General features: G+C 43.1%; 3 protein-coding genes and 4 long non-coding RNA genes across 18 annotated transcripts; 2 read left to right on the top strand and 5 right to left on the bottom strand.

The window, feature by feature from the left end:
* Positions 1-38,794: 38,794 nt before the first annotated feature.
* On the top strand, positions 38,795-117,219 carry CAPN13 (calpain 13). The gene is made up of 24 exons (XM_035700510.2): positions 38,795-38,955; positions 52,878-52,992; positions 55,922-56,138; positions 66,012-66,090; positions 66,710-66,825; positions 72,095-72,231; positions 77,395-77,569; positions 78,469-78,543; positions 82,939-83,024; positions 86,712-86,786; positions 87,837-87,982; positions 89,632-89,771; positions 93,481-93,492; positions 95,674-95,876; positions 96,951-96,987; positions 97,328-97,384; positions 100,449-100,506; positions 100,617-100,675; positions 102,387-102,455; positions 104,246-104,321; positions 106,372-106,500; positions 107,476-107,531; positions 108,086-108,143; positions 116,770-117,219. The coding sequence occupies exons 3-23, from the start codon at positions 55,941-55,943 to the stop codon at positions 108,110-108,112; spliced, it is 2,010 nt and encodes a 669-aa protein (XP_035556403.2). The 5' UTR covers positions 38,795-38,955; positions 52,878-52,992; positions 55,922-55,940; the 3' UTR covers positions 108,113-108,143; positions 116,770-117,219.
* A 63,788-nt stretch (positions 117,220-181,007) lies between these two features.
* Positions 181,008-373,705, bottom strand: LCLAT1 (lysocardiolipin acyltransferase 1). Of its 5 annotated transcripts, none has more exons than XM_049095956.1 (7): positions 373,504-373,705; positions 303,626-303,794; positions 293,606-293,804; positions 262,180-262,326; positions 252,535-252,651; positions 185,243-185,332; positions 181,008-185,063 (listed from the first exon to the last, which is right to left on the bottom strand). In XM_049095956.1, exons 2-7 carry the CDS (start codon positions 303,788-303,790, stop codon positions 184,561-184,563), a joined length of 1,221 nt encoding a protein of 406 aa, XP_048951913.1. In that variant the 5' UTR covers positions 303,791-303,794; positions 373,504-373,705; the 3' UTR covers positions 181,008-184,560. The 5 variants fall into 5 exon arrangements, with proteins under 5 accessions (XP_048951913.1, XP_048951912.1, XP_048951914.1 ...); XM_049095955.1 differs by having other exon boundaries at positions 373,525-373,705; XM_049095957.1 differs by lacking the exon at positions 373,504-373,705 and adding an exon at positions 372,824-372,982.
* Positions 373,706-387,220: 13,515 nt separating this feature from the next.
* On the top strand, positions 387,221-432,478 carry LOC125752808 (uncharacterized). 5 transcript variants are annotated; one of them, XR_007403164.1, is made up of 5 exons: positions 387,221-387,352; positions 398,851-398,950; positions 405,052-405,115; positions 410,582-410,635; positions 431,996-432,478. It is a non-coding gene; the product is annotated as an uncharacterized LOC125752808 (long non-coding RNA). The 5 variants fall into 5 exon arrangements; XR_007403168.1 differs by lacking the exon at positions 431,996-432,478 and adding an exon at positions 426,472-427,009; XR_007403166.1 differs by lacking the exon at positions 431,996-432,478 and adding an exon at positions 424,557-424,981.
* Positions 432,479-520,343: 87,865 nt separating this feature from the next.
* Positions 520,344-526,716, bottom strand: LOC118351223 (uncharacterized). Its single transcript, XR_004806318.2, has 2 exons — positions 526,518-526,716; positions 520,344-521,126 (listed from the first exon to the last, which is right to left on the bottom strand). It is a non-coding gene; the product is annotated as an uncharacterized LOC118351223 (long non-coding RNA).
* A 4,864-nt stretch (positions 526,717-531,580) lies between these two features.
* On the bottom strand, positions 531,581-556,863 carry LBH (LBH regulator of WNT signaling pathway). The gene is made up of 3 exons (XM_025454259.3): positions 556,654-556,863; positions 553,906-554,008; positions 531,581-534,123 (listed from the first exon to the last, which is right to left on the bottom strand). Exons 1-3 carry the CDS (start codon positions 556,677-556,679, stop codon positions 533,935-533,937), a joined length of 318 nt encoding a protein of 105 aa, XP_025310044.1. The 5' UTR covers positions 556,680-556,863; the 3' UTR covers positions 531,581-533,934.
* Positions 556,864-560,493: 3,630 nt separating this feature from the next.
* LOC118351250 (uncharacterized) lies at positions 560,494-562,190 on the bottom strand. Its single transcript, XR_004806397.2, has 3 exons — positions 562,008-562,190; positions 561,733-561,887; positions 560,494-561,301 (listed from the first exon to the last, which is right to left on the bottom strand). It is a non-coding gene; the product is annotated as an uncharacterized LOC118351250 (long non-coding RNA).
* A 6,529-nt stretch (positions 562,191-568,719) lies between these two features.
* On the bottom strand, positions 568,720-574,867 carry LOC112664578 (uncharacterized). 4 transcript variants are annotated; one of them, XR_007403163.1, is made up of 5 exons: positions 574,714-574,867; positions 570,905-572,627; positions 570,413-570,564; positions 568,965-569,021; positions 568,720-568,734 (listed from the first exon to the last, which is right to left on the bottom strand). It is a non-coding gene; the product is annotated as an uncharacterized LOC112664578 (long non-coding RNA). The 4 variants fall into 4 exon arrangements; XR_003139826.3 differs by lacking the exons at positions 568,720-568,734; positions 568,965-569,021; positions 570,413-570,564 and having other exon boundaries at positions 570,674-571,235; positions 571,758-572,627; XR_003139827.3 differs by lacking the exons at positions 568,720-568,734; positions 568,965-569,021; positions 570,413-570,564 and having other exon boundaries at positions 570,674-571,127; positions 571,758-572,627.
* Positions 574,868-576,716: the final 1,849 nt, after the last annotated feature.

The raw sequence follows: 576,716 nt of genomic DNA, 5'->3' as shown, positions 1-576,716 counted from the left end.
TAAAGGGAAAAGCAGGAGGTCAGGAGGATATTGCAATAGTTCAGGCTAGGACAGAGTCATAGTCCCATTTAAAAATCAGGAAATTGAAACTCAGCGAGTTCCTGTCTGGCCCGTAATCACACAGCTAATAAGCAACTGCACTGGAATTTGAATCCAGAACCATCTGATTCCAAACCCAGTGTTCTTTTGCCCAGAAGAGAAAAATGGGCTCAGTGATATAGTGAGAGTTTCTCATACTACTAGTGTCCTCATACATGGGGAATTCTTACCTCTGCCCCATTTTGTGCCCCTCTCCCACCCCCTACTCTCTTCTTCCAACTCTCCTGCCTCCATGAAGCCTCTCTGTGAAAATGTGGCTCATGTGGGCATTCACCAGTGCTACAAATGCCATCTGACATCCTAATGTTGGTTTAAATGTTTCCCCAACACTTAAACGCCCAGGGTGGCAAGTGACAACATTATAGTTTAGGCTAGAGAAACTGAGGCATTGCTAAATTGAGAAAGCACCCCAAAGTCATGCAGCAGGTTGGAGGTAGAGCCTCTGCTATTCCTCCTTCTTGTCTTTTTAGCATCTCCTGCCTCCTGGTCTAGACACTGGGTGCTGAATGTAGGCAGTACTCTGTCCCCGGTGGCTCAGTTCCCAAAAGGATGCCGGTGCGCCTTGGCAAGGGTGAGCACCACAGCAATCCAACAAAGCTATGGTGAATAATTGCTATTTCCTTGCACAACATCCATCAGGAGACAAGCCCTGGCATTTATCTAGCAGCAAGTGATCGTTATCTGGTGGCAATGTTCTTCCCACTGACAATATCTTCTAAATAAGGGTCAGCCATCCAGCGGTCTGTCTGTGGCTGATTTCTTCCTGTGAAATAAACCACATTCAAACCAAGGCAGTGGGGGCCCTGAGGCTGGGGAGCAGGGGAGAGAAGGCGGTCAGGGAAGGTGGTTCTTCAACAGTTGAGACAAAGAAACTGGCCTAAGCTTTTGATTCCGACAAATATATGTTGAATGAATGTTTGGAAGACAGAAGACAATACCAGGGAGAATCTTCATTTCCACTTTAGCCAACCATCATATATAAATGTAACAGAGCATCCAGTAAGTTGCCCAGATGGTGAAGCTCTGGGTGTAAGGAAGGTGAAAAAAAAAAAAAAAAAAGGCCCTTGTGGCTTTTGATCTCTGTTGCTTTTCTTCCTGTCATCAAACCAGGATCTGGTTTGAGTCACAGAGCTCAGAACGACCTGTCATTGAACTGTGGACTTGGCGTCAGAAGACTTAAGTCCAGACCCCACCAATTCCTGGATCTTGGATCTAAACTTCCCTGAGCCTTGATTTGCTCATCTACCTGATGAGAATGGGAATGACCCCTTTCTCACAGGGCTGTTGTAAGGATTACAGGAGATAATAATACATAAGAAATGCTATGTTGACTATAAGATGCTCTACATGTAAGCTACTACTGCCTGGTTCAGGTCTAGCAGTTTTGTTGAGGTTGTTGACATGGTTTGCCCTGAACTGCCTCCGAGCCTTGCTGCCTTGAAGGCTAGCCTTCTTTCTGTTGTTCTATCTCTTATGCTCTTAGATTGATATACAGTCCAAATAATGAGCCCATCAACTAATAGAGAGCCCTATCTAATCAGAGGCTACAGGGATTCAGGAGAAATATGTGATTTAGTCTGTGTACCTTCATGGGATTTATAAGGTTCACATTTGGACAAATTGAGCCCAGTAGAAGCCAAGGTACAATTAAGAATATCTCTGTAGTGGATCATATTTATGAAGAGCCCAACATGTGCTAAACAGTGCCAGGTGCTTCCACATCATCATATTATTTAATATTACATTCTGAGTACAGAGTGCCCTCATTTTACAGATGAAAAAACCGAAATTTGGAGAGCCAAGTGATCCACCCAAGACCAACCCAATGACAAGATAGTGATGAGGGCCATATCTCTTTATTCCCAAGTCCAGAATTCTCTCCCTAGCCTCAACTAGAGTATAATCTGGTGCTTTTAAAAAAAATTATTTATTTATTCATGAGATACACAGAGAGAGGGAAAGAGAGGCAGAGACACAGACAGAGGGAGAAGCAGGCTCCATGCAGGGAGCCTGATGTGGAACTTGATCCCTGGACTCCAGGATCACGCCCTGAGCCAAAGGCAGGCGCTAAAATGCTGAGCCACCAGGGATCCCCTAATCTGATGCTTTGATGCATCTCTAAGGAGAAACAAATTCCAGGCAGTTGAGGCTCTGGGAGGCTCCTGCACATGGATACTGTCCCATCTCTGGAGACCTTGCCTCCATAGTGTAGTAGGACGAGTAATCTCCTCTTGAGGGATTTGGATATTTAAAACGCCAGGGATAAATGCAAATCAAAACCACACGGAGATACCATTTCACATTCATTATCATGGTTATTGTTTTGTTTTCGTTTTTTTTTTTTTTTTTTTTTTTTTAAGCGTAAAATAACAAGCACAGGTGAGAATGTGAAAGAATTAGAACTCTCATTCATTGCTGGTGGGAATGTAAAATGGTGCAGCCGCTGTGGAAAACAGTATGGCAGTTTCTCAAAAAGTTAAACATAGAATTATGACATGATCCAATGATTCCACTTCTGGATACAACCCAAAGCATTAAAAGAGAACTGAAACATGTATTTGTATACCCATGTTTACAGTAGTATTATTCATAATAGACAAAATGCAGAAACAACCCAAGTATCCATCAATGGATGAATGGATAAACAAATATGGCTTAGCCATACAATGCAATATTATTCAGCCTTAAAAATGAAGGAGATTTGGACACATGTTACAACATGGATGCACCTTGAGGACATTGTGCTAAGTGAAATAAGCCAGATGCAAAGGACAAATACTGTATGATTCCACTTATTTGAAGTACCTAGGTTCATCAAATTCACAGAGACAGAAAGTAGAATGGAGGTTCCCCCAGATTGAGGGGAGGGGGCAATGGAAGTTATTGTTTAACGGGGAGAGAGCTCTATTTAGTATGATGAGAAAGTTCTGGAAATGGATAGTTGTAATGGTTGCACAACATCGTGAATATACTTAATGTCATTGACTTGTACACTTAAAGTGGTTAAAATGGTAAATATTATGTTATGTATATTTTACTACAATAACAAAAAGCCCTCAGGGACAAATTCTTCAGTTGAAGGAGAGGAATGTTATGCTACCAAGTTCTGTTCGCTAGTGAGTCCAGGACAATCATAATGTTTGTTTGGAAATCATTAACTGCTTATCAAAGAAGGGGCAGCCAAAAACACTCAAGAGGTGACAAGAGAAGAGAAATAGCTCTACAATGTCAGCATAAGTCAAGAGGAAATAAGGATTTGATTTACAAAAACTGTTTTTCTGAGACTTTCTTCAGAGCCCACCTATTGTCCAACACAAATACCCTGCATCAGCATTCAGAGGAGCTAGAAGAAAATCCAGTGGAATCTGACCACAGGTCCCTTTAAGTCATTCAAAGATGAACATTTATGCCACATGTTTCTTGGGCTTTTAAAAGGCAATGTTCTGTGCTGATGGTCCCCCCGGCTGTATAGATAATTGTAAAACAAACTCCATATTCCACTGACACCCTTTCTAATTACATCTCACCTTCATTAGGCTATTAAAGTGATAGATGGTGGCAATTACATTGAATCCCACTGAAAACTCTCTATCTGTGACGCGCAGTGACGAGAACATGAGTTATTTACCCAGAAGCCAGGAAGAACTTGGCTGCCTTGGCCACACTGGGGAAAGAGAAACCCCATGCGGCCATTAGCAGCATATGGATTCCAGGAGCAATGTCAGGAGGCTGGGTGGCGAGTACACAGTTGGCGTTCACTTTTCTACAGACCTCACCATATGCTTAGATGGAAAATAGAAACTATTATCAGGTGTTATAGAGTTACTTACAAACAATTTGAATATACTCAGAAGAGAGCCTGCAAAATACTTAATTACTCCTAGCCAATCTATGTAGGGAATAGTTACTGAAGCAACTGAAGCAACCAAAGAAGTTGAACCTAGAGAGAAGACGCAAGAGTGAGGTTGGGGGGTGGCTATCTCTAGACATTCTAACATTAATTAGTTTTGTTACATCTACATGACCCAAGAAGGACAAGTCCACTAGTGCAAATAACAGAACACCCTACTCTAATTTTAAATAACTAGAACATTTACTAGTTGACATAGCTTGGAGGACCAGAGGTAGATGGGCTTCAGGTCTGGTTGATTCAGGGGCTCAATGATACAGTCTAGGTCTCAGATTCTTTTCATTCCTCCACTCTGCTACCCACAGTGCCAGCCTTATCCTACACTGGTTGCTGTAGAATGCTTGTGATGGCCACCAGTAGCAATAAGGGCTACATGCTCTCTTGATCACCTCCAGTAAGAAAGCAAGATCTGACCTCCCATAATTCTCAGAAAAATTAGGTAAACCAATAGCTCTCAGCAAACATTCCTGGTCACATCTCACTGGCTGAAATGGGGTCACACCCTCATTTCTTTTCTTTTTAATAATAAATTTATTTTTTATTGGTGTTCAATTTGCCAACATACAGAATAACACCCAGTGCTCATCCCGTCAAGTGCCCCCCTCAGTGCCCGCCACCCAGTCACCCCCACCCCCGCCCTCCTCCCCTTCCACCACCCCTAGTTCGTTTCCCAGAGTTAGGAGTCTTTATGTTCTGTCTCCCTTTCTGATATTTCCCACTCATTTCTTCTCCCTTCCCTTCTATTCCCTTTCACTATTATTTATATTTCCCAAATGAATGAGACCATATAATGTTTGTCCTTCTCCGATTGACTCATTTCCCTCAGCATAATACCCTCCAGTTCCATCCACGTTGAAGCAAATGGTGGGTATTTGTCATTTCTCATGGCTGAGTAATATTCCATTGTATACATAAACCACATCTTCTTTATCCATTCATCTTTCAATGGGCACCGAGGCTCCTTCCACAGTTTGGCTATTGTGGACATTGCTGCTAGAAACATCGGGGTGCAGGTGTCCTGGCGTTTCATTGCATCTGTATCTTTGGGGTAAATCCCCAACAGTGCAATTGCTGGGTCGTAGGGCAGGTCTATATTTAACTCTTTGAGGAACCTCCACACAGTTTTCCAGAGTGGCTGCACCAGTTCACATTCCCACCAACAGTGTAAGAGGGTTCCCTTTTCTCCGCATCCTCTCCAACATTTGTGGTTTCCTGCCTTGTTAATTTTCCTCATTCTCACTGCACACCCTCATTTCTAAAGTAATCATTGTAGTATGGGAGATGGGATGACTTTGGTCAGATGATCGTGTCCTAACCTGGAGCTGTTGCAGGGAAAAACAAGGACCAATAGTTAGAAGCAGTTGACTCATTAGAAAGAAGAGCTTCTAGCGTGGGGGTGAGGCTGGGGGTGCAAATATGCTGCATCCATTCCACAGCTGCCCCTTCAATACCAATGAAAAACAGTTTATTTATCTACCATCTACCACTGAGCCTGGACAGCCTCTACATCCACCTTTACTTGGTCCTCCAAGCAGTCACTAACAATAAGTTAGGGACAGCTCTCAAAAGTTGTTCTATTAGCTAGGCCAGCCTAAAGATGGAATGGGCTAACATAGGAGGGAGTGAGATCTTGGTCACTGGTGGTGTCTAAGCATGGACTATGTGACCTGTGTGCAGAGGTGTTGCTATGGGGATTTGATCGTAGGTGAAAGTTGGAGCCCGACTGTCCCTAGGAGTCCATGGTTACAGATGGCTGGGGAAGGAAGCTGGAGCATTGGGGTAGGTTTCAGATTAGTAATAGAGGAAAGATTTGAGTGCCTCATCCTTGCTTTTTGGCTTCTTCTCCATGGTCCTCAAGCTTCAGATTCCTTACATAGAATAGTACCCAAGCCATTGGCAGTTTTTCTCCAGAGGTCCCTTCCTAGTCACAAAATGCCAATATCTGCCTGGGGCTTAATTTGTGTGCAACTAATGCACTCACCTGAGAGGTTGATTGCCTCACCCAAGATCATGCAGCTGAGTGAATGGTAGGGCTGAGATGGGACCTTGGGTCTCCTCTCCTCTTGCCCAGAACACTCTTCTGGAAGCACCAGCTGTGGAGCTGAGGGGTCCTCATTTGGTCTACACATGAGAGAAGCAGAAAGGACCAGATGGGCCTTACCACTTGAAGGGTGGTCCCCATGGTCCATGCTGGCTCCTGCAGGAGGCTACATACCGGTAACGTAAGTGTGACAGGTCTCCTAACACTATCTGGGCTTCACTGCCTCCAACCACCTCCTCACCTATGTCCTGTAAATAGGAAATGCTAGTATGACTAAGACGGCACCATGTGATGTGAAGGCAATCCCTCCAGCTTCTCCCTCCAGAGTAGATTTTCCGGGTTCATCTGAGCAGGGTGGGAGTCCCTGTGGCTATGTCTTTCCATTGGTTCCTGCAGTCTGTAACCTCACTGGGCGAGCAGTGGGAGGGGTGGGTAGAGAGTTTAAAGTCCCGCCTTGCCCAGACACAGAGCTTCTGTATCCCTGCTCTGTCTCTCCTTTAAGCCATTTTCATCTTGCAAAAATTGTAAAAGACCAGAAAAATGTGAGAGGAAAACCAGAAAGGAGTTCTCTGGAAGGAGCTCTTTGTCCCCATTGGCTAGTTGCGTGTTGAGCCCCTCTGGGTAGTAAACTCCATGGAAGGCACTGAATGCACAGTATCTGAGAATTTCTTGCTGGCAGTGCTGTGACACCCTAGTATATTTCAATCAGGTCTGAGGGATGCTGCTAGAAATTCAGTGGAACCTGTTTTCATGTTCATAGTCTGTAGCACAGTACCTAACCTTAGTAGGCATTAAAAAATAATTAGCTAACAGACTGAATGAATGATGAAGACCATTTTATAGATGAGAAAACCAAGGCATGTGATCCCTAGTTGATAGGCCAAGGCAGCAAAGGAGTTTTGGCAGAGCTGGGACTACAGCCAGGTCTTCTGCCTCCTGGTCTGGTTGAGGGCAAGACTAGACCATCTCTCATATCCCTCTGTGCCCTCTAATATATGGGGACTCAGCAAATTCCTCTCTAGACCAGTGCGATGAAGTAGAACTCTTCCTGCAGCGATAGACATACTCTAGAGCTGTGCTGGTACAGTAGCCACTGGCCACATGTGGCTTTGGAACACGTAGAATGTGGCTGGTGTGACTGAGGAGCTGAATTTTTACCTCCTGTGGCTAGTGGCTAGCATGTGGGAAGGCACAGCTCTAGCATTCTCCCTCCCCCAAGGCCCAGCACCACAGCCTCTGCCAGACATTGATGCAGTGGAAGTTTGCAGTTGGCAATGGCACTTAGAGAAACTTCCCCTATCCCTTGGCAAAACCCACCAACCCCTCCCCTCCAGATGCACCCGTCATTCTTCAGTAGCTGTGCTTCTATCTACAGAAGGGAGATGAAAACAAAATTGGGAGAGTTGAAGCAGAAAGACTATTGATTTTTAATCCTTTTTATCATCCAAGAATTTCAAGGTGTATTCTTCATGTCATTCCATTCCTCACCTGGGAGCTGGGAGAAACTGACCCGGAAGACGTGGATGGCGCCAAGTCATGTGAATTAAACACACTTTAAAGGAAACCTCTCTGGTCAACATCACTTTTTCTTAGCAAAACATGTGGCTCTTTACTACTATCTCCTGTTGGGCTCTTGCCAGGAGGGGATTTTTTTTTTCTAGATAGATTAAACCATGAATCCATTAACCACTGATTTAATTTCTGGGCCCTCGTTCTTCTAAATTGTTATCATGTCACATAATAGATCCATGGCACATCTGAACTGGAAGACAATTCAGGCAATCTCCAGTCTGTAAAATTAATGAGGATAGGACAGTCACTGCTTATCCAAGCTTGTGCAATCACTAGACTGTGTTCTCTACACCATCATTGTAGTCATCACCATGATCCTCTGGGCTATGTAAAAATTTCCCCCATTTCACAGGTAGGTGAGTAGCCGAGCTAGAATTTACCTGGTAGTCTGGCTAGCTCCGAGGCTGGGACTCTTCCTCTGTACCCTAAGCTTTCCAATCATTCAGTAGATAAGGACCCAGAGACCCAGAGAACTGTAATCACCCAGCAGTCAGGGCCTGACCCCCTGACTTTGTGATCCATTCAGTTGTAACCTTCAACCTCAGGTATACAGCCCCACACCCAGCTTGCACGTACTGCCCTTCATTTCTCTTTAGCAACACCCTTTTACCAAGAAAAAAAGGTCAAAGTACCTAGAGGTATTATTCAAGGCCCTCCACTATTTGGTCCCACTCACCCCTGCAACGGCGCCCATTGCCACTCAGGGGAAGTGTCTGAGCAAGCCCAATGTGTACACTCCATCAACACTTTCAGAACCAAGCTTTTTCTCTTGCCACATTAAAAAAATTAAAAACAAATTACATACCTATATACTGACAAAGATGTTTTGGCATTAAAAATGTTTATTATGGCAATGTGCATTACAGTGAAAAGTGCAAAGTGAAAACAGCATACATGGTCAACCACAACAGAAATGTTAAGAACAGAGTCATTCAATTCTGTAGATTAATACAAAGCCACCAAAATGGAAGTAGGAGCCCACGACGAGGGAGCATTCGGCTGCCCACACTGGAAAGACCCGAAGGAGAATAGATGGGATCTCTCTGAGGCCTTGTGGACATATATGGCATTGTGCAAAACCAGAACTAGCTGAACTGGACCCCATAGTAATAATAATAAAAATAGTGATAATGTGGGTTAATCAACTTCGCATTAATTTCTAAGTTCAAGTTTCCAATGCTTGTCAGCTCTTCCTTGAAGCAATCCCTTGGGTGTTGGGAGACAAAAGCTGGGAGACAAAAGTTACAATGGACTTGGAGTCCAAAACCATTAGTCCAAGGCTCAGTAGGGTCACTGAGACCTCAGTGTGTCCATCTGTAAAATGGATTGGATTCTATCCACTATAGGCAGCTGCGTTGAGCACCCCTGGCAGACAGTGGCGCTCCCATTAGTGTGGCCCCGCTAGGAAGCAACACCATTCTGTGCTTCTTCGAAGCCCCAGGGAGAGTGAGGGCCGCTCCACCAAGGCACCCCAGGGGAAGATGGGGCCAACCACTGCTCCTTTTGGACTTGATGGCTTCCCAGGCTCTTCCTTGACTTGAATCAAATTGATTTGCAGCTGTCTGTCCACAGGGTGGCAGGAGTGGAGAGGCAGGAACCCATCATGGCTCCCCCTCTGGAGTCCTGCTGTGTTTGTGGCTTCTGCTAAACTGGAATATTAGAAGGTGGCCTAACGGCAAGGACGGCACCCCCCACACAAACCCCGGGGCTTCTCGTGCTTTAGCAACCAATCAGAGGGCTGCTTCCAGACCCCAGTCAATGCACAAGGCAATTACCTGTCTCCATGGAAGATGGCTGTCACCAAATGCTCTTGCGAATTGTTGGGTTCCACAGGATGTGTTAGTGGAATGATTTCATCTCTATGCTTTTGTGCTTAAACAGCCTGGAACCTGCCCTCCTGGGCCACACAGGTGGAGGACAGGATCCCTATCTGATCTGATTTTTCAGCCCCTAATTCAGAATTGTATGAGATGGCTAAGAACAGTGGCTTTTCAGTTTGTTGAACAGCAGAATGTTTTTTTCCCTCAAATGAAATCTCATCTGAAATTTATATATTTATTTTGTAATTTCTAATTAATAATATTTACTTTTTTTTACAGTCAATCAGTGACAATAATGAGGTTGTTTTGATTAACAAATAAGATTAGATCAGGAACCAGGGATGACAGTTGCTTTTTTTTAATACAGCTTCAGCTTCTGATTTATATCTGTATTTTATTTTGCTGGTATCATATTAATTATGCATAATCACTAATACTTCAGCGCTGCTCTGAGTGCTTCAAACATTTTAACCACTTAAGCCTTAGAATTCTAATAGATAATATTCTCATACTCATATGAGGAAGTAGAGGCCCAGAGACCCGGAGAGGTGGCCCAAAATCACACAGCTAGGGAGTGGCCAGAGCTGGGGTTCAAATGAGGCAGGCCAGCTCCATTGCCTATGATTGGAATAACTATTTCCTTCTGGTTCTCAATGAAAAGCCTAATGGAGTTGATCCTTGAACAATGTGGGGGGGTGGAGTTAGGGCGCCGACCCCCTGACACACTAAAAAAAATCCACATATACCCTTTGACTCCCTGAAAAGTTACTACCAATAGTCTACTATTGACCAGAAGTCTTACTGATAATGTAAACAGTCGACTAACCCAAGTTTGTATGTTATATGTATTATATTCTAGATTCTTACAATAGACTAAGCTAGAGAAAAGAAAATGTTAAGAAAGTCTAAAGGAAGAGAAAATACTTTAATGGTTCTGTATTGAAAAAAAAAATCCGGTTATAAGTGGACTCCGTGCAGTTCAAGCCCATGTTGTTCAAGGGTCAACTGTATATATATAAATATGTAGTTATAAATGATAACTTTTTAGTTACCTGCCCTGCAGACGTGGGCTATTCTTGAATTGAATTTGGAGGGCAGAAGTTTTATTCCATGTCCTAACACAAAATAAATAAATAACCTAACCCTTGAAACACCCCCATTTGGATTCAGGGAACAGTTTGAAAATTCCTGACCTAGAGCACCAGGGACATATTGGAGGGACAATCAGTCTGTCAAAACACACGTGCAGAGAAGCCTCAGGGTGTAGTAGAGACAAAAGGCATTGGCTGGCATTTCACCAAATGGAACTCTCTCTTGTCTCTGGCACGACCAATAGTCCCCATTACAAATCTTCCAGCTGGTAAACAGAATGATGCCACTGACATTTAATTGAAATGTCAGCACATTTAGAAAGAGCCCTGATGAAACTGCCAAGTTAAAGTTATCGCTGATGACTTAAGCTAAATGGAAACAGAAAATCACCACTAACATCCCTCTCCCCGCCCCCACACACAGTATCGCATCAGACAGAGAGAAAGCAGAGAGCTTTAGCTGTCCAAGAAAAAATTTATAGATGGTTTTTAAATGGAGTTTTATTTTCACTATGAAAAACCATGGGGCAATTGGAAAAACTTGTGAAAGTAATCAGGTCCAAGACAGGCCAATGTCCATGTAAATCAATTCAACAAGCATACACTGATTAAATTGCCTTTGGATGGTAATATCACCTTACATTTATTTGCATAGCTTACAGTTTATAGAGGCCATGGTAGATGGCAGAAATGGTCCTAATTCTGCACCCTTCCCTGCATCCTCACTTCATGCTACTGTAACTCAGCAGTGCTCTCCCACTCTGATGCTGGGCTTAACCATGGGATTTACTTTAGCTAATAGGCTGTTTGGAGGACATGACAGATGCAGAGTGTTGAAAAGCACCTGTGTGTTGGGTGGCTCAGCAGGTGAGTGTCTGCCTTTGGCTTGGGTCGTGGTCCTGGGATCCTGGGATTGAATCCCACAACAGGCTCCCTGCAGGGAACCTTCTTCTCCCTCTGCCTACATCTCTGCCTCTCTCTCTCTCTGTCTCTCATGAATAAATAAAATCTTTAAGAAAAGAAAAGCACCTGTGTGTTTCTACTCCTCCTTCCCTGTGCCATCTCCACTAGAAGAATGTGCCCATGGAACAGAGCCCAAATTGTCCCAAAGCCGTCCTAGATCAGCAATAGCTAGCCAAACCTCAGTGATACAAGAGAGCTTAGTCCCCATCCACAGAGCCAATCAAGTGACTTGCAGCTGACCACGGGTGCTTGAAGAAGCACATAGCTGGGAGCAGCTAAGCCCAGATCACCTGGACCCTACAGATACGTGAGCTAATTCAGTGTTTATTACTGTATGCCACTGTGGTTTTGAGAGTTTTGTTAAGGGTCACTATTGTAGCAGCACACATCTGATGAAGAGACTTGCCTTGTATGACCTCCTGTGTCTCCTCCCTACGACGGAATGGTTACCTCACCCACTTTATAAATGAGAACACTGTGATTCATACAGGTTAAGTGGATTGGCTTTATTTCCACAGCTTCTTCTGATGCCTCGTCTCCATTCAGGCTCAAGTCAGGCAGCCTCTCTGAAATACTTAACCAACAGCATTAACCTAGAGGCTGAATCCATTTTTTTTCTTTTAGATCAAGGAGGCAGTTTTTATAGGTTGAAAGCGTAGAGGGAGCGAGCAGATGTTTCAGAAGTCCTTGGGCCCAAAAGGCAGAAGCTGCAGAAGCGTTTGGCTCTGTAGGCCCCCTTCCACTCTCTCACCCTGGGACACCTCTCTCCTTCCCTGGGTTCTACTCTGCTTTGAAGACATACCCGACACAGTCCATGGTAGCTGTATGTTTCTCTTACCATCTCTCTGTGGCCAATTCCATTCACAGGCATTCTGAAAATGCTTCACAGAAATCCCTTCCAGGTAGGGAGGGAAACCACTGGGGAGTTATGGAGAAATGATCAAAAATAATTTTTTTGACCCTACAACATCTTAAAAATCTATTCTTGCTTCCAATGTCCCCCAGCTAACTTCCAAACTCACGTAAGATCCTTTATGGTCTGGACCAACCTATAATTTGAACATCACTACTGCTTCCCACTTCCGTCCCCAAATTTCTTTCTGTTTCAGAATCAGAAATGTCCAGCCTTTTTTGGATAAGTGGCCAAGACCATACATCTAGGGAGTGGCAGCACTGGTCTTCGAACCCAGGCAGGCTAGCTCCACAGTCCATGATCTATGACTCAGGCAGCATTTTGAACTTTTGCCTCTACTTATACTCCCCAATCTGTTCTGCATTATCTTCTCTTCCTTTTTCTTTACCTGCTGAGCCTCTTTTTTTCCTATAAGATGACATTCACTTCTTTAAATACTTTAAGGACCCACTCACATTATGTATTTGCTCATGCATTTTTCTTTTTATCTGCCTGAGGCTGTGAATTGTCCTGCTGCTGAAGCCACATGGCGGCCAGGGTCATGCAGAGAGCCCTCAGAAATCACAAGGAAATAAATAGTAGACTTTGTTATACTTCTGGTTAAGGGTGAAATATGAAGGGCCCCAAGACTGTAGGCTTTACATGTGGAGAGGGAGGGACATGACTACTCCTCCTTAGAAACAGGAAATTCTGAGGGGGGCACTTGGGAGGAGCACTGGGTGTTATGCTATATGTTGGCAAATTGCACTCCAATAAAAAAAAATAAAAAAAAAAAAAAGAAAGAAACAGGAAATTTGAAACAGACCCATTACGTTATGTGGGTCTTAAACACCTGCTCACCAGGAGCCTTCATATGCGCTCACAGGTAAGATAAATCCCCAATTCCTCTAGCCTGTAAAGGTACCAATCACATTGATTACAAGTGCCTCTTTTCACTGATCTACTCGCCCACTTGCTGTGCGCTCATCAAAAGTAGATTCCCTCTTTTGTTTACGTTTGTATTTCCATATCTGCCCTTCAACTTCCTCACCCCAGCTCCAAGCACTAGCATAATGCCTGGCATGTATTACAAACACTCAGTGCTTGCTTGCAGAAAAGTGAAAACTAAAACGGGCTATTGGGCAGTAGACCCCTAGGGGTTCCTCTAAGAAGTAAAGGCACCTCCTCAGAGCCTTTGATGAATTCTCCTAAAAAGCTGGGCATGCAGAAGAAACAGCATGTGCTCCGGAGTCAGAAGGTCCTAGGAAGATCAGTTAATTTCATTGATCTTTAGTTTCCTAATCTGCAAAATGGAGATTAGTATATGGTATTATTTTAATGCTATCACTGGGGGGAAAAAGAAAAGGAAAGAAAAGCTCATTTTTCCAGAATCCATGATGCACTGGGGAGGAGAGCAGGGTGGAGAGTGGCAGGCATATGTATTTTGAAAATCTCTCCCCAAAGGATTCTGATATAGTAACCCACCCCCCACGTCTGAAGAAAGGAAAGTTGGACTGGGATGAAGGCGCACATAGAGTTCTGGGAGAATTCAGAAGTTCAGATGGTGATAAATGGAGAGGAGTTGACTCCCAGAAGAGGGATGATGACAAAAAACACGTAGAGGTAAAGAAAGACCACAGCTGGATGTCTTTACTATCCATATAGAGCAGGAATAGATATAGGAAAAGTCCATTAAGATATCATTTGGATGTCTCATTGACCTGGCCTGTCTTTTGGGATTCCATGGTCCAAACTCATGGAGAATGTCAGAAGGATAGGAAGGCATACTCAGGACAATGATGGGGAAACTGAAGATGCTTTCGTTTGGCCCTGGTCTTGTGGGAAAGAGAGAATCCAAGAAAGAGGAACAGATGTTGGCAGTGAAGCAGAAAACCAGCAGGCCGGTCACCCAGTCTGTGGGAGAAAAGCCAAGCAGCAACACATCCAAAAGAAAGCCCAGAGAGGATGTCCCGGCAGAACTTTTGAGAGATGCTCAATCCCCTAGGCTCTCACATTGATTTAGCCAAGGTCTTAACCATGTCTTTCCTGGACCAAAGCAGGAACCTCTCAACTGGTCTTTGTACCACCCACTTTTGCTTCCTGTTATCTGCCCAACCACTACCACCAGAATGATCTTTTTCCCCTGCTCTGTTTTTACAGGGATATTAAAAGTATAATCATATATAGATTTATGTATTCAATATATGCATATATACTATACTGCTCTTTGTAATTATTTTATTAAAAGGGGATTGATTATATTATACATACCCTTCTGTATCTTTTCTCATCCAATAAAACCCATGGAATTCCCTCTAAGTCTGCTGTCAGTTTTTTGTGGTTATGTAATATTCCACAGTATAATGTACCACAACTTCTTCAGTTTAGGGTCACCATAGACATCAATGGACAATTCAGCAAATTATGAATTCATAATAAAAAGATATTGATATTGAAAAAGATATATTCAACTGATGAGAAAAGATATATGTCATTCATATGAATTATGAATTGGCCATATATACAAGTATATATATATGTATATATATCTCTGTGTTTGTGCCCTTAGAAAATATTATTTTCATTTACATCGGATAGATTCACAGAAGTAAGACTGGTAGGTCAATATATGTACTTTGAATCTTAATAATTGTTGCTTGCCAGCTTCTAAAATAGCTATAACTATATCACTATCCTGACCAGCAATGTATGAGAACCCTCTGTTCCCCAGATCCCTGCAAGCAATAGATATGAGAGTGCTTTTTAATTTTTGCCAGTCTGATGGGTACAAAAAGATATCTCATTGTTATTTTAATTTAGACTTCTGTGACTATCAGTGAATAGAGTATATTTGGTGCCGTTTGCATATGCCCTTCTATGAATTGTATTTTGATATAATTTTTTCTATTTATTATGATTTAGTCTTTTTGTCAATTTGTGATTTCTCTCTGCAGAGCAGAGGAATTAACCCTGTATCTACCATCTGAATTACAAACATTTTTATGAATCTACTGCATGTCTTATTACTTTGTTTTTGTCAAAATGCATAACCTAAATTTTTTGTTGAGATATAATTTGCATGCCATAAAATATACATTTTTAAGTGTACAAGTCATTAGTTTTTAGTGGATTCACAAAGTGTGTGCCCATCACCACTATCTAATTCTAGAACATATTCATCACCCTGGAGAAACCTGTACCCATTAGCAGTCACTCCCCATTTCCCTCCTCCCCTCCCCCAGACCCCGACAATCACAAATCTGCCAGCTGTCTCGGTGGATTTGCCTATTCTTCACATTTTATGTAAATGGAATTCTACAATATGTGACCTTTTGTGTATGCTTCATTTACTTAGCATGATGTTTTCAGGGTCCATTCATGTAGCATGTGTCAAAACTTTCTTATGGCTCTGTATTCCATTGTATGGATCTACTATATTTTACTTATTTATCAACTGATGGACATTTAGGTTACTTCCAGTTACTTCCACCTGTGGGCTACTGGGACTATGTGCTATGGGAATATAAACTGCTATGAACATCATATACAAGTTTTTGCACAAATGTGTGTTTTCGTTTCTCCTAGGTCTATATTTAGGAGTGTGACTGCTGGGTCATATGCTAATTCTATATTTAACTTCTGAGAAACTGCCAAGCTAGTTGTTTTCCAAAGAAGCTGCATCATTTTACATTCCCCCAGTAATGTATGAGGGTTCCAATTTCCTCCCTAGTCTAAGTCTTGGAAACTGTTTGTAAAGGGTTTTAGTGCTAAGTCTTCTGTATAACTTTGGTGGAATTCACCAATGAAGCCACTTGATCCGGACTTGTCTTTATAGGATGTTTCTTATATTACTAATTCAATCTGTTTACTTGTTATAGGTCTACTCAGATTTTTTATTTCTTCTTGAGTGAGTGTAAATTCTTCTAGAAATATGTCCATTTTATTTGGATCATTTAGTTTGTTAGCCTATAATTGTTCATAGTATTCCTTTATAATCCTGTTTATTATAAGGTCAATAGTAATGTTCCCTTCTGCATTCTTAATTTTAGTTATTTGAGTCTTCTCTCTTTTTTTTTTCATCAATTTGGTTAAAGATTAATCAATTTTGTTGATTTTTTACTTACTTATTTTTGTTTTTTCTATTTTCTATTTCATTTATTTGCATTCTGATCTTTATTCTTTCCCTCCTCTGCTCATTTTGCATTTTGTTTACTCTGATTTTTCTAGTTTCTTAATTAAGGTAAGTTAGGTTTTTGTTTTGAAATCTTTCTTCTTGGGGCAGCCCTGGTGGCACAGTGGCTTAGTGCCGCCTGCAGCCCAGGGCGTGATCCTGGAGACCCTGGATCGAGTCCCACGTCAGGCTCTCTGTATGATGCCTGCTTCTCCCTCTGCCTCTCTCTGTCTCTATGAATAAATTAAAAAAAATCTTAAAAAAAAAAAAAAGAAATCTTTCTTCTTAGAACACCTGAGTAGCTCAGTCAATTAAGCATCTGCCTTTGGCTCATGTCATGCTCCCAGGATCCTGGGATCAAGCCCCACATCAGCAGACAGATGCCTGCTTCTGCCTATCCCTCTGCCTGCCACTCCGCCTGCTTTAATGGATTAAATATTAAATGTAAATTATTAAACTCTAATCAAAAGGCAGAGATTGGCAGAAGAGATTTTAAAAACCCCACTATATACTACCTACAAGAGACACACTTTGGTTTTTTTAAGTTTTGGGTTTGTTTTTTTTTAAAGTAATCTCTATACCCCACATGAGGCTTGAACTTATGACCCTGAAATCATGAGTCAGGCGCTTTTCAACTGAGCTAACCAGGCACCCCAAGGGATATTTGCATTAATTACTAATAAAGCATTTACACCTGCCACTATGCTATTTTTCGTACATACATGATTAAGCATATTTTATAGTGTGAATTTGTAGTAAGGGTGGTTAAATATGAAAGAATCTTCTAGTATACCTTAATTTCTTTGTCACTTCTTTTGCTATATATTTTGTAGTTATTTCCAAATAGTGACCTGGTGGCTGTCAGGCTGCTGGTTTCCACTGTGACAGTGAGATGTTGGTTTTCATAAATACTGCATGGGGAGAGGGAGATGAGAATAGGACAAGTTAACATGTTTGCTGTTCTTACTAAATGTTAGCCGTTTTTCTTATATAAATGCCCATTGAGGGATGTCTGGGTGGCTCAGGGGTTTAGCACCTGCCTTCAGCTCAGAGTATGATCCTGGAGTCCCGGGATCGAGTCCCACATTGGGCTCCCTGCATGGAGCCTGCTTCTCCTTCTGCCTGTGTCTCTGCCTTTTTCTCTCTTTCTGTGTCTCTCATAAATAAATTTTAAAAATCTCTTTTTAAATTAAATAAATAAATAAATGCCCATTGAATTTCTACTAGCCTTCAGTTAATTTTCAGAGCTCTGAAAAAGTTGATTCTGAACATTTGCTAGTGTTATTACTACCTTTATAGGTAGGAGAGAATAGAAAGAGAGAATTTTAGAGGTCTTTACCAATTTCACTGATATCTCTGCTATATCTTTCTTTTCATGTAAAGTTAATCTTAATTTTTATTTTAATATAAAGGCTTACTTCAATTTGTATATAACCAAATATGTCTATGCCATATTTTGTTAATCCTCAGTGTCCACTTTCATTAGTAGAGTCTCTTCAACCTTAGATTGTAGTCTCTTAGGTTAATGTTCATAGATATAGATAAATACCAGGTATATTAATACCAGATATATTATATATGTGTATATATATAAGTATATTTGTATCTATGATACACATAAACAATATACATCATATTTGTGTGCATACATTCATGTACATATTAAATTTATTGATATAATAATATATAATGATATAAGGGTTGTAATTGATAGATTCTTTCATATTAAATCACCCTTACTTGTAAAATCTGCTTAATCATAATATATTATTCTTTAAGTCATTGCCAAATTCTATTTGCTAATAGTTCGCTTAGAATCTGTACCCAATTAAGGCATTAAGAACTCTGTACCTAATTAAGGTATTAAGAATTACATGATATTGGGGTATGGTTTTCCTTCTTTGTTGTCTTTGTCAAGCTTCTTTCTAGCATCTAGAATAGTTAAATAAGAATTATCTATTTTTTTATGATTTTATTTATTTATTCATGAGAGACACAGAGAAAAAGAGGCAGAGACACAGGCAGAGGGAGAAGCAGCCTCCGTGCAAGGAACTTGATGTGGGACTCAATCCTGGATCCGAGGATCACACCCTGAGCCGAAGGGAGACACTCAACCGCTGAGCCACCCACGTGTCCCGGAATTATTTATTCTTGAATATAAAATCCCCGTTTCTAAGCCAGGTGATCTTTCCAATGCAAACTCACTTATCAGTTTATTTCTTCTCTACTAATTGGTCAGGTCAAGATTTCCATTCCCTTTTAAATCAATTTTAATATGATATGTTTTACCTGGAATTAATACATTTACTCTAAATTTTCAGTTTTGTTAGTATGCAATTCAAGCATGTAATGGTGGCACATGTCTCCTTTTTCACTTTTATCTATTTTTATATTCTCTTCTTTTCTTCCTTAATAAGCTTGCAAGAGGTATATCTGTTTTATTGGTTTTCTTGAAAAATCAGGTTTTGGATTTATTTATTCTTTCTATTTTTAAAATTTCCAGTTCATTGATTTCATAGAGGAAATTAAAAAAGAAATGACTTACTACCGACGTGCCAATGAAAAATGTAACACTCCATACAAAAACAACAGAAGCCACTATACAAGCAGCACTTAATTATTAAAGGACACTGAAAAATAAAATGAAACCAAGCACTCATCTTATACTAGAACCATGAAATAGACCAATCCGAAAAAAAAAAAGAATCAATAAAGAGAAAAGCTTAAATCAAAGAGATCTCTCAAAACCCCAAGTCCTCCTTACTTATATCTTTTATCTCCATCTACAAAGTGAAGACCAACTTCTTAGCCTAAAGCTATTTATGATTTGCTCCCTATTTGCCTTTTAGCCCCATGCACTGGCACTCCCCCACACACTTCATGCTTGTAGTTCCCAAAATACATGACCTTCTCTTTCTTCCCTTCATTTTATTGCACGTGCTATTCTCAGTCTCTGGAATGAATGTCCCACCTTCATTCACTTGGCAAAATCCTTTCAATCTTTCAAAATCCAACTTTATGGCACCTCTGCAGGAAGTTTCCTTGACTACTCCACCAGAGGGGATAAATTTTTCCTCTTTCCAGCTACATCTTCCTTCTCTACCTCATCTATCTATCTATCTATCTATCTATCTATCTATCTATCTAGATATGTGTATACGCATGTTTGTGTATTTCTTTCTTTGATTCGAGGACATCATTTTCCCTGAGTATTCATCCCAAATTTCTTCACTCACCTTCTGCATGAGTTTCATCAGTGTGGCGTCTTCTTCCTTCTTTTCGGAGTGGACTCATGTATTATAATGACTTCAATTTATACCCCTGGATTGACAATTCTCCGATCACTAGCCCCAGCTATGAGACTAAAGCTGACACTGCTGACTGTGAACTTACTAGTTGTCCCATAGGCACCTCGAATCCAACTGTGTGATTTTCCTTCTGTATTCTCTGTCTTCGAGAATGGTATAAATAGTTCCCAAGTCACTCAGTCTGTAAATGGTACCATCTTTGCCTCTTTCTCATTCACTGCTCATGTCACCAGATCTTATTTGTGCCTCTGAAATGCCTTTCAGATCTGTCTCCTTGTCTTCATTACCACAGCTATGGCCCTACGTCCGTTCTCATCATCTTTTTCTTAGACTACAGTAATAACATTCTAATTGCTTTCTCAGCAGCCAGCCTCTTTCATGCTAATGTATTCTTTGCTTGGTTTTAGTTCTAAAACATAAATCTGGTAATGTTTCTACACACACACACACACACATACACACGCACACACAAAACCCCACAAAACTTTGTTAGTTTCCTACTATCTACAGGACAAAGTACAAGCTCCTAAGTGCTGCACATATGACCCTCCACAATCTTTAAAGTTTGTATTTTATCAAGTTCATGTCCAGTTTTTCCGCAGTAGGCACCCCACACTTCGGCAACATAGGATTGTCCATTTCTTAAGACCGCCTTACTCAATGATATATTTGACTGTTTAATACCTGTCCCTACCCACTTGTCTGTAAGCTCCATGACATCAGAGGCCTTCTTATTTACTATTGCATCCTCAGTGCCCCAAACCATTTCTGGCATATTGGAAGTGAATGCACGCACTTCCATACTTCTTCACCTCTGCTGTTCCCTTTATCTGCCCTCCTCCCATTTTCTTAGTGGTGAATGTCTCTTCACTTATCTCCAAGACCTTGCTCAAATACCTTTGTCTCCATCAAGCCTGACCTGGACACAGCATTCCCCACACAAAACAAGTGACTTTCCTTCTATATGCTCCATAACACTTTCTCCAAAGTGCCAGTTTAGCATTTACCTCTTATATTATAATTATTATTTAAGTCTGAACTCTCAGTGGGGGAGGAGAATGGGTCTCATTCAGGTGCAGTTTCAAACATTGAATTTCCCATGGAATAGACAGGTGTTCAATAAATGTTTGACCTGAAAGAAGGTAGATTCAGACTTCTGCCTTTGCACAATGGAAAGTCTTATTCCCAATTTGGACAGGGATACTCCTCTGTAGAGCACCTCTTGTGACTATCTCTCTTGTTCACCTACTATTCTTGTTCACTGAAGCATCAAACTAAAGTGTGAGAACTGGAAGGGGAAACTGAGGCCCTACCATTGAAATGACATGTCCAAGGCCACACAGTAAAGGTAAAAGCCAAGGCTAGTATCTGTCCCACTTTGCATCACTTCCAACCAATTGTCTCCCTAATAGGAGATAAGGTGAAATGTCAAGGAATGACAGGAAATCCGCAGGCAAAGGGTAAGTAATGTCATGAAGTGTGTATGTGTGTGTACGTGGTTAAGATGACAAGAATCATCTTTCTAATCCACCCACAGCCCTCTGTGTAGTTGCTCTGGGCTCCAAGAAGTAAGCAGAGAAGACCTTGATCTTGACAGGAGCTGTGAGGAAAGAAGTTATCACTCATGACTCTTCCCAAATCACTCACCTTCTAGAAGATGCCCAAAACTCACCCAACATCAACTGTGACATGCTGTACCACACCAAGGTCAGAGGTAAGCTCTGAACAAGAAACCAAACAGCCTTATAATGTCACTGTCACCAGGAACCCAGATCCCCAAATAGCATGGACAAGCCTGTGGTACATGTCACTCCATCACCCTTGCAAACAGCGAAATGGCAACCTTTGACCTCTGCTCTGCTCTGGACCCCTATGACTCAGACAGCAAAGAATAGCTCAAAGGGGTGTCAAGTAGCAGCATCCACCAATATTAAATTAAAAAAAAAAACTACATTACCCTCAATAGACATGGTTTTATTGTAATTGCTTGGAATTTGAATAGCATGCCATAACCATCCCCATAAATTGGACTTCTTTAGATTTATTAAGCTATTTATTGAATGGTGGGTAATAAACATTCAGGATTAACAGCTCTGCAACTGCTCTGAGCCAGTTACATACAGAGTTGCTAAACTCCCATAAAATAATTATGAATCAGTTACCATGTTGACAAACCATAATTGTCAAAAGTTCAATGCAGACTCGGGGCCTTATTTAAAAGTTTGTTCTTGTTTTCAGTTTTGAATCTCATTTTCCTGTCTCCTGACATTATCTTTCATTTCTCTTTCTCTCCATTCCTCCCATTCCCTTTCCCACCATCCTTCCTTCTTTCTTTCATTTAGAATACATGATGGGAGTGTGACATGAAGGAAAGAGCAGAGATGTGGGGTCAGAGACATCTGAACTCAAGATAGGGGTCTGCTCTGGGATTCTGGGCAAGTCGCTTCCCTTGGCCTTTACCTCTTTAGACATAAATATGCAGGCATATATAGAGCATCCAGGATATAAGAGGCTTTTGATAACTTTGGCTTCCTTCACTTCTCCTAATCCAGCTCAGTTCATCCAGGGCATGACTGCCAGCCTGGCTCTCCTGTAGTGCCACCTTCCCCTCTCTTCCCCACAGTTCCTCCTACCTAACAGCTCAGCACAGCTTTCAAGACCTTGCATAACTTGGCCCACTGCTTTCCAACTTAATCACCAACCTCATCACTTTAACTGGGACCTTAGTATTATCTGGATTTTAATTCAAATCTGGTAAGAGTAATTTTTTAAATTGTGGTAAAACATATGACATAAACTCGGCCATTTAAATCATTTTTTAAGTATACAATTCAGTGGCATTAAGTACACTCATATGGTTGTGCAACTTTCACCACCATCCTTTCCAGAACTTGCAAAACTAAAACTCTATACCCCTAAACATTGATTGATCCCTCCTCCCAGCCCCTGGTAACATTCATGCTTCTTTCTGTCTCTGCAAATTTGACTATTCCAGGTACCTCCTATCAGTGGAATCATACAGTATTTGCCCTTTTGTGACTGGCGTATTTCATTTAGCATACTGTTTAAAGCTCATTCATGTAATATATGTCAGAATTTCCTTCCTTTGAAAGGCTGAAGAGCATTTCATTGTATATATATAACTAACATTGTATTTATTCAGTCATGCATTGATAGATAATTGGGTTGCTTCCATTTTTGGACTATTGTGAATAATGCTGCTATAAACATGGGTTACATATATCTGAGCCCCTGCTTTTAATTATGTCAGGTATGTGCCCAGAATCAATTATTATATCATATGGTAATTTTATATTTATTTTTTTGAGGAAATGCCATACTGTCTTCCATTGTGGCCAAAAATATTTTTGAATAGCTTTTCCTTAATTGCAAGGATAATATACATATTTTATTAACAATTAAGAAAATACAGAAATGACTAGAGAAGAAAATAGAAGTTACTCCTAATATCACTATTCAGAGATAAGCAGTATTTACATTTTGAAATAATTCTATCTAATCTTTGTTCTCTATAACTTTACCCTCATGGGCTTAGTCTGATTTGATTTGTGTTTCTCAAAAAGAATTATTTAGACAGCACTATCTATGCAATTATACTTTATCTTCTCCATATTATACTGTGAGCATTTCCCAGTGTTGTTAAATGTTATGAGTGTGTGTGTGTGTGTGTGTGTGTGAATGGCTATACAATATTCCACTGTATAAATGTTCCATTATTTATAGGGCATAGCTAAATTAGATCAATAAAATCATCTATTAAAATCTATTCTTGTATAAAAGTTTTTAGCTTTATTAAGTTATAATTGACATAGAAGATTGTAAAAGTTTAAGATTTACAAAGTGTTGATATGATACATTTATATATTGCGAACAATTACCACTGTAGCATTAGTTAGCGCTTTCATCAACTCACATAATTATATCATTTCATTTTTGTGGCAAGAACATTTAAGATCTAGTCTCCTAGCAACTTTCAAGTGTATGTTACAGTATTGTTAACTATAATCACCATACTCTATATTAGATCCCCCAAATTTATCTGATCCCCCAACTTTATATTAGATCCCCCAACTTTCAAGTGTGTATTACAGTATTGTTAACTATAATCACCATACTCTATATTAGATCCCCTAATTATAACTTTATAATTGACAATTTGTACCTTTGACAAACATTTCCCCATTTCTTCCAGCCTGCAGCCCTTAATAGCTACCATTATACTCTCTGTTTCTGTAAGTTCACCTTTTTTAGATTCCACACATAAGTAAATATTTGTCTTTCTTTAACTTCTTTAACTTATTTCATTTTCCTTAATGGCCTCAGAATCCATCCATTTTGTCACAAATGGCAAGATTTCCTTCTGTGTCATGATGGGATATATATATATATATATATATATATATATATATATATATATATACATATATATATCACTTTTATCCATTTATAGGGATTTGGGATGTTTCAATATCTTGGCTATTGTGAATAAAGCTGCAATGAACATGGGAATGCAGATAACTCTTCAAGATCCTGATTTCTTTCTTTCTTTCTTTCTTTCTTTCTTTCTTTCTTTCTTTCTTTCTTTCTTTCTTTTTCTTTCTTTCTTCTTTCTTTCTTTCTTTTTTTTTTCTATACCCAGAAGTTAGACCTCTGGATCATATGGTAGTTCTCTTTATAACTTTTCTGAAAAACCTCCATACTGTTTTCCACAATGGCTAAACCAATTTACATTCTCACCAATGGTGCACATTTTTCCACATCCTTACCAAGACTTATCTCTTGTGTTTTTGATGATAGTAATTCTAACAGGTATAAGAGGATATCCCATGTGGTTTGGATTTTCTTTCCCTGATAATGAGTGATGTAGGACATCTTTTTGTACCTATTAGATGTTTTCTTTGGAAAAATGTTTATTCAGTATTTCTGCCCCCTTTTAAATTGGATTGTTTTGTTTCTTGCTATTGAATTGTATAAATTTTTTATATATTTTGGATATTAACCCTTATCAAATATATGATTTGCAAATATTTTTTCCTATTCAATAGGTTTCCTTTTCATTTTGTTGTTTCTTTTGCTACATAGAAGCTTTTAGTTTGATATGGTTCCATTTATTAATTTTTGCTTTTGTCTCATTTGCATTTTTGGTGTCATAGTCACCTCCAAAAAATCATTCCTAAGTCCAATGTCAAGGATCTTTCCTCCTATGTTTTATGCTAGGAATTTTATGGTATCAGATCTCATGTTTAAGTCTTTAATTCCATTTCAAGTTAGTTCTTATGAATGGCATTACCAATTTCATTCTGCATGTGGTTATTCAATTTTCCTACCACCATTTGTTGAAGAGACTATCCTTTTCCCATTAAACATTCTTGGCTCCCTTGTCAAATATCGTTGGTGATATTTGTATGGGTTTATTTCTGGGCTCTGAGTTCCATTGGTCTATGTGTCTAATTTTATACCAGGACCATATTATTTTTATTTCTATCGCTTTGTAGTATGGTTTGAAATCAGGAAGTGTAATGTCTCCAGCTTTGTTCTTCTTTCTCAGGATTTCTTTGAGTATTAGGTGTCTTTGTGGTTCCCTACAAATTTTGGGATTATTTTTTCTATTTCTGTGAAAAATGGCTTTGGCATTTTGGTAGGGACTGCATCAAATCTATAGATGGTTTTAGATAGTATGAACATTTTAACGTTAACTCTTCCAAGCCATAAACATAGGATGCTTTTCCATTTATTTGTTTCTTCCCTGATTTCTTTCTGCAAAGTCTTAACAATTTTCAGTACACATATCTCACCTGCTTGATTAAATTTATTATTAAGTATTTTCTTATTTTTTGATACTATTGTGTGGGAACGGCATTGGAGTTTTTTATTTCTTTTTAAAGATATTTTGTTGTTAGTGTATAGAAATTCAACTGATTTTTATTTCTATATGCTGATTTTGTATCCTGCAACTTCACTGATTTATTCTAACAGTTTTTGGGAACAGTCTTTAAGATTTTCTACATGAGATCCTATCCTCTGCAAAGATAATTTTATATCCTTCCTAGCTGGATATATTATATTTCTTTTTCTTGCCTGATTGCTCTGCCTAGGATTTCAGTGCTATTTTGAATAGGAATTGTGAGAGTGGAAATCCTTGTCTTGTTCCTCACCTTAGATGAAAAGGTTTCAACATTTCACCATTGAATGTGATATTAGCTGTGGGGTTATCATATATGGTCTTTATTATTTTGAGATGTGTTCCTTCTATACTCAATTTGTGGGGAGTTTTTAACATGAAAGGATGTTATAGTTGTCAAATGCTTTCTCTGAATCTATGGAGAGTATTATATGATTTGTATCATTTATTCTATTAATGTAGTGTATCACACTTATTGATTTACATATGTTGAACCATACTGGTATCCCAGGGGTAAATTCCACTTTATCATTATATATGATCCTCTTAATGTGCTGTGAAACTCAGTTTGCTAATATTTTGTTGAGAATTTTTGCATTTATATTCATGGGGGATATTTGTAGTTTTCCTTCCTTCTTTCTTTCTTTCTTTCTTTCTTTCTTTCTTTCTTTCTTTTGTAGTGTCATTATCTGGCTTTGGTATCAGGGTGATGCTGGCCTTATAAATTAGTTTGAAGTGTTCCTTCCTTTTCAGTTTTTTGGAAGAGTTGGAGAAGGACTGGCATTAATTCTTCTGTGTTTGGTAGAATTTACCAGTAAAATAATCTACTCCTGGGCTTATCTATGTTAAGAGATTTTTTTTTTTATTACTGCTTAAATACCCTTAGTCATTATTGGTTTGTACAGATTTTCTATCTCTGGTTCACTCTTGGTAGGTTGTATGCTTCTAGGAATGTATTCATTTCTTCTAGGTTATCCAATTTATGGGTATATAATTATTCATAATAATCTCTTATGATCCTTTGGATTTTTCTGGTATCAGTTATAATGTCTCCTCTTTTATTTTTTATTTTATTTATGTGAGCTGCCTCTCTTTTTTTCATAGTCTAGCTAACCTGTGTTAATTTTGCTAATCTATTTAAAAACTAACTTAGTTTGGTTATCTTTTCTATTATTTTCTGTTTTCTATTTTTTTTTCCTGCTCTGATCTTTATTTTCTTTTTTTTTAATCTTTTTTTTTTAATTTTTATTTATTTATGATAGTCACAGAGGGGGGGGGCGCGCAGAGACACAGGCAGAGGGAGAAGCAGGCTCCATGCACTGGGAGCCCGATGTGGGATTCGATCCTGGGTCTCCAGGATCGCGCCCTGGGCCAAAGGCAGGTGCCAAACTGCTGCGCCACCCAGGGATCCCTGATCTTTATTTTCTTCCTTTTGCTAACTTTGGGCTTTGTTTGTTTTTGGTCTAGTTTTTTGAGGTGTAAAATTAGGTTATTTTATATTATATCATCTTGATGAATTGACCCTTTCATCATTATATAATGACTTTTTTTATCTCCTGTTACCATTTTTGGCTTAATATCTATTTTGTTTGATAAAAGTATAGCTAGTTACCCCTACTCTCTTTTGATTTCCATTTGAATGGAATATATTTTTCCATTCCCTCACTTTGAGCCTATGTATGTCCTTAAAGCTAAAGTGAGTCTCTTATAGACAACATATAATTTAATCTTTTTGTTTTTTAATCCATTCAGCCACTCTACTTTTCAGTGGAGAATTTAATCCATTTACATTTAGAGTAATTATTGATTGGTAAGGATTTATCAACACTATTTTATTGTTTTCTCAGCTTTTTGTAGTTTTCTTATTCCTTTCTTCCTCTGTCACTGCCTTCCTTAATTAGTTGATGATTTTTCATAATGGTATGCTTTGATTCCCTTCTCTTTACCTTTGATAAATACTATGTTTTCCTTTTGTAGTTACCAGGAGCTTACATAAAACATCTTATAGATGCAACAGTCTATTTTGTACTAATGACTTAACCTCAATCCCATTAAAAACAGTACATTTTTTATGTCACAATTTACCTCTTTTTATGCTGTGTATCCATTAACAAATTATTGTAGCTATAGATACTTTTAGTACTCTTGTCCTTTAACCTTTATACTATGCTAGAGTTAAGTGGTAAATATAGCACTGTATTAGAATATTAGGGTATTCTGAATTTGACCATATACCACCTTTATCAGTGTGTTGTATATTTTCCTAAGTTTTCATGTTACTGATTAGTGTTCTTTCATTTCAGCTTGAAGAACTCTTTTCAGCATTTCTTGTGGTTTAGTAGTGATGAATTCCATCCTTTTGTTGTTGTCATCATCATCATCGTCATCATCATCATCATCTTGCTGTCTTGGCAAGTCTTTACCTCTCCTTCATTCCTAAGGATAATTTTGCTGGATAGTATTTTTTGGTTGGCAGGTTTCTTCCTCTCAGCACTTTGAATACATTAACCTACTCTTTCCTAATCTGTATGATTCCTATTGAGAAATCCACTTATGATAGCTTTATGGGGCTTCCCTTGAAAGTTGAAAGCATTTTTTTCTCCTCTTGCTACTTTAAGATTCTCTCTTCGTCTTTGATTTTTGCCAGTTTTATTATAAAGTGGCTTGGAAAGAAGGATCTCTTTATGTTGATTTCATTTGGTGGTGACCTATGAGTTTTGTAAACCTGGATATCCAAATCTCACCCCAGATTTAGGAAGTTCTCACCCAGCATTTCTTTATTTTATTATTTTTTTTATTGGAGTTCAATTTGCTAACATATAGCATAACACCCAGTGCTCATCCCATCAAGTGCCCCACTCAGTGCCCATCATTTCTTTAAATAAGCTTTCTGCTCCTTCCTCCCTCTCTTCTTTTTTTGGAACTCCAACAGCTTGCAAATTGGTTCATTTGAAGGTGTCCTACAGACCATGTAGGCTTACTTTACTCTTTTTCATTTGTTTTCCTTTGTTCCCCTTGGACTGGATAATTTCAAAGTCCCTGTCTTCTATCTCACAGATTCTTTTTTATGCTTGATCCATTCTTCTGTTGATGCTTTCTATTGCACTTTTATATCATTCATTGTATTCTTTTTTTTTTTTTTTTTTTCATTCATTGTATTCTTTTGCTCCAGAATTTCTGTTTGATCCTCTTCTGTGATTTCCATTTTTTAATTAAACTTTTCATTTTGTTTGTTTGTTGTTTTCCTGATATTGTTGAATTGGCTTTCTGTGTTTGATTGTAGATCATTGAGTTTCCTTAAAATAGCTCTTTTGAGTCCTTTATCAGGTAAATCATAAATCTCTGTCTTTGGGCTAGGTTACGGGAATATTATTTTGATCCTTCGGTGGTATCATGTAACCTTGAGTTTTCATGTTCCTGGAAATTTTGCATTGCTGCCTTTATATTTGAAGTAGCCTTCATTTCCTCCAGTCTTCACTAACTTCTCCAAGACATCCAAACCCTTCCTTCCTTCCTTTCTTCCTTCCTTTTCTTCTTTCTTTCTTTCTTTCTTTCTTTCTTTCTTTCTTTCTTTCTTTCTTTCTTTCCTTTTTTCCTTCTTTCTTTTCTTCATTAGTGTCCTAGAACTTCTCCTCTGGAAACCTGGACTTCCACAAAGACCATCTTGTCAGTGGGTGATTGTCTAAGACAGTTGTTTTCCAGATTTCCAGGGCTTCCCAGATGGCAGCTGAGAGGGACTAAAGCCAGTTCATGAGCCACTGCGGGTATCACAGCTAGGACCAAGATCTGTAAGCATGTTACATAATGCAAGGTGGCAAGACTCTTCTCAATGTTCTTGGTGTATGGTGCTGGATCCCATAGCTCCCACAAGGCCATCTTTGTCCCTGGATAGATACTGAATTATTTTTGTTTGGAGGGGGGACAAAAATGAGGGACATCTTATTCCACCATGGTGCCTTATAGCCTTCAATTAGTGTTCTCTAAAACAAAGTTCTCTTTCACAGACTCTCCATTTAATGGGTTATACACATATGGACAACCCTAAACACCTAGGATCATCACAAAGAAGATAATCTAACAGTCAGAAAAGGATTACCTGCATGTTAATCAGTGCTATATCTTAATACCTGCATATTTGTCTCCCAAGGACCCAACGAAATTTAAAAAAAAAACACATTTTTTGTTAAGTTGTAGAAAGTGAACATTGCACATTAAGAGATCTGCAAGCTTCTTGCATGCAAATTCAGTCTAGCAAAATCTTACCTAATCTTATAAAAAAATAAAATTAAATTAAGGACACCTGGGTGGCTCAGTGGTTGAACATCTGCCTTTGGCTCAGGGTGTGATCCTGGGTCCAGGGATCGAGTCCCACATCAGACTCCCTATGGAGAGCCTGCTTCTCCCTCTGCCTATGTCTCTGCCTCTCTCTGTGTCTCTCATGAATAAATAAATACAATCTTTAAAAATAAAATGAGATAAAACCAAATATAATAAAATAAAAAAGAAATGATTAAGAATTGAAAAGTAGTTTCTCTCAAAAAAGTTTAAATCAATAGATCACAGCTTTTTGAGTTGTGCTTACACTCACTTCCTCACTCTTTTTTTTAACAAAAAAAAATTATTGATATGAAACCTTTGAGAAGTTTCATTCCACATGAAATTTTGAAACTAAGAGAAACTCCTTTCATCCTATAGTCCATAGCCAACTTTACCCCAGTATCAACCAGGAAAAAGCATACCTTTAAATTATATAGGTTCCTGAGGGGTCAAGATCAACCTGTTTGTAGGCCCTAGTGTAGTCAATATGGTTAATTGAGGTGGGATTTTTTTTTACCTAAACAATGAACCAGCCTTAAAAAGAAATACATCTTTATTGTTTACATAAGTATTTCTCAGAAATGAGGTGTGGCTTTCATGATCTTATTTGCATAGTGAGATTGATCTTGTGACAGATTTTCACTTTTGATAGTGAATTTCTTGAGAAAGAGCATTTTATTTCTTTATAATTCTTTGTATAACATGTAGCTTGGAAAATGAAACACTGTATTTATTAACTAGAGAAGAGGAAGTGGAGAACAGGGTAGAGAAGGGAAGGTCCAGGTTATAGTATTTGATGACATATCCCAGAGGTAAAATGACCTTGGAGGGGAAAGATTGGCAGAGGTCATGAACTCCTGTGAGGTATGAACTGGAAAGAGCTTCTGGATTCTGGAGTCTAAGGTTTCTTAGATATATTCCTTCAGATCCCTCTGAGGTGCTTTAGGGGCCTCACATCTAAGGTGGGGCACAAGGGGTAAAACTTATTGAAGCCCAAATACATAAAAATAAATTCAGTAATTCCATGAGAACAGCGCACGCGCATGTGTGTATGTGTATGTGTGTGTGTGATAAAATTCACTACAAGTAAAATCATATTGTATTTGTTGCTTTGTAACTGGCTTATTTCATTTAGTGTAATGTCTCAAAAGCTCATCCATGTTGTAGCATGTATCAGAATTTCCTTCCTTTTAAAGACCAAATAATATTATGTTATGTGTATATACCACATTTTTAAGATCCATTCATTCATCATAGGACATTTGGATTACTTCCATATGTTCTTTTTTTATATACGATAGCCACTGGAATGAGTGTGAAATGGCATCCCATTATGGTTTTGATTTGAGTTTCCCTGATGACTAATGATGTTGAGTATTTTTCTTGTGCTTCTTAGCCATTAATATATCTTCTTTGGAGAATAGCTATTCAAGTCTCTTGCCCACTTTTTAAACAGAGCAACTCATTTTTAAAAAAATATATTAATTTTTATTTATTTGAGCTTCCAATTAAAATTTGAAGAAATAGTTCCACTGATTCTTTTAAGAAAAAGTATATTCAGAAAGACTAATCTATCCCATCTTCCCTTGTAAAGACAAGGGCTCTTCAGTTGAGTTCAGATGTCAACTTTCAGAGCTGTGCTTTGCCTTACACGTAGATTAGTGCCTTATACACTTCCATAAAGACCATCTCTCCAAATAAGGTCACATTCTGAGGTACTGGGGGCTAGGATTCTAACATACATTATTCTGGAGCAGATAATTCAAGTCACAACACATTCCAACAGCCTACAGTTGCAGAATGTTGCCCTTGATTCAGATGGAAGTCACTCCAGGCTCATCATTAACCAGCCTCTCTGGGGTTCAACCTCTCCCTGTAATGGGTAGGACAAGGTGACCTTAAGACCATCTTTCAGCTCTAAAATCTCTCTTCCCCCTTCATCGACACCTACCCGCTTGATATCCATTTCCCATGTGCCTGGAACTCTGCTAAGGATTCTCTCAATTATCAGTTAAACATTTGAAAAACACTTGAAACCAGTGACATGACACCTGTCTCCAACAGTCCCAAGGCTTACAGTTGCCACATGAACTGGGGAGACTTTGGGCCCTGAGGCTCCAACCCCAGACTTTGGGCCTTGAGGCCTGTCTCAAAGATGGCATCAAAGGCTCTTGGTCTCATTATGAGAAAGAATTCAAAAACAGACAAGCACAGTGGGTGAGCAGTACAAGCCAGAAAGTTTATTAATGCAAAAGTACACTCTTGTGATGTGAGAGTGGGTGAGTCTTCAGGGGGTGGGGAAAGAGAGAGAATGAAAGAAGGTGAGAGAGAGAGAGAGGCCCATGTGCACTGAGATTCGGGTTTCTATATGGTTTCTATAAAAGTATTGACAGTTATTAACAACAAGGTGGAGAATTCATTGCTTGTGGTGGAGATTTCTTGGAATCAGGGTTTCATGCTTTTCCTTCTTTATTTGGTCAGGGGTCAGGTGTCATGGTACCTACCATCTTGGGCCTGTCTGGTTTCTTATGGCTTTGTTTTCGAGTGAGCAGGACAGGCCTCTGACTTCCTCAATAACTGGCCATGTTTTCCTCTTTGCTGGTCTCCAGGTATCCTTGCAGTGGGCCATCAGAGAGGGAGTATACTTTGAGGACAGATGGGACTTAGCAGAACCCATCTAAGCTCAGTTTCCACCATCTTGGGACTCTATATTTCTCATCTCCTCACACATCTGGAATACCAGCCTTCTCACCTCAGCCCTGGAGCCATGACAGTCCCAGTCTCACCAGGGGAGCTGTTCATGTGGAACTATAAATGTTGTCCTTGGTGACAAAATTATCCAGTGAGGGTGGGGAAATGCACCCACACAGCCGGCAACCTGCAACTGACAACAAGTCTCCCACAAAACACCCAGCAGCCAAGCTCCCAAGTGCTTATTAGCATCAATATCTGCTTTGCTAACATCTCCTCACACAGACCTCTTGAGCCCTAGAAAAATGAGATGGACATTTAGGTTTGCAACCTCCTTATAGACACAGAGTCATCCATAGGAGAAACTGGTAGGAAACATTGGCACGTGCCTTCCCCCTGGTGGGAGCACATGATCCATTTTCTTTTTCCTTTTCTTTCTCCACCCACTGCTCCTCATGGAAAAAAAATTTAAACTACGGAAACATGTGAAAAAAAAAAAAAGGGCATGAATATAATGAACCACAGTCTTACCATACAGAGGCAGTTATTGTGACATCTTGACATTTTTGCTTCCAGAATTTTCCTCAACCATTGTAAAACATAGTTGAAATCATATTGAATGTATTATTTTCAGTCCCATTTCTCATTCATTTGATAGTCTCACAGCATTTTGATAAGTTGATTATAGTCAGCTTCATAACGATTGTCATTTGGGAGACTGGCAACCCACTGACGAAGCAGAAATTCAGCGTGAGTCAGTTCTTTAGCCCCATTGGTGGTTGCCTTTCACGTTGACTTTGAGATTTCTTCAGACCCAGGGGGGCATCTTGTTTACCATTACAATACTCCCCTCAGATTTCAATGCCTCCTGCCAGGCCATAGATTAAAGAAAAACTGGGCAAGGCTCTAGGTGGTACTCCAGTGAGAAAAGAAGGGATCTGAGCATTGAGCAAGTCTGAGTCCAAGCATGTGGTAACCATCCCCCTGGAAACAGCACCAGTGTTTTCTCAGTATCTTAGCTACCAGGACAAGCAGCATGAACTGGGGACAAGTCTTGTCTTAAGTGTCCTATGGAGTCAGAGATGGCAAGAGACAGCTCAGGTGGGCAAGGCCCAGCTCACACAAACTCCACTGCCCCAGATACTGCCCACCCATTGCATTTAGTACTTAGTGAATCTACAAGGTATTCAGACCCATTGCAAAGACAAATTAATGGAGGCCTGAAGATCTTAATGACTTGCCTAAATTAAGTAAGGGGCCAAGCTGGGATTCTAATTCAAATCCAGAGGTTTTTACATGATAACCAAGTTGCCTCTTGAGGTCCCTGAGAAGCTTCCTTTCTCAAGCAAAGCAATAAGATATTCATTTCTACTGAAAAATCTTCTCTCAAAAAATAAAGCCCCCAAGTATAGTCAGTAGAGTGGGCAACGTGGTATTACAGGTAGGTCCTGGTTCAGGACTGGGACATGCAATGTCCCGACTTGATCTGCTGGCATATTGACAGCTGGTGGTCCTGCCAAGTAGGGAGACTCCAGGCATTGCCTTGAATTGTCCTTGACTGAAGAGTCACCCCATCCGAGGGCATGCTGCCTCCCCAAAGACAGCCTGTACTCAGTTACTTGTCCATGTTGGAGATTTTAAAGGCTTGCCCTCATGCCTCAGAGTGGAACAATTCTGAAGATTCTAGAAGAGTCTAGACCAGCCATGGGGGGCTGCTGAGACCTTTGTTGCAACAGCCTCTACCCGGGTCCTTCTGCCTACTACCTCCCTCTTCGTTGTCTCACAGGCACCCATCCCACCAACACTCCCCAGTACATCTGCACATAATTTCCTTCTCAGAGTCTGTTTCTCAGGGATCTTGCCCTAAGACCTTAGACCATTAGTCACTTGCATGCAATGAATGAAGGGGGTATAGAAATACACATTTTCCTTCCATGACTCCTGAAAATTAGCATACTCCCCCTGTGCCACACTGAGGGGAGAGGGTCTTCTCTGCAAGAGAGGGCGGGGGTGGGGGAGCACTCTGAGAAACAGTAGGCTGGGTGGGGTGGCAGAGCTGGGGCCTTTCAGCAGCCAGAGGGATGGTATGTGCACTGAACAATTGGAAATGCCCCTACCTGTGAGGGAGACAGGAGGGAGGGACCCAGGAGGCAAGAAAGAGATTAAACCCATGGTTTTCAATCCAGGCTGCACATTAGAATGGCTCAATGATCTTTTTAAATATATTACTACCAGGAGCACCCTCATTCAACCCCGAGTGTCTGACTTGACTGATCTGGGGGAGGGTATTTTTTTTTTTAATCTTCCTAGGTTATTCTAATGTACAGCTAGGATTGAGAATCATTTGGTGAACAGAGGTGGGCAGGCATGGAAGGCTAATAAGTGCCCCTAAAATCTACTCTACAAGTTTACTCTGACCACTGGTAGAAGGGCCCTGACTTTCCACTACAGATCCCCTCCAGGGCCCCCTGGCAGGCTCACAGAAGGCAACCCTACCTCTTAACCCTGTGAGGGCCCTCCAACCCTCTGGCAGCACCAGGGTCTTGGCAGGGCCCATGTGTGCATGTGGGGAGGGGGTTACCTTTTCTGAGCAGGAGGCCTGCAGCAACCAGAGCTACTACAGGGATTTGTCCCCAAAGCACTCTCCTGGGATGCCTGCTTACCCATGGATTCTCGTGCCCTACCCCAAATTTCCTAAATGGAAATCTCAACATTTTGTAACAACCCTCTCCCCCAGTGAATCTTACGTATATAACTTTGAGAACCACAGCAGAGGGCTCACTGCCAAAGAGCTTTCTCTCATACACCAGTTCACTGGTGTGACAGTTTTGTTTTCTATGCAGGAAAGGAGGTCTCCCCAACTCCTTCCTAGCACACACTTGGGTAGAAGTCAGTTCAGGTTCCCCAGTGAGCAGATGAGCTTGCTGGTGAGTATCTGAGTATCTGAGCAGAGCATGAGAATGTGAGAGCAGGTTCTTTCGAGTTAGTTTTTTCCTTTTAGCAGATTATTTTGAGTTAGTTTTTTGAGATAGTAAACATCGCTACATGGCTCGTGAATTGTCCCAAATATTTTTTTCCCGTTGTGCAATTGAATTGACAGTTTTGCATAATAAAAGGTTAACATGATGAACAAAGAAGAAATGAATAAAGCTTGATTGTTCAGACACAGAATTTGCAACGGAGCACACTGTACTTATCGTCATGCTCCATCCATTGTCGGATGATCGTCCTCTCCAGATGTAAGTATGGCCCTAGCATGGATAAAAATAGATATTAATAGGCTTGTACACAACCTCCCAGTAGCATTGCCTTATCAAGGAGGCACAACTATTTCTTTGACCTCCTCTTGGCTTTCTGTAATCATTAACTGGCATATCTCTGTATTGCTCATCCACAGTTAATACTTGGCAGTTTTCACTTCCTCGTTTCATTACTTTGTGATGGCACCAGAATTCAGATTAATGACATTATTTTGATTGTCTTTCATAGTGTGTCGGTGGGCAGTTGGCAGCCCTGTAAACGACCCCACGGGGACCCTCGGCTGCTTCAGGCCCCACGGTCTCCACTTTCTCCTTTCTCTTAAGGCCCCTGCCTAATTTGCTCTTTCCTTCTGGGGATTCACTTATCTGTGCTGTTGTAGTATTTTTGTCACACCCAAGATTGGCTTAGATGGAGACAGCCTCTTCAGGATGTCCCTTTCTTTCGGACCCCTCAAAATGAGCTTAGGCATACTTTTTAATTAGTTTTATTGTTCATCATGCTGGGGGACAGATGGAGAAACCCAGAAATCCACAGGAAAAAGCTGCACTGGATCTTGACCCTGCCAAGATCATTTTCTTCCTTCCTTTTTTTTTTTTTTAGAATTTTATTTATTCATTCATGAGAGACACACAGAGAGAAGCAGAGACATAGGCAGAGGGAGAAGCAGGCTCCCTACTGAGCAGGGAGCCTGATGCAGGACTCAATCCCAGGACCCGGGGAGCACGACCTGAGCCAAAAGCAGATGCTCAACTACTGAGCCACCCAGGTGCCCCTCCAAGATCATTTCGTAGAGGGTCTCAGGGAGTCTCTCCCATCATGAGGCACTGAGGATCTCTTTTCAAGGCAATTGATTCAAAACTCAGGGGTCTCACCAGAACCCAATGTGAATTTGGGGATATAGATCTAGTGGTTTCTCAGACCCTGCAAGAACCTGCTTGTCGATCCTTTGTTCTGGGCATCTCCTCTCTTCCTCTTCAAGGTCTGCTGACCCACAGAGAGCAGCCACTGGCAGGGTCTATGTGACATGATGGTGGAGGCCTGGGTGGGCCTCGGGACACTGCGGCCGTCATGGGTCCTGAAGGCAGGCCTGACTCAGTGGAAGAGGAGGTGGGTCCCAGGTGGGGACCAGGGGGCTGCATCTCAGAGCAGATGTGAACTGCCCCAGGTGGGAAGAATGTGAGGGGCATGGCACACTTCCTTCTGACCTAGAGTATGATAGGCTGGAGAATTATGAGTAGAGAGCACCCAGTTTATAGCCCTGGGCTGGATTTCTCTGGAAAACACAAATCCCTGGGAGTTGGCGTCCAAAGAATACATATGGATGAAGAGAGAGAACATCAAAGAACCAGCAAAGCCCCAAAAGGAAATGCCCTTTGGATCTGAAACAAGCCTTCTTCCCAGAGTCCCCCACGTTCATCCACAGAGACTTGTCTCCTAGTCCCAAGAATGCTCCTTTGGGAGATGGTTCCCTTTTCAACCCAATACCCCCAAGTCTTGCTCTGAGGCAATAGTAGTTGCTTCCAAGGGGAAAACAAAAATATTTGATGATATGAGAGAAGACAAAATCATCATCAGTAAGCAGGGAAACCCTCAGTGTTTTTAGGCACTGTCTCATGATACACTTAGGTGGGCAGAGCCTTCTGAAGCATTTGCACAGTGTATTTTTCTGGAACTATGGCTTTCAAACATTTTTGATTGCATACCCTATTAGTAAAGTCATTTTGAGCCCGCACCACAAATAGATGTCTATTTATTCATTAATTATATTCATGCGATAGTGTGTTTATTGCTGACTGTATTTACAGTGAAAGTTTCAGCAGAATATGTCCCCTGGGGTGCAGGCGTTCTGTTAAATAAATATGAGGGAGATGGGGCAAGCCTCATAACTCTCATATCACAGTCCACCATGACTCAGAGGAGAAGGGCCTGGCCCAAGGCAGAGAGCTAGGAATTGTGGAAGTGGGATTAAAGCCCACTTCCAATCATTGAGGGACCCCTCCCCATCCACCTGGCTGCCGCCCAGGGGTGCAGTCCCAGCCACACTTGGCAAGCGCTCCAATTCTTCCTTCTGTGGTCCAAACCCATCTTTTCCTCACCATCACAGGATGAGGATGGATCCAGTCACATCAGTGTCTGGTGCTTTCTACATTTTTTTCTTGCTTTCCCTATTTTATCATTCTCACCTGTAACACAGGTGAGCTGTGCTATCGGGGTTCTCATCTCTTTATTCCCCAATCTATTAAGCAGCAGGGATGTGGACCTTGCCCCAGGCTCACCAAGCCCAGGGGTTAATGAGGTCTGCAACCTATTTGTAGAAAGAAAGTGCCCTTTCCAGCAGAAGACCCATGTGAGGTGACTTACTCTGAGTGGCCCCTCTTGATGTGCAACACATGGCAGCCGCACGTTGCACTCACTGGGTGAGCCTGTTTCAAGAGGGCTTCTGTAGAGACTCGGATAACCCATTCCTGTTTCCCCACATAAAACAAAGGCACTGACATACCTGGAAACAATGGGGAAAAAAACCACACCCAAGGCAGCCAAGAAATCGGCTGCTCAGTGGGGGGCTCCAAGAGGTTAGCTGGAATTAGGAGGGGACAGAGAAAACCTTGCAGGTGAACACAACATCCTCTCTCCAGGAGGCCCTGAGACCTGGTCCAGGAGTCACTGTTTAACTAAGGTGGGGCACTCCCAGGTGAGCCCATATAAGGAGGAGCCTGAGGGAAGGAAGAGGCACAGACTCTGCCAACGCTGCTAGCCTGCTGCGTTTCCTCCAGAGACTGCTACCTTCCTCTGCCCCCGCCGTTCTCCATCCTGCAGAGTGCTGCTGCTGAGCGTGTAGGACCTGGCCAGCCCTAACCTGGACCGCTGACATCAGATACACCCATCTAGGAAACAGGTAGGATGGGAGCGGTGACCTCCCGGGGCTTTGGACCAAAGTAGTGGTCCAAACTTCAGTGAGCATATGCATTTCTCCCAGAAGGTGTCTTAATTATGTCCATTCTGAGTCTTCCCCACCAGAGATGTGTGTTCGGTAGCTCCAAAAACCTGATACTTCTGGTGCAAATGGTCCAAGGTTAGGCTCTAAGGAAAACTAGGGCAAAGGATGAACCGACTCCCTAAGAGATCATCATCTAAGCTTGGCATATGTCCTCTAACATTAAGTCACCTTTGATTTTGTGTGCGAAGGGCTACATGGACTGTAAGGGACACTCTGTTGGAATGAATCCTGTCTCCTTGTTCACCCATGTTCAATTTCTGACACGGTGTACAGGTTTAATATTTGCAGAAGGAAGGAATGGGGCCCAGGCCTTGCCTTTTGTTTTCAGATGATCTAGCTTGATAATAACAAGAACAAAGTTGGAAAATCTGGATTGACCACAAGACTGATTCCCCCTTCAGAGATTGAGATGGTTTCCGTTACCCTTACGCTACCTCACTGTCGGTGCCTATGCCTCTGTGGCTGTTCAGGTCAGGTCGTCTTTGAGATGGGATTCTGTTCCTAGGGAGCTAGAGTGCTAGCTGTTTTGCTTGAACCCAAGCTAACCAGAGTAGAATAAGTGCAGACCTTTTCCCTCTGTGGGTACAGTTGGGTTATGACCTGCTAACTGCCCTGCTTGTCCCTGGACAGAAACAGAACTTTGCTGACTCCCATGTGTCATCAATGGGGTAGTGACTCAGTCTCTCTTGAATTGTCCCAGCTGGACCTAAACCTGTGTTGTTGTTTTTTTTGGGGTTTTTTTTGTTTGTTTTGTTTTTTCCTGTGGGTGATAGCTTCAAGAGGATCCAATACTTAGCACATTGGGTAATGAGAACATAATTCGCCAAAGGTATTTGTGCCACCGGTATTTGTGCTTCCCACTCTCTACCTCCTGCCTAGGCCCTCTCCACCCCAGAGTCCTTATATGCACATTTGCATATAAAGGCTCTGATGTTACAAGCACCCTAACTCCACCTGCAGGACCATCTTCTCCCCTCAAATGTAGCTCAGGACTGTTAACAGAAATCAGCTCTTCTTTGCTAGGATGTCCTAGCCCAGTGGACACCTCTTAGAAAATGTGCCGGCAAGAACACTCAAGGAACATGGTTCTGCTTTTGTTCTGACATTCCTAGAGATGTTCAATCTAGCCTCAATAACAAGAATAGAGAAGAGGAGGCAACCTCCTTTAAAGGGCATAAGCCTGAAGGTCATCATTGCTTCTACTTATTATCACTTGTATTTACTGTGTTCCAGTGCAGCCCAGTACCTAACTATAACAGCTGATTGAAATAAACCAGGGTTATCCCCTTTATTCAAGTTGACCCATGAAAAAACTCAAGTGGCCCTGTGAGAGGTATTACAGGAATAAAACTCTGTGACCCCTCAGAACAGCTCTTCTTGGTCTTCTCTTGGATCAGGCAGCAAAGGGAAGATTGCCAGAAAAGGCTTCCAAAGTAGAAATCCAAATGTCAACCACCACACACTGGCCATCTCCTCTTCCATACATGCCTAGATTTGAAAGATTGCATTAAAACGTACTCTAAGATTTAGGGGAAGAGGTGTAAGCCCCAGGCTCTCCTCAGTGGAGGTCAGCAGTGTCGGAGTGAAGGAGAAAGCAGGCATCTTCACCAATATTGCCTCCCCCACCCAAACACAGTTCCCTTCTTGCATTTTCATGCAAGTTAGGTTGGCAGTGATGGTGATGAGAGGGTGATGTCAAGTATCTATGGACAAGATAGAAATTTATGGAACCAACCAGATTTAAGGGCCTAACGTTCTCCAGATCCTATTCAGGGGAGGTTCCTAACAAGACAGGAATAGTATTGCCAAGGTCCCTGGAAACAATGCAACCCTGCAAACCTGATTCTGTCAAGTGACCTCCATTTGAGACTCCTGATCTCTAAGATTGAAAGGTAAAATAAACTAATTTAAGTTGGAAGAAAAAAAATAAATAAATAAAGGCTCTGAGAAGGGCCCAACCAAAGAAACTGGTCCAGCAGAATCGGCCAGCACTTCCCATACCCAAAGCTGGGCTGGAAGCACTGCTTTGGGCCCTCGCCCTCCTGGGTTCCGTCTGGCTTGTCTTGATCCCTAAATTATCAGGGAACTCCTCTACCATGTACTGCTTTTTGCTTTGCACTAACCGTTTTGAATTTAAAAAGACTGTGATATGGTGGAGGCTGTGCATGCTCACCAGTCTGCAAAGCTGGGTCCCGCAATAAACAACCAGGAAAGCTTGACCGAACCTTATTTCCTCATTTTAATAATTAAGATAGTTGAACAAGGTGATCCTGGAGGGGCCTTCCAGGCCCTGTGAACTGTGCAGCTGAGCGTCATCTCCTGCTCAGAGACCCTCTATTTAGCTAATACACAAATGCAGGTAGGTCTTCAGGAGCTGGTGTAGGGGTGTGGCAATGAAGGCTGGGCCCACTGCTGCCCCTTCTGCTGGAGTCATAGGGAAGATGCCAACAGTGTCCTGTACTGAGGTAGTGACCCAGGATGGGCTGCCTCTGAGTCCTTGGGCTCTGAGATTGACCTTCTCATTCTGCCAAAAGAGCCACAAGGGACCTTTGGTTCGTTTCTCTCTGAAGTGATGGTCCCTCTGGCAGTTCTCTGCCTTCTGCTCCCTGGTCAGCCCTGCTGTGCCCACCTCCCGTACCTGTGTATCAGGTCAGGCCTGACCAGGAGGACCTCCTGGAGCTCAGGGGACTGAGCCAGGCCCCATCACCGCCTGGGGACCACAGGCCCTGAGGGGTGTATCTCCATCAGAAGTGACCACACACCTGCCTTCAGGAGACGCAGCCAGTGACCCACACCTGGATCAGTACTGGGCACAGGAGAGGTCACAGGAATCTTTCCTCGATTCTCCTTGCCAAACATCAGGTCTTGTCCCCAGTCAAATCCTTACCGGTGTGGCTGCCAACCAGCTAAGCTACATCATTCGGCTCCATCTCCAAACTCCCCAGCATCCCTTCAGGAAATAAAGGTAAGAAACTTTTAGATGGCATTGGCTGGGGGAGAAACTCGGGGCAGAGGCATTCAGGATGTGCTGGCTCCCAGGACTCTGGACTGCCGGCCACCGTGGGCACATTCCTTCAACTCTGGGGCCATCCTGATCCAACACTGCTGTCTCCCCATGATGCTGCCTGCAACTCTGTCTTCTTGTGACCACGTCACTCTCTCCAGATGGGCACAAGCCTCCCCGTGGCTCCCGCAGGGCCTTGCCTGTTCTGGCACAGAGCCGAGGCAGCAGGAAGGAGGGAGGCTTCCTGGGGTGGCATCTCCTCCTGGCTTCAGCTAAGGCTCCGTGGGTGCAGTCACTCCCTCTCCTGCCTGCTCTTCCCACAGGGCCTCTTCACACCCCTCACAGGCACGCTCCTAGATCCTCCGCTCCTCTTTTTCCCACCTCCTCTGCCTAACCCCAGCCCCTCCAGTGTTCTGGCCTTCTTGGATTTTTTAAGGGGGGAGGTGAGAAAACGTGAAAGAAGGATTGTGGGAACTCTCAGAAGCCTAAGCCCCCCTCAGCCTGCTTTTCTCTGCTTCACTCACCTTCTCACACACACATACACACACCTCTTCTAACTTCATCACACACAGACATTCTAAGTTCATTTTCTTTCACAGTGCTCTTTGACCTATTTAATTCAGAAACTCGTTTCAAAAGACTTCCTCTCCCACCAACCCATGCCCCGTCCACATCCACCTGGGTGGAACCTTGGTTTCAGAAAATGCTCAGAGCAAGCAGGTTGACCTGGGCTTTCTTGGGACACACCATTGCCGTAAGTTCTGGAGCTGGTTGGCAAAGGGAGTCTCTCCCTTAGAGTGGTTGACTGCTGGTGCCACTGACCCTCTGTCTCCACCCCTGCCACCCCCACACCACATGGGGAGCGGCCGTTGGTAGAGCCAGGACCGGGCTCCCAGTCCCACACTCTCCCGCACTGCCCCTGTGGCCTCCACAGGCCTGAGATGCCCAGAAATGCCAGATGCACACTGGGAGGCCCGAGCTCCAACTGCTGTGGCCGGAGCAGTGGCCTGGATCTTACCCTATGGACCCGCGTCGCAGGAGGGGACTGTAGAGCAGGCCCAGGGGGTCTCTGCCATTGGATGCCTGAGGGCTCACGTCTGCGGGGTGAGAAAGCCAGCGGTGTGTGGGCTCCGATTCAGCACCACAGGATGCTGGGCTTGCATGAGAACTTTCCGTAGTGGGTTTTGTCCTTCCTGGCAGCTTGGCCTCATTGCTTTCCCACTTGTCCTCAGGATCCCCAACAACCCACCGGCTGTCTCGGTCCCCTGCCCTTCTCCCTATGTCTCTGTCTCATCTGTTTTCTTTACTTCATCTGCCTCTGCTGAAAGTCTAAGACCAAGAAAAAATTATTTAAGAATAAATTGATTATCTAAATGTGGTATCAACTTTCAAAGAACTTTAGGAAAGCGAAAAGGCCCTACACCCAGGGAACACAGGGCCAGCCTACACACCCTCTCTGATTCATGCCTCTAGGCCATGAGCACTCGAGCCTGGGCTCCCTGGGGAGGGTGGGTCAGAAATAGCAGCTCTGAAGACCTAGATTACACATGACAGGCCCCAATGTCCTAACCCCCGCCTCCCCCCCCCCCCTTCTTAAGAAGGAGCTGGAATGTGCTAAGTAGAAAGTGTATCTTCTCTTTATGAATAGGAAAAACAAAAACAAAAACAACCCATGCCCTGAAATCCCAAGATCATACCAAATATTACACAGTGTTTCTGGGGCACAGATAGAACCTAGAATGAACACTCAGCCTTGTCCTCTGAATATATTGCCAATATATTCAGGAACTTTCTAGGCTTCCTCTGTGATTAAATGACACATATCAGAGATCTTTGGGAATGGGAAAGAGGGTCTTTTCATGCAAAGGCAAGTTTCACTTTTTAAAAAAGATTTTATTTGAGAGAGATGGAAAGCATGAGCAAGGGCAGAGGGAGAAGCAGGCTTCCCACTGAGCAGGGAGCCCAACATGGGGCTTGATCCCAGGACCCTGGGACTATGACCTGAGCTGAAGGCAGACTCCTAACCGACTGAGCCACCCAGGCACCCCACAAGTTTCATTTATTTATGTCTGCACATGGTGAACCCAATTTAACTGAAAGAAATAATATATCAGTAGGTTCCTATTTCATTGTCTGCCCAGCGGTATTGGTTAGGGTGCATTAGAACCCACATTATCTGCTCCAGAAATATAGAACATTGCAGTGAAAAGCACCAACCTTCTGAGAGTTCTAAAGGGGGAACAGGCAAGAGGAAGGGTACAGCGTGCCTCAGACTCCCCTCTGCCCGGCATGCAGATCATTTTGCTACCCTGCAGGGTCTCCTATGAGGGACCCATTGGCTGAGGTCTTGAGCAACCTGAGACCCCAGGTCCTGGAAGCAGCTGGAAGAGGCTGGGTCCACACAGTGAGGGCACCAGGGAGCAAGGAGGATGGGGCTTCACTATCTGGGGGCCACAGAGAGTGGTTTTGGCTTTCTGCCTCCCACCCCGGCCGGGCCACCCATCTCCTAGGCCATCAGCCCTGATGCTGAACCCGAGTCCCTGGGGGGCAGGCAGTGGGTGGTTCTGTTTGGAACATTTACTCCTCTGCTGCCTGTTCCAGGGCTGGGAGCTTTGAAAATCTGAAGCCATGCTAGAGCCTTCTTTCTTTTCTTTTTCTTTTCTTTCTTTTTTTTTTTTTTTAAGATTTTATTTATTTATTCGAGAAACAGAGAGGCAGAGACACAGGCAGAGGTAGAAGCAGGCTCCATGCAGGAAGCCTGACATGGGACTCGATTCCTGGTCTCCAGGATCACACCCTGGGCTGAAGGCAGCGCTAAACCGCTGAGCCACTCGGGCTGCCCTAGAGCCTTCTTTCATTTCTCTGGCTCCCATGGCCCTCGGTGGGTTAGAGATGACCTCAGACCTCTCAGTCCTAATGAAACAGAAGAGAAGATGCCCCTTGGCAGGGGACAGTGACATGACCTTCTTGCAGGCCAGATCGCCAGCCTCAAAGCGGAGGGCTGGACGGGAGTCTCTGCCAAGGGCTGGCCAGACTTGACTTCTTTGACTGTGAGCCTCAGTTTCTCCTACTGGATAGTGAGCCCACAGACTCCTCCTCTGAGACCTACCTTTCTAGGGGCCGCACATCCCTCTCATGGCTTTCAGGCCACAAAGGCCAGAAACTCACTGAGATGATTCTGAAGTGGGGGAAGCACAGGTCTAGGTGTTAACTTCCTTTCTAAAATCTAAAGTTTGTGCTCCTTTTCACCTTGACACCACCTCATACTACGTCTCTTGAGAGATAGTCTTGTGCCTTCCCAGCTCATAGGTGATTTGTATATGTACAAAATTCCCCTTCTTTCTCTTTTTCTCTCTACCTCTCCCCCTCTAACTCCTTCTCTTCCCCTTGCTCTATCTCCCCACTGCCTTCATCTCTCCCTCTCCTCCTCTCCTCCTTCCTCCTCCTTCCTCCCCCTCTTCCTCTCCATACTCACCTGCCTCTCCCTCCATTCCCCCTTCTCTCTCTCTCCAAAGCCCTGAGGTGTGCCTAGGTGTCGTATAGCTGCAAGTGGTTTGCACGGGGCTTTTTTCCGCCAGAGAGCAGTTAAGTGCCTTATTTTCTCCACTCGGGTGGCTAAATTATTCTCAATGTGTTAAACAGTGTAATTAAACACATACACACGCGAGTGCGCCGGGCCCCTTCCCCCACCCTCCTTCCTTGCTCCTTGTCAGCAGATAGAGTGTCAGCCCCAGCCTTCAAGCTCTGTTAGTTTTAATTTGAGTTGTGGAATTAGTAATGGGTTTTGCTGGAACACTGTTGTGGGAAATAGATCGCTCCTCGTGCAGGGTTTGGGCACCATTTCAAATGAGTATTTGTTAAAGGGAAAACCATCCCTTGTCATGTTCTGCTACATTACATCAGATTTATTTCCATTGTTCTGAAAAACGCCAGCCAGGAGAGAGCTGTGTGCATCACTCCTGGGCAGGGAACAATTGAACTCGGGCTTCCTGTTTCTTAGCTCATTGAAAACAAAATGCGAACAGAATCACCCTTTGTTGCTGGGACTTGCTAAGCTCCTCCTGGAGGCGCAGACCCCAGGGTAGGCAAGCGGGGCACCTGTCTCTGTGAAGCCTGTGGAGCTGCGGGCTGGTCCTGTCAGTACCACCGGCACAAAGTGGATGGTTTGGTGGCAAAGCCTGGATGTGGAGGAAGAACAGTTGAGAGAACCCCAGCAAGTGAAAATTGAAAGGATCTGCCCAGTGCAAGGATTCTTCTGCGCAACCCCTTCCCCCACCTGCCCTTTAAAGGTTATTCAACCTCGGCTTGACCATCACCACTGAAGAGCACACATGGTCATTTGTGACATTAGCAGATCTTCGGCGCTATCCGATAAGGCATCCACTGACATGGGTAGATATTTACATTTAAATGTAAATTAATTAAAATAAAATTTAAAATTCAGTTCCATAGTTGCACTTGGCTGTATTTCCAGCGCTCAATAGCCACATGTGCTAGGCTTCTGGGTACCACTCTGGGGATCTGGCGAGATCTACTGTTGGAAGTCCAAGATGCAGCTGGCCAATGCCTGGCATGCCCATCACCTGTTACAGTGCCCTCGCCCCTGGGTTCAGGTTCATGGCTAGGGCAGTGGGCACCTGGGGAGATGCTGACACGCTGATCATCAGGAGACCTACCACATAGCTTTTATTACATCCCATGCCAAGCCCTTGATAAAAAATCATGTTGCTTAATACCCATGTAGTGCTCTGAGGCTGATTACCACCACCTCCAGCCCATTTTTTTTGTAAGGAAAGGAGGCTCAGATAGTAAGAGCATTGCTCAAGATAAGTCAGTCTCTAAGCAACATCTAAAGTCAAACTTAAGTTTAAAGTTTCAAACTGATTCCACATGCTCTTGACCACCATCCTATGATGTTGACGTCATCTTCTTTCTTTGTTCTTCTTTCTTCTTTTTCTTTCTTCTTTCTTTCTTCTCTCTTCTCTCTTCTTTCTTTCTTCTTCCTTCTTCCTCTTCCTCCTTCTTCCTCCTTCTTTTAATAAAGGGCCCAGACAGAGTCCAGTTTTCTGAACAGGAACATAACCCTGGGAGGTCAGAGAAGCAGCAAGAGGGAGCCAGACTGTGGGACCAGGATGGCTAAATCCCTGTTCTCTCAGATCAGGATTATTCTGGAGCACTGGGAACAGGACTTCTGGGCTGGGTCTGACAGTCACTGTAAGTCCCTTGGTCTGTCTTTCTCCCAGGAAATGTTTCTAGATTTCCAACTTCTCAGGAGGTGGTCTCTAGATTCCATATGTGTTTAGTTGCTGGCATTTTTGTATCATTAGAAAACCCCACCTTTTCCAGGTGGATGTAACTGCTTACCAGAAAACCTTGCTTGCAAGCAAAGGGCTCCGTCCTGGCTGGGTGCCCTGTGCTACCCTAACACCCTGCTTTGGCTACCACTGAGGGTGCTGATGTGCTGCTTGAAATGTGGCCCCCAGAACTGAACACAGTGGATTGGACGTCTGCCAGTGGTCAAGAGCAGCTTCGTAGGAGGCCAAGATCTACCCAGTGTCTCTAGCAGCACCTCCCTGCCGTGGCAACTGCTCAGAGTGGGCACATCTTTCACCATGTTGTCTCATTTACGATAGGAAGCCAAATAAGCCCTACAAAGTCTTTTCAAAATGAAAGTGAGCCAAGGCAAATCTCACTCACTGTTTACTTGCACAGTTAACTTTTAAATGAGAAGACAGATTTGCAGTTTCCTTGGGTAACTTCCATCCTCTCGGTTTTGAGGTCCTTTAGAATTTTAATTGTGCCATCTGCTTGGATAATTGTTCTTCCTTTATATCATTAAAAATGATGAAAAAGTTGAAAAGTATCTTCATTTTCATTTCAACATCTTCATCCAGGATCAAGATAAAAAAAAATGTTAAGCAGGACAGGACAAGGGAGAGTTCTGCGACTATTATGGCACGGTGATTTTGAGATAATCCAAAATTATTCATCCATAATCTCTAGCTCAAACTGTGAATTCTGTGTCCTCTCCTGTACTACACCACACAGTATTTCTGTGCTATACAATACTATAGCGTACAACCTACCCAGTCTTGCAGTCTAGTCTGATTTTGCCATCCTATATATAGGAAATAAGGGGAAATTTTATCAAATACTGTTCTTAAAAAATCGAGGTATGTTCTATATGTATCTTAACACACATGACCACATCTATGTGGCATTCTTCTCCTCTAAAGTAGGAACTTTTTTTGAAAAGTAAAAAAGAAAAAGAGAAAGAAAGCTTAGTAATTGATTTTGATAAGGCTGTATTTGCTTCTAGAAACCCGAGTATCATTTCCTAAGTGTTCAAAGTGTTTCTTTGTAAGTCCACTTCAGAATGCTGCTGTGAATATCCTACTTCTTAAAAATATTATTATAGAGTTATAAACAGTTTTTAAATCAGTGCTTTGGGGAGGAATGATTGTTAATTACAAATAAATTTCCTGTTTTATTTATTTATTTATTTTTAAGATTTTATTTATTCATGAGAGACACACATAGAGAGGCAGAGACACAGGCAGAGGGAGAAGCAGGCTCCATGCAGGGAGCCTGATGTGGGACTCGATCCCAGGACCCTAGGATCACACCCTGGCCCAAAGGCAGGTGCTAAACCGCTGAGCCACCCAGGCTGTCCAAACTTCCTTGTTTTAAAAAGAGAATCCCTCCCAAAGTTTCTTATATTATGTTCCCAAATGCATTAACATTTGGCTCAATTTATAAAAATTAAACTTCCAAACAAATAATCATAACACATTTCTATTTGCGTGAGAATATCTATGTTCATCAAAAGATACTGTAAATGAAATAAAAAGATAAGCCACCAAGTAGGAAAGGATATTTGCAATACATATGACTAACAAAAGATGACTATCCAGAGTAAATAAAGATTTCCTACAAATCAATAAGAAAAAGACAACGTGATAGACAAATGGGCATAAGATATGGATATTCATTTCACACAAGAGGGAATATGAATGAAGAATAAACATACTGAAAGATGCTCAGTCTTACCAGTAATCAGGGAAACATAAATTAAGACTGCAAGGAGTTGGCATTTCACTCCCACCAGATGGGTTCAAATGAGAAGCTCGCCAGTAACAAGTGCTAGTGAGGAGAAAGAGTGATGGGAACTCTTATACATTGCTGGTGAGATTATAAATTGGTACAACCTTGGGAAATAATTTGGTATATTTAGTGAAGTTGAATATATGCATAGACTAAACAAATTCCACTCAGTGGTCCTACCACTTCACGTACATACCAAAAGTATATGAAAGCTTCAGTTGCCATCTCCCTACCAACACTTAATATGGTCAGCATTTAAAATTTTAGCCTCTCTAATGGGTGGGTGGTGATTACTTCGTGTAGTAATAATTTGCATTTCACTAATGACTTAAAATGTAAAGCATTTTTTCACGTTGGTAATTGCCTGTTTTTTGGGTAAAGTGTTCATATCTTTTGACCATTTTTAATGGGTTCTTTTTCTCTTATTGATTTAAAAGAGTTCTTTATGTATTCGAAATACAAGTCCTTTCCCTGTTTTTTGTGTAATTTGCATTTTTGTTTTCTTCATGGTGTCTTTCATGTTTTGGATGAAGTCTAATTGATCCATTTTTTTTTTTCCTTGTAAGGCTCATATTTTTGCATTCTGTCAAAGACACATTTTCCTACCCTTAAGTTTGCAAACATTTTTCCTATGTCTTCCTCTATGCAAGTATTTTCTTCTGTTTTCTTCTAAAAGTGTTATAATTTTAAGCTTTATTTTTAGGTTTGTGGTTGTTTTGACTTGATTTCTGTATATGGTATGAAGTAAGGGTCCACATTTTTTTGTTGTTGTTGTTTTGTACTTTTTTCCATATAAAATTGATCCAGAATCCTTTTTTGAAAGACGTTTTTATCTCCATTGAATCATCTTGGAAACTTTGTCAAAAATTAATTGACCATTTATGTTGTGGTTGGTTTCTGGATTCTCCATTCTGCACCATTGTTATGATTGTCTATCTTTTTGTCAGTTGAAGTCAGCTGGCTAAGTGTCCTTCAATGTGGTTTTTTTTTTTTTTTTTTAAGATTTTATTTATTCATGAGAGATGCATAGAGAGAAAGAGAGAGAGAAAGAGAGAGAGAGAGGCAGAGGGAGAAGCAGGATCCCCGCAGGAGCCCAATGTGGGACTTGATCCTGGACCCCGGAATCATGCTCTGAGCCAAAGGCAGATGCTCAACCACTGAGCCACCCAGGTGTTCCTTTTTTTTTTTTTTTTTTTTTAAAGTAGGGTCCACACACAGCATGGAGCCCAATGCATGGCCTGAGCCCACGTCCATAAGATCAAGACCTGAGCCAAGATCAGGAATAGAATGCTTAAATGACTGAGCCATCCATCTTTTAAAGAAGACCCCAATGTCTTCTTTAAAAAAAATTATTTGGTTATTCTAGTTCCCTTGTGTTCAAGTATAAATTTTGGAATAAGCTTGTCAATTTCTTTAAAAATGAAAAGACATTCTAAAATTTTAGTTGGGATTGTATTGAATCTGTAGATACATTTGGAGATACTGAGTTTTCCAATTAATTTAGGTCATCTTTAATTTTTCTCAGCAATGATTTGTAGTTTTTGATGTTAATTTTTTCAGCAATGATTTGTAGTTTTTGATGTAGAGAGCTTGGATGTCTTTAGTTAGATGTTTTCCCCAAGTATTTGTAATGGAATGCTATTGTTTTCCTATTGTTTGCTGCTAGTTTATGATAATATAACTGATTTTTTAAAATATTAACCTTGTATTGCTAATTTGATCATTAATTCTAGACTTATTTTCTTATAAACTGTCTAGGAGCTCCAGTACAATGTTAAATAAAAGTGGCGATAATGAACACTAAAAAAAGGTGACAATGGGCATTCTTGTCTTAACTATGATCATAAGAGGGAAAATATTCTATTACTAAGGATTATTTTAGCTGTAGATTTTTTTTATACATACCCTTCATTAGTTTGAGAATGTTATGTACTTTTCTAGGTAACTCTTCTTTGTGAATTTTTACCATAAATATATGTTGAATTTTGTCAGATAATTTTAATGTAATTACTGGCTTTGTTTTTAGCTTTTTAATATGGCTAATTACACTGATTTTTTTTTTTTCAGTGTTAAACTAAACTTGCATTCCTGAAATAAATCCCACTTAACTTGATGTACTATTCTTTCTCTTCTTTTTTACATTGTTAAATTGGATTTGCTGAAATTTTGTGAAGGATCTTTGCTGTCTCTGTGAGGAATAGTGATGCATAAATTTTTTTCTGGGATGTGAATTTGTTCATGAGATTTTATTGTTAGTATATGTTGACCTAATAAAAGTAAGTTCAGTAGTGTTTCCCTTCTCCTCCTTGCATAAATTTCTGAAAAAAATTTATGCAAGATTGGTGCTATTTTGACCTAGAAAGAGTAAGAGAATTCACCAATGAAACCCCCTGGGTTTGGGGGTTTCTTTTGGGGAAAGATTTTACTAACAAATTCAATTTCTTGATTAGATACAGTGTTATTCAGATTTTCTGTTTCTTCTTTTGTCTACTTTGATACATTGTAGGAAATGTATCCATTTCATGTGACAGCAATTTTTTTTTACCTTAGTTTCTTCATAGTAGCCTTTTTTTTTTTTTTAAGATTTTATTTATTTATTCATGAGAGACATGGAGAGAAAGAGGGAGAAGCAGGCTTCTTACAGGAAGCCCGATGTAGGACTTTATCCTGGGACTCCGGGATCATGTCCTGAGCTGAAGGCAGACGCTCAACTGCTGAGCCACCCAGATGTCTCATAATTTTTGCTTTAAACCCACTTATGTATTCTAAAGAATTTAAGAAACAGTCTTACATATTTACTCCTATATTTACTGTATACCATTCCTGCATAATCAGTTTTCCCTATTATTGTCCTTCAAACTGAAGAACTTTATCATTTCTTCTGAAGCATGTCTTTGGATGATGAATATCTTAGTTTTTGTTCATCTGAAACATCTTTATTTCACTATTATTCCTGAAATATATTTTTCACTGGATACACAATTCTGGGTTGACGACATGGTATTTTGCTGGGGGCTGAACAGACCAAGACAGTCACCCAATTCAGCAGAGAACACAAGGAAGGACGGAACCAAACTCACTTTACAAACATTGCAGGGAGCAGAACAGATTTTATAACCATCAACTTCATCTTTTGCCTGCTTCTCCTCCTAGTTCTGAGGCTTGATGCATTAGCTCTCACAGCCTCTCACATTAGGAACTTTATGTAAACTTCTTTTGTTTTTGCCATTTTTCTAACTCCTCTTGTGCCATTCTTCTTGCTAGCCTCAAGAGGTAACCCCAGTAGTAAGACAGCTTTATATCCTGAAGATCAGGAAGAACTTTCATCTCTCGCTCTTTTCTTTCTTTTTTTTTTTTTTTTTTTTTTTTTTTAATCTAGGCAGTTGAGTCTTCTGTGGCCTTTGTTTACTTTTCACAGTGAAGCAAGATAGAAAAAAAAATAAAAGAAATAAGCCAAAAAGTCCTCCCTAAAATGACAGTTAGGAGAGTTGGTTGGCCTTTTCTGCTGCACACAGTAGTGAAATGTCAAATTCTGTAGACACTTTCTACTTGAGAAAGTGAGTCTGCAGGCTGTTTCCTGGCAAAGCCATAAGCAATCCAGGAGGCCACAGAGTGAACCTGGTAGGTGTGAGGTCTACATAAGGAGCGGGGAAGCTCCCTCCCCTTCCTGCCTGCCTTCACTTTTTTCCATCAAGATTCTCTTCTCTCCCAGAGCAGCGGACCACCTCCTCCACCAGCAGACACCTAGACCTGCCAACCTGTCCCCCAGAGTCTTCCCTTCCTGGGCTCTCAGTGCATTCAGAGCAGCAGCAGAGCTAAGGACACAGGTATGATATCTTAGCCCTAGTCCTCATCCCTGCAGACCCCTCTAAGACTGTTGTTCATAAGAATAAGTCTTCATCTTAGAAAGTGTAGAGCTTTCTGCACAGTCCTTTCATAATCAAAATGATAATAATTCTATTAATAACCATTATTTATTGACCACTTTTTGTGTACCAGTCAGTGCTAAGTACTTGACAAGCATGGATTCATCTGAGTCTTAAAACAATTCCACAACATGTACATTATTGTCATCATTTCACAAATAAGGAAAGTGAGTCTTACACAGGGATTCTTAACTATCCACTACCCAATGGTGAGCAGTGAGGTCTCTACAGATATCCTGGGAACTGACTCCAAGATGTAAGTAAGGCCTTTGCAAGATTCTGATGGAGAAATCAAGCCAAATTCTTTGGACTCACTTCTACATGCAGACTCACTTGTACATCCCATAATTGTGCTATTAAGAGTAACTACTATTTGGTTTCCTAAACTAAAATTAGCTCACTGCTGGAGTTTATCACATACCCTAATTTAATATTTTACTGAAAGGTAGGTGGCTTGGCAATGCTGTATTGGTTCCACTGTCCCTGAGCATGTGCAGAGTTGGGAGACCCATAATTTTCACAACTCTCCATTATCAGGTGTCATTGCCTTTGTCTTGAATTGGCAATCAATTTCTATTACTGTTTTCTTGCTCTTGAATGATACCTTACTGTATTTCAGCTTTCTATATAATTTGCTGTGGGCTCTCCTCTTAACCCTATAGTAAGTGGTGAGGCATATTGACATGTTTTCACCATTATTTTCCAAGAACTAGGTTGAAGAAATGCATATAACATATTGAGCTAAATCAAATGAAATGATCTACATTCTAACATCTTTTCCTTAGGTGAAGCCATATGAAATAGACTATATTCAACAATTTTTGACCCAAAAAATGATAGTCTCATATGGTCCAACCTAATAGTTCAAATAGAAATTATTTTTACCTCATTTGCTAGACATTTGTATGTGTAATTCCCTCCAAATATGTGAGTACAGTGACACTTTATAGATGATACTCTGCCTATGAATTTGTGTTCTCTAAATAACATGCAACATACTATTATTATATGTGTATATATTATTAACTGTAAGAACATCACTAAGTTATTTTAAGCTTGTATGGTTTTTTTGTATGATCCAAGATTTGATTGTAGGCTCTATTCTTTCTTGAGTTGTTCATTTATGTTCCTCTTTAGTTCTTTATTGTCATTTGATTCCTTTTTCACTGTGAAGTAGGAATGGATAGGACCTAACCTTGGGGTCTTCTGTGCCCTGGTCAAAGAGCTTAAAATGCACTACTTTAAGGGCTAAGGAGGCTTTTCAAGTCCCACAATCAGTAAGTGCAGATTTAGGATTCAGACTCAAGTTAGCTTCCATCACAGATTGGAGAATGTGATACACATTTTGGTAAATGGCATCAGTTATACACTTATGGCTTCCTGAACAAGAAATCCCAGACTTTCTTGACATCTCTTAAGGGAAATTAGGATGCCAACTTTTATTGAATGCCCACTGTATGCCAGTCACCCTTCTCATTATGGTAGGTTGAACCTCATTTACTACCACAACAAACCCCATGAGGTTGGTATCATTAACTTGTACAGATGGAAAAGTATGTTCACAGGCTTGAATACTAACTCTGTATTGTGGAACTGGTAGGTGGGTGGTGAGAGCAGAAAGCAAACTTTTAAATTCATTGATTGTTCACCATAGTACCTTTTATTCCCTGCCCCACATATCTTTCTCCTGTCCTCATATTCAAATTATCATGTAATCCTATTGGTTCTACCTATAAAATGACACTAGGATCTGTTTCTCTATCATTTTCACTAGTCATGGTCTAAACTATCTCTCCCATGAACACATGAAGCAGTATCCTAACCTCTCTATCTCACTTCCTATCTGTCCCCTCCATGTGGCCTCCAACTCCCTTCACAATCCTTTAGATAGATCTGATCATGACCTACCTCTTCAGTGGCCCTGCAGTGCTTGCAGGACATAAAAACATGTCACAGTCCAGCTTTCCAACCTACTTTCCTGGCCATCTCTGCCAAAATTCCCTATCTCCAGCCCTAACCCCACTGACTCCTCCACCCCGCCCCCCCCCCCCCCCCCACACACACACACACAATTCCCTCTAACACCCATGACCTTTCCAATCCAACCCCTGGGCTTCCATGCATTTGCTACTCAAGGAACCTAGACAGATTTATATATAGAGAGAATAATTTATACATACACACCCACCAGTTCTCTATCTGGCATAGTCTCTTTCCTTCAAGGCTCCATTCAAATAAATGTCACTGCCTGGGGGAGAGTCATCCCAGACTTTCCCTGGCACTTCATAGCTCCTCCTCTTTGTATCCACAGGATTTTGTACACATTTTTAATTAGAGAGTTTCTGTTGAATGATAGCTAGTTGTTGAAAAGTCTTATCTATCTTTCCCACTTGATAATGAGCCCCTAAGGGATAAAGATCATGTCGTATTTATCTTTGGATTGCCAGCATTCAGAAAAGTGCCTGGCATAAGGTCAGCACTCAATAAATGTTCATTAATGTACAAATACCCCCTGTAGTATCTCATGCACATAACAGCATACTGAGTAGCTCTTTGGTATAGCAGATTTAAAATTGAACTGTGAGGAAGAATGCTTGAATTCTAGTCTGGGTTCACCCATCAACTGGCTCTGTCACTGGGGACAGAACTGTTTTGTGTCTCAGTACTATCAACTTGTAAAAGGGGGTAGGAGACCTCTGAGTACCTTTCCAAAGCTCACATCTGTTGATGCAAAGAACTTGACAGCTTATCCCTAAAAATGTCTCTCTTTCTTACCAGAAGGAAAAGGCCTTAGACATCTTTTTTTTTTTTTTTTTTTTTTTCTCCTTAGATATCTTCTAAGGAGAGTCATGGCATACAACCAGGAGCCTCTAGCTGAGACCCCTGTCATCAAATTCAATGGCCAGGACTATAACTCCTTGCTGGATCGTTGCCTAAGCACAGGCCTACCATTTGAAGATGAGACATTCCCTGCAGAGATTTCTTCCATAGGTCTGCAGCTGGTCCAGGGTAAAAACCTCTCCAGCCTGAGGTGGATGCGGCCAAAGGTGAGTGAGCCCCACAGGAACACACCCAGTTCCTGGACCCTCTGAGCTGCCTGCCATGGTACCTCCCACAGAAAAAAGGATGGGCCTGTGACCTGGTTTTTAAGGATGGCCCAAACCAGATGGGAAGGAAAATGAAATGTATCTGGTCCCTCAGCTACAGTGTTGTATCCTCAGTGGGTTGGAAGGACCCTGTACCAGGAACCAGGACCCATGTATTCTAACCCATTTATATAGCACTGAGTGCATCACTAGATTACATGCTCATGTTCTTATCCAAAACGTGGGAAACCATGGGTATTAAGATTGTAGTAGTTGGTCTTATCTCCATAACCAAGCCCGTTTGTCAGTCTCCATCACTCTTTATTCTTTTCCTTATCACTGTCCTTATTTTTTTTTTCTTTTTCCCCTGTTGGAATTTACTCAAAGGGAAGATAGCATGTCAGTCACTTATTCAATAGGATAAATTTAAATAATTGACTCACCTCTCTCATTTATATTTCTATTTTCAATCTTGCAAAGGCTTGATCACTAATAAAAGAATTTCAGACATTAGCTGTAAAATTAGGGAGATATTTTAGGGCAACATTCAAAACCCCCTCCTCCCCTACCTCGGCAGATTGCCACTAATTCAGCCTTGTGGTAAGATGAGCCCTGTTGGTTTTTCTAAACTATATTCATTTCAGGGCATGAAGCCCCAAGAAAAATTTCTCAGCCCACTTAACATTCTCAGAATCTGATCAGAGCTAGTACTGATGCAAAAGACACAGGTGAGGACCATTCTCAGGGTCCTAATGCCCAACCACGTGTTCTTTCTTCCAAAAGCAGCCAGCAGAACCTAGAAAAAGAGAAAATAATATAATGTCTAGTGAGCTCATTATAATACCGACAAGTGTTATGGAGCACTGATTAAATACCAAGCACTATACTTTCAATAAAGTTATACAGAATGACATATGACAAAACACTGAATTCTGGAGGTGACAACTCTTGCCCTAACTTGGGACAGATTTGTAGTTTTGGGGAGGAGAGGAGGGTGATTAGGGATCAGGTGGGGCTCAGGATCAGATGGTACATCAGGCTTCTAGGATCCATCTCATCAGTCAGAGGCATTAAATCCCCAGCAATGATTCTCTTCTTCTGGCCTTCTCTCCCGTGGAGAGCTGAATAGCAAACTATATAAGTATGGAAGGGTTATATTTTTCCCTTTGTTATTTTTAGATGCTGAGATTCTTTTAGAAAGTTTTTTTCCAAGGTGCTGACTAATAGATGTGAGACCATATTTCTAGTGTTAAAGAATTTATAACATTTCTATTTAGGAAGGGTTGAGAGTTTCTTACTTTCTGATTCCAGCAACATCTCAAATTTTGTGTTTTGGGGGGCAAGGAGAAACTGAGCCAAATAGGAGTGAGAAGACCTTCACAGAATCCTGCCAGGAACCTGAAAAGGGCAGCCAGAGGCAAATACATCTTACTCTCATTCTTCTTCTCAGCCAAAAGCTGAGACAAATGTCTTCATGTCCTTCATCACAGCACTTATATTTGTATAGTATTTTCCTGAGTTTTCCATGTATTGTCTCTTACTGTGTCTCTTTGTTCTTTCCCAGTTATATTAAGAAGAAAACAGATTTAGACAGGTGATGGGACTTGCACAAGGTGACAGAGAAGAATCTGGGATTTAAACTAAGATTCCAGACTCCACATGCTATACTTTTCTTCACATGGGATTTTGTGCCCAATAGGACTCTTATTTGTATTTGAATGAATAAGTGAACAGATAGGAATGACTATCTACAGGTCCCTGACATGGGTTTCAAGCTCCATATGTACAACTGAGAATCCATAGGTTGACTCATTTAACAAGGAGGGATAGTAGATGAGAAGGCCACTGAACTCGCTCTTCAACATGGTGACATCCTCAACTGCCAAAGCTTATAGTTGTTCCTGAAAAGGGGCTTGGAAGAGGAGCCATGGCCAGTGTGGCTCAATCCTAGTTGTGAAAGCTAACACTTATGTACTACTGACCATATGGCAAGCCTGGCTTTAGAGGCTTTGAATCATTAAATCCTCACAGTAATGCTATAAAAAGGTACTATTATTAACCCCATTTTATAGATGAGAAATAGAAATGGAGACTTACGTAACATGCCCAAAACGGTACAGCTGGGATTTGAGCCCTGGAGTCTGTCTCTAAGACTTGTCCTCCTATCATCACCCTATACTACCTCCTGTCAGGCCTCATCATAAGCTCATGTTGTATTCTTGGCTCCCATTTGCCACAAATATTTTGTTCACCAATAGACTCCTATCAATGTCTATGTTGTATCCTCCTTTCCATTTTTTAGGTGAAAAAGAATGAGGGTAAAAATGAAATGTTGTATGTGTACCTCATATTATTCTAAGGAATAAATGAAGACAATACTTAGAAGAATGTCTAGCACATTGAAAACACTAGCTATTGCTACTACAATTAATTTGGGGGGAGGGGTGGTATAGGATAGCAGCCTCAGAGACTGTCCTTTTGGATCCCCTGGGATGTCACAGTCCAGGCAGCTTGAGTCTTCAGCTAATATCAACAAACACTTTTAGGGGAAAAATGTAGGTCAGATGAAACCATTTGAGGACCTAGGGGAGCCTAGCAGGGAGTATGAAGTGACTTTCTTCTCACATTCTGCTGCCTGTCACTTCTTTCAGAAGGTTGCCTCTCAATCTAGAGTTTGCCCAGTCACTGTCCAGAGGTCTGGCTGGCACTCCTTTAAAGTTCAACTGCATAATGGCTGAGGTGGCACCAAGGCTTCTGAGGCCATCTTCACATTCTAGGCTTTTCCAAACAATGGGGATCCTAGGGAATTGCTAAATCATCATGGATATTGTTCTACTCTAAGTACTCACTCAGGCTTGGTAGATTCACTAATAGCACAAGAGTCAGAGACCTAAAACTAGACTCCGTTTTCTATGCCTGGTGCAGAAAAGCTGTTTAATGCCCCATAATGTTCTCTCTCTGACTCTGTTTCTCCTTTTCTCCCTCTCTCTAACAATCAACCTAATCCATGTTGCTGCTGGAACTTTGAAATAGAAGCTCTTTCATATCCTGCTTCATTCAGCTTTCAGCTTCTCTTTAAGAAATTTCTAACCTACTCCTGACACTCTCCCCGTTGGCAAGCAATCAGGTTCTGGAACAGCCTATGACCCTGCCATGAGTAAATGGCGCTGATGGGACCCAACTCCTCATTAGCCTCAGCACTGCCTGCAACCCCCCATGTCAGCAAGAGACAATGCTGAGAATTAGACTTGTACATGGAGTATCTATGATATTTCCCTGAATGAAAGTTGGTGTTAGAGTGACTTCCTTTTAAAATTTTAATTTCATAAATAATAAATCCCATTTATCAAGTATGTACATGCATTAAGTATGACTCTAAGCACTTTACATACATTTCATTTAATGACCATAATAGTCCTTTGAGGCAGATGATATTACCCTTGTTCAATAGATGAGCACTGTACATAGAGTTTCCATGATAGCTAAAAGATTCTTTTGGTACTGTCCAGTAGAGTAGCCACGGGTCATATGTGGCTATTGGGTGCTTAGAATATGGCTAGTACAACTGAAGGATTAGAGTTTTATTTAAAGCAGCCACGTACGACTTGTGGCTACCATATTGAACAGCATAGAATTATAGACCCAGATCTTCATCGCAGAGTCACCAACATATATCAGATTGAGAGACAGCAGTTTCATTTTTGCTCCCATTCTTCCATGAAAAACCTTTCATTTCTCAACTGAATAATGGGCTGTGGACCCAAAACCTGTTGTCTGATGGGTACCCGAAGCTCAGAATGCAGCCCCTTTTGAGTTCTGGCCTCTGGCCATCCCAGAATAAATTATTGCCTTTTAAGGTAACAACTTTTCATCTTTTAAGTAGCCAGGGTGGAGTTTCTGAAAGGATCATTTACCAGAAATGGTTCACCTTGGAACCAAAATGAGTTCTTCAGAAAATGAAGGGGTTAACAAAAGAGACCTATGAATGTAGTTTACAAAGCCAACAGGTAACAAAGTGACAAAGTGATCATGCCAGGACCAAATGCCATTGAGCCAAAGAACTTTGAAGCCAATAAAACAAAGCTCTCTAGCAAAAATAGAAAGAGAATGACACTGCCACCTGGCCCAGCCTGAACTCTGGCCACCCTCTGAAAGATATATTTAGCCTGTGTCTGAATGCCAAGATACTAAACCTGGTGTTCCCTCATCTAAGAGCAGCACACCATCTGGGATAGTGCATTAGCAGTCTTTGATGAATGCAAGAATCACTCCAAAATATACTAAGTGATGTTGCATTGGAAGAGCCCTCTCCAGAAGCAATGGCAGGAGAGTGCCTGGTTGGGTTCCACTTAAGAGAGAGTATTTTCTAAGATTCCAGGGGATCTTGCATTTCATGTGCTTTTAATAGAGCTAATATAATACAGATTGCCCCCAAAGTTTGCCTTGAGACAGGACCTCACAATGCAGAAGTTGCTAAGATTACTTAGTGTGACTATTGCTAATGGCTTCTGTATTAGGGTTCTCCACAGAAACAGAAACCATAGGGTGTATATATATATATACACGTGTGGGCGTGTGTGTATGTGTGTGTCTACATCTATCTTTTCTATATCTATATATCCCGTAGGATATAACCAGTAAGAAATACATAGATTTAGCCTCTTCGTGTATTTATTGTGAGGAATTGACTCACGTGATTTTGGAGGCTGAGAAGTCCCACACTGCTGCCACCTTGTCTCCTGCAAGCTGGAGACCCAGTAAAGCCAGTGATATAGTTTAGTAAGACTGGGTGCTGATGGTGTCCTTCCCAGTCCAAGGATAGGAGAAGACTAATGTCCCAGCTTGCAGTCAGGCAGAGAAGGGACAGATTCTCCTTTCCTCTACCTTTTGTTTTATTCAGGTCCTCAATGGATTGGGTGTTGCCCATGCACACTGGGGATGGCAATCTGCTTTACTAATTCCGATTCAAATAAATGCTAATTTCATCTCGAAACACAGACACATTTAGAAATAATGTTTAGCTGAGTATCTGGGGACCCCATGATCCAGTCAAGTCATAAAATTAACCATCACAACTGCTGTCTATATGCATGATGAGAGCCCTCGAAGGGCCCATCTCACAGAATCAGGAAACCCAGACACTGAGAGGCCCCTGTCCGCCGGTGTGGTCCTCGGGGAAGAGCTAGGCACTATGGGGCCATGTTGCCTGCTTCACAGCCCATCCCTGTGGAGTCGGGAACCAATTGCTCAGCTTCCCTGAACCTGCCCCCCGCTGCCCTGGCAGGGTCTTAGAATCATCAGTGTTGCCCTGTAAATCCTGAATGCTAACTCCAGCTAACCTACTCCGTGCAGGCTGCGGGAGGCAGCCCCACAGTCTGCTTGTCTGCAAAGGTCCCATGTGATTCTGAGTCACACTCAGGGTGGAGACTGTTCCTTGCCACTCTTACATACTTCACTGCTTTGGTGTGCTCGTCTCACCTGGTGACACCTGCAGAGCATTGCTAGCTCTTTATTTTTTAAAAGGTTGATTTTAAATTCCTAGCTAGTTAACACAGTGTAATATTAATTTCAGGTGTATAATTAGTGACTCAACACTTCTTCCAGACAACACCCTGTGGTGCTCCTCACAGCACGTGGACTGCTTCATCCCCATCACCTGTTTAACCCAACCCCACCCACCCCTCCTCTGGTGACCATCGGTTTGTTCTCTATGGTTAAGCGTCTGTTTCTTGGTTTGCCTCTCTCTCTTTTTTTCCACTATGATTATTTTTCTTAAATTCCACATATGAGCAAAATCATGGTATTTTCTTTTTCTGACTTATTTTGCTTGGCATAATACTAACTCCAGCCATATTGTTGCAGATGGTAAGATTTCATTCTTTTTGATGGCTGAGTAATATTCATATATATATATATGAATTTATATAAATGTATATATTCATATACATATATATACATATGTGTGTGTGTATATATACCTGTGTGTGTGTGTGTGTGTGTATATATATATATATATATATATATATATATATATATCACATCTTTACCCATTCATCTTTACCTATCCTCTCAACAAGTCAGCCCAGCAGACTAAAATGCTTGTGGGTATAATTTCCATCTCTTCCTACTTCTGCTCTTTACAAAAAAAAAAAAAAAGAGATTTATTCATTTGAGAGAGGGAGAGAGCACATGCACTCGTGCGTCAGCAGGGGGAGGGGCAGAGGGAGAAGCAGACGCCCTGCGGAGCAGGGAGCCCTGTACAGGGCCTGATCCCAGGATCCTAAGATTACGACCTGAGCCAGTCAGACACTCAGCGGACTTCCACCCGGGCGCCCCTACCCCTGCTCTTTTTAGATAGTTTGGCATCCCCCTGAAGCCCAGGCTGGGGAAAGAACAGCAGCTCAGAGGACATGAGACACAGATGCAGGTCTTGTGCCCAGCATTGATGCAGAGGATTCCAGTGTTTTTCCATAAACTTGATAATGAATATTGACTTGCAATAATTGCCATTTAATTTTTATAGCATTAAAATATCTTTCTGCTCCTAATTAGCTACATTTTTAATTTTGATTTTTATCATTTTGGTAAATCAGAGAAAGTTGTACATTTATTAGGTGCCTTCATGGCATTTATTAGAAGGATATAAATCATTTCTCCTTTGGCTCGTGTAAATACTATCTTATAATATTACATATCCTGATATGCAACCACCCTGGCATCCTTCATTTCTAGGGCAAACCTTGCTTGATTATAGTGGGTTAGACATAACAATTTCTTGTTTCATTTGCTGGATTTTTATTTTGGTGTATTTCCATAAGTGAAATCCATCTTGTGAGTGTGTGTATATGTATGCATATTGTGCTTTCACTGTCCCAGGCTATGCTAGCTTCTTAAAATAAATGGTAGCAAGGCCTCCCTTCCTCCCTTCGTCTGAAGCTGTAAATGACACAGGAATTGTCCATTCTCTGCAAAATTTGAGAGAACTCCACGGGAAATCATGTGTCCTTAGAAGCCTTTACAAAGCTGTTAGGGAGATATTCTTTGATCATTTGAAAATACAAAATGGCAAGGTTATTGATTTTTTTTTCTTTTTTACAGTTTGTTTACTAATGACTCATTTTGGGTCATGTTAATTTTAGTCAGAAAATCATCACTATTTTTAATTGATTACTATAGAATTTTACATCATGTTTTTATATTGCTAAAACCACATTTTTTGTTTTTCCATATTTTTAAAATTTAAATTCAATTAACATATAATCTATTATTAGTTTCAGAGGTAAAGTTCAGTGATTCGTCAGTCTTATATAATACCAGTGCTCATTCCATCACATGCCCTCCTTAATGCCCATCACCCAGTAACTCCAACCTCCCCTCCCTTCCAACAACTCAGTTTTTTCCCCATGAGTCTCTTATGTTGTCTCTCTAATTTCATCTTGTTTTATTTTTCCCTCTCTTCCCCTATGATCTTCTATAAAACCTCGTTTATATTTCTAATTTTAGTTGGGCTTCTTTCCCATATTTGCCAAAGGTTGGGTCTATGTAAACATTCTCCCCCAAATGGAATGAGTTATTTGCTTTATTGATCTTGCTGTTTTTCTATTTTAGAATTCACTAATTGTCCTCTTTTATCATTTTTTTCCTGTCTATATTTGCAGCTCTTTTTGTCTTTCTAACATCTATGAGTTGACTGTTTAATTCATGTTTTTATTCTATCATGTTTAATAATGAATGCATTTGAAGCTCTGGGTTTGTCTGAGTGTGGCCTTTTTAATTTTGCAAATATTACAGAAGAAGGGAATCAATATTTATTGACCATGTACCTCGTCTGATGCTCTGCTAAGTATTCACATCCTTCCTCATTTGTAAAATGGAAAGACTCCTGCTTTGCAAGGCTAGTGGGAGACCATGGGCAAATAAAGCCCCTGGACCCCAGCAAGGCAACCAGCACCTAGAACGCTTTATCACTGGCATCTCCATTTTGCACATGAGGAAACTGAAGCCCAGGAAAGTCATGTGGGGAGAATGCACAGCAGGATGCCACACCAGGTCTGTGTGGATGCCTCTCAGCACACCCACTCCCCCCCTGCCAGTCACTTCAGGGAAACCAGGAACAAACAGCAGAGGAGAGCTGGGGACCCGCAGGTGGGTCAGGGAAGCTGAGCAGAGCTGTCTTTGTTCCCAGTCCCAAGGCCACTGGTCTTTACTCTGTATTTCCCTCCAGTGGAGAATTTAAGCATCAGCTCACTGATAACAAACCCAGTGAGACCTTCACTTCCTTTTTGTAGTAGAAAGGGCTAGGGACAGCTAGTGAAGTGTCCCCAGATTATTTTGAGTGGGGAGAGTGGTCCTGCAGAGTTCTGTCCTGCTCACTTGTGTTTGGGGAGGTCCCTGTGTCTGCCCATACATGGGTATTGGGTGGACTGGGCTTGGATCCCAGATATGGGTACCTGGTGGGCCACCTTGGCGCCTCCCCCCTACCTCCCCCCCACCCTGGGGAGGATCTGGGCCTATGTGCACCTCTCCTGGCACATATGAGAGGCCAGCTATTTGTAGAGAAGGCAGTGGGAGCAGGCTTAGTGAGGCGACTACCCCTCCAGAGCAAGCTGGGCTGAGGTGTTTGCAGACATGCACACCTTTGTTTGCCTCTTGGCGTCTCCACCAGGAAAGTGGCAGTTTATGAAGGTCCCTCAAGGCACAGGACTCTGTATATTCACAGGCTGTTGAGCAAATAAATCTATTTCCACTTTGTGGCCCTGTTCTCTGGGGACTTATTTGTCATTGGGAAAAGAAAGGATACAGGAACAATTACCAAAGTATGCAAATGCAAATTTATGCAGTGGAAATGCAGGAAGAGCCAGGCAGAGAGGGTGCTGAGGACAATCCTATGGACTTGCAGTAGGGGAAAGCTGGGGAGTACCTGGGGACCCTTGACCCAGGAGGTGAGCCCCCTCAGGAGCTCTCACAATCCTTGTATCTGCTGAGAGTTCCCCACACTCTCCCCAGACATTGTAGCCCTGCAGAATTCTAGTGAACCCCTTTCTATGACGGACAGGAACTCTATGTGTTGGAGTTTGAGGCAGGACTGAGGTAGCACCCAAGACAAGGGGTCTTCCAGAATCAGTCTGTGAGTTAGCCAGGGAGTGGGTGAAGGTCTGAGTAACACATCTTGCATCCTGTACAGCCTGTGGCTGGATTTGAAACTGGAGCCCAGAATGCCTATACTGACTTTTTTTTTAGATTTTTTTTTTTAAATTTATTCATGAGAGACAGAGAGAGAGAGAGGCAGAGACACAGGCGGAGGGAGGAGCAGGCTCCACAGAGGGAGCCCGATGTGGGACTCAATCTCGGGTCTCCAGGATCACACGTGGGCCGAAGGCAGGCACTAAACCGCTGAGCCACCCAGGGATCTCCTTATACTGACTTTTGAGAGAGAGCATTTCACAAGGAAAGCTTTATTATGCTTATCAAAGTGTCCTCTAATAAATGACTCTCTTCTTTTGGTTGTCTATAGCCTGTTACTGAAACACTACTTGTTGGGACTGGGATGGCTATTAGATGTGAGGATCCCAAGTCCTTATTTATGTTTATCTCTTTATGCATTTGCTTATGTATTTATTGCCTGTCTTGTCAGTTACATATACACCCCTTTGGCACCTGCCTTCCTGATAGCAATCAAACCTGAAAAACGAGGGCAACTTTGCTAACTCAGATTTTAAGTACCTATTTAAGAATTAACCTCTACCCCTCAAAGACAAAGTGAGTGATGTCTTGGGTACCACATGGGGACATAGGAATGAAAGATGCTCATGGCTTTTCTCCCTCTTGCCTAAGGATATATTAGAGGGTAAATCAGAGCCTCACTTCATCCTGGAAGGTGCAAGCAGATTTGACATCCAACAAGGAAAGGCCGGTAAGGACTCAACATCTTTCCTCCTGGCCCTGGAATAGGCAGGCTGCCTGAAGTCAGCCTTCAGGTAGGGAGGGTCAGACAGTGGTGCCCACCCAGACCCCAGAGTTCTACCCCAGCTTCTGAGGAGGCAAGGTCGGCATCCCTGGTGCTGCTGTGGACAGACTATTCACACTGGCAACAAAATTTCCTGTAACTTCAGCTCTGGGCACCTCTGGCAACATGAGAATCAGAGGCAGTTTGGCCTACCAGCCCTGCCGAAGCCTGGCTGGGGCTCTCTTGACATCCTTCACCATTGCCATTGCCATCTCCTGAGCCTCCTTCACCTTCATCACAGCCAACCCAACCCCCAAAGCCCCTATCACCACCAACCTTATCACTACTGCCCCTGACACCCCCCACACCACTAACCCTATCACAACCAGCTCCTCAGTATTGCTTGGAACTGGCCCTAGTGAATCCTTCCCCAGTTCTCACCTCTCAGCCAGAAAAAAACAAAACAACAACAACAAAAAACCGTGTTATTCAGAAGAAGGCATATGGATTCTGGTGACAACATGTGGGTGGAGTGGGGCTTCCAGAAGTGACCAGTAGACCTCTCATGGCTTACATCCCCTCACAGGAGATTGCTGGTTCCTGGCAGCACTGGGCTCCTTGACACAGAACCTACAGCAACTACAGAAGATCCTGATGGACCAAAGCTTTTCACACCAGTATGCGGGGATTTTCCGTTTCCGGGTATGTGCACTGTAGGATGCTCCTCATGTGGATGGATCCTATGAGAGAGCCGGGGGGCCAGTGTCTTCAATAGCCTCATGGTCTGCTAGCCTAAGATGGAAGAGTCACCTATGTGTTAGTTACTTTGCATATCTCTATAAAAGGATTTGAGCTCAATATTGGACACTGCATAGGAAACATGAGAGTTAAAATGTTTTCATGTAAATAAAAAGAAATGGCAGAAACAATTTGCAAAAAAAGAAGTCATTAATCAAGAACCCTATACATCATTGAGCTTTTGTCTGTGTTGATTCCTGTGCCATATCTTGCTATTTTAATTACAGTAACTGTAGAGTCAGTTGCAACATCTGGTAGAGTAAGTTTTCCTTCATTATTCATTATTTCCTCAAAAATATCTTGGTAATCCTTGCATTTATTTTTCCATGAGAATATTAAAATCATTTTGTCTAATTAAAAGGAAAAGCCACTGTGATACAGAGTGAAGCAGAATTAAATTTATGTATTAATTTGGAAACATCACACTTTTATTATTTTAATTATTCCTTTCCAGAAACATGGTATATCTTTCTATTCAGAACTTAAATAAAATGTTTTTATGCCCTTCAATAAAATGTTATAGTTATGTTTCCATATTGGTGTGACACCCTTCTCGTTAAATGTATTCTCAAATATTTTACAATTTTGTAGCTAATATGAATGAGATTTTCCTCATTTCTTTATTTTTTTTAAGATTTTATTTATTCATGAGAGACAGAGAGAGAGGCAGATATACACGCAGAGGGAGAAGCAGGTTCCCTGCAAGGAGGTCAATGTGATACTTGATTCCAGATCCCAGGATCATGCCCTGAGCCAAGGCAGACACTCAACCGCTGAGCCACCCAGGTGTCCCTCCCCCTCATTTCCAACTAGATGTTGCTGACAAGACGAAAGCCACCTTTATTATATATTAAATTATATCTAGACACCTTACCAAATTCCTTGATTAGCTCTATTTTTTTTCTTGAGTAGAGTCTGCGTTTTTAGTTAACAAATATTCTCTGCAAATAAAGATAATTAATTTTGTCTCTACTTTTAATATTTCTAGTACTTACTATGCTCTTTGTTGCATTAGTTAGAAGGTCACAATCTTGAATAAGAGTGACAAGAGCAAAGTCCTGCCTTTTCCTGATTTTAGTGATGTATTCTCCTGTGCCATTTTTTTTTTTGATGCACTGTGAGATTCAATTTGATAAAAATTTTATTAGGATTTTTGCATTGATATTATATATAGAATTGAATTCTAGTTATTTCTGCCATGTTGGAATTATGCTGGCTTTTTAAAATGAACCTGTTGAGTTTTACATATCTCCATCTGAAATAATTTGAACAATGGTTGTTAATCATTGCTTATCTGTTCCTTGAAAGTAAACTAAACAATAGTTAAGTCATCTGGAACTACTTCCTTTTTCAACCTGATTTCTTTAACTCTTCTAGTAAGTCCAATAATTATCGAAATGCTTGTGTCTCTTATTTCTTCTGGAGTTAATTCTTGAAATTTATGTTTTGCCAGGAAAACCAACTCTCTCTTCTATGGTTTCAAATTTATTGCCCAAAGAGTTGTTTATTTGATTCTCTGAAAATTCATTTAATTTCTTTTAATCAATAGTTAAATCCACTTTATCAATCCTTGTGCTATGTTCTTGTTTTTCCTTTTCATCTTTAACCAGGTTTTCTTAGCCAAACCAATCTATTTATTAGCTTTTGAACAAATCAACTTTTGATTTTCATTCTTCTATTTTTCTTTGAGGTTTTATTTTCTATATAACTTAAATTTATTTTTATTAATTCCTGTTTCTCTGTTAATTTTATTTTTTGTTTTCTGAAACTGTTCACTTTGCTGTCTTTTTTGTTTAATAGTAAAAGCCTTTAAGACTATAAATATTCCTCTGAAATCTTATCTATACCTATAGGTTTTGATAAAATGTCTTGCATTAGTTTTAAGATAATATATTTTAAGTTTTGATTGTAGAGAATATATTAATAAAAGCTCTACATTTTCAGGAATCATTAAAGTTTTATTTATGACCAAGTCTACAATAGTTTTTGCAAATGCTTCATGGACATATGAGAATATCCAATGGGCAAAAGTTTTACATAAGAAATCCAGCTTTCTGATTTATAGATTGTTGTATCTGCAATTAACTTTTTAATCTTGGCTTATTTTTTATCTGCTTGATTTATCAAATTCTAAAAGAGGTGAATTGAAGTTCTTCCCCAAAGTTATACCTTGGAGGGTTCCCCTTATGTTTTCAGATGTTCCAGCTTTAAACTTTTCCTTTTATATTCTGTGGGTACCCAAAGGTTTATGTTCTTGCTATCTGTTTGTTGGAATTAAGTTCACACAGCATCCCTCTTTGTTTTATTTAATGTGTTGGGCTTTATCTGACTGTTTGTATTGCTACTTCAGCTTCCTGCCATTTACATTTTCCTGTTACATCTTTATTCATGCTTTCCTTATCAATTTCATTTTCACTGTGTTTCTTGTACAAAGCATATTTGAAACTCACTAAAACAAACAAACAAACAAAAACCTCACTGCCCACCATTGTTTCTTTTACCCTTCATTTCCCCTTAAGATTTTTGTTCTAATTCCATCCTCATTAGGTATGTAGTTCCTTGAATAATCCCTCCCCACCCCCCGCCCCCCGCCCCATCACATGAGTGTTTTTCATTTGTTCTTACTTAAGAACAATGTATCAGTTGGGTTTGGGATTCTTGGATCACATTCCCTTTCCTCAAGTAAATAATAAACATTATTCCTTTGTCTCATAGCTTCCAATATTGCAGAAGAAAAATCCAGTGCTAATCTATGCTCTTGACTTTGTTTGCAACATGTTCTTTCAAACTGCAAGTTTATGAGAGGTACTCTCTCTCCTTGGTGTTCAGAAATTTCTCTGAAATACGTCCAGATGTGTGCCTTTTTGAAATTAATCTTGTCTGGAATTCAGTGAGCCCTTTCATTCTGAGGACCTGTCTCCCTTTTCTGCTCAGCTAAATTTCCCTTCATTATTTCTGAGTGTCCTTTATTTTTTTTTTCTTTCTTCCTGAAGTCTAACTATTTGCATACTATATCTTCTAACAAGTTTCCAGGGGTTGTTAATGCTGGTGGTCCAAGGCTCTGACCAAGGAGTGAGCTAGAAGATGCAAGGTTTACTGTATGAGCTCAACTCAGACTGTAACATGTGGTTAGGAGAAATTGAGGCCCAGGCAGGACACTGTCTGCCCTTCTGGATGGCGAGAAAGTTCCACAGTTCTCCAGAAAGAGCTGAGGTGTTGACTTCTGTACATCTGTTTTTATCACTCTAAGCTTGGGCACTGTTCTCTGGAAAGAACCTAGTGCCCAGGCAATGTGGCTGCTTTACCAAAATGCTTCTGGCTTCCCTCAGACACTTGAGTGCTGACAAAATGGTACCAGCATTCTTTTTGGAGGGTCTACTCATTATTTGATGCCAGCCCTCCTCACTGAGTGGGATAAATCAGGAAATGCAGATTGGTGGCCTCATTCTTGATCTTATTCTGGAAACAATGATCTTATCTGGTGTTCCCTTTGTATAAGGATAGCGAGTTTGGTCAGCATTACTCATGTGGAAATATTGGGGTGAAGGTAACTTCTAAGTGGAAACCAACCACAAGAGCTCATTCAAGTCAGGACTCTCATTCCTGATAGTCTCCTCCACCAGGCATTATCCTAGGTTCTGAACAAAGAAGCTATTGAAAAATAGTTTCTACTTTCAAAATGGATCTCACTTTCACAATCTCATTTGACCCTAATCACAGCCCTCTGAGGAATTTTTTATCACCATTTGACAGATGAGGAACCTAAGACACAGAGAATTCAATGTCTTACCCAATATCTGTTGTTCAGATAACCAAAGGCAAAACCAGGACTCAAGCACAGTACCAGTGACTGGCCACTATCTACCACACTTTGCTATCTAGCTAAATCCCAAATCCAGATCGGGCTATTTTTCCAGTACCCCACTTTTAGTTCTCCTTGGGGCATCAAACCTTCCCAAAGAAAACTAGACCTCCCTTCTAGTATACCCCTGTTGGCTCTTAACCTCAACTGTCTACACATTTTATTGCAATAAGGACTCAAATCCACAGCTGTGCCAGAACCAGCTGAAGTACACAGAGCTCATTAATGACCATGAAAATATCTTCTTTGCTTTGTCTCCACTGACATCTCTGTCTTGGTCTCCATCTCTACTTAGAAAGTGTGTTCTCAGCTGGATGAAACAACCCAACATCTGGGATATCCAGCTGTGGAAGAGGCCATGTGGATGGCTTCCCATCACTGCCAAATAGATGATAGATCACATCCACCCAGCTTTACTCCAAGCCCACCTGTCAGAAGCTTTCCTTCATTAAGGTTTAGGCCTGAAGCTGGAAGCCCTGCTGCTTATCCCTTATCCAGCATAGGGGAGACCAGCAAAGAAACTCCAAAAGGCTGGCTTTGTTATGAATTTTCCTCATTTGGTGATGTCCCCGGGTGAACCATTAAGAGTTGAACACCGAAGATTAAAGCAGTCTGTTTTGGAGAGGAACATCTGGTTCATTTGTGCTCTTAGCGGTAGTGGTGCCAACCAGCTTCATTTCTGCTGCTCTGATGGCAGAGCCAGCTTCACATGAGCTGATGAGGCCTGAGTGAGGCTGTCACTGCTCAATCTTCCCGAGCAATCCTCATCATTTGGACCCTAGGCCTTTGCCCACTCTCCCTGCCATCTGGGATGGCTTTCCTACCTCCATGCCACCCGCTTAAATCCTGCCTCCTCCCTCAAACATTTGGCTCCCAATAGTCTCTCCTGTCCCCCCATTATAGCACACTCTGTATCTACCCTTCTCCTTATCATTCAGCATCTGTTTCTTCTATTGCCATTTTGTGCACAAGACATACCCGGAAGGCCTTATGTGTGTCTGAATCTCTTAGAGGACTTGCCAAAGTGAGGTCAGAGTTAGTAGCAAATTTGAACGAAAACCCAAGTCTCTTTCATGCCAGCCTGTATTTTCTTTGACTCACTTGATCTATGACTCATCTGTCCAGTGCAGTTGACATGGAAGGCCCCTGTCAACTGACCCCTGACCTGGGCTGGGATTTTGTTCTGAATAGTTTGTTGTTTCATTGGGAAGGTCATGTCACGCCAGTGGGTATCATTTGGCATGGGTTGGGGATCCAGAAGCTCGCCTTCTGCCCTACCTCTACTAAGGCGTATATTCACCTCTCTTCTAGTTCTGGCAGTGCGGCCAGTGGGTGGAAGTGGTGGTTGATGATCGCCTACCTGTCCTGAATAAGGAGTGTCTCTTTGTGCACCCTCGCAAGAACAACCAAGAGTTTTGGCCCTGCCTGCTGGAGAAAGCTTATGCCAAGTAAGAGTGGCCTACCCCTCTGCCCGGGGCCTCAATGCTGGCCTTGCCTGCCCAGCTGCTTGCCCTGATGGATGCTCTACAGCAGTCAGTCCCAGGATTTTTGGCAGCTCTGCATGTAAGCGATGCCCTGGCAGCATCGGCTGGGCATCCTCCATAAACAATCACTGTATGCAAAGCTATGTTGGGGCCACAGGAGGAACCCAGAAGCATATGACAAGCTGTGGGCAGGGCAGGACTGAATAGAGGTATATACTAATAATACTACTATTGCAAGGGCTAGGAGAAGAGCCCAAATAAAACATAATATTATGACCAGTGGACAAAGTCTGATGAGAGGACATAGAGACAAAACATTCTTGATTTTCTGACTCACAGAGAGTCAGGGTGAGGCTATATAGAGGACATAGCATTCGGTGAGGCCTTGAAGGATGGCTAGAATTTCAGCAAGAAGAAAGGTGATATGTTGGATAGTTATTCCCAACCATGGGAATGATTCAAGCAAAGATCTAGGGGCAGGACAACTCAAAGTGAGGTCGAGCAGTAGGGGCTTCTGTATGGCTATTATAAGATGGCATCTGTGTTGGGGGGCAGGGCAAGAGTTCTGGTTATTATATGGTCTAAGCACCATGCTTCAAGGACTACCTTCTAGTGTTAACAAGCTCAAGAACTTAATAAACACTCTAATTCATATGTTTTACTTAAACACTTTGAGTTCCATCTATTCAGAAGATGTGTATCAAGCATTTAAACATAAGCCCACCATTGTGCTTGGCACTGGGATAAAGACTCTGAGATTGGCTTAAGTGGGTGTTAGCAAGAGTATGTGTTATGTGGAAGAGGTCACTCTCATAGAGACCTACATAGGTGAGGGACACATCAGAGATAGAAATCAATGCTAAGAGACAAAAGGACCATCCCTTTCAGGGGAAAATAAATTAGTGGAATGTCACCAAATTAGATTCTCCGAAGATCACTAACAGCATTTTACATATTGGGAAACCAAGGCTCTAAATAGTCATGTGACAGTAGTGACTAGCTTGAATCTACTGGGGTTTTCAGTGATTTGACCCAGGGACATCATTTAGTAAGACTGAAGTCCAGTTCTGGGCCTTGAGGTTGCTAACAACCACACAGACCACCCCAGTCCCTGTTCTTGCAGAGGTCACATTCTAAACAGCCATGTTTTCTCAAGAGCTCTTTTTTTATTTCTTTTTTCTTTTTTGCACTCTTTCTTTTGAGATTATTTGTAGAAAACTAAAGCTGTTGCTCATTTCCAGTGTCAAAAAGAGCTGTTCATTAGCATTTGAGAAGGAACCCCAGATAACAGCCAAGGTTGTTGAACTGATCCATATGTTCGGGGAGGTTAATTTGCTTCTAAGCTACTTACCCAAACACTGCCATTTCTTTCCAGTATGGATTCAGCTCTCACAACTTCAGGGCTTCGTTTTTTTTTTTTTTTTTTCCTTCTGTGAAAGGGGGAGGATGCCAGTTCACTTGGAGAATTAGAAACCTTGTGGAATGAAATGATGACTTTGACCCCATTTTGTTAAGAGTCGACCTAAAGCAATCATTCAGCTTTAAAAGGAAATGGGAGACTGGGCCCAGAATCCACATCCCACTGCCTACAGAAATCTAGTGGAGGCTAAAATGTTTCAAACAAGTAAGCTGTTTAAAAGCTTTCCCCTCCATCCAAAGAAGGAATCACAGAAGGTGGAGTGAATGCAATAGAATTAGAGCTATGAGGGCTGGAAGGGACCTCTGTCAGCCTCGTGCTCTATGTCTTCCTTTGAAAGATGAAGAAGCTAATATGCCGAGAGCTGAAATGAGTAGTCCAAGGTCACGTGGTGGTCAAGGCCAAGCAGGGATGAGAACCGTTCCCCTTGTCTTGGGCTTTTCCATCATCCCTTGGTACTTGTCAGTTCTGTAGGAAAAAGATTTGTCTTTTTGCCTCTTTGGAACTCAGTGTCTGGCACATAATGACCACAGCAAAAACATGAAGAATTCATCCATCCAGAGGAGATGATCCTCCTTCCCCAGCAAGAATGTAGGCCAGTGAGCCTCTGCCCTCCAAACTTTCAACTGTCTTTGCAACTGGGGAGTGTGGAAATGAATTGGTTGAGTCAGTCAGATCTATACTGGCAGGGTTTTTTTCCCCAGAGTTCATAAAATAGGAGATCTCAGGACAAAATCTGCTAGGTTGCCTATCATCCTGTATGGAATCTGGATAGTTAAGAATCCCAGCATTTTAGCATTCTTTTTGATTTTGATATAGATGTCTGAATTCTTTCCTCTTTTCTAGCATTGCTGGGCAGATAGACATTTCCCACAAATGAGGCTAAAGCACAGAAATGAGAATAAGGCACGCTCTGAATTCCTGGGCCCAGGTGACAAGGTGTAGTGACAGGTGTGGTGAACATCACTCTCGCTATCTCTCCTTCCTTTTCTGTTTCCTGTCAGCAAAGGGGGCTAAGAATAGTTGCCATGTTCCTAGAGCATCAGCAGGATTTGTGAGCTCGTGTTTGAGAAGCAGAGAGATAGCTCCTTGTCAAAATACCCAGCTGCTGCTGAGACAGGCTTTGTGGGCATTGGGGCGGGGGGGCTGCCGGCCTTCCCCATGCACTGGGTGTCTCTGTGGCAAATGCAGGGGGGCGTGAGTGCAAGACATCAGACGAGGCCCCTAGACACTGAGGCAGTGGGTCTGAAGTGCCAGGACAGGACAGTGCTTTTCTGGAAGGGTTCTGGTGCAGCCCTGTCTACAGCCAGGGAGGGCCCCTGAGTGCATCACCAAGAAGGGACTGTGGCAGTGTGAGAGGTCATACTGGTGAGCTCTAGGATGAGTTCCAGAACCCCAGTCTTGTGAACATCCAGGACCCTCAGCAAAGCCCTACCTAATCTAGGACTGGAGCCAGAATACATATGGGAAATCAAAAGTCAGGCATTCAAAACCAAATGAGCATGACCATTATCCAAGGCAAGCTTTGCTTTAGACTAAGTAAATAGCCCAGAGATAAGAGTCTAGTACCAGCCATAACCCCAGGTCAGGGAGAGGGAGAGACAGAAAAGTAAGATTTAGAATGAGTTTTATAACAAACAGATCAATCTATCACATGGCAGTTTCTGTAGAATGGCCCGCGTTTGCTTAGCCTTCTTTTATAAAGGACTTTTAAGCCACCCTTGGCATTTGTGCCTGGGACGTTATCTTGCTTTGAGGGGCTGTTTGACATGTATTTGCTGAAGTGAATTTATGTGACTTCTGGGTGGGGGCCAGGAGGAGAGAGTGACAGAGGTAGGAATATGGTAAGAAAAGGGGTATCTGGAGGACCCCACAAGACTACCCAGTCTACCTCGCTGTTCCCAGGTGAAAGACCCAGAAGGGAGGGTTGCAGGCCCCCTAGAGGAGCAGTAGGGAGGAGCTTAGGCCCAGACCCCCACCCTAATTTGCATTACCAGAAAGCAAGCCATGGTCAGAGCTTCCCAACTGCCAATGGCCTGTGAGGGGTGTGGCCTCGGCTTCCCAGGAGGGACAGGTGAGAAGTCCTGTCGTCCCCCCCACCCCCGGTGGAGTGTCCTGGGGCAGTGGTGAGGAAGACTCCCACTGGACAGCTTTAACACCAGGAGGCAAAGTCTTCTCCCCACCGGGCCACTGGGCCTCAGAGGCTCTATGTGTTTTATGGCTTAGCCCTGTCTGTATTTGAGGGTTCCCTGGGAGCCTTTCCAGTTCACCCCATTGATAGGAATTCAAGTTCTCAAAACAAATCTGCCGCTGTCTGGCCCTGCTTCAGTGGTCAACGTGGCCTGTCTCCCAGGAGCACCAACAGAGGCTCCATTCCACCGTGCTCTTCCGACCCTGAGGGTTCTTCCTCCCTGGAAGGCCTGTCCCACTGTCCTTACCAGGATAAACTCAGCTCAGAGGTGTGCCCCTCCCAGGGCCCTCCCTGGACCCTCAGGCACTTCTTCCCTGTTCCAAGATGATCCACACCCTCTCACAGCAAATATCTCGACCCCCAAGGGCTACTAAGAAACTAGATGAGTCATTCTAAGGAGAGTGTCCCCGTGGCAGAGTGCTATTGGGAAGGAGTGACAAGTGCGGGGGGGGGGGGGGGTGTAGAAGTGGGGCAGCATGGCCTTGCTGTGTCTGATAGTGACAGTAGCGAGCACACCCTCTGCAAGCCAACGCTTTCTACGTGCCACACATGCCAGAACTGGCACAAGTGTCACAAGGGCCCTTTGAGGCCAGGGCTGTCCCATGCCCCTTCTCCAGCTGACCAAAGGGAGCCTTAGAAAATCTCAGCCTCCTGCCCAGAATGAGAACTCATGAGAGGGGAAACCAGGAGTTGAACTGGAGTGGTTTGGCTCTTGAATCTGGAATCTTCCGACCTCCCTAGTGAATGACTGGGCTGCTCAGATTTGGGGAGGATGGGGAAAAGGTGAAATGGGACAATAAACCCAAGCAGGGGCAGAAAACCCACACAAGAGTGGGGAGAGGAGCTTTAGGTTCCATGTGGTTTTGCTTTGAGAACGTGTTGGATAAGACTTGTCCTCACTTGTGTTACCTTCAGTAAAGTCAGCTAGCCTCCCCGATGATCCTGGGATGAGTGAGTTGGTCCTGGGAGTGGGAATTCTGGAGCATGCTTTGCACTGCATGAGAACAAAGGCTGCTTGTGGCCACAGCAGGCACCAGGGCTGTTGGCTGAGTGAGCTCTTGGAGGGCAGGGGCAGGGTCTTGTCCATCTTTGAACACTCCATACCCCTCAGACAACACGTATCACTATTGTTAAACTGAATAGGAAAAGTGGATATTCATCATCATAATGCCCAATGTTTATTAAGAGTTTGCCACGTGCCAGGTTAAGTAACTTGTCCAAGGTCAAGCAGCTAAATATGCGGAGAGGTTGGGATTCGATCCCTGGCCTGGGGCTCCAGCACTCCTAACCTCTGCACGACACTGCTGCTCGTGGGGCTGCCCAGCCCCAGGAGACCAGGGGAAGGACAGTGGCACTTCACTGGAACCTTTACCCAGGCCAATAGAAGGCGGGTGGCCATAGTTCAGGGGTATATTAGAGAGCCCTTCCCTGGGCCATACGCAGATGTCAGCTGTACAAACTCCCTTCCTGGAGCATCTCACAGAAGCGCCTCGGGTTGATATGTCTTTCCCCCTGCCAGGTTTCATGGGTCCTATGTCAACCTGCACTACGGTTTCCTTCCTGATGCCCTGGTGGACCTCACCGGAGGGGTGGTCACCAGCATCAACCCGAACTCCATTCCTTCTGACCTGGTGATGATGGTGAAGACAGCGGTCAAGACAGGCTCCCTGATGGCCTGTGGCACCCTGGCTGATGTGAGTGAGTGTAGACTCTTCATGCTGGGTCAAGTCTTTCCTCACCCAAGAATATCTAAGCCAAAGGCCCGTTTGGCTAGTAAGGGGCCACAGAGCGCTGGTGCCGTGCCTCATGTCATCCTCACAGCAGCCCTCCTTCTGATATAGGGGTTGCAGAATTCACTTCCAGAATAGGAAATGGGCTCAGAGAGGCTAAGGGAAATGCTCCCCATCTCACAGCCAGTAAGTGGCTGAGCTGGGTTCACATGCCTTTTCCTATCACTGCCGTGTGGCTTGGTGCAGTGGAGTCCAGAGGGACTGGGCAGCCGTTTGAGTCTCACTGGCTCTAAAGGCAACATCCACAGTCAATGTGTCCCATCTTGAGAAGCTTGGATGACTCTCCAAATTATTTTGGAGTCTATTCTGAGATAGCCAGCTCCCTATCCATGAGGATCTTTCTTGTTCTCTGTAAACACGTGGGTTTTGAGTCACACACCGCTAATCTGAAACACCACCTGAAAATTAATATGCATTTTAAACCCCAATTGCTCACAGCATGGGGGGGGGGTGAGCGTTCCCGACTCTTACAGGGTGTCCAGCAGACACTTTTTGTGCCATGGGTCATTGATGACAAGGGGTCAGAAGAGCAAGCAGTCTGGGTCGGCTTCAGGACTCAGTGGGGTTGTGTCAGTAATGGAGTAAGTCTCCTGAGGGATGAAGTGCCCGGGGCCTCAACCACCTGACAGCCTTCCAACTCTGCCCTCTAGAACAGAATTCCAAGAACATATGCCATTCTGGCGTGAGTCAGTGGGACGCCTTGCATGCAGCCACAGCTTAGCTGCTGTGATTGAATTGTGCTTTTCTCTTTCTCTGGAGAACCTGGAAATGTGTAATGCTTGGTCTGCTTTCCTCCTCTGAAGCCGACAGGTGAGGCTAGGAGAATGGAGAACGGCCTGGTGACTCAGCACGCCTACACAGTGACTGGGGCTGAGCGGGTAAGGTGCCCATGGGTTGTCCCCTGGTTTCCTTGCTTCTCTAAACAGAAGTCAGAATCAAATGCCTTCTGCAAACCCAACACAGCCTCATTCCCTCTATTCATCCAGAAATTCTGGTGCCCAGCATCTTTATCCCCCAGGGACCCACCAGAGATCGTGCTATCCTTCAATGGATCCCAGACAAGCTGAGTGTCTAGCCAGACTGTGGGATTGGCCCAAAAAGAAAGAAGAATGAACTACCTCATTGACTGGGGCAAGCCCTGAAAGTTTTTTTGTTTTTTTTAATGATTTTTTTATTTATTCATGAGAGACACACAGAGAGAGGCAGAGACATAGGCAGAGAGAGAAGCAGGCTCCCTGCTGGGAGCCCAATGTGGGACTTGATTCCAGGACCCTGGGATCACGCCCTGAGCCGAAGGCAGATGCTCAACCACTGAGCCACCCATGCATCCCAAGGGCTTTATTTGTTATGTACCAACTAAACCGCTACCACAAAGGCCCTCCAAAATACAGGGGCTCAACTAAGATAAAGTTCATTTCTCTCTCAGGTAAGCAGGTAAATCCAGAGTCGATAGGTGACTCTGCCATCTGCAACATGGGGCTTCTACCTGGGAGCCCAGGGCAGCTGCTTCAAGTCCCTCATCTCTCAGCCAGGGGAAGAAAAGGAAGCCAGGGGACACTTCATACATTCATATAGGAGGCACCCACCAGAAAACACACACACCATTTCCTCTCAGATCTCATTAGTCCAAACTTAATCATGTGCCACACCCAGGCCCAAGGGAGTCTGGGAAGCATCCTGTTTAGCTGGGCCACCATTTGCACAGCTAGACTTTATTCCATGGAAGAAGGGGGGGCAGCTATTGGAGGACGATGGTTCCCCTGGATGCAGCAATGGACTTGGGGTAGACGAAAGTGTGTATGATTACTGTGTGCAGTATCATTTGGTCTGGAAAAGACTACTGAAGTCCAGCCTCCTCTGTTCAGCGAGAAGCAGAGGCCTGAGAGGGGAAGGCCAGGGTTAACACAGCTACTTGGGATGGCTGGGCCGGGACACCATGTCCCCTCAGTCCCCCTCTGTGCTTACCACATAGCTGTGCGGTAACAGTGCTTCCTGGCCTCGTGATGATTTCCCACACACATGCCCCCATCTCTTTACATTTCCTACAACTCCTCAGGTCTAATAATGTCCTCTGGGCCCTGAGACACAGGGTTCCAAGCTCCAGGGCACATTTTCCACAGGTACTTAGGAGCCACAGAAAGCAGAGTGTCGGGTGCTGTTTCCGGCACGCTTTCTCGCGGCTCCTGTCCGGTGACCTCAGGCCCCTTGCCCCACTATTTTGCGTTTGGCAAACTTTCCACAAACTACAGTCAATATCTTCTGCTTCCTGCTCTTCTTCAGGAAGTCTGAACAAAATGCTTCCTCTGCACAGTACCTAGGAGAGTAGGCATCTCAAATGCTCGTGGGATTCATGGAGGAGTGCGCTTGCCTGAGTGACCGAATGCATCCATCTTTGGCCTGTGACGACATGACATCACCGAACCGCTGCCTCCCTCAATGAGTGGATGTGACGAGCTCAACATACATTTCCCAGAAGCCAGGAGGAGGTCACCCTGATTAACCCTGGCCAGGAGAGCTCCTGGTCACAGCAGCCCCAGGCTCTCTTCCCCTGAATTCCCTCAAGCCCATCCCAGAACTCTCAATGGGGGCAGCCAGTACCACCATCACACAGGCCACGTACAGACACTCTGCTTCCCACCACTCCCCGTCCCAGACATGGAAAGTCTAGGCTAAGGATAACAAATAGGTTTTCTTGTGTGCCAACCTCGATCTTTGGCAGTGCTGCTGGGATGACTGTGTTGACAAGACACTGGCACTGCTTCCAGATTTGGGGAAAGAGCTATGATCGATGAATCCTCTCTGGGCTGGGCATAGGATGAAGGAACCATGGTACCTGCGTGGTGTCTCTGCCACTCCTGGAAAAGGCCCTTTATACATCGGGACAGCCTTTGGTTTCGGTCTGCCAAGAGCCATGAAGCCACCTCTCCTGGGACTAATTATTAACAGCCTGCAGGACCAGCATTTAAGAGAATACATTTGAGGAAGTAGCATCCTAGACTAGATAACCTGGATCACCTCTTGCCCTGGGGGCACCTTTCTAGAGAGCTGACCAGGGCCAGGGTGTCCAGTGAGTAGCCAGGAGAGTGAGGCAAGTGGACATTTTCAGAGGTAGTCGGGACCTTGGCCTTGAGCGTGACCCCTGAGCCTCTCTGCCAAGGCCCAGGAACTTGACTTGGCTACAGATTTCTCCTCTAGAAAGAGGAGGTCACGACTGACCACAAGGGCTAAGATTAAACCAGCTCGTACATGCGGTGTGTTTTTTAATCCGCTCATCCTCCTCTGGGTGGGACACAGACAGGAAGATAAATGAAATTGGCATTTTTTATTATACACCTCGCTCAATCGGTGACTCCCCTGGGCAAGGGGGTGAGTGTTTATCTGCATGCCTCATTTAGTCCCTGCTTTTAGCTCCTTCACTCGCTGGCCGTCCCTCCCCCCTGTGCTCATCTGAGCCGCGGCTGTGTTAGGCACGGACGGTGGCTCATTAAGCTTTTGGGGCCACCGGGCAACCATTTCTCACATCCCTGCTCCGTGGGTTCCATCAGGCACTGACGGTTAATAAATATGCTGTATGCTAGACCTGGAGTGCCTGAGGGTGGGGCGGAGAGGGCTGGGGAACCCTGGTCTGTGCCAGGAGCCCCCCCACTCCTATGTAGCATTAAAAGCCAAAACACTAGGGCACCCGGGTGGCTCAGGGATTGAGCATCTGCCTTTGGCTTAGGTGGTGAACCCGGGGTCCTGGGATCGATTCCTGTATTAGGCTCCCCGTGGGGAGCCTGCCTCTCCCTCTGCCTATGTCTCTGCCTCTCTCTGTGTCTCTCATGAATAAATAAATAAAATCTTTTTTAAAAAAGCTAAAGCACCTTCCCCTACGGTGCCAGCCATCTAGAAGTGAATGGAAAAGAACGTTATCCAAGCCAAGTTCTTTGGCTGTTGTCTGACTGCGTTGCTCCTTCACGGTAATGTCCTCCTGGTGATGACAGGGGCCTTGGCCAGGTGCCCCCAAGGGTGGGATTTGAGGTCAAGCTTGTGGCCACACCTGAGAGGGGGCTGGGCCCTGGAGCAGATGCGTCCTTTTTCCACTCCCACCCCCAACTCAAGAGCCTGGGCTTCAGAGACTGGCAGTGACTGGAATGACAATTATTCATCTGTCATTTACTTTGTGGCCTTGGGAAGGTTGCTGAACCTCTCTGGTGTTCAGTTTCCTCCTGTGCAAGACAAAGGTTGTGTAAACATTGGCTGGCAGGGGTGAGGGTGGCGGTTTGAAGGATGGAATGTGCTGGGCTCCGAGCCCCACCTCCACACACCGGGTTCTTTTCCAGATGGTGATACCACACTCAGGGCTTTCTCCACGGCCTCTGGCCTGGAATCATGGAGCAAGCGGGCCCCTTCCCTCACCCCTGCAAGGCCGCAGCCTCCACAGATGGCCTTAGCACACATCAGTGTCGCAGCTACAACTCAACCATGCTTTAATTCCTCTCACCAGGCTGAGGGCTCCTGGATCTGGGAATGTAGGTTCAAAGGGTTGAGTTTGTTTTGCTGTTACTTATCAATGGTCCTGGCTTCCAGCCTCCATGGTCTGAAGGAGCCAGCCTCCGTATCTGGGAACTAGTGATGATGAGGTGCCTGGAGAAGGAAGAAAAGTTCAGGCCATCGAGGTACCTGCTTGCCAGCAGAGGCAGGGTAATGGGGGCCCGGGGCAGCTCCGGGGTGCAGGTGGAGGAGGGCTAACCTGGGCTGTCTGGATGCCCAGGCTGTCCCACTCTTGCTCAGATCAGCGTCCTCCATAACCTTGCTCAAGATCATGCTGTGAAGACCCCAGCACAGCTCCCAGGGAGCTGCGGGCAGGAAAGCAGCTATGTCTGTGGAATAGAGATGCTGGTGGGGAGACAGGGCTTGCAGGAGGCCAGGGACCCGTCAAGATCTCCCCTCTGCAGCCCACAGCAACACTGCGTGCCATTCATCTGCAATTCCTCCTCAGCTCACACGCATGCCAGGAGGTGCTGGACCAGAATGATGAAGCTGTGCCCACCTTTCGAGGTGCTAAGCAGAAAGAGGGGCCGTTTGCTCCTCCCTCTTTCCAACTCCATGCAAGCAGCAGAGAGACATTGATTTTTTTTTTCTTTTTTCTTTTTTTTTTTTTTCTGGCTGCAGCCAAATGAGGTCAGAAGTTAAATTAGTCCTTGGAGGTAAAAAGCAGCTGCATTCATATCCTCTCTTTCTGCTGACTTTTGCTGGAGAGCACTGACAGGTTCTTTTTCTGTTCTTTGCAGATTCAGTACGGGAGGGGCTGGGAAGATCTTATCCGCCTGTGGAACCCTTGGGGCCACACCGAATGGATAGGACGCTGGAGTGATAGGTACGGCTTCTGAAAACCTTTCTCCGGCCTTTGTGAAGGCCTGGTGTGCAGAGAGCGCCACCCACCCATCCCCACTCCCACCCCAGCCCCGGGAGGGCAATCTCCGTCTCACCTGTTATGGATCCCACTGCTGGTCTGTCTAGTTCACACCTATGTGTGGCTGTCGATCCATCTCCCATTCTCATGATGCCATTCACCAGGCATCTATTAGACACCTATTGCATGCTCTCTGCCGTAAGTTTACTGTGTTAGGTGGCACTGTGGGATACGGACAGATGACAAGACCCAATGTCTATCCCCCAGAAGGTTACAGTCTAGCACTGTGAATCCACGTACCCAGAATTAGCTATTTTTTTTTTTTTTAAGAGTTGAGGAAAGAGCAGGACAGGTGCCAAGTTCTACTTGGCAGGGAGAGATGGGGAGGAGGTGCCTCATCCCATAAGGGATCCCATGGGATTCTGATCGTGATGATACCATCAGGAAAAGACTTCATTTTGGGGGGAGTTGGGGAGCTGAGGCAAAGATCTGGCCACCTGGGTTGTCCAACCTCCCTATTGATCTGGACTCTGATGTATAACCGGTGTCTGGACTCACACTTTGCTCAGAGGAGGAGTGAATGGAGCTAGGTGAGTGTCAGACGCCCGTTAGCCGGGTCCCACACAGCTGGCCAGTGGGGATGCAGCTCTGTGGTCAGTGGTTCCCTGGAGCTGGGACAGCATTGCCCAGCTGCCAAAAAGACTGATCCCTAGACCCCACCCTTGCTGACTGAGAATGAGATGGCTGTCCCTAGATGGCCAGCTGGTAACAGGTTACCTGCTCCTCTGGCAGCCAGTAGGGGAGGTGGAGGCAATGGGAAGGAGAGTAAGACTGGAAAGGAAATGCAAAGCATTCAGACAAACAGGTGAACAGCATCCAACAGCAGTGAAAATCAATGCAGCGAGAAGTGAGTCCTGGAAGGCAGATGCAGAGTTGGCCAGTGTCCCTGCCTTACTTCCGGGCTGCTCAGAACCCCGCCTGACGCCACAGGCCAGGCTGCGGCAGGGGTCACTCTGATCCTCTTTGAACCCCAACAGCTGGCGTGTGCCTGCTCGAGTGGACACTCGGCAAACATAAGGTGACTGCCCGTCAGAGTGGGAGGTAGAGAAGGGGAAGCAGGCGGAAGGGAGGGAGCAAGCTGAATGAATTCCTAGAAAGCACCTGGTGGGACCGGCTGCCCCCTGGGGAACAGGACAGCTGAATCCCCTCCACAGAAGGGGAATGAAATTGCACACCAGGAACCACTGGACACTTGTGTTTTTACTCACCGTTCCCCTTTCTCCTTCTGTCTTGCCTCTTCCTTCGTCCCTGGGGTAGCCTTTGCGTCTTCCAATGTAAATCTTAACAACCTCTGGCCTTTGCCAGTTCTCCTCCTCAGTCATTACCCTGAGCTGCCAGTATGGCCCAGGGGGCGATGTGGTGAACAGAATCCCTGACTCGGGGTTGGCTGTTGGGGTTGGAGTGAAGGAAGGGCAAATGTCAATGACACATTTGCCTTGGGTAGGAGAAGAGGGGACAGGTTCAGCTTTGTCTCCTGTGCTATCACCTGACTCCCAAAGGCCACAGGGGGCGCCAGAGATGAGGGAACAGAAGCTTCCCGTGGGCTGGCAGTCAGGGCAAGCTTCACAGGTAGAGTCGGACTTGAGTTCAAGCAGGAAAAAAAAGTACGACTCACCCAGAAAGAGATCACCAGGTAGGCGGGGAGGTGGAGAGCACTGTGCTGAGCCAGGGAACGCGTATAGTGTGTCCAGGGCCAACAGAGGAACCTGGCAGAGAAGTGCTGGGAGCTGGGGCCAGAGCGCCCAATGCCAGCTTGGAAATTTGGGCGTACACCCTACGGGCACGGGATTTATAAGGCCCTTCAACAGGGGGGAGATGTGCAGAGCAGAGAACAGAGAGGTGGACCTAGCAGCACTAAGTCTGAAGGGCCACACACCTGGCTGTGCCTAAGTTCAGCACTTCCCCCTCTACGCCCCCTCCCTCGAAACAGGGCTGCGAGAAAGTGACAGGGCCACATAACCACCACCTCCACGCAGGTGGTCGATTTCCTCCCTACTTCTAAGGAGTGGAGATGGATGGAGAGAGCCGGATGGTCTCCTCTTGGCCGTAATTGAAATTTCAGACGCACACACTTAAAGGCAAACTTGCATGAATCGATAGCATATTGATTTACACCACATTTATTTTCCCTTACACACTGCAGAAAATGTAATTATCACTTAATTATAAAATTGCCATTTTACAATAACACATCTGACTGGCTCAGCCTACAGCCCGAAGCCTGAGTAGTGGTCTCCGCCTTGCTCTCCCAGCACAGAGCTGACCCCGGCCCCCGGATGCAAGCTGCTCCTAGAGGGAGATCCATTCCATGTCTGTGTCTCTGGGGCCTGATGCTTATGAGAGCATGTCTCTACTGTGAGGCGTGGGCTGCAGATGGGACAGCTGCTCCTCCTCCACCATGGACCCTAGGTCTAGCTTCTGGAATATATTATCCCAGTGAACTCAACAACTGTATTAAAGAAGCAGAAGATAACTATTGCATGCCCTGTGCCAAGGCACTGCGTGACCCCCTGTGATGATGTCGTGGTGGGAGAGGCTCGCTGAACTCGTGGAACTCAGTGTCTGGTGAAGTAAACAAGCACTGGAAACACGGGGTGTTAGGTGTTGAGACCAGGAATGCTACAGGGTGCCATGTGGGTTCTGAGGAGGGTACTGACTACGGGGGTGGAGTGCAGGCACCACTAGTGGAGATGGAGTTGGGACGGGGAGGATGGGGAGAACAATAGGCTTTGGGGAGGAAAGATGAGTGATGTCCTTGGAGTATAGGACTTGAAAGGAGGAAGAATATTCCAGGCAGAGGGGACCCTCATGGTCCAGGGTAGGGATGGGACAGGTATGTCCAAGGGGACAAAGACTTTCATGTTCGGAGTGTTGAATTCAACACTGTGGGGTGTGTGGGGGAAGCAGGTCGCTGCTTAGGTAGAGCTGGAGAGGTGTAGGCAGAGGCCAGGGTTCTGTTTCAGGAGCTGGAACTTCTTCCTGCGAGGTAAAGGGAATCTCTGATGTGCTTTAAGCCGCAAAATGTCAGAATCTGATTTCTGTTATAGAAAGATCGTTTTGATGGCAGCGTGGAGAGTGGATAGGAAGTGGGCAGGACTGCATTTTGGGACACCAGTGGGAAGTCCAAGAAGGGGATGAGGGTCCATGAACTAGAAGAGCAGCAGGAGAGGTGGAAGTAAGCAGATGGCTTTGAGAGGGGTTTCAGGGGTGGAATCATAAGTCATCACTATTTGGCAGCTGCTTGGATATGGGGGGGTGTAAGGGAGTGGCCCCTCACTTTCCCACTCGGGCACTGGGAGAAGGCAGGGGAGCAGGGTGGGAGAGGTTGGTTTCCAGGTCCCTACGGGCTCCAGTAGAGACGCGGCATGGCCCGTGGCATGTATCCCTCTAATGCTCAGGAACGAGGATCTGGCTGGAGACTATTTGGCAGCCACCAGCGTGCAGAGAATGACAGAGTTCTATCATTAGGCAGAATGACAGCCTCCGTGTGCACCCCCAGAACTAATGGAGGACAGGGCTCCTCTGGGGCACATTTGCTGAGATGCGGTGCTTGGTGAGATCTCACATTGTGGTCTATCTCCCCATGCTTAGGTCTCCGGAATGGCAGAAGATCCGCAGCCAACATAAAAGACTGCTATACAAGGATAAGGAGGATGGCGAGTTTTGGTATTTTTTCTTTTAAAATTACATTTTAAAGCTTTCCTTATTACCCACACCCTCAATCCCTACCCCTTTCCCTAAACTTTTATGAGATCAGAGATTAGCTTTGCAGAGACCTATGTAGAAGGAGACTATTTTTTTCCACCAAGACACAGCAGCTCTAGATGGAAAATTATTTGTGTGCTTTCTCTTTGTGTCAAAGATACTTCAGTTCTGAAATATTGGAACTTCCAGGAAGTGTTAATGGTAAAAGGGAATATTGGCCCCAAAGCTTTGAAATCAACAGTTTCCCAGAAACCAGGACCTCATTATCACGCCTGGATCTCTCATGCCATCTTGTTAGGACCCACAGCGTCCCCCTGGAGCTAGCTCCACAGTCTTCCAAAGGAGCAGTTCGTTATTAACATCTCAGCCCCGACTCTAGAGGTCTGGGTAGGACATCAGTGTCCTTGCCTGGCAGCTATGTTGGACTAAATGTTTTAAAAACGCATTTTTGGCCATGTGCTCACATCCTAAAGGGTAATATGGACATTTTTTTGAGAGGCAGTATGGTTTACTTAGTAATGTATTTAAATGAATTTAGCATGTATGAAAAGGAGCTGGGTCTCAGGAATTAGGAAGCAGAGTGACAAGTGTAAATTAGAAAGGAAAAATATTTCCGATAGCGCTGCTTTAATCACAGTACAAGGTGGGATTTTAGACGTTGCAACCATTTTACTCTGATAAGGAGTGCAACAACGAATTTGGCAAAGGGTTCGAAGGAATGGCAGTTTTCCTAGCAGCATGTAGGACCCAGAGCAGAGAGAGACGACAGCCAGCCTTCGTGGCCGTGAGAGGGACATGCAGAACCCAGAATTTAATTCTGTTCTGTCCTCCCGACCCCTGAAGAGAGAAGTGTGCTTGACAGTAAATGAGCCAGGATGAGGCTCTGGTCTTTGGGTAGGACAGTGGCAAGTCCCTGGGTACTGGAACTGACAAACAAAGGTACCGTGGAGTGATGGGAACCCCCACCCTAGGGACGAAACCAGTAAAATGGTGTGTATCTGTTTATAACAGGATGTCATGTCAAGATTTCCAAGACAACTTCTTCTGCCTGTATATATGTAACCAATGTCCGATCAGCCTAAACCACAGAAACATGCCTCATGAAAGATGGTCCCAAATGATGTTTAAGAACCGTGCAACTCCAGGAAACACCGCAGGTAGTTATGACGCTGGTACTTCTTCTGCCAGATGGAAGCTGCCAGCCCTAGCCCTGTCTTGACTCCAAGTCTCAGTGACTTTGGGTTCTAGACCATCAGCCTGAACTTGAAAGGAGAGGAATCTGTCAGTCTAAAGGGACAGATGTTCTTCTCCAAGGGAAACAGCTGCCGGCACACTGCGTAGGAGAATCTCAAGTGTGCCTCCCCTGCCCTGTCATGCTCTCCTACTGTCCTACCAATCTCCACCCGCCTCCCAGGAGGAAGAAAGGCTCACTATTCTTCAGTAGTTACCCAGGATGGTGGAGAGCTATGGAAAGAATAGTGGACAAAAGTCAGGGTTTGGGTTAAACCACCACTTTGCCCCCTAAAGCACCATCCAAACATAAGAGAGAATATACCTACCCCATGCTGGTTGGTGTATCTCGCAGCAGCATATTGAGATCCCAGAGGTGGGCACCTCAGGACCTGTCTTTGGGCTTCCCTGAGCTGAATTTTGTTGAGTGTGATCTTGGGAGGGTCACATATTCTCATTGAACCTCCTGCTCCCCATTTGCGACACAGATGAGTAAAATAGCTCCCCATGAACATGAACTTGAGTACGCTTACACATCCTCTAGAGAAGCTATGCAAACAAGTTTGTGTGTGTGTGTGAGTGTGTGTGTGAGTGTGTGTGGTATGTTCACACCTAGACATGTGCATTCCCTCTCCTTGGTACCCGCTTGTTGAGAATAGTACCCCTCTTTTCAAACCTCCAGGATCTTCACTCTGCTGGTCAGAAAACCTAGGCAGCAGGAGGCCATGGGTAGAATCTAAGGAACTGCCAAGTCATACTTGGGCAGTAAATTTATTGATTCACCTTCCAGAACCTCATCTGTTTGTGGGGTCAAAGTCATATTCCCTGGATACAGTGCATATCAATGAATGAAGCAAAATGATACACTGGGGCTATTTTTAGCAATTCCTAACAAGGGAAAGAGGGAAGGGAGCTAGGGAGCAAGTACTTGCTGGCCCTGCTAGGTACACCTGAATGCATCATCTTGTTCAACCCTCACAAGGAGGAGCCTCTGTATCTCCCCACCCCCCTCTCAGAGCCTCCCAACCTGTGACCTGAACCTGTTGATGTGTCTTGACTCCTCTCCATCTTGACTTCTCTTCATCCTTCCATGTATTTGCATCTACCTTACTTAATCCCTTACTTCTGTCTTGCTCTGGCTCTGCTGAGCACACCTGGAGGGTAGAGTACTGTGGATTGCCATCCCTCTGCCTATTTTCCCTGTCTCCATTGGTGCTTGGGGATTGACACCATTTCAAGGCTCTGATGGTTATCACCAATGCACAAGCTCATACATACAGGATTCTGACATTCCACTTATTATGATAAAAATAACCTTCAACTTTATAGTTAAGGAAACATTTTCACCAAGTGGGGAATACACTTCCCCTCATTGTTTTTAGAAGGAAGAGACAGAGGCTCACAAAATGAGGAAGCTCATGCCACATCTTGTAACTGTAGGGACTGGGACATGGGCCTTAGGTCTCCAAATCCAGAGTTTCCAACACAATCCACCAGAACTTTCTGAACCAGCATGGCCTGATCTAGGAGTTGTAGAAGCCATGCTGATCTCCAGTGACAGCTCTTTCTCATGCAGAAGGACCTCTGAGAGACATGCAGTACATCTTCTCTGTGCCAGAGAGCATGGAACACGACAATGTCATCACGTCCTTCAATGTCATGCCACAAAACTTAAAGGCAAAAGGTGAATTTCCACTGACCTTCGAGGTATTCAAGGTAAGGCAGCCCAATTGAGGGCTTATCCCTTTCAGACATTTGTGTATTCCTCGGGCAGAGAGAGCAGCTGAGGTCAGCTGGGAGATTTCACTGAACTATCTCAGAGATCAAACCCAAAGGGCTCTAGAGTTCACCTGGTTCAGCTCTAAATTTGCAGGAGAACCTGAGCCTGAGAGGAGATTAGGCTTGACCAGGCTTACAGAGGAACATACCTCCTTCCTGGTGTGCTGCAGGCTCAAACGCGTGTTATTCAAAAAATAGTCTGGTCCAAGACCAGCTGTTGTAACAATGCAGATTCCTGGGACTGTCCCAAACCTTCTGAATCTGAACTTCCAATGACAGAGTCTGAAAATCCGTATTGTAACAAGCTCCCTGGGTACTGCTTATGTGTAAGAACGTTTGAGAATCATTGGTTAAACATTGGCAGGAGCTTAAGGAGAAGACTGATCCTGGCTATAAAACCAGGCGGTATGTTTTTCTCTTGTATTTAGACCAAAATCCAGTCAGAGCCTGGTGGTTGGCTTACAAGCATCTGCTTGGCCACTTATCCAAGACGAGGTGTTCCTCTCCACCTGGCCTTCCCTCTTCCCATGGCACTCCCAAGCAGCTTTGCAGCTCCTGAGGGCCATCCTTCCACCCACAAGCCTGTACACACCCCACTGTGAGGAGGTAATCGGGAAATATGTATTTTTAAGTAATACTTAAAAGTATTACAAAAGAAAATCTGATACTTCTGCTTCCACCTCCTTTACCATAATTTAATGCATCCCAGAGATCAAGTGAATGGTTCTTAAATCATAGACACCATGCCCTCTCTGCATGGACTTGGATAACTGAGATCCCACAACCATCCAATGCTGGGATTCTCTGTCCCTATGGTGGAGTTGAAGGAACAGAGGCTCAGCAAGGTAAACTGATAAGGTCAGAATTCATGGCAGAGCTGGGGATTGGGCATCAGATGTTCCCCAAGTCTTCAGCCAAACATAACCATCACCTCTGTGGCTGGAGCTCTGATTATAGCATCTCTAGGAACAAGCTTCATTCCTGTTCACTAAGCCTAAGGCAACAGTCAGAACCACAACTCATCTGTGACCGGCAGGGCTCCTGGGTACTCTGCTCATGCTGGTGCAGTCCTGTGTCCTGGCTGTAGTTCACTCTAATGAGAAGGCTTCCCCATGATACCGTCCTTCAGAGTTCAAAGCGTGTTCACATTCATTGCCTCAAAAACCATTTTTATAGATGTGGAAGCCAAAGCCGAGAGCAAAGGTGCCCCCCGCCCGCCGCCCAAGGTACAGCTAGGAGGGAATGGGAAAGAGCTTGATACCAGAGCTCCTGGTCCCAGGTCTGGGTCTCTCAGGGTTGCTGAGGCACTTCCTTTTCTCATGATGCTCATAGCTTGAAGGAAAACAATGATTCTGGCTCTAGAAGAAGGAGAGCCCTTTGAGTTCTGTTCTGAGTACATTTCTACTTCCCGGTTGCATGAAATCAATGGAAAAGAAATGGTTGGAGTTTGCTATGGTACTTCTGAGGTGCCTGAAACCATCAAAGGACATCTAAAGATGCAGCAGCAGACAGTTGTCATTTTCCTCACCACCAGGCACCTGATCTCTCTTCCACTTGGTGGAAGGCAGGGTCTAGTTTCTCAGCACAGCAACCAAAGAGACCAAGTATTTCCTCCCCAGCCCCTGGATGCAAAGGGGTAGATGTGTGAGCCAGGCTTAACCAATTAGATGCTCCTCTCATGCCTACCTCCCCTGCCCCCATACTCTAGGTCACTCTGGGTTTGAACTCTTGAGAAAGTCACTAAAAGAAGGAGGACCAGACAAGGAATTATTCACAGCAAAACTTGGGGCCTGGCAGCAGCAGTGCAGGCAGATCCTGGGCTGCCATCCAGCTGTGTAGCTGTCCCCACTGCTTCCCACCCACTTTCCCAGCTGCATTCTCTAGAATTCTCATAAATGGCTTTTTGCTCATCCCACCCTGGTTGGTTTCCCTTGCTTCTGGCCAAGAATCTCTGGTGATTCAGGTGCCTTCCAAGAGGACTCTCATCCTCAGAGTCTCCTAACTCACCTCCAAGAACAAAGGAAAAGGGCTGGGGAGGAATTGAGGCATCTGGCCTACCCAGCCAGGATTGACTAGTTCTCTTATCAGGAAAGAGTAGCAGGAGAGGGCAGCCCTGCTATTCTCTCCTAATGAGGACTACTGACCTCTCCTGATGAGAAACAGAAGCCCAGAGAGGGAAAGAGGGCTGCCTCTGCACAACTGGGGATGCCGTTCACATTGCCATCTATGAGTCTGGTGCCCCAGAGCTGGGCATCACAATAGCCTTGTGTTAACCAATTTGCCCAAAATCATTAGAGTTCAGGAGCCCTGGCAAGATTGTAATCCTGTTTTTAAACGCTGCTGAGCCCACTTGTCTACTTTTCAGCCAGAGATGTATTTCTCAACTGTATACTTTGCTAAAAATGCAGTGAGACCAGAGGTCTCCTCAGGCTTCCTGGAGGTCCCAGTGGATCTTTCAGGATCCTGATTAAGTTAAACACCAAAGAACTGTCCAGACTTTGGCAACTCAAGAGACATTTGGGTTCCTTTCCCAGTTTAGCTGAGAAATATGCTATGTGCATGCCAGCAACAAGACTCTTAGAAGTCTACAGGGCTGTGATGCTGTTTGTGGGTACATTCTGCCTGCATGACTGCTACATATGGTGCTATGGCCCCGGTGTGGTCCTGTGACTCCCAACTCCTATGGGAGCACTGCTTTGCCTTACATCACAATAAACATGGGTGAAAGGCAGGGTAAAAGACAGGACAGAGAAAAAAGACAAGGGTGGATAAGCCATTTCATCTTTACTCCAAGGCTTCCCTCCTGAGGCTAGGACTTCCCACCTCCCTTCCAGCTCACTCTTTGTTCCCAGAAAAGGATGCCTGGGCAAATCAACTGGTCTGTATGCATGGTTGCAGGGGGCCAGGATGATAGGATAAGCAGGAGAAAAGAACTGAAACCCACCAACAGTGGAAGACAGGGTTGGGTGGTGGGTCTTCATCACCAAGGAAGCAAAGCAGCTTGCTTTATTCCTCCTCTGCTCCTTAGACTGCTGGGATTGTTTCCACACCCATAAAACAGGGTCCCAGGGTCTGCTTTCAGGGTTACAGGGAAGCACCTTGCAGACAGCAGAGTGGCTTAAAAATGGGGCTGCATCCTCAGTGCTTCTTTCTGCCACATGGAAAGACTAAAGATAGTATTTTCCCATTCAGACGCACACATACATTCCCTATAAACCCAGGGATTCCTCCCATATTTCACAGTGGCGTGATGGAATAAAAAAGTTTCCTCACATTGGAGCTCCTGATGCTGGGAAGCTGACATTTGGTCTAGGTTCTATCTTACCTCTGGCTCTATTGACATCTTGCTCTTCCTTGATTTTATCTTCATTGCTATGAAGAATAACCACACCTGGCTGAGCTGACAAAGGGAGAGTCTCCTCCCGAGTCCTTCCGTCTTGAACTCCCTACAACTTACAACAGGTTAGGTTTTCTTTTCACATCTCTGCAGAGAGAATGAGGGATGGTCCCATCCTCTGGGGTGTGCAGAGAACAGGCTGACCACAGGAAGAAGGACCACAGGGCCCTGAGCGGGCTGTTGGCATCTGCTTGCCTGTGTGTTTTGGTTTAGATTCCTGAACCTGCCTTTCTTTTTTCTTCCCCACAGGTCGACCCTCAGGTATGGCCCACTGCCTTCTCATGCCTTTGTTGCTGTGCATTGGTAAACTGTTACACCTCTTTCAACACCCGCAACTTTGGCATGTCTCTTACCATTCCGTGGCTGCAAATTTAGTCTTGCTCTGTCCGGTACCAGGTACAAACTTAGAATGTCCAAGCAGATCAACAGCACAGGACATATTTTTGTTATCCTGGTCTAAAGATTGAAGACCCTGAGCTTTTCTTTGGTTTGACATCTAAGAGGGGCTGCAACCATGAAACCATCCTCAGGAATTTGACCTTCAATAGATAAGATTAATTATAGCCGGTTCTTTCCTATTTAAGATAACAAGCAGAGCTAATGGCATCTTAGGGGGACTTTAGCCTCATATTCTTTGTCAGCCTCCAAATCCACCACAAACAGGGGGCACGCTCTACAAATGCACCTGCAGAGCATATCTAGCTCCTCAAACCAAATTGCCACCTCTCCCGAGTAGCTATTCTGGCTTGGCATTGGTACAGGGTGATTTAAGAGTAAGGATGGAAAAGGTCAGATGGAGTTACAGGCACTCAGACCCCTTAAGTGGATGTGGGCTCTGCTGGGCTGTGGCTGCCAGTGGAGGTGCGAGTGCCTGAGAACCAAGGATGGCAGGGAGGGAGCAGGATGTAGCCACACCAAAATGTAGCACCTGTAGCATTTTTCTGGGTCCTGGGCAGCTCCTCCAGGACTTCCAGAGTTGCCCCAATAGGTAGACAGAGGCCAGGATAGGGGGTCTCTAAGCAGGATATACTCAGAAGCCCAGACAGAAAGCAGATGACAACGAACAACAGTGGCCCAGCCACAGAGTTGGGTTTAGGATCTGATCTTTTTTTCTGGCACCCTGGTCATGGGAGTAGAACTTCTGGAAGGGTTTTGAGGGAGATTCAAGTGCAAGGAAAAAAATCAGTGTTCTAATTCCCAGAGCTGGAGAAAGGAGTAAGGACTTGACCCTGGAAAGGGCACAAACCCCACCCTGAGAACCACAGGGTCAGGTCTGTGTGCAACTAGACTCCTATTAATTTGATGCTGGGTCTCTGTGCTAGACCAAGAGCCTCCATCATGCCACATACACTCCTGGCTGCCACTAAGCAAGTCTGCTCTAAAGGATAGTGAGTCTGGACAAGGCTTCAAGAGGCCAATGGAGAGAGGAGAGCAGGGAAGCAGGGAAATTCTGGATTGCAGGAGGCACACACACTTCTGTACATAACGCCTCCCTGTGTGCACATGCATGTGCTTACACACATACGTACCCAGAGCCACAGGACAGTGCTGACTTTCTGGAGAATTGTTCTCTTCATAGATTTTGCCAGAAGGGCTTACACAAGCCAGCTGGGCCCACTGTTAGCATCAGTAAAATCATTTTGGAGGCTCTTTCCAGCCCTTGCTGCCTACCTGGGATGGTGACCTATCTCCCATCTCATCTTGTAGCCCAGCCCAGTTTCTGCTCTCTGAAAAGAAACTCTCTCTTTCTCCCTGTTTTCCCCCAAGGCAGAGCTCACAAATAATCATTTCACAAAGCAAAACCATTCTAAATGGAATCCCCATGCTTGACTGTATTGGAAAAAATTATTTAGTAAGGGGTTTTTATTATGTAATATGTATGTGACATCTGGTAATGGGAACTACATTATATTTATTGTTTTATCTCTAAGAAAGTATTGAAATAAAAGGAAAATGATCGGAGCCTATTATTCTCCAATGAGAAGGAATTCCAGGGCTCTACTGGGATGATGAGATGGAGAGAATGGGGTCCATCCAACTCTGCTGTGCTATAGAGTCCAAAGAGTGCTATAAAAGGTTCAGAAGAGAAGGAGCTTCAGGAGTTCCAAAAGTAATTCAGAGTTGGAACAATTTCCTCGTTTCCATGGAAGTCTTTATATAAGCAGAGAGATAAACCCCCAAGACCCAGGATACTGTGGGATTTAATGAGATAAAACCATGTGCCATATTTTTTCGCATTCATTGTGGTGTCAGCATCTATATTAAATAACATTCTGAACTCTGTGGCATTTTGAAAATCCAGGTAAGCACTTATCTCTCTTTCTAGGGTCAGTAAGGTTGTTTTGGTGAATGGAGAAGGGTCTGGAAGGGGGGTGGGTCTCTCTAGGGGGGCTTGGCCCATGCATGTAAGGGGCTTTCTGACCATCCTCATGTTTCTTTCAGTTCCAGCCCTTCTGGAAGAGGTTGCCATCCACCTTCTTTTCTCAGTTCAGAAATGCTATCGAGGGCGTAGTTTTTAAAACCAAGCGCAACCTCACAAAGTACTTCAGTCTGAACCCTGGGACCTACGTGGTGGTCATCTCTGCATACAGAGAAGAAGTTGAGTTTTTGCTCCGAATCTTACTGAAAATGCCAGATGGTGACAGGTACAGAAACCCTGAGCTTCTAAATGTTTTATTCCACTTGATTTTATAAAGACACATCATGTCACCTTATACAGCAGGTACTGTGTCAGTAGAGGACATGGCATGGGCCTCGCTTGCAAGAAGCTCAACACGAAGGGTGATGAGAGAGTCTGAACCAATAAGGAAACCATGAACAGGTTGGGGGCACTGCTGGGTGCAAGTGCAGAGTCACATGGGAGGATGGAGGAAAGGGACCCAACTCTGGCAAGACGGACTTAGGAAGGCATCTTGGAGACAATTGTCTGGAAACAATTTGAACTAGTCCTTGATGGAAAACATAGTCTAATGTGTAAAGGAAAATGTTAGTGCAGGTAGAAGAAAGAAAGCATGGACAGAAGCAGGGAAGTAGGTGAGCACAGGGCCTGTTGAGGTATAAGCAATGTCATATGCACAGGAAGGTGGTACATGGCCTGTGTGGCAGTTGTCTGGAATGTGACCAGGATGGAAGTATGGTCAGTACATCAGGGAGACAATGAAATATGGGTCTGAAAGACAAAGTCCAGTTGTGGAGAGTCTTCAGTGCTAAGTCAGTGGTCAAGACTGGAATCACCAAGCACACATCCTGTTGGGGACCTTCTCCCCTATTGTCCCTAAAGCTATCATCGTGGCCATCGTTACAGTTGAGCATGGGTGATGCCTCAGTCCAGCATGTCACATAGTCACTGTACCACCAGAACTGGAACATAAGACAAAACTTATCTGCCATCTTGGCAATGGGGGTCGCTGTACCTATGTGTGTGGTTGTGAAAGGAACCATTTGCTATTTAGCTTGATGATGTCTAGTCAAAAGCCTGGACATGTGGTTATGATGCTTACCTGTCTGCCGACTCTCATGGCCGCCCACTTCACATCGTGCTGTGCTGAGGGCCCTTAACTCAGATCCTTAGTGTAAATGTCTAATGCCACCTAGAGTGTCCTCCATATGCCAGCTTCCTTTAAATACCCATTCATCAATAAATAAATAAATAAATAAATAAATAAATAAATAAATAAATACCCATTCATCCATGTCACACTGTTTCCCTGGTTTTCTAGGAATCTGGACAGCAATCTCAATCTTACACCACTGAAGGTAGGTATCTGAAGGTTTGGTTGGCGAGCTTCATTGGCCGCATCCTATCCCCAAGAATTTCTATCTCCTTCTTACCTCAGCACGGAACAATGAAAACAGAGACACCATAATGGCCTGATGATGGCTCAAAGGGTCAGGGCAGAGGGCAAAAGACCAAGCCTGAGCCCATCACCTTCCTTCCACAGGCTTTCGTGTTCCCATTCCCCTACAAGTTTTATCCGATTGCTGGATGAAGCTTCTGTCTCAGATCCGGGTGTGGGGAGCAGTTCTTGTGCCTTCACTGTACCAGATAGCCTCTTTCCCCAGAAATTTGATATTAACTATTTTCCTTTTGATCCAGGCAAGTCTTCCAGAAAGTGACTCTCAAGAAAGCATCTTCCACAAATATTCTCAACAGGTACAGTATTTACTTAGCACTTAGGGACCAGTGACAGAGGGACTGGAGGCAAGGAAACCTCTCCCAGACCCTTATCAGGGTACAGAGAGGAAAGTGACTTGGTGGGTCATTTTATCAGACTCTCACCTTGGATGTCTCCAGAAATGATCTGGCTACCAAACCCTGGAGAGCAGTAGCACCCTAGCTGGGTGACATCTGGGATGGAGTGTAGAGCTTGGTAAGGGTGGGGCTGATTATAGGGGGGTGGTGGTATTTTAAATCTTTAAACAAGTAATTAGCAATACCCCCGAAAGCTTTCCTTCTGCTCTGCAACCTCCCTTGGCATCATTCCTCCCGGGAGCTAGCCAGCTTCAGAAAGCACCAATGGTGTTTTTCCTGCCAAGCCACCTATGTGCACAGAGGATTTTCTTAATGGTTTAATAAACCGTTATAAAGAACTCCTTGACTTGCCAAGATAAAAACAGCTGCCAAGGGCTTTGCACAATGGGCCTTTTTCCATTGATAGTCACGTTGGTTTGGGAAATGCAAAGTGATAGATAGATATGACCATGTGTACTATGCTGGTCTTGGGCCAGGCAAAGGCCAAGGACAGGAAGGATGCCAGGCATTCAGAGGGCTAATGGGGGTAACTAGGAGGCAGTTTAAAGGGAAATTATTCAGGCAGCCTTGGCCCAGAGGGAAAAGCAAGGAAAAATGAAGAATGTGCCTGTCGTGAAGGGAATGTGTTTCAAGGAGCTGCTCAATATGGAATCAATAGTGGCCCAGGATTCAGGTCCATACATGGGCTGATTCAGAAGGCACTTCACTTGATGCAAGACAAGGTCTGTCCAGATGATTATCCCCAGCCTGTGAGCTCCCAAAGGCTCCCAAATGCGTCCCAAGGACGCATTCCTTGTCCCCAATATCTATCACTGTCCTTGGCACAGAGAAGGTGCTCAGTCAATCTGCATTGAATTAAGACAGATTAGCTTCTCCAGAGCAGATGTCCAAACTAAGTTTACTGCCCTGAAGCAATCAGCAGGACCTAATTAGGATACCTGAGACCAGGCTTCCTTCAGGGGCAGATGGCAAAATCCTCGACATGGTTCATGCACCTGCACATCTGAAATAAAAAATATAATTTGTCATTTGACAAATGGTACAGATTTCCTCTAATCAGGGTTTTTTCCAAACAACCACCAAATGTCTCTTCATAGAGGGTAACTGGTAGCCCAGATGGGGCCTTTGTAGGAATTAAAAGACACAGACAGCTTTGTGCCAACATGCACAGCTCGGAAGTGGAATAGGCTGAGCTACACCCCCTTCTCGCCCCTTGGCTGCACACCCTTGAACAGGACTGATGTAGCATCATTCTGCACAATCTGTAAACTATCCTCAGAGGTTCTATCCTCAAAGGAAAGATGAAAGCAAAATGGGCTCACTGAGTCTTCTCTCCTGACCTCTTGTATCTGTTTAGCCTTAAGTGAACGCGATGACATGGCTCCCACTCCCATGGGTTACCTTCCTCAGCCATGATGGTGGTGATGGTATTATAACTCAGGGTCTGCCTGGGAGAAAGGAAGGACATGCTCAGCCTCTGAGTCAAGTCATGTCCATCTGTCTACCATTTACTCCATTGGCAAACATGTACCAAATACCTAGGACGTGCCAAGTACCACACTAAGCATTGGGAATGCAAAGCCTCCATCCTCAGGGATCTTATGTTGAGGTGGTGGAGACAGATATGCAATTCTTTGGGTATTTGTTTAAGGCAACCCTCATCTCCATTCCTATCCTCATCTTCTCAAGCATTTTGGTGGTTCCTAGATGCAGGGACCAGGTAGGAGCTGTCCTAGGATAGAAGGAAAGAGACACGGTCCATGTCCCACAGCTACTTATATTCTAGTTGGTGACCCATGTAAGTTAGAGTTCCTTGCCAACTGCTCCACAAGTTAGGTGACATGATTCTTTTGAGGAAAACACTCTGTTGACGGTGGGCACACAATGCTGACTTTCCTGACATAACCCACCAATGAGATGTTGGAGGGATGACCTGAGGGCCAATTTCAAACACTGGCAGCATTTTTCATGTTCTCCCCTGAGGACAGGCTGTGGGGCTGCTTTCATTTTCATCTGGGTGGTGAGGCCAATCCTGGGGACAGCATGCCTGTCAGTCTATGGGGTGCCTGTTCTCAGAAGAACCCAACAGGTCACCTTCTTCCACCTGACCCAGTCCCACTCTACAAAGCCACTTGCTGAGGGACCTCACTCCAGCTCCTTCCCCCATGCAAAGCTCTCCCAGGGTGCTGATGACCCATCGTCTCCTCAGCTTTTAGCAGCCCGCACGTAAGAAGTGGCCACGCACAGCATGGCTCTGCTTCTCTGTGGAATCATCATGGAAGACACTGCCCATAAAGCTGCTCAATGTCCCTAGTAGAAAATTGAATGCAGCTAACAACTTCAGAAGTTTAGGCTAGGAAAAGTTTCTCTTCCCTCAGCCTCCATTGCTTCCTGTTTTTAATCCAAAGAAAAACCATGTCTTCCTCTTTGCTTCAGTGGCTAGGAAGACTAATGCTAAATGATGTGCTCAACTAGAGCAGCTTCTCTTAGCCTAGATTCCTGACACTTTCATTCTCTTCTATCTGTGCGAGCACACATACATGCTCATGCTCACGCTTACACACAATAGTCCTATTTTCTCTCCATCCCTCTCTGGATGCAGATGGGGAAACATACCTACAGGGCTGAGTTGATTCATTCAACACACCTCCTGAGAGGCTCCCAAGAGCCGGGTATGGTGAGGAGGAAGGAACTTCTGCTTTCAGTCCAATAATAAAAGAAGAAGTCAATGCAAGGTGACCCACATGTGGTAGCAAAGGTCAGGAGTGATGAGCACTACAGGCCTTCAGGGAAGGGAGCATCACCATGATCTGGAGCAATTGGGAAAGGCTTCATGACAGGCTGGATGGGTGCAGAACGGGAACAAAGGGCTTAGAAGTCTGAGGACTTCTACAGAGTAAGGCAGGCGTGCCCCTCAACTCCTGGACACACATGGATTCTTGCATTCTTCTCTTGTTCGGATCAGGGACTGTACATAGATGCCACCCAGCTTCAGAACCTTCTCAACCAGGAGTTTCTCAAAGGTAAGGTCAGACCCACAGGCCTACTGGCCCCAACATCATCCCCACTGCTGAGCTAGTCTAGTGTCACCCCCACCCCTGACATTTCCATTTTCTCTGTTCTCTACCCCCAGGAACTTCAGGGGACACATTCTCTTTGGATGAGTGCCGGAGCATCGTGGCTCTGATGGATGTATCCTTTGCTGTGCACAACCCCCTCCCCCACACTTCTGCAGCTCTAAGAGCCCATCTGCTCTGTGGGCTTCCCTGGGGGGTCTAATTAGGATGTTAGGAACGCTTTTCACTCGCATTGTTTTCTCCTCTTTGGTTCTAAGGGCTCACCAAAGAGCCTGGGTTCCTGTGGATTCTATGCTGACCCACCACCTCTCCTGAACAATCACAGCAACAGTGTCAACGGTTACCATCTATCAGGCATCTTGGCATGCCAAGAATAGTACTGGGATGTCCACTTTTCCTTGTAGTTCTTGCAATAACCCTTAGATAGAAGAAGTATGATCCCTCACAGAGAGAGAGAGGGGAGTCCAGAGAGGCTAAACAGTTTGTTAAGTAATCACACAGCCAGTCAGCATTTGTGCCAGGATTTGAAGAGTGTTCAGCCCCCCAAAATCTGTGTCCTAACATCATTCTGTACTACCTTCTGGCAGCACCAATGGGGGCTGTTTTCCTCCCACCCCTCCCCTTAACCACCCGGTGGGTCTTCACTTTCCTTATTCAACAAGCCCCAACTCAGTAAAGATAACAACCTCTGAAACTTGGAGAAAACGCCCCGGTCTACACAGCAGCTGTACCCCCGTTAGTGCGGAGGCCGGGGCTGGAGCAATCCGTGGGCAAGAGCGGCCGGGCTGGGGATTGAACCCAGGGCTCCCGACTCCTGTCCTGACTGCCGCCCCCCCAGTGAGCCATTTCTCCCCAGGAGAGACTGGGCGTCTGCGGCCTCCCCGGGGTGAGACAGATCCCCGGCTCCTCCACTGTTAACAAGGCCCAGTTGGGAGGAGGCCGTGGTCGAGCCAGAGGGCCTCTTGAGGAAATCATAAATCAGGCCCCATCTCCGCTGGCCGTGGCTTGGAATCACCTGGCGACACTGCCCATGCCCTGCGGGTGAATCAGAGTGGCCCGCGGCCCCCCACAGCCCTGGACAGGTAACCCTGGGCTAGAGGCTGTCTGCCAGGCCCCTGCAAAGGCAGGTCTGTGCCCCCCCACCTCCCACCCACCGCTCCCCACCAGCAACTCCAAGGATGGGTTCTTCTCCTCACATTAGCTCTCATTAAACCTACTGTACTCCTCCGGGGTGAGCAGGGCTGGTTCTTGCGCCTTCCCTCCACTCACGTGCACCCTGGTGCTGCTTTAGGGGCTGCAGTGAGCCCTCGTGCTCCTCCCTCCTCTCCCCTGCCAGGGACCCCACTTCTCCTGGTGCAGGCCTTCTGGGCTTTGTCTTCCCTTGGCTGCGAGGGATGCTGACCCCCTTTTCTTGGGGCTGTTTCCTCCTTCTGGTTGTCCATTTTCCTTTGTAAAATAAAACGAAGCCAGGTCCCCACAGACACAGTGGGGCTGGCTAGGGTGGGGCCACATCCAGGTGACACTGGGCTGATGGTGTTACTAGTTTTTTTTTTTTTTTTAAGATTTTATTTATTTATGTATTCATGAGAGAGAGGGGCAGGCAGAGACACAGCAGAGGGAGAAGCAGGCTCCATGCAGGGAGCCCGACATGGGACTCGATCCCAGGTCCCCAGGATCAGGCCCTGGGCTGAAGGTGGCACTAAACCGTTGAGCCACCCGGGCTTCCCAAGATGGTGTTACTAGTTGATGGATGGACATGCTCCTGGCTCTGTCACGGGGCTTCTGCTCCCTGCATGCTGCACAGTTAACTCTTAACTTCCCACCAGCTGAATACAAATGGGCGGCTCGAGGAAGAGGAGTTTGCGAGGCTCTGGGGCCGCCTTGTCAACTGCCAGGTACCGGCATGTTCTCTTTTTGTCCAGCTTAGCAAATATCTACTGGGTGTCCCACATGCACAAGGTTGAGGGCTGTGAAAGAAGAGGAACCCAGCCCTGCCCTCAAGGAGGCTCACATTTTGTTCAGGGAGACTACACACACCACTAGAAGACACATGGCAGTGCCCGAGCAGTGGAGGAATGCTCTAGGAGGTTGAAAGAGAGAGGGGTCACCGTGAACTGTGGCTAAGGCCGCCAGCTAGCATCACCCTCCCCACTTCTCCCCTGGCTCCCTGAGACATTCCCCCCAGTACACTTGTTCATCTCCCTCCCTTTCTGTCCATCTGCCAGTTAGGACAAAATCACAGAGGTAGCCTCAGCATGGCCTCACCATTGTTCCCAGGACAAGGTCTAACCTCATCAGCGGTGTGCACAACATCCTTGAGCTGGGACCCTACTTTGGGGTCCAGGAGGAGCCTTTGTATTTATCCCACTCGCTCCTTTAGACCCCAGCTGTGATACTCTGAGGCTGGCCAGGACCATTCACCCCGACTGTCCAGCCTTTAGAGTCGCTTCCTGTGAGGTTTCACCTGCCACTAGGCCCAAGTTACTTCCCTCTCAGCTTCTAATGCTTGAACCCACAATAATGTGATAAAGTGTTCCCACGGGGCTATACAAGGATGTATCACCTGTCCCTGGCAGGGTCATTTGGCTTCTCACAGGGCATCGTAATGGCTGGTATGTCTCCCACCCACCATTAGACTGCAGGGCAGGGGCTTCCTCACATTCATCTGCTTCCCCCAGCATCTTTCTTAATGTCTAGTATACAGCAGGCACTCAAAAATGCTGAACAAATGACCAAACTAATGATTTACCAAACGAGTGAATCCCAGTTGAGAGCTTTCTTTAGACTCACCAAAACCAAATAAGGCGCCCAAACTCGTTCTTGGGCTGCTATTTCATAGTAACTGTTGCCCTGTGGGCCTGGGTCACACACCTGCTGGGGGTAGGTTGCCTTGGAACAACTCCTGCGGGGCGGCTGAGCAGAGACCCAGATGGGAAGCCTGAGTCTGGTCGTGTGGCAACTGCATGCTTCCTCCCAGAAAGTCACCTGTCCGAGCTCCTATTTGTCACCCAGGAAGTGTGGTGTTGATCAGGATTCCGATGAAAACCAGGGAGAGATAGAAAAGTCCAGGGTGCACAGAAAGCCACCATCTCCTGGGTCTGGGCCAGGACCCAGGACACAGCACCCACCTGCCTGCTATACAAGCACTCACTACCGTGCAAGGCATGTTCCTAAGCTCTTTGTAACGATGTGCTCCTTGTCCCTAGCAGCAGTCCTGTAAGGCAGGTACTGTACTTGCTGCTGTGCTGCAGGTAGGGAAACCGAGGCCTGGAAAGATTAAGTCACTCGAGACTAAGTCATTTAAACCCAGTGGTTTGGTTGCAAAATCTGTGCTTTTAACCACCACCTGAAACAGTCTTGAGCACTCTACACCTCCTGAATGCAGCAAGCTGCCCCGTGTCAGGAGCCCAATCTAGGAGGTAGGGAAGGAAAGAAAGGGGGTTGGGAGAGAGGAACCCCCAGCCCCACAGCGGGTAGCCAGGGTGGTTGGCTTCACCAGGCAGAGCCCACTCCTGCCTCCCCGGGCACTGAGCTGAGCTGGCTCTGAGCTGGAGCCACTCCTGGTGTATTGAAGCAGTCTCCAGGGATGAAAAAAGGGATTTCTAGGACCCCTCTCTACCGGGACATCCTCTTTAAGGTGACCGAGGGCACTCATATGGACTTCTTGCTTCCTTTCCCAAATTAGAGTGTTTTCCAGATCATCCAGAAGCGCTCTGGAGTTTTTCTGGGTTTGGATTTGTGGAAGGCTATGACGGATACAGGTAAAGCAGGGGCCTCCCAGTGCCGTCATGATCGGGGGCAGTGGTAATGGTGATGTGTGTGTGTGTGTGTGTGTGTGTGTGTGTGTGTGTGAGAGAGAGAGAGAGAGAGAGAGAGAGAGAGAGAGCAGTGCCCACCACTCACGTGCTGTAGGCAAGGCTGGTGCAGGAGAGCTGGGTAGTCAGGAGAGAGCGGATGTCAGCCTTGGTGTTCTCCCTTGATTTCCACCAGCTTCTGTGGGCTTCTAGGCTCAGGACTCAGACACCATCCTCCCCAACCTAAGATCTCCTGTGCCAGTCAGTTTTCCCAATTACCTTTTGTCTCCAAACGGCTCTGTGTGAAAATCACCCCACATCACTGATACCCCACCAGAACTCAAGCTTGCTTTAGAGACACTTCCATCCCAACATGTGAGCTGTCAGGGTTAAACACCCACGAGCAGGTGGATGTGCTCTCCTCACAGGGCGTTTGGAGCCAAGTGCAATCAAATGACATGTGTCTACTTCAAGAAGGCAAGAGCATTCTGTCCTGGGATGATGATAAGGAGACTGTAGGGTGCCTAAGAGCTTCAGCTCTTTCAGGGAGAGCTCGTACTTATGTCATCTTGTTTAATTGTCTGAGTTACTCTGTGAGCAAGAGTCATTGTCTGTCCTGTGCCAGTGGAGGAAATGCATCACCAGAAGGTTAAGTCAGGAAGCACATCTTCCTGGAGAAAATGTAGGATCGGATTCCCTTAGGTAAATGATGGGAGGAGAGGCTCCATGGTTCCTCCTCCTATGGCTCCCAGAGGGGAGGGCAGGGAGAAGCGTCTTCCTACCTTAGCATCTGTTCTCCCCTTAATTCTTCATAGCAGAGAGCAGTGGTTCTCAAACTCAAGTGTGCACTGGAACCATCTGGAAGCTTTCTAAAGCACAGATTGATGAGCTTCATCCCTCACCCCAAATCTCTGATTCAAGAGGGCTTGAGTGGGGCTCAAGAATTTATATTTCTAAGAGGTTTCCAAGTGAGGCTGATGCCCTTTGTCTGGGGACCGTACATTGAGAACCCTGGAATAGTTATAGAAAGATGAAATCGTATAGGAGACCGCACTAATGACTCCAGAATAATAAAAGGGAGACAGATAGAGAAGAGTTGGAATCCAACTAGAAATTCTCCAAGGAGCAAGTAGATAACTGAAAGGGGTAATGGAGTTAACCGTAAGAAAAGAGGGTGATTTTTGAATGTGACAAGCTCGAGAGTGCAGGCCTATCTAACCAAAGGCATTCAAATTCATATTTTATTAATGCTGCTGGAGAAACCAGATGTCTCTGGTGCATGGGGCCCATGGACCACCAGGCTCACCTCCTTGATGGATGGTTTGGCTTGCAAGGGTCTGCTTGTCCTCCAGAGCTTGTAGACATGGCCATCTGCCAGTTTGCTGTTGTCTGCTTTGGGGTTGGTGCCTCCTGGAGCTCGTAACTAGAGGTGCAAGACAAGCAGGCCTGAAGAAACCAAGGTGCCTGTGTGTTGCCCACCTGTAGCCACCTTCTGAGCATGGTCTCCTCTCTGAGGACCAGCTTCTTTCCTGATCTACCAACTTAGGACTTAATCTCCCACTTCCAGGAACCATACTTGCTCACACTAGCAGCATTCACACCTAAGACCCACAGGCAGTCCTGGGGTTGAGAAACAAGGTCATTTTAAGGTCACCAGCAGAGACAGGCCTGACAAAGGCAGGGCTGGGAGCTTCCAGGTGTTCTGGAAGCTCCCAGTTCACATGGGAATTATCCAGTGATTGTGAAGGCTGATGTCTCCAGAGCAGTCAGTGTCTTGACTATCTGAAGTTGATATCTGGCCAAGCTCTAGTACAGTGTCACTGGGGCCCAGCAGCCAACAAGAAGGAGGCAGCTAGAGAACCAAGAAGTGGACTGAATGGGCCCCTGAGCCAAACTGAATAGGGAACAGTGGTGGAAGGCCACCACTCCAGGAAGGTTGCTCAGACTTGGCACATCAGAGGACCAGACCTGCTAGCACCCAGCCTCCTCCCACTCACTAACCCACCCCGTGGCCCAGATTTCCTTGCAGGGACCTCCATCAGCAATGAGCTACTGGATCTCATGATCCTCCGGTACAGTGACAACAGCGGCCGGGTCAGCTTCCCTAGCCTGGTCTGCTTCCTGTTGCGACTTGAAGCCATGGCAAGTAAGTGTCACCTGGGGGACATCCTGGAGACCTTTGCAATGACCAAAAAACACAGGAGAGGATCAGGAATGCACTACTGTCCCAAGGCCTGGGCAAGACCTCAGGTGCAGGGTGGGCTGTGGTCTTGCTCCAAGAGGCAGAGCCAACATTAGCCTGTGTAATGGTGGAGTTGGCTGGGTCCCCTGGGTCCCTTCTACACTCTTTCTGTCCAGGACATTCCCTTATTTCAGGTCTCTCATTTCCTCATCACCCTACTTACTGCCTCTTTCAGAAACAGGTTTTAACTCACTGAGTTCCCTCTCCATGTTGTTTATGGTTTAAACCTACTCCATAGTCTTGCAATGGATGATTGGGGTCTCTGCTGAAGGAATTCACACACAAGTGAATAGGTGAGGGCAGGAGGCTCCAGAAATTCAACTATGTATGTCAGATGTTTGGATACTTCTTAGCAGCCTACCCTTTTTTTTTTTTTCAATGAAGTCCTATGTAAAACCCCAAGCCATAATATATCTCGAGAGTTGTGTTGGGGTAGAAGTGGGGTCTTGCCTTATCCTAATCCTCACCCCATTCCTAGCAAGAGGCACCTCTATAAACTCCACAGCTCTGAGCCAAATAAAGACTGAGAGAACAGAGCCCTAGAAGCATAAAACAAAGAAGGACGAGGCATAAACCTCCAGAGATTTCTCAGTTGGACCAGGGAGCTTCCTGAAACTGTGCCCATAGAATACTTTATAACACAGACCCACATACCTCCTCAGCCATATACAGAAAAGTGCAGAGTGCAAGGGCACTAGAAGAGGGAGAGGTGAGTGAGGACCAGAGCAGTCAGAGAAAGCTGTCCCATAGGTGTGGGGTTTGGCTGAGAAGAGACAAGGAGGGAGGCCAGGCACACTGGAGAGAATGAGAGAGTACGCAGAAACACCGTGTTTGCTTTTATTTCCCTTGGCCTCTCCTGATTCCTCTCTTCCTCTTTAGAGACTTTCCAGAACCTCTCCAAGGATGGAATAGGACTCTACCTGACAAAAATGGAGGTGAGGTACCTTCCTGTCCCAGACACAGGGCACAGTCTCAGGCCACCTCTCCTCCTGATTCCAAGGAGCATTTTTCTCCCTGGGGATATTGGATAGTCTGTCAAAGGCCAGCCAAGCTGCCGGCCCCCCTGCCTCCAATTACTGCCTTTATATATTGCTGGCTGCCAAGGCTGCTTTAGGATCTTGGCAGACAGATTTTATTTTTTTCCAATAGCTTAATAAAGCAGAGGATTATGTGGGAGTCATAAATCCAGGAGGGAACTGAAGAACACCTGCTGAGCTCACTGTACATCAAACTTACTCCCAGTGAGCTTTAGAAAGAGCCTCTGGCCCAGCCAGCTGGTCAACCCCAGCTATCCCTCTCTCTGTCTAGCTACTCAAGTAGCAAAAGATACGCTGTAATGGGGGCTTGAGGCTTCCTTCTGGGGTGGAATTAGCTGGAAATGTTGAGATCTCTGAGACTAGACTGAGAGGGAAGAGGGTACCATTTATCCTGCTCTGTATTAAGGGAACGAATTTAAAGCTATGTCATAATGAAGATGCTTATTTCTCAGTGGATGAACCTGGTCATGTACAACTGAAGCAAGGAGTAGAGCAGACCCCAGAGTCCAGGTAAGACATGGCAGCTCTAGAATCATTTCCTTCTAGAAACACATTTCCTCGTCTCCCCCAAGACTGCACACTAGACTCTTGCCCTGGAAACAGCCTCCCTAGAGATTATAGAGTCCTTATCTGTGTGAACCAACGCTCAACCTCTCAGGGCCCCTGAATTTCAAAGCCAGTGCTGTAGGCTTCAGCCAAGCCATGGATCGAATGAGCAGTGGGCATTTATGAAAGAGTGTGGCCTGAAAGTCATGAGTGAGAGATTTAGAATTCTTATTTATTCACTTATTTTTATTGAGCTATAATTGACTTTTAATAATGTATTAGTTTTAGGTATACAATATAATGATCTGATATATGTATATATTGTGGAGTGATCACCATAGTAAGTCTGGTTAACATCCATCACTGCACACAGTTACACAGTTTTTTCCTTGTGACGAGAACTTTTATGATTTACTCTTAGCAACTTCCAAGTACATATGCAATACAGTATTGTTAACTATAGTCACAGCTCTGAACATCACATCCCCAGGACTTAATTATCTTATGATTGGCAGTTTGTACCTTTAGACCATCTTTTGCCCACCCTTCCACCTCCTACTTCTAGGAACCATCGATCTGTTCTATCTATGAGTTTTGTTTTTACATTCCACATATAAGTAAGATCATGCAGCATTTGTCTTTCTCTGATTTATTTCACTTACCATAATGCCCTCAAGGTAGGTCCCTCCGTGTTGTCCTTTTCTGTGGCTGAATAATAGTTCTTTGCATTAAAATAGATTTTCATCATCCATCTATCTGTTTGGTGGACACTTAGGTTGTTTCCATGTCTTGCCTGTTGTAAGTAATGCTGCAGTGAACATGGGCTGCACATAACTTTTTAAGTCAGTGTTCTTGCTTCCTTCAGATAAATACCCAGAAGTAGTTGCCAGATCATATGATAGTTCTGCTGTTAATTTTTTGAGGGACCTCCATACTGTTTTCAACAGTGGCTGCATCAATTTACATCCCCATCAAGAGTACACGAGGGTTCCCTTTTCTCTACAGCCTTGTGAACACATGTTATATCTTGTCTTTTCTCAAATAGCCATTCTAACCCGTGTGAGGTGATAACTCACTGTGGTTTGGATTTATACTTCCCTGATTACTAGAATGTTCTACCTTTTCATGCACCTGTTAGCCATTTGTATGTCTTCTTTGGAAAAATGTCTCTTGGTCTTACTTGATTATTTTTGCTTTTGTCGCTTTGGCTTTTGGTGTCAAATCCAAAAAGTCATTGCCAATACCCACGTCAAGGAGCTTATCCCCAATGTTTTCTTCTAGGAGTTTTATGGTTTCAGGCCTTACATTCAAGTCTTTAATCCTTTTTTTTAGTTGGTTTTTGTATGTGGTGTAAAATAGTGGCTCAGTTTCATTCTATAATTCTTAATTTGAAATTCCAAAGAGGAAAGGAAGGCAATCACTCATCACAGGAAAGGCTAATGTGTGGAGCAGTAGAAATGATCAGACCCTGGGGAGATGAGAACTGGGTCCAGCCTCAGATCTACCATTGCCTCACTGTGCAGCTGTTCACACATCTGTAGGCATCATCAACATCTATACCTCTAGCATAAGCGTGCTGAAAAATTAATGCCCATGTCACATTTCTTCTACATGATTATTTTCAGGGAACAGACTCTAGAGATACATAGTCCATACCCCAGACTACTTTAACAGCAGCCCCAACAATCTGCCAGAACCTTCCAGGACTGGGGTGCTCAAAATTTTGTGTTCCCCATTGTTGGATATTTCCAGGTGTTAGGTGGTTTTTGTTTTGTTTTGTTTTGTTTTGTTTTTAATCTCGAGGCAACAATCTATTTCCCTGGAACACCCCTCCCGCCCCCATGCTTCAAGTTCTACTCTGGACCACTGTAGAAAAAAGACTGCACGTGCCAGACCTTCACATACTTGCAGACAACTCTGCTGCCTCACCAAGGCCTGTCTTTTTTTTTTTTTTTAAAGATTTTATTTATTCATGAGAGACACAGGGAGAGAGAGACAGGAAGAGTCACAGGCAGAGGGAGAAGCAGGCTCCATTCAGGGAGCCTGATGTGGGACTCGATCCCAGGACCCCAGGATCAGGCCCTGGACTGAAGGCAGGCGCCAAACCGCTGAGCCACCCAGGGATCCCCAAGGCCTGTCTTTTTACTTAGTCCTCTTGATTCTTATCTGAGACCTATTGGTGGCCTTTTCTATATGCCAATGTCCCTTTGAAATACACAGTTCTGCTATGCAGCAGTCTTGTAATCAGCATATTTGGGGACCCTATAATTTTTGTAGGGCATTTGTTGAATCTCCCAACTGTGTACCTTGAAATCAAGAGACAGACACTCTCTCCATAAAGAAATGATATTTTAGCATTAATATTTCCTGATGAACTCTTGGTGCTTCTTAATAAATACAAGTTAACAAACATTCGGAGATCAAAGTTAATTAGATTCACCTGTATTTTCTTGAATTCTCCTTTCATATCTTTTTAAAAAATAGGGCATTTGAATATTTCCCATTTCTAGTCTGCCTGATTTCCTATTCCAATCTGCATGCTTTCTAATGTCAGGAATGATTCTTCAATTGTATCTTTAAGCTAATTTAGCATGCAGGACCTAAAGCTTGAACTTTTAAAATAACTGGACTGTTTCTCATTATCCTCTCTCCTATATAGGGTCCCAATTCCCTCTCAACTAATTTTTCTATACTTCCTGTTCTGAACATTGTGTAAGAAGGAAGTATAATATAAGATGCATGGTTATGTGTGTTTCAGTCTTTTTCATTAACACCTGTCATCATCATCCCTAAGAGTGCTCCCTATCTTCCTTATTAATCACTGCCCTCTGACATCATATTCTTAAAGTAGATCCACTCACTCTTGGGTGATGGGTTGCTATGCAGAACTGGAGGCAGGAAGATAAAGAAGTTCTGCTTCCAAATCTACAAACTCACCTTCATCTATAACCATCTCCCACCTTCCTCCTGTTGTGCTAGAGGGCGTATGTCTCTGAGGATGTTCTGGATCTCATTACCTTCTCCCTTCATAAGGACCCAATAGAATGAATTCTCTCCTCTGTATTCTGAATACTAAATCTCTCATCTGGAGTCTTCCAACTCCCATCAAAACATGCTTATTCTTTAAATTTCCTCCATCCGTATTCCCTTCCAGCTACAACTCCCTCTCCTCCCTTTACAACCAAACTTCATATAAGAGCTAATTGTCTCCACATCTTCTCCTCCCACATTCCCCTCCAAATTACTTCAATTTGGATTTCTCAGACATCATCTCTCTCCCTGACTTTTGCATTGGCCCCCTATCTGATTTTCCTATATCCACTTCCTTCGCTCAAGTTAATTTCCTACAGTCTAAGCACACTTTTTAAAATTCACATCCAATCATTGCATTCCCCTTGTTAAAACCCTTCAACGTCTTCCTATTTACTATTCAGGAAAAGTTTAAAGTCATGAACGTGGCCTGTATCACCTGGCCTCTGCCCACTTACCTAACCATACCTTGCATCTCTCCTTCCTGCATTCTACTTCCACCATGCCAGCATTACCTTTTTTCCCCTCCAATGTTTCATTCTTTTCCCAATCTCAGGTCCTTTGCCCCTACTGTCTGCTCAACCCTAAGGTTAGTTATATAAGTCCTGATCTTTCGTGCCTTAACCGCATTGGGTTCTCATATTATTTACTCACTATCACACTGCCTGGATCATGACATTCAGAACCCTTTATTGTTGTATTTACCCACTCATTATGTTTTCTAGGGCCTTATTGAAATGTGATTCACACATCATATGGTTTATCCATTTACGATATAGAGTTCAGTTGCTTTCAGTGTAGTCACAGAGCCATGCAACCATCACCACAATATAACTTTAGAACATTTTTGATCACCGCACAAAGGAACCCCATGTCCAACAGCAGTCACTTCCTATGTTTGCTCTACCTTCTAGTCCTGGGAAACCACTAATCTGCTTTCTAAATCTATTGATTTCCCTGTTCTGGACAGTTTACATAATTGGAGTCCTGTAACATGTGATCTATTTCTTTCGTCCATGTGGTAGTATGTATCAAGATTTCATTTCTTTTTAGTGCCAATTTCTTTTTAGTGATGTTTCATTTTGTAAGTATACCATCTTTTATTCATCCATTCATCGGTTGATGGACATTTATTTAGGTTGTTTCTACTTTCTGCCTGTTGTGGATAATTCTGCTATGGTTGTTTGTATACAGGTTTTTGCATCGATATGTTTGCATTTTGCTTGTGTGTATACTGAGGAGTGGAATTGCTGGGTCATGATAACTCTTGTGGTAACATTTTTAGGGAATGCTTTCCAAAGCCATTGCACCATTTTGCACTCCCACGAGCAGTGAATGAGAATTCTGACTTGTCTGCATCCTTGCCAACTTGTCATTTTTATTATAGCCGTCCTACAGAGTGTAAAGTGAGAGCTCATGGTGGTTTTGGTTTGCAGTTCCTTGACTGCTCATGATGTTGAACATCTTTTCAGTGCTACTGACCATTTGTATATCTTCCTTGGAGAAATGTCTATTCAGGTCCCTTGTTCATTTTTAAATTGGTTTATTTAACTTTTTTTAACCTACTTGTCAGAGTTCTTTATATATATATATATATATTCATTCTAGTTATAAGTCCCTTATCACCTATGTGATTTTCAAAGATTTTCTTGCATTGTAGGTTGTCTGTTAAGTTTCTTGGTTATATCATTTATAGAACACAAGTTTTTAATTTTGATGAAGCCCAATTTACCTACTTTTTTGTGTCACTTGAAACTTTTAGTGTTATATACAAGAAATCATTACCTCATCTAAGAACATGAATATTTACTCCTGTATTTTTCTCCTAAAAGTTTTCTAATTTATCTAATACATTTAGGTATTTGATCCTTTCTGAGGTATTTTTTTTTACATGGTGTGATGTAGAGTCCAACTTCATTCTTTTGCAAGTGTATATCCAATTGTCCCAGCACCTCTTGTTGAAAAGACTCTTCTTTGCCCCATTTTATTGTCTTAGCACCCTTTTCAAAAGTCAATTTATCATAATGTAAGGATTTATTTCTGAATTTTCCATTATGTTCCATTGATCTATATGTCTGTCCTTATGCCAGTACCACATTGTGTTGATTACTATAGTTTTGTAGTAAGTTTTGAAATCAGGAAGCATGAGTCTTCCAGCTTGGTTTCCTTTTTCAAGATTGCTTTGGTAATTCTGGGTTCCTTGCTTTTACATATGAATTTTAAGATCAACTTGACAAATTTTGCAGGAAAAAAAAGGCAGCTGAGATTTTGATAGCAATTACATAAATCTGTAGATCAATCCAGAGAGTATTGTCAACTTCACAATCTAAAGCCTTCTGGTCTGTGAACATGAGACTTCTCTCCATTGTTTTAGTTTTTTATTTCTTTCAGCAATGTTTTATTGTTTTCAATGTAGAAGTTCTACACTTCCTTAGTTCAATTTATTCCTAAGTATTGTATTTTTGATGCTATTATAAATAATATCATTTTCAGATGTTTCATTGCTAATATATAGAAATAAAATTGATTTTTGTATATTGATCTTACATTCTTCTACCATGCTGAACTCATTTATTAGTTCTAATGGTTTTTAGGGGATTCCTTAGGGTTTTATATCCATAAAATCATGTCATCTGTAGAACTGCAAGTAGTTTTATGTCTTCCATTCCAATCTGGATGCCTTTTTTATTTTTCTTACCTAATTTTCTTGGCTAGAACTTCTAGGACAATGCTGACTAAAGGTGAATAAAGCAGACACCTTTGTCTGCTTGGTGTTCCTGATGTTGGGAGAATACACTCTTACCAATAAGTATAATGTTACCTGTGGGATTTTCATAGATTCTATTTGTCAAGCTGAGGAAGTTCCCCCTCAATTTGTAGTTTGCTGATTCAACACACTTTTAATTACTTGCTTGATGTCTCTATTCCCTGCTGGACTGTAAGCTTAGGTATGTCTTTTTGTTGCTATCTCTTAGCACGCCGCAAAAAGCCTGGCATAGAGGAACCACTCAATAACAATTTCCCAAATGACTGAAAGAAATTGCCCTTTCAGGTTCATGTCTTCCTTTGTTTGTTCTTGTCCCAATTTTTATAAATGTTGTCTTCAACCCAGTTCTTCCTGCCATCAGCTATTTGTCTATTTCTTGCCTACCAGGATTACTGGAAAGCAGATAATTAACATTACCTTGTTCTAATCTCTAGGACGTCATGCTATATATATTTTTATAAAAGGCTTATTGTCTGACCTGTTGATCCTCTCATCCTTTTGAAAACTGCTTCCCTGAGTCCAGGGCACATTTCAACTCTGCCCAACACCCCTTTGTTTTGCTACTATGAAGTCAAAGTTACCTTCTTCCAGGATTTCCATCACTCCCAGGTTAGCAAAGAGACTCTCACTATTGGCCAGCATCCAATCCAGAGAAAAGTTCCCTTTCCTTGTTCATCTGACCCTCTGGGCAATGAAGCTGTCACTAGAACAAGTGAAGGCCTTGTCAGATGAGCTAAGTGAGCTTCTCCCCTGAGGTTGGGGTTGCTAAAGCCTCTTCATCAGCCTGCTTAGACCCACCAGGCAAGCTGGCATGTACTCCCATTGGGAGAACACTTCTGTTCCTCTCTCTCTTATCTCCAACCCATCTGTTCTACTCTCACTTAATAAATTAGGATATAGAAGTGTGTAACCAGACAACTCTTCTTCCTCCCCTCCCATCATACCTATTTCTTTTGAATGAAGCATGTACCCCCATTGTCATATTGCAGGCAATGTTTAGGTCAAAAAACGCTAATGCTCAATGTATTGGTATATGATGCTTGGAGAATTAAGGCTATTGTTGCCCTTATCTGCTTTCAAGTCCAGAGTAAGTAAGTAAGTAAATCAGTAAGGTGTAAGTCACACTCTGCTGAGAGTTTGTCTAGCTAATGTCATCTACATTCATGTTGGTCTACTCTCAGTATGGCAATAAAGTGCCTTACTCTAACAAGGTTATTATTTATAACAGTTTACTACTACATGGAAGTAAACTGTCCTAAGGAATGGGCCATTTTGTCCTACTCTGCATGAAGGTGACATCTCCTATTCTGCTTACCAAAGACATTCTTTTTGAGAGTTGAGAGTCTGGATTTGCTTCCAGGGAGGTGAAACTCTCCACTGCCTTGGCCAACATACACCTGGTGATTACTATAGAACCCAGCATATCCAGCCTTCCAAATCTGGCTTTTAAAAAGAACTGTATCCAACTAGAAAAAAAAATGACTTGAATACTCCAAGGGCATAAACCAAGAAGGAGGAAGAGTTGGCATCCAGGAAATAGGATCTAGTACTAGACCCTTCACTAACTAGGGAAGTCCCACAGAAAGAGAGAGGAAGAAGACCAACAGGGAGCAGAGTCATCTTTGGGGAAAATGGACCCAGTAGTTTATCTGATTACTTAATCATGGGTAAAATTGTGCTCAGAAGGATTTTAAAATTTTGCTGGAGAAATTTTGGAAGAATTATTAGGATAATGACAGAGACTAAGCAGATTTTTTCAATGAGGTAATTATTAACTCCTGAAGAACAAAGAGTTATAGAAAAAAAAGAAGTGATCCTGGAGTATTTTTTCACTCAGCAGTGAACTTGTACATACATAATTGTGATAAAATAAAAATGGAATATGGATTTAACAAAAAAATGTGACATAAATATATTGGAGAATGGAGGGGAGAAGTGCAGGTATAGAATGAGTTAAGAGCATGCCAGCCCAATTTCCCAGCATAAGAAGTCAGGCAATTAATCATGGACAAGTCCAGGGGTAACTGTGCAGGCATATCATAGGGAAATATTGAGGTACACATCAAAAGAAAGAGTCTGGAAAGAGGAATTTAGGGCATGAATGGGACAGAGGACTGCTGTTTTTTTCTTTCTGCCTTATTATACCGTTTTAAAATTCTACATGCTAGGCTGGACTTTTATGAAAAATAAGCAAGCTAGTAAATAGACTGAGAAAAGAGTTTTTAAGATTCAAGAAGAAAGAGATAGAGAAGAATCAAGTCTTAACCACAAGGCCAGGAATGCTAGCTGATTATAGTTGTAGCAAAAATGTCCACGCAAGAACATCACTTTAATCCAAGAGATGTACACTTGAGAAAAGCCACTCTTCTACAGCAGACCTTAGCTCTGCTGAAACAGAGGAAAGAGCTGCTGTCATTCTAGGTGCTCCTGGTCTCAGCCCTTCCAGCCTGCCCAGGAGGTCAGAAGAACATCTCCCAAACTTACCCTCCTTTCTGACACAGGCGCTCAGGTGCTCAGTGTGCCAGTTTGGACTAAGGACAGAGTAGGTGGTGGGTAGGGTGCCCCCGAGGAATTTTGGAGAAGGAGGTGGAGATATTCCTGCCCACTGGGGAGCCATGGAGGTGATGGAGCTGGTCCAGCCTCAACATCAGGTGGTACATACACTCCCTCTGTTGTCTCGTGATCCCAAACAGTATCTGTGGGAATGGGTCCAGGCCCCTGTGGTCACTCAAAGGAAGCAAAGCTTCTTTACTCACCTGGCCTTCTGCATTTGAGCATCTGTGCTTTCTCTAGGACAAGCTCCCAGTGATCCCTCAAGAATCTGGCTCTCATCACAATAATCTGCCCCCATGATTGTGATACGATGAAACCTGCTCTCCCTGAAATGTAGTCAAAGCTGCCTTCAAGGAACCAGGGCCAAGTCTTCAGCTGGGTCAGGCCCTAGTAAGCCTGAGGTCCCAGAGCAGATCCCCTGAACACTTCAGGACACCAGCCTCGGATACCCTGGAGGATGAAGCAGATGTTCCATTGTGTGGAAGAAGGAGAGAAGCTTCATCTCGGCTGCCTCCCTCCAGTCCAATTCATTTCTAGGAAAAGCCAGAATAAGCCAGTCTGCCCACCCACAGGGTGCTGGGGGCAACATGGGCACAGTCCGCTGGGCATTGCAAAATAATCATACTTCCCGCTGTCTGTATCCTGATTGTTTCACAGCCAAATGGCAAAATAAAGCACAGTTCCTATAAAGGTTTTGGACTCTGTGACAAATAGGATCATAATTCTGGATAAAAAAATGTTTGGGGAAGGAGAAATCCAGCCAGCAAGGCCAATGTCTCCATCCCTCTTTATTCATAAAGTTCTCTCTGAAAGAGCTTGGCCCACTACATCATAGACGAGTTTCCAGAGAGTAACCAGACCAGATCCCACTCAGGAGAATCTGTGGTTTGAGGCCACATTCCTGGAAGCATTCCCCAGTGGGAGAACCCTTACAAATATGTGTGTCGAGAGGACAGGAGGGAGGAGACTTTCTGAGCTGACACCATCAGAAGGCAGATGGTGTAGGGCAGGGATACGCCGTTGCAAACACCCGTGCTCAGGAATAAGGTCAACATTGGGAGGCGGACTCATCCTGGTACGAAGGACAAACATCAACTAACCTGCATCCCACAGGGCCTGATGCAAAGTGTTCATGATCATTTCGGCAGCATAGCAGGGACAGATGCACAGCAAAGCTTGGGGTCATCTTGCCTCCTTAACCAGTAATGGTTATCAGCATGGACTTAGGAGGTAGAGCTAATGCCTGAGGACCCTGAGTCCCGGGCTGTCAGACTGCTCTCTTAAGTAAGATTCCCTGCATGCAAAACACTGGTACCAACAGATAACAGACTCTGCTAAAAACCATGAGATGGCAGTTGGGGAGGGGGGCGCGGTGCTGGTGCCCAAAAGAATGAATGAGCCACGTCCCGCAGGACTTCACCTGAACATCCAGGTGGAAAACCCAACAGACCTGCACACTTTGCTGCCCCAACTACATGTCACCCCAGACTCCTGGGCCTGCTTTGGTACTGGGAGACAGGGCCCAGGGTTGGCCATGCCTCCTCTGTCCCGCTGGATTGGTGCCCATAGGACACAGAGTAGTTTCCTACCTCACAGGGCTCTGCTCAAGAACCGGTCTTTAATTTTCTCTTTAACCTAACAGGATATAAGAAGAAAGTTCACTCAATTGATGAATTGAAAAGCGGGTTCTGAGCCACACTGGGGCTAGAGGGCTTGCATGGCCCTGGGGGAGGGGACTGGCTTCTCTCCATGGAGCTGGGGGGGAACTTTGTCCCCATCTTCCCACGAGAGGGAAGGGCCTTGATCCTTAGCCCTGGCACAGGGCACACCAGGCAGCTTATGACCAGGCTGTGCCTTCCCAGGGCTCCCCAAATCCTTCAGCCAAGGTCAGGAAAGTCCCCAAAGCAGGGCTGAAGATACCCTGGCTCTACCAGCTTCTCCCTATGGGTTCTGGGAGCAGGTTATGATGTCTCTGGAAATGAGACAGTGGGCAAGTGGCACAGCTGGTGCCAGAGGGATGGGGAGGGGCGGGAGCCCCCAAGGAACCAATGGGGTGGCCTCAGACCCCTAGAGCCTTCACAACTGCAGCCACTCCATGAGGGAAGCAGGGCGGCCAGGCTCTCCTTGCCATTCTAAGAGATAGCTGCCCCCCATTACAAGCGGCAGATACTAGACTGAAACCCACGTCCCTCGACTCAGCAGCTGTGCCTAGGCTGGCCCTGCCTGGAGGAGAGGACAGGCCTGCTCCTGAGCACTGAGGCTTACCCCAGTGAGGAGGAACATCTGAAAGTGGGTGCATGGACGTACGTGCACATGCACACACACATCAGGGAGGCCCAGCCCCAGAAAGCACCACGTGCACACCCAGTGGCTTTGGGTGATGTCAACCTTGCTTCTACCAGAACAGAAGTGGATCCCTTTGCTGACTTCCTTCTTGCCACCTCTAGCCCCGGGGGTCAGAGGCAGGACTTACAGTGAGAAATCACAGAGGACTTGCCATGCCTGTGCACTGCCTCAGGCCCGCCCTGCTGCTTCCCCTTTGTTCCCTCAATGGCCCTCAGCTCATCAGTTAGACTCCTTGAAGAAGCCCAGATGTAGGCAGCTCACTTCAATGAGGAGTTCTCGAACTTTTATGGTCAACTCACCTCTGTCTTACATTAAGAATGGAGATAATACTGGGTGACGGGCACTGAGGGGGGCACTTGACGGGATAAGCACTGGGTAATATGCTATATGTTGGCAAATTGAACTCCAATAATAAAAAAAAAGAATAGAGATAATATAACTTATCCAAAACTAAGCGTTTTAAACTTTCCATTCCATATAACAGCCAGTTGGGGGAGGGGTGGGAATAGGACAAGGGGAAAGGGTATGGAACACAGAGGCTACATGGGAAGAACAGAGGGTATTAGGTGGTGTCAGGCAGGAAAACAGGAACCACTCTGGAGTGGCTGGAGGAGCAAAGGCCAGAGAAGGTGCCCAGGGACTCCCAGGCCTACCACTAGCTTTCAGAGAACAAGTTGCTGCTGCCATCCTAGCCAGACGCTGCAGGCTGCAGGGAACCGTCAGCAGGGGTCACGGCTGCCTGCAGCCCTAAGGCGGGGGAGTTGCAGGGCAGCTCACATCTCCTGAAGCCTGCCTGCCTGCCTGCCCTGCTAGGGGAAGAGGAATAAGGCTTCTGTCTCTCTTCTGCCTCCCAGATGTCACATAAGTGCATCTCACTGGGGGGACTTAAAGTGTATCAGGAACTCTCCTGCAAGGTGGTTCTCAGGCTTCCAGCCCCTTCCAGACAGGAGAGGATACAGAAGGGGGTGTAAGGAGCGTCAGGTGCCAACAGAAAAGAGAAATGGAGGGAGAGAAGGAAAGACAAGCAGGTGGATATGGAGAGCCAGGAGAAGAAAGAAGATTCTGGGAGTGGGGCAGACAGATGTGGTGTGGTGGGGAGCCATAGAGACAGATGAGTAAGATGGGAGAGGCTGAGGACAAGGCCAAAATCGGGAGATCAGGACAGAAGGACGAGGGCTGGGGCCCATGGATGTGGATGGGGGTATTGGCGATCAAGCCCAATCATTGGAAAGCCGTTGCCAGGGGAAGTGACTCGCCCAACACTGATCAGGGTTAGGCCTGTAACTCTCAAGCTTTATTGTGCATAAAAATTACCTGGAATAACTTTTGTTAAAAAAAAAAAAAAAAGATCTATTATTTATTTGAGAGGGAGAGAAAGGGAGAGTTCAAGTGGGGGAGGGGTGGAGAGAGAGAATCCCAAGCAGACTCCTAAACGAGTACAGAGCCCCACTCAGGACTCAACCCCAGGACCCCACAATCCTGAGCCAAAAACCTAGAGTCAGACACTGAATGATGGAGCCACCCAGGCACCCCACCTGGAGAAAGTTTTTGAAAAAGCTTCACAGATGCTGATCCAGAAAGCCTGGGGCTAGGCCTGGGAATCTGCTTTTATTGAAAGTCCCCAAGCGATGCCTGTGGTCCTTGGGCAACATTTTAAAGATTTATTTATTTATTATGAGAGACAGAGAGAGAGAGAGAGGCAGAGACACAGGCGGAGGGAGAAGCAGGCTCCATGCTGGGAGCCTGATGTGGGACTCGATCCCGGGACTCCAGGATCGGACCCTGAGCCAAAGGCATGCACCAAACCGCTGAGCCACCCAGGGATCCCCCTTGGGCAACATTTCAGATGTCCCTGCTCTTCTAACTCCACCGAAGGCTCACAGCACTCTGGGCCTCCGCAGGCACAGGAGGCGGAAGGTGCCTCACGACTTCCAGCCCCAGAGCTCCCAGCTGCACTCTGCATGCAGCACCCCATAGCCCCCGGAGTCCTCCCTCCCCGCACCCAGCTGCCTCCTCCCTTTCCTCCCAGCTCCCAGAGAGCTGATGTCCTGGTTTATTTTTACCTCCAACAAGCTAATTAAGCAATAATCCTAGAAGAATCCATCACTCTGACAAGGTTGTTGATTAACCATCCCCCAGCCAAACCAAGAGCGCTTCACATCCCAGTGGAATGGTCAATAAGGAGTCGGGCCCTGCTTGGCTGCGGCAGCAGAGCTGGTGAGGCCTGCATCCCAGCAGAGGCGGAGGTGAAGCAGGTGAGGGCTGCATCCCAGCAGAGGCGGAGGTGGAGCAGGTGAGGCCTGCATCCCAGCAGAGGCGGAGGTGAAGCAGGTGAGGGCTGCATCCCAGCAGAGGCAGAGGTGGAGCAGGTGAGGCCTGCATCCCAGCAGAGGTGGAGGTGGAGCAGGTGAGGCCTGCATCCCAGCAGAGGCAGAGGTGGAGCAGGTGAGGCCTGCATCCCAGCAGAGGTGGAGGTGGAGCAGGTGAGGCCTGCATCCCAGCAGAGGCAGAGGTGGAGCAGGTGAGGCCTGCATCCCAGCAGAGGCAGAGGTGGAGCAGGTGAGGCCTGCATCCCAGCAGAGGTGGAGGTGGAGCAGGTGAGGCCTGCATCCCAGCAGAGGTGGAGGTGGAGCAGGTGAGGCCTGCATCCCAGCAGAGGTGGAGCAGGTGAGGGCCGCATCCCAGCAGAGGTGGAGGTAGAGCAGGTGAGTCCTGCATCCCAGCAGAGGTGGAGCAGGTGAGGCCTGCATCCCAGCAGAGGTGGAGGTAGAGCAGGTGAGGCCTGCATCCCAGCAGAGGTGCAGCAGGTGAGGCCTGCATCTCAGCAGAGGTGGAGGTAGAGCAGGTGAGGCCTGCATCCCAGCAGAGGTGCAGCAGGTGAGGCCTGCATCCCAGCAGAGGTGGAGCAGGTGAGGGCCGCATCCCAGCAGAGGTGGAGGTAGAGCAGGTGAGGCCTGCATCCCAGCAGAGGTGGAGCATGTGAGGCCTGCATCCCAGCAGAGGTGGAGGTGGAGCAGGTGAGGCCTGCATCCCAGCAGAGGCAGAGGTGGAGCAGGTGAGGCCTGCATCCCAGCAGAGGTGGAGCAGGTGAGGCCTGCATCCCAGCAGAGGTGGAGGTGGAGCAGGTGAGGCCTGCATCCCAGCAGAGGCAGAGGTGGAGCAGGTGAGGCCTGCATCCCAGCAGAGGTGGAGCAGGTGAGGCCTGCATCCCAGCAGAGGTGGAGGTGGAGCAGGTGAGGCCTGCATCCCAGCAGAGGCAGAGGTGGAGCAGGTGAGGCCTGCATCCCAGCAGAGGCAGAGGTGGAGCAGGTGAGGCCTGCATCCCAGCAGAGGTGGAGGTGGAGCAGGTGAGGCCTGCATCCCAGCAGAGGTGGAGGTGGAGCAGGTGAGGCCTGCATCCCAGCAGAGGTGGAGGTGGAGCAGGTGAGGCCTGCATCCCAGCAGAGGTGGAGGTGGAGCAGATGAGGCCTGCATCCCAGCAGAGGTGGAGCAGGTGAGGGCCGCATCCCAGCAGAGGTGGAGGTAGAGCAGGTGAGTCCTGCATCCCAGCAGAGGTGGAGCAGGTGAGGCCTGCATCCCAGCAGAGGTGGAGGTAGAGCAGGTGAGGCCTGCATCCCAGCAGAGGTGCAGCAGGTGAGGCCTGCATCTCAGCAGAGGTGGAGGTAGAGCAGGTGAGGCCTGCATCCCAGCAGAGGTGCAGCAGGTGAGGCCTGCATCCCAGCAGAGGTGGAGCAGGTGAGGGCCGCATCCCAGCAGAGGCGGAGGTAGAGCAGGTGAGGCCTGCATCCCAGCAGAGGTGGAGCATGTGAGGCCTGCATCCCAGCAGAGGTGGAGGTGGAGCAGGTGAGGCCTGCATCCCAGCAGAGGCAGAGGTGGAGCAGGTGAGGCCTGCATCCCAGCAGAGGTGGAGCAGGTGAGGCCTGCATCCCAGCAGAGGTGGAGGTGGAGCAGGTGAGGCCTGCATCCCAGCAGAGGCAGAGGTGGAGCAGGTGAGGCCTGCATCCCAGCAGAGGCAGAGGTGGAGCAGGTGAGGCCTGCATCCCAGCAGAGGTGGAGGTGGAGCAGGTGAGGCCTGCATCCCAGCAGAGGTGGAGGTGGAGCAGGTGAGGCCTGCATCCCAGCAGAGGTGGAGGTGGAGCAGGTGAGGCCTGCATCCCAGCAGAGGTGGAGCAGGTGAGGGCCGCGTCCCAGCAGAGGCCGACGGGGGATTGGGCGCGACTTGGCAGCGCGGGGAGGACACCCAGAGGGGGCCCGGCTGCCGCCCCACAGGCGGGTCATCTCTAACAAGAGCCTAGGCCCTTCTTTCCGAGACCGCCGCCTGCCCCAGAGGGTGCCTCGGTTAGGAACCGCTCTGCACGCGGAGAAGAGCCCGCGGAAAGGGGCTTGGACCCCGAGGCCTCCTGCTGCAGCTTCGCGGCGCCGTCGGGGACCGGGCGGGCCGGGCCGGAGAGCAGAGACGGGCGGACGGTGAAGTCACTGCGGGGCAGCCCGGGGGGGCGCAGCGGTTTGGCGCCGCCTGCAGCCGGGGCGTGATCCTGGGGTCCCGGGATCGAGCCCCGCGTCGGGCTCCCTGCGTGGAGCCTGCTTCTCCCTCTGCCTGTGTCTCTGCCTCTCTCTGTGTCTCTCATGAATAAATAAATACAATCTTTAAAAAAATAAATCAGTGCCTTCGGGAGGCCGTGTGGAGTCCAGGCGGGGTATCGTCCTTTCCCACACTTGGACTCAGGGCACACACCCCTCCATCCCCGAAAGCCTTCCTTGCGGGGACCCGGGGTACGCGGCGCTGGAGCGGAGGCCGCGGTGGGACACTGCCCCCTGGCGGCCGCCCCCGAGGCCCCTTCACCGAGCACCCACATCTGGGGACCTGTCCCATCAGCCGCGGTCTCCTTTCTGCCGTGCTTTGCATTAAGAGTAGATGAGGGGGTGGCTCAGGCGGTTAAGTCAGGACCTCAGGGGCCCCTGGGATCCAGCCCCACACGGGCTTCCTGCCCAGGGGAGTCGGCCTCTCTCTCTCCCTCGCCACTCCCCCTACTTGTGCTCTGTCTCTCTGGCAAATAAATAAAATAGTTTTTAAAAAATAGATGATGTTGGCAAATTCTCTGGACCAAGAGGAAGGAAACCGACCCCCGACTCCCCGCCCCCCCAAAGCTGGGCCATGCTGCTTTGGCCACTGACACGCCAGGTGGTCTTACTCTAAGATTGCTTACTTTAGGAGTCTCCAATTACATTCAGCCACAAAGAAAAGAAAATAGCGGCTAGTAAGTGTGCAGTAATGAATGCGTGAACCTATGTAAAGCCAGAGAGCGTGGTGGAGGGGACAGAGCAGTGCACAAGGACTCCGGATGTAAGGCTCAAGACCCGGGTTGGGCCTCCAGTCAGCTGTGTGTGTGTGTGTGTGTGTGTGTGTGTACGTGCACGTGCTTCAGGGCATGGCCTTCTTGGTCTGGGCCTCCTTCTCTAAAATGAAGGGCACTGAAGTTGGAGGTCTCTAAGGTCCCTTCACATCACACACTCCAGGATCCGGATCCTAGGGATTGCACTCCGCCAGCATCGAGAAGGGGCACTGATGAGCCAGGAAAAAAGAGCAACAGCTCTTACCAGGACCCACTCTCTGGAGAAATAAATCCAACAGTGCTCTCCCCCCTTGGCCTGGGAGTCGCGGCTCCCCTGACATTTGTGAGCCTGGAAATCCAAATGCCCCTTCAGTCATCCGGAGTTGGCCAATGGCCTTGATATTATCCCCCCACAGGCTGGGATTGAGCTGCCATGGGACAGCTGATGGCGGTGGGATGGTGACACCTAGTGGCTGTCTCCACTAGTCACAGCCCGTGTCCGTGGCTCTGCACTCGCCAAATCCCCTACTCCCTACATCTAAATGGGAAGCAGTAGCCCCCAAGGATGAGTACAGCAGTGCCCTGGAACTGTCTCTCCATCTGACCTTAATCAGGAGTTTGGCCTTTATGTCCCTCTTCCAACTCCCTTGTCCTCTGAGAGACCCCACGGCTTATGGCTTATAGGCAGGGATCCTAGGCCCACACAATGGGCAGAACAACTGTACTGGGAAGCCAGAGGTCACCACCCCAGGAGCCCTGGCGTTCCACCCACATGGTCATGCCCAGTCCTGCCACACACCCACCTCCACCCAGCCATGAGACAGGACCACACAACCAGGCCATTGGCACAGGTGTTGCATGCCAAGGACTGCCCCACCCCAATGACCAGCTGCTGAGGTGGGGGAAAGTGACAGAACCAGCTGAAGGAAGCTTCATTGAGCTACCTTTCTGTTGGGGGCAGGGGTAGTTCATCTGGTTTTGCCCACTTTGGGAGCCAGAATCTTGCCCTCTTGGTGGGGCCCATAGGGGTTGTGTATCCCTGGAGAACAAAGCAGAAGGGCTCTGTTTAACACCTTCCTCCCCTTACTGACTCCACAAACCACAAGGAGTGGGAAGTAGGCTGCTCACAGAGGTGTCACTACCTCCCCACGGGGCCCAAGCGCTTGTCCTGTTTGGGCATGGCTGAGGACAAAGAGGCTGAGTGGTTGGGTCTTTCGTGAGTCCCACATCATTCTGGTCCTGGAAGAGTTGGGTTCCCTGCCCCTTGAGCCATGTCCCTTATCACCCACTTTTGGTCTTTGGTTTGCTAGTTTTTCTCAAAGTACAATATTTAAGTGGTGCACGATTTCCATGGAAGACCTTGGTTTTTTCCAGTATGCAGACTGCAAAAATGCTCGACAAGGCTGTCCCTTTACTCCTCGTGGCTTCCCCTGTGCCGTCCCCATGAAGTACAATGCGGTAGCCCTCTACAATCCTTTGAAAAAGGAAGCCATTCGTTCACTGGGGATGCAACTTCTAGAGCCCTCACAGCTTCTGGAAGTGGGTGGTGATCTTCCCTTGCCATGTGAAAATGCTTTGTGGGGGATGGAGGGCAGGTGAATCGTCATTGTACGACACCTGCTATATGTTAGTCAGGGTCAGGGTCTGGTCGGGAGACAAAGCTCACACCCGCTGTTTGAATAGGGAAAACTTCATACAGAGGATTATTAGCTAGTGAAAGGTCGTTAACTACTAACAGGGACGATAGAGGACTCTAAGGGAGACAGGCGCCCCTTCTAGGGCTGAGGGAGAGTAGCCAAAGAAGGAAGGGTCGGATGAGATTCTCACCACGTTGGAGAGAATGCAGCCCATTGGGTGGTGTTCACTGGGGCACCAGCAGGCCGGAGCGGAGTGCAGGACACCCCCCCCCCCGCTGGGTGCCGGGGAAACTCCGCGGAGAGAGCACCCCTGGGTGCGGGAGCCCAGATGCCGCCAGCAGTCACCCTGGAGGAAGAAAAAGGCGCCCTGGAGCCAGGAGGGCGAGCGCCCGCTCCGTAGGCCTTGCGGTCCCTCCTGTACCATCTGCAGGCCAAGCCTGGCATTGCACCCGCGGACAAAGGAGCGCCCTCCCCAGGCTCTAGAGCTGCAAAGTAGGGCCAAAAAGCTGGGATTCGGAGTTAAATACCTACGCTGTGCCAGGCCCCAGGTTGTGCAGTTCCTTCATGAGTTTCATATAAACCCAAGCACAATTCCTTGAAATAGGTATTCGCGTTCCTATTCTAACATTGAGAAGGCACTAAAAGCTAAGGATAATCCGAGAAGGCTATGGCCCTAGCATAGGAGCGGAGCAGGTGTTTAACCCGATGCGTGTGGGACTCTGCAGTCTGTGTTTCTGCACCACCCTAACAGGGCTTCTTTCTGTAAAGGATAAGCGGGCCACAGGATCCTGTCCTCCTCCGGGAGCTCCCGTAACCGCCTTTACTTCTTGGACTCTCTCCCTAGGGAGGCAGGTGCCCAGCGGAGGCTCAAGGCAGAGATTCCCAAACCAGAGACGAGGGGAGAGCTGGTGAGAACTCCGGAGACTCCCGGGCCTACCTCTGCACTTTCGCACTTAATAGACAGAGGGAGGCTGGACTCTACATCCAACAAATCCGACCCCCCCGCCCGAAGTCCCGATACAATGCAAGAGAGGAGCGCCACGTCCACTGGACTAGAGGTAGGAAGTGAGGAGCCGCCTGGCCTTTGAGGGAGGAGAGGGTCTTCATGCTAACAAGCTCCTCGAAGCCCCAGCACCCGAGATGATCGAGAGGCCACTATTGATACCTGGTTTCTGAAATGAAAATCAAATAGGGCACATGGATCTGCTGCGTGGGTGATGAAGTTGTCATTGGCAACGGAGATGGAATTGATTCCTATTTGTCAGCTGGGTAATTGGAGGCTGGGCTCCGGGGGGAGCACGCCCTTCAAGCATCTTTTCTAGAGGGGAGGTATTTCAGAGCTAAGGCTCGCCAGAGGTAACCCCATCTGGCTTTGGGAATGGGACCACCTGCTTTGGAGCACGTGCCGTGTGCCAGGAACTCTGCGCCATCATCCCCAATCCCTATGCCTCCTCGGGAGGGGCAATGCCACAACTATCAGCTGAGAAAACTGAGGGTCTCACCAAGGCCACAGGGACCCAAGAGCAGGGCTGAGATTCCAACGCTGGGGGTGTCACTCTAGAGCCTGGTCACTCTGTGGGCTCATGTAGCCTCAGGAGAGGAAGCAGCTTTGGATTTGAGGTCCTTGGAGGGCAGAGCCAGGCCAGTCTTGAGAGCAGCTGAGCATTTGCTGCCCTGGGAGGGCCGGTTCCGAGCAGCCTGCAGGAGGCCCCGGGGGTACCTCCGTGGGGAAGAGGGGCCCTACCCCAGACACCCTGGCTGTGAGAGGCGTGGAGAGGAAGCTGGGGACGAGATCCCTTAAAGACCAGTAATTCAGTCCAGCATAAGTGGGGCCCCAGGGATGTTACAACATCTGGTCAGTCCTTCAGAGTCACCATAGAAAGGGCCACCTGTAAAATCACATCCAGGAAGGGGGACAATTGAGACAGGTCTTGAGTGCCAGCCTGTTGAATCCCACAATAAGGCGAGGACAGCTTCCACCTCACACGGACCTCAGGGAGATGCAAGAAACTCAGGGTCGGCTGATTGAGGCCTCGTAAGTGCAGGGAAAACCAGCCCTGCTGCATCTGTGGACACCCGCGCCCTCCCACACACCTCCACCCCTGCCCCCATCCCCTGCCAGCTCCGCCTGCCCGGGCCCATCCCCAGCGGCCAGCTCGGCCAGCTCGGCCACACAGGAGCCCTCTGCAGGAAGCCCTGCGGCCCTGGTACACTGGGACAAGCAGGCCCAGATTCCCGCCACCTCTTGCCAGTGTGGCATGATCCTCACCGCCTGGGCCCAGCTGCCCTCCTTTGGAAACAGGCCAAGTACCACCTCCGGTGCAAACTCAGAATGTATGACCTCAAGAGTGAGCCCGAGTGAATCCTCATGTCAAGCGCCCCTAACAAAGGTCCCGCTCTGGTGGGGGATGTGGCTGGTGGGGAGGGTGGGCACGCCTGGGGGTGGGGGTATATGGGAACTCCCTGTACTTTCAATTTCCCTGTGAACCTAAAACTACTCAAAAAACTAAAGCCTATTTGAAAGGGGGGGAAAATACTTCCCCTTCAGGCTGTGGTAAGAATGAAGTAAGAGAGTGAGGAGGGAGTGCGCAGCCCGTGGGACCCACAGTGGGGCCTGTGCTAGCTGAGTGAGGGGGGTCACCTGAAGCCTCGTGCAGACCCGGGAGGCTGCCGACCTCACCTCCATCACCCCCTCGGCTCCCTCGGGGAGCCCTCTGGGGACTGGGGACAGGTGTAGGAATTGAGAACCAGACCAGGCCAAGTGACCCTATCAATAAATCAGGAGACAGGGCAGCAAATGCAGCCCAGGGCTGGACATAATAACAGGCCCCAGGTCTAGGAACTGTAAGATCAGTTCCTCCCTCCCTCTCACCAGAAAAAAGTTTTCATAACCAAATGAAAGAACAGGAAAGGACTTGGCTATCCGGCAAATGCATAGTGGCTGGCAACTCCCCTGCTCTAAAATCCTCACTTCCTCCCCGGTGCCTTCACCTGACATGTAGGCCCTCCCTCCACCTGCTCGACCCTGCAGCCACTCCAGGTACCATGCAGGGGGTGGCAAGAGAACAGATGGGTAGCGGGAAACCCCACCCTGAGACCTAACTCTGTGGTAGCTCTGTGACCTTAGGAACATCGCTCCCCCTCTGTGCCTCAGTTTCCCCAGCCTGGATTCCTTCCTTCCTTCTTTCACTGAATACAGTACTGAGTGCCACCCCTCAGCCAGACAACCTCCAAGGCCTTTCCTTGTGATATGATTTTTCCATACGATGCGGTTCAGATGCTCTGGGAGAAATAGCACATACAGAGAGGCACAAAGCATACACGTGAACATTAAGAGGTTTCCTTAATCGCGGTTCCCCGAGGTGTGCATTTCCTCCCAGGCTGTGCCTCTGAACCCACACTTCTGCGCCCCCTCCTTTTGCAAATGGGACGCTTGTTTGGAAAACGCCTGGCTGACTTTGAGGATCGGAAGGCTGTGACCGCGTGCTCAGCATCTGTCCAGGCCTGATCCAGGACACAAGCAGATGCTTCCTGACCACAGCTCCTGATCCCCCCGAGTCTCTGTCATGGTCAGGTCTGTCCTTCCCGCCAGATGCCCCCCTCGCACCCCCGGGCCCAGAGCCCTGTGAGAGGAATGGGACGTTCTCTGGGGAAAGCACGTGGGGCCCAGACAAGCCCGAACTCGGCTCCGAGCAGATCCTGGTCCTAGCTCTGCCCTTCCCTCGCCGCGGGACCTTGGGAAGCTGCTCAACATCCCTGAACCCCACTGTCCTCTCTTTGGTGGGAGAGACTAACTCTTCCCCCGACAGGGTTATGGTGAGGAATGAGTCAAAGAGCATGAGTGATGCTTCTGGCCGCAAAGGGCAGCAGCACCGTATTCGATGTGAGACGTTCGGTAGGTTCGGTAGCTTGTCCTCCTGAGGCCCGTGCAGGGAGGCGCTCCGCATCGCCTGCCCGCAGCCGCCGCCCTTTCATTCCATCCCTTTGGGTGGCTGTCATCGCCTCCCCGGTGGCCGCCAGGTGGCAGCACGGGGCCGTGGAACCTGAGGCTGTCACCTCTCAGAGTGTGCCGGGCAGGGATCCTGGGTGACAGTGACCGGAGGCTGTCTATGGAGGCTTATTACCATGCTGGGTGCAGGGGAGCAGCAAGGACGCGTGGAGGGGCGCGGTGTCTGCCTGGCGCTGAGAAGGGCGGGCGGGTGGCCCGTGGGCCCCAGGTGGGTCCCGATGGGATGGGCTGCAATGGGGCGGAGTGGCGGGCAAACCCAGGCTCCCCGGCAGCCGCCTGGCAAGTGCCGTCCATCCGTGCCAGGGACCTGCTGCTGCTCCGGGAGCCACGCCAGGCAGACGAGCACTGTGGGGCTCCAGGTGGGAAGGGAGTAGGAGCCGGGCCCCCACCCCGCGGGGTGCCCCTTGCACACACAGCAGTCTCCAGGGAGCGTCCTGTTGGCCAAGGCTCCCGCTGCCCCGAGGCCCAGCCTAGGCCCAGTGAGGGGTGTAAGGACCCCAGGAAAGCAATGTCCTCTTGCCTCTGCCTCATCCGCCAGGACCTCTTCCAATCCCCAAGTAATCTTTGCCACTGGCAGCCTCAGTGATTTGTGGGAAACTTCCTCCAAATCCCCAGCTAATCCTCCTTTGACTGAACTCCTTTAGCAATTACATTTGTGCTCCGTGGCCTCTAATCCTTTCATCCCCAAATGTCCCTGGGAAGGCACATGTGCAGACCTGTGGCCCACCAGGGCCTGGCGGCCAGAGGGTCTGGGCCAGAGTGTGCCTGGGATCACCAGCTTGTCCCACGCAGAGTCTACCTTCGTCCTCCCTCCTGTGGACAGCAGGCTGAGGAGAAGCCTCAGGTGTGGGCCTGTGGTATCTGGGCAGGGCAGCTGGGCAGCAGCATCGAAGCATCGAAGCCAGCCCCCCGTCTCCACGCTGAGCCACTCTCAGGGAGATGATCTTACTTAAAGTGAGGGCCTCGGTTTTCTCCTCTCTTGCATGGGGCTGAAAATAGTCCTGCCTCACAGGGATGCTTATGAGGACTTACTAAGGTAGTTTATTGTAATGAACTTAAAGGAGAGCCTGGAGCCCAACAATCAGAACCAGTTAGCTGTGGTTAACCTGGAGGGCCTACCTGGCACCCCCACCCCTCGGTGATGACGCCGGCCCTTGTCTCTTCCCTACCTCTGGAGGTGTGGACCCCAGAGCCACTAACGTGAGGAACCTCTTTCTGGCGATCAGGAAAAGGCCTCCAAAACATGTCTTGCCAGGTGAAAACAGCAAAGCAACAGAGCAGTATGCAAAGTGTGCTGTCACTTGTGTAACCGTGAGCAGGGAAAGAATAGAGTCGTTCTCCTGTGGTCGCATAAAATACTCCTGAAAGGATAAGAGGCAAGTTGTAACACTGACTTCCTGTAGGGAGAACTGGGTGGGGGGTTGGATAGGGAAGGGAAGGAGACCTTTTATTGTCTGCTAATGAACAGTGACCCCTGTGGTAGTATATCCTATTCAGAACTTAAAAATATGTACAAGGACAAAGAACAAAACGAAAACAGTTGCATGAGATAAGAAACTAAGACCTGTACTGGTTTGTTGCTTTACTCAGAGAGTGATTTATACTCTCCAAGAACCCAAAACATCAAGACATCCATCCCATTTTTAAAGATCTGGGCAGCCCCAGTGGCGCAGCGGTTTGGCGCCGCCTGCAGCCTGGGGTGTGATCCTGGAGACCCGGGATTGAGTCCCACGTCGGGCTCCCTGCGTGGAGCCTGCTTCTCCCTCTGCCTGTGTCTCTGCCCCTCTCTCTCTCTCTGTGTCTATGGATAAATAAATAAAATCTTTAAAAAAAAATCTCCCAACATAACTCAAAAAAAAAAAAAAACCTCCCAACATAATTAAGCTTCTGGACTTTTAATCTCAAAAGGCTGTAGGATGGCTGGCTTTTGCTTAGGGTTAGAATTCTGCAAAGAGCATCGCTCTCTCACCCTTATCAAAAGCAAGGCCAAATAATCTACAAGATGATCCCCTTTCCTTGAACTACACTTAGCTGAAACCTTTAGGAAAACCCATGCCTCGGAGGAGAGCCAGGACACAGGGACTTGCTTACCTGTTGCAGATGTTGGGCACCACACAGCGGGAAAGAGGAGTCCAACTACACCACTTCTGAACAGATTGCTAAAGGCCAAGTGCGGGGAAGGTACAGCCCCCATAGGAGGTGCAGACAGGAAGCAAATACACAGCCACCTACGCTTCCTTTGCCCTGGACCACACCGAGCTCACAAGAAGGAAGGGGGATGGGGCGGGCGGGAGGGCAAGCAAACCTCCTTGGTCCTGGCTGGGCAGGAATGGTGCTTCAGGAAAAGCATGGAAGCCCACACAGATCCTTCTTCCTGTCTCCCTTAGAGAGGGAATATAAGCTATTTGTGAAAAGAGCAGTGAATGCTGTCGCCCTTGGGGCACAGGTGAGGACCCCCCCTGCAGCTGGGAGAAAGGAAAGTAAACAGGGGTTGGGGAGAGACCCGGGGCCAGTAATCTCTGGTGGGGGAGCTGCAGGATCATGGAAGCAGACACAGGGATGTGGCATCTTCCTAAGGCTGATGCTGATGCAGAGCAGAGCGGAAAACACCCCCCCCCCACCCCCAGGCTCAGAAATGGTGAATAACGGGATAGCAGGCTCTAGTGAGGGGGGATCAAGAATGAGGAGAGAAACTTCCTCTGAGATGCAGGCAGGAAGGGAAGCCCTGACGAGGGGGCTGGTGAGGATGGCAGCTTACCCCACGTCCATCTGCATGTTCGGTAACACTTCCATAAGACCCTGTGCAGAACTGTGACCAGAAACGGACAAGCTGATGCTAACATCTCTATGGAAAGACAAAGGAACCCGAGGAGACAAACCAATTTTGAAAAAAGGAAAGCAAAGTTGGAGAAAACCCATGATCTGGGTTCAAGGCCTCCTAGACTTACAGTAAAGCTACAGCAATGGGAAACAGGATATTCTGTTGAATGCACGAGGCTGAAACAATTGAATATCATCCATATGCAGAAAAGAGAGAGAGAGAGCAAGCCTCAAGCCGCATCTCCCGCCCTATGCAAAGATCCCCTCAAAATGGATCAGAGACCTGAATATAAAACCGAACGTTGTAAGACTCCTAGAAGGAACTTCGAAGAAACCCTGTGACTTCGCACACTGGACTTGTCCACGATGTAGCTACAGAAGCCGGAGTCATGTTCCCAGGCTCCCACCTCCCTGATTTACTTCCTGGTTGTTGGTTATTTTAATTTAAACGCAGAACTGAAGGTGTCACCCTTGTAGCAGGTGACAGTCTGAAGCTCGCCGGGCCATCCGGGGTCTTCCTGCAGGACTCACTGCAGGGCTCGGCTTCGGGTCAGCTGCAAGCATGGGACGTTCTCTCCGAGGCTCACTGAAGCCAGAGAGCAGACTGCTCACTGCAACCTGCAGCCCCCCGCCAGCCCCCAGCCTGGCAGGTGGCTCTCGGGGCCTTCTCTCCTGCCCTTGGCCAATTTCCCTCATACTGACTGAGCGTCCAGTGGAGTTGGAAAAAATTAAAAGATCAAACCCACAATTTCTTCTATGCTTTTCTCTCTACTCCCTCGATCTGCCTTTTGTATTGATCGATCATGCTAAGTAGACGTGAATCAACCACAGAGGGGCTTGGAATAGTAGTTGTTGAACCAAGGACCTGCCTTTCTGTGTGCAGGTGTGTACACGTGTGTTTGTGGGTCTGCGTGTGTGTCTCGGTGCATGTGTATCTGTGTGTGCATGTGTGCGTTTATACAGAAGAAGTGTGCGAGAGGCAGAAGCAGGGGCAGGGAGAGATGAATAGGCATGAGAAGTTTCTTTTCGAGGGAAAAAGAGCCAGAAATTACATCCGTTCAAAACTACCCTGCCTCTGTCACAGATAAATATAGCAACATGAGTAGATGTGTCACCAAACGAAACTTTCAAAACAGATCCGGAAAGAGTCACTGGAAGAGACTGCCACGGCTGGCTCTCTCCCCTTGCTCCCCTATCTCCTCTGCCCCCGGGCTCCCAGGGCTCCCAGACCACAGTCAGGAAGAAGAGCGAGGAGGTGCATCTGTGCCTGGCCTCCCCCACGATTCCGGCAGAGGGGAGTTGCAGGAGCAGCGTGCTCCTTTTAAAAGAGCTGCTGGGGGATCCCTGGGTGGCACAGCGGTTTGGCGCCTGCCTTTGGCCCACGGTGCGATCCTGGAGAGCCGGGATCGAATCCCACGTCGGGCTCCCGGTGCATGGAGCCTGCTTCTCCCTCTGCCTGTGTCTCTCTCTCTCTCCTTCTCTCTCTGTGACTATCATAAATAAATAAATAAATAAAAATAAAATAAAATAAAAGAGCTGCTGGGGGACGCCTGGGTGGCTCAGCGGTTGAGCGGCTGCCTTTGGCTCAGGGCGTGATCTCCGGGTCCTGGAATCAAGCCTCACGTAGGGCTCCCTGCATGGAGCCTGCTTCTCCCTCTGCCTGTGTCTCTGCCTCTCTCTCTCTCATGAATAAATACATAAATCTTTAAAATAAATAAATAAATAAATAAATAAATAAATAAATAAATAAATAAATAAATAAATAAAAGGGCTGCTGGCTAGAGGGAGAGGTTACCAGATGTCTCCCCGACGAGGAAGCACTCGTGAGGCTACTTCTCTCTGTTATAAGGCAGTGGAGGCTCAGAACAGGAGGGAAGCCCCTCAGAGGCAGATGTGTTATGGCTGGAGCAGGTCATTGGAGCTAAGATCATGTGACTTGGACCAAAGGGTGCCATCAAAATCATTTGGCCACCAGTACAACAGAGGCACCCACCGGCCAGAAGGGATTCTAGTCCTTGACAAAGGGGAGGTATGAGGCCCACAGTGCTGCCCGCCAGCTGAGACTGGGCCCCCAGTAGACCCACATGCAACAGACCTTCCCAACAGCCCTCAGGTAGATATTGTCTTCCCATTTTTTCAACAGGGACACTGAGAACGGGAGCTGTTTGATGATTTAACCCAGGTCCTGTGCTTGGTCAAGCAGAGCTGGGTTTTGCTCTCCTGAGAGTGTCAGAGAGGGCCACCAGGGCTCGAAGTCACTCCACGTGCAGGAAGGCAGAAGCTGTGCGGCTGCCCCATCCCACCCTGCCCACCAGCAGAGCCTCGGCCGGCGGTGGCGGTGTGCGCGGTGGGGCAGCCCCTGGCTCCTAATCCCTGCGGGAGCGGAGAGTTGCAAGTCTTCCAGGAGGACTGTTAGACTAGCATCTCTGGTCTAACACCCGTTAGACTCCTGACTCAGCCCGGCCTCCACCAGGGCCTCAGCCACCTGTCCCTCCAACTGCGCCGTAGGCCCGGGCACCTCCCTAGCCTGGCTGAGCGAGAGCTCCTCGCCCCTGGGCTCCAAGCTCTGATGAAGTTTCTTAGCATCTTTTGAACCTGTGGGGACAGACAAGACCTGGCTTCAAATGCCACCTGTAGCACTTCCCCAGCTCTGTGGCCTTACAGATGAGTTTTTTATCACTACTAAAACAAATGACCACAAACTTACTGCCTTCAACAACACGAATTTGTCACTTTATGGTTCTAGAGGAAAGGCATCAAAATCAATCTCAATGAGCTAAAATCAAGGTGTCTGCAGGGCTGTGCTCCTTCTAGCTCTAGGGATAATCCATTGCCATGTCTTCTCCAGCTTCTAGAGGCTGCGTATGTTCCTTGGCTGGTAGCCTGGCATCACCGGGACCTCTGCTTCCATCACTGTGCCTCTTCCTCTTGCTCTGGCTCTCTCACCTCCTTCTTGAAAGGATTCCATGGGATCCATCTGTAAAATCCAGGATGATCTCCCCATCCTGAAATCCTTCATCACATACACAAAGTCCCTTTCACCTCTTCACAGGTTTTATGGAGTAAGACATAAACATCTTTAGGAGGAGGGAGCATTACTCAGCCTTCTGCATCTCAGTTTCTTCACTTCTAAAATGGGGTGATGATCTATACCTCACAGGTCTGCTGGAGGACGAATCATGTTGCAAAGTGCCAGCTCCATCCCTGGCACAAAGTGGAAAATGAGGCCACAAAAGGATGGCCGCTGCTCTTTTCCGTGTCTGTGTCGGTGTTGTGTGGAAACACCAGTGCCTGTCCCCAGGCCTGCTCTCAGTGGGGAGGCAAAGAAACCCTGCTGAAGTAGACTCCCCATTGTGATGGACGGGTGTGACCTCTCCAACCCTGGGCAGGGCCACTTGCAAACGTAAAGGCTTCTAGGCAGCAGGAGGAGAAATATGAGCAGAAACAATATGTTCAGGGACATTTAAAAAAGTGGTTTTCATTGGGAAAGCTGAACTGAAAACCATTCCATCTGCTCTCATGTCAACTGCTCTCTTAGGGTTGGCTCAGCAGAGACCCCTTCCAGCCACTGAGCATCTCTCCCTGGAGGCGGAGCGAGGCTCTCCTCGAGGGAGCAGAGTAGCCTGAGTGCCTCATCCCCACTCACTGCCCAGACCTGGAGGGTGGTGGCTCAGGCTGACAGGAGCTGAGGGCAGCATGTGGCTGGTTGGGGAGCACAGACTGAAAGTCCCCATCTTCTGGGAAGGAAGTCAGAGCATGGAGGGGGCTGTGGCCTTACTGGGGGAGGCAAGAGGCAGGGAAGGGGCCAGATTCCTGGGAAGCCGTCCTAGCATCCCCTCCAGCAGAAGGCTGTCAGCACAGTTTAAGCCCATTTTAATCACCCTCATTAGGGAATCATCTTCAGGCACGCCCTCCCATAAATGCGTATTTATCTCTAAATTATATGGCATGAATCCCTGTGCAGATATCTTATGCACATCAAAACTTTCAGGCAATATAAACAGAATAAAGTAAAAGGCTGTAAATACACATCAGTAGAAAATCAACGTTTTGATGGCTGCATCGTAGAACAAGCAGGTAGACACACCACAGCACTCTGGAGGCTGCCGGCAGCAGAAACTACTCTTGCATGGGTTGCTCGTCTTTTTCCTTGAATCCTGTTTATTCCTGTGTCTGATTCGGTGAGCACATCTCCTGCCAGGCAGGGCTGGTACCTTGTTTGTCCACCTGGCTTATAGAGTTGCCAAAGGCAGGACATGGCAAGCCTAGACAATGCAAAGTGCATAGTACACAGCCGGTGCATAATAAAGTCATCCAATGAATATTTTCTGAACACCTACTCTGAGCCCGGCTCTGTGGCAGGCGCACAGGGTTCAAGGAGCAGGATGTGGTCCCACCTTCATGGAGGGAGCCCAACAGAGTACCTGTTCGAACTGGGCTTGGGCTGGCAAGGACATTTGAGGCAGATGAGCAAAGAAATAGCATCCATCAGAGGAAGAGTGTGTGCAAAGGCCCAAAGGCCTGCAGAAGGCTGATGTGTCTGGGAGGCTGTCAGTGGGCAGCTATGGTGGAACCCATGAAGGAAGGGAGGGCCTGGTGAGGGAAGAGCCTAGGAGCTGGCAGGAGGTAGCTTTTAGGTAGGTAGCTGAAGCTCCTAGGTAGGCAGAGTGTATGATTAGTCCTGCCTCTGTGGCTTTCCCACCTGGAGGCGCACTCAAAGCACCCTTTTTGCCATGTATCTTCAGCACAAGAGGAAGAGGGTCAGAGGGCTGGTGAGGAGGCGTCTAGAACAACATAGGAAAGGAGAGGGTGAGCCCTCTGTTCTCACCAGTGCAAAAGCAGGAGTGGAACCAGACCAAAGCCAGAGGATCTGGAGGTCTGGGCTTTATTTGGAGGCTGGCCCACAGCCCCCAGGAAGCCTCCACTCACTGCCCTCTGAACCGCCAGGCCTCTGGGATTGAACGAGGGGCTTTGCATGGCTCTACTAGGGAGCTATCTCGTGGAGGGCCTGCTTCAGGGCTACTGAGACCCCTCTACCTTCTGCTGGGTCCATGGCTCCAAATCCCTTCCCTGCTCCCCAAGGTTGAGGGCTCATGTTTCTTCAGTTTCCCTCAGACTCCCGGGCAGTCTCCAGAGCTGGGAGACCTCCAAGTTGAGCTCGTCATGTCTGCTTTGGGCCAAGGAGCTTTAAATGCTTTCATGGGAATAAACCTCACAGGCACAGGAGGAAAGGTGTGCAGATGCTGGACCTCTAAAGCAGGGGATGGGGGACATGCCCAGGGGAAAGAGCTGTAAGAGGGCACCTGGGTGGCTCAGGTGGTTAAGCATCTGCCTTCAGCTCAGCTCATGATCCCAGCCTCCTTGGACTGAGCCCTGCATAGGGCTCCCTGCTCAGTGGGGAGCCTGCTTCTCCCTCTCCCTCTGCCACTCTCCCCTGCTTGTGCTCTCTCTCTCTCTGTCAAATAAATAAATAAATCTTAAAAAAAAAAATCTGTTAGAGAGCATCAAGGGCCTCAATCCTCCCTGACACATTATGTGGCCTTGGGCCAGAGAACTTGTGTGCCTGACCATCTGCCTTAGGCCTCAGATCTCAGTGGTTTTAGGCCTCAGAGTGGGAAGGTGTGGACAGAAAGGCATCAGATTGAGCCTCACTCCAGAAGCTGGGGGGTGGCGTTGAGAGAAAAGGCATTAACTCTTTCCTCCCAGATCTCTGGACTCTGCAAGGAGCACGGAGAGGGCAGGAGAGAAGCCCAGGAGGAGCCTGCCAGGGCAGTCGCGGTGAGCAGTTTGCTTCGCATCTCAAGGAGTTGCAGGGAGCAGACTTGCGGACATTTAAAGGTGACCTAAAATAGAAGGCTGGAGAAGAGGGTCTGGTGTTAGAGTAATCTGAAGCCAGGGTCAGTATAATCCACAAGCCTGAAGAACACAGGATGGAGGGGCCCATGCTGGGCCACTTTAGGGCACCCACAAATTATAAAGCCCCCGGGGCAAAGTCACCTTGGGGGTGGTGAATTTGGGGCACTAGCTCTGGGCGGTGTGGGCACAGGGTGGGAGCGCCTCTGGCACCACGGCAAAAGATCACTGCTCCAGCACGGGCCCCGGGTACCTGAGGCAGGGAGAGCTGCTGGCTAAAGTCTGTGGTCCCCTTGTTTAGAGACTCAGGGTGTCAGGAGCTACCACATAGCCCAGAGGGTTCACTGAGCCTTCCAGGGTGGGAGCCACCAAGGATCAGGCCGGGTCAGGCCGGAGGAGAGCGGCTGGAGGCTGCCAGTGCTGGCTCTGCCCGTGACCCAGTGGGACCCAGCTTCCGACTTCTTATCTGGTCAATGAGGAGAGTGGGCCGCCAGCCCTCTGGGATTCCTTCCAGCTCTGACACTCTTGACACCATCTGGGTTCCTCCAGGCCCTGCACAGCCTTCTCCCATCTTCCAGCCTGAGTCACAGCCTGTCAAACGGTGGGCCACCTTCCAGGTGATCCGCCACCACGGTGGGCTTTCGGAGAAACTACTAACTGGCAGTTTCCTTCCTGAGAAGCCGGGGAGGCGTCTCCCCACCTCACCCCACCGCAGGCCCCGGGGAACAAGCATCACCCCCTCCTCAGCTCCTGTGGCTTCCCTGGCGTTCTGTGAAGGAGTCTGAAAACAAACCATCAGAAGAAGAGAAAATAAGCCACCCATCCCAAAATAGCTCTGTAGGCTCTCCAACCCCACACCTTTGTGGTAGCGATGTTCTATTATTTTATTTTAACAGAGCAGAGAGGGCCACCTGATGGATCCTTCTGGAGTCTCCCTCATGGGGAATGAGCTTGCAGCGTGTGCATGAGGACAGGCCAGGGCAGGAGTGAGGGTTGTGGTCTTGGGGCAATGGATAAAATTCTGCAGACCTGTGATGGAACACTGCAGGCTTCCTTACGCAGGGACAGATTATATATAGGACAGCCTCCCGGCCAGAGGCACTTGGATCATAATCCAGTGAGAAGGTGGAGAAATGGTTCCTCTGCACTGGTCACCAGGGCTCAGAGCACAGAATAAGCACCAAGAACTCAGCTGAGCGGAAGAAAATACCGCCCACTGTCATTAGGGGGAAGAATTTGAACAGCTAACATACCTCATGCTGATGGGTTGACATCGGGCCCTTGGGCAGAATTCAAGGAGTCGGTGAACTTGCATGGGAAAGGTTTTTACATCCTTATTTTCACTAACTCAGCCCAAATTTAGCTTCACCTGCTATTATGAACGTACTCCAGGGACCTCAGACATTTCAGCAGCGCCTAGGATTTGTCACAGGTAGAAATCACAGAGACAGTGAGAGCACTGGCTGCAGATAGCTGAAATTATTGTTTAAGCTCATCACGGCTTCAGAATTACGGTGGTTGTTAGACCTGTCACTAGATCTCGCTGATGTGTGAACAAAGAAGCACGTGTGATACGATATCACGAATCTGAAGGTTTTAAAAATATTTTGATAACCACACTTCAATGTAATTGGTTTCCTTTATAATCTGATGTATTCTCTTTAATGCATTTAAAAATTTTACTCTGAAGAGGGGTTCATAAACTTCACCAGATTGCCTTAAAAAAAGAAGTTAAGGACCCCCTTCCCCTGGATAACCTGGCGTACCCCTCCCACACAACCGGCCAGTGTGGTGGGGGCAGGTGGGGGTATCAGGATTACTGATTACCTTGTGAAAGCTGCAGCCCCACTGGTAGTGAGGGGCCCGGCAAGCTGTGGGGCCGCAGCTTTCACAAGGTAATCAGTAATCCTGAGAAGCCCCAATTTAAAAGGTTGCTTGGGCGATTAAAGGAAACAATGCATGCAACGAGCTAAATTCCCTCTGCCTCCCTGGATGTATCTTGCAAGAAGTTGCTGTGGCCAGGTTCAAAAAGGGTGTTGCCCGTGTCCTCCTCTAGGATTTTGATGGATTCTTGTCTCACATTTAGATCTTTCAACCATTTTGAGTTAATCTTTGTGTTTGGTGCAAGAGAGTGGTCTAGTTTCATTCTTCTGCACGTGGCTGTCCAATTTTCCCAGCACCACTTATTGAAGAGACTGTCCTTTTTCCAGTGGAGAGTCTTTCCTGCTTTGTCGAATATTAGTTGACCATAGAGTTGAGGGTCCACTTCTGGGTTCTCTATTCTATTCCATTGATCTATGTGTCTGTTTTTGTGCCAGTACCACACTGTCTTGATGACCACAGCTTTGTAGTACAACCTGAAATCCGGCATTGTGATGCCCCCGGCATTGGTTTTCTTTTTCAATATTCCCCTGGCTCTTCGGGGTCCTTTCTGATTCCATACAAAGATACAGAAGTAGTGAAACGCCGGGACACCTGCACCCCAATGTTTATAGCAGCAATGTCCCCAAAAGCCAAACTGTGGAAGGAGCCATGTTGTCCGTCGAAAGAGGAATGGATAAAGAAGACGTGGTCTATGGAGCAGCCAGGGTGGCTCAGCGGTTTAGCGCCGGCTTCGGCCCAGGTCATGGTCCTGGAGACCCGGGATCGAGTCCCGTGTCGGGCTCCCTGCATGGAGCCTGCTTTTCCCTCTGCCTGTGTCTCTGCCTCTCTCTCTCTCTCTCTCTCTCTCTCTCTCTGTGTGTGTCTCTCATGAATAAATAAATGAAATTGAAAAAAAAGGTGTGATCTATGTATACAATGGAATATTACTCAGCCATCAGAAATGACAAATACCCACCATTTGGATGGAACTGGAGGATGCTGAGTGAAGTAAGTCAATTGGAGAAGGACAATCATCATATTGTTTCACTCATATGGGGAATGTAAGAAATAGTGAAAGGGATTATAAGGGAAAGAAGGGGAACTGAGTGGGAAAAAATTAGAGAGGGAGACAAACTATGAGAGACTCCTAACTGGGAAACAAACAAAGGGTTGCGGAAGGGGAGGTGGGCGAGGGGTTGGGGTAACTGGGTGAGGGGCACAGAGGAGGGCCCTTGATGGGATGAGCACTGGGTGTTATACATATGTTGGCAAATCGAACTTCAATAAAAAACAAATAAAAAAATAAATTCCCACTGCTGCTTTCTCTGGGGAACTGGTCTGTACCTGCCCTGGCTTCCTCCAGCCTCGGCCACAGCCTCCCTCCCATCCTCCACCTCTGAGGCAGCTTCCTGACAGGGGTGAGCTCAGGGCTGGTTTTTAGCATCCAGACCTGAAACCTTTCATTCTTCCCCTCTTTGCAAGCCTGTCACTTGGCCTCCAGGGGTGTTTTGGCAGCGGCAGAGCTCACCCAGGCAGCACACACTGGAGCCATTCTCTCATCACCTAATAATTAGCTTGACATGTAGAATGGGCCTCCAGGGCTCTGGGATGACAGTGCTGTTTTCAGATGCAAAGATACTGTAATTTTGCATCTGTGCCAGACAAGATGCCTGCGAGCAGAGGGGAGAGTGACCCAGGTTTTGCGTGCCCTCAACAGTGCTTAGCATTTTATACAGAGGCGGATTACTGGGGAGATAATGAAGCATCATCTTCAGGGCCCCTCAACAGCAGCTCCCTGGTTTCTGCGAAATCAGCAAAAGTAGTCCGTGGGTGCATGTCTTTCATAAAGACAGTCTTCAAAATTGTATAAATTTCAGGCTCCACAAAACCTAACCCACCCTGGGGTTGTCTCCTGGGTCTGCCCTGCCTAGAAGTGGACCCCTCCTATTGCTGCCATTCAGGACTGCCGAAAGGATTGGGGGGTGCAAGTCACGGAGAGCACTGCAGTTTGGGCTAAGGAAGTTGATGATTTGCTGGAGCTGAAGGGGACACCATCCTCAAGGAAGCTGAATTCCCTCCCTGTTTTGCCATCTGCGGGCTGGGGGACTTGGTGCCTGGGTCTGAGCCTGGGGGTCCCCCCTCTGCAGAATGCATGGATGGAGTCTGAGGAGTCTGATGGGCCCACAGTGCAATGACAGAGAGAAAGAGCAAAACGTATCTGTTAGCGGTCGGGATGCTGAGGTGCCAATGTCCATGATGATTGCGGAAACACACAAGACACTGACTTAAGGGTGAAAAGGCCAGAGGTGAATCCCCCCCTCGACCCCTGACAAATCATGGAACAAGGTGCATAGCCTGTGTGTGTCTCACTCAGCTGAAAAAAAGCGGGGAAACGTGCAATAAATTCCTCACGGGTATAAGCAGGAGCCCAGGATCTGGGAGGGAGAAGCAGTCATCTCCAGCTTCTGCAGCCTCAGAGCTCTTGAAGTAGCACCTGGAACAGATGACCAGGGAAGAGCATGTGGGTTCAGGCAGGACATGGAGGAGGGAGGTGAGCAGTGAAGGAACAAGGCTGCCATTACTTCTGTCTGTGGCCCAACATCCCATCTGGGCTCGGACCCCACAGCCCCCTGACACCTCCCCTTCTTTGTTCCCCATATCTAATCAGTTGCTAAAATCTAAAATCCCTCCCCTCGATCTGCACTGCTTAGTCCCCTCCTCTCTATTCCTATAGGCCACCATTCATTTCTTATCCACAAGAGGGCCACAGGCATCTAATGCAAGGCTTCCAAACCAACGGGCCACAGGCCTGCTGAGAGTTCCATCTCCTGAGCCCTCGGGCACTGCCCAGGCTGGGGAGACCAGAGCCTCCAGACCAGCACTTTGCAGCTGCGGGAAACCCCATTTGTTAATCCCAGTGTGCAATTCAAATGTCAACATTTTTTGTGTGTTGCTTCCCCCGGAGAAGGTGTGGGAAGCAGCCCACGGAGACCCATGCTAGGCACTGTCCATGGGGTCCAACTTCAACAGCGTGGCTTGCCTTCAGCGTGGCCATCAAGATTCTGAACCATATTACTGAAAGCTACAGGGGCGGGCAAGAGGACCCAATCCTAGCTTGAGGAGAGGGGTGGAGAAAGGCAACCTGGGAGGACAGCTGGAATAGTCACCCTGCCCTTTGGGTTGGGATGGTGATTCTCAGACTCCACCTGTACCAGTATCACCTGCTGTATATATGGAAGATGCAGATTGCAAGGCCTCCTCCAACCCCACCAAACTTTTCTTTTTTTTTTTTTATTTTTAAGATTTTATTTATTTACTCATGAGAGACACAGAGAGAGAGGCAGAGACATAGGCAGAGGGAGAAGCAGGTCCTTGCAGGGAACCTGATGCATAACTTGATCCCAGGATCACGTCCTGAGCTGAAGGCAGCCGCTCAACCACTGAGCCACCCAGGTGCCCCCACCAGACTTTTCTTTTGGTGTTTTTGTAAGCAGATCCAGCAGTCTGCAGTTTGGGGAAGCACACTGATTGTGGACACAGGTGTTGCACAGACTTCACATTGAGAACCCATGCCCGAATGATCTCAGCTCAGCTAACCAGCACTCTTTGCCCTGCCAGCTCGTATATAAGATAAAGCAATGGCATATGGGCGGAATTTGTAGTAAGCTGGGTCTCAGCCTGGAACCTCAAATCAAACATATCACTTTGAAATATATATATATATATATATATATATATATATATATATATATATATGAATAAGAGATCATTAAAATAGGGAAAGCAGTTGAAAGGAAGACCATCTGGGCAAACCAAAGTGACTCATCCCTGAGAACATTCTCCCAGAAAGGCAAACTACATGGAAAATATTAAATGTAACCCTAAAGAAAAAAAGAAAGTCTTGAAATCCTGAAAAGAAATTATTTATAATCTAGAACTCAGGCAGCCCATTGTGCAGACAAACACGGCAAAGTGTTCTCTAAAACGTACCAACGTGGAAGTCGTACTGAAGACAAGGAGTATGTATGTGGCTGAATGATGGCCAGGGGGTGGGGTGGCAGGGACTTGCACACATTCCTTTAGGTTTCCAGAATGGAGAGAACTTTCTTCGTGGTGTTATTATCTTCAGTGTGGGTGATGCCACAGCCTGTCCAGCCGGCTCAGGAACCTGTCACCTGACTCAGCTGGATGGTTCTACAGGTTGTCACAACTCTGTCTGATTCCCAGATGGAGGCATGATGGTATGGCTTATGAGAATGCCAGGAACTCATCGGACGAGTGGCTCTGGTTGTTTGAAAGCCAGACTGATGCGAAAACATAAATTGCCTGTTCACAGCGATTTTGGAAAGATGTTTGGATTTTCTTCTTTTTTATTATTATTTTATTTATTTATTCATGAGAGACACAGAGAGAGAGAGAGGCAAAGACACAGGCAGAGGGAGGAGCAGGCTCCATGCAGGGAGCCTGACACGGGACTCGATCCCGGGTCCCCAGGATCACACCCTGGGCTGGAGGCGGCTCTAAACCGCTGAGCCACCCGGGCTGCCCAGATGTTTGGATTTTCCATCCTCGCCTCCTCCTCTGCTTCCTCAGCACACCTCAAACACCATTTCCTGACAGGTCAAAACTCTGCCTGGAGCACCGGGTAGAGGAGAAGACTCAGGAACTATTCCGAGTGGCGGAGAGGCTCTGCTAAAATCGAGCCACAGAAGGGACTGCTGGCTTCCTGGTACCGGGACAAAAGGTGTGCTCCTTCCTCTTTGCTGGAGGAACAGCAGGCGGTGGTTCTGGAAGGGGCAGCAACACCATCTGGCTGCATATTAAGACCTGATTCGGGCTGGCTGGACAGCAACGGGACAGGCACCTGCTGACAGCGTCCCCAGAGGAAGCGTGGGAGGCCTTGGCTTGCCTCTCCATGAGGTGGCGGTGAAGCGGCTCAGGGACGATGATTCAGGGGGAGGCTGAGAACCCGCCTGAGGAAGTGCTCAGAGAAGGAGCCTGTTTTCAGCCCTTGTGTGAGGAGCTATTTTTAACTGGGGTAAAATATCTGTCAAAGAAAGAAACACAAAAGGCTCAATTAGATCCTTTTAGAGGTGCCCTGGACACTCATCCTGGCCAAACGCAGAATGGCCAAGTATCAAATATTGAGCGGGGGCCAAATGGTGCCATTATGAATACCCTGTGGGATACAATAATAAATATGACATTTGATTTTAAATCTGTAATTAGAGCTGTCCCTCTATTGCAAAACTGTTTAATGTTCAGATTTCCAGCTTGACTTCAGAGCACAGGGACAGAGGGGGCCGCTCCGTCTGCTGCAAGACGACCCTGACCTTCACACTGCGATGCACATTTGTGACACTCGCTGGACACTCGGTCTTCGGAGGTGGCCCTGCCAGCAGGTGGCCCGGGATGGCCAGGCCGGCTGGCCTGCCAAGCTAGCCTCTTTCCTCAACCGTAACTGGCGGAAGACAATTCCTCTGCCAACTCCTGGATATAAAGGAGTCTCGGCCAGGACTTCCTGAGAAATTCATGGCACATATAAAATTAAATATCAAAAATTAATTAATGTCGCTTTTATGAGCTAATTTGTTTACTGTTACCGGAAGCGCTTATTTTACCAAAGAATTCTCTCAAGATTAGAACTGTAATCTAATTAGAACTATAATCTAATCTATTGTTCTGCCCTGTGTTGTTGGTGTGATTGTTTGAACCGCTCTCCAAGGGCCACGATCAGATCCACCATTCAAGATCATTTCACCACGCGGGGGCTCAGGCCTCGGGGGTCAGTCTCGCCTGGGCTTTGAGCACAGAGCCCAGCCTCCCGCGTGCTGCCTGCCACGGAGCCGGCCTTCCGCGCATATTTGCTGACTGGCTGAGTGGCTAAGTGAATGAACAAATTAAGAAATGAAAAGTGGGGGGATCCCTGGGTGGCACAGCGGGTAGGCTCCTGCCTTGGGCCCGGGGCGTGATCCTGGAGTCCCGGGATCGAGTCCCATGTCGGGGTCCCCACATGGAGCCTGCTCCTCCCTCTGCTTGTGTCTCTGCCTCTCTCTCTGTCTCTCATGCATAAATAAATAAAATCTTTAAAAAAATGAAAAGTGATACAAGTGGGAACCAAGCAAAGAGGTGTCTGCACCTGCAGGCTATGGATGCACTAGGTAAGGTGAGGTCAAGGGGGTGGACCTAGAGCAGGAAGGAGGATAAAGCCAGTCCTATTGGGAAGCCACGATGCATCCAGAGAGGACGGGACAGGAGGGGGCTGGGATAGGGCAGCGTGGCCACAGGTAGGAGTGGGTGAGTGTCCTGGCAGACAGGTCAATAGATGTCCCCAGGGCAGGAGACATGTCAAGGTCATATAGAGGACACAGGGCCTCAGGAGCAGACTCCAGACTCCAGCCAGAGTGAGTTGTAGAAGGAAAAGAACTTGGGCCAGCTGTCACAGCCCAGAACACCCAGATGACAACTGGAACAGGAGCTAGAGGCAGCGCTTGGCCACGGGAAGACAGCCTGGTAGTAAACCCGAGACCTAGGCCAGCAAAGGAGCCTGGCCAGGCTGGCTCGAGGGCAGATCCCCAGGGCCATTCAGCTTTCAGTTTCTCCCCAACTTAGGAAAGAAACTACCCAGGGATCTCAGCACAGATGGGCCTACATGAAGGTGATCAAGGGGCCCCAGGGAAGGGGTCTGGGAGGCTACAAAAGCATGGAGCCAAACAGACACAGCTATCTGCAGAAAAGGTAAGCCTAACCAGTTGTTTCAGGCTTTGATGTAACATGTAACCAGCTGTCCTGAGCCCTGAATAATTTAACTGACCAACGATGATTCTGTGAGACCAGAAACGTGGCTAGCATTGTGCTTTACCTGTTTGGGACTGGAAGCGTAAACAGTCCTCAACCAGATGAGCGTGTACTAGGTATGCACACTATGTCACTATCCACGAGAAGAAATGAGGATGTAGAAGGGTCGACGCCAGGAAGTGCCCCAGCAGGGCATGATCAGGGAGGGCTCTCTGGGGCCGGTGCACTGTGCCTTGGGCCTGCGCTTGCTGAATCCCATCTCACAGGTGAAAATCCTGCAGCACAAAGTCAGCACAATGAGCAAGGGCACGCGCATCCTGGAGGCCCCACAACCTTCCCTTAACACGAAAGAGCTGCTTTCCTTTCTCCTGCTAAGTGGAGAGCTGGCTTTGGCTTTATCGTGAAGGTTTTAGCTAGTTCTGTTTCCTTGTTTTGTAGGAGTTACTGAAGGAAGGAAAAGGGGGAGGAAATGACTTTTTGCTTCCAGTGGTAGGACTGGTTCTGCGCTCAGGCACAGGGGAGAAGGCCCCTCCCTGGGCCAGGCCAGTGACCGGAGCCTGAGGCTGCCTCCTGATGGTTCCCCATCAGGCCGCGATGGCCTGTTCGGCTTCCCTGTGGCTCTAGCACGTCGCAGCCTCAGTGACTTGAACTGACGCAGATTTATTGTATTAGAGTTCATAAATCAGAAGTCTGACTGGGTGTTGACAGGACTGTGTTCCTGTTGACAGGACTGTGTTCCTTTCTGGAGGCTTGATGTGAGGATTTGTCCTCTTGCCTTCTCTAGCATCTAGGGGCCACCAACACCCACAGACCCAATAGCGGCCGGTTGGGTATTTCTCCCATGGCACCACTCTGCCCTTCTCCTTTGCCCTTCTCTCCTGAGGGCCCTGTGACTACACGGCACCCACACAGATAATCTAGCCTGCAATCCTCCCTGTCCTGAAGTCAGCTCGTTGTGCAACCTTCCCTCTGTCTACAACACTAATGCAACATAACAAGTTCACCGGTTTCTGGGATTAGGATGTGGCCATCTCTGGAGGGCCACTGTTCTGGCTGCCATGTCGCCAAGGTCAGAGGATCGAATATGTTCTATTTAACAATCTGCTGGCCAGGCTTATAATTTTAAGCATCTGGAGATCCAGTGTGTAGGCTTCCATTTGTGCTGTTCTGCTAGGGCTGCTCTGGGGGGAAAGGGCAGCTGCCCCCAGCGTCATGGGGAAGCTTGCCTTTGGCCAGCAGCTACCCCCCTGGACACAGTGTCCAAGGCTCCCCCAACCTGTGGGTCTCCAGGGAAACCCGTCACCTTCATCCTCTTACCTCTGACTCCTGACACAGCTGTCTTTACAAGAGCATTCCTCCCAGCACAGCTCAATCTCCAGCTCTTTTTGCCTTTTACATAAGAAGGGGAGAAGCAAGGGAAGCAACCTCCTAATCATCTGGGCTCCAGTAGCACAGGCACATCAAAGCACACCAAGCGCCTCAGGAAACCAGAGCGTAGCTTACATCATCCTGCACCACATCACTAAGCAGCTGTAGGATCAACACTTGTTTCCATGGAGATGTCATTTCATCGCCATCCTTCAGGCAGAGCAGAGAAGTGCATCCAGGAGGAGTGAATACGCTGGGCCGTGCCAGAGGATGACAAAATCTGGTAGCACAGACCTATCATCCAGGTGAAAGGTTGACGAGAGAGAGCCCTAGAACGAAAACAGGAAGGAGGATGGCCCTGGGTGGCTTGGCAGGGAATGACTGGCCAGAACCAGCCCCAGATGCACATCATGTGGCCCACTTCCCTCAGCACAAGGAGCACGGGGAGCAGCCCAGGGTGGCCTCAGACTCCTGTCCAGTCCTGCACAACAGTTTGTAGGCTGAGCTGAGGCCAGAACCCAGACCTCATGCTACCCTGTGCAGGACTCATCCCACATGAAGGAAAGCACTAAGAAGCAGGAATACTCTTTCTCCCCTTGGTTCAGGCAAGCAAAGATGGGTCTTGCCCCTTTCGCTCCATGTCAAATTCTGGCCTGCCTAGCACAGTGACTTCCAGGGACGTGTCTCCCAATCAGCAAACCCTGTTGCTACAAGGTGTGGCCTTCCAAAAGGACTGTAGCAGAGGGGAGTGGGAGAGAATTCATGGTTACTGAGCACTTGCTATGTGCTAGGCATTGTGCTATGTGCTTTTTACAAGTAATCTCAGCTAATCCTCAAATTCCCCTTATGGAGTGTTAGAGCCTATTTTACAAGCAAAGAATTGCAGCTCAGGGAGGTGGGGTAGCTTATTCAATACAAGACGATAAGATAGGAGCAAACTTTCAGAATTCACTTAGTGTGTGCCATGCATTAAGTTCTTTACAAATATTAATTCATTTTGTCCTCATACCAAATCTAGGGGGGAATGGGGGCAGATTATTGACTACCCACTAACAAGTGGCAGAGCCAGGCTCTGCAGGCTGGGGTGCCCTTTCCACTGTGTATGGTGACCCCACTGTCAACACTAAAGGTAACAGCTTAGGGGGTGTGGGGGAAAGCACAACGGAATGAGCTGGTGATGGACTGGATTTTGAAACCGGGTGCCAAATAGGATTTTTCTTCATGTTCCAGAACTGCAGGCAAAGACCAAAGCTAAGAATAAAAGGCACTAAGAATTCCATGTTCTCAGGTCAGAAATCCACCTGCAGTGGTGCTAACCCCTCCCTCAGACTCAGGAAGAGAACTGTCTCCCATCAAACACTAAGTACTCTGCCCACCCAACCTGCTGGCAGTTCCAGAAGGCTTAAGACAAGGCCTGGGGGAAGACAGGGGAGGCAGGGTCTCCAGGGACAGGTGGAGCTCATGTTGAGGGGTTCCTCCTCTGCAACCTGGTGAGAGGATTGTCAGAGACTCCTTGGTTACTTGACTGTCTGTGTCAAGGGGAGGATGCTGGCCTGTTCCAAGGCTGGGCTGATGCTCACTGGGCTATAGATCCAAAGCCATCCCTGGCTCTGCTGCTGGAGTCATGGAACAAGAGGAGTCTTGGGGGGGGTGTTCTAGGCCCACTTGTCTGATGTAGGTCTTCCCCCACTATGGGGGAACAGAAGGGTGCATGGCATGTTCCTCTTACCCCTCTACGTCTGTAGAGATTTCCAAAGGCAGAGTCCTTATAACTCTCAAAGTTTCCCCATTCTACTTTGTAATTCCTCTTTCCTGCCTTCCCTAATCCCCATCTCTAAAAGTTTCCCCATTGATCTGTTTTTTTTAAATCACTATAGATTAGATTGTGCTTTCTAGAATTTTTTGTAAATGTAGTCATAGATATGTATTTGCTATTTAGATTCTTTCATTCCATGTAATTATTTTGAGATGCCCTTGTATCGGTTCCTTTTCCTTTCTGAGTAATATTCTATCATGTGGATATACTTTCTTTATCCGTTCACTTGTTGATGGACATATATTACAAATAAAGCCACTGTACATATTTGTAGACAAGTTTTTGCTGTGGACTTGTGTTTTAATTTCTTTTGGTAAGCACCTGAAAGTAAAATTATTGAATCACATAGTAACTTTAGGCTTAACATCTTAAGAAACAGTCAAATTGTTTTCCCAAGTGGCTGTACTACCTTATATTCCTACTATAGTATTCCAGTTTTTCTGTATTTTCATCAAAACTTGATATGATTGGTCTTTTTCATTTCAGCCATTCAAATAGATGTGTAATAGTTACTTGGTGTAGTAGTTTTAATTTACACTTTAATGTAGTTGTTTTAATTTGCATTTACCTAATGACTAATGATGTTGAACATTTTTCCATGTGTTTATTTGCCATCCATGTGTCTTTTTTGTTGAAGTGTTCAAGTCTCTTGCCCGTTTTCAAATTAGGTTGCTTATTTTCTTATTATTGGTTTTGAGAGTTCTTTTTATATTCTGTATACAAGTCCTTTATCAGATCTATGCTTTTCTTATTACTGGTTTTGACAGTTCTTTTTATAGTCTGTGTACAAATCCTTTATCAGATCTATGCTTTTCTTATTACTGGTTTTGACAGTTCTTTTTATAGTCTGAATACAAATCTTTTATCAGATCTATGCTTTTTTCCCAATCTTTGGTTTGCCTTTTTAGTCTCTTAACAGTATTTGATTTTGATAAGTCAAATGTATCTTTTGTTCATGGGTTGTGCTTTTAATGTCCTATATTTAAAAATCTTTGCCAAATTCAAAAAAATCTTTGCCAAAAAAAGATTTCCTCTAGAAACATCACAGTTTTAGGTTTTATATTTAGTTCTATGATCTATTTTGAGTTAGTTTTCAGATATGGATGGGAGTTTGTTTTCTGCATATGGATATTTAATTACTCCCACACCATTGAAAGGTAGAGTTTTTATTCCATATTTAATTTTGGATGATTATGATTTCCACTGCTAATCTTGAAGTACTCACATGCTCTTTACCATGATCCTCCTCACTGGCTCCTTTGAAAGCCAGCGAAAAACTGGGCGAAGGCAGAAGACCTTATATTGGAATAAATGGCATGAAACCCAGGTAATCTGCTGCCGTGGAGGAAGGGCACAAAACCCCATTCTTATCCTGGACTCTTTTATGAAGAAAAAGTCTAAAGCCACTGGAAGGGCAGGAAACAAAATATGTAGGAAAAAAAAATCCATGACATTTGGACGATGATAAAAACAAAACCATTTGATTTTGGAGAAAGAGTAGGAAACCTGTCTGTTCCCATCTATTGCTGATGAGTGGCAAGAGACTACTCAGTTCCAGGACCCTGCACTGATACAAAACAGAGGTCTGCTGTCACTAGGGAGTGAGGTCAGGGTTGGCGTGAGGCAGGAAGCCCTTCCCTGCCCAAGATGTCCCACAAGTATAGGCAGGGTTTGGTTTCCACAGATGTGAGAAGCAGCAATAATGAGGGCCAAATGTACACAGACTGCCTAGGACAAAGGCAAGATCAGGAACCTGGGAGCCCCATCTACCCCACAGGAGACTCAAACTCATTATTGAGCAATTACTGTCTACAGCTAGGGAAGACTATACAGAGTCTCCCTCTATGATTCAGAAAGGCAGGGCCTCCTGAAATATTGGCTGGTAGGAACACTGAGAAAAAGTTTATAGCACACAGACACCATACTGAATGCAAGGTAGCAGGCAGTCCACCACTGGAGGAACTTGAAGTCTGCACTGCAATGAGGTAAATTATAACAATTACAAACTAAAATTCACCACAACAGCTGATTATAATTGCTTCAACCCCACATACTAACAGCCTGACGGGAAAAGAGGGATACCCACTTCCTGTCATAAATTCTATTTACCTCAGTCTTTACTGTTATTCTAAACACAACATTTAGAATACATTTAAAAGTTACAAACACAGGGATCCCTGGGTGGCGCAGCAGTTTAGGGCCTGCCTTTGGCCCAGGGCGTGATCCTGGAGACCCAGGATCGAATCCCACGTCGGGCTCCCAGTGCATGGAGCCTGCTTCTCCCTCTGCCTGTGTCTCTGCCTCTCTCTCTCTCTCTCTCTCTCTCTCTCTCTCTCTGTGACTATCATAAATAAATAAATAAATAAAAATTTTAAAAAAAAGATTTAAAAAAAAGTTACAAACACACACACACAAATTATGAGACATGCAAAAAAGCCAGGCAAAAAAAAAAAAAAAACCTATTATCGAGAGAGAAAATAATTCCTAGAACCAGACTCCAAGACAATACAAATGTTAGAACTATCAGAAGCTTTAAAGTAATTATGATTATTTTGTGGAAAAGAATCTAGTAGAAAAAGTGGACAACATATGTAAACAAATGAAGAATTTCAGCAGAAAGATATAAATCATAAATAGTCAAATGGAAATACTAAAATAAAAAAAAAGGTAAGGAATTCCCCTGGTAGCTTATAAGCAGACAATATATAGTAGAGGGAAGAAATAGTGAACTTAAAGATAGCTCAATCAATAGATACTATCCAAACTGAAACACATATTGCCAAAATAATGGAAACAACAACAAATGAAGAAACCATCCAACAGCCGTGGGCAATGTCAACTATCAATGATTCAAAATTGGTGTTTCAGGAGAGAGAGAAAATGGGGCAGAAGAAGCATTTGAATATATAATGTCCAAGAATTTTCCTAAATTAGCTAAAAGCAACAAACCACAGTTCATAGTTCTGTGAAACGCTGAAAATAACAAGGATAAATTTAAAAACAAAACAAAATGAACAAAAACAAAAACTAGGCCCATCACAGTCAAACTGCTGAAACCCAAAGATAAAGAGAAAATGGTGTAGGCAAACACGGGGGAGAGATATGAAATGTACAGGAGAGAAAGATTCAAATTACAGCAGACTTATCTTCATAAATTCTGCAAAACCAGAAGCTGATAAGACATCTTTATTTTTTACACCATTATTACACACACACACACACACACATATATATATATATTTTTTTTTACATATTTTTAATTGGAGTTCAATTTGCCAACGTATAGCATAACACCCAGTTCTCATCCCATCAAGTGCCCCCCTCAGTGCCTGTCACCCAGTCACCCCCACCCCCCACCCACCTCCCTTTCCACCACCCCTTGTTCATTTCCCAGAGTTAGGAGTCTCTCAAGTTCTGTCTCCCTTTCTGATATTTCCCACTCGTTTTTTCTCCTTTCCCCTTTATTCCTTTTCACTATTTTTTATATTCCCCAAATGAATGAGACCATATAATGTTTGTCCTTCTCCGATTGACTCATTTCACTCAGCATAATACCCTCCAGTTCCATCCACGTCGAAGCAAATGGTGGGTATTTGTCGTTTCTAATGGCTGAGGAATATTCCATTGTATACATAAGCCACATCTTCTTTATCCATTCTTCTTTCGATGGACACCGAGGCTCCTTCCACAGTTTGGCTATTGTGGACATTGCTGCTAAAAACATCGGGGTGCAGGTGTCCCCGCGTTTCATTGCATCTGTATCTTTGGGGTAAATCCCCAGCAGTGCAATTGCTGGGTCATAGGGCAGGTCTATTTTTAACTCTTTGAGGAACCTCCACAGTTTTCCAGAGTGGCTGCACCAGTTCACATTCCCACCAACAATGCAAGAGGGTTCCCCTTTCTCCACATCCTCTCTAACATTTGTGGTTTCCTGCCTTGTTAATTTTCCCCATTCTCACTGGTGTGAGGTGGTATCTCATTGTGGTTTTGATTTGTATTTCCCTGATGGCAAGTGATGCGGAGCACTTTCTCATGTGCATGTTGGCCATGTCTATGTCTTCCTCTGTGAGATTTCTGTTCATGTCTTTTACCCATTTCATGATTGGATTGTTTGTTTCTTTGGTGTTGAGTTTAATAAGTTCTTTATAGATCTGGGAAACTAGCCCTTTATCTGATACGTCATTTGCAAATATCTTCTCCCATTCTGTAGGTTGTCTTTTAGTTTTGTTGACTGTATCCTTTGCTGTGCAGAAGCTTCTTATCTTGATGAAGTCCCAATAGTTCATTTTTGCTTTTGTTTCTTTTGCTTTCGTGGATGTATCTTGCAAGAAGTTACTGTGGCTGAGTTTAAAAAGGGTGTTGCCTGTGTTCTCCTCTAGGATTTTGATGGAATCTTGTCTCACATTTAGATCTTTCATCCATTTTGAATTAATCTTGGTGTATGGTGTAAGAGAATGGTCCAGTTTCATTCTTCTGCACTTTGCTGTCCAATTTTCCCAGCACCATTTATTGAGGAGACTGTCTTTTTTCCAGTGGATAGTCTTTCCTCCTTTGTCGAATATTAGTTGACCATAAAGTTGAAGGTCCACTTCTGGATTCTCTATTCTGTTGCATTGATCTATGTGTCTGTTTTTGTGCCAGTACCACACTGATAAGACATCTTTAAAGTAGTGGGTTGGCAGGGCGGGTGGCTCCTGAGTGGCTCAGTTGAGCATCTGACTCCTGACTTCAGCTCAGGTCATGATCTCAGGGTCATGGGATTAAGCCCCATGTCAGGTTCTGTGCTAGGCATGGAGCCTTCTTAAGATTCTCTCTCTCCCTCTTCCTCTGCCTCTCACTCCCCCTCCCCCCAAGATAGATAGATAGATAGATAGATAGATAGATAGATAGATAGATAGAAGTACTGGATGGGGAAAAGAAACCATCAACTCATAATTTTATACCAGTGAAAATATCTTTTGAAAATTAAGACAAAATACTCTTTGAGACAAGCTTGAGCAAATTCATTACCATCAGATCTATGCTATAAAAAATGTTAAAGGAAGTTTTGCAGATAGAAGGAATATGATATCAGATGGGAATTTAGATCTCAATAAATAAATGAAGATTCCTGGAAATGGTGAAGACAAGGGTAAATATAAAATACTTTTTGTTCTTATTTTTAATCTCTTCACAACAAGTAACATGTATGAAAACAATAACACAAGGGTGGGAAGGTTGAATGAAAGCATCCTGTGACCCTCTCACAAGATATGTGTAATGGTATCACTTGAGCACTACTTATGATAAACCCTAGAGCAGTCACTATTTTGAAAAATTAGAGATCTGAATCAAAAATAAAAATTTGATATATATCTTGACAATATACAGCTGACACCATTATTTTAACTAAAGGGAAGAGTTCAAAAGACTGAAAGGAGAGTAAGTTTGCTCATTGCCTCATCTGTAACCTGTGGTCATGAAAAGCTAACAAGTGTAGCAATAGAAGTATGTGCATATTTAACATGGCAAAGATAAATTCAAAAAGATACTTTTAGAATTCCTATAACTCAATGGCAAAAATAATAATAATCAATTAAAAAATGGACAAAGGACCTGAATAGACCTCTTCGCAAAGAAGATATACAAATGGCCAACAGGTATATGAAAAGATGCTCACCATCACTCATCATTAGGGAAACACAAAGTGAAGGCACATGAGTTATTGCCTCACACCCCCAGAATGGCCATCATCAAAGTGACAAGAGACAACAAATGCCAGTGAGGATGTGGAGAAAAGGGAACCTTGTGCACTGTTTGTGGGACTGTAAATTAGGGTGACCACTATACTATACTCTTCCATACTTGAAAAGTATGGAGGTTTATCAAAAAACTAAAACTAGAAGTACCAAATGATATAGCAATTCCACTCCTGGGGATATACCCAAAGGAAACAAAAACACCAACTTGAAATTTTCACCCCCGTGTTTATTGCAGCATTATTTACAAGAGCCAAGACATGGAAACAACCTAAGTGCCCATGGGTAGATGAATGGATAAAGAAGTCATAGTATATAAATACAGTGAAATATTATTCAGACATTAAAAAACAAGAACACCCTGCCATTTGTGACAACACAAGTGGACCTTGAAGGCATTATGCTAAGGAAATGAATCCGAAAAAGACATACTGTACAACCACTATTATATATGAAACCTAATTTTAAAAAACCATCAAACTCATTAAAAAAAAGAGAAAAAAGACCAGATCCGTGATTACTGGAGGTGCGTGTGTGTGTGTGTGTGTGTGGGGGGGGGAACTGGAGGAACGTGGTCCAAAGGCACACACTTCCAGTTACAAGATGAATAAGCACCAGGGCTCTGATGTGGGATACAGTGAGCACAGCCAGTACTGCTGTGGTACAGAGAGCGAGCTATTAAGAGATTAAATCCTAAAAGTTCTCATCACAAGGAGAACTTTAATTTTTTTTTCTTCCTATTGCATCTATATGGGATGATGGATGTTAACCAAACCCATTGTGGTACTCACTTCACAACATATTCAAACTATCATGCTGTATGCCTTCTACAGTGATGGGTGTCAACCATTTCTCAATAAAACTCAGGGGCTCCGGGGTGGGGAGAGGAGATGCTTTTATGAACCAATGCAGTGTGGCAGAGGAAAGGGAGGATGGGAAGGAAGAGGAAGCATGCTGGTTTTGTTCTTGTTATAGAAGGAGACTAATATATTCTGTTTAAAGGAAGCTAAGGATGTTATATAAAGTTTTAATTGTAAAGATAAACACTAGAGAAACAAATCACCTTTCTTACCATGAGAAGAACCACACAGAAAAAACAAGGCCAAAAAGAAAAATTATTAAAAAAGGAAGCCAGGGTGTGAGAGACCAGGAGACAGATAAATAAAAGGAAAAATTAAAAAAATGTAACATAAAATTGCATGACAAAATGTGGAGCAAGTATTTGTCATGTTTACAGATGCAAACACGCTAAACTCACCCCTTAAAAATATTTCTGGACCCCTGGGTGGCTCAGTGGTTGAGCATCTACCTTCGGCTCAGGGTGTGATCCCAGGGTTTTGGGATTGAGTCCCACACACTGCTTCTCCCTCTGCCTATGTCTGTGCCTCTCTTTCTGTGACTCTCATGAATAAATAAATAAAATTAATATATATATATATATTTTTTTTTTTCAGATACGAGCACAAAACAAAACCCAATTCTATGGCACAAACAGAAGGCACACCTAAGAGAAAGTGGGTCGGGAAGGCTGAAAATAAGAGTGGGTGATGTTATGCCAGGCAAATGCCAATAAGAAGAAATCAAAAGTCATGAAGCTAAAACAAGGAAAGGAAGAATTCAGGTCAAAGAAATCATTAAACAAGTCAAAGAAAGCCAGTTTCTGATGCCAAAGGTTATATAGTTCACAACTCCAATTAACTACAAATATTTATATGCCAGTCAACATACTAGAGAATTTCATACAGCAAAAATTACAGGAAATAGGAGAGACTGACAAAGCAGGAGGGTATTTTTTTTATCTCAGGCCTGAGCAGATCAAGAAAACAAGTGAAAAGAAATAGATCTAGTAATAGTCAACCTTACTTAAATAACAGGGCAAACTCTATACCCTGATAATAGAAAACACACCTTCTTTCCAATGCCCAAGTAAGTACGAACACTCATAAAAACCTTACACAGAGCTACACAGACCCATAAATAGTATAGATGATATTCTCTAATCCCAATATAATAAAACTAAGACTTTATAGCAATACCAGATAAAAAGTCCCTTTCATCTGGAAATTCACAAACTCCTTTTACAACTACCTGAAGGTTAAAAGTGAAAATACAACTAGAATTTCTAAGGATGCCTGGGTGGCTCCGTGGCTGAACATTTGCCTTCAGCTCAGGGTGTGATCCGGGGTCTTGGGATTGATTCCCACATTGGGCCCCCTGCAGGGAGCCTGCTTCTCCCTCTGCCTATGTCTCTGCCTCTCTCTCTCTCTGTGTCTCAAGAATAAATAAATAAAATATTTTTTAAAGATAGAATTTCTAAAAAAAAAAAAACAACAATGAAAAAGTATCTTTATTCAATCCAATGGAGTCACAAATAGAGATCTCAAGAGAAAATGAATAATCTTGATTGATACATCAGGTAAAAATAAGTAAAATAGATGAATTAAGAGCCAACTCAGAAAGATAGAGTCTGTCTGCACCCCCTTGATCTGGCCTCTCCCAGAGCCTGCTGTCTGTGGGGTGGGCTAAAAAAGATAGAAAAGATAGAAAAGGAATAAAAACACAGAGCAGAAGGAAGGAAAATATAAAAACAGAAAGTAATTTGATGACAGAGAAACACAGAACTCATCCATGAATCCAAAAGCTGTTTTTTTGAAAAGAGTAAATGAAATACATAAAATATTAGCTAACCTAACTGAAAGATTAAAAAGGCACAAAAAACAAACGAAGATATATGGTAATATATATAGAAGAGAACATCAAAACAATCATGTGAAACTGCTTTGCGCAACTATTAAGTAAATATGTCTTAAAATTTTGTAAAGTGGAAGTCAGTTCTGGCTCAGAGGGATGGCATGAGTAATTGGTAGAGCAAAAGCTGTACCCCAGTCTTGTGACTCCCAAGTCAAGGCTTTGCTAACACATCCACTGCTTCCTGCCTCCTACTTGGAGCTTCCGTGGCCAGAGGCTGCCTGGCATCTGCAGGAGGGATGATTGGCAGCGAGGGGTAGCTCTGGATTTGCAAAGCCAGTGAAATCAAATAATGCATTATTGTCCCAGGGCACCCAAAGACCCAACCAGGCAGTGTCACCCTTTTTTTATGGCAGGCTCAGCCTTGTCGCCTAGCATCAGAGAGCACCCTGGCCATAGAAGACTCCGCAGGTCACAGTGTACCCCATATCACAGCTGTGACGGCACCCTCCATCTGCTTGGGGTCCTCACTCAGACACAGCACTCGCTCTGCTACTTCCTCCATTCTTCCACTTCTGGAAGGGTTAGGTCCCAGCTGGCTGCCAGGCAGACCCTTGTCTTCCCAAGAACCCGACACAATACCCAAAAGGGGAAGGGTCACACTAGTATTCCCTAACCCAGGGTGGAGCCCACCCCACAGATGGCGGGCTCTGAGAGAGGCCAGATCAGGGGGGTGCAGACAGTCACAAAACATGCTCCCCATATGTTACTCTGAGAAATAGAAAGCTGGAACAATGTGATTAATATGACCCACTCTGTAAACTTTTCTCCTGTTCCTTGTAAAAGCAAAATGGAGAGCGAGAGAGACTGAAGAAGGGAGAGAAATAAAAGTATAAAGTGAAAATAAATTTCTTATCACCCCAGATTCCTATCCCCAGCCCGTGTCCAGGAAGCTTTAAGCTCTTGTATTGATGTCGCATGTGTCCTTATTTTTCCAAAGACGTTCCATACATGAAACATCATTTACGTGTACATAAACAGGTCACACACACACTCAGAGCCACATTCTCTTAAGTGTTAACACCAAATGGAGCCATTCATTCATTCACTCACTCATTCGTTCCTTCATTCATTTAGAAGACTAGATGCTAAGGATCCAGCATGCACAAAACCAGCCCGGTCCCTGCTCTCCCGAAGCCCAGCCAGTGCCAGTGCCACGATCCCCAAGTAACCACGTAAACAAAGGTGCAATCAAGAACCGAGACCCAGTGAGGAAATACGCATGACGTCTGAGCTGAGAAGCCCCGCAGGTGACAGCCAGCCACGTCTGTCACTGTTTAACGGACGGTCACTAGCAAGCTGGGTGCCCGGACCTGGCCGCGGGCACAGTGTCTTCAGGGCCTCAAGGCTTCCGACTGAGAAGCGGGGCTGTGACTCACTGCCCCCTGCCATCTGCTGCGCAGGACGCACATGACTCACGCCCCCACCCCACCCTGTCCCCCAGGAGCGCTTCAGAGGAACCGGAGACAAAATGCTCGCATGTGACTCAGGCAGGGAAGGCGCAGCCGGCCGCCCCCTCCCTGCCTGGGATAAAGGACAGCCACCACCAACCGCTGCGCTGTGCGCGGGCTGCGCCTTGGCCTCCGGCCTCCCGACTCGCGTTCGGAGCCCTGTGCGGATGGAGGGACCGTCCCCTCCCAGCAGGGGTCCTCGGAACACCGGTCCTGCCTAGTTTCCCAGCACAGGAGCTGAGCGCCCCACACACGCACCCCAGAAGCGAGGGATCCTGGCTCCCGCCACCTCCTGCCTCTGCAGCGCCCCGGCCGCGGCCTTCAGCTAAGGCCCCCCCCAGCGCCCCCATCTGGGGCTCGGCTCTGCTGGCCCCCCCAGGCCCAGGCACCTCAAACTCTAGACACCCCAGCAGGGCTCACCGGAGGCTCCTCTGCCTCCCGGGCTCCTCCACCCTCGTCCTGGACCCTGCTCTTCCCTCCGCGGCCCAGCCCTCCTCATCCCCTCCCTCCCCATCTGCCCTTCCTCCTCTTCCCCTGCACCTGCCTCCTCCCATGCCCCGCCCTCAGCGGCCTCTCCTAAGCACCCGGGCTGGCAATGCCCCTCCCTGCTGGCATCTCCCCCCATGGAGGGCTGGCAGGTGCGGGGGTTGACAAGGGGCCGCCGTCAGCACCGGAGAAGCCTGTCCTGGCAGGGACAGCCACCCCCCAGCCGCAGCTAAGTGCAGCTGCAGGAGAGCCAAGGCTTCAGGTTACCAGACCTTCCAGGCTTTCACCAGAACCCAGATTTGCTCATAAAATCCCTTGATTTATAAAAGTTGGTACCTAATTCTCATTTGCAACACTGAAGGATTCCTCTACTCCTGTATTTCGGACCTTCCTCTGTCTTGGTCCCATCTACTCTTCCAGAACCATCTCCCATGGTGGCTGTCCTCCCCTCTCAGGGCCTAAACCATAGCGTGCTCCGGCTTGCACGCCACACTGACGCTGTTCCCTGAGTCGCCCTGTGCCTCCCCTGTGATGTCTGTCCAGATCCTCCCCACCTAGGAAGATCACCTTGCTGCCACCCCCGAGCGATGAGTCTGACTGCTCTGTCCCTCTCTACCCCTGTGCCTCCCCCGCATTTTGTCCCTCTGTCCTTGAGTGGACACAGTCTGACCCGTGTTACCATCTGTGTGTGCACCCATCGTCCTCGCCAGATTGGAGACTCTTGGGTACAGACACTGTCCTATCCACACAACCTGCCCGTGTCAGGCGCAGGGAATTTCAGGAATTGTGCTAATTAGAAGTGCAGAACGACACAGTGCGGGTCTGGACATTTGGGGATTCTCAGACCCACTGCACACCCAGGGTCTGCCTCCTTGGCGCCCATTCCTGGGCAGGCACCCAGTTTCTCTGGGGCCCCCAGCCCTTAGCCCCAGCCCAGCTGCTTGAGCATGGATGTGAGCAGCTGAGGAAGTTCCGAGTCCCCATCTGCGCTGCAGCCCTGATGCGCTTCCCAGGCCTTGTCATTAGGAACCTGGCGTACTTCTTGCTTTGCCATTTCCCCCGGTTTATGGCCTAAAACATCTGTATGAAAACGGGCCTTGCCAGAGTGTTTGTAGCTACTCCCCACCTCTCCTCCTGCACCTGAAGGCCCCTTCCCCTTCCGGCTGTTTATGACTGTTTGCTGTGGAAACGGCTGGCTTCATGGTCCAGGAGGGAGCAGGTGCAGAGGACCAGGGAGAGCAAATGAGTTCATGCAAGTCGATGAGCCTGCTTCTCATTCTGACCCCAAGGAGGAGTGGAGAATGTGGGCCAGGGCAGCCAAGGGAGGATGTGGAACACAATAAAATGCGGGCTGGTTTTCCGGGAGGTGTGAGCTGGATGTGAGATGGCCTCCAGATGTGGGTCTGAGAGGTCCCCTGAAGTCTGAAGCAGGGCTTTTAGCAGTCTCCCTTTGAGGACCCAGAGAACCCTCCAGAAGAAGCAGCTTTGTTTCTTGGCACATAGGCCGAGCATCACACTCTAGCACGGTGTGCAGCTGCTGGGCCCTGGGCCCCGGGCCCTGCACATTCACACAGGCCTTGGCCTTTGGGACACTGGCATCTAGAAGGACACAGAGCCGTCCCACCCAGGTGGGACCCGTGCAGGGGTCCCTTTCGCCTCTGGGTTTGGTTCACATTGAAATTAAAGATGTTGTGGAAACCAAGTGAAAGGCTTGATGGGCCCTGGGAGCCACTATTTTTTATTGGTGGTGGTATTCCTCAGCCAAGGAGGAAAGGGACCAGGACCTGCTAGCAAGTGCACTTCTCCCAAGTGGTGCTCAGATCGTTCACTCAACAAGTTCTTTTGAAGTTCCTAGAGTGTGCTGAGCACCGTACTAACCTCTGCAGGAGACAGAGGGGCGAGCCAGGGGTCCGAGTCGCTGGTGCTTACAATGCAGGAGGGGAGATAAACCATCCAAATCACTGCAAGTACTCCAGGCCTTACGGGAAGAGCTCAGGATGGGGAGGAGAGCATCTACAAGGACAGCAGACCCGGAGTTGGAGGCTCGTGTGCAGATGCTGGGAAGGGCTGCCAATGAGCAGGGCACACACTGGCACGTGGTGAGATGGGAGCAGAGTTGGAGCCCATGAGAAAGGCCCAGAGGAGGCCACCTTTTCAAGTACACCTGGCCAGTGACTCTGTGTTGTTGGGAGTTGGTGGGAGTCCTGCTTTGTGGGGTCCCCTGAACAGTCACAGGCAAGGGCTTGTGGTCAGTGGAGTAAATGGGGGGGGGGTCTCCTCCTTTCCCGCCAGGCCAAGAGGCTGTTTCATTGTTAGCATGAAATCACAACCCAGTCATGGGCAAAGGAAGGACTCCAGTCCTGCCAGGAATGTATCTGCTGTGGGACTCCACCACTCTGCCTCCCTAAGGAGATGGTCAGCTGGCAACGCTCCTCTTCCATGACTTTGGCCTTGATATTGCCGGTTCTTTCTGCTTCAAGAGGAAGGTTTTCCATCCAAGTGAATGATGGAGTCACTATAACTTCATAAAGCCATACTGCCCCTATAGGGGAACTGTGCATCTGCCTGGATTGTTTTAAGGTCAAGGCCCTAGTTATATAAGAATTCAGCCAATTTCCTGCTAGTAGTTAGGAGTCATATACCTTACTTTGGGGAAGATATGTGTCTTCAGCTATATCCCACTCCCCCCACACCCTCTTATCCTCATGGTGAGTTCCTTATCCATTCTGAAGTGCTCTTTCCCCAAAGGTTGAGAGGCTAAGTTTTGTTGGGGGTTGAAGAGTATTCCTAATCATGACATTAGAGGGTTTTTTGTTTTTTTTTTTAGATTTATTTATTTACTCATGAGAAACAGAGAGACAGAGAGGCAGAGACACAGGCAGAGGGAGAAGCAGGCTCCATGCAGGGAGCCCGACGTGGGACTCGATCCCAGGTCTCCAGGATCAGGCCCTGGGCTGAAGGCAGGTGCTAAACCGCTGAGCCACCCGGGCTGCCCGACATTAGAGGGTTTAATTACTGCTTCAAAGAGGCCTTACCATGAATTCCCATAAGGCCTAGGAGGTTTATAGGAGGTTTATGCAAATCTTCTCTTCCTCCAATTCCCAGCCCTCACCACATGTCAGAGTCTTTGGCCTCTGCCAACTTGGGCAGGTTGGCAGACTAGGCACAAGGCACAACTTTGACCCAAGGCCACAAGTCTGAGGAGGAGTAGATTCATGATTCAAACAGCATCTGTGTTCCTTAATGTCTCCCAGCCAGGCTAATAAAAGCTCTACCCAAAGAGGAGGCTCATGTGTCCTGAACTAACTCAACCAGCACAACAGCTGTCAGGTCAGAGGAAGACTATATTCTACACAGATTTCTTATTTCAAGCTAAGAATGTTCTAGATCTTGATTAGCTGCTTTTGTTATCAACTGCATTCTTTTTTGCACAAGCCCACAGTGGGAATGATTAACTGCATGGAGCGTTCACATCAGAGGGAGGCCAGGTGTTTTGCAGAACAACCACTCCTACCTTCAGGGAGGCGAGTGACATGAGAGTCTGTTCCTCACGCAGAGCTGAGAATGACCAAGATTCTGGGAGACTCAGCACAGCCCCCATGACCATTGCATGAGCCAAAGCAATTATGGACATCATCAGCCATGCCTCTCCACCTTCTTGCCATTTACATATTCTTTTCCAGGTACCCCTTTTCAGATCTGGAGTTGCACCACAATTCTGTTGAACCAGGACCATAGATTAAAAGAACTGCAGGCCTGGGTTGGACCTTTCTCTGGAATGATACCAAGGGATGATTATCAAACAACTTGGGGCCTCAGAAGGAGCTGTTCCTCATTTCTTTTCATAAAGAGCCAAGATTTGCTTTCTGGGAGCACTCAGGGTTGGAGCCTGGTTGACCAGATGGTCTAATGGGCTCCATAATTTTATTTCCCTGACATGAGAAGGAGCCTTTTATATTCTCTCCCTGTTACCTTCCAGGCTCTCCTGGTAAACAAGTTCACATCTACCCTATCCGCCCATACTTTTTATGATTCTTTGTGCACTTTAACCATCTTCTCCCTTGTCCTTCATCTTCTTGTCACTAAGACCCTAACTTCCTAAGCTCAAAAGGTACTAGCTGGAATGCTGAGTATACCCTGCCGGCCTCCATACCAAGGCATGCCGAGCTCCAAGTGGCCGAGTTAGGAATCGTCTCTACAGCATGATGCAGTGGTTGCCTTCCTGTCATTGAAGCCTAAATGATTCTTCTTAGGCTTCTGGAAGTCCTCCAGCTCCAAGGAGACATTGGCTGCTGTCTTTTGGCTCTGTGCCTTGTTCCTTTCTGGAGGATTATGCCAGAACCTGGGGTCCTGAGTTCACACCAGCCTGACTGACCTGCGGGAAGCAGGATATACTCTAGGCTGTGACGGGAATCCATGTGAACCCCGTCAGCACTTCAGAAGCCTGACTTCCATGTTTCATCCTCTCTTGCATGTACCTCGCTTGGGGGAATTCATTGCCCTGCTGCTCTGGGGGCTTTGGCCTTGGGCACCCAGAGGTCTGGGCTTCAGCACAGGGGCTTTCTCCTCTGTGCAGAGGTGGGGCTGAAGGCCTTGGGGCTTTGGCTACCAAGATGCCAGAATCACTTTATATTTGGGTCATTGTGAAACCAAAATCTCTTCCAGAAGTGATCCCATGCCATGATCTACAATGTAATAATCACAACTTGCACCCTGGTGTTTCCCTGTGGCAGTGGTTAGCGAGGTATCCTGACTCCTCCACAGTGTCTGAGCCTCACAAAAGCCCTTTCAAGTGACACTCCTGTCTCTGCAGACTTGCTTTTTCCTCCCCTTGAATCCCGTCTCCACCCTTTCAAGCCTGCCTGGCCCACACCACTCCTGCACCTGGAAAATGCTCCCCACCTTTCAAGACCCAGTTGGAACCTGTCACCACATCTTTTGCTCCAGAAGCACTGCCTGGCATGAGCAGTGACTCCCTTCCCCCCACCCATGACTCCTCAGGGCTCTGTGTTCCCCCTCTCCACAAGCCCTTACCAGGGCTCCGAAGATAACCCCACACAATTCTGTCTCTTTCTGAACATGCTTTCCCCTGCCCCCACTGAGAATTAGGGCCTGTATCCTCCCTCCTTGAGTTTTGGCTAGGCCGTGGCCGCTTTGAGGAAATGACCCGTTCCAGGAGAGGCACCTTCTGCTGCTTCCCTCTAAGAACCCTTGCTGTTGGGGCCACACGTAGGCACTCCAGTTGACAGTCCCTGTTTCACTGTTTGGTGTATGAGCAAGTCCTTTTGGATGTCCAGGCCAGTCTAGGCCCCAGATGATTAAAGGCCCAGACAACATCACATGGAGCAGGATGGCCGGGCTGAATCCAGGCAACCCACACAATCGTGAGAGATAACAAAATAATTGTTCACAGTCACTACATTTGGGGTGATTTGTTATGAGCCATGGATAAGTGAAACATGATATCTGGATCACTGATGAGCCTGTAAACCCCCTGAGGACAGGAGCTAGGGACTCGGTCATATTTAGATCCCCAGCACCCAGAACAGTGGCTTAGCTGAGTGGTGAGGAGCTCAGAATCTGTTTTCAAGGGCCTGGGGTTGAACCCCTTTTCTAGCCCTTACCGGTTCTGAGGCTGCTTTAGTCAGGGTTCAGTTAGGGCAACAGAGCCACTAAAACAATTATGGGACAGAGAGATCTGTCATAGGAATTCGACCTGAAACAAACGAGAGCTGAGGAGACGGAGGTCTGGAAGGGTTGCTGGAGGATCAGAATCACTACCCAGTCTGCCTGAAGGCACCGCTGGAACTTCATGGGAAATCTGAGATGCCACATACACCAGCCCCTGTGGTGGATGAAAAGGGGACATGTGGGGAGAGGTCTGTTGAAAATTGCTGTCTCTGCCTAGCCCCCACCTCTGGTTGAGAATGTGGGGCCTGTCTTGGTCAGGAGGATCCGAAGCCAGAGTGACAAGACCGATATGAAGCAGGGGAGAGAACAAGGATGAACTGGGATCTTCTGGATACCTTGGCATCTGTCCAATACCATATGCATCATGACAGCCTCAGAGAACGGTGGTCTCTGCTCCACTTCCACCTTCCAAATCTCCTATGAGTTGTTCTTTTGGTCAACTCTCTATGGCTCCTCTAAACTAGAGCCACATAGGGAAAGGAATTCTGGGAAGTACAGCACCCAGATTGACCTGATAGACACAGCACCATCCTGCACCATTGTCTTCGGCAAATTATTTTTCTCTAAACCTTGGTTCCTTGTCAGTAGAATAGGGAAATTAGGGGTGCTTGAGTGGCTCAGTTGGCTAAACATCTGCCTTTGGCTCAGGTCAAGAACCTGGGGTTCTGAGATCAAGTCCCATGTTGGGCTCCCTGCAGAGTGGAGAGTCTCCCTCTCCCTCTGCCCCGCCCCCTGCTCCTTCTCTCTCAAATAAATAGAATCTTAAAAAAAAAAAAAAGAATAGGAGAATTAACACCAAGTTCATATTCTTGAAAAGATTAAATGAGAAATAGATGTATAGTTCATCATATTCTAAATTCTCAATGCTTGCTAGCTGTGTTGCTTGTCACAGAAGAGTGCGTTCAGGCTTATACTTGCTGGATGAATGAATCGGAACTCTTTAGAGAGGCATACGGGGGGCAGGAAATCCACCATGCCCCAGAACTTCAAGGCCAAGCTGGAGCAGTATGGACCTCTCATGAGAAGCTTCACCTTCTGCCCCCAGTGGCTCAAAGAGGGAGAAGAGGGAAGAAGAGGGAAGCTGCAACATTGAAGCGGCTTTGTGCTACCCAGGGCTTCTCTGTAATGGGAAGTTTGGCAAATGTGGAATACATCTTCCTTTGTAATTCTCCAAACCGGGCCGGAGTTTCAGAGATACTAGCTATGGTGTGTTATCTATCCCCAGGGTACCTACCAACAGTGAATGAGGTGGAGAAGAGCTGTAAGAATGAGGGCAGGCTTGTGCCTTTGCCTGGGTTTGCACAAAGCTGATGTTTGACACATAGCAGAGAGTTGCCTGGGTGGTTGGGAGAATGGGTGAAGTCACCAGGCCACAGAGAATCCCAGGGAGGCATCTCAGAGCAAGTATGACAGAGGATGGGGAATGTGAGATGCTGGTCCTCTCTTTTTTTTTTTTTTTTTTTTTAATGGAAAAGAGATGTCTTAGCCCAATGGCCTTCCCTAAATTGATAAGCTACTCACCCCAGCTCCACTCTTAACCCCTAGAGCCCATTCTTCATACAAGGCTAATGGGATCTCTTTATTTAAAACATAAACCAGGCCCTGTTACTCCCTGTGCCAATTCTCCAGTACATATACAATATGCTGTGGCCTGCAAGATCCTATGTGAAGATCCTTACCCCCTCCTACTATGCTGCATCTCGGTTTCTGTGCTGTGGAGCTGCTGCCCTCTGACTCCTCTCCTCCTCATCCACACCCCAGCCCAAAGTAGACTAAATAAATGCAGGTCGACTGGGTGAATGAGCAAGCAGACCTGAGCTGCTGACTGGATCATGTCTGCCCCCTCGACCTTTTCTTTTTTTCTGGCTCTATTGGAATATTTATTAACATAAAACATCTGTAAATTTAAGGTGTACACCATAATGATTAAATACATGTATATATTGCAGAATGCTTACCACAGTAAGGTTAATTTATGCCTCCATCCCTTCACATAATTGATTTTGTGTGATGTATATTTAAAATCTACTCTCTCAACAACTTTTAAGTATATAATGCAGAATTGTTAATTATAGTTACCATGCTGCACATTTACCCATAATTTATTTAAGTCGTAGCTGGGAATTTGTACCTTTTGAACCAAGGTCTTCCTATTTCACCCACCCCTAGCTTCTGGCAACCACCATTCTAGTGTCTGTTTCTATGAGTTCAGCCTTTTAGATTCTGCATATTAAGTGAAGTCATACAGTATTTGTCTTTCTCTGTGTGACTTATTTCACTTAACACGATGGCCTTGAAGTTTCGTCCATGTTGAATGGATGTATGTACACCACACGTCCTTTATCCATTCACCTATCGATGGACACTTGGGTTGATCCCACCTCTTTTTTTTTTTAATTTATTTTTTATTGATGTTCAATTTACTAACATACAGAATAACCCCCAGTGCCCGTCACCTATTCACTCCCACCCCCCCGCCCTCCTGATCCCACCTCTTGGCTATTGTGAATAATGCATCTGTGAAGAGTAGAAACTATCCATCTACATGGGAGTGTGGATATCTATTTGAGATAGTGCTTTTATTTTCTTTGGAAAATATCTAGAAGTGAGAATGCAAATTCAAATGGTAATTCTATTTTAAATTTTTTGAAGATTCCCTGCCCCCCCCATACTGTTTTACATGGTGGCTGCACCAACTTAAATTCCCAGCAAGGGGTCCCTTTCCTCTGCATCCTCACAATACTTGTCATCTCTTGTCTTCTGGGTGATAGCCATTCTGACAGGTGTGAGGTGATATCACACTGTGGTTTTGATTTGCATTTCCCTGATGATGAGTGATATCAAGCATCTTTTCATTACCTGTGGAAACATCTTCTGTGGAAAAAATGTCTATTTGGGTCCTCTGCTCATTTTTAGTCAGATTGGTGGGGGTTTGGTTTGTTTTGCTGTTTGAGTCATATGAGTTCCTTATGTATTTTGGATACCAACCCCTTTTCAGAGAGATAGTTTATTTTCTCCCATTCAGGAAGTTGCCTTTTTATCTTGCTGGTTTTCTTTTGCGGAAGCCTCTCGATCTTTTCCAACCTCCTCCCTCTGAGCAAAGAGACCTGACTTTGGGTATGTCCAGTTCTTCACTATTTTCTGACGAGGTTTATTTAACTAAATTCCCACTCCTTCCAACATCTAGAAGAAGTTCTTAAAGGGGCTCATCCAGCTCCACCTCTGTCAAGATGCAGTGAGCATTTGAGGGCTAGAGCTGGAAAGTGAGTCGGTCAGGGTTAGAGAGAGGCAAAGCTGCAGCTGGCCCTGGCTGCTGGTTGGAGGGCATGCTCCTGCTGCCCCCTGGGATTTGGGGCCCGGGTTACAGGATCCCGGGGAACAGTTCCTTGTCATTCCTTGGGTTCCCCAAGAGGCCGTGACCCTGCATGGGTTGCAGTCTAGCCTCTGCATGGCCTGGTTGCTACAGGACAGCCTCTTGACTGAACCTGAACCTGCTGCCACCTGAAGCCTCTGGGAATATCTTGAGTGAGCCTCAAGGAGGATGGTCTTACTGTTCTGGGAGCCAGAGGGCAGCAGGCAGGAAGCTGAGGAGGATGCTAGAGAAGGGAGGGCATCTGAGCTCACTGTACGGAGGGAGGGAAAGATGGTTCCAGAGGGAGCACTTCACAGCAAACAGGAGAGACGATGCTAGGGTGGGGGGTGTGGAATGAGGATGCAGCAGCAGAATGGAAGCTTGAAGGTAGCATCACTGTTCAAAGTCCACCAGTCCAGATAGAAAGGGTTAAAGCAGGGGCCCTTGAGCCAAACCTACCAACCTTCCAACCTTGGCCAAGTCACTTAACCCCTCTAAACTAATTTCCTCATCTGTAATGTAAGCACAGCAATGGTACCTATCTGCAATAGACTTTATTTGGTAAGCTGTGATCCTACCCTGGTAAAATCCCCATCCCTACTGACTTTGGGGGTGGCTCTGCGATGAGCTTTGTCCAACAGGACTTCCACAAGGGTGGTGCCAATGGAGGTTTGCTGAGAGCTCGCACATTGGAGCTTGTCCCCTTGGAGCATTTCTCCATAGAGCCCAACCACCATGCTGTGAGTGAGCAGGCGGGCAGGCAGAGAGGCCCACATGGAGGAGAGTCAAGATTCTGACCAATAACTGCACTGAGCCCCCAGCCCGGAGCCAGAACCACCTGTTAGCCATGTGACTGAAGCCATTATAGACCTTCCAGTGGTCCCAGAGCCCCAGTGAATACCTTGTGAGGCAGAAGAAATGCATAGGCAACCCACAGAATCATGAGAGATGATATACATGTGTCTAGGGCTTGGGAGGTGGTTACACAGCTCTAGAAAATCCAACACCATCTCATGGAATTATAGTGAGGACAGCAAGTGTGCAGCAAGCACTCCATAAATGTAACTGTTATTCGTACATGGGCTACGGTAATCCTAACAAGCCATGAAATATTAACTCTTGCTGTTATCCACACACAGACACTAATAAACAACGGGCATAATAGTCTGCAGTTTGAAGCACTTTCTCAGATATGATCCACATTATGACAACATAAGCCCTAACAGGATTAAGGGCCATGCCCAGGATGTCTCAGCTCCTAAGTGGCAGAGCTAGGACCAAAACTCAATCTCCACATTCCAAGTACCACATTTAACACAAGGACTTCCTCAGAGGCGGCAACAGTAGGTCTTGGCAAGAGTTGCAACATCACAGAGACTTAGCACTTCCCAGAAAAAGCAGACCAGGGACTGTTTCTTAACTGTGTGGTCTTAAGCAAAATACTTAAAGCCAGCCTTTTTCTCACATGCGGGAGATAGAGGTAATGCCCATGGCCTGGCTTTCTTCCATCAAGGGATGCCATGAGATTCGAATCAAAGAATGGGTTAAAAGGGACGATGGGTTTTCAGTGGTTTCTGTAAAATTCTGTGACAGGTTCTAATCTCTTCCCATCCCTACAGTGGTCATGTGTCTCCCACAGGACAATCTGGGATGCACAATAGACCCATAAGCCATGCCCTCTGAGCACTTGGAGTCTGGGAACATCTGACCCCTGCTGGGGGCTGGGGAAAAGTGCTGTTGGTCCTCTATGACTGACCAGGCCTGGTTCTGGCCCTGGGCCCTGAGTAGGAGGAGTGGTGGGCAGAAGCTGTCCTTTGTTCTGCCTGACGACATCCCATTTGGACATGTGCAAGCCCCACTCAAGGCTACTACCCCTTGACCTTCTTTTCATCCAGCCAAGAAAAATGACGCACTGACTCAGCCTCTCCCACCCTTGATATTTTTCTTCCTGGTCTCAATAGGAAGATTGTGGGGATGTTTCCCACAAAGTGAATGGGGAGCTCATGGCTTGGTTGAACGGCATTCTCCCACAGTTAAAATCTGATGACATCTCAGTCCTCAGCATATCCGAGTCGAGACCAAAAGGGCATGAATGGACAAGCCATGTGGCTCTCTGGGCAAAGAGCTGTCATGGCAAAAGGAACAAGCCACAAGTGCAAAGAATCTTGGGGCCAGTGTGTTCACCTCCTCTGGCTCCCCGACATCTTACCACCTCACATTACCAGAGCACAGTCATTGAACCCAACAACTAAACATGGATGGGATGATATTAAGGGATTCATGGGGCAGATTCAGATTTGGCCGGGATCTGATCCACAATCCCACTTTGTGTTTAGTTGTCTCCAATTCCTCAGTCTGTAGCCACTTTGAGTCTTTGTCACATGATCTTAACACTAGCCAGTTAGTTTGTAAAGTGTCTCTCAACATTTTGTCTCAAGTTTGCTCGTGATTAGGTTAAAGTTTGCGTTTGTGGCAAAAATGACTCTGTGCCCTTCTCCGGGGGTGCATGATGTTGGTGTGTCGTAGGCCAGGGGATGGTAACCGAGATCACCTGGCTAAGATGATGTTTTCTGGACTCCTCTGCCACAAAGTTATTTTTCCCTTTGTAATTACTGTCTTAGGGGGAGACTGTGAGGCTCTATAGATTTCCCATTTCTCATCACGTACATTCTACTTGCCAAGTTGACTATCCATCAATGATCCTTGCCTGCAACAAGCACTGTGGTGTTTCCCAGTTGGTAATTTGCTCTTCCTGTCATTTCTTCCACATTTACTAATTGGGATGCTACTGTAAAGGAATGTTCTGGAGTGGGGCCTGGCTTTCCGACGTTCTTGCTGCTGCCCAGTGGTTCTACCGTGCAGCCTGGGTTGAGATCCATTGATGAAGTGCAATGCCACATTCACAGATGAGGAAGCTAAGGCTCGGAGTGGGGAAAGCATTTGCTAAGAGTGAAGCTGTTGAGTTGGGGGGCACCTGGGACCACGGGCCTGGGTCTCCCCACTCTTCCCTGGCTGCCAAATCACATGCCAGAGCAAACAGACATTCTGGACGGTGGTGCTTCTGTCTGAGAACCCCTGTCAGTCATGTCAGAGAATCCATTAGGCCGAAGCAGTGTTACTCCCTGATGCCCCACCCTCTGATCGGTTACCATCTTGGAACAGCGCTTAGACATTTCTCACCTTCTTTGCTCCTGTTCTTGCTCACACATGCAAGTGTACAGCGGGGTTTCCCAGAGACTACCTGACAGGTGATACTCAACAGACTGACTGCAGAAGCAGATAGGGAAATGCAGTCTTCTGTTAAGCCAGACAGGAAAGAGATTCAAACAATAAAACAACAACATGCTTCTCACTAATTTCTTTTTTGGAAAATAGAGTTATCTGTCATAAGAAATGCATTATATAGGTTTCTTATTTTAATTAACAACATCTTAAGTATATGTCACAGTAAATGAAGATAGATAGAGCCCACAAAGTACTTTGGGCTTATCAATAATTTTTAAGACTGCAAAGAGGTCTCAGGACCAAAATGGTGTTCTAGAATATTCTAGAAAGGGCTAGAAAGGGGGGAAGCCCTTTCTAGAATATTCCAGCCAAATGGGATATAACAACAACAACAACAACAGACCTACCCTCTACCCTCTACCACCTTCAAATGCTCTAAGCCCTGGTGGAATGTCAAGGGCTCTCTGGTCCCCTGCCTCACCATAGTGCCATGGACGCAGGCTCCTTCTCTCTGACTTCCACAGAGATAAATACAGAACTTACCAAACGCACACAAGCAAATGGCAGTGTGCCTCACACATTGTGAAAATGATGGAGATTTTGAAAATAAATGAAAACTTTATAAATTTATGAAAAATAGTAGGACAATTAAAATATCTGCTAAGGAGGTCATCTTTGAAGAGGCCATGATACAAATGGAATTCTTAAATTGTGGCTGGATCCTGGGGAGAACAGAGAAATCCACCCAAAAGCCTGAATCCTCCTTTATCTACTCTGGCAGACAGGAGCAGCTTGCTCCGGGGGGTCTGAAGTGGTTTAGCCCCAAAGTTCAGGAGGCAGTGATAACAGTGTAGATCACATGTGGGCTTTTAGTTCAAAGGATTTGGGGGGGAGTTTTTTGAGCACCAGCTGTGTGTCGGTGCAAAGATTAATGAGATCCAGGCTCTGCGTTCAGGTATGTGTGGTGTCGAGGAGACGAAGGAGTGAGGCTTTGGGAGCAGCGTGGGGATGCTGCAGGGCTGCAGAGGCCCTCACGTCTCAGCCGGGCCTTCCTGTGGGCCACGAGCCTGGGACAGCATGCCTCCCAATCTGCCCTCAGCGTCGCCTGGCTGCGCAAGGGAACTGTGCCATGCCCACTCTGGGGAGGACTGGCTGCCTGTAGTCTTTAAAAAGCATCTGGTGAGTTCTATGTGCCGCCAGGGCTGAGGGCCATGATTCTCAATCAGACATTCCTGGGTCTGCTCATGGCCTCCAGCAAGGACTGGACACATAATTCATGGGGCCCAGTGCAAAAGGAAAATGTGAGGCCCCTAGTTCAGAAAACAATTAAGAGCTTCCAGATGGTGACAGAGCATTAGACTAAGTGTGGGACCCTTCTGAGCCCAGGATTCTGTGCCACTGCCCAGGGTGTACGCCTCCGAAGTCACACCTGGCTCTGCCTATTACAACCTCCTGAGAGGGACCCAGAGCTGACTTTCCACCCCAGTGACTGTCCTGAGCAGAATCACGGGCTGGCTTTTCAAGGCAGCTGGCCCTCCAGTCTCGTGTATCCTCAGAACAAATGAAGTCATCCTCACAGTGGGAGGCAGGCAAGGAAGAGTCGGGCTCTATGTTGGCCCACTCTTCTTCTCAGAATGACCTCATTCTTCCTCAAAGCCCCATGTGTGCTGGCATCTGGCTGCAGTCCCGACCACGCATCTGTCACTGCGCATTCACACCCTCTGAGCAGGCCGGCCCTTTCCTTGGCCCACTCCCCGTACCCATGGGGGCCAGCCAGGGGAACCCAGTCTGCTGCTGGATTCCCTGGCAAGGGCCAGTCACTAATGGCTATTTCCCAGACTGAAGAGATTAAGAGAAGACGGACTCTTTCTCTAGCCAACCCATGGCCAGAGTTCCCATTGTGAGCCATGGCTGTCATTTTACCACAGTTTCTGGAAATTGAACTAGGACCTGCTGCGTGAGTCCCCTGCCTAGCGCTGTGAGGTGGACAGAGTGGACACAGGCCTGGTGCCTTCTGTTACCCAGCTGTGTGCAGGGAGTCCCCAGTCCTGTCTGCACCCAAACTTTGGCACCAGGTACAGGGCTATGCCTTGGACAGGATGCCTTATTTACCCTCTTCATTTCTGTCTGGTTGGCTTCACACCTGGAAGGTGGTGCTTCATAAACAGTGGTTTTTGGGAAAGAAGGAAAGCAAACATGTATGTGGTCAGGAAGGGCAAAGAATAAAGCTTATTTATCTTGGCTCCCTCCCCAGTCCTAAGCCAGGGTCCCACATCCAGTAAGTAGTTAATAAATATTTACTGAATTAAATCACCTCATAAATCACCCCAGATTTCTAGAACATCTAAGACCAAATGCTTATTTTTTGAATGAGGCTTAGAGAGTGGATGCCCTTGGTCTGAGTTTGAAGAGGGATGCATTCCTCTGAGCCACCTGGGGAACTTTGACAGTTCCTAACACCCAGGCTGCACATCTGACCAATTAAATCAGAATCTCAGAGGGGTGGCGGGGGCGGGGGCGGGGGGTGGGGAGGCGGTGCTGGGACAGGTATTAAAGCTCTGCAGGTGATCCAGGTAACCTGGTTAGAGAGCCCCGGCCTCCGACGGAAACAGACAGAGTCTATGCCTGGGGACCAGGTCAGAGGGAGCACTGACTGTGCCTGTGTGCTCCCAATGAGCAGGGGCGCCCGGGAGGTCGCTGCAAGGAGACTTTCAGGGAGACTTTGCAGGTGGACATCTTTAGGGAGAAGAGCTGGGCATATGAATGCATGCTCATCTTGTGTCTACCTGGCATTTTGGCTGGAAGGTCCCAGGACGGGCTGAGGGGCAGCAACTTGCCCTGGGACAGGTCCTTAGCTTTTAGAGTAAGAGGTTTGCTCAGAGCCCGGCTGCTGTGAAGAAGCTGGTATGAGATGGGGCCCCTGCACACCACACCCTGTTCTTATTGTTGTTCTTCTCCTTTTTCTTCTTCTCCTTCTCCCTCCTCCTCCTCTTCCTCCTTCTCTTCTCCTCCTCCTCTTCCTCCTCTTCCTCTTCTTTTTCAGATTTTTAACATTTGTTTATTCATGAGAGTTGCAGAGAGAGAGGCAGAGACATAGGCAGAGGGAGAAGCAGGCTCTCTGTGGGGAGTCCGATGTGGGACTGGAGCCCAGGAACCCAGGATCATGACCTGAGCCAGAGGCAGATAGATGCTCAACCACTGAGCCACCAGGAGCCCCTCATTTCTTCTTTAGATACCTGCTGCTTTCTTCCAGTCAGAGCTGAAACATGTATGGATCTCTTGAGTTTGGTTAAGTAGCAGCAATTTCTTTTAATAGTCTATTATTCAAATGGATACAATTTAGAAAGACCAGAATGATGTACACTTGTACACCTACCATGAGATACGTAACCATCCACTTAGGGCTCTGCTTATCTATTCATCAATTCATTCTGATTATTTTCAGTTCAAATTTAGAATTGTGGGAATTTTCGTTAACTGTAAAATTTTTATATTTATGTATTTTTGTCTTTTACAGTGAAAATCTTGGGTCCTAGCTACATCATAATTACCCATATGATTTATCTTAAAATAAATGCAATAATTTCAGGGGAATCCCTGGGTGGCTCAATGGTTTGGTGCCTGCCTTTGGCCCAGGGCATGATCCTGGAGTCCCGGGATCGAGTCCCACGTCGGGCTCCCTGCGTGGAGCCTGCTTCTTCCTCTGCCTGTGTCTCTGCCTCTCTCTCTCTCTGTGTCTCTCATGAATAAGTAAATAAAATCTTTTTAAAAATGCAATAATTTCAGAAAATAGATATGATTACTAACAATGTGATGACAGAAACAATTTGAGATTTTTTTTGGTAATACTTTTTGTCCTTAGGATGTATAATATACCCTATAATTACCCAAAGTAATTCCTCTCTGCAAAATTAATCCACAAACTTGATCTGTTAAGTTCACTTGCTTCATTTTCCTTTTGATTTTTAGAACTTGCTTTCTTATGTTTTAGTTTAATTTTATAATTATGTAAAACATGAACTTGATTGCCAAGTCAACCTATAGTACAAAAGAAGATTTTGTAAAAGAAGTCTAGTGTCTACTTAAGTCTCACCCATCATGTTCCCTCCCTCCTTCTGTACATTGCCATTTTACTTCTATGATTTATGTTTTAAATTTATTAAGTAACTAGCTCTTATTTTTTTTAAAGATTTTATTTATTTGAGAGAAAGAGAGAGAGATAGTGAGAGAAAGCATGAGCGGTGAGGGGCATGTTCAGGAGGAGAAAGAGGCAGGCTTCCTGCTGAGCAGGGAGCCTGACTCAGGACTCAATTCCATGGCCTTGGGATCATGACCTGAGCCAAAGGCAGATGCCTGACTGAGCCATGCAGGTGCCCCAAAGTAACTAGTTTTTAACATGAGTGCATGTGTATCTGTGTGGCCTCACCTTCTTCCATAAAAGGCGGCATGACTATACACATTGCTCTCCACCTTTCTTTTCTCACTTAACAGAATATTCTAGAGAAAAGTTCCCTATCAGTGTCTATAGATGTTTATCACGCTGCTGCACTAAACTCAGTCGTCCCCTACTATGGGCATCTAGGTTACTTCCAGTATTTTATTCTTACCAATGGAGCTACCATGAAGAGTTTTGTGCATGCATGGTCCATTTGGGCCAGTATCTTTGGGATAGATTTCTTAAAGTGGAATTATAGGACAAGGGTAAATGCATAGTCATTATGTTAGATATTGGGAAAGTTTCCTCCATATGGGTAGTTAGAGGAAGATAATTCATTGGACATCTTCTTGAGGATGTTACAAGTGTCTACTCTTAAGAGTTAACATGCCAATATATTTTGGTAAATCATATCACTCAAAACAATTTGATTCTTGTAAAGAAACAATAAAAATAATCATTTCCCAGAGGTGGATGGGCTTACATTTAAAATTTTTTGTTGTTAAAAAATTTTTTTTTTATTTTAAATTTGTAAATTTACAGGATCCTTCTTGAATGACTTCCAAGGAATCACCAGTAAGAATTTATTGTGCAAGAAGAATGGATAAGGTGCTGGGCTAAATGCTGTGTGGTATAAGAGAAACGTGAGGCATCCTTATCTTGGCTTTCCAGAAGCTTATACTCTGGCTGAGGTGATAAGACTGAAAAATAACTCTAACATAAGATAGTATGTAATGTAGTCAAGTGAGAATTGCAGAGAAATGGCTCCATGGCAAGAGGATATTTCAAGCTAGATTGATTAGGAAAAACTTCAGAGAAAAAGTGGGATTTGACTGGTCGTGGGCTGATGACAGAAGTGCTTCACACATGTGAGGGCTCTGTGCAAAGGTGGGAAGGGGGGCAATGGGCCCACGACGTTTGGCAACCAGGTACATTCACGGGGAAAGGCTCGCGCCTGGGGACAGTCCTAGGGACCGGTTGGCTGGGTTGGGAGGAATTGGGAGAGGTTGTTTGGCAGTCAGCTGGAGGCCACTGGGGGCTGTGAGAAGCAGGGTCTACTATCAAACTGGGTTGGATGTTCTGAGGTTGGTGTGCAGAGCTTGGAGTAGGGACAGCTGATAGCTGGTCCACAGAATTGCCTGATCTGATGCACCGGGAAGGAAGGGCACACCTGGAGGCACACGTGAGTGACACTGCAAGAGCCTGCCTGTATGGTGCTGGGAGACAGACTCCAGAGCTGCAGTGTTGATACCTGAACACATCCCTATGGAAAGAAAGACGTTGTCAACTCTATCTTGCTTGAGCCTGGGTACTCTGTATGGAAGCAGTGATTGGAGAATTCAGATGGAGCAGCTGTTGATGAGATGGTCTATGCACAACTATGGAGATCACCTGGGTTCCCAAATACCCCCAGGAGTTGATGGAGAAGCCTTCCATGGTGCAGGGCTAGGAACCCTGTCTGGAAGCTATGCTGACCTGCTCCAACTGCACTGGGAGGTGTGGGAGTTTTTGCAGTTGAGGTGGACGTCCAGCCATCCAACATCATTCCAGCCTATTCTCAGTAACAGTCCTCTTAAAATCTGTCCCTCCTCGACACTGTCCTGGGACCAGGAAGAAACTCCATCCCTGCTCCAAGAGGTGGCAAACAACCAGGGATACAGCCCATATAGTATTTCTGTGCAAGTAAGTTGTTCAGGAATGAGCACTGAAACTCAGTTTAGGATTTTTGTTGAGCCACTGGGGAAGCAGTCCCCTTGGCTCTTTCCCACTGGGGTTGCACCTGAGAGGGTGTAGGATGAAGCCACTGCAGGCATCAAGTCCTCATATGGATCCTGTGAAGCAAGTCACACAGCTAGGAGCTGCTAGCATGTATGTATGTATGTATTTATCTATCTATTTATTTATGATAGACACACAGAGAGAGAGAGGCAGAGACACAGGCAGAGGGAGAAGCAGTCTCCACGCTGGGAGCCCGACACGGGACTCGATCCCGGGACTCCAGGATCACGCCCTGGGCCAAAGACAGGCGCCAAACTGCTGAGCCACCAGGAATCCCCTAGAAATTTATTTTAAAAATGTTTTGGCATGAAGAGTGCATCGCACATGTGTAGATATATCTTCTATATACATTCCAGGGCTTACTAGCTGGCATTTGAAATGCCTCATCAGAAAGCCACACTTCACTTTAAACCTTTATACAATTTATCAGTGATGTGAGCAATGTGAAAGACAAGTGAATCTCTAGAAAGACTACGCTCTCCTCTGTCCCCTTTGCATAAACAGAGTATAGAAATCCCACCAGTCTGTTGGCCCAGTCTTTGAAGCCAGCTCTTGTGGCCAGTGCCCTTTTCAGAGGATGACATTGTGGGTTCCCCTCAGAGTGAATCCTTCAAGCAAAGCGCTTGCAGAACCTGAAGACAGTGGTGGTGGGCAGGGGCGGGGGCGGGGGGCATGACACATACAAAAAAATTCTCCTCTGCAGGGAGAGAGATTTTCCCTCTACCTTTCTGGATTCTTGGCTGAGACCCCGGTAATAAAAGATACATTAACAAAAGAAAGACAATCAGAAATTTATCAACATGTATCTCTCAGGTATACATAGAGATAGCCAAGGAAAAATGAGTAACTCCCAGAGGTGCCTTAGAATTCAGGATTAGAATTCTGGGAAGGGGGAGGGGGAACAGAGGCCTCTTAGTGGGGAGTAAATGGCTTTTAGGAAAGATAAACTAGAAGAATAGATGGGAAGTAGGATGTTTTGTGATGTTTATCTGGGTGTGGTGTTGATTTTTTTCTCTCCTGTGACAGGAGTCTATCCTCACTGGTTGATGAAACTCCCAGAGAAGGGGTTTATGGCCATTGAGTCTTTTCGGAGACCTGGTCTTCAGGCAGGTAAGGGTGTTCATAGAAAGCCTTTTCCTCCAATTGCTGCCTTTCAAGTGTGCCTACAACTCAAAACCATCAACATACCAAAGTGGTCTATTTTGGATGGCATGTGCTCAACTTGTCGTGTTTTGGGATGGCATATTCTGCTACCCCTCAGTTCCATGATTTCCATGCATCTGTATTTGCTAAGCACATTTTCATGTATTTGTCAGGCTCTTCTAGAGAATTTGTTTTCACAGCTACATAGAGTAGAACTCTGACTGTGATGGGGGATGCGTATAATCCCATTTTACCTCTTATAGCAGGTGGTGCTAGTATTTGCCATTACAACCCTACCAAGTGTGAAATGACCAAACTGCCTTCAGAGCTAAGCTGACAGAAATGGAAGAAAACCAGGTTCTGATGACATTCATGAGGTCTGAATTCAACTGTGGCCCCTAGACTTTTTCAATTATGGAAGCAGCATATTCCCTTTTTGTGAGCATTTTTTTTAAACATCTGTGAGAGTCCTAACTGATGAGCTCTTCCTTAATGCTACATACCATAAGACCATAACAACATGGGAAAACACAGCAACACTCAGTCATTCCAGCAAAGACAGAAACATGACACATGGACAAACTGTATCCAATTCATTCCACTTTATTCTGGGATGTAAATTACAGATAACACAACTCACAAACATACTAGTGGACATTGAAAACTAAGGCCATTCTGTGAGTTATTTTTAAAACTTGGTGTTTCATACATAATCTTTTAAAAAATAAATTACTAAAACCAAGATTCTCTTCTGAAATAAAAACTTAAGTACAAGACCATTTTGGGGCCATCTCCAGTCTGAAGCTCATCGCATGATAAGACCATTTTTGTTTCCTATCGCATAAATAACAGCACTAAGGCAAAGGCTACCTCAGCAACAAGCTCTCCTCTCCAGATGTCCCCACAAAGTAGTGTTTACCACAGTGACCAGTGTTTACAAGCCATTTTCCTCCCAGTGAGTAGCTAAAAGAGACTTTGACCTAAGGAACACATTGCAGAATTCTTGGAACCAGAAAAAGAAAGGGACCCATAACTAAGGCACTGAAAGCACATTATTTATATAAAGAAATGTAAACAATTTAATACCAACAGGCTCCCTCCATTAGAGTTTCTATTATAAAAGTGCACACGGGCATCCTGGTCGGGCCCAGAGCCTGCAGGCCAGGTGCAATTGGAGCGTTACCCTTTCTGCAGGATTTGGTCTTGGCCACCAAGGTCCAGCTCCCGAGATGGTGCTGAGGAAGTAATTCATTTCAAAGTGATGTGAGTGGAAGCTGGTATTTCTCCCTAATCTGCGTGTTCATAGTGTAACAAACAAGGAAGAGCTTTAATAGGAGTTTGAAATTACGTGCTCTGTTTAACATTCTTTTTCTTCCAATCTTTTACCATGTTCTCCTACTGATTTGTACAGTGATTCTGGCCTGCTTGTCAGAGCTGTCTGGTGAAAGAACTTGCAGCCTCATCGGCCCCCTAACTTGTAGTTTCCTATCTTAAGTAGAATGGTTCATGTCCCATATAAACCACTTGCTTTGTTTGAAACATTTCTGAATGGTAAAGACTGAACAGTTGGACAGACGGTACTGTAAACATTTCACAGTCCACTGAGCCAGTCTTCAGAGGACTGAAAGAGCAGTCAGTGGGAAGTGTGCGTCTAGACGCGGCAGAACAAGGGTTACTCTGAGTCCAGAGAGAGGAGGTGGGAAGGTGTGGAAGGGGTCATTTCTGAGGCCGATCACAACGTTAAAGTTAACTTAATTTCTACTTGACATTTTGTTACCAATTTTTACAAAGCTCTAAGTTCCAAATCATCCGCTGAGTAGTTCTTTAAAAAAATTTTAAAAGAAGGCAGATATGTAGGAACATAAATAATTACAACTTTTGAAAGAAGCCTTACTGCAAGAACACAAAGACCCCAAAACACAAAACCAGAAAACCAAACAAAAAGAAGCAACTTTTTTAGTTTTGAAGTTATCATTTCTGATTCTGAAAGCAGGTACGATGTCTGTATTCCCCTGTAGAGTTTTGGTACATATGAATTTTGGGTAGGTAAAACAAAGTTTGCATTTTATCATGAACATGTCTTTTATGATCAAAAGAGAACATTTTTTTAAAAAAGGAAAGAAAAGAGCTTTCCTCCTGTACTGGCTTCACGCTCTTCTACGGAGGTCACACATGAACAAGCATCCAAGGAGCTGGAGGAAGGGCGCTGGACACACTACAGCATAGACATGTGTGGGACAAAGGACACGGCATTTCCCCTTTGCCCAGGACAAATGCAGGGCTGATTATAAAATTCCGTGTTTCCAAATATAACCAAAATTATAGGAGGTCTGACAGAAATCTAAATTAGAAACCTCTTTTATTCGAGGGGGAAAAAAAGGTTAAAGAAGAAAAACACCTTAAGAACCATGGGATTAAAGAGCTGGGGCTGGAGCAGGCGTGCATAACAACTAATTAGTAGCTCTTAGCAGGAGTGAAAACAGCCGGGGGAGCGGGGAGTGGTTTAATAAAGGCTGGCGCGCCTAGGTGCGGCACTAGCTAGTTCTCTTCCTCCGAGCCAGGGATGTATCAATAGGGTTCTGCGCGCGACCTGTTCTTTCTCCTCTGTAAGTTCAGCTCATAATGTGCTTACCTTTCATGGCAGTGCAGGTTTCAAATGTTGGGTAAAAGTCATTGTTGAGCAAAAATGGGTTGTAATTAAGGAGAAGGCATTTGTGCCAAAAGGGTACATAAAGCAATAGCTTCTGAGGCTGGTTCAAGGCAGGAGTAAAGTGGACAAGTTTGCTAACAGCTAAAGACCTTTAATTGCCTATTTTCTGTGGCTCTGACCAGCGTCTCCACTGTATGATAAAAACAGTGGTGCACAGCTCCAGCAGGGTGGAAACAATGACCACGATTTTTCTGCCTCAGAAGGACATGGGTGCTGTTGGTTTGCCGGATTTTCCATGGACTCCAAATGTCAGGAATATTTAGGCAAACAACTGATTGGTCAAAAGTGGATTTAAATTTTAGTACTGAAACAGGAAGGACTAAAAAGACAGCGAGCCCTCGTTATCATTAAAAAGGGGTTCATTTTTCCTGTTATTTTAGTTTTTAGAGTAAAATCTGTCAAGGCTGCAAGGGTTGAATAATTTAGGCTAAGCCATTACTGCCCTGTCTGCAAGCGCTGTTGCTGTTGTTTTAATGGCAGATGTTAGATACCCATGCACGTACAGAAAATACAATAACCTTCCTTTTTGGGCCAGGTTTTAAAGAAGTATTTCAAAAGACACAACTTTAAGAGTTTGACTGCAGTAACAGAACCTTCTACACATTCCTTTAGAAAGGTAAGTGACTTGATATAGACCGTTTTTAACGCAGAAAAAGCTACACCTGCCAACAAGCGCTGGGCATGCAAGAGTAAGTACAAGTGAAGAACTAAACTGTCTTAATTCCAATCTGTAAAAATTCAAACTAAGGTTTCTAAGTGGAGAGCCTGTGGTTGCTCCCTGAGAAATGTCCAGGTCTTACTATATCCATGGGATGAAAGGGCACAGGTGGTCTTCTGATGTCTGGGGGAGTGCAAGACTAACTGCCTGGGTTTAATGAGTAATGAAGAACTTCCTATCAAAATGGGTGCTGGGTGCATGGCTGAAGGACAAGAGATTTCTGTTTTCTGGCCTTAGGGAAGGATGCAATGGTTTGATTGGCGTAGAAAAGCCTGTGGACAGTGCTGGGGGGAGGGGCCGGGAGGAAAGGCCCTCACTTCCACAGTCAGGTGCTGGCACTTGATTTGAGCCGGCCCCGAACCCCAGACCTGCTTCTTGTCTGGGGAGTTTGTGAGGAAATGGGATTGGGCCTTTAGGAAAATCTTGTGGTACCCTGTCCGTTAACAGCCCAGTGGTTGCTTAGTGATACTCTGGCCCTAGTTATTTTATAGCAATTGCTCCCTGCTACGTATTGAAATTACATTCAGAGATTTAAAAAGAAATCGTATGTGTAGCAAGATTTTCCCACAAAACTAAGTGCAAAATATCTTTAACAAATAATGATGGTAGTAGAAATATTTGACATAGTCATGCAAAAATGCGTCTCCGTTTACAAAGGCTCAACACATTTCCAAAATATCCCCTTGGCTATCACACTGTGAACCTCATGATCTCACTCATTTTTCTTCGCATTTAAATGCGGCTGTTTGTGAAAAAACCGGTAACATGCAAGTTCAATGATCTCCAGTCCACCAAATATTCTTTCTTGCAGCACAAAGAGAACAATGGTGATGATAAAATACCACCGAACAAGACTGTAGAGATATATGAGGAGGCACATTGCAGGGCTGAATAGGGTCCAGTAAATTATGGAGAGCAATTTGACCACCAGGACCCTGAGTTCAGTCTTGCAAGGTGGAATTACAGTCTGTCCGGTAAAGTGAAAATTCTTCTCCCCTTGATAGAAGGAGCGCAGCCTCTCTTCCTTTTCCTCCCACCGTCTGTGGCACCAGAGCTGGAGGTCCTCTGCGGATGTGGGGAGGGCATCTACTGGGTACCTGCGCACGTGGAAGTGGATCTCCTTGGGGAAGTCTCCGAGGAGGAGGTGCCTCTCTGTCTGAGGAATATTGTGAGGGTACGCCACCGTGATGTCATGGACAGCATCAAGGTTCCTACCTAGGTTTTGGAGAAGATAAAATTACAGACCGAGTAATGATCAATGGGGGGCAGCAAGCCTGATTCAAACTACCAGGCAGAACCAAACACAGGGGGAAAAAATCAGGACATAGTGAGCCACGGTAAACAAACGAGGGTTATAAATACTGGTGTTCCCAGGCATTTGGGTAAATATTTACCAGTCATCTTCAGTTTTATCTGCTTGCTAATGACCATGAAGACCTTTAGAAAGAAATTATCTTCATTCATAGAAACAGTAACCTTCCATTCTAGGAAATGGATAAGCACACATTAAGTCAGGTTTGAGACAGAAATAAAAGAGCACAGGATTACCGCTTTTATACCAGCGGGAGTCACCTCTTATTAATAGACCTTTTCTCCAAGTAAAAACAAACTTTCTCACCTTTAACCAGTTACTACTACAAGTACTAGAAAGGACTCAGAATTCGACTTAGTAAAGTGACCAGAGACACATGAAAACTTCTATATGATTTTTTAATTTTTAATTGCTTTTCTGTGATTAAAAAAGTTGTGTGGTTTTTTTTTTTTAAACCTAAACCACTTAGTCTGAGTAAGACCCTAACCCAGTATACCATCATCCTTAGCAATCTCCCAATTAATTACTTTGGGGTTAAGTGTTTTTTAGCAAAGACACAGGCCAGATGCTGGAGACAGATGGATAAAACATGGTCTCTAACCTCACTCAAGAGAATCAGGGAGACAGGCATGCATAGTGTCCCCTAAACAAGGCAGACTGCACAGGTAAGGGGAACTAGCTAGGAAGGTGGATCAGGTGCAGAGTGAATGTCTTGCAGAGAACACAGTGGGGCTGAGGGCATCAGAAGTACCCTGCAGGCACACCTCCAGTAGAGGTCTTCACTGCCAAAGTTGAGAATTTGAACTCAATTCTGTGAGTGACAGAAAAGCACCTTAAAAGGTGGAGAACCACGTAATGATTTTAAACAGAGAAGGGAACAGAGTATGTTTCATTTTAGCAAGCATTACCTCAGGGGCAGTGACAAGAGTAGTCTAGAGAGGACCACGGGCAAGAGTGGTAGTAAGAGTAATCTGATGATCATGACAAGTCAAAAAATGAACGCAGGGACAAAGGAAGTGACACGTCTAAAAAAATTACATGGGAGAACTGACATGACAGCTATTAACGATGTGAGAGGATAAAGTGGAATAAATGAGCTCAAATTTTCTGGCTCAGAGTACTGAGTGAATGGTGATGTCTTTGAGATTAGAAATATAAGTGGAGTTTAAGATTTTTAGGGAAACATGAGGATCACCCAGTTGAATCCTGTATACAAGGCCCAGAGTAAGTTTTTCATCCATGGCACACAGCAGGTTGGTGTGCAATCTCTGAACGTTACTTTCTTCCATACCATACTCTTTTCAGTGAGAGCCCTTTCATACATTATTTGTGATAAAACTATATGATGCAGGCAAAATTAATCTGTGCGGACAAAAATCAAAACAGTGGTTGCCATGGATGGTGAGAACTGATTAGGAAGGATCATGAGGAAGTATTCTGGGTGGGAGAAAAATCCTAGATCTTGATTAGGGTTTGGATTACATCAAACTGTGTAAGAGTGCATCTCCATTTATATTTTACTTCAATATTACAAAGCCACTTCTCTCTATCTCCCCATGTGTACTCTTCCCACTGACAGGTTGTGCTCCTTTTAAAAATTTTTTTTTTACATTTAAGTTCAATTTAATTCACATCTAGTGTATTATTAGTTTCAGGGGTAGAATTTAGAGATTCATCAGTTGAATAATACCCAGTGCTCATTCCATCAAGTGCCCTCCTTAATTTCCATCACTCAAGTCCCTTCTGGCAACCCTCAGTTTATTTCCTAGAGTTAAGAGTGTCTTATGGTTTGCTTCCCTCTCTGTTTTTATCTTATTTTTCCCCCTTCCTCTATGTTCATCTGTTTTGTTTCTTAAATTCTGCATATGAATGAAATCATACAGTATTTGTCTTTCTCTGATTTCGCTTAGCATAATACCCTCTACTTCCATCCACGCTGTTGCAAACAGCAAGATTTCATTCCTTTTGATGGCTGAGTGGTATTCCACTATATATATTACATCTTCTTATGCATTCACCTGTCGATAGACATCTGGGCTCTTTCTACGTTTTGGCTATTGTGAACCTTGCTGCTATAAACACTGGTATGCATGTGCCCCCTTCAAATTACTATGTTTGAATCCTTTGGATAAATAACCTAGTAGTGCAATTCCAAGGTGGTAATGCAGCTCTATTTTTAACTTTTTGAAAAACCTCCATGCTATTTTCCAGAGTGGCTGCACCAGTTTGCATTCCCACCAACAGTGTAAGAAGGTTCCCCTTTCTCTGCATCCTCACCAATGTCTGTTGTTTCCTGAGTTGTTCATTTTAGCCATTCTGACTAGTGTGAAATGGCATCTCATTGTGGTTTTCCCTGATGCCAAGTGATGTGAAGCATTTTTTCATGTGTCTGTTAGCCATCTGTATGTCGTCTTAGAGAAATGTCTGTTCATGTCTTCTGCCCACTTCTTGACTGGACTGTTTTTTGGGTGTTGGATTTGGTAAGTTCTTTACAGATTTTTTATCTGATAAGACATTTGCAAGTATCTTCTCCCATTCTTTAGACTGCCTTTTAGCTTTATTGACAGTTTCCTTTGCTGTGCAAAAGCTTTTTATCTTGATGAAGTCCCAGTAGTTCATTTTTATTTTTGTTTCCTTGCCTTAGAAGACGTGTATAGCAAGAGTTGTAGCTGAGGTCAAAGAGGTTGCTGCCTGTGTTTTCTAGGATTTTGATGGATTCCCATCTCACAAATGTGAATTTTAGTGTAAGAAAGTGGTCCAGTTTTTTCCTTCTTCTCGTGGCTGTCCAATTTTCCCAGAATCATTTGTTGAAGAGACTTTTTCCCATTGGATATTCTCTCCTGCTTTGTTGGAGATGAGCTGACCATAGATCTGAAGGTCCATTTCTGGGTTCTCTATTCTTTTCCATTGATCTGTGTGTGTCTGTTTTTGTGCTAGTACCACACTGTCTTGATAATTAAAGCTTTGTAATACAGCCTGAAGTCCAGAATTGTGATGCCTCCAGCTTTCAACATTTTTCAACATTCCTTTGGCTATTCAGGTCTTTTCTCGTTTCACACAAATTTAGGATTGTTTATTCCAGCTCTGTGAAAAATGGTCTTTTGATAAGGATTGCATTTAATGTGTAGATTGCTCTGGTTAGCAGAGACATTTTAGCGATATTTATTCTTCTAATCCATGAGCACATAATGTTTCTCAATCTCTTTGTGTCTTCAAGTTCTTTCAAAAGTGTTCTATAGTTTTCAGAGTACAGATCCTTTTACTTCTTTGGTTAGGTTGGTTACATTCTTTTTTTTTTTTTTTTTTTTTTTTAAATGATTCTTTAAGTCTTCTGTATACATCCAACTATCTGTCTGTCTACTCCATGATTTGCTTCAATCCAGGTTTGGATTTGGTTTCATAACTGTCTTATAAATATAATCAGCCCCTGACAAAGACTGTGGTCTGAAAAATGAAAACAGCTATGTCAACAAGGCTTAGATTTAAAATTGGAAGGACAGTCTTGCAGGGATGCTGAGCATTGTTTATATGAGAGTGGAGGTGGACGAAAGGCCTGTGCAGGACATGGCTGTAGTGGAGGCAGATCTGAAAGCTTCAAAAAAAGGTGAGGCTGGACCTTTTTGACTCCAGCAGGAAGTTCACTTTGTCTCACAGTGGAGGAAATGTCACTTCCTGTCACTTGTCGTGCCACTTAGCCTCTTATTCAGAACTGAGTGCCTGTCTTATTTACTTTCCAAACTCTGCTGTAATCAGTATTTCTGCTTCACCTTCTGCCCAGACCCTTCTCCAAAAGGGCTGCTAGTCTCATCCGCCTTACTGGTCCACAGCCCAGGCTTGCCCACTTCCCCAGGCCACTCCCACCACTCTCCTGTCACACCACATCGCTTCACATAGCTTCTCCTCTGCAGCTGCTCGAGTGAGCCAGCCTTCTTCCACAGGTGGTCCTTAATGCTAATGAACAGCTATCAAAAAGGACAGGACTACACTAGTAAGAAACTAAATTGCTTTTGCTTTCAACTCTCTTCTGGATAACCTGTAGGGAATGGTTTGACACAATGTGAACATGTGTCTGTTCAGGATGTAAATGGCAAGTTTTGAGACCCGTGTGAGTATCATTTATAATAGAGATGTTCCTAAGTGAAAAATTCTAGAAACACTGCCATGCAGAGCATGGTGGGATGTGGAAGCAGACAGCCCGCATTCAAATCTTCGTTCTGCCTCTTACTGACTTGTCTTAGGCTTGCTTGGTTCTTGTATCTGCAAACTACCTCACAGGGTTGTTGTGAGCACTAAACAATACATATAACCACACATAAAATAGGGTCTGATACATAGTAAGCACGGGATAAATGTTAACTGCAAACAGTGATTACTGAATCACAATGCTAGCATTGGGCTCTAATCTGTCCCTCTAACTTTAGCCTGTATTAGCTCACCAATGCAGCATGGTATTTGCAGAGGGAAAACTGCATTCACATACCTTCTCTATACTACTGTCCAGGGTGTTATTCATCTGAGTCCTGAAGATGCCAATCAGGGACCTCCTGCCTTCTACACAAGTCAAGCATTCAAACTGCCACTCCACAAAACTGCCAAGAATATTCCCTCTGCCTCAAATATACAGTCTTTTCCCTGAAATCTTTTCTCTCCACTCTAAGGTCTACCTGTAATCTCAAGAAGATTGCATTCCAAGAAGAGCTTTCTTCAAGTATCCAGGTCCAGAATGGTCCTGCTCTCTGGCATGCTCCGGACACATATGTTGTGTGCTTGTTTGGGCACTCGTCTGCCATCCTGTCCTCTCTTACTGGAAGCTCACAGGAACCCAGTCTCCCAGGGCGTCATAAATACTTGAAAGGGAAAGGACCATATCTCTGCTTTGGATCCTAGGTACCGAGCACAATGCCCTGCACTTAAGACAAGTTCCAGAAATGCTTCCTTGACCAGTATTTTTATGGTCTGATATCTTCTCATCTAGAAATATAAGAGGGAATTATAATGCCTTGTATGTGAGGTTGTTATAAACAGTGCAGTGAACATAAAGCTCTTTGCATAGTGCTGGGCACAAAGAAAGCTCTTAATGTTAGTATGATTATAACTTCTATATTCAGTTAATGAGATCTACCTGCTGCATTGGATTTTTTTTTTTTTTAATTTATGTTCTACAGATTCTTGGTTCTGAAAGAATTATAACAATCTTGGGTGGTGGGGTGTCACCTTACAAAAAGGCAATATTCCAAAAATTTCCAAAAATTGCTTTTTTTGGAATTTAGAACTTTGGAGTGATAGAACTCAACATAACTAAAATAACTATGTTACAAGCAAGAGACAATGCTGTAATGTGAGAATCTAAAGGCAACGAAGTGAGAAAGGAAGAACTACAGAGGTTGGGAGAAGAGACAGCTTATACTAGTTGCTCATTGCCTTGAGCTGTACTAGATTCTTAAGCATCAGAGAGACTCAAATGCATTCAAGCTGAGCAAGAGAGAAGGAAAGGGACCAAGGCTTTTTATGTCCTGATACCTTTTATGTCTTGATACTTCATAAACTTTCTACTACGTTTCTTGTCTCCAGACAACCCAAAGCCACACGGAACGCTTTCTTGCTAATAGAGGAGCTTACTTTTCACATCACCCTATCAAGACCTCCTGGCCCCATGGCCTCTAGCCTGAAGGAGCCATTACTATCAGACAAGTTAGTTTCCTCTCAGAAGGTAACAACAGGTAAGGGTGAGCAGGGCTTGCTGCTTCATTCCTAAGTGACAATACTGAAATGGATATTCAGGAGTTGAAATGTGCCTTTATTTCACTTACCAGCTTGTAAAAGGGCTAAAATAATACAATAGTATAATAAGAGAGAAGTTCCTCCAACTACAAAGGATTGATAGTCTTGAAATCTTTTGGTATGAAAACAAAATCCTTTTAAATAAAAATTAAGATGGCTGCCATGAGTAAAAGCCATTTAAAAAAAGATCTCATTGCTTTTTATATAGCTGAGATTATCAATCTAAATGCTATCTAGCCACCTTGTCACCTGCCGATATGCTTAGAAAATGATCTGTTCCCAATACTGTGTCTTCTGCAAAATTTCAAACTTTATTATTATTATGTAAAGCTATCAGGTGTTAGAATACCCACACTCATCTGGGCGCATAGATGTTTCTTTTTCCCCCCTGGGAGAACAGGACAAACACTTACTTCTTATCTTTAGTCTAAGACTGACACTAAGGGCATTTCCAATACTTGTCAGGTCTAAGTAACCAACAGAGGATTAAAAGACAGGCCTGGAATTTAAATGTAATATGCAGAAGGGAGTGTCTCCAAGCATATCAAGTTGGGCCCATGATCATTACAAGAGTCTATTCAATATGAAAAGCTCACTGGGAGTGGGAGAGAACCAATTCTTTACACATTTGTAGGTTTCAAAATGAATGAACTGCTGGAAGAAATCCTGGGTTGCCCACAGCTTCTAAAGGATACACATTCAATTATATAGTTCAGTGGCAGAATAACAGAAGTGCAAACTTTTTCTTTTTCACCCAAAGTGGTCTTAAATTTTAATTATTAACTATTATTTCCTTTCTCCATTCTACAATAAGACAAAGAAAACATGCAAAATACACAAAAATAGAATTTATTTGGACTTCAACTTTAATACTTTTAAAAAATTAAAAATCTGCATAAGCCTATTTTCAATTAGCCACATCTAAGTCCATAAGTCTAACTACATATATTGGAGAGTCTTAAATAAACTAGCTTGTCATCTAAGATGCATTTGTGTTAAGAGAAAATGCTGAAGCTACTGGATTTGTCCACTATTTTTCAGATTAAAAAAAAATTACTCCCAAATGATCAAAGTTGGATTTAGTAACTCCACAATCACTCACTGTGTCACTTTAACGCTGACATATACTAGTACACAGCTAATAATAAGTATGACAAATTGGAACTAGTCAGTGCACTTTGAAGAATGGTTCAGAACTGATAGATTTTGATATATTTAGACTAAAAATACCAATAAATAAGACACCTTTCAGCTTCAAAATGGCATGCATGAACCATTTAAAATCAGCTGGTATTAGGACTCAGTACCATTTTCTTGGAGAAAACACTGCTTACCACTGAGAATGTTATTCATTTGTCCTTCTGTGTAAGTTGAATATTTTAAGAAATGAAAAGTAGATCACTTCTGGTCCTGTCCCTCATTAGCCCTCTGACCTTAGCATGTTCACCAAAAGCCTCACCTATAAAAGCAGGTAAAAAAAAAACGACCTGCCCTCCTAGGGTTGTGTGAGGACTGGCCAGGAGAAGGGCTATTAAATGCTTGGAGCACTGCCTGGCAGATGGTATGTGCTCTGATTTTTGTTCTTATTCCTCCAGGGGTGTGATTACCTGTAGTGCAGGGAGTCGAGGTTTAGGGTGCTACCCTTGATCCTCCTTCTGTCCCTGGACTTCCCCTGAGGAGGACTCCAAGTCTGCTATGGCACACCTGTGCTCTATTTATTCCTGCCTACACTTACACCTCTCCCACAACAGAGAAGCAAAGTGTTGAGGAGCCTGGCCTTGGATCTAGGGGACAGGCCCTAATTCATCACCCAATACACATATTTCTCTACATCCCTACCAACTCATCCTTAGACATTTTCAGCTAAGTGTAGATATTAATCCTTGGATGGCACTCAGAAGTGGAAGGTGATGATCTGTGCTCCAGGATTGTTGGCCTCCTGCCCTATCTTGCTTTTAAGTCAAAATGAACACCTCCTCTTTCTAAAAGAGAACCAGCCTGCGCTTAAAAATCAACTTTCAGCTAGAAAGGTAATTAAAACTGAAAATGCTGTTTGTGAACAGTCTTGCTTATCCAACCTGAACTTGGTTCTTACAGGTAATTTCAGGGACACAGATTTTCACATTCCTATCCTAAATCTGTTAAACTTTTGTATAAATGCATGAATCTTTTCAGTTATGAAAATCTTCTGATGGGCATTGAATCTGAGTCTTCAAAAAAAGTTTCTAGGCAGAATGAAAACATGTTGACATTTCTCCACAATTTACAATATTGATGTATTAATAGATCATCAAAGGCAAGATCACAGTATTATATATTTGTTAAGGCCAGACTCACATATATACACACATATATACACATATTTATATAAAAAGTATGTCTTGAAAAAGAGATCTATAAACTTTTGAAAAATAGGACCATATTATATGTACTGTTCTATAACTTGTTTTTTCATGCATCTTTCCAAACAGGTCATTAAAGATTTTCTAAAATGTCAATTTATGGATCCATGACATTTGTTTATATAGAAATCTTTAAAATTCCTTTGTTTTCAGATATTTAAGTTGTTTCCACACAAACAACATTTAAATTGATCTTTTTGTAACTAATGATAGTGATTTTTCTAGGATAAATTCCCAATAAACTGAATTGCTGGATTAAAGATATGAACATCTCAACAGACTTTTTGCTACATAAAGGAAACTGACCCCTGGAACGTTCAATTTAAACACAAGAAATGTATGATAGAGCTTTCTTTTCATACTTACTAATGTTTGGTATTATAATTTTTATAAAGGTGCCAAAGTATATCATTTTGTTTTAATTTGTAGGTCTTTAATTAGCTTAACAAGTCCATTGGAAGTATATACTGGTAGACTGCCTTGCCTGTTTTGAAAATTCAGTTTTTTATCTTATGGTGTATAAGAAAGCTACCTTCCACCTTATGTTCATGGCGATTTTATCAGCTGGTCACGAGTGTTTCCCTGGCCATAGGGAACTGATTTTGTTGGATTTGATGCTTTGTGAAAGCAGCTTCATTTCTTCTATCTAGTCCCTATCTGCTGTTTGTCTCTTTTTGGCCAATTTGCAAAGCTCCTTCTTTATCATGAACTATTAATATTAAGCCTCTATTTTTTGTTGCAAATGTGTTTACAAATCCATGATCTATTGCTTTTATTTATGGCATTTCCCCCCAATACTTGTGTGTGTCTATGTGTCTATACAAGTTCATTTCTCTTTCTGTTATAGCTTTTGGATGCCTATTTTTATCTCCCCCTACCCCTAGACTGTATGTATATTTTATATTTTTCTACAAGATAAAAAAACCACTTTTTCCATTTAATTTTATATTTCAATTTTCTTTCAGTAGACGTCAGGGTTTTTCTACCATCCTTTACTAAATGATTCTTATTTTCTCCACTGTTTTGAAATACCAACTTGGTCTTACTTTAAATTCTCAAATATACAAACATCTAGTTTCCCTTCTCCCGTATGCTCCACTTATCTGTGTCGATTCCTGTTCCAAAACCACCATACTGATGTCCTTAGTGACTAAACCTGGCAAAGCAAATCTGCCTGTTTTCTTTTTCATACTATACTTGACTCTCCTGCTGGCAATTCTTTTGCAATATAAACTTAAGAGCATTTAATTCAATTTTAAAATAACCATCCCCCAACTTATCCTGAAATTGCATTTGCATATTTACATTATAACTTTGAAATAACTGATGCTTTTATACTGTCTTCTCCTCTAAGAAAAAAGTATCCTTTTCCATTTGCTCAAATCTTATTTTAGGCCTTTCAATAAGATTTCAGTTTTCTTCAGAAAGCTTCTGTGACTTCTTTTAAAATTTATACTCAAATAATTTAAGAATTTTTGCCATTATTGTGAAAGGAATATGTATTCCTACTGCTGTTAGGCAATCACTGCTTCAGTAGAGAAAAATCTGTTTGCTGTACATTTGTACAGCAAATGTAGCCATTTTAACACATTTTCTTACTACATTGGGTTGTTTCTTTACTACATTCTTTTTGATTTTGTGGATATTCTGTCAGCAGCAAAAAACAGTTTTAGGTTCAATTTTTCTCCTCTTTAAGGTAGTCTTAGTGCTTTCACTAGCATTTAGTTGCTAATAAAAAGGTCAATGGATTTAGGGCTTTAGTAGGAGATCCTTGTTGCTGAGTTTTGGCAAAACAGTAGTCTATTTTTATTAGTTAATTTCTATTTTGTTTTAGTTTTTATTAGGAGTGGCTTAAAATTTATCAACTATCCTTTCAGCATCTATACATAAGATCAAATTTCTTTATTAAAGAAAATACTGGGTAAACATCTGTATGAATCAGAGTCACAGATATTATTAAAAGGAAATATATGAGAAATGCAAAGAGAATTTTAAGATTCTAGTGTAGGCTTCTGTGCCTTTCATAATAGATCACCAGTAATAAAATCAATTACATAAAAGAACTGAATAACTTGATAAATGTGATTTAATAAGATTATATAGATCTATATATCTTTTAAAACTATTTTAGAGGGTGGTAGTATCCATGGAACACTAATAAATTATTTACTTGGTGATAAGAGATTTAGACACATTTATAAAAGTTGAAATAGGGCAGCCTGGGTGGCCAGCAGTTTAGTGCTGCTTTCAGCCCAGGGCTGGATCCTGGAGACCTGGGATTGAGTCCCACGTCAGGCTCCCTGCATGGAGCCTGCTTCTCCCTCTGCCTGTGTCTGTGCTTCTATCTCTGTGTCTCTCATGAATAAATAAATAAAATCTTAAAAAAAAAAAAAAGGTTGAAATATTATAAGCCACATACATTCCACATCAAAATCCCATTAAAGAAAACATATATATATATATATAAATAAATGTCCCCCCTTCTGCAGAACACTTTTATTTATTTTTAAAAAGATTTTATTTGTTCAGGAGACACACACACACACACACACACAACACACACACAGAGAGAGAGAGAGAGAGAGAGAGAGAGAGAGAGAGAGAGAGAGGCAGAGACATAGGCAGAGGGAGAACCAGGCTTCCTATGGGAGCCTGGTGCAGAATTCGACCCCAGGACCCTGGAATCATGCTCTGAGCTAAACACTGAGGGCCCAGGTGCCCCAGCAGGACACTTTTAGATAACTCTTGATGAAAGGTGAAATCAATAGAAAAATTATTAACTACTTAAAAAGAATGAAAAATGGAATCAATAGGATAGAGTGAAGGCTATACTCAGTAATACATGCTTCATTATTATAGGAGAAAAACGAAAAAATAAACTACTAATCTCAGAAGTTGGGGAGGAATCCAAAGGGAAATATAGGGAAAAAGATTATTACAGATAAAAAGCAATAACTAATGAAACAACACTAAGAAATAGTGAAAAACAATAAATACAAAAACTAGTTATTTGACAAGATCACTACTAAACTCCATGAATGTGATTAGTGGAAGAAAGACCATAAATATTTAAGATTACAGATAACAAAGGAAACAAAATCATAAAGAGATTAAAAGAATTATGTGAATCTACACATAAAACTGCATAGATTTGCATACAATATAACATATAGTATGCACATACAAATATACTATGCTTGATAGTTATAGTGCTTGATAAAATTTTGTGTTCAATTTTTACCAGAAATACAAACTATTATGTCATTATTGTGTAATAGGGACAAAGCACACAGGTGCTAATTTTATAGGCAGGCTACCCTAGCAGCTGTCCTCATGTACCATGTCTCCTCAATCACAGGGATTTTAGTGCAGAAATTACATAGCAAAAATAGCAAGGAACAAAACAAAATAATGTGCTGTGAAGTAAAGGGACAAGAATCCTAGTTACAAATTCATTCCGGGACTTATTAAGCATAACCGCCACTTACATTTGTGCATGTGTAGATTGTGTTACTGATGACATGAACTTATTTTGCCTATTCTTTGAAAAATTCATACTCTGCTCATTATTCTTCAAAAAAAAAAGCTAAAATGATGTTGAGAGAAGACATTCAAAATGCAATGGGAAAAACAAGAACAATAACAAAATATAATTTGCCACTGCTGAACTCAACTCAATTTGTTTAGATGTTCCAAAGCCGCAGACCATGAATCAGTACTAGATTAAAGGATCTAAAGTGTCAACATATGCACACTCTACTAATTTGCTGGTCTTCAAGTTAAATGAGACCAGAGACCACACATTATTAGTCTCTACAGTCTGATGTTAGGGTTGAAGAGGACTGATAACGCACTTGGACATTACCATTTACAGAGTGCCTACAAAGTGCTAGGCATTTTTAATTCAACAAGTTCTCTTTTGAGCACATACTCCCTATGCCAGACACAGCTATAGGCTTTGGGGTTACAGTGATATACAAAAGGAAGATCTCTGCCCTTCTGGAGCTTTAAAATATTATGATCTTTAACAACCCTTGTGATATTATCCCTCTTTTATAGTTGTAGAGACTGAGGCACAGAGAAATCACTTGCTGAAGATTAATCAGCAGTTAATCAGCAATCAGCTGTGTTTGACTCAAAGCCTTTCCACTACCCTACTCTACCTTCTAAGAACTGCATATTAAAAACAGGAGCTATAGAGTCAGACTGACCTGGTTTTATACCTAGGCATAGTGACCTTTGTGACCTTGAAGTTACTTAACCTCCCTACGCCTCAGGTTCCTGCTCTTCAATCTGGGAATAAGGCTTCCCTTGGCAGGTTAGCAGAAGTAAGAGAAGGCGTGTGGATCAGCCAGTTTATAAAGGTAGTCTACTGTACTCACTAATGAAACCAATACTTTGTATATGGAAGATCTTCAAGTTTTATTCAAGTTTCTTTTAATACTGCACTATTATTATTTTCATCTTTTAAGCACATCATACACACGTTCTGATTAAGAGTTTTGCTATGGTTTTATATGAAGTATAAACAATTGGATCTTATGTAAAATTCTGTTATGCACTCCTGGAGTAAGTTCAATTGATTGATCCATCCAATCACAAGCTAGACCCTTCCACCCACTTTGTGGCAGCTATCTAAACTACAGTGGAGTATCTAAGTTACAGTTTTGTAAATCTTTAAAAACTTATGCTAATAACAATACAGCCCAACTTATTTAAAAACAATGCCCACAAAGGCTAATGTTACTTTACTACTCTCCCTATATCTTAATATTTTTTTTTAGATTTTTACTTATGAGAGAGAGAGAGAGAGAGAGAAAGAGAGGCAGAGAACACAGGCAGAGGGAGAAGCAGGGAGCCCGACATGGGACTCGATCCTGGGACTCCAGGATCATGTCCTGGGCCCAACGCGGTGCTAAACTGTGGAGCCGCCTGGGCTGCCCGATCTTAACTTTTTTAAAAAAGATTTTATTTATTTATTCATGAAAGACCCAGAGAGAGGGGCAGAGATACAAGCAGAGGGAGAAGCAGGCTCCATGGAGGGACCCAATGTGGGACTCAGTCCTGGGTCTCCACGATCACGCCCTGGGCCAAAGGCAGGAGCGCTAAACTCCACCCAGGCATCCCTCTCCCTAGATCTTTATTGTGTAAATGATTATGCATAGAACAGAGTCTTCTCTGCAATTTCATCCTTTTTTCCTCTGAGAAGAAAAGTAAGTTTGGTCGAGGGTGGGGTATTATTAATGGGGTCCAGGGCAATTGCTGTCTTCAAGAGCAAGACAAATAGAGTAGAAGGTGAAGGTCTCTGGTTGCTGATGAGTTCTCTCCTTTCGCCTGCCCTGAGTTCTACACTGGGAGCCACACTGGTCGGTCAGAAGTGGTTGTGAAACCGCCTTAGGCTTGCGCCACATCTCCTGTGACATACCTTCTCCTTAGATGATCCAAGAACTAAATTACCTTGTTTTTAATCCCTTAGGAATCAGAACTCCTGTTTAGTGAGCTTGACTAGGTTTAGGGATCTCAGTAAAACAAGGCTTCCCTGATCAACCAGGCGTGATCCAACCACAGCTGCATGCACTCCACAGTGGGGGCTTATTAATCCACAAGACCCTTTGTTTGATGAAAGGCATGAGGGGAGAGATACCTGAGCACAAGGCTATGCCGATTTTGAAGGCTGTTTCCCACTTCATTCCACCACCACCTGCTTATACACTGTTTTCCAAATGACCAAATTAAATATTCCACCAAGGAATTATATTTTATGCTTTTTAGTAGAAATAATAATTTGTTCCTTCTTGTCTTTGTACTTTGTTTTAACAAGTCCTGTAAGGTGAAGTACAAAGTGAGCTGGTGGTAGTGGTGAAGCAAGTAGATTAATATGGGGAATACGGGAGGTGCTTGGGTGGCTTAATCAGTTAATTGGTCCAACTCTTGGTTTCAGCTCAGGTCATGATCTCAGGGTTGTGAGACTGAGCCCTGTGTTAGGCCTTGCTGCGCATGGCACCTGCTTACGATTCTCTCTTTCTCTCCCTGTCTGCCTCCCACCCTCAAAAAAAAAAAAAAAAAAAAAAAAAAAAAGTGTGTATACACACAGAATACTCAAAACTTCAAACGAATGCTTCAAACGAAAAAGGATGCTACTACTGGGATGAAGGGATAATCTGACAGAACTGTGACCTCTTTTCTACTGAGAGGATAAAGAATCAGGCTGTGGGTAGCTCAACCAAAGGACAAAAGTCTCAGTTTCTTCCAAGATGGCAAAAGAACAGTAGGCTCTATTCTTACATAGTATATGGAGTATCTTTTGAAGTTTAAAACAAGAAAAAGTAAATAGATTTGATGCAGTTCAGACGGATGTGTTTCAAAGAACAGAGCTGACCTACTGATAACAACATTGTAGGCCATTTTGATACCTCTGGCCAAAAAAGGTTACATTTCTCTTTTCCTTTTGGCATGTTGTTTCCCTTTTTGTACTTCTCTTTGTTTTTAAATTATATGTGGATAAAACTCGAAGAAAGATTACAGAGAATTGGATTCTAATCCAAGTATTCTATATCTTTTTAAGTGATCAGAATACCATCAAAGTGGCAGTCTACATCTGTAAACTTACATTCTTGGTTTTGAGTAACTGTGGTCTGTTATGTGCTCTGCCAGGCAGAAAACTCATTTGCTTGCATCCCATGGAGTCTACTTAGAATCAACTGCTGATTGGGGAAGGGAATATTCCATGTAACAATGTTCTTTCTCGGTATTTTATGCCTCAGATTAGAGAGGATCAAAGATTCTTCTAAATAGTCCCCAAATGTCAACCAGAACTTTCTTAGTGTTGACAAACTTCTCAAAGCAATTCTCTCCAAAGCATCAATGAAGATTGGGGGTAGGGAGAGATATTAAGGGTGAATTTATTTTCTAGTAAACTTTGTTGAGTTTCATCAGAAAGCAGAGGTCAGGGTTATAATCAAGCCCAGTTGTTTAGTAAATTCTATTACATTTGAGCAGCAGAGGGGTGGAATCAGGACTGGAGGCCAATAAGGTAAACCAAGTATTAAGCAAATGTTTTCTTTGGAAACAGTCATCAGGAAACAGGAAGCAGAAGGAGAAAAGAGTTTCCATCTAGCGATCAATTCCAGTGAATCAGTATAAAAAGTCATTGGAATAATAAGTAGACTTTTTGTTTAAAGCCAGTTATAAACACACTCATCACCAGGGATTGCAAAGCTACAATGAGATATTGCTTCACACCTATGGGAATGGCTAAAATCAAAAACACAAGAAACAACAAGTGTTTATACGTGGAGAAAAAGGAACCCTCATGCTTTGATGGTGGGAATGTAAATTGGTGCAGCCACTGTGGAACTGTGGAAAATAGTATGATGGTTCCTCAAAAAATCATTTAAAATAGAAATATCATATGATCCAGTAATTCCACCACTGGATATTTACCCAAAGAAAGTGAAAACACTAATTCAAAGGTTATATGCACTTCTGTTTATTGCAGTATTGTATACAAGAGCCAAGATATGGAAGCAACCTAAGTATCAATCAATAGATGAACGAATACAGATATAGTGTATTTACATATGCAATGGAATATTACTCAGCCATAAAAAAATGAGATTTCGCCATTCATGATGACATGGACATACCTAGAGTGTATTATGCTAAGTGAAATAAGTCAGATGAAAAATATCATGATTTCACTTATATGTGCAATCTAAAAAAACAAATGAATAAAGAAACAAAAAAGAGAAACAGACCTGTAAATATAGAACTAGTGATTACCAGAGGGGAGAGAGATGGAGGATAGGCAAAATGGGTGAAGGGAATTGGACGATATAGGCTTCCAGGTATGAAATGTATTAAGTCATAGGAATAAAAGGTACAGCATAGGGAATATAGTCAATCTATTGTAATAGCACTGTATGGTGACAGATGGTAGTAGCTACACTTGTGGTGAGCACAGCATAAGGTATAGAGCTGTCAAATCACTGCTGTAGCCTGAAACTGATGTAACACTGTGTGTCAATTATACTTCAATGAAAATCAATCTTAGTTATACGGACAGTCAACATCTGGACGAATAGCTAGCAATCCTGAATTTTAAATTGGGAGAATAACAATAAATTAGGAAAGCAAATAAATATATGTAGTGGAATGAACCGTATCTCCCTGAAAACTCACATCCACCAGAATTTCAAACATAACCTTATTTGGAAATAGGGTCTTGGCATCTTGGCAGATGTAATTAAGCCCTGAATTGAGATCATACTGGATTCAGGAGACTTAAATCCTATGGAAATGTCCTCAGAAGAGACTGAAAAGGACACACAGAGATACGGAGAAGATCTTTATATGAAGATGGAGGCAAAGATGGAGTTATGTGTAGCCACAGGCTAAGGAACACTAGGCAGCACTGAGAAAGCTCTAAGGAAGAATTCTCCCTGAGGGCCATACCTCAGGAAGAGGTATGGCCCTGCCAGCACTTGATTCCAGGCTTCTGGCCTCCGGAGCTGTGAAATAATAAAGCTTCAGGTTTTTTTAAGCCACCTAGTTTGTGGTGATTTTATTCATAGTAGCCTAGGAAACTAATACAGCATCCATTAAGAAATATAAAATATCAAGGTTTATTTTTCTCTTTTTTAAAGTTTTATTTTTATTCAAGTAATCTCTATACCCAATGACCCCCAGATGGAAGTTGCATGCTCCTCTAACTGAGCCAGCCAGGTACCCCTGTTTTTTTTTTTTTTGTTTTTGTTTTGTTTTTTGTTTTTGTTTTTCAGTCTTCATTTTGGGGATGAAAACTTTTTTCCTAAAGTTTCATTGGAGTTCTGAGTTATGAAGTAGCATTTTGAGAATAAAGAGCAAAGTTACCAGTTAGAAAGAGCTTCATGAAAAAGCTAGATTTTATTTTCTAAATTTATCTAAATAGGTTGACTGCGGAGAATGCACAGTTAAAATTTTATGGCAATTCCTACAAACTGCAGAGATGCATTCCTGAGGAAGCGAGGCTATGGCAGTGGTTCTCAACCTTCAGTGGCCTCAGAATCACCTGGGGAACTAGCTGAAAATTAAGAGTCCTGGATTTCATTCTCAAAGATTCTCATTTAGCATGTATGGGTGAGATCAAGAAGTTCACATTTTAACAGACACTCCAGAAATTCTGATCTCATAGAGGGTTGAAGGACCACATTTTGGAAAATATTGGGTTATAGGTATAGTTCTAAGCAGAGGAGGCCAAGGGGAATTGTGTTTAAGAGTTGGACTCTACACTGGGTGTTATTCTATATGTTGGCAAATTGAACACCAATAAAAAATAAATTTACAAAAAAAAAAAGAGTTGGACTCTAGAATCAAGTTAAGACTGGGATCTTAGTCTAATTCCACTCCTTGTTAATATGTGGCCTTAGAAACATACACTGCCTCTGGGAGGATTATTTGAGGTAATCCTTAGAGATCAGTGAATGTTGTCTATTAAAGTTATTTTTAAATTAAGGTAAAACAGTTTGCCCTAATTCACATTATATAGTGACTTACTTACAACAGTAACTGCCTTAAGATGTGTCCCTATAGAAGGAGATGTGATTGAAAGAGTTTATTCCTCCTCTGGGGCAATGGAGAAAGATCTTGCCTGATATTATTTCAGATAATTAGGGGACAGTGAGAGGGCACAAAATGATTGGGATTGGGCAGAAAGAATTTTAAAGGGAAAAAGGCAAAGATCAACTCTGCCAACACTGCAATTTTGCCTGAAAACTCTCATGGTTACTAAGTTTACCATAGAAAATCATTTCTCACTGCATTTGACCTACTGAGGCAGTTATGAACCTGGCTGGACTAGAGAGAGTGGCTTGCCTGACTTCTAATTCAGCTTAGTTTCTCAGTCAATCCCTAAACCTTCATATACCAGGAAAAGACAGAAATTTTTAAAAAAGAGATACATAAGAAAAGTCCTTTTTATTAGTAGTAGAACGCTTAAGTTTCCTATTTGTAGAAATCTGCATCAGTGGGATAAGGGGGGGCGGGGTAGAAGTGCTGAACTTGAGTGAGAATGCAGCCACCTAACAGAGGCTTCCTGATTATGGCAGGGAGTGCTGAAATTCTGCTGGTCTGCATCCTCAGGCTAAGAGGAAAGCTGTGGCCTGAGTCTTAGAGCCATGTGGTTGGTATACTAACATTTTACCACTTTCCGACACCAGTGTTCACTCAGCTGAGGCTATACTTAATAGCAGGGTTAGGCTTTTTACATTCCAGTGTTTATAAGTAGTATGTAAAGACCTAAAGTTTTAATGTATGATAACCAATGGTTCTCACCTTTCTTCCTAGACCTAGCTAGAAGCTCACCAGCACAGAGATGTTCAACAGGGGTTAGGTAGGGAGAGCAGTTTCAAAAATTAGTCCAAGTTACTAAGTAGAATATTCCTGGTCTCTCAATCCCACATATCTAAAATAACACTAAGTAAGTATATATCTATATTTCATTAATACAATAGCATTTATTACCATACATGTGGTATTGGAGGTCCTACTCATTGCAATAGGTAAAAAGAAAAGGCATACAGCTTGAAAAGGAAAAAGTAAAACTGTTTTTACTCACTGGCAATATAAAAACACTGTAGGATATCTTTAGCAATCTACAAATAAGCTACTGGAATAAGTAGATTTAGCAATACAAATTCAATATAAAAATTATTTATACATACTGGCAATGAACAACTGGAAATTCAAATTATAGAGACTACCATTTATAATATCAAAAATATGAAACACTTGGAAATAAACTTAACTAAATATGTACAAGACTGCAAACTATAAAACATTGCTAATAGAAATTAAAAAGGCCTGAGATGCCTGAGTGGCTCAGTGGTTGAGTGTCTGCCTTTTGCTCAGGTTGTGATCCCAGAGTTCTGAGATCAAGTTCCGCATCGGGCTTCCCACAGGGAGCCTGCTTCTCCCTCTGCCTATGTCTCTGCCTCTCTCTGTGTCTCTCTCATGAATAAGTTTTTAAAAACCTTTAAAACATCTACCATGCTTTGTATAAATTAACAATTGATCTAAATGTTATAAAGATATGTAAAAGAAATAGAATAACAAAACAATTTTGAAAAAGAACAAAGCTGGAGTATTCCACTAACTAATGTCAGGACTCAACTGTAACAGTACGTGAGGTACTGGAAGAGGGCTAGATGTATAGATCTGTGCAAGAGCACAGAGTCCAGGAACAGACTAACACTTAAACTGTCAATTTCTTTTTTTTTTTATTTTTAAATTTATTTGAGAGAGAGAGAGCGCGCGCGCATGTGAGCAGTGGGAAGAGGCACAGGGAGAGGGAGAAGCAGACTCCTCAGTGAGCAGGGAGCCTAATGCAGGACTCAATCCCAGGACCCTGGAATCATGACCTGAGCCAAAGGCAAGACAAACCAACTGGGCCAGCCAGGTGCCCTGTCAATTTCATTTTCAATAAATTTGCATAAAAGACGGTCTTTACAACAAATGGTGCTGGAACAGGTGGTATCTACATGCAAAGGAAAACAAATCTGATGCTTACCTGATACCATATGCAAAAACTAACTCAAAATGCACCATAGACCTAAGTATAAAAGCTAAAACTATAAAAATTTCTGTAAGAAAACAAAATCATTTTGACTTGGGATAGGCAACAATTTCTTGGGACAAAAACAAAAAACAAAAACAAAAACAAAACAAAAAAACAACAAACAAAACCAAAAAAAACCCCAAAACCCATAACTTAAAAATGGCAAAATTGTACTTCATCAAAATTATACACTTTGGTTCTTCATCAGACAGCCTTAAGAAAATGAAATGGCAAGTCATAGACTGGGAGAAAAATATCTGCAGACCATGTATATGAGAAAGGACTTATATCCAAAATATATAAAGAACTCTTACAACTCAACAAGAAGACAACCTGGGTTGTCTTAAGAATGGGTAAAAAGATTGGATTTGACACATCTCCAAAGATACATGAAAGCCAAATAAGTCCAAGAAATGCTACTTAAACATCTTTAGTTATTAGGGAAATACAAACTAAAACCACAATAAGATACCACTGCACATTTATTAGAATGGTCAGAATTAAAAAGGCTTTTTTGGTGAGGATGCCAAACAATTGGAACTCTCTAGACTATTGATGGGAATGGAGGAGAGCACAGTCACTTGGGTAGTTGGCAGTGGCTCAACAATCCCACTCCTAGGTTTCTACCCAAGAAAACATAAGCCTACACAAATTCTTTATACACAAATGTTCACACCAATTTTATATATAATAATTTGATATATAATATAATTTATATATAATATTCTTTTTTTTTTATATATAATATTCTAAAACTAGAAGCAACCTAAAATGTTTATCAGTCCATGAATGGGTAAACAAATTGTGGTATACTCCATGCAGCAGAATACCACTCAGCCATAAAAAAGGAATAAACTGATAAATGCTGAGTGAAAAAAGCCTGGCAGAGGAGACCATATACTACTTAGTTCCACTTAACATTAAAATCTAGAAAGGCAAAACCGACAAAAAGCAGATAAGCAGTTCCCGCAAATGGGATGCAGAGAATATGTTGGACTGTAAAGGGGGAGAGCATATGAAAGAACTTTTGGAGATGATGGTATGTTCTAAAATTTGACTATAATGGTAGTTATGTGACTCTGTGCATTTACCTAATTATACACTTAAAATGTATTTATATTTTTACAGAAAGTAAGTTGTACCTCTAAAAGCTGTTATTTTTTAAAGCTTCTCAAATATATGCCCTAAAAACTACTTAAAGTGATAAAATATCATAAATTTGTAATATCTGCTAACGTCTAAATAAAGCTTTATTTAGGCTTATTGGATTCTAACCAAAATGTTAGAAAACAAAATATTTAATGTTTGAAACATATTCAAAATTTATTCTCATGCAGTAATTTTTAATAATTTTTTTGATATTAGCATTTTGCTGGAAGCAGAATATTTTCCTATTCATTCAAATGAACATTAACATATCCATATGCTTAGCATTATTGTTTTGTACCATTTTTCTCCTTTCCTGGCTAATACAAGATATAATTTTCTAATTAAAAGATTACTCTAAGTGCAATCTGGCATTTTAAAAAAATTCTACCACCCAAATTTTTTTCAGGTCCACAAATAATACCTAACATGTTTTCTTGCTATCTAGAAAGGAAAAAAAGATCAAATCAAAATGTCTGAAAAAGTCAAGATAATTCAATTAGGATTGACAAAGAAAAGAATAAAGATAACCAGATGAATGGAAGACAATGTGTCTTGAGATCAATATTTTAGAAGCAGATATCTCCAATTCACTAGATTACCACCCACAACAGCAAGTTTTATCAAATGAAACACATACACACATCCATCTTTGTACCTTTCAATATTATAGTAATAATAAAGCATCTAACCTGTTTAACAGCTCAGATTTTGGAGGATATACTTCTGTTTTTAATACTATGACATAGAAACTTATAAAATATTTGGAAATTAGTTTAACATATCCCCTGTAACCTCCCTGCCTGCCCCCCCTACCAAATACTCCCTCCTCCACCACCCAAAAAGACAGTCTCTTCCTATCCTACAGCAACTCAACAGCAACATTCTCTCTTAGTTATGCACACAGTGTGACACCTGTGTCAAAATGACCTTGCACAGCTTCGATGACTCTCACACAGTGGCTGGATGTGAGGCTGGGCCTGGACAGACTTCGAAAGTGGCTCCTACCCTTCCCAGTTGTCCTTCCCTTTTCTCTACTACATAGGGAAGGGTCTCCTTTACACAGTGATCAATGACTGATTGTATTTTGTTATGAGTAGATTTCAGGAAGTCTTAACCATTCAGTTTTCAGATCTAGCCAGAAAGCAATCAGATTTTGTCCATTCTTTCCTTGGTAAAAATTCTCCACAAAGCAAATAAATGAAATGGAAGTGGGATGCCCAGTTCCTAAAGTTCTATCTCCTTACATCTCATTTCTGTAACCCTCCTCTCTGGCTGCTGGAGGTTTTTGAGTTTGCTGTCTCCACCTTGCACAGAAATTCACCCGAGCCTATTTGACAGGTCCATGTTTCAGTGGGTGTATTTTAATTGATGTTTTGGCTGGGAACGGAGACTACTGAGAGTCCTTGGTAGATTCCTGATTACTGGCCAGAAGTGGGCCCTTGGTACTGTTTGGCAATCGCAATATTTCCATAGACCTTTCTCCCCTACGTCATCAATTTCCCCTTTAATCAATCATTCCCGTCTTGCTTATTAACATGCTTATAATTTCTCCCATCATTCCCTCAATGTACATCTCCTCCTAGCTACCACTCCCTTCTCTGCTTGGCTACACAGCTAAACAACTTCTTGTCTATACTCCCTGTCTTCAATCCTGCTCTCTCATTTATCTTAAACCCAAGCCAGTTCAGCTTCTGCTCTCACCACTCCACCAAAACCATTCCCCATCCACGCCATTGGTGACCTTTATATAACCTAAATCCAGTGAGTCCCTCCCTCCTTGAAAGATCTCTTTACCTGGCTTCCTGCCCACATTACTCTTGGCAGCTTTCCAGCCTCACTGGACACTCTCAAGTCTCCTTTGCAAGCTGATAGCTAAATACTGGAGCCCCTCAGGGCTTGGGTTTTACTCTTCTTTCTCTGCAGTCCTTCCCTAGGTGACCTCTTTCAGTCTTATAGCTTTAAATTCCAAATGTGTGCAGATGCCTCCCAAATCAGTTTCTCCAACCTGTCTCCCTCCCTTGTAGAGTCACATATTTGACTCTAACTTCATATCTCTTCTTGGATGTCTAACTAATACCTCAAGTCAAATGGGGCCTAACCTGAACCTCTTCCTGATCCCTCCCCCCGAATCTGTGCTTCCCACAGTCTCTATCTCAAGGGCAAAACTGTTCCTCCTCCAGATCAGGCGAACAGCTCTATAGTCAGCCTTGTTTCCTCCCTTAAGCTCTGCATCCAATCCATCAGAAAAGTCCTGTTGGTCCTACCTTAAAATATAACCAGGATCCAGCCAATTCTTATCACCTCACCAATTTTACCTCAAGCCACCCCCTCTTTCACCTGGCTTATTACAAATACCCTTCTAATTGGTTTCCCTGTTTGCCCACTCCCTGCCCACACCCCACAGACTTTTCCCAATATAATGGTACAAAACAGAGTAAGCCTTTTATATTATTAGTCATGCATTATAACCCCTTTAGTCCCCTCACCCCAAAGGCTGACCACCTCACCCAGAGAGAATGTCAAAGTCCTTACCATGCTTGATGCTCCACAAAGCCATATACTACCTGGCCACCTATTACCTTTCTGTTCCTCCTTTCCTGTAACAATACACTTGGCTCACTCTGCTCCAGGCACACTGAGTTTTGTGTCCTTCTTTGAACATATCAGGCACACTCCCATCTCAAGATGTGTGCCACTCCTGTACCGGAGATGCTCTTCTGTCAAATTCATCTTTTCGGGGAGGCCCAAGTACCCCATTTAAGATGCCAGGATTTCAGGGCACCTGGGTGGTTCAGTCAGTTAAGTGGCCAACTCTTTATTTCGGCTCAGGCCATGATCTCGGGGTTCTGGGACTGAGCCCCACATTGGGCTCCAAGCTTAGCGGGGACTCTGCTTGAGACTCCGTCTCTCCCTCTGTTCCTCTCCCCCTCTAATACATAAATAAATAAATCTTTAAAATGGCAGGCTTTTCTCTTCCCTGATTTATTTTTCTCTACAGGCTTTGTCACCATTTGATGTACTATATATTTTGTTTATCGTCTGTTTTTCTCCTGCTAAAATGAAAGTGATGCAGGGTAGTAATTTTTGTTTTATTCACTGATATATCCTCAGTGCCTCCTCAATGTGTTCAGTAAATACCTGTTTACTAAATAAATTAAGCAGAAAAAGAGAAATGTAGCTGATTCCCTTTCTGGTAGATTCCTGCTTGGAAGAGAGCCTGAGACAAGAGCCTTTGCTCACCATGTGTAGAAAAGGGACAATGAGAGACCATGGCTAGAGAGTATTGTGATTGATGGTACTCCAGACCACAGGACAGATGGCAGACAGGAATCATGCTTCTGTTTTTCTGCAAATATCAGACATTGTTAAGCTTCAGACAGTCTGTATTCCTGCTGTCCTCTACCTCTATCTGTGCAATCACACTACTGTTAAAGCACTGGTGTTCATGAGTTACTGGGCATACCATTATCATGAGATAATGAAAGGTTTCAAGTGATAAATTGGGAAGTCAAGGTCCTACGTGTGGTAACAAAGGTCAAGGGATCTAACCGACCAACAGCACAACTCCGACAGGGTGCCAAAAGGATGGGAAGCAAGGGATCTATCCAATGTGGACAAGTGCCTACTGCCTGTCTGAAGAGCTAAAGTGAGTTTGATATCCCCCCTCTCCCACTACCTTCCAACCCCCCAGATGAGTATTTTCTAGTTGATGGTATACTTGACAACTTAAATACATGCGGTTTGTAAACTGAAATTCTTTCCTGAAATTCAGAACACAGTGTTGAGTGCTTTCTCTATCATTTCTCTGATAATGAAAGACCCTTCGTTACGCATGCTGGAATGCAGCCTCTTCATTAAATGAGGTATTATTGTAGAAGCATTTGTTTCCTACCAATTCTTAAAAATAGATCTTGAAATAGAAGCACCAACCTCCTCAAAAAAAACCTTGTAATTCTCTATTGTGCTGTTTCTCTTTCTGTCCATGAGACACACGGGGTTCCCACCAGCTTGAAAAACAATGAGAGCGGCATTTTCATCAGCACAGACGCTTCTCTGAAACTTGTTGCCTTACTTACAGGATGCTCTATTTCTACTTTGACCATTTCTGGGGCAGTTCTTTGCAAACGACCACAGTATTTCTTTCAGCAGTTAGTTTCTCATTCTATTGGTTCATTTGGTCTGCTAACCGGTTCATCAACAGCCTCCCTCTGCTCACTCAGACAAGATGACCCCTTTGCTGCTGCTGAGCTGCTCAGAGCTGTTCAAACCATGCCCAGACCTGTGAAGAATCTTAACCAGACTTGGTCTGAGACCCCTCTGCTTCTAATCCTGATTCCAGAGCACCACCTCCCATTATCCTTTGCCCTACTGGCTCAGGATCCTCCTTGCCACTGTTTTCAGATGGGTGAAGAACTCATTAGGCTGAGTGAGGGGTTGGGGGAGGAGGAAAAAATCCAGCCACTCTCAGGATCCTGAAAGTTTGAAGAAAGAGGCTGGAAATGGGACCTCAGAAAGTTCAGGATGCAGAATGCCTTACTTTTCCTCTCATGGCACTCCTTCCTCTCCCCCTCCACTGAGAATGTGTATACACTCTCTCTCTCTGTCTCTCTCCCCGCGCCCCCCAACCCCAGGATTTCCAAAAACTGGAGTGAAACTCTGATCAGAACAAATCACTTGACTTGCTTCATAATAGACTTTCTTGGTAACATCAAAAAGACCATATTTTCAGGATGTTTTTGACAGCAACAAATTAGAATCTATGCTTTGGCTCTTTGATTAGTTCCTGTAGCTGTAGTCCGATTCACATGCAGACAATGGTGTAGACTTTCTCCTGCTCACACAGCAGGGATGGAAGAAGGACTAAAATAAAAATAAAAGGAAGCTGGACAAAGGGGTCAGAAGAAAGTCTAAAAGTGTAAGTGTGAATGGTGAGGTTAAATCTGAATAAAGTTTGGGGGAATTTTGGGGTGAAAATGTAGTTAAGAAAGAAGTAAAAAGATCTCAAACATAATTAAATTCAATATTTAATATCTATTAAATATTTGTCATTGAAAAATCAAGGAAAAACCAAAGAAAGGTAAAAGGTGAGGAAGCAATAAGGAGTCCGTGTAGTTAAAATAAGTTGCATTTGTGTCCATGGAGGCCCTTCATTAAGGATATTTATCAATGGTCTGCTTGTTTCTAGTTAACCCTGAAGTTCTGGTAAAACAAGAAAGGGCATATTTGATACATTGAACTAGCTAGTTAGAATGAAAATTGATTCCCAAACCTAAGGAACACAACAGTTTCCAAAGTCTAACCTCAATATCTTAAAATAGAATCAGGGTACTGTTTTCAGGGGTGGCCCATTACAGTACTTGTGACACACAAGAATTTATTAGCAGGGACATCAGACCTAGGTGGACAGGACAATTCAAACAGCAAGGCCTTAAATACTCGAGAGATCTGTGAATATTAAAATGATCTTAATATTCCTAATCCTCTGGTGTTAAAAACAATTTCTACCAGGCCCCTGATACACAAGTGGATAAATCACATTAAATTAAATCAGTCTGTACTTGGGGAGCTATCTTAATCAGAAAGAGATTTAATGAAAAGCCTTAGCTTAGATGAATACTCTAATTATTACCGGCTAATATTTGCCCACAAAGAAGAATTTGTTTCAGGATTAGTCAGAGACCAGGAGAAGCCAGAGACACCAATTCAATAATGGAATGCCTAATTAAATGATAATGGAATCTTAATTATAATGTATTGCTCTCCCTTGCACATGATTTATTTACCACAACTGCTTTTTGCTTGGTTCATTAAGGAAAACTAAATAAAATGCAATTACTAAAAATAAAGGAGGGGGGAAGAACTGATAAATAAAAACTTTTTTAATATGGAGAAATTTAGATGTAACAAAAAGTCTAATGGTGGAAAAATCCTGCCACAGAAGATATGGCTATGTTCAATTAGTGCATGGAGACACTGTATATTTGTGCTATGTCCCTCATAAGTCAGTTGTTGCCCATATATGCTTACAGTTCTTTTAAGGAGACACATACCCATCAAAACACAAGGACTGACATAAAATCCAATAAGTGCTAAGTCCCAGTTACAAGGGTGATTACAGATCCTATGCTAGCTACAACTACAATGGGAGGTGGAAAGACGTGCAAGCAATCATCGTCTTTTGGAAGTTTATAATCTAGTTGAAATATAAAATGTAAACATGTGAAAAGTTAAGTAACACAGGAAATAAAAATTAATGCAAGGATGGCTCAGTTGGGCTTCGGCTCAGGTCATGATGTTGAGGTCCAGGGATCAAGAGCTTCCTGCTTGATGGGAGTCCGCATCTGCCTCTCCCTGCCCCTGCTCATACTCTCTCTTTCCCTCAAATAAATAAATAACATTTTTTATATTAAAAAAAATCGATGAAAAATTTTAACAGAAGTGAAGTGAGTATAACAGAAAAGTATTGTAAGTTCAGAGAACAAGATCACTGTGGGCTGAAATGCCTAAACGGTGAAAGCAAGAAGGCTATTCTGGTTTTATACATGCATAAACTAGTTCCTTGAGAAGAAATAGGGTCTTAAAGTGGAAAATACATTCTAAAAGAATTAGAGAAAAGACAAACATCAGATATCTCTCTTAAAAAGACAAAGTAATGCAACAGAATAGAGTTCAAAGCCATTCAGATGGATGTATGGGAACTTACGGCAAAGGTTGACATAACAAAGCAATGGAGGATTGACCCCTTAATATTAATTAATACATGGTGTTGGAGAAAAATAAAATTGGGTCCTCACCAACAAAAATGGAGGTTTCCAGATGGATAAAAATTAAATGTAAAACGTAGTTCCATAATTAACAGAGATGAGACTGTTTTTATCAGAAATGTAAAAGACAGTTCTATAATTAACAGACTAGAGACTATTTTTCTGATAAGTAGTGAGGAAGGTTTTCTTAAAAAATAAACTTCAAGAGCGTAACTTATAAAGAAAAAAATCATAATTTTGATTACATTAAGAATTTCTGTTCAATGAATATGTAATTGGAGAATATATCTGCAATATCTAAAACTGAACACAGGGTTAATATCTAGAACATAAGAATTAGTACAAATCAATAAGTCATTATGGTAATCTCAGTAGAAAAACAGGAGCTATAAACATAGAAGAGGAAGCCCAGAAACATAACAGGCATATGAAAATCCTTTGTAATCCAATAAAAGCAAATCAAAACAACAGGGTACCCACTTTACACATATTCAACTGGCAAAAAGTAGAAAGAGCTGGATAATACCAAATGTCTGTAGGAGTGAGAGGAGATAACTGCTCTCAGAGATTGCCAGTGGGAGTTCAGAAGGGGTCAACCCATCAGGTTGGAGAGCAATCTGGAGCTAGCTAACTTAAGGTCTCATAGTCCTACGACTCAGCAACTCTACTCCTGGGCATCTATCCCTAAAGAAGTTCCCACATGGGCATTTAAGAGCCTTTATAAGATATTCACTGTGGTGCTCTTGTGATGGTGAGAACTGGGGGCTACCTGGGGGTCCGTCCATCTTCGGGATTCTCGTAAATGAGATGTGCAAAGGATATGCCATGGAAAAGGTGGCCAAGGGTTAGACATGTACATAACAACATGAATATATTTTAAAAGCAAAATGCTAAGTGATAAAGCAAGAAACAGAATGAGATTTATTTGTATAAACTTAAAAACATAGGAGCATTAAACAAGGTTTTATAGGAATATTTAGGAGCAAAAAATACAAATTAAATATATCAGAATAACTGCTTATGGAACGAGGAAGAAATGGGACTAGGGTACAGGGATACAGTGAAATAAATAACAACAAAAGGGAAGCTTTACTCAAGACCAATGATGATATCCTCATACAACTGAGTATGATTAATGCAATCAATCATCTGAACCCGAGATCTTCATTAATAATACAAGTAATCTTAAATAGTTAACAGATACTAGAAAATACAAATCTGGCCCTTTAAAATAACATCCCCACCCTAATCTTTAAACTAGCTACCCTATCCAATCAAATAATAGCTAACATTTTTGAAGCAGAATTTAAAGTTCAATCCTCACTGCTATGGAATGCTCTAATTTTAATACATATCATAGGATGGGGGAGGAGGAAGGGATGGTTTGTCTGGCCGGTAAAACCTGTTCTAAACTGGATAGTACAAATTCTGAGAACAAGATTATTTAGGTCTCTTTGGTTTTTACGTGCATTATTTTAGTTTCTGGTTGTGGGTCAAATGAAACCTGTCAAAAAAAAATTAAATTTAGGAAAAGCTTTGCTGTGACTGCTCAGCTTTAATTAATCCTCCTGTATAAATTTAAAACAGATCTTTACTTGAGCTATGTGAATCTGCAAAGGATTTATACTATGAGGATCCCTACTTTGCTTTTCTTTTTTAATGATTTTTAAAATAATTTCAAGTTTATAAAAAATATTGTGAAATACTAAAAAGACTTCCAGTAAACTTGACTTTATATATCTGCTATATGTTAACATCTTCTGCAACCATAATAAAATTAAGCAAAATAAGATTAACACTGATTCTTTACTATTAACTACTCTAGAGAGAAAATTTTATTCAAATTTTACCAATTGTTCCACTATTGTCCTTTTTCTGCCTAAGGAGCCAATCAAGGAACCAATGTTGGTAGTTACTTCGTGGAATAACTCTATTTGGTTTGTCTGATGTTTCCTTGTGACTAAATCAAAGGTATGCATTTTGGCATGAATACTTCAGAAGTGATGACGTGCTCTTTTCCACGAATCCTGCCAGGATGCATTATCTTTTCAATATAAATTGATGCAACTCAGGATGGGCAACACCCACCTCTTACGTACACATCACCATGGTCTGTGTTAATGATAACATCCAAAGATTATGTTTTATTTCCTCAAAGTCATCTAATCTCTGGGATTTCATGATAACATATAGATTGTCCTCCCTCTCTAAATCCCCTCAGCTCCTATGTGGCCTTCTAACTCCCAGCCACTTACCATTTTTCTAGTTTATACTGTTTATTCAAAACCAGAGGTCTTAGAAGAGTGATCTACTCAGCAAGGGCAAGCTGCACGTCCTTCTCATCCTTGTATTCTCCACATTGCTTTGAACATACTCTTCATACAAATACCTATTAGAGAAATGATTCCTCTGTATTATAAAGACTAAGAAAAAAAAAAAACCCTCTGAATGCTAAATGGTATGCTGGATTCTTTTTTATATTATTTTATTCAACACTCATTATAACCCCATGAAGTGGGTTTCAAGACTCAGATTACCTGAGTAATTTGTCCAATGTTACAAAGCCAGTAAGAGACAAGATGATGTTTCTAACCTAGGTCAATCGGATTCTAAAGCCCTGGGGTTGGGGTTAAGAGTTTTATATTGGGAGACAGTTGAGAATTTCTCCTTGTCAGATTGGTAAATGAAGATCTGAGAGATTAAATACATTTTCAAAAAGGCTTAGGGCTGAAAGAATAAAAAGACTATATTTTGAAGCCAGGTTTCTGCCTTCCAACTGTAGTTAGCACTTTCCACTGCATAAAAGGACTAGATTGAAGGCCCAAAAATTGTACTTTGGTATTCTCAATAAGCACAGGTTTTATTTATTTTTATTTATTTTTTTAAGCACAGGTTTTAAAATCTGGAAGAATACAATTGGTCTTTACATTATCTTTTTAAAAAGTCTCTTAAAATGTTAAGTTTGGCAGCAAAGCCCTTAGACAAACTTAAATATCTTAATTTTACCACACTGCAAATATAACTGAAATTCTTTCCATTTCTGAAACTTATTACAAACAAAACATCAATTAATCAACATTCACCCACAGCAGAAAAAACACACTGTTCTAATTGAGAATGTGTCCAATGGAAAAGGACGGGACTATGGTATGTTTTCTTGCATGGAGTACTGAAATGGCAAAGTTTTCCATTACTCTTCTAGGTATGATTATGAATACCTAATTCAACTTGAAAGAATAAAGGGATCACATGTAATCTTTTAAATTCTTCCTTCATTAACCTGTAATAAAGTGAGAAATGGTATGGTCTATCACATTCCTAGGGTGAACTAGAGGTAGTTTTTATTTCCATGAATTTATACTGCTTGGAATAAATTTGTTACTTTACTAAAAGGTGGTTTATTCATATTGTCTTTTATATCCAGCCTGACAGAGAAAACTAAAAGTTTATAAGTGAGGAGGGTGACCATATAAATGAATATTCTCTCTTGGTTCATTTATCTCTGTTTACAGTTTTATCTTTATGGTGCTGCTACTATCATCACTCTCATGAAAATCTATCAGTGACTCTTGGGCCAACATTTCGTTTCTCTCTGCAGACCTAGCAACCCAGCAAGAACTACTTTCTTAGTTCTGTTATAGCTGGCTCAGCTATAGGCACAGTATGACTTCAGGTCTCTCTGACCTGACTCACTCCCAGACCTTTCTGGATGGAGCCTCCACCCTTCTTAACCACAGGTGTATTGGTACAAAACTACTGCCCACAGACTCCAGAGAAGACTCCCTCAGAAAGGCAGCTAGAGCAAGGCTCCCTCAGAAACACTAGCTTGCACATGTAAAATGAAGACTAAACTTACACTCTGTCAGTAGAAAAACCACTCAGTTAATTGCAAGGCTGTTTGCCTCATATACAGCTGTGAATACACCTTATAGAGGCTCGTGTGTGTGTGTGTGTGTGTGTGTGTGTGTGTCTGTCTGTCTGTCTGTGGTGGGGGGGGAATCCTGCCCTAAGGTGCAAGGTCAAAGTTCATTTCAAAGTCAAACTAAGCTGTCCTTGTTCTAGGGTGGGGAGGGGCTGAGAGGACCTCATTCTTGATTATATTAGTGTTTAGAATGGCTTAAAAGTAGCCCTACAATCAGCACTAGACTCTTGTAAATATATCTAAATGGGAATTAACATTTGAGACTTCCAAAACGTCCCAGGTCCCAGGAATTCACCACTGAATCATATGGAAGCAGGAAGCTTTTAATCTCCTAGTCTGTTTTTTAAAAACTCACCAACTCAATCAGGAATTTTACTAAATTGTGTAAGTTCCTCAAGAGTAGTAATGTCTGCGTATTATAATGCCTTTAGAGGTCATATATCACTTATTCAATGCTATCTCATTATAGACACTCATCTATTGAATGAGTGTCTAACTATTATAATTGACTTGATAAAACTGTCTCAGCCTTAACTTCGTTTTCATTGAAGTGTCAGTGAGAGATGTTGAATTATATCTTAAAATAGTAACTAGGGGAGATCAATTTATAGCCAGTAGCCAGTAGCTCTGGGCTGATGCCTTGGGCCACCCTTCATCTCATCTTATGATACTTAAGAACAGAGTAATTTCAGGACATTCTGGGAATTTTGCTCATTTTATTTTTATTTTATTCTATTAAAGATTTTATTTATTCATAAGAGACACAGAGGGAGAGGCAGAGACACAGGCAGAGGGAGAAGCAGGCTCCCTGCAGGGAGTCTGATTCAGAACTCGATCCCAGGACCCTAGGATCATGACCTGAGCCAAAGGCAGACGCTCAACCACTGAGCTACCCAGGTGCCCTGAATTTTGTTCATTTTAATTAAAACTTCAAATGACTGGGAAACTTTTGATCAAATTAAATCCCCTAACCTCCATACCTAATGACAAGCACCATAAATCTCCCATGGTGGCTATGGCAGAAGTTGAGGGTACCTGACTGAGGGTTAATTATAATTTCACGGGGTCATTATTAATGGAAGAGATGCCCATGGGTATGCTTGGGCTCAGAAGAACTTTATTCAACAGGCCTACAACAAGACAAATTTTTAGCATTCATCAAAAGGAACAAATGAACCATTCTTTGATTTTCTACATTAAATCTTTGGGGGCTACCTCCTAGAACATTTCTAGCTTGAGAGGATGTAAGAATGGTAGCAGTACTGAACAGAAATCAAGAAGATGGGAAGAAAAGGAGTTTGGCATTAGACATATTATATTTGAGGTGATAGCCGCATATCTAAATAAAATTATCCAATCCACTTACTGGAGACACAGGTAAGTCAGGCCCAGGAGACAGGTTAGCCAGAAGCATAAATTTGGGAATTGTTAGCAAACAGATGACACTGGTAGTCACAAGTGTGGAAGTATATTCTAAGGGACAGACTGAGAGAAGAGTCAAAGTGCAGGACATAACTTTGGTGGATGGTTTTTCTAATGGAGAGCAGAAAAGGAAAAGCAGCCTAAAAGGATAAAACTGTTATGAGGAAAATCAGTAAGATGTAAAGGTACTGGGCAAATAGGTGAAAGAAAGGTTCAAGATACCCCCGGGGTCTGGTACACTGAAATTTTTGTATCTGAAGTTTCTGTAATCATTCTGATAACTGGTTTGGAAGCACTGATTGGGAGATCCTTAGTTTACATGAGGGCAGTAGCAGATTCTAGGTTATTTCTTTTGATCTCCTTTTGTGGGAAAATCTGTCAGAATTCAAGATTCTGACCAAATATGAAGGTGGTATTTAAATTGGCACTTTGAAAACATAAAAGATAATTTAGAGGACTTCACGTGACATAAAAAATTTTGTTCATCAATTTCTGGGACTCTTTAGATTCATTCTGATCTTTCACTAAAACTGCTACTGCACTTTTCTTTCTTTAAAGGTGGAGTTTCCGGGCCCCTGGGTGGCACAGTCAGTTAACCAGTTGACTCAAGGTTTCGGCTCAGGTTGTGATCTCAGGGCTGTGAGATCAAGCTTCACTCACTGGACTCCATGCTCAGTGCAGAGTCAGCTTGGGACTCCCTCTCCCTCTGCTCCTCCTCCCACCTAAAATAAATAAATAAATTATAAAAAATAAAGGAGGAGCTTCAGAACTATAGAGGGGAAAAGGGACGTATATTTCACTTGTAGAAGTGGGAATTATGTCACTGATAAAGAAAACAGCTTTCAGAATTATTTTAAAATAAATTTTGCTAGGCTGAAATTGCCTTAACTATCTAAATATTGTAGATATTTGAACACTTGTCAAAAGCCAAAGCAATTCCCAAGAATAGCAATATACAGAGAAATCTGGAGAAATAAATATACTAAAATGCGACATGTAAATTGGTCTTCTTTAGAATAAATCTGCATATAGAGTCCTGCAGTGGTACATTTTACAAAGGGAATTAAAGCCATGAAATTAACATTTTAATGAAGCAGATAGACTATTGACGTCAAGACTACTCACTGATTGCAGCTTCCAGGTGGCCTAATGAGATGAAAATGAAGTTTATACCTTCCGCTAGTCTAGGCTAGGGCTGTTTGGAGATTATGATTGAATTTAAATTAGAAAATACTGCTGTGTGCAAACATGTTTGGGCTAGCAAGTAGTCTCTACAAACCTTGGCACCACAAAAGCTTAATTTAAAATACTTCAGAACACACACACAGACATAACTTTTTTAAGAACTGTCCTGAAACCCATGGGAAGTGATTATACTTTGGAAAACATTTAAACAGCTTTATCAAAGCGATTCCTCTGAATTGTGTTATATGGCTATGAAACACAAGAATTAAAAGGGGGCTGAGTGATCATCTAACTCAATCTCCCACCTCTTTATGAACATGTCAAGCACAGGGACATCCTAAGGCAGCCTTTCTCACCACAGGCAACTTCAATTTATAGAAATACTCTTGTTTTGTGAGGAAATTTGAGGCTGAAACTGATGACTCTGGGACTCTCATGCTTTAGTTTCAATTTTGTCCTCTAAAAAACAACACTTATGATACTGTTAGATTTCATGTATAACAATCCTTCGAATATTTAAAGTGGGTCAGCCAGGTCCACCGTGTTTGTGTAGCGTAGGCTAATAAGAATGGTCCCCCCCCGCCAAAAAAAAAGAATGGTTTTCCCCATTTTTAAATGGCTGGAAAAAAATCAATATATTTTATGGCACATGAACGGTATATGAAATTCCAAATTCAGTGTCCATAAAGTTTTACTGAAACACACCCACTTCATTTGCACTGCAACAGCAGAATTAAGTAGCTGCAAAAATAACCATAAGGCCTGCACAGCCTAGAATATTTACTACCTGACCCTCTACGGAAAAGTTTGCCAACTCTTTTCTTAGTCTTCTCTAAGCTAAGAATTCACAGCTATAAAAAACAAAGGAAAGATTTCCAGACTACTGGATATATTCCAGCCTGTCCTTGTCCTTTCCAGGTTGCAGAGGCATGGGAAGAAGGAGCTGAAGGGTTATGCTGTTAATAGTGCTCTGTCTAGGCCAGAGCTAGTTATATGGCCTTGACTAGCTGGAAGGGTGCTTGGACACATATATGCTTCCTTTTGCCTAAGAGAAGAACCACACTGATGAGCTTTAGTAATGTTTGCCATGGCTTATAATCAACACAAGAAGCAATCACCTGCCTGAAGCCTCTAATCTGTAATGTTACTCTCCAAAGATAAGCACGTCCAACATTTTCAGCTGTTTATTCTCAGTTTTACTGCCATATGGCTAAATGTCTACAATGGCATTTAATTTTTTTTTTTTTAAGTCTTCTATGATCTACCAACTTCTTACTATGAAAAAACAGGGATTTTGCTCCCATAGCATTTTCTCCATGGCCTCCATGTCCCTCCATGGCCCCAATACAGTTAATCATAATTCTTGGCAAGGTTAACATTTCAGTCTTTATGTTATATAATGAGAAAGAGATTCACAGTGTAGTTGTTAGTGGCTACTACATTTCTTTCTTGCATTACTAATCATTTTCCCTGGAGTTAATAATGTCCTTATTTTTCTCCTTGCTTACTTTTCTAGACACCTGTCACCAGTTCATCCCCAAACTCTACTAGAAGCACAAATCTCTTCCAAGTACATTCATACACATCAGACAACCTAGCAGAGTTTCATCATCCTGGAAACCTCCGTGTGGACCCTGCCCTGATCAGGAGTACAGAGGTCTGCTGCATGGTATTTATCTTCGAGATGCCCTTCCTGTGCTGTTTGCCTGTTTTCCTGAATCCCTACCTTCATCTTTTATACTTCTTTATTTTGTTAGATCACCTCCTTCAGGAGCCCCCTAAGAAAGGTGCATGAGAGAAAAATTTTGAGGTCTTGAATGTTTAAAAATGCCCATTCTGTCTTCACACTTGGTTGAGAATTCAGATATATCAGAATTCGTAATTAGAAACTATTTTCCTTCAAAAAAAAAAAAAAGTGGAAGGACTTCCTCTAGTTTTCCCAGTGTTCCCCTGGACAATGTGATGCCATTCTCATTTTTGATCTTTTGAATGTTATTTCTCCTCTTTGGAAGCTTTTAGGATCTTTGTTTTGTTGCTGGTGTTCTGAAATTTAATGCTATGACTATGTTTTATGGTAGGTCTTTTTCTTTCCATTGTATTGTGTACTCACTGGGCTTTCTCTATCTAGACAGTCACACTTAAAAAAAAAATTTTCTGGGATCTTTTCTTGAATAATTTCTTTGCTCATTCCCTGCGGCAAAGACTGCAACATTCAGGAAGCAATTTTTTGAGTGATTACTCTGCCAGCTACTGCTTCTTACATACTTTGTTTCTTATATTTTTTGCATTATATATTAATGTTAGGCTTCTTAAATATATTTTACTTTGCTGAAGCAGCACAGTAAATGTTAGGTAAAACTCTATTATCTTCATTTACCAATATGTTAAATAAATCATCAGGGTCACACAGCTAGGAAGATACGAAATTATAATTCTCACCCACTTCTTTCCTTACCGAAATGCTCTCGATTATTATGTTTGTGTCTAAAAGAAAGGCGAAAATAAATAAACAAACAAATAGATAAATAAAAGGCGGACTATTTCTAGAGATCTCATCTTTTTCTAAACTCCTGTGTGATCAATCTAAAGATAAGAGATAGGAAACCAGGGCTGACCTTATGCTGAGTGTCACTGGAAGAGCACCATTCAAGGAGCAACAGGCTGTCTAAGCCTCCCGAGTAGAAGATGGCCATGATGCTTAAACTTTGTACCATTTTTTCATTTCAGAGCATTAAAATAAAAAGCTGTTACTGAGAGTGAATAATAATACATAGAAAAGAACAAAAAGACAGGCTTTTAGAAGGAATAGATGATTAGATTAACTGGTTTGTGTGAAAAAGCTTTTAAGGAAAAGAGACAGAGAACTGATATTTTTGGACAAGTCCAGAGGACAGAATAATCCACAGTGCATGTGTGTCCAGGTACAAGCCTCAGTTGGCCAAAGAACAGCAGGATGTCAGTCAAGGATGTGGAGTACAGAAAGGATAGGCAATGACCTCTGAAACAAATCTCTGCTCCTTAACCATTTTACCAAAGGCTGGCTTTATGAAATAACTTGTCGAGGCTCTCCTTAACTGTTGGGAGTTTAAATACTTTGGACCTGGTTGACTGCAGGAGGAATGAACTACATACTCTTTTGAGAGGAATTTTCCAAGATGCTGGTTAAGGTCTGGTAAGATCTAAAGTACCAGAAAGTGTTTGTTGTCTTAAAAGCTCAGCAATCTGCTCTGCTATATACTGTTAACACAGCTGCAAGACTAGTCTCTCTCAAGCATACTTACCAGCCCATTACTTTCTGGTCAAAGCCCTACAGGTCGTCCACTTGTTTGATGAAATCTAACTACCATAGCCTAGCACTAGAAATCCTTTTGAGAAAGAAGCTGGGTGGATGACAACCAACCAGTCCCCTTGATCTAATGAGATAGGTCTGCCAAGTACCTCCTATCCCCAGCACTTCTATTGACCCTAACAGCCCACTGCTGGTGGAGGTTCAGATTTGTCTTGTTCTCAACTTCGTGTTATCCCTTTCTTCTGCATTTAGAAAATTTATATAGTTATATAATCACTTTATATTTATATACCAATTTAATTATACTATTTACAAAGCACTTAGATGCAACGTTTATATCACTTTGTTGATATGTCTCTGGCACTGCATTAAAAAACAACAGTAACAACAAGCCAAAGGACTTAAATGCTTTCATTAAAATGTGTTACTTTCTGCATCTGCTAACTTTGGGATATGAAGCTTGGGCCACTGACCATGATAAATGGGTCTGTCCTAAACTAGTCTTATTCATATGAATACTGAAAAGTATTTGGTCATAGGAAGTTAACTGGTCCACATAGGATTAAACCCACAATCTTGGCCTTATTTGTCTTTAACCCAAAGAAATAAAACACCAAAGTAAAGTTACTATTCTGCTTTGGTTGTTTTACCACTCTAATGATTATCTTCACTCACAGAGCAACTTAAGTGTTGAAAAGTCTCCCAGAAATATTACAACAGTTCTTGGCACACAGTAAAAATATTTGAAAAGTGATAGCATACCATATTCAAACCCAGAATCCCAAAATTTAGGCTCTCTTTTGGAAAACTATACAGACCTATTATTTGAAACTTTTGGTATAAATATCACCTTGATATAAATAAATAAGCCTTTCTAATATACTATTTTTAAATGTACCTCTTAAGGTCAGCAAAAGCTCAAAGTAGCTGGGTCCTCATGGATGCTGGTTAACAATGAAAGGGGGTGGATGGGATTAGAATGGCATTGCAAACAAGGGCAAACATTCTGGGTGGGAAAGGACACACTGTCTCAGTGTTCAGGACACACTGAGAATCCAACTTGAGCAAAGTGGGGAGATATGATGGAAGCATCTGTGTGGCTTAACTTAGTCTTGGTACATAATTATTCAATATATTAGTGATTTGAAGGGATGCTAAAAGCTTGAGAGAAGAAAATTTCTGGGTCTACTATAAAAATCAAAGAAGAGGGGATCCCTGGGTGGCTCAGCGCTTTAGCGCCTGCCTTCAGCCCAGGGTGTGATCCTGGAGTCTGGGATCGAGTCCCACATCGGGCTCCCTGCATGGAGCCTGCTTCTCCCTCTGCCTGTATCTCTGCCCCCCTCCCCTGTGTCTCTCATGACTATTTTTTTAAAAAATAAAATAAAAATCAAAGAAGATAGGCCTGAGAGAAAGATAAGGTATGGGAAAGCAGACAAGAAGGGGCAACCTCAGAAGGGTTGTTGTACACCAGTAATAAATTATTACACGGAACAGTATCTAGAAAGAAAATAGGCAAAAGATGGGAGAAATTCTGGGATAACAAATGGGTGTATACCAGACAACATAATAAAAACTTTCAAGTCACAGGGAATAAAAAACATACTAAACCTCTTATTTTTTAAAAAAGGCAGTGATTAAAGTTGATCTTGAAGGAAAAAAAGATCAAGGGCAAACCAATAAAATCTAGAGGCAATCATTTCTAAAAACTAGTATAGTCAGGGTAATAGCCTTTAGGTTCATGATTTACAGTGGAAATCTAGATCATATATGCTGCTTTTATGCTTAATTAAAATACTTGAGGATTATATAATAAGATTTCTATATGGCATAAACTTTGTAGACAACTTTAAAAATATCCAATAAAAATTGTTTCATTGCTTTTTCTCCTGGGAAAGAATTCATTTCAATTAAAATAAGATTCCTGAGACAAGAGTAGAAAGAAAAGAACACAATTTTATACAATGTGCTGAAAAAATAGGAGACCTTCACCACATGATGGTTAATCCAAGAGAGGTAATTTAATTGGCAGCTTTGGTGGGAACTTGGGCTCTGAAAATGTGTGCATTCACCCACACATACACGTGCACACATGATCAAAGAAAATTAGTAAAGAAGGCTAAATGAAACAGCAATACAGCTTGATGCAAATCAAGAAATACAGTAAGCAAAAAAAGGAATTCATAGAAGAGCACTAATCAGGGATTACACTCAACTGAGTGTCTAACAGATTATCTAACAAATATGTGATCATGTAGAGTAAGATGTTTGGGGTAGAATCTCGATGGTGCTGCATGGATGTTCACTGCAAAACTTTTCCAAACTTTCCATGTTTGAAATTTGTCATAATGTTAGACAAAAGCCAACTAGGTGAATCTGCAGGACTATTTGAATACAAAGAAAAAATATGTATTTTTTTTTCTTCACTGTTTTGAAAATGAGTGTGTAGCGAATAAAATGGAGAGTCACAGAACTACAAAAATTTTAGAATTAAATTTTACACATTCTGATGAAACTCACAGGGAGTTATCTTCTAAAATGTCACAGAAATGTCTTCTGCATGCAACTAGAGAGTGAAGAAATCACAGTGAAACACAGGGAGCCTAGTATAGCAGAGGTTTTTTTAGTGGGGCTTATTCCTTAGGCAAGAGAAAGAGAATGATCAGCTGATTAAGAAGCCACACAATGACTTCAATATGGATACCTGAACATTTACATCATTCCCCAACCCACTGATTAAAAGTCCACCCTGAGTGAAATACTACATGAGAGGAATGGGTTGGTCTATGTCCTTGAAATTAGTTTCAGGCAAAATTTTCTACTAACTAGACAGATGCTGGGATCAATCCCAGGTAAAATATAAGGTTGATATGCCACTTTGCCAGATTAAAAAAAAAAATTTAACATGGAGTTTGCAGACATACTAAGACTTAAGTAATATGCCCAAATTAATGATTTGCTAGTCAGGGTCACTCTTTTAGAAAAGTGATGTTAAATTCTAATTAATTCATTTGACAAATAATTAAAACGAACAATTTACCAAGCACAGAAGTATTTTCTTGAAGACAAAATATAATCAATCTGATAATTCACTGAAGTTTCAGTATAATATTCTCTGGCTAGCTTTTAAGCTTAAGACTTACTGCATTTTGCCTGAAGTAATTTTTTTTTAATTTTTATTTATTTATGATAGTCACAGAGAGAGAGAGAGAGAGAGAGAGGCAGAGACATAGGCAGAGGGAGAAGCAGGCTCCATGCACCGGGAGCCTGACGTGGGATTCGATCCCGGGTCTCCAAGATCGCACCCCAGGCCAAAGGGAGGCGGTAAACAGGGATCCCAAGTAATTTAAAACAACTGGAAATAGCAATGGATTTCTTGGTTATTAACTTATAAGAGCTGAAAGAGTTCAAGATAGCAATGTGGATGGGCAGATAGGGATACTAATATGCAGTTAAATAACATGAACGGAAGCCTCGGATATCCAAAATAGATTCCAGCTCTATTAATTGTTTTTTATCTAGTCCAACTCTGCCATATAAACACCCATCATTTTAGTATAAATGTGAAATAACCTTAGTTTTCAAATAACAAATATACCTGACCAGGAAAAACTTCCTAGAGACTTATAACATTACCCTAAAATATTTTGGTAATGTAGAATCACAGGAAGAGCAACATTAAAACAAAATCAGTGTAGGTAGTAGGTGTAATTCTTTTTGCTTAGAGGAATTGTGGGTCTAACTCATTATCTAGTTGTATCTCTGAAAAAGTGGACTTTCAAGTGTTGAGAATGATTTTTGAAATAATAACAGTTTTATAATATATATCTCTTCTAAAATCCTTATAGATAAAGCAGTCATTTGTAGTTAATTTTATCATAAGTACTGAATATTGGTTTTGAAGGGATTCATAGAATTTATGATCTGTATGCCAGAATATACTCATCTATTGGATTTAAGTTATAAAAGTCCTTCAACTAAGCATTTATTCTATAGCCACTCAACACTGAGGGTAGGGAGTTCAAAATCTCTTTAATCTGGATTAAACTGGGAAGATGAGGAACTATTTTCCAGTTAAGATTTCTTCAAAAATGGCATTTTTGTTGCTTCAAGCGTATTTTGTTAAAGGAAACTGCTAGTAGCAGGCTGGTAAATAATAGATCCTATTGGACATACTTATATAAACAGGGAATTCTTTAATTATCAACTGAAATTATTCAGTAACTGAATATAATCAAATAAGTGCTATTAAAATGTATGAAATGGTTTAAACATCTAGTACTTTTATTCACACTGTTCTCTACTTGGCAACCTCCTCGTCCATTCATGAAATAATGATTTATTTCAGACCTGTTCCATAAACAACATAATTCATTTTGAATTGAGAAAGTCACATTAATAGGGCTTCATCATACATGAATATAACTATTAAGCTAGGAAAGAAAATGTTTTCTTATCAATCAACTTCATTATTTAATATTCCTTTCTACTAATGAGTTTAGGTTCATTTTTTTGATGTTCCATTACTACTTTTCAAGGTACATGGTGGGATATGGGAAAGAGACTGGAGAGGGGAAGAAGAGTAGATGGTATCTATTCATCCACATTTACAGAGCATTTGGTAGGTGCTAAGCGCTGTGCTCGGAACTGGGATCACTGAGATAAATGATAATTCTCATGATGTGAACAGTACAGTAAAAGAGGCATGGAAATACACAAATTACTGTCCTACTGACCTAAGAATCCATGAGCTACAAAGACAAAGAAAGGAATGAATAATTATGATGGAGGGGGTAAGGCAGGGAAATTTCTAAGAAGAGCAACAGCCAAGCCCTGTTATCAACATGTAGAGGTATTTACATCTAGACTAGAGGGAGTTTTTAAGGCAAAGAGAAAGAAAGGTGAAATGGTATACAGTATTATTAATTTTTACATGTTTGTTTCCCTTAATAGCCTTGTGGGCTTTAGGCTATTAGGGACGATGGGTCTATGTTTTCCTAACTATTGTAGTTTCAGAGCCTGGTTATAGCAGGTGCTGAATAAAAGTTTTGTAGGATTATTTCCTCTATCAGTTAGTATAACATTCCAAGTATAACACATGAATTATAAAACATTTATTTTCAACATTTGTAGACAATGATAACCTAAATTTAAAAACTGAAGAAATCTATTATTTAACTTAATGCAATAAAAAATAGTTCCAGAAGGACTTTTTGTTGACATTAGAGGATGCAACATAAATATTCTATTTAAGTTCAATGCTGGGCAGCCTGGGTGGCGCAGCGGTTTAGCGCCACCTTCGGCCCAGGGCGTGATCCTGGAAAACTGGGATCGAGTCCCACATTGGGCTTCCTGCATGGAGCCTGCTTCTCCCTCTGCCTGTGTCTCTGCCTCTCTCTCTCTGTGTCTCTCTCATGAATAAATAAATAAAATCTTTAAAAAAAAAAAAAGTTCAATGCTAAACTCAAAGCTTGGCAGCTGAAATCTGTACTTAACAGATAATTAGTAATAATTAGTATGATATATGTAACAAACATCAAGCATGGTCCAGGTAACTGAGTGAAGCTTTTTACACAGATTATGTCATTTATTTCCAACAATAATCCCAAGAGGCAAGTATCCTCATTTTATAGATGTGATGAGGATAGTTTAGCCAATTGATCATGATACTCCAGTATAGGAAGTTAACATGTTTTTCTCCTGTGGTATAATCAATATATTTCAGTTATACAAACTTTTTATAATGCCCTAAACTGTGAAAGTAGCACTTTTTCATCTGCTGACTGACAAATGCAAAGCAAACTGCATATCAGCTATTCAATTTTACCTCTAAGTTAAAGGATGAAAAGAGGGGAAAAGTTTACCACATTAAACCTATAACATCACAGCATGCTTTGATGTTATAAATCATACAATGTATTCCATTAGTGATATCTGGACGAGTAATGTGTGACATATTAATTAGCATTGGCTAGGCATATCCTTGCTGGTTTATCAGTACTATTTTTTCTTGTTTTAATATGTTATCTGGCACCTTCAAATCTTGTTTTATTTTTGTAAAAATAAATTGACCTGGCCCTTTTGCATCCTCGAGTATCTGAGTTTTCTATGTATATTTATTTCCATGTCACTGCCTGCTGCTATATAATTAGTTCCTGGAACTCTTAGTGAATTTCAAAGAGTAAAACCTAAGATGATCTGTTTTAATGTCAAGTTTCTGTTGCAAAGAAAATTTGTAAGTTCCCTATTAATTTCCCTCCTCTGTGTAGGAGTCCTACCTTATCACTCCCAGAATATAGATGAGGTCCACCTTCACATAAGAGTAGGTAATAAACAGGTTTATTGCCTCTTGGTAGGGCAAACAAATCTCTCATTCTTTCTAATGCATTCTTCACTTCTTTTTAGAGACCAAGTTATTTCCTTGCCACCTATAAAACTGCTTCATCTAAAGGATAACTAAGCTACTACCTCTTTTCCTATTGAAAAAGCAATCTCTCAAAAGAACACATTATAGCATTATAAGGTCAATGATGGAAGTCTAAAGTAAAGAACTAGCAAAAAGCTATTTTTAAGTGATGTTTTAAGCCATATCTTCATTTCCAAAGGTTCTAGAATCTCTAGGACTTTATTTGGATAAAGGCCTTTCCTTTGCAGAAATATCCAGAATTCTTATAGACACAGCAGGTTCCAAAATTTTTCTCTAGATAGTCTAAGAGTAGAACAATTATATAAGTGAAATCAAATGCACCAGAAGGGCAGCACTGAAGGCAGATGTCTTTGAACTCTCGCTCATGAGGAAACATAATTATCACCTCTGTTTCAAAACAATTCAATAAAATAAAATTGAAAATGCCATACAGAAGGCAGAAAACTTACTCTGAATTGCCTCTTGGATGCTGAGTTTTATTACAAGAGACCCTTTTCAATGCTTAATGAACAGAAAGAAAAGGATCCTGGTCCTACTAAATATTTGCCAAAGGTAACAAAAGGGACACAAAAGCTTTTAAGAGCAGGACCAGACCCAGAGGGAACTACAAAATTACTGAGTGAAAGTTCATTCCTCACCATTGGATACTTTAATAAGCTTGCAATAAAATATACATGTATATATATGTAAAATAATTTTTTATTTATAGTTTTATCTATGTATGTGTATATACACTTGTGTTTTATTGCTTTGTGGGTTTTTTTTTGCATTGTTAATACATAAATTTAATTAGCTCTAATACTAGCTTAAAGAACAGTCATCAATAGTTCTGTAATTTAGGACTGGTGAACAGGAGAAAAATATATTCTTACTTAGTTGTATGTCAAATTTAAATCTTTAGGGGATGGTAATAGACTGTGCCTTTTCTCTACTTTTTTTCCTTCAAATAGTACCCTATACCTCAGTTACACTCCGAGCTTACGATAAACACACATTCCAGCTATCACCCTTTCCTCAGTTTGTCCAATTAAAAATAAATGAAAATAAGGTCAGCATCTAGCTGTGCTACAGAGTACTGTAACACTGCATCCTGGAAGAACTACTGTAATTGTGTTCTTGGTGCAAACACCAATTATAAACCCCAGAGAGATGACATTTTGTTCTCAGTAAAACTAAATGTAGAACATTTCAATTGGAAGACATTATATAATATTTAAAAAGGTTCTGAAGCCCACTGTCATGTCATAAAAGAGTTATATAGCAGTAGTAAGTCTCAAGTGAATCTGAGATTTAATATCTGATGCACTGGAAAGCAGGCCAATTTGCTAAAGATCAATTTGCCAAAAAACCAATTTGCAGAATTTACACAATGTACTGTTTACCAAGATGTTGTTTAACTATCAAGTTTGTAGTAATTCATACTGGAAAGGAAAGATCTATTTGACTAGAGATTCTTTGGGTGTTTCATTAATTTGCTACAGTTGGACAAAATGAGGGTTGGAAGACTAAAGGTTAGAGGAAAGTCTGAAGTCACAGAACCCTAGAGTCGTCTGGCTCCCAAGAGCTCTCACAAAGTCTCCAATATGACGTCTCCTCCAGGCCACTGCCCCTCGCACCTCCATTTATGTGCATGGCAGTGCCAGGAGAATTCTGCAGAGAAGGCTAGGCAGCCCAGCCACAGGAGCAGAAACTGCTAAAAAGAAGGCAGAAAAGGAAGGCAAAGTGTTTTCCCCCAAGGATTAGGTCTGAGTCCTAGGCAGAGAGAGGATGCTACCTAAGTTTAGGAAATCCTTTCCAGGAGGGCCTTCGGTCAGATCCAAGGGAGTACAATGACATGTGGCCCTTGCTGAGTGGCCAGGGTGGGAAGCTCTATGCAGCGAAGCCCCGTATCTGTGGCCCTTGTCAGCCGTGAGAGGACCTGGTCAAGCAACTTCCTTGAGTGGACTGTAGAACAGACTTCCACTAGGAGGTCAGACCCGGGGAAATATTTGGAATTTTTTTTTTTTTAATATTTGGAATTATTAGTGTGAAATACCTGGGGAGAAATGCCAAGGTTCTGAAGCTGGGTGGGAGGGGCTCCAGGACAGGTCTTTGTTGGTATTTATTAAATAACAGGCTCTCATCTGTATCTTTAGGCTAAAAAGAAATAACACATTTAGAATGACTACAATACCATAGAATGGCCAGTTATCTTTCAAGCACTGCTTGTGGATAAAAATCAAACTGCTCTATTTCTAATATAGTCAAATGGCTTGTCTAAAGGGAGAGACAGTTCTTCACACTATAGATATCCATAGGAAGAGAGGAAATTCTACACTACTCGAGTTTTGCTTGAACTCTTTTATCACACTTAGCTCCTATTTTCTCTTATATTACTTTGTCATTCTACCCTCTTTGAAAAATTAGATAAAAAACTTATAGATATAAAAACCTTATATTACAAGAAGACTTTTCAAAAGTCTTAGAACTTCAAAAGATAACTTAATACATCAAAGTCTGTATCTTCAGATCTTAAAATTTTTAAATTCAGTATAGTTTCTATTTTAAGTTTCCCTAGTATGTTTTCTATTTCTGAGAAATTTTGTAACAACAAACAGTTACTAAAAATAATCTCTTTGAAATTACAGTAACCGCATGAGAGAAATGTTGTATTCTGTAGTCTCAACTTTTTTTTAAAAGCACTACCAAGTTTAAATAACCACAAACTGACTAGACATTTTATAAACAAAAAGAACTGAAGATTCCTAAAATCTCAGAAATCATCAAATCTTAGAATTGGAAAAGATCTCAGAAGTCTTGTAGTTCTAGCTATGAATGGGGGAAGAGAATAAAGGCATTAAGTGAAGGAGGATCTTAATGAGAACAGCTGTGGAGGTGGTAACTGACAAATGGCTGTAAGAGAACACACTGTGGCCAGAAAAGGAGGGGTTTTAGAACTACCTTACACACACACACATACACGTATGTATATAATTATATATACACACATTCATCTGTCGATGGACATCTGGACTCTTTCATAGTTTGGCTATTGTGGACATGGCTGCTATAAACATTGGGGTGCAGGTGCCCTTTCAAATCACTATGTTTGTATCCTTTGGATAAACATTTAGCAGGGCAACTCCTGGGTTATAGGGTAGCTCTATTTTTAACTTTTTGAGGAACCTCCACACTGTTTTCCAGAGTGGCTGCACCAGTTTGGATTCCCACCATCAATGTAACAGGGTTCCTCTTTCTCTGCATCCTTGTCAATATCTATTGTTTTCTCAGGAAATGAGGTGTTTAAATTTAATGTTTCATAGGTGGAGCAGCTCCAAAAGACGAAATCCAAAATATGAACTAGTATGGATACTGGGAAGATCAGGACGCTGAGCTGAATGTGTTTGCGTGTCAATGGTGAGGTTACCTGAGAGGATCACTAGACCAGAGGTAAGAAGGAAGGCTGAGCCAGGTGCTAAGTCTCTTCCCTCCAGTGAACTGAGGGCCAAGGCAGAGGACAGAGGGAAAGACTTGACTGCTATGCACCTTAGAGTTAGAAAAAATTCTGATTTGAGAGTTTTGTAGCTAAATATAAGTCAGAGGTGAAGAAAACATCCCGAGGTAGACAAGGAAGAGTTTTCACTTGAGAGGGCACCAGGACTGAAGCATGAAATCAGAAGGTGGCTGTGTTTTAATGAAGGCAATAAGGCAGATAGAATGGTTAATATAAAGATGGTTATTAAAAAAAAACTGACCCATCCCCCTGATGACTGAGATTTTTATTTACCCCATATTGCTTTTACAGAGATTGTAACTTGGCTATTAACAAGTCATTCTGATATCTGAAACTTTACTATTAACACATCCTTTCAGGAAGCCTAGAGTTTCTGAAATACAGTCATGTTCGTTCCTTAACTGGGTAGCAGTTGGTTCCTCCTTCCTCAATCTCTAGTTCATGGGCACCAAATGAAATTGTTAGACATTATCACTGATGCTTCCTGATGAGCTTGAGAAGCAAAGGATATCCCTGAAGACACAAGTTCTTTTTTTTTTTTTTTTCCTTAAGATTTGTTTAGAGAGCGAGAGAACACACAGTGGGGAGGGGCAGAGGGAGAGGAGGAGAATCTCAAGCAGACTCCCCGCTGAGCAGAGACTGTGACTCAGGACTCAATCCCACAACCATTAGATCATGACCTGAGCCAAAATCAAGAGTTGGACGCTTAAGTGATTGAGCCACCCAAGGGCCCCACAAGATCTTCCTATTAGAGTCTAGTAAAGTAGGAAAAAAAAGATCAGACTAATTGTCATGGAAAGGTTTTTCCTAAGCTGCATCAGCAAATACTTCTACTTAGTAAGGACACCAAATATAGACAATGACCTAGAAAACTAAAACAAATCCAGAGAACCTTCCAGAATACTATCAGTATGGCCATATGCCACCAATCTCTACACTATACGAAGCAGTGATCTCCAGTGGCATCTATCCCTCAAAACATTGTATCCTGAATGGATTCATTAAAGTCACAAAGGAGCCCTCTTTAATATTAAAGCGATTCTAGATATGAATTGGCTAGTCAGAATAATTAACAACAAAAGCAAAAACTGTACCTAAGTGGCTATTGTTGGCTGTATGTATTGAAGGCTGGAAAAAAGGAAGCAAGCACAGGGTAACTGATAGGTTAAGGAGCACAGAAAAGACAGGTTTATGTATGCAAGTATGTTATAAACTCAAGTGGCTTAACAGAAGTAGTGTTAAAATGCTATAGGAATTGAGAGTAGAGAAAAACTATTTCCAGGTGACAGTGTCAAGAAGCTTCAAGGAAGAGGTGGCTACAACTAGCAATGACCCTTTCCCTCTCATCTTCAGATATTGCTGCATAAGAATTTCAGTAGAAGAAAACCAAAGCCAAAATCCTGAGCAATTTTCCAAACAAAGCACTATGAATGATCTATATTTATATACCAGTATGCAGCAGCCTGAAAAATCTGATGAGTGGAAACTTAACAGTACAGGCAGAAACTGCCACAAAAATGATGGCAAGTTTGCTTGGCAAGATTTCTTTTCCTCTTTTCTCTGCATCTTCGTTTCTTCCAGTGATGACACACTGGCCTACCCTGGGCAATTCCACCAGACAAATGTAGAATTTGAGGGGTTTATCTGTTTTGGCCACACTTCCCTGAGGTAAGAATATAATGTTTTAGAAATATCTTGCCAGAAACTGCACTGGGGGTTGAGATGGATATAAGGAGATGGACCACAATCACTGAAATAAGGAAAAATTCAAGTGTGTGCTCTCCTGGCCTTGGGAAGGGGCGAGAGCAGTCAGAGAAAAACGCTGCTAATTGTAGTGGTGATGTCAACAACTTCTTTCATTCCGCCTCAATGAAACAAGCCCACGATCTTGGAATTTATAGAAATGGAATCAGAGTTATGACTGCTATCTGAATCTCTATATCCAAAATGGCAAAAGAGGCATTAGAAGCATCTGAGAAACTTTTGGTTTCACTCCTCAAATAAATAATGCCAAAATACAACTCTGTAATGCAAATTAAGATCTACTTACAATTGACTCTTGAACAATATATGTTTGGCTGCACAAGTCCACTTTCATATGAATTTTTTTTTATACAAAATCTGTAAATATATTTTCTGTATGGTTTTCTTTTCTCTGGCTTACTTATCTAGAAGAATACAGTATATAATAAATGTAATATACAAAACATGTGTTAAATAACTGTGTATGTTGTTGATAAGGCTTCCAGTGACTATTAGTAGATAAGTTTTTGGGAAGTCAAAGTTATGTGTGGATTTTGTTTATTTTACTATGCGGGGGGGTGGGGGCAGTGGGATAAGGAGACGGTGGTACCCCTAACACCTGTGATGTTCAAGGGTCAACTATACTGAGCTTTATTTTAACAATAGGACACAATAATGTCCTTCTAATTAATGCCCAATAAATAGTGAGTTATATCTGTTGCCTAACTTAGCTATATCTTAAATTTGTGTAGGGCAACACTTTAGATAAAAACACCAAACGGCTAATAAGAGGATAAACTAAAGTGAACTGGCTTATAGGGCAAGAAAAATAGTCAGTAGAATACAAATATCTGAATTATTAAAATTTTTGGCATGATATAAAAGAAAATGACCTTTATGTGATAATAATGTGCTTCAATTTATGAAAATGTTATGAGTGCCTAACCAATAGGAATCAAGTCTTCACAAAAGCTAAGAATTCTCAGGCATGCTCCATCATACTTTGCTCTAACATTGCCATTTACTGTAATTGCTGCTGCTTTATTGTTTTCAGGGTGAGTGTCCCTCTCTTAGCCAAACCCTGTAAAATGCTCAAGTTGGTACACAAAATTCTTTCAGCATAGCACAGTGAATCACTGAGCGAGAAACTAAAAAGGAATTTAAAAAGGAAGCCTAATCTTTGGGTAGATGGTATATTATGCCATTAGCAACCTTACCAAGAGAAAAGGCAAGGTAAAAGCTGCATAATAAACAGTGCTGGACAGATTAGACATTGGGGAGAATAGTGATAATACAGGAGAATACAAATAATCTAAACACTAAATAACCTGAGCCACCATGTTAATCACCTACTAATACAATACACTTTGATGCTAGTATGAGAGGGAAGTTAAGTATCTCAAAAAAAAAAAAATATATATATATATATATATAGCATTCTCCAAGTTGATTAGCCTGGTAAAGAATTCTGCCAAACTGCCTTTCTATAGAAGGCCACCATTCTCTTATACAATTTGGTTGTAGTGGATTTGCCTTCATTTAGTCATTCAGTATTTACTGAACAGTACAGTAGCACTGCAAGAGAGACAGACAGAGGGAGGGAAGGGCATGCGTGTGGCAGGCTAACAAACCCATGATTCTTACTCCAAAGGAACTCACAATCTAGGAAAGGATATAAAATATATTTGCAAATTATGTGGTTATCAAGAGTGGTTAAACTGTTGCAGAAGACTGGAGGGATTGGGTCTTACAGCTGTAAGAGCTTGAGAACTGATCTATCTGAGCTGGACATAAAAGAACAGGTAGATCTGATCAAAGGCAGAAGAGACGGAAGTATTGCAGGCAGTGGGGAGGGGGGAGGCCAGGGTAGACAATGTGAGTCATCACTTCAGATGGAGCTTAAAGCTGTGGTGGGAAGTCAGATGGGGCCTGTAGCCTGAGGTCAGACTGCTCAGCAATGCTTTCACTTGTTTTTATCAGCTTCCTTTTCTCATTTTCCACACCAACTATTCCAGACTCTCATTAATCACCTCTGTGTCCTACACCACTGACCATCCTCATTAGATTACCTAACCTCTGATCTGAGGGAAAGAATCATTTCCATCAAAGCATGGCTCCCTGTCTTACTACCTACTCCCTAAACCAAAATAGATATTCAAGCTCGGCCTTGCCTCCTGCCTTAGTAAATGAAGAATCCCCTTATCTCTGTTTCCGTTCTTGTCCCCTTGTGATTTCTGAGAAAATTTGCTCCATCATGAATTCATTTCACTTTCACCTTTTCCTCTACTGAAATTTCTCTGCATTTGAAAATTTTCCCTGTCATTCTTGATGCAGCTTCCCCTTCTTGTGATCATTACAGCTCTGCCCTCTCCTTTAGCAGCAAACTCCCTGTAGGAGTCACCTAAACTTGCTGTCTCCACTCACATCCATCTTCACTCCACTCTAACCTGGCTTCCGTTACTGGGAAACTACTCTCTCCAAGGCCAACAAACACCACCTCATTGCTGTACCCAAGGGCTCTTCTAAGACTGCAAACAGAGTCTATTAGCACCTAGAATTTTAAAAAGTTGCAGATGTTTCAGAGAATGAATCCACTAAAGTCCATGAGCATCTAACCTTGCTAGTAAAGCCAATTACTTCTGAAAAAGACTTATTTGGATGAAATCAATATTTGCAAATATAAAATTGTGGCCATTTACAGCTATATACAGAGAAGGCTAGAAGTTTTTTAAAAGTCTCAAAACTATTTGTAAAATCACAAATAAGACATTTGTCCAATGATTCTTTCTTAGGAAACAGTTTTGTAATTAGGATCAGTCATTCTTTTTTCCTACTATATGCCATCATACTGTCTGTAAATACCTCACTTGTGGATCAAAAGAGATGTAAAAAAAAAAAAAAGAAAGAAAGAAAGAAATGAGATGAAATTACTTGGACCAAGTCTTCCTTTAAACTGCATATACTTAATGCAGAAATTTCAAAATAGTACTCGTTAGTGATGACTATAGATGACAAAGCCAACAGATCTTACTTTACTGAGAATAAGTAGTAAAATGCTTTCCAAGATAATCAATTCTCTTAGAATACTGAGAAAAGAACCATTTACTCCCCTGGCCCAGAATATTTATAAAGTCATAAGTACTACTTTTGAACCTCCCACTATTTCTGATTCCCTTTAGTGTCTACTCTGTTAGAAGTGAGGCTTCATGATGACTAAGGTGGCCTTCCTAACTTCAGATCTTACCACTTAGACGAACTCTGGCCTCCAGTCAGGCCAGTCTCCACTGTTGGATCTCCAACACTGACTGTCCTCCCAATTTCTTTACCAAATCAAATCTTACTATTATTCAAAATCTAACTCGAGGTCCAGTTCCCTAAACTCTCCCACTTCACTATAACCCTTCTCTATCCTACACTCAAAAACTGTTTCTGTGCTACTTGTTTATACACTGACTTCCCAAATGTGAGCATAAGGATGTGCTCATAATTTTTTACTCTGATGCTGTCACCAGCATGACTTGATCACACAGTATTAAATATAAAACCCAGGCCTTACCTAAGATTCAGGTTACATACATTTACCAAAAAGGACACTTTCTTTAGAATATTTAAATATGAACACCATTAGTCACAATTTTAACGATAGTACATTATAGGACAAACTTTTTATAATGTTTCTCCTTGTCTGAACTGTATTGGTCAAGTCTAAACAAAAATCAGTGTTTCCTATCAAGCCTTTCCTAACTTTAGCTCTTACCAATGTCCATCCCTAACCTATTAAAGTGGTAACTACAGTCTACCTGTATTACCTGAATTACTAAGGAAATTAATATTGAAATCAACATATTAATTATGTTTTTACAGATGGAAAAGTTAATTAGCAATTTCTTTGACAAAAATTACTTGGGAGAGTCTTAGGACACAGAAAAGAATGTGCAAAGTAATTTCCAGGTATTCCCACCAATAGTGTGGTTCCTCTTCTGAGCGGAAGCATGGCATGGCCAAGTGGTAAACCTTCTATAACAATGACATCTAGGAGCAGTCTGTAAAAACATGATAGTTGGTTGTCCAGCTTTGAGAAGTACTAGTTGACTGGTTGAGGTTAACTGGTTGAGGAATTCAGACTCACGAGCAATAACTATGGCTAAAACAGGCATTGTCTAAACTTCCTCTTCTGCTACAAATTAAAATCACAGACAGATGTTGGCTTAACAGTACTGAAGGATTTGTCAGAAAAGTATTTTAGCCCCCACAAATAGGCATGTAACACAAGAGAACAACAAAGACAAACAAGTGCAAACATGACACTTGCTGTCCAAAGAGTGAAGACAGCTATTTCTCCCATGTAAATATCAGAATGAAAAGAATCCATTACATTGTGGATTACTGTTAGCTTATTACATTCAAATGAGAGTATAATGGAAAAGGTATTATAAAACAAAAATTGAGAAATAAATGTCAGTGGTTACTTTAGTTTCTCTATCAATTATCATTTCCTATGAAAAAGATGACTAAGCCATAATGAAAAGTATTTGCATGAAGTTATTATCACAACATAAGCACGCTAAATGGGCATGTTGAGTGTTATGTGCATGCTCTAACAGATTTTCTAGGTCAATAATCTTACCAAGTAGGAGAATACTTGGAATTTGCTTTTTGTGGTCAAATATAATACCTCTGTGCCCAGGGAATGAAAGTCATTGAGGACACATATGCTTTCCTCTCCTACACAACTTTGTTAGGAGAAAGCAATTTAATTTTAGAGAGTTACTAACATACTTTCATCTTCCCCTTCCTGCAGTGCAGAGGGAACCACCTTTTTAATAACTGCACCAGGACTTGTTTTGCTTAGTCCAGATTCTATGACAAAGTGAAATTGGTGCTTTTAGCAATCAGATGATAAGTACAGGATGCCTATATTATAAAATATATATCATGACATTATAGATGTTATATCACATAAGAAAATATAACATTCAATGCAGAAAAAAGGGAGATGATTCATTCAGAAAGTCGTCCAGACATGTTTCTGTTCTTGTGGGACTCATTTTTGATCAGAATCTGTTTTTAAAAAGTGAAGGCACATGAACTTGTTTTGCATGTCACATTTATAGCACATATACACACACCACAAAGTCAATGTTGTTTTAACAATACTTTTGCAATGCTCAAAACAAATATCAATATATTTTAAAACAAAAAATAAGGTCCTAGGAAGTGGAAAAAATATACAGAAAAATGCTTTAAATAAGAAGAAAAAAATATATATAAAGCTAAAAGAGAAAAGGTACAACCTTTTATAAGTACCGCAATGTACAAAGACCCTGAATAAAAGAGAAACAAGGTAAAGCTTTTTTGGACAAACCCAAAAAAGAAATATAACACATCCACAAAGAAATTACAAACTACATAAAACCAAAAGGCAGTCGCAAGTTCCTGTTAAGATGAATTTCTGGATTCAAGGATCCAGGGGGTTTAGATTCAGGCCAACAATTCAGCTTCCATGAAAATGATTTTCACAAACAGGAAACTAAAACATATTGTTACATACATTTTGCACTTGCACCAAAATTCTTATCATTTGCTTCAATACAACATTATAAGGACATAAAGATTTAGTGTGTAGCTGCCACAAGGTAACAGAACAGCTGCTGTATCCTCTACTGTTGTTCTGTATCTCTCACTTCTTTCTGCCTTCGGAGGGAAAACGGACAGATGATTTTAATGTATGTAACAATATTCTTTGCAATCAGGGTACAGTCTGCAAAAAGTTCTCACTCAAAGGCAATTCCACAAATTTTACTTACACAGCGTCTTCCACCATGCTGAATTTTAAAATAAACATTTTGTAAGTGTTAAAGTCATCAGCATTTTTCAGCACGTTACTCTTAAGAAAATAATATAAACATTGTAACAGAACATGAATATTTAGGCAAAAACAAGTCTTTCAAATGAGTAATATATACTATGTATGTAATTTTCACTCACCTATGAAAATGATAATCTAACCTATATTAGAATATATATTTTGAGAATCTTTAATAATGGTGCCATAAGACATTCCCTCATTATCATCCTGGCCTAGTTTCCACACTAGCAGGCATATATCATAACTAGCTGGCAGTAGAGAAATAATAGATAACCCCAGGGCAAAATATTCCTTCTACTGAAGTCAAGCAATATACAGAGGCCCTAGGCTGCAATGACTGTCTCCTTAACACTATCTCAGAATCTGAAACTCACTGAGGACAGAAATACTAATAAACTAGAGAAATCCTATGTAAGAACCTCAATTCCATACTGATTTTTATATGATCAAATGTCAAGACCTTGCTCAGTTAAGTTAAAAATAATGTGCTCTTGTTATGTTCCTTATAAAACAATAGGTTGTCTAAAAATAATAACAAAAAGTCAGTCTTAACTTTTGTTCTTTCATAATTAAAAAAAGAAAACTGTCTTAAGATAGCATTTAGTTTCAACTATACACCTGCCTTATGTGGTCCTCTAGCACTGCCATAAATATCTCCTTTGTTGCAATGAAAGGGTCCATGTAAGTTAGTATCTGTGGAATGTTTGGTCACTAGACTGAAGGTGGTAAGGGCATAACTAATCAGATGTGCAAAGACAAGCATATGAAATGCATACGTATGTGTAAGATGCTGAAAACAGATAATAAAAATTTATACAAACCATAATATACCGAGTACCTGTAATATTCATGACAGCACATGAGAGGTTCAAATAGAAAAATAAATGAGACACAGTATCTACCCTAAAAGAGCTCGGAGTCCAAGAAAGAGATAGGGGACCCCCCCCCTCCCCCGCCTGCAAAGAAACACTTATAAAAAAAGAATGAAAGCAGTGATTAAGACAAATGCATAGGGACGCCTGAGTGGCTTAGCCTGCCTTCGGGTCAGGGTGTGATTCCAGGTCCAGTGATCCAGTCCCACACCGGGTTCCCTGTGAGAAGCCTGCTTCTCCCTCTCTTTCTCTGCCTCTCTGTGTCTCTCATGAACAAACAAATCTTAAAAAAAAAAAAAAAAAAAAAAAAGACAAATGCATAAATGAGTGTTAAAAAGAGGGAACCCCAATAACCTACAGAAGTTGGGAGATTCTGTAAAGTAGAAAAGTCATCTGAATCATCTTGAAGGATTAACAGGAGACACCCAGATGACTGGGATAGTTTAGGAAAAAGCATAGCACGAGAAAAGTATATTCCACATGGCTGGACTGAAGAGAGGCAAGGAGTCACAGCAAGAACCAAGTCCAGAAAGGCCAGACAGATAGGGATTGAGCTTTGGGCAATGGTCCACTCACTATGCACAAGGCACCATTTTGTTAAGCACTACAGAGGACACAAAAACACACAAATCCTAACTGTCTTGTAAGAAACACATTGACCAACCTCAGTTCAGGTGAGGCTGTGTTCACTTCACATAGGAGGCTTCACTCCATAGGCTCCTCAAGGTCCCTAAGAGAATCCTTCTGGTAAAAGCCCCTGACCCCACATGTAAACTTGTGCTACAAGATATCTATAGAACAGATGCTTTAGGAAGAGTAATCAAACTCCACATGAACTAATTCCGACCTGAGTGTCAGTGAGTGACATCCCATTCAAGGAGAATGAATTGAGGATGTTCAGTCTCTCCAAACTTTTAGAGCTGAAACACTCTAAATCATACATAGCCTGATGTTCTGGTCCTGTAGGAGACTGCCTTTACTGAACTGCTCGTTCTCATTCTCCTGTCAGCCTCTGTGGACAGATACCCAGAGGCTATGTGAGACATTTAAAGTAAAGATGCAGTGAGGGTACTGGTCACAACAGTACACAATGTCCTCTGGGAGGAACCACAGGAGACCCTTCTCTCAAGTCCTTCAGAAATGGTCATACTTTTTCTGAGCATGTGATTTGCTTTAATCTCCTGGATCTTGTCAATTATACCTTTCAGTTTCCCTCTAGAGAAGATGCCAGAAAGCTCAAAGTCAATTTATGGACCCTTATTCTATAGAACCTTATATATTTTGTTTATTAACCTTATAACATGTATTTTGTATACCAACTTCACACCCTTATTTACCCTTTAATTCTCTAATATTGTAGGGCTGCTGTCATTGTAGTATACACACTTATATTGGCCACTTTAAATTTTTGTAGGAACATAGCAGGGTATAAAACTATATTAACCAGTTAGCTGATGGCTTCAAAACATTTAAAAAGTATTATATGCTAGGCCTATGCTGAAGGCTGGGAACAAAAATGGTCAATGAGACAGACTGTATTCTAATGGTCAGGAAACTGAAAGTTAATAGATAAAAGAAGAGACAAACAAGGATACTACAGTAATGAAAACATTTATATAGGGCAAGCATAGGAGGGGAAGTACTCATATGGGGAACACAGAAGTCTAAGACAGATGAGAAGACTTCCTGAACAAACTGCTTGCCTAAGCTGTGACCTACAGGCTAGTAGGAGGGGGTTGTGCCCTGGTAGGGAAGGCTTCAAGTAATGTGCACTCTGCAAATGGGAAGCAGTTCAGGAAGACGAGGACAAAATGGGACAAATAAAGGAGATGAGAGAGGGGCCAGCAGTGGTAAGCAAGGGCCAGGTCATGAAGGCCTGGTAAACCATGTTAAAGAAAGTAGATTTAACCCTGGAGCACGGTGAAACCTGGGACAAGTTTCAGCCAGCTAACATAGATTTGCACATTATTTACTGAGACTTGCTCTTTTCTAGGCGCTGTGCTAAGTGCTTTAAATAATGTACTGAATCCTTATAAGAGTCCTATAAAATTACTCCATTTTACAGATGATGAAACTAAGGCTCACTGAGGGACACCTTGCTAATTCTGGTGATGTCAGAGGATTCTAAGCCAGGTCTTTTGGCTCCAGAGCCTGAGCACCTAACTTAGTGTGCTGCCATCTTCATTTAGAAAAAGGCTTGACATTCTAGTTTAATGTGGAGAAAGGACTGGTTAAGGAGAGCCCAGGACTAGGAAGACCAGCTGAGCCACTGTACGGTAGATAATTCAGGAGAGATATGATAGCAGTGAGAACTGAAACAATGAATCTGAGAGGTAGTAAAGAGACGGAATCCAAAGGCACTGCTTGGGAATTCACTGTCTGCGAAAAAAGCAGAGGCGTTTAATCCAAGAATGACACACAGACAGTAACTGCAGTACCTGAGGCAATGGGACGTAGTGCTTATGGCAAAGGCTCCACAGATAGTTTCCCAGCTCTGCCATTTCAAAGGTGGAAATCCTAGACTATTATTTAACTTCTCTGTATCTTGGTTTCCTCATGCATAAAATGAAGATAATAATAAAACCTCCTCTAAGAACTAAATGACTGACTTCATGTGAAGCACTTAGAATACTCTTGGCACCTAAGTACTCTGTCTCAGCCATTATTATCATTATCATCATTACACCACAAGCATTCTGCAGTGTGGGGAGTATAGGAGGAAAAGCAGTTTACGGGGATATGACAAGTTCAATTTTCAACACTGAAGCTGAAGTGCCTACAGCACCTCCAAGATGACAAATGTCACGTGTGGCTCTGTACTAAGGAAGGGCTTTATGAACAGAAGATTTAGACTTGGGAGCCTTGAGCATATGGCTGATCATTTAAGCCACCCACCTGAGTGACATGGCCTAGAATGTGTGGAATGAGAAAACAAAGGAACCCAGGAGAGCCTTATGAAAAACACTGACACTGAAGAGACACATAGGTAGGAAGAACCTGCCAAAGAGTCTTGAGAAGTGGCCAGAAATATAAGAGAAAAAATGAGAAGCCCATTTTGAGGGAGAGGGGAGAGTATTTAAACAAGAATAAACTGTGCCAGCTGCTGCTAAAAGGGGAAGATATGGATAAAAAGGTATTTGGTGGATTTAGAAATAAAATCTTTGCCCTGATAGTCTAGGTTCTTTTCGGAAGCTAAGAAGTAAAATGTGTTAGAGCACCTATTAATAAAAGGTCCACCATGCTAAGCTCTATTAGCAAGGAAAAAGATACTCAATCCAGATGTCTGCCAGGCAGAGGAAATAGGAATAGACTCTTAGAAGAAGATCACTGAAGGAAGAATAGTATTCAGGGGTTAAAAGAAAAGAGCAAAGTGCTGCAGGTTTTAGCCTGGACAGACTTAACCAGAGGCAATATTCAGAAAGCCTTATGCTTAAGGCACAGTCAAGAAGAATCAATTAATTCAAATAGGTTGGCCCACATGGCATGAAGGGGGTTTCTGAGTGGAAAAATTTAAAACGTAGATCAGAACCATATTATAGAAAGTCTTGACCAAGGAATATAGAAGTAATGCAAATATTTAAATGCTTTTCCTCCCTGGAAAATGCCTAATTATTCTTTAATTCTCAGCTCATAAGCCACCTCTTCGATGTCACTTTAGGTGAAGATAGACTAACCTTTCTTTACATCCTCAAGATACTTTCTATTCCTCTCTGTATTGATACTACATTATGATTATGATATTACACCTTATGATATGATTACGATACTAAACCTCTACACCTTACGGTACTCAAAGGAATGGGCTGTGTCTGGGTATTTCAGCAGGCCAAACAACACATATGCCCAAGAAACACCTTCTGAATAAACACATACACAGTGACATCCGAGTGACACTTTATGAAGACTGACTGGGAGCTAAGTGCAATATGGTTTAGCAAAGAAGTTGGAGGCAGGCCAGTCAGAAAGCCAGCAAGTCAAAAGGAGAAATCAGGATCCCATTCATTCAGGCCACTGTGGAAATGGAGGAAGAAGGGATGGCTCTCTAAAAGGCAACATCAATAGAATTTGGTGGCCAACTAAAATAGGACAAAGAAAAGAAATATAATTTTTTAAAACCTTAAAAAAAAAAAAAAAATTTTTTAAAACCTTAAAAAATGTATGCCCTTTGATTCAGTAATTAGACTTGGAAATATATCCCAAGGGAATAACTACAGAGATTTATGCATACTTTGATTATAAGGGTGGTAAACTGGAAACGATTTTAACTTTGAATAGAGGACTAGTTTAACACATAGTGGTGCCTCTCTCTGCGACATCCATACATTAACATATACTTATAAAAATTATTTAAGGATAATGAGAAAACATGCACAGACTTTTAAAAACTTTCTAAAACAAAGTATGTAATCTGATTTTGTTTGCTATGTATAGGAATACATGTGGGAAAAAAACACAAGAAGAGTTTCTGTCAAAAAGTACATACCAGTATTTCTGAGAAGTAACTGACCTCAGAAGGGTATCTTTTTCTTCTTTCTAATAATTAATTTTTTCAATTTTTATAATAAATATTATTTTTATAATATATTTATTAATATTTTTATAGTAAATATCCTGTTTTTATAGGAAGTGAGCTAGTATTGAGAAAAATCAAGTCATCAGGGAATTTTTTTTGAGACTCGGTGGCAAAAAAGAAAAAATGGAACCACAATTTGAAAGGGCAGATATAAAAAAAAAAAAAGAAAGAAAGGACAGATATTATGAGTGTCATGTTTCTTTGTTTTGCTTTAAGGATTACAGAAATGGAGGAGGAGCCAGTAAACATAGGAGCCAGTAAAGGATGTGCTTTACAGAAAAAAGGGAACCTTTGATATATTTTTCTGCTTTTAAACAAAATGCACAGTATAGCCAATGATACCAGGGAGAAGTCTTAGAAAGAGAGAAGGAAACAAAACAAACCCTACCAAGATTACATTTTTGTAGCACTTGTCATAGAAAAACTGTTAACTTACTAAACAGTGGGAAGAACATGGGCTTTGGCATCAAACAGAGCTGAAGCCATGTACCACTCTGCAGCCATGTGACCTGGGCAAGTTGCTAGAGTGAGTCTGTCTCCTAGGGCTGGCGTGAGGCAAAGTGTTGCCTTGTGCAGTCATGAGAATAAGGGGGTCTGTAGGACAGTGACTAGGGGGATAGCTATGAGCTCAGGACTCCACCTTCAGACTTTGATTCTTTCGGCAGGTCTAAGCCCAGACCTGAGCATCTATGTTCTAAATAGCTCCCTGGTGTTATTATTGCATGGGCAGGTAGAGAAACGTGAAGAACTCAGTGCCTGGCACATGGCAAGTAACTGTTAGATGGTTGTCTTTATGTACAGTAGCCTCCATAGGGCTTCTGTCACTGTTCATTAAGGCTATCATGACTTTTTTTTTTCTCATTAACACAATGCCAAGATCTGTCCTAAATGAGCAGCTCAGATTTTTTGCTATGAAAGAGAGAACTAAAATGAGCAAAGAAAACAACATAAATGCCATTAAAGCATTCAGAGATTCAACCTGGGAGACTCAAAAGGTCTTTGACATGTAATCACATATAATTTTGCTAAGGCAAATTTAAATCCTTTCTGCTTTGTGATGTGTGAGACCAAGTCACTTTGCTGATCCATGTGCTTCCTACTGATCAGTATCCAAACTTAATTTAGGTTTGTTGTATTCTATTCATCACCGTAAATAGATAAAAGCTTCATTCTCTGTAAAACAGTCTCAAAGGAGAGCCAACCTCTCTGCTACCAAGATATTTGCAAATTTGGGGAAATGGAAAAGGTTTCAGGAAATATTCTAGCAAATGTCAAAGAGCTACTGTATAATTACATTTTTTTTTAACATAAGGGAAAGGTCTTATCCTTTTTCATAGTTTCCAGCAATAAAAAGTCACATGAAAAGGTCAGAGTGCATGGCATTTAATGCACCCAATATTTCAATAGTCTATCTGTCTGCCTTTCTTCTTGGCCTCCTAGAATATGCTAGCTGTTAGGAAGGGTAACTGAAATGCAATCCTGGAGGAGTCTCTTTAAAATTAGAATAAATGCAGTGTGAGCCCCAGAGAATGCTGGCTCTTGCTGGCCATCTTGGTCTCTCACTGCAACATTTGCTACAGGCAAGTTGTGCTCAGTTGAACACTAAGCAAAAAGTGCAAGAAATTAAAATTGTCTGAAAACCCTGAAGACTGAACTATCTATGATTGGTAGACTGCTTTTACTTCCTAGGTAACTGCCAGCTTTCTTGGAGCAAATGAGAACTACGATAGACCAAAATGAAGGAGCCAAACACAGGACTGCTAGACACTAAGTATGTAATCTGGGGGTTCAGTAAGTAACTCTTCCTGAATACAGATTGAAGAGTTTGAGTAGGTGTGCTGATCCAAATTAGCTAGTGGGAATTTATGTTTTCCTTAGTGACTAGCCCTCTATCCCCTAGATAGTAGAAAGACAGCATCTTTCATATTTAGAATTTAGGCAAAGGAGCTAAACATGGATTAAAATATGGATTATTGGGATCCCTGGGTGGCGCAGCGGTTTGGCGCCTGCCTTTGGCCCAGGGCGCGATCCTGGAGACCTGGGATCGAATCCCACGTCAGGCTCCCGGTGCATGGAGCCTGCTTCTCCCTCTGCCTATGTCTCTGCCCCCCTCTCTCTCTCTCTCTGTATGACTATCATAAATAAAATAAAAAAAAAATATATGGATTATTTTGGGATGCCTGGGTGGCTCAGTGGTTGAGCGTCTGCCTTCAGCTCAGGGCATGATCCCGGGGTGCAGGGATCGAGTCCCACATCGGGCTCCCTGCTAGGAGCCTGCTTCTCCCTCTGCCTATGTCTCTGCCTCTCTCTGTGTCTCTCATGAATAAATAAATAAAATCTTTAAAAAATATATATATGGATTATTTTAGGGGTGCCTGGGTGGCTTAGTCAGTTGGGCATCTGTCTTCAGCTCAGGTCATGATCTCAGGGTCCTGGGATTGTGCCCATCATTGGGCTCCCAGCTCAATGGGGAATCTGCTTCCCCCTCTTCCTCTGCCTGCCCTCCCCCCGCCCCCCCGCTCATGTTCTCTCTCAAATAAATAAAATCTTTTAAAAATTAAATAAAAATAAAATATGGATTATTTTACTTGGAATTTTAAAACTCAAAACTTAAATATATTTGTATGATGTTTCAGAACATTAACATATGAGGTGATTTCCTTGAATAACTTTAGCTAGAAATGGATGACTAAAAACATGATTATTTTGGGGCAAGAGTTAAGTTTTTCCACAATGGCTCCAAACCGCCTTCTTATCTATTGTCTGTTTTGTACAATTAAGTCGTCAGCTCAATCACATTCATTGTGCCTACTTTACTGCTTAGCCTCATACTGGCCTAAACTCTATGCCCTCTCCTGCCGTTAGCCATCCTTTTTTTCTGCCTACCCAAATCACATATAGTCTTCAAGGTCCAAGGGGGCTGCAGCTTCTTAAAGAAGTGTTTCAACACTATATGATTTCTCTTTGCTGAACACTCCTATAATTATTCAGCAAAATATTTATATATGATATTCCATAAAATTTTGCATGTAATTATGTCATATTATATTTTTCCTTTAGGTTTTTCCATGTGTATTCTTATTTACCCACTAAGACTGTAAACTTCTTGTAGGCAAGGTCATATTTTAAACAACATATACCTTCACACAGAATATTAAGTATTTTATTCTCACCTCCAACCACTCTAACCTAACATCAAGTTTCAAATGTACATATTTGTGCCGCCTAATGGTGAAAGGAATTATTGCATGGTTACAGCTCAGTAATTGCTTATCAAACATTTAACAAGTAATGATGGGACCAAATCTTTATTTAAAATCAAAGAAGAGTAAAACTGTCGTTAAAAATGACAAAACACCAGAGATGATGATGATATAACTCATTTTGGTGAGGATGAATTACAAGTTTAAAATTATGTGATAAATTTATTATAACTGTCAATTAAAAAAAACTTTCTCATATAAAAGCCTTTTTTTCTCTAAGTCAGAAAATTCTTTTTGGGTTTGGGTTAGTCTAGTACTGAAAAAACTTACATAATCATACTGAAATGTGATTAGAAGTACACCTGAAATCATCCATAACAGAGATCAGTGAAATATATATTGAGGAGAACACGCTAGGACACTATGCTTGTCTTATTTTTTAGATAAAAGAAAAAATATTTAACTCAACTAATACTAAGTCACCATGTACAGAACATTGCATACCCTCAAGAACGTTATAATCTAGTAAGAGTATAAAGCAAGCACATTAATGGTGAAATTTAAGGTGCTCAGGACAAATTTCTCGCTGTTACTACTATAGGAACAACACATCTGTATAACATTATATAATGGGTATTTCAGGATAAGTGTGTATTTTCTAAATGTTCTTAATCTCAGTGAAATATATTCTGAACAAAGACACAGAAGCTACTTTCCTTGTTTTGCATTTTCATTTCTTCAGTTTTTCTTGGTAAGACTTCATCCTTAGCTTATTGATGTCCTAAACTTCTATGTGCCCATTAGTGCTGACTGCCAAACTGATGTCAGCAACACTGAATTTAGTTTTGTGCATGAGCAGTGAAGATGTTATTTTATGATAATTCATTTTAATATGTGGTCTCTAGAATGGAATAATTTATTTATAATGGTTATTTGTTAAAACAGAGAGCTTGTTTTTTACATAATTGATTATCAAAAGCAAATCTCAGGGACCTAAAGATTAGAAAGTTGGGTTAGGCCCTTTCTGAGGCTTTAATTCCTTTTCTAGGGAAGGTACTCTGGGCTAGATGGTTTCTAAGATCCTCTTGGGACAGCTGGGTGGCTCAGTGGTTGAGCATCTGCCTTTAGCTCAGGGCGTGATCTGGAAGTCCCAGGATCGAATCCCACCTCGGGTTCCCTGCATGGAGTCTCCTTCTCCCTCTGGCACTTTCTCTGTGTCTCTCTTGAAAAAATAAAGAAAATCTTAAAAAAAAAAAAAAAAAGATCCTCTTCACCTCTGACCTTTGATGAAACTTTTTATGCTCACTTGACACCACACCTGATTCCTGAGAGCAGAGCTGCCCTTGACTCTTCCCCTGATGCCTCCTTCGGTGTGCCTGCTCCCCTTATCTTAGGCAGAACCATAACTTCCTCTTTTGGTACTCCCTCCATGATCTGACCATTTAAGCTTCTTTGTTTTTCTTTTTAAACTCTTTTTTTGAGGAAAGCCATCCTGTTCACTATTGTTACAAAAGTGCTTTATGATTTGGAGGTTCTGTTAACTAAAATCATACTACAAATATAAGAGGCACCAAGTTATAATAGAAAGAGTGTGGGATATTCAATGAGAGGAATAACTCTGAGAAGCTCTTTCACCTCAGTTTCTGCTTCAGTTTTGCCCTACAACTTGAATATTAATAACAGTAACTACCATGTATGGTTATGGTTATTGTCAGGTTTAACTGACCTTATACATATAAAATACTTAGCACAACGCCTGGTACGTTGTAAATGCTCAATAAATATTAGCTGCTATTACTGTTATAATCCTATTTCTTTTTTTATAATTATGTTGTACAATATATTCTTCTTTTCTAACTGAAGTAAATAGAATCATCTGGGTTTCTCTTTTTTTTCACTGATGGGGGTGTGGAATCAGTTGCCAGTTCTAGCAGGAAAAATTATACACTGTGGTTGTTGACTAGTACTTTGAGTGATGACTAAGTAACACACATTCCCCAAAGTTATAAATCAACTTGCTATTAAAATATCTTCCAGATTTCAGAATAGAGAACTCTATAGATACATCCTTATCCACTATAAGATAATCTATTATCCTGCCTACATTTAGGAAGATCTTTATTAGTAAAAGATATATTCCAACAACATGCTTGTGTTTATAGAGAAATCTAGTAGATGAATGTGTTCCATGATGTCAAAAATACCTTTAAAGAAATCATTAAATACTATAAGCTATCAGATTAGCGAGGAAATAGAAAACATACTGTTGAATGAGAAGGGTGAGCCTAAGCTGGATGCCACAGTTAAGTGGCAATTAAGTGGCATCACATTAAAAAAGCAAAAAAAAAAAAAAACAACAAAAACCCACCACCACTTGAATGTCTTTATACCTCCCTGTCCCATTCCACAGGCATGAAGAATTGTGTTCTGCAGGAGCTTCACTGGGTAGATAGACACTATTTCATATGCAATAAGACCATCAAGCCCATAAGTCATTTCATATTAGTTATTACCACAGAATTTCAAGAGAAAGCCAAACTAACAGGGACAAAACATTTTTTGGTTTACTCTACCAATGTAATTTTGGACTATATATTTCTTCTAAATCATGGGTACTTAGTTGTAAAGATGCCTCATCCTGGCAGAGTTCATTAACTGAAGTTCCACTTTGTATCCTAAAGTACATTAAACCCTAAAGGAACAACAGTGATGCCATGGAGAGAAGATGCAAGAACTTTAAACCTTTTCTTACATAATGCGGCACAACATCTTTCATGTTAACCACAAGCAGTTTTATGACAATTTAGCAATTATCAGATGAGGGTGATAATTTATCATAGGTATCACCATCATACAATATGGCTTGGTAGAAATCAGAGTGGAGAGCAGAAACATGCAAATAAGATTTTTCTTGAACTAGGTGACTCTGGGCTTGTAAAATTAGTAACACTTCAGCATGTTTCTGGATAATTCATTTTCCATGTATATATATTCATATATATTATTTTGTCTCTACACATGTATCAATATATATAGATAAAAATAAGATGTACAATTGGTTTTTTTACATAACAAATATGAAAATGTAAACATTTAAACAAATGTGATACCATCAATGGAACCACCTTACCCTGATATGCCCAGCAATAGACATGACTCTTGACTAAGTGTGAGATAGTAGTATGAGCTACAAACTAGGAAGCAGAAAAATGAGGTTCCATTCCTCACCTATGGAAAATTATTAACCTCCTTGTATGCCAGTTCTATTTAACTATAAAATGGAAGGAGTACTTGCCTTCCTACCAACCAGAATCATTTGTTGGAAGTAGTGAAATAGTAAATGCAAAAAATACTTTTCAAGCTATAAAGAGCAATAGTATGTTAAGATACTTTCAAGACAGTTTTGGTGCTTTAAAAAAAAAAACTTAAAAATAGAATATGAGTTAATTGTATGTGTTTTCTGTCTATTGCAAGAGGACGAAAAAAATTTTATAAAGATATCTCTGATATTTTAAAAGAATACATAATAAGACATTTTAGCACATGGGGTCAACTTAGTAAAAAACCACAGTATCTTATATCTTGAGAAAAAATATGAAAAAATGCTTCATAAATTCTAAAGGGCTACCCATAAAGTTTAGCAATTGTTGCCACTCACATAAACCATCGCCTTTTGAGATGGGTGCTTACCTTCTCTTAGACGGTCTACTACAAAAGTAAAGCCTGTAGTTCTTGGGTGTAAGACATATTCATATTTCTGAAGTCCATTCTTTTCAGCAAAATCATTACTTCGAGCCTTGCTGTTTTCTAAAAAAAATAAAAGACTATTAGAAGCCATAAAATAAAGGAAGATAAATGAGATAAGAAAACAGTGAAAGATTTGATAAAATGGCAGTTAATTCATCTGTAATTACTGAATACAGTATGTAGGAGTCAAATGAAAAGATACAAACACTTTAGTCCCTAACAAAGATCCTAGAATTTTTGTAATTTTTGGAATTTTTATAATAGGGTATTACTGATAGGACTTTTTATAACTATTTCCTGAAATTCATATTTAAATCTTTGAAATTAAACCAGCTCTGCAAGAAATTTTAAGGGGGACTCTTAAAATTCCCCTTTAAGAAGAAGTCCAGTGGAACAATCCACAAAAAGAAGGACTGAATAGATATCATGGGGACACTAAACTCATATCTTTCAATAATAACTCTGAACGTGAATGGGCTTAATGACCCCATCAAAAGGCACAGGGTTTCAGACTGGATAAAAAAGCAGGACCCATCTATTTGCTGTCTACAAGAGACTCATTTTAGACAGAAGGACACCTACAGCCTGAAAATAAAAGGTTGGAGAACCATTTACCATTCAAATGGTCCTCAAAAGAAAGCAGGGGCAGCCATCCTTATATCAGATAAACTAAAATTTACCCCAAACACTATAGTGAGAGATGAAGAGGGACACTATATCATACTTAAAGGATCTATCCAATAAGAGGACTTAACAATCCTCAATATATATGCCCCGAATGTGGGAGCTGCCAAATATATAAATCAATTAATAACCAAAGTTAAGATATACTTAGATAATAATACACTTATACTTGGTGACTTCAATCTAGCGCTTTCTACACTCGATAGGTCTTCTAAGCACAACATCTCCAAAGAAACGAGAGCTTTAAATGATACACTGGACCAGATGGATTTCACAGATATCTACAGAACTTTACATCCAAACTCAACTGAATACACATTCTTCTCAAGCGCACATGGAACTTTCTCCAGAATAGACCACATACTGGGTCACAAATTGGGTCTGAACTGATACCAAAAGATTGGGATCGTCCTCTACATATTCTCAGACCATAATGCCTTGAAATTAGAACTAGATCACAACAAGAAGTTTGGAAGGACTTCAAACACGTGGAGGTTAAGGACCAGCCTGCTAAAAGATGAAAGGGTCAACCAGGAAATTAAGGAAGAATTAAAGAGATTCATGGAAACTAATGAGAATGAAGATACAACCGTTCAAAATCTTTGGGATGCGGCAAAAGCAGTCCTGAGGGGGAAATACATCGCAATACAAGCATCCATTCAACAACTGGAAAGAACTCAAATACAAAAGCTAACCTTACACATAAAGGAGCTAGAGAAAAAACAGCAAATAGATCCTACACCCAGCAGAAGACGAGAGTTAATAAAGATTCGAGCAGAACTAAACGAAATCGAGACCAGAAGAACTGTGGAACAGATCAACAAAACCAGGAGTTGGTTCTTTGAAAGAATTAATAAGATAGATAAACCATTAGCCAGCCTTATTAAAAAGAAGAGAGAGAAGACTCAAATTAACAAAATCATGAATGAAAAAGGAGAGATCACTACCAACACCAAGGAAATACAAACGATTTTAAAAACATATTATGAACAGCTATACACCAATAAATTAGGCAATCTAGAAGAAATGGACGCATTTCTGGAAAGTCACAAACTACCAAAACTGGAACAGGAAGAAATAGAAAACCTGAACAGGTCAATAACCAGGGAGGAAATTGAAGCAGTCATCAAAAACCTCCCAAGACACAAAAGTCCAGGGCCAGATGGCTTCCCAGGGGAATTCTATCAAACGTTTAAAGAAGAAACCATACCTATTCTACTAAAGCTGTTTGGAAAGATAGAAAGAGATGGAGTACTTCCAAATTCGTTTTATGAGGCCAGCATCACCTTAATTCCAAAACCAGACAAGGACCCCACCAAAAAGGAGAATTATAGACCAATATCCCTGATGAACATGGATGCAAAAATTCTCAACAAGATACTAGCCAATAGGATCCAACAGTACATTAAGAAAATTATTCACCATGACCAAGTAGGATTTATCCCTGGGACACAAGGCTGGTTCAACACTCATAAAACAATCAATGTGGTTCATCTTATCAGCAAGAGAAAAACCAAGAACCATATGATCCTCTCATTAGATGCAGAGAAAGCATTTGACAAAATACAGCATCCATTCCTGATCAAAACTCTTCAGAGTGGGGATCCCTGGGTGGCGCAGCGGTTTAGCACCTGCCTTTGGCCCAGAGCGCGGTCCTGGAGACCCGGGATCGAATCCCACATCGGGCTCCCGGTGCATGGAGCCTGCTTCTCCCTCTGCCTATGTCTCTGCCTCTCTCTCTGTGTGTGACTATCATAAATAAATAAAAATTAAAAAAAAAAAAAAACTCTTCAGAGTGTAGGGATAGAGGGAACATTCCTCAACATCTTAAAAGCCATCTACGAAAAGCCCACAGCAAATATAATTCTCAATGGGGAAGCACTGGGAGCCTTTCCCCTAAGATCAGGAACAAGACAGGGATGTCCACTCTCAGCACTGCTATTCAACATAGTACTGCAAATCCTAGGCTCAGCAATCAGACAACAAAAAGACATTAAAGGCATTCAAATTGGCAAAGAAGAAGTCAAACTCTCCCTCTTCGCTGATAACTACTCTACATAGAAAACCCAAAAGCCTCCACCCCAAGATTGCTAGAACTCATACAGCAATTTGGTAGCATGGCAGGATACAAAATCAATGCTCAGAAATCAGTGGCATTTCTACACACTAACAATGAGACTGAAGAAAGAGAAATTAAGGAGTCAATCCCATTTACAATTGCACCCAAAAGCATAAGATACCTAGGAATAAACCTAACCAAAGAGGTAAAGGATGTATACCCTAAAAACTATAGAACACTTCTGAAAGAAATTGAGGAAGACACAAAGAGATGGAAAAATATCCCATGCTCATGGATTGGCAGAATTAATATTGTGAAAATGTCAATGTTACCCAGGGCAATTTACACGTTTAATGCAATCCTTATCAAAATACCATGGACTTTCTTCAGAGAGTTAGAACAAATTATTTTAAGATTTGTGTGGAATCAGAAAAGACCCCGAATAGCCAGGGGAATTTTAAAAAAGAAAACCATATCTGGGGGCATCACAATGCCAGATTTCAGGTTGTACTACAAAGCTGTGGTCATCAAGACAGTGTGGTACTGGCACAAAAACAGACACACAGATCAATGGAACAGAATAGAGAACCCAGAAGTGGACCCTCAACTCTATGGTCAACTAATATTCGACAAAACAGGAAAGACTCTCCACTGGGAAAAGGACAGTCGCTTCAATAAATGGTGCTGGGAAAATTGGACATCCACATGCAGAAGAATGAAACTAGACCACTCTCTTTCACCATACACAAAGATAAACTCAAAATGGATGAAAGATCTAAGTGTGAGACAAGATTCCATCAAAATCCTAGAGGAGAACACAGGCAACACCCTTTTTGAACTCAGCCACAGTAACTTCTTACAAGATACATCCACAAAGGCAAAAGAAACAAAAGCAAAAATGAACTATTGGGACTTCATCAAGGTAAGAAGCTTTTGCACAGCAAAGGATACAGTCAACAAAACTCAAAGACAACCTACAGAATGGGAGAAGATATTTGCAAATGATGTATCAGATAAAGGGATAGTTTCCAAGATCTATAAAGAACTTACTAAAGTCAACAGCAAAGAAACAAACAATCCAATCATGAAATGAGCAAAGGACATGAAGAGAAATCTCACAGAGGAAGACATAGACATGGCCAACATGCACATGAGAAAATGCTCTGCATCACTTGCCATCAGGGAAATACAAATCAAAACCACAATGAGATACCACCTCACACCAGTGAGAATGGGGAAAATTAACAAGGCAGGAAACCACAAATGTTGGAGAGGATGTGGAGAAAAGGGAACCCTCTTACCCTGTTGGTGGGAATGTGAACTGGTGCAGCCACTCTGGAAAACTGTGTGGAGGTTCCTCAAAGAGTTAAAAATAGACCTGCCCTACGACCCAGCAATTGCACTGTTGGGGATTTACCCCAAAGATTCAGATGCAATGAAACGCCGGGACACCTGCACCCCGATGTTTCTAGCAGCAATGTCCACAATAGCCAAACTGTGGAAGGAGCCTCGGTGTCCATCGAAAGATGAATGGATAAAGAAGATGTGGTTTATGTATACAGTGGAATATTACTCAGCCATTAGAAATGACAAATACCCACCATTTGCTTCAATGTGGATGGAACTGGAGAGTATTATGCTGAGTGAAATGAGCCAATCGGAGAAGGACAAAGATTATATGTTCTCATTCATTTGGGGACTATAAATAATAGTGAAAGGGAATATAAGGGAAGGGAGAAGAAATGTGTGGGAAATATCAGAAAGGGAGACAGAACATAAAGACTCCTAACTCTGGGAAACGAACTAGGGGTGGTGGAAGGGGAGGAGGGCAGGGGGTGGGGGGTGGGGGTGAATGGGTGACGGGCACTGAGGGGGACACTTGACAGGATGAGCACTGAGTGTTATTCTGTATGTTGGCAAATTGAACACCAATAAAAAATAAATTTATTATTAAAAAAAAATCTTTAAAATTACTTAAAGGATTTCCTTAGGTAGTCAATATACAATGAAAACTGAAATACAATTATAATACAAATAAACTAAAATGTTCATAAAATAGTCCATACATAATAAAAATTGAAATATTAAAAGATGCTAATAAAACTAAGATAGTAATAAAATATAAGGACCTGGACCCCCAGAAAAAAAAAAAAAAGGTAGCCAATATGTCAAATGTAACAACTCAACATTTCTTTTAACCCAGTAATTTAGGGCTTCAATGCAAAGTGAAATGTCTGCCTTGCTCAGGCACAGAACATGCTAATATTACTAACCAAAACCACTCCCCAACAGAATGGGCACATGATTAGCACATCATGTACAAACATCTGAACATGGTTTGGCTGAATATAGTTACAGAGTCAAGTATATGTTCCAATTGTTGGCAAAAACTTCTTTTTCCATTCCATGAGGTAACTTTATAAGTTCCAAGAAGAACCAAACCCATTATTCAGCAAATATATTTGGAAAAAGTAGTGTTCAGAAATTTGGCCTCAACTGCTGGGAGAGATCATGAAATACCTTCTGATGACAGCAGATGTTAGAATCTGCAACTCTCAGCTGCATCCTAAAATTTACAGACTATTCCAAGTCATAAGAAAAAAAACTTCCTCTATATAAACCCAACCTTCCTAGGAATAAATTTAAGATCACAGAGTCCTCAAACCTCAAAAAACCATGTATGGATTCCACAACAGTATAATATTCAAAGAATACACTTCTAAAAAGGTGACACTCTATTTTCATAATTGAAGAAACAAGTTAAAGAACTAAATATGCATAGTCCCCAGATAAAAGTATAGACTGTGAACATGGAAAGGAATAAGCTCATCTCACATTCATTTGAGGAGAATACCCTGGGCACAGAACTCAAAACACTATGTGATAGACAGCTAGGAGGACCTTCCATGGAAGGAGGAATCTCAGGGACAGTACAAAGACGAGTAGTTAACTACTTCCAGGAAACTGGAAGTTTCCTCTTCCAGTTCATCACAGACTTTGGGGATCCGAAGACAAAACTGAACTCTGCTATAGAATGGGAATACAAGTAGTTCTAAAAACATAGAGTCACAACGTGCTGAGGTAGAGGTAATCAGAGACATGAAGAGATGCAGATTTTTCCTTCTATTTCCATTTCATTTACCCACTCCCCCACTCTGATTATTAGTAACTGCAACAGCCTCCCTCTTTCTGACCACAGCCTCCTGTCTTGTCAGCTCACTGCTGGTAATGCTCCAGGGCCAACACTCCTCCCACCCCCAAAGAGACTACTGGCGGCCATTCTATGTTCTCAAACCAGCCAAGCAGGTTTGCACTTCAGGGTCTGTGCAAGTGTTCTTTCTGCTGCCCAGAATGCCTAGTACCCAGGCACCTGCAAGGTTTTTTGCTTTGTTTGGTTAGTCTCTATTTACACAGAAATTTAAGGGGCTGCTTTTAACTACCTTATATAAAAGAGAATTCTGTGCCCTATCTATTCCTCTCCCTGTCCTTATCTTGCTTTATTTCTCTGCATAGGATTTATGGATATCTGACATATTTTTATTAACTGGTTTTTTAGTCTGTCTTTCTTCATAGAATGTAAGCTTCATAAAAGTAGGGACTTTATTTTGTATATAAAGCTTCAGAGCACTCATTAAATGAAATTTATGTATAACAGTGATTACGTGTAATATTAAAATTGTTAAATCCTAGAAAAGCTTTCTTTTCCAGATCAGGAAAAAAGAACTCAAAATTACAGTATACCAATTGTTATGATTAATTTTATGAATCAAACTGGCATAGCCAGAGTACCCAGATAGTTGGTCAAACATTATTCTAGATATTTTGTGAAGGTATTTGTGAATGAGATTAATAACTAAATCAGAAGACTTCATATAAACAGATTACTCTCCATATTGTGAGTGAGCCATATCCAATCACTTGAAGGCTTTAAAAGAAAAAGACTAACCTCCTTAAGCAAGAAAGAATTCTGTCAGCAGACTGACTGCCTCTGGACTCAAACTACAACTCCTCCCTGAGTCTCCAGCCTGCTAACTCACCCTGCAAATTTTTGACTTGCCAAACCTCCACAATCATGTGAGGCAACTCCTTAAAATAAATCCCCAACTCCCAGCTCAATTTCTCTCAATCTCAACCTCTCCCCCTCCACCATACACACAAATATACACACACATCCTATTGGTTGTTTCCCTAGACAACCCTACCAAATAAACCAGTATGATATAAAACTGCCCAACCTTTAAAACACATGTTTTCAAGGAATAAATAATGATAGGAGAGATAATATAACATTAGGTGCAAAGAAAGGTGTAATGCCACTTTTAAAATTGTTTAAAATTATATGTATGTGTGTCTATGCACATGTGTGTATGCACATGCACAGATATGTGACCAAATGATCCAAAAGCAATGGACCAAAATTACAATAGTGTTTGTTTATGGGCAGTGGGATTATAGCAATTTTTGTCCTCTCTTCTATGTTTCTAAATTTCCCCCAGTTCACATATATAACTTCCATAGGCAAGAAAAAAGTTATAACCCACAATAACATATGAAGATAAAATTTATGTAGTTATATTAAACACACTAATTTGAAAATGTGCAAGCAAGTTAGACTCAGAACTTAAAGAGTGTTCTAAAACATTCTCCTTGGACTTAAAATTCTCAAGTTTCAAGTTAACTATGGTAACTAAAAACACCCTTGAAGTAACAAGACACTTAGTTGAAGACCATGATTTATTCTAGATCAAAACTACCTGTATAATCCTGTTTCAAAAAAATTTTTTTTTTCTTGAAAGCTTCCGGATCTTTTTTCTGTATTTGGCAAACAGTCTAGCTTTTAAAAGTTGGTTTTAAAATATAAATACCATTTTAACTTTAAAAACATGCGATTGTATCATGTAATGGTGAGTACTCTGAACCCTGAAAATATGCCATTAGGTGTTAAGTTCATCATGTAAAAAAAAAACACTTAAGAAAAAAATAAGAATGAAAAAGATTTTAATAAGTTTATATATTTTACAGGCTCTAAAGACCTAATATATAAACATTTTAGCATTAATATACCATAAAGTATCAGCAATCCCAGAGCTCTTTTTCCTATTAGTTTTTAATTACTAAAAACTTCCAAAGCTGCCATTCTTTTGTGTCTGCTTTGGCATTCACAAATATCAATCCATCTATCATCTCAGTAAATTATTTTCTATTATATAGTTATATTTCAACCCCCAAATTTAAGTATTATACATTCTAAAGTATTGTAAGATTTAAATGCAAGTATCTATACATTATAACTTCCTAATGGTAGTTTAGCTCTGGGAATCAATTAATTTATAACTTACAATATATTTTCAAGCTTAAACAATATGTAATCATATTATCCTCAATATTATCCTCTGTGATCCAACTACTTTTAGAATCTTAAGTATAAAAATCAAACCTATATAGTAAGCATTATTTTAGTACATAAAACTATCAAGTAAAAATTGCCATGATTCATTCAGTTCTGTTCCATCAGTAACAGAGAAGAGCTCTTTCTTGGTATCAATGGTAAATGTTTCTCAAAATACCTGAATTTCCCTCAGTAGCACAGTATGGCTTATTCACCCATTCACTTAAAATAGTTGTATAGTTTGTGTTTTTCATCTTGAACTCTTTGTAGGTACTGAGTTCCATAAATTAGCATGTTCTCCCCCTCTGCAGCCCTTCTCAGTACCTCTTAGTTGCCTTAATCTCATATTGAGGATTTGGAAGACAAGTTCAGTGTTAGCCCTCCATACTATTTGTGATTTTTAGAATTCAGCTCTACTCTGCTTCAAGCTGTCTTCTCTTGTACAGCATTGACCTTTATCCACCAGATCCTTCTCAAATTCTGCTGTATGTTTCTTGAAGTAACCAGGGGATTAACAGTTTTAAAATTTTGCTCTTTTGACTTGGATTCCACAGAACTGCTTCCTGTCCAAGCTTACCCCACCCTGCCAATATTCAATCACAACACTTCTTCAATCTGTCTTAAATCCCAGACTGCAACAGGCAGCTTCATCTGCAAAAATGACCTATGCTTTAAAAAAGTGTGAGAACCACTGATTTCTCACACTTTCTCACACAGTAAGGATAAAAGACTGTATTTGTTTTTAATCTTTTAAACAATTCCTTGAGATTCACTGGCATTCTTGGCCTATGCATGTAGTTTAATTTCTGGGAAGGCAGAAAAGTCCAAAATATGTCCTCCTGTGTTCCCCTCCACAACTCAGTGGTGGTTGAATTTTCTTGAGGACAGGACAAAGTCTTTCCTGCTTAATTAGAGATAAAGCTTTAAAATACCCAGAGAAAGCCAACATATTAATTTAAAACAAAAGATGAAATCGGTTACTATTATATCCTTTTCTTATAAAAAAAATTGAGAAAAAAAGCATAATGAATATGTCTCTTGAAAGAGGACAGAATATATAGAACAGGAAGGGGACTTTAAAATTAGGTTTTGTCCTTCTTAAGATTTCACTGGCTGTTTTGTTTTGTTTTGTTGTGGTTCCATAAAAATAATTAAAAATTCTATAAAAGTAAAAGGCTGATATCTAAAATATATAGTGCACCTTAAAAATACAAAGCACGAGGAGGGCAAGTATGAATAATGACCTCTTGGAGTTGTCCATCATAAATTCTATGGCCTGGAAACCAGGGGTTCTAGGTTCTGATATGCTACTGATCACTGAGTGAATGACCTTAGTGGTGGGCCATTAATCTTACTGGTGTTCAATTATTTCATCTGAAGAATAGAAGTTTAGACTAAGTGATTTCTAAGTTTCTTCATGTTTTAAAATTCTGTGATCCAATCCCAGGCTACCTACCTGTGAGATCAGTCCCTTCAGGGAATATGAGGAGTTGGAGTGGTTCACGGATATCACAAAAATAATCAATCATGTCTTCAAAATGGCTCTTGTCATCCTTCCATTTCCTATGAATGAAGATATACGCAGCAGCCTGCATGGCCCAACCTAGAATCAATTTAACAACAAGCATTTACATATAATTTTATTGCTGATAAAAATAAATATTGAATATTTCAATTTTTATCATAAATCATTTACTATCTTAATAGGCAGCTTATGACATACCTTAAGTTCATCACTGATCTTGTGTTAAAAATGCATAGACCAGAGAATATTTTAAAGGAATTTGCTAAATTCATGGGTTTGCAAAATCCTCAAAAACCTTTGTTCAAGTCAAATCTAGCTATTAAAATAGCAAGGAAAAAAACTTCCCTAATATTTATCAGTAACTCCTCTAAAGTTTTAATAATCCCAACCAGACATTTCAAGCAAGCTATTCACAAAAGATACACAACATGTTATCAGGCTTACAAAACAGTAAGATCCTTGTTCTCAAATCATGTATACAAGCATTCCCTTCAATATTTCCCCTTCTGTATTACTCAACCTCTAAATTCAGCTGCTATTTTCAATTGTAGCCACTTCTTTAGATTTTTTATTTATTTAAGAGGGAGAGGGAGCATGCACATGAGCAGAGGAGAAGGGCAGAGATAGAAGGCGAAGCAGGCTCAGCAGGGAGCCTGACGTGAGACTTGATCCCAGGAACCCAGGATCATGACCTGAGCCAAAGGCTTAAGCAACTGAGTCACCCAAGCACCCTAGATTTTATTTAAAAGGGAAAAGTATAATGCATACTGAACACATTAGCCAGAATACATACTGTGATCACATTCCCTTTATATTTAGGGCAGATCAACCTTACTACTAAAGAGGTAGTAGCCTTAGATGAGCCATGTTTACCTAACCAGCCATCCCTCCCTGGCCAGAAATGACTAGAACTACTGTGGTAAAGTTGATTTAAGGCAGCCAATCTACAGTCCGTTCAACAGTCTATGAACCAGGAAACACTTGGCCCAAACACAATAACTACCATGGCCAATCAAATGTTATCAGAAATTTTACAGGACCATGGAGAAAATATAAACAATATAAACACAAATGGATGGACAAAAGAAAAAAGCATATATTATGATAGCGACAGTTGAAGGAAGACAAAAACAGTACACTGCAGTAAAGAGCTAAAAATTCTGTTGCTGAGATGCCTACAGTTGATTTTAATCCAGAACAGATGACAGCTTTAGTCTCCGCAAGGGCTGGCCAGTCTATGGATCCACCTCTTGGATATCCACAAGAGTCCATCTCCCTTATGGTCAAGTGTATCTTTATTTCAACTAGAGGGAAATAGTGGTAGTTCCTTGTAAACAGAGAACACAACTAAAACAATAGCTAACATTATTTGGTAAACACAATGGTACCCTAGGAATACATAAAATTATCATTAAATTATTTGCTAATGGTTTTAAAAAATTATAAGCCTATCTGGTTTGAATAAGTCCAAACTAGAATACTGTAGTCTACAAATATAAATTAATGTATACCCAACAATTGACTTCAGGATAGGTCTTGCTGCTATACATCCAATTACTACTCACCACTGTCAGTCACATCCATCAGTACTAGATTTGATCCCACACTTAGCCTTCCTACCTGTCCCTCCTCCTTCACTGAGGACACCTAGGCCTACAGTGTAGTATTTTTTGACAGTGTAGCTCTGGAGTGAGAGTGCCTGGGTTAGAATCATACCTTTGCCAGAAAGCAGCTGTTCAGTCTTTGTCCCTCACTGACCCCAAATGTAAAAATGAGCATAATACTGTGATAGCATTTACCTGACAAGGATTGTTGTAAGAAATAAGATTGCTTAGCACAATGTGTCAATAAACAATAACTATTCTCATTACTGAGATTAAGAAGTTATAGTAATACTATATGAAGGAAAATAAAAATGTAACCAAAAAAGTTCCCATTCACCTTAGCCAAACAAAAATGTACAAAAATAAACAACCTGTACAGTCACATAAAGACAACTAAAGAACTGGGAGGAAATGCTGAGAAACATGTTTCTGAACTTTGACCCACATATTAATGATCTCCAAATTTATAATTTATTAGTTTCATGTAATTATAATAAAAATTCCTATGGCATGAATGTGTGTGAGAATTTGAATGAGAGCAGGAAAGACATCATTAAACAGTAAATGTATTACAAAGCAACAATGATTAAACCAGAACAATGCACCTACAAAAAAAGACAACTGGAAAAGAATGTAAGACCTAAAAAGAAAAGCCCTTGAATATGTTAAAATTTTGGCATAGGATATTGACACAATTTCATATCACAAGGTAAAGCATAAGTTGGAGTTTTCTTTTTTAAACATATTTTAAAAGATTTATTTATTTGAGAGAGGGAGGGAGAGAGAATCCCAAGCAGACTCCCTGCTGAATGTGGAGCTGGTGCAAGACTTGATCCCACAACCTTGAGATCATGACTTTTGAGCCAAAATCAAGACTCAGAAATTTAACCAACTGAGCCACCCAGGCATTCCTTTTTTAAACTTTTTTTATTAATGTATAACTTACAGTAAAGTGTGCAGATATTAAGTGTGTATATGTAGAGCTTAATGATATGTGGCCACCATCCAGAGTAAGGTGTTGAACATTTCCAGCATCCCCGAATATTCCCATTTGCCCCTCGGCCAGTTACCACTGTACCACCCCCCAACCAAGGAAACCATTATTTTGACCTCTTTTACCATAAAGCATGTAAATGAAATCACACTGTAGGTATTCTTTTGTCTTTGGCTCCTTCTGCTCAGTTTTGAGCCAATGAGATTCATCCATGTAGTTACAGGTAGCAGTATTTTCTCTGTATTGCTGTACAACAGTCAGTTACATGAATATACCACAACTTATACTCTTGATGGAGATATTTCTTAGCTATTAGGAAGAAAGTTAGTATGGATATTTTTCTATCTTTTTTTGAACATAAGCACCCAGCTTCCGAGTGAATACTAGGGAGGGAAGTGGCTATATCACAGGATTTATATGTATGCCCAGCCTTAGTAGGCAGCATGTTTTTTGAAGCAATTATACCAACTGACACTTCTACCAGCAACATATAAGCATTCTAATTGATTTATCTATGCCTAGCCAACATTAGCTCTTAGTGGGTCTTTTAATTTTAGCCATTCTAGTCCAGGTATAATAGTGTGAGTTTGCATTTCTCTTTTGATTATCAATGTTGATTGAGAGCCTTTTCACATGCAAAGTAGCCATCAATGTCTTTTTTTTTGTTAAGTGTCTTTCCAAACTTTTTGCACACACAGAAAATTATAGGTTTCAAAGATATAATATGCCAAATATCATCTCTCAATGTTACTTGAATTTTCTCTCCCTTACTGGTGTCTTATTATGAACCTAACAACTAATACTAATGAGGCCCAATTTACAAATCTTGTCCTTATGGCTGATGCTTTTTGTGTCTCACTTAAGAAATTTTTGTCTACTCCAGAGTTGTGAAGATATTATTCTATGTATTCTTCTAGTAACTTTATTGTTTTGACTTTCATGTTTTGGTTTATAATTCATTTCAAATTAATTTTTGTGTATCGTGTGAGGTAGAGGTTAAAGATCTTGTTTTCCATATGGATATTCAATTGCCAAGTATTGAAAGGACCACAAGATCATTTAATTTGAGTAATAAAATATTTAAAAAGCATTACACAATAAATGAAAACATACTGCTGTAAAAAAATGTCAAACAAAAAAATGTCAAACAATACAAAAGTATGTAGATTCAAACAAGAAAATACTACTTTATTACCACATCCATCAACTGCAGGCCCAACAATCATAACTTCTGTTTATAACCACAGTTAACAGTTGGATGTGAATTGATCCACATTTTAAAAATCCATTACATACACGATTGGGATCTTAAAAAACTTAACATGGTACCTCTATACTGCTCTGTGATTTGTTTTCATTTAACGAATCTATACATATGGATCTACTTCATTTTTTTGATACCTGCATTGTATTCTCTACTAGTGCTTCTCAAACCTGTTTTAATTTCTGAACCATTACTAACGGTTGTGTAAAATGCAATAAAATGAATTACTAGAACAGCAATCACACACTTAGAAGTTATAACAATGTCATAACACTCCAACCGTTCCCAAGTACTCTTCCCTGCTTATGTCCTTATCCCAAGGTGAAGCAGTAACAGTTTGCTAACTGCACTGTTACAGGAATGACTATTAACAGGTAGCACTGTTTTGTACAGATATATCATGACCTACTCAATCTGAGAACCTGTCTTTACTAGAAAGGTTTACTCCCTTCACAATTTATTAGGGGAACTGTTTTGTTTTGTTTTTACTGACATAACTATTTATGTTTCATGTTTGTTAGACTTGAGGATTTCTTGTCCACCTTTTCCCCTTTTTTGTCTTTAGTTGAAATTATTAAGTTTTCTCTGCCCCCTTCTTTTGTTCTCTAATGCAGAGGTCAACAAACTATGGACAAAACTCAGCCCACTGGCTTTGAATGGCCCACAAGTCAAGAAGAATATTTTTTAATTTATGAAAATTATATGAAATTCAAATTTCATGTTTATAAACGAAGTTTGATTGGAGCTCAGCCACACCTATCTGTTTACAGAGACTGTCTATGGCTGCTTTCATGCTGCAGTGGCAGAGTGGAACAGGGGCAGGAAAGAGAACAGTATTGCCCACAAAGCTTAAAATATTTACTGCCTAGCCCTTTATGGAGCAGTCTACTAACTCCTATTCCAGGGGTTTGGAAACTGTATACTCTATTTTGTTCTTTTAATGGTCATCCTTAAAATTTTTTTCAGCTTTCCATTTTTGACAAACTTCTATAATTATATCAGCATGAGTTAAACTGTAATCCCCTCCCCAAAAAAGTATGCTTTCCTCTTGTCCTGTTTTCAAAATTTATATAAACCATCCAAAAGTTCCCTAAAGTTGCTATTATTATTACTAACACAGTACTTATGCTTCACAGAAACTATTCTAGTTGCTTAGACTCAACTCTAAGTTCACCAGCTTCCTTGCTTGTCACCATTTCTTTTATCTTATGTCCTCTATTAGTCCACATGAAGGAATTTCTTTCAAAATATGTTTGAGTCTTTGCATTCCTAAAATGTATATATTTGTTCTCAAATTTTGAGGGCTAGTTTGGCTAAAACAAATCTTGAAATTCCAAATCATTTTCCCTTGAGGATTTCAAAGCTATTTTTCCATGGTCTTCCATCATCTAATATGGCTGCTAAGACATCTGACATCAATCTGATCTGTGTAGATAACCTAATCTCTTTCCCCTCTGGAAGCTTTCATGGTTTTCTCTTTACTTTTGGTTTCATGGAATGTTCCCCATGTGAGTCTAGGTATGGGATTTTTTCATTAATTCTGCTCAGCAGTTGCTACATTCTTCCAATGTGAGTCATCTTTAACACTGGGTATATTCCTTCCATTAGTTAAGAAAATATATTCTCTTCATTCTAACTTTCTGTCTGAACTTATGTTAGCTAGTTGTTAACTTCTGGATTTGTCCTCTCATACTTTTCATCTCCTTTCAATTGACATTGGGCTCAAGGAAAATCCACTGGTTTGATCATCCACCTCACTAATCTGATTCTCAGTCTATTAACTGAGTTTATTTCAGCAATGAAATTTAAAATTTCATTAAATTTTTAATTTAAAATTAAAATTTTAATTTTTAGAACTTACAACTGGTTCTATTTTAAAAGATTTGTTTATTTCAGAGAAAGAGCACACATGTCTGTGCATGTGAGGAGGGGAGGAGCAGAGGGAGAGAGAATCTCATGACCCACCCTCCCCCCACACTGTTGAGTGCCAAGCCCAATGTGGGGCTCCATCTCGCATCCTGAGATCATGACCTGAGCCAACATCAAGAGTCAGACATTCAACTGAGTCACATAGGCGTCCCCAATTGGATCTTTTTATAGCAGCCAATTGTTGTGGACAAACAAAACATATAAGCCATGACAAATACAAAGAGTAACAATTTTAATAAAAATGTTTACTGAAGGATATGCCTGATCCTATTCTAAGCATTTTTCATTAAGTCAATTATTCAAGAACCTTATGAATTAGGTAAAATTATTATCCTATTTAATAATGGATGAGGAAAACTGAGGTACACTAAGACTCAAAGAACTAATCAGCAGTAAAAACCAGTTTCAGAGACAAGCAGTCTGGCTCCAATGCTAATGTTTTTAACCAGTGCACTAAACAGCCTCTCTGCAATATAGACTTGAATCTCTCTAAAGATAGTAGGTAAACATAGTTTAAGTTCTCCTAGGAGAATTATATATTCCTTGGAGGTTAAACTTTCCATTTTTTAATATTAGACTCCCTTTAAAGTGGTACATTCTCCACAAATATTAATTCTGGATTGTCTTCATATGCATAAAGAATGTTCTAGACTGGGACGCCTGGGTGGCTCAGCAGTTGAGCATCTACCATCAGCTCAAGGCGTCATCCTGGGTCTGGGGATCGAGTCCCACATCAGGCTCCTACGAGGAGCTTGCTTCTCCCTCTGCCTATGTCTCTGCCTCTCTCTCCATCTCTCATGAATAAATAAATAAAATCTTAAAAAAAAAAGAAAGATTCTAGACTCAATAGTACTGATAGGTAGAAGATATTTCTTCATTCCAAGTGAGAACATCTGTTGCTCCCCTGGGGGAAGAGAGCTAGAGTAACAAGACCTGTGGGGCTGTGCCATGAAACTTTTTCCAACAGTCTGTATGTTTCAGAAATTCCAGAAAGGGAAGTAAAATGACTGCATCAGTCTAGCTCTTGGACCTTCCTCTGAAGATGATTTTTCCCCTTTGTGCCTTTGTCTTCTCATATCTATTTATACATCACTTACGCTTCTGAATCTTTTCTACTTCCTTGAGCTTAAATGTTTTTCTCCCTTTCATAAAAATCACAGGAACACCTTGTGAATTTCTTCTTCCATGTCACTGCCATCAATGCAATACTCTGTGTTTAGCATAATACTCAGAGTTTTATTAACATTCTAGAGATCCTCAAACATACATTTTGGGGACATTTATTTCATATCTCTATGACTAGATAAATAACCATGCAACTGATCATATCCTCTGAAATTTGTCTATTTTATTTGTCTTTTTCATACTTTTCCATTGGAGGACATTCCATCTATCAATTTCTGAATTTCTTAGACAAGGGCTAGGAGCCTGGCAGGTTTATAAAGACAGATTCTGTGGATGCTGGCATGGCTCTGTTACCACTGTCTCCTTTCTAAAACCTCACTAAAGTTATCAGCATTGCCTTCTTCTCAAAGCAGACAGGAGTAATCCCTGAGCATACACTATTATTGCAAACTACCACATAATTTTAGAATCTGGTTTTCCTTGGCTTAAATTCTCTTTTATCAAGTTTTTGAATTCTCTAAAAAGGAAAAAAAAAAAACCTAATTGAGTGTATTTTTAACATTATGCATTCTTTCTAATAAAAAAAAAAAAGTAAGCTCTTCAGACACCTGAGTGGTATACTCAGTTAAGTGTCTGACTCTTGGTGATGGCTCAGGTCTGATCTCAGGGTTATGAGATGGAGGTCACCAGAGGTGGGCTCCATCTGTGCTCAGCAATAAGACTGCTTGAGTTTTTTTTTTTTTTCCTCTCTCTCTCCCCTTCTGTCCCTCCCCTGCCCCTAATAAAATCCAAAAAAAAAAAAAGGAAGCTCTTTACACAATTTTTTCTCTTTTTTCATTTTAGTGTAGATGGATATAGTTAAGAGAATCATGAAAATATCTGTGCTACTCACCTAGTGCTCTAAAGACCGGACTTCATTGCTTCTCAGCCTTTTGGCTAAGATCAAGTGTAAAGACTGAACTTCAAAGATAAATTAATCTGATGTATCACTGTTGTCCATGTATTCATTAATTCATTATGGTATCTACCATAGAACTATAAATGCGAAACCAGAAACCAAATGCAATTTGAAGAGACAAATTGTTCTCTTTATTTTATTTTCAATCCTGAATAGAGGGTATGGATGCAATCAAGGAAATGCTATCCATAGGCCTCTACTAAATGAGAAAGAGTGATATAAACAGATGCAAATTTTTGTATAAACTTAAATCACAGCAATCATGAGCAAATACTGTATTTACCGAGGGTGTAGCTATGCATAACAATAATTTACATATAAATCCAGAACAAGTAATTATTTCCCAAAATTTCAACCTTGGTCACGGTGCTAAACACTATACAAAGTTAGGGAAGCCCTATCTTCTTTGAACTCAACATTTTATATTAGGTAATGTGGTCTACATCCCTCTTCTAAGCTGATTAACTTCCAAGATAAAAGCCACCCTCACTGCAAATTTCATAGACTCCACAAAGAGATTATCATACCTACCTGTAAAGAGCAGAAAGTCCTGCTTGACACTGAAGAAATACTATTTACTGGTGGCTTTTGTTGGCAAGATAAGGCTTCCTGGTTATAAATTTTAGGTTCACAATATTGTGGGACTAAAATGTGTCTTTCATATTGTACAAGATTTGCCATTTAAGAATTTTTTAGATGAACTGCCATCTAAGAAATCTATTCCTATGGAAAATGAATTTCTATGCTAAATACATTACTAGTTCTGTACACTGAGAGAGCCTGTAGCAACTAGCATGTGGTGGGCAAAATAATGTCCCCCCCAAAAAGAGGTCTACATCCTAATTCCCAGAACTGTGTACGTGACATAGCATAAGAGAATCAACTGAATTTAAGGCAGAAGATGACCCTAAATTAGCCTACAGGGTCTAATTATAATCACAGAGGTCCTTAAAAGAAGAAAAAAGAAGCAGAAAAAGACTCATGTTAAAGCAAAAGGGATTCAACCAGTCATTTCTGGCTTTAAAGGTGTAGGAAGGGGACCAGGAGCGAAGGACCAAGTATTCAATTGAAGCTGAAAAAAGTCCAGGAAATATATTCTATACAGAGCCTACAGAAAGAAACCAGTCCTGTCAATGCCTTGATTTTAGCCCAATGGGTGCCACCTCAGACTTCTGAACTCCAGAACTTCAAGATGATGTGTACTGTTTAAGCCACTCTGTTCATGATATAAGCACTAATAGGAAACTACTGCAGAGTATCATCAGTGCCAAGATCTTAGTTTCTAACATCATTAAGAAACATAACTAGGATTCCTTACAGAAATGTTGAGTCTAGGGAGGGGGCAAGGAACATATAAGAATCTTATACCACTAGAAAGTTAAAAGGGGGCGGGGGGAGATGGAGGCCCAAAAGGACACAAGAGCCAACCTGCAAGATATCCCACTGGCAAAGGTCATACAATGTTGTCAACAAAATAAATCATACTGAATCATAACCCAAAGAAAAAAATATCAACAACTTCATATTGGTATTTATAAATAAATAAGAAGGGACAAATCTTCTTTACAGAATTACAAATAAAATATGCAGATACATCTCACTCCAGGAAGTAAAGTTTAGTACCCCCTCCACAGCCCTTGTATATGGGCTGTTGTTAGTGAATAAAAAATATGTAAAAAGTAAAAATAGCAACTTCATAATGGAGAAACTTGGCAGGCACCACCTTAAACCAAATGATTACAGTTAACATCACCAGTGATAAGCCATATTGATACCATGGACCTCTCTGAGGAGATGAGAGGAGCACTTCATCTCTGTGGTGCCTTTCCCTAAAACCCATAACCCCATCTGATCATGGGAAAATATACAAACTCAAATTGAAGAACAGTCTATAAAATATTCAACCAGTGCTCTTCAAAAGCACCAAAATAAGGACAGACTGCTACAGAATGAGACTAAAGAAACATGGTGAATAAAAATCCTCAGTTGGATTCTGGAACAGAAAAAGGGCATCTGAAATCTGAATAAGGCAGGTCGTTAATCATATTGTACCCATGTTAATCTCTTGTTTGGACACACATCCCACAGAATCTGGGTGAAGAAAATACAAATTTTTTTTTAGGTATGAGTAAAATTTTTTAAAATATTTTTTTTATTGGAGTTCAATCTGCCTATATAGCCTAACACCCAGTGCTCATCCCACCAAGTGCTCCCCTCAGTGCCCATCACCCAGTCACCCCAACCCCCCACCCACCTCACTTTCCACTACCTCTGTACTGTCTTTGCAATTTTTTTATCAATCTAAAATTATTCCACATAAAAAGGTATTTAACAATCAACTATTTGTTGATCCAAACTTTTGCTTGATTTTTAAAAAATATATAAATAATGGCCACTTAGCATTCTTTTTTTTTTTTTTTTTCCCCACTTAGCATTCTAAACTCGAAGACCTTAATATTCTTACCTGGATTCACTTACTATACCATAAATAGTTAAAGATTATCAGTAAAAACACTTCTAAGATATGGTTTTGGCATTATTTTTATTGTGGAAGAACATTTCTAATTCTTGGCTTCATCATATGTCCCTGCCTGGTGTTCATTACACAATAGTATAACACTCAGAAATATCTGACTTCAAGCACAAAGAAAATATTTTCTATATGATTTATGATAAACAAGAAAAAAGCATTTTTTAAACTCTTCTAATGATGACATATACAATAAATCTAACAGCCAATTCATTTTTTCCTCAGTATCACAATGTTGCCTTTTTCTGTAAAAAACAACTCATCCCACCATTTTCCATTGAGAGATACCTCATTTAGCCACAAGTGAAAGGGCAACTGAAGGCACTGGAGTCAAATTATCTATTAATATTAAGGTTAAGAAACAAACTATAGGGTACACTGAGTGCATCTCTCCTATCTTTCTACTATTATAAAGTACCCTTTTCAAAGTTGGCTCAAACGGATCACAGAAACATTTTGTTTGTGCTTCTCCACTAAATGCAAAACAGACACAAAACCCTAAAGCTCCCCCCCCCCGCCCCTCCCAAATTCTTTTACTGTTCTCTTCTAAAAACCACCCTGTCATAAAAGCATTTTTTTAGGTAATTTTTAGAGTCTACTTATTAATTTAAGCAAAGGAATTTCTTCATTTTCAGTAGATGTAGGGGTACTAAAAGGCCTAGAATCAAAATACACTTCCATAGCTTACATTTAAGATGCCAAGCAGCCTGAAGCAACACAAATCTGACCAGAATATCAGAGGTGGTGCACATCAATGAGATATGCAATTTAGGTAATCAATTGTATTAACTTCAGTAAGTGACTGAGTGAACAATTTATCCCACCCAAAGAAACTGTAAACTTCCATGGAGTACAGGGCTTGAGTTTTGTTAAGAAGTCAGCTAACAAACTCAAAACAAAAGCTTCACTTAAATTAGATCTCAATGCAATCCTAAAAAATTACTCAGTTCTCAGTGTAATCCTAGAAAGAAGTATAATCCTAGTATATAGTGCCTGGCACATGACTTAACTGAATTGAACCTTTGTTCCCAATGGGTTTCCCTCCCTCCCCAACGACGACAACAAAAAAGCATCAAAACTGATCTCAGCCGAGCAACTCTGGCAACTGAAACTATAAAATCAACAATTACAAGAACTTATTTTGCAACTAGCAAAATAGCAAAGATGAAAATGATTTTCGTTTTATATCTGAAAATACACAGATATGAATGTGATATCTAGCCACAGAACTAAGATACATTTAACATACTCTATTTCATTTGATGGTTTTCATAAAGATCTTGATTCATGATAAGTATTTAATATAATTTACTGAATGAGTAAATCAATCATTGGATACTTTTCTTTAAGAGCTTGGTGAAATGGGGAAAGCAGAGTTTTGGCTATAAATAACAGAATACTAATCTGGAAGTCATATAAACAATCTGGATTTATGTTTCTCACATAAAATAAAGCTGGCCTCAAGGCTGGTTCAGAGGCCAGGCTCTCACATTCTATTCCGCCATCCTCTTGGACGCAAGACAGTGCAGCAGCTCCAAGTATGATGTGCTCTAACAATAATGTCCCAAGGAAGAAAGGGGCAGCTCCATCCTCCCTTCATCAACTCTTGCCCTTTTTGATGAAGGAGGAAATTTTCTCCAGAGTCTCCTGACTCTCTCCCTTTTGTCTTGAGACTGGTTATTAGGAGGCAGAGAAAGCCAGTATCAGGTATTTTCATCCTCTCACAAGATCTATACATGAAGAATGGTCCACTGTCAAAATTAGTGAAACATCATCTCTGGCCTTTAGGTGTTTAGTAATAAATGCAACACAAGGAAGAAGGCTGCTGCTGTGAAATCTTCTATAATTTAGATACAATAGGAAGGCAGACACTAATCATTTCTTGTGGCTAAGCCACAAGAAAGTTTGCTATGAGAGTAACAACTACAGTATAATTATTAAGTAGCTACAAATCCCTGATGAGAAGCCCTCTTTGAAGAAATGGTCACAGAGGGAGCTTCAAGTATTCTTGTTGAAGAGACTCCTTCCAGAAAGGCCTAAGCAGTTGTTAGCTTGGATGATGAGAACATTTATCTAATGTAGTAATAAAACTGATGTCTTGGTTATGCCAAAGAAACTAGTGGGGGGATCCCTGGGTGGCGCAGCGGTTTAGCGCCTGCCTTTGGCCCAGGGCGTGATCCTGGAGACCCGGGATCGAATCCCACATCAGGCTCCCGGTGCATGGAGCCTGCTTCTCCCTCTGCCTATGTCTCTGCCTCTCTCTCTCTCTCTGTGTGACTATCATAAATAAATTTAAAAAAATAAAAAAATAAAAAAAAAGAAACTAGTGGGACTGGAGTATTATTAGACTGGATACCTAGTCTTATGAGAGATTTCTCCAGTTAGAAATTTATTTCTCTTCTGTGAAGCAATATTAATAATTTCTTTAAGTATAGTTGACACACAGTGTTAACATGAGTTTCACAGTGACTTAACAATTCTATATGTTATGCTGTGCTCACCACAAGTATAGCTGCCATCTCTCACGTCATACGGTACTATTATACCACTGACTATTTTACCTATGCTGTACTTTTTGAGCCTTATGACTTATTGATTCCATAAATGGAAACCTACATGTCCCACTCTCTTTCACCCATTTTACCCAATTTCCACCCTCCTCATCTCTGGCAACCACCAGTTTGTTCTAAGTATGGGTCTGTTTCTGCTTTGTCTGTTTGCTTTGTTTCTTAGATTCCACATACAAGCAAAATCATATGGAGTTTAGTCTTTCTCTGTCTGACCTATTTCACTTAGCGTCATACCCTCTAAGTCCATCTATGTTGTCATGAATAGCAAGATTCCATTTTTTCTTTAAAGATTGTATTTATTTATTCATGACAGAGAGAGAGAGAGAGGCAGAGACACAGGCAGAGAGAGAAGCAGCTCCATGAAGGGAAACTGACGTGGGACTTAATCCCAGGTCTCCAGGATCACACCCCAGGCCGAAGGAGCTAAAACGCTGAGCCACCGGGGCTGCCCAAGATTCCATTTTTTTATGAGTAGTATTCCACCATATATATACAGCATCTTCATTCATCTACAGATGGGCAGTTAGGTTCCCTTCCTATCTTGGCTATTGTAAATAATGCTTCCATAAACATAGGGTTGCGTATATCTTTTCAAATTAGTGGTTTTGGTTTCTTTGGGCTAATAGTACTGGGATTACTGGATCATATCTCTATTTTTCAGTTTTTGGGGAAGCCTCATATTGTTTTCCCCAGTGGCTATACCAATGTGCATTCCCACCAACAGGGCCTTGCCACACTTGTTATTTCTCATCTCTTTGATACCAGCCATTCTGACTAATAGAAGATGGTATCTTTTTGTGGATTTGCTTTGCATTTCCCTCATGATCAGTGATATTGAACATCTTTTCATGTGTCTGTTGGCCATCTGTATGTCTTCTCTGGAGAAATGTCTGTTCATGTCTTCTGCTCATTTTTAATTATTATTTTTATTATTTTAGTTTTGAGTTATATAAGCTTTTTATATATTTTAGATATAAAATATATCTAATCAGCTGTATCATTTCTAAATATCTTCTGCCACTCATTAGGTTACCTTTTCATTTTGATGATAGTTTGCTTCAGTGTGCAAAAGCTTTTTACTCTGGTATACTCCCAACAGTTTCTTTTCGCTTTTGTTTACCTTGCCTGAGGAGATATATACAGCAAAGTACTGCAAAAGCCAATGTCAAAGAGATTCCTGTCTGTGTTTTCTTCTAGGAGTTTTATGGTTTTAGGTCTCACAATTAGTTCTGTAACCTATTTTGCATTTGTTTTGCGTATGGTGTAGGAAAGTGGTCCTGTTTTCCCAGCACCATTTATCTGTCTTTTCCCTATTGTATACTCTTGCTTCCTCTGTCATAGATTAGTTGACTATATCCACATTTGTTTACTTCTGGGCTATTTTGTTCAATTAATACATGTGCCTGTTCTTGTGCCAGTAGCCTACTGTTTTACTACACCTGTGTAATCTATCTTGAAATCTGGGATGGTAACAACTCCAGCTTTTTCTTAAAATTGTTTTGGCTATTTGGGATTTTTTTTGTGGTCCATACAAACTATAGGATTTTTATTCTAGTTCTGTGAAAAATACTAATGGTATTTGATAAGGATTGCATTGAATCCTTATCAAAGGATTGATAGGGCAGCCCGGGTGGCTCAGCTGTTTAGCACCACCTTCGGCCCAGGGCCTGATCCTGGGAACCTAGGATCGAGTCCCAGGTCAGGCTCCTGCATGGAGCCTGCTTCTCCCTCTGCCTGTGTCTCTGCCTCTCTCTCTCTCTGTCTCTCATGAATAAATAAAAGCTTTAAAAAAAAATTCTTCCAATGCATAAGCATAAAATATCTTTCCATTTGTTTGTATCATCTTCAATTTCTTCATCAATGTTTTATAGTTTTCAGAGTACAGGTCTTTCACTTCCTTGGTGAAGTTTATTCCCAGGTTATTCTTTTTTTTTTTTTTTTCCCCAGGTTATTCTTTTTGGTACAATTGTAAATGGAATTTTCTTAATTTCTCTTCCTGGTACTTTGTTATTAGTGTATAGAAATGCAACAGATTTCTGTATGTTAGTATCCTCTGACTTTACTGAATTCATTTATCAGTTCTCATAGCTTTCTGTGGAGTCTTTAGGGTTTTCTGTATAGTGTCATGTCATCTGCAAGTAGTAAGTTTTACATCTTCCTTACCAATCTGGGTTCTTTTTATTTCTTTTCCTTATCTGATTGCTATGGCTAGGATTTCTAGTACTCTGTTGAATAAAAGTGGTAATACATCCTTGTCTTGTTCCTGATCTTAGAGGAAAAGCTCTCAGTATTTTTTTTTTTTTTTTTTTTTTTTGCCATTCAGTACAATGTTAGCTATGGGTTTTTCATATATGGCCTTTATTATGTAGACCTCTAAACCCACATTTTTAGAGTCTTTATCATGAACAGATATTTAATTTTGTCATGTGCTTTTTCTGCATCTATTGAGATGATCATGATTTTTATCTTTCATTTTGCTAATGCAGCATATCACACTGATTGATTTGCGGATACTGAACTATCTTTGCATCCCCAGAATAAATCTCACTTGATCACGGCAAATGATACTTTTAATATACAGCATGAAATTTGGTAAAATAAAATATGGGTCCACCAAACTGGATGAAGTCAAAGACTTTCATGGTTTGAAGATGATTTTAGTTTTAGTGAATGTCAAATTAAAGTAGGAGGAAGTTGGGTAGGCGACAAAGAATTTGCCCTCTCATAGAAGATGGAGTTTGGTATTATAAACTGAAAATATCTCAAAGAGGAAAATATCCTCCTTTGGGCTTAATCCATAAAAGTTATAAAAGCTAAGATGACATCAATCTGGTAATTCTTAAAACTGTGGAAGCAACAACATCTTTATTTCATCAATGTATACTTTACTAATCCTTAATACATTAATGAAAAACAATTAAAATGGAAAACTTAACCACATAAAATGATTATCTTTGCATCAATACATCTTTGTGCTGGAGCACTTGCATGTTTACTAGTAGAGAACACTGCAATTATTGTTGCTATAGTGCACTGGTGAGGTCTTCAGTAGATGTTAACCGACTTTTTATTCAGGATCTTTAAAAACAGCAATGTTTATATAACACGAAAGGCATTTAAAATAAAACTGCAAGGATGCTTGGGTGGTACAGTGGTTAAGCATCTGCCTTTGGCTTGGGGTGTGAACCAGGTCCAGGAATAAAGTCCCACATCAGGCTCCCTGTGAAGAGCCTGCTCTCTCTCTCTCTCTCTCTCTCTCTCATAAAAATCTTTAAAATAAAATAAAATAAAATAAAATAAAATTGCAGTAAAAAATAAATAAAATAAAATTGTAGTTATTTGTAAATCAAATTTGACCCAGGATAGCCCTGGTGGCTCACCAGTTTAGCACCGAATCGAGTCCCATGTCGGGCTCCCTGCATGGAGCCTGCTTCTCCCTCTGCCTGTGTCTCTGCCTATCTCTCTCTCTCTCTCTCTCTCTCTCTCTCTCTCTCTCTATGTCTCTCATACATAAATAAATTTTAAAAATCTTTAAAAAAATTTTTGACCCAAAAATATTTAATGTTTTGACATACAGATTAACAGTCTGGGAGACAGAACTTATGAGTACCCTCCCACCCAGTTTCAATCATTCTGCTGAAGTAGACAACCACAGGAGCTTCTGGACACACACTCACAGTCTCTGCGTGTCTTTAACACACAGAATGCATAGAAGCTCATTCTGAACAATCATATTTCACAATTTCACATATTTCCTAATAGTTTAGGTTACAATTTGTGATTTTCCTAGTTTTCAGCATTCTGTTATGTCGCAGTTTTAGAATTACTGTATTGTATGACAATTTACTTTGAAGCTATGATGGCAGGTCAGGAAGTTTTTAAATTTAATACACAACATGGCTACTTTTTAAATCACTATCTCTTTAATATTTATTCCTCTTTATACTTTCAAAAGGCCTCAAACTCTTCTGCCACTCAAACATAATAAATAATCCAGAAAAATCAAGAAGCTGTGTGGGCACAAATAGAACAAAAAGTCCATTTGCCTGGTGATTCTGTACCAGGCAAATGGACTTTTTATGGTATCTTCGGGTTAATATTTCATTTCATTAGTTGTACTAAGTGGTTACAAAGTTGGCTAAAAATAAAAATCTATGTGTATACTACCATTAGAAACAGCTGACCTCTAACTACAGGCCATTTTTTTGTTAAAATTTAATTTCTTATATCTTTTTTTTTTAATTTCTTATATCTTAGCAAACTCTAAACTCTTCAGTTAACCAAAGCTTTTTATAACCAGACCTGAACTCTAAACACTTACTGATTTCTTTTCAACTTGTAACATTAATCTATTACTTTTATACTCTAGGAAAAGAACTTCCAAATTCCAAAATCTCATCCATTCTCCAAGCTGGCACTACAGATATAAATATAATTTTTCTTTAGTCATTTGTAAATGAACTAAATAGACCAGAAAATTCCATTTAAATATCTAGAAAGCAAACATTTATTTAGAAATAATTATAAAGAGCAATATTAAATACTCCCTGAAGTCATGCCTGTTAATGAGCTAAATCTAGCACAATCTGAAGCAGCTGAAATAGGTGACCACTAAAATGTTTCCATTCTTTTCCCTTTCTTTCATTTCCTCCTGCAAACTTCGGCTTTTAATGCTCTGTTTGGGTTTGGTTTTTGGGTTTTGTTTTGGCTTCTCGCTGCCTACATTTTCCCCTTGCTTAATTTTCTTTGCACTTTAATCACCATACAGGTTCTAAAATCTTTTTCTCTAATTCAAAATCAGTTCTCATTAATTTTTGCGTTTTCATGAAATCTTATCAAGTCTACAAATTTTTAAGAGCCAACAATGTGAAAGACATTCTGTATGGGGTTTATAAGTCATGTGGGGGAAAAATGTACAAATGGAAAAGCTAAGAATGAAATACTTACATAGGAAATCATGACAAGAGAAGAGAAAGATTTGTGATGATAAAAATGACTATACCAGTGTGGAGTAGGAGGAAATAAAGACTAGGTGGTAGGAGAAAGTGAACGTACAGGTCGCTGAGACACTGGAAAACTGAGAGGTCTAATATGGAACTCTGTAAGGCAAGAGGTGGAATGGTTGATGTTCCAAATGGAACTACAGAAGTAACAAGCAATGGCAACAACATTCTACTGGAACTTAATCCTCACAACTACCCAATAAGTAGTAGTATTTTTCAATATTGAAATTAACTGATATAGAACATTAATTTCAGATAAAAACAAACTGATTCCATACATATATGTATTGGGAAAAGATAACTACAGTATGTCTAGTTAACATCATTACAATAGATACAAATGTTTTTCTGATGAGCAACTTTTATTTATTTTTTTATTTATTTATTTATTTTTTTTTTTTTGATGAGCAACTTTTAAATGCTTAACAGTATCATTAACTATAGTCACCATGCTGTACATTTTATCCCCATAACTGGTTTATGACTGGTGCCTTTTGACCACCCTCAGGTATTTTGCTCAATCCCCAACCCCCAGGCTCTGGCAACCATCAATGTGTTCTCTATACCTCAGTTCAGTTTTTACTGTTTTGTTTTGTTTTGTTTTTAGATTCCACATATAAGTGAGATCACATGATATTTGTCTTCCTCTGATTATTTCACTTAGCATAATACTCTGAACGTTCATCCAATGTTATCTCAAAAGGCAAGATTTACTTCTTTATTTATGGCTAAATAATATTCTTCTGTGTGTGTGTAACTTACACTGTTTGCTTTTTTTTTTTTAATTTTAATTCCAGTGTAGTTAACATAACAGTATTATCTTCATTTCAGATGTACAATATAGTGATTCAACAATTCCATATTACTCAAGTGCTCATCACAATAAGTGTACTCTTAATCTATTTCACTTATTTCATCCATCCCTGCACCCACCTCCCCTCTGGTTACCATCCGCTTGTTTTCTTGGTTTGTTGCTCTTTTTTCCCCCCTTCATTTATTTGGGTTTTTTCTTTTCCCCATAAATTCAACATATGAGTAAAATCATATGGTATTTGTCTTTCTCTGACTGACTTATTTCACTTAGCATTATACTCTCTAGAATACCTTCATGTTGTTGCAAATAGCAAGATTTCATTCTTTTTATGGCTGAATAATATTCAATTGTATATACATACCACATCTTCTTTATCCATTCACCTGTCGATGGACACTTGGGCAGCTTCCATAATTTGGCTATTGTAAATAATGCTACAATAAACATAGGAGTGCATATATCTTTTCAAATTAGTTTTTTCCTATTCTCTGAATGAATACACAGTATAGTGTAATTATAGAATTGTAGGGTGGTTGTATCTTTAACTTTTTAAGGAACCTCCATACTGTTTTCCATAGTGACTGCACCAGTGTGCACTCCCACCAACAGTGCACAAAGGTTCCTTTTTCTCTACATCCTCACCAATAGTTGTTTCTTGTATATTTTGGATACTAACCCTTTTTGAGATAGGTCATTTGCAAATATCTTCTCCTATTCCATCGGTTGTCTTTCAGTTTTCTTTGTTGTTTCCTTTGTTGTACAAAAGATTTTTTAAAATGTAGTCCCAGTATTTTATTTTTTGCCTTTATTGCCCTTGCTTCAGGAGACCTATCTAGAAAGATACTGTTACAGCTTACATCAGAGAAATTACTGCTTGTGAATTCTTCTAGGATTTTTATGGTTTCAGGTCTCACATTTAGGTCCTTAATCCATTTTGAGTTTATTTTTGTGTATGGTGTAAGAAAGTAGTCCAATTTCATTCTTTTCCATGTAGCTGTCCAAATTTTCCAACACCATTTGTTGAAGAGACTGCTTTTTTCCCTCTGCATATTCTTGCCTCCTTTGTCAAAGATTGACCCTATAACCATGAGTTTATTTCTGGGCTTTCTCTTTTGTTTCATTGTTCCATGAGTCTATTTTTGTGCAAATACCATACTGTTATGATTATTACAGCTTTGTAATACATAACCTGCAAACTGGAATTGTGATACCTCCAGCTTTGCTTTTCTTTTTCAAAAGTACTTTGACTCTCCAGGGTCTTTTTTGGTTCCAAATAAATTTTAAGATTTTTAAATTCTGCTCTATGAAAAATGCTGTTGGTATTTTGATAGGGATTGGATCAAATCTGTAGATTGTTTCAGGCAGTACAGATATTTTAAAAATATTTTTCCGATCTATGATGGAGTGTTTTTCCACTTCTTTGTGTCATCTTCAATTTCTTTCATCAGTGTTTTATAGTTTTCAGAGTACAGGTCTTTCACAACATTAGTTAGGTTTATTCCTAGGTATCTGATTTTTAGTGCTTTTTTTTTTTTCTGCAAATGGGATTGTTATCTTAATTTCTCTTTCAGAGGCCTCATTATTAGAGAAATGCACCAGATTCCTACACACGGATTTTGTATACTCTTACCTTACTGAATTCATGCATCAGTTCTAGTGGAGTTTTTTTTTGGTGGAATCTTTAGCATTTTCTATATATAGGATTATGTCATCTACAAATAGTGAAAGTTTTACTTTTTCCTTACAAAATCCTCAAGAAAATAACCACCACGCAAAATCCAATAATACATTTAAAAAATCATTCACCATAACCTAGCAGTATTTATTCTGGGATGCAAGGATGGTTTAATACTCTTAAGTCATTCAACATGATACATTATTAAGAGGAAAAAAAAAACTATATGATCATTTCAATAGATACAGAAAAGCATTTAACAAAGTACAACATGCATTCATGATAAAAGCCCTCAACAAAGTAGGTTTAAAGGGAACATACTGCAACATACTAAAGGTCATATTTGAAAAGCCCGGAACAAGCATCATACTCAATAGGGGTAAACAGTTTTTCCACTAAGGTCAGGAACAAAGACAGGGATGTCCACTCTCACCACAGTACTGGAAATAGCACAGCGATTAGACAACAAAAAGATATTAATGGCCTCTGAACTGCTAAAGCAGAAGTATTAACTTTTTAAATGTTTAGTAGAATTTGCCTGTGTAGCTGCCTGGTCCTGGAATTTTGTCTGTTGGGAGTTTTGGATTACTGATCCAATTTCATTGCTGATAATTGGTGTTCAAATTTTCTACTTTTCCTGTTTCGGTTTTGGTTGATTACATGTTTCTAGGAATTTGTCCATTTCTTCTAGGTTGTTCAATTAGCTGGCATATAAATTTTCATAAGTATTTTCTTAGAGTCCTTTGTATTTTTGTGATATTGGTTATTTTTCTGCTTTCATATCTGATTTTACTTGAATCCCCTTTTTTGATGAGTCTGGCTAAAGATTTATCAATTTTGTTGATCTTTTCAAAGAACCAACACCTGGTGATTTCTATTTTTAGTTTCTAGATCATTTACTTCTGTTCTAATCTTTGTTAGTGCTTTCCTTCTAGTGGTTTTGGGTTTTGTTCTTTCTTCTAGTTCCCTTAGGTGTAAAGGGTAATGGGGTTTTTTTGGTTCTGTTTTTTCAGATTTTTCTTGCTTTCTGAGGTAGGCTTGTATTGTTATAAATTTCCCTGTTAAACCCACTTTTGCTACATCCTAAAAATTTTTGGACTATTGTGTCTTCCTTTTCATTTGTTTCTGTGTATTTTTTTTCCTCTTTGATTGTTCAGTTGATCCATTCATTATATGAAAGCTTCCAAATATTTTATTGTGGTTAATTTCTAGGTTTATAGTGTTGTGGTCAGAAAAAACGCATGATATGACTTCAGTCTTTTTTATTTTTGTTGAGACTTGTTTTCTGGCCTAATAGGTGATCTGTTCTGGAAAAATGTTCCATGTGCACTTGAAAAGAATGTGTATTCCACTGTTTTAAGAATGGAATGTTCTGAATATATCTGCTAAATCATCTGGTCCAAGGTATCATTCAAAGCCACTGTTTCCTTCTTGATTTCATGTTTTGATATCTGTCCATTGATTTAAGTGGGGTTTTAAAGTCTTCTACTATTATTGTATTACTACCAGTTAGTTCTTTTATGTTTGTTATTAACTCTTTTATGTTGGGTGCTCCCATGTTGGATGCACAGTTACAATTGTTTTATCTTCTTGTCAGATTATCCTCTTTATGATTATTATAGTCTTTGTTTCTTGTTACAGTCTTTTTTTAAAGTCTCTTCTGTCTTATATTAGTGTTGCTACCCCAACTTTCTTTTCATGACCACTTGCATGACAAATATTTCCCTATCCCCTTACTTTCAATCTGTATGAGTCTTTAGGTCTGAAATGAGTTTCTAATAGGCAGCATATAAATGGGTCTTGTTTTTTTAATCAGTCCATCACCCTGTGTCTTTTGGAACATTAGGTCCTTTTACATTCAAATAATTATTAATAGGGATGTTTTATTATTCTGTTCCTTATTTTGTGGTTATTTTTATAGTTCTTCTCTGGTCCTTTCTTCCTTTACTCTCTTCTCTCATAAGTTGCTTTCTTTGGTAATATACTTGGATTCCTTTTTCTTTAGTTTTTTGCATATCTATTACTGTTTTTTTATTTGTGATTACCACTAGGTTTGTAGATAACATTGACTTCTATATGCAGACGATGTTAAGTTAATGGTCCCTTAAGTTTGAGCCTATTCTTTACTTCTCTCCTCCCTAACATTTTAAGTATATGGTTTCATACTTCCTTTTTATTTTGTGAATCATTGACTGAATTTTCTCAGGTATACTTATTCTTACTGCTTTTGTGCTACTTTTATTACTCTTATTTATGGTCTTTATTTTCCATTCAAAGAGTCCCCTTAACATTTCTTGTACAGCTGGTTTAGTGGTGATGAGTTCCATTAACTTTTGTTTGTCTGGAAAACTCTATCTCTCCTTGTATTCTGAATGATAGCCTGGCTGGACAGAGTATTTTCAACTGCAGATTTTCTTCCATTCAGCACTATGAATATATCAGGCCACTTTCTTCTACACTGCAAAGTTTCTGCTGAAAAATCTGATAGCTTTGGGGTTTCCCTTGTATGTAACCGTTTGCTTTTTTCTTCTGTTTTAAAAATTCTTCATCTCTGCTTTTTGCCATTTTAATTACTATGTGTTTTGCTATGGATTTCCTTGGATTGATTCTGTTGGAGGATCTCTGTACCTCCTGGATCTGAATTTTCTTCCTACCTCAAATTGGGTAAGTTTTAGCTATTAAATATCTTCAAATAAACTTTCTGCCCCATTTTTCTCTTCTTCTGAGATCCTTACAATGCAAATGTTACAACACTTGATGGAGTCACTGAGTTCCCTAGGTCTATCCTCTATTTGCATAAGTGTTTTTCTGCTTGCCTGCTCATCTTGATTACTTTCCATTACTGTCTCCCCCAGGTCATAGGTTCATTCTTGTTTCTTCTAGCCTGATATTTATTCCATCTAGTGTGTTTTTAATTTCATTTATTGTGTTTTTCATCTCTGATTCATTCTTTTTTATCTCTTTGTTAATGGTCTCACTGATGTCCTCCATTCTTCTCAAGTCCAGTATCTTCAGGACTATTACTTTAAATTCTCTATCAGGCATATTACTTATCTCCATTTCACTTAGATCTCTTGCTGTGGTTTTGTACTGTCCTTTCACTTAGGACATATTCCTCATTTTTACCTCTCTGTGTCTATGTGTTAGGAGAGTCAACTTATGTCTCTTGCTCTTAAAAGCGGTGGCCCTATGAAGAAGAGGCCCTGCAGTGCCCTACAGTATAGTGTCCCTTGTTTACGGGAAGCTGGTGGCTCATGGGTGGTTCCTCTGTGTGTGTGTGTGTGTGTGTGTGTGTGTGTGTGTGTACCCTGCTGTTTTGGCCGAGCTGCTTTTTCCTTTGGTTCAGTTATCTGTGGTGGTTCTCTGCCTGTTTGGTCCTATTACTGTTAGTGGGCCAGTCTGAGGCCACCTTGGGCTTGAGCTGAGTCAAGACTAGGTGTTTGTCAGACATGCAGAGAGCACTAAACTGCAGGGTGCTATCCCTATGTTGTCCCCTGAAAAGCTTTTGTTGGTAGGCCAAGGGCCTACAGTCACAACAACTGTCAGCCCCCAGCTCACTGCTGGGACTGCAATCTGAGTGGTGTTAGGCAGGGCAGGAGTCACTTTGGAGTGGTGTTCCTGTTTCAGCTGCTTGCACATTGCCAGGCTTATGGCCCTGGTTTGAATGGGTTCCAGGCAAGAGTGCATTGGATGGGGCAGATTTGCTATGTGCTGCAGGCAGAGCATGCAGTTTTAATAAGGTTACACACCCATCTTCCATGAGAGGGAACCCACTGCTGCTGTACCCACAAGTTGCCGGTACCAAGGCCTCACAAATTGCAGGAGCAGAAGATAAAGTATGGGGCAAGGTTTGTGCTAGTCTTCTGGGGGAGGGAACCAGCAGTAGACCCGTGACTAATGCAAACCTGACTAGAAGAGGTGGATCCACAAAGAAAATCTGTAGCTAAGCAAGTTTGGTAGTAAATTTCTGCACTGCAGGTGGTCATGTGTTCATGCTGGGGGACAGGAAAGGAAATGACTCCTGCCCACTCCTTTATATCTGGAGGAGTCTTCCAGTGATCTCTGTCCCTCTGGTATCCTATCTGAGAATAGTAAATAATTCTCCATTCCATATGCCCACAGCATTTTTCAAACTGCTGCTTCTACACTGTATCTCTTCAGGCTGTTTGTTTGTTATGCTATATCTTTAAAAGCATGGACTCCATTTTCTCTCTCCTCCCTGCTCTCCAAGTGTTGACCCACTGATTTTTTTTTTTTTTTTTTTTTTTTTTTTAAATATTCCAGGCTTTAAGCCCTGCTGGTGTTAAGAACTTACAAAAGGAAGCTCCTTTGGTTTTCAAAGCCAAATGTTACAGGCATTCATCTTCCGTGGAGGGCTTTCCAGTTTGAGAGTCTGTTTCTCTCCCCTCTCTGTGCCCACAGGTCCCTCCCTCTCTCAGACAGTCCTGTGGTTTCCCTCTCCACTGTAACTCCACCTTTCCTGCCCTCTTCTCTACATTAGTTATGGAGTTTGTTCTGTCAGTCTTTGGGCTATTTTCTGGGTTATTTACCCCGAGGTGAGTGTTACCTAGCTGTATCAGTGGGATGAAGTGAGCTTAGGGTCCTCCTACTCCCCCATATTCCCAGCAACCTCCTATTTCACATCCTCTTTATCCATCCATTCACTGATGTGGATGGTTAGGTTTTTTTAATATCTTGGCTATTGTAAATAATACTTCAGTGAACATGGAGGTGCATATATCTTTTCAATTTAATGTTTTATTTCCCTTCAGATAAACACCCAAAAGTAGAGTTACTGGATCATATGTAGTTCTGTTTTTTAATTTTTTGAGTACTATCCATATGGCTTTCCATAGTGGCTGAACCAATTTAAATTTCCACCAACTATGCACAGAGGTTCCCTTTCTTCCACATCCTTACCAACACTACAGCTCATCTTTTTGACAGTAGCTATTCTAACTTATGTATAATGATGTATCATTATGGCTTTGATTTACATTTCCCTGATGATTAGTGATATTGAGTACCTTTTCAAAATATACCTTACTCAGATCCTCTGCCCATTTTTAAAATAAGATTTGCTGGAGGTTTTTTGGTGCATATTTTTTCTTTTTACTTTACTATTGAATTATAGGAGTTCTTTACATATTTTGTATACTAATCCACTGTCAGATACACAATTTGCAAATATTTTCTCCCATTTGGTAGATTGCCTTTTCATTCTTTCATGGCTTCCTTCATTTATACAGAAAATTTTTAGTTTAATGTTGTCTCTTTTTTTTTTTTTTTGCTTTGTCAAATCCATAAAATCATCATCAAGACCAATGTTCAGGAGCTTATCACCTATGTTTTTTTCTAGAAGTTTTATGGTTTCAGCTCTTAAATTCAACTTTAATCTACTTTGAGTTAATTCTTGTGTATGTTGTAAGACAGTAGTCCATTTCATTCTTTTGCATACGGCTGTCCAGTTTTCCCAACACTATTCTTCAGTAATGTGTACTGTATATTCCAGGTTTCACTGTCATATATTAATTGACTATATTTGCATAGATTTAGTTCTAGGTTCTCCATTCTGTTCCACTTATCTGTGTCTCTTTTTATGCCAATACTGCTCTGGTAACTATAGACTTTTAACACACTTTGAAATCAGGAAGTGTGATGCCACCAGGTTCTTTCTCATGATTTTGCTTTGGCTTTTGGGGTCTTTTTTTGGCACCATACAAATTTTCGGGTTGGTTATTTCTATGAAAGATACAATTGAAATTTAAGAGATTGCATTGAATCTGTACATTGCTTTGGGTAGTAATTATTCCAATCCACAAACACCAAATATCTTTCCATTTGTGTCTTTTAGATTTCTTTCATCAGTTTTCAGTGTACAGGTTATCTCATCACCTTAAATGTATTCCAAAGTGTTTTATCCTCTTTAATACAGTTATAAATGGTAATGTTTTCTTAATATCTCTGATATTTGTATATTGATTTTGTATCCTACAACTTTACTAAATTCAAGGTTTTCTACATATAATATCATGTAATCAGCAAATAGTAAGTTTTCTTCTTCCTTTAATTTGGATGCCATCCATGCATCCACCCACCCTGCATTTCCAATAGTATGCTAAATAAAGGTGGTAAAGTAGGCATTCTTATCTTATTCCTGATTTTAGAGGAAAAGCCTCAAACTTCCAGCATTTAGTATGATAATAGCTATGGACTTGTCATATATGGTCTTTATGAATTGAAATACATTCCCTCAGTACCCACTTTGTTGAGAACTTTTATCATAAATGGATGTTGAATGCTGTCAAATGCTTTTTTGGCATCTACTGAGATGATATGATGATATGTATCCCTCATTTTGTTAATGTGGTAATATCACATTGATTAATTTGCAGATAGTATACCATCCTTGCATCCCCCAGAATAAAACCTACTTTATCATGGTGTATGAGTTAAATTTGTTCAGATTTTTTATTTCTTCATGATTCAGTCTTGCTAGGTTTTACACTTTTAGGAATTTATCTATTTCTTCTAGGTTGTCCAAATTGTTGGTATACAACTGTTCATAGCAGTCTCTTATGATCCTTTGTATTTCTATAGTATCAGTTTTTACATCTCTTCTTTCATTTCTAATTCTATTTGTGATCTCTCTTTCTTGGGTGATTCTAGCCAAAGGTTTGTCCATTTTGATTACATTTTCCAAAAATTTGATTATATTTACAAATTGTCTTTTTACTGTTTTATTTATTTGCACCTGGTTCTTGTTATTTCCTTCCTGTATTAATTTTGAGCTTCATTTGTTCTTCTAATTCCTTGAGGTGCAAAGTTCGGTTATTTGACAGCTTTCTTATTTCTTGATGTAGGCATTTATCACTATGAACTTCCCTTTCAGAACTGCTATTGCCACATCCCAAAAGTTACTTATTTTTTGGTGCGTTGTATTCCCACTTGCCTCAAGGTATTTTTTTTTTGATCTTTTGATTTCTTCTTTAAACAATATACTACCGAGCAACCACTTTGTCAATCTCCACATAATTGAGTTTTCCAGTTTTCTTTTTGTAATGGCTTTTAGTTTCCTATTATTGTGACCAGAAAGATGCTTCATGATTTCAATCTTCTTAAATTTATTGAGAGGAACATGAAGCAAGAGACTCTCAACTACAGAGAACAAACTGATGGTTACCAGAGGGGATGTGGGGGAGAGGGGGGATGGGTGAAATAGGTGACAGGGATTAAGGAGTGCACCTTTTGTGAGGAGCACTGGGTGATGAGTGGAAGTGCTGAATCATTAAATCATACATCTGAAATTAATATTATACTGCATTGACTACCTGGTATTTAAATAAAAACTAAAAAAAAAAAAAAAAAAGGGTTTTGTGGCCTTACAGATGACATATCCTACAGAATGTTTCCATGTGTTGCTTAAAAAGAATGTGTATTCTGTTGAATTTGGATGAAATGTTCCATACATGTCTGTAAAGTCCATTTGGGCTAACATGTCATTTAAAGCCAATGTTTTCTTATTGATTTTCTGTCTGGATGATCTATTCATTGAAAAAAGTGAGTTTTGAAGTCCTGCACTATTTTTGTACTACCATCGTCTTATTCAGTGACCCCTTTATCATTACATCATGACCTTTTCTCTTAGTCTTTACCTTTCTCTAGGTGCATCTTTTCCATCCCTTCACTTTCAGTCTGTGTGTGTTCTTCTGAGGTGAGTTTCTTATAGGCAGCATATTAGATAGTTCTTGTCAGCCACTGTGTCTTCTAATTGGAGAATTTAGTTCATTCACATTTAAAGTAGGTATTGATAAGTACATACTTATTGCCCATCTTGTTCATTGTTTTCTGGCTATTTTATAGTTCCTTTGTTTCCCTCTTCTCTTGTTCTCTTCCTTTATGATTTGAGATTTTCTCTCCTGGTATGCTCAAATTCCTTTCTCTCGTATGTGTCATCTACTATAAGGTTTTGCTTTAGACTTACCATGAGACTTACATAAGACTACTTACATTTGTAACAGTCCATTTTAAGCTAATAAAAACTTAAGTTGGGCCACATTCTAAAGCTCTACATTTTTACTCCTCCCCTATTTGCTGTACATGACCCACACATGCTTATCATGTTCATTTTTTGTTTATATAGGTTTTTAATTTAACATAAGCTCTTAAATGAAATGTGGACCAGCAAAGCCTATTAAAGCAGTATATAGGACATTAAAAAAGAGAACTTAACGGCTCCTAGTTCCTGCCTAAACATGTTTGTCTCTAAAGTTAACTTCACAATAGGAGATAGGTATTACTTTGACTCAAACCTAAATATAGAATACTTATCTGGAGAATGCAGATTTAAATATACTATGTACTATATTAAATGGAAATAAAACTTTAGCATTATGTGATAATGCAGCCACTTTTCTTCTATGTAAAATTCATCATTCCATCACATACATATGTAAAATTTTTATTTTGCCAGAGACTTCTAACCTAATTTGCTTTCTTGAAAACCACACAACCCAGTCACTATATAATCAAGATGAAGTTATTCAAATGAAGATAGTGAGAACCTGTGGAAGAAAGCCATCCAACAAGGAGCCAGGGAGGGAGGGAGGCCTGTTTTGTTTTGTTTTGTTTTGTTTTATGTACCAGTCTGGAGTGGAGTTTTTGTCTGACTAAACTGGGAAGTAGAAGGAAAGGAGTATGTGTTGTTTCAAATACCATAGATTCTCATTGTTCTTAACAAATCTTGGTAAACAGTAAGTGTTGATTCATTGCATGTCCCTGGGACCATCTCCAGAGACTTTAAATGACTTATTGTAGAATTTTCACCATTTCACTGGGCAGTCGGTCTGCTATCATCCTGAAGTACCCCTCATGCCATCCTTTATACCCAAATGTTTTCTTGGGTTATAGTTTTTATTATCTTCTTTAGGGGGTGTAATTATATGTGTCAGACCTCCTTTGATTATCTTCCATTTCAACTACTTTCTAACAATTTTTTCCCTCATTTCATTTTTATTTTATTTTTTTTTAATTTTATTTATTTATTTATGATAGTCACACACACAGAGAGAGAGAGAGAGAGAGAGAGAGAGAGAGAGAGAGAGAGAGGCAGAGACACAGGCAGAGGGAGAAGCAGGCTCCATGCACCGGGAGCCCGACGTGGGATTCGATCCCAGGTCTCCAGGATCGTGCCCTGGGTCAAAGGCAGGCGCCAAACCGCTGCGCCACCCAGGGATCCCTCATTTTTATTTTTCTGTACATTCCTGGTAGGATTTTGCCTTTCTGTCCTATTTTTTTTTCCCTTGACTTCAATCAATTCTCATTTTTCTTGTTTTCTTGATGATAACTGTTCTCTGTATTTCTCAAAGTGGGTTTTCTCCCCCCATACTCCCAAATGTTTATTTGATGGCATGTCAATTCAGTTGAGAGTGTTGTGTTACAGTGCAGGTTTTGTATTTTTCAGGTATGTTCTCAAAATATTTCTTTTATAGATATAAAATTATTTTGGCAGTTCATTTTTTGTGGCTTTATTGGCGGAGGAGCAAAAAATGGCTATTATTTTGCTACTCTTTTTATTCCTGCAGGATTTTTTCATTTCCTTGTTTTCCTCACTGCCACATCTCCATGAGGAACTAATTCCTCTCTTTGTATCTGATTCTCCCTCAGAAGCAATGCTTTTCTGAGACTGCCTCTTCAGGTCCCACTGTCTTTCTAATCATTTCCCTACATCATGTGCTGTGAACCCTGACGTCCTGACCTATGTTCAATATTCTGGCATTTAGTATTAGACTTTGTCTTGTTGAGGATGCTTAGTTGTCCACGCCCCTCTACTTTTAAGCCTTACCTCCCGAGTCTTAGCATGCACAGGCTTGCAACAGTGGCAGGTCAAAAGGAATCTTTTAGAATTTATTTCTCTAGTTAAGGTATTCTTTGTCTTCCAGTCATTCTGAAGAGATGAGTGATACCTATTTTTATTTCCTCTGATTGTTTATTTGATCACTTTTTTTTAAGTCTGAGAAAAATCAGGCTGCTGCCATTGTCCTCAAAAACGCTTTGGAAGAAGACTTTTAATTTTTCTTCATTGTTGCTAGAATTGTCAGTTACATTTTTTTGTATGTAATTTCCTGATTTCACATAAATTTTCAAACTCATTTGCATAAGTTTTTAATATTCTCTTGCTATATTTTATATAGAATCAGGAACAATAAACAGATATTATCATTCTTGCTACTGGTAGCATGCACTTTCTCTTTTCTTTCTTGATCAGTCCTTTTAGGGATGCAGCAGTTTTGGAAATACTGATATGATCTTTGACATTTCTCTCAAGAACTGAGGTCAGTGATCTCTCCTAGAATCTCTGAAGATAGTGACAGCCTTCACCAATAATATAGTGTGTGTGACACTATATGAATTCTGAGGTGAGGTCATAAAATGCCTTGCAGTTTCATGCTGGTTTTATAGGGATGTTTACTCTAAAGGAAGTTAGTTGCCATGTAAGAAATCGACTGTCTTGAGAGTACAAACCTCTGGGATGCCTGAGTGGCTCAGTGGTTGAGCATCTGCCTTTGGCACAGGGCATGATCCTGGAGTCCCGGGATCGAGTTCCACATTGGACTCCCTGAGGGGAGCCTGCTTCTCCCTCTGCCTATGTCTTTGTCTCTCTTTCTCTGTGTCTCTCATGAATAAATAAATAAAATCTTTTTAAAAAAGTTACTGAACTATTAATTCATAAACTTCTCTCAACATTAAATATTTTTAAAAAGATGTTAATCTGTTGTGATACATGGTTTTACACTAGTGAGAAAAAAATGGGAATGACTTTAATACTTAAGTAGCATTTAACAAGTTATTAAAGGAATGAACAATGTAAAATAATTTGTGAATAACGTACCAAACCCAGGAACACTTTTGAGGCTGGCTTTAAGGCAAATTTTCTCCAATCTGAGGTAGCTATATCTCATCAGACAATTCCACAGGAACATCCAGTCCATTCTTGTCCGATGATTCATGATGATGACACTTCTTTCCCCAGGAACAAACGCATCACCTGTTATAATCACTTTTACACCAAACATGGTCTCCAGCAGTGCCTAAGGAATAAGCAATATAGACATGTAACAATTTAAAGTTATGATTTCCCATAGGTAAATTTTATCATATCGTGTAAATAAATTTGATATCTAGTAAGTCAAAGGCACAGTATTTCTCAAGATTATTGAGTCTATAATAAATTAGAAAAAAGAAATTAGTCTGGAAGAATGAGAATACAAAGGTATTGTTTCTATTTTTCATTTTATTCGTTTAGGTTTCTCACGGTTTCCTAATAAATGCTAGCTTTCACCAAAATCTTCACGATATATTATTAACTTAAAGAGAAAAAGGTATAAAAGACATGCAAGAAGATTCCACTGTGTAATTTTTTAAGGCTGTAGATATAAAGGTGATTACTTTCTAGAAAGGTTAGTCAGAAATTTAACATGGAGTATAGGGCTAAGGGGACAAAGTCAAATTTTCATTTTATACCTTTCTGTATTATGATCTTTTTAAACACATACATCTGTTAACAATACATAAAGAATAAAATAACTATATGTTTATAAAGTTCTATAGCCCTAGCACCTACAACAGTGCCTGGCGCCTAGAAAATAAATAATTGCTGAATTGGTTTAATTAACTTTTCTGATAAGCAGGCATATAATATATATGAAATATTTAGAATAAAGTATATTACAGACTGTAGTTTTGTGAAAACAGAAAATAAGAAAACTTGATTTCAATCCCTTATTTAAATTTTCAAATAATTTATATGTAGCAAATTTACTAATTAAAATATAACTTCACTATTTATTAATGGAGAGAAAACTGGTCTGAGGCAGTGAAAAGATAAGAAAGTCAAAACTTCATGGGACGCCTGGGTGGCTCAGCAGTTTAGCGCCTGCTTTCGGCCCAGTATATGATCCTGGAGTCCCGGGATCGAGTCTGGCATCGGGCTCCCTGCATGGTGCCTGCTTCTCCCTCTGCTTGTGTCTCTCTGCCTCTCTCTCTCTGGGTCTCTCATGAATAAATAAATAAAATCTTTAAAAACAAACAAACAAAAAAAAAAAAAAAAACCTCTGGCAACACCATGAAAACCTTTATAGAAGTATATAGCAGATGCACAGTAGTACCAACATATAATGGAATATGAACCAACAATTAAAGTGAATAAGCTACATGTATCTTCAACACAGATGGCATACAAGCATAATGCTGAGAGAAGCAAAACAAAGTGTGTCATATGTAAAAGTTTTTAAAACAGTAACTAAGATATTTTAGGAGTAAAATTATAAAGAACAGCAAGGAATAACCATCTTACAGGTCAGATTAGTGGCTACTGCTATCAAAGAGGAGATGGTTATGACATGCAAGCAAGGTAGCTTGCTGGAAGACCGTTAATACTCTAGTTCTTGACCTGGTTGATACTTTCACTTCAATAGACCATTTTAAAGTGTGCATTTATGTTCTACTAACTTTGGATACGTTTGTTACATTTCACAAAAACTTTTTTTTTTTAAAGAATATGACACAAATGAATAAAAGGACTTCAAAATAAACACAGGACCAAGAAAAAAACAGGTTAAAGGGAAGATTAGTTAAGGAAAAGTTAGAAATGTTTTATGTCCAAAGAATTATGGAATCATAGTGTTAACATCTTAACAGAATAAAACAGATAGCCCACAGATCCCATTAAGTGACTTTCCCAGAGCTGCGATTCACTTTAGGGCATGCATGGATGTTTAACCTAATGTCAAGTCCTAGAAGGATAGCCTTCAAGGGGTAAATAAACACAGGACCCTCTTGAAAAAGTATACAGAGGTACTTTGTTAAATGTCTGTAGGTTTCATCAGATTTTCAAAGAGTCCATATCCACTCAAATAATTATAACTTCCATTCCAAAGTCTTGGGAAGCCAAGCCTCTATGTAAAGACTTCATGATGGAGAAGATCATGGCAGAGTCCTCCAGGCTTGGACCCGCAGCAGGAAATGTCTAAGTATAAAGTGCCATCAACTCCCAAAATGAATCATTGAATTACATACCTCAGCCCAGAGGACATGTGTGAAGTCACCATCTATGGCTTACTAATTTGGATCAGCTCCACTGTGCTTTCCAAATGATACTTTACAGTTTTTACAAAGAACTGAAATGCAAGATGCCCTTCCCTTAACTCGAAAGATGAAGTTGACTGCTAATTGTGTGTTGTACCACAGAAAAGAGTTAAAAATCTTAAAGCCTGGGATCCCTGGGTGGCGCAGCGGTTTGGCGCCTGCCTTTGGCCCAGGGCGCGATCCTGGAGACCCGGGATCGAATCCCACATCGGGCTCCCGGTGCATGGAGCCTGCTTCTCCCTCTGCCTGTGTCTCTGCCTCTCTCTCTCTGTGACTATCATAAATAAATAAAAATTAAAAAAAAAAAAAATCTTAAAGCCTATAAATCCCAAACTCAACCCTCACCTTTTAAATGCAATTTCTAATACATGTATCCTGTGGATCCCAAATGTCAAAATAAATCCAGACTGTTTGTCCAGGAGCATATCATATGGCATTCTCTCCCTGGCCATCCAACACTCCATTCAGAATGTGCCTGAAAGTTATATATAACCTTTTGGACAGCCTAGATCTCAAACTCACATTAATCATTTGTAACATCAGACAAGACCTATCTAAGTCAATGTTATTTACATCTCCTGTGAAGGTAGACTACAAATATTTACTACAGAGAGATAAGGTTGTAAGGTCTCTAAAGAGCTACAGAATTCAAATTTTAAAACGTATAGAAAAATGTGAGAATAGTATCTTGTTTTTTCTAGTCTAGAATAGAAACTAGTATAGAAGAAAAACTAATCTTATAAAATTTAATAAATGCTTTATAGAAGCATTTCTGAGAATCTTTTAGAGACCACTAATTACTATCTCTTAAGTGTTCCACTGTGTCTGAAAACACAAAGATGAGAGGTTCCCCCTCATGGTCACAGAGAATCAATATTGCCATCATGCCCCAAGCTCTCATTTACCATTCTGATGAATCTTTATTTAGTCTGAGGTAAAGCCAACTCTGTGGTGCTCCCCATCTCCCAGTATGCCTGGGCTTTTCTGACTCAACATAAGCCCAGCTCCTCGAATCCTTAGCTATTTAAAGCCCTGCAATCCCAAGTCATTCGTCAAATACAGTACCCCTTTTCTTAGCAGCAGTCTAGGCAGAAATTATACCCTGTATCTGCTGAATACCCATTTTGTTCTAGGATTGGACTGGAATCACCAGGCTGTGGAACAGACTGGTGCCCTAGGTGGGGGCCTCTAAATTCCTAAATCATGACTTACAGTGAAAGGACAGAACTCCAAGTAGTTTTCATAATCTTCATAATCCCAGGTTATTAGCTAACAATTGGACTGCTGGAAAGACTAAATTTTGAAAAGCAAAAAGTACTCTGGGCACATGCAAAGTGTGACCTTGACAGTATTGATCATGCTGAATAAAACTGTCCAAAAATGAAATGAACAAAGACCTACACTCCCCACTATAGATATATACCAAGAAAGAATGAATGGTCATTCTGCAGACTGTTCTGGAAGGAATTCTTACATAGATAAAGAGTTGGATGAGACTTAAAGGTCACCTAGTCTAACCTAACATCCTAGAAGATTTTAATGTGGTACTTCATTTAACACACAAAATGTGCTCCTTAAAAATGGTAAGAGAAGAAAAATCTTGCCAGTGAAGTCACTTTAATGCACAAGAGATGCTTACAAAGAGAAGATCACTTTATGATTATGTCTGTGAAGCAACAGTTTAAGTGCATTTACTTTATTAGTGAACTTTTTTTTAAATTGGGATTAAAATAAAGTACGTGTATAGCAGAGAAAAGACTAAATTCCTTCTAAGTAAAAAAATTATCTATTTGCTTCAAAATAAAAACTCCTTTAGTACATTGTAAAAGTATGGAATAAAAGGTCATAAAAGACATCCTGACAGTTTTTCTCCCTTTCTTTGAACAGAGATGTTTACGATCTCAAAACTACAACACCAATATTTTTGTAACCTAGCAATAAGGTATTCAACTTCTATAAATTTCTTACCTGAAAGACTCTGCTTGATATACCTTTACTACTAAGCAAGGTAGTGAGTTACACAGGTAATAGAAGTTTTTTCAAATACATACTAAATACTACATGGGTAGCTGAATTTTGCCTAGTGTTAAGTTCTGAACTCAGGTAATAAAGCCAAAGTCAGGAATAACTGAAACTAACCCTTAAAAATCTCACAGAAAGGTACCTCACAGAAGACCAGTACACTATCTTCTGAAGAATGTTGGAACAGCTTTCTGCAGCTGACTATCAAATGAAGTGATTAGTCTATGTGCTGTTTTAAATACAATAATTGTATTTAATACAGCACCACTCACATTTCCCATTTTCTCTTACTTTGGGGGGAGGGGTGGAGGCAACTCTAGATTAAAAAAAATAACAAATGTATTCTCATCTTTTCTACTCTTCCCCCATCCTAGTGCATATAAATGGAGTTGTATAAAGACTTGTACCATAGTGTAGGGTGTAATTCTGTGTGATAGTAATAGCACTAATAATAGGAATAGCAGAAGCAGCTATGGCAGAATTTGTCCAGCGGAGTCCAGCATTTCTTCCAGAGCAACAGATTTTAGTTATGTACACGACTGCCCAGAGGACAGACATTCCCAGATGTTATTACAGCCTTTAGCTATTCCCTCCAGTGCTATTTGTAATTCAGTGACATAAAGGAAAGCGCTTGCTCTGCACTTCCTCCCCAACCCACTTTCTGCAAAGTGGGGCAAAACAGTAGTAGTGACCAGTCTTGACCTATCAACTAGTATTATGCCAGGCTGGCTGGAAGGAATCTTGAGTCCCTGAATGACATGAGGGAGCAGAGCTACCCTGCCAACATGGTCTTGAGGATGAATAAAGTTCTATCTTATTCAAGCCACTGTATTCTAAAACGCCTATATTCAATACCTCCTTTAGTCATCAGAATAACTGAGGTAAACAGGTAGGCTCAGAACCCTCATTTTTCAAATGAAAAGAGAAGTTTAGGAAGGTTAAGTAGCTCTACCAAGTTCAATAACTAGAAAGTGGTAAGGCCAATAGTAAAACCAAATGTATCTATACCAATAAGCACTTAACTTATATCGGCTCTCCAAGGAAGAGATTGATTGGACGCTAAAGCATTGCAATTGCAATGATCCCTACCCATGTAGTAACTTCTCAAAACTTTTCAGGTTTTGGTAGTGATGTTTAGACAAAAATGTAATTCATAGTCAAAAGATTATATATTGGAAAATTTAAAACATTAAATGAAATATAAAACAAAAAAAAAAAAAGAAAGAAATATAAAACAATGTATCATTATTATAAAAAAAAAATCACTTACCTGTAAATGTCTGCTTCAGAATCAGATATACAATGCTGAATCTGGAATGGCTCTCAAAATACCATCTACTCCAATTTCCTTATTTTATAAATGATGAAATAAAAATCTTTAAAAAGTTATATAATTGACTTGAAAAAAGTTAAGTTTTCAAAATGAAATGTCTCTGGTTTTATGATGACTGTAAGTGGAATTACTTAACATTTAGATGGCTCGTAAGAAGGCTTTTTAGAAATAGCTACTTGGGCAGCCCTGGTGGTGCAGCGGTTTGGTGCCACCTGCAGCCTGGGTTGTGATCCTGGAGACCCGGGATCGAGTCCCACATCAGGCTCCCTGCATGGAGCCCGCTTCTCCCTCTCCCTGTGTCTCTGCCTCTCTCCCTCTGTGTCTATGAATAAATAAATAAAATCTTTAAAAAAAAAAAAAAAAGAAATAGCTACTTATGGGACGCCTGGGTGGCTCAATGGTTGAGCATCTGCCTTGGGCTCAAGTCGTGATCCCAGGGTCCTGGGAGAGAGTCCCACATCAGTCCTGCATGGAGCCTGCTTCTCCCTCTGCTTATGTCTCTGCCTCTTTGTGTCTCTCATGAATAAATAAAATCTTCAAAAAAAAAAAAAAGAAAAGAAATAGCTACTTATGACAGTTAACCTTATGTGAACTGGGCATTATATATTTATTTCACTTAATATAAATATGATATTTTATGGAGAAATACTCATTTTGTAAACAAGGGAGTACTATTGGGCAAGCAACACCACAAAACAAATATTCCATGTTAAATGGTCTGTTTGAGGCTGCAATGAAACAATGAACTTCATATCTTTAAAGCTAATTTAAAAATCTACTTCTACAAAATTCATGGTCTGAGAAGTCACCTTCTGTACTCTTACAAAGGAGGTAATGTCTCAAGCGGATGGAGGACAGAAACTAGTTAAGATATGTAATCTACAACCAGGCAAGGTAGCTTAGGTACAATACTAATACTTCCAGGATGCCAGAGGCCCTATCTGTCCTGTTCATCATTACCTTCTAGCAATATGCCTGGTATATGGTGGACACTTAATAGTTGCTGGATGAATGTTCCAAGATCCTACTGACTACTTTTGTCATAAACAACAGTTAACAAAACTTACAAAAAATCCTTCCTTCTATTATGAAAGGAAAAAGAACTTTTGCATAAATGTATAAGAAGGATCCATACTGATAACGTTAAGAATATTACAAAAATTCAATGTAAAGTCCTTCCTACGGAGGGGGTAAAAAAAAAAAAAAGAATAGGGAAGGTAAGGTGGTTGCTGCTTCCTTCCCTGACCAAAGAAATGAAATTAGATTCTCCACTCAGCTGAGTTACAGAGAAAAAGAAGTATGATGAATTTAACAGATAAGAAAGCTCAGAACCTAATGAAACCAGCAAAGAACCCAAAATAGGGATGCTTGGGTGGCTCAGCGGTTGGGAGTCTGCCTTTGGCTCAGGGCGTGATCCCGGGATCCAGGATCGAGTCCCACATCAGGCTCCCTGCGGGGAGCGTGCTTCTCCCTCTGCCTGAGTCTCTCTGCCTGTGTGTGTGTATGTGTGTCTCTCATGAATAAATAAATAAATAAATCTTTAAAAAAAACTATAAATTCTAGAATGTGAAAGTACAATATTTTAAATAGAGGTAGCATAAGAGAGAGAGGGTCAGTGAACTAGTAGACTTGTGTAGCAATGTAAGCAACCTGCCACACCCACAACAACAGTCTCAGAAGGAGAGGCGAGAGGGAATGGAACACAAAATATGTGAGGAAACAAGAGCCCCAGAGTTCCAATTTGGAAAAAACAAATCTACAGATCTAAGAAGCCCAATGAGACATAGTAAAATAAACAAAGAAAGCTAGTCCTAGGCATATCATAATCAAACTGCTTAAAAAAAGAACAGAGAAAGAAATCTTGAATGCAGCCAGAGAAAAAGACTTGCAAGAATATATAGGCTAGGAGACCACAAGACAGTAAAACTTTAAAGTATGGAAAGAAGAAAAATGTCATCCCATAAATTTCACAGCCAGCAAACTGTTCTTCAAGAATGAAGGCAAAATAAAGACATTTTCAATTAAAAGAAAACAATTAGTCTACAGGAGCTCTCAGTAAAAGAGGAGCTAAAAAGAAGTTCTTCAGGCTAAAGGGAAATGACACTAGAGAGAAACTCTAATATACAAGAAAGATAAAGAATACTATAAATGGAAAATATTTAGATCAATATAAGAGACCATATTCTCTTAGACTGTTTCTTTAAAAAACATAGGACTATGTAAAGGAAAAAACGGTAACACTGCATCCTAGATTTATCGTACAAGTGTATGTAACAGGACAGCAGCACAAAGGATGTGAGAATGAAAGCCCTATCCTGTTACAAATCTTATATTTTACACAATGTGATAAATACGAACTTCAAGTGGGCTGTGACATATGAAGGATACATTACGTGATCCGTAGGTTGTGACTAAATTGTGTTCACAACACACACATATATAAGATACGTGCACATACATACACATACATACACACACATCGTTTTCTTTCAAAACAGGAGGGGAAAATATTGCACAACTTGTTTTATGAAGCCAGCATAATTCTGATACCAAAGATGGAGCTAGTATGACCGTGAAACTTCTCATTTGAGAAATATTTATTGGTATGTACCTTGTTCCAGGTACAACCTCAGTCTTTGGCTTCTTGAAGGCTTTGTATGACCGTTCCTTACCAACTTTCCTCTTTCACTAAGAGGAATCATCACACCACTGAGACTAATTTTGTTAGTAGTTTTTTTCCCTCAAGGCATTCCCTGGCTTCAAAGAACTCCAAATCTTCTTTTGAAACAATCATGAGGTACCAATGAACTTCTTACCACTAGAAGTTAAAGTGCCATGTGACCCTGACCAATCCTTCAAGGTTTTCCTATCACCCAGGGCTCTAACAGCACCAAATTGGGTCTAATCTCAGCTCTGCTTAAATAATCTGTTTATGCATGTGACCTTCAGCAAATTATTTAATTTCTCAAAGTTTCTACTTCTGTAAAAGGGGGATAATGGTGGTGCCTGGAATGAAGGCATCCTAAAGCACTTATTAGCACATTATCTGCCACATAAGTGCTTAACAGCTATGACCACCATTACCCTTTTAACAAAATCTTGTAATTCTTCTCCTTAATCTGGATTAAATATGCAACCAAACCGGTTATTTATCATCTACCATCTACCATCTATTTATCATCTACCATGTCCCTTTCTTTGTGCTTGTAGATCAAGTGCAACAGAAGAGAAGGGGGGAAGAGGAGAGGGAAGGACAGAGAGAGATAGGGAATTACTTTCAGTTTAATGATATTACATTTCATAAAACACATCTAATTTTTCAAGAAATTAACCTTTGACAAAGGACAAATGCAATTCTTAAAATTATTCACCATGAAAATCCTTTTTTAAAATATGAAAAGGGTCAACAGCTCCCCATCAATCTCCACCTGGGGAGTCCTTAGCATTAGTGAACTTTCCTCTCTGTATATGTATGAAGGGCAGTCAGCCTGAGGGGAAATGGCAACGCAGTTCAAAAGGCACAGGTGAAAAAAAGATCCTTCAGCAACTGAAGGCTGAAAAATTCCTCCTTGTTTTCCTGTTCAGGTGTATCCTTATCACCCCCACCATGACTGCTCCATAAACCCAGTAACAAACAATAAGTTCTAGCTGTTGCTCAGAAACATCAAGAACAAAACGGTCTCAGGAAGTAGAGACCTATTATAAAAGCAGCTACAAGGTGTCACTCCATTTTTGGAGAAGGCACTACTGATTAGCAGCAAAAGGGAAGGGCCACAGCTGCTTTGGTCCAGACAAGGGAGGAATCTGGACTGGAATCCTATAGCAAGTCGCCAGCTCAGAATCAGAGAGATGTTCTCAGAGCTGTATGCACTGACCTTGCAGAGAATACATGTCTGTTCCAAGATCAACTACACATGATATATGTACTATTATGGTACAGATGTTGTCATTCTAGGCCACAGATAGGAAACCACTTTATTCCTAAAATCTGTGGTTACTCGGAAGAATTAAATCAATCACATCAATGTCAAAAGTTCAAAAACTATTTTATCTGAATTTTAATTTCTGTCATTATTTTGTAAAATAAATGGAAATACAAAATAAAAATTCTTCAATCTATAGCTTTAGATTTGTGTATTTTGCTATATGTAAAGTATACCTCGATGAAGGAAAATAAACTTCAAGAGGAATATAAAAGAAACTCTTAATTTTGAAATATGGCTCTTAGATTTTTTATTTCAAGGACATGAATTATATTTAATTCTCTCTAGTTCCTGTATTTCCTCTAGAAAGGATCCAGAAAGTATTTATATGTTTCTTCTAACATTTGACTGAATCTGACTCTAACAAAGTAAAAATTGGTGAGCTGGGCCACTTTGGTCCAGTCTCCCTATCTGGTGTGTGACTTACCGCAGGTAGTGTGAGCCAGGTTGCCACAAGGCGGTTGTTGATCCAGCGATACCAAGATGGGCTTACAAACATCAAAGGTAAAAAGGGACCCAACATGAAAATGCTTCCAAAAAAGCTTCCCCAAAACAGAGTAAGTATAAAATAAATCCCCTTCCATGACACCATGATTCTGAAAAATAAAAAAGAAGAATATATTTTGTTACTATACATCTAACTGTCCAAATTGAGAATGCATAAAAAATTTTCCATTACAGGGCTGCAGAAAAGGCTCTGATAAAGAACATAAGAGCTTGAATACCATAAAGGTGACCCTCTTACATGTCCTACAGGTCTAACAAACTTCCAGTACATTAGAAATTGATACTCTCAAAGTTTGAACAAAAAAAGCTGTCTTGTTTAAGAAGTCTTTGATTTTTTTATCTGGTTATTAGTATTAACATAAACCTGTAGAAGTTACCCAATACAAAACCTTAAAATATTCTAGAGTTTTTTTATATTCTACTATAAAAAGTAGATTTAATGGACCAAAAATTATAGAACAGCTTACTAAGGGTAACTATGCCTACAAGTGTGGGCAATTTTATAGATTGCACTAAATTTTTATAAAAACCTAGAAATGTTAATTCTTCACATTAGAACCTGAAAGTAATATCATTGAGCAACTGGTCTTAAACTGGCTTCTTCTTTACGAGCTGTAAGAGTAAATAGAAGTCAGACTCCTCACTTTTCTGAACTATTTGCCTAAAGATTACTTTCAGGGTCCTCATAACCAGAATCACTTAACACTGACATTTTAAAATAAACTGTTGGAAACATGGTTTAAAATGAATAATCAAACATTTGATTTTATAACCTAAACTACATTAGAGCAAAAATACAGTTTGCCTCAGAATAAAACTGTGAGAATCATTAAAACTATGAAAATAATGGATTTAAAATTCTTATATTACAAAAGGTATTCCAGGGATCCAGACCTGTGATTCTTCTTAAATATTCAGAACAGGAAACAGAAATAAAATTTCAAATGTCAAAGTGCTTTAATAAATGTCAGTCAAACAATAAAACAGGTCAAATCCTTTAACACAGACTCAAATTTATCTGGGTACGGAGTATGTTTTTAATTCTCTAACAACACTTGACTGTATGTACAAAATCCTTCCAAGCACAAAAAAAAACGAATACCTGAGAATTGGTTTTTTTGCTAAACTCTAGATCTGAACTTCTAAGTGAGGGTGGAGAGAAAAACCACTGAAGAGCAATGGCTGAATGTGGGGTTCACCCATTGCCCAGAAAGCTGGTTGGTGCTCCATACCTTCAGCCTTGCTTTCTGAGGCCCAGGCTCGGCTCTCCTCTGCACTGAAAGAAGACATGAAAGGCATCTTCTCTCCAGTCTTTACATGAAAGCTTTTTTTAAACAGGAAAAAGACACTCAGCAACGCTGCTCCTCTACCTAAAACCCCATAAGGACCTCTTTTGCTCTGTTTGTTTCTGCCAATTAGCCGTTAGCTAGCTCCACTTAGACACTTACCCCTAACCTCCCCGAAGAGCTGGGCTTCATACTATATCTGTCCAAATCCATCCTCAGACACACTTTTTCTTCACTTATTAAACTATTTCTCATTTCATGTGTTTAAGCTTCTTTAACTATGTATATTTTTTCTTTCAAATATTGATTTCATCTAATAAAATCTTTTCATTTTACAGTGGTGAAGCTGAGAACCAGAAGAGTTATCATGGCTTACTTTCCTAAGTCCCCATAACCAGTTGGTAGCACCAAGTATTTTCTGCCCTCCTATTCTTCCACAATATTATGCCACCTCCCACCCACTGAGAGGCTGGAAATCAGAGACCTGAGTCAGCTTCTAAACATGTTTGTAAACATAGACTCACATATAAAAGGATGTGTTCCATGACAACACTGGGGCTACTCAGGCCAGGTCCAATCTAAAATTATTTTTATACCCAGCCCCTGCCTTTTTTCTAACCTTTCAACCTTTGTCCAGTGATTTAATAAACACACAAAAAGATTCCTACTATGTGCAGGGCCCTATGCTAGTCATTTGGGGACATCACGGTAAGTACGACAGACATACCAAATCTCATGGCCTCTCTATCACCCCCTCAGGAACTCCTCCCTGTATTTAATCTAACTTCCATTCTGTCTCATGGGTTTCACAGACAAACCTGGTTAACAATTATGATAGCTACATATACTTCTTTAGAATAGCTAAAATTGAAAAAAGACAAAAAACCTGATGAGGAAGCAGAATAGTAAGAACTCACACACCCTGCTGGTGGCAATGCAAAGTACTTTGTATGCTCACCATAGAACCCAGCAATCCTACAACTGAATATCCAGGACAAATGAAAACTTATGACAACACAAAAAACCTGTACACAATCGTTTACAGCAGCATTATTCATAACTGCCAAAAACTGGAGGCAATGCAAATGGGGGGGGGGGGCGGTAAAGGGGAAATGGGTAAACAAATCCATAGATCAGATACCTCCAGTTTCTTGCTCAGGAAGGACACCTCTTTTCCTTCATAAAATGTCCTTACTTAATCACCTAATAATTGAACCATTAACTACCATTGATCTCATAGTCAAATAGGTATATGAAGAAATAATTGCAATTCAAAGTGATGCATGCTACAATAGAAGGTATAATAGAGCATGCAGTGTGTGTTAAGGATAGATCAAAGTAAGGCAGGGCAGCCTGGGTGGCTAAGCGGTTTAGCGCCATCTTCACCCCAGGGTGTGATCCTGGAGACTCTGAATCGAGTCCCACATCAGGCTCCCTGTATGGAGCCTGCTTCTCCCTCTGCCTGTGTTTCTGCCTCTCTCTCTCTCTCCCTCTCTCTCGTGGATAAATAAATTTAAAATAATAATAATAAACAAATTATAATAATAATAATAAACAAAGTAAGGCAGGATGAACTCTGCGAAAAGGGATTAAAGAAGGCATTAGACTCTTAGAGAATGTGAGGTTGGGGGAGGGACAGATTATTCCAGGTAGTGAAACAAAACATACAGAGTCACAGAAATCTGAAACAGGGCTGCTTAATAAGCAGGAAATCATAACTCATTAGACATTAATGAGGTATAATGAACACACTGGGGAGCTACAAGAAATCACAAGAGCACAGGTCCTAGGGACAAAGTGCACACACCCAGGCCAGGACAGCCAAGAATATCACCTTTGGCAGGTCACCAAGAAAAAAACCTAATGCCTATTCTCATATTTGGGGATAAATTATAATGGTGCATATAAGCATCAATGCAATGAGTAAATAGATTGGTTTTGAAAAAAAAAAAAAGAAAGAAAGAAAGAAACCTTAAGAGCAAAGAGCTCCTCTTCCCTTTAAAACTGACAGTACACAGAACTTGTTGGCAAAAATCCTAGCACTGACACATGCTGGTATCAGAGCGGTCTTTGAGCCAAGAGCATCTGATCTAGTTCCATAAGCCAAAAACCTGATGATCATAACCACATCACTTAACCTGGATGCTTACATATGAGGAGGCTGGGGAAAACTCTCCAATGCCTACTTTTTGAGCACCTAATATTTGTCAGGCACTTTACAGAAGGCTCTTAGTTACATGTTCAACATCTACAGATTCAAGTATGAATCAGCAGCTAAAAATATCTTTAACATGTAACTAATGCAAAATTTTGCTGAAACTCAAAATTTCACTACTCCAAGGTTGGGTGTTAAAAAACAAATCAGTTAGGTAGTAGTAATATCTAGTCAACTGTCCAGGTCCCTAATCTCAATGGTCTTCTATTCTGTTTTTACTTACCTCATAAGCACTTGGTGAGGTAAGTCAGATGTATAGTGGATATGTAAATTTGAGGTTTTAAAACGACCTTTACACTCTACTTTGATAATGTCAGATGTGTCTTAAAATAGGCACTTTACAAACATTTTCATCTAATCCAAACAAGAGCCTCAAAATTAAGGTATCAGTAATATCAGTGGTATTGCCAGGTAAAGAAATAAGGGACTTGGTTCCCCAATGCTGTTTACTGACTGAGGTGAGATAAAGAACCTGTAACCAGGGGCACTCCCAGAAAACTCAGTAGAGAGTTTGGAACTGGTACCAGAAAGATTTAAAGGAAAAAGCAAAGAATAAGTAATAGAAGTAGCAAAGAGTCAGGCATATTGTTTAGTAAGCCTTGTCTTCTCTGAAGAAAGTAAAACCAGGCTTCTGGACTGGGGGACACATAGTGGGATTCAGTAACTGTACATTCAGAGAATTCTGAACCTGAGACCCAATCTTCTCTCATTGGGCTTTCAGGTGGCTGGGAACAAGATTATCATCCTAGTCCAGTGCCCTGCAATACAACTTCCTGCAGTGATGGAAATGTCCAGTAGTCGTGCTGTCCAAAATGACAGCCATGCTCTATGTGGCTATTGTGCACTTGAAATGTGGCTAATTCAGAGGAACTGTTCATTCCGTGTGGGGAGTGGCTACTGGACTGAATAGCACGGCTCTAGACAGACTTCTGGAGCCCACTTCTCTGGGGATCTGACCAGACTGTGAGGAAAGACGAAATATAGAAGCACAGGGGGCTCCACCTGAATCACCCTACAGTAAGGCCCAGAGTTCATGGAAGCGTCACCTACATACAAGCTCCTAATGGCTTTTTTTTTTTTAAGATTTTATTTATTCATGAGAGACACAGAGAGAGAGGGGGGCAGAGACATAGGCAGAGGGAGAAAAGCAGGCTCCTAATAGGGAGCCTGATGCGGAATTCGATCCCCAGACCTGGGATCACGTCCTGAGCCGAAGGCAGATGCTCAACTGCTGAGCTACGCTCCTAAAGGCTTTTTAAGTCCCCTATTTTTTATTGTAAGCCATCTGAGAAAAGCCTTTAACATGACATTAAAGACCAAGACAAGAGAAAAGTATACCTGAGGGAAACAAACTATTCAGGAAGAAAAAAACTATCTTAACATTTCAGAAAGGTAAGAAATATTGCACCTAGTAAACAAAAACATGTTCTTTGTTAAATAAAACAAAGAAAGGCAGGGGCTGGGTGGCTCAGTTGGTTAAGCATCTGCCTGTGGCTCCGGTCATGATCCCAGGGTCCTGAAATCAAGCCTCATGTCAGGCTCCCTGCTCAGCGGGAAGCCTCCTTTCCCCTCTCCCCTAGCTAAGCACGGTCTCTCTTGCTCTCTCTCTCTCTCAAATAAATAATAAAATAATTTAAAAAAAAAAAACAAGAAAGGAAACATTCAGAGAATAAATGAGCTATTGGAAGGTGACAACACAGTAATGTTTAGCAGATATTAAAAACTCAAGAGTTCGAAAATAAAGCTGAGGAAATCTCCCTTAAAAGTCAGAAAGATAAAGAGCTGGAAAGTAGAAAGAGTATTGGAGGACCAAGACAAGAGGTCCCATATGCAAATCATACAAAAGCTAAAAAGGGAGGAATGAGGAATTGAAGAAATCGGAAACAAAATAATTCAAAAAATTTTCCCCAAAACTGGTAAACATGACATCCCACAATAACAGGGCCTGCTGAAATAATAGGTGAAAACAGATGCTCACTAAGGCACAGCACTGTCCGTTTCAGGAAGGGAAGACAAAAGGACATTTTACAAAACTTCTAGAGAGGATATAAACAGATCACAAAGGATGAAAACTTAGATTGGCTTTGGACTTCTCACTAGAAATAGATCTTAACAGCAGTACCAGAAGCAGGATGAAAACAGAACAATGTCTACAAAATCCTCAAGAATATTATTCTATCCAGTTATCTATAAGTCAAATATATGGATAGTACAACATCATCATCATACATGCAAGATCTCAAAGCTACCTCCCATGGAATCTTTTTTCAAGAAACAATTTGAAAATGGGCTTCCCTAAAACAAAGGAATAAATAAAGACTAATGGAGATGAAACGTGGGAAATGAGAGATTCCATATACATGAGAGATCAAGAGACTCTCCAAGATGATCATGAAGAAAGATCCTCAGATGACAGTCCTGTACAAGACAGAGAAGGCGTCCAGTCCAAATTGGGGATGGGTGACTCAGAAGAAAGACCCTTTGAAAGCTGTATCACCAAATTCCTTGCTCCTAAACAAACTATCTTTTTGAGCCAAGGACAGAATGCCCATGTGAATTTTGGCATAGATTCTAATCTGCACTTGGCTTCTTTAACGCATTCTGGTATTATTCCTGCAGCCAGCTGATGATACTCTTTTTATCTAGCTGATGATACTTTTTTTATCTATTGTAAATACTCTGCTTTGAACTACTCCTGAGAGATGGAGGAAGGCACAGAGAATTTAGGAGCAGCAAATATATTCCTACCAGACAGCTGGACCCTGCAAGGTCCAGTGAGATGCCATGACTGTGGTGTGCTCTGGACTGGTTTTTCAGGACTCATTTATGCATGAATTTGCCCACAACCTTCCCAGATGTGAATCTAGTCTATGTTCTGGAGTGCTCAAGTCAGACTATAACCCAGATTTTCCACATCTTCACCTAATGATAGATTATGCTTACTTCAAGTTTTTAGATATATATGTACATACATATATTGAAGATATATATATACACACACATATGGTAAACATTTTTATTATATTTTATTTAAATTCAATTAGCCAACATATAGTACATCATTAGTTTCAGATGTAGAGTTCAGTAATTCATCAGTTGCATATAACACCCACTGCTCATCACATCACATCACATGCCCTCCTTCATGCCCATCGCCCAATTACTCTATCTCCCCAACCACTTCCCCTCCAGCAACCCTCAGTTTGTTTCCTATAGCTAAGAAGTCTCTCATGGTTTTCTTCCCCTCTCTGGTGATAAAATTTTAAAGAAAAATAATGACTACCATAAAAGGATAATAATTGTCATAGACGGAAGCACAGGAGACTTCTAACACTGGCGATATTCTATTTCTTAAGGATGATGGCTACTTACATGTTCACCAACAATGACATTTAGAATAATGTTCTTTATGCAGTACTCTTGCAAGCTAGATGAATAAATATTTCACACTCAGACACAATCACACTGATTTAGTTCTTTCATAAACATAGTGAAATATGTATGAGCTGATTAATTTCATTTAAATCCAACAAAAATTTTAAGTCCCTGGATGTGTGTTAATTTGCATGACCTGATTCTGATGAACATTTCTGCATTTTTCAGAATTTAGTTACATACACACATCTGTCTTGCCTGATGAAATGGTTTGCTCCCTTATTCCCCACAGAGAACTGTATTTGTTCTCCTTTGAGTCTCAAAAGACAGAGGCTCATAGCTAAATTTAACATTCAATTCTAGAAGCAAAGATTTGGGTTATTATCATCTCTTTCTCATCCTATAATCTTTATTCTTACTGGTATTATCATGTATGTCTTTTATTGTAAATCACTTTAAATTCTTTTAGAAAGCAGATTACTAATTAAAAATAAATCTAAAAGAGGGTGGCTGGGTAGCTCAGTTAAGCTTCTGCCTTCAGCTCAGGTCATTTTCCCAGAGTCCTGGAATCGAGCTCTGCTTTAAGCTCCCTGCTTGGCAAGGGGTCGGCTTCTCCCTCTGCTGGTGCTCTGGCACTCTCTCAAATAAATAAACTCTTAAAACAAAACAAAACAAAAAATTTTTAAGACTGTCACCATTGGTGACCTTATTTACCTTTACTTATTCTACTTAAAAAAAAAAAAAAAAAAAAAAAAAAAGCCTCAGGTCGCCTGGGTGGCTCAGCAATTGAGCACCTACCTTTGGCCCAGGGTGTGGTCCTGGAGTTCCGGGATCAAGTCCCACATGGGCTCCCTGTATGGAGCCTGCTTCTCTCTCTGCCTATGTCTCTGCCTCTCCCTCTGTCTCTCATAAATAAATAAATAAAATATATTTTTTTTTAAAAGTCTCTACTATAGTGTCAAGAAATCACTAGAAAATTTAAGAATTTATGTTCACAAGATATTCTGAGGACAAAACAGTATTCTCCCTTAATAAGCAAATTATCAGAAGACACAAATTAACAAAAATAAGCCAACAAGAACATAAAACACCTTTCCATATCACCTAAGCATTCATGAGGCAGGCAGAGAAAGCTGAAAGGATAACATATAAAGTTTGCTCTGGCACCTTTACCTGTTTGGGAAAAAGAGAGTAACAGGGAAAGCAACTATAGTTTCATTCTTCCTAAAGCAGCTCAAGACAGTTAATACTCTCCCAGATACTAGAAGAAGGTACAAGGTAAGCAGGCATTCTAGTTAAGATCATTTACTTAGATGAAATAAAACCACAGTTTAACAATTCTGATAAACACAACAGAGAGTTAAAGAGAAGAATGGGGTCAAACCCCAGATCTACCCAAAATGAAGCTAGAAGAACTTTCAACAATCAACAAAACAACTAGATTTCAGTAAATAAGTCTGCTAACTCCCTTTGGTGGGGAGAGGGTCCACTGAGAGTTCTTAGCACTGTACAAGGACATTCAGAGTTATGTCAAAATGGTACAATTTTCTCTTATTAAAGTTTAGTGAGAGAAGAAATTTTCTGTGTAAATGTTCAAACATAGTTCTCTAAATCCTGATGCAATTCTTTTACTTAAATGTACTTTAAAAATACCTAAAAAGAATATATTGTATGATTCTATTTGTCTTAAGGTCAAAAACAGAAAAAAATAACTTATAAGATTAAAAGTTACATTAATGGTTATCCTGGGAGGAAGGGGCACCAGGGGCCTTTAACAATTTTAGTAGTACTGTGTTTCTTAATTTGGGTACTGGGTACCACTGGGTACCATGTGGTGTATTCACTTTACAAAAATTCAGTGAGTTACACATTTGTGATTTATGTACTTTTCTATATGTATATTTCAATAATATTTACCCAAAAATGTTATATATGTAATAATTTAAACTAGATACCTGGTAATTAATCATTTACATGTATGCAGTCCTCAGGAAGAGAATACAAATGGTCAATACACATAAAGAAATGTTCAGGTCCCCCGAGTGGTTCAGTCAGTTGAGCATCCAACTCTTACCGTTTCAGCTGGGATTGATCTCGGGGTGGTAGGATGTAACCCCACCCATGTGGGGCTCCATGCTCAGCAGGGAGTCTGCTTGAGATTCTCTCTCCCTCCTCATGCCCGTGCCTCTCCCCCAATTCGCAGCATGCATTCACTCTTTCTCTCTCTCTCTCTCTCTCTAATTAATTAAATGTTCAACCTATTCTCAGGAAAATGCAAATTAAAACAAACAAAAGACCATTTTTTTTCTCACCAGATTGTCAAAAATGTCTAAGTTTTCCCTTTGATAGTCTAAAAATTATTTGTTGGTGTCTCTGCTTTCACAGCTGGAAGAAAGATAAATTTTAGAACACAAACTGGTAAGTAACTTATAATAACACATATAAGCCATAATTCTGAATACATTTATCATCATGAATTCCTTCTCAGTATTTACCCCAGAGAAATAATCAACTGCATATACAAAGATGCTTCACTGCAGCACTGTCTATAACCAAAAAAATCAGAAACATAAATGTCCACTGATGGCGGAAAGGGCTAAACTGAGGTGCAGTCAATCTTATGAAACACTATGCAGCTGGTAGAAAGAATGTGGTCAAGCTTTATTTTCTAAAATGAACAGTTCTCCAAGAGGTATTGTTGAGTGGAAAAGAGTGTGATACCATTTTTGAAAGGGGGGAACCACATCCCTAGGGGGAAAAAAAAAACACCTAGGCTATATGTTTTGTTTTGTTTTTTAAGATTTTATTTATTTATTCATGACAGACACGGAGTGAGAGGCAGAGACACAGGCAGAGGGAGAAGCAGGCCCCATGCAGGGAGCCCGACGTGGGACTCAATCCCAGATCCCCAGGATCACAACCCTGGGCTGAAGGCAGTGCTAAACCGCTGGGCCACCGGTTTTTTTTTTTTTTTTTTTTTTTTTAAGATTTTATTTATTTACTCATGACAGACACAGAGAGAGTGAGGGGCAGGGGGCTGGCTATATGGTATATATAAATAAATGTAAATACACCTAAGTCTGTCTATAAGGACACACAACATTTCCATGACCCCTCTATAAAGATGGAAGAGGCTGTGATGGAGGATGATTGTCAAAGAGAAAGAGACCTTTCTGTAATGTTTTAAAAAGAGAAATTTCCATTTGATACTTACAAAGTAAAAAGGGAAGAAGGGAAAAGGGAGATGGAAGAAGGAAAAAAGAAGCAATGTCAAGGTAGTCAAAGTAAGTCAGCTTGTCAGTAATGCCAGTAATGCCTGGTGCTCCATGATCCCATAATCAAAGTAAAAATGATTAAATGTTGAGGTAGTAATACCTCTTAGCCAAATTACTGTTTGTCATACTTCAAACTCAAATTTTCACTAATTAGAAACATAATTGAGATAGAAATGATACAAAGTACCCCAGGGTAACCTAAAAACTACACTGGCACCCCCAAGATCTGTGGTCTAACAAAGGTCACTCAAAACCTCCATTCAATTTATTTTATAGCATTTACCTATAAAATAAGTTTAAGCTCCATTTTGTTTTTCTCTTCATGAGACACAGAGGTAACCACTAAAACGTGCAAAGGACTAAGTGATGGAGGTATACAGACTATCAGAAAGCAAGCAAGAAGTTTCCTAAAATTCTTCATATACACAAAATAAGAGCCCATGAATTTATGTATATAAAAGTCTCATAAGGATAAAGTAGAAGCAGAAAGCAGCTATTTCAAAAGTTTCTAAAAACAGAATGTTCATTTCTGACTCTCCCCATGGCTACTTTAATCAAAAGCATACTCTTAAAAAGACAGAAAAAGGGAAAAGTTAAAATAGCTGTCTAAATTTACCAAGTTATTTTGATCATTTAATTCTGATCATTTAAACAGAGAAAAGTACCATTAGAGTCATTTCACGGTCATTAAAAACCCATATACCAATATCTGCACTATTAAACACAAACCATCTTCAGGCAAGGTACTACAAAGAATAGTAGCATAGAGTCTTTGCCGTCCTCGGCCATATCTTCTAGGCAGAGCAAGAACACATGGGAAAAGGAGGGAGAGGAACAATACAAGGAAGTATGTATTAAATGCCAAATTCATGAAAATTCAGTAAGTCTGACGACCAGTTTGTAAAAATCTTAGTCTAGAACTATACTTTAGATCACTGAGCTTTAAACATCTTTCCATTTCACAGATGATTCTCTCAGTATACTGATGAAGAAAGTAGGGAGCAGGAAGGTCAAGGGACCTGACTTGCACTTCTGGTGGCACAGCCAATGGCGATGGAGCTAAGCTAAGACCTGCCATCTCCAGTTAACAGCTCAGTATTCTCTACATTAGAAGAGAATCACAGATGTTGAAGGCCACCAACTAAAACGTGAAGAAGGAATTAAGATGCAAACAAGGTCTGGGCTTAGAGGAAGGATAGCAATCAGTCAAGCAAGAACAAAGAGAAAGGCAAAGAGGCCACCGCTGAACATTATTCTTCATGGCGCACACTGTGCAGTGACTGGGTTAGTCAAGAGAAAGTTTTTCCAAAGTCTCAGGATTTCTGTTGGGTTTTGTTTCTTCCAAATTGTCTCAAACAAAATGAATTATTAGCAGCAAGCATTTTTAAAAAATGAAAATGCCATTAATTCTTTTTTGTGTAAGTGGCAAGCACACTCACCATATTTCAACAATTTCCTGTTGTTATAAAAGGTTTCCTTATAAGATGTAGAAGTTAAAACCACAGACACCCACACTAAGTGGAACACTATTATATGAAACCATTTCAGAAAGACTGGTTAGTACAACTCTCTTGTATCTCTTACCTGTTATTCAAGAAACTACCTTCCTTATTCAAATTACTAGAGTACTCAGAATGTTAGAGTACCATATAACCCAGCAACTCCACTCCTAGATATATACATTTAAGTGCATTGGAAACAACCCAAATGTGTCCTTCATTTGATAGGATAAACAAAAGGAGTTTAGCCATCAGTGGCTATCCTTCAACAAAATAAAGGAAGAAAAAGTACTTGATACATGCTACAACACAGGCAACTTTGAAAATATTAATACTCAGGGGATCCCTGGGTGGCTCAGCGGTTGAGCTACTGCTTTCGGCCCAGGGTGTGATCCTGGAGACCCGGGATCGAGTCCCACATCGGGCTCCCTGCATGGAGCCTGCTTCTCCCTCTGCCTGTGTCTCTGCCTCTCTCTCTCTGCCTCTCTCATGAATAAATAAATATTTTTTAAAAAAAAGAAAATATTGGGAACCCTGGGTGGCGCAGCGGTTTAGCGCCTGCCTTTGGCCCAGGGCGCGATCCTGGAGACCCGGGATTGAATCCCACGTCGGGCTCCTGGTGCATGGAGCCTGCTTCTCCCTCTGCCTATGTCTCTGCCTCTCTCTCTCTCTCTCTGTGGCTATCATAAATAAATAAAAATTAAAAAAAAAAAGAAAATATTAATGCTCAGTGAAAGAAGCCAGTCACAAAAGTCCACATATTGGAGAATTTCATTTATATGAAATGTCCAGAAGAGGCAAATCTCGAGATTAGTGGTTCCCTAGGGCTGCATGCAGGTGGAATGGGAGTGACTGCTAATAAGTAGAAGTTTGAGGGGTAAAAGAATGTTCTGAAAATAGACAGCGGTGATGACTGCACAAGTGAACAATCTAAAACCACTGCTTTGTACACTAGTCTTTAAATGGGTGAATTGTATGGGTGTGTGGATTATATCTCAAAATTTTTTTAAAAAGTTTATTGGTTGGGAGAATACCAAGACACAAACCACTTTACACCAGAGGCCATGATTGTTGAAGGAAAAGAGAAATTATAAGAATAACTACCACCTCCGAAATTAAAGAAAAGAGCATATCCAAGCAAAGCTGGGCATACAAAAAGGGGGCCAAAAATCTAGACAAGGAGCATGTCTTTGCTGAACAGAAAAAAGCCTTCACAGACACACATCAAAATGTTACCAATGACTATCTTTGTGTCGTGAGACTATGATTTTTCTTCCAAATTGTGCACAAGAAGTCTTATTCTCACATTATGAAAAAATCCCAGCAACATTTATTTCAAAAGGAAAAATAAGGAGCCAGGATTTCTTATACTAAGGGACTGGAGAGGTCCCATTAATAATACACTACTGAAGACAGAGTCAGCCACTGATGAGAAGCATCAAATGGGGATTTCATAATATTGAAACACTGGCCCGGTGCTTTTCATATGTAAAGTATGCTGATATTCTGACATCAGTAACTGGTATTCAGTGGAAGGTATAAAAATACCACTGTTTTAGGGTGGCATCTAACAAATGTTTTGACTGGACAAGAGTAAGATGTTTTTCTTCCTGTTTTCCATTACAGTTCTTCAAAACAACAGAAACTCATCACATTTCTAAAATGTATCATCATCTTTAATAAAAGGTATTTTACAAATTCATATAAACTGAACAAAAACACTATCATCTTGTCAAAGTCAACTATCATTCACAGTAATTTTTTCTTTTAAGAGATACAAGCAAAATGAAAAAATATTTGAACACTTCCTTTCTACAATTTATTCTTCACACAGCAAAGGGTAGTTTACCCACATATGGTTCATGAAATATATTCAAAGGTTCAAAAAGCCTAAAATTGTATTTTTTTTTTTCAGAGAGGATCCCTAACCTATATTAGAGGGGTCTGTAATTCAAACAAAGTTAAGACACTACTGGTTTAGAGAAATAATTTAACAGCAGCCTAAAATGGTCTTCTGTTGTAAAGGAATTCTGGAGACATTCTTAACTCCCAAGAAACTATGCTGTGTAATTTTCATTCATGAAACACATTTATCAGGTATCTGGGCAATGAGGCTGAACCAAGGATAAATCATATAACAACACTACTCTACAAAAAAACTTTAAGTTGTGAAGTCAAAAAAGCCACAATATTGTAAGCAAAGGCAGAAATATTATATATTATACTATTTAATTTGTATTCATACCAGGGTTTGTTTTAAAAATATTTACGATATCTTTATTATTTAATACCCTACAATATGAATAGAATCAAATAATCTTGAGTCAAGGTATTTCAGACTGAATTTCATAAACACTGCTGTTATTCATACAGTGTGGAATTCTGAGTGAATGCTACAAATGTATAAAACATTTTTTTCTAGCTTCTCCTGAAAAACAATGACTGAGATTTGGTTCATGTGTAAAAGTCTATTTTGTACAAATAACAACAGGGTTAATATCTGGAACATCTGTTTTGCTATTAAAACATTACTTCTATGACCTTTTTTCCCCTAGACTTGCAAAAATCAAAATCAGTAACAGATGGAGAATGACCCTGGAACTCTCTCCATGCATTTTAAAGTGTTTCATGTAACATGTTCTTGCCATTAATAAAAACACAGGTGGAGAAATGAATATGAATGCCAATAAAAATATTTGATAACAGAAGCTCATGAAGACTTAACAGCAATTAATATTTATGGGATTTTAAAAATTATTTATAGAACTTACAGAGGTAACTACTCTATTTGATGAGCAAGGAGGTAGTTTTCAGAACAGTATAATGCATAAAATAATACTGAAAGACATCTCTGAAAATTCAATTTAAAAACCACACTGAAAAAAACAAAAAACAAAAAAAAACACTGCCTATAAAATCACCTATCATGAAAAGTCAGAGTTGTGAGATGCTTTAGAGATCACTTTAGTACACTGGTTTAGAAACACTTTGGCAATAGGAACTTTCATTCAAAAATCTCATAAGTAAAACACAACAGAACAGCTGTGGTTCAGGACTGTCCCCACCCCCAGACCCGACCCATCACCTTCACCTCGGCCTCCAACATCTAAAGGATGTTAAAGAACATCTTTTGGAACCAGTGGTCCAAGTAAACCCTTCTTATCTCTGATGAGGCAACAGAGACTCAGATTCACTTTTTCTTAGTGTTAAGAGAACTCCCCATCTACACTGCCTACTGGTTTGTTTTCTCTTCAGATGATGTTCATATTAAGTCAGTCACAAACTCACAGAATCCTTGAGACAGAAGGGGCCTTAAGGCAGGCCAGAAATTCTCACTCTCATTTGGGGCTCTCCTCGATTTCGCTCTGCCTCTTTTTTTCAGAGATTATTAAAAGACACAGGAGAAAGAGAAATACTCTATCAAATGGTTTACATACAATATTCCTATTCTCACCATTCTGAAAAGTAGGTAAAAGTATCCCCCTTTTATAGCTGAACAAAGTGAGCTCAGAAACACTCAAATATGCCCAAATTTAACTGTTAAGTAGCAGAGCTAGAATTTAAACCTGCATCCATTTAACCCTAAAGCATGTGCTCTTTCCAATTAACCACTTTACATTTGCATAAGATAAATGCCAGACTGTAAAAGAAAGAGTAAATCTATGGTCCAGGCAGAGAAAAACACACATATGGTCTCCAAAATAGTATTAAGGTAACAGGCGTCCACTAACATGAGCATCCTAAGATAGGAGCACCAAAATGGGGTTGTGAAGAATAAAGTTGACAAGGCTTTAAGAAAAAAGAGAAACAAAATAAGCATAAGAACAACAAAACAAAGCCAGATTTAAATTAATGAGGCATAGCTGCTGAGTGTAGGGAAAGATTCACAAACACATATTCAGGAAATCAACAGCAAGAAATGGAATCAATGCATTTAAGCACAAGAATGGAGTCCAAAAAAGAAAAGGAAAAAAATTAGAAGGCTGCCAGAAGAAAGTTACACTCTACTTAAAACAAAAATATGCACGAGAAATATGCCTTTCAGATGCTTAACACAACTCTACTAGAGTATCAGTTCTTCATGCAAAGCCTACCACTGAAACAAACAAAATCTAGGTCCTTCCTCTGTAACATAATTAACCTTGATTACCTGGAATCTTAATGAAAAAAGAACTCAGTGTATAGGCTAAAGTCAAAAGTCTCAAAGTTTAGTTATCTCAGAATTCCATATAAAACTTCAGAAACAACAGGGGACACTAGAAGCTACAGGGGACACTGCTCCCTCAAGAAATTAAATAACACAGCAGCGGCTGGGTGGTTCAGTTGGTTAAGCATCCAACTATTGATTTCTGCTAAGGTCATGATCTCAGGGTCATGGGATAGATGTGCCCTCTGCACCCCCCCCCCCCGCCCACACCCCCCCCCGCCCCCGTAGGGGGGAAAGGAGGGGTGTGTTCAGCAGAGAGTCTGCTTGAGATTCTCTCTCCTTCCCCCTACTCATGCTCTCTCTCTAAAATAAATAAATAAGATCTAAGAAAGAAAGAAGGAAAGAAACTAAATGACATAGTACAAAGGAATTTAAACTGGCTGGCTGGTGCTGGGACTACTTCCTATTGTGTTCTACTGCAAGCACCTCTGGAAACATCAGATTGTTTTAGAGGCAGTTGAAACTGAAGGATAAACTGAGTGTCAAATTTGACTATATTTTGGAAATAATCACTTTTGCACACAACACAAGCACACAGGGTAGAATACAAAATTCTCATGGAACCTACAATCCAGCAGGGGAATCAATACTCAAAAAAGTAAACAGTGATATTGTAATAAGGTTATGAATAAAGCCAAAGCCTTTGGTTTTGGTTGTGTGTGTGTGTGTGTGTGTGTGTGCGCGCGCACACACGCTAAGGGATAAGCAGGTAGGGACAGGAGCTGGGGCAGGCACATGTGTGGCATCCTAGGTCTCACAGGCAGCTAGGTGTTTGCTGGGTTCAAGAACTGAAATAAGATCCAGATCAGAGTATTTATTATGATAATATACCAAATGCAGAGTATTAAAAAAAGGACTATATTCTCTTTATAATCTTGGAGGAGGAGGATGCTGGGCTTTTAGTTAACCTGGATCCACTGCACCTGCTATATAGTTTACTTTCCTTGATGCCCTTTCATTTGACCCTTGTGACAACCTGTGAGAAAGACAGGGATTTTACAGATGAAAAAAATGGGTTTGTGCCCAAGGCTCAAAGCCAGAAAATGAGAGCTCTGGCAGTATCTCTGAACCTAACCTCCTCTGATTATTACACACAAGTCCACATGTCTACTACCTTCCATGCTATTCAGAAAAAAGTCTCTGAGAAGCTTCATTAATGAGAGGCTGCTCTATGTCAGAGACAGGGCCAGAGGTTAAAGGTACACTGTACTGTCATTCCACCACAGAGCGTCCCTTAGCCAACCAATTAACTCAGAACGAGTAACCCCAATATATCTGGGTACCTCTACAGCAAGCAACAAGTCAAGAATAATATGCAGTTAACTACCTCATTTAAAAATGAAAAATGTTTTCATACAAATTTTTAGAAAAATCACAAAGCAGAACTTTTACCTAACTATACCACTGGGCTCATTCTCCTCTTAGAAGTAATGAGTAACAAGCACAGCAGAGCAACTCACAAAACCTGGGACTCCTGTTCAAGCTCTATTAGTAACCGCACTTGTGTCATTCTGCAAAAGTTCTGTCCAACACTGCCCTCTGCCCTTTCACCCCACCCCTCATTTTCTTTGCCTATATTTGAATACTGAGTCTGGATCATGGTTCTGCCTGGGGCAGTACATGGCCTTAAGGGCATTTAAGAAATCTATTGAGCTGTTTTCTGTGGGGTTTTTTTTGGTTTTGTTTTGTTGCATAATCATAGCTCATATTATATTTTAAATTATTTTCCTTTATATTACAGTTAGGGAATTATGTTGATTTAATTATGATTATGTGAGTTAAAAAAACTTTCATTAACTATTAATTTTATTTCAGGACACTAAAGACAGTATTACAAAATATTTATTATGAAAAGGGGGTTTAGGGTTAGATAGAATTAGGACTTAATTGACTAGAAGAGGGCGCTGGGTGGCTCGGTGGTTGAGTATTGGCCTTTGGCTCAGGTTGTGGTTCCAGGGTCTTGGGATCGTCCCACATCGGGCTCTCTGTGGGGAACCTGCTTCTCCCTCTGCCTATGTCTCTGTGTCTCTCATGAATAAATAAATAAAATCTTTTTTTTAAAAAAAATTGACTACAACATCTCAAAGGTTCTCTTGGTTCTGTAATTTACTGATTCTATTAATATTTTGAACACTAATAATAAGACAAAAAATAGTGATAAAGATACCATATATGAGGATTTGTGAGCAAGAACAGAAACTTCTAAATCTGCTTCTGCCCTTGATTAAATAATTAAATTTGTAGGAAAACAATTATATACTATTGTCTAGGATGTTATATATCAGAATACTGTGTACTTCACTTTTTTTTTTTAAGATTCTATTTATTTATTCATGAGAGACACAGAGAGGGAGAGAGATTGAGAGAGAGAGAGGCAGAGACACAGGCAGAGGGATAAGCAGGCTTCCCGCGAGGAGCCTAATATGGGACTCGATCCTGGATCCTGCGATCATTCTCTGAGCTGAAGGCAGACACTCAACCACTGAGCCACCCAGGCGTCCCTGTGTACTTCACTTTTAAGAAAAAGATTAAAACATCCCAAGAATCACTATTATGTTAGAAGGCTTAGAAAAACAAGTTCAAAAGAAAGCCCTAGGGTTAGCAAAGATTCAGCCCATATGTCCCAATCATCAATTTCAAAAATTACATTTTGTGAAATGAGCATAATGTGAAATGAACCTTGAAATATTACAATAAAGTTAAATAGATCGGGGTACTCCTCCTTCCAAACCAAAACAGAGAAATTTCTGGGACGCCTGGGTGGCTGAGCGGTTAAGCATCTGCCTTTGGCTCAGGCCGTGATCCTGGAGACCCAGAATCGAGTCCCATGTCAGGCTCCCTGCATGGAGCCTGCTTCTCCCTCTGCCTGTGTCTCTGCCTCTCTCTCTCTCTCTCTCTGGGTCTCTCATAAATGAGTAAATGAAATCTTAAAAAAAAAAAAACAAAAAAACAGAAATTTCTGACACATTTCCAAAAAACTTACCAGAAATTATTAAAACATAAAGATCATGCTTTGAGAATCAACCTTCCCGTTCCGAAAGCTTTGGTTGAGGGGGTGGGGGGGAACATCTAGATATCAAGATGACATGATACCTCATTATCAAACTATTCTAAAGTCACTGAACTATATTATTTATAAAATATAATCTTAAAAAATTGATAGGGAAACCTACTACGGGCCAAGCCACACACACACACACACACACACACACGTGCATATGTATTTATATATTCATATATATCATCACATTTGATTATTGTAACAACTCTTCAAGGTAGATATTATTATTCATTTTTTTCTCTGAGGAAGAAAAGCCTAAAAGACTAAATAACAGAGATTTCCAGCAATCGGGATGCTATGGAACAAAGCCTTTCAAAAATAAGCCTAAAATCCTCTAAGCAAGGAGGAAAAAAGCTAAAGATTGCACAAAGTTGGGATGGCTGGGTGGCTCAGCGGTTGAGCGTTTTTGCCTTAAGCTTAGGGCATGATCCCAGAGTCCTGGGATCGAGTCTCACATCGGGCTCCCTGCATGGAGTCTGCTTCTCCCTCTGCCTATGAGTCTGGCTTTCTATCTATCTGTGTGTGTGTCTCATAAATAAATAAAATCTTTAAAAAAAAAAAAAAAAAGGTACAAAAAGTTGACTCTAGAGAAGACCCCAGTTAAGCCCCACCTACTGACCTAATATTATGTATGAGGCTATTTTTTATCAAGTATCTGAAGCCTCTGCCAAGCACTTTCACATATGTTATCTTACTTAATGTTTCTTATATTTTATCTTAGTTGATATCACATTTGTTAAGATTTTTATCATGTGATTACATTAACATATATATGTACACCAACAGAAAAAAGTCAACTTAAAAAAGTTTAATTGCATTTCCTTAACAGCATGATGTAGAAAATGGCTGATAAAGAATATTTCTCCTGAATTGCATTTCCATTTAAAAAAAAAATTTTTTTTAAGTAGGTTACATGCCCAGTGTGGAGCTCAACATGGGGCTTGAACTCATGACCCAGAGATCAAACCTGAGCTGAGATCAAGTCAGACACTTAACTGACTGAGCCACCCAGGTGCCAGGCACTCCTTTTTCTTGTCTTTAGGGGTCTTTGTTTTTAATTCAAATTTCAGTTACTTAACATACAGTGTATATTAGTTTCAGGTGTACAAAATAGTGATTCAACACTTACAGAGAACAGCTGGTACTCATCACACAAGTACACTCCTGAATCCCCATCACCTATTTCACCCAGTCCCCACCCACCTCCCCTCTGGTGACCATCAGTTTGTTCTCCATAGTTAAGAGTCTGTTTCTTGGTTTCTCTCTCTCTCTTTATCTTTTTACCTTTACTCATTTGTTATGTTTCTTAAATTGCCATATAATTCACTCATGTGTGGAATTTAAGATGCATTTCTTTTCAATGCCACAGAGTATGCTTTTAGTTCACAAAATAACTTTGTAGAAACACCTTAGTCCTTTGATAGTTCAAGTTTCTTACAGAGATTCTAATTAAACAACTACAAATTTATCTTTTCTAAAACAACAGTAAGTTCTCTTGGTAAATCACCACTTTAAAAATTCAAGTTATTATAACAAATAAAGTCAGATTTTACCAAAGTAAATGCCTTCCAAATTTCTTTTGAGTCTTACTACACAAGTCTATATTTAAAGCACACAAAGCAGTCTCTACAGTCACAGCCATCTCAAAACTAGGAAGGGGGGAGAGAGAATTTACTAAGTATATATGTCTCTAATATGTCCAAACATTACTGCATTCTTTTTCTTTTCTTTTCTTTTCTTTTTTTTTTTTTTTTTTTTTTAAGATTTTATTTGAGAGAGCACAAGGAAAAGGAGCAGTAGAGGGTGAGGGAGAAGCTCGACCTGGGATCATGACCTGAGCCTAAAGCAAATGTGTAACTAATTGAGCCACCTTGATACTCCTACTGCATTCTCTTTAGAGTGTTTTATCTCACTGAACAACCCCCCCCCCCCCCCATCCCTGGGAGACAGAGATCTTCCCAATTTTATGAAAAAGAACATGGAGTCAGCAGGTTAAGCAAAGCAGCGAGCAACTGCTGGGCTAACAAGATAATGGAGCCAAGATAAGCCAGAGCTTTAAAGTAAGAGCATGCTTCAGTGTGCCTGTAAATAAGGGTATAAATTCATAGCATGTGAAAATTTATAAATGAAATTAACAATCAGTGCAAATACTGATTTGTCATCTCTAAAAACAGACAACTGTCAAGTATTTACTATGTGATACAAAATTCTTCCAACCTGGAAGTCTGAGATGATGCTAACAAGCCAATTTCATACACTGGATCTGACTAGTAACCAAGAAAGCAAGTTATTCATTATTTTTTGGTACCAACAACTAAAAACAGCTAGTATGTTAAGTGAAGAATATAAATTATTAGGGATGTCTATCATATAAGCAGTAACTCAAGGATAAATGATCACACAGCCAAAGCTTTTGGTGTCTCTCCCCGCTCAAGTCTGAACTAAAGAAATCCAAATTCTTCCACCTAGAATTCAAGATCTTTTCCAATCTGGCCCAAATTAATTTTTCAAAATTTCCCTGAGTATTCTAGCTTCCTAAACACTTCTTCACTTTATCCACAACGGAGTTCTCCCTGTACTCCTGTGCCCAACATGTACCTCCTCATGTCTAAATTACACCCTCTTCGCTCCATGTAAGGAAATTCGACTCACTCTACAAGATCAGCTCATATCTCTCCTCCAGCAACCCTTCCCAAACTACTAGTTGAAAACAGTTGCCACCTTTCCTTACAACTCCTATAAAATATCTTTGTCCAGGGACGGCTGGGTGGCTCAGAGGTTGAGCATCTGCCTTCAGCTCAGGTCATGATCCTGGAGTCCCAGGATTGAGTCCCACATCGGGCTCCCGGCAGGGAGCCTGCTTCTCTCTCTGCCTACGTCTCTGCCTCTCTCATGGATAAATAAATATTAAAAAAAAAAAAAACTTTATTCATGATATATAGTGTTATTTTTTTGAACTGGATTTACTTCTTTTTTGCATATGTGTCATATTACCACAGGACACACTTGTGACACCTATGCTTACATCATCCACAGCATCTCATACCTAGTTAATAACCAGAAGAAATATATTTTAATATAAATATGAGCCACCTGGGTGGCTCAGTGGTTGTGTGTCTGCCTTTGACTCAAGTTGTGATCCCAGAGCCCTGGGATCGAGTCCCGCATCAGGCTCCCCCAGGGCACCTGCTTCTCCCTCTGCCTATGTCTCTGTCTCTGTCTCTAATGAATTAATAAAGTCTTTATTAAAAAAAAAAAGCTAACTTAAATATATTTACGTGACATATGTGATATAAATATCTAGTGTAGGTTTTAACCTAGAAACAGAATTATACTTTTCCCTGAGGAACAAAAACTTTTAAAACATGTTATCTTTCCTAAAGCTAACATCTAAATGATAGCTTCTAAGTAAAGAAAACTCAAATTCCTGTATTTCCTTTTGATACCACACATTTAAATTATTGAAAGCTTATTTTTTCATTTGGCCATATACATTTCTCCCCTGAAAGTCCAGGCAGATCTTTTATAATACACACAATTTACAAAGCACTACCACAAATGCAATTAACAGGCTAAAATTAAGGCATAAACAACCAACCTTGCAAGTAGAAAATGTAAACAAAAATTATTCACTCTTAGAAAATTAATAGTAAGGCTACAAAATATAAATACAAGCTGACACTAAGGCCACCTGCTAAGCTGGAAAAAAATTCCAGTGGGTTATCCATGGACACACTACCACACTAAATCGTAAGATTCAAAACTATAGCAAATCATAAGATCATTATAGCTTACAAGGCAATACAGGTTTCCCTCCTGTACCTCAAAGTAGAACTTTCCTATGAATCCTTTCATAAGCATAAAGTGAAGAATTACCATTACTTCATTATGAAAAAATTTTTGAGCATTCCCAGGGCCATAAAATAACCTCTCTTAGGATTTTCTGATACCTCAAGACACATCTTGCTAACAGATGTACAAGTAAACTGAGAAAAAACAATGATGCACACAGACACATTTCAAAGCCATGGTGCCTCGATAGGGAAATGCTTAGTGTAGTTCCTGAGGAAGGAACTGGACGGTGCCACACTCACTGCTTGGGGGTGCGTATTGCCGAACAAATGCTGACCTACTTATTTCATTTTCTCCTTCCTTTGATTTCTTTCAATTAGCAAAAACACGTACTAATGTAGGTCTTTGGCAAAAGTAAGGTGATATAACATGAATTTTCAAAAAGCAGGGGACACCACTGCACAATGGTTAAGAGCACAGTCTCTGAAGTCAAACTGTAAAGACTAGCACTAACTCCTTATTCACTATTCCTAAGCAGTAGCTTAACCTCACTGTGTCTGGGATCAGTAACAACAGTACCTACATGGCGGTGTTAGTAAGTGTATTAACATACGTAAAGTGCTTAGAAGAGTGTCTGGTATACTTAAATGCTCAATGGATATGCTACTGTATTATACATGGTACAAACACATCTGTTCTTTCTGTTAATTCACTTTATCAAATATGCTCAAGTTATTATAACAAACATATTCATCATCCACGGCTAAGTGGGAGACAATATACTTACCAATACACTTAGGTTTACCAGATATTTACTACCATTCCTGTCTATCACTAAATTAGTTTCCGACCTATAGTAACCATACCTTTTTTCTCTCATTTAGGATTCTCTACAATAGTACTGCCTGATAGAAAAGTAATGTGAGCCACATATGTAATTTGAAATCTTCTCGTAGCCACACTTAGAAAGTAAAAAAGACAAAATTAATTTTAATAGATTTAATGCAATATATATATAAATTATCATTTCAATGTGATCAATCTTAAATAATTAAGATACTTTACATTCATTTTTGCATACTAAGTTTTGAAATCTGCTGTGTATCTTAAACCCTACAGCATATCTCAAGACACACTTTGACACATTACAAGTGTTCAATGCCATAGGTGTTGAGTGCACAGTGCAGCTTGGTATATACTTCTACACACAGAAATGTGTATGGCAAACTAATGACGAAAAGGTAAGATTCAATCTATAATGAAACTTTCATTCAATCTGTATTAAAGTAAATCTGTTGAAAAGAAATATTTAGGTATTATAATTTGTGAGTTCAAAATCTTTGTGTGTGTGTGTGTGTGTGTGTGTGAGAGAGAGAGAGAGACAGACAGAGAGAGCTAGAGAGACTTCAAAATCTTAAAACTTGTCCAACAGGAAGCACTTAAAAGACCTCGCTTCTTGAAACTTTATTTCACAGATGAAGAAACCCAGAGAAGTGAAGTAACTTGGTGTTATCCTCAGGGCTCCCTGGAAAATCTCTTTTTTGAGTACTAGGCCACCTACAACGAACTTTACTCCTCTCCTGCAACAGGCTTGCCACTAAATTAACTGAAGCCTATGGTCAGACAGGCTGTGGGTTTGAATCCCGGCTCTGCCACTTAATAATTGTGAAACTTCCAACCTGTTACTTCCGCAATTGCAAAAATAGGGGTAATAGCAGTAGCCACAGGTCAAAGGGATGTTGTTTAAAATCAGGTGAGTTACCACATGTAAAGTGCTTGCAGCAGCAACTGGTGCATAGCACATACTTAGCAAATACTGGTTGTTCCTGCTGTTATTAAAAGCCAACCCATGGTGGCCAGATTAAGATGTACCTGTATGAATTTAGATACAAATGCTTCATCTGAAAGGTAAGAGTGTGACCAGCTTTTTGCAATGTTTTAAGAGCAACAGTGAGTTTCCTGTACATAATAAGCAGCCAGAGCCTTGAATGGCTCCCTTCAGACCCAGGCTGACATTACAGAGCACTCCCTGACCTGTCTTACAAAGACCTGCGGGACAGAATTGCCCTTTCTTTCTAGAACCAGATGACACAGAGCTAGCTCTTTCCCCACTGCAGCTGGCTGTGTGGTAAGAAGCTGTGAAGCTAGCTCCTTCTCACAGTGGGAATCCCTCCAGTTCCTCAGTTCCTCCTTCCTCCACACTGGGTCCAGGGAGATGAAACATGTAACATTTCATTTGTTTTCTTTCATTTTACACATACTTTGCAAGTTGTATTCTCTGCATAAAATCCCTTCACTTGGAGCAGGGCAAGTCCTGCTTCTCAAATCTACCATTTACCAAATCTACCCCTGAAATACAGAATGTCTCCATAAGATGAAGCTACTTGCCAAGGTCACAGAGTGTTAGCGGGAATGTCATCAGCACAAGGGAAAACTGGTCCTCCGGCAAAGAGGAATTATAGACCAAGAAAAATGATTTGATGATTTATCTAATAAAATACAAATTTTGAGGGGCGCCTTTGTGGCTCAGTTAAGTGTCCCACTTTTGATTTCAGCTCAGGTCATGATGCCAGGGTTGTGAGATCAAGCTCCATATGGGGCTCCTTGCTCAGCAGGGAGTCTGCTTGAGATTTGCACTCCCCCTCTCCATCTGCTCCTCCCCACCTATGCACTCTCTTTCTAAAATAAATGAATAAAATCTTTTAAAAAAAATAAAGTGTTAAAAATAAATTCTTAAAAAATAGAAATTTTGAGCCAATAATTTTAAACACTATAATAGACTCCAAAGAATCTCCTCAGGGTCAACAGGAAGCTGTTTTATGAGCATTGTTTGTGAATTTCTCATGGAAATACAGTCACGGTATTGGAAAAAGACATAGAGGACAGACTTAAGCTTTGCACTGACTTTGCACTGACTGTAAGTCTATAACTCTGAATTTTCTAGCTCTAAGATCCTAAGTGTCAGGAGGAAGGATCTAAGGCCATGCCTAGGTAGGTGGGATCTGGGTGAACCTATGATACAAAGGATACAATATGCTAAAAATTATTTCCAGAGGAAAACAAATGAAAGACAGTACTAAGAGCCAGGATCTGAAAAAGCAAGACCCAGGGAGATAGCCTACTATATAGTCAGGCTATTCTGAATATAAACCATCAAAAGCAAACAGAAAGCAGGCATGCTTTTAAAGGCAGAGCTCTCAGGCAACTGCCTTGCAAAGTCAATCTCCATCCCAAATCAGTCATTACTGAGCATGAAGCCAACATTACCTTTCCCCCCGAGTTATAAACAGATAAAAATCAACTAGCAGCAGACCATAAGAGTGCATATACATGACCAGATTTTAGTGCTGGAATTTTTTTTAAACTTACAGCCAAAATACTCTGAAATGAATTTACTAACATTCATAATGATTATTGTGCTTCCCATAGTATCTGGGTCTGACCGGAACGTAATTCGTGTGATTTACTGTATTAACTACTACACTATGGCCAAATATCTCTACAGAGAGCAGTAAGAAGGGTTTCCCCCTGGGTTGATGCTGAAGACCTCTTAAAGCTCTGATGTTTTCTTTTTAACCACCTATTGAGATAGAATTCACATACATAAAATTCATGCATTTAGAGTTTGTGTTCACAGGGTGGTGCAACATCACCACAGTCAATTTTAGAACATTATCATAACTCTCACCCCAGGCTGAAGAGCACTTGTGGTCTACTCACTCACTCTTTTTCCAGTTAGCAACATCATTTCTATTCACCTGGTTCAGGTCTTAACCCAAAGGTCACTTTTCCAGAAAGGCCTTCTCTGACACCCAACTTAACACTGTAACACCAAGTCCATGCGGCATATACTTCCAAATACTTAAAAGCAACATCTTGCCTGCTGTCAGCACCCTCAGCCCCCACACTTCATGCTATTTTTCTCCAGATACTGATCACATTTAGCATTCTAAATGTTTACTGTTTATTGTCTATAAACTCCAAGGGAGGGAATGACTTTTGTCTTACTGCTATACCCCCAGGCCTAGAACATGACCCTTCTGTAAAAGTTTGATGGTAGAGGGAAAAGGGGAGGGAGAGGAGAGCAAAGGAAGTAGCTTCACTACTACAAATTTCACTAATTTAAAAAAAAAACAAAAACAAAAACAAATTTCACTAATTTGTAAGATCTTTGTTCTAATTTATTAAATTATGGGTTCTCTGTAACATTCTTCTCCTTTAAAATGAAAGTCTTAGGCAGCCCAGGTGGCTCAGCGCTTTAGCACCACCTTTGGCCTAGGGTATGATCCTGGAGACCTGGGATCGAGTTCCATGTCAGGCTCACTGCATGGAGCCTGCTTTCTCCCTCTGCCTGTGTCTGTGCCTCTCTCTCTCTCTCATGAATAAATAAATAAAATCTTAAAAATAAAATAAAATGAAATGAAAGTCTCACTAGAGAAAACTAAAATAAATGAAGTTAACTAAATTTAACACCATTGCAGATGCTGATATCTATGCCACAGTTGAAGATTTGTTCCTAAGTTTTCAATTTTTGAGGTCTTTACTGAATGCCTAAACTGTGTACCAAGGAGAATACAAAATAAATATACAACAGTCATTTTCTTCCAAAAGTCTACAGTATGTGTGAGCTAGTTGTGCACAAATTAAATACATGCTGCCACTGCTTTTCTGCTTTTGTTTTTCATTTAAAAAAAAATATATATGTGAATAGCAAATACCTAATAAATACCATACAATATGGGAAGAAAAAACAATAATCTATATGAACTGGAATAGTTAGAAACCCCCTCCTAAAGGAAGTAATGTTATCAGAGTCAGTGACACCAAGATAACAACAGAACCAACACGCAATGGCTTCACTCACTAGCTTATTTCTTGCATATAAGGTAGAGAGGAAGGCTCAGGTTGGTAGACTACTCCCTTCTACACAGTCATTCAGGGATCCAGGCTGCTTCCACTGTGGCTCCACTTCCCCCGGTTCCACCTTATGGTATATCCAGCCAGCAGAAGAGGAATGGCACCAAGAACTGCAACACATCATTTCTACTCACATTCTAGTGGCTAAGACTCAGTCCCATGGGAAACAAGAGCTAGCTCCGGGCACAGACGAGAAGAACAAACTTTGGTGGACAGCCGGGAGTCTCTGACACAAGGAGGATGTGACATGAAGGATAAGTGTCATAAAACTGGCAATGAAGGGACCACATGAAGAAAAGCAAGCAAGTCAAAACTAAGCAACCACAGAAGGGCCAGAAAAGCAAGAGGTCAAGGCTGGCTATATTCTGAAGTACAGTGAGAGAAGAGGAAGTTGGTTAGATCAATGCTCCCAAATGTAAACTGAAAATGAACCAATATATGTCAAAGTTTCTAACAGTCTACGGTGAAGTGAAAAAAAAAAGTTGATAACCTGTTAATAATGCTAAATTAAATTAATTACATCATGTTTCTAATACAATTTTCTATGACTTACATAAAATGTGATATCAAAATGTCATGGCTTAATTTTTCTACTAAAAAATGTTTTTAAACATGGTAGTTGAGGCAATCAACAGTTCTTTCTAAGATAATGCCCTCTCCTGACTATGATAAATTCAATCTCTGCCTTGTAGGCAATAGAGATTTATGTGCACTTTCCAGTTTATTAATAATTTTAAAGCTTAATATTTTCTAACAAAGCTGTATTGCTTTGCAAATTAGAAAAGACTTATTACTCCTAAATAGCCGTAAGAGTTTAAAAATAAAAAACAAGGGTTACCAGAAAGTAGGGAGAAAGTCTCATAATCTATACTCAAAACACATGCCCTCAAGATTGGAAAAAAAAAAAATTGACTCTTCTGGACCCAATGTCAAACTCTAATATAAACATATATGACAAACATTAAACTCAAAAAGGGGGGCTTAAGAAAGCAGTAAATTGGCAAACTATAAAACAATCTACTGTAGAAATAACTCAAATTTTCCTTTTCTAAAATAACTACTTTTAATCTAAAAATAATACACTATTCTAATTATTTACCATGGGTTAGATGGAGGAATGTTAGTTACCATTAAAAATAGCAATAAAGTAAAATGCTCTTTTTGCTAGAGAAATTCAAATGTCATCATTCAACTAGGAGATAAAAAAAAATTTATTTGGAATAAAAGAGTGTTCAAGACTAAAGAAAGCAAACACTTAGAACTACTTATGATCAATGGATATATGTGCCTATTAAAGACAGAAAGCTAATTCTTAGCCTCCAATAAAACCAAACTTCTATAAAAATCACTTTGTCTACCTTTTCCCCTATATCCCACAAACGGCAAAGTTTTAAAAAGATGACACTGCACAACATGCCTCCTTAAAAATAGAGAGAAAAAAGCCTGTTAGAGAAATATAAAAGGTGCAAATTCATTTATTGGAAACCTGGTATATGCCTCAATAAGTTCCAAACATTTGTGCAAATGTTAGCCATGCATCTTTCCAGTCGGTTTAGAATTATTAAGCTAAGGAGTGACCACACTAAATGAAATCAACCATGCAAGGAAAACATCTGCTGATAATTTCTTAAGTTAATGGTTTCCAATAGTCATATATATCTCTTATCACAATGCTTTCCGTGGAAAATATTCAAGTATTCATTGGAGAAAGATCAGCCTAAGTGGAATTATTATCAAAAAATACTTCTACCACATAGCAGTCTATTTGGATAATTTAATTAGTCAGGTTCTAAAGAACTTTCTGCTTAACTGAGAGTCATTGCTTTTTAAAAATTTAACACACATGTACCATTACTGTGGCAAAAGTCTACAAATAGACTTCCAATTTGCTAAAATTTAATTTACCTACATTTGGAAAAATGAAATAGTATTTGATAAATACTTCAGTTTAATTATTTAAAATTGAAATCACTTTGTAAAAAATGTCTGGCAAATATGTTACTAACTCAATATATACTTAAACATTCACATATTTAAACATGCTGATTATATCGGTTTTAGTCATATTAAAATTTGATGGCTGAGATTTATTAAATGTATGAGTAAGTTTTAGCTTTCCCCTACATTCGTGAACAAAGAAATAGAAACTAGATCTACACTAGGGATTTTATTCTGCACAACACAGTTCTTGCCTATAATATTCTTCTAGTGCCACTATCTTAAAGTTACAATAAAAAATATTGGTTAATAGAAAAGCTAAGAGTTATAGGACTTTGAGTAAACACTGAAAATTTTAAATAGGACCCTCAAATCTAGGGTCACAGAGTACAATGGAAGTTCCATAAAGTAAATCAACTTAAAAAGAAATACAAGAAGTTACTATTTCCAAATAAGACCTGTATGCTTCAAAAAGATGGACTTCGGAGGCTACAACACTTACTCCAACAATGTTATGCTTAAAATATTTTTCGAACTCCTTTTTGGGAAATCCCTATAGGGCCTATAGCACATTCTAGTGATTATCCTCAATGAATGGCAAAAAATCTTCAAACTTGGAAAGCAAGTTTGAGGTTTTGAAGCAATTAAGGAATCATGTGGGGCCTACTATAGAGAATATAATGAATCATCCAGCAGAGTAATATACAGTTGATTGAAAATGAGAAGTAAACAAAAGGCAATGACAATTTACTTGTGAGGCAATCCTGGAAGGGTAAAGCCTCCCTAAGTGCTCGGAGTACAATTTCTCAAATGGATGTCCATGTAAGTCAGCTTCACAACAAACATCATTTACCCATGAGAAAACTAAGGTGAAAAGGTGAAAGAAACTGCCTCAAACCTAACTATTTAAAGCCAAACTGGAGGCGGTGGGGAGGGGCACTTGGGTGGCTCAGCTGGTTAAGCATCTGCTTTCAGTTCAGGTGATGATCCTGGGGTCCTGGGATCAAGCCCAGCATCAGGCTCCCTGCTCCATGGACAGCCTGCTTCTCCCTCTCCACCACTTGTGCTCTCTCACTCTCCCTCTTTCTCTCTCTCTCTCTCTCCAATAAATAAATAAAACCTTTCAAAAAGTAAACAAATGGGCAGCCCGGGTGGCTCAGCGGTTTAGCGCCACCTTCAGTCCAGGGCATGGTCCTGGAGACCCGGGATCGAGTCCCACGTTGGGCTCCCTGCATGGAGCCTGCTTCTCCCGATGCCTGTGTGTGTGTGTGTGTCTGTCTGTCTCTCTCTCTGTGTCCGTCTCTGTCTTTCTTTCTCTCTCTCTCTCTGTGTCTCTCATGAATAAATAAATAAAACCTTTAAAAATAAAAAGTAAACAAAACCATACTAGGGACTAAAAATGAGGTCTCCCAACTCCTATTTCAATATTCTTTACCAATGCCTATGGTCTTCAAGGATTTAGAAAAGGAAAGCCGAATTGCCTTAAAACCCAATAAGGGTTTCAGTTTTGTTTTGTTTTTTATATTTTATTTATTTATTCATGAGAGACAGAGAGAAAGAGAGAAAGAAAGAGAAAGAGAAAGAGAAAGAAAGAGAAAGAGAAAGAGAAAGAGAAAGAGAAAGAGAAAGAGAAAGAGAAGAGAAAGAGAAAGAGAAAGAGAGGCAGAGACATAGGCAGAAGGAGAAGCAGACTCCATGAAGGAAGCCCGAGGTAGGACTCGATCCTGGGACTCCAGGATCACGCCCTAAGCCAAAGGCAGTCGCTCAACTGCTGACCCAGGTGTCCCAAGGGTTTCAGTTTTAAATTCAAATTAAAGCAACTGAGAATTTCCAAAATTGCATATAAGAATATGCAACTAGGGGATCCCTGGGTGGCGCAGCGGTTTGGCGCCTGCCTTTGGCCCAGGGCGCAATCCTGGAGACCCAGGATCGAATCCCACGTCGGGCTCCCAGTGCATGGAGCCTGCTTCTCCCTCTGCCTGTGTCTCTGCCTCTCTCTCTCTTTGTATGACTATCATAAATAAATAAATAGATAGATAGATAGATAGATAGATAGATAGATAGATAGATAGATAGAATATGCAACTAGATTTTTAATACACACACACATATTTAGTGCTGCCAATTCCAACTACTACCTGGAGGAGGCAGGGACAAACTGCAGAAAAATCAACTAAGGATGGATGAGATATAATAGTTCAGGTTCAAAGTGGTTAGGGCTTAAATGAGTTCTACTTTGGCAAAGCCAAACTTCTTCCAATTCAATCAAATGTATGAATGTGGTTTTTTTCTTATGCAGACATTTAAAAACTTTTAAATGAGTGGTCATCATTCATTATGTTTAATAGCATTTGTAGAGCATTTACCATGTCAGACAGTATGCCAGGCACTTGCATTATCTCATTTACTACACACAACAATTCTGTGGAGGGAAATACAATTATATCCACATTTTAAAGATACAGAAACTGAGATTCACAAGTCATAAAAGTGTGGTGGGCTGTATTTTCCAACAGTTGTCTGTAAAAATATTTCCTATCCTACATGCTTTTTTAATAAACCTTTTACTTTAGATGTTTTAAATTTACACAATTATATTGATAGTAAAGAACTCTCATATACCCCATAGCTAGTTTCCCCCAGTATTAATAACTTATGTTAGTATGGTACACTTAGCACAATTAATGAACCAAGAAACATATTTTTATTAACTAAAACCTAGACTTTATTTAGATTTCCTCAGTTTTTATCTAATGTTTTCTTCTGTTCCAGGATCCCATCAGCATACCATATTCCATTTAGTCATATCTCCCTAGGCTCCTTCTGACTATAACAGTTTTTCAGACTTTCCTATTTTTGATAACTCAGAAATTAAAAACCTGAGACCCCAGATGTCCAGAGAAGATGCTTCTTAATAACTCTCCTGAACAATTTCCTACAATCCAAACTACCTCTCTTTAGAATTTAAGAAAGTCTATTTATTGGTTAGTGCAGTGGACCTGAATTGGGAGGCCAATCACATCTGGAAAGTAGATCCTACAAAAATACTTTTCTTTCAGGTAAATGCATTAATGTATGGTATAATTAAGAGAATTTATGAATGAGCTGTCATGGTACATGACCATGTGGCTACAAAATATAAGTAACATCGTTTCCAGTGACAGGCCCAAGCAGGTAATGTATTTCTTTTTAAGTAGCCAAACTAGCTTTCCACACTATTATGAAAAAACAGAGGTTTTTTTAAATATTCAAATACTTGCTTTCATTTAATCGAAGGAGTGCTTATAAAATATTATTAAATTTCTCATACACATTTTAGGATTAAGTTGTAGCCAGTGCTAATTATAACATGTCTGGAAAAAAATTTAACCTACACGGATTAAAATTCTATTTATAAAAGAAAAGTCTAAACCACAGAAACACTGCTTAGTTTAGAACAAGAACATGTACATAACTGCCAAATGCAATTCCTGTTTAGATGTCTCTCTTACCGAAACACTGTAATTACAAAAAACCAAAATGAATTTCTAAGTGTTTCAATATGAAACAGTCCTTGCATAATTTCCAAGGCTTATAATTACTTTCCTGAAAAGGTAAATACTCCAAGTTTTAATTTAATACTAACTCTAGAAGTTAACACAGATTGAACATTTGATTTTATTCTAAAATGGAAGCCACCTATGAAATTCAGAAGCTTTTAAAAATGAATAATCAAATGTTAACCAAAGGAAAATTACTGGGAGGCTAACGGCCAATGCTAACTTCCTACAGCCATTTACAGGGAAAGCAAAGCCTCAAGTCTACTGAATGGGTTTTCAATATTCCCCATATACATTTAGTGACTGCCCAGCAGAGAAATGCATCACAACACACTGTCTCTCACTTCCCATTCCCTCTTCAGGCCAGCTTTTTGCCTCTCCCACTCCACGAAACCACTTCAGGAAAAAAGTCCACTTTCATGCTGCCAAATCCAATGGCCAGTTCTCTGTCCTTATTTTACTCAACCTCTTGGCAGCATTCCACATGAATGGCCACCTCCTCCTCACCTCCTTCCCGAAATGCTAGCCTCTCCTGGCTTTTGTGACACCACCCTCCTGGCTTGCATTTGACCTCAATGACTTGCCTCTCCTGGTCTCCTCAGTTGGCTCCTGCTCCTCTCCTGGATCTCAAAATGCTGGGGTTTCCTAGCACTTGGACACTGATCATCTTTTCCTCCTTTCTTTCCATCATTCTCTTGCTGACCTTTCCAAAAAGAAGTTTCCAACACAACCCTTCCCTCTGAGCTTTGCATTCTCAGATTCAGCTGATGACCTGACACTTGGGTATTCTGAAGTCCTAACAAACTGGACATGAGGCCTTCCTCCACGTCCACACAGCCCTCAGTTTTCTCCAGCTCTATGAACAGCATCAGCATCTGCCTTGATTCTCTACCAAGAAATCCAGGAGTCACTTTTCTTTCCTTTCCCTCACACTCCCCAAATCCAATAAAATCAGCAAGAGATCTGTCAACTCCATCTCCCATACCCATCCTAAATCCAACATGCTACATTGACTGTCATTGCCACCACCTTAATCCACGCCATCACCATCTTGCGCTTGAACTGTTACTTCCTCTCTTTCACTCTTGACCAAACCATACCCCCACCCAGAGCCAGTCCTTTCCCCATACTGTAGGGGGAAAAAATCGTAAAATGTCAACCTGATTATCATTTCCCTGTTTTAAGACTCTTTAATGGCTTTCCATTGGGCCTAGAGTAAAAATCAAATTCCCACCCAAAATCTACAAGTCTTCTACGAGTTGGTATCTACCTCTCATCTTTCCAAGTATATCCTCCCATTCCCCTTCACCCACATTCTGTCTGGTTCTTCTACAGGCTACTTCCTGCCTCAGGGCAAATTGTCCATGATGCAAATTGTCCATGATGCCTAAAATGGTCTTCTCAAACCTATTTAACTACCCTCCTTTCTTCCTTTTAGGTGTCAACTTAGTGTTGTCCCCTCAGAGAAGCTTCCACTAAGGCTGACCACTACTTAAAGTAAGTTCCCCAGGGTAGTTATTCTCTCACCTGAATCCTGATTGCTTCCTTTATGGCTCTAATTACAACTTGCAGTTACTTTCTTCCTTTGTCTGTTTTCCTGTTTTCCGCCTGTCATCCCATCCAGAATTTTAGTTTTATAGTTATATGGTTGTGAGAACCGTGTTGGTATTTTTCACTATTATACCCTCAGCATAAAACCCAGCACACTTGTTAAGAGTTCAATTACTACTTGCTGAATGGCTTGGTATAAAAAAATGAGGCAAGTCAGATGAATTGCTACTACTATTTTGTTTTTTCAGGAATTCAAAAGGAAGCAGAAACACATATGGTTCAGTTGATCACAATGTCTTTCAATTCTTGGTCCTTTTACTACTTCTGAATTTAAATGGGATCCTTTCTATTTAAGAGAATAACAATACAACAAACACAAAAGTATAACAGAAAAATAATGTCACCTTACATTCAGAGAGCATTTTCTAGTCTCCAATGTGTTTTCAAATGTTTATTACCTCAACTGGAATATAGAAAGCAGGTATTATTTCCATCTTATGGAATCATTAAGACTCAGGGAGGTCAATGAATTGCCTAAAATAACATTTTTTTAGTGGTATAGCTAAGATTTTGAACCTTATTCAAACCATGTTTCTTTTACTTTTTTTATGTTTTGTTTTCAGTGCACAGTTTCAAACTTCTTTTAACTGAAGCATACAGTAAAACACACAGTAAAGTGTACAAATTCTAAATGTATAGCTTGATGAATTTTTACAAAGAACATACCCAGATCAAGACAGAACATTACCTGCAACCCAAAAGCCTCCTTCATACATGCTCCCTCCCAATCATTAACTACTCCTAACCTGACTGTAACCACTATTTCACTCCTAAGACCATAGTTAGTTAGTAGTAACTGTTTTTTAACTTTACAGAAACAGAATCAACTAGTATATACTATTCTGTATCTGGTTTCTTTAACTCAAAACTATGTTTGCGAGATTCATCCATATTAATAACTGTGGGAATGGTCTTTTCTGTTGCTATTTAGTATTTAAGTGTAAAAATACACCAAAATGTATTTATTCTGTTAGACATTATTTTTCAAGTTTTAGCTATTATCATTCTTATTTTAGAGATGAAGAAGCTAAGGCTCAAAAAGAGAAAATGACTTAGTCAAAGAAATACAGCAATTGGGCAACCCAACTAGATGCCAGAAGGCTTGATTTCCCCTTTACTGTGTGACACAGTCAGCACTCAGAAGTCCATGTGAATCTTAAAAGATTTTTTTAAATGCTTGCATAATACAAAACCAAATCTTAAGTTACAAATACTATGCCAAATGTTATTGTAGTTTCTGGTTACCAAAGTTACTTCAGTAAAAACTTTTTAAAAATAAACATAATCTTCTCTAACTTGTGGCATTCAATAAGATTATGATGTTTAGGGGTAGAAGTCATTTATTTTTATACATATCACTATTCCACAGAGGGTTATCTAATTTACAGTCAAATAAAATTTTGGTTCCCAGATTAGAAATGTCTCAAGTTGGGAATTCTATCAAAATACGGACAAATGTAACAGTCCCAAATTATGAACAGGTAGCATTCTAAAACTTTGCATTTAAGTCAGTGGTTTAGAATTGAGAATGCACTTTCTCATACATAGTGATCAAGTTTTCAGATCAGTATGCAAAAGCCAACTTGACTTAAACATACCTAAAAATAGCACTAATAACAACTATGAACAAATACCTAACTTGGAATAATAATCTATTAAACTATATCTTAATACCCCCAATCTCTGTGAGAGACCCACTCCTATCTCCCTGTCTTTTCTTCCAAATGCCTCTACAACCAGTTTGTGCTTATTTTTTTAATCCCTCACCACTACTCTTCACTTTATGTTCCCAGATCCTGAGCCACAGAATTCAAACCACAACTTATCCCATAATTTCTATCCCTTAAATAACCCCTTGAGATTTTCAATGTTATAAAAACCTTCAAAGAAAAACAGAAATAGAGGGGGGAAAGCGGGGGGGAGTCACAAAATCTCAAGAAATCCTAAAAAGTAGTTCTTGTATCTTCACAAAAGGCACATAGTGTCACATGGAATTTTTCTAAATTCCTACACTCATTGAAATATTCTTTACTAGAGCTGCATTCAATCCTCCTAAACTTCTTAAAATCCCAGGCTGGGCACTTCTGAGCATTTCTCCTTCCACTGGGAAAGCTTCCTGTTTCATTCCTTCTCACATTCTCTCTCATTTCTCACTTAGATTCTAAATGGAAAGATAAAGGAGCATGTTGATAACATCAAGTCTTTAAGTCACATAAAACTAAATAAAATAAAGATGGTGCTTCAGAGTAGTCAGGTCATTAATGTCACCATTAATCTCTAACATACACAAGTTAGGAACTATAGAAAGCTTTGGAGCGAAGAAATAGTTTCATGAGTGGACAACAAAGTTTCCAGAAATGAGAAAAATCTACCTTATATATCACAATGTAACATTCCTTTGTTCTTGTGGCTCCCCTCATCTAATAATTACAGTGAAGATGTATGCTGTATTGTCGCAGTACAACTAACACTGATCCCAGTATACCACAAATAGGTAGAATCCAGGGTAACAAAAAGAAACAGTTCCCAACCTGATGAAATTATTTACCAGCAAATGGAAAAGTCAATTTCTACTTAGTCTAGGAGACAGAAACCAGAGGACAAGAGCTATATTAGCCTTAAAATTCAATGAAGAAGATGGTAAATGATTCTGAAGGCCAAAGGAAGCCTTAGAAGTCAAAGATGTCCTCAAAGAATTCTTAAGCACAAGAATAGGCAGTGGCTTCTCTAAACTTTGAAGAATGGATGTTTGACAAAAAGCAAACTAGGAAAGTAAGACTACAGTATCATTCTATCAGATAAGTCTTTAAAATAAATACATTAGGGGCCAAAAATCTTAAATGGACTAAAAAATTTAGGTACAAACTATAACTACTATTTCTGTGATTGAAGCTAACAAGAAACCACAGACTAAATGTAGCAATGTATAGATACTGTATTCAAAAGTAATCTGATCTAGCTTGTTAGAGACAACTAAATACCCCATCAGATACCTATAAACAATAAATATTTACCTTTACCTATCCACTATTATTTTATATAAGCTGGTCCTGTTTCCACCACTTACTGTATGACTTTAGGCAAATTATTGAACTTCTCTGGGTCTCAATTCCTGCACTACTAAAATAGAACTAAAGATGCTATCTATCGCATGATTATTTTAAGGATTAAATGACAAAGATAAACTGCTCTGTATAGCTCCAGGGACAAAACAAATATTCCATAAAGGTTAGCTACTACTGTTTTCTCCAAACTGATGCGTTCAAAAGTTACTTGAAGTCGTTTAACACTACCTTTAAAAACTTTCTTTACACCCCTCAGGACAGTGCTAAACACTATGTAGATTTTCAGTATTTATTGACTTTATACTAATAAAACACATGGAATCTAGAGCCCTGAAGCTGAAGTAAATTTTAGAAGTCATCTGGAACAACTGTACTTAATTCGACAACAAGAGTCATAGGCAATTATCAAATCCTTGCTGAAATATTTCCAGTGACAGAATTGCCATATCAACAAGGCATACAGGAACAACCCTAATTACTAGAATGTAAGTTTTTATTGTACTGATTACTCTCATAAACTTAATTGAAAGGCTGAGTTCACTAGAGGGCATCACAATATTAGGAGAAATCATCTATCAGAAAGAATCATTCAACATTTATTTTAAGAAATACTGCATCCAGTTAGTTGTATAATAAATGTGTTAATTTTTAAATTACTCATTTAAATATACATTAACATACATGTACAGAAATAATTTTTAAAGGTTATAAAATCATTAATACTTACATGTCCTTATAAATAAGGTAATTCAGATTATCATAAAGCCTGGGTTCCTTTCGATCCCATAACAAGGCCTTCCAATAATTTTAAGCAATTTTTTTAAGCAATTTTAATAATTATATGTTCATAAAAGAAAAGCATATAAAACCAGATTATATTTATTATTGTTCCTTGCAGCCATTTTCCAAGTAACCCCCAGTTGTCCATAAAGGGGCCCAGTGCCAAAGAGAAAATTACCAACTTCTATAAGAAATCCAAACCTGGATCTATATGTATAACCAATTATAAATTATCTAAAACCAAATTATTTTTAAATGTCTACATTCATTTCCAAAGTAACGGTACAATTCTAATAAAAGTTCATCAGGCTCCAGGATGATCCAGGAGAACTGTCCTCAAATATCCTCTAACTCCTACTCATCACATAATTCACAACACTTGCTCACAGTAATATGTTGAAAGGAAAACAAGGAACTGTCTATAGCACACCCTTCCACTTTATCACATTCCAATTATATATGCAATTTTACAGCTCACATACAGATTCTAACTTGTCAGGTAGAGGGTTCAACTGACTTCCCTTCCCCACAGATCACTTGTGTCTCTACTTGGAATCCATTTCAACATTTGTTTACTTCATATACATTTGAGTTTTTTTTTTCCTTTGAATCAGTTATACCATTTACCTGATTCTCTCATTTATTACGAATTAAATAAAATCTTTAGTGTATATTTTTCTATCTGGGTAAGTCATTATATTATCATTTAAGGCACTAGTCAACTTTGTTACTATTGGTAAGACATTGGCCAATACTTAGATGTTTTTCCGTACTTAATTATCAACACAAAAAAATACTCCAAATGGTGAGTATAATCTGAGTGGAAAGGTCCATCTCTCCTGCATAAACTAATAAACAGGCTGCTAGCTTTTGAAAAATCAATTCCTTATGAAATTCACTGACATGAATGAAGCCATGAGCCCTGGCTGAAGCAAGGAAATTGGGTTTCAGAATCTACAAAGCCCATATTCAGTGTGTGGATAATGGTCATGCCAGTGAAGAACCACCACAACAAGCTGCTGTCCACTAACCCCCACTATCCATTTAATGATTCCCTTTAAAAAAGTCAAAACAACCAAGAATTCATGTCAAAAGACAAGTTTGATAGTCTCTGCTCTATAAAGAATTCTCAAAATTTGCCATCCCTTTGAATATATCTACATACACCTATCCTCCATAAATGTAGGTAAATGTTTATATAATTTAGCAAAAAAAAAAAAAAAATCACTGAATTCTTTGGTTTCATAAATTATCAAGAATATAATTATCGTGGGCAGCCATGGTGGCTCAGCATTTTAGCACCACCATCAGCCCAGGGCTTCATCCTGGAGACCCGGGATCGAGTTCCACATCGGGCTCCCTGCAAGAGCCTGCTTCTCCCTCTGCCTGTGTCTCTGCCTCTCTTTCTCTCTCTCTGTGTCTCTCATGAATAAATAATTAAAATCTTAAACAAAAAAGAATATAATTATGGAGAATTATAAAGCAAAGTAAAAGAACAAGAAACACAGACAACAGAATCAAAGCAGATGTTCCAGATTTAAGTGACTCAAATCAGGAGAACTGGTGGTTTCTAATGCCACCAGATTCTTCTCCATTTACGTGCTCTCTTTATATTTCAAAGACACTAACTAAAACAAAAAGGATCATAAGAGGTATCAATCCCTTCTACTGATGAGAGGAGAGGTACAATGTGATGGCTAATTTTATGTGTCAATTTGACTGCCCAGGGAGTACATTTCTGGATGTCTGTGAAGGTGTTTCCAGATGAGATCAGCATTTGAATTGGTGGATTGCCCCCTCCCATGTGGGAAGACAGATTGCCCCCTCCCATGTGGGAAGACAACATCCAATCTGTTGAGGGCCTGAATAAAACTAAACAGAGAAAGAAGAATCCACCCTTTTTTCCTACCTCACTTAGCTAGATGAGACATCTTATCTTCTCTGGTCCTAAGACTAGAATTTACATCATCAGCTCCTCTGATTCTCAGGCCTTCAGACTCACCGAATTAGACCACTGGCTTTCCTGAGTCTCAACCTTGTAGACAGGATTTCTCAAACTCCATAATCAGCTGAGCCAATTTCTCATAAATCTTTCTCCCCCCTCCTTCTCTGTCTCCACATACACATACACGTATATACATGTGCAATAATTAATAATATTATGCTGTATTATATTTATAACATATAATAATATAAATGATAAATGTATTTAAATACATTTTTAAAATAGAAATATATACACACCCATCTCCTACTGGTTCTGTTTCTCTGAAGATCCCTGACTAAAACACACACATACAACTGGCACAAAAAACAGACGCAAAGAACAATGGAACAGAATAGAGAACCTAAAAATGGCCCCTGCACTCCATGGTCAACTTATCTTCAATAAAGCAGGAAAGAATATCCAATGGAAAAAGGATGGTCTCTTCAACAAGTGGTGTTGGGGGAAATTGGATAGCTACATGTAGAAGAAGGAAATTAGATCACTTATCATACCATACACGAAAGAAAACTCAAAATGAATTAAATACCTAAATGTGAGACAGGAATCCATCAAAATCCGAGAGGGGAATACAAGCAGCACCCTCTCTGACCTCGGCCACAGCAACTTCCTGCTAGGCACATATTCAAAGGCAAGGGAAATAAAAGCAGAATGAACTACTGGGACTTCACCAAGATGAAAAGCAAAGAAAATATTCAACAAAACTAAAAGGCAACCGGTGGAATGGGAAAAGATAATCGCAAAAGACATATCAGATAAAGGGTTAGTATTCCAAAAGAAATTTTTTTTAAGATTTTATTTATTTATCCATGAGAGACATAGAAAGGGAGGCAGAGACACAGGCAGAGGGAGAAGCAGACTCCCTCCAGGGAGCTCACTGAGGAGACTCAATCCCAGGACCCCGGGATTACGACCTGAGCAGAAGGCAGACACTCAACCACTGAGCCACCCAGGCATCCCTAGTATCCAAAATTTATAAAGAAATTATCAAATTCAACACCCAAAAAAACAAAAAATCCAATCAAGAAATGGGCAAAAGACACGAACAGATATCTCTCCAAAGAAGACATACAGATGGCTAACAGACACATGAAAAAATGTTCAACGTTACTCGGCATCAGGGAAATACAAATCAAAACCACAATGAGATACCACCTCTCATCAGTCAGAATAGCTAAAATGAGTAACTCAGGAAACAACAGATGCTGGCAAGGATGCAGAGAAAGGGGAACCCTCTTACAATGTGGGAATGCAAACTGGTGTAGCCACTGGAAAACAGCATGGAGGTTCCCCAAAAAGTTAAAAATAGAACTACCCTACAATCCAGCAATCACACTACTTGGTATTTATTCTCGCAAAGTTAAAAATAGAACTACCCTAACAACCCAGTAGTTACGCTACTAGGTTATTTATCCAAAGAATACAAACATAGTGATTTGAAGGGGCACGTGCACCCCAATGTTTATAGCAGCAATGTCCACAATAGCCAAAATATGGAAGAGCGCAGATGTCCATCAACAGATGAATGAATAAAGATGTGATACCCACATGCACACGCGCGCACGCACACACACACACACACGAATATCATTCATCCATCAAAAAGAATGAAATCTTGTGATTTGCAAGTGGATGAAACTAGAGGTTATTATGCTAAGCAAAATCAGTCAGAGAAAGACAAATACCATTTATTTCATTCATACATGCAATTTAAGAAACAAAACAGATGAACATAGAGAAAGGGAAGGAAAAATAAGATAAAAACAGAGAGGGAAGCAAATCATAAGAGACTCTTAACTGTAAGAAACAGAGCTGCTGGAGAGGAGGTGGATGAGGGGATGGGGTAACTGGGTGATGGACATTAAGGAGAGCACCTGATGTAATGAGCACTGAGTGTCACATACAACTGATGAATCACTAAATTCTACTCCTGAAACTAATAATACTAATAATACTGATAATAGATATTAACTAAATAGAATTTAAAATTTTTTAAAAATAAAAATAAGCAAAAAAATAAAATAAAAATAAAAATAAAACACACACATACATCCTGACCTTGTTCAGAGCAAGGTCATTTATATACACACAAATATGCAAACTATTTTCCAAGAGGAAACACCAGCTCTCCATTGACTGGTGAAGCCATAGATATACTGCACATCAAAATCAACTATAAAAAAAAACAAAAATAAAACATAAAACAAAATCAACTACATTGAAAGGCAACAAATCATGACACTATTTTTTAAACTCCAGTGATGCTGGAGAGAAAGGCATAATCATAATTTGTTTAATGCAAAAACAGATTTAGGCAACACACTGATCTACAGCTAATCTTTTCTCTTCCTCATCTCTGATTTAAAAGTCTCACTTAATCCATTAGCTAAACACAATACAAAAGATTTTAGGGGACAGGGGAGTTGCTGGCAAGACTTAAAAAAGCAGAGGCACCTGGGTGGCTCAGTAGGTTAAGCATCTTCATTTGACTCAGGTCACGATGGGATTGAACCCCTCATGATTCTCCCTTTCCCTGCACCCAGCTCATGCTCTATCACTCTCTCTCTCTCAAATAAATAAAATCTTAAAAAAAAAAAAAAAAAAAAGACTTAAAAAAGCAAGATCATTCTTGGATTTTTTCCCAAAAATATTTTAAAAAACTGAAAACCCAAATGAGTATGAAAGGTAGTATCTCCTGCCTCTCTGTAAAACATAGTATTTCTAAAACTGGCCTATCAAAAATATTTACACAAAACCTATCTGAATGCCATTAAAACTCCATAAGAGAATTCATATAATAAGGCAGATTACCAAATACAAGAACAAGGTGTATTCTAATTCTAAGGATACTTCCGTTTTTATGACAAAACAAAAAAAAAACAGGCTTCCATTTTTCTGAGCAATTCCTGATGCAGCCATTGGTCCATGGTCTCTTCCTCCCGCATAGGCCTCAGGGGGAAAAACAACCACAACAACTAATATTTACAAACACTTATTTTAAATCAAGAAAGAAATTAACACATGAAAAACTTTTTAAATTCTCAATCTTTCCTTTTTCACAACCCAATAATAAAAGTGAAGCCTCAGAAGTAGATATAATTGTCAACTCCAACAGTTCAGAGAGTAAAACCCTGTATTCAATGAGATGTGAAGGTCCAGTCTCCTTTTTTCCCCTTTTCCATAAATATTTTCTGTATTCCTGACCATGTAAGCACTAAATACAAAAATTATTAACTTATAAAAATTTCCTCTGTTCTCAATTTTGAGACTACTGGCAAAATTTTTTTTTTTTTTTTTACTGGCAAAATTCTTAAACATAAAGTTTTACAATTAACTCCATTTTGAAAAATTTGTTTAATTTAGAAGCAAAATAGGGACATTTTTGAAAAGCCCACAGCTAACATCACACTTAAAAGTGAAAGTGAAAACTTTTCCCCTAAGATAAATCTACAGATTTAATGCACTGTCTATCAAAATTCCAATGGCTTTTTTTTGCAGAAATAAAAAAGCTGATCCTCAAGTTCACACAGAATTGCAAAGTGTCTCACATAGCCAAACAATACTGAAGAAAAAGAACAAAGTTGAAGGATCATACTCCTAACTTTAAATCTTACTACAAAGTTTACAATAATCAAAACACTGTGATACTGGCATAAGAGACATGGAGACCAATGGAACAGAATTGAGACTCCAGAAATAGATCCATACATCTATGGCCAATTGATTTTTGACAAGAGTGCCAAGACCATTCAATGGAGAAAGAACAGCCTGCAACAAACGGTACTGAGTGGAAAAAATGCAAAAGAATGAAACTGACCTCTATACTGTAACACAAAAATTAACTCAAAATGGATCAACAACTTAAATGCAAGATCTAAAACTATAAAACTGTTAGAAGAAAACATGCAGGTAAATTTTCATGACTTCGGACTTGACAATGGATTCTTAACTATGACACTAAAAGCCCTAGCAACAAAAGAAATAAATAAATTAGGATTAATCAAAATTTAAAACTTTTATACATCAAAAGAGACTATCAACAAAGTAAAAGATGAGGGCACCTGGGTGGATCAGTCAGTTAAGCATCTGCCTTTGGCTCAGGTCATGATCCTGGGGTCCTGGGATCACTCAGCAGGGACCCTGTTTCTCCCTCTCCTCCCCACTCATGCTCTATCTCTGTCTCCCTCTCAAATAAATAAATAAAATCTTTTTTAAAAAGGCAAAAAGACAACCCACAGACTGGAAGAAAATTTTTGCAAATCAACAGTCTAGTATCCAGAAAGTAGGGAACTCGCACAACTCCATCACAAAAAGACAAAACAACTTTTTTAAATGGGCAAAGAATGTGGCACCTGGGTAGTAAAGAAGTAGCCACCTGGGTGGCTCAGCTGGCTGAGCATCCAACTCTTGATTTCAGCTCAGGTCATGATTTCAGGGTCATGAAACTGGGGCCCCACATCTGGCTATACATGGAGTACAGAGTCTGCTTGAGATTCTCTCTCCCTCTGCCCCTTCCCCATCACTCAAACCCATACACACCTCTCTCTAGTAAATAAAAATTTAAAATCCTTAAAATGGGCAAAGAATATGAATAGACATTTAATGATATACAAATGGTTAATAAGCACATGAAAAAATGCTCACAGTCATTGTCATTAGGGAAATGCAAATCCAAACCACAATGAGATAGCACTATATACTCAACAAGGATGGCCATATTTTAAAAATGGAAAATAACAAGTAACAGTAAAGACACGGAAAATGTGGAACCCTTAAACATTGCTGGTGAGAATACAAAACACAGCTGCTGTGGAAAACAGGTTGGCAGTTCCTCAAAAAGTTAAATATAGAATGACTAAATGACCCAGCAATTCCACTTCTAAGTATCTATCAAGAAGAACTGGAAACAGGTACTCAAACAAATACTTGTCCACAAATGTTTATAAAAGCAGCATTATTCACCATGGCCAAAAAGTAGAGACAACTCAAGTGTCCATCAATGGATGAATGGCAAAAACAATTGTGGTATATACATAGGAAATATTACTCAGCCTTAAAGATGTATCAAGTACTGATATATGCTACAATATGGATAAACCTCAAAAACATTATGCTAAGTAAAAAAAAAAAAGCAAGACTCAAAAGGTCACATATTATATGATTCTACTTATATAAAATATCCAGAATAAGCAAATCCAAGGAGACAAAGCAGATTGGTGGTTGCCAGGGGCTGGGGAAAAGAGACATAACTGCTTAAAGGTACAGACTTTCTTTCTGAGTTCACTGTTTTGGAGCTAGACAGAGGTGGTGGTGGCACAAGACTGTGAATGTACTAAATGCCACTGATTTGCTCACTTTAAAATGGTTAATTTTAGGATATGTGGACTTCACCTCAATTAAAAAAAAAATCAGGGTGCCTGGGTGGCTCAGTCAGGTAAGCATCTGTCTTCTGCTCAGGTCATGATCCCAGTGTCCTGGGATCGAGTCCCATATCAGGTTCCCTCCTCAGCATAGAGTCTGCTTCTCCCTCTCCCTCTGCCTACTGCTCAGCCTACTTGTGCGCACACAGGCTCTCATCAAATAATTAAATAAAATCTTAAAAAAAAAAAAATCGATACCAAATGTCACAGCCTATCTTTTTTCCAAATATCCACATTGGAGGTCATATATAAAAACTGGTATCTATTAAGTCATAATGGAAATCTCAATTTTATAGGACACATTTTCCAATTATGATACAACTAAGAATTAATAATAACTTCAAAACAAAGAACCCTAGTGATTTGGAATTTTTAAACTCTCCTAAATAATGAAAAAAATTAAGGATAAACAAGACGTGTAGTTCCCAAACTTTGGTATATATCCAAACTACTTGGAGAGCTTGTTCAAAATTCACAAGTCCTGGGACACCTGAGTGGCTCAGTGGTTGAGCATCTGCCTTCGGCTCAGGTCATGATCCCAGGGTCTTGGGATCAAGTCCCACACTGGGCTCCCCACAGGGAGCCTGCTTCTCCCTCTCCCTATGTCTCTGCCTCTCTCTCTGTGTCTCTCATGAATAAATAAAATCTTATAAAAAATAAAATAAAATTCATAAGTTCTATATACACACAGATATATAGTTTCCTATGGCTAGTATAACAAATTATTTGCTAGCTTAAAACACCAGAAATGTACTCTTTCACAGTTTTAGAGGCTAGAAGTCTGAAATCAGTATCAGTAGGCCAAAACCAAGATGCCAATGAGGCTACCTCCCTGCAAAGGCTCTAAGGGAGAATCCATTCCTTGCCTCTTCCAGCTTCTGGTGGCTGCCAGCATGCCTTGCCTGTGGCCTCATCACTCCAATCTGTCTCCTTGGTCATCACATTGCCTCCTACTCTTCTGTGTTTGTGTATAATCTTCTTCTGCCTCCCTCTTGTAAGAATATCTGTAATGGTCTTTAGGACCCACCCAGATAATCCAGAATAACTTCCCCACCTCAAAATCCTCAACTAAATCATATCTGCAAAGACCCTTTTTGGCCATTAAGGTAACATTCACACGTTCCAGGAATCAGAACTTAGATATCTTTTTGGAACCTACACGGTACATCTCCTTAAAAACATGTGGAAAACCTTTTGATCAGGAATTAGATAATCTTATTAGTCTCCAGGTTTTAAAATGCAACATCACAGCCTTCTGACTCTCAGAACTATAAACACTCTCTCTGAAATGAACTCAGGAATCTATCACAAGGTGTGCAGAAGACTATCATGGCAGCACCCAATTGTCTCTCAAGAATATAAAACAAGTGTTAAATGTCTATTTTATTGTAAATATGAATGAATCATACTCAAATTTTGTACTCTCTCCTGAACAATCTGCATGCACGCATCTGGTATGCATACCCAATATGAGTTTTCCCTCACTTGTACATTGTTAAGGAGGGGTCTTTTTTGTTGGTAGGATTTTCCTTATTTCCCCAACACACTATACAGTTAGGTAATAATGAATTACGATTTTTAAATTAATTTGAAGTGAACTACTTTTCAAAAGAAGCAAACTTTATTCTTATCTTCTAATTTTTCAGACACATGATTTTAAGGCCTACTAGCTCATGAATCTCCTCCAGAACCAAGTCATTTTTCTGTTCCATAAAATCAAAATAAACTCCAGATGAATTAAAGAGTTAAATGTAAAATATGAAAGCATTAAGCATTAGAAAATAGGGCAGCCCCGGTGGCCCAGCGGTTTGGCGCCGCCTTTAGCCTAGGGTGTGATCCTGGAGACGTGGGATCAAGTCCCACATCAGGCTCCCTGCAGAGAGCCTGCTTCTCTCCCTCTCCCTCTGCCTGTGTCTCTGCCTCTCTCTCTGTCTGCCATGAATAAATAAATAAATAATCTTAAAAAAAAAAGAATTAGAAAATAGGAAAAAATGAATAAAATCAAAACAGTCATATATGAAAAGAAACAAAAAAAAAAAAAAAGAAATCAAACAAAGCAAAGTGATGTCACATTTCCCACTACCACCTCTTCATATAGGACAGTGATAATATCTAGCAAAAGTGAAAGCATGGAGAAACAGGGATCCTTAAAACATACTGTTACCAAAAATAAAACTGGCAGAGCCCTTTTGAACTTTTTTTTTTTTTTTTAGATTTTATTTATTTATTCATCAGAGAGAGAGAGAGAGGCAAAGACATAAGCAGAGAGAGAAGCAGGCTCCATGCAGGGAGCCTGATGCGGGACTTGATCCCAGATCCCTGGATCACGCCCAGAGCCAGAGGCAGGTAGCAGAGCCCTTTTGAAAAGGCAAATACATTTTTATCTAATAATTATATTTCTAATGCTCTATCCTACATAAGTACAAGTAAAAAATGTGTATACATATAAAAATGATCACAGAAGCACTATTTATGCTTGAAAAGTCAAAACAGTATAAATGTCAATCAGTGGAGAAATGCCTACATGAAGGTCTGTGCCTACAATGGAATATAGGCAGTAAATGAAAAGAATGACATACACCATGAAATGACGTACACCAATCTTAAATGACATACACCATAAAAGCTAGCCATGATATATGAAGTGAAAAAAGCACTTAAAAATAGTAACTGAAGTGTTCTGGTTTTATTTAAACGAAAAAAAAAAAAAAACTAACAAGCACACATAATATGTTTACATATTAACAGAAGCTGTATTTTCAAAAACATCTTTTGACATGGGGAATTCCTCATAACACTGAGAAGACTACAAAATTGTATAAGCAACTACTACCTAAGCAAAAGGAGTGCTTGGGACACCTGGGTGGCTCAGTGGTTCAGCATCTACCTTCAGCTCAGGGTGTGATCCTGGAGTACCAGGATCGAGTCCTACATCAGGCTCCCTGCATGGAGCCTGCTTCTTTCTCCCTCTTGCCTATGTCTCTGGCTCTCTCCCTCCCTCTCTCTCTCTGTGTGTGTCTCTCATGAATAAATAAATAAAATAAAAATTTAAAAAAAAAAGGAGTGCAAAGAATTTTATACATTTGTTTTCTAAAATACATAAACTTACTTATATAATTGAAACAAAAATTAATTAACATTTTTCTATTTTGGGCCCTATTTTGAATGAGGGCCCAGATGACCAATAAATATTACTGGTCAGGAACCAATGGGACCAATTTAAAAAGATGTAATGAGTTCATGTACAGAGAAGACTTTTAAAAACGTAGTCATCCAGGGACACCTGGTGGCTCAGCAATTGAGTGTCTACCTTCGACCCAGGGCATGATCCTGGAGTCTCAGATCAAGTCCCACATCAGACTCCCTGCATGGAGCCTGCTTCTCTTTCTGCCTATATCTCTGCCCCACCCCCTCTGCCTCTCTCTCTCTCTGTCTCTCATGAATGAATAAATAAAATCTTTATAGAAAAATAAAAATAAAAATATAGTCACCCAAAATTACCCAACATAAAGAATGCTATCTCCTTCAGGCATGTTACTTTGAATATATTTATTCTGAAGTTGCACTACTAAATATACTTTTAAACGTGTATAGTTTGAAATATCCTTTGGTCAGCTCAGATTACAAATAAAAAGGTAATTCTCAATTGTATTTACACCCTATTTTTAAAGTAAAATTGGTATTAAACAATATGATCACTTGACCTGATCACCAGGTTGGCTAGAGGATGCAAATTTAAAACAACTGTAACTTCAAAGAACAAAGTTTTAGCACAAGCTCAGTTAGTTACATAAATATGCCGAAGCTTTTGAAGACATATTTTGAGACAGGTAGCAAATCCTGGCTTCGGACAAGGTTCCCCTCCAGATAAGCTAAAGTCTTCACTGCCACCTACACCACCTTTCAGTACACGTCCATCAACCTCCCCCATTCCTTTTGATTCATGGGCTTCCTGCCTAGAAGGATCTTCTTCCCCAGCCAAATATCAAAAGCCTACCATCTCTTCAAGACCACACTCAAAATATATCTGCTTCATGAATTGCTCTTTTGAATTCCAGAAGCATTTCATTATCTATTCTGCTCATTTGGTCATGATGTACTATTTTTATACTGACATTCTTTTAACATATTCTGACTTTTTAATTATAGTTTATAAGGAACTGGAAGATAAATCTTCTATCTTCAGTGCAATTCACTGGAGATATACTCTGAGTGACCAATCCAAGAAACACAAGAGGTGTTTGTTTCCGTTTGTTCTATATAAAGACTGGGATAGTATTATTAGTTTGGAACATGAACTGTAGTGAATCTTGAATAGTGTGGGTTCCATTCTACCATAATGGAGAACTACAAATTCCTGAGCTCAAAAGTGATATAGAAAAAGCAGTCCTCGGGATCCCTGGGTGGCGCAGAGGTTTGGCGCCTGCCTTTGGCCCAGGGTGCGATCCTGGAGACCTGGGGTCAAATCCCACGTCGGGCTCCCGGTGCATGGAGCCTGCTTCTCCCTCTGCCTGTGTCTCTCTCTCTCTCTCTCCCTGTGTGACTATCATAAATAAATATAAATAAATAAATAAATAAATAAATAAATAAATAAATAAATAAATAATAAAATAAAAAGCAGTCCTCAGTCCACAGCTGCCAGACAGGGGAGTTGGCAAGGTTCCAACCCTCCAATCAAGAGGAGGCTCAGCATACAGGATTAAGTAAGGACTTTATAATCAGAAAGCACTGGGCTTTCCACTTCCAGTTCTATGACTCTGGGCAAGTCATAGGACTTTTTAAAAGTTCCACTTCCTTCATCCCAGGGTCTGGGATTGAGTCCCACATCAGGCTCCCTGCATGGAGCCTGCTTCTCCCTCTGCCTATGTCTCTGCTTATCTCTCTCTGTGTCTCTCATGATTAAATAAATAAAATATTTTTTTAAAAAGTATTACATAAAATAATACATATCACAATGTCTGACAAAGAATAAACATTTCTTCCTGACACCAATTCTCTGATACCAACTGGGTGTCCTATATTTTAATTCAATTCCAGCACACTACCTAGAGTGAACATCAGATCCCAATAAGTTAATACCCAACAAAACTGCCCTTGCATCACATGTCCCAACTTATCAGAACTTCTAACTTGGCTACAAATTCAAGGGTTCCCACAACTTCTTCTTCAAGTGCAGTAATTTGCTAAAATGACTCACAGAACTTGTTGAAATCACTACACTTAAACAATTACAGTTTTATTATAAAGGATACAATGCAGGTACAGCCAAGTGGAAGACATGCATAGGGCCAGGTCTAGGGAAAGAGAATGCAGGGTTTCAGAATTTTCATGCCCTAATTTGGAGTAATTAGGTGTCACCCTTCCAGCACATCCATGTGTTCAACAGGCTGTAAACTCCAGTATCCCAGAGTTTATATAAGGGGTTTCATTAAAGCAGACATGGTTGATTAAATCATTTGTGCATGACTGAACTCAATCACCAGTCTGTCTCACCACCTCAGAGATCAAGAGGTAGTAACGTTCCAACCCTCTAATTGAGAGCTAAGCCTTTCCCAGACCCTCCCTTGAAACTATCTAAGAGCCCATCCGAGTCACCTGATTAGTATAAACTCAGGTAAGTTATTAAAGGGGCTCATTATGAATAACAAAAGATACTCCTGCCACTCAGGAAATTCCAAGGGTTATTGAAGCTGTCTGAAACCAGACACAAGAACCAGGCATAGTCTTTATTATAGCACATGCACAATAAATGGGCTATTATTTTAGAAACCTAGTAGTAGAGGTAGGGGGAAAAAACATCAAAAGCATTACAAAAAAAGGAATAGAGAAAGGGGCGAGGGGAGTGGGTCAAATTGAGTATAAATGATTTAAGCCTGAACAACTAAATAGACAGAAACAGACACAGCCAGAAGGGAACCGAGGATGAGATTGAGAATGAATTCAATGTTAGCCAAGTTGAGACTGAAGGCAACAACCAGTGATTCTGAATGGACACAGACAGATGAACATGTGCCTAGAGCTGGAGAGGACCTGCCACAATCTTTTTGAGAGTTATCCACATAGATAAAATTCCCTACTCACCCCCCAAAAGAAGCCCTCACTACTCAAGAGAGGATACCTGCTAGTGGTGTCTTATAGCCATCTACAGGAGTCAAAAGCAAGTTACTGCACTCAGCAGAAAAGGTAAGGGCCGAACTCTAGAACATATTCTATTTAATATTTTGGACTCTATAAACAAAATGGTACTTCATTTTTAACATAAACATTCAAACCAAATACCAAACAGAAATGTTTGGTTTTGTTCTTTGACAGAAAGAGACCGTTTTATTACCTATCAACAGGAAAGTTATAATGCATCTAACAGAAGTGTTTATTTTTTCAAAGAAAAGTTTATGGAACAACCATGGAACATTTCGGCAACACAACATAAACAGAACAACTATAATCAATTCAGAAAAGCTTCCTGTTCAGATACATGAAGCAGAATAAACACTTCAAGCACAGACACCATTACACAGACTTACTCAAAGCTTTTACAGTCCAGCTTTTAGAAAGTACATTCAATACCTAGAAACTGCCATGTTAATGGCTCATAGTTCAGAAGGATCACCATTTATTCTTCCCTACAATGTACAGATTGTAGAGGCTGCTTTTAAACAAAAGGCTTGAGCAATGGAAACTTGATCAAGGCAAAAAGGCCCACAGTGACCCCCTGGCTGAATACAGATGGGCCCATCCCAGCCCTACCTCAGAATATCCAGAGGGCCTACCTAACATACAGGCTACTTGCAACTAGGCAGTTACCAAAAAAGGGAAAATTCCGTAAGTCCCCGGACCTTCTCACCTTCCCCCTTTAAAAACAGCCCCCACCCACAGCCTCCTGGCGGACAGCCTCTCCTCTGCTGTCCTGCCAGCTGTTCCTTTGCGGTGTATTCAGTAAAGTTCTATCTCCTTTGTTCTGTCTTGGGTGAATCCTTTCACTGCCCGTGCCACCAGCCCTTACCTGATTCATTGCCCCATATTTGGGAGCCCCCATCCGATCCAGACAGACACTACACATACCATCTCATCCTCTTGTTGCTAGCATCCCAGAAGTGAGTCCCAATTGTCCCTCAGTCAGTGAGAATCCAAATGGGAGAAGAAAGGGAAAGCAGAGTTTGGAACAGCAAACCGGGCTTGTCAGATGGTTTATGGTATCAAAAAGCTATAAGGGTCTGTGGAACTGAGATATTCTAGTACTGACTAGATTAATGAATAGACTTATTGACTCAGGAATCCAGGAGGACTGTGCTGGGTACAGTGCTAAATAAGAATGGGAATGCCAGAAGAGTGCAGGAAGAGCCCAATGTGTCCCGTGTCCCCAAGCTCCAGACAGAAAGGGAGGCACCAATGTTAAAATCCTCCAGGTCCTTCAAGCTTTGGTTTTTCCCAAATAGCAACACCACCAGCCAGAATATGAATAGTGAGGGCAAAATCTAAGCCTAGATCCCAACCTACAGAAGGAATGGGGTAAAGGGCAGCTCCCCTCCCCATACTCTATAACATTGGGTGTATTCAAGTTGCAAAGATAGTGCTAGGCCTTCCTAAGACCTTCCTAAATAAAGAAAGCAGGCATGACACACTCTCCCCACTTCCTGGACTCTGAGTCTAAAGCCAAACTATTTAAAACTTTAAAATATTTAAAGTATAGACAGACTGCTACTTTTGTTTATAGTAAAACTTAATTTCATTATAATCTGTAAGCCAATTTTAACTATAATTATCTACCTATACATAAACTCCTTGTTCACATGCTAGGCATCCTGCATTGAGGCTTATTTTCATTATCCTAAGCTAAGAGTAGCTGAGGATGCCCTTGGCTTGAACCATCCCTCAACTTGCTCCAATGACACAACCTATAGAAAACCAAGGTCTTCCCCCAAACTGCTCATTTCTGAGGGGCTTAAATTCTCTCAGCCTCTAAAATCCTCTCTACTAACTCAATCAATTCACCGAGTCTACCCTGTTCCCAACACCTGAACCCCCAAAACCCCAAAAAAAAAATCCTCAAGGAAAACATGTATAAATACTGAGGGTCAGAAGGAACAATTTAAATAACAGATATCCTTGAGCCATCTTTCCAGTTCCTCCCTCTTCTCCAATCACCCAGTGTCCCTACTCACCCAAAAATTACCTTTGAAACTCCAAATGGTTATCCCTAGGTTAAGCAAAATTCAGTTGTTTCCAGTTCTACTCCCTGGTGAGTATGCCCACATCCATCAAGGCACTGAACTCTAAATTTAGCCTTCCATCTATCAGGATCCACCCTCTATATTTTTTTAAGGCAAAAGGATAATATTTCTGCTACCTTATTAAGCCACGTTTCCAGCCCTAATGCTTCTTCCTAATTCAAAGGAAGGCAGAACAGGGTCTCCTCAATCAATGTTTACTGAATTGAATTATCAGGACACTGTTCTAAGTAATTGCTCACCAGATCAAAACACTTCCCTTGCTCAGAGCAGCAAGGTCACTTGCATGTTAAAAGAACCTTCACTTCCAAAAGCAACTATTACTAACTGCTTTACTGCATTCTTTCCAATTATTGCCAGTGAAATCTATGACCTAACAAACAAAAAGTCCCCTCATTTATTGTTACAAATTAAGAAAGTAAGTCTCAGGGGTGCCCAGGTGGCTCAGCTGATTGGGCATCCAACTCTTGCTTTTGGTACAGTCATGATCTGAGGGTCCTGGGATCTAGCCCAGTGTTGGGCTCTGTCCTAGGTGTGGGGGTGTGCTTGGGATTCTTTCTCTTTCTCTCCCCCTCCCTCTCTACTCCTCCCCTTGCTGGCGTGAGGCATGCGCTCATGCTTGCTTGCTCGCTCTCTCTCTCTCTCTCTCTCTCCCGATAAAACACTTTTTTAAAACAGAAGAAATTATGTCTCAGGAAAGTAAAATTCATGTCCACCGCCTTCTAATAACAAAAAGCAGAGTTTTGAAGATGTGAGAGGTACGGCAAGAAGTGTGTGACATGCAACATCTCTTTTAATCCTCCCACCTCACAATCTCCATAGCAGAAAAACGGCCCAGTGACCCCTCTTTAAAGTGAGTAAACAGGTTAAAAAATAAAATCCCCTGCTCTAAACTACAATGACAGTAAATGCTACCATGGGATTCAAGCCCAGCAGGCTAAATTCAGAGTTCAAACTGTTAATGGATAATTTAAACAAACAAAAAGATAACACTGTGTCTTCCATACAAATATAAAAAGAACATCTATGATTTTATTTAACTCGTTAATTACAGAACAAAAAAGACATTTCATTTGGTTCAAAAGTAAATGCAAACAGTACATATAGGCAATCAGAAATAGTGAAACAAATCTGCTTAATAAATCCAACACTAAGGACGCCTGGGTGGCTCAGTGGTTGAGCGGCTACCTTCCGCGCTCAGGGCCTGATCCTGGGATCAGGCATCAAGTCCCACATTGGGCTCCCTACATGGAGCCTGTTTCTCCCTCTGCCTATGTCTCTGCCTCTCTCTCTCTCTCTCTCTCTCTGTGTGTGTGTGTGTGTGTGTGTGTGTCTCATGAATAAATAAATTTTTAAAAATAAAAATAAAAATAAATCCAACACTGGCTTCCTCCAGAAGAGGACTACATCTCCAAACAAAACAAAATATTTTGCATGTCTAAGGACAAGAATAATCTGCATTGCTGTTATTCACAATTTACAAAGTTGTAAAAACAATAAAAGCTGTAGACCCCATAGATTAGATCTATAGGAAAAGTGCTCTAGACATCACCTAATTTCCAAAGAAGATCCCCAGTAATCCTTTTGGTTATTCAAAGATTTGCACAGATCTTTCTTGTATAGCTCTTAACCACTATGAATAATGCCTATTTCTCCTTTTATTTTTTTTAAGATTTTATTTATTTATTCATGAGAGACACAGAGAGAGGCAGAGACACAGGCAGCAGTCTCTCCACAAGGAGCCTGATGTGGGACTTGATCCCAGACCTCAGGATGACCCCCTGAGCCAAAAGCAGACGCTCAACCGTTGAGCCACCCAGGCATCCCCCAGTTCTCCTTTTAGAAGAGAATTCCACAGCTACAAAATCTGACAACCTCTAGAAAAACTGAGGCTTCTCCAGAAAACTAATCTTTCACTAAGATACATTTTTCTCTATCATATACTAAGCTAGAAATTTAGATTCACTATGAATTTATAAATAAATTTACATATATTTATATATAAATACAGAAATAAATAATTGGATTGTCAAGCGTCTTAAAAGACCTAGAATTATTTAGGGTTTGGTTTTACTGAACAATGACACACACAAAGTTACTTTCTGGAGAAATAAAGACAGGATTAAACTATCACTTCCAAGTAAATGATCTAAAATTAACTTCTTAAGTATCTTACTGGCCAATTTATGTATCTTAATTTCTACTCTATGTTTTCTTCCATTAAAAAAAAAAAAAAAAAAAAAAAAAAAACAGGGAGATCCCTCGGTGGCTCAGCGGTTTAGTGCCTGCCTTTGGCCCAGGGCGTGATCCTGGAGTCTCGGGATTGAGTCCCACGTCAGGCTCCCTGCATGGAGCCTGCTTCTCCCTCTGCCTGTGTCTCTGCCTCTCTTTCTCTCTCTCTCTCTCTCTCTCATGAATAAATAAATAAAATATTTTTTAAAAATTCTGTTCAACTTCTACCTCTGGTAAAATCAATTAGATGTACTACCCCTACTATTTCAGCTAAGTGCAACTAAAAACCCTGCACATCATATAGAAGACAAACAAAAGACGACTCTGAAGTGGAAAGAAGACATACCAGCTGGGGACCTGGGACCCATGGAACAACATGGTGCTGAGTCCCCTGGGTTTTCCTTTTTCCTTGTAGATCACAAGGACACAGAGGTTAAGAAGCCAGTCATCCAGAAATGCCAAAGGGGGTTAGACAAAAAGGTCTTTGCTCTTTCAAAGGACCAAGAAAAGATCAGCAAAGCAAAACAGAAAACTTTTAGACAGCAACTACTACACTCCAGCCAAAAATCATAGACAAAGCTGTGGCCCATCCCTACCCATGACAGCACAGGCCAGGCAGGGAGCCTAAACTTGCACTTTCACCAGGCTGTAATGTCATACCTCAATATCACCTCCTTCCCTTACCCAACCTCTAACCCCTGCAGGGATGATATCAAAGGCTAGACTTTCTTCCCTGCCAAGTGGGTTTAAGACTCCCTTTCCCAAGGAGAGAAAATGAGTGAAAATATCAGTGAGGGTGACAAAACATGAGAGACACCTAACTCTGGGAAATGAACAAGGGGTAGTAGAAGGGGAAGTGGGCAGGGGGTTGGGGTGACTGGGTGATGGGCACTTTTGGGGGCACTTGGCGGGATGAGCACTGGGTGTTATGCTATATGTTGGCAAATTAAACTCCAATTAAAAAAAAAAAGACTCCCTTTCCCAGCCACACAATGTCTATGGAGGGCATCTGTGGAGAGCCTAGACTTATATTCCCATGACAGTTACAAGGCACTCCTTCCCATCTCCATGGGGGTGATATGAGGCAAGCAAGGCCTGGTAGAGGCAGGACTTTCACCACCCTCTAGGGTAGGAAGGCCATCCCCCCCAGCAGCGTCAGCAGAGTCCTATAAAAGGGGGGTTGGGTGACTGAAACGACAGTTAAGGATGCAGAGTAGTATTCAGGGGAAGCCTAGAGGGGATCTGAAATGCCCACCTCTGCCAGCAGCAATGAGTCCCACTTTGTATGTCAATGGACAAATTCCTGGAAAGCATACAAGTCACCCAAAATGAAATAGATCATTCGAACAGCCCTGTAACTATTAAGGAAATTGAACTCATAATTTAAAACTTCCAGAAAAAGAAATCTCCTGGACCAGATTTTTTCACCAGAAAATTATACCAAATTTTTAAAGAGGAATTAACAGGGCACCTGGGTGGCTCAGTGGTTGAGCATCTGCCTTTGGCTCAGGTCATGATACCAGGGTTCTGAAATCAAGTCCCACATCAGGGTCCCTCAAGAGGAACCTATTTCTCCCTCTGCCCATGTCTCTGCCTCTCATGAATAAATAAATATTAAAAAAAAAAGGAATTAACGCAATCACTTAGAGAAAACACAAGAATAGAGAAGAATTTCCAATTCTGTTTACAAAGCTAGTTATTACTCTGATGCAAAAACAAGAAAAAGATAGTATAAAAAATGAAACTACACATCAATACATGAATAGAGACACAAAAATCTTTTTTTTTTTTAAGATTTATTTATTTGTTCATGATAGACATAGAGAGAGAGAGAGAGAGGCACAGAGACACAGGCAGAGGGAGAAGCAGGCTCCATGCCGGGAGCCCAACGTGGGACTCGATCCCGGGACTCCAGGATCGCGCCCCTGAGCCAAAGGCAGGCACTAAACCGCTGAGCCACCTAGGGATCCCCCGAGACACAAAAATCCTTAACAATGCAATAGCAAACAGAATTCAGCAGTATATAAAAAGTTGAAATTTTTAAAAAGATTTTATTTATTGGGGATCCCTGGGTGGCTCAGTGGTTTAGTGCCTGCCTTTGGCCCAGGGCGTGATCCTGGAGACCCAGGATTGAGTCCCACATCAGGCTTCTTGCATGAAGCCTGCTTCTCCCTCTGCCAGTGTCTCTGCCTCTCTCTCCCTGTGTCTCTCATGAATAAATAAATAAAATCTTTAAAAAAAAAAGATTGTATTTATTTATTCATTCATGAGAGACAGAGAGAGGCAGAGACATAGGCAGAGGGAAGAACAGGCTCCATGCAAGGAGCCTGAAGTGAGACTCTACCCCTGGACTCCAGGATCACACCCTGAGCCTAAGGCAGATGTTCAACCACTGAGCCACCCAGGTGTCCCTATAAAAAGTTGAATTTAACCAGAGATGCACGGTTAGTTCAATATTCAGGAACGAATGTAATCCACAATATTAACAAACTGGGGGAAAAAAAATCCACATGACCATACTACTCTAGATAGAAAATCAACTGATAAAATTCAATACCTGTTCATGAGAGAAACTCTCAAAAAAAAAATGAAATAAAGGAGCACTTACAAAAAACCTACAATAAACATTACTACACTTAATGATAGAAGACAAACTGCATTATCCCTATTACTGGGAACAAGGCAGGAATGTCTACTCTCACCACTCTAATTCATCACAGTACTAAAAGTCCTAGTCAATGCAGGGAAGCAGGAAAAGGAAATAAAAGCCACACAGAAAGAAGAAATAAAACTGTCCCTATTTGCAGATGAAATGATGGTTTCCACAGAAAACCCCAAGAAATCTACTTTAAACACTTCCCAGAACTAATAAGTGAGTTCAGCAAAGTTGCCGATACAGGATAAACATTTTTAAAAGCAACAGCATTTCAAATGAAAAAGTAACCTACACAAGAAAATTTTTGTAATTTACCATATATAAAGGGCTTGGATCTAGAATATATAAAGAACTTCTACAACTCAGTGAAAAGGTAAATAACCCAATTTTAAAAATGGGCAAAGGATCTGAACAGACATTTCTCCAAAGAAAATATACAAATGATTAATAAGCACATGAAAAGATGTTTGACATCCTTTGCCATCAGGAACAAGCATATTAAAACCACAATGAAATACCACCTCATGCCTATGAGGATGTTATAATATTACTTACCTAGAATGTCCCTATAATCAAAAAGACAGATAATAAGCATTGGTGAAGCTGTTGAGAAATGGGAATACTCACATACTGTTGATGGAACTGTAAAACAGTACAGCCTGGAAAAGAGGGTAGCAGTCCCTCAAAAGAATAACATAAGATGAAAACAGAGAATGAAGCAAACCCTAAGAGACTCTAGGAAACACACTGAGGGCCATTGGAGGGGATGTGGAAGGGGGGATGGAGTAACTGGTGATGGGCATTAAGGAGGGCACTTGCTGTAATGAGCACTGAGTATCATATGCAACTGACGAATCACTAAAACTAATACACTAGTTTTAAGAAACTTAAAAAAAAAAAGGAAAGAGAAAAAAAGAGTAAGTGTGTTGACCATATGACCCAGAAATTCAACTCCTAAATATATACCAAAGAAAAATTAAAACACACATCTTACACAAAAACTTGTATTGGAATAATCCTAGCAACATTATTCATAACAGCCAAGAAGTATTTGTCAACTGCTCAGTGGCCTATCCATACAGTGGAATACCTCATCATTCAGCCATAAGGAATGACACACTGATACATGCTACGACATAGATGAATCTTGAAAACACGTTGAGTGAAGGAAGACAATCACAAAAGACCGCATATTGTATGATTCCACTTATCTGAAATGTCCAGAACAGGCAAATATGTAAGACAGAAAGTAGAGTAGAACTTGCTTAGGGCAATGGTTGGAGGAAAGGGGAGTGCCATTGCTAATAAACAGCGGACTTCTTTTCAAGGTGATGAAATGTTCTAAGGGCACCTGGGTGGCTCAGTGGTTAAGCATCTGCCTTCAGTTCAGGTCATGATCCCGGGGTCCTGGGATGGAGTCCCTCAGTGGGCACTCCGCAGGGAGCCTGCTTCTCCCTCTGCCTGTGTGTCTCTCTATCTGTGTCTCTCATGAATAAATAAATAAAATCTTAAAGAAGAAAGTGTTCTAAAATTAATTGTGGTAATGGTCATACAATTCAATGAATATATTAAAAATCACTGTCAAATCCACGGCTGCATTCTTTGTAAAAATTGACAAGCTGATTCTAAAGTTCATGTGGATTTGCTGGGGAAACAGAATAGACAACACAAACTTGAAAAAGAAGAACAAGGTAGGAAGACTCATACTTCCTGATTTCAAAACTTACCACAAAGCAACCGTAATTAAGACAGTGCCCCACTATCATAAGGCTTGACATAAAGATCAATGCAACAGAATTGAGAGTTCAGAAATAAACTCATTTGTCTACATAGCCACGATATGACCCAGGAACTGCACTCCTTGGCATTTATCCCAGTGAAATGAAAACTTAAAGTTCACACAAAAACCTGTGCATGAATGTTCTTAACAGCTGTACTTAAACAGCCAAAAATCAGAAACCACCCAACACATCCTTCAATGGATACAACCACACCAAAGACTAAGGATCATAAGGAATACCAAACAAGGAAAAAGAACAAACTGTTGATACATGCAACAACTTGAATGAATCTCCAGGGAATTCTGCTAAGTGGAAAAAGACAATCCCCAAAGGTTATACACTGTATAATTCCACTTACCTAACATTCCTGTAACAGCAGAATCCTAGAAAAGGAGAACAAATCCGTGGTTGTCAGAGAATGGGGTGTGTGGCCATGAAAGTACCACATAGGGAACCCCTATGGTGAGACTGTTCTGGATCTCGGCTAGATCAATGTCAACATTCTGGTTGTAATACTGTACTAAAGTTTTGCAAGCTGCTACTATTGTAAAAAACTGAGTAAAAGCTACATGGGTTCCTTTTGTATTATTTCTTACAACTGCCAGTAGCTCTCCAATTACCTCAAAATAGTCTTAAAAGGAAGGCAGAGGAAGATTTCATCACAGACAATAGAGGAAAAGGCAATGTGGCCACAAACACAAAGACTGGAATGATGTGGCCACAAACCAAGAAATGAAGGCAGTCACCAGAAGCTAGAAGAGGCAAGGAACATAATTCTCCCTCTGGAACCTCTGGAGCTGGCACAGTCCTCCCACACTTTGACCTCAGCCACTAATTCTGATCTCAGACTTCTGGCCTCCAGAACTGTGAAAATATAAATTGCTGTTGTATTAAGCCACCCAAGTTTGTGGTATTTGTTACAGCAGCCACAAGAAACTAATATAAATACTTATCTCCCAGGAATGTTATAAAGAATCAACAAATATGTACAGAAAAGGCCCTGGAGAAGTGTGAATTGCCACTGCAAAAGAAAACCAAATAGAATTTTAGAGTTCTTAATTCAAAATAAGAATATTAACACCCCTAATTTTTGAGAGTTAAAGAAATCTGAGATAAAAAGAAAAATAAATATACTTTCGGGAACAATTATGTCCAATGTAGGCTGAGTTCCCTGAAGATAAGCCCACTCAATACACAAGAACTATTTATAACAGTAGCTCTAGGAAAGATTCAGTCTTGATTAACTCTGACTTCTGAGGTATTTCTTCTCGGAAAGAGAAGGTAAATTGAGCTGGCTTCATTACAACCATAAATAAACTAAGCAAAATAAGGTTACTCTAGCACCCCCTAGACTACTCTAGATTTCAATCCTGCTTCTATACTTCTCTTCCATTCTTACAGAGAACAAAGGAAACATAATTCTCTTTAATTTAATCAATTGGTCCTAATTAACAGCCATGCTGAAAATACAATTTAAGTTTAAATTTGTAGTTATTCACATTAACAAGTATGTTACTCCAGCAATTCACAAACTCTCCAGTTTGAATACTATATCATAAAATATCATTATGTGTATGTTTATAACACAATAAAAACCAGGAATATATTTTTACTGAATTTCAGAATGATATAATGGCACATGATATTAAGAGTGCCAAAACAATCACAATCACAACACAGAAAAGGAGAAAAGGGCAAAAGGATGTCGCATTTAAATTAATCCCACATCACAGGGGCACCTGGGTGGCTCAGTCAGCTAAGTGCCTCTTGATTTCAACTCAGGCCATGATCTCAGGGCATGAGACTGAGCCCCACAGGGGGCTCCTCACTGGGCATGTTAAGATTCTCTCCCTCTGCCCCTTCCACCCCCTTTCCTTCTCTAAAAAGGGAGGGAGGGAGGGAAGAAGGGAGGGAAAGGGGAAAAACTCCCACATTATAGAGAGAACCACTCTAAGCAGCCACAGCAAATAATGTTCAGCATAGATATTCAGAAACTTTGAGCATAACTTGTAATACAAAGCATCCTCTTGTTCAAATAATAATCTCTTACACTTAAAGTCACATAAGTAGAGTATATTTTAAATTTAAACTGAATTAAAACAGGCATTACAGCAGCCTCTGGAATTAGACTGCTTAAGTTCAAACCTATGTTACTTAACCTTTCTGGGCCTCAGTTTCCTCAAAGCTAAAATGAAAATTAGAATTGTTTTAACCTCATAGGAGAATTAAAGGAATTACAAACTTACGGGCACTTGGAACTAACCCAGTATGTAGTAAGCACTCAACAAATATGAACTATTACATTATTATTAATAGTCACCACGATTGCCTATGGACCTCAGGTTTCACAGCTGTCATGCTTACCTTTCAAATCACAGAAAACCAGAAGAGACAGAACCTCAGTGATCTCTGCACAGAAGGCATTGATTTATCCCCCCCTCTAGGCAGTAAACTCAAGGACAGGAACCATGTCTTATTCAATTCTGTCCCCATCACCAAGTCCACGGTAAGTGTCCAAAAATGTTCAAGTTAAATAAAATTTTGGTGTTCAAGCCACTCCTAGTTACCCTCATTTTCCTTGTAAGCCCAGAGGCATTTTTTTTTTTAATTTAAAAGCGACACAATTAAAAACAAAAACTTAATTCTAAGAAAGCATTTGTATTACAATACAATAGCAGAGATAATAACAGCCACAGATAAAGCTGGCTTCCCCAAGATACCTAAACATTCCTGTGGGGAAAGAGCTGCTATCTGAGCTAAAAACAACCCTTTCCCTCCACACTTCTGATCACACAGAACCCTACGAATGGCTGCCACCACTCACTTCTCCTCCTCATTCTCTCATTCCTAACTTCCATCGTTATTTGCTTTGACACCTGTAGATAGCAGCTCACCACACCCAAAATCCCTGCTCCATGCATTTTCCCCGGGGGACTGACTATACACTTAAAACATAATAAAGTGGAGGTGAGCTCTTATTTGAGATGGAAAACTAAGGGTAGCAGAAGTCTTCCCTTTACTGTCCCCAGAGCAGCAATCAACTTCCTGAGAGGAAGTGAACAATTTCAGTTTTCAGAAATCTCAACTGTAAAAGACTGAGGATAAAGTGGTTAATCACCCCAGTCAGCTTTCACTGATGGTGCCCCTCAGACATCCCTTGCCTCTAGGGTTATCAGAGGAGCATCCCCATATCCCCAGTGCCAGATAGAGAGGACCAGGTAAAGGTGCAATGAACACTTTGTCATATTGGACTGGAGTTCACCAAAGCCTTCTACAAGCTTTACCCCAAAGCTACAGGGAACTCACCACAGGCTTTCCTCAGCTCCACTATTACACATAAAACCTTACAGCCAAAGGGATCACAGTAGCCCTCACTATCTTAAGAGCAATTAGCTTAAACTGGAAAAAAAACCACAGTGATTTCTCTTAAACTGGGACATTTCACAATGATGAAAAAGACTGGATTAGAATTCCCCCCCCCAAAAAAAAATGAAACACAATATAAATCAATTTTCATAATGTATTTTATATGAACCAAAATTTAGGTTACACTTGCAACTATGTATTAATTCGTCGGACAACGAATTAACAAGGAATTAGGACTTAACTTTGTAATCAAACTGTAAAAGGGCATGATCTGACGATTCTGATTCCACATTTGCCTTTTGACAAGACAATTATAACAAAAGAAAAATTCTAGGTTTCATCATCTATTCCCCCGAAGCCTCTTATACTGCTTTTTAATTTTTTTTTCTCTAAGATTTTATTTATTTCTTTGACAGGGAGAGTAAAGCAGGGAGAGTAGCAGAAGGAGAGGGAGAAGCAGGCTCTCCCCTTAGCAGGGAGCCCAATGCACAGCTTGATCCCAGGACCCCAAGCTCATAACCTGGGCTGAAGGCAGATTCTAAGTGGCTGAGAGCCACCCAGGCACCCTTGAAATTCTTATAAAGGATCTCTTTCATCACCATTCCTGCTGGTTTTCCAAAAGTTAATTGGTTTAACACTGCTAAATTCTCACTAGCACCCACAGAACCACTGCCCAACTCAACATAACAGGAAGAACATTTCCAACACTCCAGAAGGCTCCTGGAGGAACCACCATTCTGACTTCTATCACCAGGAAATAGCTGTACCTATATTTGGACTTCATTTAAATGGAATCATATGGTATGCAACCTTTTGCCTGTCTCATTATGGCTACTGTGGGTATATTGGTAGTTCATTCTTTAACTGTTTTTGTAATGTTTCCTTTCATAAACATACCACAATTTACTCATCTATTCTGCTGCTAATGTACCTGGGGTTTTGTCTAATTTTTAGCTATTATGATTAAAGGTTCTATGAACATTCTTTTACTTTTTTGGTAGACATACACAGCCATTCCTCTTGGGTATATCTAGAAATGGAACTGATGGATCATAGGTAAGATTAGAGTCACAGCTTTCCAAAATGATTGTACATTCCCACCAACATGTATGAGATTCAATTGCTCTACAATTCTGGCATTAACAATCTTTTTAATTTTAGACATTCTGGAAGGTGTTTAGTAGCTCACTGTTTTAATTTCCATTTCTCCTTCTGGAGTCTCCATTTGGGACTAATAATGTTGCACACCTTTTTCTATGCATAGAGACCATTCAGAGATCCTCTAGTAGAAGATCCTGTTCAGAACTTCTGTACATCTTTTAAATTGTCTTTGTCTTATTAATTTTATACATACAAACACACATCCACATACATATTTTGGGTAGGAGTCCTTGGTCAGATATAGGAACTGCAAATTTCCTCTTCCATTCTGTATTTTGCCCTTCGTTTTCCTAATAGTATCTTTAGATGAAGAGTTCTCAATTTTAATGAAGACTGTGGGAAACGTATCAATCACTGTCACAGTCATTGCTTTTAGAGTCCTTTTTAAGAAATATATTCTAGTAGTACCAGGGTGTTCGTTCTTTGACTTGTGCTTATGCTTTGAACAGTTCTCAACCCTGCTCTGAACGCATGAAATCCTGCATCTTGGGACGCCTGAGTGGCTCAGCAGTTCAACATCTGCCTTCAGCTCAGGGTGTGATCCTGGGGTCTCCCCCATCGGGCTGGGCTCCCTGCAGGGAGCCTGCTTTTCCCTCTGCCTATGTCTCTGCCTCTCTCTCTCTCTCTTTCTCATGAATAAACAAATAAATCTTTTTAAAAAATCCTACATCTTTACAAGGTTTCCAGTTTCACTTTGCAGTCAATTTAGAACACATTCTCTTGTGATATGTTGTCAGATACTAGACAACTCTAGGTTTATGAATGACTGAAGATCAGTTTTACAACTAGAGAATTCATGTGGGATTACTTCCATATTATAATGGACTTCTATACATGTATATTAAAAACCTAACATATCAACAGATGTTAGGTGATTCGTCCCACTCCCTTTGAGTGGCTTTGCTCCAGCGGAGCCACCTTTACACTAGACCCTGCTGACTTTTACAACATAATTGAGTTTTCTGTAGTCTACGAAACCAGAAGCCTACAGGAAGCTATAAACCTGGTTCTATTAAATCTTATTGACTCAACAACCTCAAAGGGTTTACAATTCTCTCAAAACCCAGCAACAAAGAATTTTCTTAAATGAATTAACAGCACCTCCAATCTGCAACCATATTGTTCCCAAAAAACAAAACAAATAAAAAAACACCTGACTCTTTACTTGCTTAGCAAGTGTTCCCCTCTCCCATCCTATTATTCTTCATACCCAGTCTTCCATTCTGCTTTCAAATTGTGTGTGGTGGACTCTGATCTCTGCTCTGTCAGTTAATGCCATGGTTCACTCCCTCACTACCTTTTGCTTGGAATATGGAAACTGGCGATGCCTGAGTGTCTCAGCAGTTGAGCATCTGCCATCGGCTCAGGGCGTGATCCCGGAGTCCTGGGATCGAGTCCCGCATCAGGCTCCCTGCATAGAGCCCGCTTCTCCCTCTGCCTATGTCTCTGCCTCTCTCTGTCTCTCATGAATAAATAAAATCTTAAAAAAAAAAAAAAAAAAAAGGAATATGAAAACTGTCCTAAGCTAGTCTCCTTACATTCTTTCACCATGTCACCAGTCATCTCTCCAGAATACAAAGTTGATTATATTACTCATTTGATTAAGATCTTTCTACAAGTCTCACACCCCACATGATAGTCACTCTCTCAGCTGAGAATTCGCAATCTTTCCTGTGTTCTCTCTCAGCAACTACGGCAAAACTCTGGTCTGACCCCTGGACACCCATGTACTCTCACTCACCAGACTCTCCACTGCTAACTCCTCCGGCTAGAATCCCTTTCTCCTTTACCCTGCAGTTAGCTCCCTTCTTATCTTGGCCAGGGCCACCCCAACAAAACCAACTATTCTCTTGTATGTGTTCCCACAGCTATCTGTACTCACCACAACTATATGTAAGTCCTTCTCACATTGCATTAGTTAATTATTTATCAGTTTGTCTCATTCACTGGTCTACAAACTCCTGGACCTAGGACTTCTCCCTGGACTTTCTGGAGCATAAGGTCAGGAATTAATTTTTATAAGCCAAAGACGTGGCAGGTCAATTCTATAAAGGCTCAAAGAAAGAATCAATGTCCCAGCCACTTTTATTCATATCCTTTTTTTCTCTGTAAGTAGATACTAGAATACTTTATACAAATATGTCAAAGCAGTGAACCTACCATAAGTTTTCTTTCAAAAATCACCCCGCAAGTTATTCTTCTCATTTAATAAAAACTAAAACCTTCCTTAATTATTGATTTGTGCTTCCTGTTAAAAAATCAATCAACCTTTTGTTTTGCAATGATTTTTTTTAAAGATTTATTTATTTATTCATGAGAGACAGAGAGAGAGGCAGAGACACAGGCAGAGGGAGAAGCAGGCTCTATGCAGGGAGCCTGATGTGGGACTCGATCTCGGGTCTCCAGGATCACATCCTGGGCTGAAGGCGGCGCTAAACCCCTGAGCCACCCGGGCTGCCCTGTTTTGCAATGATTTTTAAAATAAAGGGTGTCAAAAGTAGGATGAATATACCACTTAACCAAAGTAACTCTAGTTATCACCATAAAATCACTATTGGATGCCAATGGAATCAAACACGATTACTAACACAAAAGATCACAAACAAAATATTTCATTGAAAAATGTATTCCTATATATCCCCTTAACACATACTAAATTTGTATGATATAGGAAGATGGTATGCATGATGGTAAGAACACAGTTGTTCAATTTGGTGCCTCAGTTTCCTCATCGGTAAAACAAAGATGAGAAAGTTGCTAGGTGACTCAGCACACAGAACGTCCTTGGCTGCATAATCGCACAGTAAGAAGTAACCACAAAGTAAGAAATGTCACCTGTTATGCCTCCATTTTTCACTTTTTTTAAAAGCCCTTTCATTATATATTGTCTTGGTTTTTTTCCATCACAAATGTACAATGAGATTGTTTGGACAAGAAATGCTTTGCCCATTTCAGAGATAAGATACTGACAAACAGGTTGTTATATGATTTCCCTAACATATTTTAAATGGCAGAGTAGGAACTAGAAAGCACAACTACCCCAACCCCAGGCCAAACTGACCAAATCCCTCCAGGTAGCATTCTGCAATAAAGTCTTTGGGGTTTTCCACCAGTGTTTCCTCTTGGTGGTGAGCAACGGCCAGCCAAAACACCTGGTAGGAGAAGATGAACTAGGTCATTCGCTCAAATTAAAAGGTAGGAGAAGCCTCTTTCATAGTGCCTGACACACAGTGGGCACTCCAAAGGCAGGAACTACTGATGACTGAAACACAAAGCGCTACTATGCTTTCTCGGCGACAGAACAAGGCACTCTGCAAAAATCAAGCCTGCTACCCAGAAAAAAAAGTCATTTGATATTATGCTTACCTGTCACATCAAAGTATAATGTGGCAACAAAAACCTTCTTAAATAACAACTTTTATAAAACGGATAATTTCCTTTTAGTCTCAAAAATCAAGTTTTGCAAAAAGGATTTTCACTAAGGCACTTTTTTTTTTTTTTTTTTGGAAAACAACTATGTTTCATTACATATCTATGCCCAAATAAGCAACATTAATAGACCATATTTCATCTCTGGAAGGCCTTCACCGTGCTTCCCATCGCTTCCCTAGGCTTGAACGGAATCCCAATCCTCAGCCTCATCTACAGCCCCGTGCACGAATACAGCTAGTGAGCTTCGAAGGCAGAGCCAATATTCCAGGGAACCCACCTGAAGCAGGTAGGCAGGTAAGCACGAGGAAGGAAGCCGTCTCTAAGTCACTCCAGTGCCCTATGTTTTTGATCCTTCCCTTTCATAGGCAGGCAGAAGCTAAGACACACGTTAAGGGTCGGACTTGACATCAGCTCCCGGCTGGGGCCTACCTTTCCTTTCGTGGCCCCACCGCCCTGGCACCTTTGGGTGCAGGCATCTGGCGCCTGAAGGAGACACTGGTTAGGGCTCCACGGCCCACGGCCAAGCCTCGCACGTGGCGGACACTTGGGGACGTTTTGCACCTGTGGTTTAACAAGGCAGCTCCGGGACCCGTCCCGGTCGGGCAGGACGGTCTCGACGGCAATCTGTGAACGCCGACGGGACACCTGGCCCGCCCCCTCCCCCCTCCCCCCTCCCCCCGCCCTCCTCCCCCCTCCGAGCCGGCCCGGGCCGGCCTCGAGCCCCCGACGCCTCCGCCCGCCTGCGGGCGCCGCGTCCCCGCGCCCCACCCCTCACCTGGGCCCGCGACGCTGCCACCTGGGTCGGGCCCCCAGTTTCTGGTCAAGTGACCGTTACCTGGGCCACAGCCCGGGGAGGCCGGCGGCTCGGGGGCAAGCGCGCGTGGGGCGGCTCCCCCTCCGCCAACGGGGGGATTCCCCCCGGCCGACGCCGCCATTTTACCGGCGCGGAACCCCCACCTGACAGGTCAGGCCTCCCACCTGTGACCAGCAGAGGACGTCGCGCTTCGCCGTAGGGGGCGCGTGGACGCGCTGAAGAATCCGCGGGGGTCACAACCTCCGAGCAGAACCCGCCGCTAATTCATCCCGAAGCGGGGAGGCGTCCGGCCCGTCGCCCTAGTAATGCGTCCCGGCAGGCTCCGTCCTGATTGGCTGCGGGCGCCGTGACGCGGCGGCGTCCCCGGCTGCGTGGGAAGCCCGGGTCCCCGGCGCCCCGCCCCCGCTCCCCTGCGGGGGGAGGGGGCACCCGGGACGCCCTTAGTCGAGGGCTCCCTTAAAGGGGCCGCGCACACGTCCTCGCCTGGCCTCGGGGAGAGCGGGGCGGCGTAGGGGCGACAAGCAAGAGCGGTGAGAAACCCACGGAGGGCACTGTCCCAGGGAACCTACTCGTCCAGCCAACCCTTAAGAGTTTCACAGTGCAAAACAGAAATCTGGGGGGAATTTCATTTACAAGCCTAATTTATAGCCTGAGGTCCCGGGGGCAAATCAGTAGTAGAACCAGTTCTAGAACTCGGGCTCCTGATGCGCAGGGCCAAGTGCTCCCTTGCAGGCACAGGATTTCCCCACTCCTGGAGAAACCCGCTCCTCCGAGCCCCGCGGCCCTGACGTCACGCCCCTGGTAAAAGGTGTTCATCACTTTCTACTGCGGCGGACCTACTAGACCCGAAAGCTCCGTAGTGGTGAGGACTGTGGTTAAACCTCTACGTTTCCTACACTGCGCCTTCTCCTGCTGGCCTTCGACAAAGATTCACAGAGTAAAAAAATATATAAAACATAATAAACGTCACCCATCACACACATTGCCATGTATGTTTATGCATTTTATTCTTTTATTCTACAAGGCACGGGGGCGGGGCGAGGAATGGATGCTCTTGTTTTTTAAGCGGAAAGTTCGTGTCCTGGCAAAATGTATAGTGTAATAATGGACATCCAGATGTGGGATGCATAGCTTCAGTAAGGCTGAATTAACAACACCCACCCTCCACCACCACCACCACCACCCAGATTTCTTTGTGAATCAAAAGGAGCTCCTTTTCCTAAATCAGCTTCACAAACTCTCCAATTTTGTGCGGATTGAGATATTTAAGATGTGCAAAAATTGCGGTGGAAAAGGAACAGCGGAGGAAAACACCACTACAAAAGCCAAGTCTGCCAATTATCTCTATAACCTCAGACCTCATTTTTACTTTTAAAATAAGATTTCTAGAATAAAAGATCTCGATTTTTCCCCCCATTCCTACAAGTTTTTAAGTTTTTTGAGGTCAGAGACCAGAGGAGAAACCCTGAAGGCACTAGAGCAGGTTTTTGAAAGCAAGGACTATGTAAAAAGTTTTATCTTGGTATCTCTGTAACTCCTGGAACTGAAGAATAGAACTCTATGTATTTGAATACAGATGTTGGATAAGATTAACTGACTTGAATGAATCATCCTGGGTGCTCTGTTGGTTTGTTTGTTTGTTTGTTTTCACTATTTCACCTTCTAGGCTTTGGCCTTTCTTGGGGACCTAAAAGAAAGGATAGAAACTGTAGAATCTGAGGCTATGCACTCCTATTAACCCAAAATACTTCTGATACCCACCATATTTGTGAGTTTTCCACACCACACCGCTCTCCAAGTCTCTGTGGACACCAATGGGGTGTGCTCCAGTATAACTCAATTCCATAGTAACTACTCAAATTTAATGCAGACCCCAAAAGTCAGGGGCCCAGTCCCACAAGAATGCTCCCCACTTCAGACACTAATCAAAAGTTGGGGTCTCCAGTACCTCTGACCATGCAACTATTAACTAGAGGTTCCCACAACTCCCCCTGCTCTGGTTCTAATTTGCTAGAATCAGCTCACAGAACTACTGTGCTGTGTTTACATTTTCTGGTTTATTGTAAAGGATACAAACTCAGGAACAGCCAAATGGAAGAGATGCATAGGGCAAGGTATGGGTGATGGACACCAACTCAGAAGCTCGCAGAATCCCATTGTTTAGGGTTTCTTAGTGGAGATTTCATTACATAGATATGATTTATTAAGTCTTAAGTCTTTGGTCATCTCTCATTAGCTCATCCTCCAACCCCTATCCCTTCCCTGGAGGTAGGACAGTTAGGTTGAAAGTTCTAAACCTCTAATCACATAATCAGTTCTCCTGGCAACCAGCCCCCACCCTCCAGGAGTCGGTCATTAACATAAACTCCTATGGAAAGAGGCTTGTTGGGATACCTGAGTGGCTCAGCAGTTGAGTGTCTGCCTTTGGCTCAGGGCGTGATCCCCGAGTCCCACAAGGGGCTTCCTGCATGGAGCCTGTTTCTTCCTCTGCCTGTGTCTCTGCCTCTCTCTCTCTCTCTCTCATGAATAAATAAATAAATAAATAAATAAATAAATAATTTTTTTTTTTTTTTAAAAAGGCTTGTTGTGAATGACAAAAGACCCTCCTATCCCCAATCATTCAACAAAACACTAGGGTGCTAGGAAGGAGGACAAAGACAAAATATATATTTATTACATTACAATATTACAGAGGATACAAGGGAAAAGACTGAAGAACAAATACAAAGTATGGCATTGAAACACCCTGGCTCAGTTACAAGACTTGAGCTCAAGCTATCTCCTTGCAATTTTGGTAAATTTGTGCTATGGCCATCCAGGAAATTGGGGGACCTTCCCTTCCAATAAATGGACTCCCACAACATACAGCGACCTTCTGAACATTTCCTGTAGTGTTTATCTGCCAGAACTCCCCACACTGATCACTCTTGTACGGTGTACTCAACCCACTGATTAAAATACATGAACTTTTAATACAGTTGGGCATCACTGATCATAAACTTGACAAGTTAGGTAAATACCAAGGAAGAAGAGAGTTCATATTGTATAGAGGGCACTTTTGTTCTACTTCAGGCTATAACCCTATTAATAACTTACTGACTCTTAGTAAAGAAGGTCCCTTGCACTAGAAATGAGTTCCACTAGGCTAAAATCAATCTTTAACCCCAAGACTGATGGAATTATAGTTTTCTTAGATTGTCCCCATAGACTTTTTAAAAATCACCAATCCTGCCCCCAGTAAAAGAACATGTAAGTAGTACAGAGAAAGCTCAAATGTCGGCTTCATCCATTTACTAGTTATGTGGCCTTGGGCAGGTCATGCAATCTCTCTGACCACAGTGCATTCATCTGTAAAATAGGGAGAATAATCTTTCGCTTTAGAATTGTCATAAAGGAGAGGGAGAATTCATCCAATAGCAAGCTCTTGTCTCATATCTCACTTCTAAGTGCAATTTCTCCAGCTCAGAGTGTGAAAGCCACCTATGGGCTTGGAAGCCAAAGAAATCTTAATTTAACTTCCATTTCTGACACTTTGTAAACTGAAGATTTGGTTAAGTCACCTAAGTTTCCTGGGTTTGTTTCTTACCTGATAAACTTGGCTATTGGTGCTTATTTCATAGGCTTATTGAGCATATTGAATAGTAACAGCTATCTCAGTGTGCCAGGTACCATGTTAACCCTTCCTGCACATCATTTAATTCTCAAAATGATGAAGGATATTTGGAAGAAAGGCAAGCAGGGACAAGGCCCCCGGCTCCCGCCAAGAGGAAACCACCCTAAAGAGGATTTTACACCACCCTGGAAGGAGCCCTCCACCCTTTCCCATGTGACAAAAACCTAGCTGGGTTATGGGCACAGGGAAGGTTAATCAGATTAAAACAACCCCATAAAAATCCCTAGACCTAACCGCCAAATCGGCAACTCTCTTGGGTCCCATCCCTCTTTGGGGGCTTTGTACTATCACTTAATAAACTTTGGCTTTGCTGCCCACCACTCTGTCTGGTCTACCTATTCGTTCTTCAGAGCTGGGTGACCAAGAACCATGGGCACCAAAGGAAAAGAAGTCCTGTAATAAAAACACCCTTTTGATGGGTGGGAATGTTGAAAGTCAAGGGGGTTAAGCCCCTTGCCCAGGGGCCCCCAACCAGTGGGGGAAGAGTTGAGGATTTGAGTGCAGATCTCTCTGACATCAGTGCCCTTATTTCTAACCCTTCTGCCCAGCCACACTGAATATTCTTTGGGGATAACTAGCATATGATTCAAAGGTCCTCACAGTCTGTGCTGACGCCCTTCCGTCTCCACCCCAGTCTTTTAAGCTTGCTTCTTCCAGGCTCCTGACCAGCCAGCTAAGCCTTTTGCTACTACTGCCCTTGTCCATGTACATTCTCCTCTTGAGTCAGATCTCTCCCACACAAAATAAATGACAAGGAACACTGCCTCAACTGTGCCCATTGGGAAGATCACTCTTACCCTGAGTAGGTCTGCAGCGAAATGGCAGTCTATTTTCCTCTTGCATGCACAGACCCAGCCTATTAACCTTCGATCACATTCAGGGGTTTCCTCTTGTGTCATCTGGGCAAGGGGTACTTCCCATGGATGAAGGAAGAGGCATTGGGTACAAAGGTAGTAAGAGAATGAGGATCTGGGCCATCTGTTCATGCAGCTTACATGTGTCCTCTGGGCCCACTCATATTCAATTTTGCATGGACCACTTCCATTTTAAAAGACTAATGCTAAGGCCCACACTTAAGAGCTGGTGGATCCAGTATCACCCAATTCATGATGGAAAGTTTGAGCCCCATAGTCATTTACCCCGTGGTCAGATGCTCAGATTCCGTCAGGGCTTAGTAGCATGCCAGGAGATGCTTTCTAAACACATGTGGCTCTTGGGATCCCTGGCGGCTCAGTGGTTGAGCATCTGCCTTCAGCCAGCCAGGGTGTGATCCCAGGGTCCTAGGATCGAGTCCCACGTAGGGCTCCCTGCATGGAGCCTGCTTCTCCCTCTGCCTGGGTCTCTGCCTCTCTCTCTCTCTCTCTCTGTGTGTCTCATGAATAAATAAATAAAATCTTAAAAAAAATATATATATATATATATATCTTTCCCGCAGTTCATATGGCCAAGCTCTAGAACCCTAGGGGGCTGTGATTCATTCTTGTATTGGGACTTGCCAGAGGCTCCATATGGTATTTACTACAGATGCCTCTATCTAGTTTCAGGAGCTATGTTAGGTGGCATGGCCCAAGTGACGGAGCTGCTTGTACAATGGGCTGGACATTCTGCTGAGTCCTTTTTTGATCTGAGCTCTATTTAAAGTGAGCCACCTTCCACAATCTGAAGAGATCTACCAAGCATTATGCTTCTTTCTTAGTGGCAGAAGATACAAGGTGCCATAAGTTGTCCTTTGTAGGAAATATCCTGACATGCCTAGACCAGTGGATCGCTTCAGTATCCAAATAAGAGCTATACTTTAGATAATAATACTGTGTCAGAGTTATTTACTTTGTACATATGTTCTATATGGATGTAAGATATTAACATAAGGACAAGCTAGGTTAAAAGCAAAGAAAAGTTTTAGTTCTCCCTTGCATCTCTCCTATAAGTCTAAAGTTATGTCAAAAAAATTTTTTAGGGGATCTCTTGGTGGCTCAGCGGTTTAGCGCCTGCTTTTGGCCCAGGGCATGATCCTGGAGTCCCGGCATCCAATCCCACATCAGACTCCCTGCGTGGAGCTTGCTTCTCCCTCTGCTTCTGTGTGTGTGTGTGTGTGTGTGTGTGTGTGTGTCTCATTAATAAATAAAGAAAATCTTTTTAAAAAAATGTTCTTAAGGGACACCTGGGTGGCTCAGTGGTTGAGCTACTACTGCCTTCAGCTCAGGGCGTGATCCTGGAATACTGGAATCGAGTCCCGTATCAGTCTCCCTGCAGGGAGCCTGCCTCTCCCTCTGCCTGTGTCTCTGCCTCTCTCTCTGTGTCTCTCATGAATAAATAAATATTTTTTTAAAAATTTTAATAACTGTTACTTAAAGTTTTCATCAATAGGAAAGGCTTCTGAATTTTTCTGGGGTTTATCCATACTCTGGAATGTATGTGGCTCATCAAGGCATCTAAAATACTTGAATTTCTGCTCATCAGATTTGACTAGCACGATATTTCAATATGATAGACCAGTGTGGTAATGTGTAGAATGGCCAGATGGTCCAGGTCTCTTTGGAATATATTATGACAGAAAACAGGAAAATGAACGTAGCCCTAGGGCAAGATTATAAAAGTGTAATATTAGGGGCCCCTGGGGGTCTCAGTTAATTGAGCATCTGCCTTTGGTTCAGGTTATGATCCTGGGATGGAGCCCTGCTCCAGACTCCCTGCTCAGCGGGAAGTCTGCTTCTCTGCCCTTCCCACCCCTACCCAGTCACACACTTTCTCTCTCTCAAATAAATAAATAAAGTCTTTTTTTAAAAAGTGTAATATTGTCTGTCCTATATGAATGTTATTTTTCCCTGAATGTGATACCATTTTTGTTTATTTGCTTCTTTGGGGGAGGGAAGCCGTACCAGAGGCTTTGTTTGGCTTTTCCTGCTACAATAGCTCCTACTCTATGGGTTAAGGACCAATATGAGAGTCCTGTCAACTGCTAAGTATGTCCATTCCAATTATACATTCAGAAATCAGCGAAATGATCACCAGGTTGGTAAGCAGACCCAGTGGATCCAGTGAGATAGACCTGAGCGGAGACTTCATTTATTATCTGACTCCAATATGCCCTGATTTTAACAGAGGGCCATGATGGTGCTTTGGACCCCTGGGCATACCCATGAACTTGGACCTTGAAACCAACATCTCTCAAAAGTTCAAGGTATTCCTCTTTCCCCAGTCGATGGTTACCCAGGGAATAAGCACAGATCACTTTGGAGGAGGACGGAAGAAATGTGAATACATTTGCTATGCTGCTCCAGGTCCTTCCTCATGGTCACCCATTCTCTCCTTCAGTCCACGTGTTCTAGGTCTGAGAACAGGCTTAGTTCTTGAAACCAGGCAGGAGATCATGGCTTGCCATTGCAGTGAGATTGACCCCAGCCTTCCACTCATGCTTTCTTAATCTTTTCTAATCATATGTTAAGCAGTACCCTTTCTTGCTACTCATCTACTTCTTGTCCCTAGAAATATCATGTTCTCTTATTCATCTCCATAGATCAGGTCAGTCTCCCTGGCTGCCACAGTGGTCTCTGCTATTCTAGGATCCTGTTATCTCCATTGTACTAAGGGATCCTCTTCTATAAGAACATCTTCCACCATCAGCCCTGGTCTACAGAATTCAAACATCACTGAGCTTCTTGATGATGCTTGTACCCCTTCTGGAGCATTTGATATTTGACCTTAATGGCCACCTAGGCCCTCTTGAAGAACATAGTCATCTGAAAGGCTTTCTGATCTTATTTGGTCGATGTATTTTAGCACACTTACTTCTCAAAGCTTTTTGATTCCTATGTCCACATTCTGCCAAGGTAGTTCTAGCATCTCTACTTTATTTAATGTGGTGGTTACTTTCCCCAGTTTCCAAGAATCATCCCAGCAACGTATTAGAAAGTGGAGCCCAATGTGGGGCTTGAACTCACAACACCAAGATCAAGACCTGTACTGAAATCAAGAATCAACACTCAGTTGACTGAGCCACTCAAATACCCCAATGTTAGCTTTTTAAAAGAATACATATATGATCACTTGTGTCTAGAATCTCGGAGACCCTGTTGCAGTAGTTGCCTCTGGGAAGAAGAATTGAATGCAACTGAACTGACACATCAACGTATTGCCTTTTATACTGTCTGATTTTTAACCAGATGCACATACTACCACTTTAATTTAGGGAGGAAAAAATTAAAGGCCCCTTTAATGTGCCTATAAGATTCGGACATGATGTTAAGCTGCTCTACTGCCCAGAAGGTTAGTTTTCCCCAAGTTTCAGAATCCTTTCCAAAGCGTACAGCTGATGAATTACTCAGCCTCATGAGCCATTGATTTGATAGTCACATTAATAGAGCACTCTCTGCAATGCTCAGGGAAACACTCCAACAAGCAGGAAATCCTAAGTCCTTGTTCTTATTGTATTTTTGTTATATTGGGGGGTAATCTCTATGCCCATGTAATTGCTTCCTCTACTTGAAAATGGGATAGTAATGAGGTAGACTATGTACTCAGTAACAGATCTCAGAAAGAGGCAGCTGCCAAGAAAACCAGAACAACTCTTCTCAGTGCTAACAAGTGAAAGAAACAGAGTCCAATGCTGACAGAGGCCACGGGTATCTGATAGGAGGCTGAGAGGTACCCGCTTCTCACAGTTATTTCTGGGTGCAAGCATCTCTGTAACTGAGACTTAGTGTATACTTACCCAGCAATGTTCTGGAATCCATAACATATTTGAAAGCAAAGGTTCTGATATCCTGGGAAGGCAGTATGTCAGGGAGTTCAGGAGTCTTAGCGCTGAAATGAGTGGCTTAGAAGATGCAATAAATTGATGTGAACATAAACCAGTGGTGGAATCTAATTCCGATTGTTCTCTTTTTGCTCCCCTAGCTCTAAAAGGTATGTGTATCCCCCTACCACACACACAGATACTTTGTGCTGACTTGTCCAACTGGCATCTGCTGACTCCCTGACCCTTTGTCTCTGACAGAGTTCAGCTAATGGGAGGCACCAACAGGAGTCTGTAGGATGGATGGGAAAGAGATCAAGGCATTGGTTCCCTGGGCCTCCTCACTGTGGGGCAGTGGGGTGACAATGGCTGTGTACTCCACCCACAGCCACAGCTCCTCTCCTATAGCTCAACTCTCACTGAGTTCTGGGACCTATTCCCTCCCCTTTTGCTTCCAGACGTGTGGCATGCCCAATTTTTCATATCCAGCCCTGAGGTGCTTCATCATCCTCTATAAATCTCCCTTAATTCCACCTCTATAGTAATCCCTTTAACTCCCTCCAATCATCCCTTCTGAACATTCCTTTTGTTTCTTGCCAATACTCTACCTGATACATCAATGGACCAAAATTTTACTTAGGCTAGAAAGATTAAAATGCCAGAAAGTAAATTTAGAATCTGATGATGAATCACTCATCCAACATAAACATAGGCATTTGTTCTACTGCTTTTTAACACAAGGAACACTTTCAGCTCTAAGTAACAGCAAACTCAATTTCCAATGGCTTAAATCACATGGGTATTTATTATTAACTACTCAAAGTATAGAGGTAGGCAGTCTCAGAATTGGTTTTATAACTCAAGGAGGACAGCAAGGATGCTGGTTCTTACATCCTTCTGCTCTGCCTTCTTTAGCAAATTTTCATGCTTGTTGCCTCGTAGCCACATAATGGTTGCCACAACTCCAGGCATCACAGGCAGGAAATAGTAAGCAGAGGAAAAGGTGTTCTTATGAGGCTTTATCTTTTTATCCAGGAAGAAAAATCCTTTCCAGAAACTTCCCCACAAATGTCCCTGATTGTCCCATTGGCCAGAGCTTAGTCACATGGCCACCTCTATCTGTAAGGAGTGTGAGAAAGCAGCAAGCATCTGACTTTCTAGAATCTATAGGGAGAGGTGACAAAAGAAGGTGGGGTTGGGAATTGAAATTGAGTAACCAACCAACGCTGTTTATCACATCCCATACTGCCAGTGAACACTTCAGCCCAACTGTTCGTCTCTGAGAAGTTACTTAGGTGTCTTCTAGTAAGCAATTTCTATTCCCCCTTGTTTCTCTAAATGGTAATGAACTTTAAGACCCAACTTCGATTCCTTCAGCATCTATTTATAACTTTCATTGAATCACCCTGATGTCTACATAATCTGTTTGGGTTGGCCATCCAGAAAGCTGTACTAACTAGATTTTCTTAATTTCTCTATTCTTGCTGCTCTGGTATCTGGGGCCCCATTCCTAGAGGTAGCTAACAATTTACCTAGAAGCCTGCCTTTCATAGGCAAACTAACTAATCCAGAGCACAGTCCCCATCCCATCCCCACCCTCCCCCATACCTCTTCTCTCTGGCTCTTACAGTCCAAGCTAATTTCCCTGCCCTAACCATCCCAAGGCCCAGTACCAGACACCTTGGGACATCCCTTATATCCCAGAGCCTGCTGAAATTATTCAAACTAACCAATCCTAAACCTGCTTACTCTGCCTTGCCTGTCCCTTCCCATGGAAACCACAGCAAAGGCTTTTCCCATGTTTTCTTCCCACTGCTTCACCTCCTGACTGAACCTGGTGCTTTCCCATGTGGACACTGTGGTGTGCACTGTGTCTCCTCCTCTTGGGAACTGTGAATAACATTTTTTTCAATGGCAGTCTTATGTGTTGATCTCACCTTACCTGAATACTTGAATAATAAAAGGTACGTTTTAAAACAAAGCCCTTCCCCATAATCTACTCCCCTTTGTGGTTTCCTGTCTATGGCTCTTCCATCATCCTAAGAACCAACTCTGTAGGGTTATTCTTCCTGGACTACAATTGGTCTCATCTTACTATCCTTCCCTGGAATATGTGCATATTCCCCATGATCTTCCCACCAGAGCTCCTACAGGACAGACACATCTTTCTCTGCTAACGTGGCCACTACTGGGAGTATAATTTAAGGTAAGTTAAGGACCACATGCTTTCAGCATTGAGGAGAAAGACACAAGGAGCATTACAGGAGAAGAACACCATCTGCTACAAACAATTATTTAATTTTACTATAACCCCAGAAATGATATATTGTTCTCACTTTATAGATGTAAAATTGAGACTCAGTGTCTTCGTTTCCTACTGCTGCTGTAACAAATTACCACACACATGGTGGCTTAAAATAGCATGGATTTATTCTCTTACAGGTCAGAAGTCCAAAATCGGTTTCCCCAGGCTGACGTGGAGGTATTGGCAGTGCTAGTGCCTCCTAGAGCCTCTGAGGGAAGAATCCACCTCCCTGCCTGTTTCAGCTGCAAGTGGCCATCCACACTATTCCGTGTGTGGCCCTGTCCTCCATCTTCAAACATATGACTCACTGATCTCTGCTCTCCACATCTCCGCACCTTCTCCTATTACAATGGAAACATAGTAAGATGTCCCTCTGCCTGCCTTTTACTTTTCTTCTTTCTAACTGAAGTGTAGTTGACACACAATGTTACATTAGTCAGTTACAGCATAGTGATTCCACAAATCTATAAAGTAAGCTAAGCTGTGCTCACCTGCCATCTGCCACCATGCAACGCTGTTACAGTATCACTGACTCTGTGCCTTATGTGGTACCTCTCATCCCCACGATTTATTCACTCCATAGCTGGAAGCCTGCACCTTCCACTCTCCTTCACCTCTGCCTCCCTCTTAGGAGGCCACTTGTGATCACATTTATATTTACATTAAAGGCCCACCTAGGGACATCTGAATGGCTCAGTGGTTGAGCATCTGCCTTTGGCTCAGCTTGTGATCCCGGAGTCCTGGGATTGAGTCCCGCATCGGGGTCCCCACAGGGAGCCTGTTTCTCCCTTTGCCTGTGTCTCTGCCTTTCTTTCTGTGTCTCTCATGAATAAATAAATAAAATCTAAATAAATAAGTAAATAAATAAATAAAGCACATGCAAATAATCCTGGATAATCTTCCATGTCAAAATCTGTAATTTAAATATAATTGCAAAATCTCTTTTGCCATAGAAGGTAACATTCATACATTACAGAAATTAGGACTGAATAGTTTTGAGGGTAATTGTTCAGCCTATCACACTGGATTTCACTATGAGCTAAAATCATAGTGTCAGCATTCCTATGTACTGCAAGGATTGCATCCTTCTGGAAGGTCTTGGGAAGAATCCATCTCCTTGCTTTTTCTAGCTTCTAAATGCCACTTGCACTCCTTGGCTTGCGGATATTTCCTTCTTCTTCAAAGCCAGCAGTGAAGCATATTCAAATCTCTCACTGACTCCGACCCTGCTTCCTTCATCACTTCCCCTTCTTTGACCTGACCCTCGTGCTACTTCCTTTTTACCATTTTAAGGACCCTTGTGATTACACTGGGCCCAGGAAGATCTCACCTGTAAAGTCCCTTCACCATATAAGGCAACATTGACAGCTTAGGGTTTAGGACATGGGCAACTTTGTCTTGGATGGGGCCATGATTTCTGCCTACCCCACTCAGGCAGAAAGCAGTTCAGTGGTTGCTGAGGACAGAGGTGGAGAGAAGCAGAAGCGAAAACTTTTGGGGATGATGTTTGTGATAATCGTGATTGCATGATGGTTTCATGGGTATACCCATATGTCAAAACTTACCAATTGTATGCTTTAAAAAAATATGTGCATTATGTACATAAAGCTGTATAAAAATTAAATGTGGGGAAAGAAAAGCAAACCTCAGAGGCTTTGGCCAACTGTAGGAGGTAAACAGTCCTCTAGCCAAATGTACACCCAGTCTATCTGATGCCAAACCACTTGCCTGTGATAGAGCGTCACTTCCTTTATCCTCTGTTCTGTATATTTGAGATGATAACATTTGCCCCACAGGGCTATGAGTTCGTGGTACTTGCTCGATAAGTGGTCACTTCATCCCCCTTCTCCGTTTAGGCTTACCGACTGGCCAGTTTCTGAGTATCCTGGCACATGCCCTGTGTCAAAGAATCTGAAAGTCGACAATTTCTTTATGACAGGGAGAAACGCATCTGAGGAAAAAATGCCAAATGGAGCCAATAGGATAGTAAACAGGCCTTATCTTCAGGGATTCTCAGCCACAAACTCCCCAGACTCTAACATGCAAACCAATGCTCAGGATCAGGCATAGTGTGTTATTCTAGTCTCTCAGAAATGTAGGCTGATTCTTTTTTGTTGCTTGGCGATGAAAGATAATTCCCATGAACAAATAAGAGGCAGCCGCATGTAGAAGCTGCCCCATGTTACAAAACAAACAATGGCATGAATAATGCTTTCTGTACCAAGGTCACAAAATCCTTCTGCCCAATGTGCCGTACTTAGTCCATGGCGGTGAAAAGCAACAGAACAGTTAAGATACCCAAGCCTGTTTCCAGATACCCAAACAAGAAAATGTACCCATCTTTCCATGAGTTATGCATTTATGTGTTTAGAAGACAGTATCCTCAATTCCTAGATAAATAAAAACATTTTTTAAAAAGGGCCCACATTTGCATTTCCCCCTGGAATTCTTCGTGGGATATTGTATTCCCCGGGGCTGTCCTACCCTTGATGCACTTGTAGCCTTCAGATTCAGGTTGTAGACTTCACCTTGGATCCGTTTCCTACGCTCTGTATCTACTATTTCCATGCAACTCAGAGGATCATATTCACTTTATGTTGGTCATATCGATCAACTAAGGGAAATAGAAATAAATACATGAAATGAATGATGAGAAAGAGAAGAGGGGAGAGAATAAGAGATCTGCACTCCTCAGTTTACCGCCGTGCAGCACTGTCCTGTTCCCAGACCTGCAGGCAAGCTGCTAACATGGATCATTTAACATGCATAGTGCTGGTTTCAAAATTGGTAAATATAGTAGAAAGCCAGACCTGATGACTGAGTTCTGCTGCTACTCGCCAACCCTATGATTTGAGGCAAATGAGTTTAACTTCTTTGAGCCTCAGTTTCCCCATCTGTTACATGAGAGTAATTAGTAGTTTCTGGCCGTGGAGCTGTTGGGACGAGATGCTTAGCAGATAGAAGTCGCTTTCCCTTCCCTTCTTTTTCTTCTGTTTGCCTTTATCTAATTTAGCTTATGAATTTGTTCCAGCTAAATGGCTCTGGGGAGATGAAAATGTGAATGTCAATCAACCCAGAAAGAAAGTGCTAGTACACTGCGACCCACGGCGAACCATTACTCCTCAAAAGCACGGCGAGTAGGCAGTTCTGGCCGGCAGCCACGTTTTGGCACTGAATCATGTCCTGTTTTGCATTGTGCTCTAATTGTTTCAAGTCATTTCCCCTCTCTCGGAGTCAATTTCCTAGCCGGTTGAAGCCTGAGCATGAATAAGATCCTTGGTAAGTGCTATCTAGTTCCTCTCATTCCCTCTCTACCCATAGACCCATAGACCTCTCCTTGCAGAGAAAAACCCAGAAAATAGTAATGGTGACCGACAGCTAAGCAAAGCCCTTTACTCAGAGTCAGCTCTCTGCAGCGGAAGGCTGAGGCAGTGCTCCAGGCCTCTGTCTGCGGCCCAGAACCCCAGCTAGCCTGGGCCACCCTACTACAGAGTCATGACTTGCTACCCTCAACTCAACATCCACCCCTCCCAGAGTGTCTGATGGCACAAGAGGAACCTCTGAGCTCAGGTAGCTCAAGACCAGAGTTCAGAAGGGTCCTTTTAGAATGAGGTGGTTGGCAGGTATTTGCAGCTTCTGTTGCTTTCCACAAGGTAGCTGAGATGGTCACGCTTTGTGCTCACTCTCTAGAACCACCGTTCTCAACTTTGGCTACACATTAGGACACCCCCTCCCCCCCACCCCCCCACCAGGGAACTTTTAAAATAGCAGAGATTGTAATAGTATTGGTTTGGATGGGGTCTGGGCACTGGTGTTTTTTAAAAGCTCTCCAGGTAATTCTAAATGCATTCAAGATCAAGAATCATTGATCTAGGTCAGAGACTAGAGTGTAATTATGGGGGTCTGTACCTGATTTTTTTTTTTTTTAGATTTTATTTATTTATTCATGAAAGACACAGAGAGAGAGGCAGAGACATAGGCAGAGGGACAAGGAGGCTCCTCAAGGAGAGCCCCATGTGGGACTTGATCTGAGCTATGGTCAGACACTCAACCGCTGAGCCACCCAGGCATCCCCGTATCTGATTTTCTGAATACAACTGCAGTAGCATGGTGATAAGCCCCAAGTGGCATGGCTGAAAGAGTGAATTTCCAATACTTAGCATGGTGCCTCCCAAATAATAGGTGCTCAGTAAATGTTTGTTGGACAAATAAATGGGTTAAATAACAAACAAGTTTGAGATAGTATAATGAAAAGAGTATTGGACTACTGGCCAGAAAACCATGTCTCCTGCTGTGGTATTGTGGTTTATAATAAAATATATTTTCAGTCTTTCTCCCCGCTCCTGCTACAGAGTTCCTAAAAGCCTTGGAATTTCCTAAGTGATGATAACAATCTTTTGTTATGTTAGTGAGGTGATTTTTGGAAAGCCCCTAGGTCACCTTTGGCTGGGGGCGGGTTGCCAGGGCAACAAACCACAGGGTCAGAGGGTTGGAATTTTCAATCCTGGTCTTCCCTCCTGCCCTACCTCTGGGGAGGAGAGAGGACCTGGAGATTGAGTTCTATCACCACTGGCCAATGATTTAATCAATTATGCCTGTGTAATGAAGCCTCCATAAAATCCCAAAAGGATGGGGTTTGGAGAGCTTCCAGATTGGTAAACACGTGGACGTACGTACGGGGAACGTGGAATACTTTGAAATTATGGAAGCTGAGTCCCTTCCACATACCTTGCCTTATGCTTCTCTTGAGTCTTGGCTGTTCCAGAATTACACCTACAGCGGAGTTGCTTCTCTTGTCCCTAGTCTGATCCCAGCATGACTGCTCTTCTTAGGGATCTCGAAGCCATGCTTGCTGAGCCACATCTCAGCCCTGACAGCAAGCCCTGAGGTCCTGCCTGGGTCCTCCTTGGTTGCCCTTGCTCCTGACTCCCTGATACTCAGCACAATCCTGGCCCAAAGTGGGCGCTCACAGGGTAAGCCAATGAATGTGCCCACATTTCTGGCTTAGAGTGCAGCTTTAACATATGCCTCCGTCTCTTGTTTTGTCAGCTCTCTAGCCATTCATTTGATGGCTGTGGACTTGGTTTCTTGAAAGGGGTGTGAATGTGCTGGTTCCTCAGTTTGAATGTCCGCTGCTGCCACCTGGGAGAAGCATCCGCTCTACCACCCACAGTTCTTTGGGCCCCCCACTAGCCAAGCCAGACCTTGGCCCTTCATGTGGGGGTATTTGGAATTCAGACAAAAACACATGGTGTTTGCCCAGGATCTTGCTGTTTTTATTTATGTTTTTAAATAACTTGTTTTTCTTATTATTACAAAATAACACATGTTCGTCTGAAAAAAAAATTGGAAAAAGCAGGCAAGCAAAAATTAGGAAAAGTACAAAACTTTCATAAATCTCTCAGTCTCAGAATCACTGTATAATGCTCCTAGCCATATATGCATGCACACACACGTGCACACACATGCACGCGTATTTAGAAAAATGGGGTCATCCTGTACTTACTTAGTGATTTGCAACCTGCTTTTTTCACTTAACAATGTCTTGCTGCTTTAAATTGTCGTTGTGCACTATTTAACCCCACCCCTAAGTGTCTGCTTCTGTCGTCATTAGTTGCTTATAGTTTTTTTGTTTTGTTTTTTACAAAATGAGCAACATAAGTCAGAACAACCCAAAACAACAGGCAATACGGAGGACTTTCCCAGCTAACTAATGGACTAACGGATGCCCTGGTAATCTGCTCTGACCAGCGGTGTCTACTCAGACAGAAACCTCACATCCTCCAAAACATTTGTTTCATCCAGAACTCCAGGGCTCAGGCTTTCATAGAAACAAAGAGTTTACTTAGCAGCCATAACCTTAAAATTGCTACAGTTTCTATGACACGGAAAATTCCATGGCCACAGCCAATGTCAGCAGCACAGGCAAGAAAGGAATGTAGGAATTCAAAGGAAGGGAAGAATTTGATTAAGAGCGACTACGGGTAACTGGCAAAAACTCTACGAAAATGACCAGAAGGCGCCGGCTTCCAGCATAGGCGTCCAGAAATTAGATTACAGGGGCTGGCCCTCCCTGAAGTGGGAAAGGTGGCAGGCGTGTAACATGTGTTTGCACAAAGAATGAACCTAGGCTAGATTTCAGGTTCTGGCAGACATGCAACCAGCTCACAGCATCCCTGGAAGCTCTTCCCCCTGCCTTGGGACCTGTCCCCTGCCAATCTTACAATGCTCCTCTGCCCAGTGCTTACGTGGGCACACCTCGGGTCATTACAAAAATATTAGGCAATATAGAAGAGTAACACAGGTCCAACCAAATAGCCACAACAGGGGCAGGGTAGCAGGTGACTCCCGGTGGAGAGCATGGTGGCTGGTAGGGGGGTAGGGCAAGGGGCTTACAGGGAGAGCGCTATGATTCAGGCTGAAAGAGAGGTAAGGAGGTATAACTCGCATCACACATCCAACAAGAAGAGCTGAAATTGCCATATCTTCTAGGTTCATCTTTCCCTCCCAGAGTATTACAGAAGACTCTAAACGGGGCTCCCTTCTTTCCTTGATGCCGCCCTGCACGACCCACTCACGAACATGCTGCCCAGAGTAATTTTCATAGTCTAACTCTACAATTTCTTGTTTTAAATGTGCTCTGTTCTCTTTTTTTTTCAGTCATAAAAATTTTTTCTTATGAGGACTTTAGAGATTTACTCTATTCCCTTTCAAATATGCAATTCAGTATTATAGCCACACCGTACATGGCATGTTCTCCTAATATTTATGAAAAGCAAGTAATACTTGCGCACTGTTTACAAATCCAACAGAACCAAAAGGCCCATGATGGAAAACATTAGTCACTTGCTTCAGCTCCTTTCCAGTTCCCTGCTACCCTGCCCCTGTTGTGGCTATTCTGTTGGGCCTGTATTTCTCTTCTTTATTGCCTAATATTTTTGTAATGTAGTTCTATCGATAGGCAGCATTTTCTAGTTTACCATGTGTCAAGAACCATGGATTACTTAAAGATTTATTTTTAAATTTATTTTAGAGATAGAGATTGCAAGTGCATGAGGGGGCGTGGTGGTGGGTAGAGGGAGAGAACCCCCAATCAGACTCCCTGCTGAGCATGGAGCCTAACACAGGGCTCACTCTCACGACCCTGAGATCATGACCTGAGCTGAAATCAAGAGTGGGACACTTAGCCAACTGAGCCACCCAGGAGCCAAGAACCTTGGACTATTTATTTTAAATCTTATAAAACCTTGCCAAGTAGGTACTACTATTATTCCCATTTCATAGACAAGGACACAGAATCAGAGAGGTTAAGTGACTTGCTCCAAATTCCACAACTAGTATGTGGTGGACCTAGCATCAGTTTATATTCCTTTCATAATTCTAAGCCTGGACTCTGTATTCTCCACATCTAATCACTTCCATTTAAGTTTTCTTAGGACAGAATCTCACTAAATACACCCATCCTGCCAGCTAGCTCCAGCATTTCTTAGAGGAGATAACCAATGGAAGAAAAATTCAAGAAACTGAGGAAAGATAAGCTTTAAAAGAAACTATAGATCAGCCCCTAGACCTGTATTGCTTTAGAGGGGACCTCCTTGACTTGGGGCCTGTAGTGTGGAAAGGTGGTTTCTTTTTTTTCTCTCTCTCTCTCTCTCTCTCTCTGTCTGTCTTTTTGGCTTTTTTTTTCTCTTTCTTTTTATTTATTTATGTATTTATGTATGTATTTATCTAGAGCTTCAGACACAGCAAAAATAATACCACTAGTTTTGATTGGAGAGAACAAAAGAGAAGCTGCAGAGCAAAACTCTTCCTTGTTGACGAAGCCTGCTTGGAGCTGCGCTGTTGCTACTACCTCTGAGGTTTTTAGAACACCTAACCTTAGAGATCACTTTCCAGTGTCATTTTAATTCCATGGATCACCTCTGCACTCCAGGGTCCGTCCTGCAAGCAAGACAAGGAGGCTGAAACAGAGTAAAATGATCTCCAGAGAGTCCTGGAAACAGAAATTCCTTGTACTGAGAATGAGTTCTCTACAGAGTAGGTTTGAACATGCAAGCACAGTATTGCTCCTCAAAGTTACTGGTACACAGGAAGTGTACCGGCGCCTGAGCACACAGACTCAAGAAGGAGAGAGCACATTTGGGGGCTGCTGATATTTACCATGACTTCAATTTGATTTACAGAAGTGGAAAGTTCCAGTCTGTGTCGGAACACCCTCATGGGGACAGGAAGACAGAACTGGAAACTTGCATTCTGACATAATACAATTACTTCGCAGATACTGTCTGGTACTCTGCTCTTGAGACCCAAGAGCTGGCTTCACATTGAAAGGAGTACGTAGGAAAAGGCAGGTTGGAACCCTTGGTGATTTCAGGTGCACAAAACAAAAGCATCAAGAATGGCTTCTGAAAATCAAATTCGAGAGGAGGGTGAATGGAAAGCAAGCTATAGAATTTCTCCATCATTTCTCATCATCCCCATTGATAGGTAAATAGCCAAACTGTTCTTCCTTGGTTCATCAGACTTTGAAGTGTACAAAAACAAAACTCTAGAAATCCTATCAGAGAGAATCTGAACATGAACAGGGCACTGAGCATAAACAAAAGCAATTCTACAAGGGATAAAGATGGAAGGTGCAGATAGCATGTGCAGGAGCTCACTTCATCAGGCAGACAGTTCTGGATCGAGATAAAGAAGACAAGGTAGTTATTGCCTGGGCTTGGCCATCGAGATAAAGGCTGGTGGGGACATGGGGAAATTGCAAGTAAGATAAGGCACCTCACTGAGGGTCTCTGCAGGAAAGCAGGCAGGAGCTGAGTAAAGCAATAACCCAGTGACTCACATATCAGGGCCCAAGATGACAATGGCCTCTAAGGTTGGGTCTTCAGGGCAAGAGAAAAACTGGCACCGGCAGAGCAGGGATTGGCCCAATGGCAGGAAATAAAGGGCAGCAATAAAACCAAATGTTTCAAGGTAGGAAGAGATCACTGGTGATGAATGGCGGAAAGAGATTTGTGAGAGCAACATTTTATTACTTTTGGATGCTGACAGCCAATGTATCATACCCGAGTTTCCTGATGGTAGAGTAACAACAAAGGCAAAGCAATAATAAAGGATAAGGCAATCAAATAAAAAAAAAGATTTATTTTACATAGTCACTAGGGTTGGCAAAGGCAGCTGTAGTACGATGCAAATGAAATATAGAGACCAGGGCTACTGGAGAGAAGGGAAAAGTGTGTGAGCCAGGTTGGAAATCTAGTTACTTGAAGCAGAATGACAAAAGACAAGGGATTAGAATGGGTAATTTGGGAAAGGAACAAGAACATTTTTGAGACATTGGAAAATTGGAAGCATTCAGAGGTCTTGGTCCTTTTCCAGAAAGGAACCTTATTGTTCTTTATTGCTACATCTATAAACACATGTGGGGCTCCAAAAGCCAGGGATGGTGATGCAGAGGATCCAATGACAGCCCTGTCAAATGCCACAGAGGACCTCAGTTCCTAAGATCCCAAAGCTTCATGGTTCCTGTGCAAGGACACAAGGAACTGCTGGACCCTGGAAATTGAACATATGAGACTTCACACTCTGTGTGTATTTGATTTGAAATCTGTATAGATCTGACAGTGCTTTCTAGATTCTGACTCTCTCCTCTTCTTCATCTAGGCCATCGTTGGGCCGCTAGCTAGACACTGGACACGGCTTCCCCACACAGGCCCTGGGCCCCATGCTTCTAATCTTGCCTTCAGATTCCATTCTCAGTGGGCTCACTGGTGTCCCATCCCAGGGTCATCACTTCATTATCTCCATCACCAAGGAGTCCTTCTGAGCAACCACAAGTACAAGGCCTTACCATTTGTACTCTGAGCTAGAAGGAAAATGACTTAGGATTAGGAAAAGAATATATTTGCAAACAGATACCTCTTCCCATGTTCCACAGAAAATCAAAGACTTCCCCCTCTTACCATCATCATCATCATCATCATCATCATCATCCAGATATTATGTTCTTGTGGCTCAACTGGGCTAAGGGCTTTCTATTTAATGCATTGTGTTATATTTATCATCTTTATCACCTCTATGAAGAAAGCATGACTATCAATCCCACTGTTCAGAAGAGGAAAGTGAGGTTTAGTTTGCCCACATAAGTGCCTGGGGTCTGGCAGTTCTGGTGATCATATCAAGAACCTGTGCCGAATCCATTAGCTACATTCCAGCTCATAATCTCCTACTTGTCTGTAACATCTTCTTTATCCTAGTAAAAAAAGTAATGAATTTCCCTACAGGCTTGGGCTAGGTATATAATAGGTGCTCAATAGATGTTCAATTTAATTGAAACCAATGAGCCCTGAGTTCCTGGTACTCATGGTTGCATTATGAACCCACTGGCTCCACAGACCTTGCTTTTGAGGGTTTTAACTTGATTACTTCACTCATTAGCTCATGCTCTTCTGTCAGCCAGATAACCTTGTGTTGCATGAAGTAACACTTATCAAGCCTCAAGCCCTGGCCCACTGTGACCCAGTGAGGGGAGAAGCACAGGATACATTCTCATTACTGGCAGTTCAGTATTTTACCCAAAGTAGGAGGGCAATGCTAAGGCACAGATGCTGGGAGGCAGCCAGCTTGACTGGGTGTCTTAGCATCCTTAGTGACGGTCGTGGAAAAGCTGAGTCCAGAATGAACATCTGCCTGGGCTAGTCAGAAAGGAAACAGCTAATTAATAGCTTTTTGTCTGCATCAGATGATTCCATTTTAGCACAGTGGCTTGAACACAAGAGCCTAGGAGCCTGGATTCATCCATTTTACTTTCTTAGGTAGTGCTAGTTGGTCATTGTGCCTTCCAGCCCACGTCCCATCCTGTCTGGCTCAAGCCTTTAGAAGACGACTTCACATCTGTCTATGCTGACTCCAGGGCTGACTTATTCTTTTGTAAAGGCATGGGCATCAGACCCAGAGGCCTTTCTAAGAAGCCTACAGTTTTTGGGAGTGGGTCCCACATGGGCCTATATATACTATAGCCAAATTATTTCACTCATGATGTACCAGGCACACATCACACAGTATATAGATATAAAATGCAGGTGCGAGACGCCTGGGTGGCTCAGCCGTTTAGCGCCTGCCTTCAGCCCAGCGAATGATCCTGGAGTCCTGGGATCAAGTTCTGCATTGGGTTCCCTGCATGGAGCCTGCTTCTCTCTCTGCCTGTGTCTCTGCCTCTCTCTTTCTCTGTGTCTCTCATGAATAAATAAAAATAAAATCTTAAAAAATAATGCAGGTGCTCACTGCTCTTCAGGGACTTACCACCTAGTTCGGTGTGTGTGTGTGTGTGTGTGTGTGTAGTTGAGGATGGGGCATGGTGGATAGATTAATATACATGAAACAGCATACGATTAAGGGCTAAATTGTTTTACTCATTCAGAAATAGGAGAATTCAATTTGGGCTGAGAAGTCCTTGAAAGATGAAGGAAATTCAGGAAAGTCAAGAGAACCCTCCGGGAGGCTGAGTGTGTACAAAGGGATGGAGAGAGCAGTGAGAATCATGAGTACAAGGAAGGTTAAACTCTATGGTATATTCTGGGCAGCAAGAAGACCAGCTGCAATGGAGCCCAGGGTTAATGTTGGGGAATCTGGTTTCCTTCCTCCCAGCATCTTTCCAGAGCCCCTGAGGTATTCCTGAGCAACTCTCCCATGTGCCCTGCGCATAATTCCCTTGAGCTACTTCTGACACCTCATTACTCTTTGTACCTCATTTCTGGACAGGGATCTCTTTAAAGTTAAAGGTGAAGACTGAGGCTTCTCTGTCTTTGCACGGCATCTAAAACATGCTTAATAAATTTGTGTTGAATAAAAGAATGAATGAAGACATCCTTGGAGGTGAGCTTAAGTAAGTGGGCTGGTTCTAGAATGAAATGTGCTGTAGGTGCCTGCCTAACTGATTCAGCCTTCAGCGGATGACGTGTGGCAATGTGGGCTTACATTAATTTATTCACTCATTTATTTATTCAATAAATATTTATTGAAAGCCTTCTATGTTCCAGGCTCTGTATTGAAGATTAGGATACAACAGTGATTAACACAGGCAAAATCCAGCCCAGGTGGAACTTACCTTCTAATAGGGGAGACAAACAGACAGTTGGGTCTGGCTACATCATTTATGGGGCCCAGTAGAAATGTGGGGCCTCTCCTTCAAATAGTAAGAAAAAGGCACCACTAGAGGTACTCAAATGCATAAGTTTTTCTTTTTATTTCTGCATTCTCCCTCTCAACTCGTTATGGAATTTTTAATTTACCATTTAACAACATTCTAAGAAAAATGACCACTCAAAAATTATCAGCATGAATTTCACCATTCCTGTTTACCTTGTGCAATGCCAATTGTAATCCAAGAGCATTTAACTCGTGTGTGTAGTCATAAAATCACATAATGTGTATTTTATAGCTCACGCTTGCATATCTACTTAGTTCTTCTAGAACAGGGGAAATGTGGCATCGCACTAATTCAATTGTTTTTATTTCATTTCTTGATACATGACATTTTGCTAACATGCTCCAACCTTCAGCTTCCTAATGAGTAAGAAAGGACTCAAAAAAGAAAGAACTATGGGTTGACCTATTCGTCCCTTTGTCAACGTACGTGTGATTGCGGGGGGGAGGGGGGGGTGCGGGGCGGGGGGGGGGGGGTGTCCTGACAGTCCCCAGAGGCCACACCAGAGCTGCTTTGAATGCAGAAGTAGGCAACGGTGTTCTCACAAACACAAAAGGCCGAGGAACCCTATCATATCCTTTCCTACTTATGTTACTTCCCTGTGTTAGGGAAGTAACTATATTAGGATTGGGTTGGAATGTGCCTTTCTAGAAGTGTTGTATATTTAAAAAGAACCACAAAACCTTTGACCTTTTTTCCACTTTGTCTTTTCCATTATGCTTTCTCATAAAAGAGAGCTCTGTAAAGCTCATGACAGACTTGCAGATGTGCATCAGAAAAGCTTAGAATGAGAATACTTGCTTACTCCCGTGGCTCAGTGGTATAGGAACTGCAGAATTCTTGATTTAAAGTAATGTTTGTTTGCCTTTGTGGTGACATCTTTGGGGTGATGCTGGAGGGTGTGTGGTGATGTGTGTGGGTGGTGAGTGTGTGGTGTGTCTGTAAGGTTTAGATGGGGTGGTCGATATGTGTTTGTGTGTGTGTATGGCATTTGTGGCACATGTTTTGTGTGTCTGTGTGATTTGTATGTAGGGTTTGTGGCATGTCTGTGTATGTGGGCAATGCAAAATAAAAATCAGCTTAAGTTTTCTCAGCAAACTTTCTTTTGGGCTGCAGAGCGCATAGCTTTTGCTTTCTCCTAAAACGCCAGTCTGTTCTCATGTTCTTCTAAGTAAAATAACATGCAGCTTTTTGACATTCACAAACAAAACCCAGTGGTTTTTATCTGAGTCAAGTGCTCCCTGGGGCTTTGTTTTTTTTTCCCCTCCTCCTTCCTGTAAATCCATTTTATGCGTTGGAGTCAGAAGATGACATCTTGTTACATCATGTTAGACAGCACCATAATTTTTTCCAGCAGACCATTTCCAATCTGGCGAAGCAGACAGAGCTGAACAAAGACAGACAACCCAGCATAAATAAAGGATCAGTTCATGGCCCTGTGGGATGGACCCAGAGGAGGCTCGTCCCCAAATCCCAGGCCGACTTGCCATTTTAAGGTTTAACTCCTTAGACCGAGCTGGACAAATGATGGGGGCTCGCTGCTCTACCAGTGACACTGCGCAGCCCCTCTGCTGGAATGGGGATGCCGCGGGGGAGGGGCGCTCAGGCCCGGGAATGAGCAACGGGGGGATTGATGCTTTGCCTGAGGTCCTTTCTATACTACTCACAGGTCAGGCCTGTCTTTTGCTTGCCAGCTGCAGCTGCTATTTATAATCCCCTCCCTGTTTGCCATTCTGCCTGTGACCTGTGGTCAGCTCAAGGCCTGAATTTAAAAAGAGCTGTTCTACGCTCGAGTTCAAGTCCACCATTGTGGTTTTCCTTTAGCAGTCTCCATCTGAAACTCAAGGGTGAGGGCTCCGCAGGTGCCCTCCCCACCCCTCGGTATGCCACATGTCAGGCTGGGCGTCTGGGTTCCTTCAACCTGCCAAGCACCTATATATATCCACAGCTCATGCTATGGTCAGGACTAGTGGGGGGGGGGGGGGGTTGGATTGTGCGCTCTCAGGTCTTATTGGGGCCAATCTGTCAGAATGTTCTTTCTAAATGTCTCATCATTGTCAGTCTTTAGCCAGAAACTACGGACTGGCTCATGAGCTGTACTGCCTAGGTAACTAAGGCACAAAACCCTAGGATCTTATGAAATCAGAAGGTTGTAAGAATATTGGACTTAGGACAGGATGATTCAGGTTGGAGTTCCAAGCTGTGTGACTCTGGGCAAGTGGGTGAAACTCTCTGAGCTTCCCCTTCCCCCATGCAAAGAGAATGCCTGCCTCTTGTGCATGTTGTGAGGAGCAAAATGTGACCATCATGTGATGGTAGCCTGGAAACTTGCCTACTCTCATATTCTATTATTTTATTTTACTTATTTATTTTTATAGATTATTTATTTATTTATTCATGAGAGACAGAGAGAGGCAGAGACACAGGCAGAGGGAGAAGCAGGCTCCATGCATGGAGCCCAGTGTGGGATTCGTTCCTGGGACTCTGGGATCATGCCCTGAGCCAAAGGCAGATGCTCAACTGCTGAGCCACCTAGGCATCCCTCATATTTTATTATTTTAACTTCTTACAGCTCTCGAAAGAATGTGGCAAGAAATGAAGGTGGGAAAGAATCAAGACGCTCTGGAAATAACAGACTCCTAACTCTCACTCAAGTTAGCCAGCAAAGAGAGGTAAAAATTGATTTTTCTTTAATTAAAAAAAATACTCTGGATTGAAACTTAGGATGGCATTAGTATATATTATAAATTTCATATGAATAAAGATTAGTTGAACATATACTACATGCCAGTCAATAGGGTTGGCACTGGAGATCATGAGAAAAACAAATAATCATAATGGTGATTTTTATCATTAAATAGGGAAAATAGATAATGCAGAAGAAAAAAGAAACCAGCACTCAATCTCACTATATAAATATGATATGTGATCAATAAGAGTAAAAAGAGTTATGCTGTGGGTATCACTGATCATAAATTTGGAAAATGTTTTATTTAGATCAATACTTTATATTATATCATATCATAAAGGAAACTCCAGGATTTCATATAAATATGCAATAATATGTAATTTATAGGGCAAAACTACCCACAAAAATCAGCATGGAGGCTTTGCCAAACCGATGGAGAAATCGCTTTCTCAACTTTGAAGCAATAAAAATCATTGAGACACAATAAATATTTTAAGAGTTTCAAAATAATGAAAACTAGTGACTGTAATATAAAATGCCATGAGAAGGCTGAAGAAATATTTTTAGAAATCGTGGCAGAGTATATGCTTTACAAGTATGTGATGCTTTATAAATAACTCATTAAAATTTTAAAACAAAATTAGGCTTTCAATAGGTGAAGGAGAAAACAAAATGAACAATTAATTTGCAAAAGAGAAAGTATAGATTGCCTATAAGCTGAAGGAAAGAGGCTTATTTTTATAATTGAATAAGTATAGATTAAAGCAACATTGAGTCATTGATTCACATTGTTAAGTCAGGAGAAGTTAAAATAAAATGTGACATCCAATGCTGGTCAGGCTGTGAGTGACACTGGCAATTTGTACATTACTGGTGGCAGTGTGAACTGTTATAACCCGTTCGGAAAATAATGACAATGCATATCAAAGCCCATGAAAATATTCATACTCTTGAAGCGGGATATTGCTCTGGCAGTTTATCCTAAAGAAAGAAATCAGTAACAAAGAAGCTATATGATTGATTTTGTTTTAGTTTTGTGTAACAATTAAAATAGATAAATGCTCAAGAAAAAGGGCACAGAAAAGAAAAAGATGATGATCGTGAAAACTTCAGGATACTATGCAGGCATTAAAATAATGAAAATAAAAGATTGACATACAGAAATGTTTGTGATAAAATGACAAAAATGAGAATATGCAATTTAATATTGTATCAATATAATGATTTAATTCATATAGTGAATTATATATTTTAACAAAACAAGAAATAAATAGGTAGAAGTTTGAATGTATTTGTTTTAGGGCCTTAAGAGTGTGACTGTTTTTTTTTTTTTAATTAAAAAAAGTGTTTTAAGCGTTGCTATATTGATTTTTTTGATTTGGAAAAAAAAATTAAAAAGAAGGGAAAAACCTTCCCTATATGATTTGAACTTTGAGCATATTCCATTTTAGCACATGCTTCTATTTTGACCTGCTGCTTGTGGAGAGATTCCCCTACTGCCCATCCCTGCCTCTACTTTAGGGCAAACTCCAAATACCTGGCTGCCTGTTGGCTTTCTGATGCTTTTTTGGTGGTGTGTGTGTGTGTGTTGCCATTTCTCTGGCAGGAAACAGGGAAGGAAATGTTTTCTTTCAATCCCAGCGGCTCCAAGGTTCCCAGACTGCCCCTTTCTATTCTAGAGGGGCATCCCTGTTGGCCCAACAGCGTCCGCTGACACCCATGCATCTCATCTACTCCTTGTAGTGCGCTTGACTATCTTGCCATAGTGAGAGGAAAGCCCAGGCTAGCTGATTACAAGCACACTCTTGGTATTTAGAGTTAGCCTGAAACAGGTTGAATTCCAGAGGTTTACAGGAAAATACCAGAGTGAATTACATGCTTTCCATTGTTCCTCTCCCCTGCTATTGTCTAAATATTACCCCTTCTTAGGGCCAACTCCTCAGTCACTGTTCTTTTCTTTAAACTGACTCTATGTTCATTTGCAATTCAGTTCGGCAGTCTTGTAGTGCCATATGCTGCACGGCTTACAAAGATGAGTAAGACATGGTCCCTGGTCCCGGGGAGCTCGCTATCCAGTGCAAAAACACCCATTAAATAAAACCTTTTTCTTATATAATGTGCTTAGCTCTAACTCTGACATCTGGCAGCATACTCTGGGAAACATAAAGAAGGTGCTAGCCCAATATAGAAATTCAGAGATGGCACAGGTGGGTTAGGCAGACAAGCAAGGGTGAGGTGGGATCCAGGAGGGTACAGTGGGATGATGCTTGAGACGGAGGGAAGAGTGTTAGCCAAGACCAGCCAGCACAGCTGGCTGAAGGAGAACTACCTTTCAGCTTCTCGGTGCTTTTTATTTTTTTAAAGATTTTTATTCATTCATTCATTCATTCATTCATTCATGAGAGACAAACGGAGAGAGGCAGAGACATGGGCAGAGGGAGAAGGTAACTCCCTGGGGCAGCCTGACACGGGGCTCAATCCCAGGACCCCAGGATCACGACCTGAGCCAAAGGCAGATGCTCAACTACTGAGCTACCCAGGCGCCCCTTCTTGGTGCTTTTTAAATATTTTATTTATTTATTTGAGAGAGAGACAGGGGGAAAGGAGAGAGCACAAGCAAGGGGAGGGGTAGAGGGAAAGGGAGAAGTAGACTCCCCTCTGAGCAGGGAACCCAACTTAAGGACCTGGGATTGAGCAATGTTTCTTAGATATGGCAACAAAAGAAAAAAATAGATAAATAGTACTTCATCAAAATTAAAACTTTTGTGCATCAAAGGTTACTATCAAGAAGCTGTGAAGAAAACCCACAGAATAAGAGAAAATTCTTGCGAGATATATACCTAATAAGAATCTAATAAACATTTATAATTAAATATCAAAAAGACAAACAACCCAATTAAAAACGGGCAAAGGACTTGAATAGACATTTAGCCAAAGAAGATCTACAAATGGCCAAAAAGTACGTGAAAAGATTCTCAACATCATTAGTCATTAAAGAAAATGCAATTCAAAGTCACAGTGAGATACCACTTCACACCCATGAGGATGGCTATAATAAAAAACAAAAATAAAACAACAAAGGAGAATAACAAGTATTGGCAAGGACATGCAGAAATTGGAGCCCTCCTAGATTGCTGGTGGAAATGCAAAATGAAGCAGTTTCTTTGGAAAAATTTGGCAGTTCCTCAAAACGTTAAATATAGGGTTAGCACATGACCTACCAATGCCACTTATAAATGTACATACCCTGGAGAATTGAAAACATATGTCCACACAAACACATGTAAACAAATATTCACAACAGCATTGTTCAGAATAGCCAAAAGGTGGAAACAACTCAAATGTCTCTCAACTGATGAATGGCTAACTAAATGTAGTGTATCCGGGAAGCCCTGGTGGCTCAGTGGTTTAGCGCTGCCTTCAGCCCGGGGTGTGATCCTGGTGACCCAGGGTCAAGTCCCACTTGGGGCTCCCCTGCATAGAACCTGCTTCTCCCTCTGCCTGTGTCCCTGCCTCTCTCTCTCTGCCTGTCATGAATAAATAAATAAAATCTTTAAAAAAATAAAATAAAATAAATGTAGTGTATCCATACAATGACATAGTGCCAACACATGCCACAATGTGGATGAGCCTTGAAAACATTATGTTATGAAAGAAGCCAGATATAAGAGGCCACATATTGTATGATCCCACTTCTATGAAATGTCTAGAATAGGCAAATTCATAGAGGCAGAAAGTAGACTAGTGGTTCTCTAGGGTCCAGGAAGGTGACAACAGGAAATGACTATTTAGTGGGTAGAGGGTTGCTTTTTGGAGTGAGAAAGCATTTGCAATTAGTGGTGATGGTCACAGGACATTGTGAATATCCTAAAAACCACTGACCTCTATACTTTTAAACGATTCAAATGAGGTTTATCTCAAAAAAAAAAAAGAACGGAAAGAATGAGGAAGGTCCCTTGCATATCACCGCACTGGATTGAAGCTAGCATTTGGGACTCCACTGTGAGTGGAGTCTGTAAGTGGTATGATTTGATTTGACAAGCACTTCTCATGCTAGGTTCTGGGAGTAGGTGGGATACAGTTATGAATAGAACATGGGCTCTGTCCTTGAGGTGCTCACCGTCTGTTGGAAGATACAGACACATACTTCACTAACTAGACCATGAACCAGGGGTGCCTGGGTGGCTCAGTCAGTTAAGTATCTGCCTTTGGCTCAGGTCATGATCCCAGGGTCCTGGGATGGAGTCCTACATTAGGCTTCCTGCTCAGCAGTGGGGCCTGAGGGGGGGGCGCAGGGGAAGGGCGCTGCTTCTCCTTCTCCCTCTGCTATTTCTCCCGCTTGTGCTTTCTGGCTTTCTTTGTCAGATAAGGAAATACAAATCTTAAAAAAAAAAAAAAAAAAGAACATGAACCAGAAGATAGTAAGTGTCACAACAGAGAGAGTTGGTTCTGCTGGAGTACAAGGGATGGAACAGAGCCTGGAAAGCCTGACAGAAGAGGAAACATTTGGACAAGATTTTTAAGGACGAGTAGGAGTTTGACAAGTGGAGTAGGTGGTACATTCCAGGCAGAGGACCAGCTTGAGCCAAGCCCTGGAGTTGTATAGAGTGTTCTTAGATACGCCAGAAGGTATGATCTGAGTTATGGTGTCTCCTGGAAGCCTGCCATTGCTTTCTGAATTAAATATCACAATTATTTCTCCTTTGATCTTTGATTCTTGCCTCATAGAATATGAAACTTCAATTTAAAAGTAGAAAAAACAGAAATGTGGATCTTAAGCCTTGCTGGGGCTTATCAGGGTCTCCTAAGTTCTCCTGCTCTGTCCACATCCTACCTGGAATGTATTTGGCACGTGGCTCTGCTCCTATCCTCTGTTTCTCCAATCTGGGAACTCCTTTCTGCTGCAACAATTAGCTCCATCCATCTGCCAGGTGGACGGGCCCTCATTCCCTTGTCCAAAGGTTCTTGCTTGATGGTGGCTTCTTCACTCCGGCCCTGCCCTCCCTCTGGTGCATCTAGAGGAGGAAACCAGGGAAGAGGAAATGAGAGCCCCATCCCATTCCCCTAGGAAGTGTCATCCTGTCTGGCTCTTTTGGCAGCTGGCACAGCTGGGCTTCTATTTGGGTTGTGAGCCCATTGCCTAGAGGGGAGGTGGAAAAACAAGTGCTCAAAACAAGTGCCCCTGGAGGAGGAGTTTGGTGTTTAATGAATTATTCAGTGAGGAGTGCAAGCACAAAGCATTCTGGAAGAAAAGATGTTTTCAATATGAAGCCCTGAGACCCCCAGTGCCTCCCAGATGAAAAGCTCACAGAGCAGTCCTCTCGAGTGTGTTTGACTGATATTTGCTCCCCGATGCACTAAGCATAAGCCCGGTTTATTGTGTTTACAATTTCGTATCTTCAGAGCATAACCAATTCATTGCAAACACGAGTGCACTGGACAGTGGAGGCGTCGCTGAACTAGCTTTTCTCTAAAGCCGGGAATAATCCCCGGCGCAAGAGATCCAGTTTGATGAACTATTCAGTGTTCCCAAACCTCTATGCTTGGGGAAGATCAGGACAGAGAGACATCTGGTCTTAGGCAGCTCTGCTCAGGATAGAGGATTGTCCTTCCCAGGAGTGGATCGTGTTAGCAAATGAGGCCTATGGGGCTGCCTGAGACTGAACCTCCTGCCCTGGGACCCCCAGGGAGGCTCCTGAGGACCGTACAGCATTGTAAATACACTCTCCAAAAATCCAGTTAAAAAGAAACATGGATTTAACACTGACTTCTCCTTGAACCACTTGCCTTTTTTTTTTTTTTTTTTTAACACACCAACTTGTATTCCATTGTCCCCATTCTCCAAGGCGGGAGTGCTCTGACTGCAGACAAGGACCAGCTGTGCGGTGGGAGGGTCAGCCTGCTCTGGTGGGGGTAAGGAGAGAGGAGGGGAAGCAGGCCTGAATGTCCTTACTTGGAGGGGTCGGGGGGTCAGTGACAGTGGCAAGGAACAGATTTTTCCAGCCGCTTTCAGGCTGAGATTTGCACTGCATAATCTGAATGCTTTTATCTGTTTCTGAAAATAGACAGGAATTTTTTCCACAGGCTGCTCCAATCTGGCCGTGGAGACGTGAGGGAGGATCATGGGGAGACAGTTGTATGGAGTCCAGTAAGTACGTTTTGTGACCCCCTGCCCTGCAACTAGCCCTTCTCTGTCTTGGCTTTCTGGAGCCACATTGTCCTAAAGCCCCTTGAAGTAGGGAGTCAAAGATGCTGGAAATACTTTCCATTCTGAATTCTGTAGAGCTTCTGAAAGACTGTCATTTCTTACTACAATATACATGACCAAAGAACCCCATGGTTAATATAAAAGGCCTTTGTGAGGTCATACGTACCTATCCAGAGGGAATGATTCACTGAGTCTGTCCAGGATGACATACATGAGAAACATAAATGGGACAGAAAGAAGAAAGTGGTTTGATCAGAAATCATAGTTTATGGTTACCAATTCCGCAAATCATATTCTGCACCTTTGTCCTGGATTTAGACTACAAAGAAGCACGACAAATTATCTCCAAAGAGCTTCTGCAAGGTTAACTCTGGATTAAATCGACTCTATCTCTCAGCAGCTGGTCCCTCTCATCTCAGATCAAAAGGATCTTGAACCTTCTAAGTGAACTGCTGTCAAGCAAACAGCAGGGGAATCTCTAATATTATTTACATAACATTTTCTCTTTTCCAATTATGCATTGGTTTCTTCTTGGTGCAAGCCTATCTTATAAATATGGAAACCAAGACACAGAGAAAGAAAACAATGTTTAGGGTCACATAGAGAGTCAGAGGTGGAACTGGGAAAAGACGAGAGCCTTTTAACTTCAAATCAGTGTATCTAGATACCACCTCTACTTATTTCAACAATCCTTTATAATCACTATTCATCCACCTCCCAAGAACAAAAAGTTATTTGTGTTGTGCATGCAGTAAAGCACGCCAATATTACTGGTTTTGCAACCCGGAGAGTTTCTTGGGGCCAGAGGTAACTGGTACATTTTTGAGGCTGGTAAGTTTGGGGAGCTTATTTGCAAGATTCCCCTAAAGTAGGTTTTATTGTGAATGGAAGCAAGAGAAGAATGCCAGTTTGTTCTGGAATGCTGCCAATGTCTTGTGTCTCAAGGACTTGTCTGTTGTCCTCGTGACCAAAGAACCCCATGGTTAACTCAGGTTAGCAGTGAGGAGGAGAGAGAAAGAACAGAAACTTCAACTCCCACTGTCACCTACTGCAGCCTGAGGTCTCCTTTTGGACACTTCTGCTGAAGACCCTGCCTGGGAACTGCAATTTGTGAATCGATTTCTTTATGAAGCAGTTCTTTCAGCTCCAGACCCTGCTGAGCATCAAGTGGTATGTCTCTTCCTTCGGCCCCCAGGAACTTTACACTTGGTACCATGGCATCATGAAGATTGTTGCACTCATGGGAAGGCAATTTCAATTGTGTACAGCCCTGTGTGTCCCCCTGTGGTTAGCTCCTGGTCATCAAGGAGAACAAAGAATGGGAAGAAGAAGAGGGAGAATGTCAAAGAGACATGGGAGAGTGACTGGAAAACAGAAAGGCTGAGAAGAACATAATGAGAAGGTAGCTAGTAGGCTTTGCAAGTCTCAGGACATGCCAAAGAGAAAGAAAAAAGTGGGTGGTGGGGAGAACCAACGTACGCCCCTGCCTCTGCCTGCCTGCACCACGGAGCTCGCACCAGGCCTGGACAAAGAGCCCAACCCTCTCGGACTTTGAAGCACCACACACACAGGGCTTCAAAAGAAAGAAAAGCAGGAAGTCGCTTGGTTTCAGGTCCTTGGAAAAGAAGTGGGCTGGCAGCTGACTCATCCTCCTGGGCTCCAAGTACCCAGCACACAGACAAGCTTTCCGATGCGGTCATTTGACCACCACTTGTAAAATACTCTGATTTGGTGGCATATAGGGCCTGGCACTTTACCAACGTTATTCCTGACTTTGCCAGAACAGCTCAAGGCAGGCAGGACTGCAATTCTTTTATAAGAATTTTGTGGAGTGAAGTGAAGGGACAGACTTTTAAGAAAAGATGTTCACAATGGAAAAAGGATCAAATGAACAAAAATTATTCTCCTTGATCCATTGAGAAACGTTTGTACGGTGTGACGAAGCACAGAGGCTTTGGCATCAGAAGGATGTGGGCTGAGATCCTGCCTTTGCCAGCTTGTGACCTACGGGAATTGGTTTAACATTTTTGGTCTTCAGTTTTAACATCTACACATTGAGAAAATAATACGTACTTTACAAGGTTCTTGTAAGGTTTGGTAGTAAGATGTGCACAGTGCCTAGAAGCCCCACCTCCCCAGTTACCTATATACCTTTGTGGTACTTTGGAAAGGAATCATGATCATTTGATCCAAGCTATTCCTTTGTCCAGAGAGGCAGATGGCTGATTCAAGATCACAATGGATGAAAACTATTGGCAGAGCTGGGACTTGGGCACCTGGCTTCCAGGGCAGTACTGCTTCCTCCTCACCTCCCTGCCTATTCATATAGGTGGTCCCAATAGTCCTTGAACACAGCCAAGTGCATTTTTTTTCCCTGCTAAATTACTGACTGGATGGCACTTCCTTGTGATGACTCTTCAGAGGAGAAGACACAGGTAAAAAGAAATGAACCTGCTATGTCCCTCATGGACCAATTTCTCCCCTATCCTTTTACTACCCAGGCCATGGTGCAAAGCAGATAAACCCCCCATATCTTGGATGCTAGCAAGGGGCTGTAGGGAGACTCCTACTTTTAAGGTGCTGGTGGCTCCCTCAGGACTTCACAAGAGCTTGTCCTGCCTTCCTGGGAGAAGTAGCAATAGGGACTTACCACAGTGGGATGCTTTGTCTGGTAGCCTTGGCTTGTGGGAAGCCATTCAATAGCTGTGCAGGAAGTTGTATAAACCCTCTCTGCCAGTAAGAAGGCTCAACACTGGCCAGAACCTCAGGGACAGCTGAGCTATTAATGGCAAGTGAATCAACTCTGAGGCACACATAGTATAAACTATATTTCCATAGACCCTGTGGCATATCTAGAGACCTTTGGGGAAAGTAGAGAGAGGCAGCCTCATCCCAGGCTGTTTATGTTAGTTCTCATCACCATGGGTAGTTAGTTTATGCATCTTTTTCAGGGCTGAGAGGTCTGCAGAGGAGGAAGTTGGGAGGGCAGGGTATTTAAGATGGAAGGAAAGGAGACCTTCGATGGAGACTGAAGACTGCCTGAAGCCACACCCTGCTCCAATCTGGCCTCAGGGCTGAGTTCAGTGCAGCCGTCTCTGTCCCTTCGGTGGGAGGGCGACAGCCAGAGATGGGTGACAATGAAAGGAAACCTCTTCTCTGTCCCTTGCTAAAAGGGCGTGCGTTGGAGTGCTGGGGGCTAGGCAGGTGTCTGTCTCCATGGCCAGGTGAGATTGTGTCTTTTAGGAAAATGGTGCTTAGGTACTGACTGGAGCAGAAGCTCCTTCCCACATGCCAGCACACCTGGGCCCAGGCCTTCATGTGGCCAGATGTTTGCCAGGGGGTGATAGCAAAGCCAAGGGCACCTCCCACGGGGTCTAGGACCCAGGCGGCTTTGCCCTCAACCCACGAGGAGTGTCTGTGCTCCCTGCTGTGCACACTGGATGCTGGGCTCTGCGCTTGCAGCTCAGGCAAGACAGGGCCAGCCTACCCCTCTTCTTTCCCCGCCCGCACACGCACGGATGCACACCGCGCACACTGCATACATACACGGGGGCACACACACACACCACGTACACCACGCACACGCATGCACACACATACACACGCACAGCACACACTCGCGCCTGCCGGCCCCAGCACCCGACCTCAGTGCGTGCGGCGGGGCCCTTGGAGCCCGGAGCCCGCAGCCTGCACCCGGCCCGAGCTGGCGTGCGCTCTAAATATAGCTGTGTCCGACGTGATGGATGGGAAGGCATTTGCTCTCCTTTTCCTGCCTCAGCTTCGGGGCCTGAATCATGTTGGGAAATGACATTCTGTTAACACAAGCACTTTTGTTTCCTCCCGTGCTCTCTCATCATCCGGTGGGGCCCTGGCCGGGACTGGGTTTCAATGTTTAAATCCTCCCCGGGGGTCCATCAACACCCCCAAACACTGACATTGAGGAAGGCCGCAGGCACCAACGGAGGGAAGCATCGTGGGCCCGGGAAGGACGTGCCGAGGCTCGGATCCCGTGGCCTGCCTCCCCGATTCCGAGACCGGCCCTGAGCACCAGACACCCAGAGCAGCAAGGCCTCCAGGACCGGGGTCCGGAGCAGCCTGGGCTCGGCACCGGGCTCCGGGGACCGCTCAGTGAGAGCCAAGCGCAAGGGACCCAGACGGATGGCTTCCCGGCTTCCAGCAGAGAGGGGCTCTGTTACACCCCAATCAGACCTGCTGGGGAGCAGACATTCCAGCCAATGCAGGGGAAGAATTTTGGGAAACTTTCATAACTTCCCAAATTAAAGGCAGCTCAACTTTTCATGACCCCCTTGTTCTAAATTCTGTGAGGCCAGGGGTCCTGCTCGTCTTATTTTCATATCCCTGTAAATCCCAACAGGGTGTTTGGCTCAGAATAGGTGTTTGGTACATTCTTTCTTTGGGTATGAAAGAAATAAATAGCACCTAGAGGGGTTCAGTGGGAGAACTAGACTCCTATACCTTTTAAAGAATAAAAGGTGGGGAGCCTCTAACATCTGGAGATTCCAGCAGAGCCCACATGCTAGACCTTGAGAAAGATAATTTCCTACAGCCTATTCTCCAGCCTTGATTCCATCCCAGCTCAGGGATGCCTAGGATTCTCCTAAGCGAAGGATTTGACAACTCATCCCCCTCAGACAGAAACCAGCTCCTTCTGTGAAGCCTCTCTTCTGGTCCCTGCATCTCGTTTCTATTTTTCTGCCTGGGTGTATACAGGGTCTTAGGCTAATGGAACCTGTTTTAGAGGACTTTTTTTGAACATCCTCTTAACCTTTAACCAGTTCTCAAGCAAAGTGACAGAAGCTTTGGGCTTAAGCAGTAAACCTATAATCAGAAGCCTCAGAAATTCACATCTCTCAGTTCTGAGAGTTTCACTGTTCGTTGTTTAGACTAGGGCAGAACATAACCAGCATCCAGACATGTGTAACCCATAGGCCCACATGTGATCATCTCTCCCATCTGTGAGATGAGAAACTTGTGGACCAGAGCCAAGGCCAGGAGAGGCTCCAGGGCTGGCAGTTAAACAGAGCCACAGGCAGGCCCCCAGTGGCTAGCAGAGGCTTGATGCACACTCGTGAACTCAGAGGATGCAGATTTGCTACCTATGGCATGAGGTTCATGTAAGCAAGAAGCTGAGATGGGAGGATTTCTAGAGCAGAAAGATAGACACCATGAGAGACTCTCAGATTCCAAAAATGGGAGCACAGTGAGAGATGCACACACTGGGTGCCAGAGATTGATGAAGAGTGCAGGGAATTTGGGCTTGGGAAGGAGGGGCTCTAGCTGGGGCTCTACCACCAGCTCTCAGGGTGACCTTAGTTAACTTTATTGGTAAAATGAGGCAGGATTGATCTTTAATTCTGTGATGCTGACACACCTTTGCATTCACAGGTGTGGGATGAATCCATCAACAGAAGGAAGAGAACAGCCTCCTTGCCTTGCCAGGTTGGTGGTGGGATGTTCAATGGTTTCTAAATAGAAGGATTTCCTTTGCCTTTTTCCATTTCTTGGCTCTTTCCTCATAATCCTTTGCAATAGGTCAAAAGTGCTCTTTTTGACACAATTTTGGTCATTAGAGCCCCATTAAATTCCACTCAACACCTCCTCCTCAAGTCCCCCTCCCTTTCTCTCCTCTCTCAGCTGCCTTTACACTTCTCTGGCTGCTGAACAAATGGAGAGCCTTCTCTCTGGGTTCTCTGGGCCTTCAGTAGAGGTCAAGTTGGACCTGGTGCCCTGACACCTGACCAGTTCTCCCCTGGTCTCTTACTCACAGGCATTTCTTTAGAGATGTGTTCCCAGTTTGGGGCCTCTCTCCCTAACTCACCTTTCTCTGAGGGTCTTTGTTCTTGCTTGCTCTCTAAACTTCTTGAAGACTTTTCCTGAATCAATTTATTCTCACATGTCCTCATTATTTCTTGTTTGGACATGTAACTCTTTGCATCTCTTTATTTTCTATTCTTTAGCTCTTATGATTATGGTCACCAGAGTATGTAGAAGGCATTGCCCAGAGGAAAAGACCATGCAGATCTAACTTCTCCTACTCCCCCAGTTGTGTCTATGGAGATAGGGTTACCACAATCTCTGAGAGCCTGGGGAACCTTACTTCTTGTAGGTTACAATGGCTAATAGATCCCAGGGATTTTCCAGAGTGGAGCCAAAGCTCATCTTCAGGATATTTACAGAGGTGACCAGAAATCTCCAGCACTGAACAACGCAATGCATTTTCACACAGTGCGTGTTCACTTTTGCTGAATCCTCTCTATTTGCAGGTGTCACTTCCTTGCTGAGGGCTAACTGCTCAGGAGGCTTTTGATCTGTATGTGAAAAAGCAACTAAAGTCGATCCAGCAGGCAGGCCAGTCTGCTAGCTCTCTCCTTCTTCTCTGTTTGTAGATGACATCCAAATAGCCCTGTTCTGGCGGGTTACCAGAGAAGTAACTATTCCAAAATTAAAGGGGAAGGAAGTCTTTGCAAAAAAAAATTTTTTAAAGTTAGGCCCTGTAATTTAACCTTTCCCCCAGTGAGGCAGGCTTCTAGGATAGCTGGTTTCATGCTGTAAAGATAAATGAAAGACCAGGTAGGTATGAGAGCACCTCCTGGGCTGTGGCTGGTGACTGGACAAGTCATTTATTCCAGGGCATAGCCTGGCTTCTTGCCGGGCCCTCTAGTGTAAGCCCAGCCAAGGAGAAACCCAAGTGGGGTGGATGACCCCCAGCGTGGGTCCTCTGCTTCCCAGCTAGGGCCTTCCAGCATCTGGTGGATGTGCACAATTAGTAATGCTTTTGAGGATAATGATTTGGTCTCATGGAAAAAGGAGAATTGGTCCAAGATAATGTCTGGTAAACTTTGACATTCCACCCTGAAGTGATCTTGCGCTCATGTAGAATCACTAACCAGCTGCGCGATCGTATTACAGAATCTTCCTCAAGGGCCAACTTGCTGTTGACTCCATCCCCAAATTCCAGATTTTCTCAAACAAAAGGAGCCCTGATGTGGAAGGCGCTGCAATCAGCCAGATGGAAGAGAGGTGTAGAGTGCCAAGATTGGAAGCACCCTTTGAGATGTTTTGGCCCAACCCCCCTCATTTTGTACATGAAAAACCCGAGATTCAAAGAAGAGAATTTCTTAAGGTCACTCAGTAGAAGAAGTGGGACAAGAGAACATGACACTCATACCATGGAACCCCCAGGCCAAAGTGCTTATTCACCTCTTAGGACTGCACAGCCTTCCTGACCCCATTTCTTAGATGACCTCTGAGGGTGAGAGTGTAGGCCAGAGGGGTAGTGATAGAATCTCTTAGTGCAAAGACACGACGCTGTGTTGATAGAGTCTGCCAAGAGGAGAAATCTTGCTGTTCTTAAGCAGAGAGGAGAAGGAGATGGTAGCAAAGTTCTGCTTTTACCAAGCCGTATATGCAAAGTTAAACAAGATGAAGCAAGTTGTCTGGGTCTGTGATCCCACCAGGTACCCGTTATCAGGGAGGTCTTTTCAGAGGATCAAACAGAAAAGAGCAAATGATGTCAGTCATTCAATGGCAAGTCTGAAGTGCCTACTTTGCGTAGGACATCGTGCTTGGAGCTAAGAGAGTAAAGTGTGGCAGAGAGTTGCAGCCACAAAAGCCTATCAATGGCAGTGTTTTTACAGGTGCACACTCACTTCTAGTAAGGAGTGAGTATTTGTTAATAATCAACATATTCTCTTTATTCTGAGATTTTGTCCGGTCTTTTTGGGCTGTCATAAGGTAACTTTCTTACGTTTTAACACTATCGTCCCAGTAAAATGTTGGCAACCCAATCGGGGTTCTCTTATTTTTGAAACACGATTGGTTGATGAAATCCAAAAATCTGGCAAAGGTAGATGTGGTTAAAAGGACACGGGCTCTAGAGACAGGCAGATACGGGTTCAAGAATCAGGGTTCAGCTATTTATGAGCTATGTGATCTTGGGAAAGTTTCTTAACACGGAGTTTAAGTTTTCTGCCCGCGATACAAAAAGTCTCTGGAGCATTAGGGAAGTGCACACCTGTGGAAGTATTCACAAATGTGATTGCCCATCTCAGAACTATTTCGTGTGCTTGTGCACACAGGTGCACCTGCATTGAATCAGGTGCTGGGTGAGTAACAGAACTTTAATAGTCTTTGCTGTACAGGAGTTAAAAGTGTTGCTGGTAAGCAAAGTCTACCTCACCAGAAATCATGAGAGGGACATAAAGTCTCACATATTTTTTCCCTTTCCCTGAGAATTTTCTTTGGTTCGGTAACAGGGACAAACTTTTCAGCTATTGTTTTTGTTGTTTTTTTGTTTGTTTTTTGTTTTTTCCAGCTATTGTTATCCATAGTTCACATTATATTGTTTTTCCATGGCTGGCTTTAGTTTATACTATGGCTCCTTCAAAACTAATAAAGTTCCCTTTAAAACCTCATAAAATTTCACCTGTGGATCTTTATTGCCCACAGGCTGTGAGCTATGTCCGTTTGGTTTTGATAGATTTACCATTATTAAACTTGGGCCTCCATTTCCCACCAGTCCTACGAAGATGGCTATCTCCTGATTCAGCACAAGGGGCTCTTCCCTTTGTCCTCTAGTGAGTAAATATTTCAGTTCCCTGGGATTGAGCTCGGCTCAGGCACAGTGATTCTTACTCTTAGGCTACTGAGGTCCAGGAATTTGCTCCAGCTCTCGGAAGTGAGTATTCTTCATGAAGGCACCTCTAAGCTCACCCCAGCCTCCCCCAGGCTCCTCCCAGATGTCACCGCCAGGAATCCATCCATAGGTGTTTGCCGACCTGCACAGGGATTTGCATTTCATAGATGACAAGAATGTTAAAGTAAAGGGTAATTCTCAAGTTCATAGAAACAATCCAAAATAATTTCTTCTATTGACTCTAGATTTATCTCCTTGGGACATTCACCCATTGGCTCTAGTCCTATATGATAGTCTTGTAACTATTTGCAGAGAGATATCATGTTTCTCCTTTAATCTTCTTTTTTTTCCAGGCCAAATGCGACCACTTCGTTGCATCTGGCTTTAAGAACCTGGTTTCTAGACTCCTTGCCGTCTTGGTCTCTTTTGGGCTTCCTGTTCAGGTGTGTGTCTGAATTATAATGGAGTCAAGAAGCATCTTTAGGGTTAGATCTCTGTCTGGAAGAAGACCCTCCTTCCCAGAATGGAGAATAGACATGGCTGTCAGCGTACACTTCAGGAGTAGCCAGTGAGTACTTAAAGTTTACAGTAAGTTCAGACCCTGGCCAGGTAAGGACCAATTCCAGGTAGTCCAAACAGGCAGGCAGGGCCCCAGACTAGAGAATCTAGAAGAATCTGGGGGTTTAGGCCACAGAATCAGAATTAAGGAAGGACTACAGAGTTACCAACTGGGATATTGCGGAAGGAAGAAGGGGTCATCTACAACTGGAAGTAACTCAAGTTCTTAAGCCTAGGGGATTCTGGGTCCTGGATATGATTGCCATGTGGGAAGATCAGGGAAGAAACTGGAAGAACAGTTATTTAAATTGTTATTTAATTCTAAGCTTCAACAGAAGGTAGGGTGAAAGCTATTGATCTTGTCTGTATCATCAGGATTCATTTGCTTGGAAGGGGAGATACCCAACCCCTCCTGTTTTAAGCACAAAGGAAACTTACTGGTACATATAACTCCAAGGTACTGGTCTGAGGGTAACTCTTGCTTCAGGAACTATTGGATCCAGGTGACTCTATCTCTTAGCTCCTAGCCGGTGTTCCTTTTAAGCAGATGTTTCCAAGTGGTAGCTCCAACAGCTTTCATTCACTTCCTCCTAATTTAAAATTCTGCTAGAAATGGATTTGTTTCCTAAGAATTGTAATAAAAAGTCCCAGAATTGGGTCATGTGCACATTTCTGGAGCTCCGAGGTAGGCAGCTGATCATGTGAGGCAAAGAATGGTGGAGGGCTGGTTTCCCAGAAGGAAATGAGGGTGGATCTGGGGAGGCACAGATGGTAGATGTCCTACACTCTGCCCCACTCCAGATTAGCTCTGGGTATCTGGGAACACAAGTCTCTAGATGGGGCAGTGAAAAGAGCTGGCAGTGGTAATGAGTTGAGTGTCTGGTCTGGCAGTTGGAAGACCTCTTCTTTGTGAAAACTCATCCCAGTACCTCAGACATAGTCCAACCAGTGCGAGGTACAGAGGAGCCATCTCCATAGTCCAGGCTCTGTCCCTTAACAAAAGCCCAGGCCTGGATTGCATGTGCTTTTCTGAAGCTTCAACACTCCTACTGGATCCTGCACATGAATTGTCATTAAGGCACTCCATGTCCACCCTTTCTCAGCTGTGGTGGTGTATATTCAGGATTTTGCATTTTGCTTTGTCCCTTTCCAACATCAGGAGACATTTTCCAGGATGAAGAAAGTAACTCAACTCATTTTAAGCCATTTTGCTTCTCTTCATCTTTCTCTTCCTCTGGAAATAATCACAACAAAGCCTCATCATAATTTTAAAATTCAAGGCTTTGCTGGGTTTGGTAAGCCAGAGTCTGACTTGGATGTCAATGCCAGCACCACACTGGGCTCAACTCTTGCTGAGTTGTTTGTCTTCCTCTGATCTTAATCTCAACACTCTTGTGAAGGCATTTTTGGGAGAGGGGCACTCCACAGAGTAGGGGCTTCTTGGAGAGGCAGAGTGACTTCATTCCATCCCTCACACCCTCCCCTTTCCTTTCTTTCTTTCTTTCTTTCTTTCTTTCTTTCTTTCTTTCTTTCTTTCTTTCTTTCTTTCTTTCTTTTTTTTTTTTTTAAGACAAGAATCTTGTCCTTCCCTGCCCTCCCTTTCAACTCTTCCACTCTCTGAGCTGGGGACTTTCCTGACAAAGTAACATCGGAGGTGACAAATCATATACTGGTCACATTCCCCTGTCTGTTCCTCCTCTTGGCTACTTCTAAGCTAGAAAGTCTGGAAAACGTCAAATGATTCAGAAAGTGAGCTGAATGGGTTCTTCATGCTTCTCATTTAGTGCCAGGTTGCAGAGCAGTGGCTGTTGCAAGAACTGGACAGAGTAGGAGTTGAACTTAAAAAATAAATGATAAAAAGAATCCAACCATAGCTAAGGTCTCCCAGACAAAGTACTTAGGAAAAGCACTCAGTGGGGGACCATGCCATGTTGTGGGTCTTCTGTTGAGACTGGAAGACAGGTAGAGCAGGGCTCTGCCTGCATGATGTTCTTGATCAGTGCTTATAGGATCTGCACATGAGGCCACTGAAAAGGGAATGACAACATTGGGCAATTGAAACAGTTGGGATTGGGCTCAGCAAAATCTCAGTGTGTGGATAGATGTGACACTTATCACATCCACAAGTGGTGAGCAGGCAGTTATGGCTAAAAGGCCCTCATGGGACAGTGACTTACCCCCATACTGTTTAGCACATTCAATAGGCTGGTCACACTCCAGTGGTGATGGCAGCCTACAGGTATGGTCTTTAGTAGCATGTAGTCCCCGTCGATGGTGAAGACTCACCCGGTTACTGCTGACTCCACTTTTTCCCAAGAATCCCCCACAACTACCTTTCCACCCCAACCTCATACCACCTCAGTCCATTGGTTTCCAGGGTCCTGCTTCATCCTGCTCCTACCCAGGGGACCATCTCTGGTTTCTGGAATGGGTGGGGGGGTTGGTGCAGTGGCTGACGTGGAGTGGGCTGGTCTTCCCCCATGCTCATCCAGTCAATATTGAGCATAAACTCTCTATCTTGTTTCCTTCAGTGTTGCCTGCTTTGATGTCATGAACCTTTTCTTTCAACAAAATCTTCCTTGTATAAGTTAAAAATTCACTTTTCAAAATTTTTAAATTTGGAAGTAAGAAAAACATTGGCTTTTTTCCTTTTGCATTCCTGTTTCAGTAATCCTAATTATCACCAAATGACACAGATATCTTGAGGAGGATTAAGACTGAGAAAGCGTAGAAAAGCACAAAGATTAATATTTCAATATGTAATTACATTTCACTCTCATTGGTTCTTTGCAGCCACAAAATTAGGTGGCAGAAAACCAACTTCTACACATAATCTTTTTTTTTTTTTAATAACAATTGTATTGAGAGGTCTTTCACATACCATACAATTTACTCATTTGATGAGCACTGGGTGTTACACTATATGTTGGCAAATCGAACTCCAATAAAGAAATATACAAAAAATACCCCAATTCACTCATTTAAAGTATATGATGCAGTAGATTTTTTTTATCTTCTTCACAGAGTTGTCACAAATAATCTTTCAATACAAGCAGTGCTTTGAGAGAGTAGATACTAGGATGATTTTTCCCCCCAATTTTGCAAAAAGTCCAACTCAAACATATTACTCTGCCCCATGTAAAATCCAGTCCAGTGTATCTGTGGGTACCAACCCCATACCTGCTCCAACTGGATTAGGGGGAAGGGAACTTACGTTCACTAATGAGCCCAGCCTTGACATAGATTTTATTATGTAATCTTCAAACAAAGATTCTTCTTCTTGGGGAGAATACTATCCCCATTTCTCAGATGAGGTAACTGCGATCAGAATCATCCCCACTAGTGAGTTTCAAAGCTGGAGATTTTAACAAAAGTCTACATGAATCCAAAACCATTCTGTCCAAACTCCTTCTCTTGCCTTAGATTGCCTCTGAGGGTAAAAGCATAAGAGCTGATCCTGAAAAGTTTCTGAACTTAGATTCTGAACAACTTCTCTACTGTTCGGGAAACTCTTCATAGAAAGATGTGCCACAGACTTGTGTTCTCAAAATGTGGTTTTGAAATCACTGGTTTGTCTGCTGCCGCCCTAGGTCTCCTAGGTTGAGACTCTGGAAGTTTGGGGAAGACCTTGCTATGGGCTTCCCTGAAAAGGAACAGATGACATGGCCTAGGGGCCTAGTGCTGTGGGTTCAGGTCATGAGACCCTGGGCAACGGATGCTTCCAGAGCCATCTTAGTATTGCCTTTAGTGCTGAAGACCCAGTACCCTGGGCAGAGAGGCAGACTCCGGGCAGACTCCTAGGGTTTGACCAGAATAGAGTAGGGACAGGCCTGCCTGCACATGGGACAATCAGCCCTTTGCTCTCAACCTCCCCCTCCTTCCTTGGACTTCTTGAATCTTTGGATATATTATCTTTTGCTTTTCTGGCTCCCTCTTTGGACTTTCTCTTGTTTCTTTCTTTTCCAATAAAGGCCTCATGGTAAAGATTTAAATGATGAATGGTGCCTCATGTTGGTAGGTAGATGGGAAACCTCATTTACCATAGGTGGGAATTTAAAATGGTGTGCCCCATTTGGAAGGCAATTGGCAATAGCTATGAAAAACTCAAATAGGCAAATTAAGTCTCAGCAGTTTCAGTTCATGAAATGACTAGTATGGAAATACTTACACAATTGTGCAAAGATGCATGTGCAAAGCTGCTTGTTAGAGTTTTGTTTTTAGTTGTGACTACTTAGAAATAACCCAAACATGCATCAACAGGGGACTGGTTACTTAAATTGACATAGCTGTATCAAAGTAGTATGTTGCCACAAAAAAAGGTAGTATTTTCACGGAGATAAGCTGATTTATGTGTAAGAGATTGAGAGCAAAATGCATATTATAATGGTTAACATTTATTAGCAACTTATTATGTGTTGGACATTTGTGCTTTCATTTGTTGTCTTACTTCTCAGTATGACCATATGAATATTATTGTTGTTCCTATTTTCAGATAAGGATTACAAAAAATTTTTTAAATCTTGCCTCAATCCCATACAGCAAATAAGTACCCAATGCAAAACGGAAACCTGGATCTCTCTCTCCTGAGTTTCCCAATACAATCACATTTTTGTAGAAAATGTGAGGAAAGTCTATGCACCCATTGACATTAGCCTGAGTGTTGAGTAAAGAAAAGTTTGCTTCGTGGACTTTATCTTTCTAGATTCCCCACGTGTCCTATACTTCCATCCCATGCAGAGTTAATCACCCCTTCTGGGGGCTTTCCAGAGCTGCTTATGCATACCTTGAATCCCCTTCACCAACTTCTACCTTAAACACTGGTTTCAATTTTTGTCACCACTATTACTATGCTCTGTCCTCAGGGGCTATCTCTGACTTACTCAGCTTTATATCCCCAATTCCTGGCATAAGGTAGATAGATGGCTTCCAAACATCTGTTGAAACTGTGCAAGGGTATCATACACACTGAGTCAGGGTCAGGGGATCAGGTTCATGGTCAAAGTGTCAAGACAGATGGTCACTGCTGATATTCTAGAGAAAGGGCCTGCTGATCAGACCAGGAGCTACATCTCCATTGTGCTAGAGTCACCTGAACAGAATGCTGAGCCCCACAAGGAAGCTTTTCAGAGGCTTGAGTAGATTTGCTGAGAAGCTAGTGAACCCTAAAACTGCAGGACCTCTCAAGGTCTGATAACTAATTTTGCAATCTTTACCTTGGAAAGGGCCCTTCAAATGGCATAAGCTTCAAATCTAGATCTATCTCTTCCAGAATTTCTCCTTCCCTCTTTCTCAGGTGTACATTTCCCTCCCCTTTTCCTGAGGTGATCCATTATTTCCTAAATGTACCTCCAAAGGTCATATTTCTCCATTGAATGTCTCCCTCATCAGTCACCTTAACTGTCATCTTCTGCACCTCAAAGCAATATTCCCCAGGATGGCAGATTGCATGCTTTGGTTCTCCAGTGGTGTTCAAACACTTTGAGAAGCCCAGGGGAACAAGCATATTTATCTGTCATCAAACCTCAAAGGTCAACTGAAATGTCAACTGGTGTTGTACCAAGTTGCAACTGTACCTCCTCATGTGGGGACACCGAGTGCTCATGCTCACTGGAAGTTGACTGGCAAACACATTCATCTAGGATTAATTAGAACATGAAGAAACAAAGCCATCTTAATGGGTCATTTTAAAAAAAAGTCATTTAATTGGTTGGAGACCTAATCTTTCAAAAGCAAATGTTTAGGGAGAGGCACTTGAAAGCAAAAAATACTGGGAATCACTCCTGTAAACCTCAGTCTCCAGAATGATGAGATTTTGCAAAAGCAGAGCAGATCCTGAAGCTGGGAATGAGCAGTTCTGAGCACATTGAGTTAGAATAAGAAGAAAGCACATGTCCTCACTACTGCAAGGCTGTCACTCCCAGTGTGGGGCTCTCAGAAGTCTCCCTTGGAGTGAGACTTTTTATTTTAAGGAAGAGATTACTGAATGGCTCATAATAAAAATCCCCTTACAGCCCTAGAGTCTGTGCATGTGGCCTGCCGCTCAGGGTGGTAGATAGAAAGCTAGAAGCTGCCTTTGTGTGGCACCTGGCTTAAGAGTGGTTCATCTTTTTTTTTTTTTTTTTAAGATTTTATTTATTTGAGAGAGAGAGAGAGAGAGAGCGCACACACAAGCAGGGGGAGGGGCAGAGGGAGAAGCAGACTTCCCACTGAGCAGGGAGCCCAACCTGGGGCTCCATCCCAGGACCCCTTCAGATCATGGCCTGAGCTGAAGTCAGATGCTCAAACAGGTGCCCCAAGAGTGGTTCATCTTTTGAAAAGTCTCCCCTCTTAGCCCATCTCAGCTTAAGCGACACCCAAAACACAAGGTCTGTGCCAGAGAGATGGCGATAAAAGCAAATCACATCTTTTTGAAACTCTCAGGAAAGGAAAGAGTTGCCTTCCCTACACATGGGAGATGCCCCGTCTGCCAAGTGTCCTCTCCCATCCTGTAGTCCCAGCACAATATTCCTTCATTTCCAGAACTGGCTTCTCCAGCATAGGACTGGGGCTTCTTCTACCCAATTCAGGGGCTTGGGTCTTTCAGAATCCTGATGGGATTTTACAAACCCCAACCAACACATAGCAATGAACAATTGCTCAACTGATTCCTTAAATACCACCACCTGGGGTAAACGTGGGCCAGCTGTTGAACAGCTGTACCACTTCGGCACTCAGCGCCAGAGGTGGAGCAGAGCTGTAATAAAACAAGATGAAGAGGAACCTCCCGGGCAAGACACGCACAGGAGAGCTGCAGCAGAGCCCAGCAGAGCAACAGCTCAGCCCCTTGGCCTGGCTTCTCCTGTCTTTCCAGTTTTATTATAAATACACTCATATAAAACTAAGTACCACTCTACTTTTGTATAACACTGTATAATTTAAGCATTTCCCATGCATTATCTCATTGGCTCCCTTAGCACTTAAAATTGTTTAAAAATTAGCTAAATTTTAAATGTATTTATAATTTCCTCCATCCACCCCATGTATTTTTTGCAAATGTCATCTGTCCCTTTCTAGTAAATGCGGTGTACACACGCATGCATGTAGGCACACACACACATTCCTTTCACCATTTTTCTCTTTTTGAAAGCAGCCATTCCTCCTCTGACCAGTTCTCGTGACACCATAATCACAGGTTTTTGTAATTTTGCTTTCCTGTCTGAATCTCTAAGATTGTAATCCTTTGTTCCTTTGTCTGCTCACCTTTGGAAAAAGGTTTGTTCTTTGTACCTGTGGCTTACTTCTCTACCTCCAGCTCCCACACTAGCTTAGCCAATTGTCTGCAAATTCTTTCATGACCAGAGAACAATTAGAGGCATAAAAATTGGTGCCACCAAATCACCTCCTCCCTAGATCACATTCTAGCAGCTGCCCTTCTGCTTCTAAACATTATATTATTTTGAATTCAACTCTCTCATTACTGGTCAAGTGACCTTGGAATAGTTACTTATGCTCTATGAGCTTCCTTTCCCTCAGTGTAAAATCAGGATACTGGTAGAACAGACCTTATAAGCTTATGATTAAGAACTAATGAGATTGGGATGCCTGGGTGGCTCAGTGGTTGAGCATCTGCCTTCGGCTCAGGGTGTGATCCTGCAGTCCTGGGGTTGAGTCCCACATCAGGCTCCCTGCATGGAACCTGTCTCTCCCTCTCTGTGACTCTCATGAATAAATAAATAAGATATTAAAAAAAAACTAACAAGATAATGATACCTGTGTATCACAGAGACCCATGCCCAGTGTGGTGTGGGTGTCTACAACCTTGCATCCTAAACTCTCCATCTGTTTTCTCATGCACTAGGAGTGCAATATCAGGAGAACACCACCTGCCTAGGGAATCACAAGACCTCTGTTCAATTCCAGCTTTTGACTCCTTGGTAGTCATTCTAATCTCATTTTGTATGTGATAAAGTGGGGATCATAAAAGTCTTCTGGGGATCCCTGGGTGGCGCAGCGGTTTGGCGCCTGCCTTTGGCCCAGGGCGCGATCCTGGAGACGCGGGATCGAATCCCACGTCGGGCTCCCAGTGCATGGAGCCTGCTTCTCCCTCTGCCTATGTCTCTGCCCCTCTCTCTCTCTCTGTCTCTGTGACTATCATAAATAAATAAAAATTAAAAAAAAAAGTCTTCTGGATTCATCCATATACATGGTTGCAAAGATCAAATGGAAGGTGTACAAAAGTGCCTATAACTAAAGGTGATATACAGCACAATCATTATTTTTAAAAATTTTATCTGAGAAAGAGAGAGCATGCACGCGTGAGCATGGGGAGGGGCAGAGGGAGAAGGAGAGAGAGAGAATCTCAAGCAGACTCTGCTGAGTATGGAGCCCCATGTGGGACTGATCTAATGACTCTGAGATCATGGCCTGAGCCAAAACCAGGAGTCAGACACTCAACCAACTGAGCCACCCAGGTGCCCCATACAACACAATTATTAGGAAGACATGCCAAACTCTCCTTTCTGGGGGCTATTGCTCCATTAGAGGGACCCTAATGATCTGTAAGAGGGAAACCTTGGTCAGAAAATGTTGGCTCAAAAAAAAAAAATGTTGGTTCAGACATCTTATTTTGTAAGATCAATTCTAGGTGATCCTTTCCAGTTTTCTTTTTTGTTTAGTTTTTGACTTCTTTTTCTCTTCAAAGTGAGTGCCAAGAATTCTCCTTGGGCCCTTAGAGTAGAACTCCTGTTCTATTAGAAAACACTTGCTGGTAAAGAATAGGGACTCTGAAATCTGATGATCTAAGTTTGGGTCTTGGCTCTGTATGACCATGACCAGAGTTTACCTTCCATGCCTCAGTTTTCATTATCTTTATAATGGGTATAATAATATCAATAGTCATTACCATGGGAGAGATTTTATGAGGATATAGCAACTGAGAATAATGGATGAAGAATTTCCTCCCAGAAAGCAAATCCAAGGCTTGTTAGATTGGTCAACTAGGAATTTTACTTTCCTGCCAGGGCTAGCAGGATTTAATATATTCTATGGTCTAAGGTACATTCCTACTTTTCCTTTTTTTTTTTTTTTTTTGAGTTTTTGTTGCAGTTATACTGTTTCTTATCTTTGTATACCAGCTGTATTGGAGAAGATAAGATATCATTTCAGCTTACAGGCTGTGGTCATGAGATGCACATGTGGACCTGACAGGTAGCTTTGTGCATGAACCAGAGATCCTGATCTTTTTAAAAAAGATTTTCTTTATTTATTTGGGAGCAAGGGAGAGAGTATGAGTGGGGTAGAGGAGCAAAGTGGGAGGGAGAAGCAGATTCCCCACTGAGTGTGGAGCCTGACATGGGGCTCCATCCCAGGATCCTGAGATCATGACCTGAGCTAAAGGCAGCTGCTTAACCACCTGAGCCACCCAGGTGCCCTTGGAGATCCTGGATTTGAACTGGACAAGACTTTTGGTTTTCATCTTCCATGTTTGGGGTGGGTGGTGACAAGTATATGTAAAAGAATAGTGCATCCATGGTGCTGAGGGACCAAAGGAGTTACAGTGGCAGATATCAGTCAGTAGCTTATCAATATTCATTAAAAATTACTTTCTCTTGTGGTTTTCCCAGTGTAGAAGTAAAAATACAGTTCTTGATTTCCCAGCTTCCTTGATGCTGCACATGACCATGTAATTCAGTCTGGTCAATGACATATAGGTAAAAGTCCACTGGGGAAGTCTTAGCTTCCAGAGTAAAAATATAAAGCCTTGTAAAGAAAAAGTTCTTTACCCTTTCCCAACCTCCTGCTTTGAACGTGAATCCAAGGCTACAAGGAGAGTAACAAGCAAGGAGTGAAATCCAAGAGGCCAACCACGGATGAAAAGACCCCAGTGAAATGACAGAGCAATTGCTCCCTTTGACCTGCCTGCATCCCCACGCTTAAACTGTGACTCTCCTATCTGTTTAAGCTATAGTTGGGCTTTTTTTTTTTTTTTTTTTTTTTTTTTTTTTTTTTTTTGCAGTTGGTTATAATCCTAGCTGGCGTAAGAGCAGGGATATTACAATTAAAAACAATAACTCTCCCCTGAAATGGGGTCCCATGAAACACCAGGTGATGTGAAAAAAGTTGGCTGTGTGAGCAGTGAAAAACTTAGGTGATTGTGGAACTGACACAGAGAACATTCTGTTTGCCCAGGGACTCTGAGCTGTAGAAGAGGATGAGAAGTTTGTCTCTCATGCAAGAGTTGAGGATATACTGTTCCTTGGAAGATGCCCAATGTGATCCTGTGTGAGACTAGACAAGTGTAGAACAGTAGACCAGCCAACCAACACTGGGCCTGAACAACTTCCGACTACTCCAGAACAATTGGACAAGATAGAGTTGAGATGAGCTGTGGATAATTCTAGGAGACTGCATGCGCATGAAACCAAGCTTGATGTCTAATTTTAGATATGCTGTCTGATATCTAAAATGGGATCTAGGGGATCCCTGGGTGGCTCAGCGGTTTGGCACTTCCCTTTGGCCCAGGGCATGATCCTGGAGTCCTGGGATCGAATCCCGCATTGGGCTCCCTGCATGGAGCCTGCTTCTCCCTCTGTCTGTGTCTCTGCCTCTCTCTCTCTGTGTCTCTAATGAATGAATGAATGAATGAATGAATAAATAAATAAATAAACGAATAAATAAATAAATAAAATCTTTAAAAAATAAAATGGGATTTATTTTTCTTGAATATTCTTGGTCCTTTTTATAGGTTTCATTTGAAAAGTGTCAATTATTTCTCTTTGCTCTGGAGATGGGCACAGTGCTGCAAATGACTCTCCCAGGTAAAGAAGTAGAGAGGAGCCAGCCAAGCTGGAGCAGAGGTATGGAAGCTCTAAGGACAGGAAGGCTGCAGAGATTCTGTGTCTGCGTCATGTTTTCATAAGCTCTTCTTCCTTGAACCATTGATTTCCTTCCCAACAGCCCTACACTGTTTTATTTTTTTAAGATTTATTTGAGAGAGAGAGAGAAGATGCAGAGGGAGAGGGAGAGTCTCAAGAAGATTCCATGCTCAGTGCAGAGCCCAATATAGGGCCCAGTCCTACAATGCTTTGAGATTATGATCTGAGCCAAAACTGAGAGTCAGATGCTTAATCAACAGCACCACCCAGGCGACCCTAACCTTGTTTTAAATTAACACCACTTTGAGGCACCATTGGTCACTTTACTATATTCCCATGCTTTGCTAGATTTGTAGGAAGTTGTGTGGTCCTTAGCTGTGAAGTAATTGGCCTCAAGAGCCTGCCCCCTGTCATCAGCCCTGATGGCTTCTGCTTTCTTGATCTGTAGTGATCATTTGCTGGACTATCACTTGAGTGGCTCCCAGGAGATAAACTGCAATCTGACCTTCTCCCCACTATGGGCTACATTCACCTTTCCCTTGGTCCTCTGAAGTATCAATAGATCTTGTCCTTTTTCTTGATTAACCATCTTGATCTTCACTCATCTCCATGATCCTGTTGATGGAGACTTTTCTCATCTACTTTTTGATGTTTGCTATTTCCGCTTCACTTCCTTTGCCTTTATGGAGGAAAACATGCTCTGCATTGATCACTTCTAAGCAAGGGGAGAACTATTCTGTCAAAGTCCTTGGCATGGTGCCTCCCTTTGAGCATTTTTTAATGTATTTTTAACATGTTCTACTTCTTCATGGCATCTTGAGAAGGGAGTAAGTCTCCTTTCCCCTTAGTAATATTTTTTTATAGTTCTAATATTTCTTCCTGTTTCAATAGGAATTTGCGTATTCTCTATTTGATCTTGCCAAGTTTCCAAGACTTTGAGAATTCTATTTTGATCAGGACAGAGGATTGTGGTCATCACCCCACTTTTATGAGCCTTGTGACTTTGGGTCAGTAACTTAGCTCTGTGCACCTCTGGCTTTTCATTTACATATAAGGATAAATATACTTTACTGAAAGGCAAGGGATGAATGAGATAATTTCTTGAGCTTCTTTACTGCTTTAACACCTGGACTTCTATGATCAGAAAAGAGATGATTTTCATTTTGTAATAACCTTTATTCCATTCATGTATGTCCTGTCCTTTTCAACTTTTTTTTTTTTTATGATAGAGATTGTGAGAGAGAGAGAGAGGCAGAGACACAGGCAGAGGGAGAAGCAGGCTCCATGCTCCGGGAGCCCGATGTGGGATTCGATCCCGGGTCTCCAGGATCGCGCCCTGGGCCAAAGGCAGGCGCCAAACCGCTGCGCCACCAGGGATCCCTGTCCTGTCCTTTTCATTAGCCTATTACTCTCTTACTTTTCTTTTATTACATTTATGTCATATTATGGGAATAAAATTTATATAGCCCTTACAGTATTCAGAAACCTTTCATAAATATTATCTAGCTTTTTTCCATGACTAGCACATGTAACTAATGAGATTTGAATTCTGTGTCCTTAAATATTGTTACACAGGGGTGCCTGGGTGGCTCAATTGGTTAAACATCTGACCCTTGATTTCAGCTCAGGTCATGATTTCAGCAAGCCTGGTGTTGGGCCCCACGCTGAATGTAGAGCTTGTTTGGGATTCTCTCCCTCCCTCCCCCCTGCCCCTCCCTTACCTTAAATGCACACTCTCTCTCAAAAAATAAAAACATTGTCACACAGAGTGTCATTGTGCTATGCTTCCTCTCTGTCACTCTACTTAACCCCATATAATATTATATCAGGAACTCAATGCAAAGTTAACATATGTAGCTTTACCTTATTTTTTTATTGGCTAATATTCAACTGTATGGATTACCAAAATATGTGGAATCATTCTCCCATTGAGATAATTAGATTGTTTTCAATTTTTTGGTACCATGAATAATACTGCAATGAATATGCTTATATAGGTATTCATGCAATTATTTCTGTAAGATATTTTCCTAGAAGTAGGATTATAGCTTCTAGGATATGCTCACTCTTAGTTTAATAGCAATGAATTCTTTTTTTTTCTTCCTTAAAGATTCTATTTATTTATTCATTAGAGACCCAGAGAGAGGCAGGGACATAGGCAGAGGGGAGAAGCAGGCTCCCTGTGTGGATCCCGATGTGGGACTCCATCCCAGGACCCTGGGATCATGACCTGAGTGGAAGGCAGATGCCCAACCACTGAGCCACCCAGGGGCCTCAATAGCAATGAGTCCTAAATCATTGCATCCATGCATGATATTTGCTTTTTTAACATCTGGCTTGGCTCTGTCCCTTTTCCTCATGACAACTCAATCCTTTTCTCTACACTTAAGGCATTATCTTAAAAAATATACATATGTCCTTTCTTTGATGCAAAAATTCTGGAAATGTATCTTATTGAAATAATTAAGGATGAGTACAGAGATTAATTGTAAGGATTTAAAAAATTATCATTATTATTAAGTACCTATTATGTGCCAGGCATTGTATAAAGTATTTTAGACATATTATTTCACTTAATTATAGCAATAGGTTTGGGTGTAGGTACTACTTTTGAACTCATTCTACAAATGAAGAAACTAAGCCTTAATGAGATTAAGTAACTTTCCCCAAGATATGCAGTTGATTGATAGATAGGGAATTTGGGGGCTGACTTGAGAAAGTTTTTCACCAGAACCCACAGGATTAACTACACATGAACTTCTTCTAGCATAGTATGCAAAAAAGAAATGTTGGAAATAACCAAACTATCCAAAAATAAAGAAATGGTTAAGTAAGTATGATATATTCATATAACAAATATTATATATGACCATTAAAATTGTGTTGCTAAAATTTATTTCTTATTACCTATATGACAAGATAATCCTGACTTTGGGTTATTTAAAAAGAGATAATGCAAAGTGGTATGATGATGATCTTATATTTGATTTTTTTAAAAAGTGAGTGAATCCAGTTCTTTCTTTATGCCAGGAATAGCAGGAAGATCATCTTTGGGTTTATAGGATTGAGAGTGTTTTTAAATATTATCTTTTGTTTTTTTAAATTTCTTCTGACATTTTCTATAATGATTATATATGTTTGTAAGAAGATTATATTAAACTTAGTCTTTTACTTTATTTTTAAAAGATTTTATTTATTCATTTGAGAGAGAGAGAGAGAGAGGTAGAGAGAGAACACGAGTGGGGAGGGACAGAGGGAGAAGCAGGTTCCCCACTGAGCAGGGAGCCTGACTTGGGGTCTTATCCTAGGACCCCGAGATCATGACCTGAGCCAAAGGCAGATATTTAACTGAATGAGCCACGCAGGCATCCTAAAACTAAGTCTTTTAAAGTAACAAAAGGGAGATCCAGTTTGGTCAAAGAGGTTTTTTGTTTCTGGTTTATGTATTACAGAAGGAAGTTTGATATTATTGAAGTGTCTTTAAATTTCCAAGAAATTTACTTCACCTATTTGATATTCCAGCTTGTTTTGGGTAGCATTCATAAATTGACATAAATCAAACTTTCCCTTGTATATTTATTTGCAAGTCTGTTTTTTTTACTTTCCCTTTTATTCTTTCACTTTCTCTTTTACATTTGCTCATCTTTCTAACCTGCTCCTATAGCTTCTGAAACCCACATTTCTTTCAGGGCAATCCTGCTTTCAGATACTGAGCTCTGACACAGCTTTGGCCTCTTGCCCCTGTGAAGTCTCTATGGAACCTTTTAGTTCATTCTAAGGAAGTTAACTCCAATAACTGCACATATTTAACTAGGGTTTTACAGTTTAAAAGTGCTTTCACATGCATACTCTCATTTGATTTTTCCCCATAGGTATTTATAGGAAACAGGAAAAGCCTTATAAATCCCATTTTACAGAAGAGAAAACTGAGCTTCAGCAAGTTTGACTTTATTAAACCCACATATCTAGCAAGTGGCAATGCTGGAAGCTTAGAACAGGAGGTTAGGTTTTGCTTTTACCAACCCATATCTCCTCTGAAGAGAGTTATCAAATACCACCAGATAGATAGTGATTTCCCAGATCTAAAGACTTACACCTTAACTGGGCAAACAGATTGTTTTAATATCCAAAATGGGACCCAGATAGTGCTTCCAGTCAAGGTAACTGGGATAAAGGCCACCCTGTCCCAGACACAGAGCTATCCATGGTCCTGAGATCACTTGCCTCGAGCCCACGCTGACCCTCTCACTCTTGCCCATTTTATTCATTACTTGGTCATTACTACACCACTTATTATTTTGAATCTCACTGACTATGCTGTCTCATGTGGCCTCTATTTCTCTGCTTGGTTATTCATTTCAGCAGGTCTCAGGATCAGTAGTGCCTACTGGTCCAGAGTTCCATATATGCTCCATAAAAACTTTTCCCCACATGGCTGTTATCCTTGAATCCAGGAGTAACCCAGGTCTTTGATAGTGAATTTCTCTACTCACCTTCAGCCTTGAAAAATGAATATCAGTCTGCATCCAATTTTTCTTTTTAGCCTTCTACATATTTATGCCATTTGTTTCACGAGTATCTGCCTCCAATTTTGTTTTACATATACATCGTTAATGTCTTTTCTTGTGGGTTTTTTTCTCCTCTTAAATTTGCCTTGTCTCTTCCTTGCTTCCCACACTTTTTGCAATAATTTATTTTTATTGCCACTTTCTTACTTCTGGGGTTTTGGTCCAGCAATAGTTAACCAATACGCTTCTTAGTTTTAATTTGTCTGATCTCAATCAGTGTCTCTCAGAAAATGGCCCAGAGTCTTTGTGAGTCTAAATCCTCTGTGGCTATCACTAACATTTAGTTTTCTGGGCTCCATCTCTGACTTAGGGCCCTTTTGGCTTGGAGCCCTTCTCCTTCTGGCTTTCCTTATTATGGACAGAGATACTCCTGTTCTCAACAAAGCCCTGGCCAGCACATGACAAAGTCAGTCTGAACTCTGCCTTTCCAGGACCCCATGCCATCATTTCTTTCAGTGTCTATTACTGCTCTGCCTTCCTTTGCCCTCATTGTACTGTGTGTGGTTTCTGACTACACCGTGCTCTCAAAACTCTCCTCTGCTACTCCTACCTTAACTCTACCTTAACTCCACTTTTCTCTATTCTTCATGGGTAGACTGTTGGGATTGCTCTAATGTCTCTTGTAGCTCTAGTTTCTAGCTTGAATATCTCTAGTATTATTCCTATAGTATTTTATCACTCTTCTCTCTCTCTCTCTCTCTCTCTAATCATTTCTGAGGGACATGTGCTTTCATCTTAGAAGTTGCCATCTATAAGGACAAATTTGTTTGGTTCTAATGATAAAGTTGTGAGTGAAGTGGAAATATGTATTGTTATTACTTTCCAGCTAAGGAGACTGAGATCTAGAAAACTTTAAGTTCAAGGCCAGTGACAGAAGTGAAACTAGAAATGTAGTCTGAAGACTTTTATATAGCAACTCAATTTCCCAAATACTTCTTGAGTCTTTTTATGGGCAAAGCATTGCATCAGGCATTAAGGATACATGCATGGGGAAAAACTGCCCCTTGGGTTTCACGAAGCTTCCAGTAGGCATGAAGAAGTTAAGAAATGCTCAAATAACACCACCAGCAGCTGTGCGCAGTACTTCGAGCTCTAATACATTTAATCATGAAATAGGACCTTGAGAAAGGAGGGAATGCTTGTAAGCTTTTTAATGTTTTTAAATTTTTTTAAAAATATTTAATTTATTTATTCGAGAGAGAGAGAGAGAGAGATCGGGTGCCCGATCAATACAGTGTAAGAAATTCTGTTTTTAAATTTTTAAAAAAGATTTTATTTATTCGTTCATGAAAGACACAAAGAGACAGGCAGAGATGTAGGCAGAGAGAGAAGCAGGCTCCCTGTGGGGAGGGACCCGATCCCAAGACCTGGGGACCATGACCTAAGCCAAAGGCAGACACTCAACCACTGAACCACCCAGCTGCTCCTGCTTAAAAGCTTTTAGCTAGGAGGTAAGGAGTGATGGCACAGGAATTCTTGAGTGTGTGGAGTTTGATATGGGCATTGAAAACCATGTAGAATTTCTAGTGGAGTATATTGAATGTTTGGTAAAAAAAAATACCCTGGGAACTTCAGGCTTGGGAGTTAAGAGGTTTGAGAAGTAGGTAAGTTTAGGGAGGTAACTTGAGGCCACATCATATAAAGACTTCAATGTCAAACTGAATTAGAGGTGGGGGAAGTCTGTAACTCTTACCAGTAGACCAGGCTGCCTTCACACATGCATGGGGAAAAACACAGAATCTTAAATAAATTATTCTTACAAATGATAGTACAGCTATGGGCATGTAAAATGGAGAATGTAGCAAAAACAGATGATGAGACAAGCACAGAGACTCTGTGCAAGATGGTGACAGCAATTCTGAGCCTCAAGTGGGGGATCAACACTCAAAGAGTAGCCCTGGAATAGGCAGCCCTCCATGTCAAAGAGAAAGCTGACACATGCTGCCTTGAGCTTGTGCTGGCTTCCCAATGAGTGTCCTGAGTCTGAAATATAGCCTGAATCTTGAGGTCTTTGCAAAGTCTTTCACATTGTAGTAATGGTAAATAAAAACTATAAATCCATCAAGCCGCTTGGGCACTGAAATAAGGGAGTGTGGGAAAAGGTGATATTTAAGTACAAGCTAAAAGCTGTCTTTTCTAAAGCATGTATTAGCAGCATGTAGCTAAAAATAGCCACCTGTTCCAGGTCGGATTGCAGATTGGGAGAGCTCTTCACATACCATATTCAAAAAGCATCTGTCACCCAGTAGCCATGGCAACAGACATCCCTGAATAGATGTGGAGAGATGTTTTTGGAATGGAGCTGGAAAAGGAAATGGACATAACAGCTTCTGGGTAAGGGGTGAGACTTTCTGGTCCACCTGTGAGTTGAAGGCCTCATCTTTCTTTCCTACTTCCCAGCCCTTCTCATTTTGCACAGCCATTGGGTTATTTTTTCTGAAGAAGTAGCCTCTAGAGTTAGTGCTTTTCCAATGGACTGGACAGGGAGAGGAGATGGGGAATAGGGTGGGACATCCACTGACATGAAGAGATGGGATGGGAAGCCAAGCTGCTTGGGTGAGCTTTGGAAAATCCTGGAGAAGGGAGTAGCTCAGAATCTAATGTGCCCTATATTATTTTGCTATTTGCATATTTCCTTTGTCAATAATCCTCAAAATGTATTTGTCACTTCACATTGACAATATTAAATGCTGTGGATCTTTTTTTTCTGTTGCTTTTTATTCTTTGTAAATACCTTGAGAGTAGGGAGCCTCTTGTAGCTCCCCATGTAGTGCTGGAACACTCCTTCAATCTGTCAGCGCTGCTTACATGATACAGCAGCAGGAGGTTCTCTTAGAGCTCAGAATACCTACCCAAAAGTTGTGTTTTGCCCTCCACCTGTCAACTCCCAGAAACCCTAATTCTGACAAATGGTTGAATGTGTTGAGTAGGACTCTGTTGAACAGGTCCTTCTTGAAGACAGTCATAAATTATGAATGAGACCACTCCAAATAATTGCGCACAACAAACACTCTTAAGTGCATGAATAAACATAAATGACTAAAGATGCTTGGGATGACTTTGTTGATAAGGACAGAAATGTGAGGATGAAAAAAAGCCAGAACCTCTTGAGTATGTTCTCCAAGTGACTGACAGCCTGAATAAGGCAGACATTTGACCCCCAGAGAGACAGGATCAAAATCAGATTACCAGTCAGGTGAGGAGTCAGCATATATTTTCTGGAGACAGAGTCAAGAGTCCTTGTGGCAGATCTGTAGGAGACCTGCACTGGACAGGATCTGAAAAATGTCTAGGTTCCCCTAGGAAGAGCTCTTTGCAAGTACATAGTTCTAAATCCTGGCTAACAAGGTTGCTGAGGGTCACTTTCCCCTAGTATTCTCCTCAATGTTCTCTTGCTTACCTAATGAAGAAAATAATTTATTGAGCATCTAAACCTCTGTGTTCTTCACAGTGCACAAAACTCTAGGCTCAGCAGGCATAGGGCCATTCATTCATTAATTTATTCAATACATCCTTCCTGAGTGCTACTGCATGCTGGGTGCTACATGATCCCTGTCCTTACAAACCTTACATCTGGACAAGAATGTTGTTGTTGTAATAATGATTCTGATGATGATGATAACCATCCCAGCTATGCCATGAGCACTGTGCAAGGCAGTCCAGTTTAGCACACAGTGCATTAGCTACCAACAGTTGACCCTTGAGCAATGCAAATTTGACCTGCATGGGTCCACTTACACATGAATTAAAAAAAATAAATACAGTATAATACTATAAATACATTTTCTCTTAATGATTTTCTTAACATTTTCTTTTCTTTGGCTTACTTTATCATAAGAATACAGCATCTAATACATATAAGATATAAAATATGTCAATTGGCTGTATGCTCTTGTTAAGGCTTCTGGACAGTAGGTTATTAGTAGTTAAGTTTTTGGAGAGTCAAAAGTTATATGTGGATTTTTTAAAAAGTTATATTTTGGATTTTTCCAAAATGGATTTTTCACTGCAAGGGGGTTTGGTACCCCCAGCCCCTATATTGTTCAAGAGTCAACTGTATATTTTGTTTTCTCTATTCTTGGTGCTCCAGCATAGGGGCTCTTGCTAATCCTGGAGAGACTGCCTCTCCCAAAACTAGAGATAGCAAATGAGTCCCCTGTGAACCTATGTTTCATATATGCAAACCAACCAATACAGAGCCTATACTTGCCAATTACCTCCTTTATGGAGTTCTCACAGGTTGAGCCACTATCCCCCTGCTACAATCACCCCAGGGCCAGGTAGCAGGCAACTAGGGGAAGTCCTTATACCCCAGGGAGCCTGCTAAAATTATTCGAACTGGCCAACCCTAAACTTGTATTACCTGCTTACCTTGCCTCACCTATTCTGTCCTAAGAAAACTACTATAGGGGGATCCCTGGGTGGCTCAGCAGTTTAGCGCCTGGCTTCAGCCCAGGGTTGGGGGGGGTGATCCTGGAGTTCCAGGATTGAGTCCCACATCAGGCCCCCTGTGTGGAGCCTGCTTCTCCCTCTGCCTGTGTCTCTGCCTCTCTCTCTCTCTCTCTCTCTCTCTCTCTGTGTCTGTCATGAATAAATAAATAAAATCTTAAAAAAAAAAAACCCACTATAAAGTCTCTTGCGCCTGTTTTCCCTTTACTCCTTCTGCCTCCTGACCAATCCTGGTGTTTCCCTGTGGGGCTCCGCATGGTGGGGAGTGCCCCTTCTCTGGATAACTGTAACAAACTATTTTTTCAATGGCAATCATCTGATCTGTTGGCCTCATTCTACCTGAGTAATAATAAAACTTACATTTAAAAAACATTTTTATTTATTTAAGTAATCTCTATACTCCACATGGGGCTCAAACTCATGATCCTGAGATCAACAGTTGCATGCTTCTGTGACTAAGCCAGCTAGATGCCCTAATAAAAACCTACATTTTATTAGTTTTTTTGTTTTAAAATTTTATTTATTTATTCATGAGAGACAGAGAGAGAGAGAGAGAGAGAGAGGCAAAGACACAGGCAGAGGGAGAAGCAGGCTCCCTGTGGGGAGCCCGATGTAGGACTGAATCCCAGGATCTTGGGACCGCGACCTGAGCCTCAAGTGGGGGCAGACACTCAATCGACTGAACCCCCAGGAGCCCCTTAAAACCTACATTTTAAAACAAGCGCTCAAGGGCTGGAGTCAGATCTGGATTCAAACCTATCTCCATCCTTCACTGGCTGTGAGACATAGCCTCAATTTCTTATTCCTAAAATAGAAACAGCATCTAACCCATTGGGCTTTTAGAAGAGTTAATGAGATATTCCTTATGAAGCACTTAACTGCCATATGTGAATGCTGAATAAGTGTGAGAAATATATATATATATATATATATATATATATATATATATATGAGAGAAAATAGAATGCAGGGCTCATGGCTCTTTGAAATTTATAATCAAGTAGAACTTTCTAGAATTTCCAAAGAGGCTTCATATTCCTTATTTTATTTTGTCCTGACAGCTCTGTAAAGGTAGATAGGTAGGTGGGGAAACTAGGTTTTACAGACAAGGAAACTGAAACTGCAAGTGAACTAGCTGGTCAGTGGAAAAGGATGGAATAGGATCTAGCTGTCCTGACAACTAATTCTTTCCAACAGGCCTTTCTATGGAGAGGACAGACGTGGTATGGATGAGGACTTGGCAGTCAGATAGAACAGGCTTCAAAACCAGCTTTACCTCTTCTTAACCTGCTCATGCTGAGACAGGTCGGAAGCCTTCGATCTTCCATTTTCTTAGCTGTTGAAAAGGGGGAAATAATTTCTTTAATCATTACTTGAGACTTTTAAAAAGGAATTTAATCAAAGCTAGCTGGGGGACGGGATAATGAGCACTCTCCTATGTAAAGCTCTCTTATTTTCTTATTAGGAAATCTCAAGTATAGAAAAAGCTATCTGCACAGGGTTGCTCAACACAATACTATCTGGATACAATTTGGAAGCAAATGACATATTCAACAACAGGGACATAGCTAAATAAATTATAGTATATTCATGCGACAGGATAGTATACAACCATTAAAAATGATGTTTCCAAAGTTCATAACAAAAACTGTATTTACTGTGAGGTCAGTAAGTCATGCCTTCTCTCCCATTTTGATATCACCTAGGTGCTGAAAGGGGTGTCCCTGAGACAGCAAGAGTGTCGCAGAGTGAAAATGTTGAGAAAAAAACAGATCCAGACTGTGGCATTTGAGCCCAGAGACTGGGCACTTGCCACCCAGGATTTCAGTGAGTGCCATAATGAGACCCTGGCAAGGTTACCATTGGTCCCTTGTTTTCCTCCCTTTGGGGCCATCATCCCTCCAATTTATATCCACATACTTCGAACTGGTGAGGCAGCACTTTCTACATCAACTTCACCTACTGTTCAAACCTGCTTTCCTCTGCACCTCCGAGTTTGCCCTGCCTGGACCTCCGCTTTCCCTTACATGGGTCAGCTTCAGCTTCCCTTGCTCTGGGAAACCTCTCCTGATCTGTAAAGGGATCGGATGCACCTACGGTGTGCTTCCATGTTGGCTGAACCTCCTGGTCCTCACACTCATCAGTCTCCACTGGAATCATTGGGCAGATACACTTCCTTCCCACCAGACAGAAATCTCTGCTGGGGTAGGGCTAGGCTCCTCACTCTCATTTCCCTCATCATCCACATGCAGAAGCTCATGTAGTTTGGTCGATGAATGAATGAATGAGTGAACAATGTATTTTTGTATGTAGGTGTTAGTAATAAGGAGGATTACAGGCATGAGTTTCTAGAATTCTTTTTTTTTTTCTTTTTTAAAGATTTTGTTTATTTATTCGTGAGAGGCATAGAGAGAGAGGCAGAGACATAGGCAGAGGGAGAGGCAGGCTCCCCGCAGGAAGCCCTACGTGGGACTCGATCCCAGGACCCTGGGATCACAATGAGCCAAAGGCAGACACTCAACCACTGAGCTACCCAGTTGCCCTGAGTTTCTGGAATTCTGAGGAGCAGGCTGCCACACACTCTGCCAGCCCAGTTTCCCCTGTCGCTAGCTTTTGCTTTTCTTCCCACTTCAGGAAATGGCAAAGTCAGCCACACCCCCCAGGACAGCACAGATCGCCTCTGGAGGGAAAGAGGGCTGTCACTCACTGGTTCCTTTCTCCAGCCCAGCAGGAGTTCCAGGACAGCCCCCCAGGGGCCGGTGCCCTGCAGCCAGGACTGAGCATTGAGAAACCAAATAGGCTCTGACCTGGAGGTTTTGGGGATCGTGCTCTCTCCACAAAAACCTGAGTGGAAACTCTGCTCAACACTGGTGCTGTTTGTGTATCCTCCTGCTTCCTCTCAAACAGCTTGTCCCAGCTGGATCGTAAATAAGAGAACAATATAGCCACATAGTTATAGTCTCTGTGAATCACTGGTGACTAATTTTTCCCATTTTGTAACCCCAAATAGTTTTCTCTGTAGGCTCCTAGTGAGGGCAAAATCCCAGCCAATCATTTAGATGACAAGGCATATTTTTATTAAAAATAAAAAATCTTTTTCTTAACATGGGGCAGGAGGTTGGCAGATACAGAGATTTAACCAATGACTATTTTTCTTTCTCTAAAAGTGACATTTTTATCTGTACCCAGCTCGGGAACTTTTTCACTGAATCAAAGAACTTTTTTCCACTGAATCCTTACGCCGCAAGAGCTTTTCAAGGCTCTATGGTCTGTCCTCTAACATCCAGAGAAGATTTAAAAGTAACAATATAAATATAAATATAAAAATAAAGGCCCCAAAACAAAAAACAGCAAATCCCAGAGTGAAAGGTATCACTCCTGTTTTTCCATTGTGTTTGTTGGCTGGGTCTCCTTAGCAGAGAAATGGTCTTCCAGTATTTTGGTTACATATTATCATGTTCCACTTAGTAAACCCAACTTAGAAGGAGGCAGGGGCAGCCAGTTTCCAATGCCCCAGTGCCTCTAACATGTTCTTATTTAAAACTAATTGCTCCCTGTAAAATTTGGCCTCTTGAATTTTGTTTTTCCATGATCAACATTCTTCAGTGTCTCCTACCAAAAGGCTCTATCCGTCATGCATAGCTTAGATAACTTATTGCATTGCCTGTGAGGATTTCTTTCTATGGAGTGTTTTCTAGAAACACTAAATCAAACAATGGAGGGAAATGAGGACTGGTGTGAAGGGTCCAGAGAGGCAGTCTGGGATAAGAGGGGGAAATACCTAAAGATGTTATTTAACCAGAAAACAAGGTCTTCTGCATTTAGCATTTTAAATTGCTGAGAAATCAGTTGGCAAGGTGTTTGGTGTGGAGGTGGCCCGTGTGTGCATAAAGGTGACAGAAGATGTGTGCTGAGAAGGCATGGTCAGCTAAGGGGGGCCCAGAACCAAGAGGGAGACCCCTGGGCTTCTGAAGGACAAACGGGATGGGTCCTGGGGAGTCTTGCTCTCCTCCGACCTGGCTGAGCTCCAATGGTAGTGCAAGTCTTGTGTCCTACCGCTTGCCCTTAAGGACTCTGGCTAGGGCTGGCTGCCTCTTCTGAATTCCCATTGCAATGAGTGTGCTTGTGAAATAATTTAAGCTGGCAGCCTGCAGTAATTTGAGGCATGCAATGTCATTTTGCCCTGGAGAGTTCAGACCTGCTCCTTTGGGTTTGAGTCCATTTCTTGCGCCCAGAATCAAACGACTTTTCACCTCTGGATCTCTACCCAAGGCATGTTTTAACCATGGAACCAGGCAAGCTTCGAGGAGCCAGCTTCTGCCTGCCAATTGAGATTTGCCAGTGCTGATTTTACACATTCCTATTAGTTTTTAACGAGTATTTTGTTTTAGCTATAAAATTGCAACTGCAGAGCCATAAAGTTACAGAGCGTGTGGTTGGAAGTGCATGCGTTTGCTCTCTAAGGGTTTCTACACAGAACTAAGTCCCTAATCTCTCATTCACCCCCATCCTTGGTGAACTGCTCCACAGGTATTAATTGAGCACTTACTGTATGCAGAACCCCATTCTAGATACTACAGAGGGCATGACAGTTGCAGCCTCCTCTCCAGATTTGAGACTGACTGGGAAGGAGTAAGCAAATGAGTAGTAAGCAATGGGCTCCATCAAGCCAGGTGCAGCGCTCAGTCTCCTATCTCTGGTGCCCTCTTTCCTCTGAAGCCTCATTGTCTTCTCCCATATGGCCCTCTGTGCTCCGGCCACTGACTTCTCTCAGTGTCTGGAGGGGCATGTCCTCCCTCCAGTCATTGATCATTCACACCTGCTGTCTGCTTGACATGATACACTGGTCTCCCCATAACTGTCACCTTTCCCAGGAAGCCTTCCCTGACTAACACTAACTCTCCTTGCCCTCTCCCCTGCTGAGTACTCCTTGGGGCACAGTATTCATGAAACTTCATTGTTGTTCCTTATTTCATCATCATCTCCTGCAAGCTCTTTCTCATGTACTTCCAGTGCCCAGCACAGTGCCTGGCCCTTGTAGAAGGGGCCTAGTAACGATGTATTAAAAGAAGGAAGAAAGGACTTCCCCCCAACATAGATGGAGAGCAGCCCTGTAGCAGCTCACTTCATGACCTGTCCTGCTTTGGAGGAACCTTCCATTTTTGTCTTACCTACTTCGAATTCAGGATGGTGTCAATACACTTCCCTCTTCATACACGATGGCTTTGGGAACCCCAGACAGATCTTCCCCAAGCCTGGATGGGTCAAGGTTGTGGGGATCTGATATCCCAGCCATTGGCTCAGACACCTAGTGACCAACACTCTGAGATTTTTCACAGAGCTATCCACAAATCTTAAGTTCTGCGGACTGGGCAGGCCCTGATGAGTACCAAGGCTCCACCAGCCCTCTGCCTTCTCAAAACACAGGCAAGACCCCTCATCATTGCTCAGCAGTATCTTATTTTAGGCCTGTTAGGGCAGACATACAACTCCTGTCTTTTCTCCTAGCCAATAGACAATTGCCGTTTGGCTGGCAGGAAATGGTAACTATAATCCAGGAGAAGTTGGCTCTGGTTGACTCTCATTTTCCTGACATAGTCATTTGGGACATTTCAGCAATCTTTGGAATTTATATTCACACACACACACACACACACACACACACAGATATTCATTATCAGTTACACAGGCCTGGATGGTAGGGACATGTGAAACCTGGGCAGGGTTTGGGGTCAAGGGTAGGAGTGGGGACGGACACCTAAGAGCCAAAAGTTTGAGCCAAGCTGGAGAGAGCACAAATAATTCCCACTTGGAAGGCCAGAGTAGGACCTGAGGTCAGAATCGTAGATCCAAGAGTGGGAGTCAGGTGGAAACGGGATCAGTGCACAAGCAGGTTGAGAGTGAGGGGGTGGTCCTGGGCTGTTGCCTGGAACATTGAGTAGTGGTTGACAAGCCAGCAGGGATATGGCCCAGGGCTAGAACAGGCTGGTTGCAATGGCTATGGGCAAGGTGTATAAAACAAGATTAAATTCATGCCTTCAATAAGCTTAAGACATCATAGGTTGAAGAGGAATCACGGGCATAAATAGTTCTCATATGAGAGGGGCCAGGGTACCTCGTCCTGGTTCTGGGGTTGCTTCCTAGAGGTGGTAGCATTTTAGAGGAGGCTTGCTGGTGGAGGTTAGATAAAGTTTATCTTGTCTGGGTGGGAAGAGAGAGGGACACTTTGATAGAGCTAAGCCGTGAATATAAGGCTGTGCTCAGCTGGCAGGAAATTGGGTTGCAAGAGACTAAGGCCCTATTCAACTTGCTGTATGCCAGATTCTATGCTAGAATTTACTTCTAGTTAAGTTTTTATTAAGATTGATTCATTTATAGCTTAGGATTCTCATCATAGCACAGGGAGTTAAGAATGATTAACCCTATTTTAGAGATAAAACAAGGCTCAGAGACGTGAAGGAAATTTGCCCCAAGGCCTGCAAGGTTATAGTTAGGAGAGGGTGGGGAGAAGGGGAGTGGCCACGAGGAGGAAGACCTGAAAGTCCAGGTGAAGGCTTTGTACTTTGTTCTGACTGTAGAGGCTTTGGATGATTTGTTTATTTTTTTTTAGGACACCAGCCATTCCAGATGATTGTCAGAGGTACTCCAGAGCCCAGGCTCCCTCTAACCCTTTGCCCAGTCTTTTCCAGAGGCTTTGATATATAAAGTGTTAATGCTATGTGATTCTTTCCCACTCAGTAAGAGGGTAGTTGTCTTAAAAGAGCTAGACAGCAAAGAAACCAAGTACTTAGCTCTGGAGGCCTAAGGTCCAATCCAGGTATGAGGAGAGGTATGAGGAGAGGTGAAAAGATGATGTGAGATGAAACACATACACTTTTGTTTTTGACACTGCTTTCTTACCTCCTACCCCACCCTCAGATCAATACCCTCTAACCTGGAGAAGAGGAAGAGAGTTTAAAAAGCTAGACGTACCCCCAGGGCTTTATGGGGTCCTGTCTCCTCCCAGGGCCTGGAGTGGTGGAAATGGCAGATACCCCTTTAAGGATGGAGTTCAGACATGGTGAATACCTGCACCTCACCTGTCTGGGAAGTCCAGGGAGGATGGCGGGCCTCGGGGAGTCCTCTCGGACACCATGGTATGCTCCAGAGACAGAGTAGAAGTGGCAGGGTGGCACCCCCAACCCCATCCCTCTCTCCTCCCGCTCCCCACCCCCTGCACACACAGGCCTCCCATGGTTCTTGCAGGGGGAGCAGGACCACAGGGAAGCTGCAGGGCCTGAAAGGGGTCTCTGGCAGGAGGGGGTGGTGCAGAGAGGATGGAGCAGCTTGGAGCAGCCAGCCAGGGTCCAGAGGAGGCATGTACACAGGCTTGGAGCCCGGGGGGTGGGGGTGGATATCTTTGATGACCAGGCAGAGATCCATCACATCTCACTTGGACTTGGGACAGATTGAGCAGCGATGTCGCCTGCTTGTCTGCACAGATGTGGCAGGGACTGCACTTAGCATCAACTTCAGGGAGGAATGAGAACACAAATCTGGGGTACTGAAATGATTGAGAAAATGACTCCGGTGACTGATTTACCTAGAAGCAACCCCGCTAGTTTTTCTGCATCAGCCAGAATGAGGGCTTGAGGCAGAAGAGGAATCCAGTTTCAGAAAGATAAAGAAAATGACATTGTACACACCAGTCTTCAGACTGGGAGAACCAAACCCTCTGCGTTGGCTTCTTGCCCTCTTTACCCCTTCCCCATCCTCCACCCCATCCCATCCACTTCAACATGCTGAACTGGGCCTCCCATTCGCAGCATACTGTGGGCCTGCTAAGAAAACCAGGAATCTGTAGCCTGAAAATAGTAAAGCTAGAAGGGACCTTAGAGACGGAGTTGTCCAACACCTTCATTTCACAAGTAAGAAAACTGGGGCCCAAGGAAAGGATGTGCCTTGCATTAGGGTCTCAACACAGTTGAGTGACTGAGCTGAGAAAACTTGGTGCTTGAGCTTTTTCCACCACCTTTTCCCATCAAGCTCCTGTCGCCGCGGTCACCCAGGTGAGAGAACCATGCCCTGGTTCCACCTCACCAAGCCCAACCTGGCCCCACAGCCATAGCTCATTGGGTGCAAACCACTTCTCTCCTCTCCCCCGCTGGATGGGTAATTTAGGGCAGATGTCACCCAGGACAGGAGAGGGGGAGTGAGGGATGAGGGGCACTGCCCGGCATGTAGCCTTACGGGTGGCCCTCCTACAAACTGACCTTTTGGCTCCAGAACAAAGCAGTTCTCCAACACGCCATGGATCATGCCTTGTGGGGGACGACATGACACATGCCAGGGATTCTTTCCAAGCCACAATTGCTTTGGAACCATGGCAGCAAGTGTCTGCCTGCTGAGGCCTGCGAGCATCCCCCAGTCTGTGGAGATGGAAGAGAAGTCAGACTTCACTGGAGGTCGGAGTGCTGGCTGCCGGGAGACCACCCCAAACATTGAGACCTCAGGAGCAGTTGGGCCTCCCTGTCCTGAGGGCCAACTCTAAATCACTGTCAACCTCATATAGAGGGCAAGCCCCATGTTGCATTTACTCTGCAAGCCCTGGGCTAGGAGTTTTTGCTCACTGTCCTCATTTACTCCTCACACCCAGGAGATAGGTACTGCTATCTCCTTTTTAGGGACGAGACAAATCAAGTTTAGAAAGGTTAAGTGACTTGAAGTTGAGGTCACACAGTTTTTAAGGAGAGGCTCTGAGATTAGAATCCACTGTGTCTTGCTCATTGGGTTCTGTGGCCTTTTAAGATAGTTCCTGTGTATCTTTAGCTTTGAGGCAGCCATGGCCATGCTGAAAGCTTCCTTGAGCCTCTCTCCTGGGCATCTCTTCTCTGAGAGTCCCCCCCATCAGAGTCTAGGGGCAGAGAGGGAGCCTGCAAGCAGCCCAGCCTTGCAGATTAGGGGTTGGGAGGCAGGACACAGGCAATTGGCTTCACTTCTCTCTGGCCACATTCCCTAATCATGCGATTCTCTCCCAAGACTATTCTCTGGACTGTGATGGGCACTGGTTCTAGGGTCTCCCGCATTCCCTTAGTGGGGAATCCAGAACACAGCAGCTCTGTACTGGGAGCAACACTCAAGGGAGGTTGATCACCCATGAGCCAAGCTCACTGTAATTAACCAAACCTACAACAAAATCAGACTTACATACGGCTGAATACCAAGCATAATCATTATGCAACTAGGGCCTAGGGCCCCTTCTCACCAAGCCTCGACCTTGGTAATTATGGAACAGTTCCTTGATATTGATTGTACTGTTCTTTTATACAACTCAGCCAAATTTTTACTTTCCCTATCGTCACTTGGTTGGCCCTTTAGTTATAATCTGCTATTGCGGCTGAAAGTTTTCATTGGTGTCATGACTAGTTTTATCCTTACTTTGCTCCCTACTCCTCACACCACATACACCCTGATCCCCATATACATTGAGAGGTAGAGGCTGGTGCCTCTGCTCTCTGATGGCAGGGCCCTAGCTAACCCTCCCATGGTCCAGGGAGGAGATTCCCAGGGTCCCCTTATAAATTTACAGGTGATTCTACATTCTTCTGCACCCACACCTTTGCCCAGCTGCCCACACATTTCCATGCACACACACAGAGATGCACCCAAGCATGTCCAGAAGGAGGAAGAATCTTTAAAACTATTCCCTACCCCAGGCTTTGGGTGCTAAGTGGGCTCCAGGGGCAGGAATCGGGCCTTGAAGTTGTGGAAGATTGGAAAGATCTCCTGAACCCTTCCTCCAGACCTTCAGCTGCATCTGTTCCCATTCCCTGGAGGGTTCAGGTGCCCTGGGTGACTATGTGGGGCTAGAACCTGGCTCACACTTAGCAGTGGTAGCCTGATGCCCAGAGCAGTGTGTGGTCCCCTGCTCCATCCTGTTGGAACGATGCGGTTCCCTGTTTCTGAGGAGCTGCGCTCCTACCCAGGCAGGCAGAGGAAGCAAGGAAAGGAGCCACCCCCGAGTTTATATAAAAGCCTGGCCCCTGGCCTTTTTTTGTGTATGGTGGCTCCTGGGCCACGGAACAGTGTGAGCTGCGGAGGAGCCCTCCTGGTAGATGGCAGAGATCAAAAGAAAGGCAATTTTGGCACGTGCTAAAAATAGGCCTTGTAGTTATTTTAGAGCTGTTTTGCTTGAATCGGAGGAGCAAATTTTGGATTTTGCTCAAACTTCCTGTCACTCCCACCAGTCTCTTCCTCCTCCACCCTCACTCCCCAGGCTGGTGGCATTCAAAGGGTTTTGACTATGACTCCTGGCTCTCTTACCCTGGGCTCTGTACACACACACACACACACACACACACACACACGGAGAACTGAAAAGAACCGTGAAGCATTACTTCCCTTTACTAGATACAAGGCATTTTATGTTCTAGCCTGTCCTATTTCATTTTTTAGAGAGACAGGTTACTAATGAATGTAATGACTAGTGAGGAGCACACGCAGTTTGAAAAAAAAACATTTGAACAATCTTTCCTTTTTTCTTTTCTCCTGATGCTGTCACCAGCCCGTTGTGCAGCTTTGGGCAGATGGCCTAAATTTTACAAAACTTTAGTTTTTTTTAATCTATGAAGAGAGGGTTGGTCAATCATATTGAAGTTCTGGGGATTTGTCGCATTCTTTCTTTAAAGGGAATCAATCACTTGTGGTACTTTCTGGGCACAAATTGGGGGCCCAAAACTTTAAGTTCGAATGAAGAGAGTTAGGCTTCTTTCCTCCATGGGTTTAGCCTTGGCTTTATAAAGAATTGAGCTTTGGAGGTGGGCAGATCCAACCCCAGCTCCCCAGGGGTCAGTGGTGTGGCTTCCTAAACCACTCCATGCCCCAGTTTCCCCCTCTGTAGACAGGAATGAGTACTATCATATAGGGCTGTTTGAGGGTTAAATATGACAATGGCAGTGAAATTCTCTCCCTTCTTTCCTTCCTCTCTGGCTCCCCCTGCCCCGCCCCACCCCCCACCCCCACTCAGATTTACTAAACTTCCTTGTGGAGCTACTTCATCAACATCACTTCCTTTACCTAGAGCTCTGCAGATTGTAGAGCACTGTCCCCCACGGTCCCCTGGGTCCTCACAAGAACACCATGGCTTGGTTGGTATATTGCCTATTTTATTGATTAGAAAAAGGCTTCTAAAGTGACTTGCTCATGGTCACTCAGCTAGTAGAGCTCATAGGTTCAGGGCTTCTCCTGCCTGATCAACGGGTTGCCCTGCAAATCTGTTCATTTAATATAGCCTTGCAGAGAGCCCTTGACCTGGGAAAGGGCCAGCGGAGTGATTACATAGGTAAGTAGATTAGAGCATAGGTGTCTGACTTCACACACAGGTGTTAGGTGTTTTTATGGACAGTCACCCCAAATTGCTTATAATAAGCATAGAAAAAATTTTGACCCATTTTGACCTTTGCTATCATTTCTAATCATTACATTTGTTCGTTGACTTATTTTTGTCTTTTTCCCCTTTCCAAAATATATAATCCATATGGACAAGGACCATGTTTGCTTAGTCATCATTGTATCCCCAACACCTAGCACACTATCTGGCAAAATAAATATTTTTTGCTTGAAAAATATTTGTTGAGTAAATGACTAAACATGCCACCTGTGGAAAGACTGGGCTGGGACCTCTATGTTTACATGGCTTATTTCATATCTGTGCTCTTTGACCTGGACGATACTAATGTTAGGTCTTAGACACACACAGGGGGCGGGGAAATTGAAGTCATGACATGGTCCATTTGAGCATGAGCACGATGGACCACCCCCTTGGACCTTGATGACCTGGTGATTTTAGGTAGAAGTAGTTTAAAACCCGAAGAGCTGAAATAATTGCCTCATTTCTCCATTTCACTTGATTCCTGAAGTCCTAGCTGCGGACAGATGTGGAAAGGCTTCCTCATTAGGAACGTGGCCTGACAGCAGCACATGGCACGGGGGCACGCGCTCACACACGGGAGTGTGAAGGGCAGCCAGAGTTTGAGAGAGAGACGAGAAAGGGTATCTAGGGGGCTCGCCTTGGAGCCAGAGGAAGCCTCCGTGCCTGGCCCTTCTGCAGAGCTGTTTCCTCCTCGAAGTGTGCATCGCTGGAGACCAGGTAATGACTCCTTGACCTTGGCAACCCAGACTGGCTCCAAGCTGGACCCTCCCAGCCAGAAAGGACCAGGCTGACAGAGCTCTAAGGAGATACATTTTTTCAATTTTGGATTAAAAAAAAAAAAAAAGGAAAAAGAAAAAGAACAAAAAATTCAAGCCGAAGCCAAGAAGTTTGGCTTTGTCACTGTCAATAGTATTTAAAGATGTTATTTGGCTGGAGCTGGAAACTGCGCGAATGAAAAACAACTTGCCCCCCCCAACCCTGTTGGTTCCCAGCTGTCCTCAGCTCCCCACTGAAGCCCCGTCTCCCAAGTCTAAAGGCACCTTCTGTTGCCAGCAGCCACCAGCGCTTTCGATGCCCCTGCCCTGGCCCAGGGTGGGTTTTCTCCCCTGTGCTGCTTGCTTCTGTGGACCTGGGAGATTCCTGCTGCACGAGTTTCCTGAGAACGGCCCTGGCTGGGGGCAGAGGAGCTCCTCGGCGTTTCAGGGAAGGCGACGACACAGTCCTCACTGCCTCCTGTGTGCAAGGCTGGCACCGGCCAGTTGCTTTGTGTGATAACAGATATGAAGCTCCAACAACGCTGTGAGGGGGGTATTGTGGGGGTCTGTCCCCACTGTTGAGAACGTTGAAGCTCAGAGGGTTTAAGTGATTTACCGAAGGTCACAATGTTTGGTACGCGGCCACATCTTTCGGATTCCAAAACCCACGTTCCTTCAGCTCCGTACAGGGAAGTGACTGGCGCCAAGTCAGGAAGCTATTTGAGGAATCTATCAAAATGTAGTTCAGCCTTCATCTGCTCCTGCCTGCCAGCCTTTGCCCACAGTGTTTCCTCAGCCTTCCATCAACCCTCCAGCCATCTCCCAGGCCGAGGTCACCTCTTCCTCCTTTGCAAAGCCTCCCTGGCTTCCCCAAGCCAGAATTCATCACTTTCTCCATCCCTGCAGTGGGTCTGTCAAATAACTCCCGTGCGAAGCATCTGTCTGGGTCTGGCTGGTGGCACGGTTGCTGGGTCACGAGGGTGCCGCTCGATGAGGCCAGGGCGTCCTGATCCAGCCTGCCATCAGCTTGAGAAAGCACTTGGCGGAGACAAGGTGCAGGGTGCATGACGTAAAGGAGAATCTTCTCCACTTCCAGGCTGCAGACCCTCCCCTCCACTGGAATTTGCTGCATTGTGGGTGATGCTCCACATCACCCTCAGATTTCAGGAGGAGGCCTCCTCCATCTCGATGAGAAATGGGGAGCACAAGAAACGTTTGGGGAAGGATTGAGATATAAGCTCAGAGCTCCCTCAAAGCAGGGTCTAGTACATCTGCTTCAGAAATCATGGTCAGGTGAATGAATGAATCACTTAATGAGTCAATGTTGCCACTCTCCAGAGTCACCCAGCTTGGTCCTGGGTCAAGAGAGCTGGGGGAGGATGGCTGCAAAGTCCTTATAGTTGTACCCCAACCATGCAGGCATGACCTGGGCACTGGCTAGACTTCCAGATTCTTCTTAGACTGAGCCTAGTATTTTTCTCTCCCTTAGGTGCCTCTGGGAGTGTGGGAAAGCTAATTCCCCACACCTCTGTCTCCTGACTTGCCTTCGGGTGGGTCCCTATCCTCCTCCTCTTTGCTGCATCGTCTGTGGTCCCGCTCTCCACCCTGCCACTGGAACGACACAGATACCAGACCAGAGACTGGCCTCGGGTCTTAGTCCTTCTCTCAACCTAACGGTAGTGGCAAGGAGGTACCCAAGCCTGAAGCACAAGCCCATGGCTTCCTGCAAACACCAGCATATTCTAACTTGAGTTCTGGGAACAAGATGTGGGTGAGCCACCATGGACACCTGAGAGTGGGCACACGTGTGCAGTACAGGTGGTTTCTCTGTCTCAGGGATCTAGAGACACCAGGCTGTTCTTGGAATCTGAAGTTCAGCCCATCCAATCCCTTCATTGTATAAACAGTTTATTTTGGTTAATAGGAGTCTTTACCTGAAATGTATGACATCAAAAATATGTGGGCAGACCTCACGGCCACCCAGGAGGAGGCATACCTGTGCATTCGGACAACCTCTTCCCCTCCACCACCACCCTGTGTTCTAGACTCTTCTCCTTATAGGGAGCTCCTCTGCTTTCCTCATGCTCTTTAGAACAAAACAACCAGAAGACATTGTTGAAGACACAAAGATCCTTCTCATTGTCTGAGACCCCCCCGTCCTTCCCTGCTCTGTCACCATGTGGCTCAGGCTACTACAGCAGGCCACACTCTATGACACATGTTTGTACCTTTTGTCCCTTTTTTCCCGTAGTCTTGGAACAACCTTGTGAGCATGGTATTATTACCCTACTTTACCGGTGAGGAGACCGAGACTCAGAGAAGTTCATCGGCTTGTCCATAGCACTCAGCTGGCACCCAGCAGGCATGGGATGGAAGCCTCCCCCTTCAGGCCCCCAAGCATGTGCTCGCAACCAGCAGCCTAGAGACAACTCTGGGGCAAATGACTTTCCAGTTTCCTCTGGGCCACAGAGCTGCCTGAGAGGAAGCCTGCTTCTCTCCCTCTGCCCTCTCTCTGTACTCCAGAAGCACTCAGTCTGAGCTGCAAAGTGCGACAGGTGCATGTGAAATGGCTTTGACACCATGGGAGCCTCGGAGGGGCCAGCCCCTTGGGGTCTGCAGAATCCAGAGCCCCCACCTCACCCTCCACCTCTGGAAGGGCCCCTCCCATGCTAGGAGCCTTGGCTTGTGCACAGTGACCAGCCTCAGAGCCCTGACTCCCAGCTGTCAGCACCAGCCATCCTCACTCGGGAGCTAAGCCCTGGCACTTCCCAGGCCTGCATGAGGCCAAGATTCCCTTCCAGAGAAATACTACATCTGTCTTCCAGCCTAGGGCCTTGTCCCCCGTCCAGTGTCTTCATAGTTTAGATTCTTGTAACTATGAAGGGGCTGGCACCCATGAGCATAACTCCTTCCAGCTGAGTTCCATGAGATAGGTGGTGCCTTTTCCATGAAACACTAGACTCTCTACTCCTTTCAGCTATTATGGGATTAGAAGACCCCCACCCCCAAATTCTGGTGGCCTGCGATCCAACCCAGACACTCCAGGGGTCACCTGAGTTGGAGCACTTGGCTTTCCATCCGAGGCAAAGGCCTGAGGTAGGGCCAAAACTTGGGGCAAGGATCTGGAGCTGGACAGAGAAAGAACAAAGGAATGTTGGCAGCAAATTGAGCAGGAGCTGGGGGACCCTACACTTATGGGGAGTCACATTTCAGAAAGGATCACTCTTTAAAATTGGGGCACAAGGAGAGACTGTGTATGGTCAAACTCTGCTTGCTGCCTCCTTCTGAAGGTATCACGTCAGAGACCCTGTCAAATGGTCTCTCATTTAGTTTTCCCAGCTGCCGTTTCCATCAGCTCGGGAGCAGATGGGACTTTGGCTGAGTGTGCCTACCAAGGTGACTGGCTTATATTTAGGGACCATGTTGTGTGAAAAGTGTGTACTTTGGGCATTGGACTCATGCTCACAAGAGACTTAGGAAGACTTACACCTGCTGGTGCCCAGGGTGTATGCTCTCTAAATGGACAGATGGTTCAGTGCCTCCGCAACTGCCCCTAAACTAACGTGACGTGATCCCACAGCGTCCTGCTAAGCATTTCCATGCGTGGCTGTATCTGGTTGGGTAAAGCAGCAGGATCGGAATGAACAACTCTGAGAAGACACCACCCCAGAGGCTTGACACCACCCCAGAGGCTTGACCTTTGAGTACAGAGGCCACGTTCACTTTGCTTTTCAGGAAGTTGCAATTTTGAAGTGTTCCCTGTTGCTGTCACCTCACAACATCACCTCTGGGGACAGCCTGGCTTGGGGCCACTTTAGGGTACAGAACCATAACGTGTCTCCAGTACGATCCTATTTTTAGAGCCTCTTCCTTCTTCCCCCTCCTGCACTGAGAGTCATCACTTGGGAAGAGGGTGATTAATCCTACACACTGGAGGCAGGTGTCTTCTTGCTCTTGAGCCATGAGAGGTGAAAGGTGTGAGTCTCCCATGTGCCTGGAGCTGATAGAGCACTGGGGTATGGGGCGGGGAGAAAGGCAGGGGGTGCTTTCCACTGGCAGAGCAATAGTAGGGGCAGAAGCTAATTAGGTCTAAAATGCTTCCATTTGAGCTCCTGCTCAATTTGTTGCCAACATTCGCCTGGGAGAGGAAAGGGTCCCCCGGGCTAAGGAAGCTGTCCTTTAAAACAGCTAGGCTAGGAGAGAGGGTACCAAATCACGCCTAGGTTGCAATAATTAAAAAAACAAAACATTAAAAAAAAAAAAAAACTTTCTCCAAAGGACTGCTGTTCCCTGAAGTCCATTTGAAAGTGTGGGAAACTGGTGTTTTGCAAATATCGATACAGCTCCCCCACCCCCCACCCCCGACCCTGAAAGTAGAGCCTTCCTATGAAATCTAAGCTGGCGGAAAGCAAAGAAGCCATTACCAATTTTGTAAGAGCAAAAAGCCTCTTCGAAGTTCTTTCGGTTAGGAAAAACCGTTCTTTCAGTTACTAGCACAGGGCTTTCGTAAAAGTCAAGTGGTGTAAGGTGAGCTTTCGAAAAGTGGGGGATACTTCACCAGCATTGAAAACTTTGCTATTGGGACGCCTGGGTGGCTCAGCAGTTAAGCTGCCTGCCTTGGGCCCAGGGCGTGATCCTGGAGTCCCGGGATCGAGTCCCACATCGGGCTCCTGGCATGGAGCCTGCCTCTCTCTCTCTGTGTGTCTCTCATGAATATATAAAACAGAAATAAAATCTTTAAAAATAAAATAAAACTTCGCTATTTTTTATAACAAAGGTAGTGCGATGGTTGTTATGGAAAGGCTAACTGCTGAGGAGACGGATGCCGGGAGAGTGAAAGTCCCCCAGAGCTCAACTGTGCTGGCAACAAGCACTGTTAGCAGTTTAGGATACGTATACTAGGGTTTTAGTCAACCAATTATTTATACAGCAACGGCACGTGTTTGAAGTTGCCTTTCAGCTGTCCTTGTCTGGGGAGCACCTTGCCAGGGTTCTCAAAGCACCTCTGTCCACCTGGTGGCACCACCTGCTTTCCCAGTAGGAGGAACCAGCTCTGGGCTGCCTTTCCAGTTCAGCTGCAGCCACCTCCTCCGGCCTCCTCTCCCTCTCCCTCCCTGCTGATTGGTAGGGCACCTGGGTCCCTCTCCAGGACGCCCCAGGGCAGGCAACACCTCCACGGCACCCCAAGTCCTGGCCTGTCCTCCAGGCTCAAGGATGGTCAGATTCTCCACCCTACCTTTGCTCACAAATTTCTCTGTCCATTGTTCTATGGTAGGAAATGGGCTGGGCTGGAGGTTAGGGCTGGTCGGGAGAACACTCGAGTTCTTAGAACATCCATGCCACCTAAAGTGTTGAAATACATTCAAGTCTTTCATCATGAGGTTAAATGACTCATGGTTATGCAGCTAGGTCGGCAAGAAAGGTGGTGCTGAGAGCCAGGCCTGACTGATGGAGAATTAGAAGACCTTGCTTGGGGTCCTCACTGGTGTTACGGCCTGCACAACCGGGGGAAAGCCACTTTACCGCCCTGGACTCAGTGTCCCCATCTGTAAAGCAAGGAGGTTGGTGCTCAATGTTGACCATGCATTGGAAGCATCTGAGAGTCTTTAACAAACTGATGCCTGGGCTCCACCTGGGGATTCAGTCATCCGTGCAGGATGGGGTCTGAGAATCTCACTTTCTGTGGTCCCTTCAGGGTGGCAGAGCCAGAATTGGACTGCCCTTCATGGCTGCATGGGTGTTGCTAACCCCCACTTTATTTTCTCTCCCTAGGTCTGGTTCCTCAGACTCAAAATACTCCTGCCTAAGACAGTGTTAGAGTCCAAAAGCTGTAGGTTCAAGTCTCAGTTCCCTCACGTAGTGACCTCAAGCAGACTGTTAACCTCTCTGTGTCTCATTTCCTAACCTGTAAAATGAGGAAGAAAATACTGCTTGCCTCACAGGACTTTCAGGAGGATGGAGGATATGAGCCAAGTGCCTCTCAGCAGGCCTGGTACTGCGGCTCAACGGAATGACCTCCATCCTCTCTGTAACTACTATAAGGTCTGAGTGCAAAGGATCACACTAAAGGATCTTGAATGTCCCAATGAAGAGAAAACAAAAGGTCCAGAGGGAAGGCGAGCAGAAGTCCCTGAGGGAGATGAACCCATTCTTTGGCTGCTGCGGGGGTGTGTGTGGGGGTACTTCTGTGAACTTACCTATCCTCAGGGGATCTCTACCTGAAATGCCCAGACGCAGGGCTTGCTTTGTAACAAGGAAATGGGCTTGCCCTGCCCAGCCACCCAACCTTTGGCAGAAGCTGGAGGAGTTCCCTCTTCAAGACCCAAAGAAGTCCCTCAGCATCTGAGCTCTTCAGCCTGGTAGCCGGCAGCTCCTCCACCGAGACAGCTTCTGCCCCCCAGAAAAGCCCTCTTGCCCACCCTCTCACCCCTCACACACTGCCTTCTTTTTCTCCCAAGGGTTGGGTTGTGACTCAGTGGTTGGGTTTTCCAAGGCTTGTCTGCTGGGGAGACCTGGCTCCTTCTTCAGGACTTACCCTTCGAAAAATCTCTGGACTCAGCTCTGCCTGATGTAGAAGGATCTCCGCCTCCAGAGAGGGAGGGTGCCCCAAACACTGGAACCAGATGCACCTGTGTTTCCTCCCTTGCTTCACCACTTGTCAGCTCTGTGACCTCAGGCCTGTGGTTTTGCCTCTCGAGGGGAGTCTGAACATGTTACCCTGTTTGACGCTGTCCTCCTCCTGTTGTGCTTGATCATGGAGCATGGGGACTTCCTCATGACTGGGAAAAAGAGCAGAGGAGGCAAATGGGTCATGACTGGAGTTTCATCTCTGGCCCTCCCAGCCTAGGACCTTGGAAATAGCACGGCACACAGTCTGCAAGCCTGACCACAGGGCCAGTCCAGCCACCAGCTGACTGCTACCTTGGGCAAATCAACAGCTTCTTTTGACCTCATTTACACAGCTGTGCTATAAGGCAGTTGGTTTAAATCAGCCATTCCCAAAGCGAATTAGTTGGTACACTAGTTTTTCAAGTTTCCTCTCAAAAAAAAAAAAAAAAAGAGTCTCAAAGGTCAAATAAGTTTGAGGAACACTGTAAACTCCCCTTCCCAGTTAGCACATCATAATGCTGTTAAAGGCACAGAGAGAAGCAGTAACAAAGAGGCCAGTTTGGCTTTACCCAACTCACTTTTCCTAAATTCCTTTGACCATGAAACTTTGTCATTCCTGTGAGCATCCTGGAGCACTAGTGATTAGAGAAAACCACGTGAGAAATGGATGTCTAACCCAGAAGCTTCTCAAACTTGAAGGTACATACAAAGCACCGGTGGGGCGGTGGGGCCAGGGGGCTCACGATGAAATGCAGATTCTAACTCAGCAGGTGTGGTGAGGCTTTAAGCCAGCGAGCTCCCAGGTGACATATGCCACCTATTGAGTTCCTGAGGGCAGATTCCTAAGGATTTTCCAGCTTCAGTCTTGGAAGCCATGCAGAAATGGGGATTCAGGGACCCTGGACTCATAGAGACCTGGGCTCGGGTCCTGGCCCCATGCCTTAGCAGCAATGTGACCTTGCACAAGGCTCTCTACCAAACAGCATTAGTTCTCTCATCTGTGAAATTTTGATATAAATAGTACCTGCTCCATAGGATTATTTGAGGATCAAATAAAGACTGTTCAAATAAAACATGTGGTGCCAGGCCTAACCCGTGATAGGAACAAACTATATCCTAGCCGTCATTAATTAGAGTCCACGATTCTACGATGGGCGCCTGGGTGGTGCAGTCGCTTGGGCATCTGACTCTTGGTTTTAGCTCCAGTCATGATCTCAGGGTCATGAGATTGAGCCCCAAGTCTGGCTCCCTGCTCGGGACAGACTTTGCTTCAGACTCTATCTCCCTCTGCCCCTCCCCCCACCCCATGCATTTTTTTTTCTCTCAGATAAATAAATCTTAAAAAAAAAAAAAAAATCCATGAGTCTGTCCTGACCTGTAGGTGCTGCCACCTTCACTTGCATAACTGACTGCTGCCCCCAGACCTCTTTCCTCCCAGCATGATGGCACTACTATCTCTGTTTACGGGCCTTTACATGACCTTTCTTCTCTAGCACATTCTAGTAACTTCTCTTGCTTTTAGGGCATCAGAAGGGTTGTGGGACAATGGTTCTCCTCTGGTGATTATAGGCAAACTGTGCCAACAGCCCACTAGGAATAGCACAACCCACCCCAGCAGAGGTGGGGTGACACATTTTTCATGACCCTGTCCAAGGAGGTCCTCACTGGTGGGGAAGACACTGTGTCTTGACACTATCCTGGGTCTGGGCCCTGCTGGGGTCCGGGATTTGTGTGCCACATGCAGCTACTGTGAGAAGATAGCCCTCATCACACTCACCTCCATGGTCCTTGATAAGTGCTTTTGCAACTGAATCACATTAAAATCTTTCTACAAATAGAAAAGTGCACTAGCACTTATCGTGTGCACTAGCAAGGCCTATGTTTGGGCTCTATTAAGCTCCTTTCTTGTGTGTAGACAGTGGATTAGGACCACATCACCCTGGCTGCCCAAATCTTGCCCCATCTTGGGAGCTAAGGAAGGAAGAGGCAGGGAGGATTACCATTTATTGATCGCCTTTCAGGATTTGGCTTCTAATGTACATCCTCATGGAAGCTTTGCAGCAACCCCATGTGGTAGGTATCAGTGTTCTTATCAGGCTCAGAGAGGCTAAGTAATTTGCCCAAAGACGCACAGCCAGTAAGTAGTGGAGCTGGGATTATACTTCAGGATGATTTGACGTTATTATCACTTTGCTTTCTCTGCTCCCAGTCTTTGTGGCCGAGGATGACTGCCCACAGCGTCCAAGTTTTACCTGTTATTAGAACACCTGGAAAGAAAATAATAAATCCCCTCTCAATTTGATCCCTGTCTTAGGTCAAGTTCTATATCTGGACCAATGTAACCATAGCAACAGTGCCACACTACAAACATGGCAGCTTCCGTTCTGACCATGTAGGCAGAAGTAGGGGGCAGAGGGGAGGGGGTTAGTCCATGCCTAGAACAGGGTGCTAGGCAGGGTCCACTCTAGTGTGCCAGTCTATGAAATACCCCTTGTTAGGAGCAGTAACTGGAAAGAATGGCTTTTAAAAGGCAGATGAGAAGGGCAAGCTCACCTGGAGCGGATCAGGCATCATGCTGGTCATCTTCTGACCCTGGTGCTGACCCTGGTGTGGGTCAGCTTAGCCAGCTACTCCCCCTGCAACAGCCTGGGCCCTCTCTGTCAGCCTTGACCCTGGAGCCTCCCAGGGGTGCAAGTAAATCACACCCTCATTCCCGACCTCTGGCCCACACCTAAGTCATCCCTCCATCTGGTCACAGAGCCTGGTGTGTGGGGAGGTGTGTTGGGCTGACCACACGCCGTCGCACACCTCCGGATCCCCACCACACTGTGTCTCATGCTTTGTTTCTCTGCCCCTCAGTCTGCCCAGCGATGGAAGGGGGAGTGAGCATACGACCCGTGTCACGGGCCTAGGTGAGAAACTATTGAAGCCAAGACTTTCTGGAATCTTTGTGGAGTTGCAGGGTAGGACGAGGTGAAGTGCAAGTTGTTTGTCAACCACTTCTCCAGACTCCTGAAAATTGACTCTGGAGAGTCTCTCTGACCCCCGTTGCCAACGAGTCATGGAGATGCACAAACGCTATTCAAAGCTGACAGCTACCGACTTGACAATTGTCCTCGACACCATGCAAATGTGAGTATGCTTAATTAATAACCTGGGATGCCCTGTCTGCTCCACGCTCAGGGAGCCCAGCGCCTTTTTCTCGGTAACCACTGCCAGCTGATTTTTAATTATCTTTCGGGACTGTCGCCTCTTGGAACTCTGGAAGGAAAATGCTCGCCCCAGCTGGGCTGGGGCCAGGCCTGTTGGAGAACAATGTCCTGCTCCGAGTCCATTCTGTTTATCTCTCTGCTGGAGCGCCAGCCCTCAGACGGGAGAGGAGTGTGCTCTTGCAAATCAAGAAGGGGAGAGAGTCTGGTGCCTTGTCGGCACTTCTGCAGGCTGCAGAGCTGGCATGATTCAAGATACCGATCTCTTTTCAAACTCTTAAAACTTTGCCCCTGGGAGTGCCTCATTGACCATGGCAGCTGGGGTTTTTTATTATTTTTTTTAAATCAACAACAATCTGATTGTTTTTTCTTTCATGATAGGAGTCAGGTGTTTATTGAGCGTCTACCCTGTGCCAGGTGCTGTGAAGCCTTGCAACCGTGTGAGGCAGGTACATTTGCTACTCCCATTTTACGGAGGAGGGCGCTGAGGCTTAGAGAGGGTAAGCTCCTTCTCCTGCCAGAGATTGCACAGTGGCAAGATGATTGTGCTGGGATTCAAGCCCAGGTAGTCAGGCTCCAGGGCCTACCCTTTAGCTTGGAATTGGGTATATACTCAGTGCTGCGGACCTGGAAATAGGTATTGGGAAAACATGTCAAACACCTCAAGCTTCTTGTTTATACCTTTGAACCTACTCCATCCCAGCAGCCTGTGCACACCTGCTACTGAATAATAGAAGGGCTGTGGAGGGACAAGGTGCCATATCATCCCCACTACAGTGATGGTGAGAGGTTCAGAGGGGCTTGGGAGACAGAGGCATAGACAGGTGTCTGTTTCTAGGACAGGGAGCTAAGCTCCTGAGCTTACAGACTCCTGCATGTTCTCTAGCCAGTCCCACTGGATGCTTTAGGAAAGAGATGGCTCATTCTGTTTTTACCCAGAACATAAGAGTCTAGGACACTGCAAAGAGGGAAGGGGTGAGACATGAGGCAGGGTGGGAGCAAGGGACTCCAGACAGAAGACTTCCTGCATGCTGCTATTCATTGTTTTTCTACTGCCCTGACCCTGGGGTCTGCTACTTTCCCCTCTTACTTTCTCTTTGACCTTCCTTCCTAGCATGTTGAAAGCCACAGAGCTGGCAAGTCAGAATTTTAGAGTAGCCCCAGGGCAAGTGTAGTAGGTTGAATTGAGTCCCCTCAAAAGATATGTATGTGTCCTAAGTCCTGATACCTACGGATGTGACCTTACTTGGAAATAGGGTCTTTGCAGATTTAATTAAGTTACGGATCTCAAGGGTGGACCCTACCTCCAATGAGGGCGTCTTTATGAAAGAAAGGGGAGGAAGACCTGCGACACAGACACACAGGATGAGAGAGGACATGTCACACCCATGAAGGACAGGGAGACAGAAACTTGAGAAACTGCCACCACAGGCAAGGGAATGCCAGGAACCAGCAGAAGCTGGACAAGGGGAGGAAGGATTCTCCTCTGGAGCCGTCAGAGGGGATGTAGCCCAGCAGGACACCTTGATTTTGAACTTCTAGCCTCCATAGAACTGCTAGAGGATTCAGTTTGGTTGTTTTTAAGCCAGCCAGTTTGTGGCCATTTGTTATGGCAGCCCTAGGAAACTCACATACCAAGGCAAGACTTTCTGTCATCGTCCAGGTCACTGGGAGGGACCCGTAGAGCAGTGCTCGTCCTCTGTGACAGAAATATGCCAGTTGGGGATTGGAGTCTGACCAAGGCGTCATGCTTAGCCCACAGTCAGCTGCTTGGGTATATTTATTGTCTGGCTCCTGCACCTTTGAGGACAGGTACTAGGATTGATGGCTGGAAAGTGGTGCTTGAACAGTTCGACCACAGTTGAAGTGCCCTGGAAAACAATGGTGTGCTCGGAACACAGCGGTCTCTCTCTCTCACTTTCCCTCACCCCCTAAATCAGGCCCAGCCTGTACCTGGGCTGGGGAGGAGAGGATGGGAGAAAAAGTAGGTCAAAGGATTCCATATAATACAGTAACAATAATGTGTGAAGGATCCTTGGAAACTCCAAAGGAAAGACACTCGGGTCTTTCCTCTGGAAAGCTGGCAGAGTCTGGAAGGGGGGAGAAGGGAGAGGGAGTAGAGAGTTCTCTGGCAAAATAGCGCAGTGGATGGAGCCATGAGGACAGGAATGGCTGGCTAGTGAGAAGCTCCCTGAAGCCTGGTTGGCCAAGGAAAGTTTGCACTGTGATGGCTTCTCCTCTGTCGTCCTTCCCCCTATTTCTACCAAACAGTGAAAGTCAATTATGCCAGCAATTTGGTGTCAGAGCTTACTTGGGGAACACAGGGAGAGGGGCGTGCCATGTGTGAGGTGAAGCCTCACAGCAGGTGGCGGCTACAGGGCACAGACCTATGAGGATGTTGATCAAGAATTCATCAGAAACAGGTGCACCTGGATGGCTCAGTGGTTGAGTACCTGCCTTTGGCTCAGGTCGTGATCCAGGGTCCTAGGACCAAGTCCCACATCAGGCTCCCTTTCGGGAGCCTGCTTCTCCCTCTGCCTATGTCTCTGCCTCTCTCTGTGTGTCTCTCATGAATAAAAAAAATCTTAAAAAAAAAAAAGAATTCATTGGAAACAAAACTGGATTAAGAGAAATATAACTGCAGAATTCCCAGGGATTGGGTAGAGAGGATGGAGGAGGGCCTGGAATTCTGACTGCCGGTGGGCCGGGAGAGGCAGGCAGGTGCTCTGGACGTTGGAGGGAAAGGTGAGCTGGAGGTCTCAGGGACAGCCAGGAGGCAGCTCTTGGGACCCATGTTTGACAAGCTCCTTCCCCCCCACAGAGCTAGCAAGGAGTGTAGCATACAATAGATTGTCAATAAAGCTCTCTGAACACATCTTGCCGGGTCCATCCAGAAGCAGAATACTAGTTAATATGCATGGGGAGCTCCCAGGCTACAAAGCCAAATCAAACTATGCATGGGGATCTTACAGGGATGTGGCCTTCGTTCAGTCCTTCCTGGCTCTGTGGAATTTGTCTTTTTCTCTTTCCCAAACGAATTCTCCCCAGTGATTCAATCTGTAAACTTTTTTTTTTTTTCCCCTGGATGGTTGTTCATTACACTCTAGAATTCTCATCAAGCAAAAGCCATCTTTGATTTCTTCTATTCCTTTAAAGCAAATTCTATGACTTTCTGTGTCCTGGACTTGAGATTTCTCACTCATGCTCTCTTTCTCTCTCAACAGCTTTATTGAGATATGATTTACCTACCCCAAAATTCAGCCTTTTAAAGTGTACATTTCAGTGGTTTTCAGACTTTTTAGAATTGTGCAACAGTCACCACTATATAAATCCAAGATGTTTTCATTGGCCCCAGATGAAAAGCCTACACCCATCGGGAGTCATTCCCCATCTCCTGTACCCTGAGCCTCTAGAAACCACTTACCTACTTTCTGTCTCTATGGATTTGCTTATTTGGGACATTTGACCTAAATCATCCATGTTGTAGCATATACCGGCACTTTCTTTTTTTGTTGAATGAATAATATTCCATTGTGTGGATGGACCACTTTTGTTTATCTGTTCATCAGTTGATGGACATTGGGGTTATTCTCACTTATCCATTAGGAATAAGGCTGCTACAGACATTCACAGAAAAGTCTTCATGTAATCATACATTTTTATTTCTTGTGTGTAGGTGCCTGGAGTGGAATTGGTGGGACAAATGGTAACTCCACGTATCACATTTCGAGAAACTGCCAGACTGTTTGTCCAAGTGGCTGTACCAGTTTACATTCCCATCTGCAGCATAGGACAGTTCTGATAGCTCTACATCTCCACCAACGCTTGTTACTGTCTGGCTTTTCCTTTTTAGCTCCACACCTCCTTTAAAGGTTGCTTTCCTCTTGTTTCCTCCTCCTCTCTGGCCTTTGACCAAAGGATTATCACACAAGCCAGTAGTGGAAAAATTTTCAACTGAAGTCCATGTCAACTGTGAATCCCATTTGTTCCAGCCATGCACAGACTCAAACCTACTTCAGAAAGGAGTTTCCCCCAGCCTCTGTGGGAAAGACAATAATATGGAGCATGCTTCTTCTCTGGGTTCCTAGAGAAGTAACATGCAGGAGGTGGGTATATTCCTTGTTCCTTTAAGAAATTTCAAGAAGGACAATCACTGGTTATATGGCACTAACTAGTCTCCTCAGAGATCATGCAGAAATAGCCAAGATGGCACAACATATTATGGTTCTATTATTTGCCTTCTTACAGAAACCCTGAGCAACCATGATGAGTCTGTCCATCTTCTGGATGAGGCTACTTGGTATGGTCATCCAGCTAATGAATGGTAGAACAGAACCTCCAACTCAGGCTACCTTGTGTTCCTTTTTTATCCGAAGGCTGTTGATGGGGTCTTGCCATCTTGTCACCAACTTGTTGGGAACTTCAAAGGGACCCTTTCTTGGAGCTCACATTTCCCACTGGTAGACCAGACACCTGCAGCCTCAGCCCTTCGCATGACTGACCTGGGCTTCCAAGGTCTGCCCAGGCAGTGTGGGGCTGGTTTGGCAAAAACTGGGCTTCTGGATTTTGCTTTAGCTATTTTCTTTTCCACTTCATTGTTTCCATAGGATGTCTGCTTTCCCAAAATAGCACCGGGGCATTCCAGGTAAACTCAACATCCGACCAAAATCCCCATTCAGCAGCAAGTCTGATTCTGGCTTGCCACTGTGTTCTTACTTCCTTTGATCACTGTGGCTCCGGAGGAGTAAGTCTGGGGCTCACTGTGGAAACTGGACAGAGAAGGAAGTGGGAGGAGGGAGGGGGGTCTGGCCAAGCTCTCTTGGAAGCTGACCAATTGACGCTCCAGACTTCTGCCCCAGTGCTAAGAGGGTGGCCATGCCCCTGGCCTGGGGAAATGTGATGAGACTGGAGGAAAGAATTGGGCAGGGTCGTGTGGCCTACATTGTTTTAAGCAGAGAAAGGAAAAATCAACATGGACCCAGATTCTCCTCTGATTCCTGGAGGCAGCATGGTGTAATGGAGAAACCTTGGCTTTGCATTAAGACAGAGCTGAATCCTGGTGCTCAAGCTCACCAGCTATAAGGCATAAAGCAGCTATAAGTTGCATTAGCAACTCCTTTGCCACCCTGAGCCTCTAATTCCTCATCAGTAAAATGGAGATAATAGTGCCCACCATGAGCAATAAAGACTAATATATGCAAAGCCCCCAATAGGGCCAGGCCTTTGGTAGGTATTCAATTAATATAGATTAGTCCCTTACCTGCTTTCTGGAGTTCAGGGGGGAAAAGTTCCTTCTTCATGGTCTTTATTTATTTTAGATTTTATTTATTTATTTGAGAGAGTGAGAGAAAGAGAATGAGTTAGGGGGAGTGGGAGAGGGAGAAGCAGACTCCCCACTGGGCAGGGAGCAGAAAGCCTGACTTGGGGCTCTTGCTAGGACCTGGAGATTATGATCTGAGCAAAAGGTAGATACGTAACCAGGCACCCCTTCGTTGTCTTTTCTTTTTTAAACATTTTTCTTTCACTAGTGAGAATATTTAAGCTCTTTTTAAGCAAATTTTAAGTATACTATACCATATTACTAACTATAGTCACTATGCTGCATGTACATTGGATCCCCAGGACTTATAACTGAAAAACTTACCAGTGTCTCCCCGTTCTCCCCACTTGGCCCTCATCTTCATTTAGCCTTTTCATGTAATTATTACCCAAGTATTGAGAAGGTCCTAAGGTCCAGTTTAGAGAAGTGAAAAAAAGCACAAAATTTCATCAGACTGGCTTGCTCATCTATGCACCCCAGCATAATTTCCTAAAACTATCCACTCCTTGCCTCCCGCACATTTTAAAAATGAAATCTAAAAATTGTTTATCTAAGTTTAAATAGCTGCAGAGTGTGATTTCTGGCATATTGTAAATATTGATATTTAAAATTAACTGTTACATCACACTCTTAAATTTATCCAATGAAATACAACATCTAATGAATATAGCATCTATGATTTCATATCCACTATGATCCATTGAAAAATGGATAAAAACATCTCATTTATCTTTTAGAACCTTTACATCCTTTTATCTCCTTGAACATGTGTTACTATTCCTACTTCCTCTACAGATTTCTGCTCCAATATATTTTTAATGCTTCAAAGTATTTTCTTGATTACATTTAAATAAATGGAGAAAGGTATTTTTGCACTGAATACTTTTTCTCTTTGCTCTCATAGGATTCTTCCTCAAGAGTATGCGTACTTTGATGAACATAGGTGAATAGGTAGAAGTTATTAGATGAAGATTCTTATTCCTTCCAGCACCAGTATAGAAGTGCAGCAGACCCTGTGGGTATGGAATCCTCCAGGAAACTCTTACCAAGGTTGGGTCTTCCTTCTTTTCTAAAGTGGGGAGAGCCCTAGCATGTGAGTTCTCTTGTTCCCAAGCAACTCCATTTTCGGAAAGAGAGCCTGTGGAAGTTGAGGGTCTGTAAAGTGGTTTCCTGATTACTATTTTTGCCTGATTACCGTCTGGAATGTCCTGTGTATCCCAGTTAGTCAGCAGCTAAGTTTGAATTTGAAACTCAGCTTTGTCACTTATTAGGGTCAGGGAACATTAGGCTGGTTATCAGACCTGTGTTTCCCTAGAGGACTGTTAGATTAAAATGAGGTAAAAGAAATTGGGCTACAGGGCACCTGGGTGGCTCAGTGGTTGGGCATCTGCCTTATGGCTCAGGTTGTGATCCTGGGGTCCTGGGATCGAGTTCCCTCATCAGGCTTTCTGACAGGGAGCCTGCTTCTCCCTCTTCCTGACTATGTCTCTGCCTCTTTCTGTGTGTCTTTCATGAATAAATAAGTAAAATATTAAAAAAAAAAAAAAAAAGAAATTGGGCTACAAAGTAGGGACTCAATAAATAACATGGGTTCTCAGGAAATCTATCTATCTATATGTACGTAAATAAATACATAGAGATATAGATATTTATATATATAGATGAAATTAGAATGTGTTTATAATCAGGGTGTACATTTGCTGGTGTAGGGTTTCCCCCAAGTCTCTCATAAAATTAATGGTATGTCTTGCAATTGATGGCCACTCAGAATTAAAGATATGGGGCAGTTTATGTCCTTCCAGCTTGTTCTCAGCCTTACTTTTTTTGGGTTGCCAGGGCTTTACCTGATAGTGTTCCAAATGGCCTTATGAGTTCTGGGAGCCAATTCTTCTGCAACAGTGTGGAATTCCTCCTGGAGCCTTGCTTGGTTTGTCATGATAACTCAGAGCTCATCAGCTTGTAAGTTTTGTGGGTCCATCTTCTCTAGGGCCACCAGTCCTAACTGTAAGGACACAGAACTTCATCTGATGGTGTGTGTGTGTGTGTGTGTGTGTGTGTGTGTGTGTTTTCCCTCCACAGCTTTGTGAACATTTTCTGCGATTCTCCTTGATTGGTTTGACTGATCATTGTCCAGAGGACCTATTGGCCTCCCTAGATTTGGAGACATTACTCTGTATTCCTTACCATTTAACCTGGCTGGCTCAGTTGGTGGAACGTGTGACTCTTGATCTTGGGGTTGTAACTTCAAGCCCCACATTGGGTGTAGAGATTATTTAAAAAAAAATCTTTAAAAAAATTTAAAAATGAAAGAAACAAAGTTGACTAAAAAGAGATCTTAATATTGGCCTCTGTGATAGGTCACTGTAAATCACCTCCAAAGAACCCTTTGTCCCTGCCTTTGAGGGACAAAGATCCCTATTCCACATGATATATCCTCTCCAGTCACATGCTAGGTGCTCTGCAAATGTGAATGCAAATGTGAAATGAATGAATGAATGCCATGGAGATTCATTAAAACAAAAGCATTTTATGATGGAAGGTTTCAAACAAATACAGAAGTAGATAGCATCGTGCTTCCCAAACCCCACCCAACCCTAGAAAGAGCCCGGAAACTCTCATTTTGAAGATGCATCTCCTGTGCATTTGATGTGCTCACTGCCCTTGGAGAAATGCTATCTAAGTCAGTGGAAGTTTCTGTCCTCTCCATCTCTTGTTTAATTCACCTCTCACTGTGCCCCACCTTGTATTCTGATCCACTTGCCCTGGATTTATTTCAGGTCTTTGAATGTGTCTTGCTCTCTCTCTCTCTCTCTCTCTCTAGATTGTGCACCATTATTCTTCCTTTTTGCTGAAGTACAGTTGACAAAATATGTTAGATTAATTTCAAGTGTACAGCAGTGATTCGACAGCTCTATACCTTATGCCATGTTCACAAGCGTAGCTTCTATCGTCTGTCACCATGCAACACTATTACAATACCATTGACTATATTCCCAATGCTGTACCTCTCATCCCCGTGACATTCACTCCATAACTGGAAGCCTGCACCTCCCCCACCCCTTTTGCCCATCCCTCCATCCCTCCTTTCTGGCTATCACCAGTTTGTTCACTTTGTTTTTCTAATACCACATATAAATGAAACATACCATGCCCTCTTCACCTGGTTTTGAATAGGCTTTGCTTCTGTCTTTACCACACTTGGACTCCATTGTACACCCTCATCCCCTTGTCACTTAATTAACTCTTATTCATGGTTTGGGTCCTAGTTCGGCATCACTTCTTCCCTGTTGCCTTCCCTAACCTTCAATTCCAGATCAGATGTCCTGCCTACCTGCTCTCCCAGTGCCCCACCCTTGCCATCATACTGCTTTGTCATTGCATACGAACTACTGGTCTTGCTCTCTAACCAGAGTGCAGGCTCCCTGAGAATGGAGACCTCATCCATTTTGTCTACTGCTATAGTCCCAACATTCAGCATGTACCTGGCATGGATTCAGCAAGTAATAACTTAAACTGAAACTGAATTTAACTGAAAGTTTATTTCCACCACCCAAATGAGGGGAACAATTTTAACAGGAGAAAATACCCACATTTTATTTGTGTGCAGTATAAAACCCTCAAGCATTAGTATGTATGTGCAAAATACAAGCTGGTTATAAACACCTATTTGTGAGGTATTTTCTATAACATTTGTTTGTGACATATTCACTGTATTTTGGTCAGCTCTTGTTAACAGATATATCACAGTAATTATCAAAGAACTGAGACAAATGAGGAAATGACCACCACTTACTTATTCTGTCTTCTTACTGAGTCTTTATTCATATTTTTGTTCAGCTTGAGGAATGCCAGCCAAGTTTCGAGAGCACTCTTTTCTTTCTCTATAGTTTCATTTGCTCCCAAGGCAACACGCCATCTATTTCTCCACCGTCAATAGGGTAGCCACTGGCCACAAGTGGCTATTAAGCAATGGCCAAAGCAGATTAATATATGCTGTATGTATAAAATACACACTAGATTTCAAGGACTCGATGTGAAAACAAGATTGTAAAATACACCATGAAAATTTTTAATATTTATTACATGTTAAAATTGGCAGTACTTTATATATATTAAGCTCCATTCATCAATAAACATATTATTAAAGTTAATTTCACCTGTTTCTTCTTACTTTTTCAGTGCAGTTGCCAGAAAATTTAGACTTGCATTACATTTCTGCTGGAAAGCACTAATCCATACAGCTACTCAAACTCTGTCACAGTTTTTTCATCTGTGAAATGGGGATAGCAATAATACCCTCCTCATAGGATTGTTACAAGGATAAAATAGGTTAACATCTATAAGATGCATAGAATCATACCTGGCATAAAACAAGTGCTTTGTAAATGTCCATGAAATAAATAAGTGATGTTTACCATATTTAGCACCTAAACCTCTTATATTAGCCCAGTCCCCTAAAAAGCAGAATTTGAGACAAAGCTCAGGGACTAATGTTTTATTGGAGGATGTACTCCCAGGGAAGCCGGACTGAGGGAAATGAGGAATGAAGCAGGGGAGGAAGGAAGTGCAAGGTGGTGTATTGTATTGTTGTGGAGCTAGCCACATCTCAGAAATGTTGTCAGAGGGGAAGGTAAACAATGTGTCCGCCAGTTCCTTCCCAGCTCCTATTTCACATGGGTCAAAGTTTGCCCCTTATGGTACAAAGTCCTCTGCTCTCTGGTTATGTCACTGGGCCCCTCTAGGCAGCAGTGGGGAAGTTGGAGAGCCCAGGGGTCTACGTGGGCTGGACCTAGACTCTGGAGTCACTATAATCCCTGACATGGCAGGTGTCATGGAAGTTAGTCTTGATGGAGCCCAACCCTTATCCCTGGAGGGTCATCCAGCCATGTCCGATAGGGCAACAACAGTGGCAGTAAATAAAGCTTTATGACGTTGGGGAGGTCATCCTGTGGTTAGGCTGAGCCAGCTGGGAGTCAGGGCAAGAACCAAAGCCCAGGATGGAGGAGAGCAAGTGGAACCAGGGAGAGAGGTGTGTTGTCTCGACCCAGGACTCTGAGATCCTGACATGCCTGCTATTGGTCTTCTCACCTGGGAAGGCTCACAAGCATCTCAAGTTGCACATTTGAGATTAAACTCTTGATCTTCATCCTTGGATCCATCCTTTGACCCTAGACCTCCGCTTGCCATCTTCTACAGCTCGGTAGATTCACCCACTTGCTCCGGCGTGAAACTTGATCACTACAGGTCTTCCAGCTCCCCAGCCCCACATACCTCCATCAGCAAATCCTGTTGATTTTACCTCCAAATCACATGTCAAAGTCATCCGTGTTTCTTCACCCCCAGCTGGGGCCCGGCCAAAAGGATCTCTCCCTCGACAATTGCAGTACATGGGAAATGGGTCTTCCTGATTCCTGTCTTCCTTCTCTCCAATCCCTTCTCCATACAGCAGCTCAAGTAATCTTGTAAAAGTGTAAATCGAATCGTGTCTCTTGGCTGCTTTAAAATCTTGCCTGGCTTTCCAGTGTGTTTCGAATCCAGCCTAACTCCTTATCTTGATCTATAAGCCCTCCATACCAGCCCCTGTTTTGTCATCTCCTCACCTGGAGACACTTTCCTCCTGGCTCCTTGGTAGCCAGCATCATTCTTTCCTGACACACCCAGTGCTTTCCTGTTTTAGGGCACAGATTGCAGAATACTGCCTGCCTCTATTTTGTAAATAAAGTTTTATTGGAACATCAGCAATGCAGAGATTTATGGACAGTGAAGCCTTATGTATTTACCTTCTGACCCTTTACAAAAACGTCTGCTGAGCCCTGTTTTAAGGCCTTTGACCTTGCCTCGGGCTCTTTCCCCAGCTTTTTGCCCAGCTGGTTTATTGACTTTTAACTCAAATAAAGCTTCCTTGACAATCTTGCTCTTAATAAAAGCTTCTCCATGAATCCCACTCCCACCACACACCCCTTTATTCTCCAATATCCCACTCTACTCTTGCCTTTCTAGTTCTTTCCCAAGTGGAGATCACATATTTATTATTTTACTAGTTTATGGTCCCTTTCCTGCCTTTTTTAATGCTAAGTTCCATGAGGGCGAGGGCCATGGCCATTTTCTTTGTTTTGCACCCCTAGCACCTCTAGGCACCTACTTTTGCTAATAAACTACTGGAATAGATGACTCCTTTGGAGTGGTTCCCACCCTCCTCATCACCACCCCAGTCTGCATTGATCCAGCAATTCTGCTGCTGCTGAGAACAGCTTGGGGGTGGACGATGCTTCCAGAGAACACTTGAGTGTTGGGTCTGAGCAATGGTGTTGGAATTCCTGACAATTCTCACCCATCTGGGGAGTTGTGATACCACCTTACGGTGTGATTTCTTTTTTAACAACTCTACAATTTCCATGCTGTTCTACACACATCAGAAAATAAAAAGTGAGCACAAGGCACTGTGGATTTACCTTTTCATTAAAACAGCCTGAGAGGTGGGGCACCTGGGTGGCTCAGTTGGTTGAACATCTGCCTTTGGCTCGGGTCGAGATCCTGGGGTCCTGGGATTGAGTCCCACATCGGGCTTCCTGCGTGGAGCCTGCATTTCCCTCTGCCTATGTCTCTGCCTCTCTGTGTCTTTCATGAATAAATAATAAAATCTTTTAAAAGAGCAAATGGCCTGAGAGGCTCTTTGTTGGGGACACCTACCCAGGAGGGCAGCTGGAGGAAGTCCTCAGCAGAGGCACTGGTGGTTGCCTTCTCCGCAGCCACCAGGGGGCTGTGCCACCTTCCAGCCTCCTGATTCTGTCCTAACTGCCGCAGACAGGTGGAACAGGCTGCTCTGAGCTGGGGATCCCGGAAAGCAGCAGCAGCTCAGGGTGATGGAGGAAGCAAGCCTGGTGTTCTTCATTGGGGACAGGCTGAGTATGGGCAGGAAAAGCCATGGACATGTCAACACACCAGACTGAGACCCAGAACCAAGCACAGCTGGCTTCAGATACGCACAGGCAGTCATGGGGTGGAGGGGGTAGGGCAGGAAGTGGCTCAGAGGGCCACTCCCTCTACTTTACACACCAGAACACTGAGATCTAGAGAAGGGAGCTAGCTAAAATTAGAACCAACTAGAACTCAGGTCTCCTTGTTCCCTCTGGGCTGAATCTTCTAGGCTATTTGGTGCTGCCAGGCTGTTTTACTGGGCAGTGTCTAGAATGGCTGGACACAGGATTTCTCAGGAAGGCTTTTGTGGAAAAGGCTTGAAAGAGCACTGGACTTAACCTCGGATGGACCTGGGCCCGAATCCTGGCCACCCAATAGCTGTGATGCCATGGTGAAGGCCCCAAACCTCTTTGAGCCTCAGTTCTACATCCATAAATTGGGACAAGAGTCCCTGCATTGCTGAGCAGTTTTGAGGATTCAATGGAATAACACCCAAAGTATACTTAACGAGTGGCAGACACATAGTAGACATGTGGGCGTTCAATAGATGCTACTTGAATTTTGAGCAGCCTCGCTTGGCAGAGGAGAGGGCAGACACAGGAGTTCAACTATCTATGGCTTAACACAGCCTCTATAATAATAAATTTGCAGAAGGAAGAATCCACAATGAAGGCCCTTTCCCATCTCCTCAATCCTGATCTCCCAGAAGGCTGATATGGCTAGTGATTCTGGGCCACGTTTACTAAACAAACAACAACAACAACAACAAAAATGCATTTAACTCCTGCTAGGGGAAAACTTCCTGCTCAGGAGCTGTGAAGGTGGTGGTCTCTCCTCTGCATGTCCTTTGAGGAGTCAGGGTGTGATCTCATGACATTTTACTTCCTGGGATCCAGGCTTCAGTATTTTCTGATGTTGGTCTTGCCTTTGGAACTGTCTATAAGAAAGGCATTCCAGCCTCTCTAGGCCATTTTATGAGTATCCAGTAGAACAATGCTATTATGAATGTAATTCTCTACTTTTCTGGAAGGCTTGAAACAAATGTGTCTACACAAAATGTTACTATTGCCTAAATGGATGCCTGGCTACTTAGCCTGGGGAGTTAAGAGTATAGCAATGAATGTAGGGTCATGGGTTAGGTCCCTTTTATGCAGATTATGCTCTCCCTCCGCCCCCACACCTCACCCCCTTCCCTAAGCAGGTAACCATCTGGGAACAAGGTAAGAGGGGCTTGTATAAATCCATCAGTCCTTCTGGGAGAAAAGCTTCAATGCATGGGCCATTGATGGTTGGTCATTAGCTCCCTCTGTGGGATAAAGGACACCCATTTGTTCCAATGTGGGACATTTATTCAGAGGCCCCTGAGATCTCAGTGTCTTGCTTCTCTCAAATCGAGGTTGTCCATCTGTGCTCCAAGGAATTCTGGGTGTTCATCAGGTGTTTTGGTGGAAGAGGGGCCCAGCCACCCACCAACCTCCCTCCAGAGAAGTCTTGCTTTTAGCTATTTGCACATTGGGCATCTTTGTAAGATGGCATTTGAACTAAAACTCTTGCAGCTAAAAGCCAGTTTGAAAACCATTGCATTAGAGATTCAAAATTATGAGTGCCAGGCTCTGTTATCTGTGATCTATGCACGTCATCTTGTGACATATACTCCTTATAACCATTTCAGTAGGTGGTGGTAGCCCCACTTCACTGGGAGGGAAATCAAGGCTCAGAGAAAGCTGAGGAAGGAAGGAGTCCAGGCCCAGAACCTAGTCTGCTTGGCTGGAAGCCAATGCCTCCAGCCAGGTCCTGCCAAATAATAAAGTGTGCAAATAACACAGGACTTGCAGGTAGAGATCTGGGTTCAAGTTGGGCTTCTGCCTCTCCCTACCCAAGAGGTCACTGATTAGACACTTAATGTTTTCTGAGCCTCATTTTCCTCCTCCACAAAATGGGCATGATAATAAGCCCAGGGAGAAGATGCACATAGTACATCAGACCTGAGTGGTGCTATTTGTGTGGAATCTTGGGGAAATAGACCAGAGAGCCTCCCTCAGGACCTCTTGTACCCCCGTTGGAGGAGCGGGCACTATAGCCACCAGACTCCTTGATTCCCAAAGACTCCAGGTTTGGGGCTTCTGCGTTGTGAGGGCGGATGTCCCTCAGGGGCCAGCAGCCCATAGTTGCCCTTGGTCTGGGGCTGTGGGCTCAGGCTCAGGATCAAAGTCAAGTGCTCTGTTCTCCAGGGCAAGACACACATTCCTGCACCCTGCAGGCCTCTTTAATTAACAGAGAGCCTTAGAGCAATACCTTTTTTGGGTGCTTATCAGCGTATCCTGATAAAATAATTAATGGATTTCTCTTCTCCACTGAGCATCCTCCTGCCCCAAGAGGGCTGTGCTCGGAAGCAAGGTGCTAATTAGTTCCTGTGTGATTATCTGGTTGAAGCCAACTGCTCCAAGTCTCTGCAAATCATCCTCGGCCCTCCCCTCCCCTGGGTGAAGTTTCAGCTCTCTGTTTATTCCTTTTGCTGGGTGCCAGCTCTGCCCACAAAGTTCAGCCCTTTTGCACATGCCTCGCTCTCTCTCACCCAAGGGTCTGCAGGTGGCACCCTGGTGCCCAGGGCCCTGCCTTGAGCCTGTGAGCCATCACCAAGAAGCTCTCAGGGAGGTTCCTGGAAACACTTCAGAGCAAGTCTAGACTTTCTAAGCCTGCCTCAGTGAAAAGAGCAAAGGCAACCAAGTGTCATGCAAAGAGCCCTTAGCTGGGGCCAGAGAATGGATTCTAGACTGAGCTGTGTGGCCTGGGCTAAATTATGTTTTCTCTCCTTGTCTCCGTTTCCTCAGCTATAAAAAAGGAGTTGGAATGGCAAATGTGTGGTTTTGCCAAATGTGATGAACTGGTCATGGCTCTGGTCAAGATGCCAGAGACCATTCAGTGGGAATGCCAACTTCAGTGGGAACACTGAGTTGCAGAGGTTGATCTGGGATGTCGGTCATAGTTGATTCAGGTGTCATGTTTCCCAAAGTGGCACTGCTGGCGTTCAGGCGATGACAGTCTTCACTGTGTTTAACTGTGCCATGGCTTTCAGGGTGCTCAATGTCCTTAGTCAACATTTGCTAAATGGCAAACACTCCACGCATCTCCAAGCATCCACTGGGGGGTGGATGGCTGCACCATTGCTGGTTGACAACCACAGGCAGGGAAGTAGAAATAACAATCGGGATGCTTTTGGCTGCAAGTGACAAAGACTACACTTAAAGTAGCTTAGCTAAAACGGAAATCTATTTGTTTATGTGACAGAGAAACCATGGGAGGGGTTTGGACTACCTTTCTCCATCCAACAAAGATCTCCCCTTCAAGGAAATCTGTAGTAGGGTAAATTTTTCTATATGTTTGCCTCTCCTACCCCCTTTCTCTTTCAGGGAAAATAACAAAACAGATGGGCTGCAAGTCCCTTCCAACTCTGGAAGCTGGATGGGGGAGAGAGAGCTGCTTTTCTCACCTGTGACATCTAGAATACTAGCAAGGGCTTAAGCACAGCCAATTGCAGGTGCCTGCCTGGGACTTAGAATTTGATAGGCTACACAGAGGCTCAAGGGTCCATCAGGGATAATTTGTGGCAATGGTGATGGAGTTTAGAGTGGGGGGTTGCTAGATACCCAGGGGTGATGGGCTCCAGCAGGGCAGCAGCAGGTCCAGTGGTGGTGGTGGCTGCAGCAGCATCCCAGGCTCACTGTTCCAGTAATGACCTTAGCTGAGCCTTTGCCATCTTTGGTTCCTGCCTCTGCCCTGTCCTTCAGCCTTCCTGTTGATTCTGTGAGTGACCCAGTACCCTTCCAATAAATGATTTTCCCTACTAAGTTAACCAGAGTTGGTTCCCATTGCTTGCAACCAAACCTCTCACTAATACGCTGGGAGTGGGGAATCTAAGCAGGATGGAAAACCCCCCTAAGTGGGATGTTTCCAAGTCTCAAGGCACTTGGAAAAGGCAGTTTGGAATCAAAAGCCGACAGGATCCAGGGGGCCACCAAGGCAATTTTCCTTGATGGCGACCATGCCAGTGACTTGTTCAAGACTGGGAATTCCTTCCCACAGGGGCAGTGCTCACCACCCATGATGCCCCTTTCCTCACCAGGTAGGGGTAAACGGACAGATACCTCTACACTTGTCGCTGCCAGCTCCAGAAAACAAGTGCTTCTTTGAACTTAAAAAAGCAACCACACCAATGCCTGAGTCGTTCCCTCCTCCCTGATCAACAAAGCTACAGCAAAAGAAGGGCTAGCATTGTTGCCATGGAATCTGTGGGTAGGGAGAGTCCCCTTTTGCCTCTAGCAGGAAATGGCAGAAGGTAAAAACTTCGATAGGGCAAGAATCTAGCAGAAGCTGAGCAGGGGCACGAAGAGTCTCCTCTGTTGGAGCAGTAAAGGGGAGAAACCTGGCTGGTTGCTTTCCTAGGAGGCCTTCAGCCTCACAGTTGGACTTGGGAGGTAGTTCTTGGAGTTTCCTAGTTAATTGTTTGCCCCTCCTCCACCCCTATCCCGGCCCCCACCTCCCAAGTGCCTGGAGTTGGTCAAAGGCAGGTAGCAGAGACTGGGGGTTGAGATCATGACTCTGGACTCTGAAGACACACTTCCTGGGTCCAAATTCTAGCTCTGTCACAAGCTGGGTATATTTGGGCAAGTTATTAAATGACTGTGCCTCATTTTCCTCCCTTAGAATGGTAAAAATAGCAAAAGCTACCTCATTAGATTATTATGAAGATTAAATGAGTCAGGGGGCCTGGGTAGCTCAGTTGGTTGGCCATCTGACTCTTGGTTTTGGCTCAGGTCATGATCTCAGGGTGGTGAGATTGAGCCCCCATCGGGCTCCATGCTCAGTGCTGAATTTGCTTAAGACTCTCTCTCTCCACTTCCTCTGCCCCTCCCCTCTGGTTCTCTCTCTCTCTCTCTCAAATAAATAAATCAATCCTTTAAAAAAAGATTAAATGAATTATAAATAAAATGTGTTCAGACAGGCATGGCACAGAGTAGGATCTCAATACATGTTTTAGTTCTCTGGGTGGTGCCTGGAACAAAGCTGGATCTTCTGACCTGTTGAATAAAGGATCCAGGTCTCCAAAGAGTTCCTGAATGGAACCAGGAAGTCAGGAAGAACAAGGTCATCATAGTCTGGGAGGGCCCCAGATAAATGTCTGCTCCTTAAAACCAGAAAGATAACCTGCTCTAAAGTCCATCACCCCAGGAGCCCTGCAGCAGGCCCGTGGTGTAGACACACATACTCACAGGCATGCACACACAGACGCACGGGACACCAGCCTCAGACAGCCCAGCCTTGGATACCCAGAACCTTCCTTACATCTCCAGCAACTCCTCACCACCTTGACCTACTTTCCCAGGCCTGGTATTCCTCTAGTCATTTTGCTTAGCCTACAATCCATTCCTAAACCCTCAGTACTGGTCCAACACCCAGGCCCTCCTGGAAGAGGGAAAGAGGACCTGGAAAACCCAGCATGCTTAAACTCCCCTTACCCATAAACCTTCTTGCTTTCTCTTCTCAACATTCCTAACACAGAATTCAGAAACTCCAGAGCTGTTGACTCCTCTGCAGGTCCAGGAGCGACAGCTGTGCCCTTGTCCCACCTCCTTTCCTTGGGCCAGGCCAGAAGAAGACTTTTAGTGACAATGCTGCTACTACTACTACTATTGCTACTACTGCTACTGGCGAAGACTTTTGGCGTACTTATAACATGCTTAGTACTGCTCTATATGTTTTTTGTACAGTAACTCTTTTTAATCTTACTAAAAGATCTTTACAATCTTACTAAAAGATAAGTGCTATAATCATCATTCCATTTTTCAGATGGGGAAACTGAATCACAAAGAAGCGGCAGCTTGCCAAGATCATGCAGTTAGAAGCAGCCAGTCTGTCCCCCAGTGCTGAACCATTAACTACTGCAAAATCCTTGGCTTCAAGCCCTGAAAGGTGTGTTGCACCTCCCAACCCCTACTCACATGAGCAGTTCAAAACAAAACTAGGACTGTATCATAAAAGTATGGGAGAAAGTACAGCAGAGTTCTGATTGTTTTCCCTAAAGTCTACTTTAATGATTTTTAAAAAATAGTCTTTCCAGGCATACACTATCCCCCCCAAGCTCGGCTGGTGCCCTAAGCATGTGTTGCTCTGCCCAGCAGATAATTCGACCATTGCTTTCTCCTCCCTCTGGCTGGAATGGCTTCTACCTGGAAAGTTCGAGATTGGTCAAGCCTGGGATTGGTTGTTGCCCATTGGGAGGCCCGGAAGGTGCTTCTTGGCTGGAATGGGATTGACTTTGGCCCCGGTCTGTAAATGGCAGGAGACAGTTGCCAATCCAGTAGAACCTGCCTATAAATGGTAGGAGGCTAGTTGCCCTGGAGGATAACAATGTGTGAATTCAGAAGAATGCTCCTTGGGAGTTGAAGGGGGCTGCCACCAGTGTGTGTGTGTATGTGTGTGTGTTTGTGTTGAAGAGGGTATCTTAGAGCCCCTTTCTGGTCTCCTTGACCCACCGGCTCTTCCAGTCACTGAGGTGATTTCTGGCCCTCCTTTTGGCATGTAAGGCTGTACTGTGTTCTTCGTCTAGTTGTCACTGAAAGAATGTTTACCCCCCAAAATCCTCCTTTCATTTCAGTCAGTTCTGTATATCATACAAACATTTGCAGCCTCCAATGTACTGCCTTTCCCTCATGCAACGTGCAACAAGGACCTGCCCCTCCCCTGCCCAGTTCTGGGGCCTGTGCTAGGTTAAAAAGGTGAGTAAAAGTCACCGGTCCAGTGCCCACGAATGCTCAGAGTTTGGGGGGGACCTCCACAATTCATTTTCTCGCTGCACTCTCCTCCCTGTCCGCCACCACACTTCAGGGAAGGCACAGGGTTTTACCTTTCTACGAACCGCACCACCCCCACCCCGCCCCACCTCACAATGGTCCCATTGCCCAGCTAGAATAATCCTCCATAGGTGTTTGACAAGCAGGTCTGGAAGGCGGGGACCTGAAAGGTTATCTAACCCAGTGGTTCTCAAAAGGATTATATCACCTCCCTTCAGAAGTAGTTTGAAAAATTGTGGAACACTTTTGTTTGCTGGCAGGGGGAGAGGGCTTCAGGTCCTAGAGGTCCTGCAGTGCATGGGGCAGTCCTGTACAATGAATTCTTCTCTATCCCACCTGTCTTTCCAATGTTTCTGTGGACATTCAGGTACTGAAAACCCTGGTTATAGTTTTCTGAGCATGGAAACTCTAACTCCACATGACCTATAAACACAAAATCCTTTTGTGTGGTTTTTAGCATATATTGAATATTCCAGAAATACAACTTCTCTGAACATTGAGGGGAAATTGCACTTGATTTTAGCCAGCACTTTACTAAGAGTTGTTTACTGCTTTGGAAAATCACTTCACCGATGGTGGCTCTGTTCTTGATAGTAGAGTCGCTAAGAAGATAGGTATCAGTTTGCATGGGTAGCTATGGCTGTCATGGTGAATCCACGTGGTGACTCAAACATTTCTCATTGTCTTCCAGTGTAATGGGGGTTGGGCACTTCCATATTGAATAGGTAATTGAATGCATGTATGTATGTGTCTATCCTTTAACTTCTCCTTTTGTGTAACTATTAAGGCATTAAATTGAATTTAAATTAAATCTTGAAATTGTGTGGGTGGTTTACATTTTTTTGAATTTCATTTCAGGTAATATAAGGGAGTGTTACACTTCTTACAAAAGGGGATCATGGAGTCTGTTGAGGTTTAAGAAACCTAGAGCTAGTCCATCCCCTCAGCTTTGGTCTCAGCTGTCCCTGATGGATACAAACCTATTGAAATTTTAAAGCTTTCAAGATTAAGAGTTTTTACTATGCTCCACGGTAACCCATTTATTAAATTATTAATGTTGCAAGTCCCTGTGGAGTGAGGGAATCATCTGTTCAGTCTGCTGGAGAAATGATGATGCTGTGCTTGGGACCATGCTGAATTTCAGTCCTTTCAAGATTACTTTTCTTGCCTTGGGAAGGACCTAGGGCCAGTGGGAACTTAGCTACAATCAGCAGGAAGGGAGAAGGCTTGGGAGGGCTGGAGACAGAACACACATTGAAGATAGGAGTCTGGGTTGTAGCTTCTGGGTGGCCAATAATCAGGGAATGGCTCTGGGTCTTGTACACAAAATCTGGGCTGGGTCCATCCAGTGGTGGCAATCTATGACTCTGGTTCTTCAGTTCTACAGAATGGCTCAGAGTAGGTGTAGAAGTTAAAGAGATGTGCTTTAGGAGTGTCTCGGTGGCTCAGTTGGTTAAGTGTCTGCCTTCAACTCAGGTCATGATTCCGGGGTCCTGGGATAGAGCCTGGCGTTGGGCTCCCTGCTCAGTAGGAGAGTCTGTTTCTCCCTCTCTCTCTGTTCCTCCTCCATTTCATACTCTCTCTATCAAATAAATAAAAATATAATATTTTAAACAAAGATTTTATTTATTCATGACAGACACACACACAGAGAGGCAGAGACATAGGCAGAGGGAGAAGCAGGCTCCATGCAGGAAGTCCGATGTGGGACTGGATCCCGGGTCTCCAGGATCATGCCCTGAGCCAAAGGCAGATGCTCAAATGCTGAGCCACCCAGGCATCCCTAAAAATATAATCTTAAAGAGAGAGAGAGATGCTTTAACATCAGTCTGGACTCTGAATCCTGCTCTTCCACTTAATAGCTGGTGACCTTTTGCAAGTAACTTAACCTATCTGAGGCTCAGTGGTCTCATCTGTAATAGGAGGATCAAAAAAGCACTCACCTGATAGGGTATTGGTACACATTGAATAAGACAAGGGACGCAGGGATCCTGGCACCTATTAAATATGCATTGCTACCTGGCCCTGCCGACCTCCAAGGACTTGCGCCTCACCTGGCCAACATGCTTCTGTTGTCTTCTGATGTCTGCTATGACAGGGTGTGAGAGGTGCCCTGCTGACACATACTGCTGCCACATCACAAGTGGTTTGAACTCACCCTAACACCAAGCAGCCTAGTCTGATGTTGCTGATTTAAACAGCCCACCCTAGCTGATGGAGCCAAAGCTAAAACCTTCTTATGCTCCAGTCCATGGAAGCCCAACCAACACTAAGATAAATCATCACCGTTTTTTTTTTTTTAAGCAGTCTTTAAAAAAAAAAAAAAAAGATTTATTTACTTATTTTAGGGAGAGAGAGAGCATGACCGGGAGGAGCTGAGGGAGAGGATCTCAAGCAGACTCCACACTGAACATAGAGCTCAACCTGGGGCTTGATTTCACAATCCTGAGATCACTACCTGAGCTGAAACCAAGAGTCAGATGCTTACCAACTATGCCTCCCAGGTGCCCACAAATCATTAGCTTTAAAATGAAAAGGGGCTGGGTAGCCCCGGTAGCTCAGCGGTTTAGCGCCGCCTTCAGCCCAGGGTGTGATCCTGCAGACCCAGGATGGAGTCCCACCTCGGGCACCGGTCGTGGAGCCTGCTTCTCCCTCTGCCTGTGTCTCTGCCTCTCTCTCTCTCTCTCTCTCTCTGTGTCTCTCATGAATAAACAAAATCTTTAAAACATAATAAATAAAAAATAAAATGAAAAGGGGCTATGTTGAAAGCATTTCACTATCAAAATAATAGGATGATATGAACTCATCTATTCACATGACAAATGATTTTCTATGCCAACTGCATGCTTAGAGTTGTTCTAGATGCTGGAGATCCAGGAATGAGAGAAACAGACATTTGCCATGTGTGAATCAGAGCAATTGCTACCATTGTTAGTCGCTACCGCTTCTGTTTGGCAGTCGGAGGCATACAGAGTTTAACAATAATATCTGCATGGCACTCAGGAGTTTTCAAGAAATTTTCACAACAAAACCTGTGAGGAGCCATTATCACTCCCATTATATAGATTAGGAAACTAAGCCTCCAAGAGGTTGTATGTGTGGCCCAAGGTCAACTGTTCCACTTGAAAGGAGCAGAGCAGAAATCGTTACCCAGGTCAGTAAAGCACTGTTTCTACTACATTGTACTGCCTCTCCACACTGTGTAGGGTGGTTTGGGTAGAACATAATCTCTTACTTATATGCTAATAAAAAATATGCTATTCCTGAGTCAGATTGGGGTTCCTGAGCAAGATAAATGTTGTTGGAATAGTTAGGATGCTGTGCCTTTATTTCCCTGACTAGGTTGGTTCAGTGGGTGCCAGAAGGTGAGGAGCCAGGACGAAGCCCAAGACTATGACACTCTCAGGAAGCAAGTAGATCTAGCAAATGTGCAGACCAACTTAGCTTTGCCCCACATGGAGGCTTCTGCTATATCACTAGACTCATTGATGCAATGGGCTTGATGCCTTCTCTGCCTGAAGGCAGGGGGCTGGGTGGGAAGGCCCTCTGTGGTCCCAACTCATTCTCTGAACCTCAATTATGAGTTTGTGACTCAGAGCTTCTTCACAGCGGAGAGGTGCTAATTGGTTCACATGCTGTTTTCCAAGATGTGAACTGAGAAGGGCTAGCTAGCTATTTTGGCACAGCCCATTCCAGAGTATTCCCTAGGGCTCTCCATGATCCTGGGGCAGGACATGGGGGAGGGGTGGTGAAGAACAGAGAAGTGCTGGAAAATTTGATCAAGGAGTACAAGTGATAAATCTGTTGGCTACCAAAATTATATAGGTTGAAGACTATATAGGAGATGACTTCAAGGAATGAAAGTTCCAGGGATTTTTCCCCACCAATTTGTGAGCAAGTGTATGTATCTATCTGTTTGTCCCTGATGGGATTACACACAAGTCCTGGTGGTTTAATCTCCAAAGGGTCATAGAGGATAAGTTCAAAAATATAGTTCCCTCTGACCAAGTCCTCAGAAGTCTCTAAGACCATACACATTACCATTTGTTCTTGCGCATTCTTCCCTTACTGGGGCCAACAAGGAGTTAAAAGTAAGTCAGTGCCTACAAGACCTAATAGACAAAAAATCGTGTGTGTGCATGTATAACTATGTGTGCCTGTGTGTGTGCATATGTGTATGTTGGGAAAAGTTTGCAAAATGAATAGGGTCTGGGGACATTTTATTTGGTAAATTGGGGCCTTCCCAAGAAGGAACATGCTTGGCCATGAGCTGGCCTGGCTTGCTTTCTGGGATAAGAGGGCTGAGGCATATATGGCTTTATTAATAGCCCAAGCATCCCAGAATCCTTTTTCCCTAAGCCAGTTCCATTTGTGGTTCCAATGGGGTTTTGTTTTTGGTTCTCATGAGTTATTTTCTGTCCTCTGCCCTCTGCCCTTCTGCAGTGGGTCAGCTGGGGGAGCTGAGCAAGGGGCCTGACTGGTGGCACAGGGTCCAGTCCTTCAAGAAGAAAGAAAGGCTATGGGGGTGGGGTGGGGCCTTTCATAGGGAGTCTCCACCAAGGGCTTTGTGGGGACTCCGGGGTTACTACTACAGAGAACTGCCACTGATTGGAGCAAACTGGGCATTTAGAAAAAAAAAAAAAAAACAAGTGGAGATGTGAGTGACGTGCTTCTGAGGACTGCCAAGGCCTAAGGTTCACCCTTAATGGAAGGGATAAATGTGTTCCCTGTGTGCACAAGGACTGAGTTCTCCAAAATTCGCATCCCAGCATTCCCCAAATAGGTGCTAAGGCCACAAATAACAGTTCAGCTCCTAGTTTCCACCTTACTTCTTTCTGGGAGCCAAGATTTGCAACATTGACAAGAGACTTCTGCTCAGCATTGCAACCCAACACCTTCCCAATTTAGGTCAATTTTGTTAAGAAAGAGAGAGCATCTTGTGGCATAATAACTGTCGTTATCTGATGACAGTGGTGCGATTCATCACACCCATTCCTTACCATACCCTCCAGGGATATTGGACAGATAATTATGTTTATTAACATACTTTGGTAAAAAGAGCAGCTGGCTGGTTGTAGGACCTCTAGGAGGGAGATGTCTCCAGGGACTTGGGGCTGGAGCATGGACATTTAGGAGAAAAGTCCACCCTTGATTTGCAATTTGGGAGTGAATGATTCACAACTTCAATCTTAGTTGAAAATTGAAGTTGTGGATGAGATCTTTGAGAAACAGAATATTGAAGGTGAAAATTCAAGTAAGGATTAAAGTCAGGGGTAGGTCACCTTGAGGTGAAGGTGTGAAGAAAGGAGGGACAAAAGCATGCTTAAACCAACTTTGGGTTTCTTAAATCATTCTTGTGCCTAGAATGTGTTTAAGGAAGGAAAGAGGGAGGAAAGGCATAGGCCATCAGAATGGCAAGGGAACTAATATTTATCCAGCACCTTCTCCATGTCATATACTTTGAATATATCACCGTGCTCAATTATTCACTTATTCTCATGTTTCAGATGAAGGTCCAGCAGTTCAGAGACAGGTAACCAAAGGCCCACAGGCAGTAAGTAGTAATCAGATGTGATCTCAGCCTTTTTGACCCTTTTTTACCTTTCACCATATTCCCTATAAGAAGAAAACCAAGTACAGTTGGTCAAGAGTACAAGGGTAGAGAGGATTAGTAGCTCAAAGGGGAAGCAAGAACAAACTTAAATTTGTTCAAGATTGGGGAGGCTGAGCAGCCCTTTAGACAAAGTGGATGGAACACCAATATTGGAAGAAATGAAAGATCTTGGGTGGGATATGGTGGGATGGGGAGTGGCATTTAAGAGAAATGGCCTCTACAGGTAATGTGGGCATACGAAGAGAATGTCCTAGAGGAGAAGGTGAGGGGCTCGGGGAAGTCTGCAGAAATTGGAGACAAATGAAAAATAAGAGTTCACTAGAAGAAAATATAGAGACAGACATTTAATCCAGGGGAAATCAAATGCACAGAATGTGGAGGCCTACAGTGCATGAACTGGTTATCAGGTAAGATTGTGTTTGGCAGGGAGTAGCAGAAAACCCTAACCTAGTGGCTTAAACAAGTAAGGGTTTTGTCTTTCTCATATAACTAAAAGACCAGAGGGAGACAGCCCAGGGCTGGTGTGGCTGTTTAATGAGGTCCTTGGGGACCCAACTTCTTCTGTCCTCCTGCTCTGACATCCTCAACTCAAAGCTCTGTCTTGTTCCTCACAAAAGGGTTGCCACACCTCCAAACATTGTGTCAGAGTTCTAGGAAGGAAGAAGGGGGAAATGATGGACAAAATCTACTCATTTATGTTGGTAGGAAGCCATTTTCCAGGACTCCTGTCCACCTTGGACCAGCTAGAACAGTGTAACCAATCTGGTACCTTACCTGCAAGACAGAGTGGGAATTTGAGTATTTCTCTTTCTACCCTCTGTACTATAGGAAAGCAAAACAGAAGGGTATTGGAATGGATGTTGATCAGGTCAAACTGGGGCTCAGCCACAGCGCATTCAGCAAAATTCTGAGTGGTCCAGATTAGTCAGTAAGAAGTGACTGGAGAGGGGGCTGGTGGATGGAACTGAATTGTGTGTCCTTTCTTTCCAAGCTTAGCTTAAACTATTTGGAAGAGTCCAGACCCCAGTGGACTATCATTCCTTTAGTTGTGACCCAGGGTTTGGTCATTGACAAGCAGGTGAATATATCTTTCCAAGAGAGTCTACTCTTAATTCTCAGGAGAATCTTATGGATAAACATACTTTCTTGTTCCCATCAAATCCCTTCTTTTTCCCATCTGTCCATCCATCCATCCACCCAGTGTCAATGAAGCATTTACTATCTATGTGTCAGATTCTGTGCTAAGCTTGTCCCCTTCTCCACCCCTCTCTCAATCTCTCCTTTTTAATCTCTCATTCTCTCCCCGAGGCTGGGCCAAGACCTTTTGCAAACGTGGGAGCCTAAGGATGAAGAGTTATCTAAGACAGTTGCTATTTCAGTCCAGAACTTGAAGCTAAAAATGTTCAAATGGAAAAAAAAAAAGTTTAAAAATATAGATGTGTATTTTTCTAAAACCCCATTAAGCTGTCAAAGGCCCTCAGTGTGTGTTTCCTTTCCCATCGTTGCTAATCAGCAAGGTATGTGTGTGCCCCAAACAGAAGAGTAGCCAGCCAGCCGCCTCCTCCTCCTCCTCCTCCACCTCCTTTTTTCTCCCCACCTCTTTCCACTGTTGCTGGCACTGGAGCTGTTCCCCAGCCTTGGGAACCCAGGAGCTGGGCCCCACTCCCTAGGGAGATTGCTGGGTGGAACAGCACCACAGCTCCTCCAGAGCAGCTGGAACACCAGCCCCAGCTTTCCCAATGGCACATTTGGACTGTCTGAGCTCAAATCCTGGCTGCACCACTTACTAGTTGTGTAAACTTAAGTGCTTTATTTTTTCTGGTCTCAGCTTCCTCATCTGTAAATTGGGCATAGGTAACATTTTGTACATCTTGGTGTCATTGTGAGATGAAATGAACATGGAAAGCATATAGAGCAGGGCCCGTGTCCACAGAACTCGATATACATTGTCCATTACAACTGCTACTGTTCCTAGTAGTGCTCTTGCCTCATTGTGCTCCATTCCTTTCCCCAAATTTAGTCTGTGATAGAATACAATAGCAAAAAACAGACCCTTAGATCCTCTTACCCATCACATAATTTGAAAATGAAAAAATGTAGTGGAAGTGGCTTTCTTGAAGTTGCCCAGGTAGGTGCAGAGCCAGAGCAAGGATGTGGTGCCCTCTCTACATTGCCATTGCTTGGGCCACCCCTTCCTCTCTCTTAAGCCCACCACATGCTTGCACAAAAGTATTTCATATTATCATTGTTTACAAATGTGTCCCATAAACTCCATGTCATTGTCATTGTCATGGCCTGTCTTGCCTTGCTCATGTCCAGAGAAGAGAAGCCACGCATGTAGCTTGCTTGCTTGGCTCAGTGTCTGTGATGCAGCCACGTAGACAGAAGCCTGAAGAGGAGTTGCTTGGAAGAGAGACTCCATGGTGCGGTGGCATAGGGCAGTCCCAGAGCAGTGGGACCATGCTCCCAACCCAGATTTAAGACAACACCTTAATGTCTCTTTTGGCTACACAGGTGATTGCTTCAAAGGAGGTATTTATAAGAGGAGGTTTGAGTAAGTCAGAAGACATAGACACTTTCCAGCTCTGCAATCAATGATTCTGACATTTATTTATGTTAATACTCAGCAGTGAATAATAGTTTCCAACCAGTGAATAAGAGGTAGGGAACCCAAGTTCTGGGGGTATTTGTGAACATTCTCATCTACTGATCTGAGCCATTTAGGAGTAGCCCTTCTAGAAGGAGGTGTGTGTGTGTGTGTGTGTGTGTGTGTGTGTGTGTGTGTATACATACATATACATGTAAATAGTTTATTTTTTTTCTGTATACTATTTATGTTTTGATATTTTAAAAGACCTTTCTGACTGCAGTGTGAATGCTCCACCCAGATTAGGGATCACAGAGGACTCAGTCAAGTGCTTGCCTTTGTGGTACAAACTAACCAGCCTATAGCTACACCTCCTCTATCGGCCTATCCACCACTCCAAAAGGTAATATCTCTCTGCTTTAATCACACAGGGTCAGGTATCAGGCCCTAGAGACCATCCCTACAGCCCCAAATCCATTGAAATTATTCAAACTTGTCCAATGCTAAGCTGTTGACTCCGCTCAGCCTCACTTTTCCCTCAGAAATCCCAATAAAAGCTTTTTTTTTTTTTTTCCATTATGGAAAGAAGTTTTATTGAGGTGGATGGGACAGTACAAAACCAAAACATTGTTTTAGCCTTCATCTATACACAGGGCAACCTCTGATCCCTCCTTAAAGGGAAGTCAGCTTGATGAGAATGCAGAACTTGGACAAACGACTTATGTGGAAATATAAAATGTCCCAGTGAGAACCATCAAACCGCAGAGCTTTCAAGATTCTTGTGCTTTTTTTAAGGATCATTTTCTAACACCACAGTACGTTGTCATCTTTTGATCTTTGTGGACTAGAAAGTGATCATGCTTACCGAATGGCACAGAAAGGAACATGCGTATTTTTCTTTAAAAGTTTTGAAGGTGTTTAGTCATTAAAAAGAATTTAAATTATGCCTAGAGCATCATTTTAACCTAAACCTTCTCCTTGCTCCGGCCTTTTGCTTCCTGACCACCCCGGTGTCCTTCTCCACGTGACTCTGCATGGAGTGCCATGCCTTCAGTCTTTAGCACCTGTGAGTATAATAACTCTTGTTTTTTCTCGAGCCTTTGTCTCCTCTTGTGGCAGCACCTGACTGACCATTACATAAAAGAATATAGAACAGGGTGAAAAAGTTCCCCAAATATCAACAGCCCATGACATTCTTTCTAGTCCCTTCACTACATCAGTTGCTTAGAAATCAAGTTGGCTGGTTGTGAGGTGTCCAGTGTGCATAATGGGACTCAACACAAGTATATCAGGATCCCAGCTTTTGAGAAGCTTGCAATTTAGTTGGGAAGATAAGTTATGAACGGGTGAATAGTTCAGTGACAGAGATCCGAATGACAGTTCGAGATAGCTCAGCTCAGGGTGAGGAGCAATAACCTATAGCCCCAGGGTGCTAGGAAAGGCCACTGGGTGGGGGTCAGGAGATGAGGGCTTGGCTCCTAGCACAACCAACATCTTGTTACCTGAGTAAATTTTGACCTCTTAGGAAGTGAGTGGTTGACCTGGACTCCTAACTCCCTGTGTTTACCCCTCCAGGCCCCAGTCTCCTTATTCTAAATCTTTTTTTTTTATGATAGTCACAGAGAGAGAGAGAGAGAGAGAGAGAGAGAGAGGCAGAGACACAGGCAGAGGGAGAAGCAGGCTCCATGCACCGGGAGCCCGACGTGGGATTCGATCCCGGGTCTCCAGGATCGCGCCCTGGGCCAAAGGCAGGCGCCAAACCGCTGCGCCACCCAGGGATCCCTCCTTATTCTATAAATATGGTGGGACTAGGTGCTCATTTTCTAGGTTGGCGTCACCTTCCTGTTTTGTGGGTCTTGGAGTACCTACTACCTCTGTTCAAGGCTGTGACCAGGCTTATAGTGGCAGACACAGCGTAGCCTGTCATCACATCTCACCCTCCCACTCCAGGGGAAGTGGTCCTCTCCTCACACTGGACAGCTGGTGGGCCAGGGAGAAGCAGGGTCAGGGGAGCTCAATGTGGGGGTTTTCTGCCCTGGGAACATGCAGCCTCAGGGCCTGATTCACTGTGTAAGACACTCAGAGAGCGAGAACTACAACAGTTTTATTTGGGGGAAGCACTCTCAGAAGAAAACTCTGAAATTGAAAACAGTTATCATCATCCCTCATCTGTTTTATATGAAACAAGGGTTCAGACAAATTCTAGCACTTTCCTATGGACCACTGGCCTGAAGGAGACCTCACCATGTGGCTAAGTGGCTGACTCTTTAGCACAGCTTTCCCTTCAGCACAGTACCCTTCTCAGATGTCTAGACCACACCTCTTCTTCATGTCCAATTGCTTGCAACCCCATCAAACTAACCTCCCTTGTTTCCTTCTTGCTCAAGTCTGCCTCCAAAAAAAAAATGTGTCATGGAGAGAAATAACTTCTTTCATAGCAATAGAAACCCTATTTATCAGTTAGGAGGTTTTAGGCTACAAGTCCCAGAATATCATATTGATAGTGGCTTAAAGCATACAGACATCTACTATTGTATTTAATAAGACATCTGGAAGCAGGCAGGGGTTATGACCATTTAATGGTCCAATGATTTCAGCAGAGCCTAGGTTTTTTCTGTCCTTTCTCTCTACTGCTCTCATGGTTACAAGATGGCAGCCCTAGTTCCCAGTGACAGATTCTCACATGAGAAACCATAGTTGGAAGTGGACAGTGGCTAAAGGCCATTTCACATCACACGTCTCTCTAATCAAGGAGGAAAGTCTTTCCCAAACAGGATTCCTTCATTGACCAGAATTGGGTCAGATGCCCACTCCAGACCAGTCATTGGCAAAAGTAATTCTTTGTTGGCTAATAAGACAGTGCATTTTCAAAGGGGGTGTTATCACCCTCAAGGGGGTGAAAATTGGTTTTGGGGAGAAAAAATCTTTCTTTTTACATATAATGCACAGATACACATATGGTATATAAACATATTCAGTATATCTATGGTGTTAAAATTTCATGGGAGGCAATTGGGGGAAAAATGTCTAGAGAGATTCCTTAGGGTGATAAAAATAATAATTTTAAAAAAAGGTTGATCAACACAGGTGCCCATACAGGGATGTTTATGGCAGTTTTACTCAAATTGCCAAAACTTGGAAGCAACCATGATGTCCTTCAGTAGGTGAATGGATAGATAAACCATGGTCCATCCATACAATGGAATTTCATTCGCATTAAAAAGAAATGAGCTAGCAAGCCATGAATAGACATGGAGGAAACTTAAATGCATGTTATGAAGGGAAAAAAGCCAATTTGAAAATGCTGCACATTGTATGATTCCATCTATATGACATTCTGGAAAACGGTAAAACTATAAGATGTAAAAAGATCAGTGGCTGCCAGCAGTTAGTGGGGAGGGAACAATGTATAATCAGAGCACAGAGGATTTTTAGATCAGTGAAATTATATATATTATATGATATATATAATAGGATATATTATAATGCTATGACATTTTAATGCTGGAAACTTGTCATTATACCTTCATCCAAACGAGTAGAATGTACAACACCAACAGCAAACCCTGATATAAACTCTGGACTCTGGGTGATGATGTGTCAGCTTAGGTTCATCCTTGGTAACATATATACCATCCTGGTGAGCGATAGAGAAAATGACGGGGGGGAGTTACTGTACATGTGTGGGGGCGGGGGAATCTGGGAAATCTCTGTATCTTCCACTCAATGTTGCTTTGAACCTAAGACTGCTCTAAAAATATAGTCTTTAAAAAAAAAAAAAAAGAACCACTGACCCAGACCAATTACAATTCATTGCCAGGCCCTGGGGGTATTTCTTTTGGCCAGGAAGTCTGGGGAATGATGGCCAAATAGGCACCAACAATGTTTGCCACATCCTGCCTAGAAAGAATCGTGCTTTGTGGGGTGAATACTTTGTGGGTGCATGTAGGTGTGAAACTTCCAGGGCACGCCGCCTACAGTGTGCAATCATCACTCACCTGTTTGCAAAGTTGGGCAGGGCTGGCTAACTCCATGGTTGAGTTGGGTTTGTAAGTTGAGGGCCAGAGCTGAATTTCTGGGGACAATAATGAGAATAAGCCAAGGACTGTGGGGGAAGGAACAGAGACATTGAAAGGAGCTTTTTATGAAGTTTGGCTGCGTGGTGAGAAACTGTGTTAAACTGATTTGAAATATGTATTTTTTTCTCTCTGTGTGTGGCTCCAACAACGTAAAGTCTGTGGCTCTAGATCGTTAGTATCCTACTCCAGTGAACCATGCCCAATGAAAAAATCGAAAGGACCAACCTTTTTGCACGGTTGGCTAACTGTAGGTAGTGGGAGGAATCCAGGGGCACAAAGGTGTCTTGCATTCCTCCATTCCTAGGATCCAACTCTAATCGTGCAGAGAAGTTAATAAGGTTGAGGTTATTCACGTCCATTTCAGTGGAAGGAAGATCTGTTTCAACTAAGGAAGGACACATTGATGCCTCTGTAATGATCGTGACACTGAGAAACACCAAGGAGTGTAAAAGCTGTATAGTTGTGCTTCTTTACAAAACTGAATCAGCTTAGCTCTTGTAGGATGACATCTTCTAGTAAGGCCCCTTTTGAGGTGGGGACACCCCAATATCAGCTGCCTACCCAGAACCTAAGGGAATCAAGCAAGCCTGCATGGGCTGGACCAGAAAGGGGACACCTCTGGCTCACCCTGCCTCCCTGGGTGAAAATCATGCTTCTGTTTCCCTTGAGCTCATTATAAAGATCCATTTCACAAGGACCTTGGTCTGTCAGGTCCTTTCTCCCAGAACCTTTCTTAGAGGACACTGGGTAGCATTTTGGATTTAGCCTCTGGAAAGACAAGCTACTGCCTCAGTAGGGGTACTCCCTGAAGTCAAATTCCCTGTGGAGCTCTTTGATAGGGGCCTCTACTCATCACCCATTTGCCCCATGAACTCCCACCTCCCTCTCTCCCCTGCTCCCTTCTGTAGCCACTTGCTTGGGCTGTTACTCTCTGCTTGATTCCTCTTTCTGCTCTCCTGTGGCCCATGGGGATCCTGAGGTTCCTGCTTAGGGCCCAACCAACCATTCCCTTACTTCAGTCAGCCCATCCTGCGCTGATGCACCTTGGTTTCTGCACCCCAAAAACCTCTCTTTAAAGCCCCCACCCTGGCCAGCCTGGAGCAGCATTGGTAGGACTTTATTTCTGACTCTTACACTCCCTACTTGGGTGACTGCAAGCAAGTCCCATTTCCTTCTCTTTTAAAATCAATTTCATGGTGATAGAAGTTACATACAAAAAGGGTCCCCATTTTAAGTGTTCAGCGCAAGGTGTTCTCAGAAATGTACATGCACCTGTGCAGATACCACCCCGTCAGTAGAGCACTTCTATCCCCCCAGGCCCTTCCCCCACCAACTCCCAGGAACCTGCTGATGTGCTTTCTCGCACAATACATTAATTTTACGTGTTCTAGAATTTCATATGAAAGGAGTTAAATGGCATGTTCCTTTCTGGGTCTGGCTTCTTTTTCTCAGCATTCCTCCCACTTCTCTAGAGATCGATCTGTGTTACTGCAAATATCCATACTTCGCACCTTTTCACTACTGAGTAGTATGTCATCGTATGCATGTGCCACAGGATTTTTATCTACTCACCCATTGAGGGACATTTGTTTCTTTTTCTACTGTAGGGCTATTATAAATAAAGCTGTGATGAATGCATGTGCATTTGTTTTTGTAGAGACATATGTTTTCATTTCTCATAGGTGAATACCTAGGAGTAGAATTCCCGACTCACTTGGTAAGAGCCTGTTAACTTTATATCTGAAGAGCCCAAATAACAAAAACCTGCCCCACCTTTCCAAAGTGACAGGTATCATTTCACACTTCACCATTTATAGCATGAGCGGTCCACTCGCTGAACATCCTCATTGGCATTTGGTGTTGTCAATCTTTTAAATTTTAGGCGTTTTAGTGCGGTGTCACGGTAGCTGATTATGGTTATCCGTTGCATTTCCATAATGACTAATAATGTTGAGTGTCCTTTCCTGTGCTTATCTGGCTGTTCATACATCAAGGGGGTTATTTTTAACTTCTCTGGGTCTAAGTTTCCTTGTCCGAAATGGGGATGAATCTTTCTAACCCTCCCCCAAAGGGTGACAGTGGTGGAATTGAGAAGGTTGGGTTTGTTTGTTTGTTTGTTTTGTTTTTAACTTTGAAGACTAACATAATGGGAGAAGATTCTAGTTCTCCCAAGGGAGGAACTCCATATATTTTTGCAATAGGCTCTGGAAATACAAGGTTGGTTTTTCTCAGATATCACTTTGTCATCCTCTCCAGGTCAAGAAAAGTCACTGACTCTCTCTTTCTTATTTTAGGAGATCCAAGCTCCTCATTCCATGTCCAAAGCCCTTTTGCCATCATCGTTTCCATCCGATGTTGGCCGAGCCTCATCCGTAAGTTTGTCTTCTTCTCTGTAATAGGTTAGTTCTCCCTGGCCACCGCAAGTCTGTCCTCTGTCCCTCTCTGGGCTTTGCTCATACATTTCCCATTCTGCATGACCCTCCTTGTTCCTTTTCATGGTGTTTCCTGTGTGAAGGCTCTCTTTCCAGCTCACCTCTTGAAAGAATCCCATCCAGTCTTTTCTTTGGAGACCTCAGCACTTACGCAGATAGATTGTGACATAGGGGCTTTCTCCTGAGCCCCTACCCCCTGCCCAAGCTCCATGTCTCCATCTGGAAGTCTCCATCTGAATGTTCCACAGGCACCTCAAACTCCATATGACCCCAGAGTTCATCACCTGTTATCCCCTGTGGCCCCCTTTCCCTTTGACTTCCCCATTTCTGCTTACACATCACACTTTCCTAGTTGCCCAGGCTCAAAGCCCCCCAGGATGGCCTGCGGCCCCTCCCTTTCCCTAAGCTCTCACCAGTTACCAAGTCCTGCCAATTCTACTGGCTGCCTCACCCACGGCCCTTCCCCAGCAGTAGACTCCACTTATCATGATAGAGACAGAAAATCCAGCAGCTACTTTCCCAGCTTCCCTTGCAGGTAGGCATGGCCATGTGACCTGGTTCTAAGGCCAATCAGGTAGCAGGGGACGTCTTCTGCAATGATTTTCCTCCCACTTCTCAGTTGTCCTCTGCCACTGGAGGCTCTTCTTGCTGTTCTCAATGCCCTCCCACCCCTATGGCTCCAGGTGCATTCTCTCCTGACCATATCGACCAGATCACCTCTCAGAAATAGAGTTTAAAAAAAAAAAAGAAAGAAAAGAAATAGAGTTTTCATCAGGTTATATCCCTTCTCTGAAATGTTCAACAACTCCCCATAAGATGTTAGAGAAAGCCTAAAAGCCTATAGCCTGGCATATGAGGCCCTGCAGGATTTACTTCTAACGAATCTCTCTTACTTTCTGCCTGGTGACTTGCTCTCATCTCATTATGCCTGGCCAAAAGGGGGCATATTCCTTCCCTGTGAATTAGCTAGGGTTCTCCAGAGTTTAGGAGGAGAGGTGGTCAGAAGAGCCAGACTGATCTTCATTGGCCTATCCTGTCACCCTGTTCAAGATGGCCTTAGGAGCAGGTGCGTGGCATGGCTGGCCACCGCCTTTGTGTGACTTGATTCGAGAAGGCCAAGGCCTCAAATGACCTGCACCTTCCGGGTGCTATGGAGTCTGGAATGCCATCATTTGCAGAACCATAAAGGCAGGGGTGCTAATTGTCTCTGCTGTCCTCTAAAGCAAGGACTTGTAGGACAGTATAGGCCAGAAACAGGCAAGGTGGCCCTGATCCTCAGATAAAGATCTTCCTAAATAAGATCAAGTGGATTCCAACAAAGAGCAGGTGAATTCCAGAGCTGACAGTGCTGAGGGGAGAGGAAAGGGAGGATGACAAGGGAAGTGGAGATACACAGTGTACGAATGCCTAAAATTCTCAAGGAGCTATGCCCCATTCTCCAGGCTCATGGAATTTAACTTCCCCCTTGGTTCTGCTTCCTGAAAATAGTCATCACAAAAATAGCTAATATTTATTGAGCACTTCGGATGCTTGATCTCATTTAATCCTCACACTACCCTATGAAGTGAGTACTGTTGGTACTCCTGCTTTTCAGTTTCGTGCTCTGGGTTTGTAGCTGGTGAGTGGTAGAGCTGAGGACAGAACTCCAAAGGTCCTGCAGGCTCTGCTGACATTCATTCATTCATTCATTCATTCACTAGCCATTTACAGAGTCAGGGACTGTACCAAGGATCTAAAGATAAATAATACGTACCTCTTGCCCCCCAGGAACTTATCAGCTAGGGAAGCACTTAAATACTCCTAACTGTATCACTATGAGTACTACAGTCGGAGCCCAAGCAACTTCTTCATCTTGCCCTCGATGGTAAAAACTCCTGAGAGTTTGCCCTTCCTTGTTCAATCCCTCTTTCCACATCTTTTGTTATCTTCCAGGATGCTGACGTCTGTTTGTGACTTCATCTGATACCCCCTGACATGCTTTTTCTTGTCCTTCTAGACTTGGTTGTCCTCCAGCTCTATTTAGCACTGGCTACACAACATCCTGGCAGGTCTGAGTGGGGAAAGGTAGGGGCCTGAGACCAGTCTAGGGAGCCAGGGGGCTCGTCACGTGCCTGGAAGCAAGTCCTTGGATAAGTCACCTAATGCCAGGGGGCCTCATTTTCTACCTTTTGTAGAAGAAAGGGTAGAGTTAGGTGCTATTTGAGGTCCCTCTAACTTTAGGTACTGTATGAGCTGAGCCCAACTTTCCAGCATGGAGTCAGAATAGAAGGGGAAGGGGTGACTGGTAGCATTGCCCTGAATTTTCTAGTAAGCTCACTGTTTCTTCCCCCTCTCCTCTCCTGGACCTCATTCATGGTAAACCTACTTTATTCCACTGACATGTCACTGCTTTCTATCAGGTATCCCCCTCACTAGGTGTTCTCAGGCCCCAGTTCCATCCTGGGTCATAATCCACCGACTCTTGACCCTGAATGACTTAGGTCTACTTCACTCACATCTGAGGTCCAAATGACAGAGTCAGCCCTGTGTCACTTGTGGAAGCAGAGGAAATCTAGGATTCCCAGTGCCTGGCCCAGGCTCAGATCCACTTGAGTGAACTGGCTACTTCCCGGTCATGAGGGCCAAGACTTCTTTCCTTGCCAATAGATGATCACAGGCCACACGAGAGAGGGTTGCTGGCTGCCACCAGACTTTGCTTTCTCGATGTTATAGGCCTAGAGTCTATTATTGACATATAGCACCCCAGGAATAGGTGCTGTGGGCACTTTCTCTGCAGAAAAACATTTCAGGCATGTTTGTTGTTCATGTTGTTCTTTCTTCCCTCCTTTTCCAAACCAGCCATGTGTAGGAACTTTGTGCCTGTGCTAACCTACCAGCTCGGCACTTTCTTCTGATGGAGCCAAGATGACATAATCATAGAATACCGAGACTTACAGAAGGGAAGTATCATATCTCAGATTATCTTGCAAACAGTGGGCCTGGCCCAGATCAGATCCCCCTCCCCTCAGACTCTCAAGTCAGCACATGTGCCTTTCATCCTTGATTCATAGTCACGGATTTGCCCTCTCCTACCCAGCTCCAAGTACAAAAAGACCTGCTATCCCTTTCATAGCAGGATGATTTTGAGCCGGGATCTTGGTGTGAAATGAATTGTTCTGCTCTGGAAGGTGGCATCTGAAATGCTTCTGAGCTTGAGCCCTGGGCTTTTCTTCCTTTGTTTTCCTACCATTTGCTGTTATAAACACCCCCTCTCTCAATAGAAAGGACATATAGCTGAAGGCACAGCTGTCTTGCATATATCGATGCTCCTTAATTGGTCTCAGTAGCCAACCTTCTTTCCAGGACATCTGCCTCACCGAATCACCCTTCTAAAGAAGGAGCCAGTGTTTACCTTTGTAGGATTCTAAGAATTGACTGAGCACCTGCTATGCCCAAAGCTCTATAGCAGGCCCCACACAATATAAAAATACTTTCCTTCAATAAATATTTATGATGCACTTACCATATGCAGAGAATGTGGCTGTCAACAAGAAGCAAGTCCTTGACCTCTTTGGGCTTACATTCTAACAGCCTGTGAAACTATAAGGATATAAAATATATAAACATGAAAAGAATGAGTACCCTATCCATAAGGAGTTATAATCAAGTAAAAAAGATAAAATGTGGTGATCAGTCAGCAATATGTATGTAAAAGCCATGGTCAATATCCAGCCAGCCAACTCCTTTGCTGTTGGGAAGAACACGGCCTCTGGTTCCATCATCTGTGCTGACAAGGATGTGTGGTGGAGACAGCTCTGGGTTTGGACTTAGCCCACCCTGAGGGGTTCCAGGCTCGGCTATTAGGAGCCTCAAGCAAGTGTCTTAACCTTTCTGAGTCTTGGGTTCTTCATCTGCAAAAGGGTTGTTTGCTTTCTTGCTGGCTGTTTTGAGACAGATGAGTTAACATACATGAAAAATTTTGCAAACTGTAAATAGCACCAAAAGATTGTTATTATTTTTGAGATAAAAGATCAGTATTTAAAAAAATAAAATGTTCCAAGTGTGATATTAGTTCCCCTAGGACTCTCAAGGACTAGGGTTTTCATATAGTGACGAGTGTACTCAAGTGTATCCATGTCAAAAATATTAGGGCGGTTTTCCAGCCACAGCATTCAACAAGACCAGGGGCAGTTCTCAGTGAAATTTGCCACCACTTACATGGGGGTGATTTCCAAACTGGCTGCTGGCACTTGAAATCTATAATCAGAATGTCATCATTTGGGGTTAAGCTAAATGAGGTTTTGTCATTGTTGAATGAAAATACTTTAGCTCAGTGAGAATGAATTTATAATCTTGAGCACAAGTTCTGATGAGGGGATTCATTCGACGAGTGTCTACTCTGTATTGGGAAGATACTCTATCTTGGAAAATGATGGTGGTCAAGACAGCATGTCCCCTGCACTCATGGAGCACTGCCCAGTGGAGACCTGAGATGCTGAACTAGCACTAGAGGGGTAAGTGCAGTGAAGGGGTGGTCAGGGGAACATGGATGCACCAGGCAGGCACCTCCCATCCTGACTCAGGGATGGGAGTGGGGGTTGTGAAACACTTTGAGGAAGAAGTACTGTTGAAGCTGTTAGCCAGATGATGAGTTGGAATAAGTTGTATAGGGTTGGGGTGGGCTGGAGAGGTTCCTGGCAGAGGGAACAGCATTTGTGAAGGTGCAGAGGGAAGAGAGAAAAAGAAATGTGGAGCCAGGAGGGTGCAACACCAGCAGGGGCCTGTCACCAATGATCTTATGCACTGTGGAAAGCAGTTTGGACTCTGTCCTTAGGCACATGACCAGTTTTGCCAGGGACGGTCATGGCTGATGCCTTTTGCCTTGGGGGAGGTAGTAGGGGGCAATGACTGGGAAAGTATGGAGACAGAAGACATTCAGCTCCTTTCCATGATTTGGGAGAGTGTGGGCACAGACTGACATGTCTCAAAACATTACTGGGAAGACTTCAATTTTTTTTTTTTTTAGATTTATTTATTTTATTTGAGAGAGAGAGAGTGAGGGGAGGGGCAAAGGGAGAGACTCAAGCTGACTCCCTGCTGAGTGCAGAGCCTGACATAGGGCTCTATCTTACTACCCTGAGATCATGACCTGAGCCAAAACCAAGAGTTGGACTCTCAACTGACTGAGCCACCCAGGCACCTCTAAAGTAACTATTTCTTAAATACCAAAAGAAATTATTGAATTCTTACTCAGTCTCACAGTTTTCTTTGTGACTCCAAGAAGCTCTATTGGTCACCCAAAGAAGTTTGAGGATGGAATCGCTTGCCTCTAAGGGGTCGGTGAGGAAGCACCCCAGTGCCAGGAGAGAATAGAGCAGCACTTCCTTCTGGAGAGAAGTGGAAAGCAAGCTGGGTCTTCTTTCAGCTCAGGTTGGGGGAGGACAGGTGTCTAAAACCACCTAACCTAGTTAGGCACCACCCCAACCCCCAGCCCCCAGTGGTTGTTGGGTGGTAGTTGGCTGTGTGGGGGACGCTCAGGCCTGTTCTCCTGTCTTCTCACCCTAGAAACTGGCCAGTGTTCAGATTCCCTGAACCAAAGGCCTCCTGGAAGGCCAGCTCCCTCCCGCACTGTTCCCAGCAGAGTAGGCCTGTTATCAGAGTTAATGAGAGTTACTCATGGTTTAAGTGCTGTTTCTGACCTAGAGTTGGCATTTCTGCTCTGGTTCTGCCTCTCCACGGTAATTATCTGATTAATTATCAAGAAGGGGTGAGGCAGTTATGACACAAAGCCTGGCTCCTGGGCTTCTCACCCAGAGAACCCCCCTGTGCCCTCGAGAATCAAAAGGTGCTGGCTTGAGTCAAACAGGATGTCCTCAGGCCCCAGCATTGGTCACTCAGCCAGTGTTCAAGGCCACTCCCTTCCTTGGTTCCAGAGGTTAAGCTGGAGCTGGGGCTGCCCTGAGGGTGAACACCAGACTCTCAACAAACTGCTTAGCTATCAGCCACTCTGTGCCCTTAGGAAATGCCCACTGCTGTGGCCCAGGGTTTGTCACTAAGGCTCCTTGAGCTTCTGTCCCTCATCAATAAACAGACATAACAAAAGCTTTTATTGTAGGGAATGCAAAAGATGCACTAGGCCCCCCTCTCTGGATGAACTTAGCTCCAGGGTATTAAGTCTCTTGCCTGGGACCACTAGTAGACAAGTGGCTTCTGGGTCTGAATCCAGGGCCCTGAGTCCAACCAGCCTTGCGTGTGGCAGCTCCCCAAAGAGGGAGCCTCTAGCTCGCTGGTGCCCTCAGGGCTGCTGACCCACTAAAGAGGTGTGAGTCTACACTCCTCATACCCCAACTTCTGAAGGTGGTGGACCAGGAGCTCCAGAAGTCAAAGAGCCCCCAGCAGGAGTCTGAGGGAACTCAAGAAGGCACCATGAAGGGGGTTCAGCCTTGGAGGCCCAAGGCCATTGAATCTGGACTGGGGCCAGAGAGCAGTGGGGTTCTGGCTAACACACAGCTTTGTTGTAATCATGTCCTTCTGGCATCCTCGGGATGCCTGGGAGAGCTGTTTTGTAGAAGCCCTTCCAAGCCAGACTCTTGATGCTTTAACTTGGAATCTTGAGGTGGAGTAACTGTGAAAGCAGCTAGTCAGAGTTCACTCTGTTGGTGATGGATTCCCAACTCTCCTGTGAGGTCCTCCTGGGGCAAGCCTCAGGCCACAGGCCTCTCTGAATCTCCCAGAGCACTTACAGCGGTGCCTCAGCTGAACAGCTCCTCAATTATCCTCATATTATCAATCACAGACTGTTTGCATTACCAGTCATTTCTTTCCAAATTCTGTCGATGTAATTTCTAAACATGTTAGCATTACTATAATAGTATGCAAGTGGTATTTGATTCCCAACATTTTTTATTTGACATTATTTTATCTATTGCACACTTCAATGCATAATCCACATACTTGTCATTGTTAATGGCTACACTGGATTCCAGGGTCTCGATGTCCCATACTTTGTTTAAGCATTCCCTGATGGCTGGGCAATTGGGTTGCCTCCAATGTTTGAACACTATAAATAGTGCTGTTAGGTCACCTGGCTTTTCTCCTCATCGCCTGGATGTGAGAAGGGGGTAGAACGTGGGTGGGAATCTCTTCTCTTGTGCATTCTTGGAAAGGCCTACTCTTCATACTCCTTCCCTGGACTGGGGGGAGGAGGGGTCACAGAGACCCACATCTGATACTCTGTCCCAGACATGCTGGGGTCTCAGGCTATTATAAGGGGACTTCTTACCTGGCCTGTGGTATCCCAGGAATAAGAAAGTACACTCAGCTCTGGGCTCTTGAATCAGCAGGTCTCCCACATTGAACTCTGCTTTGGACCTAGTCTTTCAGGTACAGTAACTGTTGCATCAGCTCATCAGAAGGCCCTGAAGGGAGACCTGGTAACACATTGCTTATGCTCCGGGAAGGTCAGTTCAAGATTACACTGGGAATCACAGAATGTCTGAGCTGAAAAGGGGATCTTCAGCTTGTCTAATCCAACCTTTCCATTTTATGGCTGAGGAAATTTAGGGCCAGAGAGAGGCAGTTACTTTCCCAAAATCACCTACCTTGGCAAACCTGGGTCAGGGGCCAGGAGGCTCCTCATAACCAGGCTGGGCCTTAGCATCCTCCAGCCTCCCCACTGACGCATGTCTATGGATTGGTATACTCACCATAGTTAGTATGTCAATTCTCTACAAATTGACCTACAGATTTAATACCTTCCCAATTGGGACACCTGGGTGGCTCAGTGGTTGAGTGCCTGCCTTCTGCCCAGGGTGTGATCCTGGAGTCCCAAGATCGAGTCCCTCATCAGGCTCCCTGCATGGAGCCTGCTTCTCCCTCTGCCTATATTTCAGCCTCTCTTTTGCTCTGTGTCTCTCATGAATAAATAAGTAAAATCTTAAAAAAAATAATACCTTCCCAATCAAAACCACAGAAGGAGTCTTTGGGGATATGGATAGGTGGACTCTAAAATTTATACAGGAGGGTAAGCCAAAGCAATTTTGAAGAAGAACAAAGTTGGAGACTCACAGTGCCTGGCATTTAGACATGCTATAAAGCAACAGGAATCAAGAAAGTGTGGTTTTGGTGAGAAGAACCTGGAAGGAGGCCCATAGAAAGATGGGCACTTGATTTCTGGAAAAGATGAAAGAGCAAGCAATTCAATGGAGAAAGAGAGTCCTTTCAACAAATGGTACCAGAACAAGTAAACAACTCACACAAAGACAATAAACCCTGACCTACACTTCATATCTCATACAAAGATCAACTAAAAGTAGGTCATAGACCTAAATGTAAAATCATATAACTATAAAACCCCTAGAAGAAAACATAGAGGGATGCCTGGGTGGCTCAGTGGTTGAGCATCTGTCATTGGCTCAGGTCATGGTCCTGGGGTCCTGGGATCAAGTCCCACATCAGGCTCCCTACAAGGAGCCTGCTTCTCCCTCTGCCTATGTCTCTGCCTCTCTCTGTGTCTCTCATGAATAAATAGATAAAATCTCTTTTAAAAAGGAAGAAAACTAGAAATTCTTTGTGATTGTAGGTTAGTCAGAGAGTTATTAGACACAGTAATATATGATCTATAGAGGAAAAATTAACTACATTTGATCAAAATTGAACACATTTACTCTTGTGAAAGATACTTTAAAGAGAATGAGGAAAAACCAAACTGATTGTGAGAAAATGTTTGCAAATCACTGATCAAACACCAGGCTTATATCCAGAATACACACACACACACCCTCTTGAAATCCAAGAAGACACAACCAAAGTTTTTGAATGGGCAAAGATTTGAAAAGGTGCTTCACCAAGTAGGACAGAGAGGTAACAAATAAATATGTGAAAAGATGTCCAGCATCATTAGTCATTAAGGTAATGCAAATTAAAACCAGAGTGAGATACCATGACATACCTATGAGAATGACTACAAATATTGACAATACCAAATTAAACAACTGGAACTCTTATTAGACATTGCTGATGGGAATGCAAAACAGTACAACTATTCTGGAAAGCAATGTGGCTATTTCTTATGAAGGTAAACATATATTTACCATATGATTGACAATCCTATTCCTAGGTATTTATCCTAGAGAAATGAAAATCTATGTTCATACAAAAACCTTACATGAATATATATAACAGCATTATTTACAGTTGCCAAAATCTAAAAACAATTCAAATGCCCTTCGTTGGGTGAATGGATAGACTGTGGTACATCCATGCAATGTAATATGATACTACTGGGTAATAAAGAGCAACAAACACCAATACACACACCTTGGCTGAATCTCACATGTATGATGTTAGATGAAAGAAGCCAGTCTCCAAGGTTACTGTAGGGAAGGAAAAATAATTTTCCCTCCACCCTCCTGAGTTCTTGGCTGAGACCACCCCCCATGATAAAAGACAGATTAGCAAGAAAAAAAATGAACAGAAGTTTACTGATGTATATTCATATATATATATGGGAGATACCCAGAAATAATGGGTAACTCTCTGAGGTGGTCCAAGCTACCACCTTAAATACCATCTTCAGCTAAAGACAAAGGAAAGAAGTTTGGGGCATGGGGGGTGGCTGACTATGGAAAGTTATCAGGAAAAACATTGTAAACATTGTAAGGTGTGTCATGCGCATCTAGGTCTGTGCCTCCTCCCCTGATACATGTTTCTAGAAATTTAGAGTCTCCCTTCTTTTCCTGGTAAAAAGGAGACATCTTTGCAAATGAAGACTTCCTTTATGAATGTAAATATCCCTTACAAAAAAGGTAACTTCTACTCTGTTTTTTTAGAACTTCTGTGTCCGCGTTTTCTTAAAATAGCTCAAAACAATTCTTGTGCCAAAGAGGCACATTTTGGAGTGGCATACACTTCATTATATATTGTGTAATTTCATTATACAATATTCTGGAAAAGGCAACACCACAGAGACAGAGAACAGATCAGAGGTTGCCAAGGGCTTGGGATGAAGGAAGGGTCTGAGTGCAAAGAGGTAACATGAGGGAATTCTTTATAGGGTGGGAATTGTTTTATCTTGTCAGTGGTGACTGGTATAAGAATGTGCATGTGTTAAAACTCAGGTAACTGTATGTAAATTAAAAATATAAAAAGCAAAAGTGACAAGGCACTTCTGTATCATTAACTCATCTGAGTCTCTTAACAACCCAGTAGTGGATACAATAGCACTTTCAAAGGAGGGATAGATTCTTTAGGAACTATTTTTGGGCCATTGCTATGAGCATTTTTCTAGGTACAGGCAAAGTCTTGGCCTCAGAGAGCCAGTTGGCGATTCTGAAGAGGACCTTGCCTATGAACCTGTAAACTTCCTTCTCAGTTCTGCCTTCCCTGGGGAAAAGTCGCCTCTCCTGGGGCAAGTGCTGGTCTCTGTGAGGGCAACTCCTGGGCCCTGGGATGCTGCACAGGCAGCAAGAAACCTGGCAAGAGCAGCATTTCCAGGTATCTGGTACTCAGATGGCCCAGGTTGCCTACTATAGGGGCAGCATCAGGCCCAACTTTTCCAACAGAGAAAAGAGACCCCCTTTGGCATAGCCCACATTCTCTGGTTCACACCACTTCTGCTGTGAGTTTCCCCTTCTTCTCATGATTAAAATCAACTCAAATATGCATAGAGGTAGATTGAGGGGCAGTAATGTAAAGAGCAAGAAAGAGTAGGTAAATGAACAAAAGTAGTGGTGGGTAAGCAACAATGAGTTATACCAGGTGGCACTCTAGTCACTGTTCACATGTAATTCCTCGAGCCCTCAACAATCTTATAAACAGGTACTTCTCCTCTATAAAGAGGTGATGTAAATGATCCCTAGGGAGATTAAGTGACTTACCTGAGTCCCATGGCTAGGAAAGCAACTGGACCAGGCTTCTAATTCCTCTTTGGGATTCCACAGCCTATGCCTTGGTAGAATAAATAGTGTAGACTAGTGATTCTCAAACTTGACTGAGCATCAGAGAATCACGTGGGGGGCTTGACAAACCAGTTTGCTGCTTCCCACCCATGGAATTTCTGAGTCTGTAGCTCTGGGGTGGGTTCTGAGAATTTGCATTCCTAACAAGTTCCCAGATGTTGCTGGGATTGTTGGCCTGGAGATCACACTTTGGGAATCATTGATATAAACACTGAGTTTGTGTGCTCTTGAGCCACACACACTTTTGAGTGGTAGGAAATTCTGGTTTCACCACTTTCTAGCTCTGGACTTTGAACAGCTAACTGTATCTCAGTTCTTCACCTATAAAATAAGGAGAGTTGTACCTTAGGATCATTGTAGGAGGTTGGAAAGATTAATGAGTTAGTAAATGAGTGTTTAGAAGACTTCCTGATGAAATGTAAACATTCAAAAATGTCAGGTCTCAGTACGTGCTGGACTCTTAAGATATATCCTCTCATTTAGTTTCAAAAGATCTTTAGAAATTAATAGCATCATTTCCAACATTTTCATTTTACAAATGGGAGAACACAGGGTCAGAAAGACGAAGGACACCATGCATCTAATCACAACCCAAGCTAGGATCTGAACTCAGGTTTTCTGGCTCATAGTTAGGGCTCATAACAAATTAGGTCTCACTGCTTCCTGGAGCCTGGTCCCCTTTCTTTAAACTCTAAGCCCTGGGAGAAGATGATGGGATCTTTAAGGCTAAGTGCACACATAATTAGCTGAGAGTGGGAGGGGCTGAGTGAGAGAGAAAGGAAGAAGGAACAGGAGGCTCTAGGAGGATGTTTGTCTGGGAACCTGGCAAGGAATTACTCAGGATGCTCGGAGTGGGCATTTTGTGTCTTCAGAGGGCAGATACACAGGGTGATTCAGTGTCTTGCCCACACATTCCCTCTTTCCTCTTGGCTGCTGTAACTGATTGAAGTCATCAGTGAGTGATGTGACAGGTGCAAATGGATCACCCACTGATGGTTTACGCAGCACCGGAGGACACCCCTACTCCCAGCCTAATATGGACAGAAAATCCAGCTACTGGACTACAGCATCAGCACACACTGCAACCCTCCACAGGATGAATCAGAGCATCCCACTCACCCACTCTGAACACAATGTTCCACAAGAAGTAGGGATCAGCAGCAGCAAGCCCTTCTGTCGCGGGGAGGTCTTTGTATCCCCCAGTCCTAACTGCGGTTAGTTGCCATGCATTAAATGCTTAGGAAGATCAGTGGAAGCAGGGTATAGGGTCGGCGCAACCACTCATTTGCTGGAAAGGCAACTCTGACCCCTGCCTGGCACTCAATGTGTTTCTAAATGGATGACTCCCACTTCAAATTGGCAGCCTGATCGCTCCCTTGAATTCCAGACTCTTCTGTCCCATGGTTTAGGAGACATATCTACTTGGGAATCTCCCATTCTACTCAGATTCACCATGTCCAAACCTCCTCGCCACACCCTCTCCCCCCATAAGTTTGCTCTTTCTTGTGTCTTCACTGTCTTGATGATAGCACCCACTGAGCACCCAAGCCAGAGGCTCAGAGAGGACCCAAGGTGCACATTCTAATGTGAAATTCACTCTGAAAGCTGCTAGCAGTCATAAAGTGGGGGACCCTCTGTGAAGAACACCCAGGACATCCTTGGCATCTGCTTTGCCATGTTTGCCCCCAAGAATGTCCACTGCCCTCTGATTGGTTGTTCCCAGTTGCCTGACTTGCTTCTTTCTGAGGGAAACTCTGTGTGGTTTGTAGATCAAGCCTTATCTTAAATGCCAAGATAGAAGAGTCACCTGCCACAAGTTTTGGGATGAACTGAGATGCAGAATAGTTACCTTAGACTATATTCCAAGTCCTTCATCTTGACCACAATGCCCGCAATTCATTCTCATTTTTCTCCTTGTCAAATTCTTCTACTCACTGACTTAGCGTCTACAACAGGGTCTCCATTGCCAGCCCTGGATTCAGGGAGGGAACAAAAACTAGGGAGGCAAGGGGCACTGGCGACAGCTAGAATCCTAAACAACAGCTTTCAGTCTCATGTCCATTTGATCCTGTTGAAGTCCCCGGCTAGGGTGCTAAGGGAAAGGGAAGCTTTCTTCTTCTCCCATCCATCCTCCTCTCTTCCCTCCTACCATAGAGGCCCATTAGTGCTAGGGGAGGGGAGTGGGGGGGGAGGGAGAAAGAGAAAGCCCACAAGAAACTGAGGAGTTAGACCATCTTCACATTCTCACAGCTGAACACTTCTATCAACTTTGAGACTCTCAGATGCTGAAACAGTTAACTTTAGAAGGAACAACGGAGTTATTTGGAATGCTTCCACTTATTATGGGGGAAAGGAACACATTGTTCAAATTTCTTAGCCCTTTTTTTAAATTTAAGAGATGTAGGCTATTAAAATGTTTCCTCCAAAATAAAAAGCCTTTTGAAAGTTCTATGAAGGTAGCCACATTTCAATTATGTTTATTATAACTAAGTTTAGACGTATATTTGCTGAGTATAATGTAAAGCCAGGGATGAACATTCTAAACTCTTCCCCAGAAAAACACACTTTGATGATGCTTGAAAACTTTGCATGCATGGGGTGAGGGGTGGGTCTTGCGTACTGCACAGCCACTGAGTTAGGATCACTAGGCTCACAAACTTTAAGAACCAAGCTCACAGCCACTAAGAAGCTCAGTGACCTCAAGCACATCTCAGCTTAGGGTCTCAGGCTTCTCATTTGCGAAATGTGGAGCCTAGACAACAAAATCAAAAAGGTCTTTCCTAGCCTTCATATTCTGATTCCACACTAGCGCTAGTGCTAGTGTGTGTGTGTGTGTGTGTGTGTGTATGAAGTGACCAAATGTAATAAATAATAAAATTACTAGTTTGTGTCTGTTGTTTTATGACTCACCCCTTGCTGTAGAAGTCTCCACCAACACCCTGCCCTGCCTCTGTATGGGTTTAACCTTTCCATGATATCGTCCTCTCTGGGAAGGGGTGTCCCCCCCCCAAAAAAAAAAACCCAACTTCCCCCTAACAAACTCCTATGAATATTATAGAAACAATTTTTTGTTTTAGTGGAAAACTATGCATGTCTAGAATACACCCTTCCTGGTTATCAGATTCTACTATTCTACTGTCTTTGAGCAATTTTGCAATGCCCTCTAAATTATAACTGATAGATATGTAAATTCTGTCCTGATAGAAATTAAACTGACTTCTTCAACCCAGTTTTATCTCCATTTATCTCCAGTTCATCTTAACATCCTTTACTCAGTAAACATGTTTGTGCTTTTGACTTTTCCTTTTTTTTTTTTTTTTTTTAAGATTTTATTTGCTTATTCATGAGAGACACAGAGAGAGGCAGAGACACAGGCAGAGGGAGAAGCAGGCTCCATGCAGGGAGCCCGATGTGGGACCGAATCCCAGGACTCCAGGATCACGCCCAGAGCCAAAGGCAGACACTCAACAGCTGAGCCACCCAGGTGTCCCGCTTTGACTTTTCCTTTAAACATCTGCCTGGTTCCCTCATATCATGAGGAAAATAAATTCCTCATCATGTACACTTTTATATCTGTGTGCAAGGCATGATTTTACCTTCTTGTGAAAATTATCTTTTCGGTAACACATTGTCTCTTCCTAATCTTTTAGGAGACTGTTTCTATTTTTAGCCTATTATTTGAATTTGGTTTCACTTCAGGGCTCTTCTATCCTCACCAATTAACCCAACACCCCCTCCATACCCCATCCCATGTATTTCTCTTTCTAGAGTCTTCTATTCTTTTACCCTGGACTTGTGCAGAATCAGGCTTGAACATATCCAGGCACTGCTGGAAACCAAATGTTTTTGGGGTTTGTTATGTTGGAAATTTCAACTTCATTGCTTTAGAAACACAGCCTGGGCATGTTTTGGTATTTGGGATCATTTAAGAGCTGCCTATCTAGTGCCAGGAGACAGAGACCATAGTTAGCATTTTCTTAGCTTTGGAAGGCAGAGTTGGGGCCTGCATCTTTTCAGATAATTTGTATGACATTAACTATGCAAATAATTTAACCCTTCATTTCAGATTTTTTTTTTCACCTTACAATAGAAGGGATATAATATTGAGGGTGATTTCTGTTACCTTAAGTTTCTGTTTTGTGTTTTTTGTTTTTGTTTTTTAAATGGCTTCAGTTAACATTTTGGTTTTTGTTGTTGTTGTTGTTTTTAATGGCTTTAATTAAGAACTAGACAAACTCTGAATGACTTTGTCAATATATTTAGCTGGCTTATTTGGGTGTGCATGTACGTGTGAAACACAGGAGATAGAGGAAATGAGAATGCCCCAACAACTTGCAAAGTGTATGAACTGTGATACTTATGTTTATAATTTCCGTTTTCTTTGGCTGTCAAGTTTAGGCCCCAAACAATGATTATCCTGGGGGAAACAAGAGCCTTTGCAGGCAGCCCAAGTTCATAGCTTTCCTGGGCCCCTCACAGGGTGGGAGGTACTTTATTACTTGGACAAGCTAATTAGAGACACTTCATTTACTCTTGGTCAAATTTATAGCCAGGGGAGGAAGGAGAGAGAGAGGAAGTGAATAGGTCTCACTTCTTAACTTTTTTTAAAACTTAACCCTTACTTTGCCCTGGTGTGGACAAGTACATTTTAATCCTCAAAGTCATGATTCCAACAGTACACTTGATTAAGGTTCTCAGATGTCCTGCCAGAAAACATGTTGCTGCATCAAAGAAAGAGGGGGAAATTATACATGTGGTACGTAGCTTATGGAGGAACGTTTTTGAAAATAGGCATAGAGGATGGATCACAGATTGGGACTAAACATAGACCTGTGGGCCTTGAGGACATTTCTCTGAATAGTCAGGGAGAACCAGGGAGGCCATTTCAACATTTTATGAATGAAATTCTTCATTAGCATTTTTTCATTAGAGAGAGGCAGACTAAATCCTAGACTAATATAATTGCAGCACAAGAGATATTAATGTAATTTAAATATCACATTATAAAAATTCAGTGCTATAAAAGCCTCTAATTTGCCAAGCTCTACTAGGTACCATATGGTACACTTACACAGAGAAATCTTTTCTTTAAAGAGGAGAAAGTCTGTGATGTTATAGGCAGAGAAGTCATGGATGCTTAGGATCTTGATTTGGATACTGATATCCTTTTGAGCCACCAGAGGAAAAAGCCCAGCAGATACCCAGAGCGGGTGCTAGGACGTTTGGGTCCTAACACTGCCTTCTTCTTGGAACTGGCTTTCTGGCTGTGATAGAGAAATTCAAGCAGGAATGATGGGAAATTCTTGGCCTTTGAAAACCCTACTAACGACTTCACATGGATCTCATCTCCTTTGAATCTACCAGAAGCTCAGATGAGAAACTTTGGATCATTTCAGACTTTCCTTCTCCCTCTTACTCTGCCCACATGAACTACCACTGACTCCAACCCTATTTCCAGCTGCTGCATTGACTGCTGCCTGAACAATAGTCTTCTCCATTCCCTTGTCTGAATAAGCAGTACGTTCTGTTTTGTGTCTCTCTGCCTTCCCAACCTATTTTCTTCATTCTGCCAGAGTGGTTTCCTTAATTGCAAATCCTATTGTGACCCTCTCTTGCCTACAAATCACTGCCTGCCCCAGTAATGGGAAAATTTGGCCCTTAACTAGAGGTTTATATTCTACCTAAGAAGCTTGAAAGCAAATCTCTAAAGATCAAATAGCTTCCAGGTAACTTAACTCAGTCTCAGAAAAAAAGCTCAAAAATATTTAAATTAAAAAGAATCCAGCATTCAACAATATAAAATTCACATTGTCTCTCATTCAATTAAAAATTATCAGGCATCAAAAAAAAATTATCAGGCATCAAAGAATAACTAGGAAAATAGGGGCATCTGGGTGGCTCAGCTGGTTAAGCATCTGCCTTCAGCTCAGGTCATGATCCCGGGGTCCTGGGATTGAGCCTGGTATCAGGCTTCCTGCTCAGCTAGGAGTCTGCCTCTCCCTCTCCCTCTGCCCCTCCTCCACCACTTGTCTGCTCTCTTTCTCTCTCTCTCTCTCTCAATCTCTCTCAGTTCTCTCACACACACACATAAATAAATAAAATCTTAAAAAAAGAGCCAGGAAAATAAAATCCATAATGGGGAAAAATCGATTGAAGAAACAGATACAGAAATGACACAGATGATAGAAATAATATATAGACAAGACATTTTTTAAAAAGTTATTATGGGATCCCTGGGTGGCGCAGCGGTTTAGCGCCTGCCTTTGGCCCAGGGCGCGATCCCGGAGACCCGGGATCGAATCCCACGTCAGGCTCCCGGTGCATGGAGCCTGCTTCTCTCTCTGCCTGTGTCTCTGCCTCTCTCTCTCTCTCAATGTGTGACTATCATAAATAAATAAATAAATAAAAATTAAAAAAAAATTAAAAAGCTATTATAAATATACTCTGCATGTTCAAGAGGATAGAGGAAAGCATGAATATGTTAGAAAAAACATGAAAGATATCTATCTATATCTATCTATATCTATATCTATATCTATCTATATCTATATCTATATCTATTTTTTAAAGACCCAAATCAAATGTCTAGGGATAAGAAAACTCAATGTCTAAGATGGAAAATATACTAGATAGGACTCACCATAGATCAGACACTGTAACTGAAGGATAAAACAGAGCATATAGGACAATGAACTGTTGGACAACTTTGAGTGCATAATAAAGGAATAATTGCAGCCCCAAAAGGAGAGTGGAGAGATAAAGAGAAGAAAGACCTGAAATTTTTTCCTAATTTGATAAAAGGAACCAAGAAGCTCAATGGACCCCAAGCACAGGAAACGTAAAGAAAATGACACCGGGATCGCTGGGTGGCGCAGCGGTTTGGCGCCTGCCTTTGGCCCAGGGCACGATCCTGGAGACCCGGGATCGAATCCCACATCAGGCTCCCGGTGCATGGAGCCTGCTTCTCCCTCTGCCTGTGTCTCTGCCTCTCTCTCTCTCTCTCTGTGACTATCATAAATAAATAAATTAATTAATTTTAAAAAAAAGGAAAAGAAAAAGAAAATGACACCCATCCATATAACCAAATTGCTTAAGACATGACCAAGAGAAAAATTTTGAAAGCAGCCAGAGACCAGCCATGAAGAACAAAGAGAAGAATGACAGCAGATCTATCGTTGGAGACGATGCCATCCTGAGGACAGTGGAGCAACTTCTTTTAAGAACTGAAAGCACTGGGAACCCAGAGTGCTATATATAGCAAAAATATATTGCAAAACTGAAGCGAAATAAACATTTTTTTTCAGACATCCAACAGCCAAAAGAACTGATCACTTTCCTATAAGAAAATTAAAGGAGGACCTCTGTGCAGAAGGAAAGTGAAATAAAATAGAAATCTAATTCCACACAAAGGAATGAAGAGATGGTACATGGTAAATTTGTGGGTAAACATTAAAAATTTTTTTTGAATTTAAGATATTTAATATTTTGACTTTAAGATATTTTAATATATTTAACAGATCTTTAAAAGACACTTGGTTGTTTAAAGTAAAATATGTATTGTAGGGTTTATATTATATGTACAAGTAATCTATTTGACAAGAACAATACAAAAATTTGGGGAGAGGTATGAAAATGGAAGTATACTGTAAACTTATGTTATATGTGGACTGGAATAATATTACTGAAAGGTAAACTGTGATAAATTAAAGATATATATTAAAAGCCTTAAGGAAACTATCAAAACCAAACCAAAAATGTATCAGTAATATGCCAATAGGAGAAATAAAATAGAATTATAAAAAATAATCTAATCTAAAAATGAAAACAGAGAAGGCAGGGAGAAAACCAGATGGGCAAATGGCAAATAAAAGGAAAGATCGTTCACATTTAAAACTAATGGTGACAATAATGACATTAAATGCAAATTATACATACAGTTCCATTTCAAAGGCAGAAATTGTCAGACTAGATTTTTAAAAAGGCAAGTTCTAATCACATTTCATGTATCAGAAACAAAATTTATTTATTTATTTGATTTTATTTTTTAAAAGATTTTTATTTATTTATTCATAGACACACACACACACACACACACACACACATACACACACAGAGGCAGAGGGAGAAGCAGGCTCCATGCCGGGAGCCCAACGTGGGACTCGATCCGGGGTCTCCAGGATCACACCCCAGGCTGCAGGCAGCTCTAAACCACTGCACCATGGGGGCTGCCCCAGAAACCAAATTTAAATATAAAGACACACATAGGTTAAAAGAAAAAGGATAGAAGAAGACATGTCATAGTCACATGCATCAGAATAGCCTCTCCTGTAACCATGCAGGTAAGAAGCCTGGGAGTTGGGAAGAGGGTAAACAGAGAAAGACCTCAGCTCTGTTCCTCCCATGCCTTCCCTTGCTGGCCAGCTGAATCTCCTCCTCTATGAACTGCTGTCAGGTGGGCATCAGTAGTCCCCAGTGGTCACTGTCACCCCCAGTGGTCACTGTGGGCAGACAATGGGGAAAGTGGTGGAGAGAAGGCATTTGGGTGAGAGACTGGTTTTGTCTCTGTGTCCAGACAGGACTGGCTGCTAGAAAGTACCCACAGGAAGAGCTGTGGGTGGAGTGACTGGAAAAGGTGCCAGGGTTTGCTCCCAGGCCAGGGACAGACATGGGAGCTGAGTAAAAGGTAGGGCGGTCTCAAGTGACAAGGGTGTTGGTGTTATTTTTTACTTATCAAACTTTTTTATACTGTTGGGTGAAGGATGCTAGCAAGTTAGGAATGCTGGGGTATCCTCAGGTCCTGGGTGAGCTCAGCTCCAATGGAGTGCAATCTGCCTACTTCATTCAAACTGAGTTAGCCTTTTTTTCCCAATACAATTTCTCTCTTCATGCAAAGTCAAAATATACTCCCTGGAACTCCCTACCATGGCTTCTGGTGATTATCTTTGGGTCAGTAGAAACCACCATGACTGTGAAGGGAGCATCCATGGTGCTTGTTGATGAGCACTTGAGTAGAGTCAGATAGATGGGGAAGCTGGACAGCTAAATACCTGAGGGAGTAAGTCAAGGTCAGTGGTACAGGGTTGAACCAAGGAAGCTCTACCAGGCTCAGAGTAATAGGTGGTCCCATGGGAAAATCCTTCTATCAGAGAGGAATAATGGGCCCGAGATTGTTCTGTCTTGGGGGCAAAGAGCTCAGGTCTCAGAGCAGCACCTCCAAAGTGTTTAGCCATTTCAGGCAATGTTTTCCCAGAATTGAATGTCAGGGTCACAAATCAGACATTTGTCTATAATGCCCTGCACTTAACAAAGCCTGGCCATCTCCATATAGATGACTGATAATGGGGTTCCAAAGAAAGAATGGTCACCGACAAGCCACCAGTCAGGTAAGCACACCAAAGTTGCCTGAGGTCAGCCCAGCACTTCTAAGACCTGTGCCTCAGCCACCAAACAGACTGTCTGAGCCTGGAAATTTTTTCAATTTCCCCCTCCACCTGGCTGCAAGAGTTATCTTTCTGCAAACCACAGCCTTCTCTTATCACAGAACAAAATCCACAACCTCCAGCCTGACATTCTCCACAATTGTTATTTTTCCTTAGTAGAACCCATGTGCATTTGCATCTGTTTCCCCACTAGCTTGCCTTAGCCTGGGTACCCCACCAAGCAGAGCTTGAGGCATAAGCAGATATGCTACTGCTTTATTAGGGTGTGCAGTTCTTGGGAAACGAGACCAAATGAAAAAGGGGTGAGGCAGGAAACCAGGGGAGCCAAGATGCAATGCACTACTGAGCTGGCCCTCACTTATGTGAAATAAACCAATTGTTTGGTATCATGGGGCCATCTTCCAAGAGGCTGTGTGAAGCTCTGAGTCTCAGGACAGCCCATCCAGTGGGGGTGGGTGGGGGGATGTTTGCACTGTCTCCACTGGCCACAGATCTGCCCAACCTCATGCTTCAGGGTTGTGTTTATGAGGCCCATTAGCGGCACCTCATGCTTCAGAAGCAACATGGAAGCCCAAAGGTCAGAAGAGGCACACGGTGCTTAGATGAGGTGAGGGGCTGGCAGGTAATGTCGCCTGGAAGTTGGCTGGTTGTACAGAAGCAGCTGGGGCACAGGCAGTAGCCAAGAGGCCGAGAGGGTCAAGGTGGTGTCTCAAGGGCATGTTAGTCCTGTATGCACCACATGCAGAGGGTTCTCGGAGAACGTCTGAAGAGCAGTAGGTGCTTCAATATAACTACTATAACAATTTGTGTAAAATGCTTGCCCGACCTGGTACTTTGGAAATGCTCAGGAAAAATTAGCTCCTATTATTTCTAGCATCATCCATAATATCAACCATGTTCCAACTCTGTGACCTGGAAAAGGTGTTTCTTGCCCACTCCATTGGCAGTTTTCCTAACACGTGGCCGATGGGCCTTTCATAAAGGTTGTTCCCCAACATCACAGAGGGAATTCGGGCAGTGGAGCTGGACAAGAGAAGAGAAAGTGGGCCTGAGGGCGGGCAGGGCGGGGCTCTACTGGGAGGGGTCCCTCAGCTTCCTTTCTCCAGATGACTTCCCCTGGCCCTGCCCAGCCCTGCTTCTGCTTCTCTCCACTTGGTCAGCCGACATGAACCAACACAGCAGGCCCTCTACCCAGCTGCCCACAGCCAGGGGCCACGGATGCACTGGGGCACTTCCGCGGGTGCAGAGGCTCTTTCCTAGGCTGAGCACCTTGGGCAGGAGGGAGCAGCCACTGGAACAAACTAGGAACTCCCATTTTAAGGTGGTGAGAGCCTGGCCATGAAGCATCTCTTCCTCATTTCCCCATCCTGATGCAGACTCTCTCCTCTCTCCATCCTGGTTGTGGTCTCTCCTCATCACTCTTAGTCTGGAACTAAGGCCTGCTGCCTTTGAGCAAAGCCATGGCTCCAAGAGGCACCAAAAAGCAGAGCCAGGCTTTCCCATTACAGCTCACTCATAATGCGGAGAGGGGAAGAGCTAGGACTGTATCTCCTCTCTCCATCCCAGCAGAGTCCCATGGCCCTCCTGCTTCTAGAAGCCCACCTGGTAGCCTGCTTCCAAGAATTACTCCGGACCTGGCCCAGAGAGGCATAAGAGGGAAATCCAGAAAGCTCTGCCAGATAGATGCAGCACACGAACTCGCCATGTGACCCAAGAGTTGAGCACATATGGCGGGGAGCAATTCATATGTATGTTCCTCACTTTAGAGATACAATTAAATGATGTGATCTCATTAGCTTATTTGTTCATTCATCCGGCAAATGAGTAATTAACACGAGAGCAAGGGACGTGATGGTGAAGTCCAGCTGCAGCAGGAAGAAGGTCCACAAGCAAGTTAATTAAATTATGACAAAGGAAAAAGGCTATTAGCTACAGAGAAGGGGAAACGAACTGCCTTAGGGAACCAGGAAGGAATTATCGAGAAGGATTTTTTTAAACCGGGTCAGGAAGAAAAAGTGAGGAGGCTGTGGACAGGATTGGTGCATTCCAGAGAGTCAGAAAACTGTACTAAACTAGGGGCATATGAAGGAACACGTATTTATTATCCTTTTGTGAATTTTTTACCTGAAACTTACTGGGTTCCAGGTCATTGGGTTCAGTGTCAAGAGTCTAAAAAACAATAAGTCAGAAAGGATCCTTCTCTCTTTCTAGTAGAAAAACAGAAACTAAACAAGCAAAATTCACACACAGAAATATATGAGGGAGAAGAGGAGCTATAGGAGGATAATTGGAGTGTGAAGGAGAAGAGGAGTTATAGGGGGATAATTGGAGTGAGAGGAGCCCCATCCATCTGGGAATCAGGAAAGGGTTCCTTGTGGAAGACACAGTTGAGCTGTCAGGCAAAACAATCCAGGAAAAGAGTACGGCAAGCATGACAGTTCTGGAGTAGAAAAAGCATCGTCTCCAGAATATCTGAGAGTAGTGCCGAAGAGGACACTGGACAGTAAAGCATCCTGGCCTATGGGATGCAGGCAGAGTGAGAGAACACAGGACCAGAAGGCTTTGTTCTTCATCCTAAAAGCAAGGGGGAGGCAGGGTGGCATAATGAGATTTTTCTGTCCCTGACCACCCCATGGAAAATGGAGTGGACCAGTAATGGATGTGGTTAAACCAGTTAAACCAGTGAGTCTCAATCATAACTGTAGATTAGAGTTACCTGGGACATTTTTAATAAGGATGGTGTGGGGCCTACTACCAAAGATTTGTATTTAACTAGTCTGGGATGAGTTTTTAGCATTAGTGAATTTTTATTTTTTTTAAAAGATTTTTCATTTATTTATTTTTGCAAGAGAGAGCATGAGTGAGAGCATGCACGAGTTGGGGGAGGGGCAGAGGGAGAGAGAGGAGCAGACTCTTCACTGAGGATGGAGCCCCATGCAGGACTCAATCCCAGGACCAGAGCAGAAGGCAGAAGTGCGGAAAGCAGATGCTTGACTGACTGAGCCATCCAGGCTTCTGGCATTAGTGGATCGTTAAAGTCCTGCAGGCATATCTAGGGTGAGAAGCCTGCAGTATGAGGATATCCCTTTGAAGAAGAGGAGGAAAAGGAAGCTCTCACTCCACTGCAGGTGACTGAAGATGGTGGCTTGGCCCAGCGGTGATGGAAAGCAAACGATGGGTGCTTTTAGGAGGCTGAATAGAGAGCAGTAACCAAGAAGTACAACCTACCAGATTATTGGTTTGGGCAATTCTCTGAGAACTAAAACAAGTTGGAGAAGAGCCAACTGTGGGGTCATAACAAATTGGAGTTTGGATGTGTTGGATGGAAGCTACCTGAGTGGACGGCAGGCAGTTGGATACATAGACCTGGAGCTCAGAGAAGTCTGGGCAGGGCTGCAAATTTGAGTGTTAGGGACGTAGAGGTAGTATTTGAGATGTGGTTGGGATTGCCTAGCAAAAGGAAAATGTGTATGATGGGAGGAGACAAGAGGGACTGTGACCAAGGCTGAGGTAGTCCTCAGCTGGAGGTTGAGGAGTGGCAACAGAATCTATCAATAAGAGGCTGGAGAGAGTCTTGAAGTCCAGAGAAGTCCAATGTTCCTGAAGACCAAAGACAATGAGATCTGGAAAATGTTGATTGGATTTATCAACCTCAGGGTCACGAGTGACTTTGGAAAGAGACGTTTTGGTGGAGCAATTAGGGCAAAAACCAGACTGGAGAGAATGGGAAGGAAGGAAACTGAGAGGTCACCATAAGAGTTTAGTTGTATAAGGAAGAGGGAGAGGATGGTGGTTGCTGGAGGGGTTTGTGGGATCAAAGGGATATTTGCTAAGATGGGATAGAACGGAGTGACCTGAAATGTTATTGGGGAGGAGAAGGAGGGGTTGCAGATACAGGAGAAAGATGGGAGAATTGCAAATATAGGAGAGTGATTGGGGTCAGTGATAGGGAGTCACCCTGTATCGTAAGAAGATTGAGAAATGAATGGTTGGGTGCTGAAGTAAATAGCTTTGTCCCTTTAGGGTGGAAACAGCAGAGATATCCCATCCGATAACTCTTGAAGTCTCTACGAGGCTGTCTACTGGGAGCAAGGGGTGTGTTTATTGGGAAGGAGTCTTCAAGGGTAGGTGGTAAGAGGCCTAGAATGCTGAAGAGAGTTGGGATAATCAGCAGTATTTATTGGGGAGACATGAAGGTTGAGGTGGCCAGAGAAACAGAATGTGGGGTTGTAGGATAGTTCTGTGGAAAATGCTGGTCAAGAATTTATGGTAGTATTAAGTTCTAGAGTGCTTTTCTGAGACCTAGTGAGAGGGTATTCTATTCTTTATTACTGTTTAACAAGTTATCTCAAATTTTAGAACAACCAACCTTTACTACCTCGGTTTTGGGTTAGGAATTTGAGTACAGCTCAGCTGGGCGACTCTGCTTTGAAGCATCTCACACGGCTGCAGCCCGCGTGCAGCCTGGGGCTGGGGTCTCTTCTGAAAGCTCCACTAGGGAAAGATCCACTTTCAAGCTCTTTTGTGTAGTGACTGGGGGGATTCTCGTTTTTCACAGGCTCTTGAGCTGAGGACCTTAGCTTCTCCCTGGCACTGGGCCTGCAGCCTCCCTTTGTTCTTAACCTGTGGGTTTCTCTGGAGAGCAGCTCACTACATGGCAGCTGGCCTCCCTCAGGGCGAGAGAGAGGGAAGATGTGCAGGATAGAAGCCATTGTCTCTTGTGACTTAATCTCAGAACTGATACCCCATTGTTTCTGCCTTACTTTGATGGTAGAAGCCAATCATCCCAGCTGGCAACTCTCAAGAGGAGGGGATTACACACAAGTCAGGAACTGGGCTGACTGGGGCCATCTCAGAGGCCGCCTGCCACATTGCGCGGAGCATGCCAAACAGGGGATGAGGCTGGGGGAAGGGCTTTGGTCAAGTCACTTAGGGCTGTGGGTGCCAGACTAAGAAACTAGAGTTTCATCCCACAGACTATTTGGAGTCATGGGCAGTTCTGAGGCAGAAAGGGTTTAGACCAGTTTTTCAAAGGTCTTCTCTGAGGATGGGGGGATGATAGAAGAGGTTCAGGAAGAAGAGCCAGGAGCCAGTGGCAATCATCTGAGAGGATGGGGACTTCAACGGAAGGCGGAGAGTGGTTATGGGAAGTAAAAGATGGATTCCAGGGAGCAGCTGAGTGATATTATGTGGTTCTCAGCCAGCCCAACTGATTGTGGCCCAAGGGTTGCCCCTGATGAGGAGTCAAGGAGTTCTTTAAACATTGGGAGGCAGGACAGTGGGGAATCTTCCCAGCATGAGATGCTAGCTGTTTACATCTTGGTGACATGAACGTGCACAGGGGTGAGGTAGCCTCCAAGTGGGTAGGTGGGGCTGTAGGTGAGCCAAGTCGTTCAGGGAGGGTGGGGACTTTCATAGAGCAAGGGAGTTTTAGGAAAAATGCAGATTTTTGAGAAGCCAGCGGAGGGTGGGCTGATTCAGAGTAGCCAACTCAAGAGAACAACGTACAGGGTAAGAGAAGGAGGAGACAGGAAGGAGAGCTGCTGGGTGGAACCCCGGCTGGGCTGACCGAGGTGGAGGCTCAGCCACCAAGCTGACTGACAAGGCACCGGGCCAGGAAAGCCACTAAGTCACAGCCCGCAGCTAAGGGAGCCTTGCCTCCTGAGGCAGGGTCATAACTACACGTGCTTCCATGGCATTTCCAACCAGCAGGACACTTGCACGTGGCCTCCACTGTCATTTCACAACAGTGTGGAGTGGCAGGCAGGGCAGGGAGGGTAGTCTCCGCACGAAGAGTGGAGAGAGAACGAGCCTTGGGGCCTTTGGATGATTTGTTCAAGGTGATGCAGCTAGGACGTGGCCGATCTGGAGGGCAAAGCTGGGCTGCCGAGTCCAGGCCCAGAGCCCTCTGCCTCACCGTGCTGCCTAAAGTCCTTGGGGAGCCCACACAGAAGGTCCCACCCCTGTAGGGATGCTGATGGCCAAAGGCAGGGTGAAAGAGTAGCATGAAGGGTTCCAGAGTTTGGGCTCTGGGGTTCACTTAGGAGAAATGAGGAAGAGATGGTAGTAATTACAGAGAAACAGGTGGATTCCAAGGGTAGAAACCGGAGGGGCGTGCTCTCCAGGATGTATGGGAATCAGAACCCCACAGCTGTTAGAACCCCGAAAGGCAGTCTCTATTCCTCTCTCTCAGTCCCTAGCCTCCCGTTTTCTACCCTTATGTCCCTCTGTCTGGTCTTTCACTCTGCCTGTGGGGACCCCTGTCTCAGAGCCTTACCCCTTTCCTCCCACCTACACATCTGCTTTACCATCTCTTCACCAACTGTTTTCTCTGCCTCTGTGTTTGTGTGTATAGGAGGGTGCCAGTGGGCCCACCCCGTGGCTCTTGAGGCCATGCCACAGCTCCCCCTGAGAACAGACCAGACCACTAACAGAACCTCCTGGAACAAAGGATCTGATATGGCCAGCCCCGTGACTTTTAGAAAAGGGGGTCCTTATGAGCTGGGGGTCCTTAGCAGGGACTCCAGTTTGATGCTGTACCAAGGAAACAACTCGTGGGGCCGCGACAGTGACTGTCCTCAACCAGGCATGCTCCAGCCTCAGGGCTTCACACTTGCAGTTTTTGCTCCCTGGACCACACTTCCCAGGTATCCATATGGCTTGGTCCTTCATGCGGCCGGGGTCTTTGCTGAAACGGAACTGGTCCCTGAGATCTCTCCGGACCACCTAATCTACAATGCATTCCCAGCCCCTTCCCACATTCCTTACCCCGGCTTTATTTCCCTCCATTATACATCACCACTGGGCTCATTAGAGGTTTGTCATTTACTTTTTGCGGTCTCTATCCTCCTCCTACAATGTGAGCGCCACTGAGGCAGGGAGTTTTTACTGTCTTGTCCACTTTTGTGTCCCCAGGGCTGAAGCATAGAATGGGTGCTCCATGAAGACTTGCCAAATGTACTCATTAATCAGCGAAATATATCCTGTCTTCCCAAATGCCCTCTGCCCACACCAGTGAACGTGAAATGATGGTCTCGTGAACGGGGGGTGATGGGCTCCCTTGAATGGATGAAAAACCAAGACTGTGAACCCAGAGTAGAACTTTACGAAGGAAAGCTTTCCTTGTCTAGTGCTTATGATTTGGCAGAATGAGCTAACGGTTTGGGATTGAGCACGAACAGCAGCTTTCTAGGTAAAACAACTACAGATGTGACAAACTCGATGAAATGGAGGGAGTATTGTAAATGCTGTTAGTGAAGGTGGTCATGGTGTAGGGTTCACCACGATCCCTCCTGGTGATGGCCAATGGGCACACATCTAGCCTTTAAATGACTAAGCCTGGCTTCCCTTGGCTTCGATCCTACCCTAAGTAACACAGGTGTGCTACCAAGTGAGGAAAACTTGGCCAGAGACATTGTTGTCCAGAGTGCCAGCTTGGTCAAGACCCAGGGGGAGGGCAAGGCTTCTGGTGAGGGAAGCCAGGTGCTTTGGGCACAAAATTTCGGGAGGCATACACTCTGGGATCAGTGACAGTGGAGGGTTGGTCCTTGCAGGATTCTAGAGATGAGAGTCTCCTTAAATCCTGTGCTCTGAATAGGAGAGTAGCTCTCAGGATGGGAACCGTGAGGGCTTTCAGGGCCCTAGGCACTTTTTTTGCCTTTGTTCTTAAAATATATATATTAAAATTATATTTTCAAACTGAGTTTACCAAAAGACCACTATGATCCACACTAGATTTTACTCACATTTTTCTTCTGATTTTAAAATAAAACATTTTAATGGCCCCTAAAACTGCCCTGGGCCCTAGGCACAGTGCTGAGTGGCAAAGCTGCTCATGATGAGGGGTTATGCGTGCCTGAGACCGAGTCCTGCTGAATTCTGCACCTCAGATGCCTCACTTGCCTCCCCCAGTCCCAGCCCCAGGCAACGGGAGTATTTACAGTCCTGAAGTTAAAACCTCTTTCGAGTGATTTTATTTCCTCCCCTTCTCTGAGCTTCAGTAGCCTCATGTCTCAAATAGGTAGAATCAAGTAAGAGTTGTTTATTGCAACATAAATAGGAAAAATCAATAAAATCACCATGTGGCCCACAATTCCACTCCCAGGTAATACCCCAAAGGAGTGCAAGCAGCAGCTCACACTGATACTTATTTGCTCACATTCACAGCACCGTCAGCGGAAACCAGGTCAACATCTGGAGGCAGATGGACACACAAAATGCGGCACCATGGAATATTATTCAGCCATAAAGTGGAGGGAAATGCTGACACGGGCCAGAGGGATGAATCTGGAAACATCCGGCTCAGTGAAATAAACCAGACACAAAAAGGACAAATATTGAAGGACTCCCCTTATACGAGGTACCTGGAATAGGCAAGTCTGTAGAGACGGAAGGTCATTCAGAGCTTTTGCGTGGGATGGTGAGAAAGTTCCGGAAATGTATGGCAGTGATGGTTGCACAATACTGTGAATGTATTAGTGCCATTGAGCGAGACACTTAAAAATGGTTAAAATGGCCCATTTTATGACTCTACCACAATAAGAGAATATATACATAAGCACTTTACATGGGGCAAAATGTCCTACAGAAGTAAGACATCGTTTTATTACCATTGCTGACAATTACTGCAATGGCTGCGGTAGATGAGCATTCCGAAGTTCACAGACAGGCAGGCAGGCAGGCATGAAAGTGCTTTGTAAACACAGCCCTCTCCAGCCCAGACCTGTTGCTCACCACCCACGGTAGCCGCAGATTGCATGGATGGTAGCCAAGATTCTCAAAGCCTTGAGTATCACGGAGCGTGCACTTTCACCCTGGAAACCTGCCATTCCCTGCCTTCTAATAGCATTTCCTTTGGGGGACCAGGGCTATGGGCTTGGCTGAGAGAACTTAGATGTTCTTAATGTTGGTGGCACGAGGAATGACCTGTGAGAGGTCGGGTTACCCACCAGGCCCTGACAGTGGGCACTTTGTGCTGAGCTCGGCCCGATCCGGTTGCCTGGTTTGGAAAGAAAGTTTTGGTATGAAAGGAGAGCTGTGGGGGCACAACGGCCTGGAATGGGGGCCCACGGGCCTCAGTGTGGGAGCTCCTTCTCCTTCCATGAGCAAACCCTATTTGCCAAGATGAATCTTACAAAACATACAACAGGGGTGGGATGAGGGAGTCCCAGGACAGAAGGACACTTGACAAACTTGCCACATGGTTTCCCTGGATAACAAGCATGTTTCTAGGGACCCATGTCTCTTAGGGGAGCCTGTGAATTCCCTGGAAATGGCAAGCAATATGCTGGTATTTGTAGGGGAAAAGTTTACAGGTCCCATTGGATTCTCAAAGCAGTGCATAACTAACCCCACCCCACCCCTACCCCCCGGCCAAATGCTCTTAAAACCATTGTTCCTGTGAATTTAGGGACCAGTATTTGACCTATACCCAGTTCCCAGTACGTGTACAGAATGCTTCGAATTGTGTATTGAGCTGCACACATTTGGCAGGAGAGATATGATGCTTCAGGAAGGGTCACTGCTCGATCCTCCTTCTTAAGTGAAGCAATTGGTTTTTAAGCAAGCAAGCTTTACATCTGTGCACTGATGCTCGCACCAAGTGACAGCACATCGACTTGTTGACTGTGATCCCTCCTCTTCCTCCCAGCTTCTGTGCGTGTAAATGGCACACCCAAGTCACCACTGAGCCCAGAGAACCAAGCTCATAAAAGAATGACGCCCCGCCCCCACCCCAAGCCCTACTGATCCCAGTCTATTTTAAGCCCCAAATAGAGTTGTAGGCGATCTGCAGGGACTTCAGGCCAGGCTGGCAAGCATCAGGCAGATGGCAGCTTGCAGGGCCCTATGCTTCCCCACACGGGAGCCAGTAAGGAAAAGGGTCATAACGAATGGGTAATTTCAAGGCTCTGAAGAGTGACTCAGACATTCCAATGGGGTTTTTATTTTTCCTTTTTGTTGATGTGTGAAATGCAACTGTAGTCATTTTTTCCAATGAGCTGATAAACGGTGATTATCCGTGGCAGCCTGCAAGCTAGAGTCATCGTGAACAACTCCACATGCCACCATTTTTCTCTCTCCCGCCCCCAACAGCTAAGATAACCAACCCAAGGCTAAGGTCAGAGGCTTCTCCGTCCCAGGAATTGTAGCAAAGATGCAGGGACAAATAGTCATAGGGGGTTGTCTGGGAAGGGTGGTCCCATGGAGAGGTTGGAAGCTTGTGAGCTCAGGCCTAACCACCACCCGTCCCATCCTCCACTCCTCTGCCACCTGGTATGAAGAAAGAGCAGGGAAATGGCTCATTGTGCATCAGAGAAATGGTCATCCAGAACGGGTAAGAAACATAACATTTGGTGAGCTCCGTCTATGGGCCCAGAGCCGAGCCAACTGTCCCCTTCCTTCCACGTATATCATTTCATGGAATCCTCACAACAGTAAGAGCTGCTTGAACCTGAATGCATATGGAATGCCAGGTGCTATGCATACCCAATCTTTACAGGTGTATTGGGCTGCACACATTTGGTAGGAGAGATACGATGCTTCAGGAAGGGTCACTGCTCAATCCTCCTGGTGGCCCTGTATGCCCAGCTGTAGCAATGGAGTAGAGCTTCCCATGGATTTCACATGTAGCGGCTCCTGGTTTCCACCTCACCAGCTGTAGAGACACAAGCTTCCAAAGCAAATTCACTTTACTGGTCAACCAGTTCCTGCCGGGAAATGACAATGGTCAAGAGGAGCTGGGAGGGGGAGGGGCCTGCTGGGTGTCACTGCTGCCTGATGGAAAAATCTGCCTTCCTCCAGGTAAGGGGACAGGAGGACAGACCCTCAGATTGGCATTGCACTATGGCATTGCCCTCACTTCTGGGGGGAAACTCTCTTAGGCGGCAGGATCCCAGAGCCTAAGCCTAGCTGGTGGTATTGGGGGAAGGACAGAAACACATAGCAAGACTGGGTGGTTCTTTTGTGGGCTGTTTAAAGCCATTCTCATTGGGCAGCCTGGGTGGCTCAGCGGTTTAGCGCTGCCTTCAGCCCAGGGCCTGATCCTGGAGACCCAGGATCGAGTCCCATGTCAGGCTCACTGCATAGAGCCTGCTTCTCTCTCTGCCTGTGTCTCTGCCTCTCTCTCTTCTCCCTCATGACTAAAAAAAAAAAAAGCCGTTCTCATTTTGGTGAGAAGCCCTACCATATTCCCCGGGTGTGATGGTGGGGCCAGGCTGGGGTGGGGTAGGGCAGTAACAGTGCTGAATGATGGAAGGGGTGTTTGGGAAGAAAGTTCTGGTGAAGGTCTGACTGTGCAGGGCAAGGAATCAGAGCTCTGCATGTGAGCAAGAGACGGGAGGTGAGATTTTTAACATGGACTTTTTTCTGGTTCAGTTTGTACTGGAGACTGAGTGAGGTTTGCACCCCAAGGTCAATTTCATTTAGATTCAAAGCTTAGAAGTCACAATTTTAAAAAGGGGTGGGGAGAGAGGGATAGATACTTCACCCAAAAGAGCCTTGGTGCCTTGGATTTAAAACTGCCACTAATACTATGGGACTTGAGGGGCGCCTGGGTGGCTCAGGACATGATCCTGGGGTCCTGGGATTGAGTTCCACATCAGGCTCCCTACAGGGAGCCTGCTTCTCCCTCTGCCTGTGTCTCTGCCTCTCTGTGTCTCTCATGAATAAGTAAAATCTTTAAAGAAAAATCTTATGGGACTGAGAGCTACTTTCTCATTAAAATGTGGGCTATCACTCCTCAGAGTTGGCTTTGTTTTGGGTGTGGGGAGGGAGTTCAGGAGTCACTTTAGCATTAAATCCCTGGAAGTTAATGCTCTTTTTCTTTCCGGCTGCTTTTAGGATTTCCTCTTTGTCTCAGTTGTTCTATATTTTAATTTGTTGTGTCTGGGTGTGTATCTCCTTCTTTTGAGAGGGAGGAATTCAGTGGCCTTCTCAAATCCATGGGAGGCCGTAATCATTTATGACAAATTCTCATCCACTTCTTTGAACATTGTACCCCTCTCATTTTTTTCCCTGTGTGCTTCCGAAGCCCCAACTAGATGCAGACTAGATATTCCATTTCTGATATGTCTCTACTCCATAGTTTCATATTTTTCACCTCTTTATCCTCAAAGTTGTTGAGGACGATGTTTGGCACATGAGGAATCATTGCACCCTTTCCCTGGTAAAGGTGGGTAAACATATTTACTTTGGCGGGGAGGAGGGGGCGCTTTTGTTTAAAAGACAAACTAGAAAATGAATCACTAAGAAATAGATTTCTATGAAGAAAAATTGGGATGCAGAATGGTCCTCTATATTTTGCTCCTCCAGGCCGTTTCCCTGGACTGGTAACATTGGCCTCACTCAGCAGCTTGTTAGAAATGCAGAATCTCAGGCCACCCCAGGCCTCCTGAATCAGAATCTGCATTTTAACAAGAGCCCCCTCAAAATTCATACACATGGTAAAAGTCTGAGAAGAGCTTCTTCCTCACAAACTTGGCTGAGAATATTAGAATTGCCTGAGGGTTTTCTAAAAATACTGGCACCTGGGTCTCATTCCCAGCCACGCTGATTTCATTAGTGGGGGTGTGGGGTGGGGTGTGAGCCCTGGGCATTGAGAGGTGTTTTGGTTTTGTTTTTTTGTTTTTTTGTTTTTTAAGCTCCCCTGGTGATTCTAATGTGCAGCAAGGACTGAGGTGTTCAGGTGTGAGGGGCATCTGGGCAGGGGGAGAAGCAGAAACAGAGGATGCACACTCACTCTTTCCCAGGGAACAACCGTCTAACCAGCAGGGGTTGGTCCTGGCTTTCCCCCTCTGAAGGCAGCCGTGTGGCTTAGAGGAAGGAAGTTGCCCTGGGATTCTGGGTTCTTACCCCAATTCTGCCTCTTTTCTAAAGTCTATGTTCCTAATGAAGGACTAAGTGAACCATCTCTCTCGAATTCCTGGTGTCCTTACTGGAAAATGAGGCTACTTATTCCCTCAGGTCATAAGACCTAGTGTTTCCCCTGCATGCTCAGTCCTACCCCCCCATCCCCTCACCCTGGCTTTGGGGTCCTGCTGAAGGGGGCCTCTCCCAGCACTGACACCATCAGCAGCTTCAGGACAGGTGTGCCCCTAAAGGGTACAGAGTGCGCGACTCCCTTGACATGAAGGTAGCAGGGGTCAGAATAGTGGACCCATTGGAGTGACAGTGAAGGGGCACTCAGAAGCCTTCTGGGGTGTGATAGCACTCAAGATCTAGACCTGGGCGGTGGTTTTATGGGTGTATAAACCTTCACTGAGCTATTCACCTGGGAATTGAGCCCTTTATGTAAATTATACCCCAATTAAACACAAAGAGCCAGTGGTGCTCGCAGCAGGCCCCAGGAGACTGAAAAGTTCAAGTCACTTGACCCTCAGGAGCTGGGGACCTCAGCGAGCTTGGGAGCTGAGGCAGAAATGGGGTCGAGGGGGAGAGAAGGAGAGCCAGAGACCCAGACAGACAGGCACAGATCGAGGTGGACAAACAGAGAAGGTGCTTGTGAGAAGCGGACCCAAGTTCCAGGCAGTTGAAGTAGTCCTAGGAGAAAAGGGTAGAGTTTGGCTTCCAAGTAGGGTGACCGGTTTGCCCAGGACTCCCAGTTTTGCCACCAAAAGTTCAGTATTCTGGGAAATATCCCGGGCCAAGGCAGTGGGGACAGCTCAGCAGCAGCCTGCTCCCAGGCCTGACACTGGGCTGGCTGGGGGAATGGAGCAGGCCTCGGAAGAAGCCACCTGCACCCAGAGCCCCCGAGGAGGAGCCCATGATAGGTTAAGTAGGTGGGTGCGCTCCTCTTAGGCCAGAAGTAGCTGAGAATCCCCTGAGAGCCTGAGAGAAGGTAGCGGCCACCTCCTTCGAGGTCCTCGCGTTTCGCCAACCGCCTTCGGGCTAAACAGCCTCCACCTTCGCAGCGCCCATCAGGTTAGCTTGCAATTTTTAGTTGCTTATTGGTACTTTTCTTGGCCCTGAGCCCTCGGGGGTATGGGTGAGGCTTCCTTGCCTTTGCACACTCTTCTAGCTCTGCTGGGGGGTGGGGGCTGCATCAGTGTCTCTGGGGGTTCCTGATCCTTTTGTGCCACAGATCCTTCAGCTTGAAGTTTTGTTTTATTTTTTAAAAGATTTTATTTATTTATTCATGGGAGATAGAGAGGCAGAGACACAGGCAGAGGGAGAAGCAGGCTCCATGCAGGGAGCCCGATGTGGGACTCGATCCTGGGACTCCAGGGTCACACCCCGGGCTGCAGGCAGCGCTAAACCGCTGAGCCACCTGGGCTGCCCCAGCTTGAAGTTTTAATGCTCATATCAGAAGGCGGCTTTCTGCATGTAAATAAGACGTGGAGAGTCCGAAAGAACATGCATCATGCAGAGAGTGCTATCAAAAGGTTTTCTTGGAAAGCATTCGTGATCCAGTCATGGACGCCCTCTTTCATTAACGCTTGACCTACCGAAATCCAGCAGCAGGTGGGATGTTGAGTAGCCACGAGGACAAGTGGTCGACTGCGAGGCCTGCAGCAACCATGGCTGAGTGGGCCCCCCTGGGATCCCTGCACAGGCCCTTGCACCCTCTAGCAGGGAATGCGAAGTTCCTCTTTGTAGTTAATGAAGACATAGGGCTAATTTTCACACCTAAGATATAGGGTGAATCCGAGTTCACCCACACCCCTGAATTCTACCTATATACTTCAGGTTAAAAAGTACTACGGAAGTGAAGGAAAGTCAGGAACAAACCGTAGAGCTGGTGCCTGTGAAGGCCTTAGTCCGTGAGGGACGTGGGTGCTTCTGGGATGGGCAGGGGAGCCTCCTAAGCCGTGAGGCCAAAGCAAGCAGGAGAGCCTGGCCTCTGTATTTCAGAGCTGGCTATGGGTTCTCAATAGGCTTTGTGATAGTAAAAATAACATTTGGCGTGACCCTGGCCTCCTCCCTCCATTCCCGTGTGTGGGAGGGCAGCCGGCTGGCAGTGTGGCCTGGGGGGGACCCGGGGAGCCTGTCTCTGCAGCCCGGAGCGTGGCCTTTGGGGATCAGCCCTGGGTCAGCCCACCCCCTGGCCCACGGAGAGGCTTTGAGGGCTGCTGGGAAAGCCTCTGCCCTTAGGATTCCCTGAACATCCCCCTGTGGAAGACAAGCTCCAGGTAAGCCCTTCTCTTGTAAAGTGAGAGTCCACCTGAGAGAGGTGGTACAGCCAGACAGACCTCAAGCAGGATTGATTAGCAGGAGTGATTTTTTTTTTTTTTTAATATCACCCCATGCAAGAGTGCAGGGGACAGAGACCCTTGGGGCAAGGAGCCCTGTTCCTGGCACCAGCCCAAGTGACCGCCAGCTGGAAAACTGCCTTCTAATTAGCAATCAGAAAATCAAGGCAGAGCAGGACGCCGAGCAGCACGACCCCAGCCGTAGCCGGTGACATCTCCGCCCTCTAGACAGCATGCCCCTGCCCTGCACAGCAAGGCTGCAGACCCCACGAGTTATTTTTATCTGATGGTGCTATTGTTGGTAGTTGAGCTGCTGCTGCTGCTGCTGCTGCGGTGGGTTCCAGCAGCCTTGAGCTCACAGGGACGGTTTCCTGTACGGCTTCCTCCTCCTCCCTCTTGTGAGGTTCCCTCCTTCCGCCAGTGCTCACAAGCAGGCAACTGGGGCTCCTGGAGCCTGCCCCTGGCCCTGGAGGCGGTCAAGGGCCTTGAGACCTTCCCGGGCTCATCCCTACTCCTCCACCCCACTCCGTGTGCAGGGAAGAGGGAAAGCTAGTTCTAGCAGCCTCTCTCACACCCCACAGCTCTAGGAGATAAAAGCACTGCTTTCTAGCAAGCCAGGTTCTCCAAGTCAGTGGCTCTCAAACTGCTTAGACTGTGACTGGTGGCAAGAAAAAGGTCTTTTCTTTTTTTTTTTTTAAATGACCCAGTATACACATCCATATCTACATCAGAATGAAAGGTTTCAGAGAATAACAATCTTGCCATGTCTGCTGCACACTGATTTTTTTTTTTTTTTCCTATTCTATTCTAGTTTTCCCTGTTTAAAGATTCTGGTTGCAATCCACAAGTAAATCCACTTCACAACCCAATCAGGATTCATGATTCAGTTTGAAATAATACTGTACCAGATACCTCTTTCTGGAGCTGGTTCTCTTTTCTGGGATGAAGGACACTGGGGTTTCAGGAGGTCCTCTGAACTCGGCACTGCCCTGGTTTGGAGTTCTGTTCATTTTGCAGAAAAGGAAGCTGAGACTCCACCAGCCTGAGTAGCTTGCCCATGAATCAGCCACAGGAGAACATTTATAGCATGGGAGATGGCAAATGCTGCAACTCAGGGCTTTCCCTCCACCCCTTTGGAAAGCCAGCTCTTACTTACCAGCACACTGTTGATTCCCACAGTGGGAATAGTGGGCATTCTTTCTGCTTTTTCTGGTTCCATAGTCGGTATATTCCTAAGCCTTCTGACCTCAGCTTCCTTATTTGTAAATAATATTAAAAACACCCACTTCATGGGGAAAATTATATTCACTGAGTATATTCTGGTAAGTAAGAAGGACAATGACTGGAAGGAAACAAAAATGCAAATAATTATTTGCCTCTGTGATGGGATCTGAAATGAGATCCCAAACTCCACCATCTTGTGTAATATCCATCACTGCTAAATGGAGTTTTTACAGAAACAAAACAAAACAAAACAAAAAAAACAAACCCAGCTCTATAAAAACCCACACTTTGCAAAAACTGTTGAGAATTTGAAGAAATGAAGGCAACCTGTAGCCCACTTGTGAGCTGTGTAAATCGTAGCCAGTACCAGACAAAAGAGAATTCATGTTTTTCTAATTGGAAATGGCAAAGCAAGTATTCCAAATGGATTGCATTTCAAAGTGGAACCTTCCATGCAGACAGAAGAGAAGGGAGTATTTTGGTAAATAATTCTGCTTCATAGACTATATTGACAAATAACTCCTACATTAATCACTGATTTTCAAAATCGTAGAAATAAGGGCTTTACAGCTTCAAATTTATTCGGTCTGGTGCAGTGGTGCCTCCCGCCTCCCATCTGACAGATTCCTCTGCCTGGTGACACCCAGAGTAGACTCTGAGCCTAGGACTCTATGGGCTCCAGGGCCAGACAGCGGCCTTAGCCTGGCTAGGACCTTCTCCCGTTCATTGCCATCCTGCAGGAGTCTGTATCCTCATCATATTTACAATAACAGCTGTATTAGTTTTATACTTAAACTTATTATCTTACCTCGTTAGAAGTCTAGAATAGGTGACTCTGGGCTAAAATCAAGATGTTGGCAGGGCTGTATCCCTTCTGAAGGCTTCAGGGAGAATGATTTCCAGGTCTTCCCCAGTTTCTAGGGCCCCTTGCATTTCTTGGTTAGTAGACCTTCCTCCATCTTCAAAGCCAGCAACATTTCACCTTCGAATTTCTCTCTGACTCTGGCACTCACTCTTCTGCTTCCCGGTTTTGTGGTAAGAACCCTTGTGATTAGATTGGGCTCACCTGGATAACCCAGGGCCTCCCACACCAGTCAGCTGATTAGCAGCCTTCATTCCACCTGCAACCTTACTTAAATACCCCTTTTACCATGGGACCAGCACATTCATAGGTTCCTGAGATTAGGACGTGGACATCTTTATTCTGTCTACCGCAATGGTTAATGTTTTGAGCACCTACTATGTACCTGGTATGGTTCTAAGCATGTTACTCGGAGAGAGGTGTTTAAGTCTCACCACAACCCTGTAAAGTAGGAATCCATTTCATAGAGGAAGGTGAAGCACAGAGAGGAAATGTAAATTGCCCAAGGTCACACAGCTAGTAAGAGGCAGGGCTGAGCTACAGATTCAGGAGTCTAGTCTCCCAGCCCTTTCTCTTAAGCCATAACCACACTTTTTAGGAACTGAAGTACAGACATACAAGTAGAACTCTACTTAATTTAACCCTCACTTGATGGTCCAGCTGCCCCTATAGGATGTGGCAGTGCCTCAGGTAAATTGATACTGACTGCAATTTGCCACGGGGTTAGACAGCTTTGGGTGGGCTGACCCAGTGGATTTCCAGGGGGTAGGATGTCTGATAAGTCAACCTCCTTCCCCCAGTGGGCTTCTCACAATGGGCAATAGTGATTCTAAACTCTGCTCTGTGGTATCTGACCTCAGCTACTTCTCTTTCCCTCTACTCCAGCCATGTTTTTCTGATACATCCCTCAGAAAAATCAAGTCAATTTTTGCCACAGGGCCTTTGTACTTGCTGTCACTCCCACCTGGAATCTCTCCCTAGTCTACACAAAATTCAAGCATCACTTCAAACAGGCTTCTGACCAAGGATCATCTCTTTAATAATGAGCCAGGCATCAGGCCTACCTTGGTAGGAGGTGTCTCCCTTTTCTCTCCAATACTTTGGTGGAAAGAAGATATTAACATTCTCTTCTTTTCCCTGCTTTCTCTCCCTCATGGTGATGAGGGGCAGACTGCAGGAGTTATATCTGCAGGTAAGGAGGTGTCTTCACCTTGCAGTTTCCCTTGACTCTATGTGTACAAGTGATTCTGAGCTAAAAGCAGGGGACAGGAAATCAAGGGTTGGTTTCTTAACTGCCAGATCTTTAAGGAGAAGAGGGAATAAATCTTGACTTATGGAGCACCTCCTGAGTACTCAGTCTTCACATCCCTGTGCAAGAGATACTAGGAAGGGATGCCTGGGTAGCTCAGCAGTTGAGTATCTGCCTTTGGCTCAGGTAGTGGTCCCAGGTCCTAGGATCAAGTCCTGCATCGGGCTCCCTGCATGGCACCTGCTTCTCCCTCTGCCTATTTCTCTGCCTCTCTCTCTCTCTCTGTGTATCTCTCATGAATAAATAAATAAAGTCTTAAAAAAAAAAAGAGGTACTAGGAAAACAATGCTGCAGATGCTGGACATTAAGAAATTGGCATTAAGAAATTGGCCCCAAGTTACATATGGAGGGGCTGAGTAGGCCTTGAATGCAAGTCAGCCTGAATAACATAGTGAAGTTGCTCTTCCTTTAGGGAGAGAGGAGGTGAACTGGGATAAAGTGAGGACAGTATTGAAGCAATTGGCCAAGTATAGAAAAAAATTTTTTCTAAATGATTAATTATTCTATTTAGAAACTTACATGGAGACAATGGGAAACAGAAGTGAAGACTTTGTTTCTGTCCCCAAGGGGTATTTGCATATGGCTACACAACTGTTTTAGCACCATATGTATAAACGACTCCTTTCTTCACTGAGTTGCCTTGGCAATTTTGTCAAAAATCAATGGACTATATTTGTGTCTATTTTTTGACTCCTTCGTCTGTTTCATGGATCTATTTGCCTATCTTGATGCCAATACCATACTGTTCTGATTACTGTAGATTTGTAATAAGGTTTGAATTTGAGATTTGGGTCCTCTAACTTTGTTCTTTTTCTAAGTTGTTTTGGATATTCTAGATCCTTTGTATTTCCACAGCATTTTTAGCATCAGATTGTTAATTTCTGCCAAAAAAACTTGCTGGATTTTGACTGTTAAATTTATAGGTCGATTTGGAGACAACTGCCAACTTAACATTGAATCTTCAGATCCATGAACATGGTATACCTCTCTGTTTATGTAGGTCTAATTTAATTTTTCTCAGCAGGGTTTTGTAGTTTCAGTGAACAGGTTTTGCACATCTTTTGTCAGATTTATCCCTATACTTTGCATTCTTTAATGCTAATATAAGTGATATTTTAAATGTCAATTTCTAATTATTCATTCCTAGTATGTGGAACTATAGTTGAGTTTTGTATAACAATCTTAGATCCTGCAGCCATGCTGAACTCCACTTAAGTTTTAGTAGGTTTTTGTGTTAGGGTTTGTGTGTGTGTGTGTGTGTGTGTGTGTATTTAGTAAGATTTTTCCATGTAGATGACATTATATGTGAATAAAGACCAATTTATTAGGGGCTATCTTCAAGAAGGCTGCGTTCTAGTAAACTCCATCCTCAGGTTGTTGGAAGGAAATAGATAAACAATCCAAGATGAAGATGGTTGAGGGCTGCAAGTTGTTCTCAGGGCAGCAGGTCCATAAATATAATGGTTTTATTTAGGCTAATGTTAAAATGGATTCATATACCATCAATACTGGAAAATATCCTCAGTGTAGATCAGTTGATTATCTGTACTCACCATGGTTATGAGCACAGATGTGGACTGAGTGAAGGCAAAAAATATCCAGCCTTACGTTGGAAAATGTCAGAAAACCCCTTCCACAAAGCATCCTCCTCCACCTCCCTGAAGCCTCCTTCTTGATCTCTGGGCCTTCCACCTGGTCCCTTCCAATCTCATCTCCATAGGGTCAGATTGTGTAAAAATGTTAATGATACTGTTCTATACCCTGCATGTAGAATAAAGTCCAAACTCTTCACCCAGGCATTAGCAGCCCTCCTGTCACTATTTCCCTGCCCTTACTAGATAAAGGACAGCCTAAACTATTCCCAGCCTTCCATCTGCTGAAAGCACTCTCTCCACCTATCTCACTCCCTTCCTCAGATGTCTATCTTGGCCCTTCCAACAGATATTCTCAAGGCATCTCGTTTTCCTGTGTTGCACTCATCATACTTGCTATTTAATTTTCCACTAAAGTAGTGCAGTGAGGGCTGGGACCACTGCTATGGTGTTTATACCAAACTCTTAACAATGCCTGACAAATCATAGGCATTCAGTAAATGTTTTGAGTGACTTCCAGAGTTCTTTTTAGCTGTACACACGCCCATCCATTCACCCCCAGTCTCTGTGAATGACCTTACATGATATTGTGGGTGTTTCTCTTCCCTTAGAAAGGTGGTTTAAAACTGTGGCTGTGTGTTAAAAGCTCCCCATGATTCTAAAAAAAAATAGTGCTTGGTCCTCGTCCTAGCCCACTGAAATCCAAGTTTCTGGGGGTGGAACCCAAGAAGTTGTAATTTAAAAAAGCTTTCGTGGTGATTCTGATGTGCATCCAGGGTTGAGAGCCACTGGCACAGAAGGAAAGGCTGCTTTCACTCAGCTGGGTGATGAAAAACCATGGATGGGTTCACCTGGAAGGGCCAGCAGCCAAGATACATCAGGAATCTTGCTTGGAACTCCTGACTCAGCCTTCCATGAAAGTTGCATCTTGGTGCTCTGCTGTGCCAGTTCCACTGGAGGTGGAAGGAAGAAGGAAACCAGACCAGGGTGGAAAGCATTTTCAAACTTTATTTACAACTGTCACAGTGACAAAAAGTAGTTCGGAAAAAAAAAAAGCTAGTTTCTCCCTGAGCCTCAAAAAAGAACAGATAGAAGTTACAGGAGGTTCATCTTACAACAGGCATTTTTACTGAAATACTAGGGTTTGTTTTTTTTTAATACGATCAGTTAGAAATACACACAAGTTACTTTAAAAAAAAAAAAAAAAGGAGGCCAGACAGGAGCTCAGCCACTTGTCCAAGAGTGGCTGGGTCCCTCCAACAGGCTCGCCGCTGCAGGTCCTGACTTGAGTGGTCAGCCCCCAGCCTGCTAGACTCCAAAGGGTCGCACAAAGGTGTCTAGCGACCAGCAAAATAATAAGTCACCCCCATAAACACACATATACACAAAGTAGATTTGTTATGCAGTTTACAAGCACGTTCCCATCACACGGCAAGACCAAGACAGATGAAAGGGACACAGAAACACAGGATTTTAAAAGGCAAGACCCCATCCACCAAGGGAGGCAGGTGTGGGATGAGAAATGCTGCTGCGAGGGAATAAGGAAGGAGGGAGGATTCTCTGCAGCCAGAACAGAACCAGCGGGGGTACAAGAGAGATGCCCTGGCAGTGCAGGCTTCAGGCCTCTCCCATTCCCGGGGAGCTGGAAGAAGTTATTGCCATCAGTGTGTGGAACACAAGCAGACAACATAGGGGGAGGGAGTTGGGGGAGGGAGGTGAGCGTCAGCTTCCCAGAACCAAATCCTGCTGAGATGTCAACCGCGCACCTTCATCTTCCTGCCCCAGCTCCCCAGAACCACACTAACCTTGAGGTATTAAATACAGATCTATACACAAGACCCAAACTGGGGTCAACCGAGACCCCCTGGAGAACTCCAAGGGTGCCTCTGTTGGCCCAGTTTGGCCTCCAGGAGGATCTTGAGCTCATCTCTTGGCTGCACACACGTGCTGTGAGCTAGAGAAGGTTTGAAAAGTGTGTCCTGCAACCTGCTGCTCCAGATGGTTCTTAACTATAAGAAGCTCTAAGTCCAAGGCTAGCTTTCTCCTCAACTGTGCCCTTGCAGGGGACAGGTGAGAGGTGGGGAGGGATGAGGACAGAGGCTTAGTGCTCCCTCACCTCACCATGCCATTCACCCCTCAGAACACAAGGAGAAGCCAGGGATCTCACGACATCTTCAGTTTCAAACTTGATCTTCAGACTTCTGCAGGAGATCTCTGTTATCCCCCTCTGATAATTCCCAGAACTAGGACCTCCATTAAAGTTCACGTCCCCATCACAAGAAACAGAGCTTCCTCTTCTCTCCACTCAGCTCCCACCAGAAAAACTGGCCAGGGGCCCACGTGGAAGTAGGCACCTCCTGACTGCTCCACCCAGGGGCTGTGGAGAAGGAGGGCCGGCCTGGTAGCGCCAGAGCTCTGTGCCTCTGCTCAGAACAGAGCAAGCCTGGGGGAGCAGTGGGGAGGGATCTTCATGTCCAAGCGTCCACTGCGCAGTCCTCCCATGGGGGTAGGAAGTGCTCCCTCTACTCCCAAAGGGTGGGGGTGAGGGGTAAAAAGATAAATCAGGAGAGAGAAGCTCAAGAGCCCTGCCTCTTAAGAAACCTCCAGATTATGGAGGGTACATGAACCTTCCACAGCTGGAGTGGAGGGTGGAGGAGGAACAGGGTGGAGGAGGAGCAGGGAGTCCTTTCCCACGCCTGCCTCCAGCCAGCTTTGCAGGCAGCCAGTTTGTACTGCTCTCCTTTCCCGGCCTCCTGTTAACAGACCCACACAGCTGAATAAAAGCAAAGGTGGTGGGCAGAACCGGAGAGAGAGATGAACGCGCTGCTTGCTGTCTGATGCCCCAGCAGCCGCAGGCGGGCAACTTCCTGGCTGCACTCCTCTGCTCGATGCTTCCTTTCAAGCGCGTATTCTCTCTTCCGACTCCTGTCTCCTGTCTGTTCTCTTACCCCGAATGTTCCTTGCTCGCGCTGCACCCCCCCATTCCCCCCACCCCCCGGAGCCCACTGGAATCGCACCGCTGCCTCTAGCCTGCTCGGGTTCAGATACCAATTGCGAAGATGCACCACTTCCCCGCCCCCCACCCCTGCTCCAAGCAGCTTCCTTTCTCAGAAGGCCTTGCAAATTGTCGCAGAGGGCTCCACTGCCCAGCACATTTCAAAAAAAGAAAAGAAAAGAAAAGAAAACCAACTCGGTGATTTGCAGGTGCAAAACGGAAGCCATCATTTGACATGTTCGGAACTACTGTGGCTCACTCCCTTCTTCCATCACAATGGGAAAGAACACAGTTCAGGGACAGATGCCTTCTGGTGTGGCCCCCCCCAAGGGAGTCGACGGGGGGCTCTATTGCTCCTTGTTGTCTTTCTCTGTCTCTTCACAGTTGTCCTGCTCATCCTCCTGGACCAAGAACTCCTCCGGGGGCCACCGGAGCTCCCCACTCTCCACCTCGCCCTCCGTGGGCTCCACCACGATGGAGGGCAGACGGTCTTTGAGCTTGCAGCAACGGTCAAAGTCTGAAGGGTCAGGAAAGATCTGAAAGAGAAGCAGAGCAAGTCCCCGGTCACCTACAGTACAAGAGAAGAGAAATCCCATTCTCCATTGCACGTGGAGAACTGAGCCCCTGCCAAGTGCCAGCACCCGTGCCAGGCTCTCAGGACACCGGGAGGCTCTCAGGACACCGGGAGGGAGTCCTAAGTAAGCCCTAAGCCCACAGAGCAAATTCTAAGGAAACCGGTCCCTCCGCAGACTTTAATCCTGAAGCTGCAAGTTTTCAGGGCAGTGCCCCCAAAATTGTGGTGTCGCTCTGTTAGTACATTTCCTTGTCTTTTATTTTCACATAAAAGAACTTAACGTCACATCACTCATGGTAAGCCACACCTGCCTGCAGCCAGCACTTTACCCTGGCAGTCCAAAGCGCACCATACGTCCCGTACCACTGAATTCCTTCCAGGGCAACGGTCGGTGCCTAGTAGTCAGCTCCCAGGTGCTTCACATATATCGTTTTGTACCAGTACGGTCGTGCTGGAAAATAGGTGTTGCTAATACTACCTGAAAGAATCTCAGGTTTGAAGGAAGAGGTTGCCTAAACCATACAGCCTGGAAATGAGTGGTGGTGGAATGAGATTCAAACCCAGATCCGTCTGACCCCCATGCCCATGCCCCAATAACACCTTGCCCCTCAAATAGATGGGTCCTGATCTTGCTGCAACCGTAAAGTCAAGGCCAAATCAGGGTGGATTTGGGACATTTGCTGGCATGGCTCCAATCACAGGCAAGCCACAAACAGAATTCTAGACTCCTTTTTCACCTGTGAGCTGCTCTGTGCTCCTCGATGGTTCTATACCTGCAAGAGTCTTTTCAGCATCCCATCAGTGAGGCTCCTTTTTAAAATGCTTACTGTGTGTCCTGCCCGGACCTGGGAGAAACCCACACCAGGCTATAAAATTGAGGGCCTCAGGGACCCTGCGGATTCCCTGTACACTGCCCTGTGACTACAGCTGACCTAATTCCTGGCCAGGCAGCTTAAGTACTTAATCGGATGGGTCCCTTGCCATCCGCAGCCCTCGCTGACACACCCAAGAGCCAGAGAAAGGAGCCTCTGTCTGGGACACTGAGGCTCACAGAGCACAGATGTTGAGAGCCACATGGCACCTAGAGGCCACCTCTTTCAATCTCTCCATTTGGTAGATGAGGACACCAAGGGCCAGAGGGGTTGAGGGGCTTGCTCAAGGTCACACAGCTTGTTAATGGCAAGAGAAAGGAAGGCAAAATTGGGAGTGGGTGGAGACATTTGGAGAGAGCCTGGGCATTGCCTGAGCCAGGCACGGAGCAGGATAGGCCAGCAGCAGCCGGCAAGTATCCTCTATTCTCGGGAGGTGGAAGAAATGCTCTCCTACAAACTCAGGCCTTCCCTACTTCTGGGGCGCCCAATCTGACTGCACCGCAGCCCTTAAGAGTGCTCAGTCACAGGCCACATCACAGGCCACGTCACAGGCCACGTCAAAGCCATGTGGGGCTTTCGGGAATCATGGGCTTCAACAAAACCTCCCCAATCCCTGCAGACAAGTGATTATTAACCATTTATCCAATAAAGCCCTATTGCTGAGGATTAAGCCTTAAGCCAGCTGCACAACCAGGCATCATTAAAGACTTAACAGGCTCATAAAAAGTATCGTAATGGCAGCCAGGAGGAAAACAAGCCAGAGGAGGGGCTAGACTAGTTGGGGTGACAGGACGCAGTGGGAGAATGGACCCCCACTCCGGGTTTTCTCTTCCTGCTGTGGCCCACCCCGTGGAGTCCTTGGACCATGCTCTGTGCACAGGCCTGAGTTGCTGAGCAGGGAGAGAGAGGCTCAAGGAGTTTATGTGGGCTCCTCCTCACTTCTCACGTGGAGCTGGGGCCCCTCCACGGGGGTGAAACACAGGTGCTTTCCACGCATGGGCTTTGGGAGTGAGCAAGGAGAAGCCCAGCAAGTGGAAAGCACACTCCAGTTTGCAAACCTCTTTCAGACATGGCCTCATTCAGGCCTTCCCACACCCAAGGAGCAGTGAGATCCTGGGCTCTGAGGGACACCTGTAAGGGCCAGGGTTCTGACCTAGATCTGCTCTTTCCAGTGCCTATGCCTTTTGAAAAGTGAATGGATGCCCATTTTACAGTCTGAAAACTGACCAGGGAGGGCGGGCAAGACTTTGGGCTTCAACAGCCCATCCAGTTCACGTGCCTGACACGACCTCTGGGCAGCTAGGTCTAGAAAATGAGCTTCCCAGTCTGGAGAGTTGTCCTAAATCATCAGGACTTGAGACAGAGCTATGAAATATCACAAGGAAATGGACATTTGGCTTGGTGCAGACCTGGGCCCCTGCCTCTACCCTCTGCCCTCATTCCCAGGGTGGGGCGTACCTGTGATGGCCCAGCAACTGGACCATAATTATGATCATCCGTACCAGGTAAGAGTGAAAGGGACAAGATATAGTGAGGCCAGCTGCAGTGAGGACAGAGGAGGAGGACAGTCAGAGTGGACTTTTGTTTCAGGCTGGGAATAAGTCTTGAACTAAAATTAGGAGGGAAAACTGATTTTTTGATAATGGTAGTAATGGAAGAGAAGCCAGGCCAGATTTGCTGTTCAGAATCTCAACCTTCACAATAATCCTACTAAGTATGTAGTAGGATGAGCCCTATTCTATAGAAGGGGAGACTGAAGCACAGAAAAAGCAAGCGACTTACTCAAGGCCACACAGCTAGAAAGTGACAGAATGGGGACCTGAACTCAGACCTGTAGGACTTCAAATGAGGTGTTCATCTGATAACACATCGTGTAGAGCCACAGACCCCATATTCTCACCGTCCTTGACGTCATCTCCATAACCCCGATCAAGTCCTCTCGACTGCCCATGACTCAGTTTCTCCTTTTGAAAAGCAAAGTGACCTTTGTGTCTCACTGATGGGTACAAGTTCTTGGCAAACACAAAGAAGATAAAACGCTTTGAGGACATATGCTGAATTAAAATCGGAACGTCCTCTTTGGAGCTGTTTCGATAGGATGACAGTAAGTATTCAATCTCTAAGCAAGAGGTGGTAATACTCACATGGTAATTAAAATAACTCCAAACAATGCCTTTCATACCAGGAGCTGCACAATTAAGTCTTTTAAGTCCTTGGGGAGAAGTCTGCACATTGAACTTCTGATACTGCTCAGTTGCCAGAGAACTTTGCTCCCTGGATCACTCAAAGCAGGAGCCATTATAAAGAAAAAAAAAAAAAAAAAAGCCTGCTCATAGCATTTTTTTTAAATCACCACAATAATCTCACCTTTCCATCAAAGATTTTATATTATTTTCAAATAATGCCAATTTATGCCTCTGAAAATTGTAGCTCTCTCCAAAGACAAACAAGATGCACCCAGCACCAATCAGCTTCTCATTTCCTCACATGCAGACAGACAGCCTTGCAAAGTGTTGCTGAGCATTCTGCGAGCACAATCTTATCTCCAACAGCTGCTTAAGAGGCTGACCCTAAGGAGGTTGAGATTTTTCCACTAAGTCATGCTTTTTAATCATCCAGGCAGCAGAAAAATGAGAGGTTGCAACTGCAGTGTGACAGGGTAGGGAGGGCAGTGGAAAGAAGGACTCGGGTCAGAGTTGCCAAGCACATGACAGGTAGGGCTGGGGCGGAGGCCAGCCCGGCATGCTGTTTGCCTGCAGGAGCTGGCAGGGAATAAAGAACTGCCCCTGCTCCAAAAAGAAACTGCTTTTGCTTAAACCTCTTGTTCCAATGTGCTCCTTCTCTCTGGACTGGGAAACAGAAATGAATGAATGAATGAATGAATGAATGAATGAGTGAATGTTCTTTTCTCTTCCCTCTGCACCAAAGACTCGTCTCCAAGAGGTCCAGAAAGGAAGATGGGAGGCTCTGATAGTCATCTCTCACCCTGACCCCCACAGAGCCACCCAGGGCAGGGCAGATCTAGAAGCATCCATCCCCAGCTGTGATTGTCTCAGCCTTGCCCTGCCCTCCCTCTGCCAACACTGGACTTCTACTCCAGCTATCCAACTGCCACACTCGCTGCCAGGGCTGATGGCTTGGATGACACGAATAGACACCAAGTTCCTTCCTTTGCAAATGGAGTGAGGTCTTGAAGATCACACACAGCATCCCGGCTGGGTCCTGTGTGTCCCACTGTGTAGGAACAGCAGGCATGCAAACTTGGCACTAGTGAGTCTCACAGAAGACACTTCTTCAGAGGCATCCTTTGCCAGGTGGCTTCTAACCCCAACAGGCCCTGACATGTTGAGAACTCAAATGGGTTCACTTCAAAGGTCAAGGAGGACCTTCTATGAGGAAGAAACGGTCTATGAGATGAACTTTGGATGCCAATATACTGGAATTTCTCGCTGTCTGGATTAGAGCTGTCCATTAGAACTTTCTGTGAGAGTGGAAAAGTTCTCTATCTGCACAAGCAGTAGCCAGTGGCCACATATGGTTAATGAGCACTTGAAATGAGTCTAAATTGTTTTCTCTCACATGTATTCATATAAATTTATCTGACATATGTAAATATGATATAACTTTAAATAGTTGCATGTGGCTAGTGGCTGCTGCACTGGACAGCACAAACATAGATAAATATGAGGACCATGTAAGCAGGCTGTCCAGGAAAACGGTCAGGAGGTTTGGCTGATGGACCAACATGGACAGCCTCCCAGCAGAGAAGTCTTGGGTTGGGGGATTAGTCAGAAGGCTTTTTGCTTAAGTATAAGAGTTGCTGGTCAGTCAGCTTCCATTTCACCCTTGGAGAGGAACTGAAAGGTAATATCAGATCTCCAAAGGCCTGAAATTTGGGGGCCTAGCTATCAACTGTCTGCCTTTAAGCCAGGTGACCTAAACCTGGCTGCCTCTGCGGTGGGGAGAGAAGAGAGATGTCTGGCACCTGGGATGGAAAATGTGAGCAATTCTGGTTGGAGCAGCCCTCCCCTGAGTGCATGCATCCCTCAGCCATCATTCCTGACAAACAACTCGAGCTGGCCACAAAGAGGGTGGAGGGCTTAGCAAGGAGCTGGGAGATGCTAATAGGGAAAGCTGATACCACCCGGAGCAGGAGATGAAAGGTGGCTAACTGGACACACAAAGGGCTAATTACCAGCTCTGCAAGATGAGACCTCCAGAGCGTGGGCATCTCACTCCTCTTTGCTGGGCTGTAACAGGGGGATGAGGGGTGCTGGGGTGAGGTGGAGAGGGGACCTAGGGCAGAGGGCCTGAGATGAATAACCAGGCAGTCCCCAAGGCACTGAGAGGGATCTACTTCTCCGCTCTCTTGTTCCAGAGAAGGAATAATCAACCTCAAGCCTGCAATGGAAACTTGCCACTCCCACAGGTGGTAGACCAGGAGTCTGAAAGATTTGGCTTTTACTTTGTCCCTATGTCTTATCTCTGTGATTTTGGTCAAGTCATTTTAACTTCTCTGAGCTTCAGTTGCTTCCTGAGTAAAACTAGGAAAGGATTTATACTTTAGAATTGTTGGAAGGATTACATGCTGCTGCATGTCGAGTACCAGCACAGTACCCAACGGGCTTGAAACTGTGGTGGCCCATTTCCCTCCTCTCTTCATCTATAGATTGGGATTAACGTTAATTCCCATTTTATAGGGCTTTAGAGAGAATCAAACACAGGAATGTGTGAACATGTTCTGTAAACTTTGAATTCCTGAGCAGCCCTGGTGGCTCAGTGGTTTAGTGCCACCTTCATCCCGGGGTGTGATCCTAGAGACCTGGGATCGAGTCCCCACGTCGGGCTTCCTGCATGGAGCCTGCTTCTCCCTTTGCCTGTGTCTCTGCCTCTCTCTCCCTCTCTCTCTCTCTCTCTCTCTGTCTCTCATGAATAAATAAAATAAAATCTTAAAAAAAACACAACTTTGAATTCCTAATGATGGTTCTTATTAGGTAAATCTGGGGTGCCCAAGGAGCATTTAGAGTGAGGGACTGAAAAGTCAAAAGTCCCAATGGCTTGGGACAGGAACAAGTGAGTAGCGCTCCTGGGCTTGCACTCAACAATTCTAGACCAGGTTCTTTGGAGAAATGGGTTTGACTTCATCACTTCTCCCCCATGTTTCTGTTTTCCTAGGGCATGGGATAGGCCAGGAGGAACGAAAGCCACTGTCTTGTCCAGATCCTGGTCTTCAGTGGAAGCCCCTGCACTAGCAATCTTCCCATTATGCACCACCCCACCCCCACCCCTTAGCCCACTCCAGGGGCCTGCTACTGGGGCAATCAGACCCCTCCTGCCCCTCAGCTTCCCAAAGTCTGGGTTTCTTATTTTTCCTGCAGAACAACAATGGATTGGCCTTGTGTGTTTATTCCTTCCTAGGAGGGGCTGGTTTCTAACAATGGGCAGATCTCTACCAGCATCCTGCTCTGCCAAGGGCGGAACGAATGAGCTGCAGCTAATCTAAATGAAAAGTCATCCTGCTTTTTGTCCCCTAACAATATGTGAAGGCAAGGAATATATGTTCTTCAAAAATACTTGCCTCAAAAAAAAAAAAAGAAAAAAAAAAGAAAAAAAAACACAAGAAAACAACTTGCCTCCTGCTAATTTATCATCATCATCATCATCATCATCATCATCACCATCACAATCATCATCGCTATTATATTTTACTGACTTTTCAAAGTGAAATGTGGCTAGTAAGAATAGAAATAATTAGAGCAAAGGGGAAGAGAGACTCCTATCTGGATTCAGGGAGGAAGAAGAGAGGCATCTTCAGTCCAGTGCCAGTCACCTCATTCTCCATTCCTGACACTCTCACTCTACTCAAATCCCTCTGGCCTGGGGCTCTGGAATATCCACCTCACCCTCTCCTACCCTTCTCTGGTGTCTCTAATCCTATAGGAGACTTGAGGAGAGATTTAAGGCTTTGTAACAACTGTTGGATCTCCTTCCTCTGGATTAAAGATGCTTAAGCCTCCAGCCCTGAAACTTAAAAGAAAAGGAAATCCTCCAGATAAACACCATCCTTCATAAACATCTCTCAAACACACACCCATCCTGCAAGTCAAGAGTTCCAAATTCCAATTAATTAGCACTAATTGCTACTGATAACTCTGGGCCCAGTATGCTGATGGAGCTTTTGGAATGTTAAATAACATTTCTTAAAGTTCTCTGGGGCAATGAGAAAAAGAGTAGTTATCTGGCATAGATGATTTAAAATACCCCAATCCTATGGACTATATTATTGCCCTTTAGAAAGAAGACATGCTGCCCATCCCCTTTGGGACTCTGGGGATGACAGATCCCTTTCTCCATCCTCCTCCATTGGTACTAGCCAAACATCCCACAGCCACACCTCCCCTCTCTCAGAAAGCCCAGAATGGCACGGCTGCCATTTCCAATCATTCTCTCATTCTTTGTTCTGGAGCCACAAATCTTGAATGTTTGGCCTAGTCCCATAGCCTTCCCATCCTTGGCTGGAGTCCACCTTCCTAACCCCTACCACGTGGCTTCCAAACACATCCCTGCATGGAAACAACTCTTTCAAGTCTCTGAGGATTCCCTTACAGCCCTGCCCCCTTGCCTTTGCTCAACCTTCACTCACCACCACCTCTGCAGCACACTACCAGGTCATTCCGCCTATTTCAGGCTTCATGGTCTCTCCTGATTCTTATACCCCTGCCCTGATTCACGATTCACTTGACCCACTATCTTCATCTTCCCTATGCCCTCCCTAGACTAAGTGTCATCCTAGGCTTTTCTTCAGACTCAGCTTCCTGGCTTCACCTGTGGATCACAGGTGAAGGATTCCCCTATCTATAGCTGCACTTCCACCTTCCCACCTTCCATGAAATGTCTCCTTTTGGATGACATCCATCATCTCCAACTCATCTTGTCCCAAAGTGGGGTCATCAGCTAATAGACCCATCTTTCTTTAAGTTGAAAACATTTTTCCCCTCCCAAACAGGAAACCTTGCTTGACAGTAGGTGCCATAAAAGAGGCCTGGAGATTTTAGTAGGTCAGAACTGCAGTATTGATGCTACAACACTGAAATGAACAGGGCTGAATTCCTAGAAGCAGTCTACACCAATAGGGAGGTAATGGCCCTGCTGGCCTCTGAGAAGACTGCTTTCTGTTTGGTATAGAGCAGCGGTTCTCAAAGCTCAAATCCCAAGGCCCTCTCATGAAAGGAGTGTCTATGGAGTTGAAATACTTTCTTAATAATACTAAGATGTTATTTGCCTTTCTCCCTGTGTTGACACTTGCACTAATGGCATAAGAAGCACTGATGGCTGAAATTGCTGGCCCCTTAGCAGGGAATTAATGAATGCAGCAGCAGCAAACTGGACTTGAGGTCATTATATTCTTTACCATCTCACACAATGAAAAAAAAAAACTTCATATCCTTGATAAGGTAGTTAAAATTAAGTTTTATTAAGTATTAACTTTTAAGTACATTTTGCTTTAGTATTCCACGTGATAAAATGGAAAACTAGCAGACAGCACTCTGCTGCATCTCAAAGTACAATGGTCATCTTGAGAAAAGCACTCGTGGGAAGGAGTTGCCAGCTGAACTAACCACTTTTCTGGTAGAACACCATTTTTACTTGAAAACATGATTACCCAACAAACCAAGTTTGTTTTGACTTGGGTGTCTGGGAGACATGTCCTCAAACGTGAACCAAACAAGCCCACCGCTTTATGGAAAATGACTAATAATATTTGTTACCAATGATAAAAATCAAACTTATAAGCATAAATTGTATCACCCACCATGAACTTGTCCACCCTCTATTGAGGGCTTTCTGATGAGACTGGTAAAGACATTAATAAATGTGACTTTCTGATGTTTTATGATGCAATGCGTCCATATTTGGAAGATCTATTTTACTCAATGAACATGTATTTTCCAAATGATCAATGGACCGTATTATAAAACCAAATGTGGGTGAAAGACTCATTCAAAGTGCCAGACAGTCAGACTGCTGGATTTGAATGTAAGAGCACAAAAACTTCATTCATAAGGTTTCAGATTCTATGTTGCTAACCTTTAAGAAGCTACCACTTGTTGAGTTTTGGTGAAATAGCAAAGAAAAATATCTGAAGAAGGCTATTAAGATATTTCTTCCTTTTCTTAACTTTCCTAACAGATCTTTCATAGGCCAGATTTTCTTCATTTAAGTCAACCAACACATATTGCAACAAATTGAATGCAGAAGCAAATTTGAGAGTCTGGCCATTTTCTATTAAGCCAGATATTAAACAGATTTGCAAAAAAATGTGAAGCAATGCCTTTCTCTCACTAAACTTTGGTTTGGACTTGGTTTTGAAAAACATATTTATCTTTATTAAAAACTGTTATTTATATTAACATGTAATGTTTTTACTGTTATTTTAAAGGAATTAACACATGAAAAATCTAAACACTCCGTTTTAATATCAAAAGATGTAACCTACATAAATAAATATCTCTGGGGGTCCTAAATAATTTTTGAGAATGTAAAAGGGGCTGAGATCAAAACATTTGAGAGCTGCTGGCCTACAGAAAAAAAAAAAAAAAAAACACCCTCCAGAGGAATGACCACATTAAGTCAAGATAGAAGGAGGGCATGTTTTAAAACTGGAAAAGATTTGAGGAGACCATAAATTTGCCTTTAAACAGCTGAAAGGCTGACTTGAAGAAAAGAAAGCAGATTTTTTTTTAACTCCAGTGGGAGGATCTAGGATCAGGATGGAGGATTTCACCTCATTATACAACATTCTAACAAAAATGATAGAATCAATTCTCTTCCCTATAGATGGGGACATCACGGCCAAAAGAAGTGATGTGAGTTTCCATCGGTGACACAGGTAGGAGCAAAGCCAAGATCAGAAACCAGTTATCTAGATTTGTAGTCCACAATTCCATGTGCTGAGTGGTTCTGAAATCCACATCACTGGTTATGTCCAAAGAGCACCTAAGTGACCCAATGCCATGCTGCTGTTATGTGCACTCCCACGTCTGAGATGCTATAGTGCCACAGTTTGACTCCACATTTGTCTACTCCTTAAAAGAATTTTGAAAAACTCCATGTCCTTCCACGTGTTTTTAACTTGACATTGAAAACTTCTGATCTATTACAAACATTAACATTTTAAAATAAAACTTTTATACTACTCTTTTAAATATACCAAATGCCTTATAAATACCAAAGCAACTTGGTATCAACCATCATCCATTTTTAAAAAATATTTTATTTATTTATTCATGAGAAACACAGGGAGAGGCAGAGACATAGGTAGAGGGAGGAGCAGGCTCCCTGCGGGGTGCCCGATGTGGGACTCGATCCCAGGACCCTGGGATCACTACCTGAGCCAAAGGGAGATGCTCAACCACTGAGCCACCCAGGTGCTCCTCAACCATCACCCATTAAAAAACTCATCAACAAGTTCTAAAATCTTATTCTTTTCTCTGTTTGAAACTGTATCTCCAGCCTACTGTTCTATAGAATTTCAATTTAATATAACTTTTTAATCATTAGGTTTTTTTTCATACTTCTCTGCAATAAAGAGATGTGTTTATGTATGTAATTTGACAGTTCATATTTTTTTGTCAATGGCCCTAAGGCCCGTAGCAGCAACAACAACAACAACAAATCTAGATTGGCTCATTGCAGTTATTAGTATGTAACTGATCAATAAACATACCACAAATAATTGTTACACCCAAATATAATCTTTTTATTGGTTTCTTAGTGTGATAGACAGGTGGGATTTATGGAGCTTCCTAGACAATAACATTCTGAATGGCCCATTTGTTGAATGCCCCTGTGGTTTCTATACCCTGGGGAAAGTCACCTTAAAAGAGTGGGGGGGGGGGCAAGAAGCAGGTCATTCTCTTATAAAGGGGGAGGAGGGCAAGCTTGACAGGAAAGGTAGGCAAAGAAATTGGTGAGGACTGGCTTCAGGAAATGCGATTTAAAAAAAGCAATACAGAGAAGCTGAAGATGTGGAACTAGGTTTCTGAAAATGTTCTCTGCTGTCATATCCCTTGGAAAGTTTCTGTGAACCCCAGGGGCAGCTGTCTTCTGCTTTTAACACTTTGTTAAAACATCAAGTAGTATATACATGGAGCATTATTAAGAAGTAATTTGGCATGAAAATCTCTAATATTAGGCTGCCAAGGGAAACAGCCAGGAAGGATCCTAATGCTTCAACTGCCACATGTGAGGGGGCAAATGACCAAGAAATATGAAAATCGTGATTTAGTGTTAGCTGATCTTTAAGAATGCTTTCATCTAAGGGGATACAAGAGTTGAAGAAAAGAAATTCCTTCACGTAACAATAGTGATGCCAGCCTCAGGAAGTTGGACACTACTGTAACTAATCCTCCATGTCCAAATACACAGTATACACACACACAGTATGGTTCAATTATATTTTTTCTTTACTCATTTTTTTAAAGACATATAAAAATGAAACTTTATAGCACTACACAGATGGAAAACTAGCATTATTTGTCATAGATAGTAACCATAAAAAGACACTAACATTTCTAAAGTTTGTGTAACATCTCAACTGACTTTGTAAAAACACCAGGAGTCTGTGGACCCTACTGAACATTGGTGTGGGCTGTTTACTTGTTGCAAAGAACCTGAGGCTTGCACAGCTGTTGGGTAAAAGACCCCTGCGCTCTGAGCCCAAAACTTCTATTATGTTCAGATCTACTTCTAAGAGCTCAGTCCATTCTGGATTCCAGAGAAGCAACATTTCTAAACTATGACTATTCCATGAGCCAGACCGGGAACCCCAGGAGACCAAGATGGCTTAGGAGACTACATGTACATCAGTCCAAACTTTGTGGGTCTTCAGTGAAGGTGAATTCACTGGTTTCTCTCAAGGTTACATGGTGCTCCAATGTCATTAATAGGATAAAGGAGACAAGTAGGGCAATGATCCACCCATACGCATTTGTAATCCAGTATGTCATTATACCCATGATGGGATGAAAATATGATCACCAGCTATTTTGCAATGCTGGCGTAATGCTGCCTAAACATCATTAATTGTTATCATCTCTGCTCAAAATAAGCGATTAACAAACTAGAAGATGTACAACAACTCCCAAACACTCTGAAATAACCAAACACCTTTCTGACTCTATCCACAGAGTTCTCCCATTATCTCATCTCTATAGAGTTTACACCCCTGAAATTCTATGTGCTAGAGCTTTCCATGCCAGGAGCTTATATTTTGACTAACTCTTCTATTTGTTTTTTTTTATATAAAGATTTTATTTATTCATGAGAGACAGAGAGAGAGAGAGAGAGAGAGCGAGGCAGAGACACAGGCAGAGGGAGAAGCAGGCTTCATGCAGGGAGCCCGACGTGGGACTCAATCCCGGGACTCCAGGATCATGCCCTGAGCTGAAGGCAGGCGCTAAACCTCTGAGCCACCCAGGGATCCCTCTATTTGTTTTCTATCTTTAAGGTAATATATAATCAAGAGGCTTAATGATGTTGAATCTCTATGATTTAGTAACTGTGCTTCCAAGAATTTATTCCAAGGAAAGAAATCAGGTCTGTGCAGAGATTTATGTAAAATGATGTTCAGAGCAGTGTTCTTTGTAGGAGCAAAATATGCCACTACCTAAATATTCAGCAGAAAGAAGTGGCATGTAACAAAGTGAAATGCTTTTTTTTACAAAGAAAAGCAAATGGACATAGTCACAAAATTATAGTAAGTGAAAAAACGATTCACTAGAGCATACATATTTATCTCAATTTTATTTTTTTAAACAAATGCATACAAAAATACTGGAAGCAAACATATCAAGATGTTTCACTGATAGAAATATGGGTGGGTCTTTTAATTTTAAATTTTTCTAAATTTCTAAAAGGAATAACTATTACCTTTATAATTATAACACACACACACACACACACACACACACCCTCAGACACTTAACAACTTTTACTTAGAAACTCTGTCCTAAGACTCTACTCTGAGGAAACGGTGTCAACTATGGACAAAGACTGATATATAATGTCATATATAAATTATTATAAGAGGAAAATATATACATATTATATGTATATAATCTAAAAGTTTTCAACAACTGGAGAATGGTAAAAAGAATCATGTCATAACTTTAGGATCTAATACTGTGCACTTATTATAAACGCTGGCTTTGAAGCATTTTTAAGATAAGTTGTAATGATGTGATGGTGATGACTTACACTCTGTTAAGTGAAAAAAGCAGGACACAACTGTGATTTTGGCTATTAAGTGCACTGGAAAAGAAGAGAAAAGATGCTAAAATGTGAACAGCTATGATTTAGGCATTGTGAGATTATGGTGATTTAGAAAACAAAAAGGTTAAAGAAAATTAAAATTCCATCACGGGCAGAGGTTACTTTTAAAATTTGAGAAATTAGCATGAGAGCAATAAAATACATACTTTATCAGTAAAAACATGAAATTACTGGAAAGGAGAAAAGGAAGAGAAAATTTTCCTATCATCTCAACACTCCAATCTAAAACAACCGCTATTAATATTAATATTCCACTGGCTGTCCTTTGGTCATAAGTGAGTGTGTGTGAGTATATATGTGTGTGTGTGCATGCATGTGTGGGTGTTGCGAGTGAGCGTGTGTGTGTGTGTGTGTGTGTGTGTATGAGTCTTAGCAGGTATCTCAGGCTCTGTCCAGAGATCAATGGCTGAGCTCAGCACTGCCCACACACTTTGGGCTAATGGTGACCTACTAAATTAGAGCTTGTACACAAGGCTTTGTCTGGAAAAAACATTTGGGAATTTGGGAAAGCCAAGGATGCCTCTCAAATCCAGGATAGACAAGTGTTCCACAAAGTGAAGGCAGGAGGTGAGTTCAAAGTATGCTATTAATTCTATCTGGGAGCCAGCCTGAGATTCAAGTTAGGATAAGGTCAGACCTAGAAACCAACCACCTCTGAACTGAGATCTGTGAATGCCCTCCGTGCTCAGGCCAATTCTACTTTGGATGAGAGATCGAGAACCTTCCTTCCCATTGGCTCCAGTAAAATTTGTGGCTGAGAGGCAAGTAGTCAATGCTGCTTCAGCTAACTGCTCAGGTGCCTCTTCTCTAAAGTTCACCTGAAAAAGGAGTTTCTGACAGTACAAGGCAACTAATTCTAGCAGTCAGAGGGCCAAAGGGGCTCCCAAACTTCCTTTAAAATCAAAATGCTAGCTGAATAATAATCTGGAGAAACTTCTGGCAAATTGTAATTTCTTTCTAACACAGATCTGTGCAATAGGGGGCCCTCCCCCAGCCAAGGAATGAAGCAGCAGACACTGGATCTGATTTGTTGATCAAGAATCCTCCTTGGGTGGGCTCAGGGACGAGGGAAGGCCAGGTGGTGAGGTGAGAGGTAGCAGGAAGGGTCCAGCATCTCTGAACTGGAACGGAGTGAAGCCCTGACAACTCTGAGCCCCATGTGAATGAGGGCCTGTTTTCACATCCTCCGAGGATTATTTCAGGATTCGGACCTGAAAGATTATTTCAGGACATTCACTAGACACCCAGGAATAGCTCTTGGCTCCGGTCACAAGATTTGCCACCCAAACTCATCCCTTCCCCTCACGGTACAATCCTTCTTTCTATTCAACTTGGAAGACTGGGCTGATGTCAAGAAGATGCTGATGCTATAAAAATCTATGCCATGGGATGGCCAAGGTAGAGGGATAGTTCTCAGCGCAGTAAAGGGAGAGAAGAAGGGTCAGGTCGATCTGCCCGCACTCATTACGCAGCACCACGCAGGACACAGTGGCTGGCACCTCAGGAACAAAGAACCATCTAAGACACAGCCCCTGTCTCCGGGGAGTGAGGAACACACCACCACTTGAGAGGCGTCGGGCCTAACACAGGCCCTTTGAGAGAAAGCTGGGTTGCTTGGTTCTAGTGTGCAACATGTTGGCCAGGAAAGTGAAGAAAGCTTGTTCGCTCCCTGGCCATGCTACAGACTCACTGTTGTGACCACAGTGTGGGTGTGTGTTTGGGGGGTGAGGGAGGGGGTCCCCCAGTGGAACGATTCCAGCCTTCTGCAGGCCCTCACCCCGGGGGCATTCCAAAACAGTGAGCACGATGTTTGTGTCAAGGCTTCGGGCCTAAGAAGGAAGGTGCTGGATCCCTCATGCAAAGTAGAGTTGATCTGAACAAGGTGGGTACTGACTTAACAAGAGGTGTGTAGACACAAGCGCACTCAGAAACGGCGCGCTCCTGGTGCTTGTGCAGCCGGTGGCCCTAACTGCCTGTCTTGCCTCATATCATTATGCTTTGTAGCAAGGAGGGAGCGAAGTGGAGGGGGCAGGGAGCGGAGAAAGAAAACTTGCTGTGATTCCAGTAACATGTCGTGTCCGTGGCTGGACGTCTCCTGCCAAATGCTCTGCAATTTTAGCTTTATTTCTCTCCAGGGACAACAGAGGCTTTTTAAGTCTGGTGCTGTGAAAGATGATTTCCTAGTGACCATGGGACTCCGTGAGGCCACTCAGTGGGGCCTCCAAAACTCTTGAGAACACGTGGGGGTACCACAACTGGGGGTAACCATGAGGAGGAGGAGGCAGGTGGTGGATGAGCTACACTTGGAATGGCCTCCCCAGCAGGGCTGGTGGGGGACGGAGGCAGGGACCAGGAGCTTGAACCTCTCTGAGGGCTGACCCCCTGAACCTCTCTGAGGGCTGACTCTGAGGGGGAAGCTCAGCCCATCACTTATTTCAACACGTGCCTTTGCACAGGTGGGAACACGCAGGGGGGGCCAGGCTCAGCAGGTCTTCATAAAGAAAGGTTCCGCACAGAAAGGGTTTCAGAACTGCTGCCTGAACTTGGAGGTTAACCCGAGCCCGCTCCCTGAGACGGGACTTGCTGCTCTCAGTAATGGGAAGCAGCGGGAGTGGGATTGGGGGAGCCCACTGCTGTTGGGCCTTTGCAGGGAGGAGAGACTGAGTGATCCTGTCCAGGGAGGGGCAAGCTCTCAGCCAGCATAGTGCTTTACTCCCATCCTTAACACTGAGCTAAAACTCAGGCTCTCGGTCTGCAAGAAACAAAGACTGTGGGAAGAGTCCTCCTCCCACCCCCTGCTCTCCCTCCTCCCTCTGGTGCAAAACCCAGGCTCTCCCCACCTCCTTGGTCCAGATGCTTGAGAAGGGGCAATTTTAAATGAAAGTCAAGGAGCCAGACCTCTGTCTTGGACTCAGTGAGGGCAGTAAGAGTGTGGAAGCCTCAGCACACCGTGTGAGGGGGCAGGTCAGGCAACAAGGCCAGGATGCCCAGAGCCTGGAGGTGGGAGCAGTGCCAGCGTCTACAGACAATGCTCAAGACCCTTCCCCACGCAGGACCCAGGCCGCTTCAGGTACAGCAGGAAAGGAGACCCAGTTAGAGAGGCATTCCAAAATGCCACATACTTAGAGCCCCTGGAGCTGATGGAGGGGCCCACGAGGCAGCCCCTGACCTGCTCCTTTGATTTGGTGCAAGTATGAAGGTGTAGGCGGTGGACATTCCTGTGCTGTGGGCGGGTCTGAGAACAGGAGGGCCACAGATGGACGCAGGGTGGGGAGGAAGCGGCAGCCATCGGGGACCTTAAATGTCCTCAAGGGGACCCTCCCACTCAGCCCCAGTGGACCAGCTGCTCCCCGCAACCTGCCCAGAAGGTACTCAGACTTTCGAGGAACCGTGTCCTCACCCACCCAGCAAGGTGCCATAATACATGCCGAGTGGGTGTGCAGACATGAAGTTCACGTACTGATTGAGCGGACTCTCTACATAAATGTTAAGGTGAAACAAGGCACTGGCTCTGTTGATTTTTATACATGCCCACAAAAGTGACACTAACTTCATAAGCCCCCAAACAGGGCTCACCTCAATTTTTCAGGGGATAAAAAGATATTTATCTGAAACCTTGGTGGGCATGAGCTGAGGAGGCCCTTTAAAAAACCCAAAGTAGAAGTGAAAATGGCCAGCTTTGGGATCAGGAGCCTCAACTTCACTAAAACCAGCACCATTTACTTGGCACCTACTCTGGGAAGGTCTGGAGTGGCTGATGGGCACCTAGAGGGAAATAAGGCATCCCCTGCCCTCAGGGACCTAAGGCCCGGGGCAGCATCACTTCAGAGCACAAATGCCACAGGTGTTGAACGAAGGAAGAGGTCACATCTGGGGTAGAGAAATTAGGAAAGCTTCATTCTTGGGGAGGTCTGGAAGGTGGGGGGAATGATTGCCGAAGTCCAGCGTGCCTACCTATTTTACGACCTTCTTTCAAGGTCAGATCACAAGCCTGAGACTCTATTTCATCTGCCAAGTAGGGATTGATGTCTCCTTCCCACTTTCAGTTCCTTGGAAAAGCAGGTCCTGGTAAAAGCCATGTACTATTATTATCCTCAGGAAGGATGCCAAGAACAGAGCTCTGAGATATCCCGCCCCAGATCTGAGCCCAGCCTGAGCATGCACAGCCGATGGGCTTCGGCCAGTGTGGTCCCGGCCCGTCCCCAGAGCTCTGGTGGGAATGTGTTTAATTGCATGACATTGGCTCTGAGTGGGCCCAGAGGATATTGGTCATATGAAAATTGTCAGATCAGCTGGCTGCAGAGCCCCGCACCTGGCATAAACAGGGGCAAGCCAGAGGGGGCATCTGGGTGCACAACAAAATTAAATTAGACATGGAGATGCTCTCTCCCAGTCCTAATATTCTTTCAGGCCCAGCCCCTGTCTGACTGGCCAAGCCTTCTCGTGGCCATCCGTATCTGGAGTGCCCATGGCTTTGCACTGCTGCCCCAGACTACCTACCTTCCAGGTATTATGCACATACCACTTTCCCATAGGAGCCCCGGCCCCCCTTTAGAGTGCCCACCATAGCACAATGCATACAGCAAGTGCCCTGTAAACATGTTGCTTGGTTAAAGATTACAACCTCTTCTCTTTCTCTTCATTGTGCCACCAGAGGAACTTTCTGAAATCTGGTGACAAGAGTGCTTTGAAGTTCCAGGTAAGAGATTTTGGAACTAGACAGTAGCCCCCACCCAGATAGCAGGAACAGATTTCCTGAGGACTCATGGGAATGGATCCTATAGGCCAGCACCACTGGGAAGATTTAGGGCCCTTTTCTCAGACAGCATCATGACATCTCGGGAGCCCAGAAGCAATCTGATATCCCCCCTGCCACTGCAACGCCCATTCCACCTCCCTCCCTCAGCACTGCAGCCGGTTCTGCCCCAGTCAGCGGTGTTGGCCCCCCCAGGCTTCAGCAGAGGGGCCTGAAGGTGGAGACCAGGACCCAGGAGGGCCCGGCCCCCTGATCCTGGGACACGTTCCAAGAAGGAATATAAAATGCACACACAAGACGTACTGACGACTGTTTGGAAAGGTTCTGTGATGGAACTCTCAAACCCAAAACTGAAAGAAAATCTCACCTATAACCACAAAGAGATTCGGTCTGATTCAGCGGCTTGGAAACTGGAATCCAAAAACAGCCCAGCCGGTGGGCCAGGAAAATTCTACCCTCCCACTGGCAGTGGGGCTTTTGATGGTCTCTTTCAGACCCACGCTGGGGGTGGAGGGTACAAAACCAACCAGGAAAGGGTATTCCCCCTCACTTTCCTCATCTCCTTGGGCTACATGAATACTCCTTTCCAGCCAGCAAAAGGGGCTTGGCCAGAGCCTGACACAAAACAAAGGGGCCTTCCTGAGCCTCTCAGTGTGTCTCAGGTGACTCTGCTGTCACCTACCGAGTTACCTTACCTGAAATCAGCTTTCATCTCAGCTCTTTGATCAATCCTCACCCCACCCTCCCCATCACATGCCTGGAGTTCTCGATTGGTTTCTTCCTTAACAAAATCAATGCCCTGGAATGGTTCTATAGAATGACCAGCCAGAGCAAGTCGAGATTTTCAGCAAGAACCAGCTCGAGGTACAGACACATGACAGACATATCAGAAGAGCTAGGCTTCGGAGTTTGGTTCTACTACAGTCTGAGCCTGTTTCTGTATCTGTTAAACAGAGCCAAGAGCTACGGTCAAAAACAATGGTCAAGAGCAAATGAGTAACGTCTGTAAGGTGCACGGCTCACGGCAGACATTCAGTTAACATCTACTGGATGGGCTCATCACACCCCATTCATCTTCCCCAGGCCAAGCACCATATGTACACAATCTCCCTAGCTCCAAGGTCTTCCCTCAAAACTAGAGTCCTTCCTTTCCCCCATGTAATAACCTCGGAACGCTCCTTGGAAATACGAAAACAGTTGGCTGCCCCAGAGACATCTAGAAGCTGTGTAGCCAGCCGGGGGCAGTGGGCATGGCAGGCGAGGAAGAGCACTGTGTTAAGAATCTGAAGGTGACAGGCCACTTTTTGAGGTCCTTGTGTATTTTGGATCCATCACTCAGGATCCAAATCTCGAATCTAAATGCCAGAAATCACATTCCTGAGATAGCCTGCCCCTGGGGACGCGAAGGGAAGCGTTGGTCTGAACTGACTGTACAAATCATGTCTCCCCCTTGCTGCTGTGAACATGAGAATCCCCTGTAGCCAGGATGACTAATTAATGACATCGGCTCACACTTGCTGAACCCTTACCGTGTCCCGGGCACCATGAATGCCTTCTACATGCCAACTCATCAAGTTGAATCTTTACTACAGTTCTCTGAGGTAAGGACTGTTATTGTCCCATTTTACAGAGAAAGAAACTGAGGCTTACAGGCATGAGGGGATTTTTCCCAAGGTCACAGAGCTATTCCAAGTAGCACTGGGATGCAAAACCACATCTGCCTCCAACCCCAGCAAAAGTCACCAGTCTCCGAAGCACCAGAGGAACCCAGGACTGAACTCACCTGATAAGAGAGGCCATCCTTTCGGGGGTTGAGGCCAATCTCCTCCATGGATGGGGTGTTCATCATCACTTCAGTCATCTCGGCAGATCTCAGATAGTCGGGGCTGCCAAGAAACCCAGACCAAAAGTCAACAAACACACGCGCTTTCACATTCCTATCCTTGGTGCTTTCTGCTGTTAGATCAGGGGACTGTCTGGAGGCAGGATGAGAGGTGTTCAAAACAGAAATCACAGAAAAACAAGCTCACACCCTAAGGAAGTCCCTTATAAGCCCAGGGCATCAGGGTGCTCAGCCTCACCAACAGAGCCCTGAAACTTGCCTGAAAGCCTCTCTGGCAAACCTCTCTTCCCTCCTTTCCTGTAAAAGTCCCCACTGGCAAGGCGCAACTCGATTTTCTTTTAAGTGACAGGACTAGAAAAAACCAAAACAATAGGTAGCTGAGTCCATCTGTCTATTTTAAAACCAATTCAACCCATCTCTAGGGGAACTGCATATTATTATTACATAATGATAACCGGTCAACCATAGGGAAACCAAGTCCAATAACTCTCTCTTCCTAAATTTCTCTCTCTCTCTCTGGTGTTCCTTTTTGCAAAATGTCCCACTTAAAGCCCCAAGGGGTCAGCTTTCTGCAAGCTTCACATCTGCCATCCAACCCCCTTCTCTAGTCCGGCCACAGCAGCTGCAAGCTCATAGCTTGAAAAACATCCCCTGGATTAAAAGCCTTAAGGATGCCCGGACTCTGACTGCAAAGGAAATTTCCAGAGGGGCCAAGCTGGCCCACCAATGGCTGACATGTGAAAGTGCTTTGTACTGTGTAAGCAGGATACAAATGTTCCATTATCCTCACACAAACCCCGGGCACATACAGGGTCCCGAATGCATAATGCCAAATAGCACATACCGATGTCAGTGTACTCTCTACACAACATCCGATATTTTCACCACCATGTCTTTACACATAGTAACAACGACACAGCAGCAGCAACAACAACAATAACAACAACAACAACAACAACAAAGTGGGCAAGGCTTTAGACTGATTGCATCTAAGGAAACGGGTTTCCTTAAGGTTCTTCTTCACTTAGGATTACTACAGAGTAGAAATAGTATTTACTGGGTTTGGAAACAGAAGCATTAGGTCTGGTCCATGCTCTGCCACTGAAGAGCTGTGTGATCTTGAACAAGCAGTAGAACCTCTCTGAGCCACAGGTGCCCCGTTTCTTACCATGATGCTAATAATGCCTATTATTACAGTTATGCTAAATGGCTAATCTCTGGCAGGGGTGGGGGGGGAGGTCGGGTATTGCAAACTATGAGGTGCTAATCAACTATAAAACAGTTCCCAATTATTTTATCTTCCTTAATTTCTCAGGGGATTATAACCCCAAGGGGCCCTCACACCCCCCTGGCCAGTTCTGAGCGGCCAGGGGCACAAAGCCTCCACCAGCCGTCAGTCTCACCCACATGGCACCTGGCTGTTCACACACCACGGGGGTGGGAGGGAAGGGGCGCGTGTAAGGAGGGGGTACGCAGGCCTCACGGGTAGGGGAATTTTTACTTTGTTCTGAGAGTTCATTTCTCTAAACAGAGCCACAGTGGGGGAGGAGAGACAGAAGATGCCGGGCTTCCGGGCAATGGTTAGGGTCAGGAAGGGTGGGGGGGGGACTCCAAGGCGGATTCACCGCGGGTCGTGGAAAGGCTGCAGCCGACCCCCAGAGAAACGGGCCAGAAGAGCGCCCCCGGGGCTCCGGCCAGGCGCTTCGCCCGGGGTACGGCGCTTGCTCCTCGCTCCTCGCTCCTCGCTCCGGGCTGCGGGCTGCGGGCTGCGGGCTGCGGGCTGCGGCGCGGGCCCCAGAAGTTGCAGCGAGAAGCACGAACTTTCCGGTTCCTGGGCTGAGCCCGACCGCTCGGCGCTGGAACCCGTGGGTCCGGCCGCCGACCCGCACCCGCACCCTCACCCGCACCCGAGGGCTCCCCGGCCGCTCCCCCTCTTCCCGGGCGCAGGGAGGAAGCGGCGGCCGCCGCGGCCGGGGGGCCTCGCTCCGCAGCCAGCGCCGCGCCCGCCGCGCATCCCTCCCGGCCCGCATCCTGGGTCCGTGCGAGCCTTCTCTGCGCGCCGGGTCCGGGGTCCCGGAATCTTCCAGCACCGCCGGCGAGGGCGGCTCCCCGGCCCCCGGCCCCCAGCCCGGGCCCCTACAGAGGCGCATCGGGTTTTACGCGTTCTGGAGAGGAATGAGCTCGAGAAGGTGCAGCGTGCTGGTGCTGCTGCCTGCGGCTGTGATCGGGTTCCGCGTGGGGAGAGCGTCTCTCCCCACCCCTCGAAGCTCTGCAAAAGCGCCGCTGCACCAGCTCAGCCCCGCGGCCGCCGGCCTCGACGCCGAGACTTGCATGCAGACAAAAAGGAGGGGAGGGAGGGGAGCGGCGGGGGGCAGCAGGAGCCCCCTGCGCCGGCCTGGGCGCGTGCCTCCCGCAGCCCTCCGCATCGGGGGTTTCCTGGGCGGGATTCGGGCGTGATCCCCGATTCTGTCCCCCACCCCCACCTCGTCACCGGCACCAACACACCCTCCCGGCCGTCACTTGAGCGAGGCTCGAGTTCACTCCCTTTGTCTGGATGCTCTCGGCGCCACCTCCCCCGCCCCCACCTTGCAACCTTGACGTTGCCTCCTGCCCGGGCCGGGCGGCGGGTGGGTGCGGGCCCCCGAGCCATGGCCGCGAGACGGATGCCCGCGAGGGCGCGGTACTCACCAGTGAAGGGGGAAATATACAGACATGAAGTCCTAGGGGAGGCTGACCCACGCCCGTGTGATCTAAGACGGTCACAGCGTCCCGAGGGAGGGCGCGGGGCGCGGGCGCGGGGCGCGGGTCCGCCTTCCGGGGACTGCCCGGCTGCCAGCCGCGTCGGCGGAGCGCTCCGAGCTCCCGCTTCTCCACCGAGCTCGCGGCCCCACAAAGAGCCCGGGAAGCCGTACTTATAGGGGCGGGGGCGGGGCCCGGCCCCGGAGGCCCCGCCCCCTCGCCCACTCCGGGAATAACGTCACCAAAATCATGAATGGCTTCGGCGCTCGCGGCTCCTGCGGGCGGCGGCTCGGGGGCGCGCTCGGCCCGGCTCCCCGGACTCACGCGCGCACCGGCTGTTCGGCGGCGCCCGGGTCCGCGGCCCTCCGGCCGAGCGGGGGCTGGGGGGCGGGGGGCTCGCTCCGGACCAGACGGCGCGCGGGGGGAGGGCGCCATCCCCCGACGCGGCCCGGGATGCCCGGCGCCGGCTCGCTGCTTTGCACCCCTGGCGCCCCCAGCCCGGGACGCGCGACCCCCTTCAGCGTCCATCCCCCACACTAGGCCTCGCCCGCGGACTCCCCGGTCGCTGCGCCCGAGGCGCGTCCTCCAGTCTCCCGCGAGCTGCTTGGAAAGGGGAGCAGCGCCAGGAAGGAGGCGGTGGGATGGAGGGAGGCAGGCGCGCAGCTTGGCGGCCGGCGCCGGTGGATGGGGGCCCGCGGCCCGCAGATCCGTGGAGGGTTTTATTTGTGTGAGAAAGGATGTGGTGTCTTCGTAGGGTTTTTCCACTGGACACCTACACACACACACACACACACACACACACACACATGCGGCGGCAAGGGGCAGGGGGTGCGGGTGGGCACCGCACAAGCACACCGCACTGGCCTTGGCTCCGCGTCTGCTGCGAGGAGGAGAGACAAAGAGCTTCAGCCAAACCCCTCCCACAATGCCCAGGAATTACAGCGGGGGGGGGGGGGGGGGGAGCTGTCCAGGTGGTCAGGCTCCATCCCCCAGAGCCAGGATGGGAGTCTGCCCCTCTGTGGCTGGAGCGCGTTGCTTCACACCTCTGCTTCAGAAACTCCTGTAAAATGGCTTTATAACCCTGATCTATAGGTGTACTGGGGGGTCCAGGGAGTGTGCGTGTGTGCAGGAGAGAAAGGGGGAGCCTTCAAAAACTTGGCAAAATTAAAGGTGCTTTGAAGTCAGTCAGCTCTTTGAAAGGTAGTGAATGTATTAAATCCATCTATATATATATATATACATACACTTACAAGTGGAAATACATACACTTATCTCGGGTGAAGGGTGATAGGATTAACGGTGGGGGTTTATTAACAGTGGCAGGCCCTCATAATTTTCATCAGCCCTCCCAAGCTCACCCAAATAAAAATAACGAGAAAACTAAATAAAAACAACTTTGCTATGTTTAGTCATCCACATATACAACCGGGGTAATAAACAGTGCACTTCCTCTGAAAACATAGCTTTGGACAAACCCTCACACCCTGCCTCTCCCCGCTCCCCCAGTTCCCAGGTGTTCCTTCCAACCAGAGAAATTCAGGAGCTTCTCCCCACCCCCATCCCACTCCATAAAATAAATCAGAAATTGATTCATGCTGCCAAGTACCACCTCCATGCTGCTCCTCTGGAGGTAGCGCCCTGATGGAGATCAATGCTTCTGCGGACAGGTGATAAGGGGAGATGCTCCAGTACGGGATTGCTGCTAGCAGAGGGAGCTGTTTGTGCCTTTTGCACAGGGGGGAGAGGGGGTGTGACATCTCGTCATCTACATAGTCAAAGGAGAAGCCACTGCTTGGAGAGCTAGTTTCCAGACTGTGACTTTCCAGGGACTGGAAAGGTAGGCCCTGGGAGAATAGGACTCCTGTCCTCTGCCATTTGTCCCCAGAAGCAATCCCTGGCAAGGCCTGGGATGAAAGGCTGACTCACCACGTTTACACATCAACACGTTATGTATTTTTTATTATCGCTTGTGAAACTTTCTAAACTCAGAAAGCTACCCCCCCCACCCCCTGCAACACACACACCCTTAAAATGTCAAAATGGCCTCATTTTGAAGAAGGTAGGATGTAAGATCTCCAACAACAGATGTCTGGCCTCCTGAAAAATCCCCTACATTGGAGAGAAACGAGAAACTGATGCCTGCTCTTGAGGAAACTTTGCATTAATGCCCATTTTAGCTAAAATTCACCTCCCCAAAACTACACTGTTTCCTCTCTGAAACCATGGCGACGCATTCATTCATATGAAAATATGGGAGGCACAGGGGCTAAACTTTGGTGTAACTATAACAACTATGCCGTTTCTCAATCATAATACTTTATGTAGTGCCTTGAAGGTCTTCAAAGCATTTTCATGATCTCGGTTTTCAAAAGAATGTAGTAAGATTACCATAGCACAATATACAGTCCCTAGCTTACAGGGTACACACCGAGTCTGAAATAAATTAGGGCACTTGCCAAAGATCACAGAGCTACTCTGCTACATTGCTCTGATCATATCTGTAAAGACACAGGGTCCTTGAACATGCAGCCTGGCCATTGCTTCCCAACATCCTATGAGCTAGGTTTCTATCCCTACCTCCTTCGAATAAAGAAACAGAAATACCAGTGAATGAAGTTAACTTACAGCCCCAGAACCCTAGAGCTGAAAGGGAGACCTTCCAAATCACCGAGTCTGGTCTCCTCATTTTACAGGTGAGAAGACACCGAAGAGATTAAATGGCATGTCCAAGGTCACCAGGCTATTAAGTGGTGTAGATGGAACCTGAACGCAGGCCTTCAGACCACTGGGCAAATGTTCTTTCCACCACAATCCTATGCTTCTGCCAAGTCAGCAGCAGAAGTCAAACACATGATCTGGACCCTCCGAACCCAGTTGGCCCACTGCTGACATTTACTGAGCACCTACAATGTGCAGCTCAGTGAACTAAACAGCCCTCTGCACTCCCTCCTTCTGCCACCTTTGTCTTCAGAAACTCAAGAGTTGAACTGCAATTTCTGCTTTAATAAAAATCCACCCGTAATCAGAACTGGCTTGCTTTCCAGCATCGCATAAATCCAGTTTCCCAGCTCCTTTTCTCTCACGCCTAAAATAAGAATTATAAAAAGAATACAGGTACTGAGTTGCCTGTGGCACCAGTGTTCCGAGTGCGTAGGCCCTGTAGCAAATTATTCATTGAGTACAAAAGTCTCCATCTAAATTCACTTAGCGATACATTCCCATGCTTTATCTACCTCCTGCCTTGCAAAAAGAGAATATTGCATTTAATTTGCTTAGTAGTGGTGAAGCTGGTATTTTGTTTAGCTCTAAGGGACTTCATGAAGTAGCTGTTGGCTAATGTGCACTTTTGTCTGCTAGCATGTTTATGCCTCACGATGACTTTATGACATAGGCACTATTGTCCCATTTGTCAGACTAAGAAAGAGAGGCCTTGAGAGGTTAAGTAACTGGGCCATGGCCCAAAGTTCTCGAATTGACTGAACCAGAATTTGACCCTGGGCCTTGTTGCTTCTAAAGCCTATGTTTTCCCTACAATATTACACTTAACCTGGTCCTTGTGGATTTATTTGTTTAAACAGATAAACTACTGACCGAATAGAAAATGTTAGTTCCAGGGGCACCTGGGTGGCTCAGTCGGTTAAGTGCCCAACTCTTGATTTGGCTCAGGTCATGATCTTGGGGCTGGGAGATTGAGCCCCCCACCCCCACCCCCAAACATCAGGCTCCGTGCTTAGTAGGGAGCCTGCTTCTCTCCCTCTCCCTCTCCCTCTGCCCCTCTCCCTGCTCTCTCTCTCTCTCTCTCAAATAAATAAATCAATCTCTTTTAAAAAATGTTAGTCCCAATAGCAAAGACCAGGACTACTGGAGTCCATCCAGTGGGGTAGGACTGGCAGTATAAATACATTTCCCACCCTGGGAATCTGGGAGTTTCTTAAAGATATCAGTCAAAGGCTTGGGGTTTTTAAAAAAAACTGAGTAGAAGAAGGGGAGTTTCTAGCCAATTTTTTTCAGTGAAACTCGTTTGAGTACATAAGAAATCTGAAAGGCAAGAATGTGTGTGGGTTGATGTGAGGATGAAATGAGATAGTGTTATGAAAACAGTTGGTAAGCTGGAAAGCACTGAGCAGACGCAGGGCTTGTTTTTAAGGTGTTTGGGGGAAAAGATGGGGTTCAGCAGAGTCGATTGCATCTGCTTTGGTTTTTCACTCATTTCAACCACGGACCGCCCCATTTTCCCCTGGAGTCCTTTGACTGAAGTTTCCAGCGCGCTGCAGGGTGGGGGCAGACATGAGAGGAAAGTAGTGAAGCTCTGCCCAGTGGGCACTGCTGTGGTGCCAGTGTCCCCACATCACCCCCTCATACCCCGCGAGTTCCACCAGTCTTTGATGCCTCACAGCAAGTGTCCAGCTGGGTTCTGGACACACGATGAATGCCCGAGGCCTGAGTGTGGGCATGCTTATGCTTTCCCACGTCAGCCGTCAGGAAGCTAGTCTTCATACAAAACCACCCGAACCCACCGGACAAAATCCTCTAGCCTTCGACTGACTTTGCTGTAAGTTCTCAGGCACGTTGCATGGCTTCTCCGTGTCCCAGACTCCTAAAGCGATAAAGCAGGCAACAGGCATCTTTTCAGCTCTTGGAAGGCTAATAAGGCTAAGAGAAATTGCTTCTATAAATGCTTAAGGGAAGTGCTTTGCATCCTATCATTCGGGCTCTGAGACCCGACGTAAACGCCTGTGGGTACTCTTGCCATGTGCCATCTTAGGAGGAACCTCCTTCCTTCCCACCCAGAACCCACTCACCCCCTAAAAGAAGCCAGATATCTGGCAGCCCACAAACTCTTGCCTTCCCAAATATCAAAGAGATTCAGCTCTGGCCTTTTCTTTATTTCTATCAAGGGGCCTTTGAACCAAAGGGATTTTTGCAGAAAGAAAACTCTATGGAATCTTTAGGGTCCAGGCTCTTGAAAGAAAACACCAAAACTGGAACCAGTTCAAGGCCCTCATGTCCAATTAAGGAAATACTCACATTCCTATCCTAGCTCCGGCTCCAGCATGCTTTCTCTCTTTCCACATCTACACAGGAATGCACTTTAACAGCCAGAAGAGAGGTTCCTATCACCAGGACCCATATCATATAGCACGGGGCTCCTCGGGGTGGGCTCCAGCAGGCTGATATCTTCCCTGAATTAGACAAAGAACACGCACCACGGAACAATCCAAATTCCCTTCATACCTCTGTCTCCCCCTCCCCCCAACCCCGTGTTTCACCCACAGCTCCAGACCAGAGAAACCCTGTCATACCTGTGGGTTATGAAAAAAAGAGGAAAACACAATAATTTCTTGTGAAGAAAGGCACTTTCAGTTTTCTTTTCAAGTATACAGGATGTCGCCCTGCTTCCTCCAGGGCAGCTGCGTCCCTCCTGGCTTCATACCCACCCCTCCTCCTTGGAGGAGTGAGCAGTGAATTATGCACCAGGGAGCAGCTCCTTCAGACCGCCTCTGCCAAGTGTAACCCGAGCTCACACCAGCTTGCTGGAGTCCCAGGTGTGCTTCACACCCACACAGTGCCCAGCCTTGGGATCCGATAGCTAGGTCCATATTACACTTTCTTGCCCTTTCAACAACAATTTGACCAGGTCTTAGGCATCTTCTATGGGCCAGATGGGGGTGGCTCCAAGGAATTGCTTTAGGGGAACTGTATCCTTCACACCCCCCAAAGCCATTCCAAATAAACACGCTCCTGGGGGTAACAGTGTGTCTACCAGGCCAACACAGCTTTAGGATAAATTCCCTAAGTTGCTTTCATGATCCCTCACACAATCTGCGTAAAAAAGGCACACACACCATGCATACAAGTTTTGCGGAGTTTGCATATAAGACCCCTTGTCTCTGCCTTTCCTACAGATTTGCTGCACTGAGTTCCTGTATAAAGAAATCAGGGGCTGCCTCTGGTGCTTGGCAAGGGGTCCATCATTGAGGAGACTGGGAGAACTCCAGACACCAGCCCCTTCCAAGACAGTGTGATAACCACTGCAGTAGAGACATGTGACCATGAGGGTAGGGGGGTGGTGCATGGGATCACTCTTGTTCAGAATATACTCTCTGTGAGGGTAAGGACTGAGTATGTTTTGCTTACTGCTGGACTTCATCGCCTGGAAGAGTGCCTTGCACATAGTAGACACTCAAGAAACCTTTGTTGAATGAATGAATGAATGAATGAATGAGCAAATGAATGGCATCAGGGAAAGCTAAAGAGAAAGGGTGCCACTGAGCTGGCCTCAAAGTTTGAGTAGAAGCCAGAGAATGGTAATCCTACAAGAACAGCGAGAGCAAAGGCTTAGGGGTGAGAAAATGCAAGGAGCATGCTGGGAACTAGGGGTGAGCAGAGGAATCCCGATCTTGGTCGTGGGCACCGGCACCTCCCGCAACTCCAAGTTTGCATGCTGGGTGGGATACCTATTTGTTAGAAAAGGCCCCTGTACTCTGCAGAATGGACTGTGCACAGAATTCCTCGCAGGAGAAAAAAAAATCCCGTCACCTCCATCAGCCAAACCCATGCAGTTTCCCTCACTGCTCCATCGTTGGAGTGAATATCAGCATTTCTTTTCCAGTGAGGCAGCACCCAAGCAGAAGTGTTAAGTAGGTCAAATTGAGTTTATGTGAACTGTGTCTTCTGAGACTTGCCCTTTCCACTCCCTCTCATTTCACACCTCTCTCTGACCTGTGCACCCATCTCAAGAAACCCGTGCTCCCTTCATAACAGCCTTGCAAAGCTGCGAAACCACGCTTTTCTTTTCTGTGGGAGAGTCCATCCTTCAGCACCCTAATCCCAGGCAGCTGCTAGGCAAGCACACTTGATCTGCCAAATAGGTTCACACACACGGTGAGAGAGGCACACTCACTCATGATACATCCACGGCTTCTGCCGAACAATGGCATTTCAGGCAGGGTAAGTGGGTGAGAGGAAAGAGCTCTGTGATCACAGAGGCCGATGAGGTTGATTACAGGAGTCTGGGGGGGAAACCATGCCATGGCAAGACGGAGCAGCAAGTGAACCCCTCAGAAGGGCTGGGGTGGGTGCAACCCATGGACTTCCCTTCTGGAGGGATCAGATTGGAATGCTTGCCCCCAGCTGTAATCTGGCAACAGCCCTCCTGTGGATTAAATCTGCTGGTCAATGGGAGGCTGGGGGAGGTTCTTAGCAGACCCTTTTTGCTAAGGGGCAGAACTTCAGACCAAAGGCGACTCCTCTAGGTGGGCCCCAGGCACCCAGGGCCCCTGCCCAAGCCCAGGCCAGGCTGAGCAGCCCAGGTGTGGACCAGAGGAGAAAACCTGCACCAGCCTGAGTGAAGCCGATGACATGCTTAATGAGGCTCTCCGGGTAGCAGAGGCTCCCACACGAGGCTTCGAGGTCTAGTGAGCAAATGGAGTGGTACAATGTGGCTTCAGGTGGGAGCATCGCAGCTACTGGGGACAGGGGGACGGCTGGGCACTTCTGAAGCCTACACTACTGCAGAACCTTGCCTTGCACTCTCTGCCTACCCCAAGAGTAGGCCCCTGTCTCTCTCCTACCTGTTCATCCAGGCCTCCTCTTAGGAACCAAAAACCAGAAAGATGGAAGGAGATTCTCCTGAGGCTGCTTTCTAGCTTTACGCTTTACCGTCCTGGTGTTACTATTGAAAAAAGCTAGCATCATCTGCACTGGAGTCTTTGTGGAAGGGGAGGAGGGTGTGGGTGTTCCTTGCTCCTAGCCACCTGCTCTTTTGAATTTCAGAGTGGTTGGAGAGTGAACCAATGAGAGCTTTGACTCACTTTGTTTCCAGTTCTACCCCAGGGAGTGTCCCCTTCTTTTTAAATTGAGAATTTAGTAAGCATTGTGGAAGATTATGTCCTGCAGATGAAGGCAATAAGGATAACCCTGGGGAATATTCTTTAAAAAGAAGGACACACACACAAAAAAAGGACACATAAAGACTAATGAATTATACTCCAGATTATGATATTGTCTGATTCCTTTTTAAAAATATTTTTTAAAGATTTTTAATTTATTTATTCATGAAAGACAGGGGTGGGGGGCAGAGAAACAGGCAGAGGGAGAAGCAGGCTCCACGCAGGGAGCCCGATGTGGGACTCGATCTCAGGTGTCCAGGATCAGGCCCTAGGCTGGAAGCGGCGCTAAACTGCTGAGCCACCCAGGCTGCCCTTGTCTGACATTCTTTTTTTTTTTTTTAATCTTTTATTTATTTATTTATTTTTTATTTTTATTTATTTATGATAGTCACAGAGAGAGAGAGAGAGAGAGAGAGGCAGAGACACAGGCAGAGGGAGAAGCAGGCTCCATGCATCGGGAGCCCGGCGTGGGATTCGATCCCGGGTCTCCAGGATCGCGCCCTGGGCCAAAGGCAGGCGCCAAACCGCTGCGCCACCCAGGGATCCCTTGTCTGATATTCTTAACTAGAAAATGAACAGGTCTCTTCAATTGGCCTCACACTACTCATCTGTATAATGGGCCTCATGATCCCTGTCCTCAGCTCACTGCACAGTAAGGATGCAAGAGTGGCAAGCACTCCGCTTCCTTGGCAGAAAAGTGCAGTATCAAATTATCCTCCATTGGATCTGCTTGAAAATGAATAGTCAAAGGAAGGGAAAGTGAAACTCACATTAATTACTTCATTTTGTTGCTTGTTAACAGGAAAACATAGCAAGGGCAGCAACCCTCTCTTGGTTTCTGAGAAAGAAAGGCCAAGCCAGTTCTCTTAGAAGAGAAGGATGCTGAATCTAACAGGTGCTATCCCATCTCTCCCTCTTTCCAGCACATTCTTGGAATATCTGCACTGGCTTTTGCACTTGCCGACACCCTAGCTAGAAGCATACAGGTGTGTGAGCCACTGCTTTCCCGTGGCAGTCCAGGTTGGTTATACCAGCTACCAGCTTCGCCGGCAGGTATACTGTCTCCCACATGCACGGCCTGCCCGTCTAAACGAGGGGATGTAGCTATTTGTGTCACAGAGTATTTCTCAATACCCTGGTATCAAGTGCTAGCAAGTCACCCAGCTCTTTGGTTGTTCTTGAGATTCTACATGTCCACACAAGCACATGCACTTACGTGCCAGCGACATCTCAGCAGCTGAACAAGTGCTCTGTCTTCTAGGTCTAAGGGAAGGAAATAACACTGACCCGAATCCAAATAGCAACAAAAACTTCTCCAATTCACATTGTTTTATCACCTTTGTGTTTTTCTTATAAACAGCAACGAACACCTCCCAGTGACTTCGGGGGAAACAGGTGTGAGGGACCCGTGTGATTCCAACATTTCCAGCATTCTCTTCCTCCTACAGAGCAATGACGGGGAGCAGAGTCGAGCATCACAGTGATAGGAGGTTGCTCGAGGAGAGTCAACTGACAGAAAGGAGGGGTGAACTGGGGAGGGAGGTCTGCAGGGGGCTGCTGTGATGGTCCAAGGAGGGGGTGGCACTCAGGGGAGGTGCAGGTGATGGCGGGAGGCAGTGCCGAGGTGGAGACTTCAGAAATCAGGACTTGTTTAGATGTAGGAGCAGGAGAGAAAGGGAACTGGACAAGGCTTGGATTTCTTGAGCTTGAGGAACTGCAAACCACCTGCAGGAAAACCTAATTGCAGAAGGGGCTGGTCTGGGAAGCAGGCGGTCCTGCTTTTTAGGTGGGTGGGGCTCCCACGAGATGACTGTCCTGAGCTGTAGCTATGGCTGCATGTGCTGTCCTGGTGTCCACACGCCAGTCGTTTCTCTCACTCTCAGGTCCGTGGTGGCCACGGCTTCTGTTCTGAAGGTTGGTGCCTGGCCTTTCTGGGTGCCGTGGGTGCTTCGATGCTGTTGCAGATGGTTCTTCAGAGGCAGGTGGAGAAACAGGGTTTGGGACCAACACCAAGGAAAGGCAGGGGATGAAGTAGGAGTAGGCCCAGAAAGAAGGCTAATGGAGATGCAGGCTCCCCAAGTCTCGGCCAATTCTACAGGGAACTTTGGAGCAAATATTACCTGTCAGAGTGGCCTGTGTTGGGACAAGATTCCAGGGTCTGCCTTCCTTTGCCTTGCTCAGGTCACAGCGTGGGTTGTCCCGGAGAAGGATGTGGTCTCGGGAGAGGTGGCTCTCTTTGGCTGGAGCTGACAGCTGGAGGCCATCTGTTGACCCCACTCACCACAGCTGGGCAGCAGGTCTTCCTCTGACAGGGGATCTGGGTGGCACATTTCTAGTTTTGCCACAGACCCCAAAGCTTGCAACTCCACTTTGTGGCCTCTCTTCACTTTACCGTGCACTGCAGAGGGCTATAGCTTGGCGAATCCTCAGGGAGGGGACAGACTGAATGCTAGCCCATGCCCTCCATTTTGCAGGCAACAGAACAAAGGCCCCAAGAGAGGAGTTGCCTTTCCTCAGCTCCAACAGTCAGGGAAGGGTGAACTCGGGACCAGCACTTGACCAGGCCCTCTGGCTCCTTGGCCTGTGCTTGTCCCATGAAAGGAGCCTGCTCCGTGCCCAACGGCTCATGGCAGGAAGACCACTGTGGACAGGCTGCATGTTGTGCCCTCCCCAACTTGCCCATCAGTGTCTGCAGGTTTGCTGGGGGCACGAGGGGCTCACTCCCCAGAGCACTGAGTGAAGGTGACCCCAGACCCAGGGAAAAGACTGCACTGAGATTTCCAGAGAAGCAGGGCCTAGAGGTCCTTAGAAATCAGCCTAAAGCAATTCCTAACCTCTGCTTTCTATCCTGGGATTAAGCTAGCTAAGCAGGGGTCATTCTGGAGTCTTCTTCCATAACTGCTCTTTGTGAACAAGGCACCATCATGGCCATCAGCTTGCAGTGGGGTGTTACAGGAGATGTCCCCAGGAAACAGCCCGTGGAGTTTCCCATAGAGTAGTGTTGCCGATGCTCTTCATGACGTTCCGCTGTGTCTTCTGATTCGCCCCCATGGGGAGCCTCAGCACCAGGAATGGAATGGATGCACATCTCTGAAGCTACTGCTTCTTATTTGTACACGGTGGGTGCAGTGAATGCTGGGTGTGCTTTCCTCTACACCGTCACGCTTTGGGTTAGGGAGTCAGAACTTGATTCGAAGATACCTTAGCCCAAGTATATGAGACCTTATGGTATATGAGAAAGTATTAACCCCAATTAGGCTTTATCCTCTTTTCCCTTCATTTCCCTTTCCTCCATATTCTCTCATTTTTAAGAACTTTGTTCTATTTTACGTGGTGTCTGTAAGTCCTCTCAAATGCTTCCTAGAATGATGTTATATGTAAACAACAATATTAATATGACTTCTTTGGAGGCCTCCATTGTGTCTAGGGACTTGCTGCTCTGAGTGTTTTCTTCTGTGTAACAACTTCCCAGGGTGGAGTTGTGATGGATCTCCAGGAGGGCCTGAGAGATCCATGGGGCCCTTTTTTCTTCTGGTCCCTTTTTTTTCTTCCCTTCCCCAGCCTGCAGTGCAGATCAGGTAAGGCTCAAATGCTAATAGTGTCCTGGGGGAGCCCAACTACTTGAGTGGCCATGCAAAATCGGGTCTTCCGAGAGTCTGCAGGGGAGTCTCTCATTGCTCCTGCTTGGCCCTGTGTGTTGGTGCCTGGCCAGGACCAGCCAGTAGAGCTGCCTTGCTCCTTAAGATCCGGACATGATGCAAGTTCATTGCTGGAGGCAGACTGGGTTTTGCAAGGGCACATCACAGTTCTTCGAGGTATTTAAATATCTCCAGGTCGGTCAGTCCAGGTTATAATTGCCTTCACTTTGGTGTTTCCACAGGCTGGGGCATTTTTTTCTTCTTGCAACCCTGAATGGCCCTGAAAGACATTCTTTCCAAACTGATGCATCAAAGCATCTGCTCCAGGTATTAAGACTTTCAAAGGGCATGTCCTTTGGGTGAACACATCAGCACCAGAGGGATTTAACACAAGGCTTGTCCACCTTTCTGAAGAGCTGTCTCTACTGAGGCTAGGACTTACTGGACTGGATATTGATTGCAGGATTCCGAAATTCCTGTGCTTGGCCCTGTGCTTGGCCCTGTACAAAAGGAATTGCTCATTCCCGGGCATCAAGAGGGCAAAGTGCCACAAGCAGAATCACCCCGCCCGACTACAGACTGTTTATTATCCTTTGTCTTTGGGTTATTTCAGACCACTGGGAAGGTGGGGGGGAGGGTAGTGGAAATGACAAGTTTATGGTATGAATTAACCTCTCTTAAGCCTCTATTTCCTTGCCTGTCAAGGAGGGGTGGCAATAAAAGTACCCACCTTGCAGAGCTGGTGTGAAGGGTAAGAGCCAGATGATAAAAACACCTGTGACAGAACCTGTCAAGGCAGAGTCAAGACAGAACTCCTTAAATGGTTACTATTTCGACCACGTAAAAGGCACACAGTCATGTGGACGTTGAGACTTTGTTAACTCAGTGTGGTCTGTGGACCAGCAGCACCAACAGCAAGGCCCCGGCAGCTGGTTAGAAATGCAATCTCTCAGCCCTGCCCCAACCTGCCCAGTCAGAAGTTGCATTTTCACAAGCTCCCCAGGTGACTTTGTGCACATTACAGTTTGAGAATCATCGAATTAAGGGACCTTGATTTTACCTCTGAATCTGGTGGATTTGATGGCATTTCTCCTGGCAACCGACAGAGTAATGAGTCTGTCAATCAAATCTGGGCAATATTTACCTAACACGGCTGCCCCTGGGCCAGTCTGGCTCTGCTGGTGGTGGCGCTGGCCAGCCTGCCGCTTGCCCTGCTCACCTGCCTCCTGCGGTCACCTGTGCGGTGGCCAAGGCTCCGGGGAGATGAGGGCTCCTTGTTTACTGGGCAAGCACAGATAAGGTTTCTCACAGCCCCACCTGAGTGCTAGTGCCAAGGTAAACTTGCTCTCCAGAATTGCTCCCTGACTGGAAAATGTGTCAGTCTATTTACTTCTCACTCCCACTGGAAAAAAGGTTGGGGGGGGGCAGGGAGTGGTTGGCCATGATATCATTCTTTCCACGGAACTTCTCAAAGGCATTGCATTTCACGGTGACTTCCAGGCACCGTGTGCGTTTTGCTGCACAGTGCGGAACAGAACTGGCCAGGAAGTTTCTCTTCCTTCTCCAAAGCTCTCTGCCCCCTTGCCCCCCACACCTCTCTCTGGGGTTTTGACTTACCCTTGGGTTTTGCAGGCAGCCCTGGAAAGGAACCTAGAAGCCAAGAGGTGGGTGAGAGAGTTTTCCTGGCCTTTCTTGCAGAGGTGACCTGCACCTGGGGACACAGTTGCTGGCTGGTGTGGATGGAGGGCAGGTGCTTGCTTAAAGGGGCAGGAAAAGAACTCCCTGGGAGCAAAGGCTGCTGCTCTCAGACACATCAGAGAATTGGGAATGAAGAGCGAAACAATTTTTCTACAAGCCACACAAACGGTCAGCAACGGTTGGCGGCCACTGCATTCATCACAATTCTTTTTTTTCATCACAATTCTTATTTACACTTCTCTAGATAAGAGCTGAGATTTTCTAATTGGGTCTCTGGTTCCCACAAGCCACTGAGAGATGCTGTAGGCTAGCACACAGCGCTGGAGGCCATCTGGACTCAGGCAAGGGGAAGGGAACCCATCATTCATTCCCCTTATCAAGGTCTCCTGAAGATCAACATTGCTTCCATCCCAGGTCAGAGGTACTTATTAAGAAAATACAAGTGGGGCAACTGAGTGGCTCAGTTGGTTAAGTGTCTACCTTTGGTTCAGGTCATGATCCAGGGTGCTGGGATGGAGCCCCACATCAGGCTCCCTGCTCTGTGGGGAGTTGGCTTCTCCCTCTGCCTCTGCCACCTCCTCCTGCTCATGCTCCATTTCTCAGTCTCTCTCTCTCAAATAAATAAGTAAAATCTTAAAAAAGAAAAAGGAACTAAGAATTAATAAAATAAGAGCAGGGCCTTGCACAGACCAGTAAAGATAATGTGCTATGGACTGAGAAATATGATTCATCCAGTCCAGATTAAGAACTTGAAAAATTTTATTTGTAATTGTTTCAGATTTCACAAATATTACATAATTTTACAGATTTTATTTGTAATTTTTCAATATGTAGATAAAGTCAGAGACTAACAATACAGGAAACCCCTGTAGACCAACTTCCTGGCTGTATCAGTCAGGAAAAGACTTGGTTGTGCTGTGCTAACAAACATCCCAAATCTCAGTGGCTGAGAGCAACAAAGGTTCGTCTTACCAATCCACCCATCCTCCATGGGCTGCTTGGAGACATGGTGTCTGCTCGGGGACCAAGGAAGTGAGAAGATTTGACTCTGTGCTGCCATGTTGGACAAAATTTTTGTGCACTGGTTAATGAGGCCAGAAATAGAAGTCACTTCCACTCCAGTTCATTGGCCAAAGTCAGTCTCAAGGCCACCCCTAACTTCAGAGTGGATGGGAAATGCAGTCCTACCATGGGCCTGGAAGGCAGAGAGCCAGATATACTCGGTTGGTGGGCAGCGCTAATGATGGCCACATCAGCTTTAGCAAATATTAGCATATTGCCTTATTTGCTTCAGGTCTGTCTACTTCAAAGAAAGTAAATATTAGAGATACAATGGAGTTCCCCTCTGTACTCCTCTCCAGCCCGTCTCCTCCCTCATTTCCCAGAGCTAAACATTGTTTTGAATTCAGTGTTAGTCATCCTCATGTGTGTTTTTATATTTTTTACTATTTTTATTGCATTTTTAAATGTTTCCATAAACATTAAAAAGTAGTACTTATTATGCCCTGAAAGCTATGAAGCTACATATGTGTGTGTATGTATATATATATATATCCTTATTTTCTGCAATATTCATTTCTCCCTTGGCATTACAATTGTGAGATTTTTATCTATGTTGACACATGCTGTCCTGCACTCCACTAAATAACTATAATAAGATTTAGTTATCCATTTTCTTGTTGATGGACATTTAGGTTGTTTCCAAGCAATAGCAAACATCTTAATACACGTCTAGATGCCTAGGAGTAGAACTTCTGGACATGACCACCTAACAACTTTACTAGTTATTGCCATATTGCTCTCCAAAGTACTTGTACCAACTTACAATCCCACTAGCAGGGAGTGAGTTTCCATGATTTAACAGCTCTGCCAACACTTGGCACTGGCTGACATAAATTTTTGGTGATCTTGTAGGTGTGAATAATATTTTATTGTTTTGATTTGTATTTCTTTGATTAATAGGGGAAGCAAGCATCTTTTTGTATTTCTATTGACCTTCTGGGATTCCTCTTCTACAAATTGGTAGTTTATATTCTTTGCTGATTTCTTCCCAAGTGCTATTTATCTCTTTCTAATTCTTTTGAGAGATTTCCTTACATGTTACACTCATTGCAAGTGCCTTCTCTCAGGCTATGGCTTGTTTTTCACTTTGTTATAATGGCCTTTTGTTATGAAGAAATTAATTTCAATAAAGTCAAAGTTATTGATTTTTTATGTTCTCTCTTTTGTTCATTTGCTTTCTTGAAGAGAAATTGTTCTTAAGGTCTTGAAGAATTTTTCTGTATTTTCACCTTATGCTTAAAAGGTCTGCTTTTTGTCTTTAGTTCTTTAAGCTACATAGGGTTGATCAAAGTAAGAAATCTAATTTCGTATTTTCCATATGGATAAAAGCTGTTCCTAGGACTCATTTATTAAATAGACCACCCTTCCCACATGGATTTGTAACGTCATCTCTGCCTGGTATTGTTTCCAAACATGGGTGGGCCAGTGGCTAGGCTTTCTGTTCGGTTCCAAGGTTTATCCTTTTGCCCAAAGTCTGTTGTCTTCATTACAAAATATTTTGATAATAAATCTTGATATCTGGTAAGGCAAGTTCTTCCACGTTCTACTTTTTCAAAATTGCTTCTCAGTTATTCTTGGCTCTTTGCTCTTCCAAATCCATTTTGAGAAATCAATTTCTTCCAAATCAGATTGTCTAGTTCCAAACAAAACAAAACAAAACAAAACACCCTGTTAGACTTCAAATAAAATTCTATTGATGAATTTGACAACTTTATGATTTTGAGCGTTCCTATTCATATTCTTTTGTATGGCATGTGCTTATAATTTTGTAGCCCTCAATAGACTCTCATTTCCTTCTCTGCTCCCCTCTCCTTCCCTTCTGACCTTGACTCAAACTTTGCTTACATCCTGTTTCTTATTATAGCTTCAGTATCTTTACTTCCAGTACTCACCTATTTCAAAGGTCTCCTAATTCTTCTCTTTTCAGTGTGTAACAGGTAAAATCCAGACACACATTATAATGATAAGGAGGTAAAAGAAGGGGTTCTCATAGTCTCTGGGGAGGAGATATGATGGCATAATTACATATGAAGGAGTGTACAATAATCTTTTCTGAGCTTCAGGAGGTAGCATGGGTAGTAGTTAAAAGGCCAGACTGCTAAGTTTGAATCCTAACTCTATCATTTACTGACTCTAGTCTTGGGCAAATTACTTAGTATCTCTATGCCTCAGTTCTCCCTTCTATAATGTAGGGGTAAAAATATGAATTATCTCATAATATTATTATGAGAAATAAACAAGTTAATGTATTTAAAGTTGGGACAGTGCCTATACTGTGTGTTATCTATTATTGTCCTTACTAAGGATTTCCAAAGCACATTGGGAATATGGCCAGTTTGAATGTTCCAACTAGACAATGTCAGAGTAACTCATTAAGCTTAACAGGGAACAAAGAAGTTGCTGGTTAACATTGTCTCTTTTTAGTAAATAGAAGGGCACCATCCACATAATTGAAGGTTTAATCATTAGTGATCCTCAGTGGTGCTAGTTTACTGTTAACTATGTCATAAATTTCACAGTATCAATGAGTGTAGAGTTGGATGGTGCCCAAGATAATCCAATTCAATTTCCCACCTCATACTTGAAGGCTTTAAAATAAAGCTATACCAGAGTCAGACTTATGAAAGATCAGAAAAGCAAGAATATTGAAAGGACATCAAAACTATTTTAAAAATAAAAAAAGAGGAGATGATAGAAAATCACATGAATTGATAAAGGTTTCAAAGGTTGCTTGAAGTGGCCATTAAGAGAAGCCAAAAGTGAAAGGGTGTTTTCTAGGAGCTGATAGCCTAGGTCTAGGAGAAAGAGTCTTATCCAGAAAAATGTCTGGATACAAATACTCCAATTGAGTATACTCCAATACCCTTGGAGTATTTGTCAAGATTCAAATTACTGCCTATGTGGACTATTTGAGGGTTTGGAAGATGTCCTTCCCCCTCCCTGCCACCAGGCTGCCATGGCCCCTGACATTTCTTACCACTGGTACCATCTTTGGGTTAAGACTCTGGGTGCCCTTTCTCTCTCTCTCTCTCTCAAAAAAAAAAAAAAAAAGGCCAGTAGGTGAAAAGGTGCAACATCCCTAGATATCCCCATCTAAGGATACGGATATCCCTATCAACATCCCTAGATAGGGCAATTAAAATCAAAACCACAATGAGTTATCAGCTCACACCTGTTCGAATGTCCATGATCAACAAGACAACCAGCATTGGTGAGGATAAGGAGAAAGATATCTATATCTATATCTATATCTATATCTATATCTATATCTATCTATCTATCTATCTATCTATCTCTATATCTATCTATCTATCTATCTATATGTATATATATATATATATAGAGAGAGAGAGAGAGAGGAGTATATATATTGAGGAGTAAACCTATATCAGCTAAGAGATCCTTAGATTGAATTCCTCAGCATAGGCCTAGCAGAGAGCAAGTTCATAAGGTACAGATGTAGTGAAGGAAGTTCTGCTGGGTAGAGGGGAAGGGAAATGCTTACGAGTGTGGGGCCCTCTTTTAGCAGAGGAGACCAGAATGGGAACTCAATGAAACCAAAGGAGAGGAGGGTGGGGAGATGGAGTAGGGAAATACAGTATAAAGTATTTGGCTGAGCATGTGGGAGGGGAGAGTGAAGCATGGGCAGAATCACCAGCCTGGACATGCTGCTCTGGATAGAAGCTGGCTATGGCTCTCAGAAGTTTCTTCCCAATTACCTGGAGAGCCGCAGTCCTGTGGGGTGTCTTGACCACAGACTTCCCTCTGAGGAGGCGGGATTTAAATCAAGGAATCCACATCACCATGGGGGAATCTCCCTTCAGAACTCAGATGCAAGAGCTAGAGATTCTTAGGTGCATTGTGATGTGTCCCTGATGATAGTCGCACCTTGTTATGTGCAGTTCTTCACACTTACAGAGCCCCTAAACATCTCTTTTGCTGCTCTTTATACCCTTACCAGTTGAACAAGGCAATGTCATTATCCACAAGTTATTGAAGAGAAAACTGAGGGTCAAAGAGCAGGACAACTTGTCAGAGGTCACACAGCTGGACAGGAAAAAGTCAGGCCAGCTTCACTTCTGAATCCCCACTACTGTCAGAATAGAGCTAGAGGCCAAACTGGCTGAGGATATGGCAGGCATTATCTCAAGAGCATTGCTGGGCTAGGCTGGCTGCCCCAGGTGCTTATTCCCACAGGGAGTGATCTGCCAAAGAGTGGGCTGTCACCCTGATAGAGGTTGTGCTTCTGGGTGTGGGCACACAGTATTGTCATGAATCTTGGTTGCCATCCTGGCCCTAGAGCACCACATGCCCTGGCTCTGTGGCCTTTCTCAGTCCCCCATTCTTTTAGTTCATTCATTCACTCATTCACACAGTGGGCACTGATGCAGTAGGAATACAGACAGAAAATCTTCAAATCATTGCCTTTCAGAGTGTGGTGGAGGGAGGTAGTACCTAAATAGACAAGGGCAACAAAATGTTGAATCTCTTTTCAGAGAGGGTGGGCAGTGAAGTGATTAGGATCACAGATTTTGGAGCCAGAATGGGAAAATAAATTATGGAGATAGGATATATTTGAAGGTATAATGACTGAGAATTTCTTAGAAATAAAGAAAATATAAAACTTCAGATTGAAAGTACATAGTGTTAAACAAGATACATAAAAAGAAACACACCTAGATACATTGTAATGAAATTTAAGAACATTCATGACAGAAAATTCTCATCTATAAAGAAAAAGTAGATCAACTAAAAAGGAAAAAGAATCAGAGCACCTGGATGGTCCACTTAGTTAAACATCTGATACTTGGTTTTGGCTCAGGTTGTGATCTTGGGGTAGTGAGATGAAGCCCCAAGTCAAGCTCTGTGCTTGGGACTCTCTCTACCTCTCCTTCTGCCCCTGCCCTGCCAAAGTGAATAAATAAATCTGGAAAGAGAGAAAGAAGAAAGAAGAAAGGAAAGAAAGAAAGAAAGAAAGAAAGAAAGAAAGAAAGAAAGAAAGAAAGAAAGAAAGAAAGAAAGAAAGAAAGAAAGAAGAAAGAAAGAAGAAAGAAGAAGGAAGGAAGGAAGGAAGGAAGGAAGGAAGGAAGGAAGGAAGGAAGAAAGGAAGGAAGAAAGAACCAGAATGACATGAAACTTCAATAACAGAACTGGATACAAGACAATGAAGTAAAATTTTAAAGTGTTGATGGAAAAAGAATTCAAATCTAGAATTTTATATCCAGATAAAATACCATTGGCTCAGTGGTTGAGCATCTGCCTTCAGCCCAGGGCCTGATCCCGGAGTCCTGGGATCGGGTCCCACATTGGGCTCCCTGCATGGAGCCTGCTTCTCCCTCTGTCTCTCTCTGTGTCTCTCATGAATAAATAAATAAAATCTTTAAAAAATAAAAATAAAATGTAAGTAAAATAAAAATAGTATCAGGTATATAAGGCTTTCAGATAGCTTATCCCCAAAGCCCTTTTTAAACATATTTGGAGCTAACCTTTTAGTGCAGGAAGGAAGCTAGAAAAAAGCTCCAGAATAAACAGAAGAAAGAAGAAAAGAAGAAGAAGAAGAAGAAGAAGAAGAAGAAGAAGAAGAAGAAGGAAGAAGAAGAAGAAGAAGAAGAAGAAGAAGAAGAAGAAGAAGAAGAAAGAGGAGAAGAGGAGTACAGAAAGAGAAGAAAAGGAAGGAAGGAAAGAAGGAAGGAAGGAGAGAAGGGAAAGAAATAAAGAGAGA

Source organism: Canis lupus, chromosome 17, assembly GCF_003254725.2.
Source record: "Canis lupus dingo isolate Sandy chromosome 17, ASM325472v2, whole genome shotgun sequence".
Classification (NCBI taxonomy): Eukaryota; Metazoa; Chordata; class Mammalia; order Carnivora; family Canidae; genus Canis; species Canis lupus.
The sequence above is the reverse complement of the archived record's forward strand: the minus strand, read 5'-3'. Positions and strand labels throughout refer to the sequence as shown.

What these genes read in the sequence shown, in the direction of transcription:
- CAPN13 (XM_035700510.2), top strand. Translation starts at nt 55,941, where the DNA reads ATGGCATACAACCAGGAGCCTCTAGCTGAGACCCCTGTCATCAAATTC. An exon ending in CTGGAGAAAGCTTATGCCAA is followed by an intron (nt 72,232 to 77,394) that starts GTAAGAGTGGCC and finishes TCCCCCTGCCAG; the next exon opens with GTTTCATGGGTCCTATGTCA. An exon ending in ATAGGACGCTGGAGTGATAG is followed by an intron (nt 83,025 to 86,711) that starts GTACGGCTTCTG and finishes CCCCATGCTTAG; the next exon opens with GTCTCCGGAATGGCAGAAGA.
- LBH (XM_025454259.3), bottom strand. Translation starts at nt 556,679, where the DNA reads ATGTCTGTATATTTCCCCCTTCACTG. An exon ending in GTATATTTCCCCCTTCACTG is followed by an intron (nt 554,009 to 556,653) that starts GTGAGTACCGCG and finishes GTTTCTTGGCAG; the next exon opens with CCCCGACTATCTGAGATCTG. An exon ending in AGGATGGCCTCTCTTATCAG is followed by an intron (nt 534,124 to 553,905) that starts GTGAGTTCAGTC and finishes CTTCTCTTTCAG; the next exon opens with ATCTTTCCTGACCCTTCAGA.
- LCLAT1 (XM_049095956.1), bottom strand. Translation starts at nt 303,790, where the DNA reads ATGGTGTCATGGAAGGGGATTTATTTTATACTTACTCTGTTTTGGGGA. An exon ending in CCTGGCTCACACTACCTGCG is followed by an intron (nt 293,805 to 303,625) that starts GTAAGTCACACA and finishes CTTATTCCTTAG; the next exon opens with GCACTGCTGGAGACCATGTT. An exon ending in AGTAGACCGTCTAAGAGAAG is followed by an intron (nt 185,333 to 252,534) that starts GTAAGCACCCAT and finishes TCCATTTCCTAG; the next exon opens with AATGGAAGGTTACTGTTTCT.